Genomic DNA, 501034 nt, shown 5'->3' with positions numbered 1-501034 from the left:
CTTCCACATCCTTCCTGTAATGGGGCAACCGGCACTGTACACAATATTCCAAGTGTGGCCGCACCAGCGTTTTGTATCATTGCAGCATAATATTGTGGTTCCGGAACTCAATCCCTCTACCAATGAAACCTAACACACTGTATGCCTTCTTAACAGCACTATCCACCTGGGTGGCAACTTTCAGAGATCTATGTACATGGACTCCAAGATCCCTCTGCGTATCCACACTACCAAGAATCTTTCCATTGACCCAATACTCTGCCTTCCTGTTATTCTTCCCAAAGTGCATCACCTCACATTTAGCTGTATTGAACTCCATTTGCCACCTCTCAGCCCAATTCTGCAGTTTATCCAAGTCCCCCTATAACCTGCAACATTCTTCCAAACTGTCCACTACTCCACCGACTTTAGTGTCATCTGCAAATTTACTAATCCATCCACCTGTTCCTGCGTCTAAGTAATTTATAAAAATGACAAACAGCAGTGGTCCCAAAACAGATCCTTGTGGCACACCACTAGTAACTGGACTCCAGACTGAATATTTTCCATCAACCACCACTCGCTGCCTTCTTTCAGAAAGCCAATTTCTAATTCAGACTGCTAAATCACCCTCAATTCCATGCCTCTGCATTTTCTCCAACAGCCTACCATGTGGAACCTTATCAAAGGTTTTACTGAAGTCCATGTATACCACGTCAACTGCCCTACCCTCATCTACATGCTTGGTCACCTTCTCAAAAAACTCAATGAGGTTTGTGAGACACGACCTGCCCTTGATGAAACCATGTTGACTTTCTGAAATCAAATTGTTGCTTGCTAGATGATTATAAATCTTATCTCTTATAATCCTTTCCAAACTCTTTCCTACAACAGAAGCAAGGCTCACTGGTCTATAATTACTTGTGTCATCTCTGCTGCCCTTCTTGAACAAGGGCACAATATTTGCAATCCTCCAATACTCAGGCACTAAACCTGTAGACAATGGCGACTCAAATAGTAAAGCCAAAGGCTCTGCTATCTCCTCCCTAGCTTCCCAGAGAATCCTTGGATAAATCCCATCTGACCTGGGAACCTGTCTAGTTTCACTCCTTCTAGAATTGATAACACCTGTGCATAACTAACCTTGATCCTTTCTAGTCTAATATCTCTTATCTCATTCTTCTCCTCTACAATATTCTCCTTTTCCTGAGTGAACACCGATGAGTAATGTTCATTTAGCACCTCTCCGATCTCGACAGGGTCCACACTCAACTTTCCACTTCTGTCTTTGACGGGCCCTATTCTGACTCTAATCATCCTTTTATTCCTCACACACCTATAGAAAGCTTTAGGGTTCTCCTTTATTCTATTTGCTAAAGACTGCTCGTGTCCTCTCTTTGCTCTTCTTAACTCTCTCTTTAAATCCTTCCTAGCTGATCTGTAACTTTTCATCGCCTCATCTGAACCATCTTGTCTCATCAACACATACACCTCCTTCTTCTTCTTCTTAACAAGAGATGCAATTTCTGTAGTAAACCACGATTCCCTTACCTTATCACTTCCTCCCTGCCTGTCAGGGACATACCTATCAAGGACACGCAATATCTGTTCCTTAAACCAGATCCACATTTCGATTGTCTGCATCCCCTGCATTTTGCTATCCCATTCTATGCATCCTAATTCTTGCCTAATCGCACTATAATTGCCCTTGCCCCATCGATAACTCTTGACCTGTGCATGTACCTATCTCTTTCTATCATTAAACTAAACGTAACTGAATTATGGTCACTCTCTCCAAAGTGCTTACCTACAACTAAATCAAACACCTGGCCTGGTTCATTACCAAGCACCAGATCCAGTGTAGCCTCCCCTCTTGTCAGCCCTTCAATGTACTGTGTCAGGAAACCCTCCTGTACACATTGGACAAAAACTGATCCATTCGACGTACTAGAGCTATAATATTTCCAGTCAATGTTGGGGAAGTTAAACTCTTCCATAATGACCACCCTGTTCCTTTCACTCCTACTCAGAATAATTTTGCTAATCCTCTCTTCCATCTCCCTGGAACTCTGCGGAGGCCTATAAGAAACTCCAAGCAGTGTGACCTCTCCACTCCTGTTTCTAACCTCAGCCCACACCACCTCAGTAGATGAGTACTCATAAAAAATTCTCTCAGCCACCTTTATACGATCTTTGACTAACAAGGCCACACCTCCCCGTCTTTTACCGGCTTGCCTGTTTTTAATGAAAGATCTAAATCCTGGAACCTGCAACATCCATTCCTCACCCTGCTCTATCCATGTCTCCGAAATGGCCATAACATCGAAGTCGCAGGTACCTATCCATGCTGCAAACTCACCTACCTTATTTTGGATACTTCTGGCATTGAAGTATACACACTTCAAACCAATTTGCTGTCTGCTAGCACATTCCTGTGACCCTGAAATCCTGTCCTTCCTGCTCTCATCCTCCTGTGCATTGCAACTATAGCTCTAGTTCCCATCCCCCTGCTGAGCTAGTTTAAACCCACCTCAATAGCACCAGCAAATTTCCCACCCAGGATATTAGTACCCCTCTAGTTCAAGTGAAGACTGTCCTGTTTGTACAAGTCCCATCTTCCCCAGAATGAGCCCCAATTATCCAAAAACCTGAAACCCTCCCTCCTGCACTATCCTTGCAGCCACGTGTTCAGCTGATAGCTCTCCCTATTCCTTGCCTCGCTATCACATGGCACGGGTAACAAACCAGAGATAACAACTCCGTTTGTTCTAGCTCTCAGCTTCCACCCTAGCTTCCTGAAATCCTGCCTTATATCCCTATCCCTCTTTCTACCTACGTCATTGGTACCTACATGGACAACAACTTGAGGCTGGTCACCCTCTCCCTTCAGGACCCCAAAGATACGATCCGAGACATCATGGACCCTGGCACCTGGGAGGCAACACACCAACAACCATCACTGTCTCAAAACATCTGAACTCCTGCTTGACTGCCAGCTTTCGCTGGCTAATCACAGCTATCTATTTCACAATGTCTACTTATACAAAGTTTTGCCGTCAACTGTTTTGCAATTTCAGCTGCTGAAACTTTAAAGGATCTGGACTGTTAGTGGGCTACATTGGAATGGCTGCTACATGGAGACTGGGTGCGCAGTGAGGGGTGAGAGCTGGAGGCCCTTTCAGTCATCAGGATAAACTCTCAAGCATTGGGAGTGGCTTTTAAACAGCTTGCCTTGGCACCTGGCTGCTTCTGAACCTTTCCTGGTATCAGTTGGCCCAACTATAGCCAGAATCTTTCCAAAGAGAACAGTCCCAACTTCATCAATCTACACTCATAACTGAGGTTTCTCATTTCTTGTAAATCACTTTTGCACTCTCTGCGATGCAGTCATATTTCTCCTATAACACAGTCCCCACACCTGTACACATCCATCCATTGAGGTTGCCTTGTAAAAGTAACATCACTTCCTTGCTCTTGTACTCTAGGTTCCTATTAAAAGAGCGGAGAACACTGTATGCTTTATTAACTGCACTCTCAGTCTGCCCTGCCACCTTCAATGATCTGTGCACACATACACCATGATCCCTCTGTCCCCCTTTAGAATTGTACCTTCCATGTTTTTCAATGTTATTCCAATCAAAGTACATCACCCCACATTTTGCTGCATTGAGCCTCATAAACAACCCATCCTTCCATTCCATCAACCTGTCAATGTCCTTTTGGAGTTCTAATCTCCCAAGTTTCATGTCATCAGCACACTTTGAAATTGTCCCCTGCGCACTACAGTTTAGATCACTAATAAAAATCAGGAAAAGCAAGGATCTCAATACTGACCCCTTGGCAGCTCCACTACAAACCCTCCTCTAGCTCAAAACATATTTTTAAATTATTACTTTTTGTTTTCTAACATTCAACTAATTTTGTATCCATGTAACTACTATCCCTTTTATATTATGGCCTATAACTTTCATCACAAGTCTATTTTGAGATATGATACGAGGAGGCGTGAAGACATGAGGTGGTATGAAGGGAAACTGGGGATATGAGAAAACTTGGCAGTATATTGGGAGTAGGCTAGAATGCCCAGCTGTCTTTACTAGGGCATTGCCCTAGTATTATGATGAACTTTAAGCTCCCAAATGCTAACCTGCTCACTCATTCATCTATCTCCATGTCTACTCCATTCCCAAATGTCCCATTGATAGATTCTCTAGTGTCCACTATGGATGGATTTCACCATGAAATGAACATCAAAAAAAATTCCAACAATCTAATCTCAAGCAAAAATGCCAGACAAAAGACACCACCATCCAATAGGAATTGTATCCATGCATCTTTAATCTGAAGAAAACATAGATTTTAATAATCACATCAAAGACCTTTAATGACATCTCAAAACTGTCATTCAAAGTTTCTGTACAAACCCTTGCTGAACTAGATAGTTCAGGACCTTTTAAAACTCAGCTAAGCATTCATAATGAATTTGGTTATCATACTATAACCATTTCAACACACAACGGAACTTTATGAGATTCCAAATCAAATGGCCAGTCAATTAAAGTACACAAGCGACTGATCTCTGGACTTCTTTTTTAAGAGCTGTTAAAGGATGTTGTGACTTAAAAAAAGCTCCAAGCAATAAAGAAATCACTTCAATTCACTTTTAATTGTTTCATATCCTAGACATAGAAGGTCATTGAAGTTCCACAAATGAGTCAAACTTGTCAACCAAGACATTGCTCCACCTCCTCCACTTGTATCATATTGCTGCTCCTCCAAGCATAGATTCTCTCTCTCCATGCAAGATCAGACGAGGGGAAATTTTGATTTGATGAGCTGGAGCAAAGCAGCAGTGTGAGAAAGACAGATTTCACCTTTCACTCACTCACTGCTCCTCCAAGCACAAGTCTGCAATGTTTTTACATTCACAGGGACACCTCTGCCTGCAATTGTTTAGCCCAACTTGGACCATAGGGGAGCCAAAGTGTGAAGTAATACTGCACTAGGGCGAACTGTTTCTGAATTTCTCCACCTTTTTTTTTCTTCTTTATGGGTTTCTTTTGATGTTTTGAGGGCAAATGTGCCCATCACTTCTATGTTTTTTTAAACTTGTCCAGTACACCAAGTGAAAGCAGATATATTGATCAATCCAATATAGAAAGTGCTGCCTTCTTGCCTGGTCAAATTTGCGACCAAGGCTGGAACCCCAAAGATTTAGTCACCAACTAATTCTGTTTCTGAAAGCTTAAAGTAATCAATGTCAGATTCATTAGTTTGCAGATCCTGACATTTCCACCAGGATCAAATGCCTGAGCCCAGAGAGCTTTGGACCCTGACACTTACAGTATTAAACAAGAAAGAAGAAAATCAAATAATGTTTTATATGCACAAAAACAAAAAGAAATCATGAAGATAAACTGTATGGGTGAATACCTTAGAATCAAAACCCTTCCCATCCTCAGTGTTGTAAAATTAGTAATGGTATTGAAACAAAAATTATGCAAAGTCTAGGTCACTATGATATTTCCATTATGTAATCTTTATTTTTCTGTCATTAAATTTAAAATCTGACTCCCAGTTCCACCTTGAGAAGTCATTTATTTTTAAAAAAAGGTAAAATAGTTCTGTACACAAAACATTCGTTAAGATAATTTTCACCAGCTCATTTGCAAGCCTAAGAAAATAATAATTAAGAGAGAAGACCATGCAGGTCAAAGAAACTTCTCTGCTATCCAATATGATTATGGCTGATATTGGGCTTCAACTCTACTTTTTTTGTGTGCTCGCCACAGTTCCTGATTCCTTGAGAGGTAAAAGTCATTCAGTTTCAATTATAAATATATTCAAGGAGTTACATCCAAGCTCTCTAAGGTAGAAAATTCACACAATCTCTCTAATAGAGAAGCCCCACAAATCTTTGAGTGAATAAATTTTACGTCAACCTAAACGTTTGGCCTGTTATTCTTCAACTATGCTTCGTATAATTGCCAACTTCGGGAAACAACCCCTCAGCATTTACACTTTCATATCTCTTCAATGTCTTCAGTGTCTCAATATAATCATCTTAGTAATGGTGATTACTAAGATGATTATAAACTTAAGAAAATATGAACCCAATGTTCTCAACCTCTCCTCATATTTCTGTCCTTGAGTAAATGTTCGTGGTATTACATCCAATGCAAATATACATCTCCAAAATCGCACACAGTATTCTGGTTCTAACAAAGCTCCATACAATTTTAGCAAGTATATTCTTGTAATCTAGTCCTCTTTCAATAAATGCTAACATACCATTTGCTTCCTTCATTTCCTGCAGTATTTGCATGTATTGTTCCTTGCACAAGTGTCTCTGAACATCAAAATTTATAAGTTTCTCACCTTTTAAAATATATCCTGCCTTTATATTTAACAACCAAAAGGAATAATTTCACACTTCCCTACATTATACTCCATCTGTCACCTTGTTGCTCACTAAATTAACCAATCCATATCTCTTCACATCCTTTAAATGACCTCTTTACAGCTTACATTCCCATCTAACTTTGTATTATCAGCTTAGATTTCCTATGCTCTCTCTCCTCATCTGAGATATCTTCAAAAAACTAATGCATTTGTCAAACAGGACTTCATTTTATAAAATATGTTGACCTCTTCCAATCAGACTTTACTTTTCTAGGTGCAATGTTTAGACTTCCTTAATAATAGATTGCAGCATTTTCCTGATGGCTGATTTGAGGTTTATTGGTCTGTAGTTTCATGCTTTTTCTCCTCATCCTTACTTCAATGCTAACTTCCAATCTGCTGGAACATTTTGGAAAATTGTACTCAGCACACCCACTTTCTCTGAAGCAATTTCTTTTAAAGCCTTAGGAGGCAGGCCATCAAATCATTGGGATTTGTCGGATTTTAGTCCGTTAATCTTCTCCTGGATCTTTTTTGAGAAGATTTCAACAAACGTATCGAGTTAGACCCCATCTACCACCCCTGAGAAAGAGAACAGGAAATGACATCACCACAGGAAATAACATCACCATAGGAAATGACATCACCAACCCAAAGAAACCCAAACATAATTAGAAAGCAGGAATCATGTATACTGCTTCATCTGGGGCTCATTTGTGGTGATGAATCTTGTGGAAATGAACCTTCTAGCTCACTGAGCAAACCTACATCTCCTGGATCTTTTCTCCTACTTTTATGTTAAAACTACGTTGCAGATTCCTTCACTTATGTAACTGAGAGCCTTGGATTGTCTGAGTCTTGTGTTTACAGGAAAACCAGGCAGCAAGATATATTGCCTGTAAGTAAAGCAATAAGAAATAGGAACAGGAGTAGGTCATTCAACCCTGCTCAAGCCTGCTCCACTATTAAATAGAATCGCAGCTGATCTGACGTTCCTCATGTCTACTTTCCTACGGTAGCTCAGTGTTTTCCACTGCTGCCTCACAGCACCAGGGTCCCAGGTTTGATTCCAGCCTCGGGCGTTTGTCTGTGTGGAGTTTGCACATTCTCCTTGTGTCTGTGTGGGTTTCCTCTGGGTGCTCTGGTTTCCTCCCACAGTCCAAAGATGTGCAGGCCAGGTGAATTGGCCATGCTAAATTGCCCATAGTGCTCGGTGCATTAGTCAGAGGGAAGTGGGTCTGGGTGGGTTACTTTTCGGAGGGTGATGTGGACTGGTTGGGCAGGAGGGCCTGGTTCCACACTGTAGGGAAGCTAATCAAAACCTTGATTCCCCTAGTGATCAAGAATCTATCTTAGTCTTAAATATTCACAAGGACTTGCCCCCATAACTCTCTGTGGCAAGTTGTTCCAAAGGCTCAAAACCCTTTGACAGAAGAAATTCCTCCTCAGCTCAGTCTATAAAGCTGGAAGGGAAAGAGCACATGGGCCTGCTCACCTCCCTGTCTAATTTTCATGTACTCCCTGTGTCAAGGAAATCCAAAAGCCCAGGACTAGGGATAGACAAATTTGACCACTTCACATTACCTTTGAAATTACTACTACCTGGTCATCTGGCTACAATGAAATTTTATAACATCGAAGCAAGTTAAGAAATTTCTCTTTTAAATTGGCTCTCGCTACCTGTTTAATGCGTTAAACAAAGTAACAATAAAAAGTAAATAATATCAGCACAATTATCTCATTTTTGGGTTGTTATTTCCCAATGATGTAATTGTTAGGCAAGTCGGTTAAACATAATCCTGTTGCGGTGGTCTTTAAACATAATAGGGAAATCATGTTTAATCAATCCATCAGCAAACAAAGTAAAAAATTTCAGAGTTCTCATATTTAACTAGATGCCATGGTCACATCAATCCAATCTTGGTGTTGTTCCAGTGAAGAGCTCATGGTGTTGTCAATCTATGGAACTATATAAGATGTAACAGCTAGCAAAAACCATTGTAAAAATATCTCATACTGTCACTTGACTGTTTTACAAAAGGGTACTTTCCTAGGAATATTGTAAAACAAATGCATAATATTAAACAATGGCTGGACTAAGAATAGAAGATCACTGTGGGGTAAATCTCAACAGCAGGAAGAAAATGCACCAATTTGAACAGAAGGAAATTAGTAGGAAAAATCAAAGCCATGACACAAAACAGCATGGTCAAGGAAAATGCAAATGTAGATGTAATATGTAGCAATATTAATGGCATTTGCTTTGTTATATAGCAGCTCAGTGGCTAAGGTCTCCTGACCTGAACCAGAAGAAACCTGAGTTCAAGTCCCAGTTCAGGACTTACTAACCATTGAAACATCCAGTTACTAGTGCAGGAAAGCTACTATACATTGATGCTAGTTCCCACTCTGGACAAATGGGGAAGTTAGTGGCAGGAAGCCACCTGCTAAATTTCACCCCAAAAATATGATTGATATGAAGTCTGATTATCCAGCATTCTACACTTCTATGCAAAAGTTGAAGGAAAAGTGCTTCTGAAACTTATTTGGTTAAACACCAAATGTGATCACGTGATTTTTTTTTGTTTAAATTTCACAGAACTTTACTTCTTTGTAAAGGACGTTAAGTTAACATTGACATATGGAATTAAACCAATGATAATAACCATTAATGGCTACAGCAGCACTGGGAGGTTAGGATTTCTGCAGCCAGTAACTTGTCTCCAACCTCTCCAGTGCTTTTCCATGTCTACATGGCATCACTAAGGAGCACAATGGAATTCTCTTCACTTACCTGGAGAGTGCAGCTCCAACAGCACTCAAGACGTTCAACAGCATCCAAGAAGAAAAGCCTCATTGATTGTCAGCCCATCCACTACATTCACCATTCCCACCCTTCACCACAGTGATGCATAGTCCCAGCAACATCTACCACCTACAAGATGCATTATTTAACCTCCTTTCAAACTTGTGACCTCTTTCACTTAGAAGGCTTGGCAATACCACCACCTGCAAAATCCCCTCCATCGTGATTGTCATCAGACAAATCTTCCCTTCCTAACGGCATTGTGAATGTTCCTACACCACATATACAGCAGTGATCTACCTTTGTAATGGCAATTAGGCCTAGTCAGCAATGATGGAATGGTTACAAACTAATTATCTGCATATGCAGTAGATACAGATGGTGGAATGGCAATGAAAAATGTTTAAAAAACTCAATATTGACCAATTTATGGTCATGTGTTTTGCCAAAATACTGAAACACATCAAAATTTGAAATCTATTAATACATCTTCTCCATCTATCTATTATTATCATTTGTGTGAGCGAGAAAATTCAGTGTCAAGATTATTAATCTATTCAATGGATTCAGCTGACAGTGTGAATAGATCTCTCAGACCAGGAATACACTATGTTCTGACTTGGATGGCCATAGACACAACTTGAGCAGCTACTCATTTGCCACTTGTGCAACAAGGGACTGCGCCTTCCTTCCCCCATCCTCAAGTAGTTAAGATTTTCTATGCCAGTGAAGTGGCAGTTCTGATGAAGTGTCCCTGCTTTCGAAATGTGAACTTGTTTTTCTCTACTGATACTGCCAGATCTGCAACATTTATCCAGCACTCCCTGGTTTTTTGGTTAGATTTCCAGCATCTGCAGTTCTTGGTGTTTGTTAGATAGTGATTACAATGTAGAAGGAGATCTTTTTACCCATTGTGCCTGTGCCACCTCTCCAATGAACATCTCATTTGTTTCCAGTATCCTTGCAAGATGTTCATTTTCTAAATGGCCACCTATTTTCTTGTTGAATGCCTTGAATATTTCCATCACACTCTCAAGCAATAAATTCCAGTCTTGAGGTACTTATTGTGGAAAAGGTTTCGCTCATGTCATTTTTGCTTCTTTTACTAAATAGTTCATATCTGTGCTGTATCATTCCCATTACTTTCATGAATGCAAACATTTTCTCCTTTTTTACTCTGTCCAGGCCCCTCATGGTTGCAAATATTTCAACCAAATCAGCTTTTCTTCTCCAAGGAAAACAGTGTCATATTCTCCAATCTATTCCTCGCCCCCTAAGGTCATTCTGATCAACTATCTGCACTCTCTTCAATGTCTTAACATCCTGCCCAAAGAGTAGTTCCTCGACAGGATGCAATAGTTTGGCTGAGACAGAGTCTTATACTAGCTATAGCTATTTTGACGTTACGATGAGTGGTTGGCCACTGCATTGGACATAAGTTAGGAACATAGGAGAAGGTAGAGACATTCAGCCCCTCGAGCCTGCTCAGCCATTGCAAATCTGGGCTGGTCATCCACCTCAATGCCTTTTTTTCTGCACTATTCCTACATCCTCAGCAAGCAAACCTACACCCTAAACCTCAACCTGAGCTACAAATCTTCACAAACCTTGCGAATTCCTACATCCTTTGATGTCCATAGCAACTGGAAATCTATCAATCTCTGACTTGAAATTACCTAATGACGGAGCATCCACAGCTCTCTGGGTTAGAAAATTCCAGTGGTTCACCACCTTCTATATGAAGGAGTTTCTCCTCATCTCACTCCTAAATATATTGCCTTTTATTCTGAGACTGTGCCCCTTGTTTCTAAACTCCACAGCTATGGAAAATTATCCTTTCTTCACCTAAATTGTTTCTCTTTAAGAATTGGAAATCAATTCTCATTCTCCTAAATTCCAGAGAATGCAGTCCCTATCTCTCAATCTGTCCTAATGATCCTATCCCAGGATCAGTCTAGTGCATCTTTACTGCAGACCCTCTGTGATAAGTTTATCAGGCAATGGGTTAGTGGAGGAGAATTGCACTTAGCACTCCAGGAGCAGTCTTGCCAGTGTTCTATGCATTTGAATCAAGACTTCTTTGCTCCTGCATTCAATTCTGCTTTCAATAAATGCCAACATAAAGGCTTTCTAAATCGATTGCTCCCTATAGATGACATCAGTTGCAATCATTTGCTATGTAAGAAATGTGCTGCACTGCATTACTACCAAACCTCTTCACTAACCTTCAAATTGTTCAGGAGGTGGGCTGAAATCAGAGTTTTGATAATGTTGGTCAGTCTGCATTTTCTGCAATAAATTTCCATAGATCATAGATCTTCAGTGAGTTTTAGGCTTAGATTTCACATTACTTCACACTGATGAACAAACAGCATACATCAAAAGAAATAATATCTTTTGGTCGAAGTGTGATTTCCTCACAATATACAATTATTCAGATGGCTTGAACAAATTCTGTTACTCAAACAGATGTTGCTGGAAAAATTCAGCAGGTCTGGTGACTTCTGTGGAGAGAAAGCACTGGGTTCAGTGACATTTCTTCAGAGGTTTTGAGAAAATTACTGAGAGTTTCCAGTAATTTTTGTTTATATTTCTGATTTTCAGCATACATAGTTCTTTGGTTTTCTTGAACAAATTCTGTGGCTATGTTTGGCAGCATTAAAGGTGAGACTTTAATTAAATACTTTATTATCACATAATGCTTATTTCCTTTGCATTTTCTGGGTATTGGTTCTTTAAATTGCCTTTTAAAGGGGATTATGCATCATATGTTTTGAGATTCACAACCACTCACCAGCAACAGGTTCTTGGACCTTAATTAATATGACAAATGAGGTCTGATTTTAAACATTAAGTGGAGGATAAGTGTCAGGAACTCGTTGCGTAGTTTACAGAAAATAAAACCAGTTGTACCTATCACCTCAGATATTTTTATAAGGACATCTATTTTGTGTCCTGTAAACTATAATTTTATTGTGTATTGTCTATACAAAACAAATGCAGTGTTTTACTGAATACTTAAAGGCAAAATTGTTTTGGTGGATAGTTATTAGTTCTGGTCTTGATACATATTACGAAATCAGTGCAGTTTGTGGAATTTCAGTGTCACTTTAAGGCTGTGACACTTTATATATTCGTAGACCAGTTTGGATCAAGTAAAGCCCTGTTTACATTGCCTGGCTAAGCAGCGGGAGGATCTTTAACTCTGCCAGCTTGGAGCTGTAAGAGGAGGCCAGGACCAGTTTAACAACAGAGCCTCACTAGCATTGCTGTGCCCAGCTGCCCCTTCAGAATGGTCACCCAGAGAAAGCATCGAGTTGCAGTTTGCAACCAATGAAGATTGGATTGCCAGGAAAAACCAACTTAGCTGGCAGATAGATCACTGAGGCAAGCGTAGGAGGATTTTATGGGAAAGATTTGGAAACTTAAAGCTGCAAGAGTCAAAATCCTCTTTGTAACATCCAAAAGAGCATTTATTCCCAATTTATGTTTATTCCTAAGGTCTCTGCCTAAGTCTGATGGGTACACCACATGCCCAAGTAAACATTGATGATAAAACAACAGCAGAATTGGAATACTGTTTAGATTTTAACTCATATGCAATCAGCTTCTTCTCTGCGGAAGGATTTACAATTCCCCATTCCCAATGTGGAGAGTGCTCTTTCCAAGATGGGAACACATGCAGGGAATACTCTCCCAACAGTTAAAGTAATACTTGCACCTTAATGTTACTTACTCTCCATAGTGAGTTTGGACTGTAAGCATTGCCTAAAGTTATTACATTAAAAGGCTTTTCAGGGTGAGTTCCCTTTAGTCTGTCCAGTTTAATCACTGGCTTTAATTTTTGTTTACCTAAGCTGCTAGAAAGCCATATCATCAATATAAATGAGGATTGACATAGTAGTGACCAAACATATGATTTATACCCATAGTTAGAAGATCTAGGGTTCATCTGGTACTGACAAAAGTAGTTAACATTGAAGTCTGCAGCACAGAGTAACTTCTAAGAGAGACTGTTTGTGCCAAAACAGAAATCTTGGACCATTTGTTTTGAATTGTATCTCAGTAGAGCTGACCTTGACTGAGGTCACTGTGAGATTGTTCCCCAGCTGGAGGAAGAGTGTCTAAGTAATTAAGATGTAACTATCAAAGGCATTCTATTGTTATCTATGTTATTGGATGTGATTGCATAGCATGAACAGAAGAAGTGAGTTTGAAACAACACTTCGGGGGATTTGCTTTCAATCTCCGAAGGAGGAGAGGTATTTAAGCAAAGAAGCGAGAGGCAACCGATATTTATTTTTGGATGAAGTCCTGAAGCCAAGAAAATCTACAAAAAGGGCTATATCTCTGGCTATTAAAGTTGCCACTGCACTCAATTGTTATGCTACTGGGTCATTTTATGCAGTCACACGGATCTGTGTAATAGCATTCAGGGTGCCCCTGAGCAAGCATTTGTCAAATAACTGACACCATCTTAAGGAGAGTTAGCCAATTATTACAACTTGACATGGCAGCATGGGAGCAGTGTGATAGGGCCATAGGGTTTCATCAAAACACAGAGTTCCCAAAACAACAGGGGACAATTGCATTGCACTCTTTTACTGTTAACCGCATCTACTTCCGAAACGGAAAAGGCTACCATTCCCCAAATAATCGGATTTGTTTGATCAGTTGCAGATAAAGATAACATCAAAATCAGATTTACCAGAAGTTAACATGATGGCTGTGCCCTTTTCCACCCTCCAACTGAGTACTGTAAGAAATATAGTCAAGTAAGTATCTAGCTGGTGACTGCACCCAAATTTATTAAGGATCACGGTCCTTCTGAAAGTGACAAAAGAGCAACAGAGGAGCTCTACAATGAAGTACATCGACCCACTGGAGTTACGATTATGAAAACCATTTGGGGTTTGATAGCTGCGATGAAAATTTGTTATATGTTCCTGAGTGTGCATTCTGCAAAATTGTCACAGGCTATGTCCTGATTAAAGTTGCCATCCACATTCGTACAATGATGTTTTCGGGTGCCATGAAGTCAGAGGAGCATGATCTGGACAGCATGAGATTTATCACTAAGACAGCATTTAGAGCACGAATTCTAAGGTTTGGGGGCAGAACTGCCAATGATATGCGGGACAACAGATTTGGAATAATGCAATTATCTCTCAGGTTTGGATGGCCTGACAAGGTTACAGAGATGGGGAGGTGAAGCTATGTGGCATTTGATAGCAAGAATGAAAAATGTAGAATTGAGGTTTTGCTTAATCAAGAGAAGTGTAAATTAGCAAGGGGTGAAAGTTAGAATATGGCCAGTGGAGTATTAGATGGCTCATTGTTTATGTAAGGTGGAAAGATAGCCGAGTGCATTAGAATAGCTGAGGTAGCAAAGGCACAGGTGAATGTTTCAACATGGACAAGCTGTGTTAGGGCTGGACTTAACAACAATGGGGAAGTGGAAATAAATGTTCTTGATGATGAAGCAGATGTGTGTTCCAAAGATCAACCAAATGTTATGTTATGATTTCGCTGCTCATTGGATGCTGCCTGAACTGCTGTGCTCTTCCAGCACCACTAATCCAGTATTTGATTTTCAGCATCTGCAGTCATTGTTTTTACCAAATGTTATGAACAGCCTAGTTCAGCATCATTTGCCAGGCAGAGGGATTGATTTGGTGACTGGGGAGAGCTGTTTGTGATAGGAACTAAAGCTCATCCAATAATGGACATTGGACATGAAGTGTGACATATCAGAGGGCAAGGTAGGGAATAGTGAGGTAAAGTTGAGTGTCATTATTGTGCATTTCAAAACTGAGGTTGTCTAAATGATGACACTGAGAAGCAGTATGCAGATGAAAACTAGGAGGACACTAAAAACAATTCTTTTGGGGACTCCAAACCTAATGGTGGGGGAGAGGGAGGTGAAGGTTTTGGTAAGTAATTCTCTGGCTACAACTGGAGAGATATGAATATAACCAGTTGAATGATGTGTAACAGGCATCAGGCGACAATTATTTAAAACCCTACAGATTGACCAAGAAGGACAAAGAGGGATTGTTTATCCTTGTCATAACTGTAGAACATTGTGACTTTAATAGAGATCATTTTAGTACAGTGGTATAGCAAAAAACCTGTTGGGAGAGAATCAAACATGGAGTTTTATTTAAGATCTGCACTGGCCTTGGACAACACAACATACTCAAACAAGAGATGTGGGACTTTGGAGATTCACAAATTTAAGATAGAGGTGTCAAGTACACTTTATTGGGGAGAGGGTGATGGTGATAAGTTCGAAAGGAAGAGTCCATACTAAAGGATAAGGAATTACTCAATTAACATGAGAGGAAATCAACTTTTGTTGCAATGGAGCATCACTCTCAGAAGCTGCTGGTGTCAAGGTCACACTAACGTATAGTCAGGTTAAGAGGAAAATTAATGCCTTTTGAAGGGACAGTGGTGACATGGGTATTGATACACTGTAGATTTATGCACATGTACATGAATTTCACATTATTTTGTTCACTTGATTATTGGTGTGCATCATGTGCATTTCTTTGGCATGTCTTCATTCAGAAGGCCGACTACACTGACATGCTTTATGATTTAAATCATTGTTGAGCAAAAGACACTGCAGGACTTCTCACTTGTTTCAGTAACACTGTGTTAGAGTTTAGTATTTATTGGATGGTAATGTATGTGGTGTGATTTGTATTCCCGAGGCAATGTGACATGGTTGAACATGCAGCATCTGCTGGCCTCCCCAGAATGATGTGTCGAGGTCAATGTTTACAATGCAGCACATCAAATGAACAGGGCAATCATGGAGCAAAACATGGGGCTGTTGACAAGTATGGAGAGTCTTGCCCAGTATGAAGTTCTACAGAATACAGTACACAAAGTGTCCAGAATTGATGTAATCTGTTGTCATTGCAACACGTGGGAAGAGGTAAGGAGCAACATGGAGGAACTGCTAATCTCCTTTGATTAGACAAGGTGAAGAAGAGGACAGAAGCGTTGCTGCATTGCTCCAAGATGCTGGGAGCAGTGAGAGACACGTCAGGGCTATCAGAAACAACATTATCTTCAGTCATTTTGCCAGGAATGAAGCACCTACATAACCATTGAATAATTCAGCAACTGAGAAACAGTTGCCATCACAGTGACTGTGAAAGTAAAATAGCATAGGAAGCAATCTCCAGTGAGAGTAAGGCACATGAAAAAGTCCTATCTCCCAGCAGAATCTTTTTAGCATTTGGTAGACCTATATCAAACCAAAAACGTGATAATACTGGTGCAAACATTTAACTAGATACAAGGATGTTTCAGGTATAGCAATCAATTCAAATAAAGAGAGTGGGTCAATGCTCTCTTCCATGCAATCTGCAATGTTGTCAGTGTGATGTTACAATGGCTTTAAGAAATGAATTTTGTCCTTTTTATTATGAAGAAAGGTTGAGACAGAGGTGTAGAGTGGTATGCTCAAGGTCAATGAAGTAACAGATTGTGAAGCCTTAAGGTGTTTTTTTTAAGTTGGCACAATAGAAGCAGCCTAAATGGGTAGGGTCAAGCTCCCACAGAGCCAGGATTTTTAGTTTTAGCTTTCTGCAGTTGCTGGGGTCTTGAAGCTGGATGTGAAAGTTCGTATTCCTCTCTCTGTTAAAGCTAAAGCTGGAGTTCTCTTGCTGCCTCTAGAATTTCATGTAGAGTTTAGAGATGTACAGCATGGAAACAGGCCCTTCGGTCCAACCCATCCATGCCGACCAGATATCCCAACCCAATCTAGTCCCATCTGCCAGCACCCGGCCCATATCCTTCCAAACCCTTCCAATTCATATACCCATCCAAATGCCTCTTGAATGTTGCAATTGTACCAGCCTCCACCACATCCTCTGGCAGCTCATTCCATACACGTACCACCCACTGTGTGAAAATGTTGCCCCTTAGGTCTCTTTAATATCTTTCCCCTCTCACCCTAAACCTATGCCCTCTAGTTCTGGACTCCCTGAACCCAGGGAAAAGACTTTGTCTATTTATCCTATCAATGCCCCTCATAATTATGTAAACCTCTATAAGATCACCCCTCAGCCTCCGATGCTCCAGGGAAATCAGCCCCAGCCTGTTCAGCCTCTCCCTGTAGCTTAGATCCTCCAACCTTGGCAACATCCTTGTAATTCTTTTCTGAACCCTTTCAAGGTTCACAACATCTTTCCGATAGGAAGGAGACCAGAATTGCATGCAATATTCCAACAGTGGCCTAACCAATGTCCTGTACAGCCGCAACATGACCTCCCAACCCCGTACTCAATACTCTGACCAATAAAGGAAAGCATACCAAACGCCTTCTTCACTATCCTATCTACCTATTGAACTGAATTTGCTTTTGCCAAGGGTGTGTTTATAGGATGTTACTATATTGGAATACTGGATTAGTGGTGCTGGAAGAGCACAGCAGTTCAGGCAGCATCCAACCAGCAGCGAAATCAACGTTTCGGGCAAAAGCCCTTCATCAGGAATAAAGCTTTCAGAGCAGAGGAAATGACCTGGGAGTTGCAGTGGGAGAGGGACTCCCTGAGATTCTTGTAGAGAGAGGAGGAAAACTTCTTCAAGGCAGGCATCCTTGCAAGAGGATTCGAAGAAGGGTTAAAATCAACAAGGTAAAAACAATGACTGCAGATGCTGAAAATCAAATACTGGATTAGTGGTGCTGGAAGAGCACAGCAGTTCAGGCAGCATCCAACGAGCAGCGAAATCAACGTTTCGGGCAAAAGCCCTTCATCAGGAATAAAGCTTCATCAGGCAAAAGCCCTTCATCAGGAATACTATATTGGAATAGTCTATTAGTGGTGGCCAATGTATATAATATATTATTGTATTATTTTGTTGAGCATTTCAATAGAGTACAGTTAAGCCAAATCTTTTATTGTTATTTTGTCTGTAATTTTACAGTGTGGTTAAAATAAAGTATGCTTTGCTTAAAGTTGAATAGTTTGTCCAATCAAACTCCATCTGAAGTGCACTTACCTTTAAAATAAGAAAAAGTTGGTGTCTTGACTATCTTCTTAGTATATTTTGAGGGGATTGGTCTGGTCCATAACGGAGGCGACATTTTAGCAAGCTAGAGACTAAGTGAAGTAAAACTGTCTTATGATGAGGTTTCAATATATACTTCAATCTTTAGCAAAACCCCTTCATAAAGAGAGCAAATTTTAATAAATGAAAGCAAACATCAGAGAGGCTGAGTAAAGATTAATGGCTTATTTCCCTTAGCAGATAACTGTGAATGTGGGACCTGATTGGAGGTTGCATTGCAGTTGAATTATTCGTAGAATTTCGATTAGCTTATTACAGTCCAGGCAAGATGTGGTTTTAGTAAAAGTGGTGCAGTTAGGGAGACAAGCTGAAATGTGGAGCAGAAACCAATTTACATTCAAAGCGATAGCGAAGGTTTTTGGGAAAAAAAACAGTTAAAACAGCACAATGCGTCAAGCATAAACGTGAAATCACACTAAGTCTGAGGGTGATGAAGCGTGAAGAGAGGATGGCAGATGCCATTGCATATTACTATCTTTAGCAGGAAGAGGCTACGTTGGTATGAAGATTGTCCTGTCAAAATTATGGAGAGCAATTTCCACAGGAAGACTGGCTATTTTCAAACAGTTTATCATAATAAAGAGATTGTGACCCCAAAACAGAAGGAAAAAGCTCACAATTATGAGTGATAACCAAGAGATTGAAGATCCAGATAGCAATAACAATGAAACAAAAGAATCAAATGAAAAGTGTCAAAGTGCTGACATCAAAGTAAATAGTCACTGAACTAACTACTCAGAGGCCCGTATCCCATCACCAAGTTACCCTTTACTTACTTGTGCACAGTACACTGGCTGTAACCAGCCAGCTCGTCTAACCAGTCACCTAAACTGAGGAGATTCTAATCTCCTGGTTATATTGGTCAACCAGGGCTTTCCTCGTTGGCCCAGGTTAACAAACAATATCAATGACCTCATAGTCAACAAAGTCAATCTAGTTCCAATCACTACACGCACAAAACAAATTTTTAAACTTAGCATGAGGCAGACCACAGGGATACATTTAATTGGCCGAATCAAGAGATTCTTCAGCCATCCACAATTTGACTCCAGGGATCTGGAAGTATCCAACTGTAAGTCAAAACCCAGTTGACTGCAAGACTGCAGAATGAAGACAGAACATCACTGAAATGTTGTAACTCAGAAGAAAAAGACAGTAAGACTTGTGGATGATACAACTGGTCTGAATCATTTTGCATACCTCAAAATTGAACTCCAGTAAGAACAATATGTTCATTTCTGAGTACTACTGCATTTTGTTTTACTATTTTTTCACATAGATTCATACAGTTCAGAAACAGACCATTCAGTTCAACTCATCCATGCCAATCAGACATCCCAATCCGATCTAATCCCATTTCCCAGAATTTGGTTATTATCTCACTCAACCATTCATATTCATATACCCATCTAGATACCTTATAAATATTGTAATTTTACCAGCATCTACAATCTTCTCTGGCAGTTCTTTCCACACTAGCACCCCTTCTCTTTGTGAAAATGTTACCCCTCGGGTCCTTTTTAAATCTTTCCCCTCTCACCTTAAATCTATGCCTTCTAACTTTGGATTTGCCTATCCTGGGAAAAAGACCTTGACTATTCACCTTATCCATGCCCCTAAAGATGTTATAAACCTCTATAAGGTCACCCTTCAGTCTCTGATAAAAATCAAGCATATTCTCTACTGAGCAGAAAAACCTGCAGTTTTGAGGCATGTTAATAGGGTAATGGAAGTAGACAACAAGGAGAAACAAGATGGATTCAGAGGTGAATTCTCAAAGTTGTTTAGTGACTTGTAGAAGCTCAAGACATTTTACCACATTAACATAGAGAGTTAATGCCAAGGGTGGCATGGTGGCTCAGTGGTTAGCACTGCTGCCTTACAACACCAGGGTCCCAGGTTCAATTCCAGCCTTGGCCGACTATCTGTGTGGAGTTTGCATGTTCTCCCCGTGTCTGCGTGCATTTCCTCCGGGTGCTCCAGATTCCTCCCGCAGTCACAAAGATGTGCAGGCCAGGTGAATTGGCCATGCTAAATTGCCCATAGTGTTAGGTGCATTAGTCAGAGAGAAATGGGTCCCAGTGGGTTACTCTTCAGAGGGTTGGTGTGGACTGGTTGGGCCGCAGGGCCTGTTTCCATACTGTATGGAATCTAGTCTAATCCATTTCACCTATCAACACCTAAAAATGGCCTGCACTGGCTTAGAAGAAGATAAAATATAAAATTGACGTAATATTTCACTAAGAATTGTATCACCAATGATCAACCACAGGAAACTGTAAGGATTTATGTGGGCCTAATGCAAATAAATAAAGCCAGAAGGAGAGAAAAATCCATCCAATAAGTGGATAGAAGTTTGGTGAAGCTAGCAAAGTGCACCCATTTCACCAAACTTGATTCTAAAAGGGAGATTCCAGATGCTTCAACTGGATGAAAAATCCAAACAAGTGAAGACACATTCAGCGCACCATTTGGAAGATATGTTCAACAATTTACTTTTCAGCATTACATCAGCACCTAAAACCTCCCAAACATCTTTGAAGGATCAGAATGATTATCTGCCACACGGGTATAATTTTGATGTGAGCCAAAAGAGAGTCATATTGGACTTGAGACATTTAATTTTGTTTCTGTTATCACAGATGATGTCAGACCTGCTGAGTTTCTCCAGCATGTTGTATTTTGATTTCAGATCTCCTGCATCTGCCATACTTATATTTTAATGGATAACATTCCAATTCACTTTCAACCATAATTGATAGAAGGGATAACAGCGAGACTGAAAACGTTTCAAGAAGCAGGATTACCTTTGAATGAAAAGGGTAAATTTTCACAGCGTGCAATCATGTTCTTGGGTCATAATGTTCATGCAACAGTCTTTAGAGTAGACCTACAGAAATGTGTAATGATCAAGCATTTCCATCACCCAGAAATGTCATGGAACTGTACAGGTTTTGTGGAAATTGTCAACCAACTAGGCTAATGTTTATCAAACCTTACACAGATAAATATGCCACTGTAACAACAGTTTGGACAGAATTATGAAGGTGTTGGAACAAACATCAGAAATTCTTATAAGAATCCAGAACTGCCAACAAGAGCAGCTGCAGATGCAGCATCAATTAACTTAATAGCAACATCATTTCATATCCAGAAAGAGAAAAAAAATGAATCGGTCTGCTATAGTCCAGGTCATTGACAAGGATGGAACTAAGGTTTGCTGATTGAAAAAGCAGCTACTTAAGGGTTGAAATTTACCAGAGAAACTGATAATAAAATATCAGCAACATTGTTGAACACCATGGTAATAGAATGCAAGGATTTCACATAATTCAATGACACTACAATCAAGTACATTCAGGGACTGTATCAAACCCACAGGCAGGGATTCAAGATCAACATTGGGAAGGGACAATCATAAAAGTAATCATTAAAGAAAAGATTTTAGATTCCTAAAAGCTGTCTTATAGAGACCCAACCTTTTCCAAGATGCAATAATAGATGCATAGCTATGAATGTGTATAGAGGTCAAAAATGGAACAGTGGAGCATCCAAACCTATATTTGTTGTCTATTGAAGCAGAGACTGTGTGCGTAACCTGTGGCATAGGTTAGCAATTCAATATGCCTTCAAAGTTTGGGAGAAGATTTGTAGCTCGGGTGCTTGTTGTTGTGGTTCTGTTCGCCGAGCTGGGAATTTGTCTTGCAAACGTTTCATCCCCTGTCTAGGTGACATCCTCAGTGCTTGGGAGCCTCCTGTGAAGCGCTTCTGTGATGTTTCCTCCGGCATTTATAGTGGCCTGTCATCTGCGTGTGTGGCTATCAAGGATAGCTGGTCGTGTCGTTTCGTGGCTAGTTGGTGTTCATGGATGCAAATGACAAGCAACATGAATTCGACTGGGACAACACTACCATTATAGGGCAAGCCAAACAGAGAACAGCCAGGGAATTCCTAGAGGCATGGCACTCATCCACAGACTCTATCAACAAACACATCGACCTGGACCCAATATACTGGCCACTACAGCAGACAGCTGGAACTGACAACCGGAAGCGGCAGAGACAGGCCACTATAAAGGCCGGAGGAAACATCACAGAAGCACTTCACAGGAGGCTCCCAAGCACTGAGGATGTCAATATGCCTAGAAGGAAGTGGTGTCAGACTGGAGGCTGCAAATTTGTTTCTATCATTGGGATAATTTTTGATCTATATTTTATTAGTTTGTTTAACTTGGATATTAAAGCCAATGTTAGTAATGTTATGGTGATTATTTTCTAATGATAGCTTTAATGGAGTTTCCTAGATTTAACATGTGATGCATTGCGAAAAATAGTTTATGTTTATTTTGGCATTTGTAAAAACCTATGTCTAGTGGTCACATGAACTTATATCACTTCCCAAACAATCATGTAACTATTTTATTTATATAGTCAAATCAGCAGCTGTTGAGGATGTGACTTACTGTACCTGAAGTTCCAGTCACAATTTGTTAATTTCATTTCCATATTTGTGACCCAGACATTTTAGTTTAAAGTTGCAATAGACTGCCCAACATTTTGATCATGAGCATGGGATTGATGGGAATTACATCCTTAAAATTCACTGCATGAGGTATTAAATAATCTGCGAGTACCAGATATACAAAAGGAAAATTACTCTTACAAGTTTTGCAGAATGATAGTATTGTCAGATATTAAATATGAAACTCTAGCATATTTAATGACAACATCAATTGTAGGCATTATATTTTAAAATGTTTTGCAAATAAAACAAAGTGTCAATAATAAATTATGGGGAATTATAAGATTTAAATGGCATTTTCAAAACATACCCATGTAACACACCAATTAACATCATTTGTGCTAATATTTAAGCAGAAGCTGATCTGCCTACATTAAGGTTAATCTAAGAACTTAAAATAAAGAAATCTTAAAAATCCTGGTTAAATAAAAAAAGGAAAGTCCTTTAAAAATGAAGCAAATCAATAAAATAATCACAGACTTTAAAACAAATCATGATCTGAGAAAAATGTTTTTAATTTCAAGTTTTAAAGTTATAGTTAAAAGCTATTGAAGAATTTGTAAACTAAGATTATCAATAAGCTGTAAAAATTACTTCAACACATTAAGGATGAAAATGATCATTCATGTAACTCAATATAACTTCAATTTGAATGGCGTTCAGTTGGCTAGACAGCTGCTTGTGATGCAGAGAGGTTCAATTCCACACCAATTGAGGACACTAGGAAGTCCTGCTTTCTCAACCTCACCTCTAGCCTGAGGCATGTTGGCCCTCAGGTTAACCCACCAGCAGTCGTCTCTACCTCACGAATGAGAGGGGAGCCCTCAAGTCCTCTGGCACAAGAGCGACTTTCCCAGGGCATTTGTTCAGCACTTAATACACTGGTCTAAGAATTCCAGATAGTTTTGTCAGGATGAAACCTTTCTCTTGGCGAAAACCCTTCCAAAATGTTCAACATAACTCACACCTACTCAAAAAATGTAAGTTTCAGACCTTAGAATAATCCTCTGCCAAATTGTACTTGGCCAAATTCGTAAGAATTTGAAGATCAGCCTTGTAATAAATTCACATTGAACTCCTGGCCTGAATTAATCCACTTTGTGGCAGTTTACTGCATACAGGGCTGGGAAATAGTGCACAGCTTTTTAATAAGCAGAAGCTATTTAAAGGAATAGATTAATTATTGCTGAACAGAGAACACGAATTCACAGCAAACATGTGGCTATCAGGACAAATATAGTCTCCAGCATCAAGAGAATCTGGAGGTAGGTCAAGAGAAAGGGAAATAGCTTTTAAGTCTGCCAAGACTTCCATTATAACAAGTAGATGACTAAATATATGGTTCACTAAGTGATGTCTCTGGCCTTTTACATTAACAATTTTACATTTACAATTTATGCTTTGGCTCAAACCTTCTGGACAGTGGTAATACTGAAATGATTGCCTGTTATTGTAAAAATTGCTCTGCCCTGAGCTTTTTGTTTTTTCAAGCCAAAACTTCCTGTCCCAGCTACAGCAGCAAGGATTCAGTGTCTCCCATCCATGGGGAAGAACAGTGAAGATGAGAAGGGCAGAGTACGGGCTCTCTTTTTACAACTTCAACTACTGCATTCAGGTGCAGTAAGCGTTCAAAGATCTTAAAGGTTGCCCATGGGTTAGTGAAGGGTGTGGAGATTGAACGGAGGGGCTGAGTCAGGGATGGTTAGTTGAGGATTGTGAAATCGGGTTGGGGTGACATGGTAGATTGGGGTTGGGAAAGTTAATTCATTGGGAGCTGAGTAGATGGCTTGTGGGGTCGGGTTACTGGAGGTATGGAAGCTGCCTCAGCAGTAGGGCAATTGGGCATCAGTCAGATGACGTTAATCAGGGAGCTGCAGCAGAGATTAAACACAACTTGGGTAAGTAACTAATTATTATCAAAATCAAATGTGCAACACTGAGATTAGTGTGAGAGGTATTTGTAGTTTCTCTAGGACAACATAAAGCAGTCCAATGGACATTGAATGTTCCTGAGCAATTACAGTGTGAATGTTAGGGCTTGCAATTGGGCTAAAAGTGGAACAATGGTAGATATGCTAATGTTCACTGCTGTTAACATGAGAAGATCTCCAGCTTCATTAGCATGACTATATTAAATCAGGATGCATCTTACTATTGCCACTTAAATTGTGTCTGTTGTCACGCACCTACTTAGAAAGACAACGTCACAAAAATAAGCTCATGTAGCTAACCTGCATCATGCTTATTCAATGACTCACTGACAAACCTTAATGCAGTGGATACTTGGCTGTCATTCCTCCAAATATTTTTCAAGCTTTTCCAGTTTCAGCATTACACCTCAGCTTTCAAGAAAAGATGTGTTAGAAACGGGTGATAGGCTGCTGAATCACTATCATGGAATGGATTACTTAAAGAAACTGTGGAGTCATATTTAGCAGTGGAATCTAATCTAAGCAACTTTCAAAGGGGAGTTGAAAATACTTGGACAGAAAATATTTGGAGAACTATGATGATAAAGCAAGGGAATGGATAGCTGTTTCAAAAAAACTAGCAGACATATAAGAAGCCGAATGGTATGATAAAAATCTGGCAAGGTGCAAAATGGATTGCAAATTCAAATTCATTATGACAAAACTAAAATAATGTACATCCTGGAAACCTGAAATAAAAACATAAAATGCTGGAAATACTCAAATAATCAGGAAAACATGAAACACCCAATACTTATTAAGAGAAACATTTAACTCTGTTGTCACTGCTCGATTAAGAGAGGCAATGGCCTGGTTGTATTATTGCTGTTGCTAGACTATTAATCCAGAAACTCAGAATGTTCTGGGAACCTATTTTGGAATGTCACCTCGGCAGATGGTGGAACTTGAATGTAATAAATATCTGGCATCAAGATGACAATGAAACCACTGTCAATTAGAGTCATAGAGTCATAGAGATGTACAGCATGGAAACAGACCCTACGGTCCAACCTGTCCATGCTGACCAGATATCCCAACCCAATCTAGTCCCACCTGCCAGCACCTGGCCCACATCCCTCCAAACCCTTCCTATTAATATAACCATCCACATGCCTCTTAAATGTTGCGATTGTACCAGCTTCCACCACTTCCTCTGGCAGCTCATTCCATACACGTACTACCGTTTGTGTGAAAAAGTTGCCCCTTAGGTCTCTTTTATATCTTTCCCCTCTCACCCTAAACCTATGCCCTCTAGTTCTGGACTCCTCGACCCCATGGAAAAGACTTTGCCTATTTATCCTATCCATGCCCCTCATAATTTTGTAAACCTCTATAAGGTCAGCCCTCAGCCTCTGACGCTCCAGGGAAAACAGCCCCAGCCTGTTCAGCCTCTCCCTATAGCTCAAATCCTCCAACCCTGTAAATCTTTTCTGAACCCTTTCAAGTTTCACAACATCTTTCCGATAGGAAGGAGACCAGAATTGCACACAATATTCCAACAATGGCCTAACCAATGTCCTGTACAGCTGCAACATGACCTCCCAACTCCTGTACTCAATATTCTGACCAATAAAAAATGGAAATATAGTTATTGATTTACACAGTTGTCATGATATGGAATGCAGTACCTCAATTAAAGTTGTCGGAATAATTGTACCATCTACAAGATGCACTGCAGAATTTTGCCAAAGTTATTTAAACAGCACTTTCCAAACACATGAGTAATTCTGTCAAGGACAAGGGCAGCAGATACATGGGAGCACCATTGAATGCAAGGTGCCCTCCAAACCTGATTTAGAAATATATTGCTATTCCATCACTGTTGTTGGGTCAAAATCCTGGAACTTCCTTCTGAATGTTATTGTGGGTCTACTTACAGCATGGTTCAAGTACGCAGTTTACCATCATCTTCTCAAGGACAGTGGAGGAAAAGCAATAAATGCTGGCGAGCCAGCGACACCAACGTCCCATGAGTGAATATTATAAAAACTTTGGAAAACAGTTATTCATTGATAACTTCTCATAATGCTAAAAAACCTTATTTTTACTCCATGCCAATAAAAGTGTCAATTATCCAAACCATTAAAGTTTGAATAGCTGAAACTGCAATGCACTTTAAATAATTTAATCTTATGTAAATAAATATTACCAAATTAATGGCTGAGATCATATAGTCAGAGCTGTTAATCCAGCAGGGGCTTGTGTTTCATGAGAGATTAGATTAGAGTGGTGCTGGAAAAGCACAGCAGTTCAGGCAGCATCCGTGAAGCAGTAAAATCGACGTTTCGGGCAAAAGCCCTTCATCAGGAATACAGGCAGAGAGCCTGAAGGGTGAAGAGATAAGTGAGAGGAGGGTGGGGGTGGGGAGAAAGTAGCAGAGAGTACAATAGGTGAGTGGGGGAGGGGATGAAGGTGATAGGTCGGGGGTGGGGAGGGTGGACTGGATAGCTGGAAAAGAAGATAGGCAGGTAGGACAAGTCAAGGGGACAGTGCTGAGCTGGAAGTTTGGAACTACTGTGAGGTGGGGGAAGGGGAAATGAGGAAACTGTTGAAGTCCACATTGATGCCCTGGGGTTGAAGTGTTCCAAGGCGGAAGATGAGGTGTTCTTCCTCCAGGCGTCTGGTGGTGAGGGAGTGGCGGTGAAGGAGGCCCAGGACCTCCATGTCCTCGGCAGAGTGGGAGGGGGAGTTGAAATGTTGGGCCACAGGGCAGTGTGGTTGATTGGTGAGGGTGTCCCAGAGATGTTCCCTAAGGCACTCTGCTAGGAGGTGTCCAGTCTCCCCAATGTAGAGGAGACCACATCGGGAGCATCGGATACAATAAATGATATTGGTGGATGTGCAGGTAAAACTTTGATGGATGTGGAAGGCTCCTTTAGGGCCTTGGATGGAGGTGAGGGAGGTGGTGTGGGCGCAGGTTTTGCAATTCCTGCGGTGGCAGGGGAAGGTGCCAGGATGGGAGGGTGGGTTGTAGGGGGGCATGGACCTGACCAGGTAGTCACGGATGGAATGTTCTTTGCAGAAGACGGAAAGGGGTAGGGAGTGAAATATATCCCTGGTGGTGGGGTCTGTTTGGAGGTGGCAGAAATGTCAGTGGATGATTTGGTTTATGCGAAGGTTGGTAGGGTGGAAGGTGAGCACCAGGGGCGTTCTGTCCCTGTTACTGTTGGAGGGGTGGTATCTGAGGGCGGAGGTGGGGGATGTGGACGAGATACATTGGAGGACATCTTTAACCACGTGGGAAGGGAAATTGCGGTCTCTAAAGAAGGAGGCCATCTGGTGTGTTCTGTGGTGGAATTGGTCCTCCTGGGAGTAGATACGGCGGAGGCAGAGAAATTGGGAATATGGGATGGCATTTTTGCAGGAGGTAGGGTGGGAAGAGGTGTAATCCAGGTAGCTGTGGGAGTAGGTGGGTTTGTAAAAAGTGTCGGTGTCAAGTCGGTCGTCATTAATGGAGATGGAGAGGTCCAGGAAGGGGAGGGAGGTGTCAGAAATGGTCCAGTTAAATTTAAGGTCAGGGTGGAATGTGTTGGTGAAGTTGATGAATTGCTCAACCTCCTCGTGGGAGCACAAGGTTACGCCAATGCAGTCATCAATGTAGCAGAGGAAGAGATGGGGAGTGTGCCGGTATAATTATGGAAGATGGATTGTTCTACGTAGCCAACAAGGAGACGGGCATAGCTGGGGCCCATACGGGTGCCCATGGCTACCCCTTTGGTCTGGAGGAAGTGGGAGGATTCGAAGGAGAAATTGTTAAGGGTGAGGACAAGTTCGGCCAAACGAATGAGAGTGTCGATGGAAGGATACTTAGAGGCTCTGGTCATGGCGGATGGAGGTGTAGAGGGATTGGATATCCATGGTGAAGATGAGGTGTTGGGGGCTGGGGAAATGGAAATCTTGGAGGAGGTAGAGGGCGTGGGTGGTGTCTCGAAAGTATGTGGGGAGTTCCTGGACTAGGGGGATAGGACAGTGTCGAGGTAGGTAGAAATTAGTTCAGTGGGGCAGGAGCATGCTGAGACAATGGGTCGGCCAGGGTGGTCAGGCTTGTGGATCTTGGGAAGGAGGTAGAACCGGGCAGTGCAGGGTTCCCGGACTATGAGGTTGGAAGCTGTGGGTGGGAGATCTCCTGAGGTGATGAAGTTCTGTATGGTCTGGGAGATGATGGTTTGGTGATGGGGGGTGGCGTCATGGTCGAGGGGGCGATAGGAAAAGGTGTCCTCGAGTTGGCGATTGGCTTCAGTGGTGTAGAGGTCATTGCGCCAGACTATCACTGCGCCCCCTTTATCTGCTGGCTTGATGGTGAGGTCGGGAATGGGGTGCTGTGTGTTTTGAGGGTGAGAGATTGGAGTGGGGGAGGGGGGTCGACAGGTTGAGGTGGTTAATATCCCGTTGGAAATGAAGAGGTCAAGGGCGGGCAATAGGCCAGCACGGGGTGTCCAGGTGGATGCAGTGTGTTGGAGGTGGGCGAAGGGGTCCTCGGAAGCTGGGCGGGAGTCCTGATTGTGAAAGTAAGCTCGGAGGCGGCGGAAGAAGTGTTCGACGTCACGACCTATATTAAATTCATTGATGCATGAAACAGACCCTTCGGTCTAGCTGGTCCATGCCGTCCAGATATCCCAAATAAATCTAATCTCATTTGACAGCATTTGGCCCATTTCCCTCTAAACCCTACCTATTCATATACCCATCCAAATGCCTCTTAAATATTGTAATTGTATCAACCTCCACCACCTCCTCTGGCAGCTCATTCCATACACGCACCACCTTCTGCGTGAAAAAAGTGCTCCTCAGGTCCCTTTTAAATCTTTACCTCTCACCTTCACCCTATGCCCTCTAGTTTTGGATTCCCCCACCCCAGGGAAAAGACCTTGGCTACTTACTCTATCCATACGCATCATGATTTTATAAACCTCTATAAGGTCACTCCTCAGCCTTTTATGCTCCAGAGAAAATAACCATAGCCTTTTCAGTCTCTTCCTTTGGCTCAAACCCTCCAACCCTGGCAACATCCTTGTAAATCTTTTCTGAACCCTTTCAAGTTTCACAACATCCTTGCTTACAAATGTCAGGATGTTGGGAATGCAATGTGTTCATTTCCATCTCTTAAGTGTTGATGAATCCAAATACCCAAACGATTTGACATTGACTCATCGGTGGCAAGGGTTAAACTTTCTTCAGCACAATTGTTGCATTACAACATCTGAGCAACTGCTTCAGTGCACTCATATTACCTGTTATGATCTGGACGGAAGCTGGTATTTATCTGGGGAGGTGGTGGCATTGTGGTAATGTCACTGAAATAATAACCTAGGAGCTCTTGTGACACAGTAGATTTATTAATCCTTCAGGGCTGGAAGGGCTGGGTTCAAGTCTCATGGAGATGTGCCACAACATGTCTGAGCAGGTTAATTGAAAATAACTGGAAGCTGACATTACAAGAAGAGTAGTGTTCCCTTGAATCTACACTCTTACGCATGTTGGTTACATTTTCTTGCAATGTGTGCCTGATTGCAATCAATGAGTTTCTTTCTCTCTCTCCTCCTGAAATCTTTTACCTGTTCACATATTCTTTATATATCTCCTTCAGAATCACTAAATCGTACTAAATGAATCACTGATTTGTCCTCAGGATATTAGTGAGGTAATGCTGCCTGAACTGCTGTGCTCTTCCAGCACCACTAATCCAGACTCAGGATATTAGTGTCTATTGTTAAAATGTAAATACACATAACTCATCTTGACTATTGTGATTGTCATTGATTCTATGATTGTCATATAAACAAACGTCACACTACATTTGAGAGTTCTGGATTGTCCTTTTTTTTGAATTGATTACACTAGAACATCTACTATAATGTAAATAAACATATCTCCACTTTGAGAACGATGGCCCATCAACCTGAAACATTAACTTAATGTATTTCCCTTCTCAAATGCTGCCTGATCTGCTGAATATCTTGAGCATTTTGCATTTCTAGTTCAGATTTCCAGCATCTGCAGTGCATAGATTGTTTTGCCTCACTCTGAGGAATTGGTTCTTTTGATCACACCCAAAACTGATTAAATTACCATTTCCATGGGAACGTGGTTATCTCAGTTTATTGTCTTACTCTCTCTTACTTCTGTTTGTGTCAGAGTTTTTCATGCTATTCCAGCCTACTAATTGAAATGTCTCCCTTCTGTTTTCTTGATGTGCATCTTTCCCTAAATCTCTCTCCTACTGGCACCATTGGTCTGATATTGCACGAGCAGTTAAATATCTCAACAGTGTAATGTACCAATTAATCATTTACTCTTATAAAGCAACTAACAGACACTGGAGAATTCTTAAGTAATTCAGGCTGGTGGGAATTATGGATATACTGCATATGAACCATCAGTTGCAATCAATGATGGTGCTACAAAAGGGTATTTCTATCCAGAAAATTGTGCTCAATGTGCAATTGACTCCACACATCGAACTAACAGGCTGTTGATGTGTTTGATGCCTATAAAGTCAACACCTCATTCAACCTCCATCAAATCTTGATAGGTAGACATTTATTGCCATCCAGCACAACACCATTGTTAGGAGTGACAGAAAACAATGCCTGACTAACACAAAATTTAGGAGCGAATTAGAGCTGATGCTGGAATCTGTACTGAAAACAACATTTGCTGGAGATCTCAGTCGGTCAGACAACATCTGTGGAGAGTGAGCAACCTAATGTTTCAAGTCTAGATGACTCTTCATCAGAGCTGAAATGAAGCACTGACAGGATAGTCTTTATGCTAGAGTTTGGGGGATGAGGGTATGGGGTGGGGGGGTGGGGAGATAGTGGGTGTTGGACACTCGTGGAGGAAAGATGTTGATAATTCAGATTAAGTGATTGGAATGCAAGAATGGTAGAACAATGGTGTGTCTACCTGCTAGACTTTGGGCGGCACGGTGGCACAGTGGTTAGCACTGCTGCCTCACAGCGCCAGAGACCCGGGTTCAATTCCCGCCTCAGGCGACTGACTGTGTGGAGTTTGCACGTTCTCCCCGTGTCTGCGTGGGTTTCCTCCGGGTGCTCCGGTTTCCTCCCACACTCCAAAGATGTGCAGGTCAGGTGAATTGGCCATGCTAAATTGCCCGTAGTGTTAGGTAAGGGGTAGATGTAGATGTAGGGGTATGGGTGGGTTACGCTTCGGCGGGGCGGTGTGGACTTGTTGGGCCGAAGGGCCTGTTTCCACACTGTAAGTAATCTAATCTAGACTTGAAAGGACTGGGGTCAGGGTAAGGGGAAACGAGGACATGTTAGCAGAATTAACAGGTAAAGCTAAGAGAAAGGGAAGGAATGGAAGCTGGTTCATAATTTGAAGGTACTGAACTCAGTGTTACATCCAAAAGGCTGTAAAGTGCCTAAACTGAAGGTGAGATGTTGTTCCTCCAGTTTGCGCTGTGATTCACTGGGACACTGCAGCATGCCAAGGACAGACACGTGGACATGCGAACAGGGCACTGTGTCTAAATGATCAACATTGAATTCAACAACTTCAGATGTTTATCCTATCTCGACCCCTCTGTTTTCATTCTGCTCCATAATTTTATTTCATTTATTTTATTTACCTTTTTTAATATATTTTTTTCACTGTTCTGTACCTCTTATTTCTTGATTGTCTGTCTTTCTCTCGCTCCCCACTCTCTCATCACCTTTTTCTCTCCTCTTCCCCCTTTGCTACCCTTCTCCCCTGTTTTCCATTTTGCCTCTGCTTCACCCCTTCACACCCCCATCCCTCACATATTTTGTCACATAGCACTGGCTTCAGTTTTGGTCATTCACAGCTCCTAATCTCCCTATAATCTCTCTATGCACTGTCATTATCACCTCTTTATTGCTACCTTTGCTTCTGGAGCCATGACTCACCTTCTCTCAGCCTAGTATAAATACCTACCTATTTCTCCCTTTTTTTAACTTTGACAAAGGGTCAGTTAGACTCAAAATATCAGCTCTTTTCTCTCCTTACAAAGTTGTTGACCCCGGGAAACATTGAGGAGCTCAAGAGGGATTACACAGGTTGGAGAATCGAGAAGCCCCTCTTTGAGTCCCCAGCGGACTGGTGGGAAACAGTAAAAGGGCACATCAAGGGGTTCTTCATCCTCAAAGGTGTTCAGGAGGTGAGAGAGAGGCTGGGAAAACTGTCCCAGCTCCAGGAAAGTATGCAGAACCTGCTCCTGCTGCAGACGATGGGGGTCGATGTCATGGAGGACCTCAAGGAGGCGAAGGGCCAGCAAGCCTCACTCTTTGCCTCTGAGGCCTCCAAGATAATCTTCCGGTCCAGAGTCTGCTCGGTGGATCAGGACGAGACGTGCTCACGTTTCTTCTTCCAGAAGGTGCACAAAGAGAGCTCCATGCTCAGCAGCCTGAAGGAAGAAGATGGCTCGATAACGTCATCTCAGGCTGACATCATGAGGATCAGTAAATCCTTCTATGCCAGTCTGTACGACGCAAAGCCAACTGACAGCGCAGCCTCCCAGTTGTTCCTGTCCTCTATCGTGGCGGTCTTAGACAACAGAACACTGGAAATGCTGGACCAGCTGCTATCTCTGGATGAGCTGACCAAGGCCCTCGAGTCCTTCGAAAAGAATAAAACTCCCGGAAGCGACGGCTTACCGGTCAAGCTCTATTCTTCTCTGATTGGTTTGATTGGCCAGGACCTGCTGGTGGTGTATGTCAGTATGCTTCGGGCAGGTACCATGAGTGAATCCATGAGAAAAGGCATCATCACCCTCATCTACAAGCGGAAGGGGGAGAGGCGAGGAACTCAGAAATTGGAGACCAATCTCACTATTGAATGCAGATTACAAAATTTTGTCGAAGGTAATAGCCAACCGGGTCAGGTCTGCTCTGGGGTCAGTGATTCACCCTGACCAAACCTGTGCTATACCAGGCAGGAAGATTACTGAGTCTCGCACTCCTCAGGGATACGATCATCTACGTGAAGGACAGAGGGTTGGACACCTGCTTGATCAGCCTGGACCAGGAGAAAGCCTTTGTCAGGACATCACACACGTATATAAGAGATGTTCTCTCCAAAATGGGCTTTGGGGAGGGAATCTGCATTAGGATCAGACTACTCTACACCAACATTTTCAGTGCAGTCTCACTCAATGAGTGGGAATCAGGTAGCTTCCCAGTCAGATCTGGAGTTAGGCAGGGCTGCCCTCTCTCTCCTGCCTTGTTTGTGTGCTGCATAGAGCCATTTGCCGAGTCCATCAGGAAGGATGCGAGTCTGAGAGGGGTGACTATTCCTGGCAGCGGGGGCCTGCAGGTTAAGGACTTCCTGTACATGGATGATATCGCCATTTTCTGCTCGGATCCGCTGTCCGTGTACAGACTCATATGCATATGTGACCAGTTCGAACGGGCCTCGGGGGCCAAGGTAAACCGAGGCAAGAGCGAGGCCATGCTCTTCGGGAACTGGGCCGACCAATCCTTGATCCCCTTCACCGTCAGGACCGACCACCTGAAGGTGCTGGGTATTTGGTTTGGGGGGTGGGGGCTGGGACGGGCGTCAAGTCTTGGGAGGAGCGTATCAGCAAAGTGAGGCAGAAACTGGGCAGATGGAAGCTACGGTCGCTCTCCATCACGTGAAAAAACCTGGTCATCAGGTCTGAGGCACTGTCATTGCTGTTATACGTGGCACAGGTCTGGCCTATTCCCAGAACCTGTGCCGCTGCAGTCACCCGGGCCATCTTCTAATTTATATGGAGATCAAAGATGGACCGGGTCCGAAGGGACTCGATGTATAAAGATCTGGGCAATGGGGGAAAAAATACACCCAATGCCACCCTCACCCTGATGGCACATTTTTGTGTGGCTGCATCAATCTGTGCGTGGATTCCCGGTACGCAAACACCAAGTGTCACTATGTACTGAGGTTCTACCTGTCCCCGGTGTTGTGAAGGATTGGCCTCGCCTCGCTGCCGCGGAACCATCCGAGTAGTTGGACCGTTCCGTATCACCTGTCCTTTGTGGAGAAGTTTATGAAGAAAAACACCTTTGACCACGTCCATCAGGAAGTGGTCAGCACGTAGTGTCCTTGAGACCCTTCGGGAAAAGGAGAGGGCGGATCCTATCGAGCGGTTCCCTCAGCAGACTATCAAAGTCATTTGGCAGAATGTCTCATCGCCAGAACTTTCCAACAAGCACCAAGACATGGCTTGGCTGGTGGTGAGAAGGGCTCTGCCTGTGAGATCCTTTATGCACGCCCAGACTCTCAGTCACACCGCACGCTGCACTCAAAGCGGCTGCGGTGGGGAGGGGGGTGCGGTCGAGACTGTCACACACCCCCTTCTGGAATGTGCCTACGCAGAAAAAGTCTGGAGAGGAATGCAGTGGTGTTTGTCGAGGTTCATTCCAAGCAGCTCCGTGATGCGAAACTCCATGCTCTACAGTCTGTTCCCTGGGACACACACCGAGATGAACATCAACTGTGCCTGGAGGATCATCAACTCGGTGAAGGACGCTCTCTGGGCGGTCCAAAACCTGTTGATCTTCCAGCTGAAGGAGTTGACCCCGACTGAGTGTTGCAGACTGGCACATTCCAAGGTCCAGGACTACGTGTTGAGGGACGCGCTGAAGCTTGGGGCAGCTGCATCCAAAGCGTGGTGGGGAAAGACCACTGTGTAACATCTGCCTGCCTAAAGAAGAACAGGGGGCCCGCGCAGTCATTTGGGCTCTGCTGAAGCCTCAGCTAAATATATGGATATATGATTGATAAACGTATAGACCTGTATATACAAATGATAAATTCTGATCTCTGTATGCAAAGAAATGGAATGTTTACGTATGTATGGCATGACCAACTGTACAGGCCATCAAAATATTTTGTGAATAAAGTATATTTTTGAAATTAAAAAAAACTTTTCTCTCCTTATAGATGCTGCCAGACCTGCTGAGATTTTCTAGCATTTTCTCTTTTGGTTTCAGATTCCAGCATCCGCAGTAATTTGCTTTTATCCAAGTCAACAGGGAAACTGAGAGGTATGTAGACATCGAGAGATCACAAATAATGGGAGACAGCAGCTAGCTATACTGTTGAAGGAAGACAAAAGATGACATCTGCTCTTCATAGTGTTAGATGGAATTAGCTGAGAATCCTCCAGTATCTATTAATTGCTGAGTAGGAATAAATGTTTAATTGGAGCATGGAAGTGTTACTGCATTATGCCATTATATACTTCACTTGTGTAATCTCAGACATGCTGACACTAACAGGGCGATGAAAGCTGATCAGACTAGAAGAAAAAATTAAAAGGTAATTATAAGTTACTGGGCCACAAAAATGTGAAAACATCAGCCAGCAAATAAAGTATGTGAGAATAAAGCAGTTGATTGAATCTGTTATGTTTCCCATGGGAATTAAGAATAATCATGTAAACTAAACAAGTTTGAATGTGTCCAGAAGATGAAATGCCTTAACAGATTTCTTTCAATGACAATGATTGTATTTATGTAATCAATTCAGAAGTGGTCAAAACTTTCAGAAACTCTCTGATATGGAGACATTTTTCTATGTCCCACCTATTGCACTGTTGGCAGTTGTGACAGTCAAATACATAGAGTCATAGATCTATACAGCATGAAAATAAACACTTTGGTTGATTCATCCATGCTGACAAGATATCCTAAATTAACCTAGTCCCATTTGTGAGCATTTAGCCCATATCCCTTTAAACCCTTCCTATTCATATACCCATATAGATGGTCTTTGAATGTCGTAATTGTACCAGCCTCCACCACCTCCTCTGGCAATTTATTCCATACACACACCATCCTCTGCATGAAAAAGTTGCCACTTAGGTCCTTTTAAATGTTTCCCCTCTCACCTATGCCATCTAGTTTTAGATTTCCCTCCTTTGGGGAAAAGACCATGTCTATTCACCCTATAATTGTCCCTCGTGATATTATAAACCTCTATAAGGTCACCCTCAGCCTCCGACACTCTGGGAAAAAAGCCTATTCAGTCTCTCCCTTCGGCTCAAACCCTCCAATCCTGATGGTATCCTTGTAAATGTTTTACTGAATGCTTTCAAGTTTCAATCGTCAAAACCAGAAAATTATGAGCAAACATAATGAAAAAAAAACACATTGGGGATGGGGCTGGTGTGAGACAGAGAAGAGCACTCAATGGATGGAGCTAAGGGTGTGGGCTGGGTTAGTGTTTCACCTTTTATTCTTAGTAATATAACTGTCTTGGCAAAAGCCTGCTGCTATGATGCATCAATTCTTAATAGTGATGATTTTAGTGATCTAATAATGATTTTTAGATTACCAATAGTGTGGAAACAGGCCCTTCGGCCCAACAAGTCCACGTCAACCCCCCGAAGAGTAACCTACCCAGTCCCATTTCCCTCTTGCTAATGCACCTCACACTATGGGCAATTTAGCATGGCCAATTCACCTAGTCTGCACATCTCTAGACCTGGGGGAGGAAACCCACACAGACAGTCACCCAAGGCTGGAATTGAACCTGGGACCCTGGTGCTGGGAGGCAGCAGTGCTAACCACTGAGCCACCATGGGTCAGTTTCCTAAAGCCACATGTTATGGAGTTAACCAGGAATTTTAAATCTGGTGATGCGCAATGAAGTAGCTTTAGTGAACAGTCTCAAAGTAAAATACCATTTGGGAACTGTGACCATAACATGGCAGAATTTAGCATTACACTTGAGAGGGAGAAACTTGGTTCGGCAGCAAAACTTGAACAAGGGTAATAACATATGGCAAAGGTGGCCGGAGTGAATTGGGAAAGGAGCTTAGAAAAAGAGACAGTTGAGCAAAGGCAGGTATACAAGAAAATAGTTCGTGGCTTACAGTGAAATTATATCCCGGTGTGGAAGGAGGAGTCCAGGATGGGGACAAACAGATCCGAGTTAACTAAAGAAATTAAGGATAATATCAAATTAAAAGAAAGAAAACATACTGTGTGGCAAAGATTAATGGTAAAACAGAGCATTAGGAAAGATTTAAATGCCAACAAAAGATGACCAAAAGAGAAGAAAATAAACTATACACATTAGCAAGTAACGTGAAAATAGACAATAAAGGCTTTTTAAAATATCTTAAAAGGAAAAGAGAAGTCAAAGTGAACATGGACTGCATTTGGAATATTCAAAACAGTTTTGGGCCCAATATCTAAGGAAGTATATACTGGCCTTGGAGGGGGTCCAGTGGTGGTTGACAAGAATGAATCCAGGAGTTTGTCATAGGAGGAGCTATTGAGGACTCTAGGTCTGTACTTGATGGATTTTAGAAGGATGGAGGATTAAATCAGAATACTGAGAGGCCTGGATAGTATGGATGTGGAGAAGATGTTTCTACTGGTAGGAGAAGCTAAGACCTAAGAGCACAGCCTCACAGTGAAGAGATGAGGAGCAATGTCTTCGGCTAGAGGGTGGTGATTCAGTGGAGTTCATTACTACTGAAGGCTATGGAGGTCAAGACATAGAGTCATAGATTCATACAGCTAGGACTTATACACTTAATGGTAAGGTCCTGGGAGTGTTGCTGAACAAAGAGATCTTGGCATGCGGGTTCATAGTTCTTTGAAAGTGGAGTTTCAGGTAGATAGGATAGTGAAAAGACCTTTGGTATGATTCCCTTTATTGATCAGTGCATTGAGTATCAGTGTTGAAATGTCAGGTTGTGGTTGTACAGGACATTGATGAGGCCACTTTCAGAATACTGCATTCAAATCTGGTGTCTCTGCTATAGCAAGGATGGTGTTAAACTAGAAAGGGTTCAGAAAAGACTTACAAGGATGTTGCTGGGACTGGAGGGTTCAAGATATGGGGGAGATTGGATAGTTTGGACTTTTTCCCTGGAATGTTGGAGACTACAGGGTAACCTTATGGAGGTTTATAAAATCATGAAGGGCATTGATAGGGTGAATAGCCAAGCTCTCTTTCCCAACGTAGAAGTGACCAAAACTAGATGACATAGATTTCAGGTAAGAGGGGAAAGATTTAAAAAGAACCTGAGGGGCAATTTGTTCACAGAGGGTGGTGCATATATGGAACAAGCTGCCAGAGAAAGTGAGGAAGGCTAGTACATTTACAGCATTTAAAAGGCATTTCGATGGGTACGTGAATTGGAAGGGTTTAGAGGGATATGGACCAAATACTGGCAAATGGAACTAGATCAACCTAGGATATATGGTTGGCATGGACAAGTTGGCCCAAAAGGTCTGTTTCCCTGCTGTACAACTCTGTGACTCGAAGTGTTACGGAGAGAGATCAGGAGAATGGGTTTGAGAAACATAACAGCCATGATTGAATGGTGGAGAACACTTGATTGGTCGAGTGGCCTGTTTCTGTTAAAATTAGAAGAAGCACGTGTGAAGGGTCCAACACAATGGAGCCAGCAGCAGTGACTGAGTTTGTGGTCTGTTGTAAACGATAGGTATATGTTGTGAATCCTCCCAGTGTGGACAAAAGCAACCAGTGGAGTAATGTGCAATTTTACACTCCTTGGGTGTGTTGGGAGGAGCTGTGTTGGACTGGGATGGACAAAGTTAAAAACACGCAACATCAGGTTCTCATCCAACAGGTTTATTTGGAAGCATTAGTCATGACACTAATCTTTTGTTATAAATTGTGCTATTACCCTGCTCCACAGCTACCGGATGAAGGAGCAGTGCTCTGAAAGCTAGTGCTTCCAAATAAATGCTCTCCTTACGGGTAGTTCTCCTATAACATAGTAATTGTGTTCTAATGCAACTTGGTATATTTGAAAATCGTGCAATATAAGTAATTGGGCCAATGGGAAAAGCAGAGTTGGAGGTGAACCACAAAATATCAGTAAAAATCAAAACAAAAATAGTTAGCCTAACAAATGATAGCATAGTTTAAGTAAATCTTTAAATCATGTATTTTAATGTGTACTTAACACTTGGATACTAAGGTTACTGATGACAACACTGTATCTTTCACGAAACTCTTCACCAGAAATCATGCAGGCTGACCACGTGATACTGATGCACAAGTCAGGATTGTCCTCAGGTTAGAAATAAGGTTACTTCTAAACATAGACTACAATTTCCAGTTACGAGGCTTGAAGAGCTGATTTTTTGCATTCCTGTTTTAGCTGAACACACTGAATTTGCATTTTGCAAACATGATCCTGAGGCTGTTTTGCTGTTCAGCTGGTGCCAGGGTTCATAAAATTATTTGGTTACAGAATCTTACTTTTGTCACTATCAGGTGCATATTTCCTTGAAAATTGAGTCGTAGGTAGATAGGATAGTGAAGGAGGCATTTGTTATTCATCTTTTATTAATCACAGCATTCACTATAGGAGTTTGGAGTTCATTTTGCTGCTGCACAGGACGTTGGTTCGGCCACTTTTGGAATATCACGTGCAATCCTAGCGGAAGGATGTTGTAGAAATTGAAAGGGTTCAGAAAAAATTTACAAGGATGTTGCCAGAGTTGGAGGATTTGAGCTATAGGGAGAGGCTGAACAGGCTGGGGCTGTTTTCCCTGGAGTGTCGAAAGCTGAGGGGTGACCTCATAGAGGTTTATAAAATCATGAGGGGCATGGATAGGATAAATAGACAAAGTCTTTTCCCTGGGTTTGTGGGGGGCGGGTGGTGGAGGTGGTGGTTCAGAACTGGAGGGCATAGGTTTAGGGTGAGAGGGGAAAGATATTAAAGGGACCGAAGGTGCAACTTTTTCATGCAGAGGGTGGTGCGTGTATAGAATGATGTTTTATCATAGTCACCAGTCTAGTTAAGCATCAAAGTGTTTGGATATAAGAGTTTATTAAAATGTAGCATGGTTTTGTTAAGAGGGGGGTCATGTCTGACAAACTTGATTGAATTTTTCAAATTGGACTTCAGCAAGGCTTTTAATAGGGTCCCACACCGGAAACTGATAGCAAAGGTAAGAGCCCATGGGATCCAGAATTGGCTGGGTGGCAGGAAGCTGAGGATACGTGTTGAGGTCCTGTTTTTGTGACTAGAAGCCGGTGTCCAGTGGGGTTCCACATGGATCAGTATTGGGGCCCTTGCTCTTTGTGGTATATAATGAATGATTTCGACTTGAATGTAGGAGAGTTGATCAGTAACTTTGTGGATGATACAAAAGTTGGTGCTATGGTACGTAGTGAGGATGGTAGCCTTAGATTACAGGAGATGTAGATGGGCTGGTCAGATGGATGAATCAATGGCAAATGGAATTCAACGTGGGATAATGTGTATGAGAGGACAAGCAAGGCAAGGGAATGCATGATACATGGTAGGACCCTGGGACCAAGGATTGCAGGGATCTTGGAATGCATGTATACTGATCGCTTAAAATAGCAGATCAAGTCGATAACGTGCTTAAGAAAGCATATGAGATATTTATTAAACAAGGCTTAGACTTTAACAGTGACCCTTCTTCAGAACTCAGTAGACCGTAAAACATTAACTCTGCTTTCTCTCCACAGATGTGGCTGGAGTTTTTCCAGCAATTTCTGTTTTTGTTTCTGATTTCTAACATGCAGAGTTCTTTCCGTTTTTTTTATTTAAAGCAAATGGTATGTTAGCCCTTATAGTGAAAGGAGCAGGTATGTCTTGCTGCAATTGAACAGAACATTAGTGAGATCACACCAAGAATATTGCTTGCTGTTTTAGTATCCTTATCCGAGGCCGGATGTTCTTGCTACAGTGGGATTGCAGTGAACCTCAGATAGCGGGACTGACATAGGAAGACTGGTTGAATTGACTGGGATTATATTTGTTGGAGTTCAGAAGAATGAGGGGAGACCCTGTAGAAACCTATAAAATCCTAAATGGACAAGACAGAGTAGAAGCAGGAAGGATGTTCTGATTGGTGGGAGATTTCAGAAGCAGGGTCACAATCTAAAGATCGAGGGAAAACCATTTAGGTCTGAGGTGAGGAGAAATTTCTTTACCAAGAGTGCCTGTAAAATTCACTAATACAGAAAGCAGATGAGGCCAAAACATTGTATGATTTCAAGAAAGATTTGGATGTAGCATTTGGAGCCAAAAGATCAAAGGAAATGGGGGAAAAGCAGGAACAGGCTTTGAACAGGCTAGAGTTGGATGATAGGTCATGATCATAGTGATTGGTGGAGCAAACTTGAAGGGTTGAATGGCCTACTCCCACTCCTATATTCTATATTCTTATGATCAGTTTTCTAGACAGGACTGACCATAGTGCCTCATGAGGCTCATACTTAAGGGAGGTTTTTTTGATTATAACTGTGCCCTGCTAGAACAAGACCTCCAGAATGGCCAACTATCAGACACCATGACATCATAATGCCAGTGACCATCAGGACCACCAAAACGATAAATTTCTTTGCCTCTGACTCCTTTTGGGGTTCTGTTGTTGGTATCTGCTGCATTTCACAATCTACTGCCTAGAAGTGCATATCTTAGATGCCTGATGTCTTGTTTGCTAGACTGCACCAGTCTACTTGCTAATGATGAAGCCAGTTCGAACCAGAAAGCTTTAGCATTTGTTACAGTGTTTGCTACCCAAAGACACAGGAAATGACAGAGCTAAATTTTTTTGTTTGCAACCTCATTGATGTAATTGAAGAAACCTGTGTGATTTAAAAAGGAAGCATCCCACATACCCAGAGAATCAATGTAGTCCATGTAACATTGGTATGTGCTGATGCAATACAAATTAAGTTTTAGCCTATCAACTGTGCATGTCAATTGTCAATCACTTAACTCAACCAGCAGTTTTCATCAATGGAAAGGGATTGTACGCTGGTGTTTTTGAAGTTTGGGCCATATAACCAATGGAAGAATGCAGTGAATAGATGAACATGGCAAGACCTGGGTATTGTCACCTGTTATATAAAGCAAAATCATAACTAATATATTTTGTGAACCAGATGATTGTCAGTTAGGTACAAAATCTCCAAGAAAGATGATCTCCACATGGATAGTTGCCTGAGGTTGAAATTGAACCTGGTACCCTGGTGCTCTGAAGTAACGGTGCTAGCCACTGAGCCACTGTACCAACCCTTTTTTTTAAGAAACCCTGACTATTCACTTATCCATTACCTTTATGATTTTATAAACATCTATTGCTGTGAAATGTGACTCCAATCAACACAAATGGCTGTGTTTTCAGTCATCCTGGACCTAAATTCTGAAATTCAATACTGACACCTCTTCTTTCTCCATCAGTTTGTTTATAATGAAGGCATATATCCTGTTTGCTTTCTTCATCTATCTACCTGTAATGACACCTTCAGAGATCTATGGACTTCTACACCAAGGTCCCTTTGTTCATCAGTACTCCCGAGGGATGTACCATTCTTGGTGTATGCTTCCCTTGTTAGATCTCCCAAAATGCATCAACCCACACTTATTGGGGCTAACTTCCAACTACCATTGCTCTGCCCCGGTGACTAGCTGATCAATATCAGATTGTAGCCTGAGCCCATCCTCCTCACTATCAACAACACTACCAATTTCTTTTGCCATCTGCAAATGTACTAATTATACCTTTTACATTCATATCCAAGTTGTTAATGTATATAACCAAAAACAAGGGTCCCAGCACCTATTTCTTATTCACACACTTTCAATTACAAAATCCATCATTACCCTTCACTTCCTGTATGTAAGCCAGTGTTGGATTCAGTTTGCCAAGTTGCCTTGAATCCCATGGGCTCTTACCTTTTGGATTAGTCTTCTATGTGGGACCTCATCAAAGGCCTTACTGAAGTCTATGTAAACCATACCAACAAGAAGGAGATCCTGATGGATTATTCTTGTCCCTAGGTGTCTTTGTCCTTATAGATATATTCCTTTTAGTGCTATCTGTCCAAACAAAATCCATAATCTCTAAATTTGAGGACTTCTCGAACCTCTTCTGAAAATCCATTTGTATAGCATGTGACCTAATCAAATTACCTGGTAGCATGCTCACAAGCTAGGCAAGACTAATTGGCCTTACTTTTCCTTGCTTTCATCCTTCAAGTGACTCAAAATAATGGAATTTCAATAAGAATTCTCAACTTCAAATAGTAATAGTAGTAATTTAAGACAATGCAGTTCAAACTCATGGTTAACATTTCGTTTAAAAGTAAGCTGATAGATACACACTAAAGATAACTTCCAGCATGAATTGTGTCTGGGCCCATTCTTCTCCAAAAAACGAAGTCCCCCTTTACACATTGACTTCTTTCTGTAAATACCAAATACAGCTTGCCTTTAAAACTGTCATCTTCATGGATCTGACAGTCAGAGCTCTTTCTTTTCCAGAAAGTAAGGCACTTTTTGGGAAAAAAAGAATAATTTAGCTACATATAACATAAATTTAATGGCCTGATGAATTTCATGTCTTACTTATCCCACTTGGTGGCACTAGAGGGTTGAACAATGTCAATAACTATTACAAGAAAAAATATTGCCCGCTGACATGAGATTAGGTCCTTTAGAAATTAAGTTTGATCTCAAAGTTCAGAATTTTGGAAGTTTCAGCTGAAGCAGTTCTGACTTTTTGTATTTGATGTGGAAACTTTAAAACATTTTCCCTTTGTGTTTCAAACATTGCCAGATGAATAATAATTGAACATCAGGTCAGACCCTTCTAATTTGCTTACTGAAAAGTTGAAAGCATTTAATGTAGTAAAGTGAAGCACTTGAACAGTGTGGGTGCAATGGTTGTGCAGTTTGCTTCTTGTCATCACTGAAAAGCATGCAGTTGCTGTGTCCAGCTCAAAATTGGAGACCAAAAACATACACGTGCATGACGTTTTCTGCTCTTGTGCCTTTCTAAGAATGCTGAATGATAAATGTAAAGAAATTCTTGCCGATCTGTCAGAATTAAGACCATTTCTGTGGCCTGCAGCTCCCCGTTTCACGATATCCTCTTCATGCTCACCGATCCTCCGTCGTGCAAGGTGAAGGGAAATTTGTTTGCTTTTCCAAGGTATGTTGCCGAAACCTCATTCGAGGTATTTTAAAAGCTTGGCAGTTGATTGAGGGAATTTGGTTCCTTGAGTCTAATTGACATTACGATTGTACTTTAGTGCAAGGCTTACTTCTTGCACGTTTTGAGTTACACTCGCAAATGACTAAGATTCTTGTGTATAGAACTCCAACAAATTGCAAGTCGGAGGAGGCATTAGTATCAATCAACAGCAAGCAAAGTTGGTGCATTAACATCAGATAAATTACTAACGATATATGAAAACAATCAATCAAACATGAGCCGTTATACAATGTTGCCAATGAGGTAAGATGGCAAAACCAATAATCATTTCAAACTTGGTGCAAAGTCCCAGTCAAAGTGGTGTCCTTCTTTGTCTGTATATATGGAAACTAGTGATAGTGAGTCGTGTCTTTTGGTGGCTAGTTTCCTGCTTGTTTGTCCAATTTAGTGTTTTTTACAGTTCTTGTGTAGTATTTTGTAAATGCTGTTAGTTTTGCTGGTAACATCTAATGGATCCTTTAGGTTCATTAGTCGCTGTTGAAGTGTGTTGGTGGGCTTGTGGACTAGTTTCCATACATACAGACATAGAAGGAGCTACTTTGACCAGAACAACACACACTTCCTCGAACAGGCGAAGCAAAGACACACACAAGAATTCTTAGAGGCATGGTATTCCAAGCAGAACTCCATCAACAAACACATCAGCTTAGATCTCATCTATCTTCCCTTGGAAAAAAGAACCAGAAATGACATTACTCACTTTAAGAAACCAAGACCTATAAATAGAGAGTTTCACCGGAGACTCTCACTGATGATGTTACCTAGTTATGGTAACGAAACGTCTGAAAACGTTTGCAATGAACCAGACTCTATAAAAGATCTTAAAGTAAGGGAACCCTTAGGAAGTAGCGACCATAATATGGTAGAGTTCAGTCTGGAGTTTGAAAGGGAGAAGGCGAAATCTGATGTAATGGTGTTACAGTTGAATAAAGGTAATTATGAGGGCATGAGAGAGGAACTGACTAAAATAGACTGGAAGCAGAGGCTAACCGGGAAGACACTAGAGCAAAAATGGCAGGAGTTTGTAGGTATAATTGAGGACACTGTACAGAGGTTCATTCCCAAGAAAAGAAAGATTAACCGGGGAGGGATTAGACAACCTTGGCTGACAAAGGAAGTCAGGAAATGTATTAAAGAAAAAGAGAGATCCTATAAAGTGGCTAAGAACAGTGGGAAATCAGAAGATTGGGAAGGATACAAAAGCAAACAGAGGATAACAAAGAGTGTAATAAGAAATGAGAGGATCAAATATGAAGGTAGGCTAGCCAGTAATATTAGAAATAATAGTAAAAGTTTCTTTCAGTACATAAGAAACAAATGACAGGCAAAAGTAGACATTGGGCCACTTCAAACTGATGCAGGGAGCCTAGTGATGGGAGATAAGGAAATAGCAGGAGAACTTAACAAGTACTTTGCGTCAGTTTTCACAGTGGAAGACAGGAGTAATATCCCAAAAATTAAAGGGTGTCACGGGGCTGAGTTGAGTATGGTTGCCATTACGAAAGAGATAGTGCTAGAAAAGTTAAAAAGTCTTAAAATTGATAAATCTCCTGGCCCCGATGGGATACACCCTAGAGTTCTGAGAGAGGTTGCTGAGGAAATAGCAGAGGCATTGGTTGAGATCTTTCAAGAGTCACTGGAGTCAGGAAAGGTCCCGGACGATTGGAAGATGGCTGTAGTAACCCCCTTGTTCAAGAAAGGATCAAGGCAAAAGATGGAAAATTATAGGCCAATCAGCTTAACCTCGGTTGTTGGTAAAATTCTAGAATCCATCATTAAGGATGAGGTTTCTAAATTCTTGGAAGAGCAGAGTCTGATTAGAACAAGTCAACATGGATTTAGTAAAGGGAGGTCATGCCTGACAAACCTGTTGGAATTTTTTGAAGAGGTAACAAGTAGGTTAGACCAGGGGAACCCAGTGGATGTGGTCTATCTGGACTTTCAAAAGGCCTTTGATAAGGTGCCACACGGGAGACTGCTGAGCAAGGTGAGGGCCCATGGTGTTCGAGGTGAGCTGCTGGGATGGATTGAGGATTGGCTATCTAACAGAAGGCAGAGAGTTGGGATAAAAGGTTCCTTTTCAGAATGGCAGCCGGTGACGAGCGGTGTCCCGCAGGGTTCGGTGCTGGGGCCACAGCTGTTCGCATTATATATTAATGATTTGGATGAGGGAACCGGGGGCATTCTAGCGAAGTTTGCCGATGATACAAAGTTAGGTAGACAGGCAGGTAGTACTGAGGAAGTGGGGAGGCTACAGAAGGATCTAGACAGGTTGGGAGAGTGGTCCAGGAAATGGCTGATGGAATTTAACGTGAGCAAGTGCGAGGTCTTGCACTTTGGCAAAAAGAATATAGGAATGGACTACTTTCTAAATGGTGAGAAACTTAATAAAGCCAAAGCACAAAGGGATCTGGGAGTGCTAGTCGAGGATTCTCTAAAGGTAAACATGCAGGTTGAGTCTGTGATTAAGAAAGCGAATGCAATGTTGTCTCTTATCTCAAGAGGGTTGGAATATAAAAGCAGAGATGTACTACTAAGACTTTATAAAGCTCTGGTTAGGCCCCATTTGGAGTACTGTGTCCAGTTTTGGTCCCCACACCTCAGGAAGGACATACTGGCACTGGAACGTGTCCAGCGGAGATTCACACGGATGATCCCTGGAATGACAGGTCTAGCATATGAGGAACGGCTGAGGATACTGGGATTGTATTCGTTGGAGTTTAGAAGATTAAGGGGAGATCTAATAGAGACATACAAAATAATACATGGCTTTGAAAAGGTGGATGCTAGAAAATTGTTTCTGTTAGGCGAGGAGACTAGGACCCGTGGACACAGCCTTAGAATTAGAGGGGGTCATTTCAGAACGGAAATGCGGAGACATTTCTTCAGCCAGAGAGTGGTGGGCCTGTGGAATTCATTGCCACGGAGTGCAGTGGAAGCCGGGACGCTAAATGTCTTCAAGGCCGAGATTGATAGGTTCTTGTTGTCTAGAGGAATTAAGGGCTACGGGGAGAACGCTGGCAAGTGGAGCTGAAATGCGCATCAGCCATGATTGAATGGCGGAGTGGACTCGATGGGCCGAATGGCCTTACTTCCACTCCTATGTCTTATGGTCTTCTGGTCTTATGGAAAGCAAACTTTCCACCTCAGTGAGCTAACTTACATACTTAAATTAGTCCCGTTTGCCCTCATCTGGCGTGTATCCCTGTAAAACTTTCCTATTCATGTACCTGTCCAAATATCTTTTAAATGTTATAACTGTACCTGCATCTACCACTTCCTCTGGCAGTTATTTCCACATGCAAACCTCCCTCTATGTGAAAAAGTTGCCACTCAGGTCCCTTTTAAATCCTTCACCTCTCACCTTAAAAATATGTCCTCCAGTTTTGAACTCTGCATACCTTAGGGAAAAGACCTATGTTATTCACCTTATCTATGTCCCTCATGAATTTATAAACCTTTATAAGGTCACCCGTCAACCTCCTAAATGACAGTGAAAAACCTTCTAGCCTACCAAACTCCTTATAATTCAAACCATCCTCTCTTTCTTGATTGCAAATTTCCTTTGATTTACTAGTTGTAGGTGAGGTAAGTACACATCTCTTGCCTTCTTTTCCCACCCTCACCATAACTCTATGCTTTCAGATATCAAAAAGCTGCCATCAAGTCAGGGAGTAGTGGGAAGAAACAAGTGAAAGAACTAATCGGGAAACAACAAAGAGAAACCGATTTTTGAATTGTGGTTAGGTCAGAATGATTGTGGCTGTGAAAGGATGGAGGTCTGATTACTCCCTGGTTGTGTTCCCATTTTCAACTTACTGGAAATTTGGAGAATAGAGTCTTAGTTAAAAGTATTAAGAGAATATTCCTCAGAGTTTAGTCATGGAGTTGTACAATATAGAAACAGACATTGTGGTCCAACTAGTCCATGCCGACCATGCTCCCAAACTAAACTAGTCCCATTTGTCTGCATTTGGCCCACATCCCTGCAAGCATTTACTTATACAAATGTCTTTTAAATGGTGTAGTTGTACCTGCACCCATCACTTCCTCTGGCAATTCATTTACTAGAAGGTCTTTGAATGCATTGGTGTCTTCAGAAGCCAAGCAAAATACAATCCCATGTGCCTGTAATGTTGCAGATCATGGAGTCCACTTAAGTGAACTGCCCAGTTATATCTCTTTTCTTCTGTTTTATACCTTAACTGTGTCTGTTTGTCTGTCTGTCTTTTTGTGAGTGATGTTAGGATTAAAGAGGACTTGCATCGTAGACACTAATTAGATTATTTTGTGGTTTAACTTTGCTTCGCTAAAACTACTGCATTATTAATAAATTCTTAAAACGTTTGTTTAAGCTATAAACCTGGTGTATAGTATTGGTTATTTACAACATCTGGTTCTAACTATTCAAAATGTTCATTGAGGTCAATTTTGAATGACATTGAATGCTTTAATGTTACTGTGTTGCAAATACAGGATAGCGAAGCTGATTTGATTTGGCTATCTGTCTTTCTGCCGTAACAGTCCATAGGTTATAAGATCATGAATGAGGGATTCAGCAGTAGATAAGCTATGGGAAGGTCAGAGTCAGGAAATTTTACAGAAGGGTTGTAGGCAAACTTGGTGATCAAAAATTCAACTTTAAGAAGACTAGAGATGCAGACTGTCTTAATCAGCTTAAGACTAGACTGGGGATGAAAATGTTAGAATGAATTTTCTGTCAGAAGAATCATTAGTGAGAGGGAAACTAATCATTAGTGAGAGGGAAATGGGACTGGGTGGTTTACTCTTCGGAGGGTCAGTGTGGACTTGTTGGGCCGAAGGGCCTGTTTCCACACTGTAGGGAATCTAATAAAAAAAAGTCAATGACTTCAGTTTTTCCAATGTTCAATTAAAGGAAACATCTGTTCATCCAGGAAAGAGTTCATTAATCTGAAGCACAAAGAGTCTTAGGAGTTCTAGTTTAGCATTCCCTTAAGGTTAACATACAGGTTCAGTTGGCAGTAGGAAAATAAATTTAATGTTAGCATTCATTTTGAAAGGGCGAGAATATAAGAACAGGGACATACTGCTGAGGCTGTAAAAGGCTCTAGTCAGACTACATTTGGAATATTGCGAGTAGTTTGGGCCCTTGATGTGCTGGCATTAGAGGAGAATCAAAAGGAATTTACAAGAATGATCCTGGGAATGAAGGGCTTGTCGTATGAGAAGTGGTTGCGGCCTCTGGATCTGTACTCAATGACCTTCTGACTCTGACCTTCCCATAGCTTTAGAAGGATGAGGAGGGATCTCAGAATACTGAGAGGCCTGGATAGAGTGGACATGGAGGAAATGTTTCTACTAGTAGAAAAGACTAGGACTTGAGGTACAGCTTCAGAGTGAAGGGATGATCTTTCGAACTGAGATGAGGGTGGTGAACCTGTGGAACTCATTGCCAAGACAGCGACTGATGGTTTTTGATTAGTAAGGGGATCAAAGGTTACAGGGAGAAGGCAGGAGAATGGGGTTGAGACATATATCAACCATGATTGAATGGCAGAACAGGCTCAATGGGCCGAATCACTCAATTCTGCTCCTATGTCTTATGGTGTTTTGGATGACAGGAAAGCAAAGTAACAAATTAGACATTTAAAGACTCTGAGAAGATGTTGGTGACATAAAGAAGTATAATGTCTGTCTCCATATGGAACTTGATTTGTGATTTCAGACGATATCTCTAAGGGGAAATGTGATCTCTGGAATTATGTTAACTCTTGTAATATATACACTAAACTGGGGCACTTACTGAGAACAAGTATCAGGAGGTTTATTCACAAAGCAACTATGTATATTGCAACTTGATCACAGACATCAATATGGTCAGGGCCCTAACACTTAACAAACTGATTGACTTTGTGACGATCTGATGGATTACAAAGTATAGCAGTTGTAATCCAAGGCTGGGCTAGTACCAGAATATCACATGATATGACATCATACGAATATAATTAATTAGTTCTCTTAAATGCATGCCTGATCATAGGTACGTGTAATATTGCAACAAATGTTATGTAGATAGAAATATGAAGTCAATTTTTTTCTGGCTATGTCCAAGTTGTGTCAGGTTTTTTTTTGGAGGGTTTGCCACCATGAGCTCTCACGCATTTTCTTGCCATATCTTATCGAGTTCACTGCATTAATTCCCATGGCATCTCCCATGTCCAATTTCCACCCGATTTTACCATGCGCTGTTCCAGAACAATTTGCCACTCAGCCGACACCCTGGGATTGGCCACTGTCACTTGCACCCGTATAATATTTTACAAGCTTTTGTGCACCCAGACAAGCAGTGCCAATCCATGACTGTCTTGCGTGGTTGCTGATATTTACCCCAGACATGGCACTCAGGGGAAGTCAGTCTTGGTGCCCCTCTTTGAAGGCAGAGTACTGGAGGAAGAGGGTCAATGTCCTCCTCCACTCTGCCAGGGTAAATGCCTCATCTGCCCTCCAATACCTCAAATCACATTATCATAACACCCACAAATGCTCTAAAATTTGCAACCCAAAGCTGGAGCAAAGACAAACTATTGCAATGCTGGAAAGCTACAGGAAACAGAAAGTGTTGGAAACACTCACCTGAATTCAGGAACATTTGCAAAGAGAAAAAAAGAGTTAATCTTTTAGACCAGCGACCTTTAGCCAGAATTCAAACTGAAACAATTGCATTGTAGTTTCAATTTTATTCAAATATTTGTTCTTTATGATGAGTCCATTCATTAAAATTCAATGACTGAACTTGCAGCTCAGAAATTCCTGTAAAATTGAGACATCAAATTCTCATCTGGAAATTTCTTCACAGGATGTTGCTACAGATTCCTGTTTCTGTCAAAATTGCCACATTGTAAATTGTTTGCCGTTTTACTGCACATCTGGTGTTGAATTCAGTTGACGCCATAAGGAAGGAATAACAGGTGCCTCATCTGGTTACCAAAACTAAGATTTGTTCCTATTTGCAGTTCAGAATAAAATTGAACAGTGCAAAACAAAGAACAGTACAGCACAGGAACAGACCCTTTGGTCCTTCAAGTCTGCGCCAACACATTTTGCCCTTCCATATTAAATGTGTTTTCAGTTCTAGGATCCACATCCCTCTACCCTTCCTGATCATGTATTCGTCCAGGTGTTTCTTGAATGCTGCTGTGTGTTTGCTTCCACCACTTCCTCTGGCAGCGTGTTCCAGGCACTCACCAATCTTTGTGTGAAAAACTTGCCTCGCATATCTCTTTTAAACATCCCCCTTTGCAGATTAAGCCTGTGCCCACTGGTAACTGACCCCTCCACTCTGGGAAAAAGCCTCATGCTTTCTAATCTATGCCTGACATTCAAAATCTTATAAAATTCTATCAGGTCACCCTTCAACCTCCTGCATTCCAATGAAAACAAACCCAGTCAGTCCAATCTTTCCTTATAGTTAAAATCCCACATACCAGGTGACATTCTGTTAAATCTTTTCTGTACCCTCTCCAAAGCCTCCACATCCTTCTGGTGGCATGATGATGGGAACTGTATGTAATATTCCAAGTGTGGCCTAACTAAAGATCTATAAAGCTGCAGCATAGCTGCCCTCATACTCAATGGTGATGATCCATAGCTGTCTAATTCCTTCATTCAGATTGAGGAAACCACACTTGACTTTGAATTCTAGTTGTATTTGTTGAGAGTTTGTATTAAGAAAGTGAGAAAGCCAACTCTCTCAGAAGGCCAGGGCCAACAGTATTGTGTTTTTATTGGTCTTGCCTTCTAATTTGTTCCTGATGCATTAGCACGCACTAAACATTAGAACATCAGTCATCTCACAGCCAATTTGAAATATCGCAAATGACATTGTACATCCCTGTGCAAGTGGCCACTATAGAGTGCACTTAGATTCAATTTCAATTTGGAGCCATCCTATGGTGTGGCTGCACGCCTTCAGCAGCAGTCTTGGTGCTTGCTACATCTTTCAAGAAGAAAATGGAAGGACTCCCGCTGATGAGACTGAAGGGGAAAAAAATTAGTAGCCTTTCCTTATGATGGTTTCTGACATCTGTACTCTATCCCTGGTGAATCAGGTGATTTGCCACGTTTTGGAAGCACTGTTTAAAACTGATCACTTAGTTGACTGACCTGAATTGATCTTGTGGAAGATTAGCTAATTTTGACAGAAGTATGTGGGCAGCAGAACAGTACAGGAACAGCACTGCACCAGAATTAACTACTTTTGTATGGAAATGATGCATTTCTATAGCATACCACTCCATACCTGGTTGTTATATTCCAACAACTTCGACAATCTTCATTTTTGGTCATTTTACCTTTGTCCTAATAACTGTGGCAAGCCACCTTAGAGCATGCAGCTATCTGTCTGCTGTGATTCAATTAACATTTTGGACAAGTTAAATGGCTCATTGCTGTCTGTCTACAATTGCATTTGACTTCTGTAAGAATGTTTTTCTTTTCAGTGGTGGATGGTTCAGCCCAATATTTGTGATCCTGATTTACGATTCACCAAAATTGCCTTTCCACCCATGGAATGGAAGAATTCCTCAGTGTTTGTCACCATAAAAGGTATGATTTTCTGCTCAATCTTGTTTATTGTGTTCTAATTATTTGTACTTTGCAAATGTTTCTGCATGGGTGGCTTCAGGTTTTAACTGATGGGTTTATTACCATCGCTAGGTTTAAATTCCAGTTGCTTGATTTATGGTGTTTATCCTTCCTGTTATAGTATACCTTATTTATTGACGATGTTTAATCCTCCAGTGGGGGGGATCTGATCTAATGTGAGAAGAGATACATTTCAAATGTGAGAAAAACAGCAAAACTGAGCTGGATGATCTATTTCTCTGGTGGAGATCCTACATAATTTCCAAGGTTCACAAGTTGTAGGCAATTTCATGTTAGCAGTGTTAGGTTGGTATATTTTGCCATTAAGGATGGATGTTCCAGGATTTTGATCCCGTAACAATGAAGAAATAGCAATATGTGTCCAAGAAAAGATGGTGAGTGGCTCGAAGTGGAACTTGTAGGAAGTTGTTTTCCCAAGGGTCTGCTAACCGTGTTCTTCTAAATGGTAGAGTTGGGATTGGAAGGTGCTGTCAAAGGAGCCTTGGTGAATTGTAGGTGGTACACACTATTGATATTGAGTGTCGGGGTGGAGACAGTGAATGTTTGTAGATGTGGTATCAATTAAGTGGCTGCTTTGTAGTGGATAGTGTCGAGCTTCTTGAGTTGCTTTGGAGCTGCATTCTTTCAGGCAAGTGGAGAGTTTATCCCTCGTCCTCCAGACCTGTGCCTGTAAATGGTGAACAGACTTTGGGGAGTCAGAAGGTGAGTCACCTATTGCAAGATTTCTAGTCTCTTACATTTGTGTCCAGAATATTCATATGCCTAGTCCAGCTGAGTGTCTAGTCAACGACAACTCCCAGGATGTTGACAGTGAGAAATGCATTGATGGTAATGCCATTGAATATCAAGGGGTGATGGTTAGATTCCCTCTATGTGGAGATGTTATTACCAGGTAATTGTGTGACATAAATATTATGTGTGACTTTTCAGCCCAGACCTGGATGCTGTCCTGTTCTTTGCTCCTTCAGTATCTGAGGATTAGCAAATTGAGTTGAACATTGTGTAATCATGGACAAACATCCTCATTCTGATCTTATGATGGAAGGAAGTTCATTTATGAAACAGCTGAAAATGTTTAGGCCGAGGGCACTACCCTGAGGAACTCCTGCAGAGCTGTCCTGGAGAAAAAGTGACTGACCTCCAACAATTCAAAACATCTTCCTTTGTGCCAGATATAATTCCACTCAGCAGACCAGCAGAAAGTATGATCCTTGATTCCCATTGACTTCAGCCTTGCTAGAGTTCCGTGATGCACACAGAGACAGATGTGCCCTTGATGCCAAGGGCAGTCATGCTTACCTCACCACTGGAATTCATCTCTTTCATCCGTGTTTGAACCAAGGCTGTGTAATGCGTTCAGCAGCAAGTGAGTGACCTTGGCAGAACCAGATTAATGCTTAGCAAGTATTGCTTGGTTATAGGCAAAAGAAAACGGTAGATGCTGGAATCCAGGGTCGACAAGCAGGAGCTGGGAGAACACAGCAAGCCAGGCAGCATCAGGAGGTGGAGAAGCCAATGTTTCAGGCTGAAACACTCCTGATGAAGGGCTTATGCCCGAAACGTCGATTCTCCTGATCCTCGGATGCTGCCTGACTTGCTGTGCTTTTCCAGCACCACACTCTTGATTCTGATCTCCAGCATCTGCAGTGGTCACCAACTCCTGATGCTGTCTGACTTGCTGTGTTCTTCCAGCCTCCTGTTTGTCTAGTGAGTCCTGCTTGACAGAACTTGATAGAACACGTTCTATCACATTACTGGTGATCAAGCATCGAGTGATGGTGTGTAATTGGCTGGATTGGATTTGTCCCATATTTTGAGTACAGGTAATGTCTTTACCATTTTCTACAATGCTGGATAGATGCCAGTATTATAACTGTAGTGGAAACATTTGGCGAGGCTGTAACAAATTCTGGAGCATAAGCTTTTTTTTGATATGTCAGTTGAAAAGGGATCCATCCATCTTTTTCTTAAATTTATTTAAATAAAAGAAAACCAAGTGGAGAGGGACAACCCAACTATTATTTTCTTGGCTAGCCATGTACAGATGCCTGCAACAAGCCTGCTGGATGTTCTGTACAGTGTCAGAGATACCTGGTATTCATGTCCCTGATTCTAAAATCAATGAAGGAGGTCACTTGGTACATTATGACACTTTGAGAAAATAAGCAATTAGGTCTCACATTCTTTTCCTTCCACATTGCTCTGCAATTATTTCCCTTTTCAGATAAAAGTCCAACTTTCTTTTGAAAGTTATTATTTTGATTGCTTCAACTATACTTTTAAGTTGTGCATTCTACTTACCACAGAAAAATATTCTCACTCCATTCTCTCTTGTTCTTTTGTCAACCATGTGACTAACTTTAGTATTTTATGATAATGGTAGTGATAGGGTGATTTGACTTTCTCGTTCCAGCCATGTAATTAGGGATCTGCTATCTGCACAATGTTGATTCAGGCCACAAAATGGATTAATATGCATTTCCACCCTCAGAATGTCCTCAGTGTTGTTCTTGCAACTTTTCTTATTTTTAATAGACCCCCTTTCCAGCACTTCACTTTTATACACTTGTCTGATCAAATGGGACTAGTTAAGTTTAGGAAACTTGGTCAGCATGGACGCGTTGGACTAAAGGGTCTGTTCTGTGCTGTATGACTCTATGACTCAGTGTTCTTACATTCTGTGACTTTCCTAGACTCTAATACCATCACCAGTGCTTCAAAATCACTTCACTGTCCTCCCAACAACTCCATTCTATGCGATCAGATTTCTGGCTTCTTCAACAGAAATTCATAACCTATTGAAATATATTCATTTTTATCTGCAGAGGCTTAAAAAGATCATCATAAATTTCATAAATCGTCATTAAGGACACTGATTCATATTTTCCATTGCACACACAAGTTCTAATTTTAATCAGAAATTAAAAGGACTTGATCTCCAAGAAAACTAGGTTCTCCTGTCCATTTCCACTATTGATTCAATTGTATTCTATTGCTAACATAGAACCATAGAATCAAAAGGAGATTTCTGGTAGCCTGGAACAGTGATGTCAGCCAGTAGGCTAAGCAGAGTTGATGAAATGTTGCACTAGAGAAGGCTCAGTGGGTCAGGCAGCATCCGAGGAACAAGAGAGTCGATGTTTTAGGCAGGACTCTTCGTCAGGACTGGGGACAGAGAAGGGGTTGAGAGATAAATGTGTGAGGGGGTCGGGGGGGTGGAGAGTGAAGGGAAAAGTAGGTGATAGGTCGATGAAGGTTGGAAGTGTTAGGGATACGTCGGTGGGAAGGTGGAGCAGATAGGTGGGAAGGAAGATGGTCATTCAGGTGAAAGATTGGAACAGATACATTGGATAGATGTAGAATATCTTAAATTTTGAAACAAATCTGTGGAGTTTTGATCATTGATAGATGGGAATAATACTCCAGGCTTCTAAGATTAGGTTTTAAGGATAAAGATCTTGTTTTCTGTAATTAGTATGCTGTTAAAATAACTCAGTTACACATCATTCAACAAGACCTAACTTTTCAATGATTTTTTACAGGGAGAAAAGTGCATATAATAATAAAGTTCACATTAACTCACTGATTTTCCATGCTGAATGTATCTGCAAAATCTGCAATGAGCACACTGCAGAGAAGGAGGGAGTCACTGACAGGAACGGTTAGAAGTGAAGTGACTTCTTATGCTTTACCAAGCATTTAATATTCATGTGTCTGACTGGTTAGTGACTATTGGCAAGCTATTCAATCAAAAACATCCCTTGTTCTAACATTGGACTGCAATCCCATCAGCACTCAACTCTAACCTGGAAAGGCCATGATGTGGAGGTGTCAGTGTTGAACTGTGGTAGACAGGGTCAGAAGTCACACCACACCAGGTTATACTCCTACACGTTCATTTAAAATCACAACCTTTCGAAGCGCTGCTCCTTCATTATCAGGTGATGATGAAGAAGCAGCGCTCTGAAAGCTTGTGATTTCACATAAACCTATTGGGAGTATAACCTGGTGTCATGTGACTTCAAAGCTGTCAAGGCAATTGGGAATTGAGGGTTATGCAGAGAATGTAGGAAAACGGAGTTGAGGAGTATCAGATCTGCCACAAACTTATTGAATGCCAGAGCAGACTCAATGGCCCAACTGACATACTGTAAATACAAATGCAATTTGCAATACCTCACCAAAACCCAGTAATGAACTTACGAAAATGTACTAATACAACAGGATGATAAATGAATATAAGGGATTTGAATTGTCCTTGGCTTTGGAACATTTCTCACAAAAGCAAATCTTTTCTTTGGCTATACACATTTGCTTGAATACCTTAGAGAGTTCCTGTCCTTTCTTTCATTGCTATCCAAGTAGGTCTGGCACTGACTGCCATTAGATGGTGGCTCTCTGCTTCAAAATGAACCACATTTCTTTACAGAACCTCCTGCAGACATGACTGCAAAATTAATGACCATCACAATTCCAGTTTTATAGTTAAAGATTCTCCCCAGCATGACATCATTGTTTATCTTTGGAAGGGTTGTCCCAACATTACCACCCAAATTCTGGCAGAATAATTTTTAAAAATCAATGATATTTTGTCGAACGGTTTGTTGTGTTTAAATAATATCAGAGTCACGATTTATCAAGAACATGTTTGAATTTCCCTTGGAAAGTACCAGGCTTTGAAGGGGACAGATAAATGTTGGCACAGCCTTACGTACAATAGGGGAATTCTGAAAGTGAAATAACTAAAACAATGTTTTTCTTCTGTGTTAAGTTGCTTTATATTGAAAATTTAATCTCACTGACATTTTCCCTTTAATATGATATTCATTCTTTTAGATAACAAAAAAAGTTTCCAAATAATAATAGTGAATTCTCTGGCAATAAATGCTAAAACATTTTCAGTCTCAGAGCAGCAGGTTCAAGCTCTTTAATCATGATTTTGCTCACGACTGGAAAGTTTGGGAAATATGATGGGACACTCGCTATGACTTAAATGGGAAAGCAACGCAGATCAATTTTAGTACATTAATCTATAGGCAAGTTCAGTGATATAGTGCTGCCAATCCCAATGTTCTACTTTCAATTTGATCACCTTCAAATGGTGATATGGTGTCAGTCTAAACTGTGCTGTTGAATACTGTATTCAGTGGCATCCAAGATTGTTGATGGAACATATAATTGATGTTTAGCTACTAATGACATGTCCAGTAATTGTAAATAATTAACAAAGTTTTCTCGATACCTCTTTGTCCGGTGAGTTGCTGAGCCATGAAGATAGCAAGCTCACTAGGTCACTCACTGACCTGTGATTATGTCAGTCCCAAGAGGATTGCTTTTGTTTTGTTCATTGGATATGGGGATCCATGGAAAAATCAGCATTTATTGCCCATTCTGAACTGTACTTGAGAAGATGGAGATGGCACCATCTTGAACTCTGCAGTCCATGTCATGTAGATACATCACATGCTGTACTGTTAGGCAAGGTGCTTCAGGTTTTTGACCCAGCAATGATAAAAAAAGGCAATAAATTGACTTCTAGGGGAAATTGAGGATGATTGTATTCCATTGTGTTGAGATCTATAAATCATCTAGGTGACTAGGGATTGTAGATTTGGAAAGTAGTATTGAAGAAGACTCGGTACGTAGTTGCAGTGTATCTTATCCACTGAGTCAAGAGTGTGGTACTGGAAAAGCACAGCAGGTCAGGCAGCATCTGAGAAGCAGAAAAATCGTTGTTTCAGGATCTAATGAAGGGCCTTTGCCTGAAATGTCAATTCTCCTGCTCTTCAGATGCTGTCTGACCTGCTGAGCATTTCCAGCACCACACTCTAGACTCTAAACTCCAGCATCTGCCGTGCTCACTTTCACCTCTCTTAACCATTGAACCTATTTGTGCCAGAACATGCTGGTGTTAGAAACAATGCATGTTCAAAATGATGAATGTATTGTGATGAAGAAAGCTGCTGTTCCCTGGATGTTGTCAAGTTTCTTTATCATTGTTCAAGCTGCATTCCTCCAGGCAAATGATAATATGGCATGATCTTTCTGACTTGTGTCTTATAGATAATGGAAAGGCTTTGAGAACGGAGACAATGTATTAAGTTATTACTTTATCATAGTAGTTCTCAGGGAAAGCAACATTAAGAATTGAGATTAGAAGAAATCAGTAAAGATAAAAAGACATCTTAGCGGGAAGGTAACTTTTATTTATAATTGACTCTTCAAAGACCACTGTTTGGATCTGTTATAAATGAGAGAATGTGGAGAATTGGAATTAATATTGGTGTCCTACAATGGCAGAGGATCCTAATTTTAACAGCTTCCTGCTGAAAATAACCATTTGTGCTTCTTGCCCATTTCCACTTTGGGGGACAATTCTATCAGAGGGATCATCAGCCTCAAAAGGTATGGCCAAAGTTGACTCTTGATTTTCCTCTGCTGGTCACCAGCCGCCTGGGTGAGAAATGAATAAGTGACAATTTAAAATCATTTCCACTAAATGTTTCAGAATACATGTGAAGGGTTTGTTTTCAATGTTAAGATGTTTTCAAGGCAAAAGGATATTACTTCAAAATAATGGAAATTACAATGACCTGCATTTATAAAAGTACTTAAAAACATGATACAGAGGCAAAAATCAAATAATGTATATGTCAAACCCAAAAAAGTCATACTAGAAAGCTGGACAATAAAGAATACATTTTTAAGGAGATAGTTTAAGGAGGGGAGAGAGGTGTAAGTATTGGGGGAATTAGGAATTAGGAATTTCAGTGCATGGTGCCGAGGCCACTGGAGCAGTAATCCAGTACAGACTGGAGTCTATGGAAGGGACTGATTCCAGATAACTGTTGTATTGTTAGGGCTTCTTGATGCTACATTTGGTTAAACACACCCTTGGTGTCAAGAGCATTCACTCTCACCTTTCCTCTGGAATTTATCTTCTTTCCCCATGTTTGTGTCAAGTGCTGATTGGCCTTGGCAGAACCCAGACTGTGTACCAGTCAGCAGGTTATTGTTAAGCCTGACTGCTCTCTTGATTATCCTTTTCATCTCTTTACTGATGACTGTAAGTAGACTGGTATTGGCCAGCTTGGATCGGTCTTGTTTTTTGCATACATCACGTGCCTGTGCAAATTTCCACATTGTTTGTTAGAGTTGCTATTGTAGCGACACTGAAACAGCACATGCTGATCATCCTATCCATTCAGTTTAGTTCACTTAAGGTAAACATTCACATTTGACATTTGTGGAGGTTAATATTCCAAACCACACAAAAATGCATAATCTTTGGATAAATTGTTCAATGTAGGCTCTGCTTGCATGTTTAGCTAAAAATAGGGCACTATATGACACTACTTGAAGATCACTCCCAGGATGTGATAACCATGTCCTCATCAGCAGTAATCTCTTCATTATTATCAAAAGTGGATAAATTTGTTGATCTTTTCAATATTATTTGTGTGGACTTGCTGCATGTAATATTTTTGCAATTTTTAATAAAAGTGATTGTACGTTAAAGACATTCACCGTGTGAAGGATACTAGGACATTTCTGAGAGATGTGATAGAATACTATATGAGCGTAAGCTCTTTCATATATGTTATGTTTTTTATATTGGGTAACTGTCAGCTCCAGATCATGCAGGTCTTAAAACCATTAGGGGTGCACAGTGATTCAGTCGGGGTGGCACAGTGGTTAACACTGCTGTCTCACAGCTCCAGAGACTTGCTTCGATTCCACCCTCTGCTGACTGTGTGTGGAGTTTGCACATTTTCTCTATCTTTGTGTGGGTTTCCTTTGGGTGCTCCAGTTTCCTCTCACAATCCAAAAATGTGCAGGTTAGTTGGATTGGCCATGCTAAATTGCCCATAGTGGCCAGGGATATGCAGGCTATGTTGGTTAGTCATTGGAAATGCAGTGTTATACAGCTGGGAGGGAGGGGGGGGCATGGGTCTAAGTGGGATGCTCTTTGGAGGGTCAGTGTAGACTTAATGGGCTGAATGGCCTGCTTCACCAGTTTTTATTTTTGTCATGCTGTGTCAGCATTTACATTTTTATCTTTGTTATCTTTATTAGTACATCCTCGCCACATTTGTTGACATTCAGCTAATGGAAAACTATGTTGGATGGCTACAATAATGTTTATTTATCCCAAATTGCTAAGGAAAGTTCATATTTAGTCAAAAGGCTCAGATTTTGTTCATGTTCTCAAGTACTTGCTGAAACATCTTTTTCACTTCAAATGCTGCGTATCAGAATTCTGCTCTGCTTCTGCATCTGGGATTCTCATTAAAACCACAAGGGTCATGTTGCCAAACTACTAGAAACAAAAGCTGCTGCTCAGATGCTGCAGAAAAATAAATTGAGATTTCCACATTACAGGCCTTTAGAAGGAATAGAACTGCAGGTTTGGCAGCATCTGTGGAGAGAGAAGCAGCTAAGAATTTAACAGTTCTGGGAAATGGAGAGAATAATTATTCAAATTGAAGAATTTCACAGATGGGATTTGAAATTTCCCTGAAACACCATCCTGTTAGAGTGAAACGCAAGGTTGGTAAGATTAGGGAACAATCAATGAATAAAATTCTAGTCACGAATAAATAAAAATCATACAATAAATGTAGACAGCTGGGATTAAATGAATCTCTTGAAGCGTATAAAGGGTGTAGAGGCACTCTTAAGAAGGAAATGAGAAAGGCAAAGATGAGATATGAAATAGCTTTGGCAGATAAGGTTAAAGATAACTCAAAAAGATTCTATGAATACATTAAGAGCAAGAGAGCATGATTTTGAGAAGATTTATAGTTCAGGTTGAGGTTCTGGATGTAGGTCTAAATGTAGGGTCTAAATTAATGTGTTTATTGATGGAATTCTGGCTACATAACCCACTATTACTAGTTTCCATACATACAAACAAAAAAGGACGCCACTTTGACTGGGACAACACACACACATCTTGGCACAGGCAAAACAAAGACATGCTTGGTAATTCTTAGAGGCGTGGCATTCTAACCAGAACTCCATCAATAAACACATCAATTTAGATCCTATCTCCCTTCCTTTGAAAAAAAAGAACCCAAAATGTCATTACCCCCTTAAGAAACTAAGACCTATGAATAGAGAGGCAGGACATACCATCAGTACTTCATCAGAGACTCTCACTGATGATGTTACCTAGAATGGTGACGATACATCTGAAAACAAACCTTCCAGTTCAGCGAGCTAATTTACATACTTATCATCAACCTGAGCTACAAATCTTCTTAAAAATCATTAAGATAGGATTTACATGCATTTAGAGAGGCAACGATTGATTAGGAATAGTCAGCATAGTTTTGAGGAAAATCCTGTCTCACAAAACTGAGATTTTTAATGAAGTAACTAAAAAGAGTGATGAGGGCAGAGCAGTGGACATTACTAACTTGGACTTTAGTAAGGCCTTTGACAATGTTCTGCATTGTAGACTAATTAGCAAAGTTAGATTTCTTGGGATTCAAGGTGAGCTTGCTAATTGGATACAAAATTAGCTTCATGGTAGCAGGCAAAGGGTGGTAGTGGAGGATTATTTTTCAGATTAGACACCTGTGACTAATGGTGTTCCACAGATATCTGTCCTGGGTCTGCTTTTATTGGTCATTTATATAAATGAGAATATAAATGGTATAGTGAGCAGTGAAGGAGGTTATCTAAGATTACAAAGAACTCTTGGTCAATTAGGTCAATGGCTGAGGAGTGGCAGATGGTTTAATTTGGATAAGTGTGAGGTGTTGCGTTTTGGGAAAACAAATTAGGGCTGGATTTATGCAATTAATGGTAGGGCTCTGGGTATTGTTGTAGAGCAGAGAGACATAAGGGTTCAAGTACATAACTTTTTGAATTTGCATCACAGGTAGACAGGGTGGTTAAGAAGGCATTTAGCACACTTGCCTTCATTGCTCAGACCTTTGAGGATAGGAGCTGGGGTGTCATGTTGAGGTTGTACAGGATGTTGTTGAGGCCTCTTCTGGGGTACTGTATGCAGTTCTGGTCACCCTGCTTTCGGAAGGATATTATTAAACTAGAGAGGGTTCAGCAAAGATTGACCAGGATGTTTGCAGGACTGGACGGCTTGAGATATAAAAATAGACTGTAAAGACTGGAACTCTTTTCACTGGAGTGTAGGAGGTTGAGAGGTGATCTTATTGAGGTATATAAAATCATGAGGGACATAGATAAGGTAAATGACAAAGGGCTTTTTCCTGGGATGGGGGAGTACAAAACTAGGGGGCATATTTTTAAGGTGAGAGGAGAAAGATTTTAAAAAGACATGAGGGCAACCTTTTTTTACATAGAGAATGGTTTGTGGAATAGACAGTGGTGGATGCAGGTACAGTTACAATGTTTAGAAGTCACTTGGCTAAGTACATAAATAGGAAAGGTTTGGAGGGATATGTGCAGGCAGGTGGGACTACTTTAGTTTGGGAATATGGTCGGCATGGACTAATTGGACCAAAGGGTCTGTTTCCATGCATATGACTCTAATACTTTACTATGATGGGAATTACTTTTCCCTAATGCTTTCTGTAAACAAGTGAAGGTGCACTCCTGGGTGAACATGCAGTAGTCACTTTGGAAGCAGCAAGGGATAGCAATCTGGCAGTGGTGGCTAGCTCTTGATTTCACCATATAAGCTCCCTTTGTGATATTGGAAGGGTGTCCCAGGGGGCAGAGGAGATTCCCATTAAGGCCAAAGCCAGGCAGGAGGTAGTTTGGCAGTGGCAGAACAAGAGTATGAATCCTACCTCCATATTCTCTCTATTGTAGCTGCAGGGGCTAGTGAAGTATTTACAGCCAGAGGCCATGTGAAAAGTTTGCCTGGCAACAGTGATGACATTTCTTTTTGAAAAATGGAAACGCTTGACAAGGTCTCCTTGGAGCAGTGACGCCTCAATGATAAACCAACCCCCGCCAGCAAATGTGGGGTCAAGGACCATCAATCATTTTTAAAATGAGTAAGATTCCACATAATATCTGATTAAAGGTCTTGCCCCAGAATAGATAATCCTGGCTTCTTTCTATACAGACGGTGACACACCTGCTAAGTATTTCCTGTTTTCATATTTTTCTGCTATTGTTTCAGATTTCCAGTGTCTGTAGTGCTTTGTGATTGCTCTTTGGAAACTTTGCTAACTCTGAAGTAAAATGGGTTCAAAGAAAACAGTTGTTAGAGTATCAATCAGTGGACTGATTCACTCTCAGACAGCAAATCTTTTAGGCATGTTAAACTGAAATTTTGGTTATGTGATTGCTAAATTAAGTATGTGAAATGATTACTCAGCCCTGCATTCACATTTCAGCAGTTGGAAAAAGAGTCTTCCTCATTGAAAATAAACATGACTAAGTTACTTGTGATTCATGAGTTATTATGCAACTTGCATTGTATTCGTTTCCCTTCCCTATGACCTGCAAATAGTGATTTATATATATATATTTATATGCATGTATATATATATATATATATGGATATGACTCACTATTTACTGGAATATGGTAATTTATATTGAATTGCAGCAAAAAATACCCTAATTGTAAGGTCAACAATTTGAAAGGCAGTAGTTCCAAAAAAAAGGACTCTTTTGGACTCTTGAACATTAAGGTTCAGATTGTATATTGTACCACTGAACAAATAAGGATAGGAGAAATAGCTAATGGGAAACGTTTCTGAGCTTATGGGCAAAGTTCTGTAATGGTTTGCCATTGACTTCTGCGGGTTGACTGATCAGAAGCCTCTCCTGCTTTTAATCAAGCACTTTGGAAGGATGTTTAGGTCAACAAACAACTTGGCAGGCAAAATTATAAAGGTGTTTTCCATGGCCAACAAATCCAGCATGGGACTCGAACTTGGATCTTCTAGCCCAGGGTTAGGATCACTGTCACTGTGCTACATGACCACCATGCAAATAATATAGTAATGAGAACATATCAGGAGTAATCTTATTGTAATATATCTCATGCCACAAAGAAAAATAACTAAAATGAGAAATAAACCCATTAGAATAGATTTTCCCAAGCTCCAACATACTTTTGTTTATTTTAAGTTATTATGCATCTCTATTGGCTTTTGTAGAATCTCTTTTGGAAATAAGGAAGGAAACATTAACAGCCTAACTAGTACACTCTAAGTCCTCATTTCCAGCCAGTCAAAACATATGAAAACCAAGCCATATTTAACCACTGCCAAAAACAGTAGTCTTAGAGTCATAAAGATGTATAGCACAGAAACAGACCCTTCAGTCCAACTCGTCCATGTCGACCAGATATGCCAGCCTAATCTAGTTCATTTGCCAGTAATTGGCCCATATCCTTCATATACCCATCCAGATGCCTCTTAAATGTTGTAATTGTACCAGCCTCCACCACTTCCTCTAGCAGCTCATTCCATACACGCACCACCCTCTGTGTGAAGAAGTTGCCCCTTGGGTCCCTTTTAAATTTATTGTCTCTCACCCTAAACCTATGTCCTCTAGTCCTGAACTCACCCAACCCAGGGAAAAGACCTTGTCTATTTACCTTATCCATGCCCCTCATGATTGTATAAACCTCTATAAGGTCACTCCTCAGCCTCTGACACTCCAGTGAAAACAGTCCAGCCTGTCCAGCTTCATCCTATAGCTCAAACCTCCAACTCTGGCAATATCCTTGAAAATCTTTTTTGATCTATGAACCTGCACTCCAAGGTCTCTTTGGTCAGCAACATTCCCCAGGACCTTACCGTTAAGTGCATAAGTCCTGCTCTGATTTGCCTTTCCAAAATGTAGCACTTCGCATTTTTCTAAGTTAAACTCCATCTGCCACTTCTCAGCCCATTATCCCATCTGATCAAGATCCCGTTGCACCACTCTGATGTAACCACAGTTTGGGTAACACTGAGGTAACCTTCTTCGCTGCCCACCCCACCTCCAATTTTGGTGTCGTCTGGAAATTTACTAACCATACCTCTTATGTTCTCATCCAAATCATTTATTTAAAAGAAGAAGAGCAGTGGACCCAACACCAATCCTTGTGGCACACCACTGGTCACAGGCCTCCAGTCTGAAAAGCAACCCTCCACCACCACCCTCTGTCTTCTACCTTCTAGCCAGTTCTGTCTCCAAATAGCTGGTTCTCCCTGTATTCTAAGAGATCTAACCTTGCTATCCAGTCTACCATGAGGAACCTTGTCAAACACCTTACTGAAGTCCATGTCGATCACGTCCACTGCTCTGCCCTCATCAATCCTCTTCATTACTTCTTAAAAAAACTCATCAAGTTCTTGAGATATGATTTTCCACATCTTTCACCAAATTGCTTGTAACATGAGTGGGGAAACAGAGTTGCCCGATCCAAGCTAGCAATAGAAACTAGGATCATTTTTAGGCTCTGCCCTCATTGCAATTTTTCACAGCAAACTGTGGATACCAAGTTGGAGTCCAAAACACTATTCTGAGATAATGTTATATAGATGACAATTTGTATTCAAAAAAGCATTTGCTTTTGAGGTGCAGCAACCCCATGTTCTGAAAGAGTTTTCTCAATACCATTGGTGGAGAGCCCTCTGAGCTTTAGGTAAAGTAACAGTCAAAGCCTGTTTTGTGACTTCAGGAGAACTTGCAGGTGACGGTGCACCGATCCACCAGCTGCCTTTGTCCATCAAGGTGGCAGAGGTTATAGCTTTGACAGACGTGGGAGTGCCAGTATTGGACTGGGATGGACAAGTTAAAAGTCACACAACACCAGGTTATGGTCCAACAGGTTTGTTTGGAAGTACAGTACTAGTTTTCAGAGCACTGGTCCTTCATTGGGTAGCTGTGGAGCAGGATCGAAAGAGGCTGAAGGGACTTTGCCAAGTTGTTGCACTTCCTCGCTTCAATAGTACACACCCCAGGCAGAAAATTCTGCTCCAGGGGAGACAAGCTTGGAATTGGGAAGGGTATAATTAGATGGGGTGGTGGAATTAAATTTCAGTGGAATGGCGAATAGATGATCATTGTGCCCCACTGCCAACAGAAGACCTGAAGTGATTAATTAAATAACATTGGGATTAGTTCAACTGAAAGCGAGCTTGCCACCATTTAACATGCCCATTAGTCAACTTTTGAGGACATCTATTAGCATGGTTGGGAGTTTGGTTGGGAGAACTGGGTTTGGATTTTCCGTAATTCAAATTACTCAGCACCAGCTTGAAGGATTGGACATAGAGCGGGGGAGATTGATGGGTAGGGGGCAAGGGGATGGTAGTACGGTAGTTGTGATGGTGTTAAAAATACTGCTGACTTGCATCCAACACCCCCAACTACTTTCCACATGGTCCTAAATATCAGAAACTGATGTTGATGCTTCTCACAAAAATCGCTTACCTTGTTCTTCAGTCCTCTATAATCCTTAGGGCCTTGCAGTAGATCTGTTAAATACAAGAAAAATTAGCTGGGCAAAATAGAAGATTGTCATTTCCAGATTATACCTCATGGCAATGCCTTGACTAATGATATCAAGCTACCAGGATTAATATTTCAACAAAGCTTTCCAGTTAACGGTCAGGCATCATTAACCAATGCTTGCTCCACGGCATCACCTCTGTCGATCAGCATCCATTTGCTAACCAATCAGCAGTGTCACTCTATACAGTGTAAATACTGGTTTCCCTTTACTTTGGTATTTCTTGAATATTGTCTTAATGAATGCATGACAAAAAGCTTTGACAAGATGTATCTGTTTTTAGCAATATTCAAGTTTTGTACTTCAGGCAATTATTTATATAGTGTTTCTTATTTAAAAACTACCTGCATGATAATTAAACTTTCTTTACAGCAGGATTTGCACTTGCATCTTGTTATGTGGTTTATGTTTTGGAAGCTTATCTGAAATCATATTAGGAAGATCATGGTTCATATGTTTATCAAATTTGTACTTCATATACTTGATACTGGAAAATAGATTTCTGCCTCAAATCACGAAGTTCCTCTTTTCCATATTCGTTGTATTTCTTTGAAAAGTAATTAAAATGTGTAAGTATCTTGCGCAAGTCTGTTGCTTGGAACTACCACTTCTGAATTTGAGTTCAAAACTGGCAAAGGTTAATATGAAACAAAAGATTTAGTTATTTCTGGGGTGTCACTTATATCTTTTACTGTGAAGACCAATGAAAAGTGCCTATTTAGTTCATCTGCCATCTCCTTAATTTCTATTATTAAATACTAGAATCACTTTTAATTAAGACCAAAGCTCACTTTTTGAGTTCTTTTTTCTTTATTAAATATATTGAGACAGTCTTATTATCAGTGATTATATTTTTAACTAGCTTTCTCTCTTTCCCTAATTTTTCCCTGCTTATAATTCTTTTAGTTATTTTTTGCTGTTACTAGATTCAGGCCAATCTTTGTCCTGCCACCCATCTTTTCACAAATATTGTCATTTATAAGCTCCAGCACAAGAACATTGTCCAAGTTTTGATGCGTCCATGCATTAGCTGCTTCAGTACCTGGGGAGTTGTGAATGATACTGAACAATATGTAATAATCAGTGAGCTTCTGCTCTCCTGATACAATAATGGAGAGAAGTTCATTGTTGAAGCAACTGAAGATAATTTGGTCTAGGACACAATACTGAGGAACTAGGGCTCTTGTGGCACAGGGGTAATGCCTCTGTCTCTGCGCTGGGGGCCTGTGTTGGGCTTTTGCCCGAAACGTCGATTTCGCTGCTCGTTGGATGCTGCCTGAACTGCTGTGCTCTTCCAGCACCACTAATCCAGCCTGTGTTCAAATCCTACTTGTGCCAGCGATATGTAATAACATCTCTGAACAGGTTCATTAGAACATATCAACACTGAGGGATTCCTGCAGTGACGTTCTGGAGCTAAGTTGATAGACTTTCAAAAGCCCCAACTAACTTCCTTTATATTAATCATGACTCCAGTCAATGATTAATTTTCTCTGAATTTTATTGAATCCTGCACTTGCACAAAATGTCACTTCCATTTGATCTCAATAATTCAGTAAATTTGATCAGCTTTGGACCAAGACTGTGATTAGATCAGGGGCTACGTGACTGGGGCAGATTCCAAACTGAGCATTGGTCAACAGGATGCTGAGTAAGTTAAGCAATTTGATAAAAGTGTCGATGCCTGTATCCATTTTGCTTTACATCTTGTGAACAGGGCATGCTTGGGCAATTTTGCACATTTTCAGATAGATGTCAGTGTTGTAACTATTCCAATACAACTTGTCTAAGAGTATTGTAGCACAATCCTTCAACATTACAGCTGGAATGTTGGCAAGGCCAACTGTACCTAATACCTTCAAACATGTCTTGATATCACATGAAGTGAATCAAATTATCCATTCATGTTTTCCATTTCCAATAAGTCCCTCAGGAGCCAGTGTCAGAGTAACATGTACACGCTTTAGGTGAGACCACCCGTTCTGAGACGGTAAATCACATGCCTACCCTCCATCAGGTCAGATACATATACCTTGGTGTTGCTGTCAAAGCGAGTAGTTGGGGTTTCCAACACATCATCGGTGAACAGGAGCTGATATCGGAGACAGAGATGACAACGAAAATCTTTGTTTTTGGTTCTTCTTCTTGCTGTAAATTCCAGTTGCTAGCTATATCTCTTCAACCTCCATCCTTTGCTCTGACAATGCCTGAGGCTGAACTAGACTATTTGAATGTTGGCATCATGTTTGAACCCAAATTTGTGGGCGGCACGGTGGCAGTGGGCGGCACGGTGGCACAGTGGTTAGCACTGCTGCCTCACAGCGCCAGAGACCCGAGTTCAATTCCCACCTCAGGCGACTGACTGTGTGGAGTTTGCACATTCTCCCTGTGTCTGTGTGGGTTTCCTCCGGGTGCTCCGGTTTCCTCCCACAGTCCAAAGATGTGCAGGTCAGGTGAATTGGCCATGCTAAATTGCCCGTAGTGTTAGATGTAGATGTAGATGTAGATGTACATGTAGGGGTATGGGTGGGTTACGCTTCGGCAGGGCGGTGTGGACTTGTTGGGCCGAAGGGCCTGTTTCCACACTGTAAGTAATCTAATCTAATTACTTGACTGGCGGCATTACTAACATTATCCATTCTACCTCTATAATATCACCCTGCTTCAGCTCATTTGCCTCTAGAACTCTCATTACCTTTTGATGACTCTCATGCACTCAATTCTCTGTGAGCCTGTTGTAATCCAAAACTTTGCTATGTCCTTATTTGTACCATGTCCCGTTCACCCTTTACTCCTATGCTAATTGATCGACATTGGCTCCTACTTAATACCTTGTTTTTAAAAAAACTGCACCTTGTTTTCCAATGCCTCCATCTATGTACCACCCATTATCTCTCTAATCTTGTCCAAACCCACACAACATCTTATACCAGTTGTGCACTGGTCTAGAACACTGAAATTGTACAGTATATGTGACTACTACTATTTTAAGCAATGCTACTACAGACTTGCCTTTTCCATACTGGTTTGAACCTGGCTGTTTAGTATAATATAGATATACCCTACAAAGGGAAGAGTTAGACAGACAGATGGCAAGATTTCATTTCATGGATAAAAGATTTTTAGCATGAGAGGTGGAAACAAGAGCTCTGGAATAATTTTAAGGTACGAGAAAGTGAGGACTACAGATGCTGGAGATCAGAGTTGAGAATGTGCTACTGGAAAAACATAACAGGTCAGGCAGCATCCAAGGAACTGGAGAATCAATGTTTCGAGCAAAGGGCTTTTGCCCGAAACATCGATTCTTCTGCTCCTCGGATGCTGCCTAACATGCTGTGCTTTTCCAGCACTGTGCTCTTGACAATAATTTTAAGATATTAATGGGATTGCAAGAGTTTTCTGAATGGATGAGGTATTATATGCTGATTGACCTTCCTCCTCTTATCTGTTTTATCAATAGCTCCAGTTAGGTTTTCACAATGTAATTGAAGTGTGGCATGGCAGTAAAAGCAAATATTTCAGCACTAATTTCAGCACTAATCTTCATCTAATTCATTAATTTAGATTCTAGAACAGATCTCATTAATTGGCATTTTAAAAATGTAATATTGGTGCTAAAGACAACAGGGAACTGCAGGCCATTAGCTTGACATGAGTACTAGGGGGATGCTAGAATCTGTTGTTAGGCATGTGATAACAAAATCTTCTAGGAGAAAGTGAGGACTGCAGATGCTGGAGATCAGAGCTGAAAATGTGTTGCTGGAAAAGCGCAGCAGGTCAGGCAGCATCCAAGGAACAGGAGAATCGATGTTTCGGGCATGAGCCCTTCTCCAGGGCTCATTCAGTGCTCTATCATTCCTGAAGAAGGGCTCATGCCTGAAACGTCGATTCTCCTGCTCCTTGGATGCTGCCTGACCTGCTGCGCTTTTCCAGCAACACATTTCCAGATGTGGTAACAAAACTCTAGGACATTTTTTAACATGCTTTAGCAAAATTGATGTTGATTTATGAAAGGGAAATCCACTCTGACAAATGTGCAAGGAGTCTTTTTGAGTTTGTAACTAATTGGCAGATCAGTGGATATAGTGCATCTGGAATTTCAAAAGATTTTTGATAAGGTGCCACACTGAAGTTTATTATTCAAAATTAGAGCCCATGAGTAATGAATTGGAGTGGAGCAAGGATGGATTGGAAACATATAATTTCTTTCTAGGCAGGCTGTAACCAGTGGAAACCAAATTACTGCTGCTTGGGCCTCAGATATTTACAGTTTTTATTAACTACTTTGGGAATGGGAATCTTGCATTCATGATGGCAGCAGTGCATAGGCAGCATCCAAGGCTCGTCCAATTCATCAGCTTTTCTTTTTTTCTGGGTTTGTTTCCTTTTAACTTTATCTTCTGGGGAGAGCTCGGTTGTGGCAGCAACATCATTGACGAGGAAGGCAGAACACGGCTTCTTTGGGGTCCGGAGCATGGCGGGGGCTTGGTGAGCCTGGAATGGGACTCTGGCAGCGACATTGAGGAGGCAGCTGATGGAGCAGCGAGGCACAGGACCCAGCATCAACTGCAGAGGCGATGTCAGCGAGGTAGGCCCAGCGGCAAAAGATGGCGTCTGAGGAATGACAACATCATTGTTGGTTCACACTGGCGGCAGTGAAGCAGTGATGGAAGAGTTATGGACTCTTCTTAAGCTGTAACTTTTTTTTTTGAAAAAAGTTTCTTAAACTATTCAAAATGGTGCAGGAATCATGGCGACTGTGGAAGATTTTTTATTGTACTTTACTGTGTTTTTCACTTTCAAATGCAGGACAATAAAATCATTCCTTCATGTTTGGCCAACCTCTACTCCAACTCTTGTCATGACTAGATTCCCTACAATATGGAAACAGGCTCTTCGACCCAGTAAGACCACACTGACCCTCTGAAGAGCAACCCACTCAGACCCATTTCCCTCTGACAAATTCACTTAACACTAGAACCAATTTACCATGGCCAATTCACCTAACCTGCACATCTTTGCTTTATGGGAGGAAACACACGCAGACATGGGGAGAACGTGCAAACTCCACACAGACAGTCACCCAAGGCAGGAATTGAACCTGGGTCCCTGGTACTGTGAGGCAGTGCTACCCCAGGTTATTGTGCTGTAGCAGCAATGAAACTAATCAAAACTACTGTTAGCTGATGATTTCTACAGAAGGTGTTGGTGACTCTCCTTCCATTATATATATGACATGTGCAATCCAGTATCATTTTGCCTGTACTGTCTCTTTATTGAAACTGGTAAACAAATATGCTCCCAGTCAGTGACTCATTACAGAGGCCCACATGACTATGCCAAACCAGGCATTACGACAGTATTGTAGTTCTGTCTCAAACATTCCCCTTTACGCGTGTTGTACTTGGGTGGACAAGGTCAGACGTCACAGGACACCAGGTTATAGTCCAATAGATTTATTTTAAGTCACAACTTTTCGAAGCGATGCCCCTTCGTCTGGTGACCTGAAAAAGGACAGCGCTCCAAAAGCTTGTGATTTCAAATAAACCCGTTGAACAATAACCTGGTGTCGTATGACTTCTGATATTCCCCTTTACACACAAGGAAGAAGACATAAAAGTTTCAGTTTCCCAAGTTACTCACTGTACAGACAACTACTATGCATTCAGCATTTGTTATTTTTCTCAGTTTCTGCATTTACACTGTGCACAGAATGAATCTTATAAGACCCTGAGTCATTTTTGGATTGGAGCTGTATTATTGCTTAGGTTATTAATCCAGTAATAGTGATAATGGGATCTCGGTGCTAATTCTGCCATGGTAAACAGTGAATTTCAATTCAACAAATATCTGGAATTAAGAGTCTAATGATGACAATGAAACCATTGCCAATTGTCAGTAAAACTCTGCCTTCACAAATGTCCTTTAGGGAAGGAAACTGCCACCCTTACTTGGTCTGGCCTACATGTGACTCCAGACCCACAATAATGTGATCGACACCTAACTGCCCCCTGGGCAATTAGGGACTGGTAATAAATGCTTCACTAGCCAGTGACGTTCACATCCCATGGATGAATTAAAAAAAAACTATATTGAGGCATTTGGCAGAATTGTATTATATGCGCGCAAGTCCCATCTTGACATCTAGATGGGCATCCATCTTTTATACCTTTCCCAAGCAGCATGGCGAGATTCTCAACAGCCAGTTGGAAGATACCAATTGATGGATGGATAACACTCTCTAAATGACTTGTTAACAACAAAACTCATCTAGTTAACATTCAGACTCCGATCTTAAGCTGGGTATCGGGAAAGGTTGGGAGGGAAACCAGAGTGTGTACCTGATGGTTTCAGTTCACTGCTTGCTCCAATTGACCTCTGTGTTGAACACCAGCAAACAATATCTCAGGACCTGACCCATGAACATCAGCTGTTACACCCTTTGTGGATATTGGCATCTAGTATCTGCTAACCCATCACAGGTCATAATGGCAGCTCTCCAATACACTGCTCTTGAAATGCAGACTGGCAATGCAGGGCACCTAGCTTTGGAAGGTCACAGTGGGGACAATTCGCGTGCAGAATGGTACAGGCTGCATCTTGGGGCTGCTTGCTGTCTTAATGCCCACTTGTTTTGTGCCCAGCTGGATGCTCGTACCATTCATGCCCTATTGTGCCTTGCCAAGCCAGTCTGTTAGCATGTTGATACTTCAGCCAGAACCGAAGGTTTTCGCTACTGCCATTTACACAGGGTCCTTGGTACAGACGGTTCAGATAGGTTGCATGTCATGTTTGCCAGTGTTCTACGGTCCTGTGGTAAGTGGGGACAGCTTAGTGAATGGTACATTGAGATGGCAATGGAATACCTATAACCTGTAAACACACCACACACTGATTCACACAACTAATCAGGTTGGAAACTGTTTGGGAGTAGTCTTCAGTGCAGTCAACGGGATGCTGCTGCTAGCCAGGGGGTCTAGTCAGTCAGGGCACAGTTCACTCACGCAGTCCAGGAGTTTCATCATGATCAGCCATCTGCTTAGGAGGCTTATGGTCAGGGAACATGTCCCAGTACAGTCCAGGGCAGTGTTCAGCAGTCAGTCCTCAACACGAGCAGGCAAAGGAAGCACGTACTGTCAGCTGGGGAGTTATAAACAGTATTCAGGCACTAATCATTCATGTCAAGATTAGATTAGATTAGATTACTTACAGTGTGGAAACAGGCCCTTCGGCCCAACAAGTCCACACCGACCCTCTGAAGAGCAACCCACCCAGACCCATTCCCCTACATTTACCTCTTCACCTAACTCTACGGGCAATTTTAGCATAGCCAATTCACCTAACCTGCACATTTTTGGATTGTGGGAGGAAACTGGAGTACCTGGAGGAAATCCACACAGACACAGAGAGAATGTGCAAACTCCACACAGACAGTTGCCTGAGGCGGGAATTGAACCTGGCTCTCTGGCGCTGTGAGGCAGCAGTGCTAACCACTGTGCCACCAAGTCAAGGGGCTGTTGTCAAAATCACTCAGAGGTCTGGTAGAAATACAGTGCTTCTGTTAATCTTTCAGGAAGGCTCAAGAGGTGGAGCCTGTAAGGGTAGGATGGGATCGAGCACAAATCTCATCCACCTACAGTAAATTTGTTAACTTCAATTCTGCATATTGGAGCATGCCAGCACCTATCTCTGGCATGTTGGTGCCAGGATACACACAGGCACATGGATTGCCCCAGGCTGATTTGCAGAGCTACTTGCTTCTCCCTTAATAACACTCACTCATTTTGTGCCTACTTTAAATCCCATAGCATCCTGCTTGGCCTTGACTTTTGCTACGTTGTCGCTTCAGCTGCACCTTAAAAGCTCACAGTATTTCTGTCTTGCTGTGTCCATCACAGTGTCAGCAATGGTCAGTTAGGGCATAGACATTTTCTCTGTCAATCGTACACCTACAGTATGTATCAGCAGTGTACCTGGACAACACACTGCATGTGCTTCATCAAATGGCCTTGTCTCAAAGTCGAAGGGGAGTCCTGCTCAGTCAAGTTAAAGAGGGTTCCAATCAATTGCAGGTCCAGGTAAGGTGAGTCATGGGCCTCATTCACTCTTAGGGCGTTGCATATGATCAGTCAGCTTCTTGGGACCAACAAGGTCATAGAGTCCATTTAACCATTGTCCAGGCATTGGGCCACAGACAGTCCTGCCACTCCAGTGCAAACAGACACGGGACTCACTGATCATCAGTCAGGGGGAGCACTCAAGGGTCTAGACACTCAAGAGCTGGAGCTATCTGCTGAAGACATTTGGGATGTGGGGGTGGGCCGCAGTCAGTCTTGGGGGTCAGCAAAACATATGTCAAGGGGATGGGGTTGGTGTGTTGTGAATTTATGGATATTCAGTGCAGAGGATTGAAGGCAGCAACTCAGGAAGCAGAGGGGACTAAGATGTTGAAAGGGGGAAATTAATCTGTAAGAAAGAAGAGACAATAGTGTATGGATGTGATGGCCCCTTGTGATAGCCAGAAGGGGCTTATTGATAGTCAATTATACTTGGAAAGTACAAAGCTGGGTGAGGGAAAGGGACAATAGGATCTCAGAACACAAATTTACCAATCACTAAAAGTTTTGCCCCAGAGTTATCAGACTGTTTTAAAAAGAAGCAAAAAGACATTAGACTTTCTTACAAGAGGGATAGTATTGATAAGTAGGGAAGATGGGCTAAGCCTGTTTCAAATCTTGATTAGACTGCTTTTAAGGGTACTGCAATTCTAGTTGCCATCTTATAAAAAGATAATACAGACAGTGGAGAGGGTGCAAGGAGATTTACAAGATGATACCATCTTTGGGCGTATATTTTGGGAAAGAATTGATTAGATTTGTCTTTTTCCTCTTGAAAAAAAAATAGAGTGACCTAAAAAAATCTTTAATTCTGTGATGAGTATTGATTGAAAGGGAATGTTTCTTCTTGTGGGGGTCATATAAAGATAAGTCATCAAACATTTAGTAAGATATTTGGAAGAAACTCTTGTTACGATGACTGGTGGGAATGCAGAACTCACTACCACTTGGAGTAGTTGTGCAAATAGCATAGATACATTAAAGGGAAAGCTGGATAAGCACATGATAAATAAGTGAATAGAAGGTTACAATCATAGATTTAGATGAGAAAATGTGGGAGGAGGTTTAAGTAGTTGGGCAGAGTGGTCTGTTTCTGTACCAAGTATTCAAGTTAAGTTTATACAATTGCTAAGGTGGTGAAAAGCAGTGGAAGACTACTCCAAGGCCTATTTGCCTACCACTTTGTTTTCCCGCCACCTCCAGGGATGTGGAAATCCCATCCACCATAAACTGGGATGGCTCAACCTTCAAGAAGGCATTACAGCACTACCTGTGCTGTGTTCACCAAAGAAACTGTAGAAAACAAAGACAAAACTGAGTTTGTATGTTAAGTGCTACCACTCAGCAAGAATCCTTTTCAAGCTGTTCCCCAAATATTCTTCCCAGGCTTGCTAAACTCTTTATGTCACACAAAAATGTATCATGTTCAAATCTGTGTTTGCAGGCATATTCCTGCTGATGTGTGGAGCTGGATGTTCCCTTCTGTTACTTAGTTTCTTCCAGCTCAATGATAATCTACACTGTCTACCACACAACCCACTAAGGTGTATCAAGTGGTAATCCTCTAATCAGTTTACAGTGTCTGAGAGGGAAAAATAACAAGGTGGAGACAAGGTAACAGCTGAGACACGATTAGCAAGTTGAGCAAGTCAGAATTGTGGTAAATCAAGCCATTATTGTGACACAAACATGGGCTTTAAATCTTTACTGGACTGACCTTAAACCGTGAGCTGGTAGGTAGCACTTAGCAATTTTCTCTGTGAAACAGAGAGTACGCATCGTAAACTTCTCCATCTAACATGTTGACCTTTCTAAGCAGAAAGAGTTTCATTCAATTAACGTCCAGAGTGTTTCAAATTCCACATGTGAATGGCAAACTGACAGTCAGTTGCCATGGTTCATCTTTGCTCAGGAATTCTAATTTCCCAGATCTTCAAATGGCTTTTTGGCAACAAAGTCTAATGCTAACTTTCATGCTTAAGACTCTTATGAGTGCAAGAATAGTAACCAGGGAGCAATAGTAAAGAAGCACGTTCTCAACTTGACTTGTCAAAGTGAAATGCTAAAAGTTCTGGAGTGTTGACTTTGCTGCATGGGCAGTCAGGAAGGGGGCTGTGATATGCTGTTTGTCCATTGTCACTGATGACTATTTCCCTTGAAATCCTTCCACACTGAATTATCTGGACATGCAATTCACTGAGGAGGTGGTTTTGATAGCAAAGAAACAGGGTCTGAAGTCTCAAGAGGAATATCAGTCCAAAGATGTGCATGTTAGGTAAATTGATCATGCTAAATTGCCCATGTGTAGGTTAGATGCATTAGTCAGGGGTGAATGTAGGATAATCAGTTGGGGGAATGCCTCTGGGTGGATTACTCTTCGGAGGGTTGGTGTGGACTTGTTGGGCCGTAGCACTTGTTTCCATACTGTAGGGATTCTATGATTCTATGATGCTTGTTGCAAGGAACCATGCCAAAATTTAAAATAAAGCAAAGAGCTGCAATGTTGAAAATTTGAGGCAAACACAAACAGAAATTACTGGAGAAACTCAGAAGGTCTGGCAGCATTTGCAAAGAGAGAAACAGAGTGAACGTTTCAAGTCCAGTGATCCTTCAGAATTTTTAATGCAAAAGGTTCAATTTGCCTGCTTTCCTTGGCTGCTTCTGCATGAAGTGTCTCTTCATTGCTCAGTTTGAATAGTGAATCCAGTACTGGTCTGTGCAATCAGGATTTAAAATCATGTTGACAATCTAGGATCCGAATATTTACATCTTAATGAGTGCTCTTTTGAGACCCAGAGCTGCACAGTTAAAATATCAGCAGGCAAAATTGATTGAGAAAGACGATTGGAGAGGCAAATAACCGTCATTTTAACAACCTACTCCCCATTTCCACTCCTACTTGCTAGACAAAGCTACTATTGTGCCTCAACCTGCTGAACAAAGACTTTGGAGTACAGATTCAGAGTTCCTTGTAAGTGGAGTCACAGATGGACAGGATAGTGAAGAAGGCGTTTGGTATGCTTGCCTTTATTGGCCAGTGCATTGAGTATAGGAGTTGGCAGGTCATGTTGCAGCTGTACAGGATATTTGTTAGGGCACTTTTTGTTTCCAATTCTGGTCTCCCTGTACAGGAAGGAAATTGTTAAACTCAAAAGGATTCAGAAAAGATTTACAAGAACATTACCAGGATTGGACGGTTTGAGCTATAAGGAGAGGCTGAATAGGTTAGGGCTGTTTTCCCTGGAGTGTCAGAAGGTGAGAGGTGACCTCATAGAGGTTTGTAAAATCATGAGGGGCATGGAAAAGTTGAATAGCCAAGCTCTTTTCTCCAAGGTAGCAGAGTCCAAAACTAGAGGGCATAACTTTCAGGTGAGAGTGGAAAGATTTAAAAGGAAACTAAAAGGCGAGTTTTTCACATAGAGAGTGGCGCATGTATGGAATGAGTTGCCTGAGGAACTGTTGGAGGCTGATACAATTGCAACATTTAAAAGGCATTTGGGTGGGTATATGAATAGTAAGGGTTTAGCGGGATATCGGCCAAATGTTGGCAAATGGGACTCAATTAATTTAGGACATAGGTCGACATGGATGAATTGAAACAAAGGGTTTGTTTCCATGCTGTATAACTCATTGCTCCTATGACTCTATAACTAAATTGCAATGTTCTGTTTGACGTGATTCCTGCTTCTTCTAGAATTGCAAAAACTGCCAAATATATTAACTACTTCTGATTCTGATGTTACTTGCTAGACAAAGCTACTATTGTGCCTCAACCTGCTGAACAAAGACTTTGGAGTGCAGATTCAGAGTTCCTTGTAAGTGGAGTCACAGATGGACAGGATAGTGAAGAAGGCGTTTGGTATACTTGCCTTTATTGGCCAGTTCATTGAGTATAGGAGTTGGAAGGTCACGTTGCAGCTGTACAGAATATTTGTTAGGGCAGGGAAAGAGGAGATGAGGAAACTGGTGAAATCGACATTGATGCCGTGTGGTTGGAGAGTCCCAAAGCAGAAGATGAGACGTTCTTGCTCCAGGTGTCGGGTGGCTCAGATTTGGAGGTGGAGGAGGCCCAGGACTTGTATGTCCTTGGCAGAGTGGGAGGGGGAGTTGAAGTGATTGGCCACAGGGCGGTGGGGTTGTTTGATGCATGTGTCCCAGAGATGCTCTCTGAAACATTCCACAGGTTGGCGTCCTATCTCCCTAATGTTGAGGAGACCACATCAAGAGCACCTCTGCCCCCACCTCATACTAGATCCAACCCTCAAACTTGGCACCTCCCTCTTGAACTGTGCCACCTGTCCAACTTCCTTCCCACCTATCTGCTCCACCCTCCACTCTACATACACCATCACCCCCCACCTGCATCTACCTATCGCACACTAAGCTACCTCCCCCCCCGATCCCCCCCCCCATTTATCTCTTAGCCCCTTCCCTCCACACGCACATTCCTAATGAATTGCTTATGCTCGAAATGTCGACTCTCCTGCTGTTCAGATGCTGCTTCACCTGCTATGCTTTTTCAGCACCACACTTTTCGACACCATTTTAAATAGTTTGAGAATAAAAAGATATAGCTGAAAGAGAGTCCATCTTAATTCCATCGCCTCTGTCATAGGTCCTGAGCCTTGAGCCATCTCACCAACAATATCTGCCATCTATGCCAGACCCACCAACATCGAAGTCGCCATTCTTCAGGCACCATCTCTTCATCGCTGGGTCAACCTCACCAAAGCTGATGTCGGCTCCCATGCTGGGCTCACACTCACACTCACCCTGCAACTTTGTTTCTTCATACACCCAGACGGTTTCAAAACAATTTCCAACCTACTGTTGTTAGAACACCGAATGGACTCTCAAGCTCTTAAAATTCGCCTGTCCCTGTATTTTTGTTTTTGCTGCTGTTTACCTATTATTTATTATCTATGTTACTTATCTCTTTGATCTGCCTGTATTGCTCGCAAGACAAAAAGCTTTTCACTGTGCTTCAGTACACGTGACAATAAATTCAATTCAATTCAATTCTCCAAGATTTTACCAATCAAAAACTAAAGTTATGGTAAGTGAACAGGAGTCCCCAACCCACCAAGAAAATTGTGACTCAATATTTTTTGGCCATTTGAAGGGGTTAGATACGATCAAATAACAGCATAGAATATAAATTCTAATAATCTTTTACTGCAAGGCATTTCCAACTATTTTAATTAGAAGTATCGCATAACGTTTTAAGTTACACAACACAGCAATTTTATGAATGGAGAAAGTAGGGCAAGTGTCAAGTCTGAATGTAATATGTACCAATATCTATCATGGGGATTTCTGACACAAAATAGAATGTGTTGTGGAGCCACTTAATTTCAATTCCTCTTTCAAGTATTTGAATATAAATTGAGTTGAATATTGTGCCAACATAATCATTTTTAGTTCTATTCTCAAGATTTTATTTTTGAGTTAGGTTTCTATTTGCATTCATAAAGTATTGAAAGGTCCCAAATCTTTTATAAGGTCACTGAACAGTTAGTGAGTATAAGTAGGAAAAGTAACCATTCACTATCATTATCTCATGGACAGAAATCAGAATTTTAATTTTCTCCATTAGGAAAACATATCTTTAATGAAGTGCCCGTTTTGTTTCAAAGTGAACATTCCGATTTAGTTTAATCGATTTGCAATGAGTAATGCCATGCTTATTTGTTGCACCAGTTGTTACAGACTGTGAATAAATAACAGGGGCTGAAAGTAAGGTTATTTCTAATATAATGAATATTTGTGTTTTCTGGAAAGCTGACAGGGATAAGTTAATGAATCCCAGCATGAAGGCATTCAGAGTGACACTTACAATTAACTAGGATAATACAGGAAGAAAAAAAAGTTGTATTTATATATCTTTCGCAATCTCAAAAGTCAGCAAATAACGTTGCAACAAATGGACTATGCTCATTGTTGTCATTTAGAAAACACAGCAGCTGGTTAGCTCACTGTGAGGTCACACAGACAGAAATGTGAGAATAACAAAATAGTCTTCATTTTAATTAAGTTGTCTCCCAGATAAATATTGATCAAATCCTTGAGTTGCTAGAATCCATTATTCAAGGAAGTGGTAACCTCCCTTCTTAGTGGGTCATTCAGGATTGAGGATAACTTGAAATGGCTTTTAAATCCAATCTTGATGTCCAGTTCTCTGCCACATTTGGGGCAGCTGAGTACTTGAAGGATTGGGTACATAGGTTAGTTGGAGTCTCCTGACACAAGTCAGGAATTTGATGGAATACTCCCTACTTGCCAGGGTAAATGCCATTCCAGCAATACTCAAGAAGCTTGACACCATCCATGGCAAGCAATCTGCTTGAATGACATCAAATGCTCAAACATTCACTCACTTCGCAAGCGGTGCTCAATAGCAGCAGTGTGTACAAGATGCACCGTAGAAATTCACCAAGGCTTCTTAGAAGCAACTTCCAAATGCACATCCACTTCCATTGAGGAGGTCTGTGGCCATAGATACTTGGGAACCCCATGACCTCCAAGTTCCCCTCTAAATCATTCAACATTCCAACTTAGAAGTATGTCACCATTCCTTCAGTGTCACTGGATCAAAGATCAAAAACCTGGGACCCCCATCATAATGGCATGATAGGTCTACCTGCAGTAAATGGTTCAAGAAGCCAGCTCATTACCTTCTCAAGGGCAACTAAGGATAGACAATAAGTATTGCCCACATCCCATGAGTGAATTAAAATAAGAGCGGTACAGTGGCTCAGTGATTAGCACTGTTGCCTCACAGCACCAGGGTCCCAGGTTCGATTCCAGCCTTGGGTGACTGTCTGTGTAGAGTTTGCACATTCTCTCTGTGTCTGCGTGGGTTTCCTCCGGGTGCTCCGGTTTCCTCTTACAGTCCAAAGATGTGCAGGCCAAGTGAATTGGGCCTGTTAAATTGCCCATAGCGATAGGCGTATTAGTCACAGGAAAATGGGTCTGGGTGGATTACTCTTCGGAGGGTTGGTATGAACTGGTTGGGCCCAAGGGCCTGTTTCCACACTGTAGGGAATCTAATCTAAATGTTGTTAGTCATAGGCCAGGGATTCTCTGGAATCAGTTGAGATGTTTGACCTCTTCAAAGACGCCTTGCGAATATCCCTGAACCAGTGCAGTTATTTTCCTCCACTGCCACTCCCTCACCACCCGACGCCTGGAGGAAGGACGCCTCATCTTCCGCCTCGGAACACTTCAACCCCATGGCATCAATGTGAATTTCACCAGTTTCCTCATCTCCCCGTCCCCCACCACACCCCAGCTCCAACCTTCCAGCTCAGCACCATCCCCATGACCTGTCTTACCTGCCTATCTTCCTTTCTACCTATCCACTCCACCCTCCACTCTGACCTATCACCTCCATCCCCACCCCCATTTACCTATTGTATTCTATGATACTTTCTCCCCACCCCCACTCCTCTCTCATTTATCTCTCCACTCTGCAGGCACCCTGCCTCTATTCTTGATGAAGGGCTTTTGCCCGAAATGTCGATTTTCCTGCTCCTCGGATGCTGCCTGACCTGCTGTGCTTTTCCAGCACCACTCTAATCTAGACTCCAGTTGGTTAGCTGTGGCAATGCAGTAGGTCCAAATTGATACTCCCGGGGGATTGACAGGAGCAGTGGTTGCTTCGACCGTGGCATGTGAGACCTGGTACAGGGACTCCTGGAATGGGAGTACTGTGTGGGAAAGCGTGGCAAAGGCCAAGAAATTGAGCTCCTGGAGCAAGTGTGGCTCCAGTGTGGCAAAGCACTTTTGAAAGACCATAATGGTTGACTTTCAGCTTTATTCTTTAATTTTCTACTTATTCTGAGAAGTATTGTAATGCTTAACTTTTAAACTTGTTATTTCTTTCTACCTTGTTTTTATGAATCTGTACCTAGGTTCCTAAGATGGCATTTTACATGACCACATTGTACACTTTTCACAGTACTCCAGTACCTTTGTACTTGAGTACATGTGACAATAAAATCTTAATCTATATCTAAATCTAAAGTTGGCTGGGGAGAGGACATTAATATTAGAATAAATTTCCGTACTGGATTTGGAAGTTCTTGCAAAGGCAGCATTGGTGGTACTTTAGGTTATCAAAGTCTATGAAGCAGATAGGAGCGTGGGAATCACTACTTGTGGGAATCTTGTGTTTAACATCCTGGTTCTCAGATACTCATTTCCTCAATCAGCTGAAGCCTGAGCTGGGGGAGGAGGGGGGGTGGATATTGGAGGTAAGTTTGAATTCTGTCAATCATATCTGCCTTCAGTGTGAAGAAGCTCCTAGGCTAGATCCAGGATCTCTCTGTTGGTCTTAATCAGTCAGAGGAGATTTTAAGTTGTGGAATTTGTTTGGAAAAGGATCTTCATTTTACAGGTGTTTAGAGAAATGCCCTTCCTCTTGTATAAGATGGAGAAGGAGTTGGAATGACGATTTGCTCAGTTTCTGAGTGAGTCTGCACAGACGTCATCTAAATATTAACAAGCAATGACTGAGGTTGGACTGGTTTTGGCTTTTGGTTTGAAGGCAGTATAAGTTGAACAATTTTCTTTCCGTTCTCAAAATTAGTTCCACCTTGTGCAAGTAATTTGCTGGAAGCGTGGTGCACTATTGAAGCAATGAAAATTGATATGACACAGCGTTATTTGACCCTAGTCTTCACTGAGATAGAGTCAGTGCTGGTTCTATCGGTAAAATACCACCTGGTAATGCCTAGTACTATCTTTGTGAAAGAGGCAGAGAGTGATGGCAAATTTCTGAGGGTAGTTAAATTTAGGAAGAATACTCCATAAGCCTTCACAAATACTTTTGTGAGATCGAGAAAGGCTATGTACAGACATTTGGTGTTGTTTCTTGCACTTTTCTTGAAGATAGAAGAGAATGAAATAATGGTCTCCTTTGACGTAACAGCCCTGTGAACATCCATCAACATCAACCTGGCTATGGAAACACTGACTACGCTATTAAAAGAACCAAAGACACATACACTAAACACCCCATCCACCTGGACACCCCGTGCTGGCCTCTTACCCGCCCTCGATCTCTTCATAGCCAACTGCTGCTGCGACACTGACTGCCTCAACCTGTCCACCCCTCTCACCCATTCCAACCTCTCACCCTTGCAGCCCTCCACTCCCTCTGCTCCAACCCCAACCTCACTATCAAACCGGCAGACAAGGGAGGCGCGGTGATAGTTTGGCACACCGATCTTTACATTGCTGAGACTAAACGCCAGCTCGTGGACACCTCCTCCTACTGCCCCCTTGACCATGACCCCACCTCCCACCACCAAACCATCATCTCCCAGACCATCCATAACCTCATCACCTCAGGGGATCTCCCATCCACCGCCTCCAACCTCATAGCCCCACAACCCTGCACCGCCCGTTTCTACCTCCTGCCCAAAATCCACAAACCTGACTGCCCGCGCCGACCCATTGTCTGAGCCTGCTCCTACCCCACCGAACTCATCTCTGCATACCTCGACACGGTCCTGTCCCCCTTAGTACAAGAACTCCCTACCTACGTTCGGGACACCACCCACGCCGTCCACCTCCTCCATGATTTTCGCTTTCCTGGTCCCCAACGCCTTATCTTCACCATGGACATCTAGTCCCTGTACACCTCCATCCCCCATCACAAGGCCTCAAAGGCCTCCGCTTCTTCCTTTCCCGCCGAACCATCCAGTACCCTTCCACTGACACCCTCCTTCGACTGACTAAACTGGTCCTCACTCTGAACAACTTCTCTTTCCAATCCTCCCACTTCCTCCAAACCAAAGGAGTAGCCGTGGGCACCCGCATGGGCCCCAGCCATGCCTGCCTCTTCGTAGGATATGTGGAACAGTCCATCTTCCGCAGCTACACTGGCACCACACCCCACCTTTTCCTCCGCTACATCGATGACTGTATTGGCACTGCATCGTGCTCCCACGAGGAGGTTGAACAGTTCATCCACTTTACCAACACCTTCCACCCCGACCTCAAATTTGCCTGGACCATCTCAGACTCCTCCCTCCCCTTCCTAGACCTCTGCATTTCTATCTTGGGCAACCGAATCAACACGGTCATTTACTATAAATCGACCGACTCCCACAGCTACCTAGACTACACCTCCTCCCACCCTGCCCCCTGTAAAAACGCCATCCCCTATTCACAATTCCTTCGTCTCCGCCGCATCTGCTCCCAGGAGGACCAGTTACAATACCGTACAACCCAGATGGCCTCCTTCTTCAAGGACCACAATTTCCCCCCAGACGTGATCGATGATGCTCTCCACCACATCTCCTCCACTTCCTGCTCCTCTGCCCTTGAGCCCCGCCCCTCCAATCACCACCAGGACCGAACCCCACTGGTCCTCACCTACCACCCCATCAACCTCCATATACATTGTATCATCCGTCGTCATTTCCACCACCTCCAAACGGACCCCACCACCAGGGATATATTTCCCTCCCCTCCCCTATCAGCGGTCCGAAAAGACCACTCCCTCCGTGACTCCCTTGTCAGGTCCACACCCCCCACCAATCCAACCTCCACTCCCAGCACCTTCCCCTGCAACTGCAAGAAATGCAAAACTTGCGCCCACACCTCCCCCTTACTTCCCTCCAAGGCCCCAAGGGACCCTTCCATATCCGCCACAAATTCACTTGAACCTCCACACACATCATTTATTGCATCAGCTGCGCCCGAAGTGGCCTCCTCTATATTGGGGAGACAGGCCGCCTACTTGCGGAATGTTTCAGAGAACACCTCTGGGACACCCGGACCAACCAACCCAACCACCCCTTGGCTCAACACTTCAGCCCCCCTCCCACTCCACCAAGGACATGCAGGTCCTTGGACTCCTCCTTCGCCAGACCATAGCAACACGACGGCTGGAGGAAGAGCGCCTTGTCTTCCGCCTAGGAACCCTCCAACCACAAGGGATGAACTCAGACTTTTCCAGATTCCTCATTTCCCCTCCCCCCACCTTGTCTCAGTCCCAACCCTCGAACTCAGCACCACCTTCCTAACCTGCAATCTTCTTCCTGACCTCTCCGCCCCACCCCCACTCCGGCCTATCACCCTCACCTTGACCTCCTTCCACCTATCGCATTTCCAATGCCCCTCCCCCAAGTCCCTCCTCCCTATTTAACCTGCTTGGCACACTCTCCTCATTCGTGAAGAAGGGCTCATGCCTGAAACGTCGATTCTCCTGCTCCTTGGATGCTGCCTGACCTGCTGTGCTTTTCCAGCAACACATTTTCAGCTCTGATCTCCAGCATCTGCAGTCCTCACTTTCTCCTAATCAGACCTCTAGGCATCATGGTAGCCCACAAAACCCACCAACACACTAAAACAGCAGCTAATGAACTTAAAAGATCCTATACAGACAAAAATAAAAAAAAATGTCATTTACAAAATACCTTGCAAGAACTGTCACAAACTACATTGAACAACAGGCAGAAAACTAGTCAGCATGAACATCAACTGGCCACAAAAAGACATGACCCACTATCACTAGTATCTTACATACAGGCGAGGAAGGAACCACTTTGACTGGTACAACACATCCATCCTAGGACAAGCTAAACAGAGACACGGATGAGAATTCGTAGAAGCATGTCATTCCAAGCAGAACTCTATCAACAAACACATTGATTTGGACCCCATCTACCACCCTTTGAGAAAAAGAACTAGAAATGACATCAACACAGGAAATGACATCACCATAAGAAATGACATTCCCAACCCAAGAAAACCATAAATAGAAAGTGGGACATAACACTAGCGCTTCACCGGAGGCTCACTGATGTTACCTAGTATGGTGACGAAACGTCTGAAAACGAACCTTCCAGCTCAATGAGCATTCTTATATCCAGATCTTTTCTTGAACTTGGCATGTAGAGATATAAAAACATTAATGCAATAATAGTGACAGTAGAAAACATTTAATGTGATTAAATGGGAACAAATAATGTTTGACAAATCTATTTTTGTGGATGTCACCAGCAGGGTAGGTGAAGATCAAACATTGCGTGCAGTATACTTGAATTTTCAAGAGTCCTTCGGTAAAGTCACAAAAAGATTTGCTCATATAAGGGCTCATAGGGTTGAAAGTAATGTATTAGCATGGTAACAGATTGATTAAAGGACAGAAAACACAGCGTATGAATAAATAGGCCATTTTCAATCGAACAGACTGCTACTAGTGGAATGCTGCAACAGTCAGTGCTTGGTTGCAGTACTTTACAATTTATATTGATAACTCTAATAAAGAATGTAGTGTAATATAATCAAATTGATGACCATACCAAGAACAATATAAAGTTAGGTGGTAAACAGAGCTGTGACAAGCACACAGACTGTGATTGGCTGTTTGGAGGCAGTTTTGCAGATGGGAAGGTTAGAGATTTCTAAAGTATGTGTTTGGCATTGTTTACTTGACACATTCACATCGCTGATCCCAATCTTTTTGGAGGGATGTCAAGACTACTGACTAGACAGTGGCAGACAGAAGTTAAAATCAATTCAGTTCTCAGTTGAGTCCAATTTGATGACTCCACTGAGATTTTCCTGATAGTGGCTCACCCACCGAGACTGATGCCTGAAGGTAGGCCTGAGGCCATCAATAACTTCTTTAACAACCCTCATCCCAGAGCTATGGGGATCAGAGCTACAACTGTTTCCACAGACCATCTCTTGGAAGTTTTCATGATGTTCTTGCAGCTGTGGTTTACTTTCTTTAAAAAAAAAGTCAACAATCTTCAGAGGTCATCTGTATCTCAAGGCAGATTTCTTATCTTCCAACTAGAATGGCAGTGTCCAACCCTCCTGTTGAGGCTGCAGGTCACCCACAGCCTTAAATGCTCCAGTTGGCCTTCCCATCTGTGTCACCCTCCACTACCTCTAATGCAGTGGCAATCTAATAATTGCTGCTCCATGGAAGATTACACAGGCGAGCATGACTCAGATATTATCTGAATTAGGACGGAAATTGACACAGACTACATTTTTAAAAAAATTTATAAATTCCAGACAAAGAGGATTATAGTTCGGTTAAGTTATTATGTCTAAACTTATTGTGTTTATAAGATTAAACACTGGCGTTCAGAAATATTTGTATATTCTTGTTCAAGAAAAATGTGAAGTTGATTGCAGACATAGCAAGTAATTAGGCAAGAAAATAGCATGTTAGCCTCTCTTGCAAGGGACATGGAATACAAGAGTGAGGAAGTCTCAAAGCAATTGTGCACGATAGTGATGAGGCCACAGCTCTAGTACCACATTTTGTCTTGTTGTGGAGAAAATATAGAGAACCACCAGGAGACGCAGAGAGATCTTCAAGAAGTAGGTCTTTTATTTGCAAACAAAAAACCGTGACACTGAGAAAGCCGATTCTCGAATGCCCACGAACCTCAGGGTCCGTGGATTTTTTTTTTATCATGCTTCTGTCAGCTTATCAGCATGTCCAACTATATTAAGTACCTCACTCGAGTTACACAATAAACCAGTGATGTTAGTTCCCAGTATCTCTTTAGTTGTACATTCTACTTAATGTTATTCTAGTGTCACGGTTGGATATTTATTATCACTTCTGCTACCTTGATCTTTAATTGCAGACTAACCTATCATGATAGATATTCAGCTATTCCATATATTACAATAGTCTCCTGTCTCAAGCTGACTCTACTAACTATTAATTAGATATTTTAATATCATGTCCCAAATATTTATGGTGACAATCCTGTCATAATAACACTTAACAGAGAAACTTGCTTTATTAGTTGTGTTATCTCATCTCGCCAGCCGTAACCTTACTCTGCTAATTAGTGTAAGAATGTTCCACTATGGTTATCCCATCCTGCCCCTGCCTTCCACAGAACACAGGTTGCCAGTGGTCTTCATGCTTTAACCCTTCCCATGCTTTCATGTTCTTTATTTTCCATATTCCACCCTTTGAGACCTACTGGTCTCACCCAGAGAAAGAAGACAATAACCTCAACCTCTCTTGTGCCTAATACAAACAATATAGGTCCCAAGGCGGACTACATAATTTTCAAAGTCTGAGACTTAAAGGGTTCTTCCTGCATTCCTGGGGTCCCTTGGGCCAAAAACCTGTCCTCCAATAACCACAACAGGAAAAAAGACCCAAGATCCCTCACAATTTAGGACCCGTGCATTCTTCAGAAGTATCATCAACGTCCCCAAGTGGACATATTCCTTGCACTGTGGTGGTTGTTAGATCATTATCATAGAGTAGTGAGGTTCCATCAGAGGAGTAAGCACTTCCTAGGATGGCTGAAATGACCACAAGTTGCCGTGTAGTGACACGATCTAAAAAGGACTTAATAAAAGGTAAAGCACAACAAAAGATGAAGGCAACAACAAGCAAAACCGCACCTACAATCAGACCAATCTTGATAAACCATGCTCCCAAGACCCTAATATATTATTCAGCCAATCAAAAGCCTAATGACCAAACCCCACGTTGTCTTGTAGCTCCCGTTTTAGACTCTTTAGTTTTTCCATTGCTTTAGTAAAAGATCCCCCAGGGCTAGTGTTGTTAGGTATAAAGACACAGCAATGTTCCCCAAACATCACAAAAACCCTGCCTTTTTCTGCCGGCCTATCTGTTTTGCCATGTCATTTTATTAGTAGCATCCAATTGTTCTCCCAGGGCCACAACGGCATCGTCAGTATCATTGATAAATCTCTGCTGATTGTAATAAATGTAATTGATCCATTCAGCATTCTTGATAATCCCTATCACTGGAATGAGAGCTTCCCAGCCCGTGGCAATCTTATTGCGGGCCTTAAACTCCTTAGGAATACCTCTTGGCTGTCCTCTGCTATCAATCTGAATTGTCAGATCAGGGACATACCGTCGCTTAGTTCGGCGCAAAGCTGATTGTGATGTAGAGTCAAACTGCGTGTGTGGTGATATAGCTACCTCATGTAGGAGCATTACACGGGCACAGCTGCCACTCAAGTCAGCGGACAGAATCGGGCGCAACCCTCCTTTCTTACCACACAGCCACCAAGTATCTGCCAGTGGGACGTGTTGAGAATTTAAAACAGCCCTAAATGTGCTGTCCACCTCGAGTTCAATCATATTCCCGCAAAAACCCTTAAAATAGCCTACTGGTGTGGAGTCATTTCGCTTAAAACATTCAGAACTTAACACTTCCCGTATCCTGGAAGCAGCCAAGGGGAACATGTCATTAGTATTACTGATGGACCACGGGGTACTATAGCCACACCACTGTTGGAGTTGCTACCTGCCCACATCATCTTGCTAATAGAATGTAGAGGCCTGAAATAGGAGGCACCAAAAGGGGCAATGGGATTGCCTGTAAGTTGATGAATCACGCGGGTCAAGAGGTCGGCTAGAGTGCTGCAAATGCCATTGAGTACAGGTGGTCAAGTTATAAGGCATATGAACAACATAGTATGAGGGGTTTGCCTTAGTAGACAAAAAACAGTCCTGTCTAGCCGTTATTACAGCCGTGTAATTTGCCCATTGATACCAGTGATTGTCACGGGCACGTACCCAAGTTAGGGCAGCAAGGTCTGCACTTCTAATATGTCTTTGCCTCCCAGCCTGAGTGACCCTGGCATTACCAGTCCAGGTCTGCCAAATTAATGGTCTCCAAGTCTGAGTATGCAGAGCTGGTATCAGAGAGGGAGTTATCAGGGGTATCCCTCATGTCTTCCCCATCCCCAATGCCAGGAGAACTATGTACCACATCTCCATCACAATCATTTCTAGAATGATCAGTGTCCCCAAGAACTGCACCTGTACCTTGTTCCGAACCCTGCTGAGGGGTACTAGCCTCCTGTGTAGCCTGCCCATGTCCACGTTCCTCGGCCTCAGGTCCACTTACCTCAGAGTTAGTTTGTGCTAGTGGGAGAACTTTAGTACAATGATTAAGGTGGTACCATATGTGTTGTTCTTCCACTTGGATGGCGGTAGGTAATGCCTTAGTCACTATGAAAGGTCCCTCTCTCCTCAGCTCATTCCAGCGTCTTCAAAAAGCCCGCACGTACACCCAATCCCTGGGTGTAATAGGTCCTTCCTCACTGACAGGTGTCAGTTCCCTTTGTGTTTCCTGCAGGTGGATAGTCTCATGTATCATAGTTAGCTGCTGCATACTTGCTTAAGTTCTAAGCTTAACCGCTCCAAGCTTGGCCCTTCTTATGGGCCTCTCCACCTAGGCACTGGCATAGGTCTACCTGTAAGCATCTCATGCAGTGTTAGGTTGGTCATGCTATTAGTCTGCATGTGATAACTCATTAGCGACAGCAGCAGTGCATCAATCCAATTAAAGTTGGTGATTGTGCAGATCTTGTTTAATTTGGCTTTCAATATCCCATTAATCCTTTCCACCATACCCTGTGACTTGGGATGATACACGCACTCAAACCTCTGTTTGATCCTCAAAGACTGCAGCATCAACTTAATTACTTTCTGAATGAAGGTAGACCCATTGTCTGAACTAATATCCAATGGTATACCAAACCTTAGGATAACTTCATTCATCAGAAATTTCACGACTGTCCCAGCTCTTAGTTTCAACCTTATTTCCACTTCACCAACACATTCCACCCTGACCTTAAATTTACCTGGACCATCTCTGACACCTCGCTCCCCTTCCTGGACCTCTCCATCTCCATTAGTGACGACCGACTTGACACTGACATTTTTTACAAACCCACTGACTCCCATAGCTACCTGGATTACACCTCTTCCCACCCTATCTCTTGCAAAAATGCCATCCCGTATTCCCAATTTCTCCGCCTCCGCCGTATCTGCTCCCAGGAGGACCAGTTCCACCATAGGACACACCAGATGGCCTCCTTCTTTAGAGACCGCAATTTCCCTTCCCACGTGGTTAAAGATGCCCTCCAACGCATCTCATCCACATCCCGCACCTCCGCCCTCAGACCCCACCCCTCCAACCGTAATGACAGAATGCCCCTGGTGCTCACCTTCCACCCTACAAACCTTCGCATCAACCAAATCATCCGCCGACATTTCCGCCACCTCCAAAAAGACCCCACCACCAGGGATATATTTCCCTCCCCACCCCTTTCCGCCTTCCGCAAAGACCGTTCCCTCCGTGACTACCTGGTCAGGTCCACACCCCCCTATGACCCACCCTCCCATTCTGGCACTTTCCCCTGCCACCGCAGGAACTGTAAAACCTGTGCCCACACCTCCTCCCTCACCTCTATCCAAGGCCCTAAAGGAGCCTTCCACATCCATCAACATTTCACCTGCACATCCACCAATATCATTTATTGTATCCGTTGCTCCCGATGTGGTCTCCTCTACATTGGGGAGACTGGGCGCCTCCTAGCAGAGCACTTTAGGGAACATCTCCGAGACACCCGCACCAATCAACCAAACCGCCCCGTGGCCCAATATTTCAACTTCCCCTCCCACTCTGCCAAGGACATGGAGGTCCTGGGTCTCCTTCACCGCCACTCCCTCACCACCAGACGCCTGGAGGAAGAACGCCTCATCTTCTGCCTCGGAACACTTCAACCCCAGGGCATCAATGTGGACTTCAACAGCTTCCTCATTTCCCCTTCCCCCACCTCATCCTAATTTCAAACTTCCAGCTCAGTTACTGTCTCCTTGACTTGTCCGACCTGCCTATCTTCTTTTCCACCTATCCACTCCACCCTCTCCTCCTTGACCTATCACCTTCATCTCCTCCCCCACTCACCCATTGTACTCTATGCTACTCTCTCCCCACCCCCACCCTCCTCTAGCTTATCTCTCCATGCTTCAGGCTCACTGCCTTTATTCCTGATGAAGGGCTTTTGCCTGAAACATTGATTTTGCTGCTCGTTGGATGCTGCCTGAACTGCTGTGCTCTTCCAGCACCACTAATCCAGTACTTATTTCCACTGGGCTAACTGATTTCACTCTCCCCAGATCTGTATCATGCTGTGACCACAAAGTAGCTGGTACTGCATCCAATTGCTCATTACCATATTGATCATCTTCCTCCACTGTCACTGGCACGCTCCGCTGGGGTGTTACCCTGACTTCCTTCGGATTGCCTGTCAAGTTGCAGCATGCTAGGATTTTAATATAGCTGCCACCCCCGGATTCCCAAACCCCTGTCGTGAGGGTATGCCATTCCCTGACTGTTTCTACATGCTTGGTCATTGGCCCGAAGTCTTTAGATTGATATCCCTCATTTACCAGTCAGGTTACATGTGGTGCGGCGCCTGGTAATCTATACCATCTTTCCAGGAACGCATCTCTCTCTATTTGCAGGATCACTCCCCGCTGCCCTAATACTATTGCTTCACTTCTCAAATGTTGTGGTGTAGTGACTTCCCGCTGCCACTGCCTCTCTAACACCTCATCCTGAGACTCATCAAATATCACTGTATGGTGCAGCTCAGACTTAGGTGGTCTTCCTTTAGTCAACACTTCTGCTTCCCACATCCCCCAAATGTCTTGAATATCACTTGTTATGTCCCCTATCCAATAAACATTAACATCTTTAACTTCTTGCATCGCTAATTTTGTATTGGCCTTTTCTATGACCAAGCCCTGCTGTATGCACTCCAATCTTACCTCTAACTGTAGTAAAGCATCCTTACCTAACAAATTAATTGGTGTCTCTTTAGACACTAATATTGGCAGAACTATTTCCCTACCTTCCATTTCTAATCTTACTGGAGCTGTAAATCGGGTTAACTGTGATTTCCCTGAGAACCCTACAGTTTTAACAAATTTACTTAACATGGGAAGGTGAGAGGCATACCGCGGCTGTTCACAAGTGTATGTGGCTCCAGTATCTATCATCACCTGTGTCTGAGGCCCTTCTATATTAACTTGTATTACTGGTTCTTGATCAGCCTCCCATGCTATTGCAAGGTAGTGTCCCTTCCCACCCGGGTTCTCAGGGCATCCCTAACACATCCCATACGGGTGAACAGGTCCTGCTGGGCCTGTGGGTGTCTGCGAAGTGGCCACTAGGGATTCACGCCGTCCAGGCCCACAGTAGGGCAGAGGGGGCCCGGTCCAATAAGGGCAATTCCTCCTAAAGTGGCCTGGTTGATGGCATCCCCAGCACATCGTTTCTGCCCTCCCCTTGAGCCTGATTATTTATCATGTACCTTAGTCCCCCATTCCTACATCCCTGTCCTTGGGGACTCCAGTTCTGTTTAGGCTGTTGTTTAAATCTGCCCTGACCTGGATACGTCACCTACGGGAAAGCTGCTCTAAAAACCTCCATTGGTGGCATGGGACTTTCTGGCCCCTGTCTGGATACCCGATAGGACCCCCCTTGCGCAGGCACTTGGTTCACGCCAGTGTTGATTACTGTGTTGGTTCTGACTAGCAACACTTCTTTAGCCTTCTCTTTTTCTTTCTTTTTAAGATCTTCGAGCTGCACTTGCACCAGCTTCCTTTGCACCTCCTCCTGCTGTTCAGACAGTTTCTCTTTGTCTTTCAAAACTTTTCAACTGCATGAGCTACATGATCTCTAAATTCCTGGTGGCTCATTGAGGATGTCAGACCCACCACCTCTTCAGCCTTGACCTGACTTGGGAGGGCATTGCCTCTATGATGAAATTTCGGAACATTGTGGTCAGCAACTGATTAATCTCTATGTCTTGCTCTGTTTCCAGCCTCCACGTCTTTAACTGTTTCTCCAAGTAGGCAGCCGGGTTTTCACTTTCTCCCAGTGGATCCCCTCTCTGAGCCTGGGGGTCCATTTTGGGTGGATAATCAGTCTCTTAAGGCCTGCCATACATTCTGTCTCACTCGATCAAACCCGACTCCATCAATCATTGGATTCTGTGCCGCATTTTTCAAACGGGCTCGGACCATTATTTCCTTTAACTTTGGGAGCCCTACCAACCTCACCAGCAGTGCCTTCAAGTCTCCTATAGCCAGCAGTTACCTTGTGGTTTCATCTTCAAAAGCCCTGATCCACTTTCCCGCTCCCTCATGTAAACTGGGCAGTGCATTCTTCAGCCCTTCCAGATCCTGAGTTCCCCATGGAATATATTGTGGGTTTCTCCCCTCTTTTATAAGGAGTGGTAGCCCTTTTTCCCTTTACTGACACTACTTCTCAATAAATCCCCCTCGGGCTCTGAGTCGGATGTTATTTCTAGTTCTTCCCATTCTTTAGGTACTGGGGCCTTTTTCTTCCCTTGTCTCTAATCATCCCTTTCTGCTTGTTTTGTGTCACTTTCATAGCTTTTCTCTTTAGCCCTCCTATCGGATTGCAGTGAGTATTTCTCAATTACTTTTTGTTCCCTTAGCCCACACAGCACACTAATCTCATGTTTCAGCTTTTCTTGCTCTCGTTGTATCACTTCTATTTGCTCCTGCCTGTCCCTTTTCCCTTTTCTCTCTTTCTCTTCTTTCCCTCAGTTCATTTTGTCTTCCGCACTTCCATCCCATTCTAACTGTCCCTCTATTTCTACTGTTCCCTTTATTACTGGACACTGCTTCAATCCTCTTCATTCGAGTAGAGAGGAGGTCTTTTCAACTCCTCCACATCTGGGTATCGAGGGGGGTGAGGCGGGGGTGGGGGGGGGGGGGGGAGCGGGGGGGAGCTGATTACTGTTTTTCTGTTTCCGGTAACTGCTCAGCTTGTTCTTTTGCAGCTTTCCTAGTCACCATAGGTGCCTGACAAGCTACCTTCAGTTCCTCACCCTCTTTCCTGAAAAGTTTCAGTATTTCCATCTCCTGATCCCTTTTTTGGTTTCTGTTTTTAGATTTATCTTTCAGCTTATAGTTCTTAATTAATCCTTCCATCTCATTGCACATATGTATATCAAAGGTACCTTCTTTTGGCCATTTAAATAATAAATCCTTAGTTCGTTTTTCCCATTTCTCAGAAATTTTTAAAATATCATTTCTTGTCACTGGAAATTTCTTACTCAGAATCTGAACTGCAGTCCCTTTACCCATCCTACAATATAATTCAGTTCAACTAATATATTATCTTTGCTCTCATAAATCACTTCCTCATACCATTCAAGTCTGGTAGTGCTTTATTCAATAGAATAAGCAATTCCTAACTTTATAACTTGCAATTGTCCCTTGACAATCTATCAATTTCTAAACGTCCTCAATTGCAGCTAGTTAATACAAACAACCTATTCTCATTCATTCAGCCTAAACCAATCTAACACTGCACCTTCAAAATGCATCAATCACTCATGGTTTCTTGAGAAATTCCTCTCTCAAAAAAAATGTCTTAAGTTCTTATAGTGCAAGGTAAAATCAAAATACCCCTGGATCTCGAGCTCCAGGGAAACAAAACACAAACATTTAACCACCAACAAACAATTATGCATACAAATCAGATCCCAATGATTAAACTATAAACTCTCTCTCTCTCTCTCTGACATACGCGCAGACACACACACACAAGAGCTCGGCCATAAATCAATCTCTCTCAGCCAGAGCCTTACTTAAACAGACCCTTTGTTCATTTCCAAATGTCTAATTATCCTACAGGCCTTACCTAAAACATTTAACAGTCTAGTAACACTATAACACTATGACTATTCTCTGCTTTTTTCACTTTTAATCATCCACTACCTATTTACCAGCTTTCTAAACAGGTCTATCAGCTCTTCCTGTAAAACAGTTTCCCCTTACTTATTCTGCCCTATCTATCTATAGGATCTTATATTTCTGCCCTATCTATCTATAGGGTCTTATATACACCACGTGGAATTTTTGCTACTTTCTACTCTTACTCACCCCTTACCCCACTGCGCAGTTTTCTTGACCAATTCTCCACGTCTCCTTCAGCAGCAATTTACCCCTCGCCTTTGGATCTTGGATCGGAGAGACCCTCCGGCAGGTTCCCGCACCTCTACGTCCCCAAGGACCACTCAAAGCCAACAGAATATAGTCTGAATTCACAGCAAAAATGCTAACCTTTTTTATTGGGTACCCTTATTCTGTCAGCCTTGGGAGTGCCCCCGGTGGACCAAGAAGCGCCCTGTTACTGCCGCCCTCTGCCCAGGTGGGTCTCTGCACGACCCTGCTCACTGCACCAAATTTGTTGTGGAGAAAATATAGAGAACCACCAGGAGACACAGAGAGTTCTTCAAGAAGTAGGTCTTTTATTTGCAAACAAAAAACCGTGACACTGAGAAAGCCGATTCTCGAATGCCCACGATCCTCAGGGTCCGTGGATTTTTTTAAATCATGTTTCTGTTAGCTTATCAGTATGTCCAACTATTAGTCAAAGTACTTCACTCTGGCTACACAATAAACCAGTGATGTTAGTTCCCATTATCTCTTTAGTTGTACATTCTATTTGATGTTATTCTAATGTCACGGTTAGATATTTATTATCACTTCTGCTACAGTGATCTTTCATTGCAGACTAACCTATCATGATAGATATTCAGCTATTCCATCTATTACAATAGTCTCCTGTCTCAAGCTGACTCTACTAACTGTCAATTAGTAATGACATGTCCCAAATATTTACAGTCCCAATCCTGTCATAATAACACTTAACAGAGAAACTTGCTTTATTACTTGTGTTATCTCATCTCGCTCTAGTGACCTTTCAGCCTTAACCTTACTCTGCTAATTGGTGTAAGAATGTTCCACTACGGTTCTCCCATCCTACCTTCCTGCATTCCACAGAACACAGGTTGCCAGTGGTCTTCATGCTTTAACCCTTCCTATGCTTTCATGTTCTTTATTTTCCATAGTCTCTGTCTAAGGAAGGATGTAATTGCCTCGGAGAAGGTGCAATATATTGATTCCTGAAGAGAGATTGAGAGACCTCATTGAAACACAAAGGATTCTGATAGGTTTTGATGCACTAATGCTGAAAAGCTGCTTCTTCTGACCAAAATGTCTACAACTGAGACACTGGTTTGCGGAGGGTAGTGATTTTTAAAATTTCTCATATGCACAGGAGTGTGAATGCTCAGATTCTGAGTATGGTCAAAACTGATATTGATGAATATTTGAATTCTAAGATCTTTATGGAATATGGGGATCAATGGAAAAATAAATTGAGGTCAAAGACCCGCTAAACTCTTACTAAGTGATGGATCATCGGTCTCAGGAGGGAGGTGGAGGAAGGTGATGTGATTCTAATCTTGTTCCTAATTCTTAATGCAGATTTACAGTGAGGAAAGAATTCCCACCCTTCTTGCAGGCACAATGCACAACCGGATTAAGAGATACAGGATGCCTTCAATCAGGTCTTCTGCTCCTGTATGCTGGCTGACTGCAACAATCATACAAATGACAGACAGCACCAAATTAACATGCTTTTGCAACTCAATGCATTTGTTCATCATATATTGTACTAGGGGTTAGCCAATTGCATTTAAAGTCAGATCAACATATTTAATCAGTTATATTTTGCAACTAAAATGAATAATAATTATTATTGACATTTACCCACATAACAACAGCAAGCACACCATTGGAAAGCATGGTGAGACAACCTCAGAATGTAACAGGCATTATGTGAATGCAAGTTCTTCATTGTTTTGTGTAGTCTCTCAAAATGCAATCAACAGAACCTATTAAAGCTGGATATATTTCAGCTGCCATTCAGTTGTGAAACAGTTATGAGTACATATTTATTTTGGAGCAAGTCAGCACTTGCTGATGTTGTCTCTGCTCCATAACTGATGCCTGTGACAGCATCTTAAAGCAAAACCTGCTCCCAAGTAAATTACAACATATAGCTGGAACTGCAGTTGATAATTACAAGGCTGTAAAGGTTAGGGCTAATGTGTCAAACCAGAAAATGGTTCAATGTTTTTTTTATGGCTGTGTTTTGTAGTAACACCACCTCTAGGTGGCACAGGAGCATGTAGACATAGAAACCCCACCTGACTGTTATGGACACAGTTGATCTCCACCCAGGTGGATAGTCTAGTTAGCCAGCCCTTGACGATCAGTGAGTGTCAGATGAGGCAAAGCCGTCTGTGCAGTCAGTATCCTCCCAGGCTCAAATTCAGCAGGAATGACTATCTGCTTCTTGCCCAGTGTGGGTAACTGCATTGCTCAATGGCCAGAGTTATGTATATGACCTTTACCCCCATTCTCGGCCTTTGCCATCACTCCTCTGTAATATGGGCATTTTCAAGATGCGGTCTCCTCTACAGTGGGGAGACTGGACGCCTTCTCGCAGAGCGCTTCAGAGAACATCTCCGGGACACCCACACCAATCAACTCCACCACCCCGTGGCCAAACATTTTAACTCCCCCTCTCACTCTGCCGAGAACATGCAGGTCCTGGGCCTCCTCCATTGCCACTCCCTCACCACCTGATGCCTGGAGGAAGACTGCCTCATCTTCTGCCTCGGGACCCTCCAACCCCATGACATTAATGTGGACTTCACCGGTTTCCTCATTTTCTTCCAGCTCAGCACTGTCTTCATGACCTGTCCCACCTGTCAATCTTCCTTCCCACCTATCCTCTCCACCCTCCTCTCCAACCTATCATAGTTGACTCCATGTTGTATGACTCCATGACTCTTGACTCAATGACTCTAAATATGGGATGTTACTATATTGGAATAACTAATTAGCAGTAGTTATTATATATGATTTTGTTAGGCATTTTGTTAGAGTTACAGTTAAGAATTCTTTTTTTTAATTTTGTCTGTACGTTATTGTAGAGTAAAAATAAAGTGTGTTTTGCTTAAATTCGATAGTTTGACCAATTAAAATGCATCTGGAATTCAATGCCTTGCACTCACGTTCAAAATAAGAACAAGTTATGATCTAGAACTATTTTTATAACACATCTTGATGGGGCTTGGTCTGGTCCATAACACCTTGATGTCAAGGGCTGTCACTCTCATCTCACCCCTGGATATTCAACTCTTCTGTTCTTGTTTGAACCAAGATTTTAATCAGGTCAGGAGCTGAATGGCCATGCTGGAACACAAACTGAGTATTAGTGAGCAGGCTATTGCTAGGCAAGTGCTGCCTGTTAGTACTATTGATGATGCTTCCTGGAATGAATTGATGGGTCAATGATTGGCCAGGTTGGATTTGTCCTGTTTTTTGTTTATAGGACATGCCCGGAAATTTTCCACATTTTTATATTTTTATTTCATTCTGACTATGGGTCTGCAAACTGAGAAGTGTTATTATTTGTTAAGATATAATCAAATATGCTTTTGCATTTTTCCAAATTAAGCGTTAACGTGCAATTTAATATTATGTTTGCTAGACTAAATTTTTGTTGCAGTTTTATTTCTCTTCTGTTAGAATGAACAAATCTGGAGAAAAAAATCATGGAATGGTTAATAGGCAATGTACTATTGCATTTGTTCTCGGGCCAGCTCTCTGACAGACCTATTCCTCCAGTTTCGCACACCCACTTTTTCTGGTAATCCGACAATGCTTTTCTCTTGACATACGTATCCAACTCCCAATTGATTACCACGATCAAATCTTCCACCAGTATAGATATTCAAGATCGAGAAAAATGACAACTTTCAAATTCAATTTTAAATCATTTACTTGGCATTCAAAGTTAGCAATATAAAATATTGTTTTTTTCTTCTACTTTTCTTAATGCTAGCACTATTAAAACAGCATTTAGAATTTTGCTTTGCATCATTGTTTTTGCAAACTTGACAATAAGTTATTTCAGTCAAAGTTTTGGAGCCGTTTTATATTCCACGAAGAATGTGTTCAGTTCAGCAAGTACCCTTGCAACTTGGAATAACAAACGCATATCTTTATTAGTTTTAGCTTTGAAAAGCTACACTTTCCACGAGCAACAGAAACTGGAAGAAAAAGAATGCAAAGATCAATGAACAAATTGCAAACGTTGTCCATGAGACTGAGTTCTGAATTAAAGTTCAGAACTTCTTTTGTTGTATGATGTTTTGGAAATCTTTCCGAAAAAGCTGTCAGTTCTCTGTACTTATCAACTGCATTAATATTTTTAAATCTCCATGATGTAATGCTGACTGTAGCTTCAAACAGCATTCTAATATATTCTGTGATTCTACGATAATGTTTGCTTTTATGTCTTATATAAACTGTGCACATCATTGTGGAAGCCAACTATTCAGTCAAGCTGCTGTAAAAGCCTTAACTGACTGGGTATTTGGGTATGAACTTTTGAAGTCAGCTTTGGATTTTTATTTTGGATCCTGAACTGATTTGTCTTTTGCCTTACATGTGCACAGTTACTTGTTTCTCCAAATATGTGCTGGTTTCAATTTTAAAGTCCTTTGGCAGTTTAAACTCCTCGGAAAGTTCATGCATATCTGATGGTGCTTTTTCAAATTCTTTACCTCCTGCATTCCTAATATCTTGGAGTGTTGTACCACAGAATGTACACTGAAGTTCAAAAGGATGCAATGCAAGGAAGTAGGCTGAACAGAAAAAGAGGACATGATTAAAAGACAGTTGGAAAAGTAGCCCTATGTTTTCGTAGTCTACATTTCCTCTTCAAAGGATATGGGGAGTTTAGAATCAAGAATCATCCTACTTTAGCATTGAGATTGAGTCATATTAGTCAGGACCCTGCTATCTGTGGTGGAGCTCTTGGAAGTGTCGAAAACGTGACAACAGCAGCAGAGACAGGATCTCCTAGAAAATCGGTGTTGTTGTTGCTATTTCCAGAGTAGGACTCCTTGAGGACCAGAACACTTTGCAGATGCCCTGAAGCTGTGCTTGAGACTCCGGTTTGGACAGAAGATGAATTCTTCGTTACATAATTTCTTTTTGTCCTTATTGTAACTCAAAATGGCACCAGATAGTGGAGCCAAAACACTTTGCACTGCATCTTCAAGATATATGTGACAATAAATCATTCATAAAACCTTTAGCTGAAGTTTCTTATTAGACAAGTCAATCTTAATCAAGATAGCATATCACAAAATGAGGGAAACTACAAATTCGAGTATGGAAAAGTCGTTTGGATCTGTATCTGCATCTGTAAGTGTTATATTGTCAGATGATTGTGTTTAGGGTGTATCAGCAGAAATTTTAATTGGTGCATCACTGATGTTTCCAAGCTCATCCAAAGAGGCCTCAAGATATCAATTTTACTCTGCCATCTTGGTTGATTGAATGGTTTCAGAGTTAGAGAATGCACACAGTTGAAAATAACTTCCCAACAGCATGTTGAACTTGGGAAAAAATATATATTGCAACGTACATGTATTTCACTCTAAACAACCCAGTATCTCTGATAGCCAAAACCAGGGAATTTGTCCCATAAGGACCAGAGAAAAGGACCCCAGGATGCATTTCTTTTCTTTAACACCATTATCTTTACCTTTTGTATTAATGTCATTGGCATAGTCTTGGCCAGGTAAACTCTCAATCAATAAAGGAGGAGAAAGTGAGGACTGCAGATGCTGGAGATCAGAGCTGAAAAATGTGTTGCTGGAAAAGCGCAGCAGGTCAGGCAGCATCGAAGGAGCAGGAGAATCGATGTTTCGGACATAAGCCCTTCTTGGGGCATAAGCCCGTCCTGAAGAAGGGCTTATGCCCGAAACGTCGATTCTCCTGCTCCTTGGCTGCTGCCTGACCTGCTGTGCTTTTCCAGCAACAAAATTTTCAGCTCTCAATCACTAAAGACAATCCTTCAAGCTCTTGTAGAATACATTCAGATATAAAAGCACCTGTAATTCCTTTCAATGGTGCAAACTCAAAAAGATGTTCCTTTATGGTTACTTCAGCGTTATCCTTGACTGCAGATTTTGCTGCATCTACAATGTGAATGAACATTGGCCTATGTCTGATATGACTCACATTTGGTGTACAGCACCAAATTGATGAAAATTATTTTGCAGAATGGACAACTTCTAAGACTTTCTCTTTAGTAGTATTGGTTAGGAGTTGAGACAACTCATCCTGAAGCTTTTCCATCATAAAGAGTGTGAGTTTCATGGTCTCTTACTCAATGCAGATGTTTTTTCATGACCAGATCAATCAAAGTTAGATATTCAATATATTTTACAACATTTCTATAACCTGAACATTATAAATTTTAATTTCTCCCATCACATGCGAGGTTTTGCCCAGGGATAATTCACACTCTAGCAGCTGGTTGCTCCAATATTTGATTCCAATATTCTTCTTCTGATTACTTTCTTCATCTATAGTTTTCTGTTTTTGTCTTCAGTCACTGTTCATGTTCTGTCCAATTATAAAATATTGTCCATATATTCAGGACTCTTTTTTAATGAGAAGACAGAATTGGAATGGTGTGGTTTTTTCCAATCCTGTGAGCTGTTTTCAGTAAACAAGGTAACCTCAGGGTTGGAAGGATGTGGAGGCTTGGCAAAGGTGCAGAAGAGGTTTACCAGGATGCTGCCTGGATTAGAGTCTATTAGCTACAAGGAGAGGTTGGAAAAACTTAGACTGTTTTTGCTAAGTGTCAGAGGTTGAGGAGTGACCTGCTAGTAATATATAAAATTATGAGTTGCATGGCTAAGGTGGATAGTCAGAGTCTTTTTCCCAAGCTGTAAATCTCAAGCACTCGGGAGCATAGAGTAAGGTGAGAGGGGAAAGGTGTAAGGGAGATGGACAAGGAACATCTTTTACCCAGAGGGTCATACATGTCTGGAATGCATTGCCAGGGGAAATGGTAGAGGCAGATATGTTAGCAATGTTTAAGAGGCATTTAGACAGACACATGGACAGATGGGAAATAGTGGGATATGGGCTATGTGCAAGCAGATGGGATTAGTTTAGAATGGCATCATGGTTGGTATAGATATGGTGGGCTGAAGGGCCTGTTCCAGTACTATACTGTTCTATTGCATGACTGCTAAACAACTTACAGCAGAAGCAATACACTGAGTCTTTTGAGACTTAGAATTTTAACCACTGTCAATGTCTTTCTTCTCCATTAGTAACTTTCTTCTTGTAGTGCTGTGTAGAGAATTTTCTTTTATATTCCCATCCTTCAGAAAGTAAAATGACTGAATTTGCTAAACACAATCATCACACCTAGGCCATGTAGCAGGAACTCTATACTGTGACTTACTTGCAAATTCATTTTCCACTTACCTATTATCTGCCCCCTTGTCTTTTTTTGCTTCATGTGTCAGTAGTTGAAGATGGTTCCTCAACTTCAGTGTTAGTTTGATGCTGTGAGCTGCCTTCGTTTTGAAGTCAAGATCTCAGCCATATTTATTGTGTCCTCCATTACTGCCACACTCTATCTCATACCTTCAGTGTTACACTGCACCAGTTTACTTGTAGCATGTTCTTGTACTAGCTATATGTAACGCAAATCACTATGGATTCTGTTTACTTGAAGATCTCTAGTCAGTTTATTTATAGCTAAACCAACACAGAGTAATTTCTAGATGCAGTTTTTGCCTAGCGAGCAAACATGCAGAGTGACTGTAGCTCCTGGTCATGTGATGAAATCCAGGAACTTAACTCTTGCATAGTAAGCTTCTTAAAAGGACATTGCTCTTAAAGCAATAACCAATTATCTCTTTATTTTGCCAAAGATAACCCTGATACATGATAAGTGAAAACGTATTAACATTAGGTAATAGCAAGATCGGTTATTCAGAAATAAGGTTTGTTCAGTTTATGAGTACATAAGTCTTAGAATCCATATAGCAACGTGGCTTAGCGGTTAGCACTGCTGCCTTACAGTGCCAGGGACCTGGGTTTGATTCCAGCCTCAGGTGACTATGTGGAGTTTGCACATTCTCCCGTGTCTGTGTGGGTTTCCTCCAGGTGTTCTGGTTTCCTCCCACAGTCCAAAGATGTGCAAGTGAGGTGAATTGGCCATGCTAAATTGCCCATAGTGTTCAGGGAGGTGTAGTGTAGGTGTATTAGTTGGGTGTAGGTGCATTAGTTGGGGGAAATATTGAGTAATGGAGTGGGTCTGGTGGGATACTCTTCGGAGGGTCGGTGTGGACTTGTTGGGCTAATGGCCTATTTCCACACTGTAAGGATTCTATGATTTTCATGGTTTCAGATCATGATGTGGTGTAACCACTGGAAAGGTGGATTTTGCCCTTGGCTGTTCTTGCTTCATTGACACATTATCAGTGTTTTGGTTATTGACCTGGTGTTCCATCACGTTGTCATTGTCTGATGGTTTTCTTTGGTGTTTGTTCTGCACATTTGGAGTATAATGCCTTTTCCTGAGCTTGCTTCTGTCCTCTATGAAGTGTGACCAGGACCTGAGCTCATGACACACATTGGATATCTCTGCAGGTAACCAAGTTCCCAGTGTGCTGTGTGACTCCAACCTTTTTTGCCTTGAATGCAGTTGAAAACTACAACTCCTGCACTTGCATGTTTGTCACACACCATCTTCAATATCCCCCTTGTTTGTCATCTCAGAGAATTTGGAAAATTGGAAATTTGAACAAATTTATTCTCATTTACCTTCTAAACATGATCTCTCCTGATGATAGTAACTCAATATCCAGAGGCAGAGGTCTGAGGTTTAACGCCATGACATGCAGAGCTTTTTCCATTGTCCTACAATTCAGTGTACATTTGCTCAATGAGACTGTTTGTTCTGGAGTAATGTTCTTGTGTCACAGAAACAGGCCGCAAAACCAAATCAACCTTTCTATCCCTGTATTTGCAACACAGTAAAGCTAAACCATCAAAGATCCCCAATAATTACTCCAATGGTTCCAAAGCAGATTTTTGAAGAACAGACTTTGTGAATAATTAATTCCACACACCAGTTTTGTATTTCAAACAAAAGACTTAAATATTTATTCAATACACAGTAAGTTTAACAGAAGAAATTTAAACAACAGGGTAAGCAAATAAAAATCTATGAGTATAAATATCTCTAAACCCAAAATATTTGTTTTCAGACCAGATTCACATAAAAGACAGACAAATAAACAAACACAGTCAGGGGGTATATAAAAGGAAATAACAAAACTGACCAGATTACATAAATGGTTTTCATGATATGTTGTTTCACAGGCATGGGTGTGGTATCCTTGGCCACTTTCCTGAAACATTGATCGAGTCACCTTCTCAGTTCACCGAGGCAAAGGCAACAATACATCTAACTCAGCTTTCTACCCATGCGCTTCTAGAATCTGGTGTATCAGATCAGGCAGGGAGCTTTCAGATCTTCATGGTGTCTCAGCAGCAACCAAAAGTCATCTTGTCTGAAAACATCAGTTAAAAAAAAGACCTTAATTCTGTTTCCACCCCGATAGACTGATCGACTCTTCCCAAAGCCTCAAGTGCCATTCAACGACTGCCAACTGCTTGAACATATGGTCTCTTCTAGACTTTCCAGGACCAATTTCCAAGTACTGACCTTGATAATACCCAACTTCTGTGATCTGTTTAAACACAATTCTTTTCCCAGGGTCACCGTGTCTGTTGGAATCCTTTTAATTAAGAATCACCTTGTAACTAGCCTCCTGGCCTGAACTCACAAAAAAAAGCTTGTTTGGTCTGTTCTTTTCTTTTTACCATTAGCTATCCCAAAGTCCACACATCGCTTCTCACTCCAAGTTCAGATTTATTAAAAGAATAAACATAAAAGTAATTAAAAGTCATCGAAGGTTCTAATAATATGGTGAGGATGTCATATAATTAACAACCCATTGGCACGCATATCCTTAAAAAGTTTTCCAGTATTCTGTGGTGCATTGTCAGAAATGATGTCTTCAAGAACATCAAATGTGCCATTCAATGTGTCTGTCTTGGGTGTGCTTGAAGAAGTGTTCACTTGTCTAGCAATTGAAAATTTAGGGAAATAATGACTAAGTTAAGATTGTCTCAATTTGTGGTAAATAGATGGGTGGAAATGTTGGACCAAAATACTGTTAGAGTCTCATGTGGGTGTAAAAGGTTGTCTACACTGCTGTGCCTGGCAGATTTGATATGCCTCATACATCCTCAGTAACATTTCATTCATTATTCAACTCTAGCCAATAGCAGTCCCCCATGCTCACCATTTCATCTGCTCTATATCCTTATGTTCTTGATGTAGTTGAGATAACATGTCCTGGTGAACAGTTTCTGGCACAAGTACTTGTTTTCTTTGAAAATTACCCCTCATGAGATACTGAGCTCATCGCTGTAAGACCAAAAGCATCTGAGAGCGTTTAACACCTCTCTCATCATATTAGGTCATTCTTCAGTGGTAACTCTCTACAGTGCCTTTACTTGTGGGTCATTAGCTGTTTATATCTGAAGTTGGATGCATTTATGCTGACTAAATGCAACAGATTGATTGTGAGCACATCTTTCACCAGGCTTGAGGGAAACGATCATGTCTTACAAACAGATATGGTTTTGTTTTAGTTTTTCTTTGAGTTTTGGGCAGTTCCCTGAAATCGACCAATGAAGGTTCTTGTATAGACCAATTTTTCTGAGAAGAGAAGGATATGGTGAAATAAGATTACCTCAGAGTAAACTGTCAATGTTATTCCCGAAACAAGAGGGTTGGTGTAAAAATCATGAAGAGGTGATTTGAATCTGAGTGCATTTAAGCTCATGCATAAATAGCTCCAGGAGGAAGCTATTTGCTGGTTCTAGTCTATAAGTTAAAGTCAGAAGTGACTTCAACTTTTGAATGTGTTAGTAACAGGGAGTCTTGTGTGATACTGTATGAGTGGCATTTTTGGGTACTATGTAAAGTTGTCATTTATCTTTTCAATTTATGAAAGAGTGTTTTAAGATCAGTAGGAATGCGCTGTGTTTAAAAAGTCTTTGAATTTGTGTTATAAGTAGATAATTTTGGTTTATTCTGTTTTATCTTAATTTGTTTGGTTAATAAATGTTAGTTTTATTATTAAAACAAACTTTGCAATGTTGCGTGCTTGTATTTCAGTGGGAAATTAAAAGAAAACAAAAACAATCTATCAAGCCAGGTTTCAATCTGGGACCTGACTTGTCCAGTGCCAAAATCAGCTAGAATCATCACAATGTGATCGGGCAGCACGATAACTCAGTGGTTAGCACTGCTGCCTCACAGCACCAGGAGGTTAAAAACAATGACTGCAGATGCTGGAAACCAGATTCTGGATTAGTGGTGCTGGAAGAGCACAGCAGTTCAGACAGCATCCAAGTAGCTTCAAAGTCGATGTTTCAGGCAAAAGCCCTTCATCAGGAATAAAGGCAGTGAGCCTGAAGCGTGGAGAGATAAGTTAGAGGAGAGTGGGGGGTGGGGAGAAAGTAGCATGTAGGAGAAAGTAGAGTACAATGGGTGAGTGGGGGAGGGGATGAAGGTGATAGGTCAGGGAAGAGAGGGTGGAGTGGATAGGTGGAAAAGGAGATAGGCAGGTAGGACAAGTCCGGACAAGTCATGGGGACAGTTACTGAGCTGCAAGTTTGGAACTAGGGTGAGGTGGGAGAAGGGGAAATGAGGAAACTGTTGAAGTCCACATTGATGCTCTGGGGTTGAAGTGTTCCGAGGCGGAAGATGAGGCGTTCTTCCTCCAGGTGTCTGGTGGTGAGGGAGCGGTGGTGAAGGAGGCCCAGGACCTCCGTGTCCTCGGCAGAGTGGGAGGGGGAGTTGAAATGTTGGGCCATGGGGCGGTGTGGTTGATTGGTGCGGGTGTCCCAGAGATGTTCCCTAAAGCGCTCTGCTAGGGACCTGGGTTCAATCCTGCCCTCAGGCAACTGTCTCTGTGGAGTTTGCACATTCTCCCTGTTTCTGTGTGTGTTTCCTCCAGGTGCTCTAGTTTCCTCCCATAAACCAAAGATTTGCAGGTTAATTGGATTGACCATGCTAAATTGCCCATAGTGTCCAAGGGATGTGCAGGCTAGAAAAATGTGGGGTTACAGGGACAGGAGAGCATCAGGGTGTGATGCTCTTCGGAGGGTTGGTGTGGACTCAATGAGCTGACTAGCCTGCCTCTCCACTGTAGGGATTCTATGAATATCTAAGATAATGTATTGGCATTCCATTTCCTCCAACTCTCACTAAAGTTTTTCTTAAATGTGAAGGCCATACATTCTGGAAGAGTTGATGGGTGGAATTCCATTACCTCTGTGGTGCAACACAGCATCAGCTTTGGAGTTTCCTATGCTGTCAAATCAGTCTCAATGAAGACACTTTTCTGCTGCTCTGAATACCTTGGTGATCTTGAGGATAGTCACATTATTGAGATCCGTACACACTGGTGGTCAGTCATTGTTAGCCTGCTCATCTGTGTGAAGGAAGATTAGATTAGATTAGATTAGATTACTTACAGTGTGGAAACAGGCCCTTCGGCCCAACAAGTCCACACCGCCCCTCTTTGTGGTTTCTTTGCCAAATTGCCTTCATTGCATAGTATTGTTAATGTGCCAATGTAAAGGATGAGTGACCCATTGAATGTAATTAGTTTAGCAATTATCAGTTACACTATTGAATTCCAACAATCCAGGTACATGTCCTTCAGAATTCATACTAGTGGGTTATCTGCACTAGCTCCTGTGTAAACCTTCACTTTGTGTGCGTGATGATGTCAATTAAGACAAAAGCTTCTGGTTGCCTGATTATTCACGCAGTGTTTTACATTCTGAATTTGGAATGCCTGTTCATCCTTTATTGGAAACCATTCTGCACTGGATCTTGTCTCAGGTCTATCTTGCACTGAACTTTGTGAATTGCCTCATGTGTACATAAATTTCTCAGTTCACTCCTTTCTGCTGTTGTCACATTGCTGCATCTGGCTTCTGTTTGGGTGTGCTCTGTTTGGAGCCAGATTCCTTGCAAAGTCTCTTTGTGTGCCACACATCTTATAAGTCTTGGAAAGCAGTACAACTTTGCAATGGATGCAGTGGACTGCATTACCACACAGCCTGCCTGTTTGTTTACTGGTCTTGTTTCAGTGCCAATACTGCAGACTGCAATAATGGTTGCAGGGACTATTGTCCATCAACAATGGCTTCGTATTTTCTGCTATCCATAAGCAGTGTTTCAATGCTGTGACATTTGTTTGTTTCCAAATGGTCTTTTTGGAGAGCTTCAATGGGTGTTGAGGAAACCATAAACTCTATTATCGGCTCCAACAGTTCATCCTCTGATAAATCATATTTGTCCCCCTTGTTAGGGCATCCACTCACAAATTGACCTTTTGTTTCCTGCGGCTTATGCTTTTAGCATACCAATTCTAAGCAATGAATTCTAAAGTTGGCTCTTATAGGCAGTTGATCTTTTTGCATTTTCCATATCTTTCTGTTCACTTCAAATAAGCCTGAAGTATTCACTGTATGCAACCCCTCATTTCCAACTGCTATCAATACTTGCACAGCTTCTTAAACAGGCCTAGTTGCATTCATTGTTTAAAATGTTTGAACGTGGTTGGGATGTCAGTGTCTTTCGAGTGCAGCCATGAATTGCTGATCATTCAAACTTCTAAAAATGCCATCAGTCCATTTTATTTCCACGACTGAGGGATTTGGTACCCAACCATTTGCTTTTGTTTTGTCATTTTCCAACATCACTGACCTACAGGCATGTTTCAGTCATTCTATTACTTCTTAGTTTTGCTTTGTTTAATTTTTTGCGCTTCCCTTGTGTCTTCAGCACTGTACTTGGTGTTCATTTTCTACTTTTGGCTTAAAACTTATTTTAGTGTTTAGTGCGGTTTGCAGCTGGCTACCTCTACTGCTTTGTCCAACTCAATGAGTCTTCCAGCCTTCTTTTTGTTATTGGTACTTGTTTTTCCCTGTTTGCGGAACTGTGACCATGCCTGGATTGCTGTTATGTTATGTTTGCTTTTAATCTCTATCGTCTCTAAACCTTTTTTGTTCTGCCTTTTTACTTTAAAGAAAACAAGCTTTGCTGCACAAGATGCAGTAAATTCTTGTGCTAGCTACGTACAGCAACAAAAATAAGCTACGCACTTTTAGTTTACTTGACGATCTCTGGTGGGATTATTGGTACTAATGAGTACTGACAGCATAAAGTAGTTCCTAGACACAGCCTTTGCTTAGAGTGCTACTGTGCAAAACGACTGTGCCTTCCAGTCATGTGATGACAAACGGGTCCTTGGCTCATCTGCATGTTGAGCTTCTTAAGTGTATATCATTTTTAAAACAATAACACATTACTAGTTCTCTTTGAACTAATTTTTCTTCTCGGGTCTATTTTACATCTGTGCCAGTATTTATGCTCACTATCCCCCAAACCAATCCAGTTGCTAGATAGAACTAACTGGCTCTTTCTGAGGGTCTCCTTGCTAGCCTGCATGCCATGAGACACTGAACATCCAATCTTGGCTACAATGCCATCTCACTTCCAGTGACACAATGACACCATGAGGAGGTCTGGACTATGGACTTCCCAACCCTGAAGCAATTGGAGCATGCTGGTGTTAGCTTTTCAGCTGGGAGTTGCCTGTAATTCCAGCTCCAGACCTAACTTCTTGAACCTTTTTATATTTTTCTTTTTCAAACACTTACTCAATTCTGTGTTTTCTTCTGCATATTTCCAGTAGTTTCTACCTACACCACCATCCCTAGCAGCACTTTCCTAACACTCTCTGTGTAAAACACTTGCCCCTCACGCCTCCTTTGAACTTTCTCCCTCTCACCTTAAATGTATGTCCCCTTGTATTATATATTAGTTATTAGTTGAAGGATAACTTTGACCAGGCCCCCTAAGTAAGGTTTTTTGTAATAGTGCTGTGAGACAATTTATCTCAGCTTGATTGTTGAATGTTTTAATGAAAAAAAAAGCATATCTGACCACGTAGCATTCCCCGAGTAGTACATTGAAAGGTCAGTCTGGGTCGTGTGGGTAAACCTCTGAAGTTTAACTTGAACGCACAGATTAAAGGAATCAGAAACCGATATTATTGAAAGTCAAGTTTTTGATTAACATATTTATAAATTTCTTTTTGCTCCTGATTTCCTGTGAGAAAATACTTTGACTAAAACAACTGAGCCTCAAATGCAGTTCATTTATTTGTTTATTCAACAGGACCGATTGCTCATATGATGCATTCTAAGAAGGATGTGAGGGGGTGCAGAATAGATTCAAGAATTGTTACCAGGAGTGAAGAACTTCAGTCATAAAGGAAGATTGAATAGGCTGGGGCTGTTTTCTTTGAACAGGAAGATATAGGGGAAATATACTTGAGGTGTATAAAATTATTAGTGGTCTAGGATTGATCAAAAGATATATTTCCTTCAGTAGAGATGTCAATAATCATGGGGCATGGATTTGATGCTGTAATGAAGGTGTAGAGGTACTGTACCTTTTACTGTATCTTTAAAAAAGTTGAAAAGCTAGCAAGGACAAAGCACACAGAGTCTGGAACAAGGCAACAGTATAACACTTGGTCGAAACCAATAGTACAGCTGTGTTGGTATAGAACCAAAACAAATTCAAATGCGGCCAATCACTTTAAATTATGCCCCAAGATACCAGAATTCAATCAAATTTGTATTTAGTATTTTGATAAATTTATAACCAATGAAACGGTCTAATGTTTTGGTGTATAAAACCAGACATTTTGTACACTAGAGGGGGAACTGCCAAGCCACCAACAAATACATACTGCAGAAGAACAGCTCTCTGAAAGGTACATGTCTGTAAGAAATTTGTGCAGCAGAACATCGAAAAGACAACAAAGGAAGATCTGAAGAGGAAGATATAAAGAGAAGATTTGACAACTGACTGGTTTTGAAAGTTGAATTTATTTTGTAAATCTTAAACAGGATTTTTTTTAATCAGATGAGAAATGTGGAATATGAGGTAAAATATAGGTTTAAGGGAAAGGAGTTATAAATAGTTGTTGATTTTGATATTCTCTTGTTGGACTTAAAGAATATAGTTATTAATTTTTTTTCTTTAAATAGTGACCTCTGGGCATAGTTCTTTGCCACTCAAATTTTAACAGATTACAGCATGAGGTGAATCATTTCTGTGTGGCTGATTTAAAGTAGCAGAGGGGATTACCCCATGTCGTAACAATGGAGATGTGAGCATAAGAGGTAGAGTTAGTAAATTTACAGATGACACCAAAATTGGAGGTGTTGTGGACAGCAAAGAAGGTTATCTCAGATTACAACAGGATCTTGATCAGATGGGCCAATGGACTGAGAAGTGGCAGATGGAGTTTAATTTAGATAAATGTGAGGTACTGCATTTTGGGAAAGCAAATCTTAGCAGGACTTATGGTAAGGTTCTAGGGAGTGTTGCTAAACAAAGAGACCTTGAAGTGCAGATTCATAGCTCCTTGAAAATGGAGTCTCAAGTAGATAGGATAGTGAAGAAGGTGTTTGGTATGCTTTCCTCTATTGGTCAGAGTATTGAGTACAGGAGTTGGGAGGTTGTGTTGCAGCTGTACATTGGTTATGCCATTGTTGGAATATTGCGTGCAATTCTGCTCTCCTTACTATCGGAAAGATGTTGTGAAACTTGAAAGGGTTCAGAAAATATTTACAAGGATGTTGCCAGGGTTGGAGGATTTGAACTTTCGGGAGAGGACAGGATAAATAGACAAAGTCTGGGGGATCCAAGATGGCGGCGACACAGCAAGTCTGAGTCTATAGTTCTCCTCCCATGACTTGGGCAAAGTGGGTCACCCGCCTCTACCACAGTCACCGAATCATTTAAAATAGTTTTTACTTAATGTAATTAGTTGCTCAGTACCGAATTTAAACAATTTAATCTCCAGTAAAAATGACGAAAGGGAAGGGAGCCCGCAGCTCTCAGCAGGCAGGAACCCCTCCCCCACCCTCTCCAGCTACAGCAGAGGCAACTGCAGCTGCCCCAGGGAACCTACCTAAGGTGGCGAGTCTCGTGGAAATAATCTCTAAACTCGATGCAAAGATCAATGTCTTCATCGAAGAGTCCCGGAGCTGATGGGACTCACTCTCAGCTGCGCTACAAAAGCACAACCGAGACATCAAGGAAACTGAGCACCAAATTGGAGGGGTGAAGCTAAAGGCTGCGACCTCCGAGACCATAGCAGATCAGTCGTGGATCGGAGTCCGGACCTTAGAGAATCACATTGATGACCTCGAGATTCGAGGTCGTCGAGAAAATATTCATTTGCTGGGCCTTCCCGAACGGGAAGAGGAAGGCCAGCTTACAGCATTCCTCGAACAGTGGCTGCCACAGCTTTTAAATCTGGAAGCTGGATCAGGCCAGGTAAGGGTAGAATGGGCCTACCGCGTCGCAATACGGTGGCACAGTGGTTAGCACTGCTGCCTCACAGCGCCAGAGACCCGGGTTCAATTCCCGCCTCAGGCGACTGACTGTGTGGAGTTTGCACGTTCTCCCCGTGTCTGCGTGGGTTTCCTCCGGGTGCTCCGGTTTCCTCCCACACTCCAAAGATGTACAGGTCAGGTGAATTGGCCATGCAAAATTGCCCGTAGTGTTAGGTAAGGGGTAGATGTAGATGTAGATGTAGATGTAGGGGTATGGGTGGGTTACGCTTCGGCGGGGCGGTGTGGACTTGTTGGGCCGTAGGGCCTGTTTCCACACTGTAAGTAATCTAATCTAATCTAATTAATACGCGGGCCCGGCTCGAACCAGCGCCCACGCCCGGTCCTGTTCCGGCTGCAGAGCTATAGGGAGAGGCAGATGCTCTGAGAAGCTTCCAGAAATCTCGGGATGGATCTCCAAACCATGATTTATAAAGGATCCAAGATTAAGTTATTTCAGGACTTTTCCCCAGCTCTGGTCTGAAAGAGGAAGGCATTTGATGAAGCGAAGAAGTGTTTAAGGGATTTAAATATTCAGTATTCCTTGCGCTACCCAGTGATGCTACGCTTTAACTATGAAGGATCCGTGTATAACTTCGGATCGCTGGAAAAGACCAAGGAATTTTTGGACTTTCTTAGATAAATTGTAAGAGTTTAATTGATGTTGTTTTGCTCTCCCACCACTCTGGTTGACATCCCCCTTTTTTTATATATTAATCTCTTTTTTTTTACCTTACTGTTTAATTTTATCTTCGGGGGTGGGAGAGGGATTTATTTATTTGTTCTCTACGTAGCGATTTTCTCCCCTTTTTTTAATATATATAGGCCGGGGGGTCCAGTTAATGTTGGTGGGGGGAAGTGGTTACCTTATCCTATTTTATTTCTGTCTAGGAGCGGGGTTGTTTTCCCCTGTTATTTTGTATTATTATATTTAATTATTACTTGTTGAGGCTGTAATTTTATAGTTATATATGTTTATATATGGTATTAACATTGCCAAATATATCCAGGTGTTGGTGTAGGTGGGGGTAGGGTGCTCAATGTTAACTCTAGCTCTGTAGTATATTTGAATTTTCTTCATTCTATCAAGGGGTGCCTGGATCAAGGGTGGGGCACTGGTTGGGAGAGGATACGATGGACTGTTGGAAAGGAAGTGATACTCCCTGGGAACAAGGGGGAAAATCTCCTTTTAAATACGTTTTATATTTTTTTAATTTAGAAATAGTTTTTTATTATACTGTTGTGAGTGTATTAGAGAGCCTTTATTTTTGTGAATTTTATATGCTCTATGCTCGGGATGTTTTGGATAGGGTTTCCCCTCCCGAGGGGTCTCGGACTTGCCCAAACGATTATGGTTGATCAGTCGGTTAAGTGGTGCATCTGGAATGTCAAGGGGAATAATTCACCAGTCAAAAGGAAGAAAATATTACCAAACCTCAAGAAAGAAAGGGTTAATATAGCTCTCCTAGAGGAGACACACTTATTGGATCAAGAACACTTGAAATTACGACAGGATGGATCTGATCAGGCCTTCTTTTCTTCCTTCAGCTCAAAAAGTAGGGGAGTTGTTATTCTTATTCAGAAGAATTTCCCTTTCAAAATCCTAAATCAGATAAAAGACGAATCTGGATGATATATTCTGATTAAAGCCCTTATAAATGGAGAGGAATATGGGATCTTAAATTTGTATTGCCCCCCGGCACATCCTTTTAAATTAATAATGGAAGCCTTCTCAAAATTGATGGCTCTCGGTGCTCGTCATACAATTATAGGGAGAGATTTTAATTGTATTATGGATCCGGAAATAGATAGGATTCCCAAGAGTACTGCAGGAGTATCTCGATCCGGAAATAGATAGGATTCCCAAGAGTACTGCAGGAGTATCTCCCAGATCTAGACAATTGGTGGATTTGAACAAAGAATTAGGATTAGTAGATTAGATTACTTACAGTGTGGAAACAGGCCCTCCGGCCCAACAAGTCCACACCGCCCCGCCGAAGCGTAACCCACCCATACCCCTACATCTACATCAACCCCTTACCTAACACTACGGGCAATTTAGCATGGCCAATTCACCTGACCTGCACATCTTTGTGACTGTGGGAGGAAACCCACGCAGACACGGGGAGAACGTGCAAACTCCACACAGTCAGTCGCCTGAGGCGGGAATTGAACCCGGGTCTCCGGCGCTGCGAGGCAGCAGTGCTAACCACTGTGCCACCGTGCCGCCCACAGGGCAGAGATTTCTTTTTACTTCAAACCACATAAATGTCATACCAGAATTGATATGTCTTTTGCCCCCTCGATTTTTAAAAAATTCCATATCATCCTGTAAAATAGGCAGTATAGCAATCCGATCACGCTGCTGTATATATGGAAATCAAGGCGAGGAATAATGGGACATCCCCTCAGCATTGGAGTATGGACGCCTTCCTGATGAAAGACAGTAAATTTGTAAAGTACTTCTCTCAAAAATTTAAAACTTTTTTAGAAATTAATTCAGGTACGGCTAGCAACCCATCAATGATGTGGGAGACTATCAAAGCTTACACACGAGGTTTGATCATCTCATACTCAGCGACCCAGAAAAAATTAAAGGGAGAACAACAGCGTCTGCTCGAAGCTCGCATAAAAGCGACTGAAACAGCATATGCTGACAGGCCATCTATTATCAAATTACAAAGAATTACGGCTCTAAACACCACGCTTACCCAAACGGCTGAGCGGGAAATATTATTTGCAAAACAAAGGTTATATGAATTTGGCAATAAACCGGGTAGATACTTAGTATTTCTCACAAAGAAAAAGAATGCCCCTCAAACAATCACGTCTATCAAGGAAAGTACAGGTATTCTGACTTATGATCATAAAAGGATTAACGCAATCTTTAGAAAATTTTATTCTGATTTATATAAATCGCAGGATTGCGAAGACAGAACTAGGAGGATGCAGTCATTTTTTAAAAACCTGATTTTTCCGGACCTAACTCTGGAACAGGTATCGGTCTTGAATGTTCCCCTAACAATGCAAGAAATACTTGACACAATCAGGCAACTTCAGAGCAGTAAGGCGCCTGGCCCAGACGGCTTTCAAGCTGAATTCTATGAAGAATTTACAGAAATATTGGCTGGTCCACTTATGGACAAGTATAACTATTCATACAGCCAGGGCTGTCTCCCACCTTTGCTGAAAGAGGTGAATATCTCTCTTATCCTCAAAAAAGGAAAGGACCCAGAAGATTGGGCGTCATACAGACCAATATCCTTTCTAAATGTAGATTTTAAAATCCTTTCTAAAACATTAGCATTGAGGCTAGAAAGGGTATTGCCACATATCATAAATAAGGATCAGACAAGGTTTATTAAGGGTCGTAGATAATCCAATAATGTTAGAAGGGTTTTGAATGTGATTCAAGCCTGTCATCAGGGAAAGATACCAGGTGCAGTAGTCTCATTAGACGCAGAAAAGACACTCGACAGGGTTGACTGGTCATATTTGTTTTACACATTGGAAAGGTTTGACGTTGGAAAGGTGTTTACCAAATGGGTCTCAACACTGTATAGTGATCCCAAAGCAGTTGTGGTTACCAATGGATTAGACTCGGATAGCTTCAGTGTGGGTAGGGGCTGCCGCCAGGGATGTCCTCTCTCGCCATTGCTATTTATGCTAATAATTGAGCCACTAGCAGAAGCTATATGGACTGACCCTAATATATGGCCCCGAGGATTGGTACAAGTAAACATAAAATTACCCTTTATGCAGATGATGTTCTTCTATTTCTCAGTAATCCCCTGATATCCGTGCCTTGCTTAATCTAAGTTATTAATACATTTAGTGTATTTTCAGGCTATAAAATTAATTTCTCAAAATCGGAGGCTATGCCAATGGGTGACCTTGCTAGTATATCCCACTTATTGGACAGATCCCACTTTCCCTTTTGGTGGTCCCTGGAGGGTTTCTTATATTTAGGCATTTTTATTACCCCAGTATTTGGCCAGCTACACAAGGCTAACTTTGTGCATTTACTGGAAAGGATAAGGCAGGACCTCCAGCAATGGGGAGACCTTCCAATTTCCTGGCTAGGTAGAATAGCACTAATTAAAATGAATGTCCTGCCCCGTCTCCTATACCCTATGAGAACACTTCCGGTGATGCTGCCGAGGCTGGCACTACGTAAATTATATGGCTGGTTGGGTTCCTTTATCTGGAATCATAGACGGCCACTCATTAAGCTGAAGAAGCTACAGCTTCCACAGGCAAGGGGAGGATTGGACTTCCCAGATTTTAAGAAATATCAATATCAATATTAAGCTACATAGCCGATTGGGTCTTGTCTGGCTGGACATCGAGGCTTCTCAAGTAAAATGCCCACTTATTAACCTCTTATTTTCAGACAAGAGGAAAATCATCACAGATCAATGTAAAAACCCTATAATAGTAAACACAATTAAAGCTTGGAATATAATGCGGCAAACTGAGGGCAACTCACATAAAACATCCCCCTATGCGCCGATAGTGGGACCATGGAGATTTCAACTGGGGCTTACAGATGCCACTTTCAAACTCTGGAGATCCAGGGGTATCTCCTGTTTAGGGGATCTGTTTAAAGAAGGGGTCCTGATGTCTTTTGAACAGGTGCGTCAGAAATTTGGATTATCTAATGGAGACCTCTTTCAATACTTCCAAATTCGAGATTACATACAGAAGAAGACTACATTATTAGATAGTCTTTATAAATCAGACAGAGAACATAGAGTGTTATGGCCAATGGGGGTAACTTTCATCAGCACTATTTATCATTTACTACATGATGAAGTATCGGGAGATTTGGACAATCTGCTTAAAACATGGGATCAGGATTTGGGACTGGAAATCTCTATAGAAACATGGAATGACATTTGGGAAAACGCTAGAAGAATCACCATCTGCAACAGAACACAGGCCATTCAGTTGAAGGTACTTCATAGGGCCCATATAGCACTGGACTGATTGGCAAAATTTAAGGCAGGAGCATATCCAATGTGCCCCAAATGTAAAATAGAGGTGGCCACTCTTGTACATTGCTTATGGACCTGTCATAAGATCTGTAGATATTGGACTAAAGTAGCAAGTGCTCTGACATAAATCTTAGGAACGGAAATTAGAGTGGATCCTGTATCTCTCCTTTTGGGCTTTTCAAACTTACCTTCCCTGGATATGCACAGGAAGAGATTATTTTCTATTCTCTCTTTCTGCGCAGGGAAAAACATTTTGGTAAACTGGTTGGCTGAGGGCCCCCCTGGACATTCGAATTGGCACAGATTAATCATGGAATGTATCCCCCTTGACTTCCTTACAAATATGGTGCACCAAAAGCCTGCATTATTCCATAAAATATGGCAGCCCTTCTTGAATTACATAAATACAGATATTTCGGCCATCTTAACAAGGGCTTTTATTTAATTGAGGTGGCGAGCCTGGCTGGTCCGGGGCCACTTGGGAGAGGAATCCTGTGCGAATATGGGTTTTGTTACAATTGATGTTAATAAATTCCCAGCATGTATCCCACAACCCAATTTCTGTGTTATCCATCGGTTTGGGTTTTTTTTCCTCTTCTTTGAATAATGTAAGAGACTTAATTACACACTCTGGTTAGTTGTAGGTTAGATTAGTAGTTCGTTGAGTTTTGTTTTTCTTCTCTCGGTATCTTTTTTTTCCGTTTGATAAATTTGGGTTATTATTTGTTTAAGATTTAATTGTATATCAATGTTTATGCTGGGGTTTTTTCTTATTTGTAAACTTGTAAAAATATGTTAAATTTTCAATAAAAGTATCTATATAAAAAAAAGACAAAGTCTTTTCCTGGGGTGGGGGTGCAGTCAAGAACTAAAGAGCATAGGTTTAGGGTTAGAGGGGAAATATATAAAATAGACCTAAGGAGCAACCTTTTCATGCAGAGGGTGGTACGTGTGTGGAATGAGTTGCCAGAGGGTGGAGGCTGGTACAATTGCAACATTAAAAGGCATCTGGATGGGTATATGAATAGGAAAGGTCTGGAGGGATATGGGTAGGGTGCTGGCAGGTGGGACTAGATAGGGTTGGGATATCTGGTTGGCATGGACAAGTTGGACCGAAGATTCTGTTTCCGTGCTGTACATCTCTATGATTCTGTGACTATGAGTTAGTGGAAGGATTAATCTAGACAGAAAAATTTTCATTCAGAAAGTGGTGGGGCACTAGAATTCATTACCTGAAGGGGTGGTGGAGGCAGAGACCCTCAGTGCGTTTTAAAAAACGCTTGAATATGCACTTTAACCTCTATAACCTAATCATGAACTGGAAAGTAGGTTTTGGGTGAGTAGCTTTTGTTATACCTGACACAGGCAAGATGAGTTAATGACCCCCATTTGTGCCATCCCATTTTTATGCTTCTGTGATTACTATTCACTTTAGTGTCCGTAGGGTGTCCTTACCATGAGACTAAAATCTGAACTTTCTGTATATGTCATGTGTGTTTGTCCATGATAAGAAAACTTATTATTAAAAGTAACTGAGTGTATTTATAGATGTATTGTCTGTACATATGTTATTAAATATAATGCTAAAAACTTTTAAAGTTTTGCAGGTAATTGCCCATTCATTACGTACGATACTGACAACTTTTGCAGTGTAGAATTGGTATTCGATGTGCTCTGCATCTTTTTAATAAGAAGCACATCGAAGTAAAAATATTCGGGGCAATTGTTAACCATTAGCAGAAGATATATTTCAGCCTTATTTGTTATTAAATGTTTATCAATCTGCTTATATAAATAACCTTTAAAGGGCATATTTTTCACAACCCACTGGAATCTTTCTTGATTTCAGAGATATGAAACTTGCTTGGCTGTATCTTTTAAAAACATTGAGACAAATTTATGAACCATGCTTACTGAGCTTATATTTAAAAAGTCATCATATTTCTTTCATCTCTTATGTTCATAGAATCCCTGCAGTGTTGAAACAGGCCACTTGGCTCAAAACATCTACTCTAACGCTCTGAAGATTATCCCAACCAGACCCATTTCCCTATTAATCTACATTTCCCCTGACTAATGCACCTAGACTTCACATTCCTGAACACTATGGGCAATTCACCTAATCTGCACATCTTTGGACTGTGGGAGGAAACCCACACAGACACGCGGAGAATGTGTAAACTCTACCCAGATAGTCATTCAAGGTTGGAATCAAGCCCAGATCCCTGGCACTGTGAGGCAGCAGTGCTAACCACTGAGTCACCATGCTGCCCAGCATTGTTCATCGAAATTGATTAACATTAGCAGGGGCAAGCTGCATTTCCTCACAGAGTTTCCAATTAATGTATTTAACTGAGATAAGGCCCCACAAATAATGTCCCAGAAAAGGTGGTTTTCAAATGCAGAAAACATGCATTTAGGTCTCAACTTTTGTGCATTGTAGTCTCTTTCTTTGCTGGAGTTCCTAATTTTAACTAGACCAAAGGAGATGCAGAGTTAAACTTGGGGGTACAAACAGAAAGAAAATGATGGTGGCACTGGGAGCAATTCTGACATTAAGTCTGTTTCAGATTAGCACCGCAGAGAGTTGGTTGCCCACAATTTTATCTAAGGAATACCATGCAGCAAGAGAAAGTGTGTGAGGAGGGAAATGTGGAGAACATTCCAACTTTTGATTAAATTGCTAACTTTTCTTTGTGGACTGATTTTACAACCTATATCTCCTTGTTTAAAGCTCTTAACTTTTCAAAGACAAATTTGATGAGCAATGGTGTCAGCCAATTGTTTGGAAATTCCACATTTTTACAGCAAACATTACTGCGATATGTTATATTATCATTAAGATCCATTGATGTATCAGTGTTCTGAATTAGCATGCAACTGTATCTGTTGCAAATTTATAGCATGGGTGATTTATTGGCTACTGTTTTTGCTACAATTCAATAGTGTAATCAACTGACAGCCTGATATCTTATCGTTTAAGAACTTAAATGCTAGATTTACACAAAAGATTTGTGTTTACGCCAATCTTAAACATCAAAATAGTTGTTATAAAATGTTTCCTCGTTACCCTATCGATTGGTTTATAAAGTAGACATCTGTGGGATTTACGTTCTACACATGCAGCTAGTTTCAATTTAATATGACCTCTAACTTTAAATGACAATTTCTCTCAGTCCTGTGACAATGTTTCTTCTACACTCTTCTGTCAAAAACACTTTCTAAAGAAAGCAGTAAAAAAAAATCACAATTCGTAGTGATTAAAAACACACTGCTGATGAAACAGAATGGACAGGTCCAGTTACTGTATTAAAATGCATATATTATGCACATTAGAATAATAAATTTGTTAAACACATCAAACAAATGGAAAAAACACTCATGAAAACAATAGAACTTGGACAGCCAGGAAATTTAACAATTGTCAAAACACGAAAGCACATATTATTGACAATGGTAAATACGGAATAAATTCATAACACGAAGGTACACGTTCAATCTAATAATATCTAGGGCTGAGATTTTCCCATTTTTATTTGCACTATAGTGGTGAGTGTATTATTTGGTGACTAACATGCCACCACCACAGACAAGATAATTAATTGCCTTGCGCACTCATCATCTCATTAAAAGGTTGATAAGGGCAGGAAACTTGACTATGCACTTCCTATTAGGCACTTCAAAACTGGTGTGTCAGAAAGTAGCGGCCAGCAGTTTCTGGGTCTTAATGATCTCCAGTCAAAGTCTACTCTACGGGGCATCCAGTGGCGAGAAGGTAGACCTCTTTTTCTCTTCTCATAGGATGGGGGTTTTGGGAATCAAGGCGCAGAGTGTGGGTTTCAGAGGCCATCCTCTTGTTGACCATCCTTGCTTCTGATAGCCAAACCTAGGAGGCAGGTCACTCTGGTTTTCTCGCCACTGTTGATTGACCACTTTAGGGCCTTAATTGCTGGTGAGTTGAAAGTCTTGAGTCTATCTTCTTCAGCATTTAATTCTCAAGTTAGTGAGAAAGGGTTTTCTTTCTTTCTCAGGCAAACTCACCCAATTATTTCCCATTTCCTGCCATCTCTGGGGGCTGAAAATTCAATCATAGATAGTGAAGAGCCAATTTGCAAGTGTATCCCATAAAAATACAAAACTAAATTGATATATTTTGATCAAAATTACAAGAACTGACTGCTTCAATATCACTAAAGTGGAATTTTTGTTAAGTTCTTGTACAATTGTGGTTACCAAGGCTTAGCAGTTGCTAAGGGAGATTTTACAACAAGAATGCCAAATTTCAAATGATAGTTTATGCTACAGGACAAAAATGTGCTGATTCTGATAGCCTAAGGTATGAGCATGAAGAAAGCAATGGGAACAATCATGAAATTCACAATGAAAATTAAATATACAAATACACAAGACAATGTATCAGCTAAGTGTTGTGAGAGAATGGCAGCAATGTGATTTTGTTTTAAACTAGATCTGTTTACTTATAAAACGATTAGATCAATAAGTGCTAAATGCATCCTCCAACGCATTGCTGCCCATTAATTTGTTGAGACAGCACAACTTTCCTGCACCGCATTGAACTTTTGTCTGAGGAACTTTCTTGACAATTTTTTAACAACCTTATTAAGTTTGGCAGCCCTCAGAATTTTCATTAAAGCTTCTGCAGTTACATTTGCACTCTGTTGCATCTTCCATTTGAGAAGGAGAAGCATGATTTGTTGCTGCTCCTCCTTCTCATTCCATGTTTGAAGCATACTTTTTCTCGTTTTATTGAGGAGAGCCTTCCCAAGACTGAACACTTTCCGTTGACCAATATTTTGACGTGCCACAAAGTTAAAGAGCGCCTTTTCACACTCAGTACTATCCTCTGAAACACAGATTAAACCAAATATTATTTAGATTCAACTTCAAAATCAAAAGCTCAGATAGAATTCTTTCTCAGATAAAAATGCCAAGAATAATTAAAGTCATTTGGTTAGGAGACAGTTTCAAAGGAAAATACAACTTTTCATTATCACAATCGGTCTCTGGTTGCGTCCCAGCTCACAACATATCATCAGTTAACAAGAACATTTGAGTCAAAGAACTGGTTTGTTGACAACAATACATGGGACACAAATGCATGATCAGGAGCTGATCTCATATATCCACGCAGGGAAACATTGCTTTAAAATCGTAGCAAAAGAAATGGCGGATCTGATTTTCAACAGCTAGTCTTCAGTTTCTCAATTTAAATAGATGCAAGTAAAGACTGCAGTAACCTAAAAAAAAACTAACTGATAAAAGCACCAAAATTCCTGACACCAAATTGAAAAAAGGAGATAGTACTATTTTCGAAAGGAGAGGCAGAGGAAAGGTGCAGTACTAAATGTAGCTGAAAAGGAATATTCTACCTCCCATAGATGATCATTAAGTCTCCAGAACAGTTGGGCAAAGAGTATGATTTCTATTCTGTCACATTACATATACAATGATTTTGTGGAAGGGCTATCTATACCCAGAGTTGGTCTCCCTGAATTCACAGGGCCCATTCTGAGGCATTTTAGGTGCATGAGTGATATTTGTGGGACATTTTAAACAACATGTAGATTGGAAAAGTCATGAGGGCAAAGATCGCTTAGATTAGGAGTGCATCAAAATCTGTTTTGGGAGAGTTTCTCAACAGTATGTTCTGGAGCCAACTAGATAACAGGCTATCGCAGGCCTGGTATTGTGTAATGAGACAGAACTAATTAATGTAAGCGTGATCCTAGCTGGCAGCAATCATAATATAATTGTATTTTTGTTTTAGATTGATGGCTAGAAGAATGTGTCCAAGTCTAATACCTGAACAACCTAGCGGAAATCATGTTAAGAGATAAGTCAATAATGACATTTAAAGGGATAATTCAGAATCGAAAGAATGGAAACATTATAATGAGAGAGAAATTCTCCAAGGACAGAAATCACCATCCACGGTGAACCAAATGAATTAAATGTACCATAAAATTTTAGGAAATAGCATATAATTATGAAAAGATGAGTGGAAAATCAGAAGATTATAGAGTCATAGAGTCTTTTTGAGAGTTTCTCAGAAGAGACGCATATAAATTAATCTTTCAAGGTATTTTTAACTAACGTCAAATTGGCATTAACATGACATTAATGGTGAACAAGTCAGCTTGTTACTTATTTCATCAGATATTACTAAGTAATGTAGAATGTGGTTTTCAGAAAGAACAAGGTCACCTAAGTATTCAGAGCAAATGTATATTCTACCTATACTTATTAACATTAGCAAACCAATATAATGTTTGGGTTCTTTCCATTTTTATGTAACATAATGTGGAAATGTGCTAACATATGTGATATGTTGAAATGTATGTTGAAACTGGTACTGAGATTGATGTATGAACAGACTATATTTACTGAACTATAGAAGAATGATGGGAGAGGAATCTCATAAAAACTTGCAAAATTCTAACAAGACCAGACAGGATAACACAGGAAGGATATTCCTAATGACCAGAAAATCCAGACAGGTGGGCCGTTTCAGACTAAGACAAGGGGAAATGCTTTCAACCAGAGAGTGTGAGCCTGTAGAATTCTCTGCCATTAAAAGAACTTGGTCAAAACACTGATTGTCTTCTAGAAGGAGATGGATATCATTCTTAGGGCTAATGGGATTAAAGGAAGAAATAAGGGACAAGGTGCAGAAATGGATGATCAGCCATGATCTTATTGAATGGTAGAGCAGTCTAAAGGACCAATTGACTCTACTCCTATCATATTCTACAATGCCGAATATATGATTAAAGGCACTTTGCATTGTTGGATTACATAATCAAAAAACACCACGTTAAATTTCTTTATCACGGAAATACAATGTTATTTTAGAGATTGTTACTTAAGCTGGAAATGTACAATTGAACTGTAGCACAATATTGATGCAGTTACAGAGATAATATTTTTAAAGAAATCATTTGAGGTACCTTCTGAGCCATGGGGCTGACAGGGGCTACACAAATTGTCATGCCAGGCAGTACCAGGGATGTCCAGCTTTAAGCCCAGTTCGGTGCAGTTTGTGTGCCTCTTACATTGTGCAGTGGCAGAAGTCACTGATGAAAAGAAACCCTGTGCACATTTCCCACAAACAGTACTGCTGTATGGAGTGCCTGATAAATGAAGAATGATAAGTGAGTCATACTTGAAGTACACAAAATTAAAAGATTTCACAAAGGTGACTAACATAAGGAAAAAACTGTTTCTCTTTGAACAAATTCAATAAAACTAGTGCAGTTTTGTTCTTAATTTGGGAGATGAATACACTCAAACCTTTAATATGCACTCAGATCTATTAAAACAGTGAGAAAGTCAGTTTCCATCATCAATGATCTCATGCTCCAAGCTTGAAATATAAATTATGCAAAAGAGATGTACAAAGGCAATGTCAAAACTTACAGGTTCTAACTTACAGTAAAGATTGAACAGGTTGTGGTTCTTTTCTCCAGAAAGATAAAGTTGAGGGGTGACTGAATGGATATCTTGTAATAATAAAGGGATTTATAAGACTAAATATTGTAAAGATGCATGCACTTCTGCGAGAAGCCAAAATGAGAAATCACAAGTATTAGTATCTGGTTAATTAATCCAAAAGCACATTCAGGAGAGACTTCTTTACCCAAAGAATAGTTAGAATGTGGAAATTTCTACTACTTGGAGTGATTGAGGTGAATAGCATATATGTCTTTAAGGTGAATTCAGGCAGGAGAAAGTAAGAGAAAACTATACTGGTGCTGTCCAACTAATATATGGTGTGAGGACACTCCTGGAGCACAAACACTGGCACAGACCAATTAGACTAAGCTGAAGTAATTAACAATATTTTAAATGCAAATAAGGGCATATCTTTAAACATGCAAATTTGAAAAAAGTTACCTGCTGTTTTAACTCCATATCCAGGAGGGCAAGCTTTCTGCTTCATACAGAATTCATATTCCCAGAAGTAGCCATCTTTGCACTCACACACTCTGTTGTGAGTTGCATTGCATTCATGCTTAACATTTTGATTTTCTTTGCAAAAATTGTTGCAGTATTGACATTTTTTCAAGTAATTCCAAAACTGTGTATAATGATTAGCTGAACAGGGTGCACACACAGTATCATGGTCTTTTGTACAATGCAGTGTCATATGTTGTCCTGGAGGGCAGCGACTGCAAGTTAGACCTTCATGTTGAAAGGTAGGTACAGATGCCTTGCATTTCTCTGTACTTATATAAATAACAATGACACTAACCAAGGTGAACAGTGACTAGAGAGAAAGAAATGTTAACTTCAATTATACAGGTAGTATCTAGTTGAACAATCAATACATTTACAAATATGAAAGGATACATTTCCCTTTGTTCCTGCTTTGAGACTGTCACAGGGAAGAACTCCAACCCATGCTGTCACACATTTATGCAACACATTGTAGACTGCAGCAAAACTGGGGATTCATTTATATTAAAAGAGAACATGCTCTTTATTTATCTTCTTGTGTATTATTCATGACAGCTTTATTTTTGTTAATATTCAAATATAAAAAGCATATCAATCCTGTTCAGATCAACTGAGATATTTGTTGGATGAATCTTTGGTTAACCTGATCCAAAAGATTATTTTTCTCTGTAGGATACAGATTAACAGAAGAACAGTGCCATGACAAATGGGTGGCATGATGGCTCATGTGGGCAGCATGGTGGCTCAGTATTTAGCACTGCTGCCTCACAGCACTAGGGACCAAGGTTCGATTCCACCCTCAGGTGACTGTGTGGAGTTTGTGCTTTCTTCCCGTGTCTGTGTGGGTTTGGTCTGGTTTCCTCCCAGGATGTGCAGTTTAGGTGGATTGGCCGTGCTAAATTGCCCATAGTGTCCAGGGATGTACAAACAAGATGAACGAGCCATGGGAAATGCAGGTTTACAGGGAGAGGATAGAGGGGATGGGTCTGGGTGGGATGCTTTACAGAAGGGCAGTGTAGATTTGTTGGGGCCAAATGGCCTGTTTCCACACTGTAGGGATTTTATGACAGCATGAATTCCTGTCCTACTGTTAGTTACACACAGTTCCTGTTTCTGGTTTCCCATCTGTTGAGCAGGCTGTCTCAGTCATACTGCTAGCAATTTCTGAATGCATTCATGATGTGTGAAATGAAGCAAAAAGAAGCCCCCCCATGTTCAAGCATTTTAAAATAGTAATACTCCTATCGTATTTAAATTATATAAATCAAATTATGAATTTGAACAGAGATACTAGACTTGAAACATTATCTCTATTTCAGTTTTACACAATGCTGCCAGACCTGCTGAGATTTTTCTGCATTCTCTGTTTATTATTATAGATTACCATTACATAATAAGTTTTTAAATCAGGAAAGTACCTGAAGAATTTCGCTCACCTGGCAGGAGGAGAAACATATCCAAACTAGATTTGCTGCTCATCCTTCATATGTGGCTTGCCAATATTAATTACATGATAATAACTGCAACACTTAAATGTTGATATTCTGAGATTGCAGATCTTGCCTGCCTATTGGATAATTGCCCAATATCTGTCTTATTAGGTGAAACTCCCCGTCAGAAATGTCAAGATTTGGAGATGCCAGTGTTGGACTGGGGTGTACAAAGTTGAAAAATCACACAACACTAGGTTATAGTCCAACAGGTTAATTTGGAAACACTAACTTTCGGAGCACTGCTCTTTCATCAGGTGTTTGTCGAGTATAAGGTCGTAAGATGTAGAATATATAACAAAGTTTATAGTGTGATGTAACTGAAATTATATATTGAAAAATACCTGGATTGTTTGCTAAGTCTCTCACCTTTTAGAAGAAGCATGTTGGTTTCAGTACTTTCATCTGTAAATTGCAAAACATTTAAAAGTTACATTCTCAAGTGAGTTTTCACAATTGGCGTCATGTCAGCCCAGATATTGCATTGAAGGTGTTAGCTGCCTTGTGTGAGACTGTCTGTGCCACAACGGTCAGACTGATTCTAATCTAAAAAATGGAATTACAGAATGTTACACGGAGGCATGACACCATGTAAGATTCTGTAAATCAATTTTTTTTATTAGAATCAGTCTGACCGTTGTGGCACAGACAGTCTCACACAAGGCAGCTAACACTTTCAATGTAATATCTGGGCCTAGATGACACCAGAATGTAACTTTTAAATGTTTTGTAATTTACAGATGAAAGTACTGCAACCAACATGTTCATGCTAAAAGATGAGAGACTTAACAAATAATCCAGGTCTTTATCGATCTATAATTTTAGTTACATCACATTATAAACTTTTGCTATAAATTCTGCATCTTACGATCTTATACTCCACAACCACCTGATGAAAGAACAGTGCTCCGAAAGCTAGTGTTTCCAAATAAACCTGTTGTGCTATAATCTGGTGTTGTGTGATTTTCAACATCAGAAATGTGAACTCAAAACATTTTCCTTAATATAACTGGTTTGGGATATAGAAGAGAAAAAAAAATTGAATGAAGGTGATCATTATAAATAAAGCAGTATTATTTCTCTTTCGTCTAAAATAGTTGACGTTTGTAAAAGTTCATTGCAATTGAAATTATGGAACATATTAGTAAATATAATTGAGGAAGGAAAATCTAAGGGAAGAATTTCAGAAGTATTTATTTAATTGCCAAGCGAGAAGTGATTATAAATTATTACTCAAGTTACATTCATGTTATAGCTATTACTTTATATTATAGAGTTACAGTCACTGAGGGATACAGCACAGAAACAGACCCTTGGGTCCATGTCGACCATAATCCCAAACTAAACTGGATCCCACCTGCCTGCTCCTGGTCCACATCCTTCCAAATATTTCTTATTCTTGTACTGATCCAAATGTCTTTTCAAATTTGTAACACATTCACCACTTTCCACACACAAACCACTCTGTGTAAAAAAAAGCCACCCCCCTTTTTTTAAATTGTTCTCTCACCTTAAAAAATGACCCCCTAGTCTTGAAATTCCCCCATACTGGATTAGTGGTGCTGGAAGAGCACAGCAGTTCAGGCAGCATCCAACGAGCAGCGAAATCAACGTTTCGGGCAAAAGCAAACGTTGATTTCGCTGCTCGTTGGATGCTGCCTGAACTGCTGTGCTCTTCCAGCATCACTAATCCAGTATTTGGTTTTCAGCATCTGCAGTCATTGTTTTTACCTTGTTGAAATTCCCCCAGCCTAGGGCAAAAAAAACCCTGCCATTTACCTCTCAATTTTATAAACCTTAATAAGGTTTATAAAACCTTCTACATTCCATGAAAAAAAGGTCCTAACCTATCTAGCCTCTCCTTCAAACTGAAACCCTCCGTTCCCTTTCCCTCTTTAGTCTCTGCTGATCTAAGGATCACGCACTTGTATGACTGGGGGCTGTTTCAGCTCAAAAAAACCATCCACTGAATGAAAACACCTGGGCGAGCCGAGAAATCGCTTCAATTAAAAAAAACAAGTCTTGCAGTTTGTTTGATTTCATATCTGAAACAAAAAGCAGAAATTGCTGGAGAAACTGGATAAGTCTGTTGGTCCAGAGATGCTTAGTTTCTCCAGCAGTTTCTGTTTTGGTTTCAGACTTCCAGCATCCACATTTTTGCTTGTCCAGCATTTTAATTGATTTTAAATAAACATCGCTGGAAGCTCTCCAGCATGAATGTGAATGGAGGGTACACATACCAGCTCAAACAGTGCAGAAACCATCGAGAATATAAAGAAACTATTTACATAATGCTGTTCTCAACCACCGAGCAACTCAAAGCGTCTTGCAGCCGTGAAGTTCCTCCTTACCAGTATAATTCCCAGTGTAATGTCGAAACATTAAAGTAATTTTAAAAAAGTAACGAACAGAAAAGATGCATTTCTGATCCCAAAACTGTGAGGGTGTATTTTCCAGTCATTCGCCTACGAATGTTGCCTTTTGTTTCTCTCTGAGTTGTATGTTTAGTTAGCCAGTAATGTTTTAATAACCGGAATATAGAACTAACATATTATAATGAGCATTGCGAAAGGGAAACTATGTCCCGCATATAATAATTGCTCGGATTATTACAGACTGCTCAATATCTCTGTCGCCTGTCACATTTGAATTCCTGAGTGGATTTTCACTGTGTATGGCTCCTTGGTTTGGCCTGGAGCCCTGTGCATCAAACACATTGTTGGAGCTGATTGGGTTTCTGTCACCTTCCTGAGGCACCTGTCTGTCCTCCAACCAACTTCCTCGTCCGTTACCATCCCGTCGATTGTGTCCCACCTCCAACAACCCCCGCCCAACACCCTGAACAATGATCAGTTCGAAACTCTATTTGATTTTAACTTGTTAGAATCCCGGTACCATGCGCTAACAGCATTCTCCTGCTCCCGCATCGCCGTCTCTCCCACCCCGTACTCACCGCTTTGCTGAGATTCATCTCAGAGGCTGGAAGTTGCTCTCTTTGATGTGCTGTGCAGTTGAGCTGGATGAGGCATCGACCTGCAAGAGGATTTAAATGCTGGATGACTGAAAGGGGATTTCCTCGGGGTTTTGAGACGCCCCTCTCAACCCAGACAATTCCTTCTGGACTGTAATCAATTCTACAGTTTAAAGAAAACAATGATGAACTGTCCTCCTATAATCTGACACGGATTGCTGATTCATCCACATTTTAAAAAAAACAACTTCAATCAAATTTGACAGTACGTTCAAAATGTTCATAAAAGAACACGTGTTTAAACATGAAGGGGCACTTGCTTCCGTTCTAGTGTACTTCAAAGGGGTTTTTTTTTCCCCTGAAATGTAATTGCTTGTGTTTTCAGGTAATCTGATCCAGAACATTCATTTATGATGGTTCAGGTGCTGTTCATTGAACTGTAATGCAACATGTTGGTGATGCTATCCATTCTGAAACAAGAATATATTGGAATCACAGAGCAAATTAGACAGCATGTGTGAATAGAACAGACGATCTATATGCTAAAAACTTTGTTGGGATGGAGACAAGTATTTGTCATTCTGCAGGAGGGAGAATGAATCTCAACTCACTTTCAAGGTATGTGTGTATCCATCAATTAGGAAATGATAGTGCAAGTGAATAATCTACATAAATAAACATTTTTCACATTAGTGTTTTAGATACTACTAGCTGAGCTGTTCAGACTCATTTTCATCGCATATGGAGTTTGAACCCAAACCTCTAACCCCCTGGTAGGGATGCCACACGGAACCACAGACACTTTTTTATGCTGCTATCATACTTCATTAATCACATGAAAGTTAGCTTGGAATCTTGAAAATATTCAATGCCTTTGCATTAGCCTTGTCATACTTTGGACAGTAATAAAGAGTTTAACATCCCACTCAGAAAGTTTCATAGCTTCCAATGCAACCCAAACAAATAGCCTCGTAACAATCATGAAGGGCTTTTGCCCGAAACGTCGATTTCGCTGCTCGTCGGATGCTGCCTGAACTGCTGTGCTCTTCCAGCACCACTAATCCAGTATTTGGTTTTCAGCATCTGCAGTCATTGTTTTTACCTTGTAACAATCAGTCCCTACTGCCTGAATTGTCAACTTTTCTTTCCAGAATAAAGTCTCCGTCTGATTCTTGTTGTTTCCGCGAAGGGAATTCTGGGGTGCCGATGTGCTGTGTAAAACACTATTATTTTAAGCGCAGTTTGTTCTGCTGTTTTGCAAATTTTTTTTGCAGAACTACACTTTAGTTTCACGCAGGAAGTATCATAATATTGCGAAGGAGAATTCATGATGAGATTGTAGTTTTGGGATATTGATTGGGCATTGTATTTGAGTTTTCCACATCCATTTACAACCAACAATAATTATTCAGGCAGTTTTGATCTGGGTTCCTTTCCCTCTGCCTTTTAGAGGCTTGCTGCTGTGCACAAGCTTTAGGTTGTATGAGACAAATTCCTCCTTGGAATCATAAAGTCATACGGCATGGAAACAGACCCTTCAGTCCAACTTGTCCACACCAATCAAGTTTCCCAAATTAAACTAGTCCTGTTTGCTTGTTTTTGTCAAATATCTCTCTAAACTTTTCCCTCCATATACCTGTTCAAATGTCTTTTAAATATTGTAACTATACGTGCATCTAGCAGTTCTTTCTGCTCTCTGTGTGGGAAAGTTACCCCTAAGGCCACTTTTAAATCTTTCTCTTCTCCCCTTAAAAGTATGTCGTTTAGTTTGAATTCCTCTAGCCTAAAGAAAAGACCTTGGCTTTTCACCTTATCTGTGCCTCTCATGCTTTTATAAGCCTCTGTAAGGTCACACTTCAACCTCCAGAGAAAAAATCTCAGTCTATCCAGCCTCTCCTAATAACTCAAATCCTCCAGTCCCAGCAATAGCCTGGTAAGCTTTTCTGAACCCTCTCCAATTTAATAATATCCTTCCTATAGCAGGGTGGCACTGTACACAACACTCCAAAAGTTCTGTTCTCCTTGGATGTTAAGAGAAGATCAAATATAAGTTTTAAACATCATCAGTGGCTAGATAGATACCTTGGGGGAAATTGTTCCTGCTCATAAAAAGATTAAGAATGAAAGGACACAGACTTAAAATTTGCAAATAAGCAATTGTGATGTGATTTTTGTTTTGTTTAAAACAGAATAATGGAACCCCTACAGTGTGGAAAGTGGGCATTTGGCCCACCAGGTCTGCATGAATCCTCTGAAGAGCATCACATTGAGAACCAACCCTCAACTGTATCCCAATAACCTTACATGCCCAATGGTTAATCCACCTAGCCTGCACATCCCTGGAGACTACAGGACATTTTAGCACGGCCAATCCACCCAACCAACACATCTTTGAACTATGGCAGAAAATGGGGCCACCTAGTAGAAACCTATAAAGACACAGGAAAAACTCCAGACAGACAGTCACTCAAGGCTGGGCTTGAACACGAGTCGCTGCTGCTGTGAGGAAGCAGTGCTAAATCAGTCAATTGGTCTGGAACAGATTGCCTAGAAGTGTAGAGGAGTTGGTGTCAGTTGAGCTATTTGAGAGTGCATTGGATGATTATTTAAAAAGAAGTAATGTGGAAAGATTTGGGAAAAAGACAGGAGAATTGTACCAAGTCATGATGCTCGTTTAGAGAGCCAGGCAGACATGACGGGCTAAATGGCCTCCTTCTGTGCCGTAACATTTCTTTAATACGGTGAATACTTTAGGGAACTGAGATTCTGCTTTTGACTATTATCTTCACCAAAATCCAGGCCTGTGACTATATGATATGAATAGTGACTGTTACCCATTTCAAAACTCTCAAAAATTTTAATAAGGCCTTTCAGAATGTGACTTTTTTCACCAGAGTGAAGCTGGCTACTTTTTTCAATTTACTGTGGAATTACACACAGTGATGTAGCATAGCCATATAATTCAGAAAGGTCAGCCCTAACCCTGAACCAAGGCCTCTCCACGATCTTCTGCTATAGTGATTTCTTATTTGGGGAAGTGCAAAGCTTTTCACTGTGCCTCGGTACAGTGACAATAAATTCAATTCAATTCAATTCAATATTCTAAGATATTAAGTTTCGGAACAAGCTCTGTTGATTTCATGAGTCAATGTAGGCTACCTCAGAATCCATGGATTAAGTCTTCATTGCTGTATGCATTAACATAGCAGTGCTGAAAAAGATGAGCTAAATTAGTTCTGCTTTTTTCCTGTTGCTTGTGTGACAATTGAATTTCTTCATATATAGCTATCCAGTTGTCCTGCTTAGTAGACCTGCTTATTATACACATCTGCTTTATATAATGGCCACCCTCACAATCCTTGCTGGCATCATATACACAAACTAAATTACAATTTACAGATTCTGTCCCCTCAGGAACTAAACACAAAATTATTATTTTGACTGCCTTTCAAGTACGGCAAATGGCACTAAGCGGGCCTTGCAGAATTGTGGGATTGCTTCCTGGTCAACATGCAAGGTGGCCTTGGCTCCTCTAATAGGAGGACTCCTGGATATCTCATTAGGACTTCACTCAGACAGCTATTTTTTCATTGTAAAATGTTGATTCAACCTAAGGTGAATCTCAACCAATTTTGCCCCATCAAGCTTGGGCCTGAGCTTTTTACTATGATCACTGATAACTGAACCAGCTGTTTTTCATAAGAGATTCAAACCAGCGTTAATTGTAAATACACCGCCTCAACTTCTCCACCCCTCTCACCCTCGGAATGTGCAGCCCTCCACTCCCTCTGTTCCAACCCCAACCTCACCATCAAACCAGCAGACAAGGGAGACGCGGTAGTAGTTTGGCGCAACGACCTTTACACCGCTGAGGCTAAATGCCAGCTCGCAGACACCTCCTCCTACTGCCCCCTTGACCATGACCCCACCTCCCACCACCAAACCATCATGTCCCAGACCCTCCAGAACCTCATCTCCTCAGGGGATCTCCCATCCACCGCCTCCAACCTCATAGTCCCACAACCCCGCACCACCCGTTTCTACCTCCTGCCCAAAATCCACAAACCTGACTGCCCCGGCCGACCCATTGTCTCAGCCTACCCCACCAAACTCATCTCTGCATACCTCGAAACGGTCCTGTCCCCCTTAGTCCAAGAACGCCCCACCTACGTTCGGGACACCACCCATGCCCGCCACCTCCTCCATGATTTTCGCTTTCCTGGTCCCCAACGCCTTATCTTCACCATGGACATCCAGTCCCTATACACCTCCACCCCCCCCATCACGAAGGCCTCAAAGCCCTCCGCTTCTTCCTTTCCCGCCGAACCATCCAGTACCCTTCCACTGACACCCTCCTTCGACTTACTGAACTGGTCCTCACCCTGAACAACTTCTCTTTCCAATCCTCCCACTTCCTCCAAACCAAAGGAGTAGCCATGGGCACCCACATGGGTCCCAGCTATGCCTGCCTCTTCGTAGGATATGTGGAACAGTCCATCTTCCGCAGCTACACTGGCACCACCCCCCACCTTTTCCTCCGTGACATCAATGACTGTATCGGCGCTACCTCGTGCTCCCACGAGGAGGTTGAACAGTTCATCCACTTTACCAACACCTTCCATCCCGACCTCAAATTCACCTGGACCGTCTCAGACTCCTCCCTCCCCTTCCTAGACCTTTCCATTTCCATCTCAGGTGACCGAATCGACACGGACATTCACTATAAACCGACCGACTCCCACAGCTACCTAGACTACACCTCCTCCCACCCTGCCCCCTGTAAAAACACCATCCCATATTCCCAATTCCTTCGTCTCCGCCACATCTGCTCCCAGGAGGACCAGTTCCAAAACCGTACCAGCCAGATGGCCTCCTTCTTCAAGGACCACAATTTCCCCCCAGACGTAGTCGAAAATGCCCTCTACCGCATCTCTTCCACTTCCCGCTCCTCCGCCCTTGAGCCCCGCCCCTCCAACTGCCACCAGGACAGAACCCCACTGGTCCTCACCTACCACCCCACCAACCTCCATGTCCAGCGTATCATCCGCCGTCATTTCCGCCACCTCCAAACGGACCCCACCACCAGGGACATATTTCCCTCCCCTCCCCTATCAGCGTTCCGAAAAGACCACTCCCTCCGTGACTCCCTCATCAGGTCCACACCCCCCACCAACCCAACCTCCACTCTCGGCACCTGCCCCTGCAACCGCAAGAAATGCAAAACTTGCGCCCACACCCCCCCCCCTTTACCTCCCTCCAAGGCCCCAAGGGATACTTTCTTATCCGCCACAAATTCATCTGCAGCTCCACACACATCATCTATTGCATCCGCTGCACCCGATGTAGCCTCCTGTATATTGGGGAGACAGGCCGCCTACTTGCAGAACGTTTCAGAGAACACCTCTGGGACACCCGGACCAACCAACCCAACCACCCTGTAGCCCAACACTTCAACTTCCCCCTCCCACTCCACCAAGGACATGCAGGTCCGTGGACTCCTCCATCGCCAGACCATGGCAACACGACGGTTGGAGGAAGAGCACCTCATCTTCCGCCTAGGAACCCTCCAACCACAAGGGATAAATTCGGATTTCTCCAGTTTCCTCATTTCCCCTCCCCCCCACCTTGTCTCAGTCAAATCCCTCGAACTCAGCACTGCCTTCCTAACCTGCAATCTTCTTCCTGACCTCTCCACCCCCACCCCACTCCGGCCTATCACCCTCACCTTGACCTCCCTCCACCTATCGCATTCCCAATGACCCTCCCCCAAGTCCCTCCTCCCTATCTTTTATCTTAGCCTGCTGGACACACTTTCCTCATTCCTGAAGAAGGGCTGATGCCCGAAACGTCGATTCTCCTGCTCCTTGGATGCTGCCTGACCTGCTGCGCTTTTCCAGCAACACATTTTCAGCATAGATTCTCAGTCTAGCCAAGGTCTTGCACAAACTTAAGGTTTGGAGTCCAGAAAGAACTTTGCTAAAAACTGATCGCAGCAATATCAACTTCCATTAAATGGATGACCATTTAGCCAGATCTTTATTTTGATTGGTTCTGATTTGGATGTTGCTAAACTATTTAACTGTTCCACCCCAGATATATGTAGACTTTCCAGGGTACTCACTCACCCATGAGTTACCTTACGAGTTTATGTCTAGTAGGACTAATTTGCTGTGTCCAATCCGTATACCAGCTGCAACTACCAGGCCTTGCCAGCCCAGATTCTGGAGAAAATGTTAACTGCTTAGCTGACGCTTGGCTTTGTTTTGGGGTTTTGCTGGGGGCCAATCTAGAGTCCCTCCAATCAGGATATGTCCTGAATAAGGCTATGCAGTTTCCGGTGCTCAAGAGGCACTCATACAGACTGCACTTCCCTTAGAATATCCCACAACTCATACGTTCCACTTGTAGCATTTTCCAGTGGGAAAGCCAGTTATTCTACCTGTTTGATGTCCATGGACATCAGCTACCAGGCACCTTTGCATGGTTACGTCATTAATCCCTGCATACCAATTGGTCTCTGAGCATGTCATTAAGGGATAAACCATTTCACATACCTCTGCCAATTGTCTTAACCTAGTCAAAAATCTTGACATGGATACCCCTGCTTGTCGAATTGTCGACTTAAAGTGATAGCATCTCATAATCAAAGGAGGCTTGGAGTCATAAAATTCCTTAGTTAAATCTGTCAACTCTTGAAAGATTTTAGTGGCTGGTGCCTCAGGCAAAGCTGCAGGTCCACAGCCTGTCAGGAGAATTATTTGTTGTTTATTGTCTGCTCCAAAAATAATGCACTCTTTCCACACATTGGACCCAGTCTTCGATAGGGGGGTCAAATGAGTCAAGCTTCCCAAATAGTGAAGAAGGTGTTTGATATGCTTTCTTTTATTGGTCAGAGTATTGAGTACAGGAGTTGGGAGGTCATGTTGCGGGTGTACAGGATATTGGTTAGGCCACTTTTGGAACATTGCATGCAGTTCTGGTCTCCTTCCTATTGGAAAGGTGTTGTGAAACTTGAAAGGGTTCAGAAAAGATTTACAAGGATGTTGCCAGGGTTGGCAGATTTGAGCTATAGGGAGAGGCTGAACAGGCTGGGACTGTTTTCCCTGGAGTGTCGGAGGCTGAGGGGTGACCTTATAGACGTTTACAAAATTATAAGGGGCATGGATAGGGTAAATAGACAAAGTCGTTTCCCTGGAGTCGGGGAGTCCAGAACTAGAGAGCATAGGGAAAGATATAAAAGAGACCTAAGAGGCAACTTTTTCACACAGAGTGATACATGTATGGAACAAGCTGCCAGAGGAAGTGGTGGAGGCTGGTACAGTTGCAACATTTAAGAGGCATTTAGATGGGTATATGAATAGGAAGGGTTTGGAGGGATATGGGCCAGGTGCTGGCAGGTGGGACTATATTGGGTTGAGATATCTGGTCGGCATGGACGGGTTGGACTGAAGGGTTTGTTTCCATGCTGTACATCTCTATGACTCTATGACTCTAAATGCTTACCCCAAATCAAAGAAAATTGTTGCAGGCACATTTGTTCAGGACCATATTTTACTCTCATCGGCAATGAAATAACTCCACAGAGGCCAATATCTCATCATCAATTCACCCTTTATTTACATGTGGAAAGTCCTTCACTCTGGCACAGCATTATCAGAGTCAGCCCAGTGTCAGAGACACTTGTTATCTTTCAGGGCTCCTGATCGGACCAGATTCCCAGTCAGGGAACTCATACTCTGTGGTCCAGCTGGCTGACCTCGTTACAAACTACTGATACAATGATACCCAGTGTTCGTGAGGCATTTCTGAATCACGAGGAAAAGAAATGATTCAACCATCAAAGAAATCTGTGGCTACATGAATTACATTTCTGCCTGCACTACCCAGAGGAAAAACACAAGTAATTCCTAATACCTGGAAATGAGCATACAGATTTTACTGGAATGCTATTTTGAGACATACAAGATAAGTCAGACCAGTCAGCACCATTTGCAAGCTTCACTAGATTACCTTAAATGGGAGATGATCTCACTGATTTTTGTTTCACCACACTGAATAAATCAGCTGCAAGGAGAGCAGAATTTCATGGTTGAAACAAATGTGCAAATTTAGTCAGGTATAATTGTAACCACCATTCTCTTCCAGCTAATATGTAATACCATAACACATTCCAATATTGGACGAGAAAATGCAAATATCCATTTTAATCTCTGCGCAAGAGCTGAATTTGCAAACTGATGTGTAATGATATTTGTATTACGCATGCAGTTTTTGAAGTGGGAACTGTAGCCACAGTACTTGCTTTTATACAAGAGCAGAATGCACATGTGGGATATAGGTAAAGCAGTGTAACTTCTGCGGTCATAAATTGCTTATGCAAGGTAAATGAACTCACACCAGTGTATAACTGTTTCAGCCAAGAGCTGAGTCAACAAGAATGAAAACAATGTGAAGGAAATACATAATTGTTTTTGTATTAGCTAAAATGTGCATACAAGAATGAAACATGCCTGCAAACAATGGTAGATGCTACAGACAAATAGGTAAGGTGCTGTGAGGGGAGGGGGTTAAGTTAGATATGCCTGTACAAACAGTAGTTATAAGCATCTATTTCCCGCTTCTGCAAAAACAAGAACAAACCACAATCAAGAAGTCATGAGGTCATAAGGTCATAACAAGTAAGGGAAACAGATGGTAGTGAAGGACGATATACCTAACAATGGACCACAGCAGGATGTGGTCAAATGGCCTTGTGAGGCCAGAAATAAACATTTTGTCACAGACAAGGCCGAATAAGGCAAGAGATAAACAAGAGTAATGGGTGCCGGTCTTAGAGAAGTGGGAAATGTAAACAGAGGAGGAGCACTGGGAGGAGAGAATACGAACAAATTACATAAATATTGTGTACTAGTTGAATTCAGTGTGTGTGTGTCCCTGCCTTGTGGACAGTGGACACAACACCCCTCTTGCAAGAGCGTAATAAACGATACTACTGATTCAGATCTTGTCTCGGACTGAAATTATTGAAGTGCGTGAGCTGTTTCTCACACACATTTCCCAAAATGCTTCTTTGCAATACAACATTACAAAATGGAAAATTGTTTAAATGATTAGATTAGATTAGATTAGATTAGATTAGATTAGATTAGATTAGATTAGATTGGGCGGCACGGTGGCACAGTGGTTAGCACTGCTGCCTCACAGCGCTAGAGACCTGGATTCAATTCCTGCCTCAGGCGACTGACTGTGTGGAGTTTGCACGTTCTCCCCGTGTCTGCGTGGGTTTCCTCCCACAGTCCAAAGATGTGCAGGTCAGGTGAATTGACCATCCTAAATTGCCCGTAGTGTAGGTAAGGGGTAGATTTATGGGTGAGTTGCACTTTGGCTGGGCGGTGTGGACTTGTTGGGCCGAAGGGCCTGTTTCCACACTGTAAGTAATCTAATCTAAAAAAAAATTACAAAATGGAAAATTGTTTAAATGAATCATTTTAACCTTGTATCGTGCATTCCAACTTAGAAAGGAGATTGTTAATTGAGGTTTTGATGATCCTATGAGGGAAAAATAAAAATTAAAAAGACCTTGATAATGGGTTGGAGTAAAATAATGTATGAAACTGGCCATAAACTGTATTTAAGAATAGGCAAATCCAGGCAAAATCCTGCTTCCGTTTACAAATGTGGAAAACCCATTGGTTCTCCTGAGCATTCATGAACTTTTATAAGACTCAGCCAGTGAAGATTGAAGAACTAGTTCACATGCATTGCATGGTTAAGGAGAGCTTGATAAGAAATTGATTATATGTAATCCCAAAGAAGTCAATAAAGTAAAAAAAATCCTGAAGCCACTCTCTATCATCCTTTGTTCCTAAGTCACATTGAAATCTTAAACATCCCACATTAATCACAGGATCTTGTTGAGGTGATGAGGGCTTGGCTGCAATCTCCAAAATCAACAAGACCCTAGTAATGCCTCTCAATGGGAAAGCCGACATACCCTGTGTCACTCAGACTTCTAATAGGCCAGCCAAGGTTCTATTTTGGGGAGGTGAGGGGGGGGGGGGTGCTGGAGTGTTCCCCTGAGATCAAAGACCCCAAGGTGGATATCCCACTGCCAAAAGCTACTTGCCAATCAGAGACCAACAGCTTTTCCACACCCAGCTGGAGACAAAAACAAAAGTGCAGATGGTGAAATCCAAAGTAGACAAGCAGGAAGCTGGATGAACACAGCAGGCCAGGCAGTATCAGGAGATGGAGAAGTCAAGGGTTATACCCGAAACATTGACTTCTCCTCCTCCTGAGGTTGCCTGGCGTCTGTGTTCTTCCAGCCTCCTGCTTGACTTTCTGAACCCAGCAGCAGTGTCACTGTGGAGATAGTGGCTGTTACTGGTATAGCATAAACATGAGGCCTCTGAAAAAGGGGGAGCCCAGGCATTCACAAGTGAGCTTGCATCAGAAACACTGGATAGGTCATCATGACCTGAGATGTTAACTCTGTTTACTGTAACAGATGCAGTTTGACCTACTACATATTTTCTACGCTGTTTTGTTATTATTATCCTTAATTTTCCTTACTGTCTACTTAGTCTTAAAATGCTGAAACTTAAATATTTATAGCTGCTATCTTCTTCTCTTACGTGTGCAATGGTGCAATTGATTCAATCAGAGAAGGAAATGATAAAGGTCAAGACTGTAAAGAGTCGAATTTCTATTCAAGTGGCACATGGCAGAACTCCAACTATCCCTTTCATCATACCATGCTTGATTAGATTAAATTCCCTTACAGTATGGAAACAGGCCCTTCGGCCCAACAAGTCCACACTGAACCTCTGAAGAGAGACCCACCCAGATGCACCTAACATTATAGGCAATTCAGCTGAACTGCATATCTTTGGACTGCAGGAGGAAACCAGAGCACCCAGAGAAAACCCACGCAGACAACATGCAAACTCCACACAGGCAGTCACCCGAGGCTGGAATTGAACCTGGGACCCTGGTGCTGTGAGGCTACAGGGCTAACCACTGAGCCACCGTGCCGCTGTATGAACACAGAAGAAAGATCAAGCTCTTAGAGTCATAGAGATGTACAGCATGGAAACAGACCCTTCAGTCCAACCCGTCCATGCCAACCAGTACCACTCTCTGCGTGAATAAGTTGCCCCTTAGGTCTCTTCTATATCTTTCCCCTCTCACCCTAAATCTATACCCTCTAGTTCTGGACTCCTCAACCCCAGAGAAAAGACTTTGCCCATTTACCCTATCAATGCCCCTTATAGTTTTGTAAACCTCTCTAAGGTCACCCCTCAGCCTCCGATGCTCCAGGGAAAACAGCCCAGCCTGTTCAGCCTCTCCCTTTAGCTCAAATCTGCCAACCCTGGCAACATCCTTGTAAATCTTTTCTGAACCCTTTCAAATTTCACAACACCTTTCCAATAGGAAGGAGACCAGAATTGCATGCAATATTCCAAAAGTGGCCTAACCAATATCCTGTACACCCGCAACATGACCTCCCAACTCCCAGTAGCTCAAATCCTCCAAACCTGGCAACATCCTTGTAAATATTTTCTGAACCCTTTCAAGTTTCACAACATCTTTCCGATAGGAAGGAGACCAGAATTGCAAGCAATATTCCAACAGTGGCCTAACCAGTGTCCTGTACAGCCGCAACATGACCTCCCAACTCCTGTACTCAATACTCTGACCAATAAAGGAAAGCATACCAAACACCTTCTTCACTATCCTATCTACCTGTGACTCCACTTTCAAGGAGCTATGAACCTGCACTCCAAAGTCTCTTTGTTCAGCAACACTCCCTAGGACCTTACCATTAAGTGTAGAAGTCCTGCTAAGATTTGCTTTCCCAAAATGCAGCACCTCGCATTTATCTAAATTAAACTCCATCTGCCACTTGTAAGCCCAATTGGTCCATCTGGTCAAGATCCTGTTGTAATCTGAGGTAACCTTCTTCGCTGTCCACTACACCTCCAATTTTAGTGTCGTTTGCAAACTTACTAACTGTACCTCTTATGATCGCATCCAAATCATTTACGTAAATGACAAAAAGTAGAGGACCCAGCACCAATCCTTGTGGCACTCCACTGGTCACAGGCCTCCATTCTGAAAAACAACCCTCCACCACCACCCTCTGTCTTCTATCTTTGAGCCAGTTCTGTATCCAAATGGCTAGTTCTCCTTGTATTCCATGAGACCTAACCTTGCTAATCAGTCTCCCATAGAGAACCTTGTCGAACGCCTTACTGAAGTCCATATAGATCACATCTACTGCTCTGCCCTCATCAATCCTCTTTGTTACTTCTTCAAAAAATTCAATCAAGTTTGTGTGACATGATTTCCCACGCACAAAGCCATGTTGACTATCCCAAATCAATCCTTGCCTTTCCAAATACATGTACATCCTGTCCCTCAGAATTCCCTCCAACAACTTGCCCACCACCGACTTCAGCCTCACCGGTCTATAGTTCCCTGGCTTGTCCTTACCGCCCTTCTTAAACAGTGGCATCAGTCTTCCAGCACCCCACCTGTGAATATGATATTTTTCAGATTTAGTTTCTGGACATTATGTTTGGTATTTTGGTTAAGGATATCACACAAGTGAAACTGAAACAGAAGTCCAAGGGTAACCATTATAATTTGAAACATGATAGGAATGAGAGATGACCATTATGAATCTTCCTTACAATACAAGGAGCATACCTGCAAATAAAGTCTTCATGTGGGTCTTAGAGACAGCACAGCAAGAGACAACAGAAAGCATATCCACTCAGCAAAGGTGTTTGGAAAATGTAGAATTATTATTTGTTTGAAATTGGCCAATAGTATGCTTACGTAATGCATGGAGGGTAAGATAGTACAATAAAAGAAGCACTTATTGGTGGATGACTCACCCACATACATCACTGGCAATGCCATGGCAGGGCAAAGAATAACTAATATGTTATTTTACGAAATGATGCATAATGGTTTGAGGGACTATCTCGATACTTATAAGAAGGGGAGAAAGGAGTCATACTTTGGTAACAACATAATTTGAATGACACAATTAAGTCTTCGGAGGTCATCTGAACTGACAGTCATGTGACCTTATTATCAGAGCTACTCACAGCTAGGGGTCAGCAAAGTGTTTTTTAAAGTCTCATAAATCTTAAACTGTATGTTTTTTTTTAAATCTACAACAGTGAGTAGGGTTTTTTTAAACATTTGTTTTATTAAGACCTGTCTTTTGATTAAACTTTTTTTAACACAAAATGTAAGTACTAAGCTATCTTGGAGCTGTGTCTTTTGAGCAGTAAGACTGCTATTTTCTGGTCTCTGGATTGTTAGGTTGCAAGGATGGCATTTAGAAGAGTGATGTGCTCTTCCTGTTGGAGATTAGTGAGAATTTCAATGTTTCTGATTACTATGTCTGCAGGAAGTGTGTTGGTTGCAAATCTTATCGATCGCATGGATCACTTGGAGCGACAGGTAGGGTCAATGAGAAATTTACAGAAGCTAGATGGAGGGCAGTTCAGGAAGTTAGAAATACCGCACTTGCAGTCAGGTAGACGGGTTGCCTCTAGAAAAAGTAGGAGATGGAGACAAGTAGTGCAGGAGTCTCCAAGAGATTTGTCACTTTACACAAGTAAACTGTTTTGGAAAAGGTAGCAGGTGATGGACTCTCAGGGGAAATGTAGCACTGACAGCCAGATTTCTGGTCCCAAGACTGGCTGTACTGTAATGAGGGGTATATCAGGTTCCAAACGATCGATTGTGATTGGGAACTCTCTAGTCAGATGCATAGACAGACATTTCTGTGGCTGACAGGAAGACATCATAATGTGTGTTGCCTCCCTGGTGCCAGAGTCAAGGTGAGGGTGCAGAATATTCTCAAAGGGGAGAGTGACTAGCAGGAGATCATTGTTCACATTGGTACTAACAACATACACAGGGAACATACAACATACAAATCTTCTCAAAACTTGCTAATATACAGGGCAAATGACAAGGTTCTGAGGAAAGAATATAAGAAATTAGGCAGGAGGTTAAAAAGTCAGTCCTTGAGGGTAGTAATATCTGGATTACTTCCAGTGCCATGTGCTATAGAATAGGAATAGGAGGATAGAGCAGATGAATACATGGCTGAGGAACTGGTGCAGGGGAGAGGATATACATTTTTGGATCATTGGAATCACTTCTGGGGTAGAAGTGACCTGTGTAAGAAAGATGGGTTGCACTTGAAATGAAAGGGGACAAATATACTAGCGGGGAGATTTGCTAGAGTTAGTCAGGAGTATTTAATCTAGTAAGTGAGGGCTAGGGTCCCAGAGAGATAGTGAGAAGGGAGATCATTATGAGACCGGAGTAGTTGAGAAAATGAACAAGTCAGACAATCAAGTCAAGCAGGAGCAAGGCAGAGAAGTAGGTAAGATTGATAAATTAAACTGCCTTTATTTTAATGCAAGAGGTCTACCAGGTAAGGCAGATGAACTCAGGGCATATTTGGGAGCACGGGGCTGAGATATCATAGCGATTACAGAGACGTGGCTCAAGGATAGACAGGTCTAGCAGCTTAATGTTCCAGGGTATAGGTGCTCTAGGAAAGATAGAAAATAGGGAAAGGGTAGAGGGGGAGTGGCGTCCTTGATTAGGGATAATATTACGCCTGTTATTAGGGAGGATTTTCCGCAGAATATGGTCAGGGAAGTTACTGGGGCGGAGCTGTGAAATAAGAAAGGGATGATCACCTTATTGAGATGTTAATACAGACACCCCAGTAGTCAGTAAGAAATTGAGAAGCAAATTTGTATGGAGATCTCAGTTATCTTTGAGAATAATAGTGTTGTAACAATGGGAGATTTTAACTTTCCGAATGTAGATTGGGATTGCTGTAGTTTTGAGGGCTTGGATGGAGTGAAATTTGTTAAGTGTGTACAATTAAATGTTCTGATTCAATGTATGGATGTAGCTACTAGAGAAGAAGCAAAACTTGACTTTCTCTTGGGAAATAAGGCAGGGCAAGTGACTGAAATGTCGGGGGTGGGGGGGGGAGCACTTTGGGGCCAGTAATCATTATGCTCTAAGTTTTACACAATTAAGGAAAAAATAGACTTGATCTAAAAGTTGAAGTTCTAAATTGGAAGAAGGCCAATTTTGACGGTATTAGGCAAGAACTTTCAAAAGTTGATGAGGAGAGACTGCTGGAAAATTGGAAAATTCAAAAATGAGATAACAAGAGTCCAGAGACAATTTGTTCTTGTTCGTGTGAATGGCAAGTGTGGTAGGTGTACAAAATGCTGGAAGACTAGAGAAATTGAGGCTTTGGTCAAGAAAAAGAAGGAAGTATATGTTAGGCATAGACAGCAGGAATCGAGTGAAGCCCTGGAAGAGTATAAAAACAGTAGGAGTATACTCAGGAGGGACATCAGGATGGCAAACAGGGGATATGAGATAGCGATGGCAGATACAGTTAAGGAGAATCCAAAGGGAATCTGAAAATACATTAAGAACAGAAGAGTAACTAGGGAGACAATATGGCCTCCTAAAGCTCAATGAGGCTGCCAATGTATGGAATCACAGGAGATGGGTGAGATACTATACAAGTATTTTGCATCAGTGTTTACTGCAGAGAAGGATATGGAAGCCAGAAAACATGGGGAAACTAATAGTGATTTCTTGAAAAGAGTCCATGTTACAGAAGAAAAGATGCTGGATATCTCAGTACACATGAAGGTGGGTAAATCCCCAGAATCTGATCACATGTACTCTAGAACTTTGTGGGAAATTAGGAAAGTGATTACTGGGCCCCTTGCTGAGGTGTGTCTATCATTGATAGCCATGGGTGACATGACAGAAAACTCGAGGTTGGCTAACAAGGTGTCATTATTTAAGAAAGGTGGTAAGGAAAAGCCAAGGAACTACAGACCTGACTTCAGTTGTGGGTAAATTGTTGGAGGGACTCTGAAGGGCATTATTTACATGTATTTAGAAAGGCAAGGACTGATTTGGGATAGTCAACATGGTTTTCTGCATGGGAAATTGTGTTTCACTAACTTGATTGAGTTTTTTTAAGAAGTGATGAAGAAGATTGATGAAGGCAGAGTGGTGTACATTGTCTACATGGACTTCAGTGAGGCATTCAACAAGATTCCTCTTGGTAGACTGGTTAACAAGGTTAGATCACATGGAATACACTGAGTGCTAGTCATTTAGATACAGAACTGGCTTGACGGTAGAAGACATATGGTGGTGATGGAGGGCTGCTTTTCAGACTGGAAGCCTGTGACCAGCGGTATATCATAAGAGTCAGTGCTGGGTCCACCGCATTTCGTCAGTTATATAAATGATTAGAATGTGAATACAGGGTTAGTACATTTGCAGATGATAACAGAATTCTTGGTTTAGTAGACAGTGAAGAAGGCGATCTCAGAGTATAACGGGATCTTGATCAGATGGGCCAATGAGCCAAGGATGGAGTTTAATTTAGGTAAATGTGAGATGCTGCATTTTGAAAGGAAAATCATGGCTGGACTTCTGCAATTAATGGTAAGATCCTGGGGTGTTTTCCTGAACAAGGAGATTGTGGAGTGCCGGTTCATAGTTTCTTGAAAATGGAGTTGACAGGGTAGTGAAGAAGATGTTTGGTATGCTTGCCTTTATTCGTCAGTGCATTGATTATAGAAATTGGGAGGTCATGTTGTGGCTGTACAGGACATTGGTTCGGCCACTTTTGAATACTCCATTCAGTTCTGGTCTCCCTGCTATAGGAGAGATGTTGTTAAACTTGAAAGGATTCAGAAAAGATTTACAAGGATGTTGCCAGGGTTGGAAGGTTTGAGCTATAGGTAGAGGCTGAAAAGCTGGGGCTGTTTTCCTTGGAGCGTCGGAGGCTGAGGGGTGACCTTATAGAGGTTTCCAAAATCTTAAGAGGTCTGGATAGGGTGAATTGTCAAGATCTTTTCCCCAGGTTACAGGAGTCCAAAGCTATTGGGCATAGGTTTAAGGGGAAAGGGGAAGGATTTAGAAGGGACCTAAGGGGCAACTTTTTCATGCAGAGGGTGGTGCATGTATGGAGTAGGCAGCCAGAGGAAGTAGTGGAGGTGTGTGCAATTACACCATTTAAATAGCATCTAGATGGGTATATGAGTAGGAAGGGTTTGGAGGGATATGGGCCAAATCCTGGAAATAGGACTAGATTAATGAAAAATATCTGGTCAGCATGGATGAGTTGGACTGAAGGGTCTGTTTCCATGCTGTACATCACTATGAATCTGTGATTGACTTTGTCATTGTTCTCTTAGGGCTAGTGTATTATGTTCATGTTGTATGGGTTTTGCATTTCAGGATTTCTGGAATTGTTGTCTCTTCTTCAGCCATGTAAAACCACAGTCTCTTCTGGATGGCATCATTGTGAAGAGCTCAGTGGATAATGGTCATCCCAGAGACTCTTTGATATATATTCAAAAGGTCCATCTGACATACTCATGTAGTGAAAGCATATTTTCAACACTATGATGATTCTCTCAGTCCTCAGATGCTGGTGACAGTTGATTTATTGTGACTTTCAGGAGAGTCAAAGTGGGGTCTTCAGCCACAGCAGCAGAGGGTGTGGATTTAATTTCTGCCTTGAAGTGAAAAGAAAATATTGAATGCTGAAAATGCTGGGTGGCATGGTGACTCAGTGGTTAGCAGTGCTGCCTCAAAGCGCCAGGGTCCCAGGCTCGTTTCCAGCCTCAGGCGACTGTCTGTATGAAGTTTGCACATTCTTCCCATGTCTGCATGGGTTTCCTCTGGGAGCTCCCACAGTCCAAAGATGTGCAAGTCAGGTGAATTGGCCATGCTAAATTGCCCATAGTGTTAGGTGCATTAGTCAGAGGGGAAATGGGTCTGGATGGGTTACTCTCTGGAGGGTCAATGTGGACTGGTTGGGCCAAAGGGCCTGTTTCCACACTGTAGGGAGTCTAATGTAATCATAAAGGCAGGTTTCATCACACTGGACACTGCATTGAAAGATCCTCCAACTAACTACAGATGCCCAGAATGAGGTCCCTTCCTGTTCACATAGTTTGGGGATTCTGTTTGGCTGCCTTCAATGAAACCTCAGTATGGGATGGTCAGTTGTCCTGTATTTGTTTGTGAATCTGTTTATTATCGATGCTCACTGTGCTAGATTAGTTAAACCTGCATGTGGACTCAGAAAAAAAAATAAATCTTGAAGGCTGCTGGAAGATGCATGCCTCTAGAAGCATGGATCAGACAACATCAAAGCACTGCAAATAAAACCAGTTGTGTAGAAAATAATGTCATCTCTGCCTAGCTCTGAGATATAAGATCCAGAAGAAAGTGATAACAAGGAGGATGGACAAAAGCTCAGATTTAGCAGCTCCAGCACGTTTCTTTCTTCACCGGAAGTTCCATACATGACATGGGATTGATAGATTCCAGCATTCAAGATCTATTTCCCAGCTACATGGATGGGCCATCTGTATGTAAGTGATTTGCAAGAAGGCAGTCCGAACCTTTATACATTGCCTCAGAGCAGAAGATCAGTGAATATTCCAGCAGATACATCAGGAAATACAATTTGAATTGTACCCTCACAGAATGATCAATTACTTATTTGTCACAAGCATCGTCAGAAACTGAACTCAAATATTCTACTGGAGAGAGGGAAACATAAGCATGCATCTACACTTGTGAATATTGGAAGGATATCTCAATGGCAGAAAATTCATTCTTTGCACAGATCTGTGGGTGCTGACTACATTATTGGTCCCAACCTATTCATCTATCTCCATGCTTCTACAGGTATTCAGATCATTTGCATCTCTATAACTTTGAGATTGAAAATCTTGTAGGTTCGTGCAACTGAGTGTTCATGCAGAGCCACAACATCAACTTTGCAGATCTTAAACTCATCATCAGAGATGTTCAGTGCTCAAAGAATCTTTCTGTACAGGTACTTCCCGAAGATTTCCTTTAGGACCCTTGATAGCAGTTTGTTATTGAATGTACCACTGTAGTCATCTTTTTTCCCTGTTGTGATTTGATTTGATTTGATTTATTATTGTCAAATGTATCTAGGTACAGTGAAAAGTTTTGTTTTGCATGCAGATCATACCTAAAAGTCCATAGAGTGATAGAACAGTGAGAGGAATGCAATATTACAGCTGCAGAGAAACATGCACAAAAAGCATGATCAACATTAGATTTAAAATTTGTGAGCTCCATTCAAAAGTCTAATAGCAGCAGGAAAAAGCTGTTCTTGAACGTGTTGATACTGTGTTTAAGCTTTCGTATCTTTTGCCTGATGGAAGAGATTAGAACAGGGTAGAAGGGGTCTTTAATGATGTTGATTGTGTTTCTGAGGTGGCGAGAAGTGTAGGTGGAGTAAATGGATGGAAGGTTGGTTGTGTGATGGACTGGGCTGCGTTCACAGCTCTCTGTAGTTTCTGACAGTCTTAGGCAGAGCAGTTGCCGTACCAATCCGTGAAGCATCTGGATAGAATGCTTTCTATGGTGCATCACTAGATCATTAAACAACTTCTGGCACTGAATTCAAAAACAAGGCATCAGACATGTGCATCTCACATCCAAAGCAACCTCCATTTGTGATTTCTTCCTCCCTGAGGCAGGTTATTTCCTCCCATCAGCAGAGAAGAAAGTGCTTTGTACTCTGCATCATTAGTTCTTGAGGCCTTGAAGTGGAGTGTTGGATCTGTAAAAGGCGGGTACAGCCTAGTCACATCGTGACCTTATAACACCAGTTACTTCTGCTGTTCCCACACTATATATGCACCAAATGTCACCTTTACAACCTCACTTTAAAGAGCAGACTTGAACTCAAATATTGCAAGTTGTCTTTGTGTTCACTCAATTAGTCAATAAACCTGGAAGTCCAACTCAATTGCAATGATTCACAAACTCTTAACATTAAAATGCCACTGACGGTTATAGTCCTGATATAAATTTATTGATTGTTCATACAGAGTTCCATGGTAACTCTTCAACTGCTTGTGCCATGGGGCTGCTGGCTCTCTAATCTGCTGCTCTCTCTATTCTGCAATCCAACAGCAAACTCAGTAACACCTACAATTTGTCTTTAAGCTTTGCAAAGTCTATTCCAACCTCAGCTATAACCTGGTGCTTGTAATGGACTGCTGAGTTGGGCTTTTGCCCGAAACGTCGATTTCGAAGCTACACGGATGCTGCCTGGACTGCTGTGCTCTTCCAGCACCACTAATCCAGAATCTGGTTTCCAGCATCTACAGTCATTGATTTTGCCCTGAGTTCATTTGCAGTTCAGTGAGACAATTTGCATTTTAAAGAGTTGCATTTTAAAGAGTTGCATTGACATGCAGAAACAGGATAGGAGTCACGCCTGGAAATGATCCTGATCCCAGTTAAAAATCCAGCTCTCCACCACTCTCACCTTCAAAAATGATTTTTAAAGATGACCACTTTGTCCAAGTTTTTAATCACATTGTTTCTCTACACGTAGTTCTGTGTCAAATTGTTTTGGATTATGCTGCTGTAACATACCTTCGGAAGTTTGGAGAAAGTGAGGACTGCAGACGGGGAAGAATCAGAGTTAAAAAGGATGGCACTGGAAAAGCACTCCAGGTCAGACAGCATCCAAGGAGCAGGAGAGTCAATGTTTTGGCCCAAAGCTCTCTTCAACCTTAGGAAGTTTGTTAAAGGTGCTGTATGTGTGTAGATTGTCACTGTTTGATGTGCTTTTGTCGGAGAAATTTGGCCAATAGGTTAGAGATCACAAAGCACAACTCGAAGTGAAATTAACAAACTGCTTATTATTACGGCGATATCTTGGAAGAGAATCCTTGTCTGCCTGGGCAGACTCTCTGTACTGGTTCAGTTCAGTCAGTTTCTCCGACAGCTTTCTTTCTTGATATTAACACCTGCTGCCAGAACATGCCAGAAAATAACTGTTCTAATTGTTAAAATAAATCTATAAATGGTTCTTGAATTGAATTTATTGTCACGTGTACCAAGGCTTTGTCTTATGAGCAATACAGGCAGATCACAGAGGTAAGTAGCATAGATAAGTAAATAATAGGTAAACAGCGTCAAAAACAAAAACATAGGTTCAGGCAAATGTTAAGAGTTTGTGAGTCCATTCAGTATTCTAACAACAGTAGGGTAGAAACTGTTATGAAACTGGCTGGGTGCATATGTTCAGGCTTCTGTACCTTCTCCCCGACGGTAGAGCTTGAAGAAGAACATTGCCAGGGTGGAATGGATCTTTGAGAATCCTGGCGGCCTTTCCTTGACAGCAGGCCTGGTAGATGGATTCTATAAATGGGAAGTTAGTCTTCGTGATTGTCTGGGCCGAGTTCACCACTCTCTGTAACCTCTCCAATCTTGAATGGTATAGTTGCCATACCAGTTAGTGATACATCCAGACAGAATGCTCTCGATGGTGCACCTATAAAAGTTGACAAGGGTATTCGCCATCATGCCAAATTTTCTCAACTACCTGAGGAAGAGGAGACGCTGTTGGGCCTTTGGAACAATTGTGTCCACAAGAAGAGCCCATGAAAGCTTGTTGTTTATGACCACTCCCAGGAGCTTGACACTCTCCACTCATTAAACCTCTGTGCTGTTAATGTGTAGGGGACATGAGTGACATCCCACCGAAAGTCAATAATGAGTTCCTTGGTTTTGCCGGCATTGAGAGCTAGGTTGTTCTCAGTGCACCATTTTTCCAGGTCTTCTACCTCCTGTCTGTAGTCTGCTTTGTTGCCATCTGAGATTCGACCAACTATGGTGGTGTCATCAGCGACCTTGTAAATGTGGTCTGGTATTTGGCGATGCAGTCATGGGTATACAGTGAGTGCAGTAGGGGGCTGAGTACACACTCCTTGGGGACTCTAGTGTTGAGTGTTAGTGACAATGAAATATTGTCCCCAGTCTTCACTGATAGTGGCCTGTTGGTCAGGAAACTGAGGATCCAGTTTCAGACAGTGATGTTTAGTCTGAGATCACTACATTTAGTAATCAGTCTCCAGGGGATAATAGTGTTGAAGGCTGAACTATAGTCAATGAGTAGGATTTTTATGTGGCTGTTCTTGGTGCAAATATGTTCTAGGAAAGAGTGAGGGCAAGTAATGTGGCATCTGACGTGGATCTGTTGGTCCGAAAGGCAAATTGGAGTGAATCAAGAGTGGTGGGAGACTGGAGTTTTTAATGCCATGACCAGCCTTTCAAAGCACTTCATGACCATTGAAGTTAGGGCCACTAGCTGATAGTCATTGAGACATGCTACATGAGCCTTCTTAGGCCCAGGGATGAAATTGGCCCCCTTGAAACAGGCCGAGACAGGGAGAGGTTGAAGATGTCCAAGAAGACCTCTGCCAGTTGACCTGCATAGGCTCTGAGTGCACAGCCCGGTATTCCATCTGGTCCCATCGTTTTCCTTGGATTCACACAAAGGAACACTGATCTGACCTCTGACGCAGTGACTGTCAGGATAAGTTCGTCAGGACTTGTCGGAAATGGGTGTTACCTCCCCACCGAAATTCTGCTCAAAGTGAGCATAGAAGGCATTGAGACGATCTGGGGGGGATGTGTCATCATCTGCTATCTATTTAGAACTCCTTTCATCAAGACAGATGCTGGAAAAGAAACTTGTGTGTTTATGGTTTAATTTTGCTCAGCATTATAATGCAATTTACGTAAATTACAAGGGAAAATATTATTTGTGAGTCAGAATGATTCTTGGAGGTCGTCTAACCTCAGAATGTAAGGATGATGACTAGCATGATTTGTTTAGTTTTTGTGTTCGTTGTGAGTGTGACTTTCTCAGACCTAGAGCAGTGTCGGCAATGACAAGTCATTAAGACATAGAGTCACAGAGATGTACAACATGGAAACAGACTCTTCAGCCCAACTCATCATGCCGACTAGATATCTGAACTTAATCTAACCCCATTTGCCAGCACTTGGCCCATATCCCTCCAAACCCTTCCTATTCATATACCCATCCAGATGCCTTTAAAATGTTGTAATTGTACCAGCCTCCACCACTTCCTCTGGCAGCTCATTCCATACACGCACCACCCTCTGCGTGAAAAAGTTGCCCCTTAGGTCTCCTTTATATCTTTCCCTTCTCACCCTAAACCTATGCCCTCTAGTTCTGGATTCCTCCACCCCAGAAAAAGACTTTGTCTATTTATCCTATCCATGCCCCTCATGATTCATAAACCTCTATAAAGTCACCCTTCACCCTCCGACGCTCCAGGGAAAACAGCCCCAGCCTATTCAGCCCCTCCCTATAGCTCAAATCCTCCAATCCTGGCAACATCCTTATAAATTCTATTCTGAACCGTTTCAAGTTTCACAACATCCTTCTGATAGAAAGGAGATCATAATTGCACGCAATATTCCAAAAGTGGCCTAACCAATGTCCTGTATAGCCGCAACATAACCTCCCAACTCCTGTACTCAATGTTTTGACTAATAAAGTGTGAGAAATGAAGCTTACTGTTTAGTAATTTCAGTCCAAGTCAAATTCTGAAGCAGTCTTTATTCATACGGTCTTACAAGCCCGGGTGACCATAAAGGAGGCACACCAGATCAGGAGGTTACATTACAATTCATACAGTTCAGTTGAGTCTCTTGGTACTCCCCTCTTACTTCTGCTAATCTAATCGGCTTACCGCATCTGTCTGTGGCACCAGGATATATTTCCCTCCCCACCCCTTTCTGCCTTCCGCAAAGACCGTTCCCTCTGTGACTACCTGGTCAGGTCCACGCCCCCCTACAACCCACACTCCCATCCTGGCACCTTCCCCTGCCACTGCAGGAATTGCAAAACCTGCGCCCACACCTCCCCCCTCACCTCCATCCAAGGCCCTAAAGGAGCCTTCCACATCCATCAAAGTTTTACCTGCACATCCACCAATGTCATTTATTGTATTCGTTGCTCCCGATGCAGTCTCCTCTACACTGGGGAGATGGGGCACCTCCTAGCAGAGCGCTTTAGGGAACATCTCCGGGACACCCGCACCAATCAACCACACCGCCCTGTGGCCCAACATTTCAACTCCCTCTCCCACTCTGCCGAGGACATGGAGGTCCTGGGCCTCCTTCACCGCCGCTCCCTCACCACCAGACGCCTGGAGGAAGAACGCCTCATCTTCCGCCTCGGAACACTTCAACCCCAGGGCATCAATGTGGACTTCAACAGTTTCCACATTTCCCCTTCCCCCACCTCACCGCAGTTCCAAACTTCCAGCTCAGCACTGTCTCCATGACTTATCCTACCTACCTGTCTTCTTTTCCACCTATCCACTCCACCCTCCTCCCCCGACCTATCACCTTCATCCCCTCCCCCACTCACCTATTGTACTCTATGCTACTTTCACCCCACCCCCACCCTCCTCTCACTTATCTCTCCACGCTTCAGGCTCTCTGCCTTTATTCCTGATGAAGGGCTTTTGCCCGAAATGTCGATTTTACTGCTCCTCAGATGCTGCCTGAACTATTATGCTCTTCCAGCACCACTAATCCAGAAAATGATGCCTTGAGTACCACAGTTGTGGTACACAAGTCATGCTATGGCGGATAGAGTTTTGGCATGAATGTGCGCTGGCCTTGGTACCATATAGAAATACTAGCAGGGCAAGCAATATGTCTGTCAGCGGCTTTTTAAGCCAGTCATTACAATTGAATTGGACTTCCATGTTTGTTGACTAATTAGTGCAAGTGAACACAATGACGACTTGCAAGATTTGAGTTCAAATCTACTCTTTAAAGATAATCAGAGGGTTAGATAGGGTGGACAGGGAGAGCCTTTTTCCAAGTATGGGGACAGCAAACATGAAGGGACACAACTTTAAAGTGAGGGGAAATAGGTATAAGACAGATGTCAGAGGTAGTTTCTTTACTCAGAGAGTAGTAAGGGTATGGAATGCTTTGCCTGCAACGGTAGTAAATTCGCCAAGTTTAAGTGCATTTAAGTCGCCATTGGACAGGCATATGGACGTACATGGAATTTTGTAGGTGGGATGGACTTCAGTTTCGCCTGACAGGGCGGCGCAACATCGAGGGCCGAAGGGCCTGTACTGCACTGTAATGTTCTATGTTCTATGTTAAGAGGTTGGATGGAGAGGAATTTGTTATGAGGGTACAAAAAAATTTTCTTATTCTATTTGTGGATGTACCTACAAGAGAAGAAGCAAAACTTGACCTTATCTTGGGAAATCAGACAGGGCAAGAGACTGAGTTGTCTGTGGGGGAGCCCTTTGGGGCAAGTGATCATAAATGTATTAGTTTTAAAATAGTTATGGAAATGGAGAGACCTGATCTAAAAGTTAAAGTTCCACCTTGGAGTAAGGCCACTTTTGATGGAATTACACAGGAACTTTCAAAAGTTGTTTGTGGGAGGCTCTCGCAGGTAAAGAAACAGTTGGAAAATGAGAGAGTTTTAAGAATTAGGTGTGGGGAAAGCCGCATGACTAGAAAAATTGTCAAGGGATTGATTGAATCCTGAGAGGAGAATAAGGATAGTAGGAGTATACTTAAGAGGGAATCAGGAGGGCAAAAAGGGGACAAGAGATAGCTTTGGCACATCGGGTTAAGGAGAATCCAAAGAGATTCTACAAATGCATTAAGGGCAAAAGTGTAACGAAGGACAGAATAGGGACTTTAAAGACCAATGAGGCTGTCTATGTGTGGAACTACAGGAGGTGAGTGAGATACTAAACGTATATTTTGCATTAGTATTTTTTGTGGAGAAGGACATGAAAGCTAGGGAACTTTGGGAAATAAATAGTGATGCGATGAAAAGTGTCCATATTACAGAAGAGGAGATGTTGGAGGTCTTAAAATGCATAAAAGTAGTTGGATCCCTAGGACATGATCATATGTATCCCAGAATTTTATAGGAAGCTAGAGAAATGATTGCTGGCCCTCTTGCTGAGATACTATATCATCAACAGCATGGGTGAGGTGCTGGAAGACTGGAGGGTAGCTAATGTGGTTAGGAAAGGCCAAGGAAAAGCCAAGGAACTTGATGACCAGGGAGCCTGCCATCAATGTGGCACACTTGTCTTCATTGCTCAGTGCATTGAGTATAGAAGTTAGGATGTTGTGACATTGGTGAGGCCACTTTTAGAATACTACGTTCAATTCTGGTCTTCCTGCAACAGGAAAGGTGTTAAACTTGAAAGGGTCCAGAAAAGATTTGCCAGGATGTTAAAGGGATTGGAGGGTTTGAATAGGCCTCATTTTCACTGGAGGCTGGGGATTGACGTTATGGAGGTTTACAAAATCATGAGGGGCGTGGATATGTCAAATAGCCAAGGTCTTTTTCCTGTGGTGGGAGAGTCCAAAACTAGATAGCATAGGTTTAAGGTGAGCAGGAAAGATTTAAAAGGGACCTGATGGGCACCTGTTTCATGCAGAGGGTGGTGCATACGTGGAACAGAGCACTGCAGGAGGTGGTGGAGGCTGGTACAATTGCAACATTTAAAGGGCAAATGGCAAATTTCAAGAATGAGCAAGAACAAAGAACAAAGGCCAAAGAATATTACAGCACAGGAACAGGCCCTTTACCCTCCAAGCCTACACCAGTCCAGATCCTCTAACTAAACCTGTTGCCTATTTCTTAGGATCTGTATCCCTCTGCTCCCTGCCCATTCATGTATCTGTCTAAATACATCTTAAGTGATGATATTGTGCCCTCCTCTACCACCTCCGCTGGCAATGTGTTCCAGGCACCCACTACACTTAGTGTGAAGAACTTTCCATGCATATTTCCCTTAAACCTTTCCCTCCCACCTTGAACTTGTGACCCCGAGTAATTGAGTCCCCCACTCTGGGAAAAAAGCCTATTACTATCCAACCTGTCTATACCTCTCATGATTTTGTAGTCTCAATTAGGTCTCCTCTCAATCTCTGTCTTTTGAATGTAATCCTAATCTACTCAACCTCTTCGTAGCTTGCACCTTCCATGCTAGGAAACATCCTGGAGAACCTCCTCTGCACTGTGTCCAAAGCATCCACATCCTTCTGGTAACTGTACACAGTATTCCAAATATGACTGAATGAAAATCTTATACAACCGTAGCATGACCTGCCAACTCTTGTACTCAATACCCGGTCCAGTGAAGGAATGCATGCCGTATACCTTCTTGATCATTCTACTGACCTGCATTGCAACCTTCAGGGAAAAATGGACCTGGACACCCAGATCTCTCTGTACATCAATTTTCCCCAGGACTTTTCCGTTTACTGTACATTTCACTCTTGAATCGGATCTTCCAAAATGCATCAGCTCGCATTTTCCTGGATTGAACTCCACCTGCCATTTCTCTGGCCAACTCTCCAATCATCTATATTCTGCTGCAATCTCTGACAGTCCTCTTCAGAATCTGCTACTCCACCAATCTTAGTGTCATCTGTAAACCTGCTAATCAAACCACCTATACCTTCCACCAGATCATTTATGTATATCACAAAGAACAGTGGCCACAACACAGATTGCTGTGGAACACCAGTAGTCACAGTTCTCCATTTTGAGAAACTATGTTCCACTACTACTCTCTATCTCCTGTTGCCCAGCCAGTTCTCTATCCAACTAGCTAGTACACCCTAGATCTCATGTGACTTCACTTTCTCCATCAGCCTACCATGAGGAACTTTATCAAACGCCTTACTAAAGTTCATGTATATGACATCTACAAACCTTTGCTCATCAATTAACTTTGTCATTTCATCAAAGAATTCTCTTAAGTTGGTAAGACATGACCTTGCCTGCACAAAACCATGCTGTCTATCACTGATAAGCCCATTTTCTTCCAAACATAAATAGATTCTATCTCTCAGTACCTTCTCCAGCAGCTTTCCTACCACTGACATCAGGCTCACTGGTCTATAATTATCTGGATTATCCTTGCTACTCTTCTTAAGCTAGGGGGCAACATTAGCAATTCTGCAGTTCTCCGGGATCTCAACTTTGTTCAAGGATGCTGCAAAGATAATGATGGAGACATGCATAGCAGGGGTTTAGAGGTATATGGGCTAAATTCTGCCAAATGTGACTAAATCAGTTTAGGATCAGACCAAAAGCCATTTGGAAATAGGGTGCTTTGTTCTGGGTTATATCAATGTTCTTGAGAGTTGCATCTGTGCTCATCCAGACAAGTGGGGAGTACTCCATCGCACTCCTGATTTGTGAGAGGTAGTGAGCATTACATATTTATATTGTCGTATTTCAAACTGTGTGATGAGAAATTTTACATCTTTATTGAATAAGTCCTGCTCTATGATAAATCAATAGTTGTATAATTTATTAAGGAAATCCGCTTGATGGATTTATAATTTGAAACAGATCAGCATATCATTAAATAACTAAACAGTTTTTTAAATGTGTGTTGGGACTTGTAAGGTCAAGGGACTTCAGAATGACTGTGCTTCTCCCATTTTAGTTGTAGCAAAATGTTAAACTCACTTCTTGAAAGCCAACAGAGACTTCATTCCCAGCATTTCTACCTAAATGCACCATCAATGATGCATACATTAGTTAGACGTTATGAGACTAATATACACATTGTGGTTACTACCAAAGTGCAAATTCCGCCATGTGGTTAGTTGAATGATTTTCACATTGTGGTTGCTATATTGCTGACTCAGACTAAGGCAAATTCCTTTAACAGAAATACCACTGTTTTAGAAAGCAATAAATCTAAATATATAAATTTTTGCAAGTAGGTAGAGCATTGTTTTTATATTTTCCTGAGGCATCTATTAAATAAACCTATAGTGTTGATTTGCAAGTTGATTTTTAATCATTAACCTTTCTTAAAGTATTTGAACCATGATGCTAATTTCTTTCCAAGTTCATATTTTTTCAGTAGAATAGGGTAAAACAGAAGGCCATTAAAATAAACCATGCAGTTGCATTTATGAAATAGTTGGAGTGTTTTGGAAGGAATATTAAAAGATAGAATGCGTGACAGGTGGGTCTCTTATGTTCTTAGATATACCATAAGCTCAACATGTGTTTTGAAAATCAACTCAAAACTAAACCTTAATGTTTTTACATTGTAACATATGCAGGTATTTCGCTGACATTGCAGTTTTCAATCGAGAAAGAACAGGTTTTTTGAGATCAATGGATCAAGTTCTCTTCCTGGACACCTTCACAACATCTCTCTGTCATTAACAAAAGTACAATAGGGTAACTTATCAGTAGGACATCTATAGTTCTCCTGATTGCCCACTCTCTTCAACAGAAGTTTGGCTGCAAAGTAGATGCATTTTCCATTGCAAAAACAAAATGTGATTGGCCATTAATTGCAGAATTGAAGCCATCATAAACTCATTGCAAAAGTTGGTCATTTGATACAGTGGTGCAGAGGGGAAGGAAGTGCTACTTTTTTTTGCTTTCAGTTCTGTGGTGGTTCATTTTTAGTGGTAAGTATTAAAAATAGCTGTACTGTGTTTTAGTATTTTGTGCAAGTTAGTGCATAGATATAGAAAACTTAGAAATAAATTAGGTTGGGTGCTTGCTGCAGCATATAGGAGTTAGCAGGCAGTGGGGATACATAGACTGCACATGTATTAGGTAGATGACTCCTTCTTAACTTCCTTTGGCTCATTGTCATTGAGTTGATGTGTGAGTTTGAGATGCTGTGACATGTAAAGGAGGAGGAACCATATCTAGACATTGTTGCATCTTCGAACAGGGCCCCTAGAGAGGGAGCAGGCTCAAAATGGAGTTTGTGAGAAGATAGGAAACAGAGTAAGGCGATGCAATATGTAATAGAGAATGGGATCTCCACAATCAGATTCTGTTATACAGGTATAATGTACTTGCCATCTGTGAAGTTAAGGTTAAAGAATGTAGGAAGGACATGTAGAATGGAGACCATGGTACGTTGGTGCAGTAGGCTGGCCAAAAAGGGCAGGAGGAAGAGAGAGAGAAGGGAACTGTAATATGATAACAAAAGGAATTTAAATATAGGGGGACAAATGAGTGAGAAACCTACATTGTGGTGATTTTAATCACCCTGCTCAGACATGCTATCACACACCTGCAGACAAGTGATCTTTGAATCCAGATCTTCTGGCTTCGAGGTAGGGAATCAAATCCAAAGGAACAATAAATTTAAATGTCATCTTTTTCAAGCTGAGTCTAAGAGTCTGTAATTATTAATGGTAAAGAAGAGACCACCAGTGAGTTTTAACAAGAAAAGGCACCTCTCTTACATTTCAGGAGCAAGTTTATTACATGATAGAAATAGTTGCATATTATACTGACTACTTAGCAATAATTATTTGAGACGCTCAGGAGCCAGAGTTAGCACTAATGTATTTATCAACATCTTGTTTCCAGACTCCACCCAAATTCTCCACCCATAGACCTGGTCACACAGATTGTGTGGAGTTTGTTACAACTTCAAATTAAATATTTATATATGTGCAGACTCTCACAGCCCTAGGTACTCTAGACTAGTATCTCAATCAAAACATGTGGTGCTGGAAAAGCACGGCCAGTCAGGCAGCATTCGAGGAGCAGGAGAGTCGACGTTTCAAGTGCAAGCTCTTCATCAGGAATCACATTCTTCTGCTCCTCGAATGCTGTCTGACTGGCTGAGCTATTCCAGCACCACACTTTTTGACTCTGATCTCCAGCATCTGCAGTCCTCACTTTCTACTAGGATCTCAATGTGCACATAGCGTAATATGCAGACATAAAGCACATGACAAAGCATAGTGGAAACTGGGGAAAAAAAAACCTCCAAAACAAGGATGCCAAGTTGAAGCAGAACCCATAGGACACATCTGGAAAGGGAAGATTCCAAAACCACAACAAGTCCTCAGATGATTCTGAGGTGCCGTTGATAAAAAGGAAACCTGACTCCAATAACGGATAAAGGTCTTGGAATGGTAAGGGTTAAGACATTGAAAAAAATTGTTGAAAATCAAGAGATCGCCAAGGCAAGAAAGTGACCACAAAAAGCTTCAATTACAGTGCGGCTGAACAGGAAGTCTCTGAAGGGTGGGAAGAGGAACCTCAGAAGTCTGTGAAATTTAGCTTTAAACTGACAATACTCTGGAAGGAAAATAAAGAAAGAACTGAGACATTCCAACATGACAAACCCATCTATTCACCACGATCAGGCACAATAGTCTGTAAGTGATGGGAACTCTCAATCAGTTAATGAAAGCAAGAAGTGGGAATGATGGACTTGGCAGCATTGTTTGCCCATCTTCAATTGCCCAGAGGGCAGTTAGGAGTCAACCATGTTGCTGTGGGTCTGGAGACACATGGAGGCCTGACCGGATGAGGAGAGCAGTGAATCAGACGGATCTTTCCAAAAATCGACAATGGTTTCAGGATCATTAAGCTCTTAATTCCATATTTTTAAATTGAATTTAAATTCCACCATCTGCCATGTTTCCCACTGACTTGGCAATGGTTAGTCATTTGCCTGGGCCAGTCAGGGTCTACATGACCACAGTCTGGAGCCTGAGTAATGGTCAGTCCTGGAGGGCCATCACAAACAGTTGGGCGAATTGTGTATTGTTAGTCAGGGAGCTGCAAAGTCAGAGGTCAGGGATTTGGTCAGTCATGTTCAGGGGTTGCTGTTGAGGAGGGTTAGGGGACTGAAGCGAAGATAATCCTGGAAGATAGAGTACAGGGTGGGGGCGTTTGTTAGACTGGGGGCAAGGTTGGAGGGATGAAAACAGAAATGTGTTGATGTGGAGACAAGGTCAGCAATGAGGGGAATCTTGAGGTATAAGGGGTTAGCATATGGTAGGCCATGACAGAGGGGTTAATTACCATGACCATCACCATGGACTCCACAGGGAGAATTAAGAGGAACAGGGCAACCATCATTAAACTGCAATGCTGAGCTCACGGAACAAGAGGACAATTAGAAGCAATGTTCAATGTGGTGGATCACAATTAGGGATGTGTATGAAATGAGGCTGTTGAGACATAAAAGGGGTCATGGAAACTCTGAGGGTTACCTAGCAACTGGGCAGAGCATAGGCCTTGGATAGTGTTGTAGAACAGAGGGAACTATGGGTTCAGGCATATAATTCTTTGAAGTTTGCGTCACATATAGACAAAGTGGTTAAAAAGGCATTTCGCATGCTTGCCTTCATTGTTCAGTGATTGGACTGAAGAGTGTTTCCATGCTATATGACTCTATGGTGCTGACTGTCCACTATGAGCTGAGTTCCCTGCTATCACTTGTACACACTGACTGCAACTGGAAATGGCTGGGACAACATCCAAACTGGGCAGAATCAGTGGCAGTTTAATCAGCGAAAGCATGGGATCCACGGCTGCTGGATGCTACAACATTGAATTGGCAAATACCATTTACTTTCTATTTACTTTCCAATTATTTCTTCCACCATCTGCAGGGTATGTGCAGTGAACATGCTTTGGATCAAATAGTGGTCAAGTCAATTTGCACCATGATATTGATACTTACAAATTGATATCACAATGATGTCGAAGTTAATGGAATGATTTACAAATAGGCAAATGGTCACCTGTGAAACTTGGGAGTGGGAGAACGGGAACATAATTTCATCAAATGTCATGTATGTATGATGATGACCTTTACTGAAAGTTTGAATGATTGATGTGGCCCTGAGATGACCAAAGTGTCAGATTCTACCAGGCATGCCCTTTTTGTGCAATGGGTTGGTGGGTCCTACAACAGACACTGCATCTTCACCGAGTTGATGCACAGATTGTCAGGGCAGTGGTAGAGTAGACAGAAGCACTGCTGAAGATGTGATTCTATTTCTTGGAGCAGTCTTGAGGGTGGCCCTCCAGTATAATCCAGATGGAGTATGTCACATCACCTTGGCATGCTGTGCCTTCACAATTGGAGCAGGCAATAAGGGTGTCTGCTGTGTGCAGGTACTGCAAGAACAGGAAAAGTCTTCCAAGGAGGAGAAAGAGGAGACTGGGGAGGAGGAAGCTCTTTTTGTGCATGACAGAACTTAGATACATTAGATGCTGCAAGCCAGGCAGGAGATGACTGATGGCCAGTTCCAGGAGATGATGAGAGCTGGGTGCAGAAAACCATCATACAATGTGATATAGTCTTTGTTCATGATGCCAGTACTTGGCATGCTTTAATAGCAAGACCTTGCAGAAGCTACAACAATGGACGAAGGGACACCGCTCAACAATCGCCAGTCAGGAATGTTCCCTCCCAGTCAGGGAACACTCCAGCTGTCAAGGTCATTCAGCCTCTGATCTTCAGGTACATATCTTCCAAGGCAGCCTTTGAGATATGCAAAAATGCAGAATCGCTGAAAAGAAACTGATAGCCAGTTTCCGTATCCATGAAAATGGCCTCAACCATGATCTTGGGTTTATATTGCACTACATGTGACCCCACCACACTGTCCTGTACCTGTAAAATCCTCCTCACTATCCTGTTTTGACACCATCACCTGGATAAATTGTTATAATCTGTTATTAGTTTGTTACAGCTTTGGATTACTTATTATTTTGGTTAGACCCTCACATGCAACTCTTACCTATTATGTTATTCCAGTCATTTGGTTTGTCTCCAGCACCACTTTATTTTAAATATTTTATAATTATTTCTATGCTTCACTAAATCAGATTATAGGTCATCCCTTCCCATGTTATTCATCTATTGACACTTTACTCATCCCACCTGGCACTCTTGATCCCTGCAGAGACTTACCATTTGGCCTGTCAACACTCCACTCACACCATTTGTATGACTTTTTCATCTCTCTGCCCATTGACGTCTCTGCCTGTAAATTTTGTGCCTGTGTATTTCTCTCTCACTTCACCTGATGAAGGGGCAACACTTGTGATTTCAAAAGCTTGTGATTTCAAATAAACCTGGTAGGCTTTAATCTGGTGTCATCTGTCCACCCCAGTCTACCACTGGCACCTCCACATGAGGGGAATGGATAGGGTGAATAGTCACAGTCTTTTTTGTAACATGGGGGAGTCCCAAACTAAAGGGCATAGGTTTAAGGTGAGATGGGAAAGATTTAAAAAAGATTTGCGAGTATGCAACAAGCTGCCTGAGGAAGTGGTGAAGGCTGGTACAATTACAACAGTTAAAAGGCATCTGGATGGGAACATGAGAAGGAAAGGTTTAGAGGGATATGGACCAAATGCTGGCAAATGGGACTAGGTCAAATTGGGGTGTCTGGTCAGTGCGGACAAGTTGGACTAATGGGTCTGTTTCCCTGCTATGTGACTCCATGACTCTATATTGCCAGGGAGGTGCAACAGTAGATTGCCAACAAGTATTCAGGAGCTCAATGGCCTTTGATGAATGGCATAGATGACAAGGCTGAGTGGCAATTTGCTCTTAGAACAATGTGTGGTAAGATGGGGACAGAATCTTCATTTGAGGGACACTAGAAGGACAGATAGATAGTTAATGAGGTGAATTTGCTAAATTTGGGTCTTGTATCGGGAATCGCTCCTAAAATCTCAATACAACTGACATTTAGCCAAAATAACATGAGACTCAGTCCACTGCCTTTTGATTGTTAAAGCAAGTATCACTTTGATTGTAAAGTTGGATTCTCAATAATGCCTAATCTAATCCTGCCATCAACTGTGGTGATAAAATTGATAGCATAAAGCAGACTGTCTCTGTTCCAAATGACTTTTTAAAAAATTATTAGCAGATAATTTGAAAATCCCTACCATAAATCAAATGGCAGGCCCCTCTTTGAACTTGTTGTCTAAGTATAATACCACAAAGCTGACAGAGCAATGCATTTTACAAATTAAGATGGTTGCTGATGCAGTAGTGGTTTCTGTACGACGTAATAGTCATTTTATGAGGAAGTAGGAGAGAGCCTGGGGAATTTTCAATTGAAACTGTAAAATGGCAGCAGTTCAAAAAGGCAGCTCACTATCAAGAGCAATTAGTAATGGCAATAAATGCCAGTCTACCCACATCCAATGAATGATTACAAAAAACATTTGTTTCATTCATTGTTTTTCATAACTTGGATATAGTATTTTAAAACTCCGTGAGGAACAGAATACTTTTCAAAATATAAGCCAATGATCCAACACTTCTACAATTTCAAACAAAAACACATTTTAATCAAATGAGGGAATCCTATTCGTTTTAACAATTATATGTTTACTGACATATCAATGCAGAAGAAACATCACTTTTACTTAGTTCCAGAATATTCTTTGCAGTTTAAACTGTGAGTCAGTGGGGAGGACTTTATGGTCAGTGACCATAATTCTATTCTTAAAATAATGATGGAAAATGATCGTATCCTCAGAAAAGTATAAATGAATAGGAGTATACTTAAGAGGGAAATCAGGAGGGCAAAAGAGAAACATGAGATAGCTTTAGCAAATAGGGTTAAGGAAAATCAAATGGGATTTTACAAATACATTGAGGATAAAAGCATAACTAGGGAGAGAATAGAGGTCCTTAAGGATCAACAAGGCTACTAATGTGTGGAACTGCAGAAGATGGGAGAGATAGTAAATGCGTATTTTTCATCAGTGTTTACTGTGGAGAAGGACATGGAAGATGTAGAAAGTGGGGAAATAAACAGCGATATCTTGAAAAATATCCATATTACAGAGGGGGAGGAGATGTTGGACAGCTGAAAACACATAAAGGTGGATAAATTCCCAGAACTTGACCAGGTGTACTCTAGAACTCTGTGGGAAGCTAGAGAAGTGATTACTGGACCCCTTGCTGAGATATTTGTATCATCGATAGTCACAGGTGAGGTACCGGAAGACTGGAGACTGGCCAACATGATGCCACTGTTTAAGAAAGATTGAAAGGAGAAGCCAGGGAACTATAGACCAGTGAGCCTAACATCAGTGGTGGGCAAGTTGTTGAAGGGAATCCTGAATGACAGGATTTACATGTATTTGGAAAGGTAAGGACTGACTAGGGATAGTTAACATGGTTTTTTGTGTGGGAAATCATGTCTCACTAACTTCATTAAGTTTTTGAAAAGTAATGAAGAAGATTGATTAGGGCAGAGCAGTGTTTAATGATCCATATGGGCTTCAGTAAGGCATTCAACAAGGTTCCTCATGGTAGACTAGTTAGCAAGGTTAGATCACAAAGAATACACGGAAAACTAGCTATTTGGATATAGAACTGGTTTGAAGGTAGGAGACAGAGGGTGGTGTATTGGACAGCGAAAAAGGTTACCTGAGAATACAACGGGATCTTGATCAGATAGGTCAATGGGCTAAGGAGTGGCAGGTGGAGTTTAATTTAGATAAATGTGAGGTGCTACATTTTGGCAAGGCAAATAAGGACAGAACCTATACACTTCATGGTTAGGTTCTGGGGAGTGTTGCTGAACAAAGAGATGTTGGGGTTCAGGTTCATAGTCCCTTGAAGGTGGAGTTGCTGGTAGATAGGATAGTGGATCAGGCATTTGGTGTGCTTGCCTTTCTTAGTCAGTGCATTGAATATAGGAGTTGGGAGTCATGTTGTGGCTGTACAGGCCATTGATTGGGCCACTTTTGGAAAACTGTGTTCAGTTCTGATCTCCCTGCTATAGAAAGAATGGTGTGAAACTTGAAAGGGTTCAGAAAAGTTTTATAAGGATGTTACCAGGGTTGGAGGGTTTGCGCTCCAGGGAGAGGTTGAAGAGGCTGGAGCTATTTTCCCTAGAGCGTCAGAGACTGAGGGGGTGATCTTGTAGAGGTTTATATAATCATGAGGGGCATGGATAGGGTAAATAGACAAGGTCTTTTCCCCAGGGTAGGGAAGTCTAAAACTAGAGGGCAAATGTTTAACATAAGAGGGCAAAGATTTAAAAGGAACCGAAGGGGCAACTTTTTCACACAGAGGGTGTATGGAATGAGCTGCCAGAGGAAGTGGTGGAGGCTAATACAATTGCAACATTTAAAAGGCATCTAGATGGGTATATAAATAGGAAGGGTTTAGAGGGATATGAGCCAAACGCTAGCAAATGGAACTAGATTTATTTAGGATATCTGGTGGGCATGGACGAATTGGACCAAAGGGTCTGTTTCCGGGCTATACATCTCTATGATTCTATGACTCTATATGAAACTTTACATAGAATGAGTGGAGGACTGCAGAACATGTTTTTAAAAATGCAAAACTGATTAAACTAGCAAACATAATCATGTTAATTTCTTTTGATTTAATGTCAAATTGTTCTTGTAGCCTGACTATAGTCAAATCACCCAAACGTTTGGAATGAATGTGTAAGGTATTAATTTATGAGTCTACAAGCCAGTGAATTTCTTCCTGGATTGCAAATTATTTTTTAACAAATCTAAAGCAGACACACTGTAACCATGAATGCTGTACAAAGAACCATGTGTCAGTGACACAGAGTTCCTGAGCCTTTGATGTCTTTAGAGAACGATTGGAAATAACCCTCGGTCTTCACTCAAAACCTCAATAAGTATGAGGAAGCATAATTGACTAGATTAGATTATATTACCTATAGTGTGGAAACAGGCCCTTCGGCCCAACAAGTCCACATCAACCCACCGAAGCACAACCCACCCACACCCTTACACTTACCCCTTCACCTAACACCACGGGCAATTTAGCATGGCCAATTCACCTGACCTGCACATCTTTGGACTGTGGGAGGAAACCAGAGCACCCGGAGGAAACCCACGCAGACACGGGGAGAATGTGCAAACTCACACAGTCAGTCACCTGAGGCGGGAATTGAACCTGGGTCTCTGGCGTTGTGATGCAGCAGTGCTAATCACTGTGCCACTGTGCCGCATAAACTATGTCGATGGTTATAAGTCATGTACTATATATGGGTCATTCAAACTCCGCTCAATTTTATACTCAATTTTAGAAGCTAGTTATGAGTAAGGATTGAAAAAGCCCATGAGTATATAAACAAAAATCGAAACAATCCACAAACTGATTCACATCCTTCAAGTAATTAAAACTTCAAAGATAAGAGGGATTGAGCTCCAGGAAATAACCTAAGGGATATTCTTTCTTTCACGGTTAACTTTCACACAATCATTAATGAGCTTGTGATAAGAAAACTTACTTTATTTCCTACTGACTACTAGCAAAAGGAGGAAGTTTTCCACTCAATTCTGGGAAATCATGTGAATGGCTAGAAGTTGTTTTCATTGCTCATAATACCTTCATTATAGGGGTTGCCTGAGAATCACTATGTATGCACAATACAGAACATAAATATCATAGATTTCATAAAACCTTCAGGTGAGAATAATTATTCATTTTCTGTAATTATGCAGCTTGATTCAGCAATCCTTTCTCATTGGAAGTTGTACTTGGCTTGGCTGTCATGCATTAGATCATAAACCATGTTTCATCGGATTAAGTAGGATTGCATAGAAGATACAAAACAGGAACAGGCCATTCAATCCAACCAATTTAAGCCAGAATTTACTCTCCACTCCAACTTCTTCTACATTCTCCTCTAAAAACCTTTTTTATAATTGCTAATTACAAAATAATTCCTAAATTTTATACGATCTCAAGGCTGAGTTGTTTTCAGAGCAATCCAGTGCTACCAGACTGAATTCCAAGCAGACCGCACAGACAAAACAATCATATTGTACTGCATGATTTTGCAAATGGGCATGAAGAAAAGGTGATTCATAACTAGCAAAATCATATCGGTTTCAGTGAAAGCATGTAACATTTCCAGAAGACAACTATTCGTTCTTGTAGTTAATGCCCACATCCCACAAGAGCATTAAAAAAAAGTACTGCTTTCTCTTTATGCTTCCACTGGATATGCTAATAATGCACCTCATACTGGACTAAAAACTGAAAGAACTGCAATTGCTGTAAAGCAGAAACAAAAACAGAAATTGCTGGAAAATGTTTCAGGTCCTGTGACCCTTCCGTTAACTCTGATTTCTCTTCAAGGATGCCGCCAGACATGCTGCGCTGTTCTAACAATTTCTGTTTTTGCAAAAAATACTGATCTTGATGTTTCTGTTCAATATTTACAAAATCATGAAGGGTATAGACAGGGTGGATAGAGACAAGCTTTTTCCCAGGGTGAAGGATTCAATAATGAGAGGTCATGTTGTCAAGGTGAGAGGTGGAAAGTTTAAGGGGGATACACACGACAAGTACTTCACACAGAGGGTGGTGGGCATTTGGAACGCGTTGCCAGCAGAGGTGGTAGAGGCAGGCACGGTAGATTCATTTAAGATGTGTCTGGACAGATGCATGAGTAGGTGGGGAGCAGAGGGATACAGATGGTTAGGAATTGACCGACAGTTTAGACAGTAGATTTGGATTGGCCCAGGCTTGGAGGGCTGAAGGGCCTGTTCCTGGGCTGTAAATTTTCTTTGTTCTTTGTTCTTAACATGATCATACAAAATAACAAGGTATTTCTATACAACTGTTACCAGAAGTTCACAATCTCTTTTCATTTCTGTACATCACTTCTCTTATAAATCCTTGTTCTTTTTATTCTATTACTTATAATTCAAGGGTAATTTGACTCATTGCTTGTATTAGACAGATTATATTGATATTGCAGGAAAATTGTATTCATAGAATTCCTACAGTGCAGAAAGAGGCCATTGGACTCTTCAAGTCTGCACTGACCCTCTGAAGGGCATCTCACCCAGACTCACCCACTATCATGTGGCTTTTAATGATGGCTAACCCATCTAACCTTAACATCCCTGGATACTATGGGAAAACTTTTTTAAGCATGGCCAATCCAGCTAACCTGCAGATCTTTGGACTGTGAGAGGAAACTGGAGCAGACAGAAGAAACCCATGTAGACTCAGATAGAACATGCAAAGTCCACACAGACAATCGCCTAAGGCTGGAATTGATCCTGGCTCCAAGGTGTTGTGAGGCAGTAGAGCTAACCAGCAAGTCAGAATCTACTAGATTTAGATTAGATTAGATGACATTACATTACTTACAGTGTGGAAACAGGCCCTTCAGCCCAACAAGTCCACACTGACCCACAACACCCCCAGACCCATTCCCCTACATTTACCCCTTCACCTAACACTACAGGCAATTTAGTATGGCCAATTCACCTGACCCTGCACATCTTTGGACTGTGGGAGGAAACCCACGCAGACATAGGGAGAATGTGCAAACTCCACACAGTCAGTCGCCTGAGGCGGGAATTGAACCCAGGTCTCTGGCGCTGTGAGGCAGCAGTGCTAACCACTGTGCCATTAAAGAAGTCTTAATAATTCATGTTGAGAATTATAGCATGATCAGAAAAATCAATGTGGTTTTAAGAAGGGAAAATCATGTTTGACAGAGTTATTGAGAATGTAATCATTGATAAAGAAGAACCAGTATATCTAATAAATATGAATTTTCTAAAGGCCTTCAGTAAAAATGCCCTGCATCCAGCCAATACAGAAAGCAAGGATGTATAAAATTGAGGGCAATCTATTAGCGTGAATAAACAAATACATAACAAAGGCAAAGCAGAGATTAGGCATAAACGGGACATTTCCAAGTTGACAGGTTGTGAGTGCTACAGAATCCCAAAAATTAGAGCTGGAACACAAGCTATTCACAATGTATTAATGAGTTAGAGAAAGGAACTAAGAGCAATTTGCTAATAATATGTTTAATAGAACTGTACAAAGAGACTTCAAAGAGACAAATGAATAGATTGCAAGGTAGTACATGCATCATAAAGTGAGGAGTTGTGATATTAGTCACTTTGGTAACAAGCACAGAAAAGTAGAATTTTTTGAAAAGATGTGAAACTAGTAAATACTGATGTTCTGACAGTGCTCATACATGTAACACAGGAAGCTAGCATGCAGGTACAGTAATTGATAAGGAATGGTGTAGAGGTGCTGGTGTTGGACTGGGATGGGCAAAGTTAAAAATCACAGTAGTTCAGGCAGCATCCGAGGAGCAGTAAAATCGACATTTCAGGCAAAAGCCCTTCATCAGGAATAAAGGCAGAGAGCCTGAAGTGTGGAGAGATAAGTGAGAGGAGGGTGGGGGTGGGGAGAAAGTCAGGGCATGGTTGGAGCCTGAACTGCTGTGCTCTTCCAGCACCACTAATCCAGAATCTGGTTTCCAGCATCTGCAGTCATTGTTTTTCCCTAGTTGATTTTAACCCTACTCTGAATCCTCTTGCAAGGATGCCTGCCTTGAAGAAGTTTTCCTCCTCTCTCTATAAGAATCTCAGGGAGTCCCTCTCCCACTGCAACTCCCAGGTCATTTCCCCTGCCCTGAAGCTCTTCAACCTTGTCCTGACTTTCTCCCCACCCCCACCCTCCTCTAGCTTATCTCTCCACCCTTCAGGCTCTCTGCCTTTATTCCTGATGAAGGGTTTTTGCCCGAAACGTCGATTTTACTGCTCTGCGGATGCTGCCTGAACTGCTGTGCTCTTCCAGCACCACTAATCCAGAATCTGGTTTCCAGCATCTGCAGTCATTGTTTTTACCTTTACAAAGTTAAAAATCACACAGCACCAGGTTATAGTCCAACAGGTTTATTTGGAAGTAAAAGCTTTTGGGGTGCTGCTCCTTCATCAGGTAGTTAGTGGGGCAGGATCATCGAATGCAGAATTTAGAGCAAGACGTCATAGTGTCAAAAAACTGATGTGATATATTGAACAAACTTAGATTGTTAAGTCTTTCATCTTTTAGCATGGGTTGCAGGTTTCGATTCATTAATATGTAAATCCCAGAACTTCAAATCTCCTACCTGACGAAGGAGCAGCGTTCTGAAAGCTTGTACTTCCAAATAAACCTGTTGGACTATAACCTGGTGTTGTGTGATTAGGAAGGCAAATTACACATTCTTTGTTGAAAAAAAAATAGCAGTACAATAATAAGGAAATGACTCATAATTGAACAGATTTAAGGTCAAGATAGAGAAAATTTAAGACACTCAGTGAATCCAAGGGCGTACAGACCACACAGGAAAGTGAATGAAAGTAAATGAACCATGCTGATATTGCATGACCTGTCAGATCTTATGACTCATATGGACTACACATGCTCCTATTTCTTATGCTCTTTTGTTCAGTTCCTGATTGATGTGAAAGGAACTAAGGGACTGGAAGCATATGTCATGACAAATCACTCTTATCTCGAGTTGACATGGTCTCATTCTTTTTCGATCACACTGTAGCCAAGATCAATGAATAAGAATTCTCAGTTATTACATAATCGCTTCTTAAAAATGATATTACTTTGAAATCTATAGTATTTAGCTGCAGATCCTCTCTTGATCAAGTTGTTTCATTGACTTATTGTTTATTATTGTTCTTTGAGAGTGGCAATTATGAATTAAACCTCTTTACTTACCAGAAGCTATTTTATATGATATAAAAGCAGTGCATGGTCATTTGGATGGTGCTACTGAGAGAATTAAGAGTAGGATTGCAGGGATATTGGGAGTGTGGACGATGAGGGTGGGTATTCAATGATACTTGAATGAACTTGCCAAGTGCAATCTTTTCTATAATCCACAGAAATATGATATTACTTATCTCTTTGACCAGCAGGAAATAGATCTTTATGAAATCTAGTGCTGACTGATGTTATATATTGATATTTCATTTTGCTCTTCATACAGCATTTCCATTGTTCTAAAAAAGCATTTATTGAAAATCGAACGCATAGGATTTGAAAGTAAACACAGAAAATAAAATGTATATTCAATATCACCTACTCACACTATAAGCAACAAATTAAAGTAACTGTCACTCTACATACCATATTTATTTTCTTACAAGATGTGACCAGTCTTTACTTTGTGATATTTCCTAGTTTTTCCATAAAGTTACTTAACCTTATAATTATCCTAGATAAGAGCTGCCAGCCTCTTAGTGAAATAATGTTTTCTTATGTTCTGCCATTAATTGAAAGAATCTGATCTATATTATCATTGCAATTTCTCCCACTCCTAGAACTATCTGTGGTATCTGCATTCATTTAATTCTTGCTTCTTGAGTGTCCCTGATTTTATTGCTTTACTGTTGGTGGGTGTGTAAGTTGCCTCCAGGTTTTAAGATCCCCATACTTCTCTGATTCTTAACACTGTTTTCATTTTTAAGACACTTCTCAAAACATACCACTTTGATCAGTTTTTGGTGGTCTGGCCTGATTTCTCCTCATGTGTCCAGGTGTTATATTTTGTTTTCTGATACCTCTGTGAAGCGCCTCTGATCATTCCATTGCTTTAATAGTGCTTCATAAATACACATTGTTAATGTTCAGTGGTTAATCATGACATTCATCTCAAAGGCAATTGACTAAAAGATGAAATCAGTTATTAATCCCAGTTACCCATTGGTTACACAGGAATGTTGAAGGTATAGGTCACTTATCATCTCAAGTCAGTTGCGGGGACCATGGTTGATGTGTGACTCAATTCAATATTGCTGCCCTTATTCTTTAATATCTTTAATATATCCCATATTCTTTAATATCTTTGGATGACTAAACCTATCAATCTTAGATTTAAAATTAACAATGAGCCTAACATCAATTGCTATGTACAGAAGCGAGTTCCAAACTTCTAGAACCCTTTATGTGTATGCGGTTTTGAATTTCACTCCTGAAAGATCTGATTTTATACTTCCATCCAAGACCCATCAATCCGCAGAAATAGCTTCAATATAACTATCTATTTTGTCTGTTCCTGTTAATATCCCAAAAATGTTGAACCAGTCACCTCCTAAATTCCAGGGAACATTTAACTAATTTGCAAAATCTTTCCTTGCATCCAGGCATCATTCTGGTAAGCTTATAAACCCTCCAAGACCAATGTACCTTCCCTAAGTAAGACCACACTTGAAAGATACAATGCAATTTCAGATGATCTACCTTCAAACGGCATGCATTCGTAGTTATTCTGTGCAAGAATCAGAGCATAACAATGACTATTTGAAGTGATGCTTGCAATTTTGCAGCAACTGACTGATAGAAAAGCCAGTAATAATATTACAGTAAAAATTGCTACTTGCCAGCGGAAATATTCAACCGTTTGTTGCAAGATGCTTGGGATTACAAGTAGTAAATGAGTTGCATTTAAAAGTGTACAAAATATTTGACACCCATACAGCAAAAATCATCTTCCCAATATTTTTGTTTTCTTCCCAATCCATTGTTTGTGCCAGTTCTACACAAACTCAGGATTAGATTAGGTTAGATTACTTTGATTAGATTAGATTAGATTACTTACAGTGTGGAAACAGGCCCTTCGGCCCAACAAGTCCGCACCGACCCGCCAAAGCGCAACCCACCCAGATCCATTCCCCTACATTTACCCCTTCACCTAATACTACAGGCATTTAGGATCTGGCCACAATGACTTAACAAGTTGATGTTTTATCTTCAACTCTTTAATCCTCCTCTCAAAGTATTTTCACCATAACTGCGATGAAATCCCATAGCACTGGGGGAGTCTTTTACAAAACCTGCCTTGACACTCGACTGCCCTCGACTGTTCTCTCTGAACTCTGTCTGACTCTTGTTAATGCTCAAAGCACCCAAAATGGAAATCCAGACTTTGCATTCTCTGAGCCAGGAAATGTCCCAATACCTACTGCCCATCTCATGATGAAAAGCCTGTCTAAGGTGTCCAGACGACTATAGAAAATGTTACCGTGCAGACAGATGCCATTCAGCCCCTTCTGTCCGAACACTTCAATTTTGTTTCTGCTCAGACAGCTTGAATGTATTTGAAAAAGATAGGTCATGGAAGGATGTTGTGAAATTTTAAAGGGTTCAGAATAGAAGGTTGCCATGGTTGGAGTGTTTGAGCTACAGGAAGAGGTTGCGGTTGCGGTGAATAGGTTGCGGTGGTTTTCCATGGAATATCGGAGGCTGAGGGTTGACATTAGCCAGGGGACTACAGACTAGTGAGCCTGACGTCGGTGGTGGGCAAGTTGTTGGAGGGAATTCTGAGGGACAGGATGTACATGTATTCGGAAAAGCAAGGACTGATTAGGGATAGTCAACATGGCTTTGTGTGTGGGAAATCATGTCCTCACAAACATGATTGAATTTTTTGAAGAAGTAACAAAGAGGATTGATGAGAGCTGAGTGGTAGATGTGATCTATATGGACTTCAGTAAGGCGTTCGACAAAGTTCCCCGTGGGAGATTGATTAGTAAGGTTAGATCTCATGGAATAGAGGGAGAACTAGCCATTTGGATACAGAACTGGCTCAAAGGTAGAAGACAGAGGGTGGTAGTGGAGGGTTGTTTTTCAGACTGGAGGCCTGTGACCAGTGGAGTGCCACAAGGATCGGTGCTGGGTCCTCTACTTTTTGTCATTTAAATAAATGATATGGATGCGAGCATAAGAGGTCGAGTTAGTAAATTTGCAGATGATTGGAGGTGTAGTGAACAGCGAAGAGGGTTACCTCAGGTTACAACAGGATCTTGACCAGATGGGCTGAGAAGTGGCAGATGGAGTTTAATTCAGATAAATGTAAGGTGCTGCATTTTGGGAAAGCAAATCTTAGCAGGACTTATACACTTAATGGTAAGGTCCTAGGGAGTGTTGCGAACAAAGAGACTCTGGAGTGCAGGTTCATAGCTCCTTGAAAGTGGAGTCTCAGGTAGGTAGGTTAATGAAGAAGGCATTTGGTATGCTTTCCTTTATTGTCAGAGTATTGAGTACAGGAGTTGGGAGGTCATGTTGCGGCTGTACAGGACATTGGTTAGGCCATTGTTGGAATATTGCGTGCAATTCTGGTCTCCTTCCTATCGGAAAGATGTTGTGAAACTTGGAAGGGTTCAGAAAAGATTTACAAGGGCGTTGACAGGGTTGGAGGATTTGAGCTATAGAAAGAGGCTGAACAGGCTGGGGCTGTTTTCCCTGGAGCATCGGAGGCTGAGAGGTGACCTTATAGAGGTTTACAAAATTATGAGGGGCATGGATTGGGTAAATAGGCAAAGTCTTTTCCCTGGGTTTGGCAAGTCCAGAACTAGAAGGCATAGGTTTAGGGAGAGAGGGGAAAGATATGAAAGAGACCTAAGGGGCAACTTTTTCACGCAGAGGGTGGTACGGGTATGGAATGAGCTGCCAGAGCAAGTGGTGGAGGCTGGTACAATTGCAACATTTAAGAGGCATCTGGTTGGGTATATGAATAGGAAGGGTTTGGAGGGATATGGGCCGGGTGCTAGCAGGTGAGACTAGATTGGTTTGGGATATCTGGTCAGCGTGGATAGGTTGGACCAAAGGGTCTGTTTCCATGCTGTACATCTCTATGACTCTATAGAGGTTTATAAAATCATGAGGGGCATGGGTAGGGTAAATAGACAAAGTCTTTTCCCTGGAGTGGGGGAGTCCAGAACTAGAGGGCATAGATTTAGGGTGAGAGGGGAAAGATATAAAAGGAAAGAAAGGGGCAACGTTTGCATGAAGAGGGTGGTGCGTGTATGGAATGAGCTGCCAGAGGAAATTGTGGAAGCTGGTACAACTGCAGCATTTCAAAGGCATCTGGATGGGTATATGAATAGGAAATGTTCAGAGGGATAAGGGCCAAATGCTTGCAAATGGGATTAGATTGATTTAGGACATCTGGTCAGAATAGATGTGTTGGACCAACGGGTCTGTTTCTGTGAGTCTCTATAAGCTTATGCCTCTCAGGTCTCAAGGACTGATAGACATTGTTCTTCATGGATCTAAATCCAACAGTTGGGGAGCATAATTGTGACAATCCTCCAGGCTTGGGAAGTTTACAGCTAGGCAAAACAGAAGTGTCCAAAAATACCACTAACCCTAACACATAAAGAAGAAAGCACATGTGCATAGTAGACAGCTTGCAGGATGAATTTATCTTTTACTGTATATCACATTCTGGCCTTCCTCTGGATGTGGGAGGGGATAGGAGTGAAAGGAGTCTGCATGCCAATCTGCTCAGGACTTGGATGGGAAGTTTGGGGACACCCACCGCCAGGGGTCTCTGTTCACAAGCAAAAACAGAAATTGTGGGAAAAATCTCAGCAGTTCCGGAAGCATCTGTGAAGAGAAATCAGATGTTTTGTGTCCAGTTATCCTTTTTCAGAACTAATGGTAGCTAGGAAAAATTGCTTTTTATGCAGAAGATAGGTTGGGAGTGGTTAAGGGAGTAAACAAGAGGTGAAAATAGAGCCGAAGGAGAGAGAAGAACAGTTGAACAGACAAAGGAGTGGATAACAGTCGGCCTAGGAGACTGAATGGCTGCTAATTGGGACTAAATGGTGAACAACGGTTGGGTGTAGTAGCAGATTACAGAGGAACCTCGATTATTCAAACAACATCGGCGGGATGTATTTTGTTTGGATAATCAAATGTTCGGATAGTGAAATGCCGGATAACACAGTTTAGCCAAGCATCAGGACCTTTTGATCTTGTTCAGATAATCCAAAATTCAGATAATCAAATGTCAGATGATCAAGGTTCCTCTGTATGTGATAACAAGGTCTGGTGTGTGGGTGCTGGAGTAAGGACTTGGGAGAAGGTGCCTAAAGCCATAAAATTGTTGAACTCGATATTGACTCCAGAAAGCTGGAGATTTTACCAAGAGAAAATGAAATGCAATTCTTCCAGCTTGCACTGAGCCTTGCTGGAGCACTGCAGCAAGTCTGAGACAGAGATGTTGGCCAGGGAACAGGGTGGCGTTTTAAAGCAGCACACAACTGGAAGCTCAGGGTCTTTTTTGTGGACAGAACGTAGGGGTTCTGCAAAGTGCTCACCCATTCTATGCTTTGTTTCCCCAATGTAGAGGAGACCACATTGTGAGCAGTGAATGTAGTAGAATGGATTCAGCAAAGTATAGGTAAAGTGCCACTTTACCTGGAAAGTGTGTTTGGGCCCTTGGATAGTGAGGACAGGGAAGAAAATGGGCAAGTGTTATCCTTTCTGCAGTTGGAGAAGAAGGTCCTTGGTGCTGTGGGAGGGATATTGGAAGTGAAGGAGGAGAGGACCAGGGTGTGCCAGAGGGAATGATCTTTGTGGAAAGCTGACAAGGGGAGGGGAGAGGGCAACCATAAGACTATAAGACATAGGAGTAGAAGTAAGGCCATTCGGCCCATCGAGTCCACTCCGCCATTTAATCATAGCTGATGGGCATTTCAACTCCACTTACCCGAATTCTTCCCGTAGCCCTTAATTCCTTGTGACATCAAGAATTTATCAATCTCTGCCTTGAAGACATTTAGCGTCCCAACCTCCACTGCACTCTGTGACAATGAATTCCACAGGCCCACCACTCTCTGGCTGAAGAAATGTCTCCGCATTTCTGTTCTGAATTTACCCCCTCTAATTCTAAGGCTGTGTCCACGGGTCCTAGTCTCCTCGCCTAACGGTAACAATTTCTTAGCATCCACCCTTTCCAAGCCATGTATTATCTTGTAAGTTTCTATTAGATCTCCCCTTAACCTTCTAAACTCCAATGAGTACAATCCCAGGATCCTCAGCCGTTCCTCGTATGTTAGACCTACCATTCCAGAAATCATCCATGTGAATCTCTGCTGGACACACTCCAGTGTCCCTCCTGAGGTGTGGGGCCCAAAACTGGACACAGTATTCCAAATGGGGCCTAACCAGAGCTTTATAAAGTCTCAGTAGCACATCGCTACTTTATATTCCAACCCTCTTGAGATAAATGACAACATTGCATTCACTTTCTTAATCGCGGATTCAACCTGCATGCTTACCTTTAGAGAATCCTCGACTAGCACTCCCAGATCCCTTTGTACTTTGGCTTTATGAATTTTCTCACCGTTTCGAAAGTAGTCCATGCTTGTATTCTTTTTTCCAAAGTGCAAGACCTCACATTTGCTCACATTGAACTTCATCAGCCATTTCCTGGACCACTCTCCCAAACTGTCTAGATCCTTCTGCAGCCTCGCACTTCCTCAGTATTACCTGTCTGTCTACCTAACTTTGTATCATCGGCAAACTTCACTAGAATGCTCCCAGTCCCTTCATCCAGATCATTAATATATAACATGAACAGCTGCAGCCCCAACACTAAACCCTGCGGGACACCGCTTGTCACCGGCTGCCATCCCGAAAAAGAACCGCTTATTCCAACTCTCTGCCTTCTGTCAGACAGCCAATCCTCAATCCATGCCAGTAGCTCATCTTGAACACCATGGGCCCTCACCTTATTCAGCAGCCTCCAGTGTGGCACCTTATCAAAGGTCTTTTGGAAGTCCAGACATCCATTGGGTTTCCCTGGTCTAACCTACTTGTCACCTCTTCAAAGAATTCTAACAGGTTTGTCAGGCACGACCTCCCCTTACTAAATCCATGTTGACTTGTTCTAATCCGACCCTGCTCTTCCAATAATTTAGAAACCTCATCCTTAATGATGGATTCTAGAATTTTACCAACAACCGAGGTTAGGCTAATTGGCCTATAATTTTCCATCTTTTGTCTTGATCCTTTCTTGAACAATGGGGTTACAACAGCGGTCTTCCAATCATCCGGGACATTCCCTGACTCCAGTGACTTTTGAAAGATCTCAACCAACGCCTCCGCTATTTCCTCAGCCACCTCCCTCAGAACTCTAAGATGTAGCCCATCGGGGCCAGGAGATTTGTCAATTTTAAGACCTTTTAGCTTTTCTAGCACTACCTCTTTTGTAATGGCAACCATACTCAACTCAGCCCCCTGACTCCCTTTAATTGTTGGGATATTACTCATGTCTTCCACTGTGAAGACTGACGCAAAGTACTTATTAGTCTGGTGATGGCATCCAACTAGATATGGCAGCTATTGAACTCTGGATGTGTATGCTGCTGGGATTGTAGATGAGGACAATGGGGACTGTTGTGAGGGGGAAGAGAGGGGGTGAGAGCTGAAGTGCAGGAGATGGTTCGAGATCCAGTTGAGGGCCTTGTCAACTACTCTGCTGGTTGAGGAAGAAGATGGACATTTTGGAGGCCCCCTTGTTAAAGTTGGCATCATCAGAACAGATACGATTGAGGTGGAGGAACTAGCAGGGTGGAATAGAGACTTTACAGGAAGCTGGATGTGAGGATGTATAGTCCAGGTAGCTGTGGGAGTCAGTGGGTTCATACTGAATATTGATGACCAGCCTATCACCAGAAATGGAAACAGAGATATCAAGGAAGGGTAGGGAAGAGTCAGAAATAGACCAGGTGAAGGTGGGAACGGGATGGAAATTGAAAGTTTAATTGATAAACGTTTCCAATTCTGGACAAAACAGGAAAGCAACTCAAGGGTATCATCGATAAATGGGAGAAAAAGGTGTGGGTTGTGGCCGGAATAGGACTGGAACAAGGAATGTTCCATGTATTTCACAAAGAAACAAACATAACTAGGGCTGGTGTGAGTAGCTCTGCCCACCCATTTGATCTGAATAAAGTGAGAGAAGTTAAAAGAGAAATTGTTCAGGGTGAAGATAAGCTCACGCAGGTGGAGAAAGGTGGTGTTGCACGGGAATGGTTCAGGCCTTTTTTCCAGGAGGCCAGAGAGCCAGCCCTGAGACCATCCTAATGGAGGATGGATGTGTAATGCAGCTGCATGTCCATGGTAAAGAGGAGGCGACTGGAGCCCACAAACTGGAAACTCTGAATCACAGATGTGAGTGGGAAGGGACTGGACAATGGGAGAAAAAGAGTAGTTGACATAGGAAGAGATGAGTCCAGTGGGGCAGGAGCAGACGGAAACAATGAGTCTGCCCAAGCAGCCCAGTTTGTGCATTTCAGGAAGGAGGTAGGAGCGAGATGTGAGGGGTTGGGAGACTATGAGCTTGAAGGTGGTGAAGGTGGGGGGGGGGGGGGGGGGGTGGAGATCACTGAATGAAATGAGGTTAGTGACTGTGGTGGACATGGGATCCTGATATTTCATGGCGGGGTCATGGTCTGGGGAAGGTGTCTGAGAGCTAGGGCTCAAGCTCCACAATGTACATGTCAGGCTGCCAGATAACAACAGCATCACCCTTGTCGGCAGGCTCAATTACAGAGTCAGGTTTGATCTGAGAGCACAGAGTGCAGTCAGTTCATTGGGAGATCGGTTGATGAAGAGAAATTGAAGCGACCAGTATAACTTCGACAGTTCTCAATGAACAGGTTGAATGCAAGTAAAAGGCCACAGGGAAGGGGTATACGTGGAGGGAGAGTTTTAGAGATGGGTGAAGGGTGGAGAGACCACTCTTGTCCAAAGAAATGAGCACGGAGGTGTAGGCAACGGAAGGAAAGTTCAATGTCGTATCATGCCTGAAATTCATTAATGTGATAAAAGATTTTCTTTGGACTCTGTATACTGAGATAGCTACTTTTCATGGATTAAGGCCACAATAAATACACAATTAAATAACAATAAAAGAAAGAAATGTTGCAAATTCAAAACAAAAACAGAAAGTGCTAGAGAAACACAGCTGGCTTGGCAAATTCTGTAGACAGAGAAACAGAGTTAACATTTCAAGTCCGGGAACCCTTTGTCAAAATGGAAAGCAACTGGGAAATGGTGGTTTTTACACTGATGGCAGGGGGTGAGGTTGAGGGAAGGAGGAACAGAATACATGGATTTGTTGCTGAGAGAGAGAGAGAGAGAGAGAGAGAGAGGACACAAACAGAGAGATTGCTGATGATAAGCCAAGAGTGTGAATAATTTGGAGTAAGTGCTAACAAGAATTGTGAATAGTTGAAAGTGGGTGGGCTGTGCAGGGAGCAACCCATTCACAACTGGGCCTGGCATGTACGGGTAGGTAATGAGCATGGGGGAGGAATTGCTAAACTCATCATTAAGTCCTGAGAGCTGTAAGATATCCAGGCGGATGAAGAGGTAAAGTTCCTCCAGCTTAGGTTGAGCTTCACTGGAACACTGCAACAGACCTGAGAGGGAAACGTTGGCATGGATAGTGTGTTCAAATGGCAAGCAACTAGTAGCTTGGTGTAGTCCTTAGGGACCAAGCACAGATTTCATACAAAGCGGTCACCAGTCTATATTTCATCACCCCAATGCAGAGGTGACCACATTCTGAGTAGCAAATATTGTAGACTAGATTGAATGAAGGTGCAGGTAAATTGCTGCTTCACATGCAAGGCAGAGCCTTTGACACTGAGAGGGAGGAGGTAAACAGGCAGGAGTTGTATCTTCTACAATTGCATGGAAAGGTGGCAGGGGTGGTACAGTGTAAGGTGGTGTTGGGAGTGAAGGAGGAGTGGACTAGGAATCCTTGCAGAATGCTAACAAGAGGGGGAAAGAAATAGACATCTGGTGGTAGTGAAAATGGCAGCTTATGATACTTTGGATGTGGAGGCTGTTGGAGTGGAAGGTGATGACCAGGGAAATACTACCATTGCTGTGAAGGGCAGGAAACAGGTCAGACATGGTGTAGGGCCCTGTCAACCATGATGGTGTGAAATCATCCATTGAGGAAAAAGGTGGACATTTCTGAGGACTCCTGCAGAAGGTGGCATCATCATAACAGATGCAACAGCGACAGAGAAACCAAAAAATGGAATGGAGTCATCATAGGAAACATGGTGGAGGAATAAATAGTCAAAGTAACTGTGAGCGTTAGTGGATGAATATTGGTGGACAGCCTATCCCCAGAAATGGAAATAGAGGTGTCGAGGAAGAGAAGGGAAGAGTCAGAGACGGACAGGTGAAGATGAGAGCTGGATGGAAATTGAAAGCAAAATTGATCATCTTTTCCAATTCTGGGTGAGAGAAGAAAGCAACGTTGATGCATTAAAACACAGCCAGACATAGATTTGAATTACAGTAAAATATTTTTTCAGTAAAGGTAATGGGTTTCACTGACCTTGTCTCTTTGATTATACCTTGGATGGAAACAAAAGCCTACTTACAGGAAATTATGTGCAATGGGAATCATGTCTTGTCAGGTTCAATATCAGCTTTATGTTATAAGATGTTTCATGGCAGAAAATGTTTACATTGAGTGTTTAGACATCAGAACCGGGGATTGATTGATCAACAAATCTGAACATGTGTCACTTGGTCTGGCATAAGAAATTGTCATATAACAATTGATAAAAAAAATTGTCTCCATGACAACATGTGCCTACTCAGTTTTAATTTAGTATATCTGAGGGATTTGTAGTGACTTTTCATTTGATGATTAATTTTGCTCCTTATTGTTATGGCTGAGATAATATCAACCAAAGGTATGCAAATATAAAAGTTCTAAAATACATTTGACAAAAAAAATCTATCTGCTCGCTGCTATAAATCAGCAGTAAATGTAGGATTATCAACTTAGTGTAGATAAGACTTAGCAAAGAATCAGAGATTTGCTGCATATGTGTCTAATTCATGGTATTGACATTAGTCCTTGGGCAATCAGAACTCAGTTTTAATTCCCACATGTACACTTAACGTAGAGTGCTTTTTGTAATAGTATAAATACCATTTTGTATCACTGTCAGCAAATAATGATTAACAGTAAGATTGCTGATGCCAACTTTGATGCTGTGCTGTCACACACCCTATTTCTTCTCTCCTATACTATCACATGTTTATTCAAAGCCTGTGCAGCAGCTTTGTGTATGCATCATGAATGTTGGCTTCTTTCAGGCCACGTAGTAGAGCCTCCACAGTATCCAATCGAAGGTTCGCAATTTTCCAATGTTTCAGAAGTCGGAAGGTTTGAACCTGGCCTGTATTCATCCACCTAGCACCTCGCAGATGTTGTGTACTTATCTTCTTCCCAGGTAGATGAGCCAACAGCACTCTCAACTGCTTCAGTGTCAGTTTCTGACGAGCGATAAATTTAAAGGCTGCCTGATCACAGAGTGCAATTTCTAAGGGAAATAAGATAACATAAGGATTATGTTATTGCTCAATTTCATGGTTGAAACTTCAGTCACACAAAGCTGTGTTCACCACTTTACCATTCTGCAATGGATCTTCAGTTTCTATTAGCTTGACAAAGAATAAAAAGAAAGATCATAGTTTGACTTCTTGTTAAAATAACATTGCAGGAAAAGTTATTTTTTCAGAGCACAGTCTACACATTTCAGTTAGCTCACAAAAAAATTCCTATAGTGGACAAAACAGTCAACTTGAAAATCCACAGACAACATCACATTAGATGGGAATCAAGTGTAAGTGAACTCTTTGAGCATAATCACTTCTGTGCATCATTTACACCCAGGAAGATGGGGAGACGTGAAAATGTGGCTCAATTAGAATCATATACATCTACAACACAGAAAGAGGCCTTTCAGTCCATCAACTTCACACCAGTCAAAACCAGTCAGCTATTCTAACACATTTTCTAACACTTGGTCCATATCCTCGCATGCCTTTGGCAGTGGAAGTGCACATCTGAATACTTCTTAGGTGTCATGAGAGTTTCTGCCTCTACCAGGCCTAGAGGTAATGATTTCCAGATTCCCACCACATTCAGGGTGAAAAACATTTCCTCACAGCTCATCCACACCTCCTGGCCCTTACCTTAAATTTATGTCTGGGTCAAGGGGAAAGGTTAGATGGATTAGATTGAGGAATTAAGTGACAGGTGATGAAGTAGACTGTGCCGAAGACCTGAACAATACTTCATGCTTGGGCTGGTAAGCAGCAATTAACGTTTCAGCCTTGTATGTGCCATGCACAAATCAAACAAGTGAGAATAAAACATTTTGCCTTGACAATGGTAATACCATCACTACCAACATCAAGAGGCTACCATTGACATGAAACTGAATAGACAAGCTATATAAACACTGCGATCATAAGTGTAGGTCAGAGTTGGGAATTCTGCAGTGACTGGCCTCCTGACTCTTCAAAGGCTGTCCACCATCTCCAAGTACATTGTCTAACCAGAAGTGTCACCTCCTTTCTTTTAATAGCACAATAAATTGTTTCAGGGCAGTGACTTGAAAGAAATTCTAGGATTTGCATATTAATCAATCAAAACCTTCACTTTAAGAGTCATCTTAGGTGTGTTCATTTCATTCACATGAGTTGTGTGACCCTTTGATCTTTTCCTTGTAAATTCTGTGTCTAAGGTCTTCCTCTCTCACTAGCACCTGATGAAGGAACAACACTGTGAAAGCTAGTGTTTTCAAATAAACCTATTGGACTATAATCTAGTGTTGTGTGACAGGACCTAAGGCAGACTGCTATATTCTCCACTTGCCCAGATGAGTGCAGTTCCAACTACACAAGAAATTGACATTGTCCAGCAAAAAAGGAGCCACTTCAACCCCAGGGCATCAATGTGGACTTCAACAGTTTCCTCATTTCCCCTTCCCCACCTCACCCCAGTTCCAAACTTCCAGCTCAGCACTGTCCCCATGACTTGTCCAACCTGCCTATCTTCTTTTCCACCTATCCACTCCACCCTCCTCTCTGACCTATCACCTTCATCCCCTCCCCCACTCACCTATTGTACTCTATGCTACTTTCTCCCCACCCCCACCCTCCTCTCTTTCCACCCTTAAGGCTCTCTGCCTGTATTCCTGATGAAGGGCTTTTGCCTGAAACGTCGCTTTTACTGTTCCTCGGATGCTGCCTGAACTGCTGTGCTTTTCCAGCATCACTCTAATCTAAACTCTGGTTTCCAGCATCTGCAGTCATTGTTTTTAATTACAGACAATAAATGCTGACCTAACCAGCAATGCTTACATCCCATAAATCTTTAAACTGCAGTATGTTAAAGATTGAGTTAATGAATTTTTGAGTCTTTTTGGACTATTACACTTTTCTGACAAAACAAAAATTGAAGGCCCTATTTGACTACTCACCCTAATACAAATGTAGCTCTCCAATCTTTTCTGCTAGAAATTCAAATGTTGTGCTCATATATCAAATAATTTGCATTTTCTGTAAGTAGTCTGTATCATAGTGGACTTGCAAATATACTCACAAAACTTAAATTTTGTTGACCATGTCACCAAACCTCATGTTTGACAGGTTGGTTTTATATTAAATGGATGTCTTAACTTGGTATTCAAGTCAGTCATTAACTCTTTAATAAGCTTCTTCAGAATAAATGGAGATTCAAACTAACTGTCAATATTTCTAATCATGATACTTTCCAGAAGTTGAAATGTTACGAAATGTTGTTTTATATACACCTCTGGAGAGAAGTATGTTTACCTTTCTTTGAAAATGGGCCAGAACATCGTGAGTTTGATGCTTCACTGCTCCGACATGGCTCACACACGTTATCTTGAAATGCATTTCCTCGGAGAACCTGTTTCAAGCCAAGTGCAGTGCAATTTGTGTGCTTTTGACAGGGTTGGCTGGCAGAGCTATTAATTGAGAAAAAGCCCCTTGGACACTTCATGCACTCTGTATTGACATATGGAGTTCCTAGAAAGAAATTGGAAAGTCGTAAAGTACAGACAAAACAAACCACAGTTTCTTCAATTATTGATTTATTTAAGCAGAATTAATACAACAAGATAAATAGCTTATAGCATTCAGTAATCTTGGCAATGTTTCTTATCAATTAACTAATCTAATGAGCAATTCTATTGAAACTGTTTTTTTCAGCCAGGGTTAGAGTTTCCCACCATGGCTGTTAAGAATGACATAGATGCATTTAAAGGGGAGCTAAAAGGGGCTCATGTGGTACAGTGGTAGTATTCCTACCTCTGAGATGGGAGGTCTACTACTTGTCTAAATTAGCCCATCAATTAAAACATTCAGATGGGTTGAAAATGTTAATCATTTAAATCACATTATGTTCAGGCTTACATACTAGGGGCTAGCGAACAGCATTATGCTATTGTGTTACGATTACGGATAGAAATTTCTCAGGCTGTCGCAGGCTGGTGTAAGCTAAAGTTGTTGAGAAAGTTCTGGAAACTGATATAGCGGAGGATCCCAAATGATCCCATCTTCCTCTGACTTTCCCTGAGGTGGCTTTGAAGATGAAATGCAATCAGGGAGTCAGTGAAGTTTTTACTGCTTTAGCTCTAAATCCGAGCTTTTTCAAGCACTGTACCTGCTTCCTGACCTGTCAGTAATTCACCAAAATATGGGCAGGTGAAACCAGCTTTATTGGTCAAACTGACAGGCTTTTAACAGTTACGTTGAAGATCTGAAGCATCTGTCAGGAGGGAGGCTACTGCTCAGAGGGTGCCCTGTATTGCTTATTAGCTGACTGCCAACTCCTTGGATGGCATTTCCTCTGCCTAGCACCTTCCGCACTTTGATGTGCACTTCCCTGCTGTCAGCTTTTAATGTGCTGAGGGTGACGAGCAAAAGAGATAGACAGAGAGAGCCAGCTGGAAAGAGGCAATAAGGGATAGGTAACAAATGCTAGCACATCCCATAAAAGAATGAAAGGTAGCCCCTCAGCACCCATGAGAGCCAAGAATCAGCCATCACTGCTCTGCTCTCTATTCCAGTGGTTGCCTTTGCCTCAAAAATCGAAATCCTGGTGAGCTTTCCATACCCATGCTCTTTCATTAGAAATCCCTCTTAGATGGTGATCCCTCTTAGCTGGTGATCCTACAGTCACTAATTGGAAACAGAGCTCAGTGGTGAATTTTAATGGGTTTGCTCTGGAATGTTGGGTTGAAGCTCCAAATACGATTTCATCATTGTGGGACAGACTCTCAATTTTCCTCTTCCACCTCCTTTTCCTGCTACACCAGGGAGGGAATCTTTCTGGTTTCAGCTGAGCCATAGGCTGCTCCAAATGCTCCTCTCTGACATGAGATGCCTGTGGCAGATGGCCTGTAGGTTTTGAAAACAGCCATGGCCCTACCTGCCCCTGTAGGCCCATGGTTGTTTCCAAAATGTCCCTGCGAGCTTATTCATCAGGGCAGGAAGCAACATGAGTGGTTCTGTCCAGTGTTTGGGGAGAGGCAAATGATGAGGACTGGGAATGCCTTGAGAAGAATCCCCATTGCCTTGCGTCAGTTGTTTCATCCTGCCTCTCATGGTATGTATGCTGTTCTCTGCTAATGAAGAGCCAGAGAGCCCTCAGCAGCATGGCATTGACCTTCCAAGATGATGCATTGTTCCATCCTGAGTAAAGTCTTAGTCAGAGCATGCAGACTACTGCCTGGGTCAGCATCCTCTCAATGACCCATCACAGCTGATTCCCTGTGCTGGTGGCCAGCTCACATGTGATGTAGTCCTCCCCAGGTTACCTATCTATTGAGCAGGATCCACCAATATGATTGTGTATCTGGTGGAGAATGCAAATGAGTCATGTGATAGTGAATGCTTAGAGTGCCTGGCATCATCTGAGGATTCCACAGGTTAATCCAAGACCATTTCCTCTGCCACCTTTAAGAATCGATGAGAGAGGAAGAATTCAAGCTAGTGTTGATATTCAGATAACAACAATCTCAACACTGTGTATATCATGACACTTGAGTTAGTGGTGACACCAATTCAACCTGTGTGACAGGTCAGTGCCAGTTGGCAGTGCATCTTCCACTGCTACCACTAGCTCTCTGAGTCATCACCGTCTCTCCATCACTGATGCAAAATTTCTTTGCGCTCTGTTCATTTCCAGTGCATCCTCCTCTAATGCAATCCAAGTAGCCATGGTTGCAGGTCCAGCTCAGACTTTCCCTGGAGTCATCAGCTCTTCTCCTTTAATGAGAGAAGGAAAAGTGCTATGAGTGCAAGAAGTGAAGATGATAGAATGAGTACATTTCATCATGCGGGATGGCTGTGAGAGATTATTGGGTGAGCTTGAATGTTGCTGGCTCAGATGGAGATTTGAGAAGGTTGCAGGAGACAAAAGCTAAAACATCAAACTGCCAGGTAGACTTGCCAGAGGAGTTCTGAGCAGGAGGTCAGAGAGTGAGGGACTGAAAATAATATCTTACCAACCTTTCCTGACCTAATAAGATGATTAAACATTTTGGTGTTGTTTCCAGATTGTTAGAACCATACACCAGCTGCTCACAGCCTCTGCAAATTCCAAGTTAGTCTGCTTCATTTCTGGAGTTGATCCCTTGTTCTCTTTCTCCAGGATTGATGACATCCATTCTGCCCCTCATCACATCCAATATGACTTCCAGAGAAGAGTCAGAGTGTCAATCTTCCTAAATTTTCAATCTATCTTCTTCGCTCGATGCACTGGTCTAATCAGTTAAAATGCCACTGTTAAAAATAACACTGGCCAACAACTTCTAATGGAGTTGAATGAGGATGTGGGTCTGGTAAAGGTGGGAGAGGCGAAACGGAACTTATCTTGTTAAGGACAACTCATCCCTTCTGAGTCATAGTGTGTTGCGATAGTGTAATCTTGATGGTAGTAATGACAATCTTGTGTGATCCAGAATATTTCTATCTCAGTTGGGAAAACATGCATGGCAGCAATCTATATTTTAACCAGCAATTTAAAAAAAGCTAAGGAATTGAATATTTTACATAGTATAATTCCGAATACTAATACACAGCTTACCAAGCCTCTTTACACCAAATCCTGGTGGGCATTTATAGTGCTTTAGACAAAACTCAAATTCAAAGTAGTGACCTTCAACACATTCACAGACACGATTGTGAGTGCTGTTGCATTCATTTTTAACATATTGATATTCTTTGCAAAACACATTGCAATACTGGCATTCATCCAAGTAATTCCAATATTCTGTATAATGTGAATCAGGACAAAGTGCACATTCTGTCCTCTTTTCTGCATTGCAGTGCTTCTTTCTGTAGGTACCAGGAGGGCATTGCTCACATATGTGATACTGAGACAATTCATCATCCCAATGCTGGTAGACAGGGACGAGGAAGGATTCCATTTGTGGGTGATCAATCGGCTGTGTTACCAGTGGAACGGATGAAAAGGATATAATGGAAAGCTGAAAAGTAAAGCAAAGTGTTAAGTTTCATCATGTTAAATGTTCTACTGAACAGATCATACAGTTTATTCAGCTATATATTCTCTCCTCTCTTGATTCTGAGATACAGCCTATATTGCTCTGGAGTTACACACGCTAATGTGAAACCACATCTGCTTGGCATTTTGGGACCTTCCCCCAAAATTAATTTGGTTACTCATTGGGTACTGATGAGATTGCACTCAAATGTAATGGACATGCAGTGAAACAAGCTACAAGTTGTTGCTTGCTATGTGGTGCAAAGTGTGTGATTTATCTGTACATAAATATTTTAGAGTTTAGACTTTAAACCAGTGGCACATGGTTTTTTTATCCATGTGTTTGAGTTAGTTTAATGATTAACTTGTTAGTATTTCTGAAGTCTTTTTTTTTGTTAAAAAAATGAGAGAGTCTTCCTTGAATGATGTTGTGGACTTGTTTGCAGTGAGACAGCTTTCTGAGAAGCCAGAGTAAATGGAATAGCATTTGCTTACTATCAATTAGGAAGAACAGAAACTTTTTTTTTTGCTTAGGGGTAAAACATAGAACTTAGAAAGCCTTTGGTTTCAGTTTGCAGAAGCCCTGGTTGAAGTTACATGAACAAAACATTTGTACCCATAGAAAGGAGATAATTCAGAATATAGGTAAAGAGTAAGGTTGCCTCAGTGTAGGGATTTTAGTTTGTTTGCTCTGATCCACACCCCCCCACCAGCCCACACCCCACTCTTGGCACCTTCCCCTGCCACACCCACACCACTCCCAAGGACCCAAGGGATCCTTCCACATCCATCAAAGATTCACCTGCACCTCTCCCAATGTTATCTATTGCATCCGTTGCACCCAGTGTGGTCTCCTCTACATCGGGGAGACAGGACGCCTTCTTGCGGATTTCTTCAGAAAATATCTCTGGGACACCCACACTTACCAACCCCACTGCCCTGTGGCTGAACACTTCAAATCCCCCTCCCACTCCATCAAGGTCATGCAGGTCCTGGGCCTCCTCCACCACCAAACCGTTACTACATGACGCCTGGAGGAGGAACACCTCATATTCCACCTTGGGACCCTGCAACCAAACGGGATAAATGTGGATTTCAACAGCTTCCTCATTTCCCCTCCCCCCACATTATCCCAGTTCCAAGCCTCCAACTCGGCACCGCCCTCCAGACCCGTCCATCACTGGCCCCTCCGATCTATCACCTTCTCCCTCACCATCATCCACCTATCATTTGCTAGCTACCTGCCCCCAACCCCACCCCCCACCCATTTATTTCTCAGACACCCGGCTCACAAGCCTCATTCCTGATGAAGGGCTTATGCCCGAAATGTTGATTCTCCTGCTCCTCAGATGCTGCCTGACCTGCTAAGCTTTTCCAGCAATACACGCTCGACTCTGATCTCTAGCATCTGCAGTCCTCACTTTCTCCGCACAATGGTCTGGTTAGAACCTTGAAGTAGCTTTTAAAGCTGAGCAAGTCTAAACTTAGTTGTGTAAAAACTCAAGAAAGAGACTACTGAATTCTCAAGACCAAAAATTGAAAGAAAGTGTTAAAATCACGAAAGAAACAGTCATCAAATCTATAATTGTGATAGAGAAGGGAACACTCTCTGGTTCTTTGAGTATTGTAAGGAGAAGCTGCTGAGATACAGAGAACATTGAATTTTACTGTGTGTGTATTAAAATCTTTCAAATTTTTATATATAAACAGCTTGGTTTATTCTACTTTATCTTTTCTTTTACATTATAAATTTCTGTTTTATTGTTAAAACCAGAGCTGTAGCAATTTGTGCTTCTTTTCCAGTGAAAGACAACCTTGTGAATTTAAAGATAATTTGATATAGCAAAGCAAATTATAGTCTGTGATCTGATTTGTCCAGTAATAACATAATAGGAATGAGAACACAATGAATACGTGCATACTAGTTTTTATATAATGCCTGATGGGCTGAACTACAGGAAAGGGCACTGTCTTCCTTAGAAATGTATCTCAGCAAGAAAAAATGAACATCAATAAGTAAGTGAAACAAGTTTTGGCCTACCTATGAAAAATGTGGTGTTCTCATGAACTGAACACTGATACTTCAAAACCAACTGGATGTTTTTGTGCCAGAAACCTACTGACTTATTTCCCGATATCATTACATGTCCTGAGTTGAATCAAAAATACCGGAAGTTTCAAACCAATTTGGCGACTCTTGTGGGTTAAGCCCCAGGTAGACATTTGAACAAATAATGTGATAAGTTTTAATAATATGAGTGCTCATAAACATACAAAGTGAGAATGTTGATGTTTGAATCTCAAAGCAATGAAACACAAAATGGTCTATTTTGATAGCAGGAATAACAAAGCATGTAATTCTTGGAAAATAACAGCCATATAAGGTACACGCAGCCAAGCAATCCAGTGTTAAATGTTTTTATTTTATTGACCCACAGGATATGGGCTTTGCTGGCTGGCCCACATTTATTGCTCAACCTTGGTTTCCCTCAAAAAGCTGTTGGGTGAGCTGCTTTCTTAAACCACAGCAGTCCACATGTGTAGATTAACCCACAAAGTTCCAGGATTTTAAGTGGCAGTGAAGGAATGGTGATTTTATTTTCAAGCCAGAATGGTGAGTGGCTTGGACCAGAACTTGCAGGTGGTGGTATGTATCTGCTGTACTTGTCCTTCTTGATCATAGTGGTCATCGGGCTTGGAAGGTGCTGTCCAAGGACCTTTGGAGAATTTCTGCAGTGCATCTCATTGATGGTACATGCTGTTACTACTGCATATTGGTGATTGTGGGAGTGTATGTTTGTGGATGTAGTCCTGGACTTTGTCAAACTACTTGAATGTTGTTGAAGCTGCATTCATCCAGGCAAGTGGGGAATATTCCATCACACTCCTGAGTTGTCCCTTGTAGATAATGGACAGTCTTTGGAGGGTCAGGAAGTGAGTTCCTTTCTACAAGATTCCTAGCCTCTGATCTACTGTTGTAGCCACTTTATTTGTATGACTTGTTCAGTTCTGTTTCTAGTCAATGGTAACCCCTGAATATTGGTAGTGGGGAGTTTTTATCAATAATCGTTAAAAGTAACAATATAGATTAATGAGGTAATAAAATACACATAAAACTCACTGTGTTAATTTCTGAAGAAATAAAACTGAAAACCTGAGGAGTTATGCTAAAATTATATTCAGAACCCTAATTAGACCATAGTAGAACCTAAAATTTGGGCACCACTTACAGCTGAGTTTGTAGAAGTGGTTAGCGTTGCTATTTAAAATTGCTGAAGTCTACAGAGAGTGGTGTGGAGTGAGCTGAAGGCCTTAATTCTGACTTCAGAGTTTCTGCTCAGTCTGCTTGCTTACAGTCATGGGTAAAGTCTCTGTTAGCCAGCAGTATGATAGGGCCGATGAGTAGAGGCAACACAAAGGAGGAGGAAGAGGAGGGCTCTCAGCAGGAGGCCATCTATTCCCAGAATCTTTAGGAAATAGTTCTGTTACCTCAGTGAGGAACAATGCATCAGAAATTCCCACTTGGCAAAGAGGTGCTCATTGAAATCTGCCACTGGTGCAGGCAGACATGCAGTTTGAGGGCCAAGTGAGAATGGCATTGTCAGTGATTGAGAAGGCCATAACCATGGATTTCTATGTCTCGGCTTCTTCTCAAATTGGAGCAAATAATATTAGTAAGATCTCCCAATTCACCACCTATTGTAGCATAAGGACGTTACAGTGGCTACGTATGCAAAATGAGATAATTATTTTTTATCTTGCCAAAGAGAAGCAGAAGAAATCATCAACTGGCTCACAACAGAACGGGCTTCCCGTGATGTACAAGACAACCATCTGTAATTCTGTTCCCTCCACATTGTGCTGATGTGTCTCTACGCATCAATGTCAATGATAGCAGTCGTGGTGCCTTTATACTGTGGTAGGCAACTGTAGCACTTGCATTTGTGGCACCCTGTCAAACTACTGAGTGGCTACTGAGTGATGTGGATGATTGTCTAACCACCTAGCTCATGACTCTGCTGTACTCCCACATGTACATGTAAGAAAAGCCTCAGGGTAATATTTTATCCTCTCGGAAGTGGCAAGAATGATGACAAAGTTGGTTATTTTAATTGGGCAGGAGTCTAACAGTCTGATTCTTGAGGTCATAAAATCTTGCCTGATTGAGTCCTCACACCTTAGATGTAAGTTCGGAATCTGACCATCATGTGTCAAAAAGCTTATTTCCATGCACTGTATCGCATGAATGGGCCAAATCACTGTATCATCAGTATACTCCCAACCATTCTCAAGAAACCCAATGCCACAAAAGCCAACCTGGTAAAACACAGTGAGTACCTGTTGACTTATCCTATAGTAACTGTTACAGCTCACAGAATGGGTGCATCAGCCACAGAGCTTCTCTTTACATGGAGCCAGCTCTTCTGAACAAAGTGGAGTTTGTAGAAGTGGTTGGTGTTGCTACTTAAAGTTGCTAAGTCTACAGAGAGTGGTGTGGAGTGGGCTGAAGGCCTTAATTCTGACCTCATGGTTAATGGCCATGTTCTTCACAGACCCTTCATCCATACAGCTCAGCAACAGCAAAGCACCAGCTTCACATAATCAGGTTTGCTCTTGGCCCAGCTCAACACAACATCAGAGCTTCAAGTGTGTACTTTGGAGCTGAAACAGTGCCAGGAGTCCCAGTGGTGGAGCAGGCTATTTTACGTTGACCATGTGCCAATTACTTGGTGCATGATTTTCAGTGCTGCTGTTGAACTATCCATCATTTCCCTCTTAGTTTGTCTGTGACCACAAAAGGTCTTTACACGCAAGCAGCCCTTGTATATTTTGTTTGTATGAAGAGTCCTGCAATGTTTAAACTCAGCAGGTCATACAATGAGCTTGCTCTTCCTCACTCACTCACTCTCAGGGTCCCGTTCCCAGGACACAACATGTCACAGCTGTTTCCGGGATCAAGTAGTGCAAGCTTCTCTCTACACCGCTCAACAACAAATCAATCCTCCTCTCGACTATATTCAATAAATCAATGGACCAAATTAGATTTGACAACCCCCAAACCTTTATGTCCTTATTTTAGCTGCATTTTAGCACAGAAAGGATTCTCATGTAAGTTTAGCAGCGAGCAGCCTATGTGTATAATCTGGCTTATAGTGCAGAAGAAGTGGCTGTAGCTTGTGGTCATGGGAAACAATGAGGAGTAAATATATCAGACAGACCCGGGGTGGATGACTCCTTGTATAACAATGATGCCATATCAGTGTCAGAGCTGCAGGATGTGCCAGCAGTTTATAAAGCCGCATGTGCTTCATGGAAATGGTGAGGTGTGAAAGCCAAAGTACAGAAGGGTTTAGTGGGCGTGGGTATTTCCAGACAGTCAGAGGGTATCATTATAATCAAACGGTTGGACCATTTCCTGTCCAGGAAATAGACCATGATCAGTCAGGTGCTTGGGCTGGGGATCCGTGCCCTCATGGGCCTCCCATTTTCAATCCAGGCCACTGACTGCCTTTGGAACACATGCCTGATGTTTCCGTGCCTATCTCTGCAGGTTGAGCACATCAGCTATGGCTGAGAACAGGGGCATCACTTCTACATGGCTTTGAGCAGGTACCTGGACTCATCAGTCCTCTAAGAGCCAGACACCTCGACTGTTTCTTCCTCAACCAGCCGTGTAGATATGTCAGTGACTGCTCAGCAGATTGTGTCCCCAAGTCTAATCACTGAGGTGAAACTCTCAATGGTAATGGAGGGTGCAGGTGAATGCTGGTGCAACCTTTAACAGGTTGCAAGCTTATTCCTCAGAGTAGAGTTGTCACTGAGAGGTTCTCGCTCCAGCATGCCACTAGTAACTGCTTAAGTGAAGAGGTGGAATTAATACACAAAGATGGATAAAAGCTTGTGCAGATTAAAAAATGAGTTAGTGCTAGTAATGATTGTAGGTAAGAAGTACAGCACAATGGAATTTACTGGGGTGGTTGCTGTCTCGCCATCAGCACATGAGCCATCCAGCTTAACTCTTCTGCTCAGGAGTGAGGGGTCTGATGTCCACCAGAACCTCATCCTGGATCTTTCAGCCTGATTGTCTTCAATATTTTCTGCACTGTGGTTGAATGAGGTAGATGCAAGAGCAGTTAGTTAGCATTTATGAGTTGGAGAAGCAGTGAGGTGTCCACAGTGAGTGAGTAGGAAGCACAAAGGGCTATAAATATTCATATTTGTAAAAGGTGGATTGGACATGAGTAGACATGACGTATATGATGGTGAGGGTTATGACTATCACCTTTGGTGAGATGCATGAGGCCGCAGTTGTTTGTGCAGTGACAGAGTTAGACTGAGCATTGGCTTTTTGGGGGTGAGGTAACAGAGAGAAGATGGAGCCATTCAGCCTTGCAGAGTACAGGAGATCATTGACCTTCTTTCTGCACTGCTGTGTACTTTTCCTCCAAGTAACATGGCTGAGCTTGTGCACAGCACCTCCAATGGTCCATGCAGGGGAATTGACAACAGCACTCAGATTTCAGCATTGAATTCCAGTTCCAGGGGGCTGCACAACTGGTGAGGAAGTTAGAGAGAATAGTGGTGCAGGATGTCGATCTTTAGAATGAATATAGCACAGATCCATGCTGCTATCTGTGGCCAGGTTGCCACATCTAATAGGATGGCCTTTTGTTGCAGGCATCCAAGAAGAGAATTGAACATCTCTCCATCTCTTTGTCCACCAGCACTTTGAGAACTTCCTTTGTGAAGCAGGAAGTGAGCTTATTTTCCTTCTGTGCTATGGGTTGAGACAGTGTGAGGGGTAGCTCCCATCTGATAGCAAGTGGAGCCTAGTTGGATTTTAAACATGGTGCCAGAGCTTAGAAAGCCAGAGGTTTCCAGCAGGGATCAGCACTTCCATGTCATCTCACTGCCCAACATGCCTGTCACTTTGTTTGCATAAATAATGAAAGGAGAAGATGTGACAGTGAGAGAGAGAGAGAGAAAAAACACACTATGACATAAATGATGCCATCAAACTTGCTCATTGCCATTCTTTAACATCACTGGGAAAATGTCCACCAGTGCTGTCACTTAAAATGTGATCAATACAATCATTTGGATGTGTAAAGAATAGGCAGAATTCAACATTGACCTCCAAAACGAGTTTGGAAGTCAGGGCCATTTAACTGGGTGAAGACCCAGTCATCTTTTCACTCTGACCATTTTCAGTCCAGTGATTGGTTTACCTGCCTTGGCATCAATTGAGACCCATAACTGACTTGCATTGGTGTACAACCAGCAGCAGACAGAGCATTTGCCGATAGGAAATCAAAAAGAAAGGAACTGTCTGATTGAGGGGGCCAGGAGTAAGAGTGGATGTCTGTTGAAAGTTAACCCCTGTCCCAATCTTCTGATCCATCTGCACCTCTACACCTCATCCTTCTGGCAGTGAAACCCTCAACCCACTGCAACCCCCATTCCACCTTCACTGACCTGTGGCCTGTATCCCTTGCTGACCCTAGGCCTCTGGCAGATGCACTGCTGACAGCTACGCTTACTCCCTCAGTGGTACTGATGGCAAAGTAGAGCCAACAATCTCTGGTTGGTAGTCGGTTTTCTTGGAGGAAAGATAGGGTAAGTGCTGAGGAAGAAGAATGGAGTAGTAGGAGGAGGTAGAAGAGGAACAGAAGAAAAGGAGAAGGCAACCAACACATTGCCTTTCTGGCTGGCTTTCCTTAACCCGTTCATCTTATTGAAATATCAGAGAATACAATTCAAATTCTGTGTTCACTTGTAATTGCACGCCTTATTCTCTATCTGTTAATGATTATCACAAAACTAATTAAACTTGCCACAGAAACAAACATTTTATACCAAATTTATAATTAAATAATATTCCATTGAAAAGTCAATTAATTGCCCTTTTACGTTCCATTGATGCTGGTCTTCCTTATGCCTTTCCTTTAGTCCCATTGCTCCTACTCAATGCTAATCCTATGGCTGCAGCCTGTCTACTGGAAGGCTACTGACCAAATGTGGCAGTACACTACAACCTTGAAGGCAATTAAGGGTTACTGTACTACGTGCAAAAAGTTATCACCATGACAAACCTACTTAACTGCACCCAGAATCATGTTACCTGCCAAATTCCATGCAAGAAAGGCCACATACGCTTTCCTAAAAGTGATATTAATAGCTCATGAATGCTTAATCAAAGATTCTTATCACAAACATATGGCATATTCAGGATTGGGCCAATTTAATTCCAGCAAGGAAGTATGACATAATGTCTCAGGTCAATAGCCTTTCATCAGGTCTAAGAAATGTTACCGAAATTGTAGGCTTGGATGAAAGAGGGGAGGTTCAGACAGTGAGAAAAATGAACAAACCGGAAGATCTGCAATCAAATACAATGCAGAAGACATGACCAAAAAAAAATCAGAAAGAGAAGCCAAGATTTATCTGGAAAAATGGTGATTAATAGAATCATGAACATCCGCTGTCCAAGAGTAAAACAGCTTGAGGGAAAATTAGAAAACCCGCATTAAAAGAGGAGATAAGAGTACAGAACTCAGGAGAGGTTATTAAAATCTCCAGCATGGATGCAAATAGGACAGAGTATCTGAAAAAGGTTAACAATCAAACTTCAAGTACATTGGACAAAAGACTGACAATGAGAAGAGGGATGGTTAAAACAGGACTGAAGGTGTTATATCTGAATGCACGCAGTATAAGGAATAAGGTAAATGAGCTTGTGGAGCAGATCACAATTGGCAGGTAAAATGTGGTGGGCATCACTGAGACGTGGCTACAAGGGGATCAGGATGGGGAGTAGAATATTCGAAAAGATAAGCAGTTGGGCAGAGGGGTTGGAGTTGCCCTATTAGTAAAAAATGAAATTAAATCAATAATAAGCAACAAAGTAGGGTCAGATGGTGTAGAATCTGTGTGGGTAAAATTGAGAAACCACAAAGGTAAAAAAAAACATATTTGGAGTTATATATAGGCCACCCCTCATCAGGAGCTGGGGCACATCATACACCAGGTGGTAGAAAAGGTGTGTAGGAAAAGCAAAGTTACAGTGAACATGGGGGATTTCAATATGTAGGTGGATTGAGGAAATCAGGTTCATAGTGGTTTGCAAGAAAAGGAATTTGTGGAATGTCTACAAGTTGGCTTTTTGGAACAGCTTGTGATGGAGCCATTAGGGAACAGGCAATACTGGATTTAGTGTTGTGTAGTGAGGCAGACTTGATAAGGGAGCTTTAGTTGAAGCAACCCTTTGGAAGCAGTGATCATAACCTGATTGAATTTACTCTGAAATCTGATAGAGAGAAGATAGAATCAGAGGTAACGGTATTTCAGCTGAATGAAGGCATGAAGGAGGAACTGGGTAGAATTATCTGAGAGAGAAGCCTAACATAAAGACAGTGGAACAGCAATGGCATGAGTTTCTGGGAGTAATTAAGGAGACACAGCAGTGATTCATCCTGAGGAGAAAGAAGCATGATACAGGGAGGATGAGGCAACCATGGTTGACCAGGGAAGTCAGGTATAGCTTAAAAGCAAATGAGAAAACATATAAAGTTGTGAAGAACAGTGGGAAACCAGAGGATTGGGAAGCTTACAAAGACCAACAGGGAGCAACCAAAAATAAGAAATAAGGAGGGAGAAGATAAAATATGAGCATTCGCTAGTAGTAATATAAAGGAAGGCTGTAAGAATTTCTTTAGATATATAAAGGACAAAAGAGGGGCAAAAGTGGACATTGGGCCACTGGAAAATTATGCAAGAGAGATAGTAGTGGGGAGCAAAGAAACGTCTGAGGAACTGAATCATTACCTTGCACCATTTTCACAGTGAAATACATGAGTAATTTCTCCAAAATTTAGAATGTTGAGGGGACAGAGCTCAGTATAGTGGTCTTCACTAAGGAGAAGCTGCTAGAAAAACTGAATGGCCTGAAGTTGGATAAATCACTTGGGCCAGATGATCTAAAACCCAGGGTTCTAAGGGAGATAGTTAAAGAGATAGTTGCGGTGTTAGCGGTAATCGGTAATCAGAATTGGGGAGAGTCCCAGAGGACTGGAAAATTGCTAACGTGATACCTCTGTTTGAAATGGGAATAAGGCAGAAGATGGAAAATTACAGACAGATTAGTATGAGTAAGATCCTGGAATCCATTGTGAAGGATGGGATTTCTGAATACTGGGAAGTATATGGTAAAATTGGGCAGAGTCAGCATTGTTTCATCAAGGGTACATCATTCCTGACAGATTTGCTGGATTTCTTTGAGGACATAATGAGCAGATTAAACTAAGGAGAATCAATGGATGTTATCTACCTGGACTTTAAGAAGGCATTTGACAAGCTGCAACACAGGAGGTTACTGAGTAAGAAAAGGGCTCATTGTGTTAGAGACAAGATGCTAGAATGGATAGAAGCTTGGTTGTCTGGCAGAAAGCAGAGAGTGGGAATGAAAGGGTCTTTATCAGGTGGCAGCTGGTAACTTGATGGAGTTTAGAAGGATGAGGGGGGATCTAATTGAAACTTACAGAATACTGAATGGCCTGGACAGAGTGGATGTTGGGAAGCCGTTTCCATTGCTAAGAGAGACTAGGACCCGAGGGCACAGCCTTAGAGTAAAGGGAAAACCTTTAAAAACTGAGATAAAGAGAAACTTCTTCAGCCAGAGAGTGGGGAATCTATGGAATTCATTGCCACAGAAGACTGCAGAGGCCAGGTCATTGAACATACTTAAGATGGAGATAGATAGGTTCTTGATAGTAAAGGGGACCAATGGTGATTGGGAGAAAGCGAGAGAATGCGGTTGAGAAACTTATCAGCCGTGATTGAATGGCAGAGCAGGCTTCATGGGCTGAATGGCCTAATTTCTGCCCCTATGTCTTCAGGTCTTACAGTCTTAAAGTGCATTGATTGTAATGAAATCAGCCAGGTGGACCTCAAAGAATATGAAGTCCCTAACTGGGGCTGTTAACTTGGTCTAATTAGGGAGCCCTGGCTGACAGATATAAACAGGAGTGTCTGAGGTTCTGTTCACTCTAAGAGTCAGCTCTGCGGAAGCCAGACCAGTGTCAAACACATTGCCTGTGTAAATAATGGGTGAATTGTTGAGTTATTTCACAAAGAAAAACAAGAAGGATAAAAACAAAGTGAGCAAAAAGAAAAGAAACATAATGAGGGAACAGATTATAGTCTGATATTGGTGAACCTGTTCAAGAAGGGGAGTAGAGACAACCTGGTTATTATAGACCAGCAAGTCTTACTTTGGTTGTGGGTAAAGTGTTCGAAAGGGTTAAAGAGATAGGATTTATAATCATCTAGAAAGGAATATGTTGATTAGGGATAGTTAACACAGTTTTGTGAAGGGTAGGTCGTGCCTCACAAACCTTATTGAATTCTTTGAGAAGGTGACCAAACAGGTGGATGAGGGTAAAGCCATTGATGTGGTGTATATGGATTTCAGTAAGGCATTTCATAAGGCTATTGCACAAAATATGGAGGCATGGGATTGAGGGTGATTTAGCGGTTTGAATCAGAAATTAATTAGCTGAAAGAAGATAGAGGGTGGTGGTTGATGGGAACTATTCATCCTGGAGTTCAGTTACTAGTGGTGTACCACAAGAATCGATTATGGGGCCACTGCTGATTATCATTTTTATAAATGACCTGAATGAGGGCATACAAATAAAGTTGTGGATGACACTAAAGTCAGTAGAGTTGTGAGTAGTGACAAAGGATGTTGTAGGTTACAGAGGGACATAGATAAGCTGCAGAGCTGGGCTGAGAGGTGGCAAATGGAGTTTAGTGTAGAAAACTGTAAGGTGATTCACTTTGGAAGGAGTAACAGGAATGCAGAGTATTGGGCTGATGGTAAGATTCTTGATAGTGTAGATGAGCAGAGAGATCTCAGTGTCCAGGTACATTGATCCTTGAAAGTTGCCACCCAGGTTGATAGGGTTGTTAAGAAGGCATACAGTGGGTTAGCTTTTATTGATAGGGGGACTGAGTTTTGAAACCATGAGGTCATGCTGCAGCCGTACAAAACTCTGGTGCGGCCGCACTTGGAGTATTGTGTACAGTGCTGTTCACTGCATTACAGGAAGGTTGTGGAAGCGTTGGAAAGGGTTCAGAGGAGATTTACTAGGATGTTGCCTTGTATGGGGGGAAGGTCTTATGAGGAAAGGCTGAGGGATTTGAGGCTGTCTTTGCTAGAGAGAAGAAGGTTGAGAGGTGACATAATAGAGACATATAAGATAATCAGAGAGTTAGATAGTGTGGATAGTGAGTGCCTTTTTCCTTGGATAGTGATGGCTAGCACTAGGGGATATAACTTTAAATTGAGAGGCGATAGATATAGGACAGATGTCAGAGGCAGTTTCTTTACTCAGAAAGTAGTAGGGACTTGGAACATGCTGCCTGCAATAGTGGTAGACTCGCCAACATTAAGGGCATTTAAATGGTCATTGGATAGGCATATGGATGAGAATGGAATAGTGTAGGTTAGATGGGCTTCAGATTGGTTTTACAGATCGGCGCAACACCAAGGGCCAAAGGGCCTGTACTGCGCTGTAATGTTCTATGTTCTATGATCTAACTCACTGTTGACTCTGGAAGATGGTAAAATTCCTAACTGAAAGATGAGATGCTGTTTAATGGACAGAAATGTCAGATTGGGAGCAAAGTGGAGAATTATAATACAGGGGATCAAAAGCCTGGGGCTACAGTTGTGGATTAAAGTAAGTGGTTGTTCTAAGCAGTCACTCAATCTCCATTTTCCCTTCTCAATGTAAAGGAAACTGCAGTATGATCAGTGAATACATTATTTTAAACTGAATGAAGTATCAGTGTATTGGGTAACAGAATGTAACTTCAGCACTTCTGCTAATCTATCTGTGTCTGATATCTCCAAGTTGCGATGCAAATACAAATATTATGAAGATGTTTCACTGTTTATTTAATGTTTAATGTTTTGAAGGATTCTGGAAAAAGGAATTTACTTCGAGTCTTGTGGACATACCTGGAGTGGTTTCTTTCATTCTTGAAAATTCACTATGAACATTGGAGCATTTATTTAACGTGGCTTCCTATAAATCACATGGCTGGTGATAACTGCTTGCTTTGCTGTCGACCCCACTGGGGCTGTTTTTGAACAGTGATGAGCTTGGGGAGATGCTTGTTTTATCTGGCCAAATCAGAAACAGAAAGAGCAACAGACTATATACTTCACTTTGTCCTTTTACCTTCCAGAATAACACAGTGGGCAAAGTGTTCTTTTGTCAGAAGCCTCTGAATCTCTCTGCAAAGAAATTTGTCCTTTTCTCTCTTTTCCTGAAGAGAGAGTGTGTGTATCCTTGTGTGTGTGTAGTGGGATATTTACAAGGATAAGAATTTATACATCTGTACAACTGATTGTGTAAATAAACAATTTCTACATCTTAAGGAACAAGATCTGTTTTGATAATAAACCTTTAAATGTGTTTATTAAGAAACCTCTTTGACAGATATTTTTGTTTCAATCTCAGTCAGCTTGGTAACTGGAATAAGTACATTCATTTGATAACAAATACAGAGAAAGCAGGAGAAACTCAGCAGGTTTGGCAGCGTTTGTGGAGAGGGAAACAGGGTTAACATTTTGAGTCCAGTGAGACTCTTCTTCAGAATTTCCAGTATTTCCAATATGAGGGGTGTTTTGCTTCTCATTCTATTTTATTGCAGCCTGTAATGTTGATGCACTCCTCCAGCCTCAGTCATGACACAAACAATTTGTCATTAACCCGACCTCCGCAAAATCCATCTGAATATCTATGTGACATGACTGTCCTATATCCTTCATTCAACCACTGCTCCATGCAATTAACGAGTGCAGTTTCCCTTTAAGTACAAAATGCTTCTGGCTAATGTGTACTTTAGGCTTTTTTTTAAACAGGAAATTGCTGTTGAGATTAGATAACATAAAATAAAATTTCAGCATGGAGAAATGAGCCATTAAAATATACAATATGAATTTATAAACATCTTTTGAAAACTGGTTCATACTTCAATTAGACTTCACACAGAAGTTGAAATCATTTAGTTCCTTCAATAAAAGAATTTGTTTTTGTTAAAGTGTAATAGCTTTCCTACAATCAGTTCCTTGTCACCCTATCTTATTCTGTTTCAAATAAACTGGAGCTGTCGTAAAAGATCCATTGATATAAGGTCCAATTTTTAAAATCCACGCAAAACAAATAGAGCAGCTGGATTATGCTTACATGTTTCCATAAAAATGATGCAAATGAATCTCTGTGAAACGTAATATTAATTGCAGGGTTATGCCATAGCATTGTGTATGTCAGATCCACACAAAGGTTAGAAAGCAAATTTCACTCAGAGTGGAAAAAGGACAGGTTGGGAGTGGTCTTAAACTTGCTAGGCAAAAGTCAAAATCAAATAGAGTTCTGCTGTCAAGGGGTTACTGGAAGTTCATTTCTAAATTCTTGTCAAACTGTACTCAAAGGCTAACACTCAATTGACCTGGTAGTGAGTACAATTGAGTCAAAAAGAGTGGTGCTGGAAAAGCACAGCAGGTCAGGCAGCATCTGAGGAACAGGAGATTTGACATTTCAGACGTAAGCCCTTCATCAGGAATGTAAGTTATGTCAGAATGAGATCAGAGATGGAGAGAACTAGAAGTATCCAGTAGCATCTTTACTAGGGTGCATGTGTAAATGACAGGTGAGAACAGAATTGTGCTTATCCAGAATGATCCATGTGGTTGCTTAGAATCTTAGAATCCCCAGCGTGTGGAAACAGGCCCTTTGGCCCAACAAGTCCACACCGACCCTCCAAAAAGTTACCCACTCAGAACCATTACCCTAACTAATGCACTTAACTTACACACCTCTGAACACTATGGGCAATTTAGCATGGCCAATTCACCTAACCTGCATATCTTCGGACTGTGGGAGGAAGCCAGAGCAAACCTACACAGACAGAGGGAGAATGTGCAAACTCCACACAGACAGTCACGCGAGGCTGGAATCAAACCCAGGTCCCTGGTCCTCTGAGTCAACAGTGTTATCCACTGAGCCACTGGTAATTTTCAGTAATTTTCCTTGGAGGCTACTGAAGAATCCAAAGAGAGACATTTGACTAATTGCTGGATCAATTTCTTCAACAGGAGCTAGACCTAAAAAAGAAGGGGTCTTTTGCTCCCAGAGAAGGTGAGCCATGAGGTTGGAAGGCTATTAATTAAGTGAGGTAGTGATGTTGATTCCATCTCCTGGGTGGGAATGTGCATAGTTATCTTTCCTGACCTGGCAACAACTGAGGTCCTGTTAAGTGACCAAATCAGAAACAGAAAGGGCCTCAAGCCTTCTCCTGCTGGGATTCACCTAAGTGCAAGCAGGTCTTGTTCCATACAACATTCCTGAGCAGGCAGCTTGACACATCTGTAGGAAGGTCCCTTGATAAAAAGACACTCAGTGTCTGATTGAGTGACTGAACATGGAGCAGGTGTGTACCCACTGAGAGCCACCCAAGTCTCCCTTGCCCACCTTTCCCTGTATACCTAACCCAAGAAAGCCCACTTTTGTCCCTACAGCAAATCGTCCAGAGTTCTCTGTGCTTCTGGAACTCTGAGGGTGTGATTCCAGCAGCTATCATGGCCTCCTTTGTGGCATTGTGGAGTTCCAGAGCAGATGCTGTTTGATTGGCTGGCAGCTCTGGCTGGTTGAGACATATATCTCCGGTTCTTGATTCCAGGAATAGGTTGTTTGGCAGCCTCGCCATTGCCTGATTGGCAGATAATCTGGCAGGCTTTCTCAAAAGAGGTTGCACAGGTCTCATGTCAACTCTTCAGCAAGCTGACGAGAACCCCTTTCTCCAACTGGGCTTTTCCATCCAAGCAGGTGTCCAACACATGCTCACATGGAGGTGAGCCACTCTACTGCTGAACTAGTGTGGCTTGCACTCACTATGTGCTGTACAAATTGACATAGCGTATACCAATTAATGATTTAGATGCTTAAAATGGAATAATGTTCCATTTCCAGCATTAAGGAACATTCTGTTCACTTAAGCTTTCCACCTTCCTGTCACACTTCATCAGACTAAAGATGACTTAACTGCCCTTTTCAGTTCTTTTGTCATTTAATTATTGCTGTTTTTCTGCTTAAATTATAATCCATTCCCTAACCACTGAACCACATCCGATGTTACAGGAAAGTTAGCCGCAATCTTCCCTGTGTTTGGCATTTATCATTAGGGAAAAACTAAAATTTTGTAACTTTATGAATGAAATAAGCAAAAAGCAGGAACCATTGGATTAGCAGCATGGAATAAAAATAACAGAACAAACTGCTTGCTAAAATCTCATCAAATACAGAGCATTAGATAAAGGAAAATGACACCAGGTAACTCAAAGAAAGAAGATACAACATGATGGTAGGTAATGTTATCAACTGGGGACTTGCTTTGTTTCATTTAAGACATATTGGGTTCTACTGGATCAATTTTGCAAGATTTTAATCTCAATGCAGACCCACTCCTGATGGAGAGAAATTGATGACAAAATCAACCAAGTAATTCATCTCACCCAACTGACAGGATTTCAAATTCTCCTATTGTCCTCTGTGAAACAGGAACACTCGATATAAGACTCTGATGACAATCCTAAGGTATAGATGTAGGGCAGTCAGTAGTGAAGTTAGTAACATCTGACTTGGCTAGGAAGGTGGTAACATTGGAAAAGAAAGAATTTTTGCAACTGTGGAGCAGACAGAGCCCAGGGTGCTGCTGACTCTCATTGTTCCTATAAAGCAGTCTGGCTCCTCAAGACGCTGTGAAAATAATTTGAAATAGTTTAAACCTATGTCCTGCTTTTCCACCTGCTTTCAATAAACAGAGTGCATAGAATAGAATTTGACTGTTTAAAGACCAGTAAAATTTTACCATAAATATGTAGTGCATCATCAAGGTCCAGCTTACCAAAATCCCACAGGCTCCCATGTGTTCAGACAAGAGCCCTCAGTCACAGGTTATGAAGACACTGAAGGAAATACGGTGGTGGGTAATAAATGAATTAACGAATCCACTGCTATGATGTTGACTCTGATCCCACAAAGATAGGTATTAGCCCTGGATATTTAATCTCAGTGAATAAGTTAATAGATTTGAATTGAGTAAGTTAACAAGTTATAACTGACTAAAACCTGCATAAATAGATTGTATAGTTGACTCATGACCAGGAGCAGAAGAGTTAAATTCAATAGCCCTTTAAAATGAGTATGGGAACACAATGCCCAATTAATCTGTTGCAGGAGCAATGCTAACTTCATTGTGCCTGCTAATTCAAATGATGACAATATGAAACAGTGCTAACTGCTACTGAATGGCTCAACATCTCAGTGGGATACAAAGTTATGGGAGGATAGGCATTAATTAATCCTAATCTGCACTACTTAAAGCCAATCTGCAGATATTTTGGGAATGTATAATGTGGCAGGGGCAGGTTTGGGAAACATTCTACATTCACTTTATTTTCCTGGGATAATGTGGAAGTTTGGGCGGAACGGTGGCACAGTGTTTAGCACTGCTGCCTCACAGCGCCAGAGACCTGGGTTCAATTCCCGTCTCAGGCGACCCTCTGTGTGGAGTTTGCATATTCTCCCCGTGTCTGTGTGGGTTTCCTCCGGGTGCTCCGGTTTCCTCCCACAATCCAAAAATGTGCAGGTTAGGTGAATTGGCCACGCTAAATTGCCCGTAGTGTTAGGTGAAGGGGTAAATGTAGGGGAATGGGTCTGGGTGGGTTGCACTTTGGGGGGTCGGTGTGGACTTGTTGGGCCGAAGGGCCTGCTTCCACACTGTAAGTAATCTAATCTAAGTAAGAGCGGCTCCAGGTTTTTTTGGACACTTGTCTGGAGGTCTCGGTCACGTGTGGTTGAGTGGATGGTACACTTGCCAGCAGTTTAGAAAGTTTTGAGTTCACGATACTAGAGTAGAAATTTTAGGCTCATATTTCATGCATTATTGAGGAGTGCTGCAACAGCACAGGTGGTGTCTTTGGATTAGATGTTAAACCAAGTTTTGTCTGCCCTGCCAAGTAGATGCTAAAATCCCATGTCATTATGCAAAAAAAAGCGATCCATTTTTCTCTGGAACCCTCACTAATACTAGCCTTTCAATCAACAGCACTAATGATTGATTATTATCATATTGTTGAAATAATGCCACAAAGACCAATATCCCATCACCAAGTCACCCATTATTTACATGTGCATAGTACTTGATCCAGCTTCCTTAGAGCTGAAAATGTGTTGCTGGAAAAGCGCAGCAGGTCAGGCAGCATCCAAGGAGCAGGAGAATCGACGTTTCGGGCATGAGCCCTTCTTCAGGAATGAGGAAAGTGTGTCCAGCAGGCTAAGATAAAAGGTAGGGAGGAGGGACTTGGGGGAGGGGCGTTGGAAATGTGATAGGTGGAAGGAGGTCAAGGTGAGGGTGATAGGCCGAATTGGGGGTGTTGGCGGAGAGGTCAGGAAGAAAATTGCAGGTTAGGAAGGTGGTGCTGAGTTCGAAGGATTTGACTGAGACAAGGTGGGGGAGGGGAAATGAGGAAACTGGAGAAATCCGAGTTCATCCCTTGTGGTTGGAGGGTTCCTAGGCAGAAGATGAGGCGCTCTTCCTCCAACCGTCGTGTTGCTATGGTCTGGCGATGGAGGAGTCCAAGGACTTGCATGTCCTTGGTGGAGTGGGAGGGGGAGTTGAAGTGTTGAGCCACGGGGTGGTTGGGTTGGTTGGTCCGGGTGTCCCAGAGGTGTTCTCTGAAACGTTCTGCAATTAGGCGGCCTGTCTCCCCAATATAGAGGAGGGCACATCGGGTGCAGCAGATGCAGTAAATGATGTGTGTGGAGGTGCAGGTGAATTTGTGGCGGATATGGAAGGATCCCTTGGGACCTTGGAGGGAAGTAAGGGGGGAGGTGTGGGCGCAAGTTTTGCATTTCTTGCGGTTGCAGGGGAAGGTGCCGGGAGTGGAGGTTGGGTTGGTGGGGGGTGTGGACCTGACGAGGTAGTCACGGAGGGAGTGGTCTTTTCGGTTTCTGAAAAGACCTTGTTCTAATCACTACAATTGCTGATTCTGAAAAGTTGCTGTGTGTCAGATTGGCTGCCACATGCCTTTCATTACTGCACTTCAAAGATGCTTGGTTTCTGTAAAGAACTTCTGGGATATTATCAGATAGTTAAAATACTATTTAAATGTAGGTCTTTCTTTCTTGATAGAGGATGTGCAAAAGAGGAGTGGTATCCTGTACCTGCAATGACACAGGATCACTAGAAGGCAGCCAGAGCAGATCACCATTGAGGTCCATGTCAACCCGAAGAACCTGAGTGCAGTGTCACGAACTTCAACAATTTCATTTAGAATCTCAGAGTCATAGAGATGTACAGCACGGAAACACACCCTTCGGTCCAACTCATCCATGCCCGACCAGATATCCTAACCTAATCTTAGTCCTATTTGCCAGCACTAAACCCTTGCTATTCATATACCCATCCAGATGCCTTTTAAATGCTGTATTTGTACCAGCCTCCACCACTTCCTCTGGCAGGTCATTCCATACACGTACCACCCTCTGCATGAAAATGTTGCCCATTAGATCCCTTTTATATCTCTCCCTTCCCACCCTAAACCTATGCCTTTTAACTCTGGACTCTCCCACCCCAGGGAAAAGACCTTGTCTATTTATCCTATCCTCTTGAGCAAAAATACTGCAGATTGCAGTGGGTCAGGCAGCATTCATGGAGACAGAGCAATCTAATTTTTTGAGTCTAGATGACTCTTCATTAGAGATAGTCATCTGCCTGACTGGCTGTGATTTCCAGCATTTTTGTTCAATCCCAATTCCAGCATCTGCAGTAATTTGCTCCAACAATGAAGTCATAAAGAGTGGCCAAGTGCCATATCCTCAGAACCGTTAGCCTCAGAGATTGCTCATTTCGACACAGCCCTGTCACTCACTTACCAACATTCTTAATCAATCAGTAACAAAACCTGACATTCTTATGGTCCACTACAAGCCTCATTGCCACATCTCACAATTTGTACACAATGGCAGTTATCCAACTACAGCAGCCACATCATTCAAACAGTCTGCACTCCACCCACTTACATGCTTCCCTGTTGCTTTCAGGACAAAGTATCAGACAACCAGAGGCAGCAGGAGCCTAAGACTGTGATACGGGTAAATATGACTAAATATCCTAACTCTTTGAACATTTTCAACAACACCTCCTAAACCTGCAAATTTCACCAATTAGTGGGTTTGGAAGGTGGTGTTGAGAGGGGTTTAGTGTGCTGCTACAATGCAACTTGTGGATGCTTCACACTGTTGTCAATGTGTAGTGGGGGTCTTGAGTGTTTAAAGTGATGGATGTGGTACTAATCACGCAGACTGCTTTGTCCTGGATAATGTCAAATTCCTTGAATGTTGTTGGAGCCAGAAAAATGTAGACAAATTTGACCAGATCACATTCCCATGCCTCGTAGATGGTCAACAAACTTTGGGGAAACAGGAGGTGAGACCTATCCACCGCAGAGTTTGTAGCCACTGTCCCATACTTTTCGACACAAAACTGAAATGTCTGTTCTTGGTCACTGTTTGATTGTAATACTGTTGAACATTAAGTGGTGATAATACATTTCTCTCTGCAATCCAGCTTGAATGCAAAAGGAGCCCTCAGCTTCTTTTCCCTCTTGTAAACTGTCTTTATATCTACTCTCCCCTATCTCTTCCATTCTCACTTCCAACAATAAGGGTGAGCAGCTGGTACTCTGTTGCTTCCCTCTCTTCCACCCAATGGACCAAATTTTCTCAAAAATTGTTCCCATCCAGCACTCAGATCTGTCTCTATTTCCTCTGTTATCTCCATTCCAATCTTCTATGAGATCACCTTGATCATGATTCTGACCTCTATTTTGTTCCACTTCACTCCCACCAAACTGCTGATAACCCAGCTACATCTCCTGGTCCCCTTGTCAGTCAATATTGATAACAGTTCTATCTGTTCAGGTGTACTATGTCTTTCCTATAAATCTGGCATCATTACCCCATAAGTGAATCACTTCAATCCCATTTCTACCTGCCACAATACCAAAATAACCCAAGTCAAAAGTCACAAATTATTCAACACAGTTGCCCACACAATCCTCCTCCAATATTTCTCCACTGTTATCCAGTTGGGTAGCACTTGTTTCCATTCTTATCTATCTAATTGTAGCTTGTGCTTTTATCACTGGTACACCCAAAGGATCTAATCTAGGTCTGATCCTACCTTTCACCTACATGACGTTCCTTCAATAAAATCATCCCAAGGTGTGGTATTGATTTGCTGAGATACACCGATGACACCTAGCTCTACCAGATGATCAATCTCTCTTGACTCTTCCATTTCAATTATTAATTATTATCCAACATCCATTGGATGGGCAAAAATTTCCTATAATTAAATACCAGAAAGACTAAGACTAATATTTTCAGCACCTGTTGCAAAATCTATTCCCTAACCACTGACTTAATCTCTTTCCCTGGTCAGGACTCCAGCACTGGTAAAAAATCGAAATATAGGGATAAGAAGATATAAAACATTCCTCCAGCTCTCACCCTTGACATCTCTTCATTCCCACATCCTCCCCACACTCCATGTGTGCTAACCCATGCCTGTTGTCCTATACCCATCCCCATAGCCCTTGAACTTCCTACATCACTCTATCAAACTTTTCCCAACCTGATGACCTCCTCATATCCTTCTGTCCAATCCTCATGGCATTTGAAACCCCCATGCCTATTTCCACCCAGCAGCCTTTCCCCTGCACCTACCAACTTGCCTGTAATCCATAAATACCCATACATGGAAAGAAAAAAAAATTCTATTAATTACTGTTCTAAATTGCAGACTATATTCTGTTGAGTGAAGCACTCTCATTCATATAAGAAAATTCTTATATGATGTCGTTACTTCCTTTCAACTCTTAACAACTCTAGCCAATTCAACACTTCGGGACAGCTCTTGACAACAACTCCTAACAGTTCTTGACAGCTTTCAACAGCTTGACATTTGCCATTTGTTGAAACTTCTTGACAACTCTTGTCAGATCAACATTTCCCGACAAATCATGACGACAATTTTTGACAGGTCTTGACAGCTCGTAACATGTTCGATACCTCTAAGGTGTTTTATGCAAATATTCTCTGCAATTAACAAGCTTGTAAGGCACTTCACAAAGGTTTCACCATTCCTTGTGATCCTGCCCCGACTCCACCATGGAACCCTGACCCCTCAACTCTCCTGTGCCATTGCTACAGCAGCTGGAAAGTAGGGAAAGACATATGCATTTTATGGAGGCAACTGACCATATAAATCTTCAACTGCTTCGACTGAATTAGGAATTTATTGCCCTTAGGGTATGAAGTTTGAAGTGTGCAAATTGAACCTGTTAAGAGCAAACTTTGTGGAGTTGCTTGGATAACCAGGTACCCCTTTGGAGAAGTAAGGCCTAAACCTTTGCAGTTTGCAGTTCCTAGTCCCAGGAATCCTGTGATGGAGGTCAAGTGCCTTTCAGAGAAGGCAAAGTGCCATTTCGAAATGTTCAATATATGCAAGCATTTGATTAAAATTAAAAGCGTAAGCTCATGACTATCAAACTCATTTGAATAGTCCACAAATCTGTCAAAAGTTACAAGTGTCAAAAGAGTCTTTCAGAAATGGCAAGACAATGTGTCAAAATCATCAAGAGTACCTTGTCAAAGTAAGTTATCAAGTTGTTACAACAGCCTTTAAATTTTTGAAGAAACATGTCGGGTGAGTTTAAAATGAAAAATTGCTTAACATATCATTGCTTTAGTTGACATATATTTGAGAGCTCTCATTATTATTGCTGTATTACTGATTTCATAGCCAATCATTATCACAGTGAAGTGACTACAATTTGATTAACAGCTACAAGTAGTTATAAACACTAGATATGCCATAATAAGTTTAGAGTGCATGCTATAATAGATTGTGTACTTGAATGAAATGTTTGCATTCTATGGCATTATTAAGTTGAAGAAATGTAAATATATTAAATGGGTTTTATGAATAAGTGGTTTTTTTTCAATGTAGTAAAGCCAGCTTCAGACATTTAGGACATCAATTTGTAGAAATTTATTTTACATCATTTCTGCATGGGTTCCTCAGTCTGTCCATGGGGAACACTAGGTCAGTTGGCATGGTAGATATGAAAGCAAAGGGTTGTGGTTTGCTTAGCAAAAGGTGGCACTAATTTGGAATAGGTCTATAAAGGATCATAGGGTGAAGCATAGATTGGTTTGGAGGATATAAGAGTATATGTGGAATGCGTAGATGGACATAGTTTGGCATGGGGATATAAGGAGCAACAAAGATTAGTGGGTGCACGATTGGCATGGGTTGGTACAAATGGGGCATGTGGAGTGTATTGAAGTGCTGTAGTAGAGCTGAAGTGCTGTTTTATGTTTTATTAAATTTTAATACATTGCCAGTGTGCTGAGGCAAGTCTTCCATACAGCTCATCTGCACAACTTGCAGCTTCTGTTCTCATTTCAGGATCAATAAACTCACCTTGAAGAGGGCTGGGCCACCCAGAATGAAATACAGACCCTCTGGCTCACTTTTCCTGAGCCAAGTCCCAAATCTACGCTCCTAATCCAGGAGTTAAAATAAAGGATTAACATTATGAAAGGTAAGGCGAAGTCGATGTCAGAAGGTATTGCCACTCATTGGGAACACCAGAACAGAGGACAGGAAAAAAAGTTAAGCACCATTCAATCCAATGAGGAATTCAGTAAAAACCTCTTTATCCAGAGAGTGGAAATTACCAACACAAGGAGTAGTTGAGGTGATTAGCATTGTCAGATTTAAAGAAGGCTATATAAACATATAAGACAAAAGGATGAAGGGCCTGTGAAATTCAAAACAAAATCACAGTACACATGAAGAAGCTCAGTAAAACTGCATTGTTGGAAAAAATGAGCAGAGATAAAGTCTGAAGTTACGAGTTAGTGTTCAGATCACAGACATGCACAAGTCCAGGAGAAATTTGAAACACTGTTCTTTGGTTTAAAATTATCTTACTTTGAAATAGTCTAGAATGCAAATGAAAGATAACTATTTTCACTTGGCAGCCTCAGGAAGCCCTGGATCCCTCTTGTGGTCATTTGTTTTCAAATCAATCACCTAACCTCGATATGAACTTCCCAGTACAAAGGAGAGTACCATCCACAATAAATACAGTACATTAGCTTGTAATAAATACAAATAAATTATTGTTAAAAATGAGACCAGTGTTTGATATTCTAGCTAAAAGTTTAGGAGGAGATGGATTGTCAGATGTTACGCATGGAAGTGTCAGAACAAAGGTACAGAAAATAGGATAGATGGCAATGGAAACAAATGTATCTTGTAAGGATGAGCTCCTTTGAAAATCAGAAAGCAAAATGAAGAAGAGATAAGCTCGATGGTGAAATTATATTGCAGATGGAAATACTGGTGGACGATCTGGTGAATGTGGAGCCAATTAGGATCTAAATTAGAGATAAGGAGGCCTCTGAAAATACCATGCAAGGAGAATAAATGATACAGTTACAAGGAATTTGACTGGAGCTGTCAAAGATCCTGCTAATGACTACTGAGGGGTTAATCGCTATATTAGTGAATGAATAATTTGTAAAATGTAGTAGTCATTTACTTTTTGTTAGTCAGTTCACTGGATACAATCCACCACTTGATGTTTTGATGATGCTTTTGAAACTTTCATTCTGCCAATGAGAAAGTGCATAAAGGTTTGGCAAAACTTAGATAAAATTCATAGTTTCTGGTCAGATATAGCAATGTCAAAGATAGATCAGAACTGGAAAAAGTCAAGGATGAGGGAAGACCATCTAATCTATTAAACCTCAGCCATCCAATAATCAGACATATTAGCATTCAACTGTATCCTGAATTCCCTTACCTTCTTAATGTTTTTGACTCTACATTATCTAATAGACTGGTACATTTTGACTAGCATTTCAGTAAAGACATTTTTAACAATGTCTTTTAAACTTACTTTCTTTACAAAGTAAGCATGTGACAACAGACTTAATTTGTCAGTTAGAGCTTTTGTCTTGCTTTACAGTTTACAACATAGTCATAATTTTAACTACTGACTCTCTAAAATGACAATTGCACATTAAGTATTACTAATAAACTATAATACAAGTGACAGGAATACATATTCGTTTTGCCACAGGATCCTAATGAAAGAAATGGTGATAAACAGAAATAGTCTACACAGTACTTACAACGTAGGTGCAGAGAGAAATCAGAATCATTTCTGTGAATTAAGTGAACAAGCAGAATAAGCATTCTCTGTGAAGAATGAACTTTTCCAGTAACTTCTCCCTTTATATAGTTCTGCATCCTGAAGCCATGCCAATTCATAGAATAAAAGAAAACATCAGAGGCCATCAGTTATTGTTAGATTTACCACTCTTTTTTGTTTATAGTTTTGAGGTTTTTTTTAACTTAACAAACAGTGATTTAGTATTCTAATCAACTCAAATTAATGTCAGTAAACTAACGTCAAAATTTTGGGATGGAAGACATGGGGTTTGAATCCTGAACTTAAATACTAAGTGCAGTTTAAGCAAAAATTAAGTTTAAGTAACTTAAATTTTTAAATATTAAAATGTAACAAAAACCATAAGACAGTAATAAGAAAAGGAATAGCCCTTTCAACTCTTTGAGCCTGCCCTGCCATTGAATAGGATCATGGCTTATCAGAAAATCCTCAGGCCCACTATCCTGCCTTTTACCTGTAACCCTTGATTCTCCTTATGATCAAGAATCAGCCTTAAATATACACAATTCCTTTATACCATACACCTTTATTCAATTTTCTTTTTCTCGGAATCACAGTTATGATTGAGTTTTATGCCTCATGAATAATACATAGATTTCAATCTGTTTTCATGCAAGAAAGCATTAAATCATATTTGCTATGTCAGCAGAATGCCCTAATCAGTAGTAGGATGGAGATGAAGCCATTTTGATCATTGAGCGGTTCTCGAATTCACAAGTCAGGCGCCTACCAGAAATTGATGGGGTGAGGGTGGAATGGGGGGAGGGGGAGGGAGGTGGGTGTGTATCAGTTAAAAATAAATTGGAAATGGTCTCTAAACACAGGTTATTTCAACCTAATTGACACTGCTATCATACCTCCTCAGCTTGCTATCAATTAAAAGGAAACCATTTACAACCCGTTTAAAAGGATCCTAAACAGCTATCAATGAAAAGACTGCAAATGTTGGAAGACAGGGAAATAATAGTTGCACTACGTAAGTCACAAGCAATGACCCTCTTCAACAAGAGAGAATCCAACCATCTCCCCTTAACATTCAATAGCATTACCATCACTGAATTCTCCACATTCAATATTGTGGGCTTACCATTAACCAGCTTTATAAACACTGGTGTTACACAAGCAGATCAGAGTTTGCCAGTTCTGCAGCAAGTAACTCACCTCCTAGCAGCAAATGCCTTTTTATTATTTACAGGGCATGATTCAGGAACACAATGGAATGCTCCCACTTACCTGGATAAGTGCAGCTCCAATAATGCACAACAAGCTCGGCACCATCCACAAGAAAGCAGCTTGCTTAACTGGCATGGCATCCACAACCTTCAGTATTTATTCCCTGCATAATCACTACCAATAGTAGCAATTTGTATCATCCACAAGTTCCCTTGATTAGCGCCTCATGTACCTTGAAGAAGATTATCTCAGAGAAAAAACGCGACATGATCAGATGGGCCAATGGACTATGTAGAGGCAGGTTGAGTTTAATTTAGATAAATATGAGGTGTCCCATTTTGGTAAGGCAAACCAGTGCAGGATGCACACGTTTAACGATAGTGTCCTGGGAACACTAAGAGACTTCTGGGTGCAGGTGCATAGTTTCTTAAAAGTGGAGGCACAGGTAGACAGGGTGGTGAAGAAGGCATTTGACACACTTCATTAGTCAGAACATTGAGTAAAAGAATTGAAGATGTCATGTTGCGGCTCTACAGGACGTTGGTTAGGTCACTTCTAGAATACTGTGATCAATTCTGGTCACCCTTTCATAAGAAGGATGCCGTGAAACTTGAGAGAGTGCAGAAAAGATTTACAAGGATGGTGCCAAACTGGAGGTTTTGAGTTATAGGGAGATGCTGAATAGGCCGGGCCTTTTTCCCTGGAGCGTCAGAAGTTGAGGGTGACCTTATAGAGGTTTAAAAATTCATGAGGGGTATAGATAGGGTGAATAGCCAAGGTCTTTACCCGAGGGTGGGGGAATCCAAAACTAGAGGGCATAGGTTTAAGGTGAGAGGGGCAAGATTTAAAAGGGACATAAAAAGGGGTAATATTTTCACTCAGAGGGTGGTACGTGTATGGAAATAGTTGTCAGAGGAAGTGGTGGAGGCTGGTACAATTATAACAGTTAAAAGGCATCTGGATGGGTATATGAATAGGAAGAGTTTGGATGGATATGGGTGAAATGCTGGCAAATGGGCCTAGTTTTATTTAGATATCTGGTCAGCATGGACGAGTTGGGCCGATGTTGTACATCTTTATGACTCTATGACAACATGACCGGGCCTTTTGAGAATAGATTGATCGTTTTCTCCTTGAACTATCTTTGTTAAAATGGAATAGGCCTAATAGTGGCATATTCATAATTGAGACGTTTTCCTTTCCATCCATCCCCAACCCACCCAATCCTGGGGTTAAAATCTAACCTCGTAATCCTTTGTCAATCTAGCCAATTTGCACCAGACCTCTTCTAGCTAGCATAGGGAATGTCAGGAAATCAGACAATCTGCTGTTCATGGTTCCCCCAAGCAAGTGTCTGAAGCCAACAGAGAGAGAAAAGGCCTTCTATGACTTTCTGCATTGACAGCTTGCGACAGCAGAATAGAAGCTGCAGTCTGGATAGATTGCAGTTTCCCTCAAAATGTAAGGTCTCACTAACCAGATCAAATCACCCAGCTGATGAACCTCATGTTTTCAGCAATCACAGGGTCTTCTAATCCATTAATGCACAACGAGATTGTGATTACACTGTCAGATCAATGTCAAGAAAAATTCTGCACTTAGATGCTCAGGGAACAAATACAATTACAAAAAGCAGAAGTATAAAAATATACAGAAGTCTAAGACAAAGTAAAAAGGAACAATGACGAAAGAAAAATTAAACTGTCTGAATAGCACAGTGTGTAACATCCAAATAAAATCGAGGAACTAGTGGCGAGAATCAATAACAAGAAACAAAACATATTAGGAGCGACTGGTATGTGGTTACATACAGAATAGGTCCAGCTATTAAATATTGCATTGTGTAATCTGATTGGAAAGGATAACAAAGGAAGTGGTTGAAGGTAGTTATAGTGAATATAATGGTATTGGAAAATAGGAACAAACTACTAGAAGGTTCGAAGAAAATCATGTGGAAATCAAATAATCAAATAAAATAAACAGAACCAATGAAATAACAACCCGGCATGGTGGCTTAGTGGTTGCGCCAGCATGGTGGCTCAGTGGTTAGCACTGGTGCCTCACAACGCCAGGGACCCAGGTTCAATTCCCACCTTGGACGACTGTCTGTGTGGAGTTTGCACATTCTCCCCGTGTCTGCATGGGTTTCCTCCAGGTGCTCTGGTTTCCTCCCACAGTCCAAAAATGTGCAGATAAGGTGAATTGGCCAAGCTAAATTGCCCATGGTGTTAGGTGGATTAGTCAGGGGTAAATATAGGAGGTTGAGTTTCTCTTCGGAGGGTCAGTGTGGACTTGTTGGGCCGAAGGGCCTGTTTCCACACTATAGATAATCTAATCTAATATTAATTGTTAGCTTTGAGCACTTGGACCACAAAATTGGGCTCAGTAAAAGTTTGGGCTGTAGCAGTAGGTGAAAATGGATTGTCATAGTAGGGGGCAGAAATCACATGTATGGGGAGAAGGAGAACTTTCAAATCAAAGGTGATACTCAGTGGGCATTTATCTTACCTTCACCTCAGCGAGGAGCAGTTTCTGCCGTGGTTAATCTTCACCAAGGACAGGTCACTGAACTCACCACTTCCCTCAACCAGACGTACATTTGCAGAGCAAGACCCAAAGACATGGGCGTGGAGAGTGCCACAGTCCCTTATTTCTATGTTCGAGGATTCTTTCAGCCTGTAGTTGCATCATTTGGGACATATCACATCCATCTCTGAATCAAGTAGATCACTGAGGTTGTGTATCTGATAAAAGAGAGTTTCACTCGCTTCTCCTTAAGAAGAGAAATATGGCAGCAGGCATATGAGGTTGTTAGGGAAATTATATTTCCAGTGAAGTAGGGAACCATTCCCTCCATGCATGTAGTTCTGGGATGGTGTCCCAGAACTGGAAAGTGTTCAACTCTGTTAATGTGCTATTGGTTTGAAACTATGCGCAGAGCAGCATCTTGGGGAATGCCCACTGCCTTGGTAGCATCCATAAGGCTGTTATTCTGGTCTACTTCTATCATATTCAAGTCAACACAATGAGCTATAGAGGCTTCTTGTTGACAAAAGCTATTAGATCTACATATGGCTCATGATTTCTCACAGTGCTAGGCAACCACACAGGGACAGCTCTCACCATAAGAACCATACTGTGGCCAGCAGCCTTGTGAAGTAAACCGTCAGTATGCTGAAACAACATGTCTGCACTTCTCAGGGAGACACAGAGCATTCTTTTATTCACATGTGCAATGTGGGCACCACTGGCTGGACAGCACTTATTACCTATCCTGAGTTGCTCTTGAGAAGGTGAGAGTGAGCTGCCTTCTTCAGCTACTGCAATCAACCAGTTTTGGTTGACCCACAATGCCGTTAGGAAGGGAGTTCCACAATTTTGACCCATAACAGTGAAGGAACGATGATATATTTCCAAGACAGGATGGTGAGTGGCTTGGAGGGAAACTTGCAAAGTGTTGGTGTTCCTATCTATCTACTGACCTATCCTCCTCAATGGTTCTGGTTGCAGATTTGGAAAGTGCTGCCTAAGAAGCCTTGGTGAACTTCTGCAGTGCACTTTATAGATAGTACACACAGCTGCTACTGAGTTTCGGTGATGGAGGGAGTGGATGCTTCTGCATATTGTTCCAATCAAGCGGGCTGCTTTGAACTGGATGGTGTCAACTTCTTGAGTGTTGTTTGAACATGGAACATCAGGTCATCTACGAATGATTTAGCACCAGCTTCTCCATAAACATGATGTGCGTTTAAAGGAGAGAGGCAGCACCCATACAGCCGTGCTCCAGACCAGAACCAAATAGCACTGCGCACTGACTGGAGTTAGTTATCGCAGGCCAACTAGTGATCTGCAGCGTTAGGGTACTGTTATGTTTAGGCATGATTCTGACTTAGGGGTGCTCAATCATAATCCGACAGATGGTATCTTCACACCATTGGCTCCTCAGCAAACACATACACCCAAATGTCTCAATCTGTGGTTCCTCTCGTACTGAGCAGGATTACTATTGCAACAACAATCAGCTGAGCTGCATCCATCCAGGTGAATGTAGAGTATTCCATCATACTCTGAACTTGTGCCTTCTAGATGCTGGACAGACTTTGAGGAGTCAAGAGATGAGTTACAAGCTGCAGAATTCTTCGCCTCTGACCTGCTCTTGTGGCCACTGTGTTTATGTGGTGAGTCCAGTTGAATTTCTGGTCAATGGTATCTCCCAGGATATTGATAGTGGGGGATTCAGTGATGGTAAGACATTGAATGTCATGGGGCAATGGTCAGATTGTCTCTTATAAGAGACGGTCATTGTCTGACATTTGTTTCTTCCTACTTGTCCGCACAAGTGTTGCTATTATCCAAATCTTAGTGCATTTCAACATGGACTGTTTCAGTTTCTGAGGAGTTTCGAATGGTATTGAACATTGTGCAATCATCAGTGAACATCCCCACTTGAGACTTTACGCTGGAGGGAAGGTCATTGGTGAAGCAGCTGAAGATGGTTGGATCTAGGGTGCTTGAGGAATGCCTGCAGAGATGTTATGGAGCTGAGATGACTGACCCCTAACAACCACAACCATATTCCTGTGTGTCAGATATGACTCCAACTAGCATAGATTTCGTGCCAGATACACATTGATTCCTGTTTCTTGAGGGCTCCTTGATGTCATGGGCTGTCACTCTCACCTCACCTCAGGAATTCAGCTCTTTTGTACATGTTTCAAGCAAAGTTGTAATGAGGTCAGGAGCTGAGCGATCCTCAGAATCCAAACTAGGCACCACTGAGCAGGTTATTGCTGAGCAAGTGCTGCTTGATTGTACCTTTCATCCCTTTACTGATGATTAAGAGTAGATTGATGGGGTGGTAATTGGCCAGGTTGGATTTGTCCTGCGTTTTGTGTACAGGACATATCTGGGCAATCTTCCACAGTGTTGGGTTGATAACAATGTAGTAACTGTACTGGAACAGCTTGGCTAGGGCAGCGGCAAGTTCTGAAGCACAAGCCTTCAGTACTATTACAGGAAGACCCATGACCTTTACAGTATCCAGTGCCTCCACCCTCCCAGCGCTTCCAAACATGTGTTAGTTTTCTATTTTCCGCATAAACTGTATTCAATTATGGTGCAGCCTCTGTGTTATGCCACAGTTGAAATATAACTTAACAGTCAACATCATGAAATAATCACTGTCAGACTATCCATTTGGCTGCCCTCCAAGCTGAAGGCTGCACAACATTATGTTAATGAGGCTCTAACGTTCAGCCAGTTTCAGTAGCCCTTCATCCTCCCTACCAACCCACTAATATGAAGGCCTTGATGTTAATGCTCATGTCTTATCAGTTGAACTGTTCGTGCCTAGGTATTACCATCTTCCTGTAAGGATGTCACTTTAGGGATTCAGCAATTCCAGAAATTTTATTTCAAATCCATCATTATAGCATTTAAATTATTGTAGTGACTCTCTACCAACCCAGCTCTCTGCTACCTAAACTCAGGTTGGCTGAGCCTGGTACTGTGGTCTCTTCATTGATGGTCCACAGTAACAAAGGTGGCCCTCCTCTTTACCATCCCAGCCACCAGCATAAGGTCCCTTTCTCCAAAGCTAGATGTCGACCCTTCTTTCTGCAAGAGCTAGCTCAGAAAAATAGTGTAGCAGCAGATTATGAAGGACAGTTCTTGGCTTGCAGCACTTGAAGTGGCCCACAGCCAGGATTTAAACATGGCACCTGCAATGAGCAGAGTGAATGGCACAGAATCCTGGCAGTGGTAACAGTTCATTCCCCGCTGCTCCTGCTGACTGACCAATAATGGATCCCAAACACCTCACTAATGAGGTGAGCAGCAGAAGATCATGTGAGATGAGTCACTATAATGCACGAAAGGTAACAATCCCTGAAATAACACTTGGCTAAAAATAAAATAGGGAAGTTCAATCCAGGGAGATTTTTGGGGCCAAGGGAAATGAAGGCATTGTAAAGGGTGGGGATCTACAAGATAATGGAATTGAAGCACATATGCAGAGACAGAGTTGGTCAGATCAGTCAAAGAATTTAAAAAGCAATAGATTTTATTTGGCTTTCAATATGACAGAAAGACGGTGGTCTTACTATTTTACCACATCGATTTCTTTGAATACTTTATTGTTGTTTTCAATCACCTTACTCTCTTACAAATTATAGCAGCTATAAATTAAAAGTACCTTATCTGTTTGTTTCCTTCTGTCTGACATTTCACGAAAAGGTTGGATGGAATTTTTTTTAGTCAGTTTTTGTTTTGTTGGTATAAGTAGAAAAACAAATAGGAAGTTATTTCAAATATCTGGAGAGGTCTGGAAAAAATAAATAGGGAGAAAATGTTTCCAATTATGCAAGGATCAGAAAGAAGAGGGCACCATCTTCAAATAATTAGTACATCACGCAAAAGTGACATGAAGAAAATCTTTTTCATGCTGCAATGATTTAGAATGCACTGTCTGAGGATTGTCATGGAAGCAAGTTCAAGTAAAGCGTCTAAAAGGGAACTAGCTGAATTTTTGAGATGATAATAAATACAGGGGTTACAGGGAGAAGGCAGGAGAGTGGCCCAAGTTAAATTGCTAATTTCGAGAGCTAGCACAGACACACTGGACTGAATAGCCTTCTACGCTGTAACAATTCTGTGATTCTGTGACAGTATGTTCAAAGTGAAGCAGAGAAATGTTAGCCAGACCTTGTTAGTTACAAAAATGTATATTAATTTCATATTTGTTGGCCAGTCCAGTAAAATAGATATATCAATGAATATTTAAAATAAAAACAAAGTTAAAAATCACACAACACCAGGTTATAGTTCAACAGGTTTAATTGGAAGCATAGCTTTATGAGCACTGCTCCTTCATCAGGTGGTTAAGAAGATAATAAATACAGGATTACAGGGAGAAGGCAGGAGAGTGGTCCAAGTTAAATTGCTAATTTCGAGATCTAGACACACTCGGATGAATAGCCTTGTACACTGTAACAATTCAGGTTGTTGACACCACCTGATAAAGGAGCAGCGCTCTGAAAGCTAGTGCTTCCAATTAAACCTGTTGGATTATAACCTGGTGTTTTGTGATTTCTAACTTTGTACACCCCAGTCCAACACGGCATCTCCATATCATTAAAAAATACAAAGTGAATGTTGGCCATATAGAAAGTGAGCCTGGGAAATTAATGATGGACATAAGCAGATGGCAGGTGGTTTGCATAAACCAAGAAACAACTCAAGAGAATTATAATCACAAGGGAATTGAGTGAATTGTTGGAGCTACAGGCTGACAAGTCCTCAGGATCCTTATAGATTTCATCCTAGGGTCTCAAAAAAAGGGCCAGTGAGACCATTCATGCATTGGTTCGAATTTTCCAAATTCTGTATGTTCCATTAGATTGTATATGCAAATGTAACTCTTTTACTCAAAAAAGGAGGGTGACAGCAAACAGAAAACTACAAGGCTAGTCAGCTTAACATCTGTCATGCTGGAAAATGTTGGAAGCAGTTATTAAAAATGTTATAGCAGGACACTTAGAAAAGCTCAAAGTAATCATGCAGAGTCAACATTGTGCTATCAAAGGGAAATCATGTTTATCAATTTATTGGAGCTCTAGAAAAGAACAGATGCTGTGAATAAATGGATATTGATGGGTGCACTGTATTTGGATTTCCAGAAGGTATTTGATAAAGTGCCACATAAAATGTTGTTAAAAATAAAATTTCATGGTGCAGCAGCTAACATAACGGCATGTCTAGAAGATTATGTCTAGAAGGCATGTCAGAAACAGATGGACATTATGGGTCATTTTCTGGAAAGCAAGGTGTAACATTTCGTACACCACCATTAGTACAGGGGTATCACCTTTGTACAGCTTGTTTCAATGACTTGGATGAAAAGATCAAAAGCCAAATTTGCTGTTGACACAAAGGTAGGTGGGAAAGCAAGTTGTGAAGATGATGTAACAAAGCTACAAAGTGATATTAATAGGTTAAGTGACCACACAAAAATGTAGCAAATGAAGTGAATTATGGGAAAATGTAAAATTGTGGATTGTGGCGGGAAGAAATACACAAAAGCATTTTGTCTAAATAGTGAGAGAATTATAGAGCTCTGAGATATACAGTGATCTAGGTGTTATAGTGCAATAGCCACAAAAGATCTGTATGCAGGTCTATCCAACAATTAGGAAAGCTAAAGGAATGTTACTGTTCATCACAAAGGAAATTGACACAAAACTAGGGAAGTTATGGTTCAGTTATATAAGGTTTTAGTGATACCACATCTGGAGTACTATGTAACAGTATTGCTCTCCTTACCAAAGGATGTAAATACTTTGGAAGTAGGTAAGAGAAGATTTACTGGATGAATACATTGAAAAGGCGTGTTATCTTATGATAAAATGTTGAACAGACCTGGCTTCTATTTGCTGGAGTTTAAAAGAGTAAGAGGTGACATGTAAGATCCTGAGGCATCTCGACATGTTGCATGTGGAATGAATGACTCCTCTTGTAGGAGAATCTAGAATTAGGGATCATAGCTAAAAATTGGAGGTCAGACATTTTAGACAAAAATAAAGTGATTTAATTTCCTCTCAGAGTTCTGTGAGTCTTTGGAACTCTCTTCCTGCAAAGTAGTGGAAGCAGAGACCTTTCATATTTTTAAAGCAGAAGTTGATAGATTCTTGATGAGCAGAGGGGTGAAAGGTTATCAGTGGTTGGCCGGAATGTGAAGTAATTAGATTAGATTACATACAGTGTGGAAACAGGCCCTTCGGCTCAACAAGTCCACAACAACCCTCCGAAGAGCAACCCACCCAGACCCATTCCTCTACATTTACCCCTACACCTAACACTACGGGCAATTTAGCACAGCCAATTCACCTAACCTGCACATTTTTGGACTGTGGGAGGAAACCGGAGCACCCGGAGGAAAACCACGCAGACATGGGGAGAATGTGCCAACCCGGGTCTCTGGTGCTGTGAGGCAGCAGTGCTAACCACTGTGCCACCATGCCGCCCTTTGTGCCACCGTGCCGCCCTCTGTGCCACCGTCATTAGCCAAGCTCTTATTCAATATTTGCAAAAACTGAGGTTGCAAGTGGTCCACTCTTGCTTTATTTTGTATGTTGAACAAAGGTGGCGACATCATTTGAAGATGTGAATTATACAGTCTAACATTTAAGATGTTGTCTTGAAGAAATTTTTCTTGTATTGAAGATTATGTAGCAGCACCATTCAGTTATCTTAAGAAAAGCATGCATAAAACATGGACAAATTGTCATATGATTGACTGAAGAAAGTCATTGTTCAAACATTTTAAGAGACTCAAGGGATATAGGATCATAGAGTCATAAAGAACAAAGAACAAAATGCAATGCAGCATCGGAACAGACCCTTTGGCCCTCCAAGTCTGAGCCGCTATATTTTGCCCTTCCATACAAAAACATAGAGTTGTACACCTATGGAAACAGACCCAGGAGTCCAACTCATCCATGCCAACCAGATATCCTAAATTAATCTAGTCCCATTCGTCAGCACTTGGCCCATATCCCTGTAAACCCTTCCTATTCATATATCCATCTATATGCCTTTTAAATGCTATAATTGTACCAGCCTCCACCCTCTTCCTCTTGCAGCACATTCCATACACCAACCACCCTCTGAGTGAAAAAGTTGCCTCTTATGTCCCTTTTAAATCTTTCCCTCTCACCTTAAACTTTTACCCTCTAGTTTTGGACCACACAATCCCAGGGAAATTCACCCTACTCATGCCCCTCATGATTTTCTAAACTTCTATAAGGTCACCCCCAGCCTTCAATGCTCCAGGAAAAATAGCCCCAGCCTATTCAGCCTCTCCCTATAGCATATGATACAACGATGTCAAAGGTTGATGTGGAAATGCACTCAATGACCTTGTCAGGCTTGTAATTCATGAGAGTTGCATTATTAAACTGGTCAGCATTTACTGACAGTTTCAATACTCTACAGTCTCTACAAAATGAAAAGAAGATTGAAACTGCATTTCCTGTAATCATGTTCAAGCCAATAGTTCAAGTCAGAGAGTTATCTTGGTGACTGGGCTTCACAAAAACATAAAATTTCAAAATCAGAACTTCCTAATGGTAAGTGAAATGACAGTACCCTTACAGTCATAGTATTTGGAAAAAGGAACTGTGTAGGAATTTCCCTTGAAGCAATTCTATGTCTCATATGTTAGGATTTTAAGATGCCGGTATTGGACTGAGTGTACAAAGTTAAAAACCAGGTTATAGTCCAAAAGCTTTATTTGGAAGCACTAGTTTTCGGAGTGCTGCTCCGTTATGCCCCTGTGTGAAATGTTATACAACAATTTACTTGTTTGTCACCACAGTTACTTGGCCAATGAGTAAAGTATAAATAAATCTTTGTGTTCAAAATGACTTTCAACGGTCTAAAAATATAAACATACCAGATATATCTCGCCTACTTAAAAACTTTATATAATAAATGTAAGTATCAGGTGAATGAGCAGATGTGACAGGAATTAAGCTAATTTTTCAGATAGGATCCTTCACAAGCTCACATTTCTTTCATATTTTACATGTAAATGTAGAGGCTTCTCAAATCTGAAGTCTCTCTGGACATTCCTGTCATACCTTTAGCAAGACACAATTGGGTTGACCAGATCCCAGCCCTTGATTGGAATTTGATTAGATTATGATTAGATTAGATTAGATTCCCTACAGTGTGGAAACAGGCCCTTTGGCCCAACAAGTCCACACCAACTCTCCAAAGAGCAACCCACCCATACCCATTCCCCTACGTTCACCCCTGACTAATGCACCTAACAATACGGTCAATTTAGCATGGCCAATTCACCTGACCTGTACATCTTTGGACTGTGGGAGGAAACCGGAGCACCTGGAGGAAACCCACACCGACACGGGGAGAATGTGCAAATTCCACACCGACAGTTACCCGAGGGGGGATTTGAACCCGGGTCTGTGGTGCTGTGAGGCAGCAGTGCTAACCACTGTGCCACGATAAAATGTGGAAGGTATAGGTTTTGCTTGCCCTCAACTTACACAGCCCTCAGTATGAGGTTGGGAATGCTAGTCTGTCAACAGCTGGAAATACAAGTCCCCTGCAGATTCAGGCCTGGACTCTGAAAAATGAAAACAGCCAAAGAAAGGTCATAGGGTTATACAGCATAGAAACTGGCCCTTTGGCCTGCCTTGCCTTTGCTGACCAACAAACATCAAGCTACACAAATTCTATTTACCTGCATTGGCCATAGCCTACAATGGCCTGGCATTTTAAGTGCTTGTCCATATGCTCCTGAAATGTTGTGAAAGAACCTGCCTCCAACCACCTTCTCAGGCAGCATTTTTCATATTTCTATCACCTTCTGGGTGAATAAGATTTTCCTCAGATCCCCTCTAAACCACTTACTCTTCACCTTAAACTTTTTCCCTCTGATCTTTGACATGTCTGCCATGAGGAAGAGATTCTCACAATCCACCTGTGAGAAGGCTTGTCATAACTTTGTATGCCTCAATCAGATCCCACTCAGCCTCCTCTGCTACAAGAAAACAAAACCCAACCTATTCAGTCTCTCTTCAAAATTGATACTTTCCACTCCAGACAAGGTCCTGGTGAATCAAATCTGCACCGTTGTTAATGCAAACACATCTTCCTGATAGTGTGGCAAACTGAACTGCACAGAACTGTGAACTAACTTACATTTTACAAAGTTGCAATTTTAACTTTATGAAAACTTCCTTGCTCCTATATCCTACATCTCAACTAATGAAGGCAAGAATCTTGTATGTCTTCTTCACCACCCTATCTGTCTGTGTTGAAATCTTCAAGGAACTATGGACTTGTATACTTAGGTTCCTCTGTTCTTCAGTATTCTTTAGGGAGATACCATTCATTGTGTACGTCCTTCCCTTATTGACCTCCCAAAATCTATCAGCTCACATTTATCAGGATTAAATTCCATCTGCCTAGCTCTGCCAAATTTATCAGCTGATCAATATCAGTCTTAGCCTGAGACTGAGCCTGAGGATGCCGACAAGAAGAGTGGCCATATTGGATTTGGTGCCTGGCAACGAACCATGCCAGGTGTCAGACCTCTTGATGGAACAGCATTTCAGTGATAGTGATCACAACTTCCTGACTTTTACTATACTCATGGAAAGGGATAAAAGCTGACGGTATGGGAAAGTATTTAACTGGGGAGGGGGAATTACAATGCTATTAGGCAGGCCTGGGGCACCTAAATTGGGAACAGATGTTCTCAGGTAAATGCACGACAGAAATATGGAGGCTGTTTAGGAAGCATTTGCTGATAATGCTGGACAGGTTTGTTCCACTGAGGCAAGGAAGGGATGGTAGATTGAAAGAACCTTGGGTGACAAGGGATGTGGAATATCTAGTCAAGAGGAAAAAGGAAGCTTACTTAAAGTTGATGAGGCAAGGGTCAGACAGGGCTTTAGAGGGTTACAGGTTGGCCAGGAAGGAACTGAAAAATAGACTTTAGAGAGCTAGTAGGGGACATGAACAAGCTTTAGCGGGTAGGATTAAGGAAAACTCCAAGGTCTTCTACACTTATGTGAGGAACAAGAGGATGGCCAGAGTGAGGGGACGCCCAATCAGGGATAGTAGAAGGAACTTGCGCCTGCTTCAGTATTCACTATTGAGAGGGACCTTGACATTTCTGAGGACAACATGAAACAGACTGCTATGCTAGAATAGGTTGATGTTAGGAAGGAGGATGTGCTGAAAAGTTTGAATAACATAAGGATGGATAAGTCCCCTGGGCCAGATGGGATATACCCTAGGCTACTATAGGAAGCAAGGGAAGAGATTGCTGTGCCTTTGGCGATGATCTTTGCATCTTCACTGTCCACTGGAGTAGTGCCAGATGATTGGAGAGTGGCAAATGTTATTCAGTTATTCAAGAAAGGGAATAGGGATAATCCTGGGAATTACAGACCAGTCAGTCTTATGTCAGTGGTGGGCAAGGTATCATAGAAGATTCTGAGAGACAGGATGATTAGAGATAGTCAATATGGCTTTGTGAGGGGTAGGTCATGCTTCACAAACATATTGAAATCTTTGAGGATGTGACAAACACATTGTTGAAAGTAGAGCAGTGAATGTGGTGTACATGGATTTTAGCAAGGCATCTGATAAGGGGTCTTATGCCCGAAACATCAATTCTCCTACTCCTTGGATGCTGCCTGACTGGCTGTGCTTTTCCAGCACCACACTCTTGAATCTGATAAGGTTCCCCATGATAGGCTCATTCAGAAAGTAAGGAGACATGGGATACAGGGAAATCTGGCTGTCTGGATACAGAATTGGCTGGCCCATAGAACACGGAAGGTGGTGGTAGATGGAAGTTATTAAGCATGGAACTCAGTGACCAATGGTGTTCCGTAGGGATCGGTTCTGGGACCTCTGCTCTTTGTGACTTAGATAAGAAAGTGGAAGACTTAAATAACATAGATAAGGAAGTGAAAGAGTAGTTTGGGAAGTTTGCCAATGTCACAAAGGTTGGTGTGGTTCTGGATAGTATGGATGGCTGTTGTAAATTGCAATGGCACATTGACAGGATTCAGAACTGGGCTAAAACATGGCAGATAGAGTTCAATGTGGAAAAATGTGAAATCATTCACTTTGGAATGTCAAATTTGCATGCAGAATACAGGGTTAAAGGCAGGATTCTTGGCAGTGTGGAGGAGCAGAGGAATCTTGGGGTCCATGTACATAGATTTCTCAAAGTTGCCTCGCAAGTTGATAGGGTTGTTAAGAAGGTGTATGATTTGTTGGCATTCATTAGCAGGGGGATTGAGTATAATAGCTGCAAGGTTATGCTGAAGTTCTTTAGACCACACTTGAAATACTGTGTTCAGTTCTGTTCGCCTCATCATAGAAAAAAGATAGGAAGACCGCAGAGAGGATTTACCAGGATTTTACCTGGACTGGACAGTATGTCTTATGAAGAAAGGTTGAGAGAGGTAGGGCTTTTCTCATTGGAGCGAGGAAGGATGAGAGGTGACTTGATAGAGGTTTACAAGTTGTTGAGAGGCATAGATAGAGTGGATAGCCAGAGACATTTTTCCCATGGCAGAAATGTCTATCATAAGGGGGCATAATTTTAAGATAATTGGAGGAAGGTTTAGGGGAGATGTCAGAGGTAGGTTCTTTACACAGAGAGTGATGGGTGCGTGGAATGCACTGCCAACAGTGGTAGTAGATACATTAGAGATAATTAAGCAACTCTTGGATAGGCACATGGAAGCTAGTACAATGAAGTGTATGTAGTTTGGTCTGATCTTAGAGTAAATAAAAGGTTGGCACAACATTGAGGGTCGAAGGGCCTATACTGTCCTGTACTGTTCTATGTTCTATCTAGATCTTTTCTGCATCCTCTCCAGTTTAATAATATCCTACCTACAGCAGGGTGACCAGAACTATATACAGTACTCCAAAAGTGGCCTCACCAATGTACTGTATGACTGCATCATGACATTCCAATTCCCATACTCAATGACCGGAGCAATGAAAGCTAGTGTGCCAAATGCCTTCTTTACTGTTTAATCTACCTGTGATGTAACTTTCAAGGAACTTTGTACCTGCACCTCTTGATCTCACTGTTCCTTCTGTACAGATAGGTCCAACTATTTCCCTGCGTAATCCTTTAATTCTTAGTAGACTTAGAAATATCTGCCAAAGATAGTTCATGGTCCCTCTTTAATCTTATAAACACTCTATACTTTTGAAGGGCCTCTCTTGTTTTTAATGCATTTCCATATGCATTAACATATACTTCCTTCTTTTCCTTTATCAAACTCTCGATATCTCTTGACATCCAGGTTTCCCTAGACTTGCTGCCCTTGCCCTTAATTCTTAGCGGAACACGCTAGCCCTGAGTTCTCATTGAACTACTTTTAAAGGACACCCACTTTCCAACTGTAGACTTAATGCAAGTAGCTGCTTCCAGTCTATGTTTGCCAGATCCTGTCTAATGTTATTCAAATTGGCATTCCACCAATCTTACCTAACACTATCCTTATCCCTTTCTATAATGATTTTGAAACTTATGGATTAAGATCACTAACCCCAAAATGCTCACCCAATAACACTTGACCAGCTTTATTTCTGAAGATTACATCTAGCACTGCCTCATCTCTAGTCAGACTGTCTATGTACTGGCATAAATCGCTCTCCTGGATACACATTAAAAATTCCACTGTGTCTAAAGATGAGCCCAGTTAATGTTTGCAAAGTTTAAATCCTCTATATATAGCTCCAACTATAACTCTATTCCTCTCATGCCTTTCTGTGATTTGCGTACATATCTGTTCCCCTATCTCCCTCTGACTGTTGGGAAACCTGTAGGATAATCTCAGCAAAGTAATCACCCCTTTTTATTTCTAAGTTCCACCCAGATGGCCTCATTTAAAGAGCCTTCTAGGACCTTCTCCTTCATTACTGCAGTGATGGTTTCCTTTATCAATAATGCAATGGTCCCACTTCTGTTACATCTGCAGCATGTTACCTGACACTTTTATACTCTGGAATGCTGACCTGCCAGTCCTACCCTTCCTTCGATCAGGTCTTAATGATTGCAAGAACATCATGCTCCCACATACTGCTGTAAGTTCAACAACCTTACCAGTCAAATTCCTTGCATTAAAGTCGATAAAATTTAGCTTTCCAGATCTCCCACTTGCCTGAAAATGCCCATATATTCTCTGCCTGCTGGAATGTTCTAATATTCCTTCATTGGACATTGCTCCAGACTTTATATTTACACTGCGCCTCACCACCACCCCCCACCCCCCCCCCCCCCCCCCACCCCCGGCCAAATCAGTTTAAATCTGATTTACCAGCACACGCAAATAGAACATAGAACATTACAGCGCAGTACAGGTCCTTCAGTCCTTGATGTTGCACCTACCTGTGAAACCAATCTAAAGCCAATTTAATCTACACAATTCCATTATCATCCATATGTTTATCCAATGACCATTTAAACCCCTAAAGTTGGCAAGTCCACTACTGTTGCAGGCAGGGCATTCCACGCCCTTTTACTCTCTGAGTAAAGAACCTACTTCTGACATCTGTCCTATATCTGTCACCCCTAAATTTAAAGCTATGTCCCCTTGTGCTGGCCATCACCATTCAAGGAAAAAGGCTCTCACTATCCACCCGATATAATCCTCTGATCATCTTGTATGCCTTTACTAAGTCACCTCCTAACCTTTCCCTCTCTAACAAAACAGCCTCAAGTCCCTCAGCCTTTCCTCATGAGATCTTCCCTTCATATCAGGCAACATCTCCTCTGAACCCATTCCAATGTTTCCGCATTCTTCTTATAATGCAGCAACCAGAACTGCATGTAATACCCCAAATGCGGCTGCACCAGGGTTTTGTACAGCTGCAACATGACCTCATGACCTCTACCAATAAAAGCTAATACATCATAGGCCTTCTTAACAACCCTATCAACCTGGTTGGCAACTGTCAGGGATCTATGCACATGGACACCAAGATCTCTCTGCTCATGCACGATGCCAAGAATCTTACTATTAGCCCAACACTCTCTATTCCTGTTACTCCTTCCAAAGTGAATCACCTCACAATTTTCTGCATTAAACTCCATTTGCCACCTCTCGGCCCAGCTCTGCAAATTATCTATGTCCCTCTGTAACCTACAACCTCTTTCTGTACTGTCCATAACTCCGCTGACTTTAGTGCCATCCACAAATTTATTAACCCATCCTTCTACACCCTCATCCATTATAAAAATGACAAACAGCCCCCAAAACAGATCATTGTGGTACACCACTCGTAACTGGACTCCAGGATGAACATTTCCCATCAACCACTACCCTCTGTCTTGACATGTCTCTGTATTTTCTGCAATTTCCCACCAAGGATATTGGACTTATTCCGGTTCAGCTGGTACAGGTTGCACCTACCCCAGCATCTGTCCCATTGATCTGAAAATCTAAATCCCTCCCTCCTACAACATTCCTTTCAGCTCACATTTATCTAATCTATCCTCCTATTCTTATACTCAGCCGCATGTGGTACTAGAAGTAATCCATAGATTACAACCTTAGTGGTCTTCCTCTTTAATCTAATACCTAACTCTCTAAGATCCTCTTGCAGGACTTCATTTCTTTTTTCACTCATGTTGTTGGTCCCAACATGGACCATGACTGCTGGCTATTCACCTCCCCCTTCAGTATGATGTGCAGTCACGCTGAGACATCCCTGAACCTGGCACCAGAGAGGCACCACGCCATCCAAAAGTCTTATTTGTTGCCACAGACCCATTTGTCCATTTCAGCTTTACTGTTGTACTTTTCCTCATAGGGGAGATCATGGGAGCAACTGCATCCTCTTTCTGAGCAGTACCCAGCATCTCCCCAATATCGGATATTTACACAGGACCTCTCGATTTCCCAATAAATGCAGGTGGCTTCAATGTGCTCTTTGTGGAACAGGGCACCTGACCACTAAACACACCACACCCCATCAACTTTTGACCCAGTAATGAAGGAACCTCTTTTGAATTCACAAGAATTGGCACAATCATTGCATGCCAAAGAAAGCAAGCAGATGTAATTTGACATTAAAGCAGCTCCCACTGGGATCATCTGCTTCCCTGATATTTAAGTTTTGATCATTCTGGACTGGCGTGATCTTTCCATTTTGTAAGTCTCTGTTCCACAGAAGTAAATGTATTATTAAAAACATTCCCTAAGCCTATGTCTCTTACTTTAGCAGTTGTTAAATTAAAATGTGTTCCCTATCAGCTTGTGACAACATATTATTTGTATCATCATGGAAACAGTGTGGCCACTGTTAAATAAACAGACTTTTTTTTTAATAGGTTTAGTTTGACTCAGTATCAGATGGATGGTAAATCCAAGGTCGTTAACACAGAGTACAAAATTCAACCCAAAGCTCCCTACAGAAGTTAATACAGTACATGTTAGCATTATGAGTTCCCGAAGCAAGGGTAAAAGGCACCTTGGCCATAAATCACCTTTAAAGCCTTTCATTTTAAATTATTTTGATTCCAGAATGGACCCTTTATTTATAAATGGTGATTCTAATTGCATTTGCGTTTGTTTAGCATTGTAATTCTTTCGATAAGCAATTTTTTATATATAGATATAATGGATTAATTTATAGTTTACATACTTAAACATCACTCTGCTTCATTCCCAGCATTGACTTTGACTTCGAGTAATGGGGTCTTCACTTTTGGCGTCAGGTTGACTGCTTCTCTCTTTCCAGGCTTGTCAAGCTAGTTCTCATTTGTCATTCTTCTATTTTATTTTGATTTTAAAACAACTTTAATTGAGATACAGGATGGCAAAAATGATGAACATCCAAATCACCTCATACAGTCCCTTCACCCACAGCATTGTAGCAATGAATATAAAACAAAAATCCAAGTATTAACCATGAGTGCCAATTTGTTTCTCCTGCACATTAAAAAACACTGAGATGGAGGCTCTTCAAATTTTGTAATTTTCATCTTGTTATCCTTCCTCAGAAGCATAATTTCATGAAAGGCTTGTTTTTGAAAATGAGACAACATTTTTGGTTTTCAAATTACAACATCTAAAATCTTGTATATTCAGCTAATTGTTCATCTTTTCCCCCAAAGATTGTCCTCACTGTTTGACAGCTTTATATCTACAGAATCAGGTCTGTGTCCGCGCTGTGAGCCTCCAATTTCATAGAATGTACTCAAACTAGCAGGAAAGATATTTATTTATACTTCTAGGATCATTGCCATGACAGATAAAACAGCAATATTTCTTGCTATGCTTCAAAAGGAAAGATTTTAGCTATTATACCCTGATATACAGCATTGGAGACAAAAGAGCACCTTTTTGCAAGAAATCTCTGTTCCCCCTCACCACCCGATTATTCAGTAAACAGTGTTTGACCCCACTGCCTCCCCTCTCACTTTCTTCCAATCATTGCCATTCTCTTATGATGTGGTTTAAAGTGGAGACTTTCAGATCCCTTACCAGAAGAAACAGGGAAACAGTCGGTTTCACTCATCCCACGTTGTTTTTATGCACTTTTTAACAACCTCCTATATTTGAAAGCATAAACTACTATAGGGAGGAAAATAGATTGGGAGGCTCAGAAAGAGAAGAAAGATTCAGATAGGCAAAAGGATTGACTCCTTAAATAAGATAAAGAACACTGTTCAATTTGCTTAAAAGTAATTTGAAACAAACTGCAAATATTAAACAAGGCATTCATTTATTTTATGATTGCAAGTTAGAGAATTTAAAGAAAACTTTGATATATCATTAAATCCTGTAAACACACTGGGTGGGCAATGTAAGTTGCTGACGCAATATTAAAAGCAACTCTAATAAACAAGTGTCAACAATGAATAAACATTCTGGAAGGATGGGATCTGGATGGAGTATCAGCTGAACGTATGATAAGAACCTCCATTTTAGTCTCTTCTTTCGAGAGGTAAGCTGTCTATATTTGTTTCCGAAAATGCAAATCTTGTTTACTCGAAAATGTTAGATTGTGTTTATTGTCGTAACAAGAGATTGACGTTAATTTGCACGAAGGAAGAGTGTATTAAATAAAGAGTGGCATACAGGGTCTTTAGCTACTGTTTCCATTTAATTTCTAGAGTGATATCCTTCTTCAGGTGTGCTGTTAAATGAAAATAGTTGTTTCTGACACAAGACCATAATTGTGTGTTTTAAAATAACATCCAAAATTGTGTATATTCAGCTAATAGTTAATTTATTTTCTGAAAGGTGTTCACAAAGTTCCGCTCTATACTTGGATGTCTATACAATTATTTGTAATTGCCTCCCATCTCATCTTATAGAACTGAATAAAGTAACAGCAAATTGTAAAGCATTATTTATGCAGAGAACTACCAACAGGAATGAACAGCTACATTCTCAACTGGGCCTCAAAAGGGGGAAATTCTCGCTAACTGAGAATTTAATTCACAATAACATCTTGTAAGCAGCTGAATGAAGATAATGGAAGAACAAATAAATGAAATTAATGCATAATGATGAATTACTGTAGCTGATGGAATCTTGCAAGTGCTGTTTCTTGTAAATTTATGTTTAAACATTACAATTTCCAGTAAAATTACAGTGTCGTATTCTATCAAATTCTTAGGTAAAGCAACATTTCACCTTGTGATCTCATCTGACAATATAAATGATTTAACAGCTTTAAATGATAAAAACAAAATTGGTAAATACCGCAAGCAAAATGTAAAGAGAACCTTGCAGCCTGTCAAAATTATTTATTTGTTTGGAATTACAATTCCTTCTTTCTAAAATATGATGGAATAAAATTTCTGTGTGCAGTACCAACATTGTGTGTGCTGTACAAGCCCCAAACTGTACAGGCCGAAGCCTCACTAGAAATTTGGACTTAAGGCCTCTGTTAAATGACTTATTCAAACTGTTATCGATGATTGCATCTCCAAAGGCAGCTCTTGCATTCAAAATATTCATTTCGCATTGCCTGCCTCAGCAGCAACAATCCTCCCTTACATCCTGGGAGTAGCAGGATCAATACTGGGAGAGGAGGCCACTCATATATTAAGGTTAGTGGTCATGTGTGTTGGAGAGCTGGGAGGAATATACCTTCCTTTCACTTTTTGTTTTCACCTAGGGAGCAACTAGACCAAATCTAAATTGACAAGTATGTCTTAAACTAGGTCCCTCATCGACAAATGCAAGAGGCCTAATTCCTTTTGACAGCAATGGATTTTTAAAAATCATTCAAAACTAACTGAAATTCGACATATTTTAGAAATCCAAGGATGGAAGTATTTTAAGAGCCCTTGGTGTGCAAGGCAAATGTTTGACCTGGTTTCTACCTGCACAATGAATGCAATAACATCACTTTCAAACCCCTGGCATCTTGATAAATCTCAGCATTGTGATATGTTTAGTTTTGTTGTGAAGCTGATTGGCAGGGAGTTTCATGACCACTTTTAGCAGTTTCGTAACATAACAGGAGGTTTATTATAGATATGTATAATGATAAATATGTGATAAGTTTTGTAATAAATGGTGAACTTATCTATCTGTCAGTATGTTTTAAGCTGTATAAAATCAGAGAATGCTTTCTGTGATTTCCTATACGCTTTCAATTAATCTTAGATGTCTTATTGGAGATACTAAGTTGCAGATGTTATGTCAAATCAGTTTCACATGAGGTGAACACATTTTAGAAACATTGCATTAAGATAGGAAAAGAATAGAATTTTGACTTTGAGTGATAGTGTAAAAAGGTAATAACAAGTTGGCAGTAACCTTTTATAGCTTTCCCAATATCCCACTGATTTTAAGAGAAACAAACATCAAGAGCAATATAAAATGTGCTATCAATACAATACAATCGTTCAAGTATAAATCAACTCCAGAAGCAAACATAATTATCAATTCTGAGTCCTGCTTCATTTCATCTTATTGCAGGTTAGAAACATCAAGAAGAATGGAAATTGAGTGTGTGAGAAGATTCTTATGTTTGCTCATAGTTCTCCAAGTACAGACATTGTCCTTCACTGAAACACATCATCCTGCCTCAGACGTCTGCGCAACTCATATCATCTTGCCAGGTCCAAAAGGTAACGAGGATATACTGCAGATAAACATCATTATAGTAATGCATTTATTGAACTGATTTCTCTGTAACTAATAAGATACTAAAATTTCAATTTGACTTCACACTAGAATGGCTCAGTGATTAGCACTGTGGCCTAACAATACTAGGGACCCAGGTTTGATTTCAGACTTTGGGTGATTTGTGTGGAGTTTGCACATTCTCCCCCTGTCTGCATGGGTTTCCTCCCTCAGTCCGAAGACATGTAGGTTAAGTGGATTGGCCATGTTAAATTGCCTATAGTGTCCAGGGATGTGTAGGCTAGATGGGTTAGCCATGGGAAATGTAGAGTTACAGGAGTAGGATAGAGGGGGTGGTGTCTGCCTGGGATGCTCTTCAGAGGGTCAGTTTGGACTTGATGTGCCAAATGGCCTACTTCCACAAAGAAGGCATCCTATTCTATTTTACTGACTCTGCAAACTTCTGTCAGCAACTGGATAAAGATACATGGCCAGAAGCCTGCAATCAGGTTAATTATTCACCCATTTATTCAACTTTGGAATAACGGAGGAAAATTGGATATGTTAAAAATAAAAATGAGAATAGTTGCTAAAATTGTAGGATGGTTACAGCTTGTCTTGGATGTAAGGGAGATGATTGTGATGGAGGTGTTTTGGATGTCAGGACTTTAGAGATCTATGTGTCCTTTCTGTCCCTTGGGAAATGGAGTTGTATGATTTATACTGACATAGACCAGGATTAGGCCATTCAGTAAATCGAGCCATACTATTCAATATAATCATGGCTGATTGAACACTTTGATGCTTTTCATCCTGATATTTCTTTAAGCCATTGATAATCAAAAAGGTATCAATTTCTACTTTAAACATGCTCAGAGACTGAGCTTCTGTAGCCTTCTGATGTCAAGAATTCCAATGATTCACAGCATTCTGAGTAAAGAACAATTCTCTTCACCCCTGATCTAAGTGGCGTCCTCTTATTTTTAAATTGTGCCCCTGGTTCTAGACTCTCCAAACGGAGGAAACATCTGAACTACATCTACCCTGACTGTCCTTTCAAGTATTTTGTAGGCCTCAATGAGAACACTCTCATTTTTCAAAACTCTGGAAATACAGGTCCAGTTTGCCCTATTGCTGTTCAGAGGATAGTCCTGCCATTCCAGAGGCAAGTCTTGTAACCTCGAATTACTGACATACCAACTAATGAAACAGTACCTGCCTCCATGACAAAATATTTTTCCTAAATATTTTTAGGCCAATCTCCTGAACAACAGAAGAAACATTTCATTACATTTGCATTCGAATTCTTTTGCAATAAAGCCTAATTTAGTCTTCTCAATAATCTACGAGACTGCATATTAGCCTTCAGTCAACTATTGACACAGACACTCACACTTGAGTGTCTGTAGACGAAGCATGGAAAGACTCAATGATACAACTGTGACAGGAGTACAGGAGCAGAGGGACCTTGTGGTCCATGTGCATTATTCTCTGAAGATGGCCAGACAATTTGAAGCATTTGTAAAGAAGGCTAATAGGATCCTTGGGTTTCTAAATACAGGCAGAGAGTATAAAAGCAAGGAAATAATGTTGCAACTCTACAAATCATTGGGCAGACATTTGGAGTATTGTGTTCAGTTCTGGGCACCTTATTAAATGAAGGATGTTAAGGCCGTGCAAGAGTGCAAAGGAGTAATATTTGAATTATACCAGGAATGAGGGATTTTAGATAAGAAAAGGTTATAGTAATTGGGCTTATTCTCCTTAGAGTAGAGAAGACTCAGAGGTGACCTCACTGACGTGTTCAAAATTGCGAACAATTTTGACAGGTACTGTTTCATTAGTTGGTATGTCAGTAACTCGGGATCACATTATCAAGATTGTCAGCAAGGGAGCCAGGATTGCAATGAGAAGAAACATTTTTACTCAGAGAATTGTTAGGATTTAGAATGCGCTGCCTGGAGAAGAGCCAGATTCCATACAAGGTTTTAAGTGAGAGCTGTCTATATATTTGAAAGCGTTGAATTTAGAATATTCCATCAGACTCCTGACTTAGGCTTTGTAACTGGTGGGGAAGCTTTGGAGAGTCAGGAGGTGAGTTACTTGCTGCAGGATTCCTAGTCTTTGACCTGCTGTTGTAACCACTGTGTTTTTATTGCTAGTTCAGTTTCTGATCAATGATAAACACTAGGATGGTGTAATAGGGTATTCAGCAATAGTAATTCCACTGAATAGTCATAATCATAGTGTCATAGAGTCATACAGCATGGAAACAGACCCTTTGGTCCAACCAGACCATGTTCTCAAACTAAACTAGCATCACCTGTCTGTGCTTGGATGATGGTTAGATTGTCTCTTGTTGGAGATGGTCATTGACTCAAACTTATACGACCTAAATGTTATTTGGCCCTTGTCAGTCCAAACCTAGATATTGTCCAGGTCTTACTGCATTTGGACATGCATTACTTCAGTATCTGAGGAGTCATGAATGCTACTGAATATTGTGTGAACATTCAGAACTTATGATGGAAGGAATGTCAGCAGCTGAAGATGGTTGGACCTAGGACACTATCTTGAGGAACTCTTTCACAGATATCCTGGAGGTGAGATGACTAACCTCCAATAGCCACAATCAGCTTCCAATGTGCCAAGTATGACTCCAAACAGTGGAGAGTGGACCCTGATTTCTACTGGCTCCAGTTTTGCTAGGGCTCTGATGCTACACTCTGTTAAGTATGGCTTTGAAGTCGAGGGTAACCATTCTCACCTCACCTTTGGAATTCAGCTCTTTGGTCCATGTTTAAAAACCAAGGCTGTAATAAGGTCAGAGTGGACCTTGTGGAACCTTAACTGGGTATCAATGAGCATGTTTCTGTTGAGCAAGTGCTGTTTGGCTAGGGGCATAGCATGTTTTGTTATCAGGTCCCAGTGTCTTCTGTTATTTCATGATATATGGAATGAATCAAATGAATGAAGACCGACATTTATGTTACTGGAGACATCTGGAGGAGCCCAAGATGCATCAGCCACTTGGCACTTGGCTGAAGTTTATTGCAAACATTGTTCTGGTGTGCTTTGTGGCCACATCATTGAGGATGGGGACATTTGTGGAACATTTCCTTCCAGTGAGTTGTTTAATTTCCCATCATCATTCTTAATCGATATGACAGGACTGCAGAGCTTAGATCTAATCTATTGGTTTTGGAATCACTAACCTCTGTTTACCATATTTGCAGTGTTTTCTGTTTTGTACAAATGTAGTCCTGTTTTGTAGCTTCATCAAGTTGAGACCTGTTTTTACGTATGTATGATGCTGCTCTTGGCATGCCGTCTTGCACTCTCCGTTGCCATTAAGCCAGAGATTCAATGGCAGAGTGAGAGATATTGCTCTTGAATACAGTTTTGCTGCTCCTAATGACCTACAGCACCTCATGAATACCCTGTCTTGAGTTGCTAGATCTGTCTGAAGTCTATCCCATTTAGCATGGTGATACTGGCACACAACACAAAGTGAGGGTGGGACTTCACTCCAAAAGGACTATATCAATGGTCAATCATAAGGTTCGCCTCCTTACAATGGACAAATGCATCTGTAACAGGCAAATAGATAATGAGGTCAAGTATATTTTTCCCTTTTATCATTCCTTCACCACCTAGAATACAATTCCTTTAGGACTTGACCTGCTTGGTCAGTAAACGTTCTGATTCAGGAGGAAGGCATTAATTAGCAGGATGTTTCTTTGCCTATGTTTGCCCTGATTCAATAAGATGTCAATTTTGAGTACTCCCATGGCAACTCACTCCCAACTGCCACATCTGTTGGAGTTGGCTTACCAGTGAGACAGGACATATCCACGAATAATGACAGTGGTGTCTGGGACATTGTAAAGTATGATTCCAGAAATATGACTCTACCAGTTTGTTGCATGACTATGTCTGATATGGATCTCTGAGTTCTGTACCAGACCACGTATGTTTATAATGTCATCAGTCTGAGTTTGCCATTGTTTCCAATACTAGGTGGTCTGTCCAGTTCCTTTTTGAGAAATTTTAGTTGTTTGATACAATTGACTTGATAGGACATTGAAGAAAGGAGTGAAGAACCAAACACATTGCTTTGTGAATAGAGTCCCATGTAGGGTACTCCAGGTAAACTTGACAGCTTTCCTTCCCTAAACTACATTATTGAACCAGATGGGTTTTATTATAACTGACCATGGTTCCATGGTCATAGTCAGATTTTTAATTCTAGATTCCTTTCAACTTCAAGTTCCAGCATTTGCTGTGGTGAGATTCAAACCTGCCTCCCAAAAACGCATTGCCTGGGTTTCTGAGTTACTAATTCAGCACCAATACCATTGAGCAATTGCCTCCCTGAAATGCCACAATCAATAGACCTATCAGGCAGTTTGATGTTTGCATACCACCTGCATTGATTGGAAAAGGTGCAAATTAGTCACACATTGTGATCCTTGCATCAAATTTCAGAGGATATTCAATTCAGTCCCCAGAGTTCACCTCCTCACTATTTTAGAACCTCTCCCTGTGTAATCTAAGGGAACAGTTATGTGCATAGTGCAAGTATTTCGAATTTCTGCATTCAAATGATATGGTTTGGTTTTCTCCTAAGTTAAAAAATGTGATGCTGGAAAAACACAGCAGGCCAGGCAGCATCAGAGGAGCAGGAGAATCGACGTTTCGGGCATAAGCCCTACTTCAGGAAGGTTTTCTCCTAACCATGTTGCACTGCCTATACTTTTTAATCAGGATGTAAAATGATAATTTATGGCTTTTAGCTTTCGTGATGCAGTAATATTGGTCTTATTTCAGGTTGCACCTGCCACTAAGGTGTGTCATGAAAAGTTTGATGAAAAATATTTTTATTTTACAACACAGAGCTTAGTCAAATAAACTATAGAAATAAAAGTTATTAGTAAAAGCTTGAGATGGGCAATTCCTCAATTAGTAGGAAAACAACTTGCCAAGAGCATAATTTGTTGAAGGCATTTTTCTCAGAACAGCTCTGACAATTACTGTTGCTCTTGCTTCATCACTAAATTCTGCTTGTTAACCCTGTGGGTCGTAACGTTGAAAGCATTTTAATGACATTCCTATCATTCATTCACTAATGACATTCTGCCCCCACACAGACCTATGCTGTACTTATAATCAACTCAACATTTATCACTCAGGAGATTTACAAAAATTACACCTCCCCAGTTTGGCAACCAAGATAGCTCTAGTGAATAACTTGGTTTCATTTTCAAGTTGTTGTTTAGAAATAAAGTCATCTTCTGGCATTTCAACTGAAAAAGTCATTTACTCTAGAAAAGGGAATGCAATCGCCATAAAGATGAGGGCAGCTTGCAAAGGTTTACAGAAAGACTTCTAACAAATAATACAGAGAGAATTAGTTTTGACATTTAAAAAGTCGTTGACCAGAACAAAAAGCACAGACATAATCCTCTTGGTCAAACTGAAATAATTCCAAATATTTTTGTTCTAAATCTTCATGCACCAGTAAAATTGCTCAGAGATGTTTGCATAGCTGTTCTTTCAAGAATACTTCACCCCATATGACCTCTTTCTTCCTTTTCTCAGATCATGGGTGGAATCTTAAGGTTCCCCTCAAGGGCTTTGCAAGCATGGGTCTGTAAAATTCTCAAAGCAGCCTTCCTACTTCTCTCATATCCTGTTGTTACTGGCCACTCACAGACAGTGTCCTGTCAGGCTTCAATATTTCAGGCTGGAAGAGCAAGTTCCAGGGCAGGAGGAGCCCAGTATGTCACCCTGTTCAAACCTTGGGCGAGAAGGTAGCTTTACAGCATGGAAAGAGGCCCTTCGGCCCATTCTTCTGGAACTTTTTGAGGATATAACCAATGGAGTTATCAGGGGTGAATCAGTAGATAATCTGGCCTTTAAAAAGGCTTTTGACAAGGTTCCATACAAGAGATTAGTAAAGAAAATTAAAACTCATGTTATCAGGGGTAATGTATTGACATGGATAGAGAACTGGTTGGCAGACAGGAAGCAGAGGGTTGGAATAAACAGGTCCTTTCCAGAGTGGCAGGCAGTGCCCAGTGGGGTACTGCAGGGTTCAGTGCTGGGACCCCAGCTGTTCACAATATACACTATTGATGTGGATGAAAGAATTGAATGCAATATCTCCAAATTTGCAGATGACATTAAGCTGGGTGGCAGTGTGTGCTGTGAGGAAGATGCTAAGAGGCTGCAGGGTGACTTGGACAAACTGACTGAGTGGGCAAATACTTGGCAAATGCAACGTGGTGTGAATAAGTGAGGTTATACATTTCGGTTACAAAAACAGGAAGGCAGATTATTACCTGAATGGTGGCAGTTTAGGAAAAGGTGATGTGCAAAGAGACCTGGGTGTCATGGTGGAACAGTTGTTAAAGGTTGGCATGCAGATACAGCAGGCGGTGAGGAAAGCTAAGGGCATGCTGGCCTTCAAGCGAGAGGATTTGAGTATTGGATAATGATGGCTTGCTGCAGTTATATACAGGGCCGTGGTGAGGCCACACCTTGAGTATTGTGTACAGTTACAGGAAGGATATTTTTGCTATTGAGGGAGTCCAGCGAAGGTTCGCCAGATTGATTCCTGGGATGGTTGGACTGATATACGAGGAAAGACTGAATCGACTGAGCTTGTATTTGTTGGAATTTAGAAGAATGAGGGGGGAATTTCATAGAAACATATAAAATCCTGATGGGACTAGACTGACTGGATGTGGGAAGAATTTCCTGATGTTGGGCAAGTCCAGAACTAAGGGTCACAGTCTAAGAATAAGGGTAAGCCATTTATGACAGATGAGGAAGAATTTCTTCATCAAGGAAGTTGTGAACCTTGGAAATCTAGCCCACAATAAGCTGTTAGGGCCAGTTCATTAGATATATTTAAGAGAGTGCTGCACGTGGCCCTTGTGGCTAAAGAGATCAAGGGGCGTGGAGAGAAAGCGGGAATGGGATACTGAAATTGCATGGTCAGCCACGATCATATTGAATGGTCATGTAGGCTTGAAGTGCCAAATGGCCGACTCCTGCACCTATTTTCTATGTTTCTATTCCTCACTGGCCATCAAACATCTATCTGTTCTAATCCTCATTTTCCAGCACATAGCCTGTTGTGCAATGATATTTCAAGTACTCATCAAAATACATAAGACTATAAGACTAGGAGAGGTAGTCCATCAGCCCATTGAGTCTGTTCCACCGTTCAATGAGATCATGGCAGATCTGATAATCCCCAGCTCTGCTTTCCTGCCGTTTCCCCATAACCCTTGATTCCCTGACTAACTAAAAATCTATCTTCCTTAGCATTGATAATACATAATGATCCAAACTCAATAAAGAATTCTACAGACTCAGAGAAAATTCTACAGATTTTGAGAGAAAATATTGCAATGGTGCCCAAAATTGTCGCCATTATTTCTGGGCTGTGCACACTGAAATATGGAAAGGCTCATCCCTAGGAAAGTAATAATTTAACATGAATTTAAACCTTCAGTAAGAAATGAGGGTTAAATGCTTAAAATTATTAAGTTTTAACAATAATGGATAGCTCAACTCTTGTAGAAGTTATAGACATACAGAAAATAGGAGCAGGAATAGGCCATCTGCTGTTCAAGTCAGTTCCACTATTCAATATGATCATGACTGATTATGCAACTTTCTCTTCTCACTTTCTTTCTGTACCCTTCTGAACATCCCTTCTGCACTTGCCTTGTTTACTCCTGTTAATTGCATAAGTTTTTATGAGATTCCCCCTTCTCTGATTCTTTCAATCTCCAGTGAATATGAACATGACTGATCCAGTCTCTTTTCATACGTCACTCCTGCCATTGTAGGACTCAGTCTGTTAAATCTTCATTGCATTCCCTCCATAGACAGAAAATCTTTCCTCAGATAAGGAGACCAAAACTGCATACAATCCTACTTACAGTTGCAACAAGACAACCCTGCTTAAATATTCTTGCTGTGAAGTCATACATACCATTTGCCTTCCTAAAGGTAGGAGCCCAAAACTATTCACAGTATTCCAGATATGGTCTGACTAGTGTATTCCAGATGTGGTCTGACTAGTGTATTCCAGATATGGTCTGACTAGTGCCTTACATAGATTTAGCAAAATCTCCCTACTCTTACCATCCATTCCATTTGAAACAGAGGCCACCAATCATTTGTCTTCCATATCACTCACTGAACTGGCTTTTTGTCATTCCTGGACAAGGACTCCCAAATCACTCTGTTCCATAGCTTTCTGCACACTTTAGCTATTTAAATAATATTCAGCTCCTCTATTCTTCTTGCCAAAGTACATACTCCATATTATATTCCATCTACCAAGGCTTTGCCACATACTTAACCTGCCTGAATCCATCTGCAGAATTATTGTGTCATCCTCACCACTTGCCCTTCCTACCTTTTTTTTTGCATCTTCTAAAATGTTGGCTCTAATATATTATGTTCTTCATCCAAATCATTAACTTGAAAGTCTTGCAGATTCCAGTCTCTACAGCCTTTAGGCAGTAAGTTCCAGTTTATTCACAGCTCTCTAGGTGAGAACTTTTATCCTCAAAGCTCCTCTGAATATATTGCTCCTTAGCTTAAAACAGTAGACAAGTCAATAGCCAAAGGTCTCAAAGTACAAAAGCCTCTCCCTGTAGGAATGATTTGGAGATGCCTGTGTTGGACTGGGATGTACAAAGTCAAAAATCACACAACACCAGGTTATAGTTCAAAAGGTTTAATTGGAAGCACACTAGCTTTCGGAGCAACGCTCCTTCACATCGACATGATGAAGGAGTGGCGCTCAGAAAACTAGTGTGCTTCCAATTATCACTATAGGGAATGTGGCTTTTTATTTTTCTAAAAAAACGACTATGGTATTGAAATGGGAAACAGCTAATTTGAAACCAATGTTTGAAAGAATGCTTTCAAAATTGCTGCCAAATAACCTGACAAACAATAATTGAAGAATTGCAGACTATTTAGAGCCATAAGCTTATACTGATGCAGCTTTTGCTGACAATAAGATGTTGATTGGTCTGTGGACTAGTAACCAGTTATCAGAGACCTTTCTACCCGCCAGCAACTATGTGATTGGATCTCAGGTAACTGAAGAGTTTGGAGTTGGGAACAATTTACAGAGAGAGAGAGAAGTGTTCAGTTCAGGAATGGTCTTTCTGTTCTCTGCAGTCAAAACTTACTGTAAAACTGATGAAAACTGGTTGTGTCTTTCTTGCAACAGTTGGTATAAGCCGTGACTTTTAACTGAAAAGGCAAAGTTTTTTTACAAGTAGGTCAGACCCCTTGTATCTTTTACCAATCAGTGGAGGCATCCAGAGAAAATAACTGAAGCAAATGTGCTAGCCAGCAGAAGTGTTATCTGAATCACCTCAACAGTAGAACCTGAGAACAGAAACTACTGAACTGCCTTTCCAATTTTCTCTCTCTGTCCAGAACCTATTTTACCCAATTTGTTTGTCACTGTGTGTGTCAACTGGAGTTTACAAGGGGACACAGTTTTAATTATTAGTATTTTATGTCAAGTTTATAACTATTTACCTTTAGCTAGAGTCTAATTACTTGTGGAGTTTACAAGGGGCATACCGTTTTAATTATTCGTATTTTATGTCAACAGTTTATAACTATTTACCTTTAGCTAGAGTCTAATTGCTTGTGGAATTTACTAGAGGATACAGTTTTAATTATTAGTATTATATAGCGACAGTTTATAACTATTTACCTTTAGCTAGAGTCTGATTACTTGTGGAGTTTACAAGGGGATACAATTTTAATTATTAGTATTATATGTCGACAGTTTATAACTCTTTACCTTTAGCTAGAGTCTAATTGCTTGTGACAGAGATGATTCTTGTTCAGTAGAGAAACTCAGTACATGTTTTCTATCAATCTGGGTCTGAGAATGAGGCAAATGGGCGAACCTTGTGGATGTTTTAAATTCTTTAACTTTTGCGATAACCCTGTAACTAGTAGAGTTTGACTTCTAATGTGGTAATCCAGTGAGTCATTACACTCTATCTACCCTGTCAATGCCACTCATAACTTTGTACACCTCGATCAGGTCCCATCTTCACCTTCTGCTGTATGGAATGTAACCCCAGCCTATCCAGTCTCTTTTCAGAGCTGAATCGCTCTAGCCCAGGCAACATCCTGGGAGTCTCTTCTGTACCGTCTCGACTGAAATCACGTTCTCCCTACATTGTAGCGACCAGAGGCCACATGCAGTACTCCAGCTGAAGACTAACTAATATTATATACAGCTCCATGATATCTCCTTGCATTGGATTTGATGCCTGTTTAAGATAGACAAATATCCCATCCGACTTCTTTATCATCTTATCCACTTATCCTGCTGCCTTCAAGGATCGATGGACATAGACATCAAAGTCCCTCTGATTCTCTGTACTTCCTAGGATCCTACCAGTCTATGAGTATCCCTTTCCTTATTAGTCCCCCCAAACTGCACCCTTATTACTTTTCAGGGTTAAGTTCCATATGCCACTGTTCAGCCCATCTCACCAGCCAGTTTATATTGCCCTGTAGTTAAACACGTTTCACCACCAAATGTTTGTCATTATCAATGATTCCTCCTATGGATTGGTGACTCCCTATTCGACCTGGATGGACCACAAAATATTCCCCCTATAAGTACTCCATCCCACCCTGGCATCTCCACAATCCCTCTTCCCCCTCTCCAAATAGGTCTCATCTCCGTTCCCTGTCATGCGATTCCCCATATTTATCTGGTCCTGCACTCCAGGAATTAAAATCTAGGAATTGCTTGTAATCCTAGTTCTGTCTGTCTCTGACACTGAGGCCTCTGAGACTTAATTAAGAGGTTGGGTGAAGGCTGGAATTCTTGTCTCCAGATAATTAATGCATCTCAGAAACAGCACCATTCAGAAAATCCTCCCCCATCATATTTTTACTTCAAATTACCTTTTAAAGCTTGTCATTTACTATATTTTCTGGCAGACCAAAATGTCCAGATTGAATTTCCATCTGCTTTTTCCAAGAAACAATCAATTCAGATTTAAATATATTTAAATAGTTACGTTCAAAACTCCAGTGTACCATTAACAAGGTACAAGTTAGGATTGTGATTGAATACTGTCAAGCTGCCTGGATCAGTGCAGCTACAACAACTTTCAGGAAACTTAACTCCTTCCAGAACAAAACAATTCACTTCAGTGACATCCCAACCACTGCTGTAAACATCCACTCCGTACACCACTAATGCACGTATACCATCTACAAGATGCATTGCAGCAACTTGCCAAGTCTCCAACTTCCAAACCCATTACCTCTATCACCCAGCAGGACAAGAACAGCAGATGCAAGGGCGTATCACCACCTGCAAGTTTCTGTCCAAGCTACACACGATCCTGACTTTGAATCAAATTGCCATTCCCTCGCTGTTACTGGATTAAAATTTTGAAACTTGTTCCCTAACTGCACTGTGTGTGTCCCTTCACATCAAGAACTGTACCAGTTCAAGAAGGTAGCTGATCATTAACTTCTCCAAGATCATTGATATGGGCAGCAAATTCTGGCTGCACCAACAATACTAATATTCCATGAACAAATAAAACATTCAGCTCCATATTTCTGAGTCCCATTTAAACATTGAATATTTTTTTAAAAATTCATTTCTGGGACGTAGGTATCCTTAACTGTTGCTTGATTGACAAGCTTCCCAGGGTCATTTCTGTTGGTATGGAATCATATATAGACCAGACATTTCCTTCCCGAAAGAACATTAGTGAACAAGATTGCTTTTTGTAACAATTGATGGTGGCTATATTGTCATAATTAGGCTAGCTGTTTAATTCCTAATGCCACTCCAGCATTTGAACCCCTATCCCCAGAGCATGAGGCTGGGTCTCTTGATTACTAGTGAAGTAAAAATATCCTGACATGACTGCTTCCCTGCTTATAATACTAAAATAGATGTCTGTTCATTATCTCATTTTGGAACTTCCCATTTGCAAATTGGCTGCTGCAATTTTCAAATGAAAACAGTGACTACACTTTAAAAGAGTACTTCTTTTGTTATAAATTAGTTTGGGGTGTTTACAAATCATGAAAAGCATAACGTAAAGGAAACTTTTCTATTGCCTAATTTCTCTTACTAGGGATATCGGAAATGCTGATGCCACCTTCCTGCTTTTGTGGTCAGTTATGATTTTAGGGAAGACTTGATATTGTCACAATGCCATTCCCTTTTTTCGAAAAGCTGTTCCTTTTCTCTGGGGTACTGTGTCCTTGCCTTTTTTCAGAGGGGTCATAAACAGCTCCTGGTTCTGATTAGACTGGTTTGGTACAGAGCTTAAAGGATATTGAGAAGCCTTTTTGTTTATATGTAAACAGATGAGATTTCAGGCCAAAGTGGTCATGTTTTAGAAGTGACCTGTGTAATGAAAGGGGAGTAGTCAGCTCTCTAACTGAGCAGTTCAGTCCAGAACTAGTTAGGAGTTCAACAATGAGTTGTGTGGAAACAGGTTGCTAAACACTCTCTTCTTCTGCCCTTCTAACTTCAACCTATAAGCATTTGTTCCATTTTTACTGTTTTTAAGGGGGTTTGCTTACTGAGACTGCTGTGTATATACAGAACAGCATAATTAAGTGTAGTTTGGATAGACTGAATTCTGCAGGGGTTCTTTATTCTGTTCTTTGTGTTTCTTTGTGTAACTTTGTCATTACATTTTTATCTGTTTTAAAACCTGGTAGTCAACCTAGCTAACTTACTCCAAGTAATTTCCACTGTACACTTACCAAAATAAATTGCAAAGTCAGAGTCTGGGTTGTCTTGAGTGGTCTGGCCTAGTCCATAACAATATAATGAAAAATTGGAAGAACTGTGGATGCTGGAAATCCGAAACAAAATCAAAAGCAGAAATTGCTGGAAAAACTCAGCAAGTCTGGGTGCATGCATGGAGAGAAGGCAGAGGTAATGTTTCGGGTCCAGTGATCCTCCTTCAGAACACTTGATGTTAGAGTTAGAATTAGATTTTATTGTCATGTGTGCACAAGTACAGGGGTAAAGGAATACAGTAGAAAGTGTACAAAGTCACATTCTCAGGTGCCACCTTGGTTACAAAACCACAATTTTTTTTAAAAAATGAAAATAATAAGAAAAAGAGCCAAAAGGTAAGAAAATGACCAGATCTTAAAGTCTATAATCCTACCTCCATAAGGTGTTTGGAACCTTCAGTCACCGATGCAGGCATCTGGGCCTAGCCTTGGCCTGAGTCTCTGTCAGTCTGCGAGTCTCACATCGATTGTTGGAAGGAGCTGCCATTTTACACATGGCCCACTCTCATTGCCATGCCGATGCCACTGGATTACCCTGCCACAAAAGACTTTAACAAAAAGATAAACAAAAAGAAAAGAAAAAGAGCAAAACTGAAAAGAAGAAGTAGAAAGGAAAGAAAGGTGGCGACTATATGAGAAGTTACAGACGTCTAAAGCCTACAGAGGCCCTGCTAATCCACTGCCATCTCGGTATATTGGGCTTTGTTTACTTAAAATGGAGTAATACTGAAGAAAATCTATTTAGTTCCTAAACTGTGCAGATCCATTACTGCTGCAATCTTACGTACCCTCAGAGCAGGATTTCATCAGGAAATTTGAGTAGAACATTGCAGTTCACTGCTAACCATTGCTGACATCAGAACAGTCCCTCATGGGACAAATTATGCCAACTCGGCTACAGTTTGACAGCTTAAAAGGACTGGTGTCAGCTTAGGGACAGCAATAACATCACAATAAAAAAAATCCTTCAATGCCGTCCATAGACTAAGTGGTTTGTGGTGTTGCAAGTTAAAAATAATTTTGATTTTGTGGTGGAGTCAAAGTGAATAACTATGTATTTAAATGAGGTTTACAGCTTTTCCAAAATAATCTGGTCTTTGAATTATCATCTTCTGAACAAGGAAATGTTTGATTTGCAGGAATTCCCCTGTCTCTATTTAAACAGTTACATAAAGACATTTAATTAAACTTTGTGACAATGTTATTTTTGCCTCACCAAGGGAATTTACTGCTTTTCCAAGAAGGGTGCTTTGTTACTTTGGAATGTATTTTTTTCAAGTAGTAGATGCGACAAATTGGGTACCACAGGAATTATTGCTAAGGCACCAGCCATCACAATACAGGATATAAGAATGATTCATATGAGGGAACTAAATGTTTTTCCAAGTTTGCAGCGAACACAAACATAGGTGACAGGTTGAGTTGTTGAGAGGATGCAGAGATGATTCAGTGTGATTTGGACATGCTGAATGATGAGGAAAATACATGGCAGATGAAGTATAATTTGGATAAATGTGAGTTTACCCACTTTGATTGCAAAAACAATAAGACAGATTGTTTTCTGAACAATGACAGATTAGGAAAGGGGGGAGGTGTAACGAGACCTGGGTATCCTGGGCACACAGGTATAGCAGGCAGTTAATAAGGCAAATGGTACGTTGGCTTTCATAGCAAGTGGATTTGAGTACACGAATACAGAGCAGAGACGTCTTACTGCAATTGTACCCAGGGCTTTAGTAACACCACACTTGAAGTATTGTGTACAGTTTTGATCTCCTTAAATGAGGAAGGATGATTTGACGATGGACGGAGTGCAACAAAGGTTTAATAGTCCAGTAAAAAAACACCAAAGGACCGCAGATGCTTGGAATCAGAAACAAAAATAGAAATTGTTGGGAAAACATAGCAGGTCTGGTAGCATCTCTGGAGTGAAAGCAGAGTTAACATTTCAGGTCCAGTGACGCTTCTTCAGAATAGAGACTAATGTGCAGATTCTGTTTTAAAAAGGGTGAAATTTCTACATGTTGATGTTCGGAGACATTTATGTATACTCAAACAATGAACACAGGAAGTTAGAGTGCAAATGCTCCAAGCAATTAGGGAAGTAAATGTTGTGTTGGCCTTTAAGCAACTGGAGTGCAAACATAAGGAAGTCTGCATTTGGTGAGACCATACCTGGAGTACTCTGCACAGATTTGGTCTCCACATTTAACAAAGGAGATAGTTGCTTTGGAGATGTTACAGAGAAGATTCCCCAGATTGGCTGATGGAATGTGAGAGTTATCCTTGTGAGTGGGTAAACTGAGTCTAAATTCATGAGTTTAGAAGAATAAAAGCTCATCTCACTGAAACATACCTGATTGTGACAGGGTAGACACTGCGAAACTGCTTTGACTGTTTGAGAAAATCGAGGACATAGGTGCATTATCTCATGATAATGGGTTATCATTTAAAACTGAGTTGAGGAGAAATTTCTCAATTGAAGATTGTGACCCTTTGGAATTCTCTCACATGTATGGTCCATGGTTGAAGATGTTTAAATCTGACATATATGTGGCCTCTCATGGAATTGAGGGATATGACAACAAGTGGGAAAGTAGAATTAAAGCCAAAGATCAGCCGTGATCATATTGAATGTTGGTAAAGGCTTGATAAGTCATATGTTCTACTTCCTTCCTGTTTCTTATATTCTCATGCAGATTTCCTTTCTTCCCATCCCACCAAAATGTCAAATATCTTTAAATACTCAGTTCCCCACCTTGTCATTTTGTAACCACTATTGTATTTGTGCTAGCAATTAATCCATTTTGTTATGAATACTTCATGCTTTTGAATAAGGATTCTTTAATTAGTGCAACCTGTATCTGAAGACTCTTTTCTGTTTTAAAGGTGAGCAAGGTGAAACAGGTGACCCTGGTGAACCCGGAAAAACAGGAAAACTGGGTCCACCTGGACCAAAAGGTATGGTGCATGGTAGACAAAAATATACTATAATTTTAATCTGCAGGAGTTTCTGTAATAACTGGATTCTTGTGTATCTGCTGGTCAATTAACATATAATGATTGTTCTATAATATTGTCACAATCACTGGGAGAGTTTGGTGATCTTGCTGCATTTTACAATTATAGGTTGACCCTTTAGCATGCTAAAGCAGAGTTTACACTCAATGTCCCATACTTCCTTATGGCTGGGAACGAAGTTCCTCCCCTAAAAAACTGATATTCCAGACTTTCTCCACTCTACCCGAATCCTGCTACAGACACTCTCTGGCTTTTTTGCTGTCTCCCTTTTGCACTTGAGGATCTGTTTTGCTTCATCACCTGCAACCTGAGCCTCTGCTAATTTCTTAGTGCATTCAGGTTCAATCCAGCCATCACTTTTAGCGCAGCCTATCCCTTTCAGTGACTCTCAATAGTTCAATGCCTTCCTTTTCCCCTGTTGATCGATCTCCTGTTCTCAGGTTTATGTCCTAAACCTAATTTTCACTTGTGCAATCTGTCTCTTTTTGCTTTTCTCCTGCCCATCTTTCTTTTGTTGCATATGTAATTTCCCATGCATACATTTTCCTTCCTGAAATTTAGGCAAAAGTTTCTATCAGGTAATACTGTGCATTTTATTTGTGATAAATCCCCTCTCAATGAATAGCACCCTCCTCTATGCATTTCAACTGTTTTAATAGTGCCAAAAAATGTATTATCGCTGTGCAGGGAAGTGCAGGTGCAAATTGAGCAGAAACCTTTGGTACATTCTCTCATATTTGTGCCCTAGAAATGCTGAGAGAAAGTGAAATATCTGCCACATAGGCATGCAATATTCTCAATGGCTCAGGGGAGGTCAAATTTCTAAATGGCTGGTTGCAGCAATACAATTCATCACAGAGAAAATTCAGTAATATTCTTTCCCTGTCCCACTCCACATAACCCTGCTACCTTACTACCTTAGATGGGCAACTCAGCTGTGCCCCCAATGGTGATAACAGTCGGGGAAAAGATTTAAATGCCCCCATTCTAGGCATTTAGGCCAGGATCGTGGCACAGTAAAGGTTTGGAAGAAGACCAATGTTTTTACTAAATTACATTTTGCAACTTCAGAAGATGTGTTTGTTTACTTTGTGAATTCAGTGCTGTGATTCTATGACTCTACATAAATCCAGTCCCTAAATGAGTTTTGCATTTCAACAATGCCACTAATCTTTTGATGAAAGGGCCAGCTAAACTCTGTAGGATTGACTGAATAGAACAATTATCGCTTTATTGTCATATAACATTGGCGCTAATTTAGTTTTCAAATTCACTAATGTGCATGGATTAGTACAAGGAACAATTCTTTGGATACTCCTGGCTCCTTTATATCTTTCTCTCTCCTGATGAGCATTTCACACTGTACCAGTTCCATCCAGCCTGAAGAGGATTGATCACCGGTATGCAAGCTCTACAGTAACTTCATATCACTTAGCTACCATAGAGTTAACAGAGAATAGTTTGATTCAATCAATCTAGATAAAGTTGAGTTTTACCATTCTGTGTTAAATCTTTCAAATTCATTAGCACACTGATTTATCACAGAAGGCTATAAGTTTCTGAGATTTGACTCAAGGCACTTTGATGTGGAAAAGCAGAGTTCTAGTGAACACAGGGGTGTGCGAGTGGAAGTGATTTATTGCAAGGTTATTTGATTTTGGCAAATACGAGCCTCGCCCACTCAAATGATGCAATGGAAATTTGTCTGCATTGTGCCCAATCTTCTGAGCAATGCATGTGATAGCTAGAAACTAATTTATATCGCATGAGTGGAAAGTACAAGTCTCAAGTGCCGGTATAAACATGGAAGATTCTCAACTCGTTCTTGACAGTGGCATGTTCTCTTGACGTATATCACATTCGTTTATCACACATCTTCATTTCCAATAAAAATTGAAACAATTGTCAAAAATTATAACCATTGGTGATCCCTGAGGCTTGATCCAAAATGTTATTCTTTATTCCTGTAAGTAAGGCCGGGACAAGTAATTGCATGAGCTATGCAAGTACATAAAACTATGGCTTTCTAATGTGATTGAGCATAAGTGATATTTGTTTTATTTATTATTCATTTAGCAGTTGCAGGCTTTGCTGGTTGGGGGGGGGGGCAGTATTTATAACCTACTGGCTGCCCTTGAGAAGGTGGTGGTGAGCTGGCTTCTTGAACTGCTGCAGTACACACACTGTAGGTAGATTTACAATGCTGTTGGGGAAGAAATTCCAGGCTTTTGACCCAGTGACAACGAAGGAATGGCAATACATTTCCAAGTTAGGATGGTGAAGGGCTTGGAGGGGAAATAGCTGATGGCAGTGTTCCCATATGATGGCTGTCCTTGTCCTTTTGAAGGCTCATGGTTCTGGGTTTGGAAGATGCTGTTTAAGATCCTTGGAGAATTTCTGCAGTGCATCTTTAAGATTGTGCCACTGAGCGTCAGTGGTGAAGAGAGTGAATATTTATGGATGCGGAGCCAACCAAGTAGGCTGCTGTGACTTGGATGGTATCTTGAATGTTATTAGAGCTGCAAACACCCAGCAAGTGGGAGTATTCCATCACACTCCTGACTTGTGTCTTGTTGCTGGTGGACATGCTTTGAGGAGTTAGGAGAAAGTGAGCATTGCAGATGCTGGAGATCAGAGTTGAAGAGTATGGTGCTGGAAAAGTGCAGCGGGTCACATAACATTCGAGGAACAGGGGAATCAACATTTCGAGCATAAGCTCTTCATCAGGAATTTCGAGCTTATGCTCGATTCTCCTGCTCCACGGATGCTGCCTGGCCCGCTGTGCTTTTCCAGCACCATGTTCTTCGACATTGAGGAGTTAAGAAGTGAGTTAGTCGCTGTAGAAATCCTAGCCATTGATCTGCTGTTGGAGTAATTACATTAAATCATTCATCCAATTCAGTTTCTGGTCAATGGTAAATCCACAATATTGATAATGGATGCTTCAGTTATGATAATGCTATTGAATGTTAAGGAGTGATGGGTAGATTCTCTCTTGTTGGAAATGGTCATTGTCTGGTACTTATGTGGCACAAATGTACTTGCTACTTGTCAGCCTCAGCTGAATTTTGTCCAGATCTTTCATTTGGACGTGGACTGAGGAGCCGTGAATGGTACTGAACATTGATGAAAATCCCCATCTACTGATGGAGAGAAGGTCATTGATGAAACAGTTGAAAATGATTGGGTATAGTTTAGAACCCCGAGGAACTCCTGCAGACATGTCCTGGAGCTGAGATGATTGGCCTTCCACAACTATGATGACCTTCCTTTGTAGCAGGTATGACTCCAACCAGCCAAGTTTCACCCTTGATGTCCATTTGGTCAAATACAGTCTTGATATCAAGTTTGGTCACTCTCATCTCCCCTCTGGAGTTCAGCTCTATGTTCAAACCAAAGATGTAAATGAAATCAAGAATTGATTAGCCTTGGCGTAACCCAAACTAGGCATCACTGAATAGATTAATAGTAAGCAAGTGTTGCTTGATTGTACTGCCAGTAACATTTTCAATCACTTAACTGATGGCGGAGAGTAGACTGATGGCATAGTAATTGGCCAGGTTGCATATGTCCTGCTTTTTGTGCACAGGACATATCTGGGCAAACTTCTACATTGCCAGATGGATGCCAGTGTTGTGGCTCTATTGAAATAGTTTGGCTAGGAAGACAGCAAATTCTGGAACATAAATCTTTCGTATTTTTATTGCAAAGTTGTCAGGTCCTTTGCAGTATCCCGTGCCTTCAGTTGTTTCTCGAAATCATTGGGAGCAAGTTGTATTTTCTAAAAACTGTTATCAATGAAGCTGAAGACCACTGTAGGAAGCCAAGATGAATCATCCACTCAACACTTCTGGCTGAAGAACTGCTCTGAAGAAGGGTCACTGGACCTGAAACATTAACTCTGATTTCTCTCTACAGCTGCTACCAAACCTACTGAGCTCTGCCAGCAATTTCTGGTTTTGTTTTTGGTTCCTAATTCTACATATGTTTTATTGAATTCAAATTCAACCATCTGCCATGGCGGGATATGAACCTGGGCTCCAGAACATTAGCTGAATTTCTGGATTAATAGTCTGGCCATAATGCCACGAGTCATTGCCTCCCCCATTCACTTTTCCTGTCCCGATTAGATCCATTCAGGTACTGAATACAGGAATGTGGTACCACACTCTTGCTGCAAATTTCCTTCACAATCTCCAGCCACATCATGTTGTTCTTGTGAGCAGGCTTCTTTGTGTAATTGGGTAGAGAAAGGGATAACCCTACAGACTCTTGCATATTGCAGCCTGAGGTCTAGTAAGTCACCTGGAAAGTGGGGTACAGCCATGTATGTTGAGAAACATACAGTTATTTCCTCTACTCCACTTTCACATTATTCACTGTCATCTACACAGTGTCTCTTTGAGTAGTTCAGCTTATGGGAAACTCTCCAACTTGCTCGGTTTAATGCAGCAATACTCAGAACAAATGATTCTGTTATTTGAACCCCATCTAGCCCATGTAACCTTGACTCCCTCCACAACCATCTGCATTATGCACTGCAGCAACTCACCAAATGATTCTTCATGATACTAAAACAGGTGAGAAAGCAGGCTGTGATGAGGAGATAAAGAGTTCACAGATGGATGTTGATAGGCTAGGAGAGTGAGCCGGAATCTGGCAGATGGCGTTTAATGTGGATAAGTGTGAGGTTGTCCATTTTGGCCGGTAAGGCAAAGGGGGAAATTATTATTTAAATGGGAAGTAGATTCAAAGTGCATCAGTGCAGAGGGATTTGGGCATCACTGTGCATGAATCACAGGAAGTGGATATACAGGTGCAGCACACAATAAGAAAGGCAAATGAACTCCTGGCATTTATTACAAAGGACTGGGTTATAAAAGTAAAAACATCTTGTTACAATTATCTAAAACATTGGTGGCACCTACATCTGCAATATTGTGTCCAGTTCTGGTCTCCTGACTTGAGGAAGGATGATGTGTCATTGGAGACAGTGCAGAGGAGGTTCACCAGTTTGTTTCCAGGGAGGGAAGGGTTGTTGAACAATGAGCAGTTGAATAGCTTGGGCTTGAATAGCTCTGGAGTACAGAAGGATGAAGGAGATCTGTTTGCGGTGTATAAAATGCGGTGTATAAAAGATGATTGATAAGGTCGACGTGGAACAGATGTTGGTCAAGAGTGTGGTGCTGGAAAAGCACAGCAGGCCAGGCAGCATCCGAGGAGCAGGAGAATCGAAGTTTCGAGCAAAGGCCTTCATGTCAATTCTCCTGCTCCTCGGATGCTGCCTGATCCTGCTGTGCTTTTCTAGCACCACACTCTCGAGTCTGATCTCCAGCAGCTGCAAGTCCTCACTTTCTCCATGGAACAGATGTTGCTTTTTGTGGGACAGTCTTGAACAAGAGGTCGTAGATATAGCGAGACAAGATGGTTCAAAACTAAGATGAGGAGAAACTATTTCTCTCAGACGGTAGTGAATCTGTGGAACTCACTGCCCAAGAGTGCAATGGAGTCAGAATCAAACAACAGATTCAAGAAAGAAAGATAGGTTTCTGACAAAAAGTGGGATAAAGGGCAATGGGAACAGGCAGGAAAGTGGGATTGAGACCAGGATAAGATCAGCCATGATCATGTTAAGTGGTGGAGCAGGTTCGAAGGGCTGAATTGCCTACTGCCCCTCCGAATTCCTCTGATTGTATGTCCCTATGTTCCTCAGCAGTCAGCCAGATACATGAAATTTACCATCTAGAAGGTCACACTTGAATACCACCACCTCCAAATTCCTTTCCAGGTTACACACTACCCTGCCATGAAAACATATCCCTTTCTTTTCAGCGTCACTGGGTCAAATGTCTTGAAATCTTTACCTCACAGCATGAAGGGAGCACTTCTACTGCACGACTGTAGCTGTTCGCCACAAGTAACATTAGGGATGAGTAATAAATTCCAAAAAAGTGCCGTGATTGCAAAAAAGAAAAATATTGAGTAAATTGCAATGAACATTTAATTGCTTGCCAGAGTAATCAAAGATGAGGTTAGACACAATAGACAATAGACAATAGATGCAGGAGTAGGCCATTCTGCCCTTCGAGCCTGCACCGCCATTCAATATGATCATGGCTGATCATTCCTAATCAGTATCCTGTTCCAGCCTTATCTCCATACCCCTTGACTCCACTATCTTTAAGAGCTCTATCCAATTCTTTCTTAAAAGAATCCAGAGACTGGGCCTCCACTGCCCTCTGGGGCAGAGCATTCCACACAGCCACCACTCTCTGGGTGAAGTAGTTTCTCCTCATCTCTGTCCTAAATGGTCTACCCCGTATTTTTAAGTTGTGTCCTCTGGTTCGGCACTCCCCCATCAACGGAAATATGTTCCCTCCTGCCAGAGTGTCCAGTCCTTTCATAAGCCTATACGTTTCAATCAGATCCCCTCTCAGTCTTCTAAACTCAAGGGTATACAAGCCCAGTCGCTTCAGTCTTTCCGTGTAAGGCAATCCTGCCATTCCAGGAATTGACCTCGTGAACCTACGCTGCACTCCCTCAATAGCCAGAATGTCTTTCCTCAAATTTGGAGACCAGAACTGTACACAGTACTCCACGTGTGGTCTCACCAGGGCCCTGTACAGCTGCAGAAGCACCTCTTTGCTTCTATACTCAATCCCTCTTGTTATGAAGGCCAGCATGCTATTAGCCTTCTTCACGACCTGCTGTACCTGCATGCTTGCCTTCATTGACTGGTGGACAAGAACACCCAGATCTCTCTGAACAGCCCCTTTACCTAATTTGATACCATCGAGGTAGTAATCTGCCTTCCTGTTCTTGCCACCAAAGTGGATAACCAGACATTTATCCACATTAAACTGCATCTGCCATGCATCTGCCCACTCACCTAACTTGTCCAGGTCACCCTGTAATCCCCTAACATCCTCATCACATTTCACCCTACCACCTAGCTTTGTGTCATCAGCAAATTTGCTAATGTTATTGCTGATACCATCTTCTATATCATTTACATATATTGTAAAAAGCTGCGGTCCCAGCACGGATCCCTGCGGTACCCCACTGGTCACTGCCTGCCATTTCGAAATGGAGCCGTTAATCACTACCCTTTGTTTCCTATTAGCCAACCAATTCTCTATCCAATCTAGTACTTTGCCCCCAATCCCGTGCGCCCTAATTTTACTCACTAACCTCTTGTGTGGGACTTTATCAAAAGCTTTCTGAAAGTCCAGGTACAGTACATCCACTGGATCTCCCTCGTCCATCTTCTGAGTTACATCCTCAAAAAATTCAAGAAGATTAGTCAAGCATGATTTCCCCTTCATAAATCCATGCTGACTCTGTCCTATCCTGTTACTATTATCCAGATGTGCCGTAATTTCATCCTTTATAATAGACTCCAGCATCTTTCCCACCACTGAGGTCAGACTAACTGGTCTATAATTTCCTGCTTTCTCCCGCCCACCCTTCTTAAAAAGTGGCACAACATTAGCCGCCCTCCAATCCTCAGGAACCAACCCCGATTCTATTGAACTCTGGAAAATAATCACCAGCGCATCCACGATTTCCCGAGCCACCTCCTTCAGTACCCTGGGATGCAGGCCATCAGGTCCCGGAGACTTATCAACCTTCAGACCTAACAGTCTCTCCAACACCAAATCCTGGCAAATAGAAATTCCCTTAAGTTCAGGTCCTTCAGCCACTGTTACCTCAGGGAGATTGCTTGTGTCTTCCCCAGTGAACACAGATCTGAAGTACCCATTTAATTCCTCTGCCATTTCTTCGTTCCCAGTAATATATTCCCCTGCTTCTGTCTTCAAGGGCCCAATTTTTGTCCTAACCATTTTTTTGCCTTGGACATACCTAAAAAAGCTTTTACTATCCTCCTTTATATTCTTGGCCAGTTTACCTTCGTACCTCATTTTTTCTCTGCGTATTTCCTTCTTACTAATCCTCTGTTGTTCTTTAAAAGCTTCCCAGTCCTCCGTTTTCCCACTTATCTTCGCTAAGTTATACTTTTTCTCTTTTAACCTTATATGTTTCTTTACTTCCCTTGTCAGCCACGGCCGCCCATGTCTCCTCCTGGGATCTTTCTTCCTTTTAGGAATGAACTGATCCTGCATCTTCTGCATTATACACAGAAATATCCGCCATTGTTCCTCCACGGTCTTCCCTGTTAAGGTATTAAACCATTGAACTTTGGCCAGTTGCTCCCTCATAGCTCCATATTTCCCTTTATTCAACTGAAATATTGTCACTTCAGATTGTACCCACTCCCTCTCAAATTGCAGATTGAAGCTTATTGTATTATGGTCACTACTTCCCAATGGCTCCTTCACTTCGAGGTCACTGACCAATTCTGGTTCGTTACACAATACCAGATCCAGAATCGCCTTATCCCTGGTCGGCTCCAGCACCAGCTGCTCTAAAAATCCATCTCTGAGGCACTCCACAAAGTCTCTTTCTTGAGGCCCGATACCATCCTGATTCACCCAGTCTACCTGCATGTTAAAATCCCCCATAACAACTGTAGTAACATCTTTGCGACAAGCCAATTTCAGCTCCTGATTCAACTTACCTCCAACATCCAGACTACTGTTTGGGGGCCTGTAGATGACTCCCATGAGGGTCTTTTTACCCTTAGTGTTTCGAAGCTCTATCCACACTGACTCTACATCCCCTGACTCTAGGTCCGCCCGCGCAAGGGACTGAATATCCTCCCTTACCAACAAGGCCACCCCACCCCCTCTGCCCGTCAGTCTATCCTTACGATAGCACGTGTAGCCTTGAATATTCATTTCCCAGGCCCTGTCCCCATGAAGCCACGTCTCAGTTATCCCCACAATATCGTATCTGCCAATTTCCAAAAGAGCCTCAAGCTCATCCACCTTGTGTCTAATGCTTCGTGCATTCATATATAGAATTTTTAATTTGTTACTGCTCTCACCCCTCCCCTCAACCCTTATTTCACTCAACTTTACAGCATGATGCCTTTTCCAGTTTTCTGCCTCCTTGATACAGTTGTCTTTCTTGACTTCTCTTGTTCTAACTACCCCTTCAATTTCCTTTTTAAACATCCAGCTTGTCCCCTCCCCCCCGCTACTTAGTTTAAATGTAGCGGTGTTGCAGCAGAAAACCTGCCTGCCAGAATGCCGATCCCTGTTCTATTAAGGTGCAAGCCATCTCTCTTGTAGAATTTATGGTTATCATAAAATATTCCCCAGTGATCCAAGAACTTGAAACCTTGCTTCCTGCACCAGTTCCCCAACCACACGTTCAAGTCCATTATCTCCCGGTTTCTGGCCACACTAGCCCGAGGAACTGGAAGCAAACTGGAGATAACCACCTTGGACGTCCTGCTTTTTAGCCTTCTTCCTAGTTCTGCGAAGTCTCGCTGTAGTATGTTCCTCCTCTTCTTCCCGACATCATTTGTGCCGACGTGTACCACCACCTCGGGCTCTTCACCCTCGTCCTTGAGGATGTCCTGCACTCTGTCCGCGATGTCTTTCACTCTAGCACCAGGAAAGCAACACACCATCCTTAAATCCCGTCTGCTGCCACAAAAACCCCGGTCAGTTCCTCTCACGATGGAGTCCCCTATTACCACGGCTCTATGTGATGTCCGACTCTTCCGCTCTGCTTCTGCGGCAACTTTTGATTGACAAACATGGCCGCCTTGCAAACTGGTAGTGTCATCAGACTCTACTGTTTCCAAAAGCTTCAACTTGTTCCTGACAGGTACTTCTCCCGGCGTCTCTTGCACCTGTCTCCTCTCTGCCTTCCTCATCGTCTGCACTCTTCTGCTCTCTTCTGGCATGATTGGTGTAATAACATCACTGAAGGTCTTGTCCAGAAAGATCTCGTTCTCTCGGATGAGCCTAAGGTCTTCGAGTTCTTTCGTCAGTGCTGCAATATGCTCGGTCAATTGCTGAATGTGCGTACACTTTCCACACATATACGAGCCAGACACACCAGAGTCGTTGACTTGCCACATCAAACACGTAGCGCACTGAACCAGCTGAGCAGTCATGTCTTCACCCTCTTCAACTGTGGCGTATTCTCTTTACTCAACCTCTTTATCAAGATTCCTGAGCTGAAGCCTCACTCTTCGATCTAAACTTCCTTAGACCGTCTTCCTATGGCAACTCTGTGGACTCTTAATTAAGGTTAGAGGAGGAGGGAGGGAGGGAGACCCTACTTTGTAGGACCTGGGGTTTAGAACACACCCACTCTAATAACAATCACTTACCTACCCGACCAGCTTTGCGCTCCGTCTGAACTTCCGCCCAGCTCCCGCCGCTCTCTGCTGCGAAAAGACCGTTGGCGTCGAGGTAAGTTCTTTATATAACAATCACTTACCTACCCGACCAGCTTTGCGCTCCGTCTGAACTTCCGCCCAGCTCCCGCCGCTCTCTGCTGCGAAAAGACCGTTGGCGTCGAGGTAAGTTCTTTATATAACAATCACTTACCTACCCGACCAGCTTTGCGCTCCGTCTGAACTTCCGCCCAGCTCCCGCCGCTCTCTGCTGCGAAAAGACCGTTGGCGTCGAGGTAAGTTCTTTATATAACAATCACTTACCTACCCGACCAGCTTTGCGCTCCGTCTGAACTTCCGCCCAGCTCCCGCCGCTCTCTGCTGCGAAAAGACCGTTGGCGTCGAGGTAAGTTCTTTATATAACAATCACTTACCTACCCGACCAGCTTTGCGCTCCGTCTGAACTTCCGCCCAGCTCCCGCCGCTCTCTGCTGCGAAAAGACCGTTGGCGTCGAGGTAAGTTCTTTATATAACAATCACTTACCTACCCGACCAGCTTTGCGCTCCGTCTGAACTTCCGCCCAGCTCCCGCCGCTCTCTGCTGCGAAAAGACAGAGGGTGGTACACAGAGGGTGGTATTTAATCTTGGTGAGAGGAATATTGTTCGCTGGCTGGTGATTCAGTCAGAGTCATATATCATCTCCTTTGGGCAAGCCCACCAAATTGAGTGGCTCAATGGCAGACCTCCTGAATGAATCCTATACCTGCCCCCCAGCAACCTCCTGAAGAAGTGCCAGTCAATCAGAAACCAGCAATTATCCAGTGCAGAAAGTGTCAATGACAGTAGCAGTACCTGCCAGCAATGTACCAACGAGAAGCTCAGGATCAGTGAGGGAGTTACACCACAGATGAGGGAGATTGGGGTGGGATAGCAGCATGGGGGCTATGCAGGAAGACAAGGGGCTCCCCATCCACCACCTTCCCACCATGTGTCCAAATGATTCTGTTATTGGAACCCCATCCTTGGGCGAGGGTATTAAATTCCACACAGAGATTCATTAACTAATGCTATCTTATCTAATGATATCTAGGGTAATACAATTAATAGTGATTGGAAAATTTTGAGGATTACGTAAAGCATTTAGATATGTACTAATAATCAGCACAGTTCAAATTATCATCATCACAGTTAGCATTAAAGTATGTCTCAGCATTTGTTGGCCTTTGTTCTACTATTACAACAGTGGTAAAATTCATGGGTCTGGCTGACTCTACTGAAGATTATATCAGCATAGGAATTAGAAGTGGGCATTCAACCCTTCAAGCCTGCTCTGCCATTAACATGACCATGGCTGATCTTCTGTTGGTCCCTACTCCACATTTAACTATGTAATGTTATAACAATAGAACAAAATTATGTTCAGTGTGTGAAGTTTAATCACAGCTAATCAGACTCTAAAAATAAATGTATCATTTGGTAATTTTCCATGATTTGGGTATTCCTCTTGTATGAGATTACGATAAATGACTCCACCTAATGTATTGTTTTATCTATTGTGCCACTAAGTGCAACTACCTACTTCTACTTCAGTTTTGGGGAATGCAATGGGAAGTTGGCATCTTTGTTCATTGTCTTCCTTCTGCAAACATTTTGTTTGCACTAGTTTGTATTCTTTGTATTTTTCTACAGCTGTTTTACTCTTAGAGTTGAGACATTTCTTTCTTTGTAAGAATTGTATTTGTTGGTCCTAACACTCTGAGTTCCTCTCAACTTTTCACTCTTGTAATAGGTAGGGACATAATTCCTGCAGAGAGTCAGCTGGATAATGTAAATGGGGTCTGTGGAGTTAAAAACTGTTGTGTCCCAAACCCTGACATGGATACCTCCACTTCAGCACCCTATCCCGCCAGCGCGCGTATGTACGCGCGCACACACACACACAGATGTATTTGTGGGATTGAATTACAGGAGACCACTTTAACTTCACAAATATGGTGAATAACTGACTGGTTATTGACTATTAGACCAGTCACCTGTTTTACACCCAGTTAATGCTATTTTACATCAATAGGGAATAAAATATAATGGAGGACAAATCGAGTGATTAATCCAGCCCTGACATTTAACTGTGTACTTATAAAATTATACCCTTCAATTTTTCCCAAACATAATGTAAAATTACATTTTCTCACTGGTAAAAATCTTAGCATAAATGTCTTTTCGGGAGGACATTTGTCATTCATACCCAGTCTAGCCTATATGTGATTCTCCATGTACCAGCAAAGTTAACTTTGAAATGTCCTGGCAAACTAATGACAATTATGGACAGGCAGCAAATTCTAGTCCTGTCAGCAATGCACACATCCTGTGAAAGAATAAATTTTAATCTCTGTTAGATTTAAACTGTACCTAATGAAATGCATTTAAGGAGCCCTACATTGTCCATGATCATTTTAATTATACTTGATGCATCTGCATATATTTTAAGGATGAATTGAGTTGACCATGAAAAGCTTAGCAATCTAGCTTTGTATACTATACAGAAACATTCAGCTCTTCCGAAAATATTGGCATTAATTGCATTGAATCAATTTTTAAATTTAAGATCATTGTCATTTAAAACAAACCCGAAAAATTCTTCTTTCCATTCCTTTTGCTGCTCAGAAATATACATATTCTAATTTAATTAATTGCATAAAGTATACAGTGAACTACTATTCTGCCATTTTTGTCAATAGCTATGCTGCAATGCAATAAATTAACAAACTAACCTGAAGCTTTACTTTTACTAAGGAATGATTGGTGAACCTGGTCAGAATGGAGAAGTTGGACGTAGGGGTAAAATAGGTCCAGTTGGTTTAAAGGGTAAGTCTGAAATTTGAATAGTGTAAGAACTTTGAAGTTGCAATGTTTAGTTATAATTACATATTTTCTGTCTCAGGCAGTTGATTATATTACGGAATGTTATTGAAGAATAAACAAAAATAATTGAGAACTAACTATCTCTCATTTAGCATACAATAATGTTTAGAATAAAATATAATGGAATAAAAGTCCTATTGAACATTTAAGTAATTTATTCACATTCATTCAGTTAAGGAACAATGCATTTATTAATTCCATATTATGTAATAATGAGTTTGTTCTCGGTTTCTTTAGTGAAGTGTGAACATTCTCGAGCGACACAAACTTTGCTTCATATTCTTGTTTTTTGTGTATATTTTGTGTATTAGTGAGAAAAAAGGGTTGTCTTTTGGTGCAATAGTAGTGTCCCAATGCCCAAAAGATCCAGGTTCAAGTACCACACCAGGACATTTGAGCCACAGAAAGTGCATATATAACAATGGGCAAACAAGCTGGTCATCAATCTGTAAGTCCTTCCAAACAGCTTGATGGCAGGTGATAAGAGTGGATGAGTTTCCTGATCAGTCATCCAGAAGAAGAAAAGGACAAACCACTGTAGTACTTTGCTACAAGCACCAATCCAGTGGAGGCAAGCCCATAAGAAGCAAGGACAGATAAAAAAGCGACAGTGAAAGAAGGGAATTAGAAACTATATTAACTTACATTCAGTAAAAGTGATACCAGTATTTTATTTAATCTTAGGTTTAAGTGCATGTGTTGCATTTCATCATGTTTATTTCCACATTTATTGGATAAAATATTTGCACATATCTCAGTCAATCTAATTGATAGAAGTCGATTTTACATCTAAATAAATGGAGAAAAACAATTCACAATTCTTCCTGTGCCTCAGGATGAAAATGACTTCTGTGATTTTTGTGAAAACGGTTCAGTTCCTCTCTTTTGATTTAGATTCAATCTGCAGGTGCAGAAACAAACCATTTCCCACAACACCACACCATTGCTGGACCAGAGAATTACTGGGCATACCAAAGCAGCACCTCTGCTTCAACAATTGTAAATAAAGAGATTATCAGAAGAAAATCCAGCCCCTTATCTTTGGTGCAAAATAGTGCCTTACCATCAAATAAAATTAATATGTCAGTGCCAGAGGCACAGAAAACATTCTAGTAATAACGAGGCATTCATAAATTCAGGTAGTAAACTTTATAGATGCAACAGTTAATGGAACTCCAGTATTTTCAGCAAGGAGATCAGCACATTATAATTCTGGTACAGTATAAAAATCTTATAAATAGCTGATACAGAGCTACAGTTCTTGCATGATGAACATATTTTTGCACTGTAGTGTATTTATCCCACCGGTTGGATGTAATAGCTGTAATTTGTGAACAAGTAGTTTCAAGCATGTTATACTGGTTGCAGGCAATGGAATACATTTCTTAAAACTGATAATTATTGTACATGTTGAATGACTTTTTAACCTCCAACACATTGTGTGGCAAGTGACTGCCTTTATAAAATAAACTTGCTGATAAATGTTGTCAAAATTGCTGTTCAAACCTGAATTATCCAAATATTAATTTTGAATTTTTTTGAATAAACAGTCAGATATAAGTAAAAATATTTGTTGGATGGTATTTTCCAGATAATGGATTGATACAACCATTAACATAAAAGATTATTTGTCACATCTACTTTTGTTCATTTATGAACATGTCTTGCAATTATTGTATGCAAATCACATTGCAATACACCATTGTCATGTACATGTAACTTCGATTTGACAAAAATTAAGCATGACTATTCCCTACAAAAACCTCTAATTATATTTTCATTTTAAAATGTTATAATACTGTATAAGTGGTAATAAGTAGTCTTCTATCTGTGAACTCATCTATTCTAACTCATTTTTTATTATAATTTAGGTGATAAAGGAAATAAAGGTTACCCAGGACCACCTGGGTTGAAAGGTGAATCAGGTATTGTTTCTGATTTCTAAAATATATGTTTTTTTATTCAGTTGTGGGATGTGGGCATCACTGGCAGCTGGAGGTGGGGTGGACAGAGGCATTTATTGCCGGTTCCTAAATGCACTTGAGAAACTGGTGATGAGCTGCTTTCCTGACCACTGCAGTCCATGTGCTATACGTAGACCCACAATGCCATTAGGGAGGGAATTCCAGAATTTTGACTCAGCAACAGTGAAGGAACAGCAATATATTTTCAAGTCAGGATGGTGTGTGGCTTCAAGGGGAACTTGCAGATGATGGTTGTACTCACTGCCCTTGTCTTTCTAGATGTAATTGGTTGTGAGTTTGAAAGGTGCTATCTACCAGTTTTCTGCAGTGCATCTTGTAGATAGTACATAACTGCTCTTACTGAGCGTCAGTGGTGAAAGGAGTGGATGTTTGTGAATGTGGTGCCAATCAAGTGGGCTGCTTTGTCCTGGGAGGTGGCAAGCTTTTGAGTGTTGTTGGTAGGTGGGGAGTGCCCAGCACACTCCTGACTTGCACTTTGTAGATGTGGACAGACTTTCTAGAGTCATTTCTAGCTTTTGATCTGCTCTTGTACCCACTGTATTTATTTGGTGAGTGCAATTGAGCTTCTGGTCATTGGTAACCACCAAAATGGTGATAGTGGGGGATTCAGTGATGGTACACAATTGAATGTAAATGTAATAATCCCAAACAAAACCCACAAAAGTCCACAGAGGCTAGTACAATTGCAACATTTAAAAGGCATTTGGATGAGTATATGGATAGAGAGGGTTTGGAGGGATATGGGTCGTGTGCTGGCAGGTGGAACTACATTGGGTTGGGATATCTGGTCAGCATGGACAAGTTGGACCGAAGGGTCTGTTTCTGTGCTGTACATCTCTATGACTCTATAATTATTAGGAGTTATAATGGATAGGTGACTGTAATTTATTTGATGACCATTTTGTTAATAAAGTTTAGAATTGTTCATGCTGGAGATAAAATGCTTTCCAACTTTTGGCATTAGGTGCACTAACACAACCAACAAAGTGAGCCAAATAATATTCCTTTTGTATTGCTCCATTAAAGTGTTTTTGAAATGTGTCCACACTACACAGGGAAGAGGTGTTGGATGTCTTAAAAAACATAAAGGTGGATAAATACCCAGAACCTGAAGGAAGATAGGGAAGTGATTGCTGGGCCCTTTGCTGAGATACATGTATCATCGATAGCCACAGGTCAGGTGCTGGAAGACTGGAGGTTGGCAAACATGAGGCCACTATTAAAGGAAGGTGATAAGAAAAAGACAATGAACCATAGACCGGTGAGGCTGACACTTTGATGGGCAAGTTGTCAGAGTAAATCCTGAGGGACAGGAGTAAATCCTGAGGGACAGGATTTACATGTATTTGGAAAAGCACAGACTGATTAGGGATAGTCATCATGGCTTTGTGCGTGGGAAATTGTGTTACACAAACTTAATTGAGTTTTCTGAAGAAGGAATAAAGAGGATTGATTAGGCAGAGAGGTGGATGTGATCTATATGGACTTCAGTAAGGCATTTGACAAGGTTCTCCATGATAGACTGGTTAGCAATGTTAGATCACTTGGAATACCGGGAGAACTAGCCATTTGAATACAGAATTGGCTCAAAGGTAGAAGACAGAGGGTGGTGGTGGAGGGTTGCTTTTCAGACTGGAGGCCTGGGGCCATCAGTGTGCCACGGGATCAGTGCTGGGTCCACTACTTTTTGTCATTTATACAAATGATTTGGATGTGAACAAAGGAGGTAAAGTTAATAAGCTTGCAGATGACACCAAAATTGGAGGTGTAGTGGACAGCGAAGAAGGTTACCTCAGAGTACAAGGGGATCTTGATCAGAAGGGCCAATGGGCTAAGGAATGGCAGATGGAGTTTAATTTAGACAAAGGTGATGTACCGTATTTTGGAAAGGCAAATCAGGGCAGGACTTATACACTTAATGGTAATTTCCTGTGGAGTGTTGCTGCATAAAGACATCTTGGAATTCAGGTTCATTCTTCCTTGCAAGTGACGTCACAGGTAGATAGGATAATGAAGAAGGCGTTTGGTATGCTTGCCTTCAATGGCTAGTGTATTGAGTATAGGAGTTGGGAGGCCATGTTGCGGCTGTACAGAACATCCAATTTGGCCACTTTTGGAATACTGCATGTTGTGAAACCTGAAAAGGTTTAGAAAAGCCTTACAAGGATATTGCTAGAGTTGGAGGATTTGAACTACAGAGAGAGGCTGAATGGACTGGGGATATTTTCCCTGCAGCATCAGAGGGTGAGGCTAGGGTGATCAGACTAGGTTTTTTTTCCCCATGGTGGGGGGAGTCCACAACTAGACGGCATACGTTTATGGTGAGAGGGGAATGATTTAAAAGGGACCTACAGGGCATCATTTTCACACAGAGGGTGATGCATGTGAGGAATGAGCTACTAGAGGAAGTGGTGGATGCTGGTACAATTATAACATTTAAAAGACACCTGAATGGGTATATGAATAAGAAGGGTTCAGAAGGATATGGGTCAAATGCTGGCAAATGGGACTAGATTTATTTAGGATATCTGGTTGACATGGATGAATTGAACTGAAAGGTCTGTTTCTATGCTGTACATCTCTATGGTTCTATGACTCTAAAAACCACCCTACCATACTGAGTGTCTAGTTTCCTTTGCCAAAATAGAGACTATTTGTTCCGCTACTTTTTTGTCTTCCTCCCATTCTGCTTTTCAAACACTTATTTCAAAGACCAATCATAAAATTAACAAAGATCCCCATCATTCTTTTGTTCTAATTATTTCCTTCTATGCCCTTGCTGATTTCATAATCATGATTCATTTCCTACTGCCTTGATTCCCATTCCCAATAAAACTGGTGACAGGTCAGCTTTTCTTCCTGCCTCAAGGGTTACACCCAAAACATTGACTACTCCACCTCCTGATGCTGCCTGGCTTGCTGTAGTCTTCCAGCCTCCTGCTTGTCTGCCTTTGTCCCAACTTCATGTGTTAGTTGATATTTCAAACAATTCCTTCACCTTGGGCATCTTTTTCTTCACGCTTAAAACTACTGTCATCATCTCCCTTCACAAAGTCATAAATACCCTTGACCGTGCTTTCCCTGCAAACCCCTACCTCAGGTTCCAATGTCTCATGAACTTGATTGAGTTTTTTTGAAAAAGTAACAAAGAGGGCAGAACAGTGAATATGATCTATATGGACTTCAGTAAGGCCTTCAACAAGATTCCCCATGGGAGACTGGTTAGCAAAGTTAGATCTCATGGAATATAGAGAGAACTAGCCATTTGGATACAGAACTGGCTCAAAGGTAGAAGACAGAGGGTGGTGGTGGAGGGTTGTTTTTCAGACTGGAGGCCCGCGACCAGTGGAGTGCCACAAGGATTGGTGCTGTGTCCTCTACTTTTCATCATTTTTATAAATGATTTGGATATGAATATAGGGGGTACAGTTAGTAAGTTTGCAGATGACACCAAAATTGGAGGTGTGGTGGACAGCAAAGAAGGTTACCTCAAATTACAACAGGATCTTGATCAGATGGGCCAATGGGCTGATGAGTGGCAGATGGAGTTTAATTTAGGTAAATGTGAGGTGCTGCACTTTGGGAAAGCAAATCTTAGCAGGATTTACACACTTAATGGTAAGGTCCTAGGGAGTCTAGCTGAACAAAGCGACCTTGGAGTGCAGGTTCACTGCTCCTTGAAAGTGGAGTGACAGGTAGATAGGATAGTGAAGATGATGTTTGGTATGCTTTCCTTTATTGGCCAGAGCATTGAGTATAGGAGTTGGGAGGTCATGTTGTGGCTGTACAGGACGTTGGTTAGGCCTCTTTTGGAGTATTGCGTGCAATTCTGGTCTCCTTCCTATCAGAAGGATGCTGTGAAATGTGAAAGGGTTCAGAAAAGATTTACAAGGATGTTGCTAGGGAGAGGCTGAATAGGCTAGGGCTGAGGGGTGACCTCATAGAGGTTTATAAAATCATGAGAGACATGGATAGGATAAATAGACAGAGTCTTTTCTGTGGTGTGGGGGAGTCCAGAACTCGAGGGCATAGGTTTAGGGTAAGAGGGGGGAGATATAAAAGGGACCTAAATGACAACTTTTTCATGCAGAGGGTGGTGCATGTATGGAATGAGCTGCCAGAGGAAGTGGTGGAGGCTGGTACAATTACAACATTTAAAAGGCGTCTGGATGGGTATATCAATAGGAAGGGTTGAGAGGGATATGGGCCATGTGCTGGCAAATGGGACTAGATTAGGTTAGGATATCTGGTCAGCATGGACGAGTTGGACCAAAGGGTCTGTTTCTGTGCTGCACGTCTCTATGACTCTATCCTTACCTGGTTAAAGCTGGGAATGTAGTTTTCTTCTTCAGTTTCCCACCTAAAGGCATGTTCTTGGTGACCAGTCTCTGAACCATAGCCAGTGTTGTGATATTTTGCAATGGGTAGGACATAAGAGGCAGCTGCCTCATCTGGAATGGGAATTGAACCCTCTGCTCTAGGAGTTTATCCAATCCACACTTGAGCCATCCAACCAACTGTGCAAGTAATCCCTTCGTGACTTAATATGATATGAGAACCCAAAACTGATCCTATTTTCATGCAAATCTATGTTTGAATTCTGTCAATTAAGTATACATCCATCCTATTACACAGAAATGTGCCCTAACAAAATTTAGGATTGACATCCACCATGACCATGATGCATTATTCATCTTCCATTCACCTTACCCACACTGTAGCCTTTGACATCTCCTTTAAAGTCTTGCTTCTGCTGGATTGTTCCAGACAGTGGCACTCATTCAGGCCAACAGCAGTGTAATCTTGAACAATTACCTCTGCTCCCATCAGCATATCAAGCCATCAGCAGACTCACAAGGCAACCTTTTCTTCCAGATTTCTGTGCTGCTCCTGATAATTTTGGCTGCAGACATGGGGCCAGCTTCTCAGTTATGCTGATACCACCTATTGTAATCTCTCTTGGCCCCTCCACTGCCTTTGTGAACTGCATTGACTGGAAAAGATCTATTTCTCAAGATGACCTTATGATGCCTCCTTGACTGAGCTCCAAAATGTAGTCATAGACTGGATCAAGAGAGGTTGTTTTCACAGGTGCAAGTGGAGGGTCTGGTTTGATTAATTGACATCTTTACAAGGTTAGAACAGGCTATTTTATCAAGTCCATACATTAAATTGGACAAGATTAAGAATTATAATATGAGAAAAAGCTTCTGGTATTGATGCTATAATGAATTTGATCCTTTTACAGAGTTGTTAAAGAAGCAGGTTTGCAAAACAGATTTTGAAATGGGTATTTTCTTAAGCACATTTCAACACTTGGCAATGCTATTGCGTGGCTCGTTGGATTTTATAGTTCACACTGAGTGAGTGAGCATGGAAGGTGCAAGAAGACATAGAAGATGCATGGGATGGGGTGCCATGAAGATGGAGTGGAGGGGTTCTGGTGAGGATGTAAGAGGAGTGGAGATATGGGGAGTGGGGGAAGCAGATGTGGTCTGAGGCCTGGGAGCTAAAACCTTTGATAAATCCAGGACAAGATCTCAGAGAACTGAGGCAGATCTTTGAACCAGCCCACTTCAGCATTTGTCCATCTTCAAGGCTGCATCTGGACTGTCTCTGGCATCGCTGGGGCTGACTTGTTCTTGCCCTTGCCCTCACCCGAGTAATGTCGTCAATCACATGCCAATTTGACAGTCCGGTGCAGTGAATATATAACTACAAGTAACTGGATTGAAACTGCTTCCATTTGGACCTGCCCAGATTTCATGGGCCAAAAGGCCTGTTTTTATACACTTAATACAACATGAGACACCACATTACAACTGGTGATGGAGCTACAGATCTCATTAATTTGGGACTGAATTTCATTCCAGAGGCTATATGCCTGTTTGGTGCTGTCCCTAAAAAATAATTGAGCATTCAGTTACTATCCAGTACAACTGCAATTATTTCTGCACATTCATGAAAATCAATAGTCCTGTAAATATGAATATATGAATGTTATTGATGAGGCAGATCTGGAACATTAATGCAAACTTTACTGTGAAAGCAAACTATGGCTAACTCCCATGCAAAGGGTAAAAAACTGGACACCAATGCAGTCTGGACCTGCAAATTGCCAAATTTTGGGTTCTGAACCACTGCAGAGTATTCAACTTAAAAGTCTTCTCCTTCTATTGTAAGCAGTTTTCAGTTCTATTTTAATATTAATTTTAAATTTACAGTGTATTAGTGGCCGGCAATAATTGGCCAAAACTAAAATGTCAATTCATTCTTGAGAGTTGAAACTCCTCTGACATCTATTTCTGCTGCTCTTATACATGTATTACTACAAAATTCCTCCATATCACAGACATCCTGATAATTAGACAGTGAATTGTTTTGTGCTACAGTCACAGTTATCAGATAAACAAAGGATGTTCATTCTGGCAACGTCACTTCCATATGTATTCTGGTCAATTAACAGGTAGCTTTTGTGACTGTGGAAGATACCGGAAAATTGTAGGACAGATGGATATCAACATTGCTCGTTTGAACAATACAATGCGCTTCGTGAAGAATGGTAGGTCATTTTAATTTTAAGTTGAATTGAAGCAGTTGCTCATGAAATAGGTATGCTGTCTTACATTTTTGAACAATACTAATTGAGGAGATTTTCAATTAGACCAAAATTTATGCTTGAATACAGTAAGACATTACAATGTTTGTCTCTTGAAATTTATTGTCCTAATATCCTTTAGGGGAGGAAAATCTGCCTCCTAACCTGGCTTTGCTCACATCTGACTCCAAATCCATAGCTGTGTGGCTGAGTCTTAACTGCCTTATGGACTGGTCTAGCAAGCCACTTAGTTATACTTAACTGCTATAAGGTCTGATAAAGGGAATGAAACCATACAGACCACCTGGCACCAACCAAAGCATCAGAAACAACAATGGCACACCTGAAACATCCTCATCACTAATATCATAGAATGCCTATAATGATATAGAGGCCATTCAGCCCCAGTCTGTACTGACCCTCCAAACAGCATCCCACCCAGACCCACCCTATCCCCATAACCCCGCATTTGCCATGGCTAATCCACCCAGCCTGCATATCCCTGGACACTGCAGGCAACTTACCATGGCCAGTCCACCTACCAGCACATGTTGGGACTGTTGGAGGAAATGGGAGCATCCAGAGGAAACCCATGTAGACACGAGGAGAATGTGCAAACTCCACACAGTCACGCAAGACAGGGATCGAACCCGGGTCCCTGTCACTGTGAGGCAGCCATGCTAACCACTGAGCCAGCCACCCTGCTGCCTGGGGGCTTGTGCCAAAACTAGGAAAGCTGTCACATAGACTAGTTCAGCAACAGCTTGACATTGTCATGCTCATGGAATCAGACCTGTAGACAATGTCCCAGACAACACCATCTCATCCCCTCATATATTCTGTCCCTATCAGCTGGACAGACATGGCAGAGATGGTGACAAAATGATATTTTGTCAGGAGGGAGTTGCTCTGGGCATCCTCAAAATTGACTCTGGACCCCAGGAAATCTCATGGCACCATGTCAAAATTAGCAACAAACCCTCATGCAGATTGCCACCTCAAAGCTCATGAATCAATTGTCCTCCATGTTGAACACCACTTGGAGGACACACTGAGGATTACAAGGGCATGGAATGTATCCTGAGTGGAGGACTGCAATATCTATCACCAAGTGTAGTTTGGTAGCACCACTACATCCTGAAGGAGATAGCTGCTAGACTGCACCTGCAGCAGTTGCTGAGGGAATCAACAAAAGTGAAAAGGATACCTAATATCATCCTCAATCTACTTGTCGTAAATGCATCTGTCCATTACAGTATCAGTAGGAGCGACCACGACACAGTCATTGCGGAGGTGAAGTCCATTTTCACCTTGAGGATGTTCACCAGTGTTTTGTGTGGCATTGTTATCAAAGCGAAATGGGATAGTTTTCAAACAGATCTAGCAAATCAAGACTGGGCATCTATGAGGTGCTGTGGGCCAACAACAGAATTTTATTCAACCACGATTTGTGAACTCATGGCCAGCAGATCCCCTGTTCCATGATTACCATCAAGAGATTTCTCTGCAATTCTCATGGTCTCTAGTTTTGACAGTGCTCCTTGACACTTAGTCAAAGTCACCATGGACATCCAATCCCTGTACACATCAATCCACCACAACAAAAGTTTCCAAGCCCTGTGTTTCTTCCTCTCATGTTGTTCCAACCAGTAATCTTCCACCAACACCCTCATCCGCCTGGTTGAACTGGTCCTCACACTCTACAACTTCTCCTTCCAATCATCCCACTTACTCCAAACCAAAGGGGTAGCCATGGGCACCCACATAGGACCCAGCCATGCCTGCCTGTTTGTCGGGTACATGGAACAGTCCATCTTCTGCATCACCCCCACCTGTTCCTCCACTACATCAATGACTGTATCAGCGCTGCCTCATGCTCCCACGACCAACACCTTCCACCCCGATCTCAAATTCACCTGAACCATCTTGGACATCTCCCTCCCCTTCCTGTACCTCTCCATCACTATCTCTGGTGACTGACTAATCACAGACATCTACTACAAGCCCACCAACTCCCACAGCTACCTCCTGTAAAAATGCCATCCCTTATTCCCAATTCCTCCATCTCAGCAGTATTCAGGGTGATCAATTGCACCTCACTAAGTCCCAAGTGGCCTCCTTCTTCCATAGTCCCAACTTCCCTTCCCACATGGTCAACGATGCCCTCCTCTACTTCACGCACCACCGCCCTTGAACCATACCCCTTCCAGCGCAAGAAGGACAGAACCCCCCCCGTCCTCATCATCCTCCGCCACCTCCAAAGATATATTTCCCTCCTCACTCCTATCAGCATTCCGGAAAGACCATTCCCTCCATGACTCCCTCATCAGGTCCACACCCCTCACTGGCCCACATCCCACTCCTGGCACTTTTCCCTGCCACCGCAGGAAGTGCAAACCCTTCACCCACACCACTCCCGTCACCTATGTCCAAGACCCCAAGGGATCGTTCCACATCCATCAGAAATGTACCTGTACCTCAATGCCATCTACTGCATCTGTTGCACCCAGTCTGGTCTCCTCTACATCAGGGAGGCAGGATGCCTCCTTGCGGATCATTTCAGAGAACACCTCTGGGACACCTGTGCCCACAAACCCCACTACCCCGTGGCTGAACACTTCAACTCCCCCTCCAACTCCATCAAGGACATACAGGTCCTGGGCCTCCTCCACTGCCAAACCGTTAACACCCGATACCTGGAGGAGGAATGCCTCATATTTTGCCTTGGAATACTGCAACCACGTGGGATAAATGTGGATTTCAACAGCTTCCTCATTTCCCCTCCCACCACATTATCCCAGTCCCAAACCTCCAACTCGGCAATGTCCTCCGGACCAGTCCATCACTCCCCCACCTCTGACCTATCACCTTCTCCCTCACCTTCATCCATCTATTGCTTTTTCAGCTACCTTCCCCTCAACCCCAGCCCCGTCCCATTCATCCCTCAGCCCCGACCCACCAGCCTCATTCCTGATGAAGGGCAGATGCCCGAAACATCGATTCTCCTGCTCCTCGGATGCTGCCTGACTTTCTGTGCTTTTCCAGCAACACGCTCTCAACTTATTCAAAAGCAGCCTTAATATTAAGGGAAATCACTCTCACCTCTCCTATGGAGTTTAGCTTTTTTATGCATGTTTGAACCAAGGCTATAACGAAGTCAGGAGTTGATCGAACCCAAACTGAGTCTGAATGAGCTCATTGCTAATAAAATGCCAACATGGTTCCATCCTTTTGCTGTTGATCGAGGGTAGGCTGTTGGGGTGGTAATCAGCTGTTTGGATTTGTCCTGCTTTTTGTACAACACATACCTGGGCAATTTTCCAAATGGTCAAGTAAATGCCAGAGTTGTCACTGTACTGGAACACCTGGCCAGGGAAAGGCTGTTTCTGGAGCACATATCTTCAGTACCATCACTGGAATGTTATGCATCTTTGAGCGGAGGAATTAATGATGCGCTAAGTTCCAACTGGCAATGATGGCATATTTCTGAAAACTACACTGACTGGGGTCATCATCCATCTATCCTACTGACCTCTGGCAGATGCTGTTTGCGCATGCTCCTGAATGTTCCATACAGGCACACAGGATAGCTCAAAGCAAGAGTATGAATGTGCCAACACCAGCTTCCTGGAGCCAAAATTGCTCTGGTGTGCCAAAACAACAGGTGTTACCTGGCAAACAAACAGTCATCCAACACAAGGAAGTGTAAGTTAAAATACTTAATTCAATGTGAAATCCTGTGCAGAAAGAGAGAGGCAAAGAAAGATGGGATTGAGAATGATAAGGAAGGAAGTTACTTTTGGCAATAGGAATGCTGCCCACCAGGTGAACAACGAATGGGATCCCTGTGTGCTTTTTCACTGGAAAGCAATTCACAATTTCCAGACTTGTGCAATTTTTCCAGGCCGATCTGACATCAAGCTCGCTCAAGTAGGCTTCACTAACTTGCACCAAAGGAGATAGAAAGAAAAAGTAAACATCTTAGTTTATTCTAATCTCCAATCTTAATTAAAATTTGAAAGAATAAGGCTCCATTCTTATACATAAATTTGCAGTGCCAGTGAGATTGTATGGCAACAATTAAGATTTACCACATCATTAGACTTTCCAATTTAGTGAATATTAGTGTTCTTGGGTAACCACTGTGGACAAATTCCTGTGAAGTAAAGCAACTTTACCTTCTGTTCAATGCCAAGCCTCTCAATCAGATACCACTAAAGCATACCTTTTGTATGAGGCAGGCAACTTGGACTGCAGCATCTTGATTTCCACATTTAGCGGCATGCGTGATCGTTGGAAGTTGCTCACCAAATTACTTCTCAATAACTGAGTGCTGATAGCCTCGGTGCCATTGTTGCAGCAAATTCTGATACACTGTATTCTGCCACCACAGGAACCTAATTTTCTTCCATGAAACAAACATTGTTTGTTTTAACTTGTTCCCTGCACAGATTTGCATTGCACAAATGAAAATATGTTAAGAGGTCACAGTCAAAATGAACTGATAAAGCATGTTTGACAAACACTTTTGGTTAAATCCTCTGAGGCTAACAAGATGATGTAATTTAATCATTTTATTGCATCCTGACTTTTTCACATTCTCTGGAAGAGAGGTGGAAAATCCGATTCAAGCAATTCAATTGAAACTAACCTGGAGAGAGGCAAATTAGCCAGTTATTAAGAAATACTAGCAATATACATGGTCATATCCTTCATCCAAAATATTTATCATTGTAAATTAATGAAATATTGTCATGTCAGAAGATTGTAGTTGAAAACCTAAGGGGGACAATATCTCGTCTTTCAAATAAGGGTAAGAAGAAAGAATAAACAGGGATTTATTTAGCATTTTGCAGCACAGTACATTTTAAAATCACTGCCACTAAATATTTTTGAAGTATGAGCCTTGTTGCATTACGAAGAAATGCAGCAACTAATTTGTGCAAGTGGTACCACAAACAGCAATGAAATAAACCAGGTCGAAAGTTGCTCCAGAATCTCGTTCCACCAACTTTTCAAACAGTGTTTTCCAGATCACCGTAATTTGCTGCTTAAATAATTTATTCTTCCCTTTGGTTCTTCGTGAATTTGCCAACTACAGCATCTTAGCAAAAAAAAAGCAGTCATAACTGCTGGCCTCTTGTTGAAAAATAAAATTAATTCTCTGCTTTATTCTCCACAGTTATTGCAGGTATTAAAGAGACAGCAGAGAAATTCTACCTAATTGTGAAAGAAGGGAAGAATTATAATGCTGCACTTCTGCACTGCCAAGACCGAGGAGGAACACTGGCAATGCCAAAGGATGAAGAGACAAACACACTGATTGCTGCCTATGTGAATAAGACTGGTTTATCTCGTGTGTTCATTGGGGTGAATGACCTAGAAAAGGAAAGACAATTCATGTACACCGACGCTACCCCTCTCCAGGATTACAGCCATTGGAGACCAGGAGAACCTAACAATGCATTTGGTGGTGAGGATTGTGTAGAAATTGTAAGCGATGGAGGTTGGAATGATGTGGAATGCCATATCACCATGTATTTCATCTGTGAGTTTTTAAAGAAGTTTTCATGATCTAAAAGGAGTTTGTAGGTTTTACCAAAGGTAACACTCACTAGTGGCTTATAATAAAAACATTTTGTTTTTATCTTTGGTTTGTAATGTAGTGAATGATAATTAATTACACTTAATTAGATCAGCCAATTCCAAAGTAAATCATAAAATTATGTACAAAACTTTTGGATTTCAAAGGAGGAAGTTAGGGTAAAATATTAATCGAAGATTTACTTTTCCAATTTGGAATTTCACTATATTGAACTCTGATGTTATATTTATATATTGTTTGGTATATTTTGCAATTTAATGCAGATGATCTAAAATGTTCCCTGCAGTGATCCATTTAATTTAGCCCCATACATTATTTCCTACTATACAGCCCAAATTTTTTTGTACAATTGTCTCTTTTATAGTTTAACAACAGACCCCATTATGAAATCTGGCTCTACCCAATTCTTAACATCTTTACAAATCTCTTTCCAAAAAGGTGTGTACACTAGGGAATATGCATTTCCCATCTCTTACAGTATTTAATATAGACATCACAAAGATACCAAATTCCCAACAATGTGGTCATTTTTTGTAACTTTTGAGCATTTGTAACTAAGGCAATTCTCTCACTCTGCTGTTAATTTTTTAAACTCCATTCCATCAGGTCAGAAAGCTAGAGCGTTTAGGATATTAAAATGGGGAAAATTAGCTGATCAGTCAAAGATTGCTCTTGTATTGTTTCCTCTTTGGTGACATCCAAGTACTCTTCAGGAAGCAAAACATCCAAAGATGCAAAATCCTTGGTGCTGCAAGATCTGAAATTGGGCTTATTTTAGACATTCCTTCTTTCATCTTCCCTGTTGTTCAAAAAGTAGACGAAGTTAAAAATCACACAACACCAGGTTATAGTCCAACAGGTTTATTTGGAAACACTAGCTTTCAGAGAGCTGCTCCTTCATCAAGGAGCAGTGGTCCGAAAGCTAGTGCTTCCAAACAAACCTGTTGGACTATGACCTGGTGTTGTGTGATTTTTAACTTTGTCCACACCAGTCCAACACCAACTCATCCATATCATGTTCAAAAGGTAAACAGCTATCTATATACTTAATTCCAAACAGAAATTACACAATGGAGAGTGCTACTATTATTCTTAAGCCCACTTCTGAGATAATGGTGACCTGTAAAGGAAGGTTCAATGGTCATCTGCATAGTCAGAACCCCAGCTCATAGGTGAGCTCATATGAAATGGAATCTATCCTAGGACCTCTGAGAGAAAACAAAACTCTGCTGTGAGAATAAATCCAAAAGTTGTTTTTACAAGGCTAACAGCATTGATTTCATCTCAGTCCACTGCCAAGAAATAGTCAATAGCAGCTGCATGGGAATGAGATATTTCTGTCATTTGGTCAAATTCCAACTTTTGGATCATGGAATATGATCCGTTTCATTTTTGTTTTTGACCTTCTCCCCGGCTCATCTTTTAATTCAGTGAAAGCCAGGAGGAAAGTCTCATTAAGCCTAGTAAATCTCCACTGGAGCCAAGGCCAGGAGTAGGCCCCCATAAGTTATTAATTAACTCCACCTTTGCCTTCAGACATCATACAGCCTGTGTCAACCCAGAACCAGGTGCCATCTGCAATCACTGTCAAACTGGTGGTGCTGGTAATGGTCATCGTCTGCTGGTTCCATCTCCAGCTGCTTCAGGCTATCATTGAGGCATCTGCCTAGCAATTTAATTTCAAGTACACATGCACAATCCTTTATCCGAAATGCTCGGGACCAGCTGGTTTTCGTATATCAGAATTTTTCGAATTTCAGAATAAGTGACAGTAAAATATCTTACCGGAGGAGCAGACTCACTGAGTAAAACAGGGCCCTGAAACAGAATCGAGGCCTGTAGGTACTGGGCCACGCCACCCCCACCCCCCACCCACATCACACCTGAGTGACATGCATCGAGTGGGTGTCAACTTGGATTAACTGTTTACATGCCAAACAACTTCATTAATGAGCAAAAAAACTCACAAAAAAACCTTTGGACTTTGGAGCTTTTTGGATAAAGGATTGTCTACCTGTATAGCATCAAGAGGCTGCACCTAATGCACACTGATGGCAGTACCTGCTCCTGGGCACACGCAAATATAACTGGTCATTGTGTACACCACTAGCTTTCAGGATGAGCCTGTTTCCCTGGAGGTGGGTATCAGTCACACAATGAGGAAACATGTGTCAATCACTGCAACACAATTTGCTGTGGTTTATCACAGTCCTTTTCTTTATGCTGTAAGATTGTGCCACTTCCCCAGAGCAGCCAGCAGCAGCAGTGAGAATAAAGTTCAGATACCAAGAGTTAGAAAGTTTTTGTTTTAAAACATATAACCCATCAGTCATTTTTGGAAAATGCTGCTATCAAGTGGAAGAGACTGACAAATTTTATTTTGGCTTTTTACTCCTGAATATTCGAACATTATCTTAGTTCCAGTCTGAAAGTACATGGGTTAAGTGTAAATCATTGTTATTTTACTTTGCCTTGTATAGTGAAACTTCAGTTTGCCTGCTTGTTTATCTCTTTTTGGTAAATGTAAATAAAAAAAAGATCTGTTTGAAAAATTGACTTTTTTTATTTTCAAGTAGAATGTATAATTAGTAAGCTTTCAGATGACATGAACATTGGTGGTGTTGTTGATAGTGAGCAGGATGGTCTCAGGCTACAATCCGATACTGATCAGTTGGTAAAGAAGGGAGAGCAATGGCAGATGGAATGTAATCCCAATGAGTGGGGTGATGCATTTTGGGAGGTCTAATAGGGGAAGGATTTACACAATGAATGGTCGGGCCTGAAGGAGTGCTGAGAGATCTTGATACACAAGTCCATGGATACCTGAAGGTATCTGTACAGATACACAGGGTGGTGAGGAAGGCATTCAGGGTGCAGAATATAGGAGCAAGGAAGTCTTGTTACAACTTTAAATAATATTGGCTAGGCCACAGGTGGAATATTGTGTGCAGTTCTGGTCGCCGCACTCAGAGGGACATAATTGCACTGGAAACGGTGCAGAGGAGTTTGACCAAGATGTTGCCTGGAAAGTTATGTTTCAGTTATGATAGGCTGAGTTTGATTTCCTTGAGCAGAGGAGTCTGAGGGGAGATCTGTCTGAGAAATACAAAATTATGAGAGTTATAAATAGAATATTTCCCCATAGTTTCAAACCAGAGGCCATAGGTTTCAGGTGAGGGAGTTAGAGGAGATCTGAAAAAGTAAATTTCACTCAGAGGGTGGTAGAAGTATAGATGTGCTGCTGCCTGAAAGGTTGGTGGAGGAAGTTACTTGCAACATTTAATAGGCATCTGAATGACACATTGGGCTAAGTCCAGTTAATGGAATTACTGCAGTTTGGTGTTTGTTGGTCAGCATAGACATGGTGGGCCAAAAGGCCTTTTTTTAATATATACTGCATGACTCTATAACTCTAAGGAAATCTAAATTTTAATCCTCCTCTTGATTTTCAACTGTACTGTTCTGGATGTATTCAGATGTAAGTACAACTGCATGTGAACTGCAGCACTCTAATTCTGCGGTAAGATTAAACACACAAAACATAAAATCATAGAGTTATGACAGCATAGAAAAAGACTCTTTGGCCCATTGTGTCCATTCAGTACCTATCTACTCTAATCCCATTTCCCATTTGACCATAGCCTTGCATGCTACAGTGCTTCAAGTGATCACCTCAGTACTGCTTAAAGGTTGTAATCTTATCATTTCAGGCAGTTAGTCCAAAATACCCAACACCTTCTGTGTGAAAAAAAATTCTCCTTAAATCCTCCCTATACATCTTGCCCTTTACCTTAAATCTACACCCCCTATTAATGGATCTCTCACTGAAGGGGAAAAGATCCTGACTGTCCCCTTTATCATTTTGTAACCTCAATCAGGGCCCCCTTGGCCTTCTCTGATCTGAGGAAAAAGGCTTTGCTATTATAATCTCTCTCTAAATACATCAGCCCAGACAAAATCCTGCTGAATTTCTTCTGCAACCTCTCTAGTGCAATCATATCTTTCCTATAGTGTGGTGCCAAAACTACGTATAGTACGCCAGCTATGGCCTAACACCTATACAGCTCCATCATAACTTCCAGATTCTGGTATTCTATGATTTAGAGATGCTTCTATTATTAGTGTGCTTCCAATTAAACCTGTTGGACTATAACCTGGTGTTGTGTGATTTTTAACCTTGTATTCTATAGTATGCCTTGTCTAATAAAGGCGAGTATTCTATATGCCTTCTTAACCACCCTTTCCACCTGTCCTCTTGCCTTTAAGGATCTATGGGCACGCATACCAAGATTCTGCTGATCTTCTGCACTACTAAAGATCTTGTAAATGTTTTGTCAACATTTCAGGCAGAAAAGAGGCAAATGAAATGTATTCAACATAAGTATGAGGTAAAACACTCATGGCAAGACAAGGACATACATAATAAATGGTAAGATCCAGATAAGTATAAAAGAACAGACAGTCCTAAGAGTTTATATCTATTACTCTCTGAAAGTTGCTGGACAGGAAGACAATGTTATCAAGAAGGCTTGTGGAATACTTTCCTTTGAATGGCATGAGTGATTTTATACCAAGAAGCTGCTAAAACTGCGGAAGATTAATGAACAACTTTTCAAGGTAACATACAGACGAAAAGCTCTAAGCTCTGAATCAGCACTGCCAGCAGCGACCATACAAGGAGATTACAGTGAAACAGTTTTATTTGTCTTCTGAGTAAGTGATATTCTTGACCATGATGCACTAGTATTGTTCTCAGATTGCTTTAGTCCTCTTTCCTTTTATTTTGTTTTAGATCAGCCCACAAAATACATAATGTAATGAAGGTTAGTTCATTAGGTAATGAAGCTTAGTACCTGGTAGAAAAGGTAATAATCTTGCTGCTGATAGTTCTCAGTCACTAACAGCCAGAGGTACTGAAAAATACCGTGAAGTGGAGTCTCCTGAGTCCGAGTCTGAATTGCTTGATGCAAAGATTATACATAATCTTAGAGCAATGTGATAGCTATTACTTTCCCTTCCAATGGGCTGTACAGCTGCAAGTGATTACAGAGCCACACGTATACTTAGTCTAAAATTTATGTCTGAACACAACATTCTGCTCTTCCATATTATGTTCAATAATCATTCTTAATAATTTACAGCATTAAATATTGGTCTGAATATTGTTTCCTTTTTTTAATCTTGTATCAACTTGTGATCAATCTGTTTAAATTTCCAGTCTGTATAGTGGATCCTTATTCTGTATGTACATTTTAACCACATTCCAACGATAAACAAGCCCTATTCCCATCACTTCCACCTAAGCCTTTCCTAAATGTTGACATATTTTGTACTTCTATCACTAATTATGTGCAATCCTCTGTGTTAAATGTTTCAACCACTTTGGCCTAAACACTGTATATTGTATTTATTCTCTATCTATATCCACTCATTCTAGAACCCTAAATCAAGGGTACCACTGTATTTTTATCTATTCATCCCCTTCACTGTTTTAATCATATCTATCAAATTACCCCATAATCTACCTTATTCAAATTGAAAAAAGTTTCATTTGACTTGCTGTATAAGTAAACGTGCAAGTTCTCTGTACTTCTCTTGAAGCCTTTCAGATCTGACAAAAATTGAAAATGTACTCACATGGCAGGTGTTGTGCAGTAGCTGCAGGTTGTCTTGTACATGTTTTCAGGAGAAATCTGGAATCATTACAAATGCAACCTAACTCGCTTGTTCTGCCAGAACTAAAGAGATAACCACATTTAGAGTCATAGAGATGTACAGCATGAAAACAACTTCAGTCCAACTTGTCCATACCTACCAGATATCCTAACCTAATCTAGTCCCATTTTCCAGCACTTGGCCCATATCCCTCTAAACCCTTCCTATTCATATACCCATCCAGATGCCTTTTAAATGTCACAATTGTATCAGCCTACACCACATCCTCTGGCAGCTCATTCCAAACACACACCACCCTCTACATGTAAAAGTTGCCCCTTTGGTCCCTTTTAAATCTTACCCCTCTCAGTCTAAATCTATATCCCATAGTTCTGGACTCTCCCACCCCACGGAAAAGAGCTTGTCTATTTACTGTATCCATGCCCCTCATGATTTTATAAACATCTATGAGGTCACCCCTCAGCCTATGACACTCAGGGAAAACAGCCCCAGCCTATTCAGCCTCTTCCTATAGCTCAAATCCTCCAACCTGGCAACATCCTTTCTGAATCTTTTCTGAATTCTTTCAAGTTTCACAACATCCTTCCAACAGGAGGGAGACCAGAATTGCACACAATATTCCAAAAGTGGCCTAACCAATGTCCTGTACAGCCGCAACATGACCTCCCAATCCCTATACTCAATATTCTGACCAATAAAGGAAAGCATAACAAATGCCTTCTTCACTATCCCATCTATCTGTGACTCCACTTTCAAGGAACTATGAACCTGCATTCCAAGGTCTCTTTGTTCAGCAACACTCCCCAGGACCTTGCTTTTAAGTGTATAAGTCAGCTCTGATCTGCCTTTCCAAAATGTACCACATTACACTTACCTAAATTAAACTCCATTTGCCACTCCTCAGCCCATTGGCCCGTCTGATCAAGATCTGAAGTAACCTTCCTCACTGTCCACTGTACTTCCAATTTTGGTGTCATCTGCAAACTTACTAACTAGACCTCCTATGTTCACATCCAAATCATTTATATAAATGACGAAAAGCAGTGGATTCAGCCTCCCATTCCCATAAACATAACATCTTCACTCAGTTTTCATTTATTACTGGATGAATAATTTCACACTTCGATCATATAATTGATGGACAAACATATCAAGGGGCTTTTGGAAGTCATTGGGTAAATCATGATATAAGCTGAAGAGGAAACTATTTCTGCTCGTCTTCCTGGATCACACTCATTTTTCTCCTCAATAAGACTGCAGGCAACTAAATTGTCTTTAATTCTATTACTGATGGTGATGTGTACATGGCATCCTGAGAAAACCACATCTCTGAGATGAAAGGAAAATCAGGTCAAGGTAAAATGATTTTGAAACTCAAAAGGGGTATTTCAAGTGTTTGCCAAGCCCCACAAAACATAGGAAAAATGGAAAAGAAACAGAACATTTAGCACAACTAGTTCATGCTAGTGCCTTTGCTTAATTCAAGCACCCTTCTAAGTTTTCTCATTTAAATCTACCATTAAAGCCATCTATTTCTTTATCCTTCAAACACTTGTCTAACTTACAACAGTGAATTCAGATATCTCTTGTGCAGATGGTTCTCAGAATAATAGCATCATTACAGTGCAGAAGAAGACCTGTTGACCTATAGTGTCTTTCTGAGCTATTTCAATAGGTTTCAATCTCAAGTCGGTTTCCCGTGACCCTGCAGATTTTATTCCATTTAAATATTCAACTAATGCCACAATTGAACCTGTCTTCAGTAGGCTTCTTGGAAAAGCAGGAAATCATTCGGAAATTAGGAAAAGAAAATCATAAGGAATAGGTTCAGCTATCAAACACAAAATAAAATGGCCATTATATTTCTGGTAAAAAATTAATCACATGTCTCCTATTACTGGTACTAAACACTTACTTACACTCAATCTGGCACTTTGGTGTAACAAGTCAATTTGTTTTGTTGATCAAATGTTTAGTTTGATGTACTTGCAAAACTGTAATCACATTTAAGAGGCTTCAACTCTATTTTCCGAGAAATCACACAGGTTGAACTTCTGCTTGTGTTATTTGGAAACTGCACACTACACATGACAAAAACAAGTAAAACAGGAATGGTGATGTGTATAGTGAGTTACTCAGGTTATCTCAAAGAATTTCCCAAAATTAAGCAAGGCTGGAATAATATTCTTCTGCTTCTTGACTATTGAGGAGAAAAGGAAAGAACCTCTTTACTTACCCAGGTCCGGAAATTATAGTCATGGATGTGTAGATCTAAAGTTTAGGATTCCAAGTGTGAATGCGAGACTGCTACAAGTTAATCAACCAAAACTTTGTGGTCCACCAATAATGGGAACTTGTTAAATTCTTTCCACTTATTTGTCAGGACAGCCTGACCTGTTAAGTCATTGACTTGCATAATTACCTGACATTCAAATTTTAATTTGACTAAATTGCTCAAGCAAGCTCAACAGTGGGAAAACCCAACAAGGAAACCACAGTAGGCACCTGATAGGTTCAGTTCACCACTGGCTCTGAACTACTTCTGTGTTATATCCAGGCACCGACATTTCAGAATATGCTTCATGGGCATGGCTACATGTGCCGACATAAATAGACATTTGCATCTGACAAGTGCCAGCCTTTAAGAACCTACATGTTGCATTTCCAGTTCATTTGCAGGATACTTCTGCACTTCAATGCTGCACCTTGGCCTGCGCCAGCAACAATCATTGTGATGCTGCAGCAAGCTGAGAGAAGATACTGTAGACAATGGTGGGAGTGTCAGAACATGAACCTTGGTGGGAAGTAGCGTGCTTAAAGTGTGAGATATCAGAGAAACAATGGAGGAACTCATGCTGATGGAGTGGAGAAGGTGATTGACCTTCTTCCTACAGTCTTGGCATTCCTCCAGACCACTGAGACCACACTAACCCAGGTGGCAACCTTGGGTCAGGCTGCCATGATGTGCTCTGGTGTTATGGCCTCCACTGCTGGTGCTGGGAGAAGAGAAAGTCCCAAATCAGCACCAACCCATCCAGCGGGGTTGCCAAGACCCTGTTCCCAAAGCAGGGTGCCAATTTCCCTGTGACTGCAATGTCCAGGGTAAATCTCTGCAACTGTGCAAGTCAGCTCTACACTGATATTGTTTGTCTGGGTGCACAACAGGCTTTTAAAGATGACATGGGCATAAAAGATGCCAGTTAATTCCAAGATATCTGCTGAGCGGCAAGTTGTTCAGGGAATGGTGTCTGATGGGCAGGGCAGAAATTGGGCGTGAGAGATGCCCAACGGTTGTGGTAGGTAAGTAATGAGGCAGCTTCAGTAAGAAACAACGAGAGAACTTGCTAGGCCTTAGAGCTTCAAACCTTCCAAATAAATGTGCAGAATTCAGACAGTCAAAATATGTAATTTGAGGTGTGGTGGATGGCTCCCTCTATTGACTGTGAATGATACTTATTTTGCTTCAGCCTCTAAGTGTAATAACACAGGAAGACAGAAACTACAGAATGCATGAATTTCAGTCATAGTACTGGTGGAGCTTTAACTGGTTGTGTAACTGTTACACTTCAAATAGATTTTAAAAATTGTTTTACAGGAACACTATGCCAATCTGATTTGCAAAATCAATGGTAAAGGCCACTCCTTCCACATCCAGGGCAGCAGATTGTATCCTTCAGCTTTAGAGCTCTCCGAGGCTCTTTCACATTTCATCCAGCCTCTGGCAACTGTCTGTGTGGAGTTTGCACATTCTCCCTGTGTCTGCGTGGGTTTCTTCCTGGTGCTCCGGTTTCTTCCCACACTCCAAAGATGTGCAGGCCAAGTGAATTGGCCATGCTAAATTGCCCATAGTGTTGGGTGCATTGGTCAGGGGTGAATGTAGGGGAATGGGTATGGGTGGGTTGCTCTTCAGAGGGTCGGTGTGGACTGGTTGGCCCGAAGGGCCTATTTCCACACTGCAGGGAATCCAATCTAATCTAATCTAAATTTGCAACACACAACGTCTTCCAGTTTTATCACATTATCATGGAAAAGTTTTTAAAAGTTAAGTCAAGAATGATAAGAGGTATATTTTTATGCATTATGCTGCACTTTACAGCTTCCAAATGATCACATTAATTAAAAGGATCAGTGTGCCCTAAATAAACCTGATCAGGTTGTGCAGCTAGAACACAGTTAAAGGTGAGACTTTCATTGGAGGAACAGGTTTTATGGTTGTGATCATTATTGTTTCTCACATAGCTAAGATAATAAATTATTAAGATCTATTTGTTAATCGTGAGAAACAGTAACATTTGTCTTAAAGATGGTTTTGACAGAGAAAGGATGCGAGTTGAGAGATGTGTATCAGAAACACATACACTGAAATTGCCAAGGAATTTGAAACTCCTGATGGTCTGATTTCTGCTGTCCTAGGACATAACACCAGGCCTGAGCTCTGTCAGAGACTTGGTTCAGATACATAAAACTTACCTGGACACTTACCAAGAAATGCTGTGCTGGTTAATGTCTGGTCTAACTTGGTGATTGGTCAATGCAAGTGAACCAAATATCACAACCAAAAATCACCTCCCCCCCACCCCACCAGCCCAACACCCCACAATCAACTCTAACCTGACTGTTCCCTAACGTAACCCAACTAACCACTCTCATTATTTAGTTAGGAAGATTACACCGATAATCTTGCCCCATTGTTCCACAAGCTATCACAAAATTCCCAATTAGATTACCAAGATGATTGATTTACCTGACTGACTGCTACTCAGGATATAATTCACACCAAGATTTACTATTAACAGAAAATAACTCTTTATTTTAACACATTTTAATGAGTGGCAGAGAGATGAAAGGCTTACTAATCTATACCATTTTATGGATAGTGCCATAGAGGCAACCAGATGATATCGAAATGAACTAGTCAACCATCACCTCTAATGGAAAAGCAGTTCATAGAATCCCTACAGTGTGGAAGGCTATTCAGCCTGCAGTGGGAGTTGGCATGGGCAGGGTGACACTAGACACACGGACACACAAGATGGCCGCTGAGCCATCAGTTGGGCACTTGACACATAAGATGGCCGCCAGACCACAATATGGATAGAGACAGTAGAGCAAACACAGACACTGCCTGGGGCCACCAGAATGCCAGCCCAATGCACTCACAACCTAGTTCATTAGTTTAAGGCGGGTGGGGGAGAGAATACACATGAGTAGCGTACACTGCCCACCAAAGTGTCTGGGTCCAGCCAACACCTTTGATAGAAATGTTAACAGTGTGATACGGACTCAATACAAAGTGCTAATTGCCAGGGCTGCAGTAATCATCCTTCTCAGGAAGAGCGATTGGTGCCCATTACTGCAGCAATGGACTTCTGTGCAGACATTGAAACTGACAATGTCCGCATTGAAACTAACAACAACTGCACTGAAATTAACAAAGGCTGCTCTGGAACTGACAATGACTGTATCAAAACTATCAATGATTCTGCAATGATTGCCATAAACAAATCATGTTACAAAGACAATAATCTCATCACTGACCTACTGGATCACAAGGTGTATAAAAGTATCTTGACCTGTGCTCCAGGGGGAGAGAAGTCTCGCAGCTGACCAATGAGCTGTTGGTGCCTTTTTCTCCCCAGAGCTCCGGTATTTCCTTGTATAATAAACCCTGTCATTGAACCCTGAATCTGACTCCGCAGCTGGTGATTTTCCCCATAACAATTGGCACTGCGAGCAGGGTTCTTATTACTGTGCCCTGGTCGAAGGCCACGATCGGGGGCGCTGGAATAAGAACCAATTTGTACCTGCAAATGGGAAGAGTCAGACCGGGCCAAGGGCACAGTTTAAAAGGTATACTGATTGTAATGTCTGATTTGCTGCAGTACTGAGTTAAAATTTTCAAGTGCATGTCTGTGGAGAATAGGTGTTTAACTGTTGTAAGAACCTGCTGCTTGTGCTGAAACAGCCAGAGGACAAGATACTGCCTTTCTCAAAAACCCTGCCCTAAGCTGGTTGTTAAGAGGGGTAGCCCCCCCCATGCAAAGTTGAGTTTTGAAGTGGGAATTGAGGTGCCGAGGGCACTAAGAACTGTGAAGTCAGGTAACATTGGACTCTGTTGGGGCGAACAACGCAGAGTCCAGTTGGAGATTAAGTTAAAAGTTTGGTGCTGTTATAATTTCCAGTGTGGTGAGGAAGAGGAGCTGATCAATCTGACCAAGAGCCAAACCTCAGTGGAGCGCACGTTACCAAAGTGGGGAACGTGGATGCTGTGAGTAACCGTGATACCCTGTCAGTCCATAGTAGAACGACAGAGCTTGAATAGTGGCGTTGGCGGGAGGGCAAAGAGTCCCACTGTAGAGAGCATACTGGGCTAGAGGTAAATTTCTGGGCCTATCAGGAGGCATTGGGTCAGTAGAGGGGGCCAGGAGGGTAGAGAAGTCCTACCGGTAGACAGACACCTTGTTAGGAGACTGCTGCTGCTGTACTGACGGTGCTGGGATTATTAGCCAGGGGGTTAGGAACATTTACTGTTGGTGGTATCCAGGAGTACACAATCTGCTAAATGGCAGATCAAAGTTTTAAGGGGGATACTGTAGGTTTCCTTATTGAGAAATACAAGGCAGGCAGACAAGGGCTGACAGAGCAAATGAAGAAAAGTGATTGGGACCCATTGGAATAAAACTAAAAAGATAAGGGTAATGTTAGTATACCAATTAGCAGGCCTAATTGAACAAGTGATTGCCTCCACGAGTAGGTGGAGAAAGGACCAGGAACAAGTTAAAGAGCTGGCGATCAGGATAAAGGATCCAGAATTCACATTAGAAAGAATACAAGAGGAGAGAGAAATTGACACTCTCCCCTCCTACAAAACCATCTTGCAGGGACCAACTGCTCCCTCTGTTGGACAAATCGTGCAAGAGTATAACTTAGCACCCATTACCAGAGGGGGGACAGAATCACAACCCAAAGCGAATTATAAACCATTCAACCCAAGGGAGAGGCAGCAGATTACGGCCTCACTGGGCAAATTATAGTCCTGGAGTGCAAAAACCCTGTTCTGGGAAGAGCCGGATAGTGTATTGATAGGGCACCAACTACACCTGAGGGACCTACACCAGCTGGTCCAGGCTGCTTGCCCAGCGGACAAGTGGAGGCAGATAGCTGGCAGACCCGACATCACAGCAGCCCAAGACTTGAGGGGAGGACAGTGGACACATGCCGTTGCCCTCAAAGCTGAGATAGATGCCCAGCAGGCCACCTTCACCAACTTTAAAGAAGAAATCCAGAGGGTGCTAGGAAATGTTCCCACGAACTGGAGCAAGATCGCGAACACTAAGCAACTTAAAAGGGAAGGAGCTTCTGAATATGAGGATGATTATTTAGGGTCTATCAGGAATGCTCAGGGCAAGCAAACCCAGATCGGGGAAAACCGGGCATTCATTCAAGCTTTTAAAAATGGACTCTCTATCGTCCACCAAGGCATCTTGAAAATGGGAGTAATAATGTCCCAGGATTATGATGACCTAGTTGAGTGAGCTAGCGGGGTTCAGGATGCAGAAGCTCCTGTGACAATGGCAAAAGTTGACAAAGCAGCCTACCGGAATGGAGGCAAGAATAGAATAAAACAATCCTGCCACAACTGTGGGCCAGCAGGGACACTTTGCTGGAAAGTGTAGGGTACCACGAGCAGGGGATAGACCAGGGACCAATATAAAATACTGCAGCCACTGCAAATGAACAGGACACATAGAAGCAATGTGCTGGGAAAAGCATGGTGCACCCCCAAACACCACCCAGAACACCGCAGAATCGCAGGAGTCCCAAGGTAAGCAGACGTGACAACCAGCTGCCCCCATTCATGAGGGCAAGGGAGAGGGGATTATTTACGTGCCCGCAGTAATAGGAGGGAGGAAATGTGAAATGCTAGTAGACACAGGAGCGGCTGTATCCATCTATCCAACTATATGGACTTCAGTAAGACGTTCGACAAGGTTCCCCATAGGAGACTGATTAGCAAGGTTAGATCTCATGGAATACAGGGAGAACTAGCCATTTGGATACAAAAATGGCTTAAAGGTAAAAGACAGAGGGTGGTGGTAGTGGAGGGTTGTTTTTCAGACTGGAGGCCTGTGACCAGTGGAGTGCCACAAGGATCGGTGCTGGGTCCTCTACTTTCTGTCATTTACATAAATGATTTGGAGCGAGCATAAGTAAGTTTGCAGATGACACCAAAATTGGAGGTGTAGTGGACAGTGAAGAGGGTTACCTCAGATCACAACAGGAATTCAGATAAATGAGAGATGCTGCATTTTGGTAAAACAAATCTTAGCAGGACTTATACACTTAATGGTAAGGTCCTAGCGAGAGACCTTGGAGTGCACTTTCATAGCTCCTTGAAAGTGGAGTCGCAAGTAGATAGGATAGTGAAGAAGGTGTTTGATATGCTTTCCTTTATTGGTCAGAGTATTGAGCACAGGAGTTGGGAGGTCATGTTGCAGCTGTACAGGACATTGGTTAGGCCACTGTTGAAATATTGCGTGCAATTCTGGTCTCCTTCCTATCGGAAAGATGTTGTGAAATTTGAAAGGGTTCAGAAAAGATTTACAAGGATGTTGCCAGGGTTGGAGGATTTGAGCTATAGGAAGAGGCTGAATAGGCTGGGGCTGTTTTCCCTGGAGCATCGGAGGCTGAGGGGTGACCTTTTAGAGGTTTACAAAATTATGAGGAGCATGAATAGGGTAAATAGACAAAGTCTTTTCCCTGGGTCAGGGGAGTCCAGAAATAGAGGGCATAGGTTTAGGGTGAGAGGGGAAAGATATAGAAGAGACCTAAGGGGCAACTTTTTCACGCAGAGGGTACATGTATGGAATGAGCTGCCAGAGGAAGTGGTGGAGGCTGGTACAATTGCAACATTTAAGAGGCATTTAGATGAGTATATGAATAGGAAGGGTTTGGAGGGATATGGGCCGGGTGCAGGCAGGTGGGACTAGATTGGGTTGGGATATCTGGTCGGCATGGATGGGTTGGGCCGAAGGGTCTGTTTCCATGCTGTACATCTCTATGACTCTATATCACAAGCTTACCCTTACCCCACACAAATAAAATGATTCACTTAACTGGGGTAGGAGGGGATAAAACACCAGCTTACCTAAGTGAAACTACCCTCGTAGAATTAAACAATATATATATCCCCAAGAAACTCTATGTATGCCAAAATAACGAAGACTGAGATTGGGAAACTTACAAGTCATCTTGAAACTATCAAAGTGGCTACAGTCACCAGTAGGGACTGGAACCTCATAGGAGGGAATCAGAGCTATCTGCGCCTCCATCCCCAGGACATGGGCAGAAACAAAGTTAGATACAGGTCTAGTTAACATAGACCCAGTAAGGGTTCCCGGATGGGAGCATAATCCACACCGGCAATGCCCAATAAAATCCAAAGCAGAAAAAGCCGTTGTGGAGATAGTGCAAGGACCAGTGAAACAGGGAATCCTGAAAAAACCCACAAGTACAACTAATTCTCTAACATGGCCAGTAATAAAGTCTGATGGGAGCTATAGGCTCACCATTGATTATACAGGACTAAATAAGGTCACCCCAAATTGCACCCCATGGTGGCAGACCCCTCCACCATCTTAAATGGCTTGGCCCCTGAGCACAAGATGGTTACTGTTTTAGACATAGCCAACGGTTTCTGGTCTACCCTGTTACACCCTGAGTCCCAGATCAAATTTGCTTTTACAATAAGGTACAGGCAGTACACGTGGACCCGCCTGCCACACAGAGTGATGAGCGACATTCTGAAGAGAGTAGATTTACCAGAGGGTGGCACTGCCCTCCAATATGTTGGTGATATTCTAATTGCCTCAGAGTCCAGTTCAGGACACCAGGAAGCTTTATGTCTTTTATTCGAGGAATTGGCAACCATAGGGTTAAAGGTTACAGAGGCATAGATTGGCAAAACAATTCTTATACCTGGGACACCTTATATCCCACGGACTCAGAGAAATGCCCAACGACTGCAAGAAGGGAATCCAACAGATGCCACGACCCGCCCCTGTCAGGGGAGTCAGAAAGGTCATGGGGCTATTTAACTACAGTCGGAGTTTATACCTGAGTTTGCAAAATTGGCTGAACCGATTCAGAGATTAACTAAAGGAGGCAATCCTGCCTTGGAACCTGTAATCTTGGGACCAGAACAGGAGGAGACATACAGTCAGCTTCAAACTCGACTATATCGGCCCCCAGGCTAGGGCTGCCAGATCCCAGCAAGGATTTTCACATCCACTGTAATAATGAGGGAGGGTTTTACTCTGCAGGGGGGGTCACCCAAGACCACGGTAGCAGGAGAAGGCCCATAGGGTACTACTCAACTACAGAAGTACCAGTAGTCAGCAGGTTGCCCAGGTTTCTAGCAGCCTTAGACTGTGCTGCTTGAGCCATTAGGGTAAGCAAGCCCATAGTAATGACTGGGAATGTCATCCTCCACACTAAACACACCCTCGGGCAGCTCAGAAAGCCCCAGAACAAGAAGCCATTGATGAGGCTGCAATAACCACTATTGAATTAGTGAAAGACGGCTATCCAAATTCAGCAGCGACAGAAGGACACCCCACAGGAAGAGAGAGAACAATGGAAACTTTAGGGGGCATTCAAAGGGGAGGATGGTGTCTGGAGGCAACAGACAAGGTGGTAGCACCTACATGTATACAGAACACATTTCTTGAACTGCACCGTGGGCGCTCCCATACAGGTAGAGAGGTCATGATAGCAAGCCTAGGGAGAGAGTGGTGGTGGAAGGGAGACGTGGCCAAGTACTGCCACAGATGCATGATTTGTGCACAACATAACCCAGTGAGATCAGTAAAGGTACAGATGGGAAGCTAATCCAGACCTCGGGGAACCTGAGAACACCTTCAGGTGGATTTTACAGGCCACTACCACCTTCCCGTGGGAAAACATACTGCCTGGTCATCGTAGGCCAATTCAACCAGTGGGTAGAAGCAATCCCGACCAGAAGCTACACTGCAACCACTGTAGCCAGATATTAGTGGAGGAGGTAATGCCTAGGTGGCGGGTAACCCTCCGGATTGACTCCGACCAAGGGAAACATTTTACAGGCAAGGTCATGAAGAATGTCTGAAAATGTGTTGCTGGAAAAGCGCAGCAGGTCAGGCAGCATCCAAGGAGCAAGAGAATCAACGTTTCGGGCATGAGCCCTTCTTCAGGAATGAGGAAAGTGTGTCCAGCAGCCTAAGATAAAAGGTAGGGAGGAGGGACTTGGGGGAGGGGTGTTGGAAATGCGATAGGTGTAATGAGGTCAAGGTGAGGGTGATAGGCCGGAGTGGGGGTGGGGGCGGAGAGGTCAGGAGGAAGATTGCAGGTTAGGAAGGTGGTGCTGAGTTTGAGGGTTGGGACTGAGACAAGGTGGGGGGAGGGGAAATGAGGAAACTGGAGAAATCTGAGTTCACCCCTTGTGGTTAGAGGGTTCCTAGGCGGAAGATGAGGCGGTCTTCCTCCAGCCGTCGTGGTGCTATGGTCTGGCAATGGAGGAGTCCAAGGACCTGCATGTCCTTGGTGGAGTGGGAGGGGGAGTTGAAGTGTTGAGCCACGGGGTGGTTGGGTTGGTTGATCTGGACATTTACTATAAACCGACCGACTCCCACAGCTACCTAGACTACACCCCCTCCCACCCTGGCCCCCTGTAAAAACGCCATCCCATATTCCCAATTCCTTCGTCTCCGCCGCATCTGCTCCCAGGAGGACCAGTTCCAATACTGTACAACCCAGATGGCCTCCTTCTTCAAAGACCGCAATTTCCCCCCAGATGTGATCGATGATGCTCTCCACCGCATCTCCTCCACTTCCCGCTCCTCCGCCCTTGAGCCCCGCCCCTCCAATCGCCACCAGGACAGAACCCCACTGGTCATCACCTACCACCCCACCAACCTCCATATACATCGTGTCATCCACCTTCATTTCTGCCACCTCCAAACGGACCCCACCACCAGGGATATATTTCCCTCCCCTCCGCTATCAGCATTCCGAAAAGACCACTCCCTCCGTGACTCCCTCGTCAGGTCCACACCCCCCACCAACCCAACCTCCACTCCCGGCACCTTCCCCTGCAACCGCAAGAAATGCAAAGCTTGCACCCACACCTCCCCCCCCCCTTACTTCCCTCCAAGGCCCCAGGGGATCCTTCCATATCCGCCACAAATTCACCTGCACCTCCACACACATCATTTACTGCATCCGCTGCACCCGATGTGGCCTCCTCTATATTGGGGAGACAGGCCGCCTACTTGCGGAACGTTTCAGAGAACTCCTCTGGGACACCCGGACCAACCAACCCAACCACCCCTTGGCTCAACACTTCAGCTCCCCCTCCCACTCCACCAAGGACATGCAGATACTCGGACTCCTCCATCGCCAGATCATAGCAACACGACGGCTGGAGGAAGAGCGCCTCATCTTCCGCCTAGGAATTCTCCAACCACAAGGGATGAACTCAGAATTCTCCAGTTTCCTCATTTCCCCTCCCCCCACCTTGTCTCAGTCCCAACCCTCAAACTCAGCACCACCTTCCTAACCTGCAATCTTCTTCCTGACCTCCCCGCCCCCACCCCCACTCCAGCCTATCACCATCACCTTAACCTCCTTCCACCTATCGCATTTCCAATGCCCCTCCCCCAAGTCCCTCCTCCCTACCTTTTACCTTAGCCTGCTGGGCACACTTTCCTCATTCCTGAAGAAGGGCTCATGCCCGAAACGTCAATTCTCCTGTTCCTTGCATGCTGCCCTGACCTGCTGCGCTTTTCCAGCAACACATTTTCAGCTCTGATCTCCAGCATCTGCAGTCCTCACTTTCTCCATGAAGACTGTCTGCCAATTACTCAGCATTAGACAAAAATTTCACATCCCCTCTCACCCCCAGAGCTCAGGGATGGTAGAGAGAATGAATAGAATGCTCAAAAATACTTCAGCTAAGACTATACCAACCTCAGACAGAACATGGGTTGAAGTGCTGCCAGCCATACAAATGAAATTAAGAGCTACCATGAATAGGCAACTGGGCTAACACCATATGAATTAAGGACTGAGCGAGCAATGCAATTGTCAGAGACAATAATCACAGGTGGCACCAATGTGGGTCCACTAAAAGACAAAATTCTGCGATATGTAATAGAATTGAGCGCCCAATGGAAAGGAATGCAGAAATCTGCAATTGATAAACAAAATAAAAAGGACAGGGCAGGGGAACTCGAAATCTTCCCTGAAGTCCCAGCAGCAGGAAGCCACATCCTGGTGCAAGCCACTGCTCAACAAACCAGGCTTTGCCCCAAGATGGAATGGGCCATACGATGTGGTAATAAGTGGGGACCCTTGTGCCTGCATAGATAGTCAAGGAAAAGGCACATGGAAGCACTGGACCCAACTCAAACTGTTGAAAGACTCCTGTGACCAAACTAATGTCATTGGCTATTCCCCAGGTACAGACAGGAACAGCAGACAAGACAGTCATCCTGCGGAGGGGAGTACCAAAAACCCAACAGAACAAACCACACAGAAGCACGACTGCACCTCCTGACACAAGCAAAGGCTTTGACTGATAACATTTGACTGAAAAATGTATATATCTGTATGCATTTCACTGTGTTTAAGTGTTAAAACTGTCAGGAACATGTCAGGATTTGAGGATTACCTCTTGTCTCAAACCCAGCTAAGCTTACATAGGAACTGAACTGTCTGCTACCCACTGGCACGATGAGTGAAATCCTTATTTGTGCCCCCCCCCCCCGATGTGAACCCCTTGCGACCTGTATCCAGTAGACACCTCGGCAGCGCCATGTAAAGGGCAAATAGAGAAATACAAACGGAGACTCCAAGGTAGGTGTGTGCAGCTGAACAGGACCACCAGCCCATGGGGCCAGGGGGCCCCAGCCTAGGGAAGGGAAGACCCATTTAAAACCCAGTAATTACCCATTCTGTTTCACAGGGCAGGGATGGGAATGCGTTTATGCCCTGGTTCCCAAAAACAACTCCTGCCTCCAGACTCAGTGCACTTATCAGCACTAAGCAGTCACCAGGGGACAGTTTACTTGCACTTGCAGCAAGTAGGCGTGCTTGAATGTGACCGCGGGCAGATAGTTGGGCGGGTTGCTCTTTGGAGGGTCGGCGTGGACTTGTTGGGCCGAAGAGCCTGTTCCCACACTGTAACTAATCTAATCTAATTCATGTGGTCAGTGCAATGGCACCCATGTCAGCTCTGCCACATGGACGTACCCGTTCAATATTCACCAGCTCGGGTGGGGCGCCCGGGGGTCAGTAGCAATGTGGGAGCTCAGACAGATGGAAGGACAGGACAATGTCTGTTACTGAGCAGCGAAGGGATTTGTTTTTCTATTGAAGAGGATTTACGTGACAGACACACCAGACCTCCCAGACCTGGTCGCAGTAGAGATGTCTTACTGTACCATGCCCCAGCGGGGGACATGTTCGGAGAAGGGTAGTGACTCACTCCATCAGTCAGGAGTTCTGAGCTGACTAGCAGGTCCCCACCCCTTGGGATCTCTATCTTTGGGGAGGGGCGCTGCAGGGGTCATCAGCGCTAAAAACCGAAATTATCTTGTATGTGGCCTGACTATCCTAGGCAATCGTACCTCAAAGGCTCTGGAAGCAATCAACACAGAGCTGGCTAAACTCAGACTCTACACACAGCAGACACGTTACGCGGTGGATTAGCAATTAGCACAACAGGGGGGAGTGTGTACAATTATTGATGACAATTGTATCACCCATGTTATTGATGCCTCATATAACATTACAGAATCCATCAAGAATATCCAAGACCAGCTAGATAATTTTCGACAGGGAGTCATAACCACAGAGAGCTGGCTAAATTGGTTGATAGGTAAATCTTGGGGAGCTTATTTGGCACACGGGATAGTTCTCCTCATTGCACTCATGCTGGCATGCTGTGTGGGCCTCAGGTGTTTAAAGCTCTGCTGTAAGGCGCTACTGATGAGAACTGATGGAAGAGACCCCGATGAAATTAGCACTCCATGATACCTGTCGGGTGGAAGACGTCCTAGAGATGACCTACTTCTACATGTAAATTGGGTGATCTGCGGGAGATCTCCAAAGCTGCCTCCTTGACCATAAAGGGGAGTGAAGTGGGAACTGCATGGGGAAGGGTGACACTAGACACACGGACACACAAGATGGCCGCTGAGCCATCAATTGGACGCTTGACACATAAGATGGCCGTCAGACCACAATATGGATAGATACAGCAGAGCAAACACAGACACTACCTGGGGCCACCAGAATGCCAGAACAATGCACTCACAACCCAATTGATTAGTTTAAGGTGGGTGAGGGAGAGAATACACATGAGTAATGAACACTGCTCGCCGAAATGTCTGGGTCCAGCCAACACCTTTGATAGAAATGCTAACCGTTTGATATGGGCTCAATACAGAGTGCTAATAGCCAGTGCTGCAGTAATCGTCCTTCTCAGGAAAAGCAATTAGTGCCCATTACTACAGCAAAGGACTTTTGCGCAGACATTGAAATTGACAATGTCCGCATTGAAACTAACAACAACCGCGCTGAAATTAACGAAGTCTGCACTGGAACTGATAATGATTGTATCAAAACTATTAACGATTCTGCAATGATTGTCATAAACAAATCATGTTACAAAGAGAATAATCTCATCACTGACCTACTGTATGACAAGCTGTATCTTGACCTGTGCTCCAGGGGGAGAGAAGACTCACAGCTGACCACTGAGCTGTTGGTGTCTTTCTCTCCCCAGAGCTCAGGTATTTCCTTGGACAATAAACTCTGTCATTGAACTCCGACTCTGACTCCGAGAATGGTGATTTTCCCCATAATAATCTATCGAGTCCATACCCACTCTCCAAAGAGCATCCCACCCAGACCCACCCCATCCCTGTAACCCTGTTGTTCCCATGACTAATCCACCGAGCTGCACACCCTGGATACTACGGGCCAATCTGTACAATATAGAACAGTACAGCACAGTGCAGGCACTTCAGCACGCAATGTTGTGCCTTACCTTTTTCCTACTTTGTGATCAAACGAACCTACCTACCCTTCATTTTACCATCATCCATCTACCAATCCAAGAGTCGCTTAAATGTCTCTAATTTATCTGACTCTACCATCGCTGCTGGCGGTGCATTCCACACACCCACCACTCTCTGTGTAAAGAAGCTACCTCTGACATCTCCCCTAAATCCTCCTCCAATCACCTTAAAATTATGCCCCCTCATGATACCTATTTCTACCCCGGGGTAAAAAAAATCTGTCTATCCGCTCTATCTATGCCTTTCATCACTTTGTACACCCCTATCAAGTCACCTCTCATCCTTCTTTGCTCCAATGAGAAAAAACCCAGCTCCCTCAGCATTTCTTCATAAGACATGCCCTCCAGTCCAGGCAGCATCCTGGTAAATCTCCTCTGCGCCCTCTCTAAACTTGAAATCCTTCCTATAATGAGGTGACCAGAACTGAACACGATATTCCAAGTGTGGTCTAACCAGGGCTTTAAAGAGCTGCAGCATAACCTTGCGCCTCTTAAACTCAATCCCCCTGCTAATGAAAGCCAACACACCGTATTCCTTCTTAACAATCTATCAACTTGGGTGGCAAGTTTCAGGGATATATGTACATCGACTCCAAGATTCCTTTGTTTCTCCACACTACCAAGAATCCTGCCTTTAACCCTGTAATTTGTATTCAAGTTCAACCTTTCAAAGTGAATCACTTCACACTTTTCCAGGTTGAACTTCATCTGTCACTTCTCAGCCCAACTCTGCATCCTGTCAATATACTGTTTAAACTTAAAACAGCCCTCCATACTATCCACAACTCCACCAAAGTTTGTGTCATTGGCAAATTTGCTAACCCACCCTTCTACTTCCTCATTCAAGTCATTTATGAACTTCACAAACAGATTAGGTCCCAGAACAGATCCCTGCAGAACACCACTGATCACCAAGCTCCAGGCTGAATACTTTCCATCTACCACCACCCTCTAGCCAATTCTGTATCCAGGCAGCCAAATTTCCCTATGCCTCCTTACTTTCTCAATGAGTCTACCACGGGGAACCTTATCAAATGCCTTGCTAAAATCAATATACACTACATCCACTGCTCTACCTTCATCAATGTGTTTTGTCCCATACTCAAAGGATTCAATAAGGGTTCTGAGGCATGACCTGCCCCTCACAAAGCCACGCTGACCATCTCTAATTACACTATGCTCTTCAAATAATTATAAATCCTGTCTCACAGACTTCTTTCTCATTATTTGCCCACCACCAACGTAAAACTGACTGGTCTGTAATTCCCAGGATTATACCTATTCCTTTTCTTGAACAAGGGAATAACATTTGTCACCCTCTAATCATCTGGTACTATTCAAGTGGACAGTGAGGATGCAAAGATCATTGCCAAAGGCACAGCAATCTCTTCCCTCACTTCCTGTAGTAACCTAGGGTATATCCTGTCTGGCCCACGGACTTATCTATCCTCATGTTTTTCAAACCTTCCAGTACATCCTCCTTCCTAACATCTACCTGTTCGAGCATATCCGCCTGTTTCATGCTGTCCTCACAAACAACAGATGAGTACTGAAACATTAAGGACCTCCCCTCCCTCTTCCAACTGCAGGCACAAGTTCCCTCCACTATCCTTGAAGGCATTCTACACTTGCATGAGGTACAAGAGGATGGCCAGAGTAATAAAAGCCAACACACCGTACGCCTTCTCAACAATCTATCAACTTGGGTTCCTCATGCAAGTGTAGAATGCCTTGGGATTTTCCTTATTTCTACCCGTCAAGCTCCTTCTAACTATCCTAAGCCCATTCTTCAGTTCCTTCCTGGCTACTTTGTAATCCTCTAGGTCCCTGTCTGATCCTTGCTTCCTCAACCTTAAGTAAGCTTCCTTCCTCCTCTTGACTAGATATTCTACATCTCTTGTCATTCACGATTCCTTCGCCCTACCATCTCTTCCTTGCCTCAGTGGGACAAACCTCTCCAGCACTATCAGAAAATGCTTCCTAAACCGCCTTCATATTTGAGTCATGCTTTTCCATGAGAATATCTGTTCCCAGTTTATGCTGCACAGTTCCTGTCTAATAGCATTGTAATTAAATACTTTCCCATACCATCTGCTCCTATCCCTCTCCATAACTGTAGTAAAGGTCAGGGAGTTGTGATCACTATCACTGAAAAGCTCTCCCCAAGAGATCTGACACCTGACCTGGTTTGTTGCCAAGCACCAAATCTAAAATGGCCTCCTCTCTAGTCAGCCTATCTACATATTGAGTCAGGAATCCTTCCTGGACACACCTGACAAAATCAGCTCCATCCAAACTGTTTGAACTATTTGCACAATCAATATGAGGTCATTCAGCATGGCCAATCCACCTAAACTCCACATCAGTGAACCGTATGAGGAAACTGGAGCACTCAGAGGAAGCCCACGCACACACATAGGGAGAATGTACAAACTCCACACAGACAGTCACCCGAGGCTGGAACCAAACCCATGTCCCTAGCACTGTGAGGCAGCAAAGCTAACCACTGAGTCACCAGGCCACCCCATTAAAATCAAGCACACTCAAGAAGCCAGAATTAGAAGGATACAGATTCTTCACAGGCTTATGGGGATGGTAGAGATTGAAGAAAAGCAAATGGTGAGGTGATGAAGAGATTTGAAATCAAGAATGAGGTTTTTTTTAATTGAGGCTTTGCTTAAGCAAGATCTGAAGTAAACCAGAGAGTACAGGAGTAATGTGAGGGGATTGATGCAAGTCAGGACTTAGACAACCAGATCTTATATGTAAAAGTGATGACTGCAGATTAGAGTCGAGAGTGTGGTGCTGGAAAGATACAGCAGGTCAGGAAGCATCCGAAGAGCAGGAGAATCGACATTTCGGGCATAAGCCCTTCATCAGGAATGAGACTTGTGGGCCAGGGGTGCTGAGAGATAAATGGGAGAGGGGTTGGGGGGGTGGGGAGGTAGCTGAGAATGTGATAGGTAGATAAAGGTGGGGGAGAAGGTGATAGATCAGAGAGGAGGGTGCAGCGGATAGGTGGGGAAGGTGATGGTCAAGAGGGTGGTGCTGAGTTGGAGGCTTGGGGCTGTGATAAGGTGGGGGGAGGGAAATGAGGAAACTGGTGAAATCCACATTGATCCCGTGGGATTGCAGGGTCCCAAGGCGGAAGATGAGGCGTTCTTCCTCCAGGCATCAGGTGGTAATATTTGGCAATGGAGGAGGCCCAGGACCTGCCTTGACATAGTGGAGGGGGAGTTGAAGTGTTTAGCCATGGGGCGGTGGGGTTGGTTGGTTGGTCACGGTATCCCAGAGATGTTCTCTGAAACGATCCGTAAGTTGGCATCCTGTCTCCCCGATGTTAAGGAGACCAGATTGAGTGCAATGGATACAGTAGATGGACATTGATGGAGGCTTCAAGTTTGAAGATACTAGAAGCGATGCTGGCTGGGGTGGGTAGAAGTGGTCAAATTGGCAAAATGAGAAGCAGAATAACTGAGGCAGAACAGGGCAATATCGAGTGGGAGTAAGATGGAAATGGTTCATTGGTGATGCTGTGGTTGAAAACTCATCCTGGTGTCAATTATGGACAGAAAAGTTGTGAAATACTCAGTCAGAGAGATGCCAAAGAGAGGAATAGAGTTGCTGGTTAGGTAATTATATTAATTAAGTAATTAACCTGTCAGGGGGCAAGGAACAAAGACAATTCCAATGTCTAATTGGAAGAAATTTCAGTTCATTAGTCCCAGTTAGCAGGCAGTTTGACACTTTGGAGTCAGTAGGAGTGGGAATAATGAGAGTGGTAGAGGCAGCAGTTGGTGGTGGTATAAGGTCGATGTGGGTGTAATCAATATGCCCGTGAAAACTGACACTGTGTTCTCAGATGATGTCAGTGAGGAGATCACGTTGGCGAGAAATAGGATGAGGTAAGGCTCCATCCCTGGAAGAAAGGTGAGGTACAATGTGGAACAGTGAAGAGAAAATCACGGCAGGGGATTCTCCAGCTACAACTGCACTGATGCCCACAGTTCAAAGATGTGCAGGTTGTAGGATTGACCAGGGGATGTTCAGGGGATTGGTGCAGACTTGATGGCCCAAAAGGCCTCTTTCTGCACTGTAGGGATTCTATGCTGTTCAGCAAAATTTGCTTTTCTCATTTACAATGCATTGTTTCATGCATGTTCTTGTACGAAAATTCAGAGCCTACCATTTCAATCTTTCTCCTGTGTCAAACATTGCCCCCTGTTGGATTCCCATGCAATTGCAAGCACATTGCAGTCATTATGGATTTTAGCAAGGCCTTCAATAAGTTTCCACATGGTAAACTAGTTAGTAAGGTTAGATCACATGGGATCCAGGGAGAGCTAGCCAAATGCATACAAAATTGAATAAAAAACCAAAAGAACTGCATATACTGGAAAACAGAAATTGCTGGAAAAACTTCAGTACTGAGGAAGGGTTACTCGACCTGACATGGTACCTCTGATTTCTCTCCCAGATGATGCCAGACCTGTTGAGTTTTTCCAGCATTTTCTGTATTTGTTGGATACAAACTTGGCTTGACAATATGAGACAAAGAGTGGTGTTCGAGGGTTATGGTTCAGACTAAAGGCCTGTAACTAGTGGTGCAAGAATCAGTGCTGGGTCCACTGTTGTTCATCATTTACATAAACAAATTGGATGGGAATATGGGAGGAATGGTTAGTAAGTTTTGAGAATGTGCTGCAGGTCAGGCAGCTTCCGAGGAGCAGGAAAATCGACATTTTGGGCCGGAGCCCTTCATCAGGAATGAAGCTGGGACCCTCGGGGGAGAGGTGGAGAGATAAATGGGAGGGGAGTGGTAGCTGAGACTGCAATAGGTGGATGGAGGTGGGGGTGAAGGTGATAGGTCAGAGAGGAGGGTGGAGAGGATAGGTGGGAAGGAAGATTGACAGGTGGGACAGGTCATGAGAGCGGTCCTGAGCTGGAAAGTTGGAATTGAGGGAAACGAGGAAATTGGTGAAGTCCACATTGATGCCCTGGGGTTGAAGGGTTCTGACGTGGAAGATAAGACATTCTTCCTGACCAGGTAGTTGTGGAGGGAATGGCACTGTTTCCTTCGCAATTATCTGGTCCACGTCCACTAACAACCCACCCTCCCCTCCCAGCACCTTCCCCTTCCACCGCAGGAATTGCAAAACTTGCGCCCACACCTCCTCCCTCACCTCTGTCCAAGGCCCCAAAAGAGCCTTCCACATCCATCAAAGTTTCACCTGCACTTCCACACCTGTCATTGTTCCTGATGTGGTCTCCTCTACATTGGGGAGACTGGACAATTTCGTGCAGAGCACTTTAGAGAACATCTCTAGGACTGCCACACCAACCAACCCAACCGCGCAGTGGCTGAACTTTTCAACTCCCCCTCCCACTCTGCCGAGAACATGCAGATCCTGGGCCTCCTCCATTACCACTCCCTCACCACCTGATGCCTGGAGGAAGAATGCCTAATCTTCCTCCCAGCCTCATTCCTGATGAAGGGCTCTAGCCTTTCCTGCTCTCGGATGCTGCCTGATCTGCTGTGCTGACCAGCAACACACTCTCAACTCTGATCTCCAGCATCTGCAGACCTCACTGTCTTCATGGTTGGTAAGTTTGTGGATGACACTAAAATTGATGGTATAGGCATAGTGAAGAAGGTTATCTAAGAGTAGAATAGGATCTTGATCAACTGGGGTAGTGGGTCAAGGAATGGCAGATAAAATTTAATTTAAATAAGTGTGAGGTGTTGCATTTTGTAAGACAAACCAGGGCGGGACTTACACAGTTGTTGAACACAGTTGTTCCCAAGTACTTGCTGCCCTTGTCCATCTAGATGAAAGTAGTGGTGAGTGTGGAACCAGCTGTGTAAAGTCTTTGGTGAATTTCAAGAGTGCATCTTGTAGATAGTACACACTGCTGCTACTGAGCATCAGTGGTGGGGAGAATGGATACTTGTGGATGTGGTGCCAATCAAGTGGCATGTTTTGTCACAGAGACATAGAGATGTACAGCATGGAAACAGACCCTTTGATCCGACTCGTCCCTGCCAACAAGATATCCTAAATTAATCTAGTCCTATTTGCCAGCACTTGGCCCATATCCCTCTAAACCCTTCCTATTCATATACCCATCCAGATGCCTTTTGAATGTTGTAATAGTACCAGCCTCCTCCACTTCCTCCGGCAGCTCATTCCATACACGCACCATCCTCTACATGAAAAAGTTGCCTTAGGTTCCTTTTAAATCTTTCCACTTTCACCCTAAACCTATGCCCTGTAGTTCTGGACTCCCCAGCCCAGGGAAAAGTCCTTGCCTAGTCATCCTATCGATGGCCTCATGATTTTATAAACCTCTATAACATCCTGGATGGTGTCAAGATTCTTGAATGTTGTTGGAGCTACACTCACCCAGACAAGTGCCTCCCGACTTGTGCCTTGTAGGTGACAGACAGGCTTTGGAGAGTCAGGTGGTGAATTACACATATAGTATTTCTGTCCTGTGATTATCCTCCCAAATCCAGCACTGCTGCCTCACAGCACCAGAGACCCAGGTTCAATTCCCGCCTCAGGCGACTGACTGTGTGGATTTTGCACATTCTCCCCGTGTCTGCGTGGGTTTCCTCCGGGTGCTCCGGTTTCCTCCCGCAATCCAAAAATGTGTAGGTCAGGTGAATTGGCCATAGTGCCCATAGTGTTAGGTGAAGGGGTAAGTGTAGGGGAATGGGTCTGGGTGGGTTGCGCTTCGGCGGGTCAGTGTGGACTTGTTGGGCCGAAGGGCCTGTTTCCACACTGTAAGTAATCTAATCTAATCTAAATAGATGCAACCGAAAAAAAATTAATTAAATGACAATGTAGTACCACTTTATTCCTTAAGGTGGTGCTCCTAATAGCAGTGATTTCATTTTGAAATTACAGATTTGCCAAATAACATTCAAATCATTCATTAACACAGCATTTAAAATGGAAGGCTGAAAGCAGTAAAGAAAAGGCTGTATCAAATAGTTCAGAAACAGCAATAACAACATATTATCCCAAATCATTTTGAACTGCTAAATGAGATCCTAAGTCTCCAAAAGGTCAGGCAGGAAATGCACACCCATTTGTACTTTGCTGCAGGCAAAAGAAACAGGTTGTGCAATCTCCAGGCCTCAGGCAGATCAGGCATTATACCTGTTCCATAAATTTAACTAAAGTTCCTAATGTCGAGCTTCTTGAGCCCTTCGTCCTCCTCCACCCTCTCTCCATGGGCTTCACTTAACACAGCTGATGTCTGCCCAGTTGCTTCAGATCAACACAGGCCTGACAGGGGCTAATGAATTGAATCGAATTGAATTTATTGTCATGTGTACCGAGGTATAGTGAAAAGCTTTACTTTGCAAGCAACACAGGCAAATCACATAGTTAGGTATCATAGAAATGTAAATAATAGGTAAACAGCGGCAAAACCAAAAACACAGATACAGGCAAATGTTAAGCATTTGTGATTAAATTCAGTATTCTAACAACAGTAGGGTAGAAACTGTTTCAAAACCAGCTGGTGCATGTCTTCAGGCTTCTGTACCTTCTCCCCGATGGTAGAGGTTGTAGAAAAGCATTGCCAGACTGGGATGGACCTTTCAGAATGCTTCTGGCCTTTCCTTGACAGCAGGCCTGGTAGATGGATTCTATGGGTGGGCGGTTGGCCTTTGTGTCTGTCCGGTCCGAATCACCACTCTCTGTAACCGTCTCCAATCTTGAATGGTACAGTTGCCATACCAGTTAGTGATACATCCAGACAGAATGCTCTCGCTGGCACACCTATAAAGCTTGGCAAAGGTATTCACCATCATGCCAAATTTCCTCAGCTGTCTGAGGAAGAAGAGACATTGTTGTGCCTTTGGAACCAGTGTATCCACATGAAGAGTCCAAGAAAGCTTGTTGTGGATGACCATTCTCAGGACCTTGACACTCTCTACTCGTTCCACCTCTGTGCTGTTAATGTGTAGGGGGCATGAGTAATATCCCATTAAAAGTCAATATGAGTTCCTTGGTTTTGCCAGCATTGAGAGCTAGGTTGTTCTCAGTGCACCATTTTTCCAGGTCTTCCACCTCCGGTCTGTAGTCTGTTTCATCGCCATCTGAGATTCAACTGACTATGGTGGTGTCATCAGCGAACTTGTAAATGGCATTAGTCTGGTTTTTGGCGACACAGTCATGAGTAGACAATGAGTACAGTAGGGGGCTGAATACGCACCCCTGGAGGGGTCCAGTGTTGAGTGTTAGTGAGGATGAAATATTGTCCCCAATCTTCACTGATTGTGGCCTGTTGGTCAGGAAACTGAGGATCCAGTTGCAGAGAGTGCGGCTTAGTCCGAGATCACAAAGTTTAGTGATCAGTCTCGAGAGGATAATAATGTTGAAGACTGAACTGTAGTCAATGAATAGGATTCTTACGTAGCTGTTCTTGGTGTCAAGATGTTCTAGGGAGGAGTGATGGGCAAGTGATGTGGCATCTGATGTGGATCTATTGGTTCGAAAGGCAAATTGGAGTGGGTCAAGAGTAGTCAGGAGGCTGGAGTTGATTAATGCCATGACCAGCCTTTCAAAGCACTTCATGATCACCGAAGTTAGGTCCATTGGGCAGTAGTCATTGAGACATGCTGCATGAGCCTTCTTAGGCACAGGAATGATACTGGCCCTCTTGAAACAGGCAGGGACAGTGGCCTGCTGCAGGAAGAGGTTGAAGATGTCCGAGAAGACCTCTGCCAGTTGATCTGCGCATGCCCTGAGTGCACGGTCTGGTACTCCGTCTGGTCCCATCACTTTCCTTGTATTCACACGAAGGAAAACTGATCTGATCTCTGATGCAGTGACAGTTGGGATAGGTTTGTCAGGACTTGTCAGAATAGGTGTTACCTTTCCGCCTAAATTCTGCTCAAAGTGAGCCTAAAAGGTGTTGAGACAATCTGGGAGGGATGTGTCATCGTCTACTATCTGGCACTGTCTCTTTTTAGAACCTGTAATGTCATTCAGTCCTTGTGCTGGAAACAACCAACACAATGCAACAGTCACTGAAACATGGAAGATACCTGTTTATCCCAAACAGGTCCAACCTGAAATGTTAACTCTGTTTTCTCTCCACAGATGCAGACAGACCTGCTGAACCTTTCCAGCGATTTCTGTTTTTGATTCTGATTTCCAGCTTCCATAAGTTCTTTCGGTTTTTGTTTAACTGTAAACTCTACAATGACAGCAGAATGGCAAACAATGAATATAACTGGACTTTGGTGGTTAGCTGTGCCTAACAATAATCTTTGGCCAGGTCAAGGGTTGTCAGATTCATAGCCTTTAAGGATCTTCTCTATGCAAGTACCAGAAAAACAGGAGCTTTGGTTAGAACGTTCAGTGTGCAGTTAGCCACGCAGAATCTATTTTCATGAAATTAGGAAATAAAGGCTAAGTTTTCTCATTGAGGGCAGGAAATAGAAGTTGGCACTGTTTCCAGGTTCAGAACTGCCTCTGGAGGGAGCAGATTGAATGCATTATCAGATGGAGTCAGGTTTGGTAGCCAATTAGAACATGGAGGCAGAAACAGAAGTCAGTCAGATGAAGTATGGCCGAACTTAACAAAAGCCATCATCGTGCACTGATTTTAAACGTTGGGGAGAAAGATAAAGGTTTCCTGTGAGTCTTGGAGTGAACTGCAGTATATTAGGATATTAATGGAAAGCCAGTAACTAGAGTTACAGAGTCATAGAGATGTGCAACATGGAAACAGACTTTGGTCTGTTGCTTTGGTCCAACTTGTCCATGCCGACCAGATATCCTAAACTAATCTTGTTCCATTTGCCAGCACATGGCCCATATCCCTCTAAACCCTTCCTATGCATATAACCATCCAGATACCTTTTAAATGCTGTAATTGTACCAGCCTCCACTACTTCCTCTAGCAGCTCATTCCATACAGGCAGCACCCTCTGTGTGAGAAAGTTACCCCTTAGGTCCCATTTTTATCTTTCCCCTCTCACCTTAAATCTACGCCCTCCAGTTCTAGACTCTCCCATCCCAGGGAAAAGACCTTGTCCATTTATCCTATCCTACCCCTCATGATTCTATAAACCTCGATAATGTCACCCCCATACTGTTCTCATTTCATCCAGTAATCTCCCCACTACTGCCTCCAAGCTCATTGTCTCCTTATGCCACACAGTTCACTTCGAACTCCTTCCCAAAATCCACAAACTGCCAGGTAGATCCATTGTTTCTGCCTACAGAACTCATCACTTCCTACCTCGACACATTTTTTCTCCCCTTGTCCTGTTCGTTTTGTCTACATCCACAATTCTTCTGACACTTTCTATCAGTTTCGGAATTTCCAGTTTGTGGACTCCAGCCACACCACCATAGTCGGGATAATACCTGCTATTTACTTCCTCCCTCCTTACCATCCAAGGCCCCAGACACAGTTTCCAGGTGAAGCAACAGTTTGCTTGAAATTCACTCAAACGGAGTTCACTGCTCACAACATGGTCTCCTCTACATTGGGGAAACAAAGCACAGACTGAGTGACCGCTTTCCAGAACACCTACATTCTGTCCGCACAAATGACCCTGGGCTTCCAGTTGCCTGTCAATTCAACACACCACTGTGTTCCCTGGCCAACATCTCTACCTTGGGCTTGCTGCAGTGCTCCAGTGAAGCTCAGCACAAGCTGGAAAACTGCATCTCATTTTCCACTTTGGGACCCTGCAGCTTCAGGGCTTAAAATTAAGTTTGATATATTTTAGGGTCTGAGCACCCCCATAACCTTTCCCCAATCCCTATATACGCAGGCCTTGTCATCATATGGGTTGCTATTCACAACGCATTGGTATCCCATTGTCAGCTATTAATGCTCCACATTAGAAGCTATTGAATTTCCCAGGCTGACTTTAACCCATTTCTTTGTCTGCACAACTTGTTCTTTATCTATGAGCTCCAACTCCACGTGACATTCATTCCTCAACCCCCCCACCCCCCCACTCACCCCCACCCGCTTCCGTCAATCCACCTTTGGCATATACGTCTACCTTTTTCCAGTTACAGTCAGTTTTGAGGAAGGATCACTGGACCTGGAAATATTAACTCTGCTTTCTTTCCACAGATGCTGCCAGATTTGCTGAGTTTCTCCAATAATTTCTGTTTTTTGTTTTGGATTTACAGCATCCACAGTTCTTTGGGTTTTTTTGTGATCTTACCAGAGGCCTCTATAAACTCAGCCTCCTTACTTGTAGATTCAATTCTACTTGTGATGAATGATGGTATTCTGTTAGCTATTCTAATCGCTTGCTATACTTCTATTCCAACCTTCTATGGTTCATTATGGGGACATGCAAATCTCTCTGCATCTCAGTGCTCTGTCTACAGATCCTCACTGCACAGATAATTTGCTTATGATTTACTTTTCCTGCACCATATTCCAATTGCCAGGTTTTTGCCATTCGCTTAACCTATTAATATCGCTTTGTAGCACCTCTGAGTCCTCTTCACAACTTACTTTATTTACCTTTGAGTAATAAGCAACTTTAGCAACAACTTCTTTGATTCCTTCATCCAAAGCACTTATATAAATAGTGGACATGAAGCCCCAGCACTGACCCTTGTGACACAGTTGTCATAGAGGTATATACCACAGAAACAGACCCTTCCGCCCAACTTGCCTATGCTGACCAGACATCCCAATCTGATCTAGTCCCACTTGCCAGCATTTTGCCCACTTCCTTCTAAACACTTGCTATTCATGCTCTCATCTGTTAGAATGACCATTATCTGGAATGATACCAATTGTTAAAGTTAATCTGAGAGTGTAATTTTTTTTTAAAGTTTTGTGATTTACGAATGAAAGAAGTGAAACTAACATGATCATTCTAACAAATAGGAGACTTAACAAACAATCAAAGTATTTTTCAAAGTATAATTTCAGTTACATCACACTGTAAACTTTTGCTATAAATGCTGTGTCTTACAATTGTGTACTCCACAACCACCTGATGAAGGAGCAGCGCTCCGAAAGCTAGTGCTTCCAACTAAACCTGTTGGACTATAACCTGATGTTGTATGATTTTTAACCCTGAACCCCTAAGTCTCTTTGTTCAGCAACACTCCCCAGGGCTCCACCATTAACTGTAGAAGTCCTGCCCTGGTTTGCCTTACCAAAATGCAACAACTCCATCTGCCAGTTGGCCCATCTGATCAAGGTTCTGTTGCACTCTGACATAATCTTCTTCACTGTCCACTACACCACCTATTTTGATGTCATCTGCAAACTTATGAACCATGCCTCCCATATTCACATCCAAATCATTTTTATAAATGAAAAGCAATGGACCCAGCACCGATCCTTGTGGCATACCGTTGGTCACAGATCTCCACTCTGAAAAGCAACCCTCTACCACCATTTTCTGTCTCCTACCTTCAAGCCAATTTTATATCCACTTGGCTAACTCCCCCTAGATCTTGTGTGATCTAACTTTATTGACCAGTCTACCAGGCAGAACTTTGTTGAATGCTTTACTGAGTTCCATATGGACAATGTCTATCAGTCTGCCTTCATCAATCTGTGTCATCGCTTTGAAAACAATAGCAGAATAAATGCCAACTCTGACTGAAAGCAAAATAATAGACACTAGGCAGTGAAAAATATCAAAATGGAGGACAGTGATCGTGTTCTGATGTTGTTGAACTCAGTGCTGCTCTGGAAGGATGTAAAGTGCCTTACCAGAAAAGGAGGTGCTGCTGCTGCTCCAGCTTGCAATGGACTTCACTGGAACACTGCAGCAAGCCTAGGACTGAGGAACTGACAGCATGAAATTTAGGTGATGCATTGAAATAACAAGCACTGGAAGATTGGGAAAACACTTGCTGACTTGGGCGGCATGATAGCTCAGTGGTTAGAACTGCTGCTTCACCGCACCAGAGTTCCAGGTTTGATTCCACCCTCATGATGGTCTGTGTGGAGTTCGCACATTCTCCCCGTGTCTGCATGGGTTTCTGTCCGGTGCTCTGGTTTCCCCCCACAGTCTAAAGATGTGCAGGTTAGGTGGATTGGCCATGCTAAATTGCTCATAGTGTCCAGGGGTGTGCAGGCAAAGGTATGTTAGAAGTACAGCAATAGTTTGTGGGGTAGATGGGATGCTTGCTGGTGGATTGGTGTGGAGTCAAAGGGCTGAATGGCTGGCTGCCAGACGTAGGAATTATATGATTGAGTGCAGGTGTTATAGGAGCTGATGCTATTGGCCATAGAGGATTGCAGCATTATATGTCATTCTCTTTCCTTACAAAAGAACATCATGCCTGGAAAAGGTGGTGAGTATTCATGCTTAGAGGATCATATTAATGGAAGAATGGGCAATGGACACACACAGGGTTCCAGATGTGGAGGAATTCACTCTTGGAAACTGGAATTCCATGAGGGAGATACGATCTCAGGAGTAAAGGGGATGCCACCCTATCTGGTATTATGCTAAGCCCTCAGTAGCATTGTCATTATGCTAAGCATTTCAGTGGCTTCTCATCTGCTAGGCTGGTTCACATAACCTCTCCTTGTGTTTGCCGTCCTCACCCTTTACAGCCACAGGGGATCACACAAAACTGAGGAAGCAGTGGTCTGCCTCACAAGTGCATAGTTCACCAGCATTGATACTCTGACCGCTTTGGGTGCCAGCACCTGTTTGCATCAGCTGAACAGCTTATTCAGGAAGGGATTCCAGAGCAGAGGCAACTGTGGATAGTCCATCTCGGAAAAGGGAGAACAGACATAATGCTGCTCAACTAGCCACAGAGGCAGGGCCTCAGGGGTCACAGGAAAGGAAACTATGACAGTAGTGGAACGTGACAAAGTCATGTATCGCAGTTCCTTGAAGTTGTACAGGGTAATGGTGAGAAAATGCAGTTCATGCAACTCATATGTGCCACAATGGCTCAGGATTTTGAGAACTTCAGCCAATAGAGGAGCTAACCTCATGGATAGCCGTATATGGTATCATTCTGTGTGGATAAAGGAGCAGTGCACTGAAATGTAGAGGCTGCAGGCAACACTCTATAGCCTGGAGCGGTTAGTGACAATGTTAGCAGTGTGAGTTTTGGAGCAGGTACCTGATCTGCCCTGACTAGTGAACCCTCCACAGCACCTGACAAGGGATGAGGATATAAAGGGGGAGTCTGAGGGTGCAACCCCTCACAAAGGCTTTCAATATACTTATCGCCTTGTTTATTCTGCCTTTTGGACTATTGCAGAGTCATTGAGTCATAGAGTTGTACAGCATGGAAACAGACTCTTCGGTCCAACTCATCCATAGCAGCCTCCTGGCTGCTAAAACATAGATAGATCGCTAACTTGGCCATACGGCAAGGGAGGCTGGATACATTGGCCAAGTAAAATTCTGAATCACAAAACCCACACACCAGACATAGTGCAAACACAGCAGTCAGGTGCTAATAACATCAGCATAATGTAAAAGGCAACAGTTACTCTGGACAGACATAGTCCCAACAACTTAACCACTAAATAAAGGAGGGTCCAGACAGAAAGGCATCAGGTCTTGCTACACAAAGAAACTAACAGTAGCATGCCATCTCAATGATTAACTCTTGTTTCAGACTATTAAGTGTATCTCTTTGATTGGCCAGAACTATAGAAAGTTCCAGTAAGCCATCTAAAAGATATAAAACAGGGTTCACCTGCAGATTTTGCTCTTGGAACCGTCTGATGAGGCCAGCATGACAAGAGGCAGAGACCAACTGACCATCCAGAGACAGAGGGAAAAAACAGGTAAAAACAATGACTGCAGATGCTGGAAACCAGATTCTAGATTAGAGTGGTGCTGGAAAAGCACAGCATCCATGCAGGATGGAGAGATAAATGACCTGCAGGCACTCTGCCACTATTCCTGATGAAGGGCTTTTGCTCGAAACGTCGATTTTCCTGTTCCTTGGATGCTACCTGAACTGCTGTGCTTTTCCAGCACCACTCTAATCTAGAAAGAGGGAGAAAACAGCTTTGCAGACCCAGAGACTGAGCCACCAAGAGAGCAACTGCGTAAATCTACAAGAGACTCTGGATTAGTTTAGTATTAAAGATTATTGTAACATTGTTCCTAATAAAGTTGGGACAATTCTATAGTAGTACCAGCTTGTGTTCATATTGATTTGACAGCTTTGGTATTGTTGGACACCTGGGCAAATAATTTCATAAGATTCTGGTCAGAGTTGTCTAAATTGTTTTAAGGAGAGAGAAAACCACACTATGCATGCATCAGAACCAAGTAACAGAGTCTACCCTTCAATGATGCAGTTGCAACATGATGCAGTCCCCCATGGGCATCACCCAAAATGACAAATCAATACCAATTGACAAAGTTAATTGCGACTTGCATTTAAACCTCAACTGTAGGTAGAGCCAAGTGACCAGGCTGTTTCCACCTCATCCTGAGCCACAAATGGAGCACTATTTAGAAGTAGCCAAGCATGGAGGCCATCACATCGTGTAAAGCATTGAATGGGTCACTCAGATATTTGCTTCCTATTCATATGAAGTGCTTTCTTTTTATTAAGTCATGCCCAATACTTTCATGTAATTTTCATAAATATAAATATGGACACTGTTCCTCTCTGGATGGGACCATTCGCCACAGCAGATTCACCGCCGGCGATTAGCCACTGCCCTTTGACCACCGAGGACACTTAGCATCCGCCCATTGGCCACTGAAGACGATTCCGCAAATAAGCAGATTCGCCGACGACGATTAGCCACTGTTAGAATGCAGTGATAGTTTCACTTCTTTTATGTGTAAATCACAAAACCCTTTTTTTAAAGTTGCATTCTCAGAAATGGTTCTAACAGATTCTAACAGATGAAAGGCTTAACAGACAATCAATTTTTCAATGTACAATTTCAGATACATCACATTGCAAATTTTTGCTATAAATTCTGTGTTACGATCGAGCCCTCCACTATCACCTCATGAAGGAGCGTCGCTCCAAAAGCTAGTGTGCTTCCAATTAAACCTGTTGGACTATAACCTGGTGTTGTGTGATTTTTAACTTTGTACACCCCAGTCCAACACCGGCATCTCCAAATCATTTCAAACAGTATCTACCAACACACATATTCTGCATTCATGTGTCTTTTAAGTAACAAAGTTATCAATTACCTGGCAGAATAGGTGAAAATATAGCCCAGGATGTGAATAATGAAATTAAGGCCAACCTATATGGGGCAGCACGGTGGCACAGTGGTTAGCACTTGCTGCCTCACTTGCGCCAGGGACCCAGGTTCAATTCCTGCCTCAGGTGACTCTGTGTGGAGTTTGCACATTCTCCCCGTGTCTGCGTGGTTTCCTCCCACAGTCCAAAAATGTGTGGGTTAGGTGAATTGGCTGTGCTAAATTGCCCATAGTGTTTGGTGAAGGGGTAAATGTAGGGGAATGGGTCGGTGTGGACTTGTTGGGCTGAAGGGCCTGTTGCCACACTGTAAATAATCTAATCTAATCTATATTTGAAGGGAGGTTTTAGGCAGCCATCTTATCAGGCAGCCATGTTTTGAGTTGCCACTTTTCTGCAGAAAACATCAAAACATTATAGCAACTGCAGTAAGGGGCAGTATCATCTTTCTATCTAAACACAGGGGACTGTAAATTTTTGAATGTTTCTCAGTCTGATTCCATTCCCTCAAAAGTCCACCATTACAGAGCTGGACTTTCTGGTAAGAGAACTACAACAAAACAACTTCATGGTCTGCTGAAAGGCTAGCTCTTTGGTGGAATCCTGCAATAATTCCAGCTATTCAAATTCAGATAAATTACGATCTGAGAGTGGAAAAGATTTCTTTGTTTATGAGAATGTGAACATCTGCAACTTTCCAAGGTGAGACAAAAATATGAATGCTGAATATTTCCTTCATTTAGCACCAATGGTATCTTTTGTGTTCACGTGTGAGTGTGTGTGCAGTTGTAAGACTTTCAGGGGGAGAGGGTGTGAATAACCCACATAACGCTGATGGTGGTGTTCTTTAAATTGGCCACAGACTGAACAGAGCATGGAAATGCACCCGTTTCTACATAAACTACAGATTATGGTTATTAAGGGAAGAGAATCCCTGTTCCTTTTATAAATAATGGCACTTCAAAACACATATCTGGGATTCCTTCTACTGGTAGCGTGAAAGGAAAAGATGGAGCTGAATGATTTTATTTGAGCACAAAGGCTCTGGGCCTATGTGCAACCCTAATTGACAGCAAACGTTACATGTTCCAGTCTGCATCTTTCTCAATCCTTCAAACCCGTGATTACCAAAATAGGCTTAGATATCTCATTGCACGACTCATCTCATTTTATTTGTAAGCTACCTGGTGAAGGTTTTTTAAAAAATTTATTTTCCCTCATTTTTCTTATGTTAAGTGGAATGATAATTAAAGTGACTCAGGTACAGGTCGATGATCCTTCCTGCCAAATTCTCCTTTCTGAACTCCATGTCAGCAATAATGATAAAATCTAACCCCGTGAGAAATAAAGAAATCTTTCTCCATGTTCAAAATGCATGACTACAAATAGAAAGGCTAGGTGCTTATTTTAAAAAGTCTATTCACAACATTTCAGATACTTGAAACTATTTTTTTAAAAACTACACAGTACAGGAAGTGGCCTAATTGTAACCCTCCTAGAGGCAGTATTTGCAAGTAAAATGCACATTTCTCTATAGCTCTATACTGAAACAGGTAGGACCAGTTGGAAGACATATTTCGCTGCCTTTGCTGAGTTCATTTGAGTTGCCTTTTCAAACATTCTAAATCCTAAACTTTGCACTTCTGGAAAAGCAGGAAACAATTTAAGCTGATTTAATAAAATGCAAGTAGAATGCTCATCAAGCAGGTGCCAATTACCTTTAATTTCCATTTATCTAATCAGTGTCTCTGAACATTAGAAACAAACACATTTATAGGGAGATTAATTTCAAAATCTATAAGTGGAATAATTACACACCAACCATGGCTACTTTAACTTGGAGAATATAAATATTGTTGTCTGGATTTCTCCTATTCCTGTTATATTAGCCTGTTTTTACACTCAAGTAACTTGCACCAAAATGAATGCTTTACAAAACAGGAGTTCTGTCTTATATACACCAGTAATCTGTTTATTGGCTCTTTCACTGTTCAACTGAAATAAAGATGAATCACAATACCATCAGATATTTGTTACAAATGTTCAAGGACTGGTTTGCACAATAGTACTAATATGGGCAGGTTAACACCAGGCGACAACATTGAAAATGACTCAGGATCTCACAGGGAGTGGCTCTGTGTAGATTGCAAGCCACATTCCTGTGCACGTAGCACAAAGAAAGGAACAGCAAATGTGGGAACCATTAATGATTAACTTCAATAAACAATGAAAAACTAGCAAGGCAGAATTTCTTTTATGAAGGATAAAATCCTTCTGACAATTTTCTTTAAACATAGGCTCCCTGAATTAATATAATAAGTTTGATTTTTTTTTGCAGCAGTAATTCAGATGCACTGTACTTTCACCTTTATGATGTCAGATTAAATCAACCCAGGCTGACAATCTTTATGCTGTCCACTCCAGCTAAAGGGCAGGTTCCACAGCACCAGGCCGAGGCACATGGTTTCTTTTATGTCAAGGTTCATGGTTTTCACAATGCTTGGAAAAAAATCTGTATGCTTTGTGCAATCTCTGTCCTCGTGACTTCCTTCTCTGTCTCTGGACTCTTACACATCACCCGTCTCTTTATGGTATTGTTGGAAGGATTTTTCAATCACCTAGATACCGTGCTCTTGAATTGCCTCTGCTTCACCAGTTCCATCTCCTGAATTATACCACTCTTCAGGCCCATCTCATTGGGTCATTTCCTCACAAATGACTTCCTCTAGCTCAGCATCTTCTGATTACATTTCTGTTGAGTATTGTGTGATGATGTTTTAAAATAATAATTTACCATATAGATGCAAACTGTTGTTACCGTAAAGTATTAAGTCACCGAAGAGACTCCTGCTAATTGTTTATTTAATGAGCTCTCATATTTCTTTTGCATAGGGTTCCGTCATACCTTGAATGGAGTGAAACCCACAGAGGGCAGTATTTAATCCAGGAGACAGGAGTCTCACATACCAGGCAGAAAGCTGGTGAGGACCAGAGATCGCCTCCTTGGCAGGAGGCCTGGTGTATTCATTTCTGACCAGGCACTTGTAGCCAGCTGCATGCTTTTCACAAGATCAGGGACCCTAGGAACAGAAGCCCCTTACTTGAGAGCTGCTGATCAGAAGCTCAGAACAGAACCCAGCAACTATTGGCTGTTGGCAGCGCCAGTGGGAACAGCTAACAAAACACCCAACAAAGGCCCAGGATCATCAAAGAATCTCAGGCCCCAAATGATGGAGCTGAGATGGTGATGCAGTTTGGGGGTTCACAGGAAAGGGGTCAGCAGCAAGGGTGAGGGGTTATTGTAATCAAGCCTCTCCCTCTGCATGCTTTGTAAAAAAATTTTAGACAATGCCTGGTAATAGCACCAACAAGTCTTATTCTTTTCTCTTCTTATAGGATTCAATTGTGCCTTTTATTTTTCCCAATCACCCACGGATTTTTAATACATTTGTTTTAATTTTATATGTGGGAGATAAAGAAAAAGACACCTTCACAAACAGACTTTATTATACTTTTTCCCCACTGCCAGGAAAAGACACTTATGTGACCAATGAGATTTCTTGCTGCATCTTACCAAATACATTTTATTAACTATCTACTCTGACCCTCACTTCCAATTCTAACCCCATCCTGCCATGCACCATTCCCAGAACAACTTGTCAATCAGCAAATATCCTCTGAAAAAAACAGCATCCAAGGCATCTGCACCACCTTCAAGAGACCGTTGTGCATTCATGTGAGCTATGGCTTTCTGAAGCTGACCAGCTCATTCATGGCCAGCATTTGAACGAGAGAGCTGCAATTCTCCAAGAGGGATGTCCTCTTCCCAGAGGTCTGCCAATGGAGGCCATGCCAACAGACCCTGGCAGCTTGGTCTAAGGCTGACACCCTGGTCAGTGCTATCTCAATGGAGCAGAGAAATGCCATGAAAAGGTCAATGACATTCTCTGTTCTGCCAGAGTAAGTGTCACACACTGTTCTTTCAGTTAACTCGCAATTACACACTCTCTCAGCTACTACATCAACATCCCACTCAGGTTCATGTTCTGCCGATCTCACTGTGACCTGGAACAGCTTCCTTCACCCAAACTTACTGATTCCCCCCAAACCTCCTACACCATTAACACTGCATGGCCTTTGCATTGCCTACTCACTCAGTCTGATCACCTCACCGCCTTCCCTCCCATCTGCAATGGCACTAACAGCTATGTCAACTACTTCCTCCCTTGGTCTTATCAAAGAGGACAAGAGGGAGCAAGGTCCGGTACAGCAGGAGAAGTACCCAACATTAGACTTCAGCCCTTATGGGGAGAGAATTGTGGCCTTCATGGATGACTGGGATTGTTCCGATGGGAATGCTGAGACATCCTTGTCCTGCCAAATGAGTGTGTACAGTTCTTCATTCCAACTCTCACACTAATCCCTCTGTCAGTGTTATTCATTGCACACCAGTTCTAACCACTGGCTGTGATACCTTCTCTCATGCCTTGCACTCCCAGCGAATGAAGAAGGTTTTCAAAGATTACAAAGGGTTGTTGATCAAATTAGTCAATGGGCTGAAAAATGGCAGAGGAGTTCAATTTGGATAAATGCGATGTATTGTACTTTGATACAGCAAACAGGCACAAGATTTATATAATTAATGATAGGGCCTTGGGTAGTTTTATAGATCAGAGAGACCTGGGGTTCAGGTACATAATTCTTTGAAGTTTGCATCACTTATAGACAGGATGTTTAAAAAAGCATTTGGCACGCTTGCCATCATTGCTCAGTCCTTTGAGTAAAGGAGTTGGGAAATCATGTTGAGATTTTATGGGATATTGGTCAGGCCTTTTCTGAAATACAGCGTCTGTTTATGATCACCCAGTTGTAGGAAGGATATTATTAAAGCTAAAGAGGGTTCAGAAGAAATTTACCAGGATGTTACTGAGAATGGAAGGTTTGAGATATAAAGAAAGGTTGGATAGACTGGGACATTTTCATGGTAGCGTTGGAGGTTCATAGATTTCAAAACCAGGGCCATATTTATAAGGTGAGAGGAGAGAGATTTTAAAACAACATGAGGGGCAAAGGTTTTACACAAAGGATGGTTCACATGTGGAATGAACTTCCAGAGGAAGTGGTGGATGCAGGCACAGTTAGATAAGTACATGAACAGGAAAGGTTTGGAGGGATATGGGCCAGGAGCAGGCATGTGGAACTAGTTTAGTTTGGGATTACAACTGGCATGAACTAGTTGGGCCGAATGGTCTGTTTCAATGCTGTATGACTCTATGTCCACCAACTCCTTCGATAAATGGCCAGATCTGCCAGAAAAGACCTCTTGGACCCTACCGCCTCAGAGGAAATATCGGCAAGGCTGCCTCCTGCACCCCATCCTCCTCCTCCAGCTCAGATACGGCCAAATCATTGGGAACATTAGCCACAGAAAGTTTGGGAGCACAATCTGGTTAGCACCTCCTTGCAACAGCTCTGGAGCTGGTGGAGATAGAAATGCCACAGGCTGCTGCTACTCAGAGGACCACCAAAGACCAGGCACCTGCTCAGCTACAGGTAGAAGAGGGCCCTGTGGTGTCAGCAATCAGGCAATTCATCCACATGGATAGGGAGGAATTGAGGCAGCAGACGGGTATGCGAGAGGCAATGGCCCTCATTGCCCAGAGCCTGCAGGAGTACAGACTGTGTGTCTGCCTCCATAGACAGATTGATGTAAGCCATAGAGAGTAAAGTCCAGCACCTTCAGTGTCTGCGAGAGGCCCATCCACCTGCACTCCACCACTGGTCCTCAGGACTGAAGGCATGGTGCCCAGGGGATGGTGAACCTGGTATGCACCACGGGTACACCTTCCTCACGTGGAGACAGGGTGGTGCCAGGAAGCACCTGGTTCCAAGAGAAACCACACCAACAGGCCCCTCAGAATTCTCCTCTTAGGACACTGTCCAGAGGTACCTGGGCCCTCCACCTCCACCCTGCTTGACCCCCTCCTTGGAAGTTCAAGTTGAGGAAGGTTCACTTGCTTCAGGCCAGAAGACCCTCAGCATGCCTGGTCTGACCAAATACAAATGTTGGCCAGTCAAACCTCCAGGCTCCATGTCTGAGCAGTTTCCCTCCAACCAAGCTGCAGAACCTGCAGTACCAAGACATAGTGGGAGGGAGAGAAAGGCAAAAACCTCTTCAAGCACCTATTGTGGCTATTTTCCCTGGAGGGTTTGAGGCTGAGGGGGATGACCTTGTGAAGGTTTATAAAATCATGAGAGACATGGATAGGGTAAATAGACAAGGTCTTTTCCCTGGGGTGGTAGAGTCCAGAACCACAGGGCATAGGAATAGGGTGAGAAGGGAAAATAATTATAAGGGATCTAAGTGGTAACTTTGTCACACAGAGGGTGGTGCATGTATGGAATGAGCTGCAGAGGAAGTGGTGGAGGCTGGTACAATAAAAACATTTAAAAGGCATCTGGATGGGAATATGAATAGGAAGGGTTTAGATGGATATGGGCCAAATGCTAGCAAATAGCACTATATTAGGTTAGGATACCTGGTCGGCATGGATGAGTTGGACCAAAGGGTCTGTTTCCAACCTGTACATCTCTATGACTCGAGTGGCATAGATGTCATTGCACTGTATTTGAATTCTCATTTGTATAAAGTTCATTGTTTTGAATGTAGATCTATTTCCTTGAGTGTTTTTGAAGCCCCAAATTAATTGGATGCTGGCATGGTGCCAAAAGCTATGACCCCACATGATCTTCATGCATCGATGTCTGTGGGGATAGCTTACTCTAGCATCTAGAAGCAAGGGAAACACGGCATATAGAGGTCAATTGGTGCTGCTATTACCTTTGACACTAATCCGACAACATCCCAACTCTTTCCTTGACAATTTGAGTCCAAAAGTGTTGTTGTTCAACAGTCAGCACTCTTCAGGCAGTGGCTTCCTGCCTCCACCTCTATGTGTCACTAAAGCCCCTTTCTGCGAACTTCATACGTACCTCATCTGCCCAGCTCCCCACCCAACCCATCAATATGAATCTGCACCAGGCCAACTTTACTTCTGCAGCCCCTGCCCTGTAAGTTGACTATGATAGGTGTAGTCATATGCTATTCCACTTGGAAGCCAGGGTACGCTGACTATAGACAAGCCCCCTCCGTCATGAACTCTTTCCCATCATATTACTCTATTGTTCCTTAAAAATACGATTGCACCCCTCCCACCCTTTCATAACTGTTATCAACCCTTCCCCACAGTCTGCAACCCCAAATCCCAAAGAGTAGGTTGTTGATACTCTTTCCCACTGCAGCATTCCCCTCAACTTCCTCAGATCCTCTGATGGATCCAACAGATTGACTACAGCCCACATCCTTGAGAGACCTAACTGGACAGTTCCAGATCAAAAGACCCTTGATTTTATGCCTGTATATCTCCCCAAGACTTTTAGCCCTATCCTATTTGGATAGTCTCCCTGGAGATGCAGAATGTCAGCGACCCACTTCCTCAGTTGCAGAGGCACAGTCCCCATGGCCCAGACGAGATACCTGACTGTGGCCAAACTTATGGACTAGTATCACAGGCTACCCTTGACCTACTGTGCTGGGATTCCCTTACTGATGGGTGCCTCCATAGACTTTAATGAGGACTGCTCCCTGAAGACCTTGAGATATGGCTGCTTGCTTGCCACACATGTAGTGTGTTCACCACATAAACTACTGGCACGTAGTGCATGTGTGCACATGACGTAGCACATTACTGTATAGCAGGCTACAAGTGGCTCCTTGCCTCAGCAGCAAGGCAAGTGGTCTGGATTTGTAACTGTGCTAATTGACACAGCAAGTCAAGGCAAGGCACAAATTCTGAGAGCATCCAGGTGAGCGAGCACTAAGAAAGCAGTGTGCAGCTCTGAGATACAGCCTGGTCCAATCCATCAACTGCATCCTTATTGGTCCGTGCAAAGTGTCTTTGGAAAAGCCAATGAAATGTAAAGGTACAATTGCAACATTTAAGAGGCATTTGGATGGGTATATGAATAGGAAAGGTTTGGAGGGATATGGGCCGGGTGCTGGCAGGTGGGACTAGATCGGGTTGGGATATCTGGTCGGCATGGACAGGTTGGACCGAAGGGTCTGTTTCCATGCTGTACATCTCTATGACTCTATGATTCTATGACAGAAAAGAAGGACTGTCTCACTCAAGATGTTGCCAAGTTTAAAGAGTTTTATCCAACCTGCAAAGCATTTCATCTCAAAATCTACTGCTTAACTACTTACCCAATCTTCATTAATGACTCAGAAACTGAGCTGTATATTTTTTAACTCTTCTTGAGCTCATTTCACATTTCTATATATGTGAGTGTGGTGACATTATTTCTTCATATGTACAGTTATGAATAAACTCACTCTAGTTAACTAATGAAAGCCTGATTAAATTGGCTCCTTCTAAAATGTTAATTTATTTGAGTTGAGGCAAAAAGGATTCACAAGGGTTTTGGGTCCTTTCTCAAATGAATCTTGTTGTGATCAACCAAGGATACAGATTAATAAAGAAAGGGAGCCTGTTCATCCCTCCTCACCTGGGTGCTTGACTATTTGGGGTTTTCTATTTGGAACTGTAACAAAATAGGTAAATGTAATGACATTGGCAGTCTAGATTAGAGTGGTGATGGAAAAGCACAGCCGGTCAGGCAGCATCTGAGGAGCAGGAAAATTGACGTTTCGGGCAAAAGCCCTTCATCAGGCCATGATGATATTGGCAACCTTGTCCCCAGTCTCGTCATAACAAGACTAATGAGGTAAGTGTGTGATGAGACTTCATTGCTAAACCTTGTCACACCACTAGACACAGGTCTCCAGTCCACCAAACAACCCTTCACCACCACCCTGCGTCTCCTACCTTCAAGCTAGTTTTGTATCCAATTGGCTAGCTCCCCCTGGGTTCCATGTGATTCAACCTTGCTAACCAGTCTACCATTCAGAACCTTGTCAAATACCTTGCTGAAGTCCACAACAATGCTGTTCTGACTTCACCAGTCTTCTTTGCCACTTCTTCAAGAACCTTAGTCAAGTTAGTGAGACACAATTTCCCATGCACAAAGCCATGTTGACTATCCCTAATTAGTTCTTGCCTTTCCTCCACCAATTACCCACCAGTGACGTCAGGCTCACTGGTCCATTGTTCCCTGGCTTTTCCTTACCATCTTTCTTAAATAATGACAACCTCTAGTTTTTCAGGACCTCACCTGTAGCTGTCAGTGCTACAAATATTTTAGCGGTATCCAGCAATCTCTTCCCCAGCTTCCCACAAAGTTCTGGGATACACCTGATCAGGTGCCAGGGATTAATCCAACTTTATGCATTTGTAGACATCCAGCTTCTCCTCTTCTGTAATATGATCATTTTTCAAGGTATCACTATTTATTTCCCCAAGTTCTCCATCTTCCCTGTCCTTCTGTTCAGTATACACTAACGTGAAATATTCCTTTAATATCTCACCCAGCTCTTATGGTTTCACACATAGACAGCTTTGTTAATGTTTAAAGGGTCCTATTCTCACCCTAGTTACTCTTTTGCTTTTAACGTATTTTAGAATCTCTTTGGATTCTCCTTAACTCTAGTTGCCAAAGCTAACTCAGGTCCCCTTTTTGCCCTCCTGATACTACCCTCCAGGACCTACATATTAGCCTCCTGTCTAATTTCCTATATTCTCTCTGCAGAACCATGTCCCTTTCTCTTCCTATGTTATTGATACCAATATGTAAATAACCTTCTACTGGTCACTCTCCCCTTTGAGCATATTCTACACACTCTCCGAGACATCACCGACCCTGGCACCAGGGAGACAACACACCATTCTGCTGTTGGCCGCAGAAATGTCTGTCTGTGCCTCTGACTAGGGTCCCCAGGCACAATCGATTGCTTGGAACCCTGACACACTCCTCATTAAAGTAGAGTCAGTCTCTGTGCTGGAACACTAGCTGGCAGTGCTACATTCCCCTGAGAGGCCATCACCCACTACAGCATCTAAAACAACAAACATGTTTGAGATGGGGATAGCCATAGGAGAGTCCGGAATAGGGAAACCCATCTACCTGATTGTATCTGTGGTTTTTCTGTCTTCCTCAAACTGCCATCCAACACACCCCTGGTTCCTGTAAATTCCTCATTGCCTCTAACTATCAGTCCTACCGATCCATGTAATCCAATGTGATCTGCATCCACATACATATCCTGCAGACATAATCTCGAGGAACACTGAAACTCTCCCTAATCTCCCATATCCAACATTAAGAGCACATCACTCTACTAAAACCAATCTCTGCACCTTAAACAATCTACAGACCCAGAATATACTCAAAAAAAACACAACACACTTTCATAAAAACTCAGTGTTAGCTCAGTCCTACTGCTCAAAAACACTGTTCTAGGATAACTTAGTACCTAGCTTATATTCTATTGCAGGGTGTTTACAAACGGTTCTTTTCGGATTCTTTAAACTGTAGTTAAGAGAACAGCAATTTGCTGAAATATGAACATTTATTGAGTAATAATAAAAGATGGAAAAGGAAGAAAAAATAGAAGACTGAACTATGAACTATTAAAAAACGACGAAAAAGGAAGGAGAAGAAAGCAATGAGCCTCACGCCTTCCTGTCCATCGGGGACCCCTCGATCGATGGCTGGTCTGGAGGCTTAGCTTTGTTCCTGGCACCATCTGCGATCCTTGTCCGAGGTGAAATCCAAAAACCCAGAACAAAACTCTCTCTCTCATATGGTGTAACAAGCAGCAAGGTACACAAAAGCAACTTTGATTGTGCTGTCTTTCGCAGGTATGGGAACATTCACAGGACTCATTCAAGGTCATGCAGCTGTCGAATATCATCAACAATTTTAGCCCTTCAGCCCATCCTATACAGATGGATCTCAGTAAAACATAAAAAATCCTCACCCTACTCACTATGATAGATTTACAACAAAAAGGATTAAAGTCTAAAAGTTTTGTAAATCTTAAAATCAGACATGTAGCTGATCAGATTCTGAAATCATCTAGTCTGTAAACCTCTTCTGTGCTGCTTTCAATGTACTGACATGTTTCCTTAAATAAGCTGACCATTACTTCACATTGTGCCTCGTCATAGTGATCTCACCAGTACTTCATATAATTGGCATATAGCGTCCTTGTTTTTGTGTTAAATTCCCCTCACAATAAATGATAATGTTTTATCAGCTTTCCTAATTACTTGCTGTGCCTGCATACTAAACTTGTGCAATTCATATACCAGGACCCAGATCCCTCTGCATCTCAGAGCTCTGCAATCTCACACCTCTTCCATCAAATGCTTCTTTTTAATTCTTCCTACCAAAGGGAAAAAAATTAAACTTTCCCAAATTATAATCTAATTGCAAAGTAGCATTTCCACCCTGCTTGTTGGGAGAGATGAAGAACATATCTCGTAGCTCAAAGCTGGTCATCCGTGAGGAACTGTGAGCTATCAGTACGACCAGAATGGTACACTGCTACAATGTGTAATGTCATTGTCTGCCTATCCCTCCTCCATTGCCAAAGCAAGCCATCAAAGAATGAAGCTTGGTTCAATAAGGAAAGCATATTAGGAACAGCTCCAGTCATATATTAAAATGAGGTGTTAAACTGGTGACATTACAACAGGTATCCTGAACAAGGACTGTTGTACCCTTCAGTCAGATTAGAGCAATCCCAAAACTGCTCAAATAAATGGAGGAGGTGGATACATGAACATCTCCATTCTCAATGAGGATGAGGATAAGGCCTAGCATGTGATGGTCAAAGTAAGATGGAAATGTTCAATTATCTTCAGCCAGAGATACTCAGTTAATTATCTACCAAGGGCCTCCATGGATCCTCGTATCACAGATACCAGTTATCATCCAATTATACTCAAGTACATATCCTAAAATACATATCAAAAGCTATATACCCTGAAAACATCAGTTGTAGTTCTAAAAATCTGCACTCTAGAACTATGTGTGCCTCTAGTCAACCTGTTCCAGTAGTTATGGCACTGAGTTTACTTGACAATGTGGAGGATTGTCCAGGTACATCTTGTCCAAAGAAAATGCAGGATAAATCAAATCTTACCACCCTTTCAGTTGACTTCTAGGCATCAGTAAAGTAATGGAAGATGTTATCAACAGCACAATGACATTCTTTACTGACAATCTATTCATTAGTTTGGGCTCTGCCAGCCCCATTCAGCTCTGGAATCCATCACTGCCTTTGTCCAAACATGATCAAAACATATAAATTCCAAGGACAAGAAAAGAGAAACTGACCGTGACATCAAGCCAAGGGAGTGTGGTATAAGGGAGCTCTACAAAAATAGAGATAATGGGGATCATCAGATAAACTTTCCACTGACTGGAGTTATGTGTTACAATCCCTGTAAAGACCAACAAATCGACCAAATTTATCAAATAACCCATTGAAAATCTAATGGACTAAATTTCACTTTCCATAACATTTAATTTATTAAGACAAAATAATCATATGCTAAAACAGGAATTAGAATATATTACACATTAAATGTTAAACAGCAAATTCAAGAAAGGCCTCTCAGCTTTATTGAGGGAGCTCATTCAACATATATGCCACAAATTTCCATCACAAAGTTGTTCAAGGTTTTGAACATCCTCAGGTAGAATTCGAGCTTCTTTTCTTCAAAGGTTTAGTCACCAATTCTCATCTGACAGTAATTCCTAATCACCCAGCTTTCTGTCTTACAACCTCCAACAGTATACATACCTCTACATAACCTCCTCAGCTCTGCTCACCACAGTCTCAATGGTGTGAACCCACCAGTATTACACTTATCCATTTCTGTCCTGTCTAGTCAAATCTGATCAATCAATTCCTTTAAGTAACAGGAACAGATGCATCAACTTTATTTTTTTATTATCAGCTCCTACTTTGAGCCTTCATTTCTTCTCGTCATCCTTGCATCTTAATACGAGGTGATTCAAAATAAGATGGCCCTATTTTTCACTGTACGTTGTAGAAAGATACACATTTGCAATAAATAAGTAAAATAGTTTTTATACAGTTGTATAACCAGTTTTGGTTTCCCCAGAAACTTGAAAGATTCAGCTCAGTTAGGATCTGACTCAAAAAAATATAAAACATTGAAACCAGGGTCAGTGCACCTAATAGGTAGACAAGCAGGAGGTTGGAAGAACACAGCAACCAAGGTAGCATCAGGAGGTGGAGAATTCAACATATTGAGTATAACCTTTTCTTCAGCATTGGATTGGATGCAAGGGGAGCTGCAGATAAAGTGGATGGTGGGGACAGGGTGGTGACGTAGGGATAGGTGAGGACAGGTAGAGGGTGCAACCTGTTTGGTCAATGGGAGGAATGAATCCAGTTGGTAACTGAAGGGAGGGTCGGTCAGAAGAATGGAAGGGAGGGGGAGGGGAAGGAAGTCGGGGGATGGGAAAGGAGGTTATTTGAAACTAAGAACTCAATGTTGAGTACTCAGGGCTGTAGGCTGCCCAAATAGAAGATGACGTGTTGTTTCTTCAATTTGCAGTTTTGTTCACTGTGGCAATGGAGGAGGCCAAGGATGGTTATGTCAGAGAGGGAATGGGAAGAGGAATTAAAACGGGCAGTTACTGGGAGGTCGGGTCGGTCCCTGCGAGCCCGGCTGAGATGCTTGGCGAAACGTGATAAGACCACATCAGGAGCACCGGATACAGTAAACCAGGTTGGAGGAGAGGCAGGTGAACCTCTTTCTCACCTGGACAGACCTTTTGTGGCCCTGGATGGAGGTGAGGGGGGTGGTGTGTCGGCAGGTTTTACATCTTTTCCGTCTGCAGGGGAAGGTACCTGGGGGGTCAGGAGGGTTAGTGGGGAGAGTCACACAAAGCAAGGATTGGTGAAGGGAACGGTCCTTACAGAAGTCAGAGAGGGGTGGGGAGGGGAAGATGTTCTTGATGGTTGGATCGAATTAGAGTTGGCGGAAGTGGTTAAGGATGATGTGTCGAATGCAGAGAATGGCGGTGTGGTAGGTGAGAACTAGGGGGAATCTGTCTTCATTGCATTTAGAGGGCAAGGACTGGAGAAGGTGCAGTAGAGGACTGTCTGGATGACAGAGGGGGAGAAAGCACATTGTTCAAAATAGGTGAACATCTGGATGCTTGGAAGAGGAATGTCTCTTTGTTTGAGCAGATGTGGCAGAGGTGGAGAGATTGGGAGAACAGGATGGTCCAGGTACTTATGGGAGTCTGTGGGTTTGTAGTAAATGTCCATCTGGAGACTGTCATCGGAGATGGAAATGGGGAGGTCAAGAAAGGGCAGGGAGGTGAAGGAAATGGGTCAAGTGAATTTGAGGGCAGGGTGGAAGTTGATGAGCGGCTCCAGTTCAGCCTGGGTACAGGATGCTGCACCGATGCTGTCATCACTGAGTTTCCTCCAGAGTTCAGGGGATGGCCATGGGCATTCGATGGCCCCTAGCTACGCCTGCCACTTTGTTGGCTCCGTCAAACAGTCCCTCTTCAGTACCTACACAAGTACTGTGCCCCAACTCTTCCACTGTTTACATCGATGTCTGCTGCACCCAGGCTGAACTGAAGCAGTTCATCAACTACACCCACAACTTCCACCCCATCTTCAAATTCACTTAGCCCATCTCAGACACAACCTTCCCCTTTCCCCACCTTTTCATTTTGATCTCCAGTGACAGTCTCCAGAGGGACATTTACTACAAACCCACAGACTCCCATAACTACCTGGACTACATCTCTTCACACCCAATATCCTGCAAGAACTCCATCCCACTCTCCCAATTCCTCTGCCTCTGCCGCATCTGCTTGGACGAGAAGACATTCCAATTTCCAAGCATCCCAGATTTCTCCCTATTTTGAATAACATGCTTTCCTCCCCTTTGTCATCCAGACAGCCCCCCCACCACACCTCCCATATTCCCCGCTCCATTGCTCTAAACCCCTCACACTCTCAACACAATAAAGACAAGGTCCCTCTTTGTCCTTATGTACCACCCACCAGTCTCCACATATAACATATCATCCTGAAACTCTTCCAGCACCAAGAACATCTTCCCCTCCCCACCCCTCTCTGCCTTCCTCAAGTCCCGTTCCCTTCTCCAACCCTTGGTTTGCGCCACACTCCCTACCAACCCCCCCCCCGAACCTCCAGACACCTTCCCCCGCAATCACAAAAGATGCAAAACCTGCCGACACACCACCTCCCCCCTCACCTCCATCCAGGGCCACAAAAGGTCCATCCAGATGAGACAGAGGTTCACCTGCCTCTCCTCCAACCTAGTTTACTGTATCTGGTGCTCACAATGTGGTCTTATCTACATCAGGGACCAAACATAAATTCGGGGCACATCTCATCGAGCATCTCAGCAACTCCCAGTCACCACCCATTTTAATTCTGCTTCTCATTCTCTCTCCGACATGACCATCCTTGGTCTCCTCCATTGCCACAATGAACCAAACCGCAAATTGGAGAAACAACGTCTCAACTTCCACTTGGGCAGCCTACAGCCCGGAGTACTTAGTGTTGAGTTCTTCAATTTCAAATAACCTCCCTTCCCATCCCCTGACTCCCTTACCATCCCCTCCCCCTTCCATTCCTCTCATTGACCCTTCTTTCCAGCTACCAACTAGATTCATTCCTCACATCGACCAACCAGATCAGACCATCTATCTGTGTCATCTATCCCTCCCTCACCACCCTGCCCCCATTCCACAACCACACCCCTTCACCCCCCACCGTTATCTGCAGCTCCCCTTACACCTAACCCCAGTTCTGGAGAAAGGCTACACCCAAAATATTGACTTCTCCAGCTCCTGACTTGCTGTGTTCTTCCAGCCTTCTACTTGTCTACCTTGGATTCCAGCATCTGCAGTTCATTTGTCTCTAACCAATGCACGTAATAAAGCGTTCAACATGTCATCTGTTTAACCTACATGCTCCTCCATTGGTCCTGCAAACTATTGATTCTATCATACAACGAAAGATTCTGTAGTTGCAGTAAGCTAATCATCTCCGCCACATGACATCATTACAGGAGTTGCTCAGTGCAATGTCCTAGACCTATTGTCAATTGCTTAATCAATGACGTCCCCACCACGATAAGGTCAGAAATAGAGATATTTGCTGCTGATTGTTCAGTTCCATTTGTAATCGATTCCACAATGAAGCCTGCACATAGCAAGGCTGGAACAGCACCCATCCAAACCTGGACTTGTTGATGGCTGTAATGTGTGAACCAGTTAAGTGCCAAGCAATAATTATTTTTGATAAGACAATTTAATCATTCTGTGGAATGTAGAATCAGTGACTCCTACAGCACAAGAGCCATCTGGCTCACTGTACTTATGCCAGATTTTCAGAAGTGGCTCCAATTAAGCTCCATGTCTGTCTCTTTCATCAATAGACTGAATAATTAGACCTCCCATCAAACTGCCTTTTGAAATTACTATGGAAAGTGATTCTAGCACACTTTCAGGCAACACATTTCATATCTTAACAAGAAATTATCTTATAATTTCCCCTCTAAATCTTCGCTAATTGTTTTAAGTTTATGAATTCTGGTTACCAAAACATTTGCCAGACAAAATAGATTCCCCTACATTTTCAACTCAAAATATCTCCTTTAAGTCTTCCCTTAACCTTCCTTGTCCCAAGCAAAACAATCACAAATTCTCCAATCTCTCATAACTTAGGTAATTATTTCTGAAAACAACAAAGGCTGGAGATCACAGAGGGTCAGACAGCATCCATGGAGAGAGAGAAAACTAATGTTTCGAGTCTAGATGACTCTTCGTTAGAACTGAAGTGTGGAGGGGGCAGCATTTATGCTCTAGATTAGGTGGAGGTGTGGGGATGGTAGAGTGTGGGGTGCTGGTACAGATAAGATGTTGATAGTTCAGATTAAACTATCAGAATGTGAGACTCTGAAGTGGTAACATCGTTTCTCCACCAGCGCCCCACAACAACCCCTCCCCCCCCCCCAAACTAGAGCATAAATGCTGTTCCTCCACACTTCACTTCAGCTCTGATGAAGAGTCATCTAGACTCGAAACGTTAGCTTACTCTTTCTCCAAGGATGCTGTCTGACCCACTGTGATTTCCAGCATTTATGGTTTTCAATACAGATTCCAGCACCTGCAGTAATGTGCTCCTACCTAGAGGTAATCTTTTGTAGCATCCTACTATAACATAGTGTAACCACTTCAGTGCCTAACGTGTGATATCAAGAATTGTACATGATACTTTGGTTGAGGCCTAATTAACGATGTATTTACAAATCCCGACCATCAAATTCCTTGAACAACAGTATTGATGTGAAATTTAACTTGACTAACCTTATAAGTACTGTGGATACAAGAGCAGGTCAGAGGCTGGGTAAGCTGTACTAACTGACTTTCCATCTGACTACCCCAAACCTTTACACCATCTGCAATGCTCAAGTTCACATTGTGATGGAATACTATCTGGATAGATGTAGATCCAGCAATATTTAAAAAGCTCAACATTATGCAAGGCAAAGCAATTCTCTTGACCAGCATCCTATTCAACACCTGAAACATTTGTGACAGATGTGCATGTTGTTTGAAAGATACACTGCAGCAAATGTCCTTCAACAGACACCCAGACTCATGATTAATCACCTAGAAGGGCAGATATACAGGAACTCCACAAATTCCAAGTCCCCCACCATCCTGAGTTTGACATATACACCATTTGTTTGTCACCATTGCTCACAGTCTTACAATTCCCCATCTTACAGCACTCTGGGGACATCTTCACTGCACAGACTATACCAATCCAAGAAGGTCATTCAACTGCATAAGTTCACTAGGGACAGACAGTAGATGCTGGACATGACAATGATACCCATATCTCAAGAATAAATAAAAAGATAAAATTGGTCAGTGATCACAGTGCCCCATAGCAACACTTAGCTGAAATGAGTAGAGAAAATTATGACATCTAATTACAAGCCCAAATCCTTCCAAAGATAGTACATGTGCCTGAAAGCTGACCAGCCCAGGCACTGACAATTGCATAAGCACCTATATCCCAAAAATGTTATTTTTCTGGCAATGCCTACACTCACCCACCTTGCAATTATCCAATATAGAAATGACTCATGTTTTGTGCTGTTCTTCCCTTTCCCATTCACTGGATCTGTAATTGCCTTCCAAGTGCTGGATTTAAATTCAGAGTGAGCAGTGCAACAAATTATTTTCCTTCATTTTAGAGTTTTACTTTTGAGGTCCAATTGACCCTAGTCTTAGCCCACTGCAAAATCCAGGTAGGAGGGCAGCTCCACCTTGACAGCAACCTAATTGAGAAGTCAGGATCTCATTGAGTCCCTTCCTCTCCAATTGTAATGGAGTTTCTGGCCTGAAAGGTGGGAAAGAGAGATTCCTGCTTTCCTCCACCCTTACTGAAATGAACATTTTAATACCTGAAAGTGTAATGGAGAAAGAGAAGTGGAGACCATTTATCCTCACCAGAATTGCCAACCGAATGGAGGCCAATGGCAGGCTTCCATTTTTGATCTCCATCACCCTTACAACACTAACATAGTTTCTTTCCCTTTGCACCCCTGCTTCCTTCTTCCCCTCTTCTACCCACTCCTCAATGACCACTCTGCTATTACACTTTTTCTTTCTTCGCATTCTCCCCAGTCTCCTATGTCCTAGCTCGATGTTAACTCCCTGTCCTTATCACCACCCTTACTGTTAACAGATCATTGGTGTGTTACCACAAGATCAGCAGATCTGCCATAAATAACACCAAAAAAGTCAATCATTTAGAACTTCAAACATTGAGATTTATTCTTTGGACAATTGTGGACAATTTAGCTTAGGAAAGATAGGCATTTTAATCAATCTGTCCAGGCATGTTATTATCTTCTTCTATAGTAGGTGGAGCTTGAGCCTGGTCTCCTGGTGCAGAGATCAGGACATTTTCACTGTGCCATAACAGCCCCTACTGGAGGCAGTCCAGAGAAGATTCATGAAATGGATCCCAATTTTCTTATTCAGAGCAGTTGAGCAGTTTGGGTTTGTACTCATTGGAGTTTAAGACCATGAGAAGGCCATTTGGCCCCTTCAGCCTACTTCACAATTCAATATGATCATCACCGATCCAATATTTCTTATGTCCACTTTCCTGTCCATTCCCCAGAACCTTGATTCCACTACTGAAGGAGAATCTACCTTAGCCTTAAAAATATCCAATGACGCCACCCCAATAACTCTTTGTAGCAAGGAGTTCCAAAGACTCACAACCCCCTGAGAAGTAATTCCTTCTTATTAATTAAATTTGAGCCCCTTTGTTGTGAGACTATGCCCTTTTGTCCTGGACAGTCCCTGAGAGTAAACACCCCATCAGCATTTACCTTACCAAGTCCCTTAAGAATCCGATATGTTTCACTGAGATCATCTCTCAGTCCTCTAAACTCCAATGAGTAGAACCCTAAACTGTTTAGCCTTTACTTATAAGACAATGCTTCCATGCAGGAATCATCCTAGTGAACCTTCTCTGGACTATCTTCAATGAAACAATATCTTCCCTTAAATAAGGGAACCAAAACTGTTCACAGTACTTCAGACGTGGTCTCACCAGCACCTTGCACAGTTGCATAAGACGTCCCCACTTTTTACTCCAACTCCAGTGCAATAACAGCCAACATTCCATTAGTCTTCCTGATTATCTACTGCACTGGTGTGCTAGCTGTCTGTTTCTTCCACAAGTACCCCCAGGGTCCCTCCGTATTGCAGCTTTCTGCAGTTTTTCTTCGTTCAATAATATTCTGTTCTTTTATTCCTTCCAAACTATCAACTTTACATTTTGTCATATTATATGCCAACGTTTTTCAACTTACTTAACCCAAGTCTCCCTGTAAACGGCTTGTATCCTCTCACAAATAGCGTTTCCATTTATTTTGTGACATCTGCAAATTTAGGTATGGCACGTTCACCTCTTTTATTCAAGTATGTATTGTCAACTGTTGTGTCCCGGCACTGATCCCTGTTTAGAAGAATGAGAGCCGACATTATTGAAACATGCAAATCTTTTATGGGGCTTGATAAGGTAGATGCAGAGAGTTTGTTTCCCTTGAGTGACAGCCTAGGACCAGAGGGCATAATCTTAGAATAGCACGTTGCCCAGTTAGGACAGAAATGAGAGGAATTTCTTAACTGTAGTCAGCTTGTGGAATTATTCACTGCACAGGGTTTACATTCAAGGGTCAAGTGATTTTTAATCAGCAAATTATGAGGGAAAGGCAGAAAATGAAGTTGAAGATTATACGATTAACCACAGTCTCATTGAATGTGCAGTATCATTTAACTTCCCTGCACTACAGGTTTAACTGTGGAATAGTATTCAGGTACAATGAGTATTACCTGGATACCACAAACAATGCCTGTTGCTGGTACCTACAACAAATCTGGCTGTGCCACTTAATCCTGAAATCTCTAAACATTGTGCGTTTATGATCTTACCAGATCCAGTTGAAATATGATTCGACCTTTAAAAAACGTCATCAAGGGCACCCTGTCTGTACCTTCCTCTGTCAGGCACAATGGGTGCAATGATACTTCTCACAGAAGGGTCGCTTTTGTTTCACAAATTGAGTAGATTTTTGCTTCTCGCTATGCCCAGTTTTGCACCTCAGTACTGTCCTACCCGGGACTAGAGTTAAAACACAATTTATAGACCAATGGTGCAGCTAATTTCACTGTTGCCAACCCTTTATTATAAGCAATCTGCAGGTGGGCTACGCTAAGGACAATGAACAAGAGCTGCACTTGTCTGTTTTGGATCGGTACAGGCCGGGCTGAACTGGGGTGAAGGCGGGACTGTGCCAGGGTGGGGGCGGGACTGAGCCGAGCTGGGGTTTGCGGGCAGGACTGAAGTGAGTTGGGCTGAGCTGGTGCTGAACTGAGCTGTGCTGTGCGGGGCATGACTGAACTGAACCGGGCTGTGCTGTGCTGTGCTGTGCGGGGTGTGACTGGACTGAGCTGGGATGTGCTGTGCGGGGCAGGACGGGACTAAGCTGGGCTGTGCTGCGCTGTGCAGGGCGGGACTGAACTGACCTGGGATGTGCTGTGCTGTGTGGGGCAGGACTGAGCTGGGCTATACTGGGCCTTGTGGGGAGGGACTGAGTTGGGCTGTGCTGTGCCGTTCTGTGCGGGTCTGGGCCGGGTTGTGCTGTGACATGCCAGTAGGGACTGAGCCGGGCTGTGCTGTGCCATGCTAGGCGGGGCGGGATTGAGCCAGGCTGTGCTGTGCCGTGCTAGGCAGGGCAGGACAGAACTGTGCTGTACTGTGCCGTGCTGTGCCTTGCGGAGCAGGACTAAGCTGGACTGTGCCATACTGGGAGTGGGGTGGCCAGGACTGAGCTGGGCTGTGCCGTGCTGGGCGGAACTGTGCTGGGCGGGATGAACTGGGCTGTGCTGTGCCCTGCCATGCCTTGCGGAGCAGGACTAAGCTGGACTGTGCCATACTGGGAGTGGGGTGGCCAGGACTGAGCTGGGCTGTGCCGTGTGGGGGGGGCTGGGACTGAGCTTGGCTGTGCCATGCCATGCTGGGCTGTGCCGTGCAGGGGGGCAGGGACTGAGCTGGGCTGTGCCGTGCCGTGTGGGGCGAGACTGAGATGGGCTATGCTGTACCCTGTGGGGTGGGACTGAGCTGGGCTGTGCTGTGCTGGGGTGGGAGGGCGGGACTGAGCTGAGCTGTGCCGTGCCGTGCTGGGGTTGAGGGACTGAGCTTGGCTGGGCTGTGCTGTGCTGGGGGGGGGGGGGCAGTGGGATTGAGCTGGGCTGTGCCGTGCCATGCTGGGGGGGGGGGGGCAGCACTAAGCTGGGCTGTGCCATGTGGGGGGTCCAGGACTGAGATTGGCTGTGCCATGCGGGGGGGCCAAGATTGAGCTGGGCTGTGCCGTGCTGGGGGCAGGACTGAGCTGAGCTGGGCTGTGCTGTGCTGGGGGCGGGACTGAGCTGGGCTGTGCCCTTGGCGGGACTGAGCTGAGCTGTGCTGTACTGGGGGCGGGACTGAGCTGAGCTGGGCTGGGCGGGACTGAGCTGGGCTGGACGGGACTGAGCTGGGCTGTGCCGTGCTGGGGGCGGGACTGAGCTGGGCTGTGCCTGCTGTGCTGGGGGGGGGACTGAGCTGGGCTGTGCCGTGCTGTGCTGGGGGCGGGACTGAGCTGGGCTGTGCCGTGCTGTGCTGGGGGCGGGACTGAGCTGAGCTAAGCTGTGCCGTGCTGGGGGCGGGACTGAGCTGGGCTGAGCTGTGCCGTGCTGTGCTGGGGGCGGGACTGAGCTGGGCTGAGCCGTGCTGGGGGCGGGACTGAGCTGGGCTGAGCTGTGCCGTGCTGTGGTGGGGGCGGGACTGAGCTGGGCTGGGCTGTGCCGTGCTGGGGGCGGGACTGAGCTGGGCTGAGCTGTGCCGTGCTGTGGTGGGGGCGGGACTGAGCTGGGCTGGGCTGAGCCGTGCTGGGGGCGGGACTGAGCTGGGCTGTGCCGTGCCGTCGGGACTCTCCCTCCCGGATCAGCTACACCTGTCCGGGTTCGGTGTCACGCGGCTCAGCCGCTAGCTCCCTGTCTCCTGGATCCCCGCGGACGGTCGCACCCTCCCTCCCTCCCACCACCATGTCGGCGGCTCCAGCTCCACACCCAAACCCCAGCCTGGGCTCTAACGCCATGGCTTTCCCAGCTCCTCGGATAACCTTACCCCTGGGGATGTCGGTTCTGCAAACCTACTCTGGAGCTTTCATTTGTTTAGAGATTGTGAGTGAGTCGAGAGTAATTGTTCCAAAGCTCTGCACGTTCGATGACGCCCAGGTTGTTTGCTAACATTAGTCTTTCTGTTTTGCCCGAAGTTGTTTGGAGGTTTGGTGTGGATTTTGGTCGCCTCGTCCAATGTACCTGTGCCTCTGATGCAAGGCTGGGTGATGTTTGTTTCGGTGGTCATGTTCCTGTGTTCCACCCTGTACCTGTGTGTGTACCTGTGCGGGCTGGCTGACCGAGTGGATACTGACTGGAATTTGATTGTAAGTAAATGCTCTCTGTCACAGTCTACCCCAAATACCTGGTCAAAGTAGTCCGCCCGGGACATCTCCAGCAAAGATGTAGTCCGGAGCTGGCAGGTAAATCTACTGGTCTACAAATTCCCTGTGAAAAATAGCCAGTCGGCAAAGTCTAAAACGCCGAAGTTCCGAGGGGAAAGTACCTGTTGTGCTTTTTTTTTCCCCTCCCCACCTTTTCTACAAGGTAGGTCAGTCTGGCGGTGTACGGCGGTATAGCAGGTAGCTGGAGCATCTGCAAATCGATTTTGCTCGGATTTATAACTGCTAGTTTCAGAATCTGAACTAAAAATTAACCGTGGGAATATGTAACCGCGCAGACTTTTTTTTTGCTTCATTTCTAAGACGAGGTCAAAGCAGAAGATGCTGGAGTAGAAAAATGGGCGCCGTTTATAAAGGCCAGCTTTTTGTCTCCGTGTTAAGCTGCCTTCACTGATTGCAGGAGAGAAATCTGATCCTTCCTGTTACTCCCACTGTTAGAGGGCAATTTTAACACCTCACTGGTTACCCCAGCTGAAATAGCTAATTACTGAAAACTGAATTGGAGACTAATTTTTATACATCAGGTAGTTCTTGCGAATTACATGTGGGCGTATCTTAAATATTGTAATGATACCATGCATTTATTTGTCACCACTGACTTCTCTGCCTGAAAGCAGATGTGACTCAGCACCATAACCTGCTCTGCTGGTAGGTGGGAGAGAGAAGGTGATAATGAGAATCAATGCCAGTTGGAATGGGGATTGAACCCTGCATTGGTGAAATAAATCTGGACATTAGTCATCCAGCCAGTACTGCACTTTCCATTTTAGAAAAAACCATCAAAGAACTGTGGTCTTACCCAAAGTTTCCATGCCTAAAACTTCTTGCCATAAGCTTAAACTCACCTAAAACTCTACTGTTCAACCTCTCCCAAAGCAACTTTCACTGTGATAGGGATATGGGAGCACCGTTCCCTTCCCCTATCCTTGGTTTGTGCCACTTCTCCCCCCCCCATTTCCCCCAAACTGCAGTTATCTTCCCCTGCAATAGCAAAAGATGCAAAATCTGCCAACAGCGCCCCCCGCCCCAAACAGTCTTTCCAGGTGAGATCGAGGTTCACCTGCGCCTCCTCCAATCTAGTTCACTGTATCCGGTGCTCCTATTGTAGTCTTTTCTATATTGGGGAGACCAAATGTAACCCGCGGGAATATTTCGCTGAGCATCCCAGTCGGGCCAGCAGGGGCTGACCTGACCACCCAGTCACTGTCTATTTTAATTCTCCTTCCTGTGACCATCCTTGGCCTCCTCCATTGCCACGACGAATGAAAGTGTAAGTTGGAGGAACAACATCTCATCTTCCAGTTGGGCCGCCTACAGCCCGGAGTACTCAACATTGAATTCTCCAATTTGAAATAATCCCCCCACTCAATTCCTCTCATCAACCCTCCCTTCTAGCCACCAACTGGATTCATTCCTCCCATCAACCAACCAGGTCATATTCTCTACTTGTGTTCACTTATTCCCACCTCACCACCTTGATCTGCAGCTTCCCTTACACCCACTCTCAGCCCTGAAGAAGGATTACACCTGAAACATTGACTTCTCCACCTCTTGATGCTGCCTGGCTTGCTGTGTTCTTTCAGCTTGTCTACCATGGTGGCACAGTGGCTATCGTTTTGGACTATCAATCCAAAGGTCTGGATTCATTATCCAGAGTGAGTTCAAATCTCATTATTGCAGCCTGGGAGACATAAATTCAGTTAGTTAAGTAAATCTAAGTATCTGATTAAGTAACTACTGCTTTCCATGGAATTGCTGTGACAATGTATACTTTTATCTGCAGATCATAGACAAGAACTGTGAATAGTGGTGGCAGAGACTTCAATTTTGTTTCTTTTGTACTGACTACTCTGGAATCTCTCCACTCTTACCGTCTGCGTGACTGAGAATTGATATTCGATCAGGCTGTATTATGAAAACCCCTTCCTTAACTATTGAGTTCCAGAGTGGAACTTGAATCCACAGCCACTTGTTCTGATGTATATAACTCTATAAAAGGGCACCCCTTGTGTTTATACAGTGTCTTTAATGTAGTTAAATAAGTTTGATGCTTTGCAAAAATTTCAACCTAAAACAATAACACTAGATGGTATTTGAAAATTTGATCAGGGTACATTTTATGTATGTACTTGGAGGGTCAAGTGGGATGGGCATATATTGCCAATGCAGATGTGAAAGGTTCATGTAATTATAGGAGGTAAGCAAGGTTCGTGAAGCATTGTAAGACCAGAGGTTACAAAAGTAGAGAAGGTAAAGACCAGGAACCAGTGCAGATGGTTAGAGATGACTTTTCTATTTTGTGTAATGTAGGTGTTACTGAAACATTATTGTTTATTGCTCTAATTATCTTGGAGAATATGGTGGTGGCTTGTTAGGCTAATTCTGCAGACATTTAACTGCGTGATGGGACATTTTCACCAAACCAGTTATGGAAGGGAAATTAGTGAAATTGATGGGTTTTACGATGTTCTGGTACTTGTGTGGTCACGCCGTAGGGATTCTGTGATAGCCACTGCATTACTATATCCTGAGAGTTGAGCGAGAGTTGCTGTGGGTTAAGGTATAAACCGAGTTTTAGATGAGTGCAAGGTTATGGCAAGTAGAAGCTTCAGGCCAGACTTTTGGTAAGACTGTAGAATTTTCTGATGGCATTTTTAAAGTGCACAAGTCCTGTACCTACATGATAACATTTTGTAGTTCTGAATATTAACATTTATAAGTTGCATATATCTTTGGTTGTAAAAAGATTTTTTAAAAAGTGAATAACCTCTCTCTCTTCCTGATGCTATACTTCATGTGCCACCTTGTTATCCATTCAGATGTCTACAGAGGAACCTTGATTATCTAGGGTTAATCTAGGACATAAGCAGGGAATATTTCATTTGGTTAATCGAATGTCAGATAACAGTTAGCCAAGCATCGGGACCTTTCCATCTCGTTCAGGTAATCCAAAATTCGATTGATCGAATGGTGGATAATCAAGGTTCCTCTGTATCTCTTTGCAGCCCTTTTGTTCTCTGGACAGCTTGAATTCCCACCTAATTTTATATTGTCATAAAACTTAAACAAAATGACAAGAATATAGTTGGCTTTAAAGCTGGATGATTCTATCACTGCACACCCCTAGTTACGGACAGCCACATAAATGTGACATTCAATAATCCTTATTCTCTGCCTCTAACCATTCCTCTTTGTACTAGCTTTTCTTTCTAGAATATGTTGTTTGTCTATTTTTGGGGGGCTAGAATGGAGAAAGGGTTTGGAAGGAATTGCTGCGTGTTTGAAAAGCGAATTACTGAAGCTCGTTGTAAGCCATGTTCAAACATTGGGAGGAGGTATTTGTGGTTGGGCAAATGCCAGCAGGTGTGTTCTAAGTGAAATTTGGCCAGCAACAGGTTTGCTGTTTTGATTTGTGGAGTTGTGACCAGTTGTGGATACTAATTTTACCCTCCAGAAAGTTAAATATGTTTATCAAACAGCATTTCCCTTTCAAAGAAATGCATGTTGATTTTAAAAATATCTTTTGGAGCGCATTGTGAAGAATACCCAAATAATAGATTTGAATGCTTTCCCTGAAGCCAGATTGACTCATTATTCATTGTTTTCTCTGTCATTCCTTTAATAGCAATGATACATTTGATAACTTTCAATGTGCTGAGATTCTTCCAGAATCTAGGGAATTTTGTAAAATTGTAGCCAGTATACCCAGTATCTCTGCAGTTGTTTTTAGAACTTTAGGATGATATGTCCTGATGATTTGTCAAATTTTAGCCCCCCTTGAATTTCTCCAGTACTTTTTTCTCTCCATCATCTACCTTTTTTTTTATTCTTAGCCATAAACCACTGAGTTACACTCTTTCCACTATATAACTTCTGTCTCTGCTGCGGAGACTGAAACAAAACACTTTTTCAATAGTCCTGTCATTTCCTTATTTACAACATTTTCTCTTTCTAAGCAAATTATTTAGCTATTCTCTCTCTTTTAATGCAATGTAAACATTCTTAATGCTTTTTCCATTCTTTGCTAGTTTACTTCCTTCATTTTGTACCTTTAATCAACCTTTGGTTTCTAAAACACTTTCAAGCCTCAAATTTGAGAATGTTAGGGGAGAAAAAATGCACCCCATTCATAGCATTGAATTTGATTTTGGAGCCATTTTCATTGTGTCAAGGGCAGGAAACTAACTGGAGAGGTTCAATGTGGAGTGACTAAAGAAGTGAACAAGGGAATGTCTTTAAAAGTTTCAAAAGTCCCTCTTAAGAGACTGCCAAAGTTGAACCTTATAGAATTGAGGACAAATTTTCTAGTTGGATTGTTTCCTATTTAGCCATTAAGTAGAGATAATGAATACTGTAATTGGTAAAAAGCTGAATTGCTATAGATATCTTTAAGGTCATTCTGTTACAATGCACGTTTTGTCCAAGCGAACTTGCTGTTATGTGATTGATGAATTGGGGGAATGTTGTTTCTACAGCACAAACTTTTAAAACCTGTTGGCTGTAATGTGATTATAGTGCCATCATTTTAAGCATTTGGGGCAGCACAGTGGCTCGGTGGTTAGCACTGCTGCCTCACAGCACTAGGGTCCCAGGTTTGATTCCAGCCTCAGGTGACTGTCTGTGTGGAGTTAGCACGTTCTTCCTGTGTCCGCGTGGGTTTCTTCTGGGTGCTCCGGTTTCCTCCCACAGTCCAAAGATGTGCCAGTCAGGTGATTTGGCCATGCTGAATTGCCCATAGTAATAGGTGCATTAGTCAGAAGGAAGTGGGTCTGGGTGGGTTACTCTTCGGACAGGTGGAATGGACTGGTTGGGCCAAAGGGCCTGTTTCCACACTGAGGGAATCTAATCTAATCACTGTTTTTAAAGTGTGATTATTATTTTATAACATGGCATTGCGCAAGAACAAGAGCTGACTGTAGTTGAAGACAATGTGGACAGCAGTAGGGGAAAAATTCAATCTAATTGGATAATGGTATCAGAGTGGTTGCAGACTAGCTGTTTTGAGAGGCTTTTGTACCATGATCTCCTTGTAGGAGTAGCTACAAGCAGAGGAGGGGTAGGGTTTTTAAATGCTAGCAATTGGCAAATTGTTCTCAATTTAGGCACGTGTGAAATTACCTACTTTTGAAAATGGATATATCGGGGTACTTTCTATATGCTGTGAACTATGCACAGATAAGGTAATACATTTATAACGTTATGGATGTCGTCTCCGAATTGGGACCGGAGCGTTCAGGGGAGACATTAGGAAGCATCTCTCAATATAATTAGGCCACAGATCAACAACCGTCTCAGTGGTGGGACAGGCTTGAGGGATTGAATGGTCTATTCCTGTTGCTTTGGAGAGAGTCATCTTTGTAACAAAAAGCTAATGAATCTGGTTTACATATCCAAAAGACATAAGATGAATTTTATTTCTTTGTACAGTCATACAAAGCTCTGATTAGAGCATACTTGGACTACTATAGCCAATTCTAGTCTCGACATTTTACACTTTGAAGAAAGTGCAAGTATACAGTTACTAGAATGATACTTGGGTCCCAGATCCAAGATGTTGCATTATTAGGAGTGATTACACAAATTAGGGTTGCATTCTCTGAAGTCTAGAAGGTTAATGTGTGATTTGATTGAAGATTTTTAAGATGTTAGGGTAGACATGGTAAATACAAGCAGAATTCCCAACCAATGGAAATAAAGTCTAGGGAGCACAATATAAAATTTAGAGCTTTCCAAAGTGAAGTTGGAGAACACTACTGCACCTAGAATGGTAGGAGTTGGGAGTTATCTTCAGATTGCATTTAGTTAACTATTAGTTTTAAATCTAGGACTGAAATTTCTGCAGTTGTAAATTTGTTTGCCAAGCCGGTGTGTTTTTCTGTAAATGTTTCGTTGCCTCACTAAGTGACATCATCAGTGCATTGTTGATAAGATGTTGGTTTTCTATCCCACCGGGTACTTTTGTGTCTATGGTACTTAAGGTTCCGTATCAGAGTAGTTTGTATACGGGATCCAGTTCAATGTGTTTATTGAATGAGCTCCAGTTGGAGTGTCAAGCTTCAAGGAATTTTCTGCCAGACACTCATTTCCCACCACACAGACACTGAAGGGCACCAAGTCAACAGGAACAATGTAACCATCCTAGCACAGGCAAAACAGACACACCAGAGAATTCGTTGAAGCCTGGCACTCCAACCGGAACTTCATCAATAGACACATTGAACTGGATCTGTATACAAACTCAGATACAGTGTATCAACAAGTACCAGGTAGGACAGACATCCAACATCTTATTAAAGACACACTGATGTCACCCAGCAAGAAGACAAAACATTTGCAGAAAAACAACAGCTCGGCAAACGAGTCCAAGACTTCATCCATAACCCGGGCTACAAATCTTCTCAAACTGAAATTCCTGGCTATCAAAGGTATTAAGGGATGTCAAGCAAAACAAGCTCTACAGGGTTTAGTTATAATCAGGCACAGTCTCGGTGAATGATGGAGTAGGTTTGAGATTTGAAAAAAAAACCAAGGTGATATTTCATGTTGTGAATTTTCAGGGTCGTAATGGTGTCATCAGCCAAAGCCTTGTTAGCAAGTGAACAAACCTGTTGGAGGGTGGTGTGAAAAGGACAGTGGTTAGTTTTTTAAACAAAATCCATTGGTAGGTAAAAGTGAAATGAACACATGCAGAAGATTCGTCCCGAGCTGGTACACTTTTGGAAGGTCCTCAAGAAGATAGTGGGTTATTTGGGAAGGAAGAAGCACTTTTTGTGTCTTGACTATTTTAACGATACTAAGGCTAATAAAAATCTGGTATATTCAAGAGAGCTTCAAGCCTAATAGAAGATAAAGGAATAGTGAAGGATTGAGCTAAGAATTTGGGTAAACAAATACCAAGATGCGGGCAAAGGAGTCAGTCACAGATGTACAGCACGGGAACAGACTCTTCAAACCAACCTGTCTATGCCGACCAGATATCCCGACACAATCTAGTCCCACCTGCCAGCACCTGGCCCATATTCCTCCAAACCCTTCCTATTCATATACCCATCCAAATGCCTCTTAAATGTTGCAGTTGTACCAGCCTCCACCACTTCCTATGGCGGCTCGTTCCATACACTCACCACCTTCTGCATGAAAAGGTTATCCCTTAGGTGTCTTTTATGCCTTTCCCCCCTCACCCTAAACCTACAGCCTCTCGTTCTGGACTCCGCCACCCCAGGGAAAAGACTTCATCTATTTATCCTATTCAAGTCCCACATGATTTTATAAACCTCTAAGGTCACCTCAGTCTCTGCTCCAGGGAAAACAGCCCCAGCCTGTTCAACTTTCCCTATAGCTCAAATCCTCCAACCCTGGCAACATCCTTGTAAATCTTTTCTGAACCCTTTCGAGTTTCACAACTTTCTTCCAATAGGAAGGAGACCAGAATTAATGCAATTTTCCAGAAGTGGCCTAACCAATGTCCTGTACAGCTGCAACATGACCTCCCAACTTCCGTACTCCATACTCTGACCAATAAATGAAAGCATATCAGACACTGCCTTCACTATCCTATCTACCTGCAACTCTACTTTCAAGGAGCTATGAACCTGCACTCTTTGTTCAGCAACACTCCCTAGGATCTTACCATTCAGTGTATAAGTCCTGCTAAGATTTGCTTTCCCAAAATGCAGCACCTCGCATTTATCTGAATTAAACTCCATCTGCCACATCTCAGCCCATTGGCCCATCTGATCAAGATCCTGTTGTAATCTGAGGTAACCTTCTTTGTTGTCCACTACACCTCCAATTTTGGTGTCACCTGCAAACTTACTAACTATACCTGTTATGTTCACATCCCAATCATTTATATAAATGATGGAAGTTAGTGGACCCAGCACTGATCCTTGTGGCACTCCACTGGTCACAGGTCTCCAGTCTGAAAAATGACCCTCTGCTACCACCTTTTGTCTTCTACCTTTGAGCCAATTTTGTATCCAAATGGCTAGTTCTCCCTGTATTCCATGAGATCTAACCTTGCTAACCAGTCTCCCATGAGGAACCTTGTCGAACACCTTACTGAAATCCATATAGATCACATCTACCACTCTGTCCTCATCAATCATCTTTGTTACGACTTCAAAAAACTCAAACCAAGTTTAAGAGACATGACTTCCCACGCACAAAGCCATGTTGACTATTCTTAATTAGTCCTTGCCTCTCCAAATGGACATCCTGTCTCTCAGGATTCCCTCCAATAGCTTGCCCTCCACTGAGTTCAGGCTCACTGGTCTATAGTTTCCTGGCTTGTATGTATGTATGTATAAAGGCATCCAGTTTGCTCATAGGGCTTGTATGTATGGCAGAAGCCAAAGTCTACAGGTGATTGGGTGTGGAAATTCAGGTTACATAGGTATGGCAAAGATTGGAGAGAAATTTACATAATATAATCAGATTTGCAACTAAACTGGCAAACTTAAAATTTACAGCTAAAGTTTCGCGATCCATTAAACAATGTGGTTCAATTTTCTCCCAGATCCCTTCTGGCTCAGTGCAAGTGCAGAGGAAACTCCAGGTCAAGCTCACTTCCCGTAGCTTAAAACGTTTTTATTCTTGACTGTGTTGTTAAACTATCCTGCACCAAGGAAGAAAGGAGACTACTTTACAGATAAAAATCAATCTTGCCAGCCACTGATGATTGCACATTCACATGGTGGATGTCAGTAGGAGCTGATCAAGACTGTTGCTTTCCTCTTCTCTCTCTAGTAGCAAACAGACAACTTGTAGTAACTCAGTTGTAGCTCTGGCTAAGATGAGCTAATTTAGTACCAAATTCAATTCAGTGCAAGTCCTGCCTCTCTGACTCACTTATTTGTCTTTATTTCATTTTCACACAGTGAGAACCAGTTGCTGGATAATGTGATTAGTTAAGTGGTTTTTAACTCGCAGAGACTCAATGGGTAAAAGGGACTTTTTTTTTCTGTACTGTCGGCCTCTGATTCATTGACTCTCTACCTTATCCAAGGACCCTGGAGAACAGAGACATTACTAAGAGCAGAGACTTTGGTCTCTCTCTCTTCTCTTCCTTGCCCTTTCCAAGCCTGCTGCACCATTGAATAAGATTAGTAAGGATAAGATTGCAATTAATGTTATATTAATTCTGCTTTTCTCATATTCTTGGTGCCCAAAATTCTATTCATCTCAGTTTTGGATATGCTCAATAATTGATCTTTCACAGATCCCTAGGGGAGCAAAAGCCAAAGATCCACAACAATGATAAAAGACTTACCATTTCAGCCCTAAATGGCTAATACTTTATTCTGGCAAGTTCTATGGAAAAAGCTAATATTCAATGTGGGATAGTTGTTCTTTTGTTACTTCCTAAAACTGCCCATTGTTTAATTGTGAATGTATAATGATCGAAAGGAAACACTCCTTAAATGGCATTGGATGGCCAAAATCAGTTGATTTATTAAAGTGCGGCTTTTTGGCTCCTTCAGCTGTAATAGTTGATACGTATGGGTAAAACATATGCATTGTAAATTTGTTTTCAATAGGAAATCTCTGTCCTAATGGCAGTGGCACTTACCTGTGGTATGCAGGAATCTCTAGTCAAATATTCAATGAGATCAATCCAGCAAGACATGCATTGCTGATTTGTACTACTGTGGAATGAACCTGACCTAAAATGATTTGGTACTGTTCAAGATTAGCTTGAAGATTTGACACCCCTCTGCCAAACAGTATGTTGGTATCTGTAATATGTATTTGTGCATCAGCAATACAGTTTGTATCAGATGGTCAAACTATGACCAGGTATACCTGTAATTGGTTTTAAGGGTTGTTTTGAAATGTATCCCATGCTCTTTGCCAAAAAAAGTCAGTTAATGGATGCTTTAGCAAATGTCACCATTTTATGCTGTATAAAATCAGTTGATTGCATTTTCAAACATGGAGTCTGTTTTGGTAAGCTATGTTTCTCTTCTGTTAAAAGTCCTGTATTTTGATTGAAATGTAATTGTACGAGAGAAGACCATTGTCCCCCTTGCTTATTGATCAATGATAAAATCTCAAATAAAAATGAGATCAGCACAATAGCACTTGTATTTTGAAGGTACACGGTTAAACAAATTGTGTGTCCATATTTACCTCCTTTGTGATTCCATTGTGCAACAGTTTTGTGCACCATGACTGGGGCATGTATTCAGTTGGAATAACAAGTGATGGATGAGTTGGTTGCTGAGCTCATATCTTGTAGATCCGATTTGCAGATGGGTAAAGTAATTTTGAAATTAGAAGCCACAGTCACCATAAATAGCTGAACTAATTGCCAGTTTGGTTCTTGGCTTGTGCTGACTTAGTGGTCATACCCAGGACAATTTAAGCATAATTGCCTCAGCAACCCAAGGTTAAGAAAGAGAATTGGGCTTGTGTTCTTTCTACATGGTGCTGTTCAGTAACTCTGCAGGAAAGTACAGATACAAGCATTGGCTGAGGATAGTACTACATTGGCAATGTTTGAGCAGCATGCTAATATTGAGTACATGTGATGATACTGTGGCGTTAAGAGGTGTTTTTCTTTTGTCCTGGCTATTTTTTTAAGAGATTGGGGGGGGGTGCGGGGGAAAACGAGTGACAAGCAGTTGAAGAGAAGATAAACAACTTGTGAAACCTTGGGTGTATTTATTTTGTTGTTCCAACCATTTAAAACAAAAGCAACCTAAGTGGGTGTGAGCAAGCTCTCACCCACAACCAAGATTTTGTTCAGCTTTCAGCAGTTGTTGTTGTGGTCGTGAGGGAAAGAATAGTTTTCACTTCTCTTGGTAACAGCCAAAGGCTGGGGGTTGTCTGCCAGAGTTGCGTGTGTTTCAATCTGTATTCTGAATTTGCCTTTTCCAATGGTGTGTTTATGGAATGTGACTATATTGGATCAGTTACTGCTTAGTAATAAAATATAATCTATTCTGTAAAATTTTCTCTGCCTTGTATTTTAACTGTAGGTGAATAAATTGTGTTTTGTTTAACTTAGAGTAGTTTGACCAGTCTCACTTGGAACACAGCGCCTCAATCTTTAAAATAAGAAAAAGTTAGGGTCGTGGGTACCTTAATACATTCGACGAGGCCTGGTCCATAACTACCTGGGTGATGTAATGAATGAAATATTAGCAGAGTAGTTTTACAAAAGAAGGTTAATTTCCTTTAATAGCTACTTTCAGAATATCAATGTTTATGAATGCTTGGGCGCGATGAGCTAAGTAGCCTCCTGTGTGTGACACATGATTCCGTTTTGGTGCAGAAGAAGGAAAATTTTGAATGTCAGGCAGTAAAAGACTTTAAGGCAGGTGAACTAAGTTGAGTAAATGTAAAGCAGCTGAAAGATGTTGCAGCAGATTTATCTTCTACGAAATTTTAACTTCAAATAATGGTTCAATGAAATTAGCTCGTTTATTAAGATTCACATCTTGAGCTAGATTATATACCGTTCTCTGTGCTGTATGTAGAGTGTAAAAGAAAAGATGGCAACATGGAGAAGAACGATCCTTGTTGTCTATATCCTATAAACGCTATCAAAGTAAGCCCATTTCTTCTTTCCTGAAAGCCCTGCACTATTCTACTCCATGGGAAAGTATGCTTGTTGGTTGGTTCAGGAAACAGGGCTATGATGTTTTGTTACATGCAGTTTAATTTGCTTTCTAAAATTGGCCTTGACTTCTAACCTCTTAACATTACTCACAAGATTATTCATAATTTTTATATCCAGTTATTCAAATGTTTATCTGCATGAAGCTGTAGAAAGTTTTGCCCCACTTGAATAGATCAAATGTTACACCCTGTATCTATAATGTATGAGACATGTTTATACAGTTTCAGTATAATTCCAGTATTTTATGTTCAAAATGCAATGTTTTGCCAAGTTTTAACACACTACTAATTCAGGAAACAAATCTGGACTTGTTAACACTTGATTACTGATTTTTTTAATTGAGGAATTTGTCTGTCAGAGGAGCTGTTCTGATTATGTAAGAAACTACTGGTGGCGTAGTGGCTTGGTGGTTAGCACTACTGCCTCTCAACACCAGAGACCTGGATTCCATTCCAATCTCAGGTGACTATTTGTGTGTGGATTTGCATGTTCTCCATGTTTGTGGTTTTCCTCCCACAGTCCAAAGAGGTTCACGTTAGGTGGATTGACCATGTTAAATTGCCCATAGTGTCTGGAGACATGCAGGCTAGATGGATTAGCCATGGGAAATGCAGGGTTGCAGAGATAAGGTTGAGGGGTGGGTCTGGGTGGGATGCTGTTCAGAGGGTTAGTGTGGGCTTGATGAACTGATTGGCCTAATTCTAAACTTCTAGGGATTCTGTGATTCTATGAAAATGCTGCCTCAAGAGGGACATTCTGCCCACAGATCTGTCACTAACTTTCTTGGCTCTCACTCATGATCAGTATACTTTGCCGCTTTTAAAATTGGTATATCCTGCTTCCTGTTATTTTTGAAATTAAAATCACCGGGTGAAAAGAATAATTACTCGTGGTCTGTTTTGTATTTAAATTTTATGGGTGTGCTGCATGTCATGAAACTGCTTATTTATATTGAAATTTTCTTCCTCTGAAAGCTCATTTTTAAAAATACACATTGCATAATATAGAAAATTGAGTAACCTTAGCAATCATGTATTTGTTACTACTTTAGTCATCCTAATGCTCTGCCTTAAGCAGTAGTTTAGTCACTGTTGTATAAATTGGTGGAGTTGAGTATCCTTCTTACAAATGGTCATTATTAATGTATAACCCTATTTTTTTGGGTGATGGTATTCTAACAGCTCCCCATCCTATTTTAACTGAAGTCCATGCATGTAAACTGATCAAAATACTGCAGATGTTGGAATTCATAAATAAAAACAATTATGCAAATACATGGCAGGTCAGGCCATATCAATGGAGGAACGAAACCGCTGTGTCCTGACAAAACATCAATGACTTGAATCATTAACTCTTTCTGCACCAAAATGACCAAAGCTGTGGGATTTCTGGTAGTCTGTTTTAAGTTCCGATTTTCAATATCTAGGGTATTTTGCTTTTTGTCTTAATGTTTCTTTTATTAGTGTCATTGGAAGATCAGTTACAATCTTGAATGTTCTGCTGTTCTCTCCCTTGAGAATCCTCTCTGCAGTTAGAGATCAGAATTGCCTGCCTTAGGGACATGGATTTCACTGACTGCAGAGCACCCTGAGGGAGGATGGTCAGCCACTGGTCGTGATCCATATCAGGACCAATGACATGAATAGAAAGAAGGGTGAGGTTGTGCAGCCAAATTTTAGGGAGCTGGAAGGCTGGACCTCAAAGGTGTTGGCCTCTAGATTTTCCTGTGTTGCGCATCAGTGGGGACAAAAATAAGGTAGAGCAGATGAATGCATGGCTGGAGACGTGATGCAGGAGGGACAGCTTTAGATTCTTCAGGAGCAGGATCCCACTTCGTAGGTACGAGAGGTCTGAATAGACTTAATTGTTTGTTCCCAGCTCTGTTAAGGTGCTGTGTTGTTTTGGAGTGGTTTGTTGTTGAGAATTTTTCTTTGACACTTGCCAAGTTAAAGTGAATGTGGATTCTCCACAAAGTCAGTCTGGGAATGTAATCTATATGACTTAAGGAAATGGTGGAAAGTTTTGATTTAAGATGATATTTTATAATCTAGAGGTGAAAAGAGGAAGGAATTTAAAATAATTGCAATACCACAGAAAGAGTACAGAGAAAACTATCAGAATGAGAGCCTGACATGTCTCAGGATCTCATCCAAAACCAGGATCTTAAAAGAAGTAATTGCTGAATTAGTGCATTAGTTATAATTTTCCAAAATTCCCTAGATCTGGGAAGGTCCAATCAAATTGGAAAATAGCAAATGTAACCCTTCCCTTCTTGAAGGGAAGGAAACAAAATTCAGGATTCTGCAGGCCATGTAGACCATTGTCTGTTATTGGAAAATTTAGTCTGTTATTAACAAGGTTATCACATGGCTTCCAGAAAAACTTAATGTAACTAGAATCAACATGAGTTTTTGAAATGAAAATGTTTGTTTGATTTTATTCATTTTCTTTGAGAAAATAGGATGCAGCTCAGATAAAGGGGAGCCTATATACATGATGTACTTGGATTTCCAAATGGTGTGAAGTGCCACTTCAAAGGTTACTACACATGTTAAACTCATGGTGCAGTGGGTAACATTTTAGCATGGATCGAGGAGTTGCTGGTTAGCAAAAAGGTAGCATTTATGCGAATAATTGAGTCATCTTTGGGCTGGCCAATTGTAATTAATGTGGTGCCACAGGATTCTGTGTTGAGGCCTTATCTATGCACTGTATCACAGCTTGTGTTTTGGTAGCACCTGACTTATCTTTGCATTGGGACTGGCTGACAGCCAATCACAGCCCAAGTTTAGTTATCATTTAACTTGGATATCTACATTGGGAATGAATGTCACCATCCTGGTTGGACATTTTCCAGGAGAAGGTGGCAGAAGCAATATAATAGAAAATCATGACATGTGGCATAAGCAGGTGAAACTAGAAAGAGGAATAGAAGAACAATTATGAAAATATTAAGGCTCACATAGAGGCTATATAATGGTACCCAAACATGGGCTGTCAGAGTGTCCCTGTGTCAGGGAGTATTGATTATCTGAGCGCACACAGTAACTAATTGGTCCGAGAGATGTAGAAGTTGGAGTGGTACTTGAGTATGGGCTGAGATTGGCTGGTGACCAGTCCTGATCACTTGCTGGAATGATTAATTTAGCCACTGGCAGATTCTGAAGGATCAGAGAGTCTTCTGGGGAGATTTGGCAGCCATAACCTACTGTGGCTAAATTTGCTAATGTGACAAATATTGATGGGAGAGTAAGTTGTGTAGAGGATGTGAGGAGTCGACATAACAGGGATATAAATAGGTTGAGTAGGCAAAAAAAATTAGATTAGTATAACTTGGGACTTGTCCACTTCAGCATCAATAGCAGAAAATCAGTTTACACATTAAATGGAAAATCACAGAACTTTGATACAAAAGTATCTGTTTCCTGGTACTTGAATATCACAAAGTTAGTACTTGGACGTGTAACTATGGAGGTAAATGGATATTGTTTGTTGTGAGGGATTGTAATAAGAAAGTAGAGGAGCTTTACTCCGGTTGAAAAGGTCTCCCTGCCACATCCAATCACTGCACAGAAGCTGTGGTACCTCTTAGTCTTTCACTATAATCATTGAGGGCTTCATGTGTCTCCCAATATGAATTAAAGACCTGGAGCAGCAAAACTTTGTAGACTAGTCTGCTTCGTTCTATTCTAAATTTATTCGTGCATCCTCGCGGTCCTATCCTATTCCTAAATGATCTGGATGTGAGCATAGAAGGACGGGTTAGTGAATTTGTGGATGACACTAGGTAGGCAGAGTTGTGGATAATGCTGAAGAATGTTGTGTGTTACAGAGGGACATAAATAAAGTGCAGAGCTGGGCTGAGAAGTGGCAAATGGAAAAGTGACACAGTTCACTTTGGAAACAACAGGAATGCAGAGTACTGGGCTTATGGTAACATTCTTGGCAGTGTAGATGAACAGAGATATGTGTCCAGGTGCATAAATCTCTGAAAGTTGCCACCAAGGTTGATAAGGTTAAGAAGGCATATGGTGTGTTGGCAATTATTTGTAGGGGGGTTAAGTTTCTGAGCCATGAGATCATGCTTCAGCCATACAAGATACTGGTAAGGCCGCACCCAGAGTATTGCATACTGTTCTGGTCACCATATTATAGGAACGATGTGGAAACTTTAGAAAGGGTTCAGAGGAGTTTTACTAGGATGTTGCCAGGTATGGAAGGAAGGTCTTATGGGGAAAGGCTAAGGGAACTGAGGCTGTTTTGTTGGAGAGAAGATGATTGAGAGATGATTTAATTGAGATGTATAAGATAATTGGAGGGTTAGATAGGGTGGACACCATCCTTTTTCCTTGGATAGTGAAGGCTAACATAAGGGGACATAGCTGTAAATTGAGGGATGATAGGTGCAGGACAGATATCAGGTATAGTTTCTTTACTCCGAGTAGTAGGGGCATGGAATGGCCTGCCTGCTAAAGTAGTAGACTTGCTGACATTAGAGACATTTAAATGGGCATTGGATGTACATATGGATAATAATGTAAAGGTGCAGGTTAGATGGGCATCAGATTAATTTCACAGGTTGGCGCAGCAAGGGCTGAAGACCCTGTATACTGCACTGTAACGTTCTATGTATTCTGGAGCAGTTTTCCTCTATTTTCAGATCAAAAAGTCCCATTGGGACTAATGTAATTTTCACCTTACCAAATCTCTTCACACTCCCACTTCCTGCTGGGGCTATCTGCTATCTGGCTCCACTAATCTAGCTTCTTTCTAATTTCCTTCCTTTACATAAAGGGTGACCTTTCATAGAGGCTTATAAAATCATGAGGCGCATGGATTGGGTGAATAGCCAAGGTTTATTTTTGGAGTGTAGCAGAGCCTGATATTAGAGGGTATACGTTTAAGGTGAGATGGGAAAGATTTAAAAGGGAACTGAGGAGCAACCTTTTCACACAGAGGGTGGTGCATGTGTGCAATGATCAACCAGAGGAGGCGGCAGATACACATACAATAATGACATTTAAAAGACATCTGGATAGGTATATGAATAGGAAGGTTGAGAAAGATATGGGTCAAATGCTGGCCAATGGGACTAGAGTAACTTAGGATATCTGGTCAGCATGAATGAGTTGGATTGAAGGGTCAGTTTCTGAGCTATACATCTGACTCTACATTTGCTGACTCATGTTAGTGCAATTCTGAGTAGTAATGGACCAATTATGACTCTTTCTTAGGCATAGATGGTGAGACTTGAATGAGGCTAAACATTAATGTACCCAATCATAACCTTTTCGTAACAATCTGTTTATTTGCAGATCTTGCTGGGAAGTGTTGAGAAGCAAGAGTAATGTTTAGCCTGGTGGTAATGCCTCAAATTGTGTTATTGGATGGAACAGGGATTGAACTTTAAACCATAAGGAACAAAATAGGTTCAACAACATACCATGAGTTTTTTTTTAATGCCCATCTAACCAGATTTGAAGCTTTTTACATTGGCTTATTATCTAAGTTTCCCTAATAACTCACTGTGGTATGTTGATCAAATTCCAGCAACCACTCCTGAAAATGAGTGGCTTTGGATAACTCTGCATGACATGTGGAAGGAAATATTGAATGAAATATTTTGACTCTGAGCCCCTTAACCAAATATAGAACAGCTTGTATCATAGGATAAGGGAATCCTGCAGTTTGTGTTTTCCCCATACAGGTCTGATGCACAGAATGGATATGGGAGTCAGTGAATTCATTTGTGGTTTTGATTTGTAGTTTTATGGAGTGTAAACAATCAAAATTGTAACTGAATATTTTCTTGCATGTGTTGATTTATTGTTATCTTGCATTGTTCCAAAGAGCAGTCATACTGGCCTCAGTATTACTGCTCTCCCTGCAGATGTTGCCAGACTTGCTGAGTTTCTCCATTGTTCTTAATTTCAGATTTCCCTATTGCTTTGACATATTTTGATATTTTTGTATCAGCAGTATTTACTTGACCTTTTGAGGTTGATACTGAGACGTGATTATCTTTCTATTGTGTTCTTTAATCGATAAATCATTGTTAATCTCTCAAAAACAAAGTCGTATTGCATTCGAGTTTTAGTAATCCTGAGATTCTTAATGTCATCTGATTGAATGCCACATGGTACAATCAGAATTGGCAACACTACTTGCGAATGTTTTGTTTCTATCCTATACCTTAAGTTTAAACCTTATTTCTTAAATCTCTCCCAAATCGCTAACTGTTCTAATAATAATAATCCCAATTTTGAGTCATCATGGTATTACTATTTTGTCTCTCCAGGTGGAAATTAGTGAATCATAATCTCTTTATTAGCTTAAGAACCTTCGTAGAATGTGAATCTTGAAATTGTATATAATCCAACTATGGCTTTGCAGCTTTTATAATACTTTACCTTGATCTTTTCTATTGGTAGTATTACGTTATTTGTGCATTTAGTGCACAAAGGATTACTGCAATGGATTAAATGTAGGCAGTTGTATGTTTTTGAAAAGTAAATTTGAGTGTGCCCTAAAATTAAAGAATTGTGGATACTCGAAACAAAATAAAACAAAAACTAAAAATGCTGGTGAGACTCTACCAGTCTGACAGTATCTGTAGAGAAAGCAGAGTTAACATTTCATGTCCACTGACCCCCTACTTCAGAGCTGATTGATAATAGCTAGGAAAAGCTGGTGTGTAAGCTGAAGGCAGGGTGGATGGGGGGGAGAAGTAGGGCGGCACAGTGGCAGAGTGGTTAGCACTGCTGCCTCACAGCGCCAGAGATCCGGGTTCAATTCCCGCCTCAGGTGACTGACTGTGTGGAGTTTGCACATTCTCCCCATGTCTGTGTGGGTTTCCTCTCCCACAGTCCAAAAATGTGCAGGTTAGGTGAATTGGCCACGCTAAATTGTCCGTAGTGTTAGATGTAGGGGAATGGGTATGGGTGCGCTTCGGTGGGTCGGTGTGAACTTGTTGGGCCGAAGGGCCTGTTTCCACGCTGTAAGTAATCTTAAAAAAAAAGTGAGTGGAAAGGTGGAGACGGAGTCTGTGTTTAACAACTTTCTGCACTTCTGAACTCCCTTTCTCTTCCTACCCATAACTGAGTCTGTCTGGTCCTCGCTTTCTACCCCATCAGTATTCACATGCAAAGGATCATGACCCACCATTTCCAGCACTAGACACTCGCTCATTTCCCTTACCTCCCTTATCAGCATCTTTTAGGGATCGTTCCCGACAGGACACTCATCTACTCCTCTATACCGTGCACATCTCCAGAATCCCATGGCGACTTTGTATTCCCTCTGCCTGCATCCCCCTTTTTTTTTCCCCCCTCTAATAAAAACACCCCAGATACCAGACAGACCTTCCAGATGAAGCAGCAGTTTACCTGCACTTCACTGCAACCTAGGCTATTATACTGTCTGTTCATAATGTGGTCTTCTGTACATGGCAGAGATAAAATGCTGATTGCCAACTGCTTTGTGGTGCACCTACACTTTTCACAAAAATTGCCTCAAGTTTCCAGTTGCCTGACATTTTGACATGCCACCGTGCTGTCTGGTCAACATTTGTCTTTGGCATGCTACAGTGGTCCAGCAAGGCTCAGCACAAACTTCTCTCATTTTCTGCTTGGGGACCCTTCCGCCTTCATAGAACCTGAACAGCTTTCTTTTGCTTTTGCTCGTGCGCTCACATGGAATTGGGGGCAACATTCTTTTCTGGTTGGAGTCAGACCTTTCACAAAGGAAAATAATTGTGCATCAGTCATCTCTGGTCTAGGGTATCTCTGCCCTCCATCATAAGATCAGAAGTTGGAACGTTCACGGATTGCATAATGTTCAGTGCTATTTCTAACTCCTCCCACTGAATCAGTCCCTGTTCAAACTCAGTAAGATTTGGACAATATCCAGACAAATGACTGACCAGTATCATTTGTTCTGCAGAAGTGCCAGGCAATGGACCTTTCATGAGAATCAAACCTTCACCCTAGACATTCAATCGAATTACCGTTGCTGAATCCACCACTATTCACATCACTGAGTCACAATCCTGAAATTCCTTTCATGGTATTGTGGGTGTAGTGAGTTGTCATCTTGAACTGCTAAAGTCCACTTGGTGGACTTTAACAGTTTGAGGCAATATTCTTGAGGGCAGTTATGACTGAGCAATAAATGCTGGCCCAATCTGCAATTCTAGGAATTTTAAAAATGCATGCTGAGTGAGTAAAGGCATGGCAAGGGAAGTATAATGTGGATAAATAGAGATTATCCACTTTAGGGGATCAAAGGTGCGGAGAACTTCAAGGACGAGAGATTAGAAAGTGTTGAAGTACAAAGAAATCTAGGTATCTTGGTTCATTAAATCACTAAAAACTAACATACGGCCTTTCATTGTAAAGGAGGACCAGACAGGTTTTTTCAAGGGTTGTAGGTCTACTAATACTGGAGTATTAAACATGGTCCAGGTATGCAAGCAAGGCTCAATTCTGGGCTTAGTAGTCTCCCTGGACACAGAGCTTTTGACCGGGTGGAGTGACTGTACCCTTTTTATGTACTGGAGCAGTTTTTGCCAAGTGGGTGGCAATGTTACGTAGTGACCCGGAAGCACTAATGTTATATGGTCCAAATATTTTATTATCAGCATAGGCAGCCAACGTGGTGCCCCCTCTCGCTGCTATTATTTACGTCGATGATTGAGGTGCTGGCGGAGGCCATCCAGAGGGATCCCAACATAATTGTCCCGAAGGTAGGATCAGGCAGGCATAAGATATTCCTTTATGCGGATGATGTTCTTCTGTTTTTAACTGATCTGTTGACATCTGTGTCCTGTTTAATACAAGTGGTTTTAATCTATTTGGTTTGTTCTCAGGATATAAAATAAATATTATGACGTTGGAGGCCATGCCTGTGGGGGGCCTTACCAGTATATCCAGTTTTGGGGATGGTACCCATTTTCCCTTTCAGGTGGTATAGGGAGGTTTCCTACATTTAGGCATTGTTATCACCCTGGCCTTCAATCAGTTATGTTAAGCTAATTTTTTTGCAGTTGCTAGAGAAGGTAGGGCAGGATCTTTGGCACTGGGATAATCCTCCTATATCTTGGTTGGGTAGAATAGTTCTGGTCAAAATGAATGTTCCTCGCTTATTATTATCCCACACAAATGCTCCCTTTTACTGTCTAGGCAAGCACTACTGAAGCCTTACAGTTGGCTTGGATCTTTCATCTGGCATCAGATGGCCTCTTATTAAGCTGGACAAATTGCAGCTTCTGCAGGGGATAGGAGGTTTGAATATCAATTGAGTTCCTTACTATCCTGTGTGGCTGACTGGGCCTGCCAGGACCTGCGGTCAATTTGGTTGGACATCGAGGCATCCCAGGCAAAATGCCGCCTCATCAATTCCTTGTTTATGGCCAAGATGAGGACTGTTATGGACCGTTACAGAAACCCGGTTGTCCTTAACACAGTTAAAGCATGGAGAATGATGTGGCAAGGTGAGGGCAGCTTACAAAAACCTCCCCTTTTTGCTCCCATAATGGGAATGTTAGGATTCCGGCCAGGGTCATTTGGCTTCTGGCTTTAAGCTCTGGGAGTCTAGAGGAGTCTCCTGTTTGGGAGACTATTTGATGGGGAGGTTATGATGTCTTTCGAGCAGCTGAGTCAGAAATGAGCTACCGAGGAGGGACCTCTTTCATTACTTTCAGTTTAGGGACTTTACACTACAAAAAACTACATTGATGGTTCGTCCCTCCAAGTTGAATACAGAGAGGAGAGTATTCTGGTCTATGGGTGCGCTCTCGTTCAGCACCCTCTATCATTTGTTTGGAAGAAATGTTTCGAAGAACATTGAGCGGTTATGCAGAATCTGGACTCTGGAATTGGGGGTGGAAATCTGAGGTGAGAGAGGATATTTGGGAGAATTTAAAGAAGATTTCAATTTGTAACAGGATGCAGCTGAAGGTACTCCACGTGACTCATTCCGCTCTGGAGCGGCTTGTGAAATTTTAAGACCGGAGCATCCCCAGTGTGCCCTAAATGTAAAACAGATGTTGGCACAGAAGTTGGATCCAGTGTCCTTCCTCTTGGGTCTGTCAAATGTCACCTCTTTGGACGTGCATGGGAAGAAACTGTTTAATATTCTTTCATTCTGTGTGAGGAAGAACATTCTAATGAGCTGGGTGTCGGATAATCCCCTGGGATTTACGGGCTGGCGCAGATTAATCATGGAGTACATCCCCCTGGACGACTTTACGAATATGGTGCACCAGAAAACTGAACTGGTTTATAGAACACAGCAGCCCTTTCTGAATTATATAGATGCAGACTTGTCAGCTATATTGGTCAGGGCCTTTGTGTCATCATGTGGGCTATGTCTGGTGATCCAGAGGCCCCTGCGGTGGAGGGGGAAGAATCCCAAACAAATACACGTTTGCTTATTAATGCTCCCAGTGGTGGGGAGCTTGGGGTGGGATTACACTAGTGCAGTAACTTACCAAATATAATTTAATTTACCTTGGTTTAATTTAATCGTTTTTCTTAAGTTATTTATAGAATTGTAGTTGTTGTAGGATTTCTTTCCCTCTTCCCCCTCTTCCCTTCTTTCCCCCCCCCCCCCACAAGTATTTTTCTGTTATTATTGTCATTATATTATGAGGTTGTTATACTATTTTGTAGTGATTTGTAAAAAAAATTACATTTTTTTCCAACACAAAAAACTAGCATACAGGTGCAGCAAGCTATTCAAAGGCAAATGATATGTTAACCTTTATCACAAGAGGATTTGATTATTATAGCAATGTAGTCTTGCTTCGATTCCATGGAAATTTGGTGATATTTAGCTGGAGCATTGTTCTGGTCCTTGTCCCCTGCCTCAGGAAAGATATACTTGCAGTAGAGGAAGTGCAGCTGCGATTCACCAAGTTGGTCTGTAGACTGGTGGGTCTATCCTGTGAGGAGACTGAGCCTGTATCCCCTAGAGTTTAGAATAGTAGTTGTCTCACAGAAACTTAAATTCTAAAGGATAAAGTTAAAAATCACACAACACCAGGTTATAGTCCAACAGGTGTATTTGGAATCTAGTGCTTCCAAATACACCTGTTGGACTATAACCTGGTGTTGAGATTTTTAACTTTCTATACCCCAGTTCAACACTGGCATCTCCAAATCTAAGAGGATGGACAGTGTTGAAGCAGAAAGGAATGTTTTCCCTAATTTTGGGCTGTAGAATCAGTGAAAGGTAAGCCATCTGGGACTGAGATGAGGTGGAACTTCATTCACCCTGGTGAATCTAGCTCTGGTCATCAAGTAATTTCTAGACCCATATTGGTATATTTCCAGCTATTAATGAGACCAGGCATATGGGAACATTGCAGGAATGTGGCATTGAGGTAGATGACCAAGCAGTTTGAGGGGTTGAATGGTTGACTCTTTGTTTTGTTTTATTTTAAATTGTATGTAACTAATTTATCTTCTGTTGCCTTTTGTTAACTGGATAGGAATGTATTTTTTTTTGGCAGGTCAATAGATTGTTTTAATAAAATCCCTGGGCATGGAATGACTTGAGATGTCATGACCATTTAATAGGAATTTGAATGCACAAAGTGCAAAGTACTTCAAAAACATGATAAGTTAGCCAAGTAGCGACACACAGGCACATGGCTTATTCACACAACGAAAGAATGCACTCATTTGAGTGAAAATTGTTTTAATTCTATTGTCTTTAAATGACCAGCATGAATTTTTAAGGCATTTTTTTGAATTGATAGTTTGAGTTTAAATTGAAATAACATTTTAATAAACCTGCTCAGTCTTACTGAAGATAAAATCTCTTAATGAAGCACTTATTAATGTTTGCATCAGATTAGAGCTGATCTTTGGAAAGTGTACACAGCTATGACCTTTTTAAGGTCTCCCATCTAACATTGGAGGTTCTATTTCCACATTTGGCTTTCAGCAAAATGATCTGGTATTGTGAAGACGACTTTGAACGTTTACACATGATTAGTCTAGACATATTTACCCCTCTGAAGTGAGCTAATTGAGCTTTGGGTTCATCCTGGAAATATTGAATGGCAGTGTTTTCCAGCGCGCTCTTGCACATCACATGTCAGCAGAATGGTGTATTTGTAGATTCAAACATTGCCTACCTCTCTTCCACCTCTACTTAAATTGTGTTGGCAAATTAAATTAACAGCTAAAACTTGAAAGGCAGTTTTTACAAATGTTTTCCTGCTTTGATCCATTTTAGTACTTCAGAGTTTGAGACTGGGTTTTGGAGTAGGCAGGGTTAGAAAGATGTTGAAGGGCTGAAGAAAAGTTATTGAATGGATGGGGTGCAGTTTAAAATGCCTTTTAATCAACCACTTACAGTGAGATTAGCAGACATGAATGTTTGTTTTTTATATAACTGAGTTATACAGTGGCAAGATTTCCAAGTATTTAATGTTTGGTTTTCTTACACAAGTAATGTTTGTAATGGTCACTATATTTTAATTGCAGGATTTTGTCTATCATTTTGTCGCCTTCGTATTCTACTTTGGAGCATCAGTTCTCGAAGCTGCAACAACAGCAGCTGCAGCTGTAGAACCTGACAGGGTCAATGCAACCACAGCTGCTGTTGTAACTCTTCTAGATTTCCGGCAGTACAGTATAAACGTTGTTGCTACGGTAAGTTTCTTTAGTGTGTTTAAGCTAATACAAGGAGGGGCCAGGTGGTGGTGATGGCTGTTTTGAAGGAAGGGAGACCAGTCCCCAAGAATAGGGAATTGCAATATAACTGATATCACTTGAAGTAGAGACTGGGAAAGGAAGTCCAAGAGTAAAGCAAAAAGTGTGTTCAGGAAGCAGGGGTTGGTTTTATGGCTGAGCTCCAAGCCGGGTGTTTGGAAAAAGCTAGAGGAAAATTGAAGTTCACTGCTAGGTTGGTACCGTGGTTAAATTTGGTCTAATCCATTGGAAATCTAGTTTGGTGCATTAGGGTTAGATAATTGAATGCTAATTGATCAAATTGGTAATTTAAAATTATGTTCATGGGATGTTCATTCAAACTATTGAAATTGAGGGTGGAGAATGCTGAACAGAGAGATTTTATAAGACTGTCATGGTGAGGAGCAAACACTGGGAATTATCTTGTTACATTCCAGAATGATCAGTTTTGGTCAAAGAGACTAGAAATAGTGATTCTTGGTGTAGTTAAGGCAATTCTGATGCATGGATAGAAACCAATGTTAAAGGGATCCAGCACTAGTTGCTCTTGAGGACACTTTGTGGGAAGTTCCAGCAATTGTTCATTACTTTGGGAACAAATAAAGAACATATTGGTGTGGCATTCAATGTCTCATTTACTATAAGTTAATCATTAATTATAGTTAAGGATAAAGGATATTTCTTTTATAGGAGCCAATCCCGCAAGAGGGTGTGTATTGCATAAATCCACTTCCTCAAAAGGTTTTCGTTAATGTTTCCACTAAGCACTCATTAAGTCCAATGTGTTTGTTTTTATATTTGTAAGGTTATGCAACTGTAGCTGCAATTTGAACAAACTGGTGGATTAAAGTAATACTTGAGAAAATCTTTGGAAATTGAGTATTTGGGAGCAGTCCTAATCTTGTGCAGGGCTGTCAAGCTTTCTAATTGAGTAAATAATTATAAGTTCCTACTTGAACTCAAAACAATTCTTTTACGTGGTATAATCCTGATTTTCAGCTTGCACTAGTTTGAGTCTGTACTGTGAATTAATGTAAAGTAATTCTGTAGTTAGTTACCCATGATGCAACAAAGAAAATTTCTATGAAAAGCAACCTTTGACAAACGCGATTGTTCTTGGTCCATGATGTAATGTGAAATCTTTCCAGCTGCCCACTTGTTCTGAACTGAGATATTTTCTCTGCAGAGAATGTTTTATTAATGTTAACTAATGTGATGTGCAGTTATTAAAATGAAGAGTCAGGAAAAATGAGTGCTTTGTACTTGTTAATGATTTGAAAATAGAGGAGAGAAGCATCACCCAAATGTGCAGACTGTAGATTTGACCAAAGTAGTTAAAATAACCAAGAACTAAAGGAAGTTGCAGGGGATGCAGATGAGATGTGGAATGGGCAAATGGTTAAATTGAATTCAAAATCATAAATGAAATATAAGGAATAAATGGGTAACCTGAGGAGCACAAATTTAGGATGCGTATTTGCAAAGAATTAAAAACATGAGCTGAAATGTATGTGGTCATAATTAATTGAATACTGGATTTGAAAGCTACAACGGTAGAACATAGGTCATTATGCAAATTTTTAAAACCACAGGATACTCAAGCTTGATGCTCAACACTGAGAAGTTAAACATTACAGATTTAATAAACCACTGCCCAATATAGGGAAATACAAATATTAAAGTAGTTCAAATATTTGTTATATTGGAACAAAGGAGATCAGATGTTGACTTTTTAAAGAAATGTCAGGGAGGCAGTGTTGTAGCTGTGATGTCACTGAACTAGTAATCCAAATGTTCTGAGGACATGAATCTGAGTCCTACTGTGGCAGATGAAGAAATCTGAATTAAGTTAAAAGTGATTATCAGGAATAAAATCATTGTAAAAACTAATTAACAAATGTCCCTTAGGGAAGGCAATCTGCTATCCTTAGCTGATCTGGCCTACAGGTGACTCAGACTCGCCTCCATGTTATTCATTGCCTTAAGAATCGTTAACAATAAGGGATGGTGGAGGATCAATAAATGCTGGTCTAGCTAGTAATGCCCACATCCCAAGGATGAGTAATTAAAAGACAGACTTGGTAAACAATTTGTAGTGATGACTCCAGAACATAAATATATACCTTTTTTTAATGATTTTTGAGGTTGTGGAATACTAATTACATTTACATTTAAGAATTTATCATAGAGATGGCTGACAGGAAAATAAAACTAAGGGTTTGAAGGATACATGAGATTAGGGCTACTGCTCGCACTATATTTTTTTTCTTGGCCAACTAATGTAGTTTTCTTCCACTTTAGAAATCAACCACCAGACAGTTATACAGAAAAATGCTATGTAGCCACATAGTAAATTTTAAACTGCATTGTTTTAATAGACAATATTTCTTCTTCCTTTTCAGATATTCAGTTTTGTTGTTACTCTGTGTTACGCCTGCAGTTTGGGTCTTGCTTTGAGAAGATGGAAGCTGTAAATCACAAGATGCGAACTGTTTGGGAGGGTGTGGAGGGCTGGATTCATTACCATTTGGCACAGCATCCTTGCAAACACTGAAGTTGCTTCTGAAGAGAGGGGTGGTCTTTTCATAGGCCAATTCTGTTTTATACTGAAGTATTTTTGCAGCAGCAATGGTTTTTGTTTATAAATTAGTAGCTTTTTTATGATCATTTTCAGTGTTAAGTTCAGAAGTTTGTGAAATAGAATAAACTAGTTTCCACTTTATCTGAACGTTGGGTGCTGAGTGTTATCCAAATATTTATAGTTTCATAAACACGATATTCCAATACTAGTAAGAGCAGGAGTTCATTTACTGTAAACCTACCTTCAGGAAAATTTTAAAAACTCAAGGGATTAGCTGAAAAAAAGTCAGATTACCTGTCTGGTTGTGAGCACTCCTTATTTCTTTTAAAAATGCTAATCAGTTTCATTTTGTAATTAAGACTGATCATTTAGAAGTAAATATTTCTAATTTTGCAAAGTTAAAAATCACACAATACCAGGCTATAATCCAACAGGTTTAATTAGAAGCACTAGATTTCGGAGCACCGCTCCTCCTTCAGGTGGTTGTGGAGGATACAATTGTAAGACACAGAATTTATCGCAAAAGTTTAGTGTGATGTAACCAAAATTATACATTGAAAAATACCTTGATTGTCTGTTGAGTCTTTCATCTGTTTGAATACCATGATCGTTTCACTTCTTTCATGTGTAAATCTCAAATTTTTTTATTTGCATTCTCAAGTTAACTGTAACAATTGGTGTTAGCTAGACAATATATTGAAGGTGTTAGCCCATTGTCTAGCTAACACTAATTGTTACAGTTAACCTGAGAATGACACTTAAAAAATTTGAGATTTACACATGAAAGAAGTGAAATGATCATGGTATTCGAACAGATGAAAGACTCAACAGACAATCAAGGTATTTTTCAGTGTATAATTTTAGTTACATCACACTGTAAACTTTTGCTATAAATTCTGACTTACAATTGTGTCCTCTACAACCACCTGATGAAGGAGCGGCGCTCGGGAAGCTAGTGCTTCCAATTAAACCTGTTGGACTATAACCTGGTGTTGTGTGATTTTTAACTTTGTACACCCCAGTCCAACACCAGCATCTCCAAATCATTATTTTGCAAAGTTGCCTAATTAACCATCAGCATTTTGATAAATATTGTATATCCTGTATACAGTTTAGTATACAAGAGTTGTATCTTGAGTGTAGAAAGTGTTTGCCTATGCTAACACCTACTCCAATTATATTTTCACATTCTTGAATTTTCAGGAACCCTTCTTAAGCTAAGTACTTAAGTTTCACTAATGGGCTTGTGTGTCTTGGATATGTTGAGTTTAAAATGGCTTTTCCAAGTCCGATCTGAGGCACAACTTCAGTTGAATTTATGCTGTTCATGAACTTGTAAATAAAAGCTTTTTGAAAAGTTGATTCTCAATAATGAACTGCTTCCCACACATCAAACACTCGAGCATCATTTGTTTGCAAAATGCAGAGGGTTGAGGCATATTACAGGTCGTGCCTTGCCAAAATGTGTTTTTTAGAAAAGCAGTTGCACCTCTCTTGTGAAGTTTCCTTGAAATTTCTACAATAATTTAGTGTTGTAATCCCAACTTAGAAATTTACTTTCCAAATAAATAGTGAGAAATCATTCTTATAGCAATGTAAGCCAAGATTTCAGGTCATGATTTTAATGACTTGTATCTAAATTTTCTATTTGATTTACCACAAACCAATATTTTACAGTGACAATTGCAGTGAATAAAGTTTGTTTTTTCATTCATGGTTCATATTTGTTGTGCTTGAAACGGTGCTGGTCAGCTGCTGTCTTGAAATACTTCAGTTAACGTGATGTAGGTGCACCTGTTGTTTTAGATAATGTCAGGATTTTGACCCAGCAGTGAAGGAAGGACAATATATTTCCAAGTTAGAATGGTGACACTCAGAGGAACTTGCAGTGGTAGGGTTCCCATGTATCTGCTGCCATGGCCTTTTTAGACATCTTTTGAGATGCTGTTGTAGGAACCTCTGTGAAAGCTACATTCATCTTGTCAATGAAACACTGGCACTGTCTATGGTGAAGGGAAAGAAGAATGAAGATGTTAGTTGGGGTGCCACTCCAGCAGACTGTTTTGTAAAGCTACTTAAGTGTTGATGGAATGGCACTAATCTAGGGAAGTCGTGTATTCAATCACACTCCGACTTTACCTTTGTAGATGGTGGACAGACTTTAGACAGTTATGTAGGAACCTTCTTGCTACAGATTTTCTAGTCTCTGCTTTATTCTTATAGCCACAGAATTTATTTGCCTGTTCCAGTTCAGTTTTTGATTTGTAACCCCAGGGATATTGATTGGAGATTTCTATTTGAATGTCAACTGGCATTGCTATCACAATGGTTAGATACCTGTAGTTGATAGGCACAAGTGAAAATCTCCCCAATTAAATAAATACCACTGAATTAGTAGCGGTTTTATAAATTCAAATCAAGAACTTCCAGATATGTCAAATTATAAACCTGAAGGATAAACAAATTTCAGATTACAGCTAGCTGTTCTCAACAGTCTGGATTTGTTAGTGTCATGCTCATGGAGGTCATCCAAAGAACTCATTAGGTCATCTCAAAGCAAACATTAATCAGTTACCAAGTAACTCAGCTTGGTTCAGTTAATTTTTTGAAACTCTAACTTTTTTAAAAAAAATTGAAGATGAATGGAAGTTTTTTCCTGCCCCAACCCCTTCTCACTCAATCTGCCCAATCAATTTCTAATCACTAGTGTTTTTTTTTCTAGTGGTTTCCTTACCTTGGTTGTTGAAAATCTGTACTGAGTAAAGTTAATAATCCACAAAATCTTTTTGGATGTTCACGTTAAGTCGTCAAAAATAATCTGTGTGTCCTGATGAAGGGCTTTTGCCCAAAATGTTGATTTCGAAGCTACTTGGATACTGCCTGAACTGCTGTGCTCTTCCAGCACCACTAATCCAGAATCTGGTTTCCAGCATCTGCAGTCATTGTTTTTTACCTGTGTGTCTTATTAGCCTATATTGTGTCGTTGGTGAATTATTTTTGTACATGAGCTTATTCAAAATCTTGTAACTGAGCAGCATGTTCATGACTTTCAAACACTGCCTGCCAATTGCTGGAAAATCATTGGAAAAATGCAATACCTCACACCATTTTTAAGTCTTCAGTGGATGTGAGATGAATCCTTTTTAATTCAAAGTATAATTTACTTCATGTAACCTCTAGATACCGATTCTGTATCATATTAACAATTACTTCATGTGATTGACACATCATAGCAATGTGACCATTGAAAGTTAAAACTTGTTACAAATGACAAGGATTTTTTAAATTAGAAATTTCATTCTGCAATTGTGACATTGACTTATCATTAAAATTTTAACTTCCATCATCCAAATTACGATGCAGCCACTGCTGCTCAATTAACTACCTGAAGATGGCTTTATTGTATCGGTTTAATTTAAATCTGTGACATTTAAATTTTTTTATTAAAGGTCAATTGCAACAGTAATTCTGTTGTACTGAAATCATTTCACTACCTGCATATTTGTGTCAATTGATCCAGAGGGGTTGGTAGTGATACAGGTCAGCATCTTCTACAACTCTAAGACGACCTTCAAGGTGATGGTGAACTGATCTCTTGAACTTTGCATACAGCCTTAGTTCTGCTGACAGTGTTTGAGGATTTTGACCCAGCAACAGAGGTACAGAAATATTTCAAATTCATGACGGTGAGACTTGCCCCCAGGTGGAGTTGTTTCCATGTGCCTGCTGTCTTGGTCATCCACAGGGTTGTATGGTGTGTCGGATAAGGCTGAAGGTACAGGAACTGATACAAGGCTTTACAAAGGCCTGTTATGATTGGAATTACGCTGAGTCATTCAGGTCTGCAAAGAACTAAGATTGCAGGAAATCCGTAACTGCTGTCTCCTCTGCATAAGGACGAAATGTTCAGGATTGGTTTAGTGTGCAGATAGTTCCAAATAAGGTATGTGCCTGTTATTTGGGTGGCACAATGGCTCAGTGGTTAGCATTGCTGCCTCACAGCACTAGGGACCTGGGTTCAATTCCAGTCTCTGGCAACCCTGTGTGGAGTTTGCATATTCTCCCTGTCTCTGCATGGGATTTCTCTGGGGGCTCTGGTTTCCTCCCACAATCCAAAGATGTGCAGGTTAGGTGAATTGGTTATACTAAATTGCCCATAATGTTCAGGGATGTGTAGGTTAGGTACATGGGTCAGGAGAACTGAGATAATAGGGTAGGAGAATGGGTCTGGTTGGAGGTCACTCTTTGGAGGGTCAATGTGGACTTGGGCTGAAGGACCTGTTTTTTACACTAGGGATTCTATGTAGGTGTGCACTTGGCACAGAGACCGGTGTATAAAGCATATCTTTAAACACATCAGGAAAATCTTTAATTTTCAACAGGACTTTGAAGAATAACTGAGAGATTTGCTAAATTGGCCTGTAATATCTTAAATGTAGTTTAGATGGATTGGCAATGGTAAATGTAGGGTGACAGGAATAGGTTATGATGCTCTTCCAAGGGTTGGTGTCGACTTGTTGAGGCTAATGGTCTCTTTACAGGCTATGGGGAGTCTGTTTTGGGTGGTATGGTTGAAGTAGTTGTGGAGTTACTGTGATCCATGTCATTATTGAAGTCCTCGTATATTGATGTGTGAATAAATGATTAAGACTGTGAGTCATACAGCACAGAAAGAGATCCTTATGTCCAACTTGTCCGCGCTGACCAGACATCCCAATCTGATCTCCCATTTACCAGCATTTGACCCATATTCCTCTTTTAACCCCCCCATCCCCACCCCATTTGTTTGTCTTGAGTAATGTGAAACTATTTGAATATGGTTGAAAACATCGCATCTCTATGGTGTTAGACAGACAGAATATGGGGAAATCAGGATAGCAGCTGCACACTGCAGAATACCCAGTTTTTTGGCTTCTCTTGTAGCTGTTATATATGTACGTGGCTGGTCCAGCTAAGTTTTTGGTTATTGGTGACTTAAAGACACTGATGAAGGGGAATTTTGTGATGGTGATACAATTACATGGTTAAACTCCATTTTGGTAGGAATGGTCGATGCCCAGCAGTTCTGATGTAGATGTTTCATGCCTTAACCCAAGTCTGAATGTTGTCCATTGCATATTGCAAAGGGGCATGGGTTATTGTTATCAGTAATTCCAAATGAATAGAACAATTTGAAATATGATCCACACTTGATGTTATGGAACAAAAATGATGAAAGAACAGAAGATAATTGGCTAAGGATCTCCTGTGTGGAATCCCCGCAGTGATGACTTGGTGCTGGGGTGATTAGTTTTCAAGAACTACCTTTTGAGTTATGTATGACACCAGCCAGTACAGTTTCATTTTCCCACGATTTCCATTAACATCAATATTTTTAGTGCACTGTTAACTGAACAGATCCCCATGTAACTTCACAAAGACCTTAGACAGTTGGGTTTTCCCACTGTGCCTTGCTGCCCCAAGCTTTAGTGCATCCCTTGGCAACTAGTCCTGGATTTTAGAATGTGCCAGCCTTCATTGCTCAGTTGAGGTCAACTCCTTACTCTGGAAGACCACCAAGTTTCAGGTAGAGCAAAGAGTCTTTCACCAAGTTGATGGTCTTCCAGGTGCAGTCGATATTTGTCTCTGTGCATCCCCGGGGACAGATCCTAGAGCTCAGAGTCCTGTGTCGTGGTGCTGCTCAGGATGAACCTCTATTTTAAAAGCCACTGCATCTCTCTCTAGACTTCCTTTGCAAAGGTGCATTCCAGCAGGAGATGTGAGACAGTCTCTACACGCCCCCACCCTGCCCTGCAGCCACTGGGCATAAATAATGGATCTCTCAGGTTGTGCCAATCTCTCAAAGTTCTTGCGTTAGTGTTGCAAGTGGAAACACCATAGCCAATTTAGACAAAGCAAGGTCCCAGAAACAGCAATGAAATGTTGGCCAAATCTGCTTTTAGTGGTGTTGATTGAGGACGACCAGCACACTGAGAATAACTTTGACAAAGTCGGTCCATCTGGGAGAGAAGATGAGAAGATGGTTTAATGTCACGTTCAAAAGTCAGCACTCCAATGCTGTGGCGTTCAATGCCACACTCACGTTTATGTAGATTTTTGTGATTCGGTTTGTGAAGTGGCATTGAGAATCATGAGCAGCTAACTCAGTTAAGTTCAACTTATTCAATTTTTGTCTTGTATGACATAAAAGTTGTCTGATAATCTGGAATATTTTTTGACTGGCGCAGTGACTTCTTTAAACGTTTTGTTGCATCGATGCTGTTTTGTGCTGAGCAGGTGCAAGTATAATGATGCCACAGGAGAAATTTCATGGATGAATTGACTCATCAGACATTAGTAAGACCCCATCTGTGAAGCAGAAACACTGTAATTTCCTTGGTAAGCCCCTGAGAGGCTGCAGAACTAGGAACATCCTAGAGATTTTCCTCCAAGTATCTCTAGAAAAGAGAGAAGAACAGACTGCTTGTGTTTTTTTTAATTTGGCTACTATGATGTCCAAAAGTAAATACATTTTTAAACAAAATGTTTCAGAAACCTGCTATTTAGCCATTATTGTGAAGTGGGTCCATGACAAAGTGGTTGTTTTTAAAAAGCAATAGAATGACAGAACAGAATGACTCCATGTGACCCATTATGCTTATACCAGCTATTTGAAAGAGCTGTCTAATTAGTCCCACATCGCTACCCTTCCTCCATACCACTGCACAATTTTTTTTTTTGAAGCACTTAACCAATTTTCCACATTGACAGTTTAGTGGAGCAGATTCAATCAGCTCATTCCAGGTCATCATGAAAATGTTGTCTAAGATGTTTACAGGACAAAATCAGGTGCTTTGACCCATTTATGTCTGTGCTGGTCGTCACGGCAATCATGTTTTCTAGTTATTACGGCAGGGAGGCCTCTGCGGTCAGCGTCTGTCAGGCCTACATTGGTACGCCTGGTGGGAATGGCCCTGGGCATGCAGCCTGTGTGGAGACTGAGACTACCCCTACCCCCCTTCAAAATGTCAAGCAGAGTATGAGAAGGGAGGAAGAGCTCTGTTTATACTTATATTTTAGTTATCTCAATATGTTCTCTAACTCAAAATGACACCAGAGTGTAGAAACTTCAACTCTGGTATTTAAAATCCCCTATTAGAACTAACTTGACTTACCACTTTCAAAGATTTATAGAAGTACACTGTCAAGTCTTTGTTTCTGCAACCCCTTCAAAACTTCTAAACCTTCCAACCAAAATGCAGCACTTCACATTTCTCTGTATTTAGTTTCACTCACAAGGCGGTTACCTGGTTTTTATCTATCTATGGTATCACTGGTTATTACATTCCTGAATCTTATCTTCTAGCTTTGCAATTAATCCTTCTGTAACTAAATTTGGATTATTAATATATATGAAAAGGGCAATGATCCTAATTAGTCCTTGGAGGGGGTTGCAATATGCTTCCTTCACCACCCATACATCCAAAATATCACATTGCTAAGTGATGCCATTGGTGGCACAGTGGCTAGCACTGCTGCCTCACAGCACCAGGGTCCTTGGTTCAATTCTAACCTCAGGCCATTAGCTGTGTGGAGTTTACACATTCTTCTCATGTCTGTGTGGGTTTCCTTCCACGGTCCAAAGGTGTGCAGGTTAGGTGGATTGGCCATGCTAAATTGCCCATAGTATCTAGCATATTCCAGCTAGGTGGGTGAGCCATGGCAAGTGCAGGAATAGAGGGGGAGTCTGGATGGAACGCTCTTTAGAGAGTTGGTGTGAACTCAATGGGCTGAGTGGCCTGCTGCCACACTGTAGGGGTTCTATGATTAGGGTGTCTTGAATTATTTTTGTGTTCCAGAATTAATGCAGTGAAATATTGATTGTTATATTTGTCACTGGCTGCTCCCCTTTGCTATGCCATCAATAGTACATTGAAATAGATTAGATTAGATTACTTACAGTGTGGAAACAGGCCCTTCGGCCCAACAAGTCCACACCGCCCTGCCGAAGTGCAACCCACCCATACCCCTACATCTACCCCTTACCTAACACTACGGGCAATTTAGCACGGCCAATTCACCTGACCTGCACATCTTTGGAGTGTGGGAGGAAACCAGAGCACCCAGAGGAAACCCACGCAGACACGGGGAGAATGTGCAAACTCCACACAGAGAGTCACCCGAGGCGGGAATTGAACCCGGGTCTCTGGCGCTGTGAAGCAGCAGTGCTAACCACTGTGCCACCGTGCCACCCACAGGCAGTACATGGTACATGGCTGATGTGAGGACTACATCAGGCAAAGCACAAAAGTGGCACAGTGATCTCCCAAAGTGGTTTTGATTGTCAAAATGTGTTGTTATGATTTTTATCCTAATTGATCTGGGTTTAGATCTGTTTTTCACCTTTTCCAGGAGATTCCTGGGCTTTCAGCTGAGTTGGGGTGTTGGTATACTTTGATTCACAAGGCAATGTACTTGTGTGGTTCAAGTTTTTTGGATAAATGGTCCACTTCCTGTTTAACATCATTCACAAGTCAACTAATGTGTAAACTGTTTCTAGCATTTTCTGCCCTTGCTTCAGATTTCCAGTATTTGCATTATTTTGCATTTTGTTTAAGGATAACCAGAGATTTTCTTTGTATGCAATTCAAATGTAAACATAATCAGTGTTCCTGCCACCAGTCATCTGATTTTAAACAAAATTTCATTTTGACCCAACTGTGTGGCAATGTATGGAAGATACTGGCCTTTCAATGGCACTGAATGAATTATCCTTTGCAGATTAATGGGATGCAGGTCTTCTTGAGACCTTCCTTTTGTGTGGACAACTTGAAATGATTTAGTAGAGTTTTGGTGGAGTGCCTACAGACCTGAATTTACAGCAGAAATATTATCTTGATTCAATACTGACTGACACTTTCATTTATCAGGTCAACAGCCATTTAAGTGGAGAATGGTACAACTGCTGAAGTGCTGTGACAGAGATGGTCAGAGAAACTTGAGAAACATTGTTAGGTTAGAGAAAAGGAATTTACTTTTCAACCTCTGCTAACACTGAGCTTGATGTGGCAGGCAGCGAGTGATGCTGGTATTGTATGAGAAGGATCAGACTTCCTTGCACAAGCACTCTGATATTGGTGCTGGTCAATATGCCAAAATTGAACCATTGCTAGCACACAGATTCAGCACTAACAATATACTTCTTCCTTCAACCAACAGAGGGAACTGACGATCTAGTAGTTGTGCATGAAGGAGGAATATGCTTACTGTTCCTGGCAAAGGCTTTGTGTTTCAATATTTCTGGGACTACATTGATGTAACATGTCAAATTCATCACTTGTATAGCTGCAGACAGCACAATCTCTGTCAAAAAATTCCGGAAAACCACATACTGTTGGCAGTTCAAATTATTCGGTGGGTGGGCTATGTACCACCTAGTCCTAACTTGGTCCAGGCTGTCTAACACAGTCCATTGCTTTGTGCGTTTGTAATAAACCGAAGTACATTGCTTACTTTGTTCTTCAATATAGCAACCATGTGAAAAATTTTTGTCTGTTGACTTCCCATTCGTGTATTGAAGAAAATTGGAAGTAACACACCCATTACATAAATTCACGTAAAACAAAAAAAAATGGATAAAGTTATTGTGACTTTCTTTCAGCAGACAGAGGGGTGAGATCAGAGGGGAGTTTTGCAGGGTTGACTATCTCCGAATGTGAATGTGGGTTAAAAAGAGTATTCTTTCGAGCTATTTATAAAAAGAAATCCAGGGTTTTAATTGCAGTGGTTTGACATTATGATTCTTGTCCATTAAATATTGTCTTTAGCTGATAATAAATGTCCTGAATGACTTTAATTCTTTAACTTAATCTGCTTGATGATTAAAAGAAAATCCAAAATTAAAAATTTAGATGGCAATTTCATATGGGAACCATGCAAAATCACCGTCATACCGGATTGTGGCGGAATTGCTCCAGGATATTGGAGATTCAGCTGTGTAATTCCACTACACCTGGTACCCTTCAAATGTCTCCATTTAATTCAGAAACTTTGGAGGGTTCTGTTGAAATTAAGTGAACCACTACTCAAGGAATCTTAGACTATTAAATACATAATATAACTCCTGAACAACTATTCAACTGATCCCATATTTATTTCACACTTGTCCAGTTACAGCCCCTCCAGAGCTGATGCTCTGTTTCCAATGCTCAGACACCAATCGCTTCAACCTGATCCAGAGCTGACCTCCCTTCCCAACTCTGGACCTGATCCCCCTTAAACCCTCAGAAACCAGCCCCCTTAATCCACCCCGGCTGTATGGAACTTGACCTCCCCACTACTCACCACCATCCAAGAGCCAATTCCCCCTTCACCTGTTCCAGACCTGTTACCCCATTTCCTAACTGTAGACAGGGTCTAATCTCCACCATCCTTATACACACCACCACACAGCCCCCATTCCACCATTCCAGATACAATCTGCCTTCTTGCCAATCCCCAATACCGGTCTTCCCCAATTTCCAATGCCACTAAATTTCACCACACTTACCTGATACCCACAGGACTGGATTTCTCCGACTCACTCCAATCTACCCTGAATATTGTTTCACTTACCTGGTCCCCTTGCCACTTTGCATTTTGGAATCCTACCCACCTGGTAATTTAGTCAGCTGGCACACTACTTTCTTGGCACTCTACCCAACTGGCACCGTACCCCACAACCTTCAGGCACCCCAATGTTGCACTTACTTACTCGCCCTTTGATAGCAGCTGTCAAAGTGACTGTCAGGCTCTTTACATTTTGGAACACTGCAGCTGAGTGCTGTGAGAAAGGAGACGTGGTTTGCCTTCCTCTGAGAGGTCTGTCCTCCATGAGAGCTATTCAGAGTGGAAGTATACCTCTGCCTTTCTTAAGTACAGGTCATTAGTGTGGCCAATTTTGGAATACTGCATTCAAGTCTGATCTCTCTGCTATAGGAAGGATGTTGTGAAACTTGAAAGGGTTCAGAAAAGATTTACAAGGAGGTTGCCAGGGTTGGGGGGTGCGAGGCTAAAAAGGCTGGGGCTGTTTTCCCTAGAGAGTTGGAGGCAGAGGGGAATTTATAGAAGTTTATAATATCATGCAGGACATGGATAGGGCAAATTGCCAAAGTCTTTTTCCCAAGGTAACAGAGTTCAAAACTATAGGGCGTAGATTTAGTGTGAGAAGGGAAAGGTATAACAGGGACCTAAAGGGCAACTTGTTCACACAGAGGATGGTGCATGTATGGAATGGGCTGCCGGAAGAAGTGGTGGAAGCTGGTACAATGACAACATTTAAAAGGTATCTGGATGGGTATATGAATAGGATGGGTTTAGAGGGATATGGGCTAAATGCTGGCAAATAGGACAGGATTTATTTAGGATATCTGGTCAGCATGGATGAACTGGACCAAAGAGTCTGTTTCTATGTTGTACAGCTCTATGACTCTATAAGAAGCCTGTTTAGAACCTCCTGTGGAAATTCAGAGCTCTCTCTCCTTTCATGAAAAAGAAAGGACAGAGTCACAATCAATGTGAGATGCCACTCAAAAAATCCTACCTGCAGTTATCATTTTTGGTCAACATTGATCATGTATTTATGTATAAATCAGCAGTTCCTACTTTCAAGCCACCAATATGTAGCCCGCATCAGCAACAAAAAGTGATTTTGTTATAAATTCTAAACAAAGCATCAGTTACAGCATTTCAATGCTTCGTTTAAGGATAGGAGCTTGCTTTGGGATATTTTGTAATCCTGTTCATTTCACTGAGACAAAGGAACTTAAAAATAATTGGGTTACTTACCCAGAGTTTTGCCAAAAGGTCATTGCATCTTTGATTTTAACTTCCTCTTCTGACAGGAACCAAAGGCCTGAAGACAATAGAAGCCTTCTTTAAATATACAAATCAAGCATGTCATAGCATTCTTTGGATCCAATCTGCAATGTTTCCTCTGATTTGGAGCATAGTTTTGGTTTTAGCAGCAAGAACATCATGTGAACAAACAATTGAAGCAGAAAAGGCTATTCAATGGAAATGGCTTTGTTTCTTTATGGATTCAAAATAACTCAGGCCCCACAAGGAAAAATAACACTCATCTTCCCATAATCCCGCCCTGCATTACAACCACCCATTTTTCCTTTACCCAGTTCTGGAACTATTACCTGAATCTTGAAAGCGGGCAATAGTGGACTGAATTGCAGCTGATTGACAAGATTTCAAGCAGTGCTGTGTTAATGAGCCCGAGAAGTTAAAGTGGCCAGAATCACATTCTGTCAAGGCTGCCAATCTAAAGAAAGCTGACAGTTTCTCACCATAACCTCATCGGGAGTTAAAATCCATCAATCACACTAACAAAACCCCTTGCACTGTGTGCTTTTGTGGTCTCCAGAAGCAAATAACAGTAAGAATTCCCTTTAAACATATTCACTCCATATTCTTTGATAAACTTACCTAAACAAAATCCATAATTCTGTCTTGTGTGGGTGGGAGAAATGGGGTGAAGGACTGGATAGTTCCATTAAGCTGGAAATGAAGGTGCTCATTTGGGTGCAGGTTGAAACTCAACTACAGTTCCTCTGCAGAAACTATAGGTTCTTCCTTTATGGAATCTCTCTAAAAGAAGGCACTGATTGAGAAGAACAACAGCAAGAACTGTTTATGCAGTTCTTTAACATAATGTAATATCCCAAGGCACTTTGCAGGAACAGTATGAAGCAAATTAAACTGAAGAGCCATAAGATAAGACGATAAGACCATAAGACATAGGAATGAAAGTAAGGCCATTCAGCCCATCGAGTCCACTCTGCCATTCTGTAGCAGGTATGATGATCAAAAGCTTAGTCAAAGAGGTACGTTTTAAGGAGGCAAGTGTCATAGACAGGCTGGGAAAAATAGGGAGTGGATTTCCTCCAGGTGCTTCGGTTTCCTTCCATAGACCAAAGATGTGCAGTTTAGGTGAATTGGCCATGTTAAATTGCCCATAGTGTTCTGGGATGTGTAGGCTAGGTGCATTAGTCAGGGGAAATGTAGAGTAATAATGGTAAGGAAATGGGTCTGGGTGGGTTATTCCGCGGAGGATCAGTGTGAACTTGTCAGGCCAAATGGGCTGTTTCCACATTGTAGGGATCCTACAGAAGTTATGGTTTAGTCAATTAAAATTGAGGCTGATCAGAAAGTCAGAATCCGAAGAGTGCAGATATTGTATAGGATTGTGGGACGAAAGAGAAGACCAGAGACTGGGAGAGATGACACAGTGGAGATACTTCAAAACAAAGGTGAGAATTTAAAATCACCATGTTGCTTCACTAGGGTTCAATGTAGGACGGCGACAGCAGAGGTGATGTGAGAACAGAACTTGATATAGTTTAGGACATGGGGTGATTACGTTTTTATGACCTCATGTTTATGGTGTCTAGAATGTGAGAATCTGGTTGAGTGCATTGAAATAGTTAAGTCTAGATGTAGCAAAAGCACTAATGGGGTTTTCAGTAGCAGATTTTGTTTTATTTATCTATGGGATATGGATGTCGCTAGCTGGGGCAGTATTTATTGACCATTTCTAGCTGCCCTTGAGATCATGCTGTTTAAATTCCTATTCAGTTGCTGGATGCAGATTGCTTAACTATTGGAGGACTTGCAATCCTTAGCAAATATTTCCACTTCAGACCTTATGCTGGAGAGAAGGTCGTTAATGAAGCAATTTCAGGTTGTTGGGCCTAGGACATTACCCTGAGGAACTCCTGCAGAGATATCCTGGAACTGGGATGCTAACCTGGACCTCCAATAACCACAACCATCTTCCTTTGTGCCAGGTATGATTTCAACTGACAAGAGTTTTCCCCCTATACCCATTGATTCTAGTTTTGTCGGGCTCCTTGATACCATTCTCAAATTCTTCCCATTTGATGTCAAGGGTAGTTACTCTCACTTCACCTCTGTAATTCCGCATTTTTATCCATATTTGAACCAAGGCTGTAAAGAGGTCAGGAGCTGACTGGTCCTGGTGGTAGTCAAACTAGCATCAGTGAGCAGATTATTGCTAACAAGTGCTACCTAATAGGAATTTTAATGACACCTTCTATCACTTTACTGATGATTGAAAATAGACTGATGGGGGGGTAGCTGGCTGGGTTGGATTTGTCCTGTTTTTGAATACAGGGCATACCTGGGCAATTTTCCAAATTGTCTGGTAGATGCCAATATTGTAGCTGTACTGGAAAAGCTTGGCTAGGGGCACAAGTTCTGGAGCATAATTTTTCAGTGCTACAACAAGTTTTTATGGCCCATAGCATTTACAGTATCCAGGGCATCCAGCCATTTCTTAATATTCCGTGGAGTGAATCAAATTGGCTGAAGACTGGCATTTGTGATGCTGGGGACCTCTGGAGGATGCCAAGATGGATCATTCACTTGATACTTCTAACTGAAAAATGTTGTAAGTTCTTCAGGAGGGACAGGACATACCCAGGAATGGTGATGGTGTTATGTTTGACTGTGTCCGATGGATCTGTGCGACAGCCCTCCACAAATGCCAAATGTTTGTAAGGAGGACTCTGACAGGGTTATGTTTGCCATTGTCACTTCCAGTTGATGTCATGTGGTCCGGTATTATTGTTTTCCTCTTCTCCATTGAAACTGAACTGAATAGCTAGGCAATTTCAGAGAGCAGTTAAGAGTAAACCACATTGCCGTGGATCTGGAATCACATGTACGTCAGGCCAGGTAAGCACAGCAGTTTTCTTCCTTAACGAGCATTAGTAAACCAGATTCAAATTCTAGCATCTGCCAGGGTGGAATTTGAGCCTGGGTCCCCAGAACATTAACTGGACATCTGGATTGCTAGTCTACTGATAATATCACTAGGTCATCAAATGCCCTTAGGGAGAATTAAGAGATTTTTTCCTCAGACATGCCAGAGTCAATGTAGCATCAGGATTCAGTTCATGATATAAATTTTCAGTACACAGTTGGAAGAAGTTCTTAGTTTTAGCATCCCAGCTTTCAGGTTGGCTTCTAACCTACGACCCTCAGAATATCGAACCCTAGTATTCTCCTGAATCATAGGACCACTTAATGATACACATGGCTTTTTCCTTCCTTCTTTTCTCTTAGTTCAAATAATAAAATTACTTAAGTGTAAACACATCTAAAAGTTACAGATTCCAAGTTTCAAATTCCAAGTTAACAAGAATGATTTAATGTGAATCTGAACAGCACAGGTGAGCCGACCCTGCTCTTTGACGCTCTGCACTGTGGTTCACAACTAACTGTGAGGAGAGGAAATACGTAAACAGCACAGATACTCCAAATCCAACAGTTGCTGCCTATCTGATCTCGCACACAAATTGATATTATTCTTCCTTGACAGAAAGCACTTCTCACATCCTAAAGAGAATTCTCAATTTTGAGTTATAACTGTAGTGAAATATTGCAATAAATTGAGTCTAAAGTTGAGCCTTTGTTTACCAAGGGATGTTTGGAATGGCAGATTGCAACATAAATTTTGGAAACAATCTTTGAACAACCTTTCTTTCAAAGAGAATGCATGATTGTCATATAAAATTTTCCATGGCAGAACACTTAAATAGAAATATAAGCAATTGATAACAGACATGTAACAGTTTAAGTCTTTAATGGTTCTTTTACCCTTTTTCTTTTTTATTGTTTCCTCTCCCTCCTTGTTAGAACTATCCTGAGCATCCTCTGATCTATCACTATTCCTTATGAGTGAATATCAACAGCCTTTTTGACTGCTATTTGACTACAGGGGCAGCACAGCTGAGTCCAACTCAATATTTTTCCAATGTGCACTCAGATATATTTCAAGCATGGTTCTCTTCACAGAGTCAGGAGCATGGCCAACTCACCTTTCTGAATCCAAGGACACCAATATAATGCTAGAACTGAAAGTAAACACGTTTTATGTTAAAGGGCACATGGTTGTATTGCCTTGTATGTCTGGTTATAATAATTATTTGCATTAAAGAGGCAAAAAAGCTTTTCTGATTGTAAGCCATTTAAAAATTCAATTGTTTGGTGATTTTTAAAAATGATAATGTTTGTGTAGTTGCAGTAAAAGAATGATTAAGAATGCCATTATTTTAATTTATCCGATTTTGATTTTAAGATGGGATGGAGGCGTAGAATTTTTTTCTTTCCGAACTGTGAGGGCTATGAATTGAATCTGTTTAGAACATTCAACTCAGTCCCTACTGCAAACTTGCAGTTTCTATTGCCTACTGCCTCACTTACTGAGAAGCAATAATCATAGCTGCTTTCACAATGAAAAAACACCTTGAAGTTGTGGGAGATGCAGTTCACGATTAAGGCCATCACAATGATCGATGTAAAAGAGGCTTTTATTTACATCTAGTTCACACTATTTCTGTGTGTGAATGTTCAGCACTGATGTTGTGCTGTATTAATTGTCCTTACCTGAGTACAGAATCAGAATTAAATGTAGCCAACTAGCCTGCTAATATTTACCCACAAACAATAGTGATCTACCAAAGGATACCCAGGGGTGTATTTTGAGCTAAGGGCATGGCAAAGGATTCCATTTACATTTGTATCTTACATAACTTGGCCAATCATGTAATGCCAGGCACAGGGGCAGTGAAAGGAATGGGCATGATGGGTTGGGATGGGAGCTCTCCAATCCAGTCTAGAGCTTCAGAATGAATGGAAGGTGATTAGGTGGGCATCAGATAATATGGTGACCCATGTTGGCATCATATTTAAATGGCTGCCAGGCCTATATTCAATGCTGTCTGACCAAAGGGATTCTTTCCTTTGACTGCTGTCATGATTCATCCTGCTAATGCTGCTGCTGCTGCTCCCTTATCAGCCTCACCAGCTAAGAAGCTGAATGGAAGACTGAACAAGAATGGTGGAAGGAAGACCCCAGATGGCTCCATTATACAGCAATGCCACCCTTCAGGTTCAAGGGGAAGATGCAAGTTACTTTATCTCGGGGACCGAAGAAAGGAATAGCCCTTCCTGACCATGTGCACTCCACAGAGGTTGCAGATAAAGTTAGCAGCTATGAAGCCAACACCCAAAACTGGATCTAGTGTTGAGACTGCATCAAGATCTCATTCAGACCATCAAGGCTAGTGTTGCATATTGCCTTCTTCTTTGGACCTTGCATGTGGTAATGTGAGAGTGTACACTTGGTGGAGAGGAAGGGACCATCTAGCCAATAACAAAAGGCTCAGGCAACAGCATTTCCTATCAGTAGCATGTCTACATCACTGCAAGAGATCTCCATCTGTCTGAGAAGGGATTGGAAGATTCTTCAGTGTATGCAGCTTCACAACATTCCTTTGCACTCACCACTTCCACCAGTGGATCTGTGTGTTCCTGATAATACTCAGGGTGACAACCTGCTGTATAGATCTCATTAGCACCAGAAAAACTGATGGTGACTGGAATAGCTGAGATCACTGATAACAGTGGGAAGCCAGGTCCATGCTGTGTCATAGGCTGAAGACATGCTTTTGAAGTTAGCTGCTACATAGCATATGATGCTGTTGGAACAACTTGTTGAGTTTTCAGAGCCTCTGCACACAAAAGCATGGTTGATGGAGGGGTTCATTCAGGCTGTGAGTGTCAAATGTCTGATGCACGTGTATAGTATTTTCTTCATCAAGAAACTGTCAACTTTCATCAAGAGCCACATTCAACAGATTACTCAATGGATGCCAAAATATCTGCAGGCCTGCATGCCATCAGCTCATCCATGTGCTTAAGGTATCAGTGGCAAGGTGAGGTGCCTGGATTCTCACCAGCTCCTTGTCCTTCCCAGATGAGCAGGATGTTCATCCTTGCAAGAGAGGAAGAGAAGTTGATTAGCCTTCTGGACCTTCTTCCTCAGATTCCCATCATGTGGACAATGATTCCCCAACTGCTTTGCCTACAATTCCAGTGCATCAGAAAGTCATGCTGTCAGAGAAGGGTCCTGCACTTCTGCGCAGTTCTTTAGTGTGTTGGTGCCGTCCAGGCCTCAGGCAGCTACAGGGTGACTAATAAAGTCGACTAAATAACATATGTCTAAAGTGTCTGAGTCTACCTTCAGTCTGATCATAATGGTAGCCTTGTATGACGAATCCTCAGCAATGTCACCATGGTAAAAGATTTACTGAGTAGATCGACTACCATGTCTTTCTTTTAGATTGAAATCTACAGAACATGACTGGTCTCGTGTGGTACAGGAAGCCACCTTGGACTCTAATGATAAGAAGCACTTGCCTTAAACAAATGTATGTTATTGCACAATAGCAACTAACTGCAAGTTACTTCGATATGATAGACATTGTTACTCAGTCTGTGAGGGAGACTTGGGTAGTAGGTCTATCTCCTTCAAGGTCCAGAGTTCTCTTCTTGGTCAAGTCCGTGTGAAACCATCATATTTGATGATACTTAATGGACTCTACAGCATTAACTTTTTCAGAGTCATATCTTCAACATCAAAAACCAAGCGTTTATTCCATTATTGCTACTTAAATATTCATACACAAGTCTTTGCCTTAAAAAAATATATGGTTTGATTGGTTCATAATGCTTCCAGAATATATTCTCTTCACACTTGAAGATTGGTAGACCTTTAGGTTGAAGACTATCAACCTTCAGTTTATTCTTGACAATGTGGGATCTGTAAAATGCCTTTAAACTAGGGGATCTTTTATCTCACAAATTTCCTTTACAGAGGACATTGTTCTTGCTGAACCAGGAAATTGCTTGATTGTATTATGAGGGAAATTTACTATCATTAATTTCTTTCAAAGAGGACTTCTAACCTGCTGAACTAGGTACTTGCTTTGTTGAAGATGTTTGAATTTCTGAGCAAGGCAATTTTATCTTCTTGACAGTATCCTGGATGCCTGAGCCAAACTATTTCTTCTCAATAGTACCATGGACATCTGAACCATTTTTCTTTTCTCACTGTGTTCTGAATCCATGCACATTTGTCATCTCACTTCATTGCTGGTTTCTATGAAGTCACATGAAACCCATTCTTAATCCGGGGAGGTAAATCCTTATTCTCAAACTCCCACAAAACTTGCTGAAGCAAATAGACACTATACTTCAACTTGTTGATTCGGTTAGATGTTTACATTCAGTCCCTGTTGTTGTCTTTATTGGTAAGCCCATTATATTCACCTCCCCAGTTCTACGACTGTTCCCCTGGAGCATGGCTCCCTGTCACAGATACTGATGATTTTTCCCTGGAAGTTGAAGAAATTGAATGTCCCACTTGAACTTGCACTAGCACAGTATCTGTCATTTTAAAGTGTTAATACCTCAAGAACTGAATGGGTTCTGTTGATCTCCTGTGATAAGTCTAATCCTCATTAGGATCTGTGTTGCTCCCAGACTGCTGCTTAATTCATCATCTGGGTGGCTAGCTCCACAGTCAAATCTTTTTTGGGCTGTAATAAATCTGGCAAGGACTCTTATGGAATTCTGACAACAATTCTGTCCCTTCTGAATTCTAGCTTCAAAAATCCATGGTCATATTTTTGCACTGATCTATAGTGATCATTAATGAAGTTATTTATAATGTCTCCTGGATGCTAACAATTGCTATTAAGTCTTGTTCTTTTGAGAATGGTACTTGCTTTGTGATTAATGCTTGTGAAGCTGTAACAGGTGCCAGCAGTTAGCCCCTGTTTATTTAACCGAGGCCTGAGACCTGATTTAGGTTTGGCTGCATGTTTCCTGGTTTGGGACATGGTGTACCTGCATCACCATCATCATCAATATGTCAGAAAGCAGATGCTGCCAAACTTCCACTGCATAATATCTTCCTGCAGCTTCCAATTCCACTTTGTCACAGCAAAGGAAACAATAAATAACCTCTATTGTTAATAGGTCTAACGAAAACATAATCGATTATCAGGATGCGTTTGTTACTATTGGGCTAAGTAGTGGGCTTATTGGGTTTGATTTTCCAACTGTAGCAGCTTAACAGTTTTGGTTACTGGCAGAGAATGAAAGCTTTTATTCCTCTTCTGGCTAGATTCAGGGGTCCCAGAGATGAAACATCAGTGGCAAATGTAAACTGTGATGCTTCTTAAATTTGAGTTAATTTCCACAGACATTTACTCTTTTCCCTCTTAAAAATGTACTCCAAATGGGTATCCTGAAATTAAGCCAAATGCATGTTCTAAAGTTCAGGTTTTCTGAATATTTTCCCATGTTCTCTCATACCGGCTACATCTTTGTCTGCAGATAATTGTAACAGAAAGGCAAAATGTCTTATGGGAGTATAGATAGCAGCTGAATGAAGCCGTATTGATGGCACAGTAGGGAATTTGACTCCTATATTACATTATCAATCAATATAAACACTTTGTCTGGAATTGATTCAGCATATAGGAAATCATGAATTGTTTGGTAAATGTTTTTTCAGGTGTTGTGGATTAAGCAGATGTTGAGTTTAAAACTGATCTCGTGTTGTAAGCGTGGGTATATGAGAGGTTAAGAATAAAGCAGACTGAAGGAAAAAACTTGCCATCCTATTTTACCCTGAGTAGAATATCCAACCCCATATCCTCTTCCTCACCAAGAGCAACTATTGCAACCTATAACTTCAATTTATTCCTTCATGGGAAATGAGTGTCACTGGCCAGGCCAACATTTGTTGAGCATCCTCAAATGTCCTTTAAAAGGAGCCCCATTTTGAACTCCTACCATCCATACGGTGTGGAAACACCCACAGTGCTGTTAGAGAGGGAGTTTCAGACTTTGACTTTGCATGAATGAAATAGGATTTAGTTCCACTTCAGGATAGCATGCGACTACAGGGGAACTTGTAATGATCATGTTTCCACAGCTGCCCTTGTTCTTCTAAGTGGTAGAAGTTATTGATTTGGAAGATGCTGTCAAAGGAGCATTGGTGAGTTGATGAAGACTATCTTGTATATATTACATACTAGTGCCATTAGACCAAGGGTAGAAGAATTGAATGTTTAAGGTGAGGTTTGTGGTCTTGATCAGACAGTCTGCTTTAGCTTGCATGGTGTGAAACTTCTTGGATGTTGCTGGGGCAACACTCAACTAGGTAAGTTTACAGTATTCCATCATATTCCTGACTTCTTCCTGTAGTTGGTGGACAAGTTTTCAAGAGTCAGGAGATAAGTTATTCAACACAGATTTCCTTGCCTCCAACTTGCGCTAGTAGCCACTGTATTTATTTGGCTCATCCTGTTAAATGACTGGTCAGTGGTACTTCCAAGATGTTAATGGTATGAGGTTCAGTGATAATAATGCCATTGAATGTCAAAGGGAGGTTCTTTTCTATTGGAAATGGTCATTGCCTGTCATTTGCCTATCATTTTTGTGATACCAAAGGTTGTTTAATACATAGCATCCAAGCATGAATTTATCTAGGCTTTGCTACCTGCAGGCACAGGCTGCTTCAACATCTGAGGAGTCACAAATGTTACTGACACCATCTAATCATCTGTGAACATCCCCACTTCTGTCTTTATGTTGGAAAGTAGGTCATTGATAAAATAACTGAAGATGGCTAGTTAATACATGATACTAAGGAACTCCCACAATGAAGCTCCACGTTTGACATGGTGACCCCCAACTACCTCACCAATCTTTCCTCGTGGTTTCACCAAAAGAGAGTTTTGTCTTTGATTACACTGGCTCCAGTTCTGCTAGGAATCCTTGATGCCACAACTGGTTGAATTCTGCTTTGGTGTCAAGGGCAGTCAGTTTCATCTTATCTCTGGAACTCAGCTCCTTTTTTCCATGTTTGGAACAAGGCTGTAATAAGAACTGGAGCCAAGTGCCCAAAGTGAGCATCAATCAGTAATAGCCATCTTGATACTATGGTTAACAGCAACGTCTATCACTTTGTGAGTAATTGAAAGTAGGCTGATGGGCAGTAAATAGCTTTATTGAATTTGTCCTGTTCTTTGTTGACAGGACATGGTTCCCCATTGTCAACTAGATGTGAGTTTGTAACTGTATTGAAACAGTTTGTGCTCTCCAATCTCATTAATTTCAAAATCTGCCTTACTTTATTTGCTGCTGAAACGCTTAACCACGTTTTTGCTCTTTTCAGATTTAATTAATTTGGTGTTGTTCTGGCTGATCTGCCATTTGGTAGCCTCTGTAAAATTGGCTCATCTAAAGTTCTACTGTTCACATCCTGACTGGGACCACATCCTATTTATGTGTTACATTTGCAGTTGCTGAACAACACGAGCTCCCAATTTGAAAATGCCTCACTTTTCAAATTCTCATCCTTGTGGTCAAATTCCTCCATGGCTTTTAACCCTACCTCTGTAATGACCTTCAGCCTCTGGAGTGGCACAGTGGCTCAGTGGTTAGCACTGCTGCCTCACAGCACCAGGATCCCCAGTTCGATTCCAGCCTCAGGCAACTGTCTGTGTGGGTTTGCTTCGGTTTCGTCCCACACTCCAAAGATGTGCAAGGAAGGTGAATTGGCCATGCTAAATTGCCCATAGTGTTTGGTGCATTAGTCAGAGGGAAATGGGTCTGGGTGGGTTACTCTTCAGAGGGTCAGTGTGGACTGATTAGGCTGAAGGGTCTGTTTTCACACTGTAGGGAATTCTAATCAATCTACACTCTCCCAATCTTGGCTGCTTGTATATCTCCAGTTTCCCTCACTGCTGTACAGGTGACCATGCCTTCATATATGTAAACCTTGAACTCTGGAACTCTCAACTTAAATCTCTCTACCCTTCCCTCTCTCTCTTCAGATTCCTAAAAACCTAACTTGTGAACAACGTTTGGGCATATGCTCTCATAATTTTTTTCTCAAGTTTTATATGATTACACACCTGTAAAATGCTTTGAACCATCTTACCAAATTTCCAGTGCTAGATAAATTCAAGTTTCTGTTAAGCAATCTAGCAGAGGAATGAAAAGTTGACTGAGCAGTGAAATGGGTAAATCTGCTATTCCAACATCCAAAGGACGAAACTTGAAGCTGGTCAAGACTACTGTGATGAAAATCTCTCCTCTCCACCCGTTGCTACACTCATACTTAAAATTGATAAAGGATTTCCCAGTGCTGTGTCCAAAGAACACCATATTCAGCTAAAAAGATGAAAATTACAGCCAGCAAGGTCACACTCATGTCTTTTGTGTGAAATTAAACAATTCACAGGCTGGCATTAAGGTTTGTTATTGGGAAGGTGAAGAGAAGTCTGCTGTATAAGGGGACTATAATATTTGAGCTTGGAGTTAGAAAACTGTCTACATTGTTTTGAACAGAACATTCTGTTTTCAAAGTTATTTTGAGAAATGTGAAACAAGCACTTGAGACGTTATTTAAAATCCTGTACCAGTTAATAGATAAGGTGCCCACTTCCCTGAAGGTACAAACTTAGAAACTAACTCTTTCACTCTCTCTTTATTTTTAAAGAAGTCAGTACAAGTGGGTCTGCTTGAAATTTGTGAATGTACAAACAGACACCTTTCATGTTGGTTCATCAACCATTTCACAGATGCATGGGGGTTATAAACAACTCAAATATACTTGGCAGATTAGGTTTTCTACAAATTTGCTCACTTCCCAAAAGTGCCAACTCTGTTGTACTTTGATTCCTTTGCTACTAAAATCCTTTCAGTTGCCTGACGTGGTTTGAGTTTGGGATATGAGTCAGTGCACTGTACTGAAGTATGAGCAACATGAAAGCCAAGTTCACTGTGGCCCTTAGGATGTGCACTTGCAAGAAGATACTGCCTAACAGCAATTGGGTGCGAGTGTCTTTGCTGCCCTATTTAGTTCACAAGTATCGAAAACAGTTGTACCCCTCAGCTAATTTAGCACAGACTAGGATTTACTTAGTTCATAGGGTTCACATAATACATTTACCCACTGAGCTATCAAGGGAGTTCTGCTGGCCAGGTTTTAGCCTTGGTTTCAATCCATATTTAATAACCCAAACAAACATGTGCTTTACAAGATTTAATGTTAGAGAACTACACTGAGACTACAAAGTGAAATAGGTAAGAATTTGTAATGTTTGGCATTAAAAATCCGACAGCAGAGTTTTTCAGGAAACCACATTGACAACAATTCCCACAACACATAATTAATAGGTATTTACTATAACGGTTTGAACGAAAGAAATGTAATACCTTTTCCTCCCTGAGCTTACTTTGGCTGACTTTCAAACTTGACCTCATCATCTTGTTGACTTTGTAGATCAGCTCATGGAATAAGACACATGAGTTTTGTAAATGTCTAACCAAACATGAGGCACCCCCTGTAGAAAACAGTAAGACAATACTTAGCCATCTTCTGCATGATAGCACACCTGGCAAGGGCACAGAAAGCTCACTGTACAGATATCAACGCTTTCCAAACTCAATGGAGAGAAAACAAATTCTTGTTAGAAAAATAGCTTTTAAAAAATGATTTGACTAACTTTTATTTCCCCTGGAGATTAGAATGACATTTAAAAGGGAAACTATGTAAGTTAGTCATTCTATGAGCAGAAATATTAGTTTTAAGCTTTTTTTATATTGGTTTTATATTGTCACTTCAATGACTCTTGGCGAGGAAGGATTTTAATCAGTCAGAGTTGTTACTTGTAAACATTATCGAGGGATGACTGCTAGAATTGTACCATTTTTGGCTGAGGATAGGGTAGGTCTTAGCATGCTGGCCTCCTGGTCAAACAAACCTGCCCAAACTTATACACAAGCCCACAATGGGTACATTGGCTAAAATGGGGCAGAATTTTTACAATTCCTCAGAAATGGTTTGAAGATGGGATCAAAAATAAATTAGATTAGATTACTTACAGTGTGGAAACAGGCCCTTTGGCCCAACAAGTCCACACCGCCCCGCCGAAGCGCAACTCACCCATACCCCTACATTTACCCCTTACCTAACACTACAGGCAATTTAGCATGGTCAATTCACCTAACCTGCACATCTTTGGACTGTGGGAGGAAACCGGAGCACCCGGAGGAAACCCACGCAGACACGGGGAGAACGTGCAAACTCCACACAGTCAGTCGCCTGAGGTGGGAATTGAACCCGGGTCTCTGGCGCTGTGAGGCAGCAGTGCTAACCACTGTGCCACCGTGCCGCCCACAATTCTCAGCTGAGAACATTGAGTCTGTGGCCCATGGCATTCCTATCACAGGGTGATCTTGCCAGAGGTGGGACATTGCTGGTGACAATTAGGGAAGATGAATACTTAATTGATACTTGCGAGCCAACTGCAGATGGCAAATGCATTCTTGCCACTACACTGGGAGAAAGCACCAGCATATGCCTTGAGACAGTTTTTTTGGACACTGACCGGGGGCCCCATGAACTTTCCGATCCTTACACAGAGTGGAGCCTCTGCTGTCATGGGCCACAGTCTGTCCTGTAGAGACGGGTCCCCTGAATGATGGTGACCCTGGCAGCTATGGCCACAAATATTGTAAAAGTTTAACATGTCTTCCAAAGGCATCTCCATGTTGAGGCAGCAATGCCTACCTCTCCTGGTAGGTAGCCAAGTGGCTTACCATTGGCACATCTTGTGTTATGGATGACTCGAGCAGAAGAGACCTCTTAACTGGCAGCCTCTACTAAGCTTGTGTAGCTGGATGGCCATGCAGAAACAATGGGATCGGACTTGTTATTGATCCCAATCTCATCAAATCTTCAACTGCAGAAACACACCTCCCAGAAGATTTCATTTAGTGGGATATGTAGAGATGCTCACCAGTCCTATATGTTTCCTTAATTTAGCCAGTGAATGAGTTATAATTTCTGGTCCAAGTATGGGAGCATTAGTCTATATATCGTATCTGCTAATCCTGCAGACTCCTGGCCTGGGTTGAACCTCATATCAGGGGATTACTGAATGTAGCATGACAGAAGGTGTGCCTGATAAACTTTCATTTGCAAATTAAAAGTGTGTCAACTATTGCACAATGTCAAAATAAAAGACCTCTGTTCACTGATGCATTTGGAGTGCAGCTTATTTAAGAAGTGGTTAAAGAGTTCAGCATTAAAACTGAGCATAGAGTCAAAGAATCATAGAATCATACAGCACAGAAACAAACACTTGAGTGTAAACTGTCTGCATGGACCACATGTTCCAATCTGATCGAGTCCCATTTGCCAGTATTTGACCCATATCCCTCGAAGCTATTTCTGTTCATATACCCATTCAGCTGCGTTTTAAGCGTTGTAATTGTACCTGCCTCTACCACTTCCTCTAGCAGGTCATTCCATGCATGCACCACCTTCTGCACAAAAAGGTTACCTCTCAGGTCCTTTTTAAATCTTTCCCCTTCCATCTTAAACCTATGCACTCAAGTTTTGGACTCCCCCACTCGAGGAAAAATACCGTACCCATGCCCCTCATGATTTTTTAAACTTATATAAACTCACCCCTCAGCCTCCGACACTCCAGGGAAAAAAGCCCCAGCCTATTCAGCCTCTCCCTATAGCTCAAATACTCCAGTTCTAGCAATACCCTTATAAATCTTTTCTGCACCCTCTCAAGTTTAACAACCCTTCCTATAGTAGGGTGACCAGAATTGTATGCAGTACTCTAAAAATAGAAATCTCAATTATTGCCCATCACTGATGTAAAGGTCTGAGAGTTATTCCCGAAACACCCTCTGTGGGTATTGTTTCCTGCTGGGAGCTCCAGTTTGTGTCCTCTTCCTTTCTCTTTGAGCATCTTCCTGCTCTGTCTGACTCTCATTCATTCTCCCAGTCTATTTAATTCCAGGAACATGGCCTATCAGGCTATACATGTCTGGATCTAAACAGGTTTTGCACAAGTTATTAAATCAATGAAGGAGTATTAGAGTACGTCAGAATGTGCCAGACAAGTCTCCACAGGCAACTGAAACATTAACAATAGCAAGAAAACACCAAAAGTTAAATCGTACTAGTTACCTGTACAGGACATTGGTTAGGCCACTGTTGGAATATTGCATGCAATTCTGGTCTCCTTCCTATTGGAAAGATATTGTGAAACTTGAAAGGGTTCAGAAAAGATTTACAAGGATGTTGCCAAGGTTGGAGGATTTGAGTTATAGGAGGAGGCTGAACAGGCTGGGGCTGTTTTCCCTGGAGCGTCGGAGGCTGAGGGGTGACCTTATAGAGGCTTACAAAATTATGAGGGGCATGGATAGAATAAATAGACAAAGTCTTTTCCCTGGGGTGGGGGAGCCTAGAAATAGAGAATATAGGTTTAGGGTGAGAGGGGAAAAATATAACAGAGACCGAAGGGGCAACTTTTTCACACAGGGGGTGATACGTGTATGGAATGAGATGCCAGAGGAAGTGGTGGAGGCTGGTACAATTGCAACATTTAAGAGGCATTTGGATGGGTATATGAATAGGAAGGGTTTGGAGGGATATGGGCCGGGTGCTGGCTGGTGGGACTAGATTGGGTTGGGATATCTGGTCAGCATGGACGGGTTGGACCGAAGGGTCTGTTTCCATACTGTACATCTCTATGATTCTATGACTCTATGACCAGAAGAAATAATCCAGTTAGAAATAATTTTAAAATAATTGTGGTAAGATCACCATCACTCGAATTTCCATTGTGCTCTGTTTTTCTTGGTTAAGACAAAGGCTAGACTGCACCCATGGTATGTAAACGTGTTATTGTTAACATGAATGTGCCTGTTGTACATGCTGCTTGCAGTATTTATTTGAATGTGCAGAAAATCTTTACCAAGATTAAGCTTGGTGCACTGCAGCAATGTCACTGATGGGGGAGTTCACCTTCACCAATGGTGAAAGAGGAGGTCAATAGTCCACTTGTGTAGCCCATTTAATTTTCCATTGTATTGATTGGATTATGGCTTGTACGCACCCTCTCAATGTATCCACGTGACTGAGTTTCAGTTGTTACGTCCCTGGGCTGGATTTTCTGAGGAGAGGCAATCCCACACACACTACCATTTTAAAAATTTTTAAAGAAGGAGAGAGCGCCACATTTCTGAGAGGAAATTCTGCTAAGGACCCCCTCAGAAATGCAGAGCCATATTTCCAGTCTTGTGGTTTAGACCTGTCTGAGAAAGGCAAATGATACCCAATATTCACAGCAGTCAGCAGCTGTGTTCTGTAATGTAAAGGTCCAGACGTTGACAGCTGCAGTCAAACCATAAGTACATAAGGTAAGTGCGATATCAGGGTGCTGGGAGGGTAGGTTGCCTGATGGGTAGGGGTGATAGCATGCCAGTTGACTGATAAGCCATCTGGCAAGATGCCATTTAGGGATTTTCATGTCGAGGTATGATGCCAGATGAATAGGGGGTGGTGCCAGGTAAGTATGCTGTCAACTGGATAGCGTGCTAGCTGAATAGAGTGCCACCCAGGGAGGGTTTAGGCTCCCATGGATAAACTGCCAGCGGTGTAGGGGGTAGGACACCAAATGTTTAGGGTAGCAGCCAGAGTTCCCTGGGAGCAGCACTGCTGTGGGCTGCAAGGTTCTGGTCATGGCGAATGTGGTTCCAGAAGTCACTGCCGTGGACAGACCTCAGAGGCTCTGTCACCCTGAAAGAAAATTACAGGATGGTAGGGTGACGGATGGCTAGGATACCAAGTGGGAAGGGAGTAGGTGTCATAGAGTACAAGGTGGCAAAGTATGTGATGCAATATTTAGGGTAAGTCAGATGGGCGGGAGAAATTGGGTCCCATGGTTATCGGTTTTGGGAGTTTGGATCTGGTGGCCAATGATGTTGGCATCAGCTTTGGCAAAGGGGAATGGTGTATTTGGTCAGGCTCTGTGACAGGTGTAGTTGGGAGTGTGAGAGGTAATTATGGGATCTTTTTAACAGTTATTCAGAGGATAGACTATGTACTTAATAAGGTCGAGTGTGTGGTGCTGGCAAAGCACAGCAGGTCAGGCAGCATTCGAGGAGCAGGAGAGTCGACCTTTCGGGCAAAAGCCCTTCATCAGGAGAATCAACGTTTTGGGCAAAAGCCCTTCATCAGGAATCCTATTGAAGGGCTTTTGCCCGAAATGTCGATTCTCCTGCTCCTCAGATGCTGCCTGACCTGCTGTGCTTTTCCAGCACCACACTCTCGACGCTAATCCCCAGCATCTGCGGTCCTCACTTTTGCCAATGTATTTAATAATGCAATTTTTTTCCTGAGTAACTAGTTTACTTCATGCTATCAGAGCCCTCCAAGTCTCTGATGTTGTGGAATCGGTACAGAGAAATTGCCCAATCCAATCTTCCACTTCCTGTGCAATTCCTTCAGAGTGCGCTACTATAAGAATTCCACAGTGTTCCTGTGTGCAGCTCCTACATATGCTGGAATGACGACCAGCCAATGGAAAATCCAGGCCCTTGCTTTCTGGAATCCTCTGTCAAAAACAGCCACACAACTGATTAGCTCTATTCCACAGGTAGATGGAATAAGACATACTAATTTTCTTCTGTGCTTTTTTACCATTACTGGACAAGTTTCTGCAGGTAAAACTGCTGGAGAAAGACTGCAAGACTGGCAGCATCAGTAGCGAGAAAAACAGGGTTAACCTTTCAAGTCCAACAACCCTCCACTGAGATCTGATGGATCTGTTGAGTTTCTCCAGCACTTCCTGTTTTGTTTCAGATTTCAAGCCACTGTATTTATTTTTTGTTTTATTCAAGTTTCTCTCACTTCCTGTTCATTCAATATGATAAACACTTTAGTCTAATCTAGCCAAAATGTTCAATGACCGGCCATAGACGGCTGTTTCAGTGATGTACTTGTCTACTTCTCTATATAGGATGAAGTCAGCATAGTCCTATGAGACCACAGAGCTGGAGAGAGACATCTGGTGGCAAGTTTAACTTGAGAGTCTCCATGCCTCAGGCAAGGGGAGAAGAAGAAGGAGTTGGTGCACTTTGCCGTATAATGAAGGGTTTATGGCTACATGTAGAATAAGCCCCATAATCTTACCCTTAAGCATCTTGGCAAAATGAAGCAGACATGTTTTCAGAAGGAATTGAAATAAACCTAGACAGACTGCTGCCACAGGCTGATATGGTTTTCACTGCCTTTCTTACTGAAATCTGTACTGCTCTTTTTCCTGCTGACATAATACTGTTAACACTTAATAATTTACAATGTAACTTCCAAATATCAACACCATGATTAAATCCAATGAACATTTTTCTGATTTAGCTTCTGGAACTGAAGACGTGGCAAATGGAGCAGATGCTCTCCATTGATTTGAGTTTGGAAGTGGAGGAGGGGCATTTAATCAGGTGGGAGCGAGCTACTGGGGACCCTGCTCCCTTCCTGCCTTTGACTCAGTTAAGTCTGCAGCAGGAAAGCTGGTGGACATCGTCTTGCCCTGCCACCATTTAGAGCCATAGAGTCATAGTGTACAGCACAGAAACAGACCCTTCAGTCCAACTCGTCCATGCCGACCAGATATCCTCACCTAATCTAGTCCCATGTTCCAACACTTGGCCTGTATCCCTCTAAACTCCTCCTAATCATATACCCATCCAATTGCCTTTTAAATGTTGTAATTGTACCAGCCTCCACCATTTCCTCTGGCAGCTTATTCCATACATGCACCACACCCTGTGTGAAAAAGTTGCCCCTTAGGTCCCTTTTAATTTTTTCCCTCTCACCCTAAACCTATGCCCTCTAGTTCTGGATTCCCCACCCCAGGGAAAAGACCTTGTCCATGCCCCTCATGATTTTATAAACCTCTATATGTTCACCCCTCAGCCTCTGATGCTCCAGGGAAAACAGCCCCAGCCTATTCAGCCTCTCCCTATAGCTTTAATCGTTCAACCCTGGCAACATCCTAGTAAATCTTTTCTGAACCCTTTCACATTTCACAACATCCTTCTGGTAGTGCCACAATGTTCCAAAGGTACTTGGAACTTCAAATTGTACAATGTCTTGTACAGTTGCAACATGACCTTCCGACTCCTATACTCAATGTTCTGTCCAGCAAAGGAAAGCATACCAAATGCCTGATTCACTATCCTATCTACCTGCGGCTCTACTTTCAAGGAATTATGAACCTGCACTTCAAGGTCTTTTTGTTCAGCAATACTCCGGAGGACCTTACCATTAAGTGTATAAGTCCAGGTCTGATTTGCCTTTCCAAAATGCAGCACCTCACATTTATCCCAATTAAACTCCATCTGCCAGTCCTCAGTCCATTGGCCCATCCAATCAAGATCCCATTTTACTCTGAGGTAACCTTCTTTGCTAATCACACTACATCTCCAATTTTGGTGTCATCTGCTCACATTCAAATCATTTATATAAATGATGAAAAGTAGTGGACCCAGCACCAATTCTTGTGGCACTTCACTGGTCACAGGCTGCCGGTCAGAAAAAAAACCCTCCAAGCCAGTTTTATATCCAAATGGCCAGTTCTCCCTGTGTTCCATGAGATCGAACCTTGCTAACCAGTGTCCTGTGGGAAATCCTGTCGAACACTTTACTGAAGTGAGACCCTTAAGTGAGTAATTGAGGTTGGGATGGTCACAAGGGTTTGGGTTAAGTCATAAGTGTTGAGGGTTTGGAGGGGACATATTTTTAAAATTGTATCCGTGAAGTTTTGTTTAATCAAAATGTAGAAGGCCCATCGAGGGACAACATAGTACTGGACCTGGTTCTGGGGAAAGGAGCCAAACAAGTGTTCCATGCGGCAGTGGGGGATTTTGTAGGTGATAGCGACCATAACACGGTATGATTCAAATTTGTTCTGAGCAAGGAGCAACATGGCATGCAAAAGATGGCTTTAGAATGGGGAAGGCAGAATTTATTAAAATAAGGTAGGATCTGGTCAAAGCTGCTTGGGAACAGATCCCTGTGGGTAGGTCTACAGCAGAGGAGTGTTGGGAGTATTCACAATGTAGCTGGAGAAAGTACAGATCCAACATGTACCCTTTATGGGGAAATGCAGCAATAGCTTCAGAGAACCATGGATGCCTAGGACAATTCAGGACTGGATGAGGATATAGAGAATTGGAGAAAAGCATTTGGCAAGTCCAAAGGGTGCAATTCAGCTGCAGTCCTGCAGGAAAATAGGATGTGCAAGAGGGAGCTTAAGAAATCAATTAGAAGAGCAAAAAGGGGACATGAAAAAGGATTTGTGAACAGGATTGGGGAGAATTCTAAAATATTTTATAAAGGGAAAAGGTTAACCAGGGAAAGAGGACCCATTAGGGACCAAGGTGTGAAGCTGCATGATAAAGGAAATGGGGAGATATGGGAGGCTCTGGTGGGATTACAAACAGATAAATTTCCGGGCCCAGATTAATTGCATCCCAGACTGCTGTGGGAGCAGAGGCAGGAAATTGTAGGGGCTCTGTCACAATTTTTAAATTCCTCTCTGTCCACAGGAAAAGTGCCAGAGGACTGGAGGACAGCTAAGGTGGTTCCACTTTTTAAAAAGGGCAATAGAGATGAATCAGGAAATTATAGACTGGTGATTCTTACGTCTGTGGTAGAGATCATTGGAGAAAATTCTGAATGAGCAAAATAATACCCATTTAGAAAGGCATGGGTTAATTGGGGATAGTCAGCATGGCTTTGTAAGGGAGGTCATGCCTAACAAATTTGTTAGAACTTTCTGTTAGAAAATGTGATTAAGTGTATGGATAAGCAAAGTTCAGTTGATGTAACTCATATAGATTTTATTTAGCAAAGCTTTTGACAAGGTTCCACATGGGATACCAATTGAGAAGGTTAAAGCACATGGAATTCAGTGAATCTGGTGAGATGGAACAGAAACTGGCCTAATAATAGGATACAAGGGGTAGTGGTAGAGGGCTGTTTGAGTGACTAGAGGCTGGTATCCAGTGGTGTACCACAAGGATTAATACTGGGACTTCCATTCTTTGTTGTTTACATAAATGATTTAGATGAAAATGTGGGGGAATGTTAGGATGGTTAATCATGGAGAAGGTGGTTATGGGTTGAAGGAAGATATAGATGGATTGGTCAAAAGGGTAGACCAATGGCAGATGACATTTAACCTTGATAAGTGCAAGGTGATGCACTTTGGAAGAAACAGCAAATGACAGAATATTTAATGAATAGCAGGACACTGGGTAGCTTAGAGGAACAGCAGGATCTTGGGATAATTATTCACGGATCCCCGAAGTTATCAGAGCAGGTGAATGGAATAGTGCAGAAGTCAAATGGGACGCTTGCTTTTATCAGCTGAGGCATAAGAGCAAAGAGGTAATGTTGGAGTTGTAAAGAACATTTGTTAGGCTACAACTGGAGTACTGGCTGCAGTTCTAGTCACATCATTGCAGTTACAAGTGGAGTTCTGCAGGGATCAGTTCTGGGTCCTCTGCTGTTTGTAATTTTTATTAATGACTTGGAAGAGGGAGTCGAAGAAGGGTGGGTCAGTAAATTTGCAGACGATACGAAGATTGGTGGAGTTGTGGATAGTGAGGAGGGCTGTTGTCGGCTGCAAAGGGACTTAGATATGATGCAGAGCTGGGCTGAGGAGTGGCAGATGGAGTTCAAGCCTGTCAAGTGTGAGATTGTCCATTTTGGAAGGACAAATAAGAATGCGGAATACGGGTTAACAGTAGGGTTCTTAGTAAGGTGGAGGAGCAGAGGGATCTTGGGGTCTATGTTCATAGCTCTTTGAAAGTTGCCACTCAGGTGGATAGAGCTTGTAAGAAGGCCTATGGTGTTTTAGTGTTCATTAGCAGAGGGATTGAATTCAAGAGTCATGAGGTTATGTTGCAGCTATATAGGACCTTGGTAAGGCCACATTTGGAGTACTATGTGCAGTTCTGGTCGCCTCACTTTAGGAAAGATGTGGAAGCTTTGGAGAGGGTGCAGAGGAGATTTACCAGGATGTTGCCTGGAATGGAGAATAGGTCGTACGAGGATAGGTTGAGAGTGCTAGGCCTTTTCTCATTGGAAAGGCGAAGGATGAGGGGTGACTTGATAGAGGTTTATAAGATGATCGGGGAATAGATAGAGTAGACAGTCAGAGACTATTTCCCCAGGTACAACAGAGTGTTACAAGGGGGCATAAATTTAAAGTGAAGGGTGGAAGGTATAGGGGGGATGTCAGGGGTAGGTTCTTTACCCAGAGAGTGGTGGGGGCATGGAATGTGCTGCCTGTGGGAGTGGCAGAGTCAGAATCACTGGCGACCTTTAAGCGGCAATTGGATAGGTACATGGATAAGTGCTTAAGCTAGGACAAATGTTCGGCACAACATCGTGGGCCGAAGGGCCTGTTCTGTGCTGTATTGTTCTATGTTATATGTTCTATGTTCTAAGGATGTGATAGCACTACAAGGTGTACAGAGGAGTTTTACCAGGATGTTGCCTCGGATGGAGAAATTGAGCTATAAGGAGAGACTAAATATACTTGGATTGTTTTCTTTAAAGCAGACAAGACTGAGAGAGAATATGATTGAGGTGTATAAGATTAGAAGTGATATGGACAGGGTGAATACAGAGCAGCTGTTCCCCTAGGTTGGAGTCAATCATGAGGGGGCATAGCTTCAGGGTAAGGGGCAGGAGATTCAGAGGGGATTTGGGAAAAAAAGGTTTTCATTCAGAGAGTGGTGGGAATGTGGAACACACTGCATGGGAAGGTAGTGGAGACCAGAAATCACACAACCTTTAAAAATATATAGACGAGTACTTCAAATATCATTACATTTAAGGAAATGGGACAAGAGCAGGAAATTGGGATTAGCGCACTTTTAGTGGTAGTTGTATCAGTGCAGACTGGATAGACCAAAGGCCTTTTCTGTACTGTATGATTCTATGATTCTAAAGGCCTCATCCTGACACTGCTAGGATTCAACTAGCACTGGAAGGCAGGGCAGACATCTTATGGGAAGCCCAGAAAGGGGTGCTCAGAATCTGATTGTAGCATTGGAAAATGCAGAGATTGATTGAGAGCCATTCACTGTCCTTGCCATTGAACTTGTCCCAGCATTTCCTGCCCCCATAATCTCCATTTCACTATCGTTCAATTGTGGCTCGAGCTCCTGAACTATCCAAGGCCTCTCCCATGATGCATTGCACTTCCACCTCTCCTACTGGCGACACCTGTGATAAATGCCTTCAAACCTCTTTTTGGTCAAGAGGCTCACAAGATGGAAGGCAGGATTTCCACCTGGGGTTATAGGTCCTGCGGAAGGTTGCTGCTGGCCACCTGTCCAACACTTAATTCAGTCAGGCCTGCAAAAAAGGAAGCAATGTGGGGTTCCCACCATCTGTTCAGCCAACAGCCAGTGAGATTCCCATCACCTCACCTCAATGCTAGCATGGATTCTGTTTTACTGAAGCAAACCAGAGTGGATAAGAGCCTAAATATTAGAAATTAATTATGGTTTTGGTTTGGCGCAGACAGCACATCTCCTAACCAGGATAATTTCCCTAAATTAGATATAAGGCCTAATTTCAGTATTAGAGACCAGTATTAAAGAAGCTGGTGCACTGCTATGGGATTGATTTTAGGCACCTTCCTAAGTGGAACGAATCCTTGAGTGTGCCAGGTGGTAAGGTAAAGAGAGGGTTGGGGGAAGACCAGAGCAAAGTGGCTAATTGTCACAAGCAGTGGTCCTCAGGAGAGCTGTCAAACCTGGGGCAGGAATATGTGGATGGCAGGATTTCCAAAAATTGGTCACTCAAAGGCCTCAAATGGGGCAAGGACAGTTCTCATCCTTTGGCAACCCTGTAATAGTAGAGACAAATCAGAAATGGGTAGGAAAACCATCTGATGAAATGTATGTGTTTGCTACTTGTACACCAGGGAGTGGGTCCTAAAACAAGTGTTGACCCCACATTTGAACATTAAAGGGGCCAAATATCTATTTTAGAAGGTAAAAGGAGACCAGTCATATTTCAGGCATTCACCAGGGTCTGAACATATCCCGGTGAAATTAATATTTCTTCATTTTTCACTCATGAAACAAGGTCTAAGACTAGCCAATCCACTAGTTACACCCATTTATCCAGAATGTATAGAAAATATTCTATCCCTAGAAGGTGATGGAACACTTTCACATCATTTCTGTTTATGCTGTTTGGGTAGGGATTTAAGAAATCCTCAGCAGCTTATTGAATATTATTGAAATCTTATGAAGAAAGTTTCCATAGCATCTTCTGGCTGAGAAACATGATAGGCCTTGTAAGCTTTGCCAAGGATGTGGCTCTAACATAGACATTTTTGATAACCAGTCATCTGGCAAAATGTTCAAATCAAACTTCCAGTAGAGAAGAAAACGCTTTGGACAGGAAATCCATGCTGGCCAATCTTTGTCAGACAAAGAAAGACTGGGAGAGAGGGTTTCCTCACAGCCCAATTAACTCAAGAAGAGAATGAACAAAAGGGAAGGAGGCTGCAAAGAGGCAAATCAGAGATTGCTGCCCCTAGCTGTAGAGATCTGCTTCATCCATCGGTTCACTCTCCAGGACTGTCATGGCTTGTATGTTTATCCTAGCTATTTAGTTTATCCATCATATGTAAATGGTTGCTACTTACTACTGTACAATCACTTGAACTTTCAGCCCTCTTTTTGACTTCTTGTGAATGTAAATCTGACAGGGCTGTTAAGCTATTTAAAATAAGTCATGGATACATTAACACTGTAAGAATTTGTGCACCATTGTACCATCAGTAGAGCCTGTAGTATCTGGCATTACAGTGAGAGTATGCATTGAAGAAGTTACTTCTGAGTAGTAAAAGTACATTACGTCCTAACACCACAAACAATAATGCAGATGACAAACATTTTATTGGGGACAAATCAGAATCATTTGTTTGCATTAGAAAATTTGTACCCACTTTGAATTATTCTGCTTTACAGGTTATTATGAGAATTAAAATTATTGCACATAACCAGCAAACACAGTCTACAATTACATCAAGAATTCATTGCAGGCAAGCATCATTGTTATTCTACCCATTCATTTCACCTCAAAATTTGTGACACTCCATTCAACAGTCCAAATCCAAAAGTCTGGAATTCCCTTGCAACCATTAAAATATTAAGTTAAAAATCACACAACACCAGGTTATAGTCCAAGCTTTCGGAACCTGTGCATAAAAATGTTGGCATATTGGAGTGCAAATTTGGTCCCTATGGCTGTTCCGTGTGTCTGGATGAAGAATTGGTTGTCAAAGGTGAAGACGTTACGATCGAGGATAAAGCGGATGAGTTGTAGGATGGTGTTTGGAGATTGGCAATTGTTGGTACTGAGGCTGTTGCCGCGATGCCGTCATTATGGGGGATGCTGGTGTAGAGTGCGGAAATGTCCATTGTGACGAGGAATGTTCCTGGTTCGACTGGTTCGTGGGTGTTGAGTTTCTGTAAGAAATCCGTAGTGTCGCGACAGAAGCTAGAGATCCCCTGTACAATAGGTTTCAAGATGCCTTCCACACAGCCAGAGAGATTCTCACACAGGGTCCCATTGCCCGACACGATGGGACATCCTGGTGTGTTGGCTTTGTGTACCTTTGGAAGGCAGTAGAAGTACATGGGATGAGGGCGCGTAGGGAACTCTGAAGGACTGGACCCAAAGTTCTGATCAGTGTGTTTAATTCTCGGGTGTGTTCTTTGGTCAGATCAGCTGGTAGTTGTCTGTAGTGTTCCTGGTTGTTCAGTTGTCGGTACACTTCCTTGCAGTAATCTGTTCTATTCTGAATGACAATGGCTCCTCCTTTATCTGCTGGTTTGATGACAATGTTGTGATTGGTTTTGAGAGCCTGGATGGCATTGCGTTGTGAACGGGTGATATTTTGCTCTACCTTGTGGGTACGGCTGATGAATCTGGCATTTATATATTTCCTGACAGTTAGAGCATACATGTCAAGCCCAGGGCAGCGGCCCACCGGTGGAGTCCATGTTGACACCTTCTTCGGTTGCTCCTCTACAGATCCCTGTGATGACTGTTCTAGTTCATCAGTGGCTCAGTGGGATCACTGCCAGCACCTTGAAAGAATCCCCGGAGTCTCATTTGTCTGATCAACTCCTCTGTGTCTGCTGCCAGAACCAACGAGTCCATTTTGATGGTGGGGCACAGGTTCGAACAAGATCTCTTCTCTATGCAGGATCTCCAACCAACATTGTACACCAGGTACATTGATGACATTTTCTTCCTCTGGACCCATGGCGAGGAGTCACTGATAAAACTACACAGTGACATCAACAAGTTTCATCCCATCATCAAACTCACCATGGACTACTCTCGACTGTCTGTCTCATTCTTGGACACGTGCGTCTCCATCAAGGATGGACACCTCAGCACCACACTCTACCGCAAACCCACAGACAACCTCACAATGTTGCACTCCTCCAGCTTCCACCCAAAACATATTAAAACAGCCATCCCCTATGGACAAGCCCTATGCATACACCGGATCTGCTCAGATGAGGAGGAACGTGACGGACACCAGGGTACTCAAGGATGCCCTCACAAGAACAGGGTACGATGCTCAACTCATCGACCGCCAGTTCCGACATGCCACAGCAAGGAACCATAATGACCTCCTCAGGAGACAGACACGTGCTACAACTGACAGGGTACCCTTCGTTGTTCAATACTTCCCAGGGGCTGAAAAATTACGTCATGTTCTTCGTGACCTGCAACACATTATCAATGGGGATGAGCACCTCACCAAGACCTTCCCCACACCTCCACTGCTTGCCTTTAAACAACCGCCAAACCTCAAACAGATCATTGTTCGTAGCAAACTGCCCGGCTCTCAGGACAACTCCATACAACCCTGTCATGGTGGACACTACAAGCCGTGTCAGATTGTGGACATAGATACCACTATTACGCGTGGGAACACCTCCCACCTTGTACATGGTAGGTACTCATGTGGCTCAGCCAACGTTGTCTATCTTATACGTTGCAGGCAAGGATGCCCTGAGGCATGGTACATTGGGGAAACCGAGCAAAGGCTACAACAACGGATGAATGGGCACCACACAACAATCAACAGACAGGAAGGTTCCCTCCCAGTTGGGGAACACTTCAGTGGTCCAGGACATTCAGCCTCGGACCTTCGGGTGACCATCCTCCAAGGTGGACGTCGGGACAGGCAGCAGAGAAAAGTGGCCGAGCAGAGGCTGATAGCTAAGTTCGGTACCCATAGGGAGGGCCTCAACCGGGACCTTGGGTTCATGTCACAGTACAGGTGATCACCATTGCACTACACACACACACAGATATTCCTACACACACACTCTCACATACACACAGACACCCACACACACCCTTATAGACACACACACTCTCACACTCACACATGAACCCCCTCACAGACTTAAGACACTCTGCACTCACTACAGACACACACACATACTTTCTCACACTCACAACCCCCACCCCAGACAGACACACACAGACAGACAAAGACCCACATGCACACATATATTTTGTGGGGTGAATTTGTACTTGCAGAGTTACATTGCACTTTGCTCAAAAACTGCAAACATTCATGTAGAACTCTGAGCTCAAAAACTGCATGACTTTATGTAAAACTCTGTTATCTCACTTTTTAGATTAGAATCAATCTAAACATCAGGTCATAGACAGAGAACACAGGGGGCTAACACCTTCAACATATTGTCTAGCTATCACCATTGTTAACAGCTAACCCGAGAATGCAACTTTATAAAAAAGGTTTTGTGATTTACACATGAAAGAAGTGAAATTATCACTGTATTCTAACAGATGAAAGGCTTAACAGACAATCAATTTTTCAATGTATAATTTCAGTTACATCACACTGCAAATTTTTGCTATAAATTCTGTGTTACGATCGAGCCCTCCACTATCACCTGATGAAGGAGCGTCGCTCCAAAAGCTAGTGTGCTTCCAATTAAACCTGTTGGACTATACTCTGGAGTTGTGTGATTTTTAACTTTGTACACCCCAATCCAACACTGGCATCACCAAATCAAAATTAAAATATTACATTTCAATCTTTGCCTGTCACTAACTCCTTTTAAGTTGCTGCTTAAAACCTGTTTAACCAGCCAGTTATCCCAATGTCTCTTCATCTGATTACACCCAACAGCAATTTGTATTTAGGTGGTGCCTTTAGTCTGATAAAATGTCCCAAGGCATTTCACAGTGGTGTTACCAAAGTTTAACTATATCTTGAGTAAAATATTAATCAGTAAAGAAAATAAAACCTTTTTAAAAACTTCCAGCATGGCTCTTTGATTATAATCATGGAAAATAGATATTAAAATATAAACCAGAAATCCAGTGTGATTGGCATAGGTTTGAAAGATCCATTTTTTGGCATGTTGCAGCTTTCCCAAGAGAAAAACAGACAAACATAGGAGGTCTAATGTCTTCACAACTAATAAAAGAGAAAACAGAATGTGTTCTAAACATTTATGATGTATTTCAAACTTGACACATGGACCAGTCAAAAGGATTTGAAGAAAATTGTTGAAAAATTCCTGGTAGGTAGTTTGTCTAGTAAGAATAATACTGTAGTGAAAAATAGTTAAAGTTCTGCCCTAATTTTAGGGCAATTAATATAGGCTTCACTCTCAATATCTAAAGACCAATACAACAGGAAATGTAAATGATTACTAAATATAAATATTTTTGTTTTCTGATAGTTTGCTTCATGTACTTATTGCTAGGTAATCATCTCCAAAACGTACTGTATTTATTTTTGAATGTTACAGAGTAAGTTTTGAGAGAATCATTGCTAGTGCAAAACCTCACTAGCCAGAAATGCAGGTTGCAGAATCACCCCGTTTTCAACCTAATGTTATGTGTTCCTCTCTCAGAGATATGGACGCACCTTCTCAGCATCATTGATATAAAATACTTGCAAATTTATTCAGAAATATCTGGTCCACATGGATGAGTTGGATCAAAGGGTCCATTTCCATGTTATATGACTATGACTCTAATGCTTTGCAGCTCTGTTTGGAAAGACCATGAGTCCCAGACAAACATCTGCCAGTAGTGTCACCGGTTGTACAAGTATGAGGTCTGGGTTTCAGAACATGGATAGCAGAATCACATAGAGTCATACAGCACAGAAAAGGCCATTCAGCCTACCGAGTCTGTACCGACATAACTAAAGATATCCATGAGACACAGAACTAAAGTGTGTTAAAGATGGTGGTCACATGACAACTTAGAGACATACGGGCAAAGATGGAATAGGTGATTACCTGGCAGGTAGTGCAGGTGTTCCTGACTCCTCTGAGTCCCCGTTCTGAAGAGGGCTCACTGGACCCAAAAGGTTAACTCCGCTTTCTCTCTACGAAAACTGTCAGACCTGCCGAGTTTCTCCAGAAATTTCTGTTTTTGTCCCCTGAGTCGATTTCATTTGCTAATCAGTATTCTATTTTGGAAACTGATTAGGGCAGTCGTTCTTCAGAGGACCAAGCTCCTGGCACTATAGGCAACTCCATTGTACAGCAGAGGAGGATAAACAATAGCAGAGCAATAGTCATAGAGGATCATAGAAAGAGAATCAGGCAGACATTGAACAGAACTCCAAGATGGTGTGTTACCTTCCTGGTGCCAGATTCAAGGATGTTTTGGAGCTGTTGCAAGACATTTATCTGGGGAGAAGGGATTAAGTCAGAGTTTGCGATCTATATTGGTGCCAAAGTCATTGATAGGAAGAGGAATAAGCTCCTTACAGCAATTTTAGAGAGTTAGAAAGGAAATTGAAAACAAGACCTCAAGATCAGTAATCTCACAATTACTCACAGTGCCACCTGCTGGTGAACACATGAACTGAAGGATTGATTGAATACCAGGCTGTAAGACTGGTGTTTGGCAAGAGAGAAACTATCAGATTTCTGAGGAATTAGGACTGGTTCTGAGGCAAGTGGATCCTGTACAAACTGGGCCCGGTTGGTACTTTAACAGAGCTGGGACTGATACCTTTGCAGGGAGATTTTCTAGTTCTGTTGGGGTCGGTTTAAATTAGCTTGTCAGGAGGATGGGAACCAATTGCAAAAAGGACAAAGTTAGATACACTTGACCTGATTGTGTGCAGCATGTAGCACAAGATCTAACAGCACAACTAGAGATATATGGGTGTGATCTAATTGCCATTTCAAAACCATGGCCACAATGTTACCAGGACTGGGAAGTAGAGAGAACCATTCTGAAGAAGAATCACTGGACCCATAACATTAACTCTGTTTTCTCTCTACAGATACTGCTGAGTTTCTCCAGCAATTTTTGTTTTTGTTTTACACCAATGATTCCAAAGATTAAGAAACTTCAGTTAAATCGATAAAAACTGGGTTGTTCTTCTTACTGAAGAGAAGGTCGAGGTGAGATTTGATAGAGGTGCTCAAAACTATGAAAGGTTTGAACAAGTCAATGGAGAGAACTGTTGTCCTTGCGAGAGTGGGTTGCTAGCCATTGAGCAAAACAACTAAAGCAAAATGAGGAAAATTGTTTTTACTCCATTTCTCATTAGTATCTGTGGTTCACTTCTGAGATTATGGTGGACTAGACTGATGGCTTTCAAATGGAAATAGATCATTTTGTCAAGAGAAAAGGGTCTGCAGAACTGAAGAGATGGGGAATTGGAAGGAGCTGAGTAGCTCTTGCATACCACCAGCTCAGTCATAAAAGGCCGAATGGTAAAGTGTGAGAAATGATAAACCCTCCTCTTGTTCTATAAAGACTCTATGCTTCATTCAGCTGAGGGAATCAGGAACTTATATGGAAAACGAGAGTGAGCTGGGCCCAGATAAAAGATATACCTACTTTAGGACACTTGCTTAACTTTATGTACAATCCTTATGTTGTCTGTTCAGTTTAGCCATAGATGCTTTATCCATTTTTTGTTACATTGTACATAGTTAATTTATAAGGACTATTCTTTCAACACTATCACAAAACAATCATACCATTCATTGTTTTACAACTATTTTTAACTTGACAGTTAAGCATAAAGGTGAAAATTTATATAATTCCAAGCAACTTGTTTTGCCTATAATTGTACCGAGTGGAGAGACATTATTTGATTGACAGTCTACATTGTACATTTATTTTTCTAATTATTTTATGTGCTATGTCTAATCAATATGAGGATTCCACTTCTGGAAAACTAGACCTAAGAACAGATACCAAGAAAATAAAGTCTCAGGTTAACATTTAATAGTATTCATCCAAGCGAATGCATCTGAGGGGTTGTTCTTGGTTTTTCCCAGACATGTAACACAAGGGAAGTCAACAGAAATACAAATCTGCAGAGATATTTACAGACTATCCATTATACTCATGGTATTATCTCATTTAACACCAAAGCATACAGCCCAGATCTACCCATAAATCTTCGATAGAAGAAAAATCGAACCAAATTCCCTCTAATTTGTCAAAAGGTTTTGCAAAATTGACTTTGACACAAAATGGCTTCCATGTTTCCAAGCAATGGTAAAGCCCAAAACTGAACTGTTTTCCCCTTGCTTGGTACTTTTACAGGAAAAACTGTTCTTTAATTTTACAAGTAATTCTCTTTTTTTGACCAATGTCAAAATCTATGCCTTTGTTTTATCGCAGATTAGAATTAAACTCGGACTGCAAATTCATTTAATTTAACATGTTTAACAGAGGTGCTTTAATCCAATCTATCTTTCTAAGTTTGGAACAGTATCCAAAAGCTGAAAGGCCAATATTTAATTGACTTTACCATTACATACCTACTTGGATCAAATTCAAACAATTTGGAAAAGGTACAGGATTTAAAATAAATGGCATTTCAAATAAGGTAAGTTTCATATTAATTTTGATGCTTCATGAATTCTGGATTTCCAAGCAGACTGCTTTCTAAAAATTAACATATCAAAGCACAACTACACTTAACATAACCAACCTTATTGTGTTTGGCACTTCATCCTTCCTCCCATCTGTCATCCAAATTATTATGGCAAAAAATTAGATTTTGCTTTAAAGATAACTGCGCAATTATTTTAACATTGAAGTTTATGAAATGACTTGTGGTCTTAGAAAAAACTTCTAAAGTTTGTACATATGAAATCTTGGATTAAAATGGCCCTCTGAACCATTGTTGTTTTATTACTGAAGAAATAGCTGAGTGACTTTCTCAGTAGATGTTGTAAAAGCTATAACTGTGGGCAGTTTATTATCCGCTTACCACAGAGTATATAGCTTGCTTGATCACCAGAAGCTGATTTATCTAACGTCAAAGTATTTCTTGTTTTGACAATAAATCTGCCTGATTGTTTGCCTTTTTCTTAAATTATCCATTAGCATTTTTCAGAAATGGAATGATCTCAACAATATACATAGAATTAACACAGCACAACCATGCATCAGTGAAAATACTGTCAACTTGTACTGCAAAGAAATCAATTTGACTGTCATGTTACACTGGTTTCATGGATTTTCTGTACAAACTGATTACTAGCACAGTAGATTATATAATGGAAGAAGGAGGCTGATGGAAATGAATCATGAATTGAAGCCCTGAGAGCGATAATGGAATGTTTTTCAGCTAAACCAACAAAGAAGTGGTAATGGCAGTCTGCCAACTAGAGGGGCTGCAGCAAACCAGACATTAATCCAAATACTGGAGCCAAGAAAAAGAATCCTAAGGCTTCATCAATCAACCTGGTTACCTTCCTTCTCCCAATTTTTAGATTACTTACAGTGTGGAAAAAGGCCCTTCAGCCCAACAAGTCCACACCGACCCTCCTAAGAGCAACCCACCCAGACCCATTCTTCACCTAACACTATGAGCAATTTAGCATGGCCAATTCACCTGACCAGCACATCATTTGGAATGTGGGAGGAAACCAGAGCACCCAGAGGAAACCCACACAGACACAGGGAGAATGTGCAAACTCCACACAGACAGTTGCCTGAGGCGGGAATTGAACCTGGGTCTCTGGCGCTGTGAGGCAGCAGTGCTAACCACTGTGCCACTCATAAATAACTCCTATTTGTTCCATCTTTATTCTTTAGGTGAAAGAACAGTTCAAACTGCATCCTTAAATTGAAACAAAGTGAATGCAAGGAAGAAATTAATTTTTAGTAAGTATTTGTGTCCCTTGTTTTAACTAAATTGAAACAGAATATCCATGGCATTAATATATCAATGTTGAGACAGCTGACAGAGTCAAAGTAATATCTGTTCTTTGTTCACTTACAGCTGTTAGAAGTAGCTCAATTAAAAAGTTTCAGCAAGGTTCAATGTAGAAGACAAAGTCACAATTACCAAAACAAATTGAATCCTGTACCCTCAGTATATTGGCCTAGACTTTGCGTCAGTGATGAAGGAATGGCACTCATTACTAACCACTGGAAAAAATTGCTCACAATGATTTAGCGGGCTCTTGATCATAGATTTCCCAATTTCTGATGTCACTTTGAATTTGGCAACCTCTGTAATAGACCTTATAGCTTTCAGCAACTGAATAAACAGGCTGATCGGCTAATTGAAGAATCCTTGCAGAAGAAAAGCAGGTGTAAAAAAGCAGGGAATTTCTTTTATTCACTTATATATTGTGCTGGCTGACCAGTAATTTTCCCCATCCCTACTTGCCCTTGAGAAGGTAGTGGTGAGCTGCCTTATTGAACTGCTGCATTCCTTCTGGTATAGAATCAGTCACAATGCTTTTAGTGAAGGGGTTCCGGGATTTTGACCCAACAATGCTTGAGGAAAATCAATATACTTCTGAGTTAGGATGGTGAGTAGCTTGAAGGGGAACTTGCGAGTGGTGGTATTTCATGTATCTGATGCTCTTGTTCTTCTAGATAGTAATAGTTGTGGATTTGATAACTGCTGTTTAAAGATCTTTGGTGAATTTTTGCAGTGCATCTTGTAGATGGTACACATTGCTGCTACTCAGCATTGGTGGTGGAGGGAGTGGATGTGGTGCAAATCAAATAGATTGTTTCATCCTAGATGCTGTCAAGCTTCTTGAGTTTTGTTAGAGCTACACTAATTCAGGCAAATAGGGATTATTCCATCTCCCCTGACTTGTGCCTTATTGATGGTGGACAGATTTTAGAAAGTCAGGAAATTCAAGATTCCTAGCCTTTGATCTTCTCATGTAGCCAATATATTTTTATGAACTGGTCCAGTTGAATTTCTGTCAATGGTAAATGCCCAGGATGTTGACAGTGGGAGAGTCAGTGATAGTGATACCATTGGGTATCAAGGGACATTGGTTAGTTTCTCTCTTGTTGGAGATGATCATTCTCTAGCATTCATCTTCTACATATGTTACCTTCCATTTGACAGCCCCAGCCAGGTTTTACTACATTTGGCCATGGACTGCTTCAGTATCTGAGAGTCGTGAATGGTGCTGAAGTGCAATCATCAGCAAACATCCCCACTTCTGACTTTATGATGGGGGAAAGTCATTGATGAAGCAGCTAAAGATGGTTGAGCCAAGGGCATTACCTGAGGACATTCCTACAGAGAAGACCTGGAGCTGAGGTAACTGACCTCCAACAACTATGACCATCTTTCTATGTGCCAGGTAGGAATCCAACCAGTGGGGTGCCTTCCCATTGCATTTCACTGATACCAGTTTTGCTGGGGCTCCTTGATGACACACTTGATCAAACAAGGCCTTGATGTCAGGGGCAGTCACTCACACCTCATCTCTGGAATTCTTTTGTTCAAATTCTTTTGTTCCTGACAGATCTTTACTAAGCCAGTAATGCTAAATGGCACTGTTATTGATGCCTTCTATTACTTTACTAATGATTGAGAGTAGAAGAATGGGGTGGTAATTGGCTGGTCTAGATTAGTCCTGCTTTTTTGTATATAAGACATACCTTTTCACATACTTGTGTAGATACCAGTGTTGTAGTTGTATCGAAGCAGCTTGGCTAGGGAAACAGTGAGTTCTGGAGTACATATCTTCAATAATCTTGTGAGAAAGTTTTCAGGCTGTATAAATTTTGCAGCATTCTGAGCCTCCAATATTTTTTGGTATCAAATCAAATGAATCAAACTGGCTGAAACCTGACATCTGTGATACTGAGGAGCACTGGAGAAGGCCAAGATGCACTTCTGGCTAAAGCATGTTATGCATATTTCAGCCTTATCTTTTGCACTGTGCCAGCGTCTCCCATCATTGGGGAAGAGATATTTGTGGACCCTCCTCCCAATTCAGTCCTTGTACAGAGGGATGACAGTACAATGGGAATATTATTGTCTTAATAATCAAAACAGCCAGCTAAATGTTCTGCATACATGAATTGAAACCCACCATGGGTGTTGGGGAGTTTAAGTTCATGAATCTGGAATAATTAGTCTCATTGATGATTATCACTAAACTATTAGATTGTTGTAAAATATCCCTCAGGGGAAAAAACCTGTCATCCTTATTTCACTGTAAGCTATCCAGTATAATGATACAGAAATTGCAGTCTATTCCTTAAAATAAGTAGGATATGTTAAGGGTACACAAGATTTCAATTTAAAGAAAGGTGATGACCTAGTGATAATGTCATTGGGCTAAGAATCTAGAACCCTGGGCTAATGTCCCTGGACATAGATTTGAATCATAGCATTGCAGATAGTGAAATAAGAATACAATAAAATCTCGAATGAAAGTGCCAGGGAACCAGGTTCAATTCCAACCTTGGGCGACTGTCTGTGTGGAGTTTGCACATTCTCCCTGTGCTTGCATGGGTATCCTCCAGGTGCTCCGGTTTTCTCCCACAGTCCAAAGATGTGCAGGCCAGGTGAATTGGCCATGCTAAATTGCCCATAGTGGTAGGCACATTAGTCAGAGAGAAATGGGTCTGGGTGAGTTACTCTTTGGAGGGTCGGTGTGGACTTGTTGGACCAAAGAGCCTGTTTCCACACTGTAGGAAATCTAATCTAATTTAATTAAATAAAACTGGATGAATTACCTAACCTTGACTGAGGCATGAAAATGACAAAAGCATTCCCTGCCCAGTCGATGGTGCAAATTCTTACTAATAAACATCTTGGGGTCTATTCAAAAATTGGGAGAGCTATTCCACAAACTAGTCAAGTAACTGCCTGACTTAGCTGTCCTCACACATTCATACCTTAGAGCTGAAGTCCCATACTGCTCCATCTGACATTGATATGTCAGAAATGATGACATGGTAATATGAAAACAGTAAAACCACAACATTGGCTTATAGAGTCATTGAGTCACAGAGATGTACAGCATGGAAACAGACCCTTCGGTCCAACCCATCCATGCCGACCAGATATCCCAACCCAATCTAGTCCCACCTGCCAGCACCCAGCCTATATCCCTCCAAACACTTCTGATTCATATACCCATCCAAATGCCTCTTAAATGTTGCAATTGTACCAGCCTCTACCACATCCTCTGGCATCTCATTCCATACACGTACCACCCTCTGTGTGAAAAAGTTGCCCCTTAGGTCTCTTTTATATCTTTCCCTTCTCAACCTAAACCCTCTAGTTCTGGACTCCCCGACCCCAGGGAAAAGACTTTATCTATTTATCCTATCAATGCCCCTCATAATTTTGTAAACCTCTATAAGGTCACCCCTCAGCCTCCGACGCTCCAGGGAAAACAGCCCCAGCCTGTTCAGCCTCTCTCTATAGCTCAAATCCTCCAACCCTGGCAACATCCTTGTAAATCTTTTCTGAACCCTTTCAAGTTTCACAACATCTTTCCGATAGGAAGGAGATCAGAATTGCACGCAATATTCCAACAGTGGCCTAATCAATGTCCTGTACAGCTGCGACATGACCTCCCAACTTCTGTACTCAATACTCTGACCAATAAAGGAAAGCATACTAAACGCCTTCTTCACTATCCTATCTACCTGCAACTCCACTTTCAAGGAGCTATGAACCTGCACTCCAAGGTCTCTCTGTTCAGCAACACTCCCTAGGACCTTACCATTAAGTGTAGAAGTCCTGCTAAGATTTGCTTTCCCAAAATGCAGCACCTTGCATTTATCTAAATTAAACTCCATCTGACACTTCTCAGCCCATTGGTCCATTGACAGATCCTGTTATAATCTGAGGTAACCCTCTTCGCTGTCCACTACACCTCCAATTTTGGTGTCATCTGCAAACTTACTAACTGTACCTCTTATGCTCACATCCAAATCATTTATGTAAATGATAAAAAGTAGAGGACCTAGCACCGATCCTTATGGCACTCCACTGGTCACAGGCCTCCAGTCTGAAAAACAACCCTCCACCACCACCCTCTGTCTTCTACCTTTGAGCCAGTTCTTTATCCAAATGGCTAGTTCTCCCTGTATTCCATGAGATCTAACCTTGCTAATCAGTCTCCTATGGGGAACCTTGTCGAACGCCTTGCTGAAGTCCATATAGATCACATCTACTGCTCTGCCCTCATCAATCTCCTTTGTTACTTCTTCACAAAACTCAATCAAGTTTGACATGATTTCCCACGCACAAAGCCATGTTGACTATCCCTAATCAGTGCTTGCCTTTCCAAATACATGTACATCCTGTCCCTCAGGATTCCCTCCAACAACTTGCCCACCACTGAGGTCAGGCTCACTGGTCTATAGTTCCCTGGCTTGTCTTTACAGTCCTTCTTAAATAGTGGCACCATGTCTGCCAACCTCCAGTCTTCCGCCACCTCACCTGTGACTATCAATGGTACAAATATCTCAGTAAGAGGCTCAGCAATCACTTCTCTAGTTTCCCATAGAGTTCTCGGGTACACCTGATCAGGTCCTGGGGATTTATCCACCTTTAACCATTTCAAAACATCCAGCACTTCCTCCTCTGTAATCTGGACATTTTGCAAGATGTCACCATCTATTTCCCTACAGTCTATATCTTCCATATCCTTTTCCACAGTATATACTGATGCAAAATATTCATTTAGTATCTCCCCCAGTTTCTCTGGCTCCACACAAAGGCCGCCTTGCTGAGCTTTTAGTGGCCCTATTCTCTCCCTAGTTACCCTTTTGTCCTTAATATATTTGTAAACACCCTTTGGATTCTCCTTAATTCTATTTGCTAAAGCTATCTTATGTCCCCATTTTGCCCTCCTGATTTCCCTCTTAAGTATACTCCTACTTTCTTTATACTGTTCTAAGGATTCACTCGATCTATCCTGTCTATACCTGACATATGCTTCCTTCTTTTTCTTAACCAAACCCTCAATTTCTTTAGTCATCCAACATTCCCTATACCTACCAGCCTTCCCTTTCACCCTGACAGGAAGATACTTTCTCTGGATTCTTGTTATCTCATTTCTGATCGCTTCCCATTTTCCAGCCATCCCTTTATCTGCGAACATCTGCCTCCAATCAGCTTTCGAAAGTTCTTGCCTAATACCGTCAAAATTGGCCTTTCTCCAATTTAGAACTTCAACTTTTAGATCTGGTCTATCCTTTTCCATCACTCTTTTAAAACAAATAGAATTATGGTCGATGGCCTCAAAGTGCTCGCCCACTGACACCTCAGTCACCTGCCCTGCCTTATTTCCCAAGAGTAGGTCAAGTTTTGCACCCATGTCGTTTCATGGCATCAAGTCAAACATGAGCAAAGAAAGCTCTTGCTGATTAAACTAAACCTTCTTACTTTGATCTCATCTTTGTTATTCTAATTATTATAGATGCTTTGTCCATGACAGTACTTGGTAGAAATAATTATCACACCTCCTGGTTGACATAACCTCTCTTTTTCACACCGAGAATACCCATCAAGAGTAGGTCAAACCAGATAAGATTGGTAGTTTTCTTTCCCTAAAGGACCCTTATGAAACAAATGTGTTTTATGACAATTGACAGTAGTTTCACAGCTTTCATTCCAGGTCTTATTGTATTCTTATTTCACCATCTGCAATGCTAAGATTCAAATCCATATCCATGGACATTAGCCCAGGGTTCTAGATTCCTAGTCCAATGACATTATCACTAGGTCATCACCTCTCTCCAATTTGAAATCTTGTGTACTTTTAGCATATCCTACTTATTTTAAGGAATAGAACACAATTTATTCAAACAAAATAAAAATTAATTAAGCCACCTTTGACTGGGGTATGCAGTAGAAAACCACAGAAATTAAAAACAGTAAGTTTGTTGAATGCACATGGAGCAAAATGCATTCGTTCTGTTTGCTACTGTAATGGTATATTTATTCCTAAATTTTAAAGATCATCTATACCTTCAAATTATCAGGAAACTGCAGTTACTGTGCAGAATCTGGAAAAATATTTGGAAATGCAGTTGCCTACTCATTTTGTTTGTTTTTAGCTGGTATTTTGCAGGCATTTAGTGACATCTTTGTCATTATATATGTTATGAGTGGAAATGTTTTTAAGAATTGAAATGTATTTTAAGATATCACACAATTCTGCATTCATAGAAAGATCTTTATAAGCAGTTTTGAGGAGAATAAAGGACTGTTCCTATGATAATTATGTTTCTATGTCTGGTGTGACCATCCTTCTGAAGTTTAAAATGCAGATACATAAATCTTATCCTGACAGTGAGTTCAATGTTCTACTTGTATCAGACTAACTAATATTTTTCTGCAATTCTAAAGTCAACAAGAAATGGTGAACACCAGGGCCCAGTTTTCAGTCCTGGGCTGGCTGCAGTGTGGGAGAAATCTTGACTGCATACAGTTAACAAAGTGCCTGCCTACACTTCCCCTTTTTGGACCTAGGGAGATAGGCTGGATTGGGACTCAGACTGAGTGCTCCAGGAAGACCAAAGATATAGATTTAGATTTTATTGTTACATGTACTGAAATAGAGGCATACAGTGAAAGGTGTACAAAGTCACCACTCTCAGGTGTCATCTTGGGATACAAAAGACAGGATTAAAAACAGAAGCAGAAATGAAAGGAACAACCAAAAGAAAAAGAAACATCCAGATCAGTCCCCCGCCTCCACCATGAATCCTCACCACCAGAAAAACATAGCCAAAAAGTCCATCACTCAGTCTGTGAATACTCAGGTGCCCTGAGTTCCCACATACCACTGCAGCTGGAATGTCACCATCTCCTCTGTCAGGTACCCAGGCCCAGCCATGTCCTGGAGCCATGCCACCACCACTCGAACCATGTCGCCATTTGTCGGAAAAATTAGCCCAATACAGCAGAGATCACAAAACACAGATCAAAGTGACATTAACTCGAGCTGAAAATCAAGGTTCTATCGGAATCTTGTACAATGATGTTAATTAAAAATAAGGAAAATGCAATGTATTAGATAATTAAGTAATCCAGTTACGATGGTGATAACTGCAAAGCTGTTATCAGAAGAATGTCCTGATTGTAGATACCATGTAGCATCCTGGCAGCATCAAACAGTTTTTAATGGGATCAGGAGATTCCAGCTCTCTTCAAGGGTAGGTGAGAATGGCCCTTTTAAAGCAGTAAGGTATTTCCAATGTTTCTCTCCCGTGAGTGAGGTATTCTGGTGCCTCTCCATCTGACCTGTCCTTCGTGTGGCTTTGGTATTACTTGGGTATGAGACAGCCCTTAGGGCTTTGGGACAGCTGTGTTGATCGGGTCCAGGAAGCTTATTGTTAGTTTGTCTTGGGAAGTGCATTCCCTGGTCTGCAAGTGACTATGGTCATGTCTGGTTTCTCTTGTCAGCCTGTTTAGTCAATGCTGAGGCATTCTGGGTTTTCCTTGTATAGTTTGGACAGGTTTGACTTCCTGTGTTCCCTGTGGCCATGCTGTGGGTAGGCAGGGTGGCAGATCTTTTCCCACACCATTGTTCAGCGCCATCTTGCCTCCACCAATGTCATCACTGCCATGAGACCGCTGAACCTGTTGGTCCCAAACTCAAACCAACACTTCGCACTACGCAAGGAAAGCATGTCTGGAGACTCCAGCATGTTTTTAATGTTTAAAAATAAAAATATAACATAAAATTACCCTTTTGCTTGTACTCTTTAATCTCCAGGTCCCATCCATGCCAATCCCTGTCAATCTATGAGCCCCATAGCCCGTCATACCTATGTGACAGCCACTCCTATAACCTTCTATCCTCTGCCCCTATCTATACTGTTCTACACCATTACCATGGCCTATCATGCCCACCCCCTTGTCATCTTAGTGCCTACTTCCACCAACCACCCTTTTCTGCTTCATCTACCATGCCAACTCATCCACAAGTCGCAGGTAGATAGGATAATGAAGAAGGCATTTGGTATGCTTTCCTTTCTTGGTCAGCGTATTGAGTGTAGGAATTGGGAGGTCATGTTGTGACTGTACAGATCATTGGTTTGGCCATTTTTAGAATATTGTGCGCAATTCTGGTCTCGCTCCTATCAGAAGGATGTTGTGAAATGTGAAAGGGTTCAGAAAAGCTTTACAAGGATGCTGCCAGGATTGGAGGATTTGAGCCACAGGGAGAGGCTAAATAGGCTGGTGCTGTTTTCCATGGAGCATTGGAGGCTGAGGTTTTAAAATCACGAGGGGCATGGATAGGTCTTTTTCCTGGGGTGGGGGAGGCCAGAACTAGAAGGCATAGATTTAAGGTGAGAGGGGAAAAATTTAAAAGGGACCTAACGAGTGACTTTTTCACGTAGAGTGTGGTGCATGTATGGAATGAGCTGCCAGAGGAAGTCGTGGGGGCTGGTACAATTACAACATTTAAAAGACATCTGGATGGGTATATCAGTAGGAAGGGTTTAGAGGGATTTGGGCCAAGTGCTAGCAAATGGGATTAGATTGGGATGGGATATCTAGTCGGCATGGACTAGTTGGACCGAAGGATCTGTTTCTATGTTGTACATCTCTATAACTCCATGACTCTACATACCCTCTGCACAATAGGAGAAAAAATAGAGTTCAATTACTTAAAATTCTACATTGTAGTCTACACTGTGTTGAAAACAGCACTCTCATTCATATAAAACACATATTGCCACTTCCTAACATCTTTTGACAAATCAATACTTGTTAAGGTTTACAGGCATTCCGTGACAAGTCTTGACAAGTTAGACTGTTACTAGAGGTTTATGTGTCTTTTACACACAATCTCCTTCTAGATTAAAAGTCCCAAAGATTACCTGACCCCTTTCAAAGGATCACTGGCCCTGGTACATGATACTCGCTGATGCCTCACTCCGAAAATATCCTGGTGCCACAGTGCAGGGCTACGTCAGCTCTTGAAACCAGTACCTTGGCTATCACATGAAAATGCATTGTGAATGGACCTGATCTTATCTGCTCTAAACTCCACACTCTGGGTTCCAGATCCAAGGGACTCCAAAATTTGATTTGAACAGAAGTAACTGGTCTTTAAATAGCTGACTGCTTCTACAAGTCACGGATAAATAGCCTATGGACTGCTCACAATTCTGCTCCAGCAAAAATGAGATATGTCAAGTTGAGTGTGGAATTTCAGATGCCATGCTTCTTCCAGCATTTTTGCCACAGCAAAGACACTCCTAATTTTAATTTCAATCTAAATTGACATATTTTGTTTCAACTATTTTCTTAAAAATTTGCACTTACCAATTCTTCTGTCATTTTCTTCTCCCTCTTATTTTTCCTCTTTCTCATTAACCTTTTGACAATGCTGCTCCTTTAACAAGGTTATGTTGTCCTTGTTTTTTTTCAGAGAGGTCATAAAAGACACAGACTCCACAGTTTGGATGGGCTTTAGGACCAGTTTGATTATAAGTAACAGATACTGCCTCAGACAAAAGGCTTGCAAGGTTTAAAAAAACACTTTTACAATGAAAGGGGAATAACCAGGTCTCCCAGCTCAGCTTTTCTCTGGTTTGGTTTGTTTTTAGCACAGCAGTGTTTTTGAACCTGTTAGACCCAAAGAAGCAGGTCCATGATGGTACTCTGTCTCTCTGACATCTCTCCTATAAGACCCTGTGTTTGATTTTACCTTTTGTGCCAAGGGGTGTTTATGGCGATTGTTGCAAGCATTAGAACAGCATCGTTAAGTTGGGATGATCTGTTGGGTTTTTGGATAGGTTAAGTTATTTTATATTCTGTTCTCTTTTGTTTGTGTTTCATTTGGTAACCTTGGAAATAAAATCTACTTTGTTTAAAGCTACGTGGTTTGACCCTCCTGAAATATCACATTACACCTGCTTAAAACAAATAGCAAAGTTACAGTTTCATTTTCTTGAAATGTTTTGAGGGGGTCTGGTCTGGTCCATCACAACTTGCTATACAAATCCTTCTCTCATTCCGTCTCTTTCTTTGAATCCCATTTCTACATACTCACATAATAGTGAATTAGTGTCATAGAGTTATACAGCGTAGAAACAGACCCTTTGGTCCAAATTGTCCATGCTGACCAGATATCCTAAATTAATCATTTGTCAGCATTTAGTCCATATCCCTCTTCACTCTTCCTATTCAGGGACCCATCCAGATGCCTTTTAAATATTGTAATTTTACCAGCCTCCACCATTTCATTGTTTGTGAACAATGCCTTGAATCCAGTACCATTTGACTTCTTTTCCATTGATGAGGGCACACAATATTGCCTCAATGTTTGTTACTTAAATGTTATGTTTAAAATTTCAATACAGACACCTCTTGGCATACAGAAGTATATTTACAATAAAAGAACTTATCATTGTGATAACTCAAAATAAAAAGTGGCTGGGTCAGAACCGAAAGAATAGGTGGCGCGCCTCTCATGTTGAGAGTGAAAGGTAGACAAGTGCAAAGAACTGCACTTCAAGCACAAAACAGCACATGCAGCTCCAACAATGCCTGTTATAAAGCCTTGCACAAAATTATTCATTTAATAATTCAAATAAATCACTTAAATATTAATCCTGATTTTCACAAGTTTTGTATTCTTATTTGAGGCTTTCATGGTTAAAGTAACCTTTGATTTTGATATGTTGAAAGGTATATCAATTTATCAGGTTTTGTCTTAATATTTACATTTATGTACATTGTCTGCAAGATGGAGCTACAAAGGTAATGATAATTACTGAAAGATAATTGATTGGATTCATACTGACACTCTCAATTTGTCATTTTTTAAAAATCAGACTAATGGTAATAATTATGTAAAAACTGAAAGAACATCTCACAGTTACAGAGCAGACTTCAGGACTGTGCGGTTTATTATGTAACGTCTGTATTATACAGAATGGCACACATTAGTTCTGCAGTTGTTTTCCCAATAGTTTCACTGGTAATACTATACTCCAGTTATGTTACACTTTTGAGACTGGAATGGCTCTGACAACTGCCAAAACACATTCCCAAAAGTCTATTGGAACAACCTTGGCAATGGAACAAATGAAACTGTTGGTTCTCTACCAATCTCCCACTGATGAAATGCAGTTTGCAGGCCAGTTACTGAACTGGATCCATCTACTGTGATCTATTATGCAGTAGTGTGCATGATGTCATCACGCTGTTCAATGTAATATGGATAGGATCATTGATTTACAGTACTTGAATACCACATTTATTGCATGCATTCAGGAGTTTTGCACTCTTTTGGGATCACGTTCCTTAATTGCATCTGTTCATAATTAAGGTCATTACTTTCTGGTGAATGAATGGAAAATTAGATAGAGTGTATAATGGCTAGACAATCATCTTGCACTTAAAACCCATGGAGACAAATTCTAATTTTATTTTGCAAGTGTCTCAGGTTCAAATTCTCTGATTTTGTCCACTTACCTTGAAAAACACAAACTACCAGTATCCCTGACAATAAAGTAATTCATTGGCATCTATGTTGTTCATTATATTTGCCAAATGTGATTACTTTCAAGCCCAGAAGTGACTAACAAATTGCATCCTTGAACATGTGATCTTAGTATACATATTGTCCATGCATTTAGATGTGAATTCCACTCTTGTTTGTGCCCTTGATCAGCTCTTGAAAGTGTGCTTGTAGTGTATTCAACACACAGACTGCCATTTTGGTTATCCTAGCATGAATTTCAATACCGTTAATGTAATTGTTGCATGACTGGCCGCCTTACGTCATATCAGATGTGCCTTGTGTCATACCAGTTGAAAGGACTGTGTTTTTTTTTAATTGTTGGTGCTGTTAAAAACTGTGGACTCAAATGACAAAGAAATGTTTTAAAACAAATGTTTTGAAAGGGTGCAACATGTTTTGGAAAGCAAGCAACATGGCAACCATAGCAAGCATCATAAATGATTGAACAAAGCTGAATTGGGGCTTGAGTTGCAGATGACTTTGAGTTGAGGAATGTATACAGGTGTCACTTTCTGCTGGTAACAAGAAGTTGATTTGGTCTATGGACCATGGGCCAGTTATCAGTGACAAAGATGCTTTTTTGCCTGCAACAACTGTGTGATTGGTTCTCAGGTAACGGAACAGTTTGGAGCTAGGAACAAGCTGCAGAGACATGCGTTTTCAATTCATCCCCACCTCAGGATAGGTTTCTCTGCACTCTATAGTCAAACCTCATTGTAAAACCTGAAGAAAATCAATTTATCTGTTCTACAACAGTTGTTGTAAGATTTGACATTTAACTGATAAGAGACTTATTACTGAGCAAACCAGTTACCTTGCATCTCTTAGAAACAAGTGGAAGTATCTGGAGAAAGATGACTGAAGCAAGGTGCTGGCCACTAGTAGAGTCATTAGGATAATCTCAGCAACAGAACCTGGGAACAAAGATGACTGAACTGGCTTTCCAATCTTTCCCCACTGTTCATAACTATTTAAGCCTGTCTGTCTGTCGGTGTGCATGTAATGGGGGTTTTAGAGTATTAGAGTTTTAATTAGTAATATTAAATGACAATGGTTTATTTTGTTTACCTGTAATTAGAGTTTAATTAATTGTAGTAAATAGTGATACTTGTTCAGTGCAGCAGCCTGGTTCATGCTTTCAATCTGAATCTGAAAATCAGTCAACTTGGGAAACTTTGCATACATTACAAATCATGATATGTACAAATGATGTAGATGACAATGTGTGGGCAGGGGGAGATAATAAGAAAGTTTGTGGATGACACAAGGTTGGCTGGGTGGTTAACAGTGAGGAGGATAGTCTCAGATCATAGGAGGAGATGTTCCCTTCATCATAATGTAATTATGCCAGAAAATGTTGCAGTATGGAAAGTTCTGCTTTGGAGAAGTGATGAGACACATCTTGTTGCATAATTAAAGAGAAAAGTTGAGACAGCTTTGAAGTAGAGGACTATACAAAACAAAAGGAAGGTGTGGAGCAGTTAAGTTAGTTTTGCATAGATCTAACAAAGTCAGTTATAGCTGTAGCAGTCTGAATGCCTTCTTTTTGTGATTTGAAGTGTGTGCTTCTGAAATATGGGGTAAAAGATGAATTTGTGACAAATTAAAGTTACCCACAGAATAGGAAAAATCTTGGTGTGGAACAAGGAAACTATAAAGCAAAATCAAGACATAAGATTTCTTAAAAAACAAGGCCAGTTAGTCAGAAAGGTCAGACAATTAATGTAGCAGAAACTGATGACTACAAAACACTTTCATTAATCATTCCTCTGTATATAGTATAAATAAATGAAACATTTTTGAAATAGCAGGGTAATATTTAATAGAAGTGATGGGGATTTTGCTCTTCAGCTGCAGAGCTGGCAGGAATCCTGCATTGCATCCTTTGGGATGGTCAACTAAAAGTATTGGTGTCTTCTCTGTGATCAATAACCCTGCGGATTGAGAGTTTAATTTAGTTTAATTTCTAGTTTAAGATACGAGTCAAGATTCATTGCCTAATATCCTAGTTGTTACTCACTATAGCAGTCTTAAGTCACAGAATAATGATATTCATATATATTGGTTAAATTCAGCAACACCAGTATATTAGTTAATGAAATAAACCACTCCACATTACATGTTTCATACATCTGCATTGATGCTATGCATGGCATATGATCCTCCTACACTATTATTGTCTCTGTCTCAGCATGAAATCAAAACTGGATGCTTGCAATTCTCATTGCTGAGATGTTGGGAATTGGGTTCAGAGGTCTTTGTTGGAGCTTAAGATCTGAGAGCAACTCACAAGACTGATAGACATATAAATCTCCCAAAAGGGGGTATCCAGAAGTGGGTACAAAAGTTTATATTAAAAAATGCTTTAAATTAAATGTATTAATCTACAGAGAGATTTGAAATCAGAATGAACATATTAAAATTGAGTTTTATTTATCTGTGTTTTGATTCATTGCCATAGTGCACTAGAATTCGAGGGCATAGGATAGCATCAAACAGTACAGAAGAAGTCCTTTGGTTCATCGAGTCCGTACCACTAAACCTACACAAAATTTACACTCATGCCATTTTCCAGCACTTTCCCATAGTCTTGAATGTTATGACATTTCAAGTGCTAATCCAAGTACGTTTTTAAGCTTGTGAGGTCACCTATCTCTACTAACCCCTAGGCAGCGCATTCCAGATCCAACCACCCTCTTGGTGAGAAATGTTTTCCTCACCTCTCCCCTAAACCCCATGCCTTTCATCCTCAAAGTGTGCCCCTTATCAACAATTCCAAACTAATGACCCATTTTCAATGATTTCCCAATTCAAAGATAATTATTATTCCCTATCCACTCAGGAAAATTCTTCATAATTCACTAAATTTCCTCATACCTTCCATGCTCCAGTAGAAACAATCCCAGTGTCCCAGGTCTTTCTTTATAATCAGTTTCCCATTCCTGGCATCATTCTGATGCATGTGAAGATGTCACATGGTTTTAATGTCCTTTTACAAAACAAGGCCTCCAAGATTACTTCCTGTGATCTGGCCAAAGCTTTATTTAAACAGAAGTTCTTCTATAAACTTCATTACATGCTGATGTAAATAAACAAATTACATATAAATTCATTTACACTTCCTGTTTATAAAACCAAACCCTATGTTGTTTTTTTTGCCTATCTGAACTCTCACTTGCAGCAGATTATGCACTTGACCACCTATAGCTTATGTTCATATCCTTTAGTGGTTTTCTTTTTCCACTGAATGTACACTCACACTGCTTGTTTGTTTTCCATTACCTGTCTTTTAGCAATATTAAAATCCCATTCTGTTAGCCTGTCCGTGCCTTCCTGAAGTTCCTTAATCTTCCCCAAATTCTGATCTCTTCAGCATCAACAAGACCCAAGTACAGATTGATAGTTTTCCTAAATATCTCAATTTTGATCATAATTGTAATTCTGATTTATTTGTCTCTCACCATTTTAATCCCTTCAAACCATTTCCAAGGTGTGACACCATAAAGATCTAAAATTTCTTATCAGGCGCTATAGGTACTATATTGGATTTTCCTACAACAACAAGCACAAATGGTGTCAATGAAATGTGTATTCTGCGTACAGGTGTTAATATTCAATAGGTACCATATATTTATATTGAACATCCAAATACTAAGAATGAAAGCATTAGTTATATTTAACAAAAACTAATTTGATTATAACTTGAAGAAAAAGGAACAATTTCGCGACATGCATGTAAATCATTTTGTCCTGTTACCTTGGTAAACAGCTTCCACCGTATCATTTTAAAAAATGTCTCTTATTTTCATTTGTGTGCATAATTTTCTATTCCAATTCACTTGTCACATTGTTTAAAATTGTTTAGGGTAACAAAACTCCTGATCAGGTCTGACCATGACCATATAACTTAAGCATCACTTCTTCACTTATATATTCTAAGTCTTTTGAGTTAAATTCCAAAAGTTTCAAAAATTATTTTTGGAGTTGTCAGCCAACTTTTATTGATTGAATGACATGAAGAGAGATAAATCCCAATGCTCCTCCATCAGTAGAGACAGGCAGAATTTTACCATCAGTGTAGATATCGTATTAAAGTGATCAAAGGACATGGTGCTGCAAAGGAAACTCTCTGAGGGTATTATTGGGTCTGCAGGCTGCCAGCACTGCCTTCCCTTCCTGCTGCCCTCTCTTTTTCACATCAGCACCCCAGCTGTCATCAACCATGTTGCAAGATGTATGATCACCATTGCTCATCATGGTGTATGAGCTATTTGATAGTTGTATTGCCTCCATACTCTTTCCTAATAAGGGCTTGCTTAGTATTGTGTGATAGGGGAAAACTACTTTGCAGCATTCTGCACCACACTGTAGCAAGCTAGCCAACTAAGCTAATTGCCCCCCCCCCCCCCCCCACTTGTTCTTCATCACTATGTAGTACTTTAGAAGGAGATGAAAAGTGATGGCACAACAGCTGGTATTGTCTATATTTAGACAATATTCTATTGGTTCTGAGAGTAGATAGCATGAACAGATCACTGTTCTCACATACGTTTTCCACATCTTTACAAGGCAGTGTAAGTGAATCGTAAAAGTGCACTAAATATTGATGAAAAATCCATGTGGTCTAACGAGTATCACAGTAAAATGCACATATGAATGCCCAATGTTACCACATGTACTACCTGCCTTGCCATATACTATAATCTTAACATTTCGACCAAGAAAAAGAAATTAGATAATAACAATGCATTTATGAGATAAGTTACAAAAGTGTTTCATCCGTTTGAATCTTTTTTTGTAGCTGTTCATACCATGAAGGAAAATGAATGCTATAGTGTATTGGGGATTCTTTGTGATGAGCATGTACATGTGGAATCCTTCAGCTTCTTCTTCCATCAGTCTGGAATGTAGACAGGCAAGGGAATATGTATCTTATTAAATCTCCAATGTGTGTTTAATTGTATTTATACTTTCACCTCCACTCAAAGAATTTGCACAGAGTTCCTGAGCTAAACATCTGGATTGCAGTTATATCTGTGTCAAGACATTTTGTCCATTTGCTCATTCCACACACAGCATTGGAGGCATTAGTTCTTCAACAAATTGACACTTTCATTCACGGGTGGAAACACTGTCTATGTGCACCAGTGGACTTAATTTGTGCACATTTATAAAGAACTAGGCTACAATTTTCCTACACACAGTGTATATCTTTTGCTTTCCAGAGCAACATTTAATAGATACATGAAATTTCAATGCTGTTCCTCTTCTATTTCTTTATGCCTCTGTGGCAGCACAGTCAGAGCAATGATGACCCCTACTCTGGATAGATCCATTGGTCAAGGTTCTGCTGAATCTGTGTTATATTATCAGAAACAGAAGAGGTGCTTAGTAATGTGAGTAGCCATCACTGACACCACACAAGGATAGGATCTTGTTCCCCCTTCCCTCACCTGCTATACCACACAAGAATGGCAGCATTGCATGCAGAAACACATTGGCGAATACTTTCAGTTCAAGGTGAGAGGAAATCAGCTTGAGTGTGCAGCCTTGTACAGGTGTCACTTTTAAGATCAGCTGTGAATACTTTTTCTTCACAGAGACGACTATGATTGATAACATGATTAAGATTATTTGTTACTCGAATTTGTATCCTACACAGTTGGATATTTCTCCTTAACTTGATTGAGGACTACGCCCATTAGAATTTGAGATGTGGTCAGTTGGTTGAAACTGATGTCATGTGTTTGTTATGTAAGCTGCTGGTAGATGGTTCAGGTAAAAAACTAATGGAGGCATGTCCCCTCCATGAATGACCATTACTGACAACAATGACACCCAGGCCTGGTTTGCAAGGCAAGACAGAACATCTGTGTACCTTTAAGTTCTGAAAGAAGCAGCAAAGGCCAAAAAGGCAAGGCAAAGGCAAGTCAGGGTAGAAAAACTGTCAGTATCCAAGTAGGCGCAGAGTAAGTGAGTGCTAAGAAAGCAAGCCAAGAAGTGCAGAGATGCTAATCTCATCCAGGAGAAAGATGCTTGACCCTGCTCACAAAATACTGATGTGCTCTAGCGTGCAGCATTGAAGTAGAGAACTGGATTCTAAGTGGGTCGTACCTATGTCATGATAATGTGGTGAGGCCGATACGTGTCTGATGCCAACATCTGTGAATGAGTGGTGCAGTAGTCGCTGCCCATTGAGTATAACCTGATATATTGGAGACTTCTATCAAAATTGGAAGAAAGCAGCAATCTTTCATTTCGGGAATTGAGACCATCTATCTGATGTGTGGGAGATTAGGAAACTGCCTACCAATTGAGGCATGATTTAATACAAATGAGACATAAATATATGCAAATAGGTCTTTCACCACTGACTGTTGAAATTTTTATCTCCCTGTTCAAAACCTATTTTGAGATTGGGAATCTCATTTTTCCAGTCCCACCATATGTTTCCAACTCTTTCATATTACAGATATCATTCAAGGGCTGAGAAAATCCAGCTCATTGTCATTCAAGAGTATATACAATACCAGCTTTTATATTATTGTAGAAATACTAATTTAAATGACAAGAATTTTAGGGAGACAATGGTAATGCGAACCTCAAGGGGAGGGAGGTAGGTTTTCTTTCATTGGAAATTTTAATTGCCTGACAATTCTGCAGAACAAATGTTTCTCCCTGCTTATCAGCCCTAACTTGCATGTTGCTGCATGTGAATATAGATTACTTCATCATCTATCCAGAGAGACAGTAGAAACAGATAGTGTCTGCAAATTGAGGTTATTTTTAGATAAAAGAATACTGAAGTAATTAGAACATAAAATATTGAACACTAGGATTATCCAGGATGTAAATTATCAAGATTATTTTAATAAAAGACATGACTTCAATAAGAAACAACATTAATGTGTAGATTAAAGATGGTTTGAGGGTTTGGTCATATGAGAACAACTTTCTGGGCATTGCATTCAGAAGCATTCATGAAAGGAGAAACTAAGGAAGATTAAGTTCATGCGAAATAGACAATAACAAGAATAATTTGTCACAGAAATTGATCTTGATGACTGAAGCCAGATATTTAGGAACAAAAGAGTAACTTCTTTTAATCCTATTGTTACTGCTTAGATAGATATCTAGTACTAGTAGGAAATAGATTATAGTTTAATATTTTTTCTTTTTCAAATCATCTCCAGTCACCCATAGTGATCACTTTTTCTCATTCTCATTGCTAAGAGATTGAGAAACATCACTGTTCAGATTTTTCCATAGAAATTGATGTAAATTTAAAGGTGGGCATAGCAACAATTTCTTACCCCTTTAAAAACAGAATGCAGTCATATTCCCACCTCAGGCCTATCTATAGCAATATGCCTTCCCGGTAAGTGATAGCTATCCACCCTCCAGCAATAGGAAGCAAATCAGGCCAATTAAAGTGCATATGAGGATACTCTTCACACTCCATCTGGATTTTCCAGAAGCAAACTAACTCCCAATATAGCTGCAGCCTGTGACTGGAAGTTGGTGGCCATCAGCAGGAATCAGTGGCTCATCCTACAGAATAGTTCAGTGTGGGTCTGCTAGGTTCCAAGCATCACAGCCTCCTGTGAGTGGAGGAGTGGGCATACTTCACTTTGCAAAATGTTCACCATGAGCTGCTCTTGTGTCTCTCATTGGGACTGCTGATGTTCAAGAGCTGCTGCTTTCTGATTGGGCCCACAGCAATGAGAGCTTGCCCACTGTATTCAGCTGGGCAGTGAGTTTGGAGGTAGCCAATGAGGAGACTGCCTCCTGAAGACTGATGAGTCAACTGTGCTACAGAGCCCAGGCAAAAGTGACCACCGCAGATGCTGGAGATCAGAGTCAAAGTGTGTGGTGCTGGAAAAGCACACCCAGTCAGACAGTATCCAAGGAGCAGGAGAGCCGACATTTTGGGCATTATCCCTTCATCAGGAATGAGGGTTGTGGGCCAGAGTGGCTGAGAGATAAATGGGAAGGGGATGGGGCTGAGAGGAAGCTAGCTGGGAACGCAACAGGTAGAAGAAAGTGAGGATGAAAGTGATAGGTCAAAGAGGAGGGTGGAGCAGATAGGTGGAAAGGAAGATGGATAGGTAAGACCGTTGAGGAGGGCGGTGGGGGGAGGGGAGATGAAACTAGTGAAATCCACATTGATCTTGTGTGGTTGGAGGGTCCCAAGGCGGAGGATGAGGCATTCTTCCTCCAGGCATTGGGTGTTTTGGTGGTGGCGGAGGCCCAGGACCTGCATCTTGGTGATGAAGGAGGCCCAGGACCTACATGTTGGCAATTTTCTCCACTTCCCACACTATGATATCCTCCAGCGCATCTCCTCTACTTCCTGCACCTCTGCCCTTGAACCCCACCCCTCCATTCGCTACAATGACAGAACCCTCCGGTCCTAAACTTCCACCCCACCAACCTCTGGATACATCGCATCATCCTCCACCATTTCCACCACCTACAAACAGACCACACCACCAGAGATATATTTCCCGCCCCACCCCTATCTGCGTTTCAGAGAGACCATTCCCTCCGTGACTCTCTTGTCAGGTCCACACCCCCCACAAAGCCACCCTCCCCTCCAGGCACCTTCCCCTGCCATCACAATAAGTGCAAAAGCTGCGCCCCCCCCGCCCCCCCCCCCCCACAATTTTGCTATAGATAGGCCTGAGGTGGGAATATGACTGCATTCTGTTTTTAAAGGGGTAAGAAATGGGGAAATGTTTTTGCAGATATAGAAAAGCATGAGTGTGTATGTGCAGGAAAGGGGTACAGGGAAAAATATCAGCTAGGCAAGCATTAGGGAAATGTATCTTTATCTTTAATGAATAATTGTGGATAATTAAATACTAACTTTAGTGCAGCATTATTAACGCAAATAATTATTTTAAATAATAGTCTCAGCAAAATAGCTGAGACAGCTGAAACGCATAAACCAAGCATGAAAAGATACATTGTTAAAACGTATGTTCAAGAATGGAATGTACCTATGAACAATGGAAGCAAAGTAAAAGAACATCAAGATACAAGTTTAGCCTCATGTCAGCACTTACAGAGGGAAAGGTTGCCAACTTGGAGAAAAGGGGGCGATAAGGGCGGAGCGCAGCTGGGTAGCGGTAGAATACAATAAGAAAGATTGGGTAATGTAAGAGTCAGGAGAGGTGACCTCACACAGCTCAAAAGTATAACTGTGTACTAGTTTGAATGTTCATTGCTCAATTGCTTCTGCATTTGATGCCCTTTCTTGCAAGATTGTAGAATAAATTGTCTTGTTTCCAGTTTTGGTGGTCTCATCTAAATTTTATTAAACTTGTTTCTAACAGATTTGGGGGCTTGTCCGGGATCCCAGCTCTGGTAGCTCAGCATTTTTGGGAAAACGGAGAAGGTGCACCTTGCTGACTTTGGCGGTCTCTAGTTTCCCTCCTTGCCCGGCGGCTTGGGCGAGCATGATCCGGACTGAGACACCCTGGAAACAAGGCAGGCAGATGTGGCGGGTTCGGTTGGGTGACTCTTGTGTACACAAGACCCGGGTAAGAAAGGTCTTAAAAGATTTATCCAGGCGACCGGGGTTGGCAGCGGTATTTGCTGCCAGTCGGATGTATCCAGGGATCCGGGGAACCAGGGTTCTGGGCGACCGGGTTAGGCGAATCCGGTCGACCAGGGTAGGCAGCGGTAATTACTGCTGCCAGTTGGATATATCCGGGTGACTGGCAGCAGTAGTTGCTGCCAGTCGGATATACCCGGGGATCTGGGGAACCGGGGTTCTGGGCGACTGGGTTAGGCGAATCGGGTTAGGCAATAGTTACTGCTGCCAGTTGGATATATCTGGGGAATTGCTGCGGGACAGGGCATGCTGACACGCAGCGGGAGGTTTTGTAGGGTAAGCGACCGGGATAGGCAACGGTAGTGGTTGCCAGGTATTGCTGCGGGACGGGGCGCGCTGATTCAACCAGGTAACTCTTGTGCACAGACCAAGGTATGAAAATGGACCTTTAAGTATTGCCTTGGTGGTCGGGCACGTACGAGAAGTACGGGGAATTGGCAATACATAAATTAAAGTATTTAATTGGCTAGATTAATCTGATGAGTAAGGTAGCTACCTGATTTGAACACCCAGCCTTAGACCGGTTGTTAAGAGGGGTTGTTAAGAGATTGAAAGTACAATCCTCGGACGCGAGGAAATGATAAAAAAATGATAAAATGTCAAATGAAAACAGCCTTACAGTCAGGAGGAATCAGATTATGCTTCGTGTCAGAAGGGCTAGTAGCTGAAGGGCTACTGAGGGTACACTTTGTAACTAAATTATAGCCATACATCCAGAAAAATATACAAAAGTTATAGGATTCGTTGCAGGAAGCTCAAAGTGTCTGTGAGATACATTGTCTGTGTGTGTGTGTGTGTGTGTGTGTGTGTGTGTGAGAGAAAAAAAAAGCTGTACAGGTAACAGAAAGTTTAACCCTTCGTGATTCGGTTTGAATGCACATTTGTTTATTGGTGATTGAATGTTTGCGCTTTGTTCCCTGGAGCTTGAGATCTGGGACTGTTTTGAATCTGATTTCTATTATGGAAATTTTAACATGATTTCTTTTAAGATTAAGGATTTTACAGATTATGAAATAAAATGTTAACTCCTGCTCTTTTTACAGGTCATGACTGCCTTACTATCAGTTTCTAACTAATCTCTTTTATCCTCACATAAAAGCGATTTATGGAGGACAGTTGAAGTTTTAACTTGAATAGACAAATCCTTTTTAAGGCAGCTCTGGTTATTTCATGACCTATAGCATTGTAATTGAGCAATGACTGGACATGACTACTTGGGAGGATTAGTTTTGGATTTGAATCGGGGGACCGGAACTGGGTGATTGTGGTGGATTTCAGAGTTGGGAACTGTGTGCATTTTGCATTTTGAATATTAAACACTGAATAAATGAATTTATAATATATAAATATATGTTTACAAGTAAGATTCCAAAATGTATAGTTAGGAACAGGCTTTAAAGAAAAGCAAGCATAAGTTGATAAATTGTATTTGAGATTACAGGGAGCAAGAAATATTGCAATATTTCTTTTAAAAAAAATCAAGGTCTAAACAAAACATTGGGTGATGAGGAATGGCCGTGAGGTGGCCCTAAAGCTGTTCAGTTGGTTAAATCGGCTCTGGCAACGTAACATGAGAAGCAGAAACAGAAGGCAAAAATAATGATAGCCACGGTTGATGAGGTAATAAAGAAAAGGACAAAACTAAAAGGTGAAGGAAACCAGAATGGTGGCGGGCAGCATGTTGAAAATAAAGGAAGGAGAAAGGATCGGGGAGGAGATGTTAAGGGGTCTGGTAGACAGGAACAAGGATCAAAGTGGAAATCCCCACAGGCAGGATGTTATTACTGTGGAAAGACAGGTCACTTTAAGAGAGAGTGTCCTGATCCGAAAAAGGAAGTAAAGGCAGTGCCATTTATGAACCTTGATGGAAAATAGGGGTGTCAGGAGTTCCTGTCCCCAGGTACCCACCAGGAACCCACCAGGAACTCTTGATAAATTTAAAGGTGGGACCTTACAAAGAGGACGTAGTTTTCCTAGTCGATATGGGGGCAGCAAGGTCATCCTTAAATTTTAAGCCCAAGGGAGTGGGAACGAAAAAGTTAATTGGATTATAGAACATAGAACATAGAACATAGAAGTACAGGCCCTTCGGCCCTCGATGTTGCGCCAATCAAAGCCCACCTAACCTACACTAACCCACTATCCTCCATATACCTATCCAATGCCCGCTTAAATACCCATAAAGAGGGAGAGTCCACCACTGCTACTGGCAGGGCATTCCATGAACTTACGACTCGCTGAGTGAAGAACCTACCCCTAACATCAGTCCTATATCTACCCCCCCTTAATTTAAAGCTATAAACATTATGGCAAAATATTATGGCAACAGTTTTGTGATGAGAGACACGAAGAAAGAGTTTTGCGCTCATGACAAGATATTGCCACCATATTGGTGATTGAATTAACTGCAAATGGTGCTATGGAATTTGTTGAGGTTCTTAAAAATAAATGTGCTCGAGCAAAACAATTACAGAAACAGAATGAGAAGTCACAAGTGACTGGTAAACAAACAGAACTGCGTGATTACAGTTGTTAAAATGTTTTAGTCACTTGTTGCGTTTCCACCCTGAATTATATAATATATATAATTAATATTTATAATAAATCAATTGTGTTAGCTTGAATCAATATTAATTGGCAGGATTCCTTCACACATTCTCAGTGACCTGTCATTTTGATTCATGGTTAGTTTAAAACGTGACTGCATTAGTTCATTGTTAATTAAAGAATTACTGACCAGAGTGTGTGCAGGCAGTGGCAGCAACAGTCTTATTGGTAGAGGAGAGTCGGAAACTTACTTTTGAGGGAGCCTTAATAGTCAGCACCCCACATCAGGTACAGACCATACTACATCAGAAAGCAGGACGATGGCTCACAGACTCTAGGATCTTGAAATATGAGACAATCTTAATAGAACAGGATGACCTTGTGTTAGTCACAGACAGTTGCTTGAATCCAGCTGCATTTCTGTGGTGGGGAGAGAGGGTGGCCCTTGACAATCCACACTTTAGTCTGATATTCAATAATATCAAGGCTGCCTTGATATTATTGAATATCAGACTAAAGTGTGAATGGACTTAAGAGACGTACCGTTGCATGCGGGAGCTCGGTCGTTTATCGACGGGTCCTCCCGGATAATTAAGGGTAAAAGGCACAATGGATAGGCTGTAGTCGACGGGATAGAGGGAAGTGTTATCAAGGCTGAAAGACTGCCTAACGGCTGGTCAGCCCAAACTTGTGAACTCTATGCCCTAGAAAGAACTCTCAGAACCTTAGAAAACAAAAAGGAACGATATATACAGACTCCAAATATGCGTTTGGAGTGGTACATACCTTCGGAAAAATTTGGCAAGAAAGAGGACTGATAAATAGCAGAGGAAAAGAACTAGCTCATGAGAAATTGATAAAACAAGTGCTGGAACCCCTGTTACTCCCGAGAGAAATAGCGATAGTTACATCAGAGGGGAATGAACCATAAGTATAAGGTAGTTAAAGAAGCGACCCTGAATCCACAAGGAGCAGTGATATATTCCCTAATACCTACAATTTCAGATCTTCAGGGTGCCCCGTTGTTTACTGCAAAGGAGGAAAAAGAACTAAAAGGTTTAGGAGCTGATGGGCGCTGGATGTTAAGAGATTATGGCTGTCCTACATCAGGCGAGTCACTGGGGAGACATAGTGTTAAGGAAGTACGGATGTAAAGGGATATACACCTTAACCAAGCAGGTATGCGCAGGATGCCCGACTTGCCAAAAAATTAATAAGAAAGTAACGAGAGGGGGGCCAAGAGGTGGAAGAAACCCTGGGGTAGGACCTTTTCAAAGAATACAGGTAGATTACACAGAATTACCCCCAGTAGGGAAATGAAAGTACTTATTAGTCCTAATGGATCACCTAACTGGGTGGGTGGAGGCATTTCCAATGTCCTCAGCTACCTCAAAGGGAGTAGTGAAAACTCTTTTAGAACATATAATTCCTCACTATGGAGTGGTGGAAAGTATAGATACAGACCAAGGTAGCCATTTTACTTCTAAGATCCTACAATAAGTAATGGCAGGATTAGAAATCTCTTGAGAATTCCACACTCCTTGACACCTGCCTTCTTCTGGACGGGTGGAACGAATGAATCAAACCTTAAAGAAGCAATTGTCTAAGCCCTAGAGACTCGATTACCATAGACAAAACGTTTACCTATCGCGTTGCTACGCATTAGGACTGCGCCTAGATGTGATATAGGCCTCTCTCCTTATGAGATGATGTTTGGATTACCTTTCTTGGGTGGAAGAGGGGAATTACCAACTGTAGAGTTCAATGATAAGTTTTTAAAGAACTATATTGTGGCGCTCGGCTCTTCTTTGTCTGTCCTGAGGAAGAAGGGTCTGTTGACCCAGACACCTCCACTTGAGTTCGACAACCAGGTGATTGGGTCCTGATCAAGACCTGGGAAGATACCAAACTGCACCCGAGCTGGGAGAGACCATTCTTAACCCTCCTGACTACTGAGACAGCTATCAGAACTGCTGAGAAAGGGTGGAGTCATCACACTCACGTTAAAGGTCCTGTGAACACCCCATTGGCGGAGTGGCATGCTCATCCTACAGACAACCCTCTGAAATTTAAGCTAAGAAAGAAGGAATGAATTGAGACAAAAGACTCTTTTAACATTTGATGAAATCTATTGTTATTAATTGTAAGGGCTGTGTGGACTCACCTCTCCCTGGTGCCTAAAAGATTAAGACAGATAGACAGGACGGTAGGCAGGGGTCAGAGATGGGCGGGTACTGGTATAGTTTTGTAACATTCGTAGTATTAACTGTTCAAGGAGGCGGAAAAATCACTTCAGTACACTATGCCAAAATTATGCTGAACAAGAGGGACTTACCGACTGTTGGGTCTGTGCAGAGGTCCCACACCATGGCGAATCTGGGATCCCCACCTCGGTAATACCGCTCACCAAAAGAGAAGTGTACGATGTATAACAATTTGATTCAGGCTCAAATGATACAAAGTGGAAATCTGACAGGAGTAAATATAACTTTGTGGGATGGTTCCCTAGACCAGCCCGAAAACGCTGGGTGCTATCGATGGCCTTAGAGTTTCCCCACCGAAAGGAGCAGTAAATACCACCTGTTTCTGTAATCAAAATGATACCGCACCCTTCCAATTAGGAAAATCATCTTGTGTCTACACCAGCCAAGCCACTGCCATGACCATTCCCCGAATATTAAATAGAACATATTGGGTATGCAGCCTGAAGGCTTATCCATTTATGCCCGGGAAAAATACATTCGCATGACCGAACATATAGGAATGCACGCATGTTATGATGTTGATGAAACACTGCCTCAAAGCCAGAAAGACTGGAGTGGCTGCTGTTACCTCGTTTGTATAGTTCCTCACCTCCGATTAAGAAAAACCTGAGAAAGGAGGGGGGAAAAGACGTAAGACCCGAGAGGTCTCTGAAGGAGACCATCTGTTGTGGACACTATTCCCAAACTACGATGCTGCAAGGGCAGGGGTAGAAATACAGAAACTGGTTGCTGCCCTTGAGAAGCTAATTAATGGTACCGCCAACGCAATGGGAGAAACTCAGTCCCAAATATCGGCCATAACCACAGAAATGATTGCCACAAGACTAACAGCTTTACAGAATCAAATGGCTTTAGACTATCTCTTGGCCGAAAAAGGGGGAACCTGTGCTCTGATTGGTAAAGAATGCTGCACTTTCATCCCAGACACCTCTTCCATAGAGGAAGATAAGGAAGAAAAAGATAAAAATTGGGGATGAACTTCGAAAAGATGAGGGATGGGGATGGGGCGTCTGGGGACTGACTGGTCGGGGAAAATGGTTAGTTAATTTAAGTATTTATGTATTACTAATAATAGTAGGTCTATTGGTAGGGTTTAATGTGTTAAAATGGATAATGACTAAGCTGGTAATGTCTTTGGGAGGACAACAATCAATAATGGTCATGACAATAGCACAAGCGCAAGAAAGAGAGGAGCAGATTACTCCTAGAGTTTGAAAAAAGACAGACTTAGAAGGACAGAAATGGCAAGATTGTGAACCTCTGCACCATAGAGTGAAAAGAGGGCAGAAAATAAAATTGCAAAAACAACAAATGGTTAAAAAAAAAGAAATGGGGGAGTTGTAAGAAATGGGGAAGGGTGTTGTTTTTGCAGATATAGAAAAGCATGAGTGTGTATGTGCAGGAAAGGGGTACAGGGAAAAATATCAGCTAGGCAAGCATTAGGGAAATGTATCTATCTTTAATGAATAATTGTGGATAATTAAATACTAACTTTAATGCAGAATTATTAACGCAAATAATTCTTTTAAATAATAGTCTCAGCAAAATAGCTGAGACAGCTGAAACGCATAAACCAAGCATGAAAAGATACATTGTTAAAACGTATGTTCAAGAATGGAATGTACCTATGAACAATGGAAGCAAAGTAAAAGAACATCTAGATACAAGTTTAGCCTCATGTCAGCACTTACAGAGGGAAAGGTTGCCAACTTGGAGAAAAGGGGGCAATAAGGGCGGAGCACAGCTGGGTAGTGGTAGATCACAATAAGAAAGATTGGGTAATGTAAGAGTCGGGAGAGGTGACCTCACGCAGCTCAAAAGTATAGTTTGAATGTTCATTGCTCAATTGCTTCTGCATTTGATGCCCTTTCTTGCAAGGTCTTAGAATAAATTGTCTTGTTTCCAGTTTTGGTGGTCTCATCTAAATTTTATTAAACTTGTTTCTAACATGTGCTATTCAGTTTCTATGCTTGTATGACTGGACAATTGTGGATCCTGCCTGATGTCCAGTCTCTCAGTGATAGGCTTGTCATTGGAAACTACACCACTAACTGAAGGCAGGCAGAAATCAACACACTTAAGGCTTCAATTCATGCCCAATTACAAAACCTGACAACTCTTCAGAGTCAGCTTCATGTGGGAGGTTAGAAAGCAATGAATGGTTGATCTGCATATACTAGTAAAAGTAGAGACTGAAAACATTATATCCAAGGCCAAACGTTTACTTGCAAGAGTGTTCCCCATCTACATGGATGATCCTGACATTTCTGGGCCTTGTTGTTACATACTTTGAAATTACCCATGGGGCTTCCACTGCCTGAGCAACACTCAATTGTCCCAGTGGGGCTGTCGATCATGGGACGCTTTGAATTACCTTCCTGTGACTATTTGCTGCCATCATTCCTAACTGGATGGAAATACACAGGTAGATTGTTAATTGGGCATGTCCTTTGAGATTGTGGAGGCAGACAGAGTACTGACATAAGGTAGGGGCAGAATCTGTATATATGTTTATGTGGGACATTTAACTTCACAGGAGTGGTGTAAAATAATGTGTGGCATCAAGCCATATAAGAAGGTATATGGTGAAATGACCAAATGTTTGGCTAAAATGGTAGGTTTTAAGGAATGTTGTAGAAGAGAAAAGTTAGGTAGGATGTGATGCAAGTTGTATGATTTGTATTTATTTACAGTTTACAATTTGGATTTAAACTTGTGGCTTGTGGATTTTGTTCTGCATGTCTGAAGGAGTTTGATGGTTAACTTGTAAATATTTCTGTAGCCAAGATAATTTATTTTAAAATACAGCATTAGAGAGTGATATCCTGATGTGCAATGCGGACTTGTTTACATTGCCGAAGTTTATGAGTGAACTGAATGGGAAACTATGGGAAAAACCCATAACTTGGAAAACAATCTTTTGGTTTCAGTTTGGCAGTTTGGGAGTTTTGCAAAAGTCTTGGCTGAAACTGGATGTGTGAAACAGTTACAGCTAAACAAGGGAGACAGTTTAGAACAGTTCGGCAGTAGATTATGTCAATATAAAAAGTCATTTTTTTAAAGTTCCAGATCTGAAATATTTGGTTAAAATTCAGAAGGAGTTAATGTGTAGCTGAGAAAATCTAAGCTCAGTTGTATGAAAACTCACGAAAGAAGTCATTAGATTCTCAAGACAGGAATTAAAGCACAATACACCTATTGAAGAGATGGAAATTTCTCTGGTACAAGTATTAGAAATTATTGTTTTTGAGGATTAATTGGATTGTATTTTACTCAGTGTTTCTAAATTTTTAAACTTGTGTTACATTAAAATAATTATTCTATTTTGTCATCATTTCCTTTGTGTAATAATCTCCTAACATTGATCAGTAATTAACAACAAAGCTCACCCATCCCCCACTGCATATCCACTCCTAAGCCAACTAAACTACTAATTTACTAAAAGTTTTAAGACCTTTAAAAACTATCTGAATGTAGCAACTGATGTGGCAAAAAAAGGAATGTGCCCTCTCTGCTGTTTTGCCATCGCTGTCCATGGACTGATGTATCATGGGATTGCTGCTGCAGCCATGGGCAGGTAGACCCAGCTGTAGGGATATAAGAAAGTCCCTAGCCAGAAGATCTGACCTCATTTCAGGGCAGAAGGTTACATTCAACCCTTGTGTTTTCACACACTTGTAATTTGTTGTTTTAAACATTCTCTGCATAAAATAGAAAAGACATGTGCTTAAATATGATGTATTACCCCTGTCCTTGGCAGGGTCACCTTTAAAAATAACAAGCACTGTATAAACAACAAAGGAAAAAAAATCAAACAATTTTAAGAAGTAGTATGCAGAAGCTAAAAAATTTTGACAGAGTGAAAATATAATTACTGATGCCAGATATTACAAGTCTTTATTGGCCAAATTGAGAATGAATCATTACTTGGAATATAAAGTTTACAAGTGTCCAAAGCAAATATTAGGCATTTTCACATCTAACTGCGTAAGGCTAGTTATTTCTGGCAAGAGATAATTGAGCAATACTTTGTTGTTGCAATTTATGAGAAGTGGAACTATTGAGTGAATGCTTGAAAACATGTCTCTATGAATGGAGAAAGACTTCAAAATTACAATCAAATGTGACAACACACACATTATATTAAATACAAAAGCAAAATACTACTTGAAATCTTTAATAAAACCAGAAAATACTAAAAATACTCAGGAGGCCTGGCAGCATCTGTGGGGGGAGAAACAGTAATGGAACAAATAGATTAGTGGCAACTAAAGGTCATGTCAATAGGCCTGAAAGTGGAGGGGGCAGGTTTGCTTCAGTGAGGACCCTTGGCTTGTCAGTTACACCCAATTAAGGATGAACATCCACTTCCAAGAGCTGCCAATCCGGCACAGGCCCTGGAGCTCAGCAGACTCAGCAACGCCACCTGGGGTGTTGGCCACTGCTCGGATCACTTCTGGAAGAAGGAGGCACACAGTAATGATGTGCCATCTCACAACTCGGTAAGCAGGGGTATTAAAGCATGAAGGATAGGGATGTTGGCAGAGGAGTATGGCAGTGTCACCAGTGGGCAGATTTGTGTCCAAGAAAGAGGCTACCCATCCATTAGTAACATGGAGGCTGCCAGGGATTACGTGATAGCCTTCCAACGTGGAAGAAAATCCTCCCCTGCTCAAAATATGCCAGCAGTAGAAGGAACATCCTTAAATGGCAACATAAATGTCTCAATTGTTCTCTGGTGGGAGATGGGGTGGGGGTCAACCATAATTTTCTGCAAAGTGGGGAGCAACAAGATGACAACAAGAGCATAGGTGACTATTACTCTTACTCACTTTGTGAACTGCCTATATATTTGCTCCTCTATTTCCCACTGACTCTTTGGGGGGTTATAATACACTCCCAGTAATGTGACCTCCCCCTTAACATTCCTAGGTTCTACCTGCAAGTTTCGTTGAAGATCCTTCCAGCTATCATCTCTCTTTATTGCAGGAATTAACTCCTTAATTAATTGTGCTCCACAACCATTTTTATACCCTCCTGTGTCTTGCCTAAAGATTCTATGTCCCAGAGCACTGACTTGCCCTTCCTCAGCTATGTTTCTGTGATGGCAATAATATCACACTTCAATGCATCAATCCATGTTTCAATGTGGCAATCCACGTCTTTAACTCATCAGTCTTACCTAGTACGCTCCTAGCATTAAAGACCATCTATCCTTGCTTTACTCTCTTGAAACTCAACATGGCTGAACTCATTCTGACATACTTCATTTACTGTAGCCAAATGCGTTTCTATTTCATCAATATCCTGTGACCCCTTCCACCTGCCAAACTCCTGCCAACAGCAAACCTACCTGCAAAGATGTTGGCCCCAGTGTGGTTCATCCTGTTTATACATGTCCCTTTGCTCTTCAATTATAAGCTGTATTCTATACAAATCAGTCAAAGAATTACTTGCCAACAAAATGTTTGGCCATAATGGTAGGTTTTAAGGAATGTTGCAAAAGAGAAAAGTGAGGTAGAATGTGATGCAAGTTGTATGATTTGTATTTATTTACAGTTTACAATTTGGATTTAAACTAGTGGCTTGTGGATTTTGTTCTGCATGTCTGAAGGAGTTTGATGGTTAACTTGTAAATATTTCTGTAGCCAAGATAATTTATTTTAAAACACAGCATTAGGGAAAGATATCCTGATGTGCAATGAGGACTTGTTTACATTGCCGAAGTTTATGAGTGAACTGAATGGGAAACTATGGGAAAAACCCATAACTTGGAAAACAATCTTTTGGTTTCAGTTTGGCAGTTTTGCAAAAGTCTTGGTTGAAACTGGATGTGTGAAACAGTTACAGCTAAAGAAAGGAGACAGTTTAGAATAGTTAGGAAGTAGATTAGGTTAGTGTAAAAAGTCATTTTTTTAAAGTTCAAGACCTAAAATTCTAAAGGAGTTAATGTATAGCTGAGAAGGTCTAAGCTCAGTTGTATGAAAACTCAAGAAAGAAGTCATTAGATTCTCAAGACAGGAATTAAAGCATAATAAGAATGAAGAGATGGACATTTTCTCTGGTGCAACTATTAGAAATTATTGTTTTGGGGGATTAATGGGATTCTATTTTACTCAGTGTTTCTAAATACTCAAACTTGTGTTACATGAAAATAATTATTCTAATTTGTCATCATTTCCTTTGTTCATTTCATCAATATTCTGTGACCCCTTCCAACTTCCAGTTTAAATTCCTCCCAACAGCAAACCTACCTGGAAGGATATTGACCCCAGTGTGGTTCAGGTGTAGTCCGTCCCATTTGTACATGTCCCTTTGCTCTTCAATTATAAGCTGTACTCTATACAAATCAGGGCAAAGAATTACTTACCAACCAAAATGTTTGGCCAAAATGGTAGGTTTTAAGGAATGTTATAAAAGAGAAAAGTGAGGTAGAATGTGGCCTGCAAAGCTTCAATAATTGTGCAACTCAGTGCATTATCCTTCTCCTATGTTGAAAGTTTGTGTTAATGGATTATAAAGAAATCTAGATTGATAGGGAATTTGAAGATATTGGAACAATATACCACTAATTAGACTTGTCCTTGCAGCTTATTTTAAAATTTGTCAGCCAAGCTATTGAGAGCTTGATAATATTGCAGCAGTGGAAACTTAGCATTTGGACTTGAATAGCAAGGTAGTCTATGGTGTATCTTCTTGATCAATCAGGTTGCATTGTGAAATAAACAGCATTAGGTCTGAGAAGCAATTTTAACTTAACTGAATGAATTCAAGGTCAAATCAAGTGCAGAAAGTGAAATAAAGATGGAAAGGAAGAATGGATTAAAATGGTGGGAAGAAATAAAAAGAAAGGTATTTTACATGTTTTTTAGGTCAGCTTAGACTCATGCCTAGCACAAAGGAGGACGGTTGTGATTATTAGACACCAATCATCACAGTTCCAGGACATCACTGTAGCATCCTAGGCCCAGACACCCTCAGATGCTTCATCAGTGATCTTTCTTCCATCATAAAGTCAGAAGCTTCAATGTTTGGTGATGGTAGGACAGTGTTTTGCAACTTCTCATAAACTGAAGCAGCTTTTGTCCATATGCAGAAAGACCTGGACAACAAACAAGCTTGGTTTGATAAGTGACAAGTTACATTTGCACAGCATATGGGTCAGGCAATGACCATCACCAACAAGCAAAAATCTAATCTTTGCTATTTGACATTAAAAAGTACCACAATCGCTGAATACCTCATTATGAAAATCCTGGGTGTTAAACATTGACCAGAAAAATGAACTGAACTATGACTAAAAGATCTGGTCGGAGGCTCAAAATTTTGTTCTTCACTGCCTACACTGCCTATACACCATCAACAAAGCACAGGTCAGGGGTGTGATAAAATACTTTCCTGAATGAGTACAGTTCCAACAACACTCAAGAAGCTCAACACCATCCAGGATAAAACAACTCATTCAGTAGGCACCATCACCTTCAACTATTAAACTCTTTCATCACAGAAGCAGAGTGGTAGAAATAAGAAGGGTTACAAGCACCTCTGACAACATGTTCCAAATCCACAATCTCTACCGTTTAGAAGGACAAGGGCAATAGATCCATAGAAGCACAACTGCAAATTCCCCTTTGAGCCACATAACATTCTGACTTTGAAATACATCACCACTCCTTCATTGTCAATGGTTAAAAGTCTTGGAACGCCCATCCTAACAGCACAGTAGGTGTACCTACATCACAAGGACTGCAACACTTCAAAAAGACGGTCAGCAACACCTTCTCAAGAGCAATTAGGGATTGGGAACAAATGTTGGCTGAGCTAGTATTGTCAACATCCCATGAATGAATAACAATCACAAATCCTGAAGGAATGAAACTCAAGACTTTGAAAACTTCCAGTGTCATTGAAACGTAAAAAACACTTACTATGCAATTAAAAGTTTACCTTGATGAGATTATCTTGAAATACCTTCAGTGATACATGCCAATATTCAGGCCACATCTCAAATAATTTGTGTAGTTTTGGTCTCTTAATTTAAGGAAGGAGGTAAATACATTGGAGGCAGTTCACAGGACCTGCCTGACCTGCTGTGCTTTTCCAGCACCACATTCTCGACTCTGATCTCCAGCATCTGTAGTCCTCACTTCCTCCGGTTTTCACTTTGTTTAGAAGATCCAGGAGTGCTATGACTGAAGTTATAAGATTCTGATCAGTCTTGACAAGGTGGACATGAAAATGTTGTTTGCACTTTTGGGTGAGTCAAGATTAGATTATACTATGTAAAGTTAGGGGTCACCCATTTACAGCAGAGATCAAGGAATATTCTTTCCAGGCATCATGCGACTTTGTAACTCTACCCCAGAGGCAGTGAAGGTGGGGTTAGTGAATATTTTTAAGGCGGTGGTAGGTAGATTCTTGTTAGGCAAGAGAATCAAAGCATACTGGGGAGAGATAGGAATGCAGAGTCGAAACACCAATATATTAGCCATGAGCTTAATGAATGACAGAGCTGGCTTGAAGGTTGAGAGGGCAAGTGGTTTATTTACACTTTTAACTTGTATGTGCATATGTATGTTTGGATATTTATTTTATGTGTTGAGGCTTCAATTTGTGCAAATTCATTGTAGTTCAGTGATGAACTAGATAGTGAGATCTTGCTTTTGCAAAGCTAATGATACAGTGGTACAATTTGGATGGCCTCTTATATATGAATTGAATTCAACTGAATTAAGTTTATTATCACGTATACCGAGGCACAGTGAGAAGCTTTGTCTTGTGAGCAATACAGGCAGACCACAGTGTTAAGTAGCATAGATAGTAAATAATAGGTAAAAGTGGCAAAAACAAAAACACAGATACTGGCAAATGTTAAGAGTTTGTGAGTCCATTCAGTATACTAACAACAGTAGGGTAGAAACTGTTTTGAAACTGGTTGGTGTATGTTCAGGCTTCTGTAACTTCTCCCTGACGGTAGAGGTTGTAGAAAAACATTGCCAGGGTGTGATGGATCTTTGAGAATGCTGGCAGCTTTTCCCTGACAGTGAGCCTGGTAGATGGATTCTATAGATGGGAGGTTAGTCTTCGTGATTGTCCGGACCGAGTTCACCACTCTCTGTAACTGTCTTCAATCTTGAATGGTACAGTTGCCATACGTGATAGTGATACATCCAGACAGAATGCTCTTGATGGTGCACCTATAAAGATTGGTAAAGGTATTCGCTGTCATGCCAAATGTCCTCAGCTGCCTGGGGCCTTTGGAACCAGTGCGTCCACAAGAAGAGTCCAAGAAAGCTTATTGTGGATGACCACTCCTAGGAGGTTGACGCTCTCCACTCGTTCCAGCTCTGTGCTGTTAAAGTGTAGGAGGGCATAAGTAACATCCAGCTGAAAGTCAATAATGAGTTCCTTGTTAAAAATCACACAACGCCAGGTCATAGCCCAACAGGCTTAATTGGAAGCACTAGCTTTCGGAGCGCTGCTCCTTCATCAGGTGGTTGTGATGTAGTCAGGTGGTCAGTTCCTTAGTTTTACCAGCATTGAGAGCTAGGTTGTTCTCAGTGCACCATTTTTCCACGTCTTTCATCTCCCGCCTGTAGCCTGTTTCGTCGCCATCTGAGATTCGACCAACTATGGTGGTGTCATCAGCGAACTTGTAAGTGGCATTAGTCTGGTATTTGGCAACGCAGTCATGGGTATACAGTGAGTACAGTAGGGGGCTGAGTACGCACCCCTGGGGGGCACCAGTGTTGAGTGTCAGTGAGGATGAAATATTGTCCCCAATCTTCACTGATTGTGGCCTGTGGGTCAGGAAACTGAGGATTCAGTTGCAGAGAGTGCAGCTTAGTCCGAGATCATTAAATTTAGTAACCAGTCTTAAGGGGATAAAGCTGAACTGTAGTAAATGAGTAGATTCTTACGTAGCTGTTGTTGGTGTCAAGATGTTCTAGGGAGGAGTGATGGGCAAATGATATGGCATCTGACGTTGATCTGTTGGTCTGTCAGGCAAATTGGAGTGGGTCAAGAGTATTGGGGATGCTGGAGTTTATTAATACCATGACCAGCCTTTCAAAGCATTTCATTACCACCGAAGTTAGGGCCACTGGGCGGTAGTCATTGAGACATGCTGCATGAGCCTTCTTAGGCACAGGGATGATATTGGCTCTCTTGAAACAGGCAGGGACAGTGGCCTGCTGCAGGGAGAGGTTGAAGATGTCCAAGAAGACCTCTGCCAGTTGATCTGCGCATGCTCTGAGTGCACGGCCTGGTACTCCATCTGGTCCCATCACTTTCCTTGGATTCACACAAAGGAAAAATGATATGACCTCTGATGCAGTGATTGGTGGGATAGGTTCATCAGGACTTGTCGGAATAGATGTTACCTCTCTGCCGAAATTCTGCTCAAAGCAAGCATAGAAGGCGTTGAGATGATCTGGGAGGGAGCTTAACTTATTTTGAGCTTAACTCAAATCTGTCCTGCATTAAGTCAGTGTACCATTGCACATTAAAAACATCTGGCATCATTAGTCTCACAACTATTTAGAGAACAAAATCTGATCAATTATTAGATTTAGAGCAACTGACAAGCCAGTTACATAGTGACATTTCATTTTGTATGCTTTTCTATAACTACATTGTTGATCATTTACAAACTAAGATCAAAAAATAGTCTTTGGTGATCTTTTTGGTGGAAATTTTGTATGATTCAAATAATGAATCCCTGATTCATAAAAATAAACATAATCATGTTTGCAGAGGTTGTTTTTATGAGGGGGGAACAAATTATTTGCCCCGACAACCAAAATGTGACAGCACCACACTGATCTGCAGCTAAGAGCAGCCTTACTTTGGTCAGAGTAAGATTTTGCCCCATCTAGGAGCAACTCCCTCCCTTCCCTCCCATTCGCAGCCCCACCTGACCACACAAGAGTTGCCAACCAATCTGATTGGCCATCAGCATTGTACTTCCCGCAATGCTAAAATCGAAAAGTGGCCACTACTGAGACAACAAGCTTGTCTGAGACTTTCTGGCAAAGATGTCATGGATCCCTAACTTCAAGTAAATCCAAAAGCTTTGGATAGGTCTTCTTGGCAGACCTCAGTAAGATAGCATGGGTGATGTGGGTTGATTTTCAGTGGACATAGGGGTAAGCTTAAAAGAGATGATACTCTCCATTTTTCTGGGTTTGTGCACCTCCCATCATACTTAAGAAGCTTGAGGTCACTGAGGACAACGTAGCCCATTTGATTGGCATTACATCCACACCTTGCCAATCACTTCCTTCACCACCAGTGCACATGGCAATAATGTGTAGTATCTACTCAGCAAAGCAGCTCTGATGCTTCTTCCAAACCCATAACCCCCAACAGGACTAGGGTAGCAGATGCATGGCAAGTTTCCATCCCAGTCACATGCCATCCTAACTCAGTTTTATCAATGTTCCTTCACTGTTCCTTTGGTCAGAAAGCCAGCTCTGGTTTTCTGCCATTGTGGTGAAAACAAAACCTCTGTACTCTTTTGCATTCCTCAAATAAATGCATATTCAGATAACTTTTCAAAATGGTGGTAACTGTATTCCTATACTCTCGCCTACACATCGTTCTCAGAAGCAAGAGTCTTCTGAGAAATACCACTTGAAGATGGATAAGCCTTCTAAAGACACAATATTACATATACTCGTCCTCCACATTAGCAGAGAGATTGATACCTTGTGTAGGTAGCGTATGACCTGCCAGAATCTAACATACGGTGAAGACTCAGTACAAATTCATATGAATAGGTACTCGGAGCAGAGACCACCTTAATTCAATGCAAATTCAGATCAAGAGATATGTGCAACAGCTAACTTAGTGTTGTATTTTTGAGTACTGAGCATTAATGGCAGTCTAATAAAAAGATTTGAAAGACTAGATGAAGAGAAATTATTTTCTCTTGTGCGACAGTAAAAACAAGCAAGTATTACCTCAAAAATTGAACTAGGCAGTTTAGATGTGATATCAGAAAGCAGTTCCTCATGCAGAGGGAATGGAGATCTGGAATTCTCTGTGCCAACATACTGCTGAGGCTACTTCAGTAGGAAATTTTAAAACTGAGACTGATTTCCATTCACTAAAGTTGTTAAGGCTTTCAGAACAAAACACCCAACTATGGAGTTCAGATGTAAATCAACCAGGATAAAGAACAAAGAACAATAGAGCACAGGAACAGGCCCTTCAGCCCTCCAAGCTTGTGCTGACAATAATTTGCCCTTCCATACTAAAACTGTCTTCACTTACAGTATCCATATCCCTCTGCTCCCTTCCTAATCATGTATTTGTCCAGGTGTTTCTTGAATACTACTATTGTGCCTACTTGCACCACCACCTCTGGCAACACGATCCATAGATAGAACATAGAACAATACAGCACAGAACAGGCCCTTCGGCCCACGATGTTGTGCCGAACATTTGTCCTAGCTTAAGCACCTATCCATGTACCTATCCAATTGCCGCTTAAAGGTCACCAATGATTCTGACTCTGCCACTCCCATAGGCAGCACATTCCATGCCCCCACCACTCTCTGGGTAAAGAACCTACCCCTGACATCCCCCCATACCTTCCACCCTTCACCTTAAATTTATGTCCCCTTGTAACACTCTGTTGTACCTGGGGAAATAGTCTCTGACTGTCTACTCTATCTATTCCCCTGATCATCTTATAAACCTCTATCAAGTGACCCCTCATCCTTCGCCGTTCCAATGAGAAAAGGCTTAGCACTCTCAACCTATCCTCGTACGACCTATTCTCCATTCCAGGCAACATCCTGGTAAATCTCCTCTGCACCCTCTCCAAAGCTTCCACATCTTTCCTAAAATGAGGCGACCAGAACTGCACACAGTACTCCAAACGTGGCCTTACCAAGGTCCTATACAGCTGCAACATCACCTCACGACTCTTGAATTCAATCCCTCTGCTAATGAACGCTAATACACCATAGGCCTTCTTACAAGCTCTATCCACCTGAGTGGCAACTTTCAAAGATCTATGAACATAGACCCCAAGATCCCTCTGCTCCTCCACCTTACTAAGAACCCTACTGTTAACCCTGTATTCCGCATTCTTATTTGTCCTTCCAAAATGGACAACCTCACACTTGACAGGGTTGAACTCCATCTGCCACTCCTCAGCCCAGCTCTGCATCATATCTAAGTCCCTTTGCAGCCGACAACAGCCCTCCTCACTATCCACAACTCCACCAATCTTCGTATCGTCTGCAAATTTACTGACCCACCCTTCGACTCCCTCTTCCAAGTCATTAATAAAAATTACAAACAGCAGAGGACCCAGAACTGATCCCTGCGGAACTCCACTTGTAACTGGGCTCCAGGCTGAATATTTACCATCTACCACCACTCTCTGACTTCAACCGGTTAGCCAGTTCTCTATCCAACTGGCCAAACTTCCCACTATCCCATGCCTCCTGACTTTCCGCATAAGCCTACCATGGGGAACCTTATCAAATGCCTTACTAAAATCCATGTACACTACATCCACTGCTCTACCCTCATCCACATGCTTGGTCAACTCCTCAAAGAATTCAATAAGACTTGTAAGGCAAGACTTACCCCTCGCAAATCCATGCTGGCTGTCCCTAATCAAGCAGTGTCTTTCCAGAAACTCATAAATCCTATCCCTCAGTACCCTTTCCATTACTTTGCCTACCACCGAAGTAAGACTAACTGGCATGTAATTCCCGGGGTTATCCCTATTCCCTTTTTTGAACAGGGACACAACATTCAACACTCTCCAGTCCCCTGGCACTACCCCCATTGACAGTGAAGACAAAAGGATCATTGCCAACAGTTCTGCAATTTCCTCTCTTGCTTCCCACATAATCCCAGGATATATCCCATCAGGCCCAGGGGACTTGTCTATCCTCAGGTTTTTCAAAATGCCCAACACATCTTCTTCCTAACAAGTATCTCCTCTAGCTTACCAGTCCGTTTCATACTCTCCTCTTCAACAATACGGTCCCTCTCATTTGTAAATACTGAAGAAAAGTACTCATTCAATTCCTCTCCTATCTCTTCCATCTCAATACACAGTCTCCCACTACTGTCCTTGATGGGACCTACCCTCGTTCTCGTCATTCTCATGTGTCTCACATACGCATAAAAGGCCTTGGAGTTATCCTTGATCCTACCCGCCAAAGATTTTTCATGCCCTCTCTTAGCTGTCTTAATCCCTTTCTTCAGCTCCCTCCTGGCTATTCTGTATCCCTCCAACACTTTGTCTGAACCTTGTTTCCTCAACCTTATGTAAGCCTCCTTCTTCCTCCTTACAAGACATTCAACCTCCCTCGTCAACCAAGGTTCCCTCACATGACCATCTCTTTCCTGCCTGACAGGTACATACATATCAAGGACACGTCGTATCTGTTCCTTGAAAAAGTTCCACATTTCAACAATATCCTTCCCTGACAGCCTATGCTCCCAATTTATGCTCCTCAGATCCTGCCTTGCAGCATCGTATTTAGCCTTCCCCCAATTGTAAAACCTGCCCTGTTGCATGCACCTATCTCTCTCCATAAGCAAGGTGAAAGTCACAGAATTGTGGTCACCATCACCAAAATGCTCACCCACTAACAAGCCCATCACTTGTCCTGGTTCGTTACCAAGTACCAAATCCAATATGGCCTCCCCTCTGGTCGGACAATCTACATACTGAGTTAGAAAAGCTTCGTAGACACACTGCACAAACACCGCCCCATCCAATCTACTTGATCTAAAGAGCTTCCAATCAATATTTGGGAAGTTGAAATCGCCCATGACTACTACCCTGTGGTTTCTGCACCTTTCCAAAATCTGTTTCCCAATCTGTTTCTCCACATCTCTGCAGCTATTGGGGGGCCTATAGTAAACACCCAACAAGGTGACTGCTCCTTTCCTATTTCTGACTTCACCCCATACTACCTCCAAAGGTAGATCCCCCTCGAACTGCCTTTTTGCAGCTGTTATACCATTTCTAATTAGCAACGCCAACCCCCTCCTTTTTTACCACCCCCCCAATCTTACTGAAACATCTGTAACCAGGAACCTCCAACAACCATTCCTGTCCCTCTTCTATCCACGTTTCCATGATGGCCACAACATCTTGGCCATTCCCCTAAATGTAGGGGAATGGGTGGGTTACGCTTCGGCGGGTCGGTGTGGACTTGTTGGGCCGAAGGGCCTGTTTCCACACTGTAAGTAGTCTAATCTAATCTAATCTAATCTAATCGTAGTCCCAGGTACCGATCCATGCCTTAAGTTCACCCACCTTATTTCTGATACTCCTTGTGTTGAAGTATACACACTTGAGCCCATCTCTGTGTCCACAAGTATTCCCTGTCAGTGCTACCTTCTCCACAGCCTCCCTACATTCTTGGACATCCTGAAAAACAGCTAACCTACTTGCTGGACTACAAGTCCGGATCCCATCCCCCTGCCAAATTAGTTTAAACCCCCCCGAAGAGTGCGAGCAAACCTACCTCCCAGGATATTGGTGCCCTTCTGGTTCAGGTGTAACCCGTCCTGCTTGTACAGGTCCCACTTTCCCCAGAATGCAGTCCAATTGTCCAAATACCTGAAGCCCTCCCTCCTACACCATCCTTGCAGCCATGTGTTCAACTGCACTCTCTCCCTATTCCTTGCCTCACTGTCACGTGGCACCGGCAACAACCCAGAAATGACGACTCTATCCGTCCTAGCTTTTAGCTTCCAGCCTAACTCCCTGAGCTCCTGAATAACTTCCCCACCCCTCTTCCTACCTATGTTACTGGTGCCAATGTGCACCACGACTTCTGGCTGCACACTCTCCCTCTTAAGGATTCTGAAGACATGGTCTGAGATGTCTCGGACCCTGGCACCCGGGAGGCAACAAACCATCCGAGAGTCTCGCCCATATCCACAGAACCGCCTGTCTGTCCCTCTAACTATAGAGTCTCCTATAAATATCGCTCTCCTCCTCTCCCCCTTTCCCTTCTGGGCCTCAGAGCCGGACCTCGTGCCAGAGAACCGGTCACTGCAGCTTACCCCTGCTAGGCCGTCCCCTCCAACAGTATCCAAAGCTTACTTATACTTATACAACAGTATACTTATTGTTGAGGGGAACAACCACAGGGGATCCCTGCACTGCCTGCTTCCTCCCCTTCCCACCTCTAACTGTTACCCAGCTGCCTCTGTTCTCTGACGTACTATGTCCCTGTAGCTTCTATCTATCACCCTCTCAGCCTCTCAAATAATCCTCAGTTCATCCAACTCCAGCTCCAGTTCCCTAACGTGGTCTGTGAGGAGCTGGAGCTGGCTGCACTTCCTGCAGGTAAAGTCGGCAGGAGCACCAGTCGTCACCCCCATCTCAAACATCCTGCAGGAGGAACATACCACTGCCTGCGCTGCCATAACTCTACACTTAGTCTCCAAAACAAGAACACTAAGTAGCTTACCTGTTCAGCCGACTGAGTCCTTTTTTTTAAGTTAGAGGAGGAGGGAGGGTGGGAGACACTACACGTGTAGTGTCTCAGGTTCCTTCTCCACTCAAACTTCTTACCTTCCCAGAAGCCTCTGTTGACGACATCCGGGTTCCTGCTCCTAGTTGAAAAAAAAACACAGACTGCGAAAAGAAAAACGTTAATTTAAACTGGTCTCCGCTTACCTTCCGGCTCCCCTCTCTGTGCGCCCGCTGTAGCACTATAGGCACTCACTACCTTTAGTGTGAAAAACCTGTCTTGCACATCTCTTTTAAACCTTCCCCACCCGGACCTTGAACCTGTGTCGCTCCCCCTGGGAAAAAGCCTCATATTGTCCACTCTATCCATGCTATTCACAACCTTATAAATGTCTAAGAGGTTGCAACTCAAAGGCGTTTGGTATGCTTTCCTTTATTGGTCAGAGTATTGAGTGCAGGAGTTGGGAGGTCATGTTGCAGCTGTTCAGGGCATTGGTTAGGCCACTGTTGGAATATTGCGTCCAGTTCTGATCACCTTCCTATCGGAAAGATGTTTTTAAACTTGAAAGGGTTCAGAGAAGATTTACAAGCACATTGCCAGGATTGGAGGATTTGAGCTATAGGGAGAGGCTGAACAGGCTGGGGCTGTTTTCTCTGGAACTTCGGAGGCTGAGGGGTGACCTTATAGAGGTTTACAAAATTATGAGGGGCATGGATAGGGTAAATAGACAAAGTCTTTTCCCTGGGGTCGGGGAGTCCAGAACAAGAGGGCATAGGTTTAGGGAGAGAGGGGAAAGATATTAAAGAGACCTACGGGGCAACTTTTTCACACAGAGGGTGGTGCGTGTATGGAATGAGATACCAGAGGAAGTGGTGGAGGCTGGTACAATTGCAAATTTAAGAGGCATTTGAATTGGAGGGGTTTGGAGGGAAATAGGCCGGGTGCTGGTAGATGGGACTAGATTAAGTTGGGATATCTGGTCAGCACGGATGGGTTGGACCGATGGGTCTGTTTTCATGCTGCACACCTCTATGACTCTATAACTCAATCTCCTGCGTTCCAGTATATTTGTATGGAATGAGCTGTCAGAGGAAGTGGTGGAGGCTAGTACAATTGCAACATTTAAAAGGCATCTGGATAGGTATATGAATGGGAAGGGTTGGGATATCTGGTTGACATGGACGAGTTGGGACGAAGGGTCTGTTTCTGTGCTGTACATCTCTACGACTCTATGACTTATCTATCTTAATACTTTTTAAGACACACAACACCTCTTCCTTTTTAATAGCAACTTGGCTTAGAAGCTTGACACTTCCTTCCCTGAGATCATCCTCCACCAATTCCTTCTCTTTGTGAATACTGACACAATGTCTTCGTTTAGGACCTCACCTACCTCTTTTAGTTCCACACACAGATTTCCTCCTTTATCTTTGAGTGGGCCAACGCTTTCCCTGGCTACCCTCTTAATCCTTATATACTATATATAAAGGCCTTGGGATTCTCCTTAATCCTGTTTACTAATTACTTTTCATGACCCTTTTAGCCCTTCTAATTCCTTGTTTAAGTTCTATCCTACTTTCCTTATATACTTAAAGGACTTTGTCAGTTCCCATCCTCCTAGACCTTACATATGCTTCTTTTTAAATTTTTGATCAAGGTCATTACATCCCTGTTCATCCAAGGCTCATATAACTTGCCTTAGCTATCTTTCATGCTCGCAGGAATGTGCTACTCCCGAATGCTTATCAATTGCCATTTGAAGTCCTCCTACATGTCCAATGTAGATTTATCCTCAAACTGTCACCGCCAGTAAAAATTCTCTAGTTCTTGCCTAATATTATTATAGTTCACCTTCCCCGAATTTAACACCTTCACCTAAGGATTGCTGTTAACCCTATTCATGATTATCTTAAAACTCACGGTATTATGGTCACTACTCTTGAAATGCTCCCCCACTGGAACTTTACTCATCTGGCCAGACTCATTTCCCAAAAGCAGATCCAGTATAATCCCTTCCCTGGTTGCACTGTTTACACACCATGTCAAGAAACCCTCCTGAATGGTCCTTACATATTCTGTCCCATCCAAGCCCCTAGCACGAAGTGAGACCCAGTCAATAGAGGGGAAGTTAAAATCACTCACCACAACCTGCTGTTTTTACATCTTTCTAAAATCTGCCTATATATTCTCTCCTCTACCTCCCACTGGCTGTTGGAAGGCATATAGAAAACTCTCAGCATTGTGATTTCACCTTTCCTTTTACTGAGTTCAACCGTATTGCCTCACAGCATGAATCCTCTGGTCTATCCTCCCTCAGTATAGCTGTGAGATACTCCTTTACCAGTAATGAACTCCCCACCCCATTTACATCCCTTTCTGTCACACCTGAAACATCTAAATCCTGGGATATTCAGCTGCCAGTCCTGTCCTCTTTCAGCTAAGTCTCCATAATCGCAATTATGCTAGAGTTCCGAGTACTAACCAAAGCTCTAGGTTCATCTACCTTGCCTATTATACTTCTCGTATTGAAACACATGCATTCCAGACCACCTCCCCTGCTCTTTTCAGCAGCATTTCCCTGCCTGATCGTGTTCTTAATGGGTATGCCTTAGTTTCTACATCTCCCTCAATTTCTGCATCTACTGCCCTACTCCTCAGATTCCCATCCCATTGCCACTCTAGCTTAAACCTTACCCAACCATATTCTAAAAGCCAATGATCTACAAGCTTTACCTTATACTTGTGTGTATACAGTTACTGCTTTCTTAGTGCTGTACCAACTCTGGCCTGATTGGTCTGAAAGTCTCAAACTGACTAATAGTTTGAATAATTATAGTTCTTAAATATTAAGCCAATATTTATGGATAACAATAAATGCCAACTAAATTCAAAAGGAGCTGTCATCCATACACATAGAATCATAGTCAGAGATGTACAGCAGGGAAACAGATCCTTCGGTCCAACTCGTCCATGCCAACCAGATATCCTAAACTACTCTAGTCCCATTTACCAACACTTGGCCCATATCCCTCTGAAATCCTTCCTATGCAAATACCCATCCAGATGCCTTTTAAATGTTGTAATTGTACCAGCATCCACCACTTCCTCTGGCAGCTCATTCGATACACGTACCACCCTCTGTGTGAAAAAGTTGCCCGTTATGACCCTTTAAAATTTTTCCCCTCTCATCCTAAATCTATTGTCCTCTAGTTCTGGACTCCCCCCATCTCAGAGAAGACTTTGTCTGTTTACCCGACCCATGCCCCTCATGATTTTATAAACTTCTATATGGTCACCTCTCAGCATCCAACACTCCAAGGAAAACAGCCCCAGCTTATTTTGCCTCTCCCTATAGCTCAAACCCTCCAACCCTGGAAACATCCTTGTAAATCTTTTCTGAACCATTTCAAGTTTCACAACATCCGTCCTATAGGAAGGAGACCAGAATTGCACACAATGTTCCAACAGTATCCTGTACATCCTCAACATGACTTCCCAACTCCTCTCCTCAATGCTCTAACCAATAAAGGAAAACATACCAAACGTCTTCTTCACTATCCTATCCACCTGCCACTCCACTTTCAAGGAACTATGAACCTGCACTCCAAGGTCTCTTTATTCAGCAACACTCCTCAGGACCTTACCATTTAGTGTATAAGTCCTGTCTTGATGGGAAAACCAGTCAGAAAATACTCCTAAAATTGGACTGATAAGGCTAGGTTTCTGTCAAACCTGCAGCCTGAGATGGAATAAAAACATACTCACCAAGCTTTCTGAATTAACAATTCAATTATTATCGTACAAGTTTATTAAAGTTGATTTTTAAAAGGGGATACATTTTGGACGGTATTTCGGAAAGTCAATCTACCTAATCGTTCCTGAACAGAATATTGCCCATTCGTTCATTTATTTTACTTGCCTACCAGGAACTTGATTCTAATGAGTAATCATTTTGATAACTCAGTGTTATGATGGTTTGCAGGAGTCATTCGGTCTCCAAACAGTATTTGCAGAACATAACATCTCATCTAGCGACTCCATTGAAAGCACACCAGATGACATGCTGCTCGGAGTCCAACATAAACAGTGTTGCACAGGACATCGCACTCCGGCTGTTTTGGCTGCTGTAAGACAGTTGCCTAACATCCAGGCGACACATTGCACAGGCCCCAATTCACTGATGTGCCACTAATGTTCCAGCTATCAGTCACGGTTGAAGCGGACTTTTGCTTGTGGAGGCGATTGCAACAAATACAGGGCGCCCTATAGTGTAATATGCCGCACAGTTTGGGGAACTCATATCAATATAGACAAAAACACTTACACTGGAATATTTAATGCAAACAAAAATGATGGCCTGTGTGTAACGAAGCGTCAGAAAATGCACCTATGAAGGACGTCAACAGGCGTGCTCAAAACGAACTATTGCCCCTCTAGTTTTCTGAGGAAGCGGCGTTCTCCTCCAAGCTGCAGGGGATCTGGACTCCGAGATGCTGGGCTTAATTTCACCTGGACCATCTCTGACACCTCCCTCCCCTTCCTGGACCTCTCCACCTCCATTAATGATGACTGACTTGACATTGACGTTTCTTACAAACCCACTGACTTCCACAGCTACCTGGATTACACCTCTTCCCACTCTACGTCCTGCAAAAATGTCATCCCGCATTCCAATTACGCCGCCTCCACTGTATCTGCTCACAGGAGGACCAGTTCCACCACAGAACACACCAGATGGCCTCCTTCTTTAGAGACCGCAATTTCCCTTCCCACATGGTTAAAGATGCCCTCCAACGCATCTCGTCCTCATTCCACCCCTCCACCCTCAAACCCCACCCCTCCAACCGTAACAAGGATAGAACCCCCCTGGTGCTCACCTTCCACCCTACCAACCTTCGCATAAATCACATCATCCACTGACATTTCTGCCACCTCCAAATGGACCCCAACACCTGGAATATATTTCCCTCCCCACTCATTTCCGCTTTCCGCAAAGACTGTTCCCTCCGTGTCTACCTGGTCAGGTTCACGCTCCCCAACAACCCACCCTCTCTTCCTGGCACCCTCCCCTGCCACCGCAGGAATTGCAAAACCTGCACCCACACCTCCTCCCTCACCTCCATCCAAGGCCCCAAAAGAGCCTTCCACATCCATCAAGGTTTTACCTGCACATCCACCAATATCATTTATTGTATCTGTTGCTCCCGATGCAGTCTCCTCTACATTGGGGAGACTGGACACCTCCTAGCAGAGCGTTTTAAATTAGAGACACCCGCACCAATCAACCCCACATCCCTGTGGCCCAACATTTCAACTCCCCCTCCCACTCTGCCGAGGACATGCAGGTCCTGGGCCTCCTTCACCGCCGCTCCCTCACCACCAGACGCCTGGAGGAAGAACACCTCATCTTCCGCCTTGGAACACTTCAACCCCATGGCATCAATGTGGATTTCACAAGTTTCCTCATTTCCCCTTCCCTCACCTCACCCCAGCTCCAACCTTCCAGCTCAGCACCCTCCCCATGACCTGTACTACCTGCATATCTTCCTTTCCACCTATCCATTCCACCCTCCTTTCTGACCTATCATCTTCATCCCCACCCCCATTGTACTCCTTGCTACCTTCCCCCACCCTTCTCCCTGACCTATCACCTCCATCCCCACCCCCATTCACCTAAAGTACTCTATGCTACTTTCTCCCCACCCCCCTCTCATTTATCTCTCCACTCTGCAGTCTCTCTGCCTGTATTCCTGATGAAGGGCTTTTGCCCGAAACGTCGATTTTCCTGCTCCTGGGATGCTGCCTGACCTGCTGTGCTTTTCCAGCACCATTCTAATCTGGACTCTGGTGTCCAGCATCTGCAGTCCTCGGTTTTACCTGGCTCAACCTTCACGCCGACTCCTACCGCACGCGGTGTCGCCATGGCGACGGCATCATGGAAAGCTGTTGGCCAATCCCTGGGGAGTTGTCAAAGTAGCCAGAGAAGACGCTTGACTGTTACTTTCGTGGCCTCAGCCAATCAGAGCGGCGCTCCGGTAGAAAGGCGGCTGTATAAAATACACGCGGCTGACATCGCTGGAAAGTTGTGTTTTCATTAGTGGAAGTATGCAGGTCTTCATTGTGGCACTGGTGCCTCTACTTGTGCTTATAATTGAGGTGATTGCGCTTCACAGAATAAATGAAATGCAAATAAAAAGTTGTTTCTTAACCCCAAGGGGAACTGGGTGACAGGAACACATGCAATTCATTTCAGATTTGGTATTTCAAATTTTTTTGTGTTCCGTCTTTCTGTTTTACAGCGGGTCAACGGCCAGCAATGTTCTTCACTTTGTAAATGCCCAAAGGATCCACCAAAATGTACACCGGGAGTGCGGCTAGTCTTGGACAACTGCGCCTGCTGCCGGGTTTGTGCCAAGCAAGCGGGGGAAGTCTGCACCGTAAACGATATCTGTGATTCGCACCAAGGGCTGCAGTGCGATTACAGCGCCGACACACGACAAGGAGTCGGTATTTGCTTAGGTGAGTTCACAGCGTGCATTGTGAACCAGCCTGCCTCATTATTATCAAAGAAACATTACAATTATCAACAATTCAATTAAGAAGCTTCATCTATGTTAGTACGCTTATCTTAGGCTGAGCAAGTCAACTACGTTGTCATTGCAGGCTTCGAGAATTATATTTTTTAAAAATTTAAGAATAATGAATCGTGACTAGAGAGCTCGTTCGAAACTGGTAACTATCGAAACTGTTCAATGATGTAAACTAAAGGAGGATAAAAATGTTGGGACCAAACGAGGCTGTCAGGGGGAAAGAGGGTGGGCATAATAATCGAGGCTGTAGAAACAAAGGGACTGGGGTGTTTGACTACCCGACTCCGCTCTCCTGCGCTGACTGCTCGGAGCAACTTTGTTGACGAAATTCTGAATCAATATAATATGCTATACTGTATCATTTTCCGATGTGTCTTTCTGTAACGTTTGTATGGACAATCAAGTTCTGTGTGAATTTGCCCCTCGTTCAGCATTCAATTAGTAATGAACTTATTTATGCATTTGTTTCTGACAAATATGCTACAATATCTACCTGCGTGCAAACCACGCTAGAAATTCTGCAGATAACGACCCGTTTGTTTATTGCTTATTATGCTCATGATATTTTGGAGTAAGTTGCAAGTATTGTTTACATTTTGCGGTTACTCGCCAGTTACTCTCCTAGGGAATCCTCGGCTATAGCTAAGGACTCGAGAGTCCAGACAAGTCTTTCACAAGTGTAACGGGGCCAATCTGGGTAATTTGAAACCAATGAAAATTCAAAATTTTACATTTAAAGATTAAATAATTCACTCCTAGGTGAATAATTAAAGACAGCCAACCTACCTCTCAGAAAGGAAGGTTGCCCTTGAAGATTTTTGAACAAACATGGAATGACTCAGACCATAAAATGGGATACAAAAGAGTTTGAGTATCCCAGGCAAAGGGAATATTGAAGATGTAAAAATTTAATTAGAGAAAACCTAAGTTTTAATGGCAGTTTCGCTGTGATTGAAAGTGGTCAGTTATGCCTAATTCAGGTTTGTTCTGTTTCTGTTTATTGTACATCAAATGGTTTGCTTATAGGGTTAGAACGAGTGGCTTCCAAATGAACAAGTTAGAGAACATACAGGAAAAAAAATCGAAGGGATCTGCAAGGGAATATTGCTCCAAGTAAAATGAGCAAAAATGTGGCAAGTAGGTTTTACTGTAATTTTTTTTAAATGATACTTTGTGGGAAAAACTGAGTAATGTAGAGGAATTTAAGGTCTAGTTTCACAATCTATTTCGAATAGCGTGTTGAATAATTGGCCATAACAGCTGATGTAATGCTGGATTTAGTGGCAAGCAATATTGGAAAGCTGAAGTGTCATGACAGCTTTGCAAAACCCCATTAAAGTCACAATTAGAATGACGTGAAATTGTGTATTACCCATTGTGTGAAGCGTGCCTGGTATAATATAGTATGTATTAACTAGTGCTGTCTAGTGTGAGGAGATAGAAATTATGAACTGTTTGTTTTTATTCGAACAAGGAACTTTTTGAAAAATGCGCAACATTTTAACTTAAATGAATTCTGCCTCTCTTTTACTAAGTGATTCAGCCTTGGATTAGAGAGACATCTATAATGGAAAATGATGAATCATTGCTGCACGAATAGTAGTCATGATCCAACTGAAGGAATTGGCAATTCTTATGCAAAATAATACAAAAGAAATAAGCTCACTATAACTTGTGAAAGCTGTAAATTTAAAACCTTGATTCTGAATCAGTTGAATTAAAGGAAGGTAAATTTGCTGTTCACTGGGTACTGTAGCATTACTGATCATCTATAACGATATGCCCCTTGACAAGTAAGGTCAGGTAACTAAGTGGAAATATAGTGCATCAGTTCCCTCACCCCATCCACTTTGAAAATTGACGCAGCTATTAATTAATTAAATTGTTCAACCCTAATTGCATGTAGGCATTTTAATGGTAGTGATCCTTTCACTAATCATATTGATTTTGTTTCTTAAATAAATGTATGTGTCAATTTTTTTTGTGGAAACACTAATCAATTACAATTTTGGAGTAGGCCATTTGGATAACACTTTCCCACTGATTTATTACTTCAAATAATAAAGGATATTTCAGCCTACAGTTGGAGAAACAGTCATACAAATTGACTAAACACTGACATTCTTGTCACTTGGACAACTACATTCATCAGAGAAATAAAAATGGGTATGTCTATTGATAATATTTGTAAATTATCTTCAATAATTTTTTATGATTAGTTCATGGGTATTGACTAGTTTAGCATTTGTTGCCCATCCCTGAATGTCTAGAGGGCAGTTAAGAGTTGCTATAATGCTGCGGATATGAAGTCACATGGAGGCCAAATCAGGTAAGGATGGTTTAAAATTCCCTAAAGGACATTTGAGGACCAGATGAAGTCTTGCAACAATTAGCGCTGGATACATAGTCACCATTAGGTTAGTTTTTAACTTCAGATTTTTTTTTATTGAACTCAAATTTCACCATGTGCTTCGATGGAATTCAAACTCATGATTTCAGAACATAAGCCTCAGGTTCTGTGTTACTAGTCATGTGACATTACCGCTACATCATTATTTCAGAGGAATTCTCACATGTAACATACAATTGACATGTTACACGCTGCCAATAATGCTGCAAGGTACAGTGTCACTGGGATGTGAAATTATTACTGCAAGCTCATGAGTATTTTCTCTATTGAGTAAAATACGGTCTGCAGTTTATGATGGTTTTTTTAAAAATTATTTATCGTCATGTGTATTCAATACAAAATTTATACTGCCTCCATGAATCAGTGCCATTCTCGTTAACTTAAAATAAATTTTAAAAGAAAGATAGCTTGGACAGTGTCTGAATTTTCCTTCTCAGCAACTATAGTCCCACTCCGGGCTTCACCGGCCCATTCCATGCTACAGCCAGAGACCTGCTCCGGGCTTCATCAGTCCATGCCATTGCTGTCACCAGAGTCCCTGGGCTACACCAGTTTAATGTACAAGTGATTGGTTACACTATTCAATTTGTACAAATATTTCCTAAGAAATGTATTTTTTCAGAAGTTGAATTTATATTTCTGAAGAAATTTTCAAAGGTAGTATGTTGAACAAAATGGATTGTTCATCTACTAAATAAGTAAGAAAACTTATGTTTGTGAATCAAGTTTTTTTCACATTTCTTCCCACTATAATTTATCAAAAAATCTACTTGTCACTTAGGTGTATATTTCTGTATTTGATGGCACTCTTACTAAGAATAATATAAACTTAACACTCCTTATCTTTTGAATTCCAGCACATGAAGGTAATATTTGCATGTATGATGGAGTTGTCTATCGAAATGGTGAAACATTTCAGCCAAGCTGCAAATACCAGTGCTCCTGTAAAGATGGTCTGATCGGCTGTGTGCCACGTTGTAATCTGGATGTTCTTTTGCCTGGGCCTGACTGCCCATTTCCTAAACAAGTACAGATGCCAGGAGAGTGTTGTGAGCAATGGGTTTGTGACCACAAACAAGAAGCTCCTATTGAAGGATTTTTACTGGCAGGTAAAATATGATGTTTATCTTTTTATTTTAGCTATTATATACTGTGGATACTTTATTTTACATGGTCTACTGTATAAGTAATTCTAACTGGACTGTCAGTTCCATAGCTCCAACCTTTCAGCTTCAGAGTGATGCTTGAATTTTATTCTAAACATGTTTTGAAATGTGTACACATGTATTAACATTTTTGTTCCAGCAGAGCATATCGGGAAATTGGGCACCCTGATAGATTGTCAATCAGTAGTTAAAGTATAAACACATAAACATTAATGCTTCTGGTGTATGCTACTTTAAACAAAGAAATGGCTATTTAAAAAAAAGGCATGTTACATATAGGGGACACCTAAACCAGTCTCTCTTATTATTCTTCCCAGAATCTACTGGTTACACTTATAATAAAAGTTCCTTAGTTTGGCAAATAAAAGTTCTGAGCCATACAGCTAATGATTTCTAGATTCAAACCCTCATCTATTTTGGATTTGTTAATTTCTTCATGGACAAATGCGGGTGCATTACAGTTGGCCATTGTGTCCCACGTCATGAACAAGTAGTTTCTCATTTCCAGTCTTTTAAACCTAGCTGTTTCCTTTTTTACTCTTGATCTACAGTCACCCTACACATCAATCTTTCTCAGCCTGTTTCTTCATTTCAGCAATTACCTACACACTATAGAAAATAATGGAGCAATCTCTGGAGTGAAAGGCACTAGGCAACCTTTTCAGTTTTACACATTGAAGTTGGTGGTATTTCATTTTGCTTCAGATTATTTCATCACTTTAAGTGTTCACACTTCCCCCATGTTATTGTGATCTATCTCTCAATCTTTACTTTCCTTTTGGGTCTTCGCAATGGGTGAATATGGGCTGCTAATTAACATGCTTATTCTGATTCTCAACTACTTGGGTTATATTTCTGCAGACACCTATCCTTGTGAGAACATAATTCTATCTCTGCAGAGTTTGCTTTAAGTACATTCTCATATCCCTCCAAACCTAGCTATTCATATACCCATCCAAATGCCTCTTAAATGTTGGAATTGTACTAGCCTCCACCACTTCCTCCGGCAGCTCATTCCATACACGTACCACCCTTTGCGTGAAAAAGTTGGCCCATAGGTCTCTTTTACATCTTTCCCCTCTCACCCTAAATCTATGCCCTCTAGTTCTGGACTCCCCGACCCCAGGGAAAAGACTTTGCCTATTTACATTATCCATGCCCCTCATTATGTAAACCTCTATAAGGTCACCCCTCAGCCTCCGACGCTCTAGGGAAAACAGCCCCAGCCTGTTCAGTCTCTCCCTATAGCTCAAATCCTCCAACCTGACAACATCCTTGTAAATCTTTTCTGAACCCTTTCAAGTTTCACAACATCTTTCCGATAGGAAGGAGACCAGAATTGTACGCAATATTCCAACAGTGGCCTAAATGTCCTGTACAGCCACAACATGACCTCCCAAATCATGTATTTAATACTCTGACCAATAACGGAAAGTATACCAAATGCCGCCTTCACTATCCTATCTACCTATGACTCCACTTTCAAGGAGCTATGAACCTGCGCTCCAAGGTCTCTTTGTTCAGCAACACTCCATAGGACCTTACCATTTAGTGTATAAGTCCTGCTAAGATTTGCTTTTGGCAGGTGGGATTAGATTGGGTTGGGATATCTGGTCAGCATAGAGTGGTTGGACCAAAGGGTTTGTTTCCATGCTGTACATCTCTGACTCTGTTACATCAGAACTTCCAAAAACTCTTCTCAGCTAAGGGTTCCTCTCCAACACGACAACATCCAGTCTGCATTTGATTGTTTGCCTTTTCTACCCTCTCTACTGCATTCACATTACAAACACACTATCCTCCTCTTCTTAACAATCCAAAATAAACAGTGCCTCTAGGATTTCCTACTTTGCTTTTTCCATTTACAACCAGCACATTTTTTTTCCCTTTACTTTTGCAATGTCCATAACCTCAGCCAATCAGGAAAGCCCTGGTTGACCAGGAAATAAAAATAACTGGGAGATTTAGAATTTCCTTAGTTCAGAAGACTGACTCCAAGCTGGCTGGCCATAGCCAGTATACTGTACACAAATAAAGAAAAGGTGATTTGGTCATGGGATACCGGTCACTATGCCGATATTTCAATGTACTTATTATTCCAAAATACCTTTCTGCTTAATCTTCACTAAACAAAGAATGCAACCACAAGTTCGGTGGTTGCTACTCCAAGTTCCCTTTCACCTGTCATTTCAATTTTTAATTGAACATCTGTCCTTGGCCTTCTATATTGTTCTGACTAATCTTAAGTATGAGCACAGCATCCTCTAATAGGTGTTTTGCAACTTTCTGGCCTTAAAATTAAATTCTGAATCAGAGTCAACTGCAGCTCTTATATCTCTTTAGCAGAATTTGTTGCTAAATAGAAAGGCTTTCCAGTATTTTCAGTGAATGGTGGGGTAGGGAGAATCTATTGGTACCTGGAGTAGTGACCCCTTTTAGAACACCATTGATTGGGTGATCTGCACCCTTAGCGTTCATCTAGATTTTTCTTCTTTTGGTGTTTGCTCCACCATGCCAGTTTCTAATATTTCCTTTGTAGTACTCTGTTGAGCTACTTACAAGTGTCTTGTATACATCTGGTACTTCTTTGCTTTCTCCCATTTATGCTGCTTCTTTCTCTGTTGCTGACATCCGTTTGCTCACTTAACCATCTCTTGTTCTTGATCCATGCACTTAACGGGTAATTCTATTCATTTTCTTTCCACCTCATCTGCCCTCTTTTTTTCTTCTTCTGTTTTGAAATGTTGCTCAGCTTTAATGTCTTTCAATCCTGAGACAGGGTCTAAAGAATTGAAGCCTCAATGACTGACTCTTGTTCTTCAGTAGATAACTTGCTTGACTGGCTGAGTTTTTTCAACTGGTTATGTTTTTATTGTTTTCAGATTTACAACATCTATTATTAGTGTTTGAAAGAAAATTCAAAATGTCCAGTCAAGATTGCATTCTCATGGACTAAAGTAGTTGGATTCAGTGGCTAGATTTGACAATTCTGTTCAAAATCAAATCTGAAAACTGATTCCTTAAGTGGTATGTAGTTTCCCAGAACTGTCCAGTCGTGAAGTTACCAGATTCAGTACAGCATCGGATTGTGAAATAAATTAAACTAAAAAAGAATTAAAGTGCAAGTATGTGTATAAAACAATCGGAGAATGTACTCTCTTTTGTTGAACTTAAGTGTTCCTGCATGAGCTTTTTTTATTTGGGTGATTTTTCTCGTGATTAATGCCAGAAATCTGGATTGATTCCATGGTACAAAATTTATTTTTGCTAATCTTGAAAATAGGATAGTCTGGGTCAAGCAAACCTAGAGTTTCTTGGCTTGTAATTGCAACTATAAAGCTCCCCAGTCAAATTCCCCAATGTCCTTAATCTATTCTCTTGGAGAGAAGTTCGATTTACTGAAATTGGATCTATAGCTTATTATGGTAAACACTAGTGAAAATTGAAAGTGCAATTTTCCATGCATTCTAAGTTTCTAAGACACAATCAAAGTGGTGATATTTTAATTTTGCTGTAATTGCAATAAATTTAATATTTTCAAAGCTTTTACACAGACTTGAGTAAGATTCTTTTCATTTCAGCTCACAGACAGGAGGCAGCCTATGAGTTGGATTCACTTAACTGTATACAGCAGACGACACAATGGAGCGCCTGCTCCAAAACCTGCGGCATAGGCATTTCTACTCGTGTAACTAATAAAAACCACCAGTGTGATATGATAAAGCAAACACGGATTTGTGAAGTTCGACCATGTGGTGATTACAAAGTCACTTTAAAAGTGAGTACAAACAACAGCGTTGAACTTTTGGCATTTTGTGAGTAGCGTGTTAAGACACCAGGAGTTGGAACAACTTAAATTTGTAACACTTTTTGTGGAGAATTGTTCCAGGGCTCCAAGGTTGGAGAACTAGAGCAGGTTGCAAAGATAAAGGGGGAAGGGCCAGGGAAGGATTTGCACTCAAACATGAGAATTTTAAAATTTTAAGCATCAGGAGCTAAAGTAGGTCAGTGAGCATGGTAATATTGAGTAATATATCTCCTCAGCACACTGTGAATGAATCTGGTAACTGAGCAAACATTAGGTATTGATATTGGGGCAAAAGTGAAATTCCATTTCAGTAGGGGTGTAAAAAAGATGGCAGAGAAGCCAGCTGATTTATTTTCCTTCCTGTTTTAAGTCAATCGGGTAAATAGAGCAATACGTGGCTGGTCTGTTACCATCCATTTCACACTACCACTGAGATGAAATTTCTCTCCAGAATTTCCTTACTTATATTCTACAAGGCACAAGGCAATGCTTCTATAAGGATCTATCAACAGTCCATATTTGTTTCCAAAGTGTTTTTTTTTCTATCAATTGTTATGCATTTTCTAAACCAAGAATACAAATCTTTCTCCAATTTAAGGATCTGACCAATTTTAGCTTTCATAAAATTTGGACAGGTTTAATGTGCTCAAGTAAATTACCAACAAATCATTCATGAGTACATAAGAATGAACTCTATAACAGCACTTCAATCATGGAGCAAGAAAAACGATCTTGTGTTTAAGTAGATCATTTAAGTAATCACTTCATAGACAATAAATTACTTCAGCTGTAGTCATTATTAACTGGACAAACATGGCACTGAATTCAAAAACAGCCAAACCTTTAAAATAGTAAATAAAAATTGACAAGAAACTTATATCCTACTGGCCGTGGTCGAAGGATAAATTTTAGGCTGGTACACCAGGAAAGCTCACCTGTTCTTCATTTATCCTCCACCTGATTGAACCATTAGTGCATCATTTGAAAATCTGTACCTTTAGATAAGGTATTGCTATGAGTTTAGGATTAGATTGTGATGAAGTTTGAACCCATGGTTCAGAATAACAGAAACAGACCATTTACTCTTTGCTTCATGTTAACCAACCATGTTATAATGTCATCCATACACCAGAACTCTAATTTGTATAGTACCCTTTGTTATGGCAGTTCTTTCAGATGCCTTTTTAGAAGTCCAAGTACACCAAACTGAGGTTCTCCTTTATCCAACGTGCCTGTTATTTCTACAAAGAGTTCTAATTTAGTTAAGCATGATTATCTTTTGCAAAACCACATTGACTGACTCAGTCTGATCCTATTGCAATTTAAGTATCCCACTATAAACCCCTTAATAATGAATTCTAGTAACTTCCCTGTTGCACAGTTTAAGTTAGCTGGTCTATGGTGTCTTGCTTTCTGTTTCCCTCCTTTCTTGAATAAAGATGGTCCATTTCCTATTCTCCATTCACTGGAATCTTTAGCAGAATCTAAGGAATTTTGGAATTTTTCACAAGGCCCTGGTTTAATTCACGGTGAGAACTGGAATTTTACACAGTTTGGATGGAGCTGTACAATGGTGTAACTCAACAATATAATCCGATCTGAACTGGAAATATGTGGCTCTTCAACCCTCTTGTTCTGCATTTGAAAACAAAATACTTGCTAAGTAAAGGCCAAATCAAAATTGTGCGTGTTTTTCAGTGACAACAACTTTGTTTGAAAACCCACAGTATTTTTACTACTCTATTTCATCAATAATGAATGCAATTGTATATTTACCAAGCAAACAAAGTTGAATCCCAAATTGTCTCTTCCTGTAAACTCAAACTGAAATTTCCTTCTTTGAATTTCATAATTATGTCCTGCAACAACATTGAGCAAGCTAAGTTCTTTTGCATGTGTTAGGGTATCAAAACCCAATATGATGCCAATTTTTACATTTAATTTTTACATCAGGTGGTTGATGAAGGAGCAGTGCTCCAAAAGCTAGTGCTTCCAAATCAACCTGTTAGACTATAACCTAGTGTTGTATGATTTTTAACTTTGTACAGCACCTACAAATCATGACTGCCATTCTTTAAAGCTGCTAAACTATTGGGTTTTTTATATTTAGTTTTAAAAGTACAATGTTTTAATTGGTTTGTCTTCTGCTTCCTGTTTTTAAAGAAAGGGAAAAAATGCGTTCGAACACCAAAAGCAACAAAACCTACAAGATTTGAATACGATGGCTGCCTAAGTGTTCAGTCATACAAACCTAAATATTGTGGAGTTTGCAATGATGGAAGATGCTGCACCCCTCACAGCACCAAAACAACCCAGCTGGATTTTAAATGTGCAGGAGGAATAATTGTTCCAAAACAAATGATGGTAATCATCACATGTGCCTGTCATTATAATTGCCCACAAGACAACACTGTATTCCAAGCAGACCAAATATCTGATCCCTAAGTATTTTACTGTTGAGAAGCCAACACTGGTTACTACAGCAGTATTTTTATGATTTAAGTGGGCTTTAACTACAGTTAACATGCTTTCAGTTTGCCCCTTGATTTTGAAGATACTTGAACATTTTTATTGAATTATGTATTTAAACAATGTTCTTGCCTACTAGGTTGTAAATAGAAAACATACTTATTGGTATGAATCAACATGAGAATTGTACCTGTACAGTTGCATATTAAATGGTTGTTTAAAATATATTTTTTATAAAAACACCACGCATGTCTTGAGTTGCCATGTCTAATACAAATCTGAAATTATTGTGCAGGCTAAAGTCTGAAGAAACAATCAGCTAAATTGGGATCTCTGGAATTGAGACCCTAGTGCATAAGTTGTCCATTATCCGACTTGCCTGTTATTTCTACAAAGAGCTCTAATTTAGTTAAGCATGATTATCTTTTACAAAACCGCATTGACTGACTCTGTCTGATCCTATTGCAATATATACATCTCCAAATCCAATGATGCCAAATTTTCAGTGAGTTGGATGATTGTCTCCCTTTTTACTACTTAGTGGAAAATTTAATGCCAACATTTGGTTTGCTGATAAATGCTGTGGGAAGAAACCATGGGCTTCACCTTGGCATTTGTAAGACCTTAGTTGAGGACTAGAAAGTAACATCAGTGAAAAAATGCGAAAATAAATCAAGCTAGCTGAGCATCAGGGCATTTGTGTATCATACATACTCTCCATGTATCATTCGGATCGAATATTCATTTACTCCATATTGATAAACTATTTTAATTTCAGAATCACTCTTCCTAAAGGTACATAGTGTTAAACTATACACATGAATGTAAGCATACAGTAAATTTACCTGGACACCCTGACCTTAAATTTACCTGGACATCAACTTCACCAACACATTCCACCCTGACCTTAAATTTACCTGGACCATCTCTGACACCTCCCTCCCCTTCCTGGACCTCTCCATCTCCATTAATGACAACCGACTTGACACTGACATTTTTTACGAACCCACCGACTCCCACAACTACCTGGATTACACCTCTTCCCGCCCTACCTCTTGCAAAAATGCCATCCCATATTCCCAATTCCTCCGCCTCTGCCGTATCTGCTCCCAGGAGGACCAGTTCCACCACAGAACACACCAGATGGCCTCCTCCTTTAGAAACCACAATTTCCCTTCCCTCTGGAAATGCTCGGATGCCATTAGCCATGTGGCTGGTGCAGCTGCCATCCCCACACAGATTGATGATGTCACTTCCGCCCCCATCATGGCCACTCCACAGCCATTTCCGCCTCTCACAATTCCTCATGCATTACACGTGACATCAATTCCGCCCCTCACATCATTGCTGATGTCACACGTTCATTGACTTCCGTCACCCATACTGCCGTGTCTGCCACCACTTCCACCCGCACCAACGCCACTTGCCTGCATTCTGCGGACACGCCCCCCACAGATTCCATTGTCACCATTCCCGGCCCCCAGAACCCTGAGGGGAACACCACCCCTGCTCATGACTCCACCCCATTCCCCCCACCATCACACCCACTCCAGTTACCGGCTCTGCCCCACTCCCAGCTCCACACCCACACCAGATCCCAGCTCCCAGCCCTGCCAAGTTTTCACCAGACCTCCCACTCACTGAGGACGAACGATCAGTCCTCAGCAAAGGACTCACCTTCATCCCCCTCCGTCCACGCATCAATGAATTTAATACACGCCGTGACATCGATCACTTCTTCCGGCGCCTCTGCCTCCGAGCTTACTTTCACAATCAGGACTCCCGCCCACCTTCCGAGGACCCCTTCCGCCCACCTCCAACACACTGCATCCACCTGGACTCCCCGCGCTGGCCTATTACCCGCCCTCGACCTCTTCATTTCCAACTGCTGCCGGGGCATTAACCACCTCAACCTGTCGACCCCCCTCCCCCACTCCAACCCCTCACCCTCAGAACGCACAGCCCTCCAATCCCTCTGCTCCAATCCCAACCTCACCATCAAGCCAGCAGATAAAGGGGGCGCAGTGGTAGTCTGGTGCACTGACCTCTACACCGCTGAAGCCAAACACCAACTCGAGGACACCTCTTCCTACTGCCCCCTCGACCATGACCCCACTCCCCTTCACCAAACCATCATCTCCCAGACCATACAGAACCTCATCACCTCAGGAGATCTCCCACCCACAGCTTCCAACCTCATAGTCCAGGAACCCTGCACTGCCCGGTTCTACCTCCTTCCCAAGATCCACAAGCCTGACCACCCTGGCTGACCCATTCCCTCAGCATGCTCCTGCCACACTGAACTCATCTCTACCTACCTCGACACTGTCCTAACCCCCCTAGTCCAGGAGCTCCCCACATACGTTCGAGACACCACCCACGCCCTCCACCTCCTCCAAGACTTCCATTTCCCCGGCCCCCAACGCCTCAACTTCAACATGGATATCCAATCCCTCTACACCTTCATCCACCATGACCAGGGCCTCCAAGCCCTCCATTTTTTAATCTCCTGACGTCCCCAACAGTACCCTTCCACTGACATTTTCATTTGTTTGACCGAACTGGTCCTCACCCTTAACAATTTCTCCTTCGAATCCTCCCACTTCCTCTGGACCAAAGGGATAGCCATGGGCACACGTATGGGCCCCAGCTATGCCTGTCTCTTTGTTGGCGACATAGAACAGTTGATCTTCCATAATTACACCAGCACCACTCCCCACCTCTTCCTCCGCTACATTGATGACTGCATTGGCGCCACCTTGTGCTCCCGCGAGGAGGTTGAGCAATTCATCAACTTCACCAACACATTCCACCCTGACCTTAAATTTACCTGGACCATCTCTGACATCTTCCTCCCCTTCCTGGACCTCACCATCTCCATTAATGACGACCGACTTGACACTGACATTTTTTACAAACCCACCAACTCCCACAGCTACCTGGATTACACCTCTTCCCGCCCTACTTCTTGCAAAAATGCCATCCCGTATTCCCAATTCCTCCGCCTCCGCTGTATCTGCTCCCGTATTCCCAATTCCTCCGCCTCCGCTGTATCTGTTCCCTCCGTGACTATCTGCTCCCAGTTCCACCACAGAACACACCAGATGGCCTCCTTCTTTAGAGACTACAATTTCCCTTCCCACGTGGTTAAAGATGCCCTCCAACACATCTCGTCTACATCCCGCACCTCCACCCTCAGACCCCACCCCTCCCACCGTAACAAGGACAGAACGCCCCTGGTGCTCACCTTCCACCCTACCAACCTTCGCATAAACCAAATCATCAGCCGACATTTCCGTCACCTCCAAAAAGACTCCACCTCCAGGGATATATTTCCCTCCCCACCCCTTTCCGCCTTCCACAAAGACCGTTCCCTCCGTGACTATCTGGTCAGGTCCATGCCCCCCTACAGCCCACCCTCCCATCCTGGCACCTTTCCCTGCCACCGCAGCAATTGCAAAACCTGCACCCACACCTCCTCCCTCACCTCCATCCAAGGCCCTAAAGGAGCCTTCCACATGCATCAAAGTTTTACCTGCACATCCATCAATATCATTTATTGTATCCGATGCTCCCGATGTGGTCTCCTCTACATTGGGGAGACTGGACACCTCTTAGCAGAGTGCTTTAGGGAACATCTCCGGGACACTCGCACCTATCAACCACACCGCCCTGTGGCCCAACATTTCAACTCCCCCTCCCACTCTGCCGAGGACATGGAGGTTCTAGGCCTCCTTCACCGCTGCTCCCTCACCACCAGACGCCTGGAGGAAGAACGCCTCATCTTCCGCCTCGGAACACTTCAACCCCAGGGCATCAATGTTGACTTCAACAGTTTCCTCATTTCCCCTTCCCCACCTCACCCTAGTTCCAAACTTCCAACTCAGCAGTGTCCCCATGACTTGTCCTACCTGCCTATCTTCTACCTATCCACTCCACCCTCCTCTCTGACCTATCACCTTCATCCCCTCCCCCACTCACCTATTGTACTCTATGCTACTTTCTCCCCACCCCCACCCTCCTCTCACTTATCTCTCCACCCTTCAGACTCTCGGCCTTTATTCCTGATGAAGGGCTTTTGCCCGAAATGTCGATTTTACTGCTCCTCGGATGCTGCCTGAACTGCTGTGCTCTTCCAGCACCACTAATCCAGAATCTGGTTTCCAGCATCTGCAGTCATTGTTTTTACCTATACAGTAAATCTGATCCAATAGGTGTGGGGAACACTGTTAGTTATATTGAAAATATCAGTATTCCGTATGCTGTCAGTAACCTGCATTGTACTTAGGCAGTTGAAATATGCCACATCTAGAGGGAGATGGATGCAGTTTCTTTTCTTTGTGACACTCACCATAGTTCTACATAGATTTTGGCTCTATGGTTTGACAACTGTGGCTCTGTTAGGAGTTGTTTCATCATTTATTTTCTATGTTGCTGCAACTCAACAGTTTGCCTCCTTTCTTTGAAACAAGACACAAACAGCAGGCAGTGAAAGTGTTTCATAATGCACTGACGTTTCCCAAAAATCAACTGTGTGTCAATTTCAGGGAATGTCGAGGAGGGGTTCTATCTGACTTCTCATGCAATTCTCTGCTGCTTACCTCATTATGTAGGCAGCACACCTCTACAGTACTGTGATCTTGCTATCTTGAGCTTATCAGTGGCAGAAGTATTCACCATGGCCCAGACCTTCGAGGATTCAAGCCACCAGTGCCCCTCTTAAAGGCCTAACTGTATACCAGGCCAAGATGCTGCCAGTCAGGAATAACCCTTCCCAATAGACTTAGTGAGCGGGTATGAAAAAGAATGATTCTGATGGTACACAGATTATACTTCATTGGAAATAGAGGCACACATTCATAGAACTTTTGCCACTTTACATCATCCTTTGTCTAATTGACTCATTTAACTACAGTTACAAGAATTAAACTGCAGATTCTAACTGTCATTAGCACCATGCCATGTTAGAACACTGAAGAAGTGTTACTCTTTCCCTAACATCCAGCATAGCATCACATATTGTCATTATTAAATGTGGGAGCATCACATGTTGTAACACTTCCAAAAGTTGTTAACAATACTTTTTATTAAATAGCAGGAAGAGTGGAGGAACAAATAAATAATCTGTATTTGCTACTAAGACTAAAACAGGACTTTTCTTTTGACAAAAAAGCAAATTTACAGTCTGTGAATGTTAACTTCACCCAACTTAGATTGTATGTATGAATTAAATCCTCTTTGGCTTATTACAACTAACAGTCTAATGCTCTACTCTGCTAAAGGTGATTTTCCTTCTGCTCAATATCCTATCTGCTTCCTCAAAAAACTGCTGCCATTCTCTTCAGCATCCATCACATAGCCTCTTAAGCCTGCTCTTCTTGTGCAGAATACAACTTGCAAGGATTATACAACATTCTCTCTCTAGACTGTACAACTGATACAAACATCAGAACTGCATGCTCAAAAGCCTATCATCTGGGCTTCGTTGTATCTACACTGGGCCTCAGTCAGGAGGATGTGTTACAGAGTCAATAGCCATGAATACAGAGGGTACCCTAATTTCCCAACAGCTGTCCCTGTAAGGCAACCAGCCCTTGAAAAGAAGCGGAAACCTCAAAGTTATTCAGGATATAGACATCACGGCAACTTGCGGGGTACCTGCCACAAATGTGGGCCAATTATCACAGAATACCTTAATATTGATTGAATGGAACCCTTTTTTATTGATGAATGATATGGCACTCTCAACAACTAAAGTTGTTCAGGTTACAGAACTGATCACGTCATGCGGAAATGAGGTGAATCAGTGTAATCTTACATAAAGTGCAACTGTAATGTACATCTTGTTGGTTGCAGGTTAAGAGATCCAACAGAGTCCCCACTAAATCCTTGGAAGCAGCAGTTGCATAAAAATTGAGGTCAACTGACAGCTTGAGAGCCAACGCCCTGTTCAGTTCACAAGTCCTCCAGCTGATGACACTCTACTGTTACAGTGCCCAGAGTCAATCTTTCTGCAGTAGCACTGTGCCCCACTCTTCCAGAGGAAAATGGCATCAAGGACTCTGGGATTTGTGTACCTCCTCACCATCCTGCCCCAAACTCTTTAACCACAACTGGAGGTTGCTGCTGGTACTGAGCTTGCTTTTTCCTCAGTGTATCTACGTGTTCATTGTACTGTGGCCACAGTGACAATCACCCCTGCTGTGGCTGAATCCATTGATGATGGTTCAACTGAGCCTATGTGAGAAACAAAATACTTCTTAGGAATGTGAGCATCAACATTCACATAACTCACAAATTAAAGTTTACCTCAGTCCTCAATAAAATGGGAAATGGAGGAATCCAGCAAGGTGGACCATAGAATGCCTTTAGATAGACCTTTGATGCAGTCAATCTTATTCTGAATTATGTAGCACAACTCCAAGAGATTGTAAATGTGGTAGGTTACTCACATTACTCACAAGTGGAGACTACTCCTTCAGACAGAAACAAAAACTTACTCCACCCACTCTGAGTAAGGTAGTTTTTCAGTTGCATTTTGCATGAGGATAGAAGGGAAGAAAGGTCAGACTTCACAGAGTGAGTTGTAGACTCAGTCTGTTATTCTAGTTGATCACCCAAGTCTTAATGTTCCTATCTGTCTTGCACTCCCTGTCAACTCCAAAATTACTAATCATCCAGACATTCTCACCCAACTCCTTCATGTAATTCCTAACCTTCCCTCTTTACACCTTTAGACCTGCTAGGTCTACAGTCTAGTTATGCCAATCAGTATGATGCACTGTCCCTAGTGGCAGTCAGTCAGATTGATGGTGTCATGAAGATGTGGGTGTACTGTACCTTTAGGAGAGTTAAAAGCAACAGAACTACCTGACAGAACCAAGTGTGCTGAAAATAATATATAATGAAAGGAAGCACACAGTGAGATCAGTGCAAGAGAGAGAGAGAGAAAGAAACCCACATTGCTAACTGACAGAGCAGTGAACCTGCACAGTTACTGCCTTTGCTGTTTGAATTCATGTATCAGTGGACATCGAAGTGCATCTGGGAAAAGTAACAAACAGTGAAATTCACAACTAATCATGGAGGAATCTGTTTGGGAGAGGTCACAGCACAGAAACAGATAAGTGAATATTTTAAGCGTGGCCTTACAGTAAGTCTGCAGTAGTGAGTAGAGTGGGTTCTTTCATGATTATATGTTTTATTGAGACATGTCTCTTGATTAAACTTTAAATATACGCCATAACTATTAATTAAACTTGGGGCAGTGTTTTGTAGAGAAATAAGACAGTGCTAATTTCTGGGTCTGTAGACTGAAAGAAGCAAAAATGACCTTTAGTAGAGTAATATGCTCTTCTTGTCGTGTGTGGGAGTTTAGGGAGAATTTATGGGTTACTGAGGATTACATCTGCAATAAATGCTGTTGGTTGCGAATCCTATCAGATCAAATGGATCGGTTGCAGAGACAGTTAGAGGCAATGAGGAATTTATAAGAGCAAGGGGATGTAATGGATGGCAGTTATAGGAAGGGGGAAAAGGATGGGTCAACTCCAGGAAAGGTAAGAGAGGTAGGCAGTTAGTGCAGGAATCTTCTGCGGCTATCCCCATTTCAAACAAATATGCTGTTTTGGAAAATGTAGGGGGTGGTGGATTTTTAGGGGAACATAACACGAACAGCTATATTTCTGGTATCGAGACTGGCTCTAATGCAATGAGGGGTATGTCAGGTTCCAAGAGATCAATTGTGTTAGGGGACTCTGTAGTCTGAGGCACAGACAGACAGTTTCTGTGGCCAAAGTGAAAGAATCAGAATGGTGTGTTGCTTCCCTGGTGCCAGGATCAGGATGTCTCAGAGAGAGTGCAGAATGTTCTCAAGGGGGAGAGGGGCCAGCAGGAGGTCATTGTCCACATTGGAACCAGCAACTTAGAAAGGGAAAAGGATGAGATTCTGAAGGGAAATTACAGAGAGTTAGGCAGGAAGTTAAAAAATATGTCCTCGAGAGTTGAAATATCTGGATTACGCCCGGTGCTACGAGCTAGTGAGGGCAGGAATACGAGGGAAGAGCATATATATGCATTGCTGAGGAGCTGGTGTATGGGAGAAGGCTTCAGATTTTTGGATCATCGGAAGTTCTTTTGGGGTAGAACTGACCTGTACAAGAAGAACGGATTGCACCTGAATTGGAAAGGAACTAATATACTGACAGGGAGATTTGCTAGAACAGCTTGGGAGGATTTAAACTAGTAAGGTTGGGGAGGGGGGGTGGGGTGGTGCCTGTGGGGGTTGGGGGGGATGGGTGTGGTGGGACCCAGGGAGTTAGTGAGGAAAGAGATCAATCTGAGACTGGTACAGTTGAGAACAAAGGTGAGTCGAACAGTCAAGGCAGGCAGGGACAAAGAGAACAAGGTAAGACTAATAAATTAAACTGCATTTATTTCAATGCAAATGGCCTAACAGGGAAGGCAGATGAACTCAGGGCATGGTTAGGAACATGGGACTGGGATATCATAGCAATTACAGAAACATAGCTCAGGGATGGACAGGACTAGCATCTTAATGTTCCAGGATGCAAATGCTACAGGAAGGAATGAAAGGGTAGCGGGAGGGATAGCATTACAGCTGTACTGAAGGAGGATATTCCCAGAAATACGTCCAGGGAAGTTATTTGGGTGGAACTGAGAAATAAGAAAGAGATGATCATCTTATCCAGATTGTATTATAGACCCCATAATAGTCAGAAGGAAATTGAGAAACAAATTTGTAAGGAGATCTCAGTTATCTGTAAGAATAATAGAGTGGTTATGGTAGGGGATTTTAACTTTCCAAACATAGACTAGGACTGCCATAGTGTTAAGGGTTTAGATAGAGAGGAATTTGTTAAGTGTTTACAAGAAAATTTTCTGAATCAGTATGTGGATGTACCTATGAGAGAAGGTGCAAAACTTGACCTACTCTTGGGAAATAAGGCAGGGCAGGTGACTGAGGTGTCAGTGGGGGAGCACTTTGGGGCCAGCGACCATAATTCTATTAGTTTTAAAATAGTGATGGAAAAGGATCAGGTCTAAAAATTGGAGAAAAGCCAATTTTGACGGTATTAGGCAGGAACTTTTAAAAGTTGATTGGAGGCAGATGTTCGCAGGTAAAGGGCTGGCTGGAAAATGGGAAGCCTTCAGAAATAAGATAATGAGAACCAGAGAAAGTATATTCCTGTCAGGGTGAAAGGAAAGGCTGATAGGTGTAGGGAATGCTGAATGACTAAAAAATTGAGGGTTTGGTTAAGAAAAAGAAGGAAGCATATGTCAGGTCTAGACAGGATAGATCGAGTGAATCCTTAGAAGAATATAAAGACAGTAGGAATATACTTAAGAGGGAAATAAGGAGGGCAAAAAGGGGACAGGAAATAGCTTTGGCAAATAGAATTAAGAAGAATCCAAAGGGTTTTTACAAATACATTAAGGACAAAAGGATAACTAGGGAGAGAATAGGGCCCCTCAAAGCTCAGCAAGGTGGCCTTTGTGTGGAGAAGTAGGAGATGGAGAAGATACTAAGCAAGTATTTTGCATCACTATTTACTGTGGAAAAGGACATGGAAGATATAGAATGTAGAGAAATAGTTGGTGACATCTTGCAAAATGTCCATATTGCAGAGGAGGAAGTGCTGGGTGTCTTGAAACGCATAAAAGTGGATAATTCCACAGGACCTGATCAGATATACCCTAGAACTCTGTGGGAAGCTAGAGAAGTGATTGTTGAGCCTCTTAATGAGATATTTGTATCATTGATAGTCACAGGTGAGGTGCTGGAAGACTGGAGGTTGGCTAACATGGTACCACTGTTTAAGAAAGTGGGTAAGGACAAGCCAGGGAACTATAGACCAGTCAGCCTGATGTCGGTGGTGGGCAAGTTGTTGGAGGGAATCCTGATGGACAGTTTATACATGTATTTGGAAAAGCAAGGACTGATTAGGGATAGTTAACATGGCCTTGTGCATGAGAAATCATGTCTCACAAACTTAATTAAGTTTTTTGAAGAAATAATAAAGAGGATTGATGAGGGCGGAGTGGTAGATGTGATTTATATGGACTTCAGTAAGGCGTTCAACAACGTTCCCCATGGGAGATTGGTTAACAAGGTTAGACCTCATGGAATACAGGGAGAACTAACCAATTGGATACAGAACTGGCTCAAAGGTAGAAGACAGAGGGTGGTGGTGGAGGGTTGTTTTTCAGACTGGAGGCATGTGACCAGTGGAGTGCCACAAGGATCGATGCTGGGTCCACTACTTTTTGTCATTTATATAAATTTGGATGTGAGCATAAGAGGTACAGTTAGTAAGTTTGCAGATGACACTAAAATTGGAGGTGTAGAGGACAGCAAAGAAGGTTACCTCAGATTACAACGGGATCTTGACCAGATGGTCCAATGGGCTGAGAAGTGGCAGATGGAGTTTAGTTCAGATAAATGCGAGGTGCTGCATTTTGGGAAAGCAAATCTTAGCAGGACTTGTACATTTAATGGTAAGGTCCTAGGGAGTGTTGCTGAACAAAGAGACTTTGGAGTGTAGGTTCAGAGCTCCTTGAAAGTGGAGTTGCAGGTAGATAGGATAGTGAAGAAGGCGTTTGGTATACTTTCCTTGATTGGTCAGAGTATTGAGTACAGGAATTGGGAGGTCATGTTGCGGCTGTACAGGACATTGGTTAGGCCTCTGTTGGAATATTGCATGCAATTCTGGTCTCATTCCTATCAGAAAGATGTTGTGAAACTTGAAAGGGTTCAGAAAAGATTTACAAGGATGTTGTCAGGGTTGGAGGATTTGAGCTATTGGGAGAGGCTGAACAGTCTGGGACTGTTTTTTTCTTGGAGCATCGGAGGTTGAGGGGTGACCTTATAGAGGTTTATAAAATCGTGAGGGGCACAGATAGGATAAGTAGACAAAGTCTTTTCCCTGCGGTGGGGGGAGTTCAGAACTAGAGGGCATAGGTTTAGGGTGAGAGGGGAACGATATAAAAGAGACCTAAGGGGCCAATTTTTCACACGTAGGGTGGTACCTGTATGGCATAAGTTGCCAGAAGAAGTGGTCAAGGCTAGTACAATTGCAACATTTATATGGATGGGTATATGAATAGGAAGGGTTTGGAGTGTTATGGGCCAGGTGCTGGCAGGTGGGACTAGATTGGGTTGGGATATCTGGTTGGCATGGATGGGTTGGACGAAGGGTCTGTTTCCCATGTTGTACATCACTATGACTCTATGACAAGGGCAGCACGGTGGCTCAAAGGGCGGCACGGTGGCTCAGTGGTTAGCACTTCTGCCTCACAGCACCAGGGACCCAGGTTCGATTCCAGCCTCGGGCAACTGTCTGTGTGGAGTTTGCACATTCTCCCAGTGTCTGCGTGGGTTTCCTCTGAGTGCTCTGGTTTCCTCCCACAGTCCAAAGATGTGCAGGTCAGGTAAATTGGCCATCGTGCTAGGTGCATTAGTCAGAGGGAAATGGGTTACTCTTCGGAGGGTCGGTGAGGGCTGGTTGGGCCAAAGGGCCTGTTTCCACACTGTAGGGAATCTGATCTAATCTAATCTAAGACAGAGATATGCTGAGTTTGTCAGTTTTGAAAGATGTGGCAATACACAAAACTACAAGGCAAGGATGAGGTGCTGTGAGCATTCGAATAGATGCAAAGTAAGTGACTGCTCAGAAAGCAAGTTAAGTGACTTGAGGTGCATGATGCATAAGACGTGTGCTTGCCCATTCACGCAAAGTGGTCTGGCAACAGCACTGTCGGTGAGCTCCAAGGCAGTGCTGTGTGCTCCAAAGTGCAGTGTTGAAGTGCTGAACTATATTGTAAGTTAGTTGAAGATTAACTCTGATACTGCAGTAAGACTGGTGCTTGTCCAATGCCAACCTCCATGGATGAAGGATACAGTTAATCACAGCAATGGAATCGGACCTGAGGGGTTGCAGAATGCTGCCTAAACTGAAGGCTCAGAGAAACAAGCAGGAAGCTGAACCTGCCAGACAGTTCCTCAAATGCTCATGCTTTTCTTGTTGTCTGGTTTCTCTCCACTGCCTGGGAAAAAAAACGTATGTAAAGGAGGTTGAGATTAGCTTATAATATTCCAGTAATGCAAGCAATAGACTGCTGTATGCTCGCTGGCAAGTTGCTCATCTCACCATTGAAACACTGAGTGGAAAATCAGCTGTTTCTTTTCTCATCTTTCTCAAAAATTTTATTTTTCCAATCTATTTTTTGCATGCAGTAAAATATTATTAGTTAATCTGGCCTCTGTATGCAGTTTCCCACTCTCCCAGCCAGTAGATAGAAACAAGATGGCAACAGCTCCTGACATGAAAGTCAGAATGGTTACCTGGTGATTCCAGCTCACTGCTTGCTCCTCCTCGGACCAATCACCAACATCTCAAGGTACACTCCACGGAAAGTGACTGCACACACACACACAACCCGTCCACAGACATTGGCATCCAACAGGTACCAGCTTCACCATCTCTGATTGTGATGCAAGTGCATAATTTATTTTCATTCTATTACCTTTTGCTTTGGACTTCTGAATTTTGAATTGGTGGCATCAGGGTTTTCTGTGTATGTGAAAGAATTCAATGATTTACTTGTATGTCTTTCTGTAGTCATTATGACTTCTTTTTAAAAAAACAGTGAAATAGATAATGGGAACATAATGGGAATTTGTTTACATTGGGACAGTGTACAAGTGAACAAAGTAAACAATGTAGTACATTGGCTTTCAGATAGGAGATTCTGGAATTTTGTAGGGGGGTACTGTTGTGGAGAAAATATAGAGAACCACCAGGAGACGCAGAGAGTTCTTCAAGGAGTAGGTCTTTTATTTGCAAACAAAAAACCGTGACACTGAGAAAGCTGATTCTCGAATGCCCACGAACCTCAGGGTCCATGGATTTTTTTTAATCATGTTTCTGTCAGCTTATCAGCATGTCCAACTATATTAATCAAAGTACCTCACTCTAGCTACACAATAAACCAGTGATGTTAGTTCCCATTATCTCTTTAGTCGTACATTCTATTTGATGTTATTCTAATGTCATGATTGGATATTTATTATCACTTCTACCACAGTGATCTTTCATTGCAGACTAACCTGTCATGATAGATATTTAGCTATTACATCTATTATAATAGTCTCCTGTCTCAAGCTGACTCTACTAACTATTAACTAGATATTTTAATGACATGTGTCTAGATTAGAGTGGAGCAGTAAAATCGACGTTTCGGGCAAAAGCCCTTCATCAGGAATACAGGCAGAGAGCCTGAAGGGTGGAGAGATAAGTGAGAGGAGGATGGGGGTGGGGAGAAAGTAGCATAGAGTACAATAGGTGAGTGGGGGAGGGGATGAAAGTGATAGGTCAAGGAGGAGGGTGGAGTGGATAGGTGGAAAAGAAGATAGGCAGGTAGGACAAGTCATGGGGACGGTGCTGAGCTGGAAGTTTGGAACTAGGGTGAGGTGGGGGAAGGGGAAATGAGAAAACTGTTGAAGTCAACATTGATGCCCTGGGGTTGAAGTGTTCCGAGGCGGAAGATGAGGCATTCTTCCTCCAGGCGTCTGGTGGAGCGGCGGTGAAGGAGGCCCAGGACCTCCATGTCCTCAGCAGAGTGGGAGGGGGAGTTGAAATGTTGGGCCACAGGGCAGTGTGGTTGATTGGTGCGAGTGTCCCGGAGATGTTCCCTAAAGCACTCTGCTAAGAGGCATCCAGTCTCCCCAATGTAGAGGAGACCGCATCGGGAGCATCAGATACAATAAATGATATTGATGGATGTGCAGGTAAAACTTTGATGGATGTGGAAGGCTCCTTTAGGGCCTTGGGTGGAGGAGAGGGAGGAGGTGTGGGTGCAGGTTTTGCAATTCCCGCATAATTCCAAGTGATCTGGGTGCAGGCTTCAAGCCTGTAGCTGTCTAGTGACAGAGTGGTTCAAATCTGCCTTCCAAGCCCCATGTGAGTACGGTGTTGTGTTTAATGCCTGAATAATTTTAATGACATGTCCCAAATATTTACGGTCCCAATCCTGTCATAATAACACTTATCAGAGAAACTTGCTTTATTACTTGCGTTATCTCATCTCGCCATAGTGACCTTTTAGCCTTAACCTTACTCTGCTAATTGGTGTAAGAATGTTCCACTACAGTTCTCCCACCCTGCCTTCCTGCATTCCACAGACCACAGATTCCCAGTGGTCTTCATGCTTTAACCCTTCCCATGCTTTCATGTTCTTTATTTTCCATAGTACCAAGAGGAAACTCTGCCAGTTCTGGGGCAATGGGATTCTGGATAATCCAGGATGGAGGATGGGAAAACTTTCTGGCTGTAATAGCTGCTCCCTTTTTTTTAAGGTATTTTAGGTGGTGGAGGTGATTTCCTTGAATTCCAGGAGCAGCAATTACTGTTTTACATGCTGTTGCATTGTTTTGAAACTTTGGAAAAGAAAAGTCAAAACAACAGCAGTTTAAAAGGGAGAAGAGCAGACAGAGGAAGCACATGGTGAGGACAGTGCAGGAGAGAGAGAGAGAGAGAGAGAAAGAAAGAAAGAAATTCACAACTAATCTTGGAGGAACCGTTGGGCAAAGTTCACAGCACAGAATCAGATAAGTTAATTGTTGTTTTAAGTCTGTCCAAGAGAAAGGCTGCAGTAGTGAGTATAGTGGATTCTTTCTTGATTATATGTTTTTGGAGATAAGTCTCTTGATTAAACTTAAAATATAAGCCATAGCTATTAATTTAACCAGGGGCAGTGTTTGTAGAGGAATAAGGTGGTTTTATTTTCTGGGTCTGTAGATTGTGAAGGAGCAAAAATGGCCTTTGCAGTGATATGTACTTCTTGTCAAATGTGGGAGTTTAAAGAGAGTTTAAGGGTTACTGTGGATTATATCTGCCATAAATGCTGTTGGATGCGAATCTTATCAGATCGAGTGGATCGGTTGGAGAGACAGATAGAAGCGATGAGGAATTTGCAACAGCAACAGTATGTGATGGATGGCAGTTATGAGAAGGGGGGGGAGAAGTCTCAGATACAGTCACATAGATGGATTAACTCCAGGAAGGGTAAGAGAGGTCGGCAGCTAGTGCAGGAGTCTTTTGTGGATATACCCATTTCACACAGATATGCTGTTTTGGAAAATGTAGGGAGTGATGGAGTCTCAGGGGAATGTAGCACGAACAGCCAAGTTTCTGGTGTTGAGACTGGCTGTAATGCAATGAGGGGGACGTCGGCCTCCAAGAGATCAATTGTGTTAGGGGATTCTGTATTCAGAGGTACAGACAGACGTTTCTGTGGCCAGCAGAGAAAAAGCAGAATGGTGTGTTGTTTCCCTGGTGCCAGGATCAAGGATGTCTCAGAGAGGGTGCAGAATGTTCTCACAGGGGAGAGCGGCCAGCAGGAGGTCATTGTCCACATTGGAACCAATAACATTGGAAGGGAAAAGGTTGAGACTCTGAAGGGAGATTACAGAGAGTTAGGCAGAAATTTAAAAAGGAGGTCCTGAAGGGGAGTAATATCTGGATTACTCCCAGTGCTACGAGCTAGTGAGGGCAGGAATTGGAGAATAGAGCAGATTAATGCATGGCTGAGGAACTGTTGTATCGGAGAAGGATTCACATTTTTGGATCATTGGAATCTCTTTTGGGGTAGAAGTGACCTGTACGAGAAGGACGGATTGCACCTAAATTGGAAGGGGACTAATATACTGGCAGGGAAATTTGCTAGAACTTGCTTGGGAGGATTTAAACTAGTAAGGTGGGGGGGCGCGGTGGGGCCCAGGGAGATAGTGAGGAAAGAGATCGATCTGAGACGTTACAGCTGAGAACAGAAGTGAGTCAAACAGTCAGGGCAGGCAGGGACAAGGTAGGACTAATAAATTAAACCGCATTTATTTCAATGCAAGGGGCCTAATAGGGAAGGCAGATGAACTGAGGGCATGGTTAGGAACATGGGACTGGGATATCATAGCAATTACGGAAACATGGCTCAGGGATGGGCAGGACTGGCAGCCTAATGTTCCAGGAAACAAATACTACAGGAAGGATAGAAAGAGAGGCAAGAGAGGAGGGGGAGTAGCATTTCTGATAAGGGATAGCATTACAGCTGTGCTGAGGGAGGATATTCCTGGAAATACATCCAGGGAAGTTATTTGGGTGGAACTGAGAAATAAGAAAGGGATGATCATCTTATTGGGATTGTATTATAGACCCCCCCCAATAGTCAGAGGGAAATTGAGAAACAAATTTGTAAGGAGATCTCAGCTATCTGTAAGAATAATAGGGTAGTTATGGTAGGGGATTTTAACTTTCCAAACATAGACTGGGACTTCCATAGTGTTAAAGGTTTAGATGGAGCAGAATTTCTTAAGTGTGTACAAGACAATTTTCTGATTCAGTATGTGGATATACCTACTAGAGAAGGTGCAAAACCTGACCTACTCTTGGGAAATAAGGCAGGGCAGGTGACTGAGGTGTCAGTGGGGGAGCACTTTGGGGCCAGCGACCATAATTGAATTTGTTTTAAAATAGTGATGAAAAAGGATAGACCAGATCTAAAAATTGAAGTTCTAAATTGGAGAAAGGCCAATTTTGATGGTATTAGGCAAGAACTTTCGAAAGCTGATTGGAGGCAGATGTTCGCAGATAAAGGGCAGCTGGAAAATGGGAAGCCTTCAGAAATGAGATAACAAGAATCCAGAGAAAGTATATTCCTGTCAGGGTGAAAGGGAAGACTGGTAGGTATAGGGAATACTGGATGACTAAAGAAATTGAGGGTTTGGTTAAGAAAAAGAAGGAAGCATATGTCAGGTATAGACAGGATAGATCGAGTGAATCCTTAGAAGAGTATAAAGAAAGTAGGAGTATACTGAAGAGGGAAATCAGGAGGGCAAAACGGGGACATGAGATAGCTTTGGCAAATAGAATTAAGGAGAATCCAAAGGGTTTTTACAAATATATTAAGGACAAAAGGGTAACTAGGGAGAGAATAGGGCCACTAAAAGCTCAGCAAGGCAGCCTTTGTGTGGAGCCACAGAAACTGGGGGAGATACTAAATGAATATTTTGCATCAGTATTTACTGTGGAAAAGGATATGGAAGATATAGATTGTAGGGGAATAGATGGTGACATCTTGCAAAATGTCCAGATTACAGAGGAGGAAGTGCTGGATGTTTTGAAATGGTTAAAGGTGGATAAATCCCCAGGACCTGATCAGGTGTACCCTAGAACTCTGTGGGAAGCTAGAGAAGTGATTGCTGGGCCTCTGGTTGAGATATTTGTATCATCGATAGTCACAGGTGAGGTGCCAGAAGACTGGAGGTTGGCAAACGTGGTGCCACTGTTTAAGAAGGGCAGTAAAGACACGCCAGGGAACTATAGACTGGTGAGCCTAACCTCAGTGGCGGGCAAGTTGTTGGAGGGAATCCTGAGGGACAGGATGTACATGTATTTGGAAAGGCAAGGACTGATTTGGGGTAGTCAACATGCTTTATGCATGGGAAATCATGTCTCACAAACTTGATTGAGTTTTTTGAAGAAGTAACAAAGGAGATTGATGAGGGCAGAGCAGTAGACGTGATTTATATGGACTTCAATAAGGTGTTCGACAAGGTTCCCCATGGGAGACTGATTAGCAAGATTAGATCGCATGGAATACAGGGAGAACTAGCAATTTGGAGACAGAACTGGCTCAAAGGTAGAAGACAGAGGGTGGTGGTGGAGGGTTATTTTTCAGACTGGAGGCCTGTGACCAGTGGAGTGCCACAAGGATCAGTGCTGGGCCCTCTACTTTTGTCATTTACATAAATGATTTGGATGTGAGCATAAGAGGTACAGTTAGTAAGTTTGCAGATGACACCAAAAGGTGTAGTGGACAGCGAAGAGGGTTACCTCAGATTACAACAGGATCTGGACCAGATGGGCCAATGGGCTTAGAAGTGGCAGATGGAGTTTAATTCAGATAAATGCGAGGTGCTGCATTTTGGGAACGCAAATCTTAGCAGGACTTATACACTTAATGGTAAGGTCCTAGGGAGTGCTGCTGACCAAAGAGACCTTGGAGGCAGGTTCATAGCTCCTTGAAAGTGGAGTCGCAAGTAGATAGGATAGTGAAGAAGGCGTTTGGTATGTTTTCCTTTATTGGTCAGAGTATTGAGTACAGGAGTTGGGAGGTCATGTTGCGGCTGTACAGGACATTGGAATATTGCGTGCAATTCTGGTCTCCTTCCTATTGGAAAGATGTTGTGAAACTTGAAAGGGTTCAGAAAAGATTTACAAGGATGTTGCCAGGGTTGGAGGATCTGAGCTATAGGGAGAGGCTGAACAGGCTGCGGCTGTTTTCCCTGGAGCATCGGAGGCTGAGGGGTGACCTTATAGAGGTTTACAACATTATGAGGGGCATGGATAGGATAAATAGACAAAGTCTTTTCCCTGGGGTCAGGAAGTCCAGAACTAGAGAGCATAGGTTTAGGGTGAGTGGGGAAAGATATAAAAGAGACCTAAGGGGCAACATTTTCATGCAGAGGGTGGTACGTGTATGGAATGAGCTGCCAGAGGATGTGGTGGAGGCTGGTACAATTGCAACATTTAAGAGGCATTTGGATGGGTATATGAATAGGAAGGGTTTGGGCCGGGTGCTGGCAGGTGGGACTAGATTGGGTTGGGATATCTGGTCAGCATGGATGGGTTGGACCGAAGGATCTGTTTCCATGCTGTACATCTCTATGACTCTATGACTGTATATGTGTGGGGTAAACAACACAAGCCATGCAGTGCAGCTCCTGACTGCATGTGCTTGGTCTGATGTACAACTATATTTTAAACATGGTATCAGCATCAGGAACCTCAGGCTGGCCTGGCAGTGGAAAGTATTTATGCCCACACCAAGTGGGAGAATACAAAAGTGGGACACCATTTTCATGCGCATAGATAATGTTAGGAAGTTTAAGAGTTCAGGCCACTCGTGTGAGAAAACTCATTAGGTCTTCTTCATGAAACTCACCAAAATTAACTCCTTCTTGATTTCTAGTAAAATTCAGCCCAAATAATTTTATAGGTGGCATAGTCTGATTTACACACCAGACCCAGCCGTTTGCAAGTAGCACACAACTGAGCTCAATGACTCAAGGAACATTCAAAATTTACCCTCCATCTCATAAGTGTACATTGATGGGTAGTTTGAGGGCCAGATATCAAGGTGGGTCTTGGCTGCATCACTGGCAGCAGCCATCAGGCAAGTCCCTGAATACAGTTTGTGGCAGATTCTGTAGATCTGGCTAGTCCTGTAATCAGCTGTGAAATCAGGGGAAAGCCCCTCCTCCTCATAGCTCTGCAATGTTTTTTTCCTAATAAATCAGCTTTTACACTTAAATGGCATTGACCACCATAGGAGCAACTGAAGAATCTGCTGGGGCCGATCAGCTTATCACTGAATGATCTTGGAAAACATCCGTTAACAGACACTCAATAATATATTCAAGGGACTAATACCTATCTTCGGCATCTGCACAGAAAATGGTCCACAAATTTATCGATAGTCATCCCATTGCTATAATGTTCTTCTTTGTGAACAATTTACAGCTGAAAATCAATCACAATCCACACCAATTTCTGCAGGATTATTTATTATCAAGTAAATCATTTTATTTCAACATTACATCGCTTAAATGCAGAAAAGATTCTGAGATTGCAGTGGATATATCAGTTGGTGTGAATTTACAAAATTGAATCCATTACTGAAGCAGCTGTCTTCACATCGATATGGCATTGTGTATCTATGTGCCTGCAAGTAAACTAGGTTATATTACAGTCTAACTTTATCGAGGTACAACTACATTTTTGTCAGAGCTACAAAATCGAAGTACAAGAATATGTTACAGTTGAACTGGAGCTCCCCTAAGTGGAAAACTATAGTATTGCTGCATGCAAATTTCACACCATGTATGCTAAACCACAAATATAACGTTAAAAATAATTTCCCCAGTGCCTAATTACTCATTATTTTTGAATCATCTTCAACATTATTTAATTCTGCAGCAGTCATAAGGTTCACTTTAACTCAGCATATTGTTTTATTAGGGCTGAATTTTCCAGAAATTAGCTGAATGTCATTTGCATGCATTTCATGGAGGGTTTCACTCTGTGAGGTTGAGCAAGATTTCGAACGTCATTTTCCCAAATGCAGCTCATTACCTATGCACTATGCTCCTATGGTGCCAGGCCCATTATATTCTCCCAGCTGGCTCTTCATTGTTCATAAAAGTATGCATTCATACATCTATTGCTATTTAAGAACTAAGCTACACAGCTTACCCACCCTTCGTGTAATCCCATTTTATGAGCGTTTCTAAGGGAGTGCTGTTGTTTCCCCAATGCCCAGTGTAAACCAATATTTTCAATGGAGACTGTTAAACAATGGAAAACCTTCAAACAGTTCAAAATAGTAACTTTTATTCAGCAAAAACAAAAGCAAACAATAATTCACAGAAGTACAGAAATTCACCAACGATCCTCAGACAGCACCTTCCAAACCCACACCACTTCCACCTGGAATGATAAGGACAGCAGATACATGGGAACGCCACCATCTGCAAGTTCCTCTCCAAGCCATTCACCATCCTGATTTGGAAATATATTGCCGTTCCTTTACTGTCACTAGGTCAAAACGTTGGCATTTGCTTCCCAACGGCATTGTGAGTTAATCTAATGTACTTGGACTGCCATGGTTGAAGAAGGCAGCTCACCACCACCTTCTCAAAGGCAGCTAGCACCTTTAGAAACATAGGAAATAAATCCTGGCCAAACAACAATGCCTATGTCCCATGTCCTGTATATTAAAAAAAGGCAAGCTATATTTCCCTCAGGGAACAGGCAGGGATCACTCACCTTTTGAAGGACACCAAATTTACAGTCAGTGAATGATCACTTCACCCGGATCATATCTACAGTTAAATCTTCTCTAGCTTGTTGCATTTAAAGTTACAGTGCTTTCTCATACAAAAGCAGATGCTCAAACTGCTCAATGTCATCATCTTCCTACACTGTCGCTGCACTTGACCTCATTCAGAGACTGGTGTAATAGACTCATCAGCCATAATCCAAGAGAATAAACCCACAGTGCCATGCAAATGGACTGCAGCAGTTCCAGAGGCAGCTCACCGCCTTCTGAAGGACAATGTGAACAAATAAAAAATAAACAAATTTACAGAGTGCAAGTTTGACGTCTGCAATTTGCTGGGGGTAGAACATTTCACCCTGTTTTCTGTTCCTGACAACTGCCTGAATGAACACCATTGGAAAGATCCTATGTATCAGTATTGATTGTGGACAGCAGTGTATTTGATTGCAATGTCACCCTCATGAGTAAACAGTCTGCAGATGTGCACAAAGACAGACATTGTAATGATAACTGCCAATATACTATATCTCCATGTTATAAGACAAACTTCACCCAAATTGCCCGATTACCCAAGCAGCCTTTCATCACACAATATTCCTGCTGAACATTGTAGACCATCTTTGTTACCATTAACTCCCCCAAATGTCTTGCTGCTTCGCATCACAATCTCACTGATACTGTCCCAGCTATATAATGCAGCAGCTGTTTGTTTCGACAATGTAACCACAGGTTTCCTGGTAATTCATGAACAATGAAATAGACATATCAATAACAGCTTGGATTTATATAGCGCTTTTAGAAACATAGAAAATAGGAACAGGCTTGGTCATTCAGCACTCCAAGCCTGATTTGCCATTCAACCTGATAATGGCTGATCATCTAACTCTGTTCTCACCTTTCCCCCATCACCTACATCTATATCCTACTTGAAAACATTCAGTCATTTGGCCTCAATCACTTCCTGCTGCCAAAAACATCCACAAGCCTTCTACACTCTGGGTGAATAAAATTTCTCCTCATTTTAAATGGCCTATCCTGTATCCTTAAACTGTGATTCCTGGTTCTGAACTCTCTGATCTTCGGGAATATCTATCCTGTTTAACCAGGTCTCATCTTGCTAGAATTTTATAGGTTGCTGTGACATCTCCCCCTCGTTTTTCTAAACTCCAGTGAATAACATCCTAACTGATCCTGTCTCTGTTTATATGTCAGTCCTGCCATTCCAGAACTCAGTCTGGTAAACCTTTGCTGCACTACCTCCTTGGCCAGAACATCTTCCTCAGATAAGGAAACCGAATTGCACACAATATTCCAGGTGTGGCCAAGATGCCCCTGCTCTATTACTCTGATCCTCTTGCTATGAAGACAAATATGCCTTTTGCCTTATTCACTAACTGTGCACCTACATGCTTACTTTTAGCAAATGATGTATGCAGACACCCATGAATTGTTGCACCTCTCCCTTTCCCAATTTATTGTCATTCAGATAATAATCTTCTTTTATATTTTGCTATCAAAGTGGATAACCTCACATTTATCCACGTTACACTTTATCTGCCATGCATTTGCCCACTCACTCACATTATGGACCAGGCCAGACACTTCCAGAAAATGACCCAGGCTGTAACTTTGCTAGTTGATTTAAACAGGTGTAAGGTGGATGTTCCAGAATAGATACTGCTGGTCAAACCACGTAGTTTTAAACAAAACAGCAGTTATTTACAAGATTACCAAATGAAACACAAACAGAATACCGAATAACTGAACCAATCTGAAAACCCAACAGATTATACTAACCTAATGATGCTGTTCCCCAATACTTGCAACAATCTCCATAAACACCTCCTGACACAAAAAGTCAAATCAACCCAAGGGTCTTACAGGCGAGATGTCAGAGAGAGTACCAGCTTGGACCTGCTTTTTTGGGTCCAGCAGCTTTTCCATACACCTGCTAAAAACCAAGCCAAACCAGAGAAGAGTTGAGCTGGGAGAACTGGCCACTTGCCTTTTATTATACAAGTGCTTTTTCTTCCAGAAACTCGAAAGCCTGTTGTCTGAGGCAGTATCTGTTAGCTATAATCAAACTGGCCCTAAATCCCTCCAACTTAGACATTTCAGAGTCTGTGTCTTTTATGACCTCTCTGAAAAAACTGAGGACACCATAACCTTGTTAAAGGAGCAGCATTGGCACACTTAACTTGTCTGAATCACCCTGACTAGATTAGATTACTTACAGTGTGGAAACAGGCCCTTCGGCCCAACAAGTCCACACCGACCCGCCGAAGTGCAACCCACCCATACTCCTACATTTACCCCTTACCTAACACTACAGGCAATTTTAGCATGGCCAATTCACCTGACCTGCATATCTTTGGACTGTGGGAGGAAACCGGAGCACCCAGGGGAAACCCACGCAAACACAGGGAGAATGTGCAAACTCCACACAGTCAGTCGCCTGAGGCGGGAATTGAACCCAGGTCTCTGGCGCTGTGAGGCAACAGTGCTAACCACTGAGCCACCGTGCCGCCCACCTATCTCAGTATTGACTTTACAGTTTACCCTCTCATGTAAGTTTGCAAATTTGTAGATATTACACTTAGTTCACTCATCGAAATCAATAATATTTGTCATGAATAGCTGGTATGAACTCTGATCCTTGCAGTACCCCCTAGTCACTGACTACCATTTAGACAAATGCCCATTTGTTTATACAGATTGTTTCCTGCCTGCCAACCAGTTCTCTATCCATGTCAGTACACTACTCTCAATCCCATGCATTTTAATTTTACATCCTAATCTTTTATATGGAACCTTATTGAAAGCCTTTTGAGAGTCCAAGTAAATGATATCTATTGGTTTCTTCTTCTTCCCTCTCATAGAGAAAGGATGTTTTATGAATGTTAGTTATGTTGACTTCCAGAACATTTGACAAGGTCCTACGTAAGGAATTAGCATAACAGAATGGGTCCAAATGGAATTGGAGGCAGAGAATTGGTGTGGACAACGTAAACCAAGAGTGATAATGGGTATGTACTCAAATTGTCATGATGTAACTAGTGGTCTTGCCTTTTGATCAAATATGGGAATCGACTTTCTACCATATTTATAAATGATTTGGGGTAAAGGAATAATAACTGAAAAAATGAAAGAAAAAATTTGCAAAAGACAGATGATTTATTGAATGAGTGATCTATATTGTGTCTATTGAATGAGTGATCTATATTGTGTCAGATGGAGAGTAATGTGTGGAAATGTGAGATCATCCACTTTGTGCTAATAAAAAAAACCCTCCCCCCTCACCTCCATCCAAGGCTCCAAAAGATCCATCCTCATCCGGCAGAGATTTTCCTGCACATCCAAACACCTCATATACTGTGTCTATTGCTCTCAGTGTGGCCTCCTCTACATTGGGGAGACAGGATGCCAACTCACAGAACGCTTCAGAGAACAGTTCTGGGACACATGCTCCAAACAAGCCCACCATCCTGTTGCCGACCACTTCTGCTCCTCCTCCCACTCCGCCAAGGACATGCAAGTCCTGGGCCTCCTCCACTAGCAAATCCTAGCCACCCGACGCCTGGAGCAAGAACATCTCATCTTCCACCTTGGGACCTTCCAACCACATGGATCAACGTTGATTTCACTAGTTTCCTCATCTCCCCCCATCCCATCTTATCCCAGATCCAACCCTCCAACTTGGCACCGCCCTCCTGAACTGTCCTGCCTGTGCATTTTCCTTCCCAGCTATCTGCTTTACCCTCCACTCCAACCTATCATCATCACCCCCCACTTGCATCTACCTATTGCCTTCCCAGCTACCTTCCCTCAGCCCCACCCTCCCCCTCCTATTTATCTTTCAGCCTCTCCCTCCAACCCCCAACTCCCCCCCACTCCCCCACATTCCTGATGAAGGGCTTCTGCCCAAAACATCGATTCTCCTGCTCCTCAGATGCTGCCTGACCTGTTGTGCTTTTCCAGCACCACTCTTTTCAACTCTGATCTCCAGCATTTGCAGTGTTCACTTTCTCCTAATTAAAAAAATGTCTGTTTTCTGAATGATAAGAAGATAAGAATGTGGAGAAGCAAGAGTTTTGGGTTTCCATGTACAAAACTTACTATAAGATAGTTGGCAGGTACAAAATCATCATTGAAAATGCTATGGAATGTGGATTACAGCAGGGATGTATTATCCCAGAGATATAAATCTCCAGTTAGACTCCATCTGGAGCATTGTATTGGAGTCAGGTCTAAACACCAGGTTCACAAGAGCCTTGAATCATAGGCAATGTGGATTCAGAATGGTGCAACTAAAACAATTAAGAAAGATTGCATTGTATTCCATTAAATATAGAAGATTATGGGGTGTTCCAGTTAAATTGCTTAAGATGATTGAAATTTT

General features: G+C 41.9%; 5 protein-coding genes across 9 annotated transcripts; 3 read left to right on the top strand and 2 right to left on the bottom strand.

The window, feature by feature from the left end:
• The first annotated feature begins 44509 nt into the window (after positions 1–44509).
• colec10 (collectin sub-family member 10 (C-type lectin)) lies at positions 44510–284609 on the top strand. 3 transcript variants are annotated; one of them, XM_072571217.1, is made up of 8 exons: positions 44510–44699; positions 53243–53348; positions 240362–240513; positions 256256–256327; positions 269437–269508; positions 271437–271490; positions 278017–278112; positions 283331–284609. In XM_072571217.1, the coding sequence occupies exons 2-8, from the start codon at positions 53314–53316 to the stop codon at positions 283720–283722; spliced, it is 873 nt and encodes a 290-aa protein (XP_072427318.1). In that variant the 5' UTR covers positions 44510–44699; positions 53243–53313; the 3' UTR covers positions 283723–284609. The 3 variants fall into 3 exon arrangements, with proteins under 3 accessions (XP_072427318.1, XP_072427319.1, XP_072427317.1); XM_072571218.1 differs by lacking the exons at positions 44510–44699; positions 53243–53348 and adding an exon at positions 228957–228976; XM_072571216.1 differs by lacking the exons at positions 44510–44699; positions 53243–53348 and adding an exon at positions 237899–238370.
• LOC140477395 (tumor necrosis factor receptor superfamily member 11B-like) lies at positions 123410–133687 on the bottom strand. 2 transcript variants are annotated; one of them, XM_072571211.1, is made up of 5 exons: positions 133644–133687; positions 132524–132603; positions 128018–128390; positions 127072–127254; positions 123410–124967 (listed from the first exon to the last, which is right to left on the bottom strand). In XM_072571211.1, the coding sequence occupies exons 2-5, from the start codon at positions 132539–132541 to the stop codon at positions 124639–124641; spliced, it is 903 nt and encodes a 300-aa protein (XP_072427312.1). In that variant the 5' UTR covers positions 132542–132603; positions 133644–133687; the 3' UTR covers positions 123410–124638. The 2 variants fall into 2 exon arrangements, with proteins under 2 accessions (XP_072427312.1, XP_072427313.1); XM_072571212.1 differs by lacking the exon at positions 133644–133687 and having other exon boundaries at positions 132524–132723.
• Positions 185827–253841, bottom strand: LOC140477396 (tumor necrosis factor receptor superfamily member 11B-like). Of its 2 annotated transcripts, none has more exons than XM_072571213.1 (4): positions 253741–253841; positions 191858–192260; positions 188578–188793; positions 185827–186275 (listed from the first exon to the last, which is right to left on the bottom strand). In XM_072571213.1, exons 1-4 carry the CDS (start codon positions 253780–253782, stop codon positions 185995–185997), a joined length of 942 nt encoding a protein of 313 aa, XP_072427314.1. In that variant the 5' UTR covers positions 253783–253841; the 3' UTR covers positions 185827–185994. The 2 variants fall into 2 exon arrangements, with proteins under 2 accessions (XP_072427314.1, XP_072427315.1); XM_072571214.1 differs by lacking the exon at positions 253741–253841 and adding an exon at positions 217621–217685.
• Positions 284610–344262: 59653 nt separating the features above from the next.
• mal2 (mal, T cell differentiation protein 2) lies at positions 344263–372329 on the top strand. Its single transcript, XM_072571210.1, has 4 exons — positions 344263–344533; positions 344626–344796; positions 368992–369159; positions 371601–372329. Exons 1-4 carry the CDS (start codon positions 344396–344398, stop codon positions 371670–371672), a joined length of 549 nt encoding a protein of 182 aa, XP_072427311.1. The 5' UTR covers positions 344263–344395; the 3' UTR covers positions 371673–372329.
• A 92977-nt stretch (positions 372330–465306) lies between these two features.
• On the top strand, positions 465307–475927 carry LOC140477392 (CCN family member 3-like). Its single transcript, XM_072571209.1, has 5 exons — positions 465307–465432; positions 465576–465795; positions 469134–469385; positions 473024–473220; positions 475414–475927. The coding sequence occupies exons 1-5, from the start codon at positions 465382–465384 to the stop codon at positions 475693–475695; spliced, it is 1002 nt and encodes a 333-aa protein (XP_072427310.1). The 5' UTR covers positions 465307–465381; the 3' UTR covers positions 475696–475927.
• Positions 475928–501034: the final 25107 nt, after the last annotated feature.

Source organism: Chiloscyllium punctatum, chromosome 5, assembly GCF_047496795.1.
Source record: "Chiloscyllium punctatum isolate Juve2018m chromosome 5, sChiPun1.3, whole genome shotgun sequence".
NCBI classification, from domain to species: Eukaryota; Metazoa; Chordata; class Chondrichthyes; order Orectolobiformes; family Hemiscylliidae; genus Chiloscyllium; species Chiloscyllium punctatum.
The sequence above is the reverse complement of the archived record's forward strand: the minus strand, read 5'-3'. Positions and strand labels throughout refer to the sequence as shown.

Bases quoted from the DNA above. Each gene is read 5' to 3' on its own strand.
- LOC140477395 (XM_072571211.1), bottom strand. The intron at 127,255-128,017 runs GTAACTTTTTTC...TTCATTTATCAG, and splicing joins ATATGGAGTTAAAACAGCAG to GCACTCCATACAGCAGTACT. The intron at 124,968-127,071 runs GTACCTCAAATG...TCTGTGTTTCAG, and splicing joins TCAGCCCCATGGCTCAGAAG to AGGATAGTACTGAGTGTGAA.
- colec10 (XM_072571216.1), top strand. From the start codon at position 238,333: ATGATAAGAACCTCCATTTTAGTCTCTTCTTTCGAGAG. The intron at 271,491-278,016 runs GTATTGTTTCTG...GTCAATTAACAG, and splicing joins TGGGTTGAAAGGTGAATCAG to GTAGCTTTTGTGACTGTGGA. The intron at 278,113-283,330 runs GTAGGTCATTTT...TATTCTCCACAG, and splicing joins AATGCGCTTCGTGAAGAATG to TTATTGCAGGTATTAAAGAG.
- LOC140477396 (XM_072571213.1), bottom strand. From the start codon at position 253,782: ATGCCTGCATCGGTGACTGAAGGTTCCAAACACCTTATGGAG. The intron at 188,794-191,857 runs GTAAGCTGTGTA...ATTTCTTTCTAG, and splicing joins ATTTGGTGTAAAGAGGCTTG to GAACTCCATATGTCAATACA. The intron at 186,276-188,577 runs GTAAACATACTT...TATTTCCCTTAG, and splicing joins TGGCCCATTTTCAAAGAAAG to AAATTGCACTCTGTGATCAG.
- mal2 (XM_072571210.1), top strand. From the start codon at position 344,396: ATGTCGGCGGCTCCAGCTCCACACCCAAACCCCAGCCTGGGCTCTAAC. The intron at 344,534-344,625 runs GTGAGTGAGTCG...TTTTGCCCGAAG, and splicing joins CTTTCATTTGTTTAGAGATT to TTGTTTGGAGGTTTGGTGTG. The intron at 369,160-371,600 runs GTAAGTTTCTTT...CTTCCTTTTCAG, and splicing joins GTATAAACGTTGTTGCTACG to ATATTCAGTTTTGTTGTTAC.
- LOC140477392 (XM_072571209.1), top strand. From the start codon at position 465,382: ATGCAGGTCTTCATTGTGGCACTGGTGCCTCTACTTGTGCTTATAATT. The intron at 465,796-469,133 runs GTGAGTTCACAG...TTTGAATTCCAG, and splicing joins AGGAGTCGGTATTTGCTTAG to CACATGAAGGTAATATTTGC. The intron at 469,386-473,023 runs GTAAAATATGAT...TTTTCATTTCAG, and splicing joins TGAAGGATTTTTACTGGCAG to CTCACAGACAGGAGGCAGCC.